This window comes from Trematomus bernacchii, unplaced genomic scaffold (genome assembly GCF_902827165.1).
Source record: "Trematomus bernacchii unplaced genomic scaffold, fTreBer1.1, whole genome shotgun sequence".
Classification (NCBI taxonomy): domain Eukaryota; kingdom Metazoa; phylum Chordata; class Actinopteri; order Perciformes; family Nototheniidae; genus Trematomus; species Trematomus bernacchii.
This window is the reverse complement of record NW_022987625.1, coordinates 2,209,350-2,786,065: the sequence shown is the minus strand read 5'-3', so window position 1 is coordinate 2,786,065 and position 576,716 is coordinate 2,209,350. Positions and strand designations below refer to the sequence as shown.

The following is a 576,716-nucleotide window of genomic DNA, read 5'->3' as shown; positions in this document are numbered from 1 at the left end:
AACACACTCTGAACACACACAGACAGAAACACACTGACAGACACACACTGAACACACACAGAGAAACACACTGAACCACACACAGAGAAAACACACTGACAGACACACACTGAACACACACAGAGAAACACACTCTGAACACACACAGAGAAAACACACTGAACCACACACAGAGAAACACCACTCTGAACACACACAGAGAAACACACTGACAGACACACATTGAACACACACAGAGAAACACATGAAACACACACAGAGAAACACAATGAACACCACACAGAGAAACACACTGACAGACACACACTGAACACACACAGAGAAAACACATGAACACACCACAGAGAAACACACTGACAGACACAACTGAACACACACAGAGAAACACACTGAACACACACACAGAGAAAACACACTGACACACACAGAGAAACACACTGAACACACACACAGAAGCAACACACTGACAGACACACTCTGAACACACACAGAGAAACACACTGAACACACACAGAGAAACACACTGACAGACACACACTGAACACACACAGAGAAACACACTGAACACACACAGAGAAACACACTGAACACACACAGAGAAACACACTGACAGACACACACTGAACACACACAGAGAAACACACTCTGAACACACACAGAGAAGAAACACACTGAACACACACAGAGAAACACACGACAGACACACATGAACACACACAGAGAAAACACACTGAAACACACACAGAGAAACACACTGAACACACACACAGAAAACACATGACAGACACACACTGAACACACACGAGAAAACACACTCTGAACACACACAGAGAAACACACTGAACACACACAGAGAAACACACTGACAGACACACTCTGAACACACACAGAGAAAACACACTGAACACACACAGAGAAACACACTGACAGGAACACCACACTAAACACACACAGAGAAACACACTCTGAACACACACAGAGAAACACCTGAACACACACAGAGAAACACACTGACAGACACACACTGAACACACACAGAGAAACCACACTCGAACACACACAGAGAAAACACACTCTGAACACACACAGAGAAACACACTGAAACACACACAGAGAAACACACTGACAGACACACTCTGAACACACACAGAGAAAACACACTCTGAACACACACAGAAGAACACACTGAACACACACAGAGAAACACACTGACAGACACACTCTGAACACACACAGAGAAACACAATCTGAACACACACAGAGAACAACAGGAACACACAGAGAAACACACTGAACACACACAGAGAAACCACACTCTGAACCACACACAGCGAAACACACTGAACACACACAAAGAAGAAACACACTGAACACCACCAGAGAAACACACTCTGAACACCACACAGAGAAAACACTCTGAACACACACAGAGAAACACACTCTGAACAACACACCAGAGAACACACTGAACACACACAGAGAAACACACTGAACACACACAGAGAAACACACTCTGAACACACACAGAGAAAACACACACTGACACACACACAGAGAAACACACACAGAAACACACACAGAGAAACACACTCTGAACAACACAACAGAGAAACACACTGAACACACACAGAGAAACACACTCTGAACACACACATGACGATGTGAGCAGGGCCCCAGCTGGATCACAGAAATATGCTCCAGAGCAAACAGTTTAAACTAATGTGTTAAGCTCGTTTTCAACATTACTTTAGATATTAATCATTGTAGCATCTCTATCAGTATTATATTAATAGATGTTTTTATTTGTTTTAGAGTGCAAAACTTGGTCTTATCTTTTAAAACTCTATGCCACTTCCTAACTGAGTAGAAACTGTTTTCCTAGTTAGACACACATGTACAAATACTGTGCATTAGAGTTAGTTACATTCCAATTTCCTGAGCCTCTAACAATTGAGCTAGATACTCCACGGGAAAAGGTGTTAATACATATGGTAACACTTAATATGAGAGTAAATATTTGTACATTTGAAATGATCTTACGCATAGATTAGTTTGAGACAGGACACACATTATTATGGAATGGTGGGAAAGCCTATTAATGTGCTCACCATCTGTGTGGAGCATTTGTTTTAGGTCTTAAAAATAGATTTGCCTATTGCCCAATCATAGTTTGAGTGCCTTTTGTTGGCATATCTAATAGAATATCTTAATATTGGCCTATACAACTTTTGGGCGGTAGGATTCCTTAAAGCAATGACAGGAAGCATAAGGGAGGACAATAAGACACATCTGTGCACCTGTTTGTTAAACAACCTGTTTGCCCAGGGCTATAAATTGTGAATCTTGACAAGACAGTATATGCCAAAAGAGTGGTGCAGGGATGAGTCCTAGAACCTGGAATAAGTTAGCATTCTAGTACTTCTGGTTCCCTTGTCTAGAAGTAAATTTTCTTTTTGATTCTTTTTAGGTTCGATGCCTGAAAAAAGGTCTAAATAACTCACTGGTGATTGACAGTGGTTGCTAACAAATGACTAAATGTCATCTTGCTAAACATTAGCCGCCTTTAGCTTAGCGGTGGTGATGCGCAGCCATGCTACTGTGATGTGGTTTCTTTATAGCTTGACATTTACAAAGTCTTCTGCATTTTAACCAATCGCCATGACGCTTCCTTCTTCAATATTGATGTGTGTGTTTCTATCATAAGCCATTCGTGCTTCAGTTTGAAGAAGAAGAAAAGAGAACGAGAACACAGCTATTTAAAATAAAAAACGTAGTGAAGTTGATGGGAGCTGCAGAACTGTGTGTGGACATGAGCCCCCGTCACCATATTTACTGAGGCCCCTCAGCATATTCACTGAGGATTAAACTCTACTGTTCTTTGACCACAACTCAACATTCTTCAGCAAACAGGATGTGACCACACAGAAAGCTCTGAAGAAGACAGCTTCCTGTGTTACACAAATCTTAATGTGGAAACCCAGTTGTCCTACCTAACCTGCACCTCCAGAGCAACTCTTCCATTCTAGAGTTGTTGTTCGATAATATGTACTGGATATTTGAACAAGTCCGTTGATACAACCGCAGCATTAGTATAGTTGTATCTGTTCCGAAGCTTTCAATGAAATGAGGAAACATTCAGAATGTTTTTTAACTTTGTTTAATTGGGTTTTGCAATAATGTATAGGTGTTACATCAGAGAATTTATGATCAAATCAAACTTCAATTATATAGCCCTTTTCATTCACAAAGGTAACTCAAAGTGCTTCACAAACTAAAGACATAGACAATTTACAACAAATAAAAACAATCTCCCCCTTCTGATGTTATAACCAGAGTAACACATCTCTGTGATTAAAAAGAACAATTAATACCAATGCAGGACTGAATAAAATAGGAATAATATAAATAAACTAGAGAATGCAATTCCTGAAGAAATTGCTAGTGGGAATGCTTTATGCTGAAAAGCTGATGCTAAACTGCTATGCTGAAATGTAATGTGTAAGAAGAAAGTGAAGAATTTAGATTGAAATGATACATGAACACTGGGATTTGAATGTGTGATGAGAGAAGAAAAGAAAGTAAAAAGGCTTGGAAAAGCAGCAGAATATTTGAACTGCAAATTTTGAACTAACTTGATGGTGAATGATCTGTCGCCATGGCAACGGCATTTGATGACACCCCATAATACGCTTAGATGCGTTGATGGCTACATCGTTACCAAACCTGTGAAGTTTTGGGCCGTTTGGAACATTTTCACTGAAGTTATGAGAAAACCGTGTTTCATGGCGAGCATTGTGTTGCCATGGCAACGGCATTTGAAGAAACCCCATAATTGACGTAGAATTGACACGAATAATGTCAGAAAGATGTGTAACATTTTAAAGTTGGAATGAGGTTTCTGAGTGAAAGTATGAATGAACAGTTAGCAGTTGAAGTTGCATGAAGATTTGTTGAAGTCTGAAGATTTTCTCCATTGACTTCAATGGTTAAAAATGTGATGAATTATGGGATGTATCTCTGGAATTATGAAAGTTATGAATGATAAAAGTAATAGCCATCGATTCCCGACCGAGCTGAACGTTTTGATGTTTGAACTGAGTTTCTGCGATGTTGAATGCAGGAGGAGAAGAGGTGCAAAATTATAGCGGAATAATAATAATTTTGTCAGTAGAATAACATTTAGTAAATAAACAAACAATAATCAAATATAATACAAAAATATAACATTTAATCAAATAAAATGTTGTCAAAAGCCAAATGTAAAAGGTGGGTCTTGAGTTTGCTCTCATGTATGAGCGCTCTCGCTCAGGTCCTGTGGGGGGCTGGGGGGGGCCGTGATAATAAAAAGACTCCTCACCATGGGTCTTAGTTTTCACTTTGGGTATGAATAGAAGGCACCAGAAGACCTGAGGGTTCCAGAGGGCTCATAGGTTCAAAGCAAATCCGATAAATAGCTAGGCCCAAGACCATTAAGAGATTTAAAAAACAATACAAGTATTTTTAAATTCAGTAAGGAGACAATCATTTACAATAAAAGACAATATTAAAAGCAATAATTGAATCATGCTCTAAATGTCTCTCTGCAGTGAAAGCGTGATCAGCTCCATTCTTCTTCCTCCAGAGAGTTACAGCTACAAAGAGATCCGCTCCTTTGTGGAGAACAAGATGCCGGGGAAGAGCCGCACCAACGACTTCCTGCAGTACAAACCGCAAGGCTCTGAGCCGCATCTACCCAAGGGCCAGAGGGTGGAGTCCTCCAACTACGACCCCTACCCCCTGTGGGCCGGGGGCTGCACATGGTGGCGCTCAACTTCCAGACTGCAGGTACTCTCTCTCTTGGTGGGGTTCCCTAAAAGGAAAGTCACAAATGAAATAGAGAGTTTAATTCTGCATGTATGGATTCCTTAGCTTTTACTGCCAACAATATTGTGAGAAACAAGCAAACATTAAATGTCATTTCGAAACATTTTCAGAACAAACACACATATTTGCTAAAGGTAGAAATAGCAATAGACTTTTTAACATTTACTTTATTGTCTATCTATAGAGTGGCGAAGTCACGCCCATCTACTTCCTTCCGCCCCATGGGACCTTATTTCGGAAAAATAATGTATTGAAGTCAAGGAGAGAGAAAACGTATCTTTCGATCCCGTTTGAATTGTGCCATGAATTACACATATGATGTTTGTCAATCTTAAAAAATCATTTCCATGTCAAAAAAGTCACAGTTTGTCGTAAAACTGTTGAAATATAAGACTGAAAAATACGCAACTAGAAAGACTACAAATCCCAGAGTCGCGTAAGTGATGTCACAATTGTTTTCCTCCACTAAGAGATAGCTAAGATCAGCGCCATATAGATAGAATCTATCTATATGGCGCTGGCTAAGATAAGATAACTTTAACAAGATGCCTGTGTGCTTAGTACCAGGTTGTTCATACCAGCAATGGGTCTTGCTCGTTCTTTCGCTTCCCGTCTGATGAAAGGACCAGAAGTGTCTGGATCAAGTTAGCTACCTAGCTAGTAGCTAGCACGTTAGTTAGCATTACAGCCTTGTCATTTTATTAGCCTTAACATGAAGTAACATTAAGTAACCCAAAATGTTAAAACAGTAAGAGTAGTAGTCATATTTCGTGAACCCTTTGAAGAGTACTGTCACCGGTGTGATCATTATATAATACACCATTTAAGCCCGGGGGAGAAATGCTAACGCTAACGCTAGCGATCTTCTCTACTTCATGCTATCTGCACAAATGGTTGACATTAAACATTAAAAAGACCAGGCAGTTCAGAGAGAATCAAAGGAAGGGCAGGCAGGCAGCTTTGCATGACTTTCTTCAGACGTGTTTCATTGTGGTGATAGTGAGGGTAGTCATCGTTTTGTTGACAAGACAGTAGTGACGGCCATCTTGGTGACGTGTGTTGTTCTGTGAGACCAGAGATGTCGTTCATTGAGCGTTTCACACAAACAAATGTGTTACTTCACAGTTTTACGACACATTTTTTTTTTTTTACTTGCAAAATTATCTTTTAAATTGACAAACATCATATGTGTAATTCGTGGCACAATTCAAACGGGATCGCAAGATAATCTTTCTCTCTCCATTGACTTCGATACATAATCTTTCCGAAATAAGGTCCCATGGAGGTCAACCGGAAGGGGAGGGACTTCGCCATTCTATAAGTTCACAAAAGCAACCAACAACATTTTTTATAGACAAGCTTAAAAATGTTATATATCATTATACATGTATATATAACTTCATAAGCTGTGTTATCAAATATGTTTTGAGAATGGCACTTTTGATAGTAAAGGTTGCTGACCCCTGCACTAGCCCCATATGTGACCTCTGTACCCCCCCTGAAACTCTCAAGCCTTAAACCTAGGACCAAAGACCCCCGTTCTTCCAATAGGCCCTGACAGTGGACATAGGGTAGAGCTCAGTGAACAGTGAAGAGAAGAACAGCCTTTACAAATCTGCTACAGCTTGTGGAAATACGGAACTGGAATGTAGAACATTTTTGGGTTTTCTCGCTCTCAACCCAGGCAAAAAGTAAAACTGTGTGAAATAATATGCAAACTGCAGCTGAATAAACAGTACAAATTTCAAATAATTGACTTTATCATCCACAGGAAGCAGTAACTACATTATGACAGGGATATTTTATAAAAAGAAATAAGTTAACATATTGCAAAAATATATTTTTCTTACAGGGTTTATTTTTTGCATCCCCTGAGTCACACTCAGTCACACTTGTACAGTACATCAAATACGTTGGTGGGATGAGGGTTAAAGGGAATCAGGAGGAACAGAAAATAAGGAAGCTATCATATTAACTATGCAAATTGAACAGACGTTTTTTAACAGTTGACATTTTGAGTTGCAGGAAAACACATGTGTAATTTAGAACATTCATGATAGCTTTGGGACCTTTAAGTGTGCCAGTAACCAAGGGCAGTGTCAACAAGCACAACACAAAGGTTGAGGCTGGATAGTCAGAAAAATCAGGTCCTATGTCTTTTTTCTAACCACTGTTCCTTAAGGGAAAAGCGATCATCAGGTGTTAGGAAAAGACAACTGAGAGAAGCTCAGTCTCACACACACTGGGTTACGAGTGTATTATATGCCAGAAATGAAACTTTACACATGTTACATATCACCATTCAACATGTTGAAGAAATAGTTTACAAAACCCCACACAGCTCAGTTAACACCTTGAAACTTTGTCTGATCATTTTACTGTAATTAGTGTTGCGTTTATATTTTGGCTTTTACTTTAATATATTGTTGAAAGTTTAAACATATAAGCACTTTAGCAAGTTAAGGCATAAGATGACAAATGTGCACATGATCAGCGGTTGTTTTAGTAAACGGCCAAATGTTGTGCCATGTTAAAAGTTAGGGCCACAAGGTTTTATGGAACAGCATTTTCTCATTTTCTAAAGCAGGGTCCAGTGTTTCCAAAGCTAAAGGAGATAGTAAAGGAAAACTGAAGCTCCTTTCCTTTCATCTAGAGATTCCAAACAGCTCAGGATCAGGTTATTCATTTCTACCGTAGTAAAAAGACAAGGGATCCATCCTGACATCTAAACACAACACAGACTCTGTCACAAACTTGAAAACACAAGGTATAGGACTCAAATGCACGACCCCAGGAGACAGAGGTAAAGTATGAGAAAAATACTTTATTCCAAAATTCAGGTCACAAAAAAGGATCGACACTTGACGAGGTGAAAAAGGTTCAAAAAGTAACAACAGAAAATCACTCACTTAATGAGGAACAACATTTACTGGAAAACTCAGGAGCATGAATCAGGCTTGAGACATGAGAAACAAACGCTGTTACGCTGTTACGCTGGCTACTGACATGGAGCCAGGACAAGACAAACTGGCACAAGGGGAGGGGAGGCTGGGGAATTTAAACAAGAGGTAACTGGGCACAGGTGGAAACAATCAGGGGTGGGGCTGATGCTGATGAGAGCAGGCACATACACAAGGATAGGGAGTCAAGGGACCTGGAATGAGACACAAAAGGTGAGAACCAAAATAAAACAGGAAGTGGGAGACAAGACAAAAATGACTAAACAAAACATGAAACATGACTAGACTAACATCTTTGACGAGACACAACAGTACCGCCCCCCCTCTAGGGCCGACTCCTGATGGCCCAGGCTGATCATTAAAGTCCTGAATAAGGGTCTTGTCTATGATAAATGTTGCAGCTACCCAGGATCTTGCTTCGGGACCGTAGCCTTTCCAGTCCACCAGGAATTGCTTGCCCCGACCCCTGTTGCGGACCCCCAGCAGCTTACAGACCTTATAAACTTGACCACCTTCAAAGAGCTGGGGCGGTGGAGGGGCTTGGAGGCGGGAACGAGTGTGCTTTCATGCACGGGTTTGATCTTGCTGTCATGGAACGTGGGGTGTAAGGCATGTAAAAATGTTGTGAACAGAAATAGAGCTCTCAAAGAAAACACAGGAATGATCAGAGAGTGCAACATCAGTCACCACAACCTTAGAGATATTCAGACCCTTTGAGATCATTAAGTCCAGAGTGTGCCCCTTATTGTGCGTGGGCTCCGTCACATGCTGAGTCAGTCCATAGTTATCAAGAACACAAAACAGTTCTTTAGCCCCTCTGTCCTGGGGGTTGTCAACATGGATGTTCAAATCACCAACAATGACTAGACGGTCAAAGTCAATACACACTATAGACAGCAGTTCAGTAAAGTCATCAAAAAAGCTTGCAGAGTATTTGGGTGGTCTATAGATATTTAGGAACAGAGCTCGAGAGGAGCATTTCAGCTGAAGGGCCACATATTCAAAAGAAGCAAAGTTCCCATAAGATGTCTTCCTGCATTGAAGGGAATCATTGAACAAAATAGCAACTCCACCTCCTTTCTTATGCATTCTTTCCTGACTCATAAAACTGAAGTTGGGAGGGGTTGATTCGATAACTGTTATTTTGTTCAATCCAAGTTTCCGTTAAAAACATAAAATCCAGATTGTGCTCAGTGATAAAATCATTGATTAAAAATGTTTTTCCTGCCAATGACCTGACATTTAATAAAGCTAGTTTAAGTTTGTTAAATACACTATGAGTCAGATTTTTTGTAACAAGCTGTGGCTGACATGGAATCACTGCTAAATTAGATAAACTCACACAAACGTTTGAGCGCTTCCTGTTTCTAAGCTGATTCACTGCTCTTAATCTATTACCTATCAACACAGATATCAGCAAAGCTACAGGCAGGCAGGGCCCCGGCTTGTCCTGGAAAGAGTTGAGAGTGCCATACCCCCTTGAGCCTGGACCCAGCACATATCAGTTAGACGTTGCTGCGTTTTGTACACACACATCCTTATCAGACTTCGGAGACCGCAGATGCTGTCTTGAAGGGGGGGGGAGGTGGTTGACGTAGGCATGGTGGCGTTGTTGAGGGGCGGGGGTCAAGGACATGCTGCCAACCCTGTTTATCGCCTTCATGTGGTCATTGAACTCCAGTAAGGACTTGGTGCCAACCCTCTGTATCTCCTTCATGTGGTCATCAAACTCCAGGAGGGTGGGCGAGGGTGAAAGGGTGAGTGGAGAGTAGAGAGAGCTGGGGGGTGAAGGAAGAGTATCCTCAAAAGTGTTGGTAGGGGGGGTGAAGGGTGGTGGAGACTCCTCCATTTGTCTCATAGGTCTCCCATAATCAGAACATTCCTCAGGCGGGTGCAGTGATACTTCTTCAAGGTTTTCTGCGCGATGTGTCTTTCTCCTGTTTTGATTCCTCTTGCCGCTTGTCCTTGGCAGAGGGAACAGATTGATGACGCAGGCAGTTGAATATGTTAGAGATAAATAATTTTACTCCTGACTTGTTCAGGCAAATTCCATCTGCCTTAAAAAGATGTTTGCGATCCCAGAAAAAGTTAAAATTGTCAATAAAATGGACAGAATGGTCAGTACAGGCAGCTGAAAGCCACGTGTTTAGTGCAAACAGTCTGCTGAATCTCTCCACTCCTCTTCTGACTGGCGGTAGAGGGCCACTGATGAACACCTCCGCATTTAGAGAGCTGACTGTTTCCAACAAACATTTAAAGTCTTCTTTCAGCACTTCTGACTTCACAACATCATTCGTTCCAATATGCAGTACCACATTCTTCACAGTCGGATGTTCAGCCCCAATATGCAGGATCTTCTCAGCCAAGACCATATCCTTGGGAAAACAGAGTACTTTGGTGTTGTTCTTACTACACAGACTTTTTACATCGCTTATAGCAGAGTCACCCACAATCAGAGTTTCAGGCCCAGTCGTTAGCTTTCCCTCTAGCCTTTTACTTTTGGAGTAGCTATTGGTCCTTACCCTGCTGTGTGAAGAGGACAGGTTATCCAGGTCATCAGAAAGAGATCTCCGGTTCTCGGTCAGCGGAGCGTATCTGTTCTGGATTGGCACACTTGGTGGTTTAGGAGGATTGTTTGTAGTTCTCCCTTTAGCAGCTGTCCACGGCTGTTTCCTAGTATGAAGAGGGTTGAAGAGGCACTCTTCCTGGGTGATAACAATGCAGGCCAGCCGGTCGCATCACAGATTTCAGAGCGCTGGGCTCAGCCTGTTATTGGTCCTCCCAAATCCCATGGAAATGATTTACTCTTAGGCTTTGCACCCAGACATTTCCAGGGAGGACTACCACTTGTAGAAGTATTACCCGGTACACCGCCCTCCTGTTCCTTGGAATCCTTGTAGCTGCTAACTAGCTGTGAGTTAGCATGCCCTTTTCCATTATTTTGCACACTGGTAAAGTGGTGTCATTCCCACATAGTCCATTCACTTCCACGCTAACTTCCAACCGTTCCATTTTCATTTCCAACACGGCCATCTTCTGTAGAAGTTTGTGGAAGTCATCTGTAGAGAACGGAGGCATTTTGCTGCTAACTAGCTTAAACTAAATAGCATGCAGTACCAGGCTTTAGCTGTTGCTAGGCCACGATACTGTAAGACTGAGGTTGTCGTAAAAATATTGAAATATGGCTGAAACCCTCCGTCTATTTACGAAGAATAACTAAAGTTTTCAGAAAAGAAAAATAGGAAAATCAGCATAAAAAAGTAAGCAGAGGCAAGAGCAAGCAGAAAAGCGTCTGCACTGTAAGGAAGCAATGAGTGTACTCTCATTGACCTGGGGAGTCGTAGGCGCACAGACACAGGATTAATTATCTTGGACACAGGAAATTGACCCACAAACCTAGGGGCCAATTTTTTGGAGGCGACATGAAGAGTTAGATCTTTGGTGGAGAGCCAGACCTTCTGGCCCGGTCTGTAGAGGGGAGCAGCCCTGCGATGGACGTCTGCTACAGCCTTCATCCGGGCTGAGCTTCTGAGTAGGGCCTGGTGAGCACCAGCCCAGATCCGGCGGCAGCGTCTAATCATGGCATGAGTTACCTCTCCTTCGTTGGCTGAAAACAGCGGGGGCTGGTAGCCATTGGCACAATGGAAGGGAGAGAGACCTGTGGCCGCTGTGGGGAGAATGTTATGGGCAAACTCAACCCATGTGAGGTGGTCGCTCCAGATGGCCTGGTTCTGGGAGACAAGACAACGTATTGTAGTCTCCAGTTCCTGATTCAGGCGCTCCGACTGTCCATTTGATTGTGGGTGATAGCCAGATGACATGCTGACGGTGACGTCTAAGAGCCGGCAAAAACAGAATGCGGAAATAAACTGTGGACCCCTGTCGGAAACAAAGTCACTAGGAAACCCATGGATCTTGAATACCTGGTTCATCATGACCTTTGCGGTACCCTTGGCAGAGGGAAGCTTGGTTAGGGGGATGACATGAGCCATCTTGGAGAACCGGTCCACCACTCTCAGGACCGTTTTATTGCCTTTGGATGGTGGGAGTCCTGTCACAAAGTCCATGGAAATGTGTGACCAGGGACGTTGGGGAACAGGCAGCGGCTGAAGCAAGCCCATCTGGACCTGAGGTCTTATTACGGGCACACACAGGCCGCTACGTACTCCGCCACCTCCTTCTTCATGGCTGGCCACCAGAACCACTGTTTGATCAAGAACATGGTTCGTTTAACACCAGGATGGCACGTGAGCAAAGACGTGTGAGCCCAGTGGATTACCTTGGAGCGAAGAGACACAGGGACAAACAACAGGTTTGCTCGGGCACTCGCTAGGTGCCGGGCTCACAACATTAGCTTGCTTCACGTCTGTTTCTATTTGCCAAGAAAACTCTCCGACCACACGGTTCAGTGGAAAGATGGTTTTGGGTTCTACGGCAAGTGGTTCTGGGTCGCAAAGGCGAGACAGAGCATCAGGCTTCCGGTTCTGGGACCCGGGGCGAAAAGAGAGCGTAAAGTGGAACCTACTAAAAAAGAATGTCCACCTGGCCTGGCGAGAGTTGAGGCGTTTAGCTTTTCTAATGTATTCCAGGTTCTTATGGTCTGTCCAGACCATAAGAACAGTCTGGTGCTGTTTTGACCCTTTTCATAGGCGTTATGACAACATCGTGTTTTTTGGCGAGGGATGCGTTTCCATGGAAACGGCATATGGTGAGATGTCAGATTTGACGTAGAGCTGTTGAGGCATGGACCGGTGATATACAAGTGAAGATTGGGGGATGATCGGACCGTGTCCATTGGAGTTACAGCGACATCGTGTTTTATGAAGGATGCGTTGCCATGGTAACACCACGTTATGTAACATCAGATTTGACGAAGAGCTGTTCAGATTTGACGTAGAGCTAGTGGCGTTCTGAGCATGTCAGTTGGAGTTATGACATCATCACACAGGTGTTTGTGTTTGAGGTAACAATGTTATCAAACACCTGTCTTTGAGCCCAGAGATCAAAGGTTTCCATGGTGATGTGCAGTAATCAGTGAGAGGAGAGCCTTTCCATTGATCTGAATGAGAGATAAACCTCTTACATGTGAACGTTTTGTTGAAGAACCGTAGCAGATATCGGTGAAATGTCAACGCGTGAAGCATGTCAGGACCCTGACGAGCGTCTGAGTCTGCTTTTTGTGTACTTTCGGGTCAATAATGTGGCCTTTTTGGCAGATTAACTAAAGGTGTGCGGCTGCTGCTGTGAGGAAAGATCAGGCTGAATTTACAATGGGCCTTAATGGAGACATGTTGAAAGTTTTTGTCACTTCATGCCCTTAAGAGGCATTTTGTTTAATTATTTTGCTTAATTATTTTTTATTTTTCAACGTAGGAGAGGTTTTCCTACGTTTTTCATGAAAAATGATGTCTCATGAGTGTAGGGTTTGGGAATTATGGCAAGTTAAAAAAAAAATATGAAGGCGAATTTCAAGCTGTCCCCCACTCTAGCTGTGACATCATCAGTGTTGGGTGTAACAGTAATGTATTACTTTTTGCTGTAACGAAGTAATGTAACGCATTACTAATGAAATTTGGGTAATATACTACCCGTTACAATTCTCAGTAACGCAGTTACAACTCATTTTTAATAAAGTAGTAAAATAAGTAACATCTGAAGAAGGCCTCTATACCAAGCTCCAAACTAAGTTAAATATCTCAAAAAGTGTAAAAGATATGAAAAATCATATGCTGCAAAATGCATTTCCTGCAGAAAATGCGTGTGAATGCTGTAAACTGTGAACATTTGTTGCTGAATTGAGCTGAAAATGCAGAAAAAGCTGAATATGTTATTAGCTGAATGGTAGCTGCTTGTAGCTACAGAGACCAAGTCAGTGTGTTGCTGAACTTAGCAGAGAAATGCAGAAAAGTGAAATGATTTGAATCAAATTGTTACAGCTCAAATGCATTGCAATGACTGTTGAAAACTTGAAAGTGAAATGTTAAACTGGAAGAGTAGGAAAAATAGTGAAGAAGATTCATATTTAAAAGAAAATGTTTAAAAAAGGTATAAACAACAACATGTATAGCCTCAATGTCCTGAAATAGCTGAATAATGTAATAGTTGAATGGTTTCTGCAGCTGAAAGTAGGCTGAAGGAGTTACATATCAGATGTAAGTAGTGAATGAATGTGTATTAGGAAGAGAAAAGAAAGTAAAAAGGCTTGGGAAAGCAGCAGAATATTTTGACTGCAAACTTTTCGACTAAAACCATACGTCACCAATAATGTATAAAATATGTGGAACATGTTGAAGTCAGTATGAAGAGTACTAGGTCCAGTGTGTTTGTCAGTGTGTGTTTCTGTGCTGAGCACCTAATCACAACAAATAATCATAACACCTGTGTGAGCCCGGATATCAAAGGTTTCAATATGCCCAGCAACACCATGGTTACCAACTGCAGCACTGAGTCCCATTAAGAATGCATTGAGGATTATATCTGACAATTTTGCCACCTGTTCAAAAACTATGGCTCCTATAAAAAAAAATGCCCAGAAAGTGAGCATCAGGGAACCCCAATGAACTGATATATGGTTGTTTTTTTGGGTTTTGTGTGTAAAATGTGAAAATGGGAGCAGTTTGTCTAAAGTTTACTTCTCTCTGTTCTGAAGAAAGTTCCGGACAAATTTAACATGGGAGTCTATTGGGAGCTAGGTGGACTTTTTGTCACTCAGATCACTATTGGGCCAGCACGGTGGGTCCGTTTGATATGATGAAGGCAATTGAGCAGGCCAGACTAATTATGCTCCTGAAATCTTTTGAAATTATTTGAATAGAGTGTATATTTTGGCTCTAAGAGCAGTTTTAAAATATTTCTTCCGAAGATTTTTAAGACCCTCTACACTCTGATGATGTCATGCACTCTAGCCCTGAAGAGTCCCTCCCATAGACACCCATTATAAAATCGAAAACGGCCTGAAAATGTACCAAAACTTAAACGTTGATAGGTCAAAAACTGTAAAAGATATCAAAGATCTGAAGAACAAGTTTTATAGCTGAAGGTCTTGTGATCATGTTAAAGTTGGAATGAAGTGTCTAGCTGAAAGTATGTGGAAGGAGTAGCATTTGGCACAAGGTGTAGGTAAAAGAGGATTTGAAGGTTCCTCCCATTGAGTTACATGTTAAAAAAAGAGTTTAAAAAGCTGAATATTTTGAAAAGTATAAAATATTTTGAAAAAGTTGAAAGTTTCCCATCATGTGCTGAAAAGGCTGAATATTTTGATATTTGAATGGTTTCTGTAGCTGAAAGTATGCTGAAGTTGAAGTTGTAAACAGCATTCGCACTAATAATAATAATAAGATTAAAGAACAGAATAATAAACAAAACATGAAACATGACTAGACTAACATCTTTGACGAGACACAACAGACACCAGACAAATCATGGCTGACAGTTACTCTAGGTACTTCTAGGTCATTTCCCTAATTAAGGCAACTTTCTTAGCAAAACTGACAATTCGACTGCAACCCTGGACCCTGGAACTGACGCAGCTAACTGGAATGCAGCCATAATCAGATGTTAAGCACTACACCTGTATGCCTCTCCATACAGTGGCCTCAGGTCAGGGCTCAGGTTAATGCAGGAGCACCGAATGCTGGATGTTGGAAGCCTTTTACAAACTAATCTGCTGATAAACTAATCTTAATTTGTAATAAAATCATATCTGGGTGACTAGCAGCATTCTGACATTAGGCATGTTAGTCCTGAACAGTTGTTGAAATGTAACAAAGTACATTTACTCAAGTATCGCACTTAAGTAAAATGTTGAAGTACTGTACTTTACATTAGTAGTTTGATTTTAGACACTTTGACTACAAGCACAGGTGTAAGCTCTAACAATAACGATGTGTGCTGTTCATGTGTCCCAGAAGATGTTTGTTGAAAAAGGGAACACCGCAACAATCCAGGTTTCCTTCCAAATGTATAAAAGAAATTGGCAATAAATGTGAATAAATGTTTATTACAATTCTCTATGGTTCTTTCACAATGACGTTGTCGTGGCCATTATATATCTAACGTATCTTAAACATTTTATATTGAGTATTCTTTGAGGTTCATGTCCATTCTACTGTAGATACATTTATATACTTTCTGTTTATTGTTTTGTTTTATTTTATTTTATACTTATTTTCCACCTTTTCATTTTAAATATTGTATATGTATATTGTAATATTGTGTGTGTGTGTGTGTGTGTGTGTGTGTGTGTGTGTGTGTGTGTGTGTGTGTGTGTGTGTGTCCAGATAAATACACCCAGCTGAACAGCGCCCTCTTCAGTATGAACGGACAGACGGGGTACGTGCTGCAGCCCGAGCTCATGCGCTATGATAGCTACGACCCCAACCAGGAGAAGAAGAAGGTCAAGTACAAAATCACTGTTAGGGTACGTAACACTCTCAATATTTATAACTGTCTGGACGCACTTTGAATTGCCTTTTGGTGAAATCGGCAATATAAATAAACTTGCCCACAAGGCATGAGGCAGGGCCAGTGAAAAACTGTGTCAACGATATTAGAGGGGCCTGATGCTGATAAACTAATCTGAATTTGTAATCAAATCAAATCTGGGTGACTAGCAGCATTCTGACATTAGCCTCTTAAGCACGGCGGTCCCCCCATTGGACCCCTCCCACCGTTTCTTTTTCGAGATAATGTCTCAGGGCTTCTTAACATTTATGAAACTATTAATGTGTAGCACCAGATTAACGGGAAGAATCTCAGCTAACTGAAGATATGAACCATTTTTACCAAAAAAAAAACACAAGTCTCATAAGAAGCGTCTAAATGACCCCTGAGCGAAAAAATTCTAACGCACTGCGGCACACAATTCAAGATAAAAATACCCTTATTACTTATCGTAGCTGCACATACAATATAGCCGATTAAAGCTGAGACTCCACTGATTATTTAGGTATAGTATCATCACTGAGCGATCCGAACTTGCGACAGGGGAAGCAAACACAGACATCACAACACGTACCTTTACGGAGCTTTTACGGCAGATCGTCTCACCGTAGCTGTCAATTAGGTCAAAAGACGTGTTCAATGGCATTAAAACGAAAAAAAAAAAATGCTACAACTGTTGATCCATAGGTTGATAATGTATCTGTGCCTTTGAAAAAATTATTTATAATCCATAATTCCATTTTTATGTAAAAATCGGAGCGGAAAAGTTAGCTGCTAATGGTAGCCACCAGAGTGTATGCAGCTTCCGGTTTTGGTAACGCGTCACTCTCACTCCTTATTTGTTAACGTTTTGGTGTGTATATAACTTTCCCTCGATTCCATTGGCTCTAGCCGTTATAAAGAGATTTCATTCATCAAAATCGAGCAAGGGGGACCAGAGATAGGTCAAATCCACCCAAATGACCCCAGAAGTGGGGTTTTTTGGCTAAATCTCCCTAAAAAGGTCAAATTTCACTTGTTTTGCATCAATCTTGATACAGGGTACTTATTATATGTTGTACTTTGGATTCCTAAAGCTTTTAGTCTACCTTACCATCATCCAAGGGTAGTTTTCACTATAAGTAAAAAAGAATTTTTGGACGGACACTATAATTTACAGTTTTTTACTATGTTCAATCTGAATTTTCTTTAAAATAAAAAACATCTATATTGATTCTGACTTTTCTACATCTAACTCACAGGTTTATCATTACTTTGAGAATAAAGATTATTAATTTAACCCTTTTAGAAGGGAAGATATGGTCATTTGTTCTGGGAATGTCATTTTCGAGCCTGAGACCTGAAAAACAGGCTCAGGGCTTAAGAGGTTAGGCATGTTAGTCTTGAACAGTTGTTGAAGTATCGCACTTAAGTAAAATGTTGAGGTACCTGTACTTTACATTAGTAGTTTGATTTTATGCTACTTCATACTTTTACCCCACTACATTTTAGAAGCCAGTATTGTACTCTTTACTCCATTACATCTATCTGACAGAGTTACTTTATACATTATTAGTTAATACAAAATAGAAATCAACTAATAAAAAAAAAAATACAAGTTAAAATATTCAGCAGCAGTAAACAAGATAGTTAAAGTTAACTCCACCTTTACCAGCTGTGATAAACACATAAATGCATCGATAAGTTGAATCCCTTAATTTCTCATATATGATTCTTATACGCGAAACAAGCACTTTGACTATTAGTACTTATATATATATTTAGATGCCAATGCTTCTGTACATTTACTATAGTAAGATTTAGAATGCAGGTCTTACACTTGTATTTTCACAACTAAGTATTGCTTCTTTGACTGAAGTATAATATCTCAGTCCTGAGAGCAGTTCTGACGGCGGTGTGTGTGCAGGTGATCGCTGCCAGACACCTTCCCAAGCCGGGCCGCAGCATCGTCAGTCCCTTCGTGGAGATCGAGCTGTGTGGCCACACAGAAGAGAAGTTCAAGACCGTCGTCTACCGTAAGTAAAGGCGGGGGGGAACAGTTTGACCTGTGGGACAGAACAAGGGGCGAGGATGAACTGAGATGAGCTGATGTGTGATCAGTCCTCCTGTCCTCTGCAGGTGATAACGGTCTGAACCCGCTGTGGAAGTCCCCGGCTGACTCAGCGGTGTTCACGGTGTTCGAGCCTGAACTCACCTTCCTGCGCTTCGTGGTCAACGAGGAGGACATGTTCTCAGACCCCAACTTCGTGGCTCAGGCTACATTTCCTGTGAAAGGCATCCGCTCAGGTGGGAGCACAGCAGCTTCAGTTCTCATCATCTAACTATGATCTTTGTTTCTGTCACTCACCCTCAGAGGGACATATACATATACAGATACAAAATATGTCAACGATAATACAAAAAGAACGAGAAAAGAAAAAGCCATTTCACACTTATCATACATGATGCCTGTTGCAATGGTCTGAGTTCATCTATCACACACATTACCGCAGCAATTCATAACATTACATGTATTTTTAAACTGTTGACTATTATATATACTATACTATAATCTTACATATCATTTGTTTACTAGGAGCATGATTTCTGTACACTATTCTGAAATAACTTTTCAGTTCTGCCTTCTCTTACCTCTTTTGATACATTTCAGATTCAATATAGAGTAATCAATGAAAATTAATGAAATAAAATAGAAGATAAATAAAATAAAATATTATACATACTGTACATAAGAACAAATAATGTGCAATAGGAAGATAAAATAAGATTAATAAATATAAGGAAATAAAGTAAACTGAACATTAGAAGGTCAAATTAAATTAAAAAAGCATATGGAGTTATGTGTAAAATACTGATCAATGTTAGATATGTTGTGGACAACTACATATTATGTATCCGTAATATAACCTCTGAATATTTTTTCAAAGACGCCACTGTGTTTTGAATTTGATTTGAATATTTTCCACTGGCTGATCACATTATGGAAATCCAACGTTAGAAAGGTGTTAATCAGTCACAGTCTGGTCAGGTCTGCTATTAAAGTTCACTTTTGTGTAAAAGGTCGGCACCTTTCTGTGATCGGCAACACAGAAAGGTGTGTATTTAAATGTTTCAAATAGATGATCAGAATCAGAAATACATTCATAATCCTGGGGGAACTAGTTTTTTGTGACAGTTGGTCCATTAAAGAATGAATACAATTTAAAAAAATGTAAAATGAATACGCAATGAAAGTAAATACATAAAATAAGATACATAAACATTAGAAAGTAAAATGTCAAAAACATGATAAATAGTCGAGTGTCAGCATATTGACTACCCTTTGTCAAACAGTCTGATGGCCACAGGCAGGAAGGACTTCCTGTGGCGCTTTGTGGTGCATCATGGTAGAATGAGTCTTTCACTGAAACTACTCTGTGCCTGAGCAGCGTGTCATGGTGTGGGTGAAGACATCCTCCTCTGTGACACGGCCGGCAGACAGTCGAGCTCTACACCAGTGATGTAAGAACATCCGATCTGATTAGTGTTTGTTTCTCCAGGGTACCGCTCCGTCCCTCTGAAGAACGGCTACAGCGAAAACTTGGAGTTAGCCTCTCTGCTGGTCTACATCAATGTACAACAAGCAGGGGTGAGCACACACACACACACACACACACACACACACACACACACACACACACACACACACACACACACACGCACACACACACACACACACACACACACACGCACACACACACACACACACGCACACACACACACACACACACACACACACACACACACACACACACACACACACGCACACACACACACACACACACACACGCACACACGCACACACACACACACACACACACACACACACGCACGCACGCGCACACAGCAGTTGATGTACTCACATGCCCTGTCCTCCAGAAAGCGGAGGAGGAGCTGTACTCGTCCTCCAGCCAGCTGAAGAAGAGGCAGGCGGAGGTGGGGGGCGAGCCCTTCCTGTACGAAACACACACCAACCTCCAGCGCGCCGCTCCCCCTCCCCAACACACCCTCCTGACCAGAGAGGGCAGCACTCAAAGGTGAGCTCATATTATTGGGGGGGTTGGGACCATGGATGTATAATAAGAACTGGATACAGCGTGGGAGGCGGGGCCTCGTTCATTCCTATGAGAGTTGCTCATTGGCGCATGAAGACAAAATGGCCCAACTTTTGAGAGAGCGAAACGTCACGAAAGTATTCATATAATCATATAATCCGTTCTTATTGTGCATCCATGGGTAAAGGTAAAACTCATGTAGTACTGAACACGTCACATGAGAGGTTGGGCCACGGCCATTGCCCAACCTCTCATTCGCATATAGGCTGTCGGAAAGTCACATCTGTGTTTTTGCCTGCTCTTGCCAGGATGTCTAAGGGAGTTAAACGTTGTGCTGTTGTTGGCTGCAAGAATCGGGACAAGGGACTGCATGCAATGCCATCCCTGGAAAAAGACAAGAATCTGTGGCTAGACTTCATTTTCAAGGGACATGTGCCAGAAGACTCCGGCAGATTTCTGCTTGTGTGTTCTAAACATTTTACCACGGACATGTTTATGAACTAGATTTTTTTTTCGCCGGTCAACATGTCCGTTAAAGTTTAAATCTTCCGGACAAAATTTGAAAAGTGCTGGTCAAAGGTCTTCTTTGTTATTTATTGAGCTTTAAAACAAATGAATAAATATAAATATAATAATATAAGAATAATACACGGAGGACGGAGCCTCTCTTTTCCTCCCCCTCTTCTGAGAGCCCAGCAGCTGATCTCCCTCTCCTGCAGGGGGGCGTGGCTCATTTGCATTAAAGCTATGTCACAGAATCAGCCCTTGCAAAAACAGGGCTGGAAAAGAGCAAATAGAGCGAAATGAGGCATGGCTAAAATGCATGATCTGTTTGGTATTTTGAAAAAAAAACTTCACAGACATGTTTTATATAGATATGGCCCTACAATATATGTTTCAAATATAGCATGATAGGTCCACTTTAATTAAATGTAGCAATACTACATTTCAAAAGTTCTTTGTTACAAGTAGAAATCCTGCATTCAAAATCTTACTTAAAGGTGGGGTAGGTAAGTTTTAGAAACCGGCTCGAGATACACTTTTTGTTATATTCCATGGAATGCTCTTAACATCCCGATAGCAATGAATATCTTAAGTGCTTTGACAACAAATCCATAAAAAAATGTCATCTGTGGAAGCCGTAGCGCTGTAAAAAGTACGACCAATCATTTTAGCCGGCCCGGCTAAAATAACTGGATGGCCTACCTGCCTGTCAGCCTTCCATCTGTGCACAAACTTATCTCGTGCCCTCATTGGTCATGTGTGCGTTCATGTGTGTTGGAGGAGGGGCTCTATAAGGAAGTGGGAGATTTGTTCCGGCTGTGTATTTTCAAATTCTAGCGCACTCGAGCTGGTCTCTCCAAAATTACCTACCCCACCTTTAAGTAAAAGTACCAAAGTATCAGCATCATCTATACTTCAAGAACCAAAAGTAAAAGTACTTCTTATGCGTAATGGCCCATTTCACAATCATATATATATATCTATATATTGAGTTACTGTTAGCTTATTCATGTGTTTTTATCACAACTGGTAAATGTAGAGCTAATTTGAATAACTTGATATACTGCTGCTGGATATCTCAAAGTTTATTTAATAATGATTTATATTTTGTGTAAGCTAATAATCTAAACATAAAAATAAAATAGCAACTAAAAGCTGTTAAATAAATGTAGTGGAGTAAAAAGCACATTATTGCCACTGAAAAACTGAAACGTTGACTTAAATGTAATATGTCAAGAGATTTCACATAACTGTATTAGGTTGGTTGAAAGCAATAATATGAAGTATATATATATACCACCCACCACTGCATGTAATAAATCCTTTTCTCTGTGCATTTCAGGACAAAAGAGAAAAAGATAAACAACAGTAAGTTCTACTCGTGAACCGTCTACGTCCCTCCTTGTATGCCGACTACATAACTTCACTCCTGTTTGCTTACTCAAGGAATATTGATCTGTGCATTTGAGAATTTTAAAATGGGGACAAGGTATCATTTTTGACTTTTTTATACAAAATTGTTTTTCTATTAAATATTTTGTGGTCTTAATATGTGATTCTTTGGGGGTAATTTCTCTAAAATACCTCTGGTAAATGTAGGCAACATTAAACGTAGACCTGGGTGAGACAGGTGGAAGGAAAGTGATTGTGTGACTCCTTTATAATCGATAAGGTGTGTGTGTTGGGGGGGGGGGGGGGCATTTCCTCAGAGGGGCCTACAGTGTGTGTTCTGCCATCCGTCTGAAATCAAACTGCATCATGGAGACTCAGATTATATTTATTGTATTCCAAGAGGAATATTTCTGAATAATGAGCTGCCGTACAGGCTGTGGATCCTTCAGGGAGCAAAGGTAAAAGGACTGAAATGGAGCGTAGCAGTCACATGGCGGCTGTGTGTGTTTGCTGTGTCCTTTCACCAGTGTGACAGTATCTGTGTGTGTTATTGTGCTGCCTTTTTGAACAGTTGATTTAATGAGAACATGTCATGTATTTAATTTGAAGCTAGATGATGTCTATTGCTTTTCTGTAAGTCCTCTGATAATTTCTTATGAATTGATTCAATAAAGTATGCTTGGTGAACTTGACCCTATTTCTATGTTTTATCTTTATTTCTTTGCCTAGAGCTGTGTTGGATTGAATTCACTTTAATGTTAACTTATATGATGCCTGAGACTATATAAGAAGGAATGTCACAATGTTGGTTTTGAATGTTCTTAAGTCTTGGTACTTAGATATACTTTGGCCAAATATATAACAGTAGGATTTTTCTAGGAAATTTTTTGATTCTCAACTTTTTGAGGAGCTGTCAGGGGCCGTTTTAGTGCCTATGAGCAAAGAGGTCATGATCCTGAGTTGAAGTCCCACAGAAGGCTTTGCCCACCTACGCTGTGTTTGGAAGCCTTCTTTTACAAGTAGAGAACGATTCAAATGCCCCAGACAGTCTTAGAGTGTCCAACACAGTTATGCAATGCATTTGACATGAATTTGTTTAAACCTAACATTATTTTAGAAAAGCAAGATCTGGGTGTGATAAAAGCAAACAGACTCGTCCAACCCTGTGATGATGTGTCCTCAAGCTACTTCTTTTAACAGTAGTAGATTATCTGTAAGTACATACTTAGTGATTGTTTCCCATTAAATCTTTCTAACAGTGTGTTTGTGTCTATGTGCATGTATTTTGTGTGTGTGTGTGTGTGTGTGTGTGTGTGTGTGTGTGTGTGTGTGTGTGTGTGTGTGTGTGTGTGTGTGTGTTGAAGTCAATCAAATAGTGTGTGCTGATATCCTAGGTGCATTGATACCACAATGTATTGCAATGCTGAGGAAAGAAACAATTAGCATGAACAGATTAGATGTTGATAAAAATAAATGTATCTAAAAAATGTGATTTACTTTTCTTTTTTTTTTTATTTATTTATTTAAAACAAGGGACAGTGTACATTAATCAACATATAAAAGTACTCGAATTCGCCAAAAGGCTAGTTTTCACCGATAGTCCCTTTGCCAGATGGTGATAGACATCCTAAAAGCAAGAATGAAAATACCACGACATTGTTATACCAAAAAATAAATAAATAGACGACATCACTGAATACAGATAAGAGCAAGTCATGATAATAAATAAAACATTCACAATACGCACTCATACTAACACCTACACCCACACATCAGTGCTCACACTGTTGATTATTAATGAGCCACTTTTTAACACTGTGCTTGAATGTGTAGTAGGATGATTCTCTTATAGGTGGTGGTATTGAATTCCATTGATGGGATGCGTGGAATGAAAAGACAGCCTGGCTAAATGCACTCTTCCTAAATGGGATGGTGCAGTCTCCCCTAGCAGCACCTCTAGTAGCCCCCTGGTTGAGGTGGACTTTAGGCTGATGAAGCCAGCCAGAGGAGGAGGAGCCAACCCACGAGTGATCTTATAAACTAAGCAGATGTTTTTGTAAACTATGACATTTTCCCAGCTGAAAAGATTATACTTTTTAACAATGTGACAATGATGATACCGGAATGGCTTTTAGTCTAGTGTTTTGAGTGCTTGTTTATACAGTGATTCCAGTGGCCTTAAAGAGTGTGCATTAGACCAGCTTATCAGACAGTAGTTGATGTGGGAGAGGACCATTGAGTGAAGGTATAGCTTAGCTGCTGCAGATGATAGGAAGTTTCTAATGTATCTGAAATTTGACAGATTGAACTATCTGTCAAATAGATAGTTCAATCTGTTCAATGTGTACTCCTAAGTACTTATACTCCGAGACAACCTGTAGTCTCCTTCCAGAAAAGAAAACATCTTGTTCTGTTATAATGCTGTGGCCCTTGGAGAAGAACATACACACTGTCTTTGAAATATTTGGTTGCAAACAATTGTTGTTAAGCCAGGATGTAATATTCTCCAACACATCAGTGACCTTGGTAGCAGCCTCTTCTGCGGTTTTGCCATGAGTAAAAACAACTGTATCATCAGCATACATTAATACATCACATTGTCCACACACAGAAGGCAGATCATTGATGTACATGCTAAACAGGATTGGGCCCAATACAGAGCCCTGCGGTACTCCAGTTGACAGACATAGTGCACTAGACTTATGGTTCTCAATTTGAACACATTGGGAGCGGGATGAAAGATACGATTTAAAGAGGTTGGTGAATTCTATAAAAACATTTAAGTTGAGCATTTTTTGCAATAAGATGTTGTGATTAACAGTGTCAAAAGCTTTCCGTAAATCAAGGAACACGGCCCCCACAACCCCCACCCCTGTCCATTGATGCCTTTACTTTCTCTACGAAGAAGCATGTCGCTGTTTCTGTTGAGTGATTAGCCCTGAATCCAAATTGCATTGGATGCAGTGGAAAGGAGATGTTGTTGAGATGATTGATGATTTGTTTGGCAATCAGTTTTTCAAATACCTTGGATACTATGGGCAAGATACTGATGGGCCTATAGTTGGATGTCATGAAAGGGTCCCCACCTTTGAATAACGGGACCACAACAGCAGGCTTCCATTGATTGGGAAAACTCCCTTGATTGATTGAAATATTAATGATATGCGTTAGTGGCTTAACAATTGAGGAGTTAATGTCTTTCAGCATGAATGTGTCCATACCGTAGATATCCTTAGCCCTTGAGGATTTCAGATTGGCAATTACTTCCGCAACCTCTGTCTCAGACACTGACTTTAGAACAGCTGCTGGCTCGCTAGTGTTGACAGTAGGGAGTGCATTTTCTTCCTGAGCTATGAAGCTACTGGCTATGGTAGCCACTGACTCAACAAAATAATAATTGAGTGTAGGTGCCACATCAGCTGGGCACTGCAGAGTTGTGCCCTCAACCCTCAATTCAATTGGCTTGGCTGTCGTAGTGTTTTGACCAGTTCATTTTTTTATTTGGCTCCATATAGCTTTTGAGTTGCCCTGAGCATTTTCAATCATTGTGATAAAGAAGTCCGCTTTTGCTTTTCTCAGTTCCCTTGTTGCCTTGTTTCTTAGCCTTGCAAATATATGTCTATCGTGGGACATCTTTGATTGTATGGCAGTTTTTAAGGCACTGTCCCGCTGCTTCATTACATTTCTGACATGTCCGTTCATCCAGGGGAGAGTCTGTTTCTGGTTTTTATGTTTTATCATGATTGAAAATTCATTGATTGTGGCCTGTAGTTTTCCCGTAAAGTTTTGACTAGTTACTTCTAAATCATTTTCAAGTACTAGATCTTCCCAATCTAAGTTTTGTATAGTTGATCTGAAGTCTTCTTGCTTGTTCTTTGGGATGCCAAAGGATTCTTTATTACCTGCATACGCAGTGAACCGTTTGCCAGTTAGTTTTCTAGATACCAGCACAATTTTGTGGTCTGACAGCCCTGTTACCACATTATATGATTTTGTAATCCTTTCAGGTCTATTTGTTAAAATTAGGTCAATCTGGGTACTGGTGCTGTTTGTTATTCGCGTTGGGCCTTTAACGATTTGAGTCAAATTAAAACTATCAGTAATTTGCTTAAGCTTCTTCCTTGACGACATGTCTTCCCAATTCAAATTTAAGTCACCCATTACAATGACCTCTTTCTTAAAATCACATTGACATAAAACCTTCTTGAATTGATCATAGAAGCTAACATTTGAAGAAGGTGGTCGATAAATTACTATTAAAGTAAAGGACATCTGAGGCGCAGTGGCGACTGGTCATTAGGGGCAGGTGGGGCACAGCCCCACCTAGTGTCAGCAGAAAGTATTACAAATAATGATTACAAAAATGCAAAAAAATAAATAAAAAAATATATAAAATATATTTTAAGATCATGTTTAATCATCTGATTCGTCTGTACATTGCTGTTTTAGTCTGTGTTCTTCTAATTAGTGTGTCTACAGTCACAGTGTGTGCCTATTGAGCTGTTTAGAGCCATGTGGGACAAAACCTGATTATGCCCCTCCCTCTCGCTGTGAAGTCAACGGTGACTGTAAAAACTACACTGCGCATGCTCAGAGTATTTTGTAATGAAATGTGTGTGGCAAAAAAATAATGACCAGAGGGGCATGGAGCTACCATCCCCACCATACGTCATCTCAAATCATTCAGAGCTGATTGGCTGTAAGTACGTGTGCCGCGAAAAGTGTGGTGTGTGAAGAGGAGACGAGAGAGCTGCAGTGACGCGTCCTAAAACCAGGAAGTAAGCACAAAAAAGCAATGAGATTTCTCCAGAGGATTTTAGAAAATAGCTGGAAATAAGATCTGTGGGAAACGTACCTGTTAGATAAATGCACGTTTTGATCAGCCGGATAACATCCACATGTCTACCCTACTTTTATAATTTTTTTATCATAAATCTATGGATTAGATTTATGATAGACTTTTGAAACTACAAGAACATAAGGAGGACTTTTACAAAAAAGTTATAGACATTTTTGTCCAGAAGGATAGGCAAATGGACTTCATCTTCAAGTCAAGGTAAGACCGCAATTTGATTGAAAATGGGATCTTACTAAGAGAGAACAATTCAATATTTAAATGATAAAATTACATTTTTTGGGTATCCTTTTGTTGAACTGTCTGTTTAAAATTAATCGAAGCATCAGACAAAAAAAGCTTTTGAAAATAATATTATATTTTGGTTTAGGTCAAAATATAATATTTGTAAACCTGAAGAGTCAGTGCCAGTGCCTCACCAGCCATGAACCTCACTGCACGTCACTGCAGAAGCTTATATATAGACATCTACGTTTTTTGTGCCCCACCACTTTTGTACATATAAAAACGCCACTGCTGAGGCGACAGGATCATATTTAGGCCTACACATTCTAGTTCGATTGGGTCTTGCCATAAAATCTCATTAGGCGCATTCACACCGCAGTACTTTTCCCACAAAGGTTCATCAGAACTTAGTTCATGAGAACTCTTTAGTTCTCATGAACTAAGTACAGATCGCGTTCACACCGGAATAAGTCCCTGGGGAAGGATTAGGCAAATGAAGCCGCTGACGTCACTTCTTCTTCTTCTGCTTTGGGTTTACTGGCAGGCCGCAAACAACTTCACGGCGTATACTGCCACCCGGAGTCCCCGGCCGGAAGTCCCCGGAGTTGGGGACTGGCTTCAGTAGAAGCTGCTGGGACTCCCAGCAGCTTCTACTGAAGCCTTCCGAGTAAATCGCCAGAACGCCGACACCTCCTCATCTCCACCGCTCCCATGTTTTCTTTTGTGTTGCCATAAGTTAGTCTCTCTGCGTTTCTGCGCTGGGCTAATGCTAATGCTAATAATGCTAATGCAAGGATAATAAAATGGCGGCTTCACAAAACATTTTGGGAGTTTTACGGGGCGTGGTTTGCAATCCGCCCAGCCAATCAGACATAGGAACCTTTTTCTCCTACGAAAGTATACCTGCTCTCTAGCAGGGACGGAAAAGGGGGTAAAAAAGGTTCTGATGAACTAATTTTAGTTCCGGCTTTTTTTGGTGTGAACGCGACATTTCGGAACTATATCGGAACTAAAGTGGGAAAAGTACTGCGGTGTGAACGCGGCTATTGCAACGGATGGTGTCTCTCATGAAAATTAGAACACCGCCCCCTTTAGTATGCATTCGGTCCCTCCTGTAGCTATTATAACCCGGAAGTTGTACGGCAGCAGATGGGGAGTTGTCCGTGGGTGTTTCTCAATCTCGAGTAAAGCTGCTTCAGAGCCACTATTTCAAGCATACTGCGTCATCGAGTGCCGCTGAAGTACTGTTCCAATCTCCAGCATACTTGGAAATCATCCCTGCTCCTCCACCTGTAACATCCCTGCTCCTCCACCTGTAACATCCCTGCCCCTCCACCTGCCATACAGTAGGTTACTAATATACACTAACAAGATTACTTATATAATACAGTGATAGAATACATGTTTAGTATGCTTACTTATATACAACAGTAGTATTAAACTTACCTTGTGTTTTCACTCTCACTTAGGTCCCTCTCCCTTTGCCATCATTTCAAAATCAGCTGAGCTGCAACATAATACAGACAGGTAATAATCAACAGAATACACTAAAAACACTCACCCATAAATTACGTTTTTGTTTACTGTTTGGAAGTCTCAAATATGCACTCTAAATTAATATCAATAGCGATGTATCACACAAATAGCTCTCTTCCTTATTATTGTGTAACGTTAACTTTATTATACTAGCTTGTAGGCCTACTCCAAAATGGAGATCGTAATTTCTCCACCTCCACTCATTACAATCACACGTGCCCCAATGTTATATTTAACTAATATTATATTCCTCCACTCCACAAAAAAATCACGTTTAGAAGCCCTTTTTCTCTAATTCCACAACGTTGGATGAAATAACATTAGGAGAACGGATTAATAGGCTGTTCATGGTTAACGTGTGTTGCTAACTTTATCCGGTATCCTAGCACAGTATTGGGAAACACTTCATACTTACTGGACATGTATACACTCATTGCATACTGTATGTAAAATACGACCAAGAATGTGAGACAACTTTATACAAATTCATATCACATCCATTACTGATGCCATTTGTCATACTTTGTTAAACTCACAAATAATAAAGTTCCATAACTTCAGTTGGAAACAAAGACCACACCTTATCTCCCCAAGGCAATTTCCCATCCAGTAGGTGTGCTATATAGGTGTGTATAACCCTTTCTCCTGTCTGTTTCTCCCTCTTTCAGCACAAGAACCAAAGGGGGATTCAATAGAGCCTGAATACCTGCACTGAGACCCTCACCCTGCACCCTGAGTCTCAACTCTCAGAGTTTTTCAAGCCTTTCCCTGTTATTTGTATTAAACCAAACATTAAGCTTCCCAATGGTGTGGTCTTCGTTTTGTGAAAAAGTGCAAATGCAGTGTTTGAATATGATTACCTCACATATTTTGTTGCAGCTGTCTGTTTTGATTGTTAAATTGCTCCTGCTGACTTGAGCTAGCCATTTTTTCCTCCTCTCTGTGTCAGTGGGGAAGCCGTACATTCTGATTCTTACTCCTTTCTCTGAGCGATTGGAGCATCCCCAGGCAGCACAGCAAACCATGGTGGAGACTATATGCCAGGACAACACGGAGGAAAAGGCACAGACAAACTGCATGACATGCTATTCAATGTTTATTGAATTCCATGTATTTACAATGGATGTTCCTAAAACAACACTTTTAACGTCATAATCATGTTGCTGCTAGTCCATTGATAGTCACCTGTTGGTCTCCTGTCCTTTCTGAAAGTCATAAAGAGTACATTAGTCATTTAGATTACTTATGTCCTCAAGTACCATGGGATTACTGAAACCACCATGAATTAAAACAATTGTAGAAATTAATCTAATCTAAATTTTGAAGCATTCCTTGCCATCCCCTCCCTCTAAATATATCAATAAACATTAGGAAGTGATGCTCCTGACTACCATACCTGTTTAAGAAGATAATATTTGTTTAAAATAATTTAAAAAGGCAACAGCCTAACATGTATATGTTAACAAGTAAACTAGCTGTTCACACTATTCCTAATATACATAAATATTAGCAGATTCTATTTTATTTTAAAAACATATTGATGTAAATACATACACATATCGGTATGTTGTATAAATATTGCAAATCAAAACCTTTATTCACTACTTATTACCAAAAATCATAGTTCTATCTCCGGTAATCGTGCATTCAAATGTCCCACCACAAACTTCCGGGGAACTATTGACTCTCCCTGAACCACGTGACGATCAAGCATTTTGGACTTCCGCTGTCGCAACACTTCTATCTATAGAGTGGCGAAGTCCCTCCCCTTCCGGTGGACCTCCATGGGACCTTATTTCGGAAAAATTATGTATTGAAGTCAATGGAGAGAGAAAGATTATCTTTCGATCCCGTTTGAATTGTGCCACGAATTACACATATGATGTTTGTCAATTTAAAAGATAATTTTGCAAGTCAAAAAAAAAAAGATTTGTCGTAAAACTGTGAAGTAACACATTTGTTTGTGTGAAACGCTCAATGAACTACATCTCTGGTCTCACAGAACAACACACGTCACCAAGATGGCCGTCATTACTGTCTTGTCAACAAAACGATTGACTACCCTCACTATCACCACAATGAAACACGTCCTGAAGAAAGTCATGCAAAGCTACCTGCCTGCCTTCCTTTGATTCTCTCTGAACTGCCTGGTCGTTTTAATGTTTAATGTCAACCATTTGTGCAGATAGCATGAAGTAGAGAAGATCGCTAGCGTTAGCGTTAGCATTTCTCCCCCGGGCTTAAATTGTGTATTATATAATGATCACACCGGTGTGACAGTACTCTTCAAAGGGTTCACGAAATATGACTACTACTCTTACTGTTTAACATGTTGGGTTACTTAATGTTACTTCATGTTAAGGCTAATACAAATGACAAGGCTGTAATGCTAACTAACGTGCTAGATACTAGCTAGCTTGATCCAGACACTCCCGGTCCTTTCATCAGACGGGAAGCGAAAGAACGAGCAAGACCCATTGCTGGTATGAACAACCTGGTACTAAGCACACAGGCATCTTGTTAAAGGTATCTTAGCCAGCGCCATATAGATAGATTCTATCTATATGGCGCTGATCTTAGCTATCTCTTAGTGGAGGAAAACAATTGTGACATCACTTACGCGACTCTGGGATTTGTAGTCTTTCTAGTTGCGTATTTTTCATAGTCTTATATTTCAACAGTTTTACGACAAACTGTGACTTTTTTGACATGGAAATTATTTTTTAAGATTGACAAACATCATATGTGTAATTCATGGCACAATTCAAACGGGATCGAAAGATACGTTTTCTCTCTCCATTGACTTCAATACATTATTTTTCCGAAATAAGGTCCCATGGGGCGGAAGTAGATGGGCGTGACTTCGCCACTCTATTTGGCGCTGCCACTGCCCACCAGCCACGCCCCGACACATGGGGTCACGCCAATCACAAAGCTTTGATGCATTCAAGTGCATTATTCTGGCACAGGAAGATTATGTTAGGACATTAACGATACAACAGAATATTGTTGTTCTATTTTTAAACACATCTCGCGATCGACTGGGAATCTTCCCGCGATCGACTGGTCGATCGTGATCGACTGGTTGGGCACCCCTGCCATAGACTATAAAAGTCTTACCCAAGGCTGAATCATAAACTAAACTGTATATATATATATATTAGGGCTGTCAAGTTAACGCGTTAATAACGCGTTAACGCAAAAAAAAATTAACGCCACTAATTATTTTAACGCGATTAACGCATGTGTATTTTTTGTCCTCGGCCGCCGTAGTTTCAGAGCGCATCGAGTTTAAAATACCATCTACAAGCTGATGCTGACAGCCCCGCTCCTGCTGCCCGCTTGTGGCAGACCACACTTCCACGCTCACCGGCAGGCCCGGACTGGCTATCGGGAGGACCGGGAGGGTGTGTGTATGTGTGGCGCGAGCGAAGCACACCTTACGTGTTGTTGTTAGCATCTGGTGCTAGCTAGCTGAGCTAACGGATATAAGGAGCTGTTTCAATGAAAACAGAGGAGCGACATTTCGCCGACAACTGCGCCGAGCACTTGACTTTATGCAGGTAGCCAGACAGCACACTCAGCACGGATAGTGCCGCAACACAGCTCATACACACAGGCATATATGCCTTGAGCTGCACATAGCTCCAACGATCCTCCACATTCACACACACGCACACGCACACGCACACGCACACGCAGTATTGTATGAGAGAGGTTCTAGGTTGAATTGAGGCGAATATTTGTAATGTTCAGAGGTTGTTGTGTTTAATATTCATGAGAATATTTGTCATTGTTCAAATGATAATAAACAAACATATAAAGCATAGTTGTCCACTCATATGTTGATAAGAGTATTAAAAACTTGAAAAATATCCCTCTAAGGTACATTTAGAACAGATAAAAAATGTGCGATTAATTTGCGATTAATCGCGATTAACTATGGACAATCATGCGATTAATCGCGATTAAATATTTTAATCGACTGACAGCCCTAATATATATATATATATATATATCAAGTACAGTAACTACAACTAGCTAACGTTGTAGCCTAGCCACTGTTCGAAATGGGGGGGAGCCAGGGGGAGGGAGCTCCCCTGAAGGCCGACTTTGAGATAAATAGGGGGAGCCCAAAACAATCGTGCATATTTGTGTCAAACAGATTAGAAATGTTGAGTTTCTGTAAATAACAGTTCTTGAAATAAATAATAGTTATTGTTCATTAGTTTCTGAATATTTGTTTTATATTTGTGAATATTTCTGGGTGTTGCCATCTGTACGTGGCGGCGCTGCATTCTTTACGTTACTTACGTTGCTATGGTTACGGTGGCGAAGCCGGCGCGGTATTTGAAATGTTCATATTGATATTTTTGTAACTCTGGCTTTGTAATAAAAAATATGGCAAAAAGAAAACAGCCAAGCGTCGCAGCTTTTGGATTCACAAGCAAAGAAGCGAAGGAGTCTAAAAATGACAACGTGAACGGAACAACTTTTAGTTGGCCGGCTGTAAGCGGGTCGAGTTTGACAGCTCCACACTGAGGGAGAGGCCTGCCGATGCGGAGCCTGAAGAGGCTTCAACAACGGCCACAGCCGCCGGTGTAGTGACACCGTCTGTAGTAGTAGCAGAGTGATTTTATAGCAATTGATCGAATCCGCGCTGCTGCGCCAGTCAACAGAGCGTGCGTGTGACATATTTAGTAGCTGAAAAATAGGGCTCCCCCGAAAGCAAATGGGTAATTTGAACACTGAGCCTAGCAGAGTGGACAAGTTGCTGTTAGCTGACAGTCAGGCACGTACCTGTCCATCAAAAATGACCATGCCCTAATTTATGCAAAAACTTTAAGACCTAATATAAATAAAAGGGTCGCGTTATAAAACAATTCACTCACCAATTCACAATCATGAAGGTGGAATCTAACTATATCCCGAATAATTTGTATTGCATCCAGGGGCAGAAACATGTTTATTTCTGTAAAGTTGGGCATTTTAACATGGGGGTCTATGGAAATATGTCCTTTCTGCAGTCATCGCCTATCGGCCAATAGATTAACTGCAGTTTGTGGCACTTCCTTATTGGCCTCCCGGCTCTGCCCCAGAGTTTGCCGCTTGGTTCAGACTCACAACACAAGTAGCCTCTGCATTCCGTTCGACACTAGCAGTCATTGGTCAACTAGCACGTCCATCATAGTTTCCCAGCCTGAACTATTGTGTGATTGGTTGGAGGGGCAACTACGGCGGTAGCACAAACGCTATTGGTTGAAAAACTAGGTTAGTGGTCCGACAGGCATGACGGTGAAGAGAAACTGGGTCACCGATCGAAAATCGTTTATGTCACAGTTCTGTGGGTTGCTATTACACATTACCAGCGCCTTTCAATGGAGAGACCAATCTCATTTCATATGCGGTAAGTATACAACTAAAAGGAGCCTGCTGCGAGGTATCAATATTGCATCTCGGTGACGCTGCTGGGTTTTAAATCATGATGGATAACGTCGATGTTTTCCCAGCTCTGTGGTTATGTCAGTGTGGTTTTCTGGAGCAGGAGGAGGGACGTTTGCTCTCAGGTCTTGACAGTTAGCTAGCTGCTGTATGCTAATATAAGTAAACCAATGGGACTGAATGCTGTTATGAACCAGAGGTGGTCCCTCCGCCCCCAGTATGTCCCTCCAGCGGTCTCTGCTGTCAGGTACTGGGGTTCGGAAGAAGCTCGTGCACAGGTAGGTGCCGGTCCGCAGGCTGCTTAATGGTAACTTAACGTGACCTAGTGCGAGCGAATAAACAAAGCTATGCAATGCTATCACGCTAGCTATGTAGGTTGTGGGCCAGTGTTGGGTGTAACGCGTTACAAAAGTAACGGAGTTACAGTAATGCAGGGCCGGACTGGGACAGTCAGGCCGTGAATTATACACCCAGCCTGGCCACTGCCAGTTTTTTTGTTTTTTTTACCATTTTGCTGGATTTATTTGTGAATATTTACGGCGTTGCTGCCCATAGTGATAGCCCTATAGTTTAAATCTACTACCTAATAATAAACATATGGACGGGGGTTACTATTTAATTTTTTTTTTTTTAAATGTTGGAGTTAAATGCATCAATCTGGTGCACTTTGAGGGGAGAATAAAGAGACGAGATCTATGGAAAAACCCATATGAAACAGAACTGTATACATTTAAATAATCATAAAATCATGAGAACATGGCCATAACCAATAACATACCATATCCAAGATAAAACAAAAAGTTAAGTTGTTTATTTATTTATTTTTGGTTCATTTATAGTTGTGAGTGTGTCTGGGCTCCTGAACCAGCCTCACCTGTCTCCCCCCTCTCCCCCCTGCTCCTCTTTGAGGCAGCAGCAAAGACTAGTTTTAGCTCTCAACACATTTTAAAAGTTTATCTTACCTTTTTTCACCTATTTAACATTTTGTTCTTTTTATTCATGCATATTTTACTAATCACTCCCCCCTCAAATGGAAATATGTGTTTACATAAATGGTGACCAAACCGTTTGAGACCCACTGAGATAACTTAGATTAAGTTAACTATCTAAACACTCAGAGAGTCCTTAACCTCACCTGAGCTGTAGTTATATCTCTCAGTCTGACAGCAGAGGACTCTCCCTCCACCTTGTTGTTGAAACAGCTCCTTATCTGTTAGAGCAGCTAGCTAACCAGATGCTAACAACAAAATACAAGTAACCGGTGTGCTCTCTCTCTCTCTCTCTCTCTCTCTCTCTCTCTCTCTCTCTCTCTCTCTCTCTCTCTCTCTCTCTCTCTCTCTCTCTCTCAAGCCACACATACAGTACACCAGAGTTGGGTGTAACGCGTTACTGTAATAATATTACTTTTGTCGGTAACGGAGTAGTGTAACGCGTTACTTTTATAATTCAGTAATCACACTACAGTTACTAACATTGCCCCGACACGCGTTACTTCGTTACTTTTATAAAATCAGTCATAATCACACTCACAGACAAGAGGGGTTTCCGCCGCAGGTTTATATGTACGTAATCTGCGCGACTTGCACGTCCACATCTCCTGCAGTGCTGCATAAACATGGCTAAGTCAGCGATAACTTTCGAGGGGTGGAGGTATGCCCATTATTTTGAGTTTGTCCGAAGAATAGACAGGAATGTGACGGTGAGGTGCAAACTGTGTCCAGGCCAGAAGCTGTTATCCACTGCTCTAAACACCACGTCAAACCTCAACAAACACCTGCAAAGAACACATGCTAAGGTGAAGCTAATAGCTAAGGACCGGACCCCCGAACCCAGAGTGAGGATGTTGTGAGTCGCCGCCGCCGACTCTGAAGCGGCACAAAGTAGAATTTGGAGGACCGGTAACCAAAGCAGAGATGGACAGGCTTGTAGCATCCTTCATAGTAGAGGTAATGTTGCCCATTTGCACAGTGGAATCACCATCGCATCGTTCAGAGATATACTGCACAAAATACAGATAGCAGGAGACAGAGGACAGCCATAGTCAGAGCTATCTGGATCAGTCTTATGCGACAATGGAAACTGAACTAAAGAGAACATTTCAAACTTTAGCAGTCTGCGTGATCTGCCTGTAGGGAGGGGCGGGCCGGCCCTGCGAGTAAAGTAACGAGTAAAGTAACGAGTAAAGTAACGAGTTACTTTATGTAGAGAGTAACGAAGTAGTGTAATATGTAATATATTACTTTTTTTTTAGTAACGACCCCATCTCTGCAGTACACACACCCTCCCGAGCTTGAATGACACACAGAGACCAATCGAGGGCTTTGATTTATGATCGGTATGGAAGTGGCCATGTCTGCAGGCCACATCATGTAGACAGACAGTCACCCTGTGTGAGGCAGACCCACATTTGCGCAGCATTGCTTTCACAATACATAGATTAGTAAGCCTGGTGTTTACCCTTTACCCTTCAGGCTCATCAAGTTCCCTCCGCTTCGCGTCGGGTTCCCTGATCAGCCTGTCGGGTGTTCTTTTCCCCATAATGACCGCCTCGCTGCACATTATCCCGCTTATTACACGGCCATATACTAAACAAACTAAGCCCATTCCGTGTTCCTGTTATTGTTTACTTCCTCTCTGCCTTCTTCTGGTGATTTATCTGACCAGCGCTCCGTCTTTTAACCTTTTTTCCTTTCTCTTTCTTGATCCTCCTTAGCAAACTTCATTATAGTCCTTGACAGTGGTCTGTACTACTATATTAACAACATGTCACATGTTAAGAATTTACAATCAGAATCGAGTATTCAACTAAGCCGTGTAATAAAAGTTGTTAGTAGCCTTAATGGCCTACCTACACAGTTGTTATGCTACAGTATACCACATTGCCCTTCACTGGATGTATAATGAGCTGCACTAAACTACATTTTAGCATTTAAAATACCTAGCCATTATTTTGCGGTTATTTTGGTAAAGTAATACCATGTATGTTCAAATAACACAGTAACGTGCCATTTAAACCTGATGGAGACCAGCTCACAGGTCCATCAGATCCCTTTAAAACAGCATCAGCGTGGTTAGGAGCTGTTGTGACAGGGTTCGGACTGTCAGAGATTGTTTGGCGCTGCTCGGGCTCTGCAGGCTCCGCAGTGGGTGCCAAATATGATCCTGGGCTTTGGGTTATTATGGTATGCATTTTGTTGTATGATCTGCTGAAAGGGACCCACACCTTGGGCTGGAGGATGCCCAGGAGGGGGGTTCAGGTCTCTGACAGGAGGAAGAATACGTGCTTTTCATATTGCTGTTTAATCTTTCAGTCGATCCCAGAAGGATGTGTTTCTTTTGCTTGGAGCACAGTCTTTTCCAAAGGGGGGTCGTTGGCTGTGGGTTCATTTCAGGACCGTTGATGGGAATATCCACAGTGGCTTTATGTTGACCTTGGGATATTGGGGATTTAAATCCGAGTAACAACGTGGGACACACACTTTAAAAACACTGTAAACAATATACAAATGTTTGTATTTTACAAGATTATTTTTTTCCGGTGAGGGATATTAATAAGACGGTCATACAACAGTGACAACAATGTAGAATGTGTTTGTATTTGTTAGATTTCTTCTTTTTTAAACTGTTATGGAAGTTGAGCAAACATGATCTGGCACCGTTTGGCTTACTTGTGCTAAAATCAGATCGATTGTATAGAATTTTGAATATCCTGAGTATATAACATTGTTTCTTTATGGTAGAGGGGGATTAAACATGTACAACCAAGCTTGAAAAATAAGCATTAGCCCTTTTAAATGCAAAATATATGATATAATGTCTTTGGGACCTAAAAGGCAACGAATGCTAGGAATGACCCAGTTGCCTTTATGGATTAATTAATGTGCAACTGGGTATTTATTCATTTTTTTGCCAAAATGTTCTTATAGTCTGCCTGTGTTATCAGTTATTGTGATATACCTTTTCATGGCAGGAAAAACATCCGGTGTGAACTTCAGCCTCAGCCTGATAGTTTTTATTCTGCTCATGAACAGGTAGCCACCTACATTAGTGCTTATCAGTATTGATTGATCTTGCAATGTAGCATTTTGATAACAGAAATGTGTTGTGGGAGTTTAGCAGGGCTGCGGTTAAGCACCCTGTTTATCACTATAACTGAATATCGAAAAAGTCATTTCTGTAAAGAAAGTGTCAATGAATGTTTTTAAAGTCTTAATTAGATTAAAATAAACAAGGGGAATCCTGCGGGAAGGGAAAAGGGAAGCAGAAGTAGCAGAAAAAGGAAATTATTGTCTAACCCTATTTTTACTTAGAATACTCTCAAAGTCTTTTTGTATCAAATGATGGATACTGAAGTTTTATTGGTCATATGTATTTACTGCAAAAACAAGGAACTACTCCAAGACACACAGAATGGTAGAGACATTAACAAGACATCACATGTAATTAAGGTCTTAATGTAAAGACATCATTTTTTAAATTATGATGTTTCTCATACATAGACTTTACTTAGGCCACCCAGGATTATTGACTGTCGCCAAATATCCTCCAATATAATGTAAATTAGGGATGCCCTTATGCATCAGTTTATGCCTGTTTTCTTTCATGTGTACATTGGTAAATAAGGTGACATGGGGGATGGCAGTTGGCAATGTTTATCTGTTTTTCTGGCCTTTGCTATTTTATGACTTGGTACTGTTGGAAAAGGTCAAGTTAACCTTAATCTGTTCACATTCTGAGGGCCATCTACAGGATAAGGATAACAACACTAACTGGGGCAATATACTGTAACTTGAAAGTAATCCAAAGGGTCTTCTGCAGGGTTTCCTCTCTGTGAACACTAGGGGTGCACGATTCAGGAAATCTCACGATTCACAATTCAAAATCAATTCTCAATTCAATACATTCATAGATTTTATTCTATATTGCTGTTTTGAGTTACTCTTTTAAACTTTTATAGGTCTCAAAGAAAAAAAGATCACACTGAATCAAATGTAAACATTTGCTACTCAAAGTTTTATTTTTCCTTTAGTCCACTCAGTCGATAGAGAGCCGAAGTCCCTCCCTTTCCGGTGGACCTCCATGGGACCTTATTTCGGAAAAAGTATGTATTGAAGTCAATGGAGAGAGAAAAGTTATCTTTCGATCCCGTTTGAATTGTGCCACGAATTACACATATGATGTTTGTCAATTTAAAAGATAATTTTGCAAGTCAAAAAAATTAAAATGTGTCTTAAAACTGTGAAGTAACACTTTTTTTTGTGTGAAACCGCTCAATGAACTACATCTCCCGTCTCGCACCACACACCAAGACGGCCGTCACGTTGGCACATTTCACTTCTTTCTTTCAGAATGAGGCGAAAAGTATTAAAAGAGGTGAAAATCACTACAAGTCTGGGCATGTTGAGAGCTGTACATACACACAAGGGGAGTTAGTCGGTTCCGTAAGAGCCAGCATGCAGGACCGGGATTCTGGGATTTGTAGTCTTTCTAGTTGCCTATTTTTCATAGTCTTATATTTCAACAGTTTTACGACAAACTGTGACTTTTTTGACCTGGAATTTATTTTTTTAAGATTGACAAACATCATATGTGTAATTCATGGCACAATTCAAATGGGATCGAAAGATACGTTTTCTCTCTCCATTGACTTCAATACATACTTTTTCCGAAATAAGGTCCCATGGGGGTCCCCGGAAGGGGAGGGACTTCGCCTCTCTATAGACACCAAGGCAGCCCTGAGACAAGGGTTAAAATTAATACTTAATACAAAATAAAAACTGATTGCAAAGATAAACTAAGTGCAAAACTTCAAATAACTTAAATTCATACTCCAAATAACAAAATCAAACAAACAATAGCTGCCTGCTACATTTAGCTGTAAAGTGCTGTAACTAGTGGTTGACTTTTAAAATGTGAACTAAACTTCCCTGGAGTATGGACTCAAATAAAATAAACAATAAACACTGTTAGCCAGAGCTCTCCATCTGAAATCCTTCTTTCTCCTACTGTTCTTTCAGACAATAAGTCAGGAGCACACAGTAACACAACATAGGCATATTATAATTCCTAACATCAGAAGTAGCCGAAAAATATATCAGGCAAGTTAACTTTACTACACTACCTCAATTACATTACATTTAGCTGACGCTTTTATCCAAAGCGACTTACAATAAGTGCATTCGACCAAGAAAATACAAACTTGAAGAAAACAGAATCATATACTGTAAGTACATCAGGTTTCATAGAGCCAAAACATTTCAAGTGCTACTCAACTGGCTTTAGATAAGCCAGTCCTTTTATTAGTATATAAGTGCTTTGTTAGTAATTCTATCGCTCGAAGTGGAGTCGAAAGAGATGAGTTTTTAGTCTGCGCCGGAAGATGTGTAGGCTTTCTGCTGTCCTGATGTCAATGGGGAGCTCATTCCACTATTTTGGAGCCAGGATAGCAAACCAACGTGTTGTTGCTGATGGGAACTTGGCCCTGGGTCCCCCTCGCAGTGAGGGTGTAGCGAGCCGTTTGGCTGATGCAGAGCGGAGTGCACATGCTGGGGTCAATAACGTGAGTCCTCAAGTTTCTAATGTTTCCGAAATATTTCAGCTTCCTTTGCAAAGCTTGCATATTGCATTCGTCTTGTCGAGCTCCTTCTTCCCTTCGCGAAAATAAAATCCAAAATATGTCCAAATTAAGGACTTCATTGCCGATGGGGCAGGTTGCGGCAAGACTGAAAAATGTGAATCGATTCTTGGAATTTCTGAATCGATTCTGGATCGGCAGAGATAGAATCGCGATTCTTATGTGAATCGATATTTTTGCGCACCCCTAGTGAACACAATATTTAGATCGGTAAATGAATCCAACGTTCAGAGAGGTTCAGAGAGGTTCAGAGAGGTTCAGAGAGGTTCAGAGAGGTTCAGAGAGGTTCTGAGGTTCTGAGAGGTTCTGAGAGGTTCTGAGAGGTTCAGAGAGATTCTGAGCGGTTCAGAGAGGTTCAGAGAGGTTCAGAGAGGTTCAGAGAGATTCAGAGAGGTTCTGAGGTTCAGAGAGGTTCAGAGAGATTCTGAGGTTCTGAGAGGTTCTGAGAGGTTCAGAGAGGTTCAGAGGTTCAGAGAGATTCAGAGAGGTTCAGAGAGGTTCAGAGAGATTCAGAGAGGTTCTGAGGTTCAGAGAGGTTCTGAGATTCAGAGAGGTTCAGAGAGGTTCAGAGAGATTCAGAGAGGTTCTGAGGTTCTGAGAGGTTCAGAGAGGTTCAGAGGTTCAGAGAGGTTCAGAGGTTCAGAGAGGTTCAGAGAGGTTCAGAGAGGTTCTGAGGTTCAGAGAGGTTCAGAGAGGTTCAGAGAGGTTCTGAGAGGTTCAGAGAGATTCAGAGAGGTTCAGAGAGGTTCTGAGGTTCAGAGAGATTCAGAGAGATTCAGAGAGGTTCAGAGAGGTTCTGAGGTTCAGAGAGGTTCTGAGAGGTTCAGAGAGGTTCAGAGAGGTTCAGAGAGGTTCTGAGAGGTTCTGAGAGATTCAGAGAGATTCAGAGAGGTTCAGAGAGGTTCAGAGAGATTCAGAGAGATTCAGAGAGGTTCAGAGAGGTTCTGAGGTTCAGAGAGGTTCTGAGAGGTTCAGAGAGGTTCAGAGAGGTTCTGAGAGGTTCTGAGAGGTTCAGAGAGATTCAGAGAGGTTCAGAGAGGTTCAGAGAGGTTCTGAGAGGTTCAGAGAGGTTCTGAGGTTCAGAGAGGTTCAGAGAGATTCTGAGGTTCTGAGAGGTTCAGAGAGGTTCTGAGGTTCTGAGAGGTTCAGAGAGGTTCAGAGAGGTTCAGAGAGGTTCAGAGAGATTCTGAGGTTCTGAGAGGTTCTGAGAGGTTCAGAGAGGTTCAGAGAGGTTCAGAGAGATTCTGAGGTTCTGAGAGGTTCTGAGAGGTTCAGAGAGGTTCAGAGAGGTTCAGAGAGATTCAGAGAGGTTCAGAGAGGTTCAGAGAGATTCAGAGAGGTTCAGAGAGGTTCTGAGGTTCAGAGAGGTTCTGAGATTCAGAGAGGTTCTGAGGTTCAGAGAGGTTCAGAGAGGTTCAGAGAGATTCAGAGAGGTTCAGAGAGGTTCAGAGGTTCAGAGAGGTTCTGAGGTTCAGAGAGGTTCAGAGAGGTTCTGAGGTTCAGAGAGGTTCTGAGAGGTTCAGAGAGGTTCAGAGAGACTGGGAAGACTGTTTCACATATTCATTACTGAAGTGCCACAAAAACAGCACAGACATTTTTAGAATAAATATCTATTCTTTGTCAAAAAAGGGGAATACAAATGTTGGTGTAAGTATGTATTTGATAGAACTCTAAAAAGAGCATCCTGTAAAACCGAAACAATGAGCTGAAAGACGCTGAGACAGTCCTTGAGCCGCGGGAACTGCAGTCGGTGGCTTCATTGTTTCGAGTTCCACCTTCCCCAATGATTGCATTTACTTCAATCATTAAAACAAATTAACATTTGGGTTTACATTTGAAAACCTAAACATTTTGCAACTCAATACTGCTCTTACGTTAAGGCTGAGTCACATATGATTCTCTAGTGTAATAAACAAAAGTCAAATGTATAACTTATTATTATCATATATTATTAGTGTGGCTCCATTACAGATAATATGTTGAGCTATTATAATATATATTATATAGCAGAAGGTGGAGTGGGCCCAACCAGCATGACTAAACGTGTGTTCTCTCCGCCAACATACACTAATGACTCGGCAGTACAGCCCTTTTTTCCCTTTTCACACGCATTCATTATTCTCCAATGAATCCATTTAACATGATTATACAGGTGGTGTTTTTTTAACTACAGTAATATAAATGTATGAGGAAGTAAGCTGGTGTTTTAAGAGATGCGGCATTGAAAATATTTTTTGAAATCCTAGTAGTTCAGTCAAAAAGCGAGCTTGGATGCTTCTCAACACAGCTATGTTTGTTATTCATTTGCCAACATTATAAAAAGTAACAGTTTATCAAATGTATAACATCACCCCCCCTTTTTATTCTAATGTTGGTCAGGATGGAGGTGTGTGTGATTGATGGTTTTCCTGGATGTGTCCTGGCTGAGTGGGTGTAGAGCAGGGAACAGAGCTGCATGCTGACTCACTGATGAAGTACAAGTAGGTGGAGGATGGAAATTGAGGCTGGCTGGTTTTGAGACCATAAAGACTGGCTGACCCAGTTTCCACTCCAGCACCAGTTCTTTTCAGTGTTCAATCACGACATAGTGGTTTCCCCCCCAGCCCAGAGCTTTGTCCCTGTGTGGCTCAGCGAGCTGTCCTGACCCAGAGCTGAGCTGCTTTAACTGTGCTTCTTTACCTCTGCATTCTGTGCTCCATGTACATTCTTTTTTTTCAAGGTATTTTTGGGCCAGAGAGTGCCTTTATTGTATGCTTTAGTGTAGAAAGGGGGAGACAGAGGGGAGGACATTGCCTGAAATGTTGGGCTGGCCCAGGATTCAAACCGGCTTACTAGCAGCAGAATCTGCATACAGCCGCCCGTTCTAACCACTGAGCTGTCCCCCAGCCCGTCGCTGTACATTTAACATTTAGATGGAACCAACATGTTTAGAACTCCATCCATTAAGACTAGCTTTTATTGCATTTTCATTATTTCTCAATCAAGAGTTCAGCTAAGACCTGCAGTAGAAACCTGCGTGGAAGCTAGGTGCTGTCAGAGTCCAAATCTGCGTATCTGGTCCCAGCTTACAGTCCACTAACCCCAGCCAATGTGAAATAGGAAAGCATTTAGCCAAATTGTAAATGGACTTTATACACATAGGTGTTTTTTGTTATTTTCGAACACTGAAATAGCTTTTCCAACAGAAGTCAGCTAAACACTTGGGGCAGAGGCAGCCTTACAAGGTGCCACCTCCTCATCAGGGGAAAACAAATACATGAACAGGCTGTTGACTGTGCCATCAGGAGCAATGTAGGAGTTAGACATGCTGTCCACAGGGGCCGGGTATCAAACCATCCACCCTCCGATAAGTGTCCGAGCTTCAGATCAGCCGCTCCTCCTCCTGAGGTTTCTCCTTAATTCTCTCTTCTGTTTTTAATAGTGAAAGCATAGTGTTTTAAAATACAAACAATTAGGTAAGCTTAACAGCATATCTGGGATAGGAAATACATTTAGCTTCGGCCTAGAAGTAATCCGGAGACGGCTTATAGGTCCGCAGAACAGTTGAGGTGCTGTTAGAGCGTCGTAGCAATCGTTAACAATGAAAAGATGACCGGAAAGGAAATATCTTTAGTGTAATTGTTCTAAGCTTCAGCCACTATAGCTTATAAAGTCACTTAAAATGTATTTAAAATGTTTTAGATTAGGGGTTCTTTTGCTATTATAGTATTACAGGTGTGTGAGTTACTACTACCACTAGTACTACTCATTACTACGGAGTAGTAGTACTAGTAGTGCTTCCGAGTGCTTAAATGGAAGAATGGACACCCTGTAAATTCAGCTTTGCATGCAAGTTAAAATGGAGAATAAAACAAATCTTGTAGCTTTCATAATTTAATTTACAATGGCTCATCAAGTAGAATCCAATTAGCCCAGAATTATTAGTTAGAATTAAGGCATTTTTTTATTCCATATTCTGATTTAAATAAGTTGTTTTTTTAAGATACTGGACATGTGTGGTTCTATATATAACTTCTTATCTATTTATTTTTGTTTACATGTGTATATTTGTGTAAGATTTGATTTGCACTTGACTGATTTTCCCCTGCCACTCTCCAGGGGTAGATGGGTTGCACCAGCTGTTTGAGGATCAAATTATATCGGGGCACAGCGACCACATCAAACCGGATGAAACTAGGTCAGGCTGAATCAGAGCAGACTGAGAGCAGACCCCGCTGATCCAGGCGAGCCCCGGCCCCTTCCAGTTTCATATCCAGGTAACTGAAGCAGCTCGTGTGCAGCCTGATCCACTCATGTTTCACAGTGGGGGGGGGTCGTATACATCAGGCTGACTCATGTGACAACAGCCTGAGAGAAGAATGCATGGTTATTGGTCCTTATTCACCCTGCTGTCTGCTCACATTCACTCAGCTACAGAGTCATATATCATGATAGCTAGCCTTGAAAGCCCTCTGGCACTATTACACTGTTGTTAATTGAATCTGAGATTTCAGAATATTTACTGTAGTATTGTATTTGAGTGGTTATTGTAAGTGTTTTAACTGATGGCATTGTGTTTGTAAAAGTGAACATTTACCTCCTGAAGTAAAGGAAATGAAAAGCTGTTTTTGGTCACAGGGACAGAACATATCACATGATGGATTCAGCTTATTATACATTTATATATCTGAGGCTCAGCATTTAGCCATTAGCCATGTTTGGTGCTAATGAATTTTAATCAGTACTATGCAATGCAGTTACACCAAGCACACCAGCTTAGTTTGCATACTATGAAAGTCTGATGAAAGATTATTGTAGTCTAACTCCACATGTTGGCCCAGTGATGTAGAACTGTACAGCAGGGGGTGTCGGCACACTGACACTGATACTTTGTTACTAAGAGCACACTTCTTGGTCACTTCCTGGAACAGACCTTTCAAGAACTATTCAACCAGAGCAGCATGGTCAAGTTACTCTTAAGTAAAGTAACTCAATAATTAGGTAGCTCGGTGAAGACGAGCCTCAGTAAACTCATAGTGTGTTCAGTAGTTGTCATCTAAATAAGTGTAACTGCACAACATTTGGTCCCATTCAGTTGTTCATTGAAATACTTTTCTTGGAAATTAGGGAATTGCACCAAATGATCACAATGTTTATTGTTTGGCAAAGATTTGTGCAAGATTTTAATATATTCTTAACTTGCATTTTGACAAAATATTTGCCTTGGCTGAGATTTGGATATTGTACTAGTTCATATTGCTATTTCATCAAACCCTGAATTAGTTAAGCCATAATACACATGACTATGAATTTAGTCTTCATGGAACAGATATGGTATGACATAATCCTCTTTAAAGAAATGACTGACAGAGGCAGTGTCTTCCTGTTCACTCTGCCTCCACACTGACCTACATGTTTGTACACTTGTTGATGCTTTTTACAATGACTCCTGCTGTGAATGACACTTCATGACATGTTATTTGTTCACAGTTGAGGGCCCAAGAGTGGATGGAAGGAGATGATTTTAACACAGAGGCTGTGATGAACATCTGTGGTGAGACTGACTTCATATTAATGTGCCTTTAAACACAGACTGTCGCTGTTAACAACCTCAATGTTTTTGACCCATCATAATGAAAGTGTCTGAAACATACCTGTGGATATTTCCATTGAGACAGCTTTGAACCTTTTATTGAATGTTTAGAGCATGATATTCAGCAGTACTGCAGTTAGTAACAAGTCTATTCCTCCACATGCCTTTGTCATTGGTTGGCAGTACATTTACATATGTGAACAAACATCGGTTACAATACACAGGCTCAGCTTGATACATACTGGAGTGCTTGCAGATATTGCTCACTGTTCTTTCTGTGTTATTTACATTTGATTCTATTGTCATGCATTTTAATTCTCCATGGAAACAGTCTTCACTGTATAGTTTCCCCTCATCTGTTGACATATAGCCTGCACAATGAATGTTTCTGGGCCATTTAAACCACATTTAAAGAGTGTATTTTACAAACAATATCACACATAACTCTGTCTTTCAAGATTACAATGATCAGTTATTACAAAACCCAGGTACCCCAACCATTACTAATGAACTCCAAAGAGCAGGGGTCGGCCAACCCCTGGCACGCGTGGAAAATAACTAGGAATAAGTGGAATAAGTGCAAAATATTTACATTTTATTTTCGGATCACTGAACGCGACCGCCGCCAGAGGCGTCTCCCCCGTTACCTGCAGAAGGAAGCCACGCACGCAGCGCAGCCCCGCTCTCTTTAACTCCAGGCGACTTTCTGCCGCTTTCCTCCGTAATGCAGGGCTGATCGTTTCACCACAGAGGAAAGCACTTCACAAATTGCAGTACCCATAAGGAGCTGTACAAATGGCGCAGTTTTTGCGTGGCGATCGATATCGGCCGATACTCACTCTCTGCCGATCGATTGGTGCTCTCTAAAAATGCCGATCGCGAGATGTAAAATACATGACACTTTTCTCTGTGTGCGGCAAAACAAGCTCGCCAAAATGGCTTCACCAGTCTGGCAGTATTTTAAGGTGTCCGAAAATGACAATAAAATAGCGGTGCAACGTGTGTGAAGCAGAAATCCTGCAGCTCCACCCGCGTGTGACGGACCGGTGAGCGGAGCAACACACACAAGAGTTAGACCTAACACACTTAGCTATTGATCTACCTCTGGAACTAGTTATAAATATATGTATTCTTCACTGTCGGGTCACTCATTACTGGATCAGTGAGCTGCATGAGATACTGACAGGCTGTCAGGAGAGAGAGAGAGGGGGAGAGAGGAAAAGAGAGCGCTTCCGCTCATTTCTCCCGTGTTATTATCCAAAGTTAATGTAAACTTGAATAATGTACTTCATTTGAATGTAACAATTATGTTGGTTGTTGTTTGTGGAAGCGCCAGTGAATGAGCCCCATTAACTGAGTTTTAAACATCACTTTTCACGAGCGTTTTCGTCGAGCTCTTCACCCCCCCCCGTTGATAATTCACGATCGTCGGCACGCTGATAAAAACATTTTTTTTCATATCAAAAAGGTTGCCGACCCCTGCCATAGAGTAAGAGAGGTCCGGCTGAATAATCCCAGCTTTGGTGTTCTCTCTGCAGATGACCTGATGGCAGACCAAAGGATGGACATCTCGTCTACAATGACTGACTTCATGTCACCCGGCTCCACCGACATCATCTCCAGCTCCATCAGCACGCCCGGCATGGACTACACCCGCAAGAGGAAGGGCAGCACCACGGATTACCAGTGAGTCCCCCAGGAGGAGAGAAGGAAGCACAGAGGAAATAAGAAAAGATGATGAATCAGGAACATTTACATGATCACAACAGCAGAGGTATAGTGCAGAGGAAGTGAAGGGAAAAGACATGCATATTGAAAAACATATTAAAGGAATAAGAAAGTAGGCACACATTATTATTATTACAAATATCAAAAACGTAAGTAAGTATAAAAAAAAAAAAAAAACATGACTGGCAAAAATGAAAAAAGGCAGGGAGGAGAGAAGGAAAAGTCAATAAATATAAATAAATAAAATGATGTGTACTATTAAACAATGTCAATCAGTTGTTTGTTTACACATTGTAAAAAGATCACAATACCTCGAAGATGCACACTAATTAATACATGTGTTTTTCCTTTCAGAATTGATGGCTTCTCATTTGAGTAAGTTCAAACATGACTCCATTTGAATAATAGTAGCACAATTTAATTTATCAAGATCTGAAATATAAAAGACCCACTGTTGATTTTGCAATATGACATTTTGAATTAACTGAAGAACAAACGTGCTAATCCCAGCAAATCCTGTATGCATGAAACTGAAGTTCTGTGGTTCTTCTAAAGGTCTGTGATGTTCTTATTGAAATGTAATCTCCTGTCTTTCCTCTTCAGTGACATGGACCCAGACAAAGATAAACTGGGAGGGTAAGCAGCCACCATGACTGTGATGATGAAGAGGGAACTTTAATCATCAGTATTGCTGTGTTTCACTGCCTCTTAAGATGTCTGATGGCACACCGATACAATGATAGTTTTGGTTCATTTGGTTAAGGGTGCTCACAGCATTGAAAGAATGACACTTTTAAAAAAAAGTTATTTTTTACAGGAGAGAATACAGAAAATAATTGTCCCTTTTACATAAGAGACTTGGTCAAAATAACTGAAGAGTTCCCTGTCAGCAGCTTTCATTGGACATGCTTTCTTTTGTGTATTTAAAGACTGAAATCAATAACTACATATTCATATTCAACTCTGTCTTTATTTATGACAATGACCCAATGTTGACATCTGTAGTTCCATATCCTGTCCCTGCTAAACAGTTTACGTCTTCTGATTTCTAACTGCAAGAACTTAGCGCTCTGCACTGTAACAGAGTGGGCCTTTCTTTCCATTGATCTAATCTCAGATACTCACACAATTTAAAGGTCCTTGCTTAGATTTGAAACTAAAGCAGCTCGAATTTGCCTTGAAATTCAATCTGCCCTTATCAAGCTAAACAGTTACAGTCTGTCCAGCGACAGTAACCTCTGACAGTAGGCAGGTACAACCATCCCTCATCAAGTTAACACTTTTATACGGGAGGATTTGCTCTGTGAGACTTGGAACACGCGTGTAATTAAACTTGTTCTTGAGGCACAGTGACGTTCAACTCACATCATTGTAATGGTTTGTTAGCAGAAGCCTTGGCACACCACTAGATATTACTCAAGCTAAAGGAAAATGCGTTTTCGTAATTGCAACGCTGGAAGCAGAGCAATCATAAGAATACAATATTTAATTCTCATCCCCTCTGTTCATTATTCCTGTGTATTTCAAATACCTCCTCCCTCATTCATTTCAATCTCAAGCTCTGACCTGCATTTCTCTCAAATGTTCTCCTCAAATATTTCTCTGTTTGTCGTTGCAGTGACCAACAGGGCCGGATTAAGAATGCCAGGTATAAACTCCCCCCCCCCCAGCCCTCTCTCACTCCCCCTGCCTTCTAATCTTTCTTACATGAATTAAATAGTCCCTCTGTCTGATTGGAACAGAGGGAGCTTTGTGCACGGTGATAATAAGAAACTTTATACATTGAAATGTATAGATCTGAGCATAATGTGGGGCTGAGGGTGTGTAAGAGCATACCGAACGGCTAATGACAAGCTCCCTCTGTGGAGAGAAGTCCCTTTTATTAGCAGCTACAGAACCATTTGACAGACCAGAGAGATGTGTTCAGTCCTGGAGCACACACTCAACAGAGAGACATTTCATCTGTAGAGGGCGGTCCGTTCTGAGCTGCATTTCATATATCATGTTAGATTAGACTGGGAGCTGTGCAGTTTAAGTATTCTGTCTTACATACTAAAGGTGAAATCAACCAAAGTGTATTTTCTTTGCATTCATGGCAGTCAGATGAGATGTGTGTTCTAACCCTCTCTGCTTCTCCCCACAGAGAGGCTCACAGTCAGATCGAGAAGCGGCGCAGGGACAAAATGAACAGCTTCATCGACGAGCTGGCCTCTCTGGTGCCCACCTGCAACGCCATGTCTCGCAAACTGGACAAGCTGACGGTGCTGCGCATGGCCGTCCAGCACATGAAGACCCTCAGAGGTTAGCAGACCCTGATACACACTCTATCGACACAAGTCTGTACAGCAGACCACCTCTGCTGGCAGAGAGCTCACTGCTCCATAGTTTCTCTTCTCTGTACTGGACATACAACTTCTAACTTGACCTTCTTCACACTGTACATTTTACATTCATATTTAGTTGATATACTATTCCATGCACACTTACTGTAATGTACATCATATCCTACTTTAACATTGTGCTGGGTGTAGTTTGGCCCTTAATAGTGTTTATTTGTCAGACAGATGTTTATCTTTTACAGTCAACTTGTATATATTTGGCTTTTTATAGTTCTGTTTTATTTTCTATTTTGAGATGTTTATATTCTGTTTTTTGTTTTTTTACTCTTTTTTTCTCCAAATGATGTGCAATGCCTTTGTTATAACATGCTGCTGTAACAACATTTTGTTTTAGCTTAACTTATCTTTAATCTGCTGAAAAAAAAGAACAGGTTTGTAGGCAAGCTAAAACATCTGCACAGACATTCTGCCTGAAAACAGTTCATACAGTTCACTCTCACAGGAGGCACAGGAAGTGTCAGTAAGAGCTACAAGTCATTGATATGTGAGGCTCTGTGGGACAGCTGAGTGTAATGAAGGGGAATAAAGGGGAACATGTCACAGTAGAGAGTGATCAGAAGTGCATCAGTTCTTTTTAAAGGGAGGCATTACAGCAGCAGGGACACAGCGCAGACACAAGGCACACGTCTATATCCGTTTTATCTTAGATAAGGAAAGCACACTTTATGAACAAAATATTAAACAAATATGTTCACCATGGAAATAAAAAAAGAAAAATGCAAGTGAATGTATTGAAGGAGCCAGTAACAATAACAGATTGTAAATAAATAAATAAATAAATAAATTGTAAATAAATAAATTGTAAAGTAAGAACATGTTTTGAATGCACATAACTCTATAATGTACCAAACATTTGTAATTGTACTACACAATGTTATTTATTTATATATATATATATATATATATATATATATATATATATAAAACATTTTTTGTATCATTAATTGATCAGGACAGGCTTGTTAGGAGGCAATATATAATAATAAAACTCTGTAATTCTTTTTAATGACACTTTGTCACTGGAAAGAGCTTCTTTGAGCATTTAAGAAAATAAAGGACTGGGAGGAGAACTTGTTCCAAGAAAATGGGAAAAGTGTGTAAAATAATGAATAGAGGTGTGACTGGTGTGTTTCCTGGTGTGCAGGAGCAGCCAACCCGTACACAGAGGCCAACTACAAGCCCTCCTTCCTGTCAGACGATGAGCTGAAGCACCTGATATTAAGGGTGAGTCAAAGGATCCAGTCTTTCAAACTCTCAATTATTCATTTTCATCATTAACTGCAATTCATTGTTTTGTTTATGTATTATGGTATTCAAAACATCAAAGTATTTATTATGTTAATATCATAAATAATAATGTTCTGCTCGGGTCAAATTGGACCTGTTCCTAACTGTTTCAAATCAGGATAAAGGTTTATTTTATGTTTGTCCCAGAAAAATAACATGTTTGCTTGTATACTACAGTTTTCCATGAGAAAATAATCTTGATCACTTTCATTAGGCTTTGGGTTTTATTCAAATGTATATAATCTGTGGTCTTCTGGGATTCATTTTGTAAAATCATTTAAACCTTTGTTCCTTTTTAAATCAGAAATGAGGTTTGATTTTGGGTAAATGTGTTCTTAGTGACCATACATTTCAAAGAGAAGAGGTACAACTTTGTGGTAATACAAGGAATAAAGACACATTTGGGGGATTATTTATACTAAACTTAACACAAAAAGGAAGCACTGCAAAAATGTTCAGAGCACTGGAACCTCAACACGTGGAGGAACATTATGTTCAGAGCACTGGAACCCTCAACACGTGGAGGAGGAACATTATGTTCAGAGCACTGGAACCTCAACACGCGGAGGAACATTATGTTCAGAGCACTGGAACCTCAACACGTGGAGGAACATTATGTTCAGAGCACTGGAACCTCAACACGTGGAGGAACATTATGTTCAGAGCACTGGAACCTCAACACGTGGAGGTACATTATGTTCAGAGCACTGGAACCTCAACACAGGGAGGAACATTATGTTCAGAGCACTGGAACCTCAACACGTGGAGGAACATTATGTTCAGAGCACTGGAACCTCAACACGTGGAGGAACATTATGTTCAGAGCACTGGAACCTCAACACAGGGAGGAACATTATGTTCAGAGCACTGGAACCTCAACACGTGGAGGAACATTATGTTCAGAGCACTGGAACCTCAACACGTGGAGGAACATTATGTTCAGAGCACTGGAACCTCAACACGTGGAGGTACATTATGTTCAGAGCACTGGAACCTCAACACGTGGAGGAACATTATGTTCAGAGCACTGGAACCTCAACACGTGGAGGAACATTATGTTCAGAGCACTGGAACCTCAACACGTGGAGGAACATTATGTTCAGGCACTGGAACCTCAACACGTGGAGGAACATTATGTTCAGAGCACTGGAACCTCAACACGTGGAGGAACATTATGTTCAGAGCACTGGAACCTCAACACGTGGAGGTACATTATGTTCAGAGCACTGGAACCTCAACACGTGGAGGAACATTATGTTCAGAGCACTGGAACCTCAACACGTGGAGGAACATTATGTTCAGAGCACTGGAACCTCAACACGTGGAGGAACATTATGTTCAGAGCACTGGAACCTCAACACGTGGAGGAACATTATGTTCAGAGCACTGGAACCTCAACACGTGGAGGAACATTTATGTTCAGAGCACTGGAACCCTCAACACAGTGGAGGAACATTATGTTCAGAGCGACATGGAACCTAAAACAGTGGAGGAACATTATGTTCAGAGCACTGGACCTCAAACGTGGTAGGGAACATTATGTTCAGAGCACTGGAACCTCAACACGTGGAGGAACATTATGTTCAGAGCACTGGAACCTCAACACAGGGAGGAACATTATGTTCAGAGCACTGGAACCTCAACACGTGGAGGAACATTATGTTCAGAGCACTGGAACCTCAACACGTGGAGGAAACATTATGTTCAGAGCATCTGGAAACCTCAACACGCGAGAGGAACATTATGTTCAGAGCACTGGAACCTCAACACGCGGAGGAATCACTTATGTTCAAACGTGAGTCAGAGCACTGGAACCTCAACACGCGGAGGAACGTTATGTTCAGAGCACTGGAACCTCAACACGCGGAGGTACGTTATGTTCAGAGCACTGGAACCTCAACACGCGGAGGTACGTTATGTTCAGAGCACTGGAACCTCAACACGCGGAGGTACATTATGTTCAGAGCACTGGAACCTCAACACGCGGAGGTACATTATGTTCAGAGCACTGGAACCTCAACACGTGTAGGAACATTATGTTCAGAGCACTGTAACCTCAACACGTGGAGGTACATTATGTTCAGAGCACTGGAACCTCAACACGCGGAGGAACATTATGTTCAGAGCACTGGACCTCAACACGTGGAGGTACATTATGTTCAGAGCACTGGAACCTCAACACGTGGAGAGGAAATTATGTCAGAGCACTGGAACCTCAACACGTGGAGGTACATTATGTTCAGAGCACTGGAACCTCAACACGTGGAGGAACATTATGTTCAGAGCACTGGAACCTCAACACGTGGAGGAACATTATGTTCAGAGCACTGGAACCTCAACACGGGAGGAAGGAACATTATGTTCAGAGCACTGGAACCTCAACACGTGGAGGTACATATGTTCAGAGCACTGGAACCTCAACACGTGGAGGAACATTATGTTCAGAGCACTGGAACCTCAACACGTGGAGGAACATTATGTTCAGAGCACTGGAACCTCAACACGTGGAGGAACATTATGTTCAGAGCACTGGAACCTCAACACGCGGAGGAGGAGAGACAATTAGGTTTCAGAGCACTGGAACCTCAACACGCGGAGGTAACATTATGTTCAGAGCACTGGAACCTCAACACGCGGAGGAGGAACATTATGTTCAGAGCACTGGAAACCTCAACACGCGGAGGAACATTATGTTCAGAGCACTGGAACCTCAAACACGCGGAGGAACATTATGTTCAGAGACTGGAACACTCAACACGCGGAGGAACATTATGTTCAGAGCACTGGAACCTCAACACGCGGAGGAAGGAACATATGTTCAGAGCACTGGAACCTCAACACAGGGAGGAACGTTTATGTTCAGAGCACTGGAACCTCAACACGTGGAGGAACGTTATGTTCAGAGCACTGGAACCTCAACACGTGGAGGAAACATTATGTTCAGAGCACTGGAACCTCAACACGTGGAGGTACATTATGTTCAGAGCACTGGAACCTCAACACGCGGAGGAAACATTCTGTTTCAGAGCACTGGAACCTCAACACGCGGAGGAAACATTATGTTCAGAGCACTGGAACCTCAACACGTGGAGGAACATTATGTTCAGAGCACTGGAACCCTCAACAAGCAGAGGAACATTAGGTTCAGAGCACTGGGAACCTCAAACACGCGGAGGTACATTATGTTCAGAGCACTGGAACCTCAACACGCGGAGGAACATTATGTTCAGAGCACTGGAACCTCAACACGCGGAGGAACATTATGTTCAGAGCACTGGAACCTCAACACGCGGAGGAACATTATGTTCAGAGCACTGGAACCTCAACACGCGGAGGAACATTATGTTCAGAGCACTGGAACCTCAACACGTGGAGGAACATTATGTTCAGAGCACTGGAACCTCAACACGCGGAGGAACATTATGTTCAGAGCACTGGAACCTCAACACGCGGAGGAACATTATGTTCAGAGCACTGGAACCTCAACACAGGAGGAACATTATGTTCAGAGCACTGGAACCTCAACACGCGGAGGAACATTATGTTCAGAGCACTGGAACCTCAACACGCGGAGAGGAACATTATGCTCAGAGCACTGGAACCTCAACACGCGGCTAGGAACATTATGTTCAGAGCACTGGAACCCTCAACACGCGGAGGAACCTATGTTCAGAGCACTGGAACCCTCAACACGCGGAGGAACATTATGTTCAGAGCACTGGAACCTCAACACAGGGAGGAACGTTATGTTCAGAGCACTGGAACCTCAACACGTGGAGGAACGTTATGTTCAGAGCACTGGAACCTCAACACGTGGAGGAACGTTATGTTCAGAGCACTGGAACCTCAACACGTGGAGGAACGTTATGTTCAGAGCACTGGAACCTCAACACGTGGAGGTACGTTATGTTCAGAGCACTGGAACCTCAACACGTGGAGGAACGTTATGTTCAGAGCACTGGAACCTCAACACGCGGAGGAACATTATGTTCAGTGATGAGTCCAGATTCTGCCTACGGCACTTGGATCGTAGGGTCACGGTGTGGAGAAGACGCAGAGAAGGCTTTGCTGATTGCTACACCGATAGAGTAGGAGAGGAGAGGAGAGGAGAGGATGGGATGGCCTGCAGTCCTGACCGCAACCTCATTGAACCCCATTTTGGGATCAACTTGGCCCTGCTGTCCGTGCCAGAGTGACCAACACAACCACGTTGGCTGACCTGGGACAAATGCTGGTTGAAGAATGGGATACCATCCCATGCTCACATGAGTGTGAGCATGATGGTGACAGCATGAGGAGAAGAGGCTGTTGTGGCTGTGTTTGGTTCTTCCACACGCTACTGAGGCTGCTTGTTAAATAAATAAATAGTTAATAAATCAATTGTTGCCAATATGTCTTTATTTATCAGACTTCAATCATCCAATCCACCAAACGAAAGCAGCAGCAAAAAAAGCTGTTTGGCATTGGCAGAGGAGATTTGTCACATTTTTCATGGGCGCACCCCACATACTCTGCTGCTCATCCCACAAATGCTTGTTCCTCACAAATGTGACCATTGGAAAGATAAGAAAACGGGCTTTCCAACGGTATAAGATGTATTGCCAAAAAGCATTGTTACAACATAGAAATTATCTACCAAACACAAATTGCCTTTTTGTGTTAAGTTGATATGCTTAAAGGGGACCTATCATGCAAAATGCACTTTTGTACGTCTTTTATACATGAATATGTGTCCCCGGTGTTCCAGGGAACTCACCAAGTGTCAGAAAACACAACCCTCTCTATTTTCCTCCATACCCAAATCTCTAAAAAAGGGGCTGCAACGGATCTGATACAGACTGATCCAGATTTCACTTCTATGTCGTCACAGAAGTGGCGCTACGGCTATTGGGCCAACTCTCCACCTATCAGGGGAATGTGGGGTTGGGCCACGGCCGGCCATTGCCGCTCGAAAGCGCTGGAGACGCTGTAGTACATATGCCAGGCCTGTAAGTGGCGCTGTAGTCTGCCACAAAAGCAGCGAAGAATACTTCCCGCCCATAGTTACCCTTCTGTTTATTCTCCGCTGTGGCTTTTTTTCTCCCTCCCCGAGGCAAGCGTTTGCTCCCGCTGCTTTAATTCAATGCAATCCCTCCCCGTCGAGCCAAGCACTGTAATTCTCTCCGGTTAGTCCACCAGCAGATGACAAACACCCACCTCTCCGCCTCTTCCAAGGAACGAGGGGACCGTGCGGCAGAGTTTCAGTTTCAGTTACTTTCGCCGGTCAAGATGTCCGTTAAAGTTTAAATCTTCCGGACAAAATTAGAAAAGTGCCGGTCAAAGGTCTTCTTTGTTATTTATTGAGCTTTAAAACATATGAATAACGACTCTATATAATAAAACACGGAGATCTCTTTTTCTCCTCCTCTTCTGACAGCCCAGCAGCTGATCAGAGCACGGCTCACCTCTGCTGCAGGGGGGCGTGGTCAGCAGAATCAGACCCGTAGACAGCAAACAGCACATAGAGCGAAATGAGGCATGGCTAAAATGCATGATCTGTTTGGTATTTTGAAAACAGAAACTTATACATATACCCAGGGGCGTCGCCTGGACCTGAAAACATTCGGGGCTTAGCCCACAGTGGCGGCGGCACTACAGTGGCATTTTTTACTGCAACACTCCCCACACGCACACACACAGTACACCCGCGACTGTTACAATGAAGGCTCGATAATCAGCTCAGGCATATAGGCAGGGGTAAAGTGGTATTTTTTATGAGTGGGGAGCTCACCTCCTCTAGGGGGGTCCGGGGGGATGCTCCCCCGGGAAGATTTTTTTTTTAAATATTGAAGTTAAATGCATCAATCTGGTGCACTTTGAGAGCAACATGAAGAGATCTATGGATACCTCTCTCAATACCCATATGAAGCAGAACTGTAAACAGATGTACTTTTTCTTTATGGATATTTTACTAATCACTCCCCTTTTAAACTCTATTCTTGTTTTACTGCCATATAGTATTTCATAACTGTTTTTCCTTTATTCTCTTTTTTTTAATAACTATAATGATCATATGAAGGTGTGCCGCGGAAATAATCTTTTGAATAATTTGTGACCAAACCGTTTGAGACCCACTGAGATAACTTAGACTAAAGTTAACTATCTAAACACTCAGAGAGTCCTTTAGCTCACCTGAGTCTCTCAGTCTGAGAGGAGAGGACTCTCCTCCAGCTTCTTGTGGAACAAACAGCTCCTTATGTCCGTTAGTGCAGCTAGCTAACCAGATGCTAACAACACGGTCCATGCTGACACCGGTCCCTCTCTCCCCCTCTCTCCCTCTCTCTCTCTCTATCACACTAAATGCGCTATTGCCACACACACACACAGAGCCAAGCTTGAATGACACAAGCACACGTTTATTTCCATGCAACTCTCTGATTGGTCTGGTGTCATGCCTCTGTTGCATTCACTGAACACGGGAAATTACAGTGCTGCCGTCCTCTCTTGTGTCATGATGAGGTTCACGTAAAGCACGGTTAATGTATTATATTATTGAGGGAGAATTGTCCGGGGCTACAGAAAAAACATTCGGGGCTAAAGCCCCGAATGCCCAGGCCAGGCGACGCCACTGCATATACCTTATATAGGTATGGCCCTACAATATATCATTTAAATATAGCATGATAGGTCCACTTTAATAAATAGTCAACACGGGAGGACTGACGTTGATGGGAAGACGACAAAAGGGTTAGGAGTGACTTTCTTTAACGAGGAAGATGTATTTGTGAGACTCCCCACATTTATCCCAGTGTTCTCTGTGTTTGACACCAGGCTGCTGATGGTTTCCTGTTTGTGGTTGGGTGTGACCGCGGGAAGATCCTCTTTGTTTCTGAGTCCGTCTTCAAGATTCTCAACTACAGCCAGGTACGCTGACTCATGTTAATGTGCTGCTGTTTACTATTATTTATTATCATTTATCCCAGCCTCTCCACGATGAACAACCTATGGTCTGTTTCATATTTTAAACGTTTTATATCCTTCTGTCAGTCACTCGCACTCATGATTTCATAGTGTTGACAATTTTTGGAAGAATTCAAAACGTTTATCACAAATCAGCAGAATTTCCTCAGTATAAATAATCAAATCCCAGCAGCAGATCATCACAATTTCCTGACTTCAGTTGGAAATTCTGTCTCACAGTTAACTTTAGATTGAAGATTTAAATTGCCTTGCAGTTTCCGAAAGAAAAACATGCACGGTAATGGAAGAATAATTTATGGCCTTCAGAGAATTAGATGTTGCAGTTGTAAGGAGATGTTTTTAGGTCTGTCCTCGACTGTATTGTTTATGTTCTCTGCCTCTGTTCACCTCTCACTTAGTTCCCTCTGTTCCTGCTGTCTCTCACATGTGACCTTCTCTCTGCAGAATGACCTGATAGGTCAGAGTCTGTTTGACTACCTTCACCCGAAGGACATCGCCAAGGTCAAAGAGCAGCTGTCCTCTTCAGACACCGCCCCCCGAGAGCGGCTCATCGATGCCAAAAGTAAGAGTCCGAACACATCACCTCCTGTGGGGCCGTTAACATACAAGATGTCTTGTTACTAGCACTTCCTTTAACATACGTCCAACCATCATTTATTAACAGGGTTCCCGCGGGGTCTTAAAAAGTCTTAAATGTGATTATCTGAATTTAAGGCCTTAAAAAGGTCTTAAATATGACCAAAAAAATAAGAAAGGTCTTAAATATGATTTAGAAGGTCTTAAAAATGATCGGATTTGAAAGGTACTTCTGTGTTGCGATCGCGTCTAAATGTGTTTTGGGGGAAATGTCCGGGCTGCAAAGTAACCAGTACGGTAAGAGCCTTTCAGTTCCCCCCAACAATTTGTATTGAATTAAATCAACATGGAACCAGTAATCACTAACTTTGTTTCCCCCGGCCCCTTATCGGAGAACACCCAGCTAGTAACCTAGCAACCAAGTAAGTGGCAGTCAGAAACTAAGGGATCTTCGAATCTATTTACAAACAAATATGGGGAAGTGTAAGTTCAACCATATTTGGTTGGAAAACATCAAATTTAGTGCTTGGTTGAAACCAGTTGAGGGGAACGTGTTTGAAGCCTGCTGCACCTTTTGCAAAAAAAAAATAGCGTTTGTTTTGCTAATGTAGCGTTAGCTAGTGCAGCAGCGGCTAGATCCTCTCCTGGGTTTTAGGCGGCGGAAGTGACGTAATCTGCCACCCAGGACAAGAGACGAGCATATTAAATGTATTATTTTCGGTTGTGTATTTGTGTTTCCAGGTATAACATTTAAGTTATAATAACAATCATAATTTGTGGATTAATTTCATTATGGTATTTGAGTTTGTTTCAGATTAACTTTTGTATTTGATGTTGCAATTTAATTTCTCCAAGAGAGACAAAAATCACTAAAAGATCTGGTGGATATCTGACCAGTATTTATATATATCCTAAATGTTCTTTGGGTTTTATCCACAAATGCAACACAAATAAGAACTGTAAGTTATTATTTAATAACCAACCATTATTATTGAAATGTAAGTATATTTCACACATTTTAATGTTGTTATAGAGTATGATCTCATTATTCGTTAATGAACCTCATATTTGTGACAAGACGTGCGTGAGCGGAACTCTCCTCTATTTAGGGTAAACGTTAAACTTCTAATACAAAAGTTGCCGACTTCTCATCCACGATTACGTCACTTCCGCCGCCTAAAACCCAGGAGGTATACGATCTAGCACTACACACACACACACACACACACACACACACACACACACACACACACACACACACACACACACACACACACACACACACAGACACACTTTTTGTCTAACACGCTAACACAGTTCTGTGTACTGTTATGCTGTTATGTTCAGTCATCGTTCTTATGTTGAACATGAATACATTTCATGTACGTATTTCTTCTTTCATAGCAATTTTCCTTCATACTTTCTTGCCGTGAAATAGGTCTTAAATTCTATTCAAAGTGGTCTTAAAAAGGTCTTAAAAAGTCTTACATTTGTAAGAGTCGGTAGGACTGATAATTTATTCCGGCAAATTACTCAGACCTACTAATTGACCTAACAGAAGTTATTGAGTTTATGTAAGTTTGCTGCTTGGCTCAGATCCACCAACGTCAGCAAGATCTCACCTCTATTAACTCCTGGAGAACCAGGTTCAATTAACTGCTGTTTCAATTCAGACGTCCCGCTAAATCTGTTTAAGCGATCCTGAAGGATTTTGATATCAGTAAATGAGGTGTGGCCCTACCCAAGTGTGAGTGTGGCAGGGTGCAATCTTACCTTTGAAGCAGGAGAGGAGAGTGCAGATGTCTTTTAAGTTATCCCAATCCAAAAGGTGGGATCAGTTTATTTGAAGAAAAATAGGTCCAAACTTATACAGGGTTTTTACCTTCTCTCATTACAACATTATAATCATACTAAACATATCATGCTGGGGTTATTTTCTAATCTAAAACCTTAATTCATAGTTCACACATTAAAGTCTTCCGACAAAATCCAAAAGGAATTTCCTCGTGGTGGCGAAGGTTCTCTAATTAGTTCTAAAATCCCGACACATTTAAGAATGGTAGGTTAAAAATCCCGACACATTTAAGAATGGTAGGTTAAAAATCCCTACACATTTAAGAATGGTTGGTTTAAGAATCCCGACACATTTAAGAATGGTAGGTTTAAAAATCCCAACACCTTTAAGAATGGTAGGTTTAAAAATCCCATTCAAAACTTTCATCTAAACCATTCCCTCAGTATTCAATACACAGAGATTTAAGCAATAGTTACCAAGTTTGAGAGAACCTTACCGAGAGCAAAAATCCAGCTCTGAAGGAGAGAGCGTTACCGGGAGAGAGTATACCAGGGGATCCCCCCCCCCCTCTCTCACTCTCTCCAAAAAGGAAGTTCCTCCCCATCCGCCAGTGTCTTTATGCTCGAAAACAGGATAGAAAAACCTAAAGACACCTCCTCCATACCCATATTTGTGGAAACTGGGCATGGCCTCTGATGTACAGGCCTGGACATGACCAGCCATATTCTATGGCTATGGCATAAGACACACCTCCCATGTTTGTGTAAAAAGTTCATGACCTCTAGTGTGCAAGACTTGCAAAATATTATTCTCGGCTAACCACCTTTTTGGGGCCTTAGTATTTCTCCTTAAGTCAGGAGCCCCCCTCCCTGTGTACTGCTGTGAGGGGAGAGGGAAGAAACTGCCTCCTCTCTTTATCAGTGACACCCATAAACCATTATAGGCCTTACACTCAACTTACCAAACCACTTTGTTTATACTGTAAATATAGAAAATGATAACATATGAAACATTTTCATTGTGGGTTATACAAGAATATAATTGACTATATTTGATTATAACTAACTTTCGTTTTAATTATTCAACCTAATATGAAGATCTCAACACATTTGAGTTGGTGAAACCTGCAGGAACCCTGATTAATGACAACATTTAGCCTACAGTCTCTCAACAATGCACACTTACATTTTGGAAAAACAATTGTCAATTTTCATATCAGGATTTCTATCAGACTTTAGAATGGAGAAAGCTGACTCACAACTGAAAGTCAATCAGAACTTGGTCATGGTATAGTGCTACTTACAACAGATAGATTAAAAAAAATGCAATACGTCGCCTTGCTTATAGTATTGAAATACAGCACAACATATTGAATCACTACATGTATCTTGGCAACTGCCATTGTTAGTTTTCCCCTTTGGATCTAGCCCTGTGTGACTGTTTTTAAATTGTATTTTTACTATTGTACAAAATAAACTGTTCTATTTTTGACAATTGAAACGCGTCTCTTGTTCCATGAGTAACCGAACCTGTGTGTCCTAGTGATTTAAAACTTGTCATATTTCCCTGGGTGAAATTCCCGGGGTGGCATTGTCGGACTTAGTGGTTTAACCAAACTACTGTTAAATAAATACCTTTCATCTGCGGCCGCGGCCACTGGCAGTGGCTCAGTCAGTAGGGGCTTGGACTGTGAGCCGTAGGGTCGCCGGTTCAGGTGTGATTTAAAGCAATGATATAAGGATCATAAAGCATTTACATTTTTTATTCAAATACCCTTTTAGTGTAGATTCATCTTGTGAAAGCAGAGATTATGGGTTGCCTTGAGTTGATCTGATTTTCTGCTGAGATATATCAGCTTCCATTTTCTAATTTGTCAAAAAGAATTTACAAAAAAGAGAGAGAAGTCTGATTCAAATATTGAACAAAACAGCTTTTACAAGGATGCAATGCAATAATGGTGCAAAATAAGTACAACTACAGACAATGGCTGGTATAGTTTTAAAGATTAGATAATGGAACAAACTATTTAAAAAATCTATGGATCGATACATGCAGAAAGGTTGAACTGGGCATCATTGAATACTTTAACAAAGACACTGTTGTGAATAACAATACAACATTATATTTAACTACAGGAGTTTCATGCTGGTGGGACATTATTAGAATACACACACGTTATTGTTTTGCTTTTGAGAATGATGAAAATATTACAATAATGCTAATACATAAAAATAATACCAAAGAAGGACAACAAACACATTGTTTTGTGTGTGTGTGTGTGTGTGTGTGTGTGTGTGTGTGTGTGTGTGTGTGTGTGTGTGTGTGTGTGTGTGTGTGTGTGTGTGTGTGTGTTGTGTGTGGGTGTGTGTGTGTGTGTGTGTGTGTGTGTGTGGTGTGTGTGTGTGTGTGTGTGTGTGTGTGTGTGTGTGGTGTGTGTGTGTGGTGTGTGTGTGGTGTGTGGTGTGTGTGTGTTGTGTGTGTGTGTGTGTGTGTGTGTGTGTGTGTGTGTGTGTGTGTGTGTGTGTGTGTGTGTGTGTGTGTGTGTGTTGTGTGTGTGTGTGTGTAGCTGGGCTCCCGGTGAAGACGGACATCCCCCCCGGCCCCTCCAGACTCTGCTCTGGAGCCAGACGCTCGTTCTTCTGCAGGATGAAGTGCAACAGGCCTTCTGTCAAAGTGGAGGACAAAGACTTTCCCTCCACCTGCTCCAAGAAGAAAGGTACAGACTGTTCTCTAGAACGTGATGAAATGTAAAGCTGCATACACAAAGCTCTGTGCGTCTTCACATCAGGTTCTCCAGTCCAGGACACTCCTCTGCCTTCTGGGCACAGCATTCTGTTTTTCTACTTATGAGATCAAAAGCTGTCCTGGTGGCAAGGCACATCCTTATTAGGACCAGGAATCACACTTCAGTTAGCAAGAGAACATCTCCATTACACAACCAAGAGCGTGGCCTAAAGCGCAGATATTTACATATTCATTTAACGCTCCCCGAACCCATCCCAAAGAGCAATAGAACAACTGGATTCTTGCTCAGGAGCAGAGGTGGATAAAGGACTCAGATCCTGTACTTGAGTAACAGTAGAAATACTATAGTCTTTCAAGTTGCTGTGCTGTTACTAAGTAAGAATACAAGCACTTCACACACCTCAGTTTGAAACCCTTTTATACTTTCAGACACTGATGTGCTAATGTTCAAACACGTCAACATGGTTACGAAATGAACCTGCAACCGTTCACCATGAGAGAATGGATCAGATAGAAGATGGGATGTTAGCATGAATTCAAAATACTAACACACAAAGCTAGAGATGGTCAGTGTTGCTTTCAATCCACATACAAAGGGCCCCACAGTGGAAGTACTAGGAAGTGGAGCGGGGAGTCCGGTTCTTTAGGCCCAATTCCAAACCGCCCCCTAAACCCTCCGCCTATACCCCCCCTCCGTTTGCGTGGAGGGTCCGCTCATTAAGTGCTGTTCCAAACTAATGAGTGTGGAGGGGGAGTGGCTTATCAAGCCGTCCAACAGCAAGTCTGCATCACCTGACTTCACCTGCTGCTCTACCTGACCGACTCAACGCTGTGTGTGTCCGTCCAACACATTCTCACTCCCAACTCGGCCTATGTTGACGTTATGTCAGGGTCACTTTCCAACGCAAGGGGGGGGCCCTTTAGCATCGAGTTTCAACTATCAGGGAGTCCCATTGACTTGCATAGAGCTCCCTGAACGTTGGTAATAGACGAGTTGGGATCGCGGAGAAATGCTCTCTGCAGACCCATTCTCACAGCGTTTATCAACCTTTTTCTTACTCAATATCAAGCCACACTTATTGTGTTTACTTCTTTATTTTAATTGTATAATGTCTGGCTTTTGTTGCCGTCAGTTAGGGGGAGAGTAGGGGCTCAGAAAACTGAAATCGGTATTGTTTCATCGGTTTTTCCTACTAATTTTGTATTCTTTTCTAAACCACACACTGTTATTTACTCAACAATAAGACACAATTACCCTTGTGTTTATTCATTTGTTTGATTGTATAATGTCGGACTTTTGGAGTCCGTCAGGACCGAGAGTCTGAGCAGCTCATTCGAACACAGGAAGCTGTATTTTCAAAATAAGAGTTCATTTTAATATTATGTTTGATAATATATTTTTATTAACTAGACCACTGGGTCATGTTAAGACCATATTTTCTGTTGGTTTGGTGTTACAAATATAAAAACAATATATGTGTGGATAACAAAATACATCCATCATAAACTAAACTGGAAACAGCAGTATATTTTATTGTGTTAACACTGTAAACCTGAGTGCTTTAACCGCCTAGTGGTTAAAGCATGTTATTGAATTTTTTTGTTGATACGTTATATTTGATGAAAACATAAAAATATTAATAGTACATACTTTTATAGTGGGAAAGTAGAAGGTCAATGATAGAAATATAGAATATAAAATATCAATAAGATACTGTAAGTGACCTCTACAATAAAACAGTTTAGTGCAGGACGTCCAAAGATATTAATAGGAGGATGTGCAAAACAGACAAACTAATTAGGCTTTATTTAAACATGAAAGAATACTTTAGGTTAAGGTCTTCTTTTGAATAAGAAAAAAGCTTTGGGGGTATCTACAGATAAATATTAAACCTGACAAAGTACTTAACGTCTAATATATTGCATAATTTGTTTTGGGACTTGACAATCACCTGCAATGTTAACTATGTTGAAGCACTTATTTTAACTGATATTATACATATGTATTAAACTCTTATAAGATGTATGTAGATAGTATAAGAAATGTGCAGAATATGACAGTTTAATGGTGGAGGTACACACATATTGATAGATGTCTTGTAATGCACTGTTGAGGAACCTGCGACCCAAGTTTTTCATCTCCGACCTTGTCAGGTATTGAATATTCAATAAATAAAGAACACAGTATTATTAAATATAAAACACAGAATTTGTGTGATTATACTAAATGATTTACAAATAAACACCACTGCATATTTACAACAGTTACACATGCTGATGTAACGAACAAATGTCCAACTTGGGATCAATAAAGTATATCTTATCTTAAGATGATTGATGGCTACTGCCATATTTGCAAAATGTGCCTCTGAACCTTGACAAGTGCATGTTTCAGGCTTATCAATGAACAGGAGGGGTCACAGACATAAGACCAGCTGTTAAATAAAGCTCTTCTGACCTTAGCTGTCATGTGGGTATATTAATGCTGCCCATTATGGACACAAGCAATTTTCACCCATTCATTAATTATATGTTTTAAATGTGAGTGTTTCCTATCCCCTAAACCTCCAGGGATGTACACAGTTTAATACTGGCAACTTCTTATTATGGGAAATACAAAAACGTCTTTTAAAACTACAATTCCCAGCCGAGACGTGCCATAGAACATGTTGCGAAACACACAATAGCCAGCATGTGTAGTTCTGGGGACGGGTTGGGGGAGGGGGGGACGGGTTGGGGGAGGGGGGGACGGGGTGCGTTCAAATCCAGTTTTGGACAGTCTGCCGTGGTTCCATCCCATTTCAAAGTGATGTTCGACGCTCGGTGTAACCCTCGGCGCACACTCAAACATCCAATCACAGAGCTTGAGGACTATCACGGGGTTTGTCAAGCGAAGCGGAGAGAATACTTACTTCCGGGTGTAAAATTCTCTAAAGCAACTACTATGAGCTGCTCCGACCCTCGGTCCTGACGGACTCCAACTTGTGTTTATTAATCAAACAAATAAATAAACACAAGAATAATTGTGTCTTATTGTTGAGTAAATAACAGTGTGTGGTTTAGAAAATAATACAAAATTAGAAGGAAAAAACGATGAAACAATACAGATTTCAGTTTTCTGAGCCCCTACTCTCCCCCTAACTGACGGCAACAAAAGCCCGACATTATTCAATTAAAATAAAGAAGTAAACACAATAAGTGTGGCTTGATATTGAGTTAGAAAAAGGTTGATAAACGCTGTGAGAATGGATCTGCGGAGAGCATTTCTCCGCGATCCCAACTCGTCTATTACCAACGTTCAGGGAGCTCTATGCAAGTCAATGGGACTCCCTGTTAGTTGAAACTCGACGCTAAAGGGCCCCCCCCTTGCGCTGGAAAGTGACGACAGGGACCCTGACATAACGTCAACATAGGCCGAGTTGGGAGTGAGAACGTCTTGGTCCGTCAGGAAACACACTGATAAACTGCATAACAAGAGACATTTAACATCGTCATACAGATGTTAACAACGTCATGGTTACCATCATATGCCCGTGTTGAATCTAGAAAACGGTAAACGTGTGCATTTGATTGTAAATTCTTGTATATTTTCAGACTCTTTTCAAAAACTAAGCTGCTTATAAACATCTGATTCAAAAACAAAAAGAAGTTTGCAAAAATGAAACGCCATTAAAGATTTTTTGAGTTTTATTTGAGTTATTATTTTTTGTCCAAGAGATGGTGATTTGGAACCATTGTTACAGTACGAAAAGTTACCGCATTTCCTGTTTCTGCTGGAGAGAGGGGAGTTCATCCCAAAGCTGGTGTATTTCCCAAATACAATACAACAAATACCATATTGAAAGTGGAGTGCTGTGCAGATTTAAAGAGGTGGAAAGGCTTTTGAAACAAAGATCTTCCTGCTGCATTATTCACAGCAACAAGTGAAGTCTGCTCTGCTCTGCAGTGGTTACAGGTCAGGGGAAGCATGTAGCTGCTGCTTAGTTTACTCTCCCCGACCCCAGCAGTGACTAAGCATATTTCTAGTCCGAACATTTTTTGCAGGCCATTCAAGCACAGTCACGCAGCCCAGAGTAGCGTCACCATTCATGTTCAATCTTTTAGTGTTAGCTGAATATTTCATGCACACAGACCCCCTCTGACGCTGTGTTTCAGTCAGTTATAAACTCCTCCATAGTGATACAATACCTTTTCATTTGGTGAAGAATATTTCATCTTTTATTGAACTTTTATAACAAGATTTAGAAAACAAATCATTCTTACGTGAGTCTTTTTTATTAAATGGACCAGTTACCCTCTAAAAAATAATAATATATGAACTGTTTCCAAATTTGCCTAGCCAATCAGAGGCAGTTTAATAATTCTGAATGGTTTTTAAACTCCGATTCCACTTCCTGTTTAACTCTAACCCTGTCTTTGCCCCCCCTCTCATTGCAGCCGATCGTAAGAGCTTCTGCACCATCCACAGCACGGGCTACCTGAAGAGCTGGCCCCCCACCAAGATGGGTCTGGACGAGGACAACGAGCCCGACAACGAGGGCTGCAACCTGAGCTGCCTGGTGGCTATCGGCCGGCTGCACCCCCACATCGTCCCCCAGCCCAGCCTGGCCGACATCCGTGTGAAGCCCACCGAGTACGTGTCCCGACACGCCATCGACGGGAAGTTCGTCTTCGTCGACCAGAGGTGAGAACTGTCAACCAGTGTGTGTGTTTACTTGATTTTATTCTTATTTACATATTTATATTTAACATCTATGTGTATATTACATTTTCTAGGTTTCACCTGAATCTACATGCTCGTACGTTGATTGTTCTGGCAGTAAGAGATTACTGCTGACCTTATGGAAGAATCTTAAATGCCTTTTTAGTGCGTTATTTTATTTTAAATAATTGTATTGATATGAAACATCACAAATAGTTTATTATACCAATGCTCACACCAACACATTTCAGTCCCACCTAAAGCTTTATGAAGTTTAGATGGGTATATTTTCAAATCTGAAAAACAAAGGGCTCCTTACACAGTTATGTGAGAGGAGGGAAGGTTGTCCTCATGAAAAGAGGACACTGTAATCCAGCTTCATTTCTTAAGACATGCATAACCCTCTGTGACCCAAGCTGTTCTCTCTGTGTCCCACAGAGCCACAGCCATCCTGGCCTACCTCCCCCAGGAACTGCTGGGAACCTCCTTCTACGAGTACTTCCACCAGGACGACATCGGGCACCTGGCAGAGTGTCACAGGCAGGGTGTGTGGCAGAGACAAATACCTCCAGATGTTAATGAACCTGAACGCAGCAGAGCTCTTCAATATGTTTGATGTGTCTACAGTGCTGCAGATGAGAGAGAAGATCAACACCAACTGTTACAAGTTCAAGATCAAAGACGGCTCCTTCATCACGCTGAGGAGCCGCTGGTTCAGCTTCATGAACCCCTGGACCAAGGAGGTGGAGTACATCGTGTCCACCAACACCGTTGTGTCGTAAGTCCACAAACACCCCCACCTCTGAAACTGATGGAGCGTGTCCTACTGTGAAGTATTAAACGTGTCTCCTTGTGCAGGTGTCCTATGATGGAGGGACCCGACTACCCTCAGTCTGCGGCCTCCCCACAGAGCATGGACAGTGCTCTCACCTCAGAGGGTACACACACTGCTGCAAACAATGCACACCATCACAACAACAACCACAATCTATGCCAGTGGTGCAAAGTGTGAAAATGACAGAGAAGACATTCTTTTCACAACTTCTATGTATTCTGTATGTACACGTTATACATTAACAAGGCAACGGGATAACTTATCCTTCCTAATATTTCCCCATTAGTTTGTATGGTGGTGTCAGAATTACTACACAGATGTGGAAATGAATGTAAAATCATTTCTATATCTTGACAAGTAGTTTTATTCATAAGAAATACTAAAATATTATATTCAGCTCCAGACACCGGTTATTAAATGTTTTGTGTCTTTGTAGACACACTGTGATCTGTTTGAATGCACATGTGTAAATGATAAACTGAGACATCATGTTGTTGGAATTGCACTTATATTTCTTAAGAGATTTCAGGTTGTTTTGCAGGAAGATAGTTCATTAAATGTGAACATTTTTAGAATGTACTTTTTTGCTCTAAATCAACAGTTATTGGTTATTATAGGTTATTATGCTATGATTCTACTGGGCCGGCCTACTTCATCAAATTGGGCTGTATGTGGCCTCTGAACTCAAATGAGTTTGACACCCCTGATCTATGCTGTGAATCCTTTCAATTGTCCTTCTCCTGTTGGCTGGCAGGTGGAGGGAGGCGGGCCCTGCAGACCGTCCCTGGCATCCCTGGGGGGACGAGAGCAGGAGCCGGGAAAATAGGACGCATGATCGCAGAGGAGGTGATGGAGATCCAGAGGTAAGAAAGACAGAATCAGAAGCAGAGAGGTGAGGAGGGGGTCCGTCCTCCACCGGAGAACCCCCGTCTGTATTTAGTGTAGATTATGGTGGAGGCGACACACAGACGTTATGGCATGACTCATCACAATTTATGGGGACATTCTTGGCAAATAAAGTGCAAGTTGAAAGTGCACCTCTTTAGAAAACATGTTATGTATGTGATAATCTAACAGACGGGGTGTGAAATAGAAACTCCCACTGAGTATTGAATCCTAAATAATGCCGACTCAGACAGCTGCTGTGGTGCTAGAATTATGCTGAAACAGTCTGCACTGACAATATCTACCTATCGTCATGGCAACGCTTACACCTCACACAGAGTTGTTAAATGTAGGCTGCACGCCCTAGGGTCTGGATGTTTCTACCTGTGAGGAGAAGTGACTCACAGCTGGTGGGTAGGCCTGTCGCGATAATCAATAAATTGACTTATCGTACGATAAATAAAAATGGACTCGATAACTTTCCTGAGCTCGATAAATTGTCGTTACATGCGTGTTTGTTTACATAAGGATGTGACCAGCATTTTAGCCCGGCGCCCTGTGTCTACCAGCCCGGCGTGCTGTGAGGGGCGGGGCTCACACACACAGCCCATGACACAGCCAGGTCAGGACACTCCGCGTGCAGCAGTGTAGCAGCCAAATGAATAATATAGACAAGCAGGAGACAACGTGTGACTTACTCGAGGGGAATTTGAAGTTGAATGGAATAGGTTGCAAAACCTAATTCCACATCTCCGGTGTGGGAATATTTTGGATTCAAGCCAAATCAACGAGGCGAACCTACGGACTTGAATGAGCCGGTATGTTGCATTTGTTTTAAAAAGGTAGCAACAAAAGCTAGCAATACGACCAACCTTAAACTGCACCTGAAACACAAAACCCCATTCCGTTTTCCCAGCTGGTAGCAAACACGGCAGCTGGAGATGGAGAGCCCCCACCTTCCCAACAGTTTACAATCAAAGATGCATTTGCCCGACAATGCAAACATGTTGGTGTTCCTTGCTCGAAATCTTTGAAATACAGATTTGGATATGGCCTGTTGAGGCATCTGGGTCTTTGTATGGACAGTGGACTGTACACTTGACTGTTCTTTTAAGGGGGTCTTTTTTTGCTTGTGAGACAATGTGTGCTCATTTTTATTTATTTATATATATATATAGATAGATAGAGAGAGCTCTGTTTTCCAGCCTGAGTCTATTTAATTTATTGTTTTGGTTGTGTGTGATTTTAATTAATTAATTTGTTATAATTAAATGTATTTGTTTTATTTATTATATATAATTTATATATTTGAATATTATTTCACATTTCATTTGCAATGATGAATGTTCAATAAAAAGTTCTGTTTGATAGGATGTACTTGAATTATTATTATATATTATCATTATGTCAGTTGTCTAAAATGGTCTTACAACGGTGCCGACAATATTATCGTTTATCGCAATCATTTCCGGGAAAATGTATCCAACAAAATTAATTATCGTGACAGGCCTACTGGTGTGTGCATGATGAGGGAATGACCATGTGTGTCTCTGTCAGGATCCGAGGCTCCTCCCCCTCCAGCTGTGGCTCCAGCCCTCTGAACATCACCAGCACCCCCCCGCCGGACACCTGCTCCCCAGGGGGCAAGAAGGCAAGACACACACACACACAGACACACACACACACACACACACACACACACACACACACACACACACACACACTCTCCATAGTTGTTGTTCTTTTAAATCTGACTGAATCATATTGTGAATCTGAATCATTCCTAATAGAGTGGTTCAGGAATTAAACCTGGGAATGAGTTAGCATTCTAGCAATTCCTGTTCCCTCATCTCAATATTTACCTATTTTTGGTTCAATGCCCGAAATAAGGTCTTTGGTTGTGCTGAAGAGATTTTAAAATGTTGTACTACCACATAAAACACGTCAGTAAATGCCCCACTGGTGGATTTAAAAAACGGAGGGTGTGTGTGTGTGTGTGTGTGTGTGTGTGTGTGTGTGTGTGTGTGTGTGTGTGTGTGTGTGTGTGTGTTGTGTGTGTGTGTGTGTGTGTGTGTGTGTGTGTGTGTGTGCTGTGTGTGTGTGTGTGTGTGTGTGTGTGTGTGTGTGTGTGTGTGTGTGTGTGTGTGTGTGTGTGTGTGTGTGTGTGTGTGTGTGTGTGTGTGTGTGTGTGTGTGTGTGTGTGTGTGTGTGTGTGTGTGTGGTGTGTGTGTGTGTGTGTGTGTGTGTGTGTGTGTGTGTGTGTGTGTGTGTGTGTGTGTGTGTGTGTGTGTGTGTGCTGTGTGTGTGTGTGTGTGTGTGTGGGTGTGTGTGTGTGTGTGTAGAACGGAGAGACACCTGACCTGCCGAGCACTGGGATCCTTCCTGGACCTGACTCAGTGGGCTACCCCTACTCCAACCAATCCATCATGAGTGAGTTCACACCACACACACACACACACTCCTCTCTGTGATGTTTTTGTGGATTCTCATTGACTCCTCCCCTCTGTCCAGGTGACAACTCCCACCTGAGTATAGACATCATGGACGAGCCGGGCTCCAGCAGCCCCAGCAACGACGAGGCGGCCATGGCGGTCATCATGTCCCTGCTGGAGGCCGACGCCGGGCTGGGGGGGCCCGTGGACTTCAGCGACCTGCCCTGGCCTTTGTGAGGAAGCTGGGGGAGGGGGGGAGGCAGGGACTCCGTCAGCAGAGCCGTGGAGAGAGTTCAGGCAGGGTGAAGTCTGGCTGTCCCCCCCCCCCCCCCCCCCCCCCCGACCACACAGCAGAGACATCATCTAACACATGTATGGTCTAGTAGAGAGGCTGCAGAACTGCAGGAGGGTCTTTCAGTCTGAACGCTTCACACCTACACTTCGTTCATCATTCCTTGTAGCTGGAGGACTGACCCTCAATTTCATACAGAGATCCTCCGATGTGTTAGGATGATCCTTTCTGCAGTGTTGGCGTCTGCACACTGTATCAGCCTGGGGGGGGGGGTGTCTCCAGGACACAGTGCTCACGGTGGTTGATTGAACTCTGGCTCTGGCCCCCTCCCTGTCGGCCCCCTCCACACCAACACAGGACTCTGAGGCGTTGACTAACACTGGTTGAAGTTTGTTGTGGGGGGGATCGCCTCTCTAACTGTACGCTTGAGGCTCCTCACAAGAAGTTGATGCTGTACACACACGGCTAAGGTGCCCCCCCCCCCCAAACATGCCTGTTGTACCGGCTGATGGAAACAAACACGCAACAGTTCCCCTCTGGAGGCTCCCCTGGGAGAGAGGACTTTATTCCCAAACCACAAACCACGATCTGCTTCAGTTCGCCTCCTGCTTTTTCCTAAACCAACATGAACGTTTGTCATTTTTCTAAAAGCCACTCTACAGCTCATCCTCACTAAATCATCGATCAAGAGTGTATTCTGAATTCAAGTATCAAATACATTTTGAGTACACATTTGAATGCTGTCCAAAAATAATACTCCTTAAGCTCAGTACAGGTTTTCACAAGTCCCAAATGATGGAGTCCATCAATATTAAACCAGTGGGACACCTAACATGAGGTACAGAAATGTATTTTGTATTAGCATCCTGAGCAGCTGAGCCTGCCCCTCACACAGGTGGTCTCCCTCCTCCATCACAGCAGAACCACATGCAGCACCCAATGATGCAGTCACACTGACTGGGTCAGCGTTCTGATGGAAGTATTTCTTTGCCTTAGTGATCTGAATATTTAAATTGAAATGTATATCTCTGTACCTTGGCTAGCGTTTAGCTCTGAGAAATGAACAGCGCCGACCTAACTTGTTTTGCCAAGTTTGGGAAAGATTAAATACCTCCAAGTTAATTTCTTTGCAGATATTTACAGTATGTGGACAACACATATCTGTTTAGCACTAACATACACAGTAGTACTACAACTACATACAAACTACCTAGCGGAGAGGATGGTGTGTGTGTGTGTGTGTGTGTGTGTGTGTGTGTGTGTGTGTGTGTGTGTGTGTGTGTGTGTGTGTGTGTGTGTGTGTGTGTGTGTGTGTGTGTGTGTGTGTGTTGTGTGTGTGTGTGTGTGTGTGTGTGTGTGTTGTGTGTGTGTGTGTGTGTGTGTGTGTGTGTGGTGTGTGTGTGTGTGTGTGTGTGTGTGTGTGTGTGTGTGTGTGTGTGTGTGTGTGTGTGTGTGTGTGTGTGTGTGGGCCCCGCCCCCTCCGGTCCTCCTCCAATCAGGCAGCAGCTGGCAAGTCTCCATCTGTTCTGTAGTTTTCTGTTTTTCTGTTTCAATGTTTTTACAACACACTACAATACAGTGCTCCCTCTGTTGATACGCCCCCCCCCCCCCATCTGACAATAATGTATCAAATCTTTCAATATTATCATGTTAAGAGTATACTTTATGCAAATATATATGAGTATAATGAGTGTATTGTATGTATCAGCAGTGAAATATTTTTAAAATAAAATTATTGGTTTCTGTCATTTTTGCCATGATGGTCTCTGTCCATACTGTGCAATGTTCCTTTCCTGTCTATTCATCAAATACATATCATGCTGCACAATTTGAAAACATTTACCTATTGACTGATATCACAATTGTAATAAGATGTATTTTTTTTTTATTGGATCTGTACCAAACATATATATATATATGTGTGTGTGTGTATATATATATATATATATATATATATATACATTTTTGTTCAGTCTGTAGAATAGGATTTGTATGATATGATGTATGATTAGCTCAACAATACGTCACTTATCATTCAAAATATTTGGTTTCCTGCAATCTAAATTCATTTATGGGATATTTTATAAAATGTAAATTGTGCAGCCTTTCATGATACAGTCTGTTGGGTGCTCAGTCATCGCTTACACCTGATGTTCTCTCAGCCAATCAGAGCGGCCCGTGGTATTTTTACATGAGGTTGCCACCCAGCGCCTGGCAGTCTGCACGCAGAGGAAGAGGCGCTGCTTCACAGCCTCCTTATTAAAGAGGTCAGGTCTAAAGAAAACAGAGTGAAGAGAACTCCAGAAGCCCTGCTGCTTATCTGTCGTCTCATCATGTGACCTAAAACATTATTTAAAGCATGACCTTACTCTGCATGAAATGATGATTTTAACCTGTTAAGCCCTGAGCCTGTTTTTCAGGTCTTAGGCTCAAAAATGACATTCCCGGAACAAATGACCATATCTTCCCTTCTAAAAGGGTTAAATTAATAATATTTGTTCTCAAAGCAAGGTTACATCTGTGAGTTGGATGTAGAAGTGTCAGAACCAATATAGATGTTTCTGTGTCAGAGTAAATTCAGATGGAACATTGTAAAAAAAGGTAAATTCTTACCTCCGCCCAAAAAAAAAACATTACTTATAGTGAAAACCAGCCTTGAATGATGGGATAGTAGACTAAAAGCTTTAGGAATCCAAACTACAACATATAATAAGTACCCTGTATCAAGATTGATGCAAAACAAGTGACATTTGCCCTCTTTAGAGAGATTTATAAAAATAAAAATAATATGAAATCTCAGTTTTTTTACATAAAAATGCAATGATGGATTATCAGTAATCATTTCAAAGTGACACAGACACATTGGATTAACCTATGGATTAACCTTCAGCGGCGTTTTTATCATTTTAATGCCATTGAACACGACTATTGATCAGAATAACAGCTAATTTGAGACGATCTCCCGTGAATGTTCCGTAATGCTACGTGTTGTGACGTCTGTGTTTGCTTCCCCTGTCACGAGTTCTGATCGCTCAGTGATGATACTTATACCTATCTGTGGAATCTCAGCTTTACTCTGATATCTTGTTTTTGCAGTTACGATAAGTAATAAGGGTATTTTTACCTTGAGTTTTGTGCTAAGTGTGTTAGCATTTTTTCGCTCATTTAGACGCTTCTTGTGAGACTTGTGTTTTGTTTCGGTAAAAATGGTTCGTATTGTCAGTTAGCTGAGTTTCTTCCCGTTAAATGGGTATGACAGTCTGCGGCCTCCCCACAGCCCCCTATATTTAATAGGTTTTTAAATGTTAAGAAGCCCTGAGACACAGTTTCGTGAAAAAACACCCCACTGCTAGGGCTTAACAGGTTCTGGATGCATTTCCATATTTAATCTCCATCCTAGAGTCAGGTCATCTCCAGATGTTGGACATTTTTGCATCTGTTGCCAAACCTTCAGAAAACCTCTGGTGTTAGTTTAAAAGTGAAAACTCAAAATGTGGCCTGATTTGGTTCTGCAGTGTGACCTGCTTCAAAAACACTGCTGAGTTCTTTGTCCTTTTAACATTCTTATGTAAATGCACAAATATATTGGCGAAAATTAATGAATTGTTCTGTGGTTACTTGTGTGTATATTCCTACATCTTAATACAGTATTATTATACAAAGGAGCTCTGTGTCCCAGGACACTTTGTTGATGGCACAGCTGTTAGATATTTATCAAGAATATTCATCATGTGATTCCACTGTGATCACATCACCAGACACCTACCATCGTATCAAGACCAATATCAAAGTGATGCCTGATACATGAGAGGACACATATTTGAAATCATATATCATAGCTCACAGTATAATGCAAGACTTTTAGAATATCACACGTAACCAAATTGAAAAACTATTTTCATCTAACAATTCTTTTGAGATTTTACAATGCAACACCAGCATAATAAATATTGATTTTAAGGACTTTAAAGGTTGGTTTCAGAATTGTAATACAGTCTATGAGGACCTTGTTTTTCGATGTCAAGATTTAAATCCTATTAAGACTTGTTAGGGATACCTTAAAACCTTATTTTCTTCCTGCCTCAAGCTGAAGAACACACAACAATAAAACACAGCTTGAGGGGAACCTGGTAGTGTTGCCAACACAGATCATATTGTGTTAGAACCTGTAAGAGGTTCATATTCTGCTGAACATTACAGTGAAGCCAGCACCACATTATTCTATCAAACTAACATGTATAGTAACAAATCTATATGCAATGATTTTGAAGGTAGATCGATAGAGCAGCTGTGGCTCAGGAGGACAAATATCACTGGTTCAATCCCCCAGGTCCGTCCATTGAACCAAATACTTAAAAAAGTTGTTGCAAGTCCATTTACCTTTTACATGGTACCTTTTCACTGAAAGAGTCCTCTCCTGCTGATGTTCAGGTGTATATCAGTATGTAGTGTCTCTACTTTAAAGAGTCCTCTCCTGCTGATGTTCAGGTGTATATCAGTATGTAGTGTCTCTACTTTAAAGAGTCCTCTCCTGCTGATGTTCAGGTGTTATATCAGTATGTAGTTGTCTCTACTTTAAAGAGACCTCTCCTGCTGATGTTCAGGTGTATACAGTATGTAGTGTCTCTACTTTAAAGAGTCCTCTCTGCTGAAGTTCAGGTGTATATCAGTATGTAGTGTCTCTACTTTAAAGAGTCCTCTCCTGCTGATGTTCAGGTGTATATCAGTATGTAGTGTCTATACTTAAAGAGTCCTCTCCTGCTGATGTTCAGGTGTATATCAGTAGTAGTGTCTCTACTTTAAAGAGTCCTCTCCTGCTGATTTCAGGTGTATATCAGTATGTAGTGTCTCTACTTTAAAGAGTCCTCTCCTGCTGATGTTCAGGTGTATATCAGTATGTAGGTCTCTACTTTAAAGAGTCCTCTCCTGCTGATGTTCAGGTGATATCAGTGTGTAGTGTCTCTACTTTAAGAGTCCTCTCCTGCTGATGTTTCAGGTGTATATCAGTATGTAGTGTCTCTACTTTAAAGAGTCCTCGTCCTGCTGATTGTTCAGGTGTATATCAGTGTGTAGTGTCCTCTCACTTTAAAGAGTCCTCATCCTGCTGCATGTTCAGGTGTATATCAGTATGTAGTGTCTACTACTTTAAAGAGTCCTCTCCTGCTGTGATGTCAGGTGCTATCAGTATGTAGTGTCTCTACTTTAAAGAGTCATCTCCTGCTGATGTTCAGGGTATATCAGTTATGTAGTGTCTCTATCTCTACTTAAAGAGTCCTCTACCTGCTTGATGTTCAGGTGTATGGATATCCGTATGTAGTGTCTCTACTTTAAAGAGTCCTCTCCTGCTGATGTTTAGTAGTGTATATCAGTATGTTAGTGTCTACTCCTTAAAGAGTCCTCTCCTCCTGCTGCTGTTCAGAGGGTGTATATCAGTATGTAGTGTCTCTACTTTAAAGAGTCCTCTCCTGCTGATGTTCAGGTGTATATCAGTATGTAGTGTCTCTACTTTAAAGAGTTCTCTCCTGCTGAAGTTCAGGTGTTATATTCAGTATGTAGTGTCTCTACTTTAAAGAGTCCTCTCCTGCTGATGTCAGGTGTATATCAGTGTGTAGTGTCTCTACTTTAAAGAGTCCTCTCCTGCTGATGTTCAGGTGTATATCAGTATATAGTGTCTCTACTTTAAAGAGTCCTCTCCTGCTGATGTTCAGGTGTATATCAGTATGTAGTGTCTCTACTTAAAGAGTCCTCTCCTGCTGATGTTCAGGTGTTATCAGTGTGTAGTGTCTCTACTTTAAAGAGTCCTCTCCTGCTGATGTTCAGGTGTATATCAGTATGTAGTGTCTCTACTTTAAAGAGTCCTCTCCTGCTGATGTTCAGGTGTATATCAGCATGTAGTGTCTCTACTTTAAAGAGTCATCTCCTGCTGATGTTCAGGTGTATATCAGTATGTAGTGTCTCTACTTTAAAGAGTCCTCTCCTGCTGATGTTCAGGTGATATTAGTATGTAGTGTCTCTACTTTAAAGAGTCATCTCCTGCTGATGTTCAGGTGGATATCAGTATGTAGTGTCTCTACTTTAAAGAGTCCTCTCCTGCTGATGTTCAGGTGGATATCAGTATGTAGTGTCTCTACTTTAAAGAGTCCTCTCCTGCTGATGTTCAGGTGTATATCGGTATGTAGTGTCTCTACTTTAAAGAGTCCTCTCCTGCTGAAGTTCAGGTGTACATGAGTATGTAGTGTCTCTACTTGAAAGAGTCCTCTCCTGCTGATGTTCAGGTGGATATCAGTATGTAGTGTCTCTACTTTAAAGAGTCCTCTCCTGCTGATGTTCAGGTGTATATCAATATGTAGTGTCTCTACTTTAAAGAGTCCTCTCCTGCTGATGTTCAGGTGTATATCAGTGTGTAGTGTCTCTACTTTAAAGAGTCATCTCCTGCTGATGTTCAGGTGTATATCAGTATGTAGTGTCTCTACTTTAAAGAGTCCTCTCCTGCTGATGTTCAGGTGTATATCAGTATGTAGTGTCTCTACTTTAAAGAGTCCTCTCCTGCTGATGTTCAGTGGTTATATCATAGGTAGTGTCTCTACTTTAAAGAGTCCTCTCCTGCTGATGTTCAGGTGTATATCAGTATGTAGTGTCTCTACTTTAAAGAGTCCTCTCCTGCTGAAGTTCAGGTGTATATCAGTATGTAGTGTCTCTACTTTAAAGAGTCCTCTCCTGCTGATGTTCAGGTGTATATCAGTATGTAGTGTCTCTACTTTAAAGAGTCCTCTCCTGCTGATGTTCAGGTGTATATCAGTATGTAGTGTCTCCACTTTAAAGAGTCATCTCCTGCTGATGTTCAGGTGGATATCAGTATGTAGTGTCTCTACTTTAAAGAGTCCTCTCCTGCCGATGTTCAGGTGGATATCAGTATGTAGTGTCTCTACTTTAAAGAGTCCTCTCCTGCTGATGTTCAGGTGTATATCAGTATGTAGTGTCTCTACTTTAAAGAGTCCTCTCCTGCTGATGTTCAGGTGTGTATCAGTGTGTAGTGTCTCTACTTTAAAGAGTCCTCTCCTGCTGATGTTCAGGTGTATATCAGTATGTAGTGTCTCTACTTTAAAGAGTCCTCTCCTGCTGATGTTCAGGTGTATATCAGTATGTAGTGTCTACACTTTAAAGAGTCATCTCCTGCTGATGTTCAGGTGTATATCAGTGTGTAGTGTCTCTACTTTAAAGAGTCCTCTCCTGCTGATGTTCAGGTGTGTATCAGTGTGTAGTGTCTCTACTTTAAAGAGTCCTCTCCTGCTGATGTTCAGGTGTATATCAGTATGTAGTGTCTCTACTTTAAAGAGTCCTCTCCTGCTGATGTTCAGGTGTATATCTGTATGTAGTGTCTCTACTTTAAAGAGTCCTCTCCTGCTGATGTTCAGGGGTATATCAGTATGTAGTGTCTCTACTTTAAAGAGTCCTCTCCTGCTGAAGTTCAGGTGTACATGAGTATGTAGTGTCTCTACTTTAAACAGTCCTCTCCTGCTGATGTTCAGGTGTATATCAGTGTGTAGTGTCTCTACTTTAAAGAGTCCTCTCCTGCTGATGATCAGGTGTATATCAGTATGTAGTGTCTCTACTTTAAAGAGTCCTCTCCTGCTGATGTTCAGGTGTGTATCAGTGTGTCGTGTCTCTACTTTAAAGAGTCCTCTCCTGCTGATGTTCAGGTGTATATCAGTATGTAGTGTCTCTACTTTAAAGAGTCCTCTCCTGCTGATGTTCAGGTGTATATCAGTATGTAGTGTCTCTACTTTAAAGAGTCCTCTCCTGCTGATGTTCAGGTGTATATCAGTATGTGGTGTCTCTACTTTAAAGAGTCCTCTCCTGCTGAAGTTCAGGTGTATATCAGTATGTAGTGTCTCTACTTTAAAGAGTCCTCTCCTGCTGATGTTCAGGTGTATATCAGTGTGTAGTGTCTCTACTTTAAAGAGTCATCTCCTGCTGATGTTCAGGTGTGTATCAGTGTGTCGTGTCTCTACTTTAAAGAGTCCTCTCCTGCTGATGTTCAGGTGTATATCAGTATGTAGTGTCTCTACTTTAAAGAGTCCTCTCCTGCTGATGTTCAGGTGTATATCAGTATGTAGTGTCTCTACTTTAAAGAGTCCTCTCCTGCTGATGTTCAAGTGTATATCAGTATGTGGTGTCTCTACTTTAAAGAGTCCTCTCCTGCTGAAGTTCAGGTGTATATCAGTATGTAGTGTCTCTACTTTAAAGAGTCCTCTCCTGCTGATGTTCAGGTGTATATCAGTGTGTAGTGTCTCTACTTTAAAGAGTCATCTCCTGCTGATGTTCAGGTGTATATCAGTATGTAGTGTCTCTACTTTAAAGAGTCCTCTCCTGCTGATGTTCAGGTGTATATCAGTATGTAGTGTCTCTACTTTAAAGAGTCCTCTCCTGCTGATGTTCAGGTGTATATCAGTATGTAGTGTCTCCACTTTAAAGAGTCATCTCCTGCTGATGTTCAGGTGGATATCAGTATGTAGTGTCTCTACTTTAAAGAGTCATCTCCTGCTGATGTTCAGGTGGATATCAGTATGTAGTGTCTCTACTTTAAAGAGTCCTCTCCTGCTGATGTTCAGGTGTATATCAGTATGTAGTGTCTCTACTTTAAAGAGTCCTCTCCTGCTGATGTTCAGGTGTATATCAGTGTGTAATGTCTCTACTTTAAAGAGTCATCTCCTGCTGATGTTCAGGTGGATATCAGTATGGAGTGTCTCTACTTTAAAGAGTCCTCTCCTGCTGATGTTCAGGTGTATATCAGTATGTAGTGTCTCTACTTTAAAGAGTCCTCTCCTGCTGATGTTCAGGTGTATATCAGTGTGTAGTGTCTCTACTTTAAAGAGTCCTCTCCTGCTGATGATCAGGTGTATATCAGTATGTAGTGTCTCTACTTTAAAGAGTCCTCTCCTGCTGATGTTCAGGTGTGTATCAGTGTGTCGTGTCTCTACTTTAAAGAGTCCTCTCCTGCTGATGTTCAGGTGTATATCAGTATGTAGTGTCTCTACTTTAAAGAGTCCTCTCCTGCTGATGTTCAGGTGTATATCAGTATGTAGTGTCTCTACTTTAAAGAGTCCTCTCCTGCTGATGTTCAGGTGTATATCAGTATGTGGTGTCTCTACTTTAAAGAGTCCTCTCCTGCTGAAGTTCAGGTGTATATCAGTATGTAGTGTCTCTACTTTAAAGAGTCCTCTCCTGCTGATGTTCAGGTGTATATCAGTGTGTAGTGTCTCTACTTTAAAGAGTCATCTCCTGCTGATGTTCAGGTGTATATCAGTATGTAGTGTCTCTACTTTAAAGAGTCCTCTCCTGCTGATGTTCAGGTGTATATCAGTATGTAGTGTCTCTACTTTAAAGAGTCCTCTCCTGCTGATGTTAAGGTGTATATCAGTATGTAGTGTCTCCACTTTAAAGAGTCATCTCCTGCTGATGTTCAGGTGGATATCAGTATGTAGTGTCTCTACTTTAAAGGGTCATCTCCTGCTGATGTTCAGGTGGATATCAGTATGTAGTGTCTCTACTTTAAAGAGTCCTCTCCTGCTGATGTTCAGGTGTATATCAGTGTGTAGTGTCTCTACTTTAAAGAGTCCTCTCCTGCTGATGATCAGGTGTATATCAGTATGTAGTGTCTCTACTTTAAAGAGTCCTCTCCTGCTGATGTTCAGGTGTATATCAGTATGTAGTGTCTCCACTTTAAAGAGTCATCTCCTGCTGATGTTCAGGTGTATATCAGTGTGTAGTGTCTCTACTTTAAAGAGTCCTCTCCTGCTGATGTTCAGGGGTATATCAGTATGTAGTGTCTCTACTTTAAAGAGTCCTCTCCTGCTGAAGTTCAGGTTTACATGAGTATGTAGTGTCTCTACTTTAAACAGTCCTCTCCTGCTGATGTTCAGGTGTATATCAGTGTGTAGTGTCTCTACTTTAAAGAGTCCTCTCCTGCTGATGATCAGGTGTATATCAGTATGTAGTGTCTCTACTTTAAAGAGTCCTCTCCTGCTGATGTTCAGGTGTGTATCAGTGTGTCGTGTCTCTACTTTAAAGAGTCCTCTCCTGCTGATGTTCAGGTGTATATCAGTATGTAGTGTCTCCACTTTAAAGAGTCATCTCCTGCTGATGTTCAGGTGGATATCAGTATGTAGTGTCTCTACTTTAAAGAGTCATCTCCTGCTGATGTTCAGGTGGATATCAGTATGTAGTGTCTCTACTTTAAAGAGTCCTCTCCTGCTGATGTTCAGGTGTATATCAGTGTGTAGTGTCTCTACTTTAAAGAGTCCTCTCCTGCTGATGATCAGGTGTATATCAGTATGTAGTGTCTCTACTTTAAAGAGTCCTCTCCTGCTGATGTTCAGGTGTATATCAGTATGTAGTGTCTCCACTTTAAAGAGTCATCTCCTGCTGATGTTCAGGTGTATATCAGTGTGTAGTGTCTCTACTTTAAAGAGTCCTCTCCTGCTGATGTTCAGGTGTGTATCAGTGTGTAGTGTCTCTACTTTAAAGAGTCCTCTCCTGCTGATGTTCAGGTGTATATCAGTATGTAGTGTCTCTACTTTAAAGAGTCCTCTCCTGCTGATGTTCAGGTGTATATCTGTATGTAGTGTCTCTACTTTAAAGAGTCCTCTCCTGCTGATGTTCAGGGGTATATCAGTATGTAGTGTCTCTACTTTAAAGAGTCCTCTCCTGCTGAAGTTCAGGTTTACATGAGTATGTAGTGTCTCTACTTTAAACAGTCCTCTCCTGCTGATGTTCAGGTGTATATCAGTGTGTAGTGTCTCTACTTTAAAGAGTCCTCTCCTGCTGATGATCAGGTGTATATCAGTATGTAGTGTCTCTACTTTAAAGAGTCCTCTCCTGCTGATGTTCAGGTGGATATCAGTATGTAGTGTCTCTACTTTAAAGAGTCCTCTCCTGCTGATGTTCAGGTGTATATCAGTGTGTAGTGTCTCTACTTTAAAGAGTCCTCTCCTGCTGATGTTCAGGTGTGTATCAGTGTGTAGTGTCTCTACTTTAAAGAGTCCTCTCCTGCTGATGTTCAGGTGTATATCAGTATGTAGTGTCTCTACTTTAAAGAGTCCTCTCCTGCTGATGTTCAGGTGTATATCAGTATGTAGTGTCTCTACTTTAAAGAGTCCTCTCCTGCTGAAGTTCAGGTGTATATCAGTATGTAGTGTCTCTACTTTAAAGAGTCCTCTCCTGCTGATGTTCAGGTGTATATCAGTGTGTAGTGTCTCTACTTTAAAGAGTCCTCTCATGCTGATGTTCAGGTGTATATCAGTATGTAGTGTCTCTACTTTAAAGAGTCCTCTCCTGCTGATGTTCAGGTGTATATCAGTATGTAGTGTCTCTACTTTAAAGAGTCCTCTCCTGCTGAAGTTCAGGTGTATATCAGTATGTAGTGTCTCTACTTTAAAGAGTCCTCTCCTGCTGATGTTCAGGTGTATATCAGTGTGTAGTGTCTCTACTTTAAAGAGTCATCTCCTGCTGATGTTCAGGTGTATATCAGTATGTAGTGTCTCTACTTTAAAGAGTCCTCTCATGCTGATGTTCAGGTGTATATCAGTATGTAGTGTCTCTACTTTAAAGAGTCCTCTCCTGCTGATGTTCAGGTGTATATCAGTATGTAGTGTCTCCACTTTAAAGAGTCATCTCCTGCTGATGTTCAGGTGTATATCAGTGTGTAGTGTCTCTACTTTAAAGAGTCCTCTCCTGCTGATGTTCAGGTGTATATCAGTGTGTAGTGTCTCTACTTTAAAGAGTCCTCTCCTGCTGATGTTCAGGTGTATATCAGTATGTAGTTTATCACTATGAGTGTCAGAGTGTCACTGTTTAGCAGAGGGGAGACAGTTGTCTTCACTCACAGCAGGCCATACCATAGGAGAATATTTCTGGACATGTCCAGTCCTGCACACCAGAGGTCATGACCTTTCCCCACATATATGGGTATGAGGGTGTGTCTTTGGTTTTCTGTCCCTGTGTGGAGCATGAAAGCACTGGTTGAGAGGGAGAAAGCTAGAGCGGGGTTTCTCCTTGGTAAATTCTCTCAAATTGCTTGTGGTTTTGGATGTGTGCTGAATGTATTGTTGAATGAGTTTGATGTTGAATGTATTGTTGAATGAGTTTGATGTTGAATGTATTGTTGAATGAGTTTGATGTTGAATGTATTGTTGAACGAGTTTTATATCACCGACCACCTATGAGGAACTCCCTCTGAATTCATGTCGGATTAGGTGTTGAATGCAACTGAAGAGGGACAGTTGAAGAGATTCTAATGTATTTGATTTCACACCCGGTAATCTATGAGGATTTTCCTCTGAATTCTGCCGGAATAGGTTAATAATGCAACTGAAGAGGGACAGTTGAAGAGAGATTTACCAAATGAAATAAGAAATGTAACACTGTGAATTGAGGTTTTTGATTAGTAATTTACCCCAGCATGATATGTTTTGTATGATTGTCACATTGTAACGAGAGAAGGTAAAAACCCTCTGTGGACCATTTTCTTCAAATAAAATCATCCCACCCTTTTGGACTGGGATAACTTAAAATAAATCTGCGCTCTCCTCTCCTGCTTCAAAGGTAAGATTGCACCCTGCCACACTCACACTTGGGTAGGGCCACACCTCATTTACTGATATCAGAATCCTTCGGGATCGCTTAAACAGATTTAGCGTGTCGTCTGAATTGAAACAGCAGTTAATTGAACCTGGTTCTCCAGGAGTTAATAGAGGTGAGATCTTGCTGACCCAGGTGGATCCGAACCGGGCCGTAAACTTACATAGACTCAATAACTCCTGTTAGGTCAATTAGTAGGTCTGAGTAACAGCCAGAATAATGAATACAGGCGTATTCACATACAATGTGTTAGCTAGCCAATACACACGTGAGTCACTATGTACAAAGGAGTCCAATTGAAGCGTTACAGATGGGCCATGGCAGACCATTTACATGCACATAAATCTATATAACACACTACAGGAAAGGGAATCCCCAAAAAGAAGAATTGTACCCCTTTAACTACAACCTTTGTCAGCTTTAAAAACACAATCCAAATAAGAAGTGGGTCATACAGGACGTGTTGTGAATAATCTTTATTAGAAAAACATCGTGTGGAACCTCTCAGACATCCTGTGAGGAGATGGACCTGTGCAGACTGCACACACACACACACACACACACACACACACACACACACACACACACACACACACACACACACACACACACACACACACACACACACACACACACACACACACACACACACACACACACACACACACAGTCCTTTGGTCAGATAAATAAATGAGTGGGGGGTGCTGCTGGGCTCGTCTCCTCCCCCTGGGCCTGAGAGAGGCTGCAGCAGGCATGCTGAACAAGGCAAAGTGGTGTTTGCCACTCGGAGGGGGGCTTCTCACTGATGGCCACAAGTGTACAGAAGCTAACTGTGGCATAGGAACTGTGTGCTGATTGGCTGCTGCAGGGACTGTAGTCTGACAATCAGAGACGTTTAGTTCTGGTTAGCTGTGAGTGTGTGTGTGTGTGTGTGTATGTGTGTGTGGAAGCACTTGTTGCTGTCAGTGTGACCTCATGCAGAGGGAGAGGGGGTGTCGGGGTCTGGCTCGTAGTGGTATGTGTCCTGAGAGAAGCTGTTGCCCTGCTGCTGGCTGTGGGCCAGGCTGTGGGGGTCCTGAGCCTGCTGGTGGGGGTCCTCGCAGCCTTGTGCGGGCTGAGGGCTGTTGTCCTGTCCCAGCCCTAGCTGATGGGGGTCGGGCGGGGGCAGAGTGTCCAGTTCGTCCACCTGGGGCCCCGGGGGGTCCTGGGGGATGTCTGCGGCGGCGGCTGCCAGGTTGCTGGACGACTTGGACTTGACGCACTGGAAGTCCACGTGGCGGCTCTTGCCCTCCTCCTTCTCCCAGGACATGCGGATGAAGGGCCGCTGGACGTAGTTGTAGATGACCTCTGGACGACCGCCGGGACGCCGCTTCACCTTCTCTTTGTAGGTCGGGTAACCTGTAGGAAACAGACAAAGGAACGTGGCTCAGAATAACATTCAAAGAAAGACCATTTTTTTATTCAGCGCTCATAACAAGCAAACGTTTGTAGATGGTTTGTAGTTTTTAGGAAATACCCTTTTGCTGACTTTTGAGGTTAGATGAGACAAATGATACCCTCTCATGTCAGTACAGTAAACATGAAACTGAAGCCATGTGCCTGTTAGAATGGCTTAGCAAAACAATTCAAAAGGAGGACCCCGGCTCTGTCTAAAGGTGACACAATGCAGCTTTCCTTTAGCTCCCCAATCCCTGTTTTCACTAACGCACCAAAACCTGCTAAAAAGCGGAAAATACAAACATGCTGGAAAACAGGGTTTACTGAACAGTTCAAATGTGATGGGGTTACTTCTTTGAATCATGTTTTGTTATATCGGTACTTATTTAGTCTATCTTTCAAAGTTTCTAATCAGAGTGTGTGATGGTTGGAACAGAGGAGGGGACTGAAGACGCTTAATACGTTTTAGTGTGTTTTTGTTGAGTTTGAATAAGGTGTGTTTCACAATAATTAGTTAATAAAATGTGTTTTCCTTTCTGTTTGTTTATCTAACTCGATAAACTCTGCAATGAATACATCTTATTTATTGTATGTTTTGTAAGTATTTCTGATAATTGTCCAGATTATCAGAAATGTCCGGCAGTGGACTAGCACTTGGAGAGGTCCCAGTTCACCTCCTGGGCCCTGCCGTGGTGCCCTTGAGCAAGGCTCCTCATTGCTGCAATATAAACACTTGTTTGTACGGTGCTATAATCACTTTTATGTAACAATAGATATTTTTATAAATGTCTCAGAACTTCTTTTTTGAATGTCGCAATACTTTACGATACCATTTATGTCAGTTAGTTATCCTTAAAACTGTTCCTTTCCCTACAATTAGCATTCAGCTGGGGTTTGGATTGCCATTAAACATGTTTGAAGAGAGTATTTTTAGTATTAGTATCATCAGAGTACTTAATGATGACTTGATTTGGTACCAACACACCAAATCAAGTCATCATTAAGTACTCTGATGATACTACAATAATATCTCTGCTCAGTAACACAGACGACCCTGAGCTGCACCAACAGGCTGTAGATCAGGTGGTCGAGCGGACTGATAGCAATGCTCTTGTTGTTATTTTTGGCTCCATCTGACTCCCATAAAGTCCCCATTGTCATCCATACAGATGAAATCAAGCAGGGAGTTTCATACAAATACTTAGGTGTAATGATTGACCATCTGCTGTCATGGAAGGAGCACATTGAATATCTGTGCAAAAGGACAAAACAAAGAATTGATTTTCTCCGCCATCTTAGGTCTTTTGGGGCGAGCAGAGAAATTCTTCTGTTGTTCTTTACATCTGTGATCATGTCCATTCTACAGTACTGCAATACTACCTGGTACAAATGTTTGTCAGCAGCTTTAAAATCAAAACTGCTCCACCTGTTAAAAATCTGCTCAAAGATTGTTGGTCAACCCTGTCAGAGACTCTATGACTCAGCCTATCATAACAACCTAGTGAGGCTGTCCAACAACATCATCTCTGACCCAAAGCATGTTCTGAACAGTGAATATGAACTGCTACCATCTCATCGGAGATGCAGGGTCCCACGATTCAATAAGGTCAGACTGAAGCACTCCTTTGTGCATCAGTCAATCCTCACAGTAAATACAGAGCTGATCCCAGATCAGATGCACGCTGAAGGCTCTTTGAGCATGTTTTCTCTCACTGATTGTGCTGTTATGTTAAATGTTTGTTGTTTGTGTTTCATGTATTTGTGTCTGGATATTTGTCTGTTGATGTTGGACATGGAGCTGCTGTGACGCAAGTTAAATTTCAGACCTGATCTGACAAATAAAGTAATATCGTATCGTATCGTATTGTATTTTGTGTTTTTGTGGAAACTCCTGCCTCGGGTTCAGCCATTAAGACTTTTACACAGTGGTGACATCATCCTCAGAGTCAGGATATGCAGTGATCCCAAATCATATTGAATAAAGTCCTGGGGAAGGTTCAGGGAACAGTTTACTGACTGAACATGTGATCCTTTCAATGTTTGTTTTTCCCTCACAAAGCTTCAGTACACTCAGGAGAAAACGAAAGAACATCTACAGGAGTTAAAGAGTCGTGAAATATTCTGCTCCGAGTTGTATTCTTGTAAATGGGTCCACTTGCAGAATTAAGATCGCCCCAGACAATTCTTCAGATCCCCTGACTGATGTTAGAATCGGGACATACACCCAAAGATACAGGAGGGCTGGGGTTACCTGATGTTAGACTGTATAACCTGTCTTTTGAAATGGTCAAGATAGCTAAACACTGGAGAGGGACAGTGTCTGGTTTAGAATGGGCCACTATTTAAAAGGCCACCCTATACATGTGATATCCCAGAAGTCAAGTGATAAGGAGAGAGACAATAACCCAATTATTAAACACTCTAGGGAGGTCTGGGCAAAGGTTCATAAAATACACAAGATTTCACATTACAAACAGCAATATACATCACTTTAGTTAAACTCAGAAGTAAAAATAGGAAAATAAACAGTATTCTGGAGAAGATGGCTAGACCAGTGGTTCTTAACTGGTCAGGCCTCGGGACCCACTTTTCACTTGGTCAATACATCGCGACCCAACATTTTGAAGCACTCAAATCTATTCAACAAAAAATCGTGCTGTAATATATACGCTTACAATATTAATAAAAGTGAAGTACAGTGCATATATCCCTTCACAGAACTAAAGTATGCTTTTAAAAAAGGTTTAATGAGATGATGGAATCAAAGCTGAACTATATAACATAAAAAGGCACACATGCTGAAAACCCAACCCCTGCAGGGGGGTCTGGGGGGATTCTCCCACAGGAGATTTTTAGAAATACTAACATAAACTACGCATTCTGGTACAATCTGAGAAGAAAATAAATAAATCTATTACTACCCGACATATTAATAATATTTTATGCCATTGTTTGTTTTTCACTTTGTTCTGACATCTTGCTGCGAGAAGAGTAAAGAGGAGATAGTCTGTGTGACTTACTTTAAATTGTGGGTAAGGGTAGATAGCCCCCATTGTTCCACAGAACAATGGGGGCTATCTACCCTTACCCACAAGGGTACCTGTCAATCATCAAACCGGGGGTCATATTTCATTATGTGTTCATTTGTATCTGAAGTTGTACCCATGGATGTATAAAGAACAGTTCTACCGCAAAGTTATTCTCCGTGGGGACTTCCGGCAACAATCTTGATTCTGATTGGCCAGAAGACTCGAAAAAACATCAGCAAAGATGTTTTATTGAGAAGATGATCGTGACAGAAGTTTTCAAAACCGTTTATGGTCTCCGGTACTTCCAGTCCAACGCCGACTGCATGCACAGCGTTAGAAAATCGGGCCTTCAAAATAAAAGTTTGACTTTTCCCCCCCCCAAAAAAAACGTTCAACTTTTTTTTCTTCACTCACACATCCGCGACTCACTCGAAATGGGTCCGCGACCCACTTTTGGGTCGCGACCCACCAGTTGGGTATACATACAACTAGAAAATGCATTTCCTGCTGAAAATGCGTGTGAATGCTGAACTGTGAACATTTGTTGCTGAATTGAGCTGAAAATGCAGAAAAAGCTGAATATGTTATTAGCTGAATGGTAGCTGCTTGTAGCTACAGAGACCAAGTCAGTGTGTTGCTGAACTTAGCGGAGAAATGCAGAAAAGTGAAATGATTTGAATCAAATTGTTACAGCTCAAATGCATTGCAATGACTTTGTTGAAAACTTGAAAGTGAAATGTTAAACTGGAAGAGTAGGAAAAATAGTGAAGAAGATTAATATTTAAAAGAAAAGGTTTAAAAAAGGTATAAACAACAACATGTATAGCCTCAATGTCCTGAAATAGCTGAATAATGTAATAGTTGAATGATTTCTGCAGCTGAAAATAGGCTGAAGGAGTTACATATCAGATGTAAGTAGTAGTGAATGAATGTGTATTAAGAAGAGAAAAGAAAGTAAAAAGGCTTGGGAAAGCAGCAGAATATTTTAACTGCAAACTTTAGAACTAAAACCATACGTCACCAATAATGTATAAAATATGTGGAACATGTTGAAGTCAGTATGAAGTCTCCATCAGACAGAAAAGAATAGGCTGAGACAGTCTGTTAAAGTCCAGTCTGTTTGTCAGTGTTTGTTTCTGTGCTGAGCACCTAATCATAACACCTGTGTGTGAGCCCAGAGATCAAAGGTTTCCATGGTGATGTGCACTGATCTATGAGAGGAGAGCCTTTCCATTGATCTGAATGAGAGATAAACCTCTTACATTTGAACGTTTTGTTGAAGAACCGTAGCAGCTTTCGGTAAAATGTCAACGCGTGAAGCGTCTCAGGACCCTGACGAGCGTCTGAAGTCTGCTTTTTGTGCACTTTCGGGTCAATAATGTGGCATTTTTGGCAGATTTACTAAAGGTGTGCAGCTGCTGCTGTGAGGAAAGATCAGGCTGAATTTACAATGGGCCTTAATGGAGACATGTTGAAAGTTGTTGTCACTTCATGCCCTCAAGAGGCATTTTGCTTAATTATTTTTTATTTTTCAACATAGGAGAGGTTTTCCTACGTTTTTCATGAAAAATGATGCCCAAGGAAGGAGTGTAGGGTTTGGGAGTTATGGCAGGTTTAAAACATTTTTTGGGGCGAATTTCAAGCTGCACTCTGTTTTGAGATCAAAGTACTCTAGACTTAACGAGCTGCGCAATACACACTAATGTTAAAATCTGAAGAAGGCCTCTTTACCAATCTCCAAACTAAGTTAAATATCTCAAAAAGTGTAAAAGATATCAAGAATCTGAATAGGATTTTAATAGCTAAACGTTTTGTGATCATGTTAAAGTTGGAATGAAGTCTCTAGCTGAAAGTATGTGGAAGGAGAAGCATTTGGCGCAAGGTGTAGGTAAAAGAGGATTTGAAGGTTCCTCCCATTGAGTTACATGTTAATAAAATAGTTTAAAAAGCTGAATATTTAAAAAAGTATAACATATTTTGAAAAAGGCTGAATATTTTGATATTTGAATGGTTTCTGTAGCTGAAAGTAGGCTGAAGTTATTTGACGGCAAAATATTGGTTGAAATAAGAAGAAGATTAAAGAGAAACAGAAGAACTATAGTGGAATGCTGTGGCACAGCATTCGCACTAATAAGCAATTTCTATAAAGATGGTATATTTGTGTCCCTGAGACACTTCACCCCAAATTGCTCCTGTGGGGATTGTCCACAATATTGAGTATGAAAGTCGCTTTGGATAAAAGCGTCTAACAAGTGACATGTAATGTAATAATGTAATATTTAAATAATTCACTGAATTAGCCCAAGAGTACAATTTGCAACAGAAGGGGGATTTCTGGAAATACTTGCAGATTAGACACTGCTTGGTGGAAAAGTATCAGCCGAATGAAACAGACAACCCATTAGTTGACTATCTTCAAAACCCACTTAACCATAAGGCATCAGTATTCTATAGTAAATCAATGTATTTAACCAGCAGCACATGTGATCATTTGAGGATAATCTGGCAGAAAGACCTTGACTGTCAGATTGACGAAGATACTTGGAAACAGATTCTGACTGATAACGGTAAATATATTAAAGAAACTAGAGGTTAATTCACTCAGTATAAAACTCTACACCGGTACTACTGTACACCATCTAGGCCAGGGATGGGCAAATGGCGGCCCGGGGGCCCCCACCTCCTCTTTTTGCGGCCCTCAGATTAATTTATAAACAACGTAATTAATTAAAAAAAAATAAAAATAAAAAAGGTTTTTTATTTCTTTACTTGTAGTACTGATACCGTCCACTAGACTCCTAGTTACGTCGCGAGCTGCGTACATGATTTCGTTCGGCAGCCAAATACCCCGAAATAATCTGTGACGCGTTTGTGTGTATTGTGTTTGTTTCCCGGGAAACACTCACAAGAAACACCGGCTGTTGTTATGCCTGCTGTGACGTTAAGTTACCGCTTGTAATTATGCCTTTATAAGCTTAAAAGTTGCATTTATCATCTGAATTTGGCGAAACAAGTTTAATATTCTAAAAACCATGACTTTGTTTATTTGAAATCAGATGAAAACAAACTCTCACGGACCCTGCCGTGTTATCTATGATTACTATACGCTTTTCATTCATAATTTCAGCGGCGCTGAGGAACAGCAGAGTGCGGGTTGACAGGTGTCTGTGTTGACATTCCCCTTATTGTGCGTCAGCAGAGACAGGCTACAAGTGTCTTAGGTTCAAGTTAGACAACTAATGTCTGGGTTAGTGTTCATGACTTCATGTTTATGTCATCTTAATGGTTAATCTTGATGCACACACATTTCCCGTGCTTTCCAATAGTTTAAAATAGTTGTATTCCACTGTATTCCAATAGTTTAAAATAGTTGTATTCCACTGTTAAATAACCTGTTCAATACAAACATGCCACTTGTGAAAATTGTTTAGTGAGCTTATTAGAGGATGTTCCCTGAAAGATTGTAAAATGTCAATGAAGATGTCAGACTTAATTTGTTAATAATTACATACAATACATGGAATTTGTGTGTGTTCCAAGTGACTCTGCGGCCCCCTGGTGGTCAGTACATATATTATGTGGCCCCCACCACTATCCAAGTTGCCCATCCCTGATCTAGGCTTTTCAAAATAGGACTAATAAATACCAACACATGCTGGAAATGCAAGAAAGAGATGGGCACATTTGTACATCTCATGGTTCTATGGTCAACCCGTTTTGGCAAAGAGTGTTGGAATTCTTAGAGGCATGGGTAGGAATATCCTTGCCATTATCGCCACGTTTATGCCTATTGGGCGATAAAACAGAAATTCCAAAACTGACAACAAGTGCTCATTCAGTTTTAATGGATGGGATAACCTCAGCTGCCAGAACTATATTGAGACACTGGAAATCACCCACAATCCCAACATGTCACGAATGGAAGGCTCTGATGAGTGAAACAGCATCATATGAGGTTATGTTGGCAAGAATGAGGGGTAGAGGACCTGTGGTTCTAGGAAGTTGGGATTACTTTGTGGATTACCTGACCTCTAACCTGACTGTCACAAAAGGGCCTGTATACAATTATTCTAATCAAGCATCATTTGTTGTTATTATTTTATTTTATGATCGCTGTAGTGTCTGATTGGTAATCTTACACCTTTGTATTTTTCTGTTTTCTTTTTAACCAGGAACACTTAACTAACATGTTTTGTAGCCTGACCTTCCTCTTTCTGTATGCTGTACCATGTGAGCTATGTACCATGTATGTTCATAAATAAAAACTTTAAAAACAAACAAAAAAAGAATGGGGACATGCATCTGTAGCAGGGCGCCCCTCAGTCACATTTACTTGTACGAGTGTGATAATACGTTTTTACTTAAAGACCCAGTACCTTCTATGCCCAGCCGGATCTTCTTCAGTCCTCGGTCCTTCAGCACGGACTTGGCGACGTCTCTGTTCTCGATGTACTTGAAGAAGCGGTACAGCTTGGTGCTGTAGATGACTGTGAAGAAAAAGAGACATTCAGTACATGAACGCTCCACGTAAGGTTTGTATTGTTGTTATCAAACCGCACATAAATGTCAATACTTTCATAGTCTTTAAATATCGTCCATCTTCCCAACCCTGTCTGTAGCTCTCAGACCCATTGGTTACTACTCATGTATTTATATTTAAGAGACACATAACGTTTGCAAATGTATTTATTAAACAGAAAAGTGATGATATAATGGCATGCTTTAGCTCATTGCATTGCCAAAATACCATCCCTCTAATTCACTTTAAGGTCAGGGCTGACCTTTGAATACAATCCCCTAGACTTTGTTGGTGTTTGTTTCATCAGCACAAGTCACAAAGGCTTTAGTTGTTTTAAGGTTTTCTTTTTCATTCTACTGACCTCTTCTGTTTTGTTCAGGTTGAAGGACCTCATGCTGTTAAAGGAAGTTGTATTTTTGTCCTTTGAAGTCTGCTAAACTTTTCTGCAGCCTCGTGCAGTGACATGTCAGTTCTTTTAATATCTTTCTTGACTTTCAACACATGTTCTTTTTTACTGAAAATGTCCCAGTTATCTTTATTTTCTGGTAACATGTCTGACAGTGGAAATAGGCAGTTTAATGACAGTTGTTGCAGCCTTCTCCTAGTGGGTGGAAGGGAACCATCTTGAGTCTGAAATCCTTGGTCAGCCTCTGAGAGGATGCATGGTTAAATAGCCGCTGAAGCTGGATACTTTAGAAGGCATTGAGTTTCCTCAGAATAAATATTTTAGAATGGAATTATTTTTAGCTGACTGATTAAATCCCTTACATGTATATCATCTTGGTCTGGGCCTTAGTAATCATTCTTGTCAAAAGTAACAAAACCATCCAAAACGTTTTTGTACAGGGCCCACTTTATCAATTGTAATTATTTGTATTTATTATCAGACTTAAAATATGATTTAACTGTGTACAATTTAGAATTCTGGTAAGCTTTATTCACACATTTCGTTGTAAAAGGCTGATTTAATCATTGTTGGATTGTTTTGATTGTTTTTTGACGAGAAACACCAACGCACAAGTCATTTTGATCTGCAAAAAGGAATAATTAAGATTTCAAAACTTCTGCCGCATTTGCTGTGGATACAGTCTTATTACTCCTCTTTCTAGTATACATGTTCTTGTTGTCATCTGTAGAGAGATCTGTAGAGAGATCTGTAGAGAGATCTGTAGAGAGATCTGTAGAGAGATCTGTAGAGTGATCTGAAGAGTGATCTGTAGAGTGATCTGTAGAGAGATCTGTAGAGAGATCTGTAGAGAGATCTGTAGAGTGATCTGTAGAGTGATCTGTAGAGAGATCTGTAGAGTGATCTGTAGAGTGATCTGTAGAGAGATCTGTAGAGAGATCTGTAGAGTGATCTGTAGAGTGATCTGTAGAGTGATCTGTAGAGAGATCTGTAGAGTGATCTGTAGAGTGATCTGTAGAGTGATCTGTAGAGAGATCTGTAGAGAGATCTGTAGAGAGATCTGAAGAGTGATCTGTAGAGTGATCTGTAGAGAGATCTGTAGAGTGATCTGTAGAGAGATCTGTAGAGAGATCTGTAGAGAGATCTGTAGAGAGATCTGAAGAGTGATCTGAAGAGTGATCTGTAGAGTGATCTGTAGAGAGATCTGTAGAGAGATCTGTAGAGAGATCTGTAGAGTGATCTGTAGAGAGATCTGTAGAGAGATCTGTAGAGTGATCTGTAGAGAGATCTGTAGAGTGATCTGTAGAGAGATCTGAAGAGTGATCTGAAGAGTGATCTGTAGAGTGATCTGTAGAGTGATCTGTAGAGTGATCTGTAGAGAGATCTGAAGAGTGATCTGAAGAGTGATCTGTAGAGAGATCTGAAGAGTGATCTGTAGAGTGATCTGTAGAGAGATCTGTAGAGTGATCTGTAGAGTGATCTGTAGAGTGATCTGTAGAGAGATCTGTAGAGAGATCTGTAGAGTGATCTGTAGAGTGATCTGTAGAGTGATCTGTAGAGAGATCTGTAGAGAGATCTGTAGAGAGATCTGTAGAGTGATCTGTAGAGTGATCTGTAGAGTGATCTGTAGAGAGATCTGTAGAGAGATCTGTAGAGTGATCTGTAGAGAGATCTGAAGAGTGATCTGAAGAGTGATCTGTAGAGTGATCTGTAGAGTGATCTGTAGAGAGATCTGTAGAGAGATCTGAAGAGTGATCTGTAGAGTGATCTGAAGAGTGATCTGTAGAGTGATCTGTAGAGTGATCTGTAGAGAGATCTGTAGAGTGATCTGTAGAGAGATCTGTAGAGAGATCTGAAGAGTGATCTGTAGAGTGATCTGTAGAGAGATCTGTAGAGAGATCTGTAGAGAGATCTGAAGAGTGATCTGTAGAGTGATCTGTAGAGAGATCTGTAGAGAGATCTGTAGAGTGATCTGTAGAGTGATCTGTAGAGAGATCTGTAGAGTGATCTGTAGAGAGATCTGAAGAGTGATCTGTAGAGAGATCTGTAGAGTGATCTGTAGAGAGATCTGTAGAGAGATCTGTAGAGTGATCTGTAGAGTGATCTGTAGAGTGATCTGTAGAGAGATCTGTAGAGTGATCTGTAGAGAGATCTGTAGAGAGATCTGTAGAGAGATCTGTAGAGAGATCTGAAGAGTGATCTGAAGAGTGATCTGTAGAGTGATCTGTAGAGAGATCTGTAGTTCTCTCTGTGTGTGCAGTAGGTGCAGCAGGCGCAGAAAGTGCTGACGCCTACAGCTGACTTTCAAAAAAGAAGCTGCTGCTACAGAACACCTGTGGGTTCATTTGAGTATAAACAGGTCTGGGATCATTGACAGTCTCTTACTCTGAGAGTACTCCTCTCCCATCTGGGGGGGGGTACTCTTCGTCCCAGTCCACCACGTCGTCGTCGGTCAGCACAACCACGTGACACTCCCTCTCCCCGCTCTGAGCACTGGCCACCATCAGCGGCAGCACCATCTCCTCCAGGTAACACTCAAACTGATGCCGGGCCCCGTCGTTAGACAGCTCGTGCATCAGGGCGCCTGGGGGGGGCAGAGAGAACACAGAGATGAGAGGAGACAGAGCACGGGGGGGCTGGAGGACACTGTGCTGGACATTCACCTGCCCTCCAACAGCCACTAAGCCACATCAACAGTTCAACTTCCATTCTGATATACTAAACATACATCTCTTTTCAGAGTGAATCATTGCATTCTTATGGTACTGACTTTTTATTTTATTTCAAATTTCAAATCGTTTTTGAAACTGTTTTTTAAAGTAGTTCATATATTATATATAATTAATATATCCGTAATTCCTTTGACTGTGTATGTATGCACCATTAACCACTAGAGCAAATTATTTGTAAACCTACAAGCATACTTGCCAACCTTGAGACTTCAGAAATCAGGAGCATTTGAAAACCACCGCGGGGGGGGGGGTGGGGTGCTAGTGGATCGCCAGAGCTGTTAGATTAACATTAACATGCTTATTGTAGTTGTAAGTGCACTGCCTCGCGGCCTGTAGCACCATGGAGCATATGTGTGGGCTGGACCTGTATTTTACAGGAAAGGAGTGAGCAGAGGGTCGAGTTGTCCATTCTTGTTCTGTTTTCTGTGACTATCTTCCTCACCATGCTGAACACCCTCTCAGACTTTCAGTTGCACACGCTACTAAAGAGACGCGCTACCATGGAAACCAAACAATGGTGTAGCTGTATTAAAGTCCGAGTGGAAACAGTCGTGAGTAAATCTGATTTTGTCAGAAATCGGGAGAAATATGACCCCGGGAGGAAACCGGGAGAGGGCAATGAAATCAGGAGGGTTGGCAAGTATGCTATCAAGACGTTTGACACTGAAATTGTACACGTAAATAAATCACTACTGTTCTTTTGACTTCCTTCAAATATCGACCTGAAACTGAAATGTCCATTAAAAGCAGCCCCGACACTTTGGAGTGCAGAAGATATGAATAATTTATTATTATTTATTAGTTGCAAACCCAAAAGTGGTAATTATAAATACATCAGAGATTAGTCTGTTTCCTGTATTTATTCATACTTAGAATTAACATAATTAAGGCAAAAATGAAACTAAATCTTTAGAAAGGATCATGTATTTAAGACTTTTGAAAAAGCGACAAAAAATAGCACATGAGAGATGCAATATAGTTGTACATACGTTTTGAATAAAGGTGGATTTTTGCACCATGAGTATAGCTACTGTATAAGCGTGCGTCCTTAAATATATTAATGTGGAACACATTCCTGACAACGGTTTCTCACTTTTCCACTGATCGACAAGTAACAAATGGGTCAAAAAATGCAGCAATGTGCCAAAAGTGCAAGAAGAAGAAGTAGACAACTTGCAAGTAAACATGGATGTTTCAAATGTGTAATTTAAAGGAAAAGTTTTACGAGAGAGGAAATATATTCTACATGTTTGTGAGCCCATAGTGACATGTAAAAGCAAACATAGTTCACAAAAATAAATCCACAGGGATTCTTCTGGGTTCTTCTACTGCTAACTCAACTCCAAATATAAAAGGAGGATCAATACAATTGTAATAGTGCTCTATTATTACTAAGATCTATTATTGTGAAGTAATGATGGAAGGTTCTGGAAGTAAATGTATAATGGCTCCAGTCCTCAGAGATCTGAGGGCTATTTCAGGAAACTTATGGTGCTACAGGTGATCCTTTTGAGGCAGAACTGCACCAGTTATGACCTAAGTCTTACTTTTATAGAGCTGCTGACACATTATAAATGCAAATAATAAAAAGAGTAATAGTTCATTTACCGTTTAACTGCAGAAAAGCAGTAACTCATGACAGAAAACCTGTAAGTCCTCATCCTGTTGGTGCAACAATGAAAGCTACTTGCCTGCATGACCAGCATTACATCTCACAGCTAATCATGACCTACTTAGAGCCACTCACACACACACACACACACACACGCTTACACGCTCACAGCATGCTCCTCCCACACACTCAAGAGACACAAACAAGATGTACAAACATGTCCAATTACATTACACATGCAGCATTTAAAACAGCATATAGTAATGTGTGTGTTGTATAGGCATTCAAGCAAGCAGCACTGATGCTTCTCTATTATGTAATGATGTACTTACTGTGCATTTAGCATGATAATGGAGTGTATGCTTACTTTAAGCTCTGATAATAACTCCTGCATACAGTAAATGCTGTATTTATGTCTCATCAACAATACTTAGCATCAATGAATGAATCAGTGGTTGACTAGACATGAACAGTGAACACCACATTGTAGAAGCAAAGCAAAAGCTGTTTGTGTTCTACTCTATAGTTCAGCACCACAGTAACAAAGCATAGGAGTGCAGCTCCATCACACACACACACACACACACACACACACACACACACACACACACACACACACACACACACACACACACACACACACACACACACACACACACACACACACACACACACACACACACACACACACACACACACACACACACACACACACACACACTACTCACTGAGGTCTCTGCACTTGATGGTGCTGTAGTTGAAGGCAATGCAGAGGTAGTCACATGCCTCCCTCAGCTCGGGAATGGAAACGCCGTCAGGGCAGCGGATTATCCCCGACTTGTAGTAATCCTGCCATTTTTCAGCAGCGCACGCACAGACACACACAAATAAATACACAGGCACAACGGCAGGCAGTCATGCGCACACACGAGCGAGGGAGAAAAAACAAGACGCCATTATTGATGCTGCCTCACTCGGAGAGAGAGAGAGAGATGAGGGAGGGGGGGGTGGGGAGGGAGTTGTGATGTAAGTAAAGAGACGTCACAGGCGGGAGAGAGACTGAGAGGAGAAGGGGAGGGCTGAGGAGCTGAGGGTGATGAAAGCAACGCTAACAACGTCACTCCCCCCCCCCCCCCCCCCCTCTATGTCACATGACACTGTCTCCCAGGAGAGGATGTGCTGTGCCTCACAAAGAGGATAGCGCTCACCTCTCACTTCCTGTTCTGTGCTTCCCTCACTTTCTAGTCTCCATAATCCAATAACAGTCTAGTTGCCAGCTCATAGAGTCTTTGAGCTGGCAGCATTTTGAACCCGGAAATGTTTAGAACCCCAAAGTTTTATGTTAGAAATATATAGTAGGGTCCCCAGCACATAGAAACTGCCGGATGCTAACCTGCATATGTTGGGCAATTAGCACAAGTTGTGTTAATTAGCATTAATTACCATTATAGCCTATGAGGACAATGGTAAAAAAAAATGGCTTGGCTGATATCCGTATCCGTGAGCTGATTTTGATACATTTTGGGTTGATTTGAAAGATTTAAGAGACTCATTGGATTGGACAGATTTGTTATTTATAAGAGAAATAACAACGTTACTACTGCACTGTGTCTTCCTGCACAGTAGAGAAAGCTATTTTCATCTTGTGTTCTCCTTTTAAAGTAGGTTGCTACACTACTGGTGGTAGTCAAAACAGCCCATCAGGAGTACACATATGACAACTTTCTGCCATTAATGATCCTGAACATTTCCAAAATGGATTCATGGAGATGCACTCACAAAGATCAGTCAGTGTGCCAGAAACATTTTAGATACAAAAGCTCACGTAGAAGGCTCACAGGAATATTTATAAATGCATGTGCAATATACCCTCATGCAATTCATGTTTTTTTATTCTCTTAATTTATTTAAAATCAGAAAACACAAGCTAAGTCTTTCATTCTGTATGGTCACATACATATAGTGTACTTAGTATACTGCTAATTTGTTTTCACCATGGTGAACTTATCTGCTATTTGTTGTTTTACTTATTATGTTTTTTATTATTAATAACATGTGCATACTTATTTTTTTTATTTTTTAAATGTACGTCTATTCTCTTGACTTTATCTGCACTATACCTCTGCTGATGTAATAACGTACATTTCCCAGCTGCGGGACAAATAAAAGAATTCTCATTCTGATTCACGAGATGCTGGGACGATGGAGATGAGGCTTTAGGGGGCATTAGAACTGGAGAAAGGTACGATCTACTACCTCTACAAGCCCCCCAGGACTGCCATTAGCACCACATGCTACTGCACTGTGTCTTCCTGCACAGTCATCAACTGGCTGCTCCTAGTCAGATATCACAGCCTTAGAGCATATGAAAGAAAAGTGCATCTTTATGTCATTAGAATAGAAATGCAATAAGTAGGCATAATAATAGAAGCATCTGTAATGGAATACTGTTACTACAGCCATATATATCATGTTTTCTGTCTTGATCTAATAAATAACTTGAAGGTCAAAGTTTAGACCTTGGAAACTACATTTTACAAAAAACGTTCACTACAAGGTGAGTTTAGAAGCTTTCTCCGACTCTCGATCCGTTCCCACAAGCTTCTATCAGCAGATGGATGAGGAGGCATTTTCCTTTTTGTTCATAGCACTTGATACATGATGCTTGAAAGCTCCAGAGCAGCGACTGGATGGACTTTGTGGTGAGATTGTTTCCTCAGATCCTGTTGTGAGACACAGCTGACTTTTTCATCGTTGCCATTCATATTTGTTTCAGGTTAAGCAGGGTTTAGTCTAAACCAGCTAACAGGGGCGCTGCGACATCTTACTTTTGGCGTGTGCCCTCATACCAAAATGTGTTAAGATTTGTGTAGAAGAATCTTTGTTGGAGAGTATCACTTAATAAATTACTGCAAACATATCTTGGAATGTTTTACTATCTACACTTGCTGTCTCACCTTTTAAGAACAATACAAAGAGAAACAATACATGTCCCCCTCAGGTAGCCTCAAAAAGCTTCTATTCACATCACATTTTCAAAAGCTCCGCACCATGGAAGGGGGGGGGAGTGTCCCTGTTACGCACCATCCCCTGCTTGGTCGCTCCACTCCCACGCCACAGTATTGCCCTCATACTATATTTTCTAGAAAAACCCCTGGCAGGAACATATGAGATATGTCATTTCGGGACTTGGGCACAAGAGTAAGTGGTGACAAGGTTGAGTTCAAAAAGGTTTGAAATGAGGGGAGGTGTTTTCTGGTCTCCATCAGGTTGCTTCACTGATGGATTTTAAAATGCTGTTGTTTTCAAACAACAGCATTATCTTGAGCATTCAGTGGTAACTGTCCACTTTAAATATTAGGTTGTAAGTTTCATTAGAATGGAAGTTTATCTGTAGGCAGGTACAGGCATGCAACGATCACATGACCCCCTAACTGAGATAACTACTCAACACAACACCACTCACTAAAGCCTGATTAACATCCAAGGGCTGGATCTAAATCTCTCTCACACGTTGTCAACATATACAACAATGTTTTAGGCCTAGGCTCCACGGGAACTAAAACGGGTTGAATCCGCATATTTCTCTTGCGTATAGCCCTTTAAGCTAGACGACGCCGTAACGGAACGGTAGAAACGGACCCTGCAAACGACAACGGGTCCAAAGGTGGATAGATCTGGGAACGGAGCGCTCTGGGGGGTCCAACGGGGCCGTGTGGTCGCCTATACGGTCATCATTTTCTGATAATGACGACACAATAGCCCCGCCTCTCCCCACCTCTGCTGCTCACCCCCGCAAAAGTACACTGCACACTGAATTCAGATTATTTATCTTTATCTCGATATGGACATAAACGCGAGTGAAGTCTAATCTGACAGGACGGAGACACGCAGCTCCTCCTGCTGTAATGCAGCGGGAGCAAAACACACACTTCAAGTCAGATCATCACCCTTAGCTATTTTAATTACCTCTCAAACTACCTAAACTAGTTATAAATATGTTTATTTTTACTGTCGGGTCACTCATTACTGGATCAGCTGCTGCATGAGACAGACACTGACGCTGTCAGAAGAGAGGAAAAAGAGAGGACAGGCTCTGTGTATTTTATTATTATATATCATTATATAGAGTCATTATTCATTTGTTTTAAAGCTTAATAAATAACAAAGAAGACCTTTGACCGGCACTTTTATAATTTTGTCCGGAAGATTTAAACTTTAACACACGTTGACCGGCGAAAAACTCTGCCCGGTTCCCTCGGCCCCCACCGCGGAGAATAAACAGAAGTGCAGCCATGACAACCATTCTTCTTCGCTGCTTTTGTGGAGGAAGTTGCTGCTTTTGTGGAGGAAGTTACAGCGCCACGTACAGGCTCGGCATATGTACTGCAGCTTTTCCAGCGGTTGGATGTAAACGGAGCTGTCTCGTGTGAACAGACACTATCCGATGTATATTGCGTGTGGACGGAAGCTTTTTGGCGTTTGCGTTTGCGTTAATCCTATGCGTTTTTCCGTATGCGTTCCCGTGGAGCCGGGGCCTTAGACACAGGTGGTTTGATGACAAGTTAGGAAAATATAAAGGTGATTAACAACTATTTTCCAAAGAGACAAAATAAAATTGCTTTACACTAATACAACAATTATTAAAAGAAGTGGGATCTAATCTCGCCGACAATTTTAATGACAAAGGTGTTGGGAATTATGTACGGACTATTTGAAATATTTAAGATGGTACTGCAGTTGGTGATTAACAGAAGAAGCAAAAACGCTCGGACAGTTTTCTTTACATAGCTGAACGAAAGACTCCAAACAGAACTTCCATAAAACACTGAGCTGAACATCCCTCATTCATCATTATATTGTCATTACAAGCAGTAAGGAGAGACCAATGAAATGGAGAGGGTGGAGTGGAAGAGAAGGAACAGAGAAGGAGATAGGTTGTTGTAGTTTTACTGAGATAAAGTGTGAAGACAAGGAATTACTGTGCATAGAAAAGGACAGACAAAGAATGACAGTGTATACAGATGAAGAACTCACCAAAATGGCTCTGAAGACGGTGGAGCTGATGCCATCGGCCACCTCAAACTCTCCTTTCTCATTGGGTCTTGTGAAGTTGTTGTCCCGCCCAGAACCAAACATCCTGAAAACAAACAAGTAATAAATAAATCAGGATTCCTTCAACTTCAAAGAAGTCAAAGAACAGCCGAGTAGAGCAGTGATCAGTTTATGTTGCTGGAGTTTTACCCTCTCATCGCAGAATTAAAGAATTCCAAGACATTGAAGTTGTTGCATCAACTTCTTTCTATCTGAATGCATGTAAACATCACAACTGCGTCCTGGTTAGCCGTCATAAAAACAATGTATTGTTTTATTAAAGTGTGTCACAACCCCATGCTGTGACAAAAACTTTACACAAGCTAACACCTTGATCTTTGGTGAGAGAATTGGTGTGAGCAATCAGGTGACATTCATAAGGGCAACTGTTATGCTTTTGACATGAAAGGAGAAAAGAGGAGGATGGGGTTGTGGTTTCAGCACCACTACAGGTACAGTTTTTAGGAGGTGGGAATTAGAGACTGTTTATCCCTTTATGCAGCAGATAGTTTAATGCATGTCCTGATCCTTTGACATTAAAGTTATTGTGTTTCCCTGCATGAACTCTCTTTTTGTCCTCACCTGCCGAGCATGGTGTTTGGTTGAGCGGTGAAGATGGCAGGATCCACCACAAATCTGGTGTTATCCACGATGAGAGTGACTCTCTCTGCCAGCCTCAGAACACTGCGATGCCCCTCCTTACTGCTGAGGTCATACACGTAGATCATATCGCAGGGCCCCGCACCCAGCGCCTTAATGACCCGAGGTATGTGTCCCCCCATCAGGGCCCCTCCAATGTGGGAATAAGGAACAGAACTCCTGGGGGGGCGAGGACTGGAGGATCTGGAGGACGAGCCTCCGTCGCCACGTTCACGGTCTGTGGGAAACAGGAGGACACATGAACATGAAAACACACACACACACACACACACACACACACACACACACACACACACACACACACACACACACACACACACACACACACACACACACACACACACACACACACACACACACACACACACACACACACACACACACACACACACACACACACACACACACACACACACACAATTAGCATAAGTTGCATTAATTAGCATTAAATACCATTATAGCTTATCTTGAAAATAGTTACATGACTTTGCAGATTTGGACAATTTTGGAGTGGTTCTGGGGGTTATTGAGGATGCTGAATGCATTTCTGACATTTGTATGATCAATAATGGCAGTTAAAACCATAAAGTGGCCATATTTGTTATCTTGTTGGCTGATTTTTTTTGAACATTTTGGGTCGATTTGGAAGTTTTATGGGAATCTCGATTAATAGGATTGGACAGATTGCTCATCTTTAAAAATAAATTCTCAGCAGTAGAGGTAATCATTTTCATCTTGTGCTCTCTATATGCAATGGTCGCAACATTACTCATGGTAGTTAAAATCAGCCCATCAGGAGTACAAATATGGCCACACCATTTTGTATCCTTAAAATGTCAGAAATGGATTCAGTATCCTCAATAACCACCAACAAAACTCAAAAACTCTCCAAATTGGCCAAACCTTTTTTAACTATTGTTTTCATAGGCTACAATGCTAATAAATGCTAATTACCATTACGTATGCTCATTGTGCAATTTGCCCATGCAGGTTAGCATCCAGCAGTTTCTATGTGCTGGGGACCCTACTATACATTTCTAACATAAAGCTTTGGGGTTCTAAACATTTCCGGGTTCACGCCGCTGGTAACTACACTACAAGATAACGATCCTCCTTCTTCCTCCTCACCATGCTGCCGAGTGGGGGAGGTGAGGTTCCTGATGCAGGGCGTCAGCTGGCTTTCCCCTCTCTCGTGGGAGGAGTCCCGTGAGCGGTCACTGGACCGCCGCTGCTGCTCTCTGTGATGATCTGCTCCTCCTCTTTCTCTCGCCCCGCCCACAGCCCCCCCGGCGGCCCAGCCGCTGGCCCCGGCCCGGTAGAGGCTCATGGTGCCGACCTGCTGCTGGTGGTCGCAGTCCAACACTGACAAACCACACTGCCGCTCACTGAGGGGAGAGCACAGTTATGAGCATGACTCATTTCAGCTCAGCACTTTATGATTATATGGAGAATATTTGGTTTAAAATTGGACATCAAAGAGATTTCATGAAGCAAGAATGTCATTTTGTCTGACATTGAGTTTTTGTAAGATGACCCCAGACGAACATGAGCACCAATAAACTGTATTTATGACTTTTTTGAAACTATTATAAAATACAGACTACATTGCCGAATCCAAATTGTCTTTGTTCTAAATGGTTTGGACAATATCATTATTTTTGCCAACTTAATAAGCCTCTCAATTTCATGTTTTTTGTCGACTTGTTCTTCCTGCAACCAAAATCTTATAATAATAATAAATGGTTCAAAATAACCATATCTTATTTTATTGCACTTCATTCTTTTTCTTATTTCATTTTCATATAAGGTAAAAAAAACACTAGGGGAAAATCATTACCTATCTGAGGTATTATTTTAAAAAAGAAAGGAAAAAGGAAAAAAAGTCTTGACTTTTCCGGCAGGATTTGCTTCCTTTCAAAAAGAAACAAAACAAAATAGTGAACAAATAGCTGATAATCATATACCAAGAGCTCTTCCTTATCTGGATTTGACCACGTCACTCTGCTCCTGCATGTCTGCTCAGATAAGGTGACCCTGTGATGCAGCCATGACCAGATCATTGGAGAATGAAGAGCTCACTGTAGAAACTGATGCAGAGATTCTCTGGTGGAAACATTTCCACAGTTGCATGGGATGTAGGCCTACTGTCATATTGCCCAACCCTAATGCAGTCGAATGTTTAAAATACATTTACCGCTCTGCTGATGAAGATGGGGGTGGGGGGGGGGGGGAGAAGGCATTAGTTTCAAAACGTTTAAAACGTGATTCCGACCTGCCATAAAAGTTTGATACGGTCCAAACTTCAAGTCCAAGTGGAATGACACAACAAATCATCAGACACCTCAGACACTGATGCAGTACTTCATGCAACACTGAGGCCCCATTTACACGGAAACGCAAACGAACCAAATTCGATATCAAAAAAGTATTCCATTCACACTGATACGGCTCAATAAACGTGTCCCTTCACACGAGACCGCTCGACCCGCTGGAGACGCTGTAGTACATATGCCGGGCCTGTAAGTGGCGCTGTACTTCCGCCACAAAATACACCAAAAGCAGCGAAGAAGACCCCCGAGCATGGTTGCCATGGTTGCCCTTCTGTTTATTCTCCGCGGTGGATTTAGCAACATGTAGTTCATGTAGTTCTCCATGTCCACTTGTTGCTGATGGTTGTGGTAGAGGAGCTGTAGATTTTGCACTAACATCTGTAGCATGGTCAGTAGCTACTGACAGTAGCTACTGACCATGCTACAGATGTGAGCAGTAGAGGTGGGGAGAGGCGGGGCTATGGCTTCATCGTTATCAGGAAAATGATCGTATAGGACATCGTACACACAGCCGTTTGGCCCCCCAGAGCGTTCCGTCCGCAGATCTATCCACCTTGGGACCCGTTATCGTTTTAGGGGTCCGTTTCCGCGGTTCCGTTACGGCCTCGTGTGAACGAACGGGCTATACGAAAGAGAAAAGTAGCGGATACAACCCGTTTCGTTCCCGTGTAAACAGCACCTGAGTAAACTCTATGCACGGATTTGACCCTCTGTAGACACTCATTCAAGGATCCAACGATTTATCATCATCATCATTATGCAATACAGGATTGCACAATGAAATGCAGTAAGCCTCACACTCACACACACAGTTGTGGTGGCTCGGGGTAAAGGGTTTGTTTTTAGACTTCTGTTAGACTTGTGAGCTGTGGACCGCAGTAAAAAGTCTGCATTAAGACCTCGCAGGAGCAGAGTGCTGCAGAAACAAGGACCACACAAAACCACTAACCTCCGCCTGCAGCTACACACACCACCCCAACATCCATTAGAGTGTGTATCCATGTGAAACAATCCTGAGTATGCGGAACTCACTAAGGTACAGGACAACACACAGAAATGTCCTCCTGTGTTTAATCCCTCCACAGGCGGCTGTTTCACTGATTCTTGACTGAGGTTTAATAATCACTCCGCTTCGCCTCAAAGCGAGTGATGCTTCCTGCAGTGTTCACTGTAGTTTAGACAAGCAGCCTGAGAGAGCTCTTAGTATGTGTCCATTCCAGACAGGACTTAAACAAACACTCAGCAGCATGCATTTATGCTCAGGATCAATGACCACACATGCAATAACTTGAGTACAAGTCAAAAAATGACGATATGTCCTTTTCCATTTTTTTTATGTGATTTAATAATGCAAAGGTTAACAATCACAGTGTGTAATGCTATTGACTTCGACAGTCACATATTGCAGTTCCAAATGGACAAGTGAAAATATGCACATTCAAAAGTAAACTAACTATATGACGACTCAAGATAATTGCTAGTGTGTGTTGTGTGTGTTTTTGCACAAGTATTGCTGTTAAAGCATTGGTTATTATGTACTGGACTGGTGAATGGCACAATTGGCCAGAAAATATCAACCAACATCAGCAGTTGGTCACACCTGAGGTGAGTGTATCAGTGTATTTAGTTAAGTATTTAAATGGACACCACAGCTGTATTACTATATATTTATCCACAGTGCTCATGTTAGTAGTACCTTATTAACAACACCTCAACAGTGGGCTTTAGAAAAAAGATCCCTGCCCAGATACCAACGATTTCGCTAGATTATTGATAGGAAGGTGAAGGATGATACAAAACAATTTCTAATATAAATATTTTCTTGCTTTATTATGACAAATGACATACATGGAATTGTATTACTAAATGCATTAATTGAACTTTCACTGTGACAGTGTAGCTTTCTGCCCAATAGATTGAATTTTTAGGCCCGAGACACATCCAGGTCTCAGTAATGAAGAGAGAGGAGCTCTTCTGAGAGGAGCTGCTATGAAATATGATGATGATCATCTCCTGTAGGCTGTGGAAACAGAGAGATGGGAAATGGGGGCAAGGAGTGCTGGAAGGACAGAAAGAGAGAGGTTTCTTTTTTATTTTATTTTTGTAATGGAATTAGTGACGTAAAAAAGCAGATTTCTTTAAAAATAAAGCACTTTTCACAAAGCCCTGACTTCACCGAGACAGATAGACATAGAGGTTTTTTTTATCATTTAAACAAACGGTCAATCAAGCGTGTATCGGTTCTGAAAGCAGGGGATTGATAACTGAATATGAATGTATGTTTTGTTTCTATGCCCCTTGCCCATTTAATACGCTGAGAAGTCTGTGGGCCACTAGGGGACATCTGAATGTGCAGAACAGAGGACTGATGGGGGGGGGGCTGATTGGATGTGTAGACCCAGACAGAGTAGACCAAGGAGTAGCAGGACCAGTGGAATGACAGTGAATGATCAACAATGCACATTATGATGACTGCACATTACCTTCAATCCCCACCAACGCCTGGGATACACTCAACGTACCACATGAACCTGTTTGAAGTCGTCCTATGCGTATAGTGTGTTCTATAGCTTTCTGTGCATGTAAATGGTCTGCAAAGGCTAACATCCCTGTGTGCCCTCCAGAGGGATTCTCTCTCCCACACTTACATTAATCTTTCAATATACCTCAAGGTTAACATTTTCAGAAATCAAAGAGTAAAATAAGATGCTGTTTTTTTTACAACATGACAGCTTCACAGCTGCAGACTGACAATGTCATTGAAAATAATCAAGGGTTCATAGGGAGGTATACATCAGTAGACCTTACTTAGAGAATATCAATTATACAACATTAATGAAAAACAATTAAGTATCCTTTTGCAAACAGCCACAGTTAAGTGATATGGCTAGGAGATGACTGATTAGTATGCTGTGTTTAATCTCAAATGGGATTTGAATGCTTAGCAGAAATGGGGTATTAAAAACAAGTGTGTCTTGCCGCCAAACAGGCAGGCAGCAGTGTCCAGAGCAGGCCCGGGGAACAAAGGAGGCAACATTTCACTCAGGGCAGCAGCACTCTCATCTTTCACATGGCGATGCAAATCTCCAGCAGCCGAGATTTCACACAGCCACTAAGAACTAGATGGGGGCTAATATTTCACTTGTCCAATTTCCTGGCAAGAGGCACCACCCCACTGATTTCACTATTTCCTTTTTATTTTCCTGAATACGTTCAAATGGTGCTCACTAAGTGCTCGCAAGTGTGCGTTGTTAAATACAAGTCAAGTTAACAAACACATCTAAGTCACAATAATTAAGATAAAGATGGATGCTGGCTAGCAGTCTATTAAAAGCACGAGGTAAGAGCCCCGAGGGGTGAGGGTCCCATCTATTATTTAGGGGCTGCTGCTGACACCGACACAAGGGCATAAGAGCTGCTCTCAGCAGTCTGGGATGAAATCCATTACAAGGAGGCTGAACATTGGATATTAACAGGGAAAGGATTCGAACATCCCCCTTAAGACACTAATATGAGGTCCATCCTTTGGAATAGAAAATGTTTATGGCAATTTCTCCTTACATGGAACATAAAAGACTGCCATTAAAAATCATAAGACTCTCTAATGAGTACCAGAGTGTCCCATCAAGGGTAAGACAATGATTTTCTTTCTAGGTCACTATTATAATGACAGTAAATCACACAAAGAGAGAAAAGCCGGGTACTGGCTGTACATGTCCCACAATGACGGAGCTACAGCCCGGTGCTGTGCGCCGTGTACGTACCGCTCGGTGAGAGAGGGCCGGCTGAAGACAAAGCAGCAGGGGATGATCTGCGGGAGGACCGCGGCGCAAAAGCCCTGCGCTGCTCCGAACAAAGCGGGCTTCCCGGCAGCTTCAGCATCCTCGCACATTACTTTCCAAGTTCATCAGCATCGTTTCACACACACAACCGTGATTCAAACTCGCTGCTGAAATCCAACGATTCGACCCAAAGCTTCAGATGTGTCTAAAGGGCGATGAAGGCACGCACCGGCTATCACTCTGTCACCGGAGGACCTGAAACTGTGAATGGCTGCGTGCTGACTGAATCAGAGCGGTGCTGCGTTCAGGGGCTGCTTGTAAACTCCCACTTCTGAGTCCTTCATTTGCTAGTAACGCATTTCATTGACGTTGATCCGGAACAGGTCCTAATTTAATCAATAGCAAGGTGGCTGCCATATCCCACAAGACCCCCAATTGAACATCTTATAAAATAATGTTTTGGAAGATTTGCATTATGTTGGAACCAAAATCATACACAACACCCCTCAAAACCAGGCTATTGGTATTCTCAACAAAATCATGTTAAACAAACCATGTCAAGTCATAACTGGATTTGATTTGGTAAGGGACATACATATATTCCCCTGTTAACTTGCCACAACCCGCTGCTTAAAATGTGAAAGAACCCTTGAGTAGACAATTTCTCCCTCATCATGTAATTAAGCTTAAATTCAATAAAGAAGAAGTCCATAAATAAAAGAACATGCCATCATTGCCTGATAAAAAAACTACATTCTGTAATTATTTTTAGTACACTACAAATATTTAAAAATCTCTAAACAAATAACATAACCTACTTGTTAACTCAGGTTAACTTCTTTTATCACCATTAACAACATTCAAATCATGTCATTACATACTAATTTTAATTTGCACTGTCGCCAGCAGAGAGCCCACAGCTTGATCGTAGAGCAATGGTTAACATTCATTGAAATAACAGCCTGTCCTCCTCCAAAAAACGACCAAATAGGTTGATTGTTCAGCAGCTTATTACGACCTACAGTATAGTCACGTTTTAAAGTTTAGCACCTCTAGTGGTCGTGTAAGAAACAACAATTTGCGGCATATGGGCTGATGCTCCCTTTGATTGCAACGTATATATATATATATATGGGTCGTATATTCACAAATAACCCTCTCTGGAAAATCCTAAATTGTAGGATAGTTTGGCCATTAAAATGCTTTTTGATTTGATTTCTAGCGAGAAGTGTATATTGTACTTTTAGAATCTACGTCCAGTGGATGTGTAGGATCTATAGTTTGATAGATATTACGAAGATGATTTGAGGTCTCGCCAGGAGAACGTGTATATACTACGTCTTTCCCCTATTCATTTCTATTGACGGCAGCGTCCATGTAAAGTTGGCGTCAACCCTCACAGGGTGAAAACAGTATTTCCGGTCTCGAAGTTTTCATAATAAAACCGGAAGTATTCCCCTCACTGTCAAATGATTTTACAGTGATATCTGCAGTCATGGTTCCTGTAGGTTTCACCAACTCAAATGTAAGACTTTTTAAGACCTTTTTAAGACCACTTTGAATAGAATTTAAGACCCATTTCACGGCAAGAAAGTATGAAGGAAAATCGCTATGAAAGAAGAAATACGTCCCATAATTACTTACAAAGTAAATGTATTCATGTTCAACATAAGAACGATGACTGAAAATAACAGCATAACAGTACACAGAACTGTGTTAGCGTGTTAGACAAAAAGTGTGTATGTGTGTGTGTGAGTGACAAGAGCTATATTTAGAGCTCTGCTGCCTTCATGCTGTTGTATTATTGGTGTTTAGCTACGGTATTTAACGTCCACAGCACCTCCGCTTTTAGGGTTGACGTAGACCCAAACATCGCCCGGAGGTCCCCCGATGTTGTTGCGGGAGCTGCTGCACTAGCTAACGCTGCATTAGCAAAACAAACGCTAATTTTGTCCGTGTCTCAATTCAGGGGTTGCATCCTTCGAAGGGTGTATTCGTAGACCGCATACGTGACTTCTGCCGAAAGAAGGCTGTACCAATCTGAAAAAAAGACAAGACTCCTCCGAATGCGGCCCACGAATGCGGCCTTCTTTTCACGGATTTGAAGGATACATCTGATGTATCCTCCGCGGTCTACCATATCCCAGGATGCAATGCGCGGTGGGGACGAGTGAGTTTTGTTCAAATTAAATGGCGGTCCGGTCTCCCCAGCAGAGTGGATTTAAAAGCAGCAGCAAGCGGAGGAATCACTAATAAATGTGAGTATTGGGTTTTAACCAGTGTTGGGCAAGTTACTTTTAAAAAGTAACTAGCAATAGTTATAGTTACTGCTCTCAAAAAAGTAACTAGTTACTTTATTAGTTACTAAATTATAAAAGTAACTAGTAACAAGTTACTTTACTTTACTTTAAAAATAATAACAATAAAAATACAAGTTTTTGTGTTGTTCTGTGGCACAGTAAGAGAAAAGACAACTCCCCATCATTGTAGCAATTATCATTATGAAATGTAGTGGAACAATAAAACACAAAAGATATGTTTAGACATTTTGACAGGCATCTTTATTGTAGCCTCAACAATCAAGTTCTAAGTAGTGCACTTGTAGTGAATCACATTTATTTTTGAGCTCAACTTCCATTTTAGCATATTCAATGTCCAGGTAGTTGGAAAAGGTCTTTCTGCACTCCGCTGACTAGTTCTCTGAAGGCAACAGACTCGACCGTTGCGATGGGCAGCATGTCCTCAACAACATACCTGGCAATCAATCTGTTTAGGTGACTCTGGGTGACATGTGGCGATTTAAAAAAATCATTTTTTGGCTGTTTAGATGGTGTTGCTCCATCTGGGTCACTGCCGGTGGTTGAGACGGTGGGGTCTTTGGCGACTAGTTTTATAGCCCCATGTACATTAGTTAGGTGCTTCAGGAGATTGGCATTGCTGTTATTCGATGTGGACAATGCTTTCTGTCCTGCACACAGTTTACATTTGACCGTAATATGTTTTGCGTCCTTTATCCCCACAAATTGAAAATAGTGGTTATATCTCCAAGTTGTAAATGCGCTGCTGCTCTCGCTGATACTTGCATCTGCCATTGTGTGTGTGTGTGCTGGTGGTGGGCGTTGCCGTGTATGTTTGTGTGTTAGCAAGTGTTTGTGTGTCTGTGTATTTTCCCCATAAGGCAAGACCCGCCCAACTCTGTCTCTGATTGGCTTACCCTGAAATGTTACCCCGCGTTAACCAATCATCACTCCTCTCTGGTCACTTTCACTTTTCCATGGTACTGTGAGAGGACATCACTGTATTCGCCTGTAAATTACATCCGCAGGGAGATTCGGTTCAGTTGGATCACATAATGTAACGCAGTAACGCACCCATTTAAATCACAGTAACTATAACGGCGTTACTGAATGGGAATAGGTAACTAGTAACGTTATTAGTTACCGCAAAAGGTAGTTGCGTTACAGTAACGCGTTAGTTTGTAACGCGTTAGTCCCAACACTGGTTTTAACTTACTTTAAAATAACTAACGTCACACACGTCAAACCCAAGGGGCATTAAAACGTACATTTTCGTTAAATAATACGGATAAATACGTGACGTAGTGACGCTAACTATCTAGCTGGACGTGCTGCACTGTTGGTTTACACTTATTCTTAATTCAATTCAGAAGTTTACTAAAGTCATACAGAGATCTTGGCTCTGTTATAGATAAGTTATACTTTATATTACATAAATAGACCAAAGTGAAAACATTTAGACCTGTATAGCCTACAGTACGGTGGGATTTATAAAATGCTACCCTGACGTAGCTGCTGTTTGCTTTATTTATTTCTCTGACATTTTGCACGTTTATTAAACTTGGGGACAACATTACAACCTTTGTATTCAGCTCATGCTGCTTTGAGGTAGGGCTAAAAAAAAAAAAAAGCCTATTTGAAATATTTCCACCAGATTTGATCATCTTTTATTTAGGTTAAAGTTTATTTAATTTATCCTAATCCCATAATAATAAGACAATAAAAAATGGACAGCAGCCTTTTGCTTGATTTTAGTTTGTGCAGTGCTGTCAAAGGGATGCAAGCTATGACTGTCACTTCTTCTCTTTAGTTTTATAAAAACCAAAACAGTACATCATTTTAATTTAAATAATCCTTTAGGGATTGTTTGTCTGTGTTTAATATGATTAATTCACTTTTTTTCTCTTGTTTTTCTCTGTGATTAGGACAATTCTGGAAAAATGGATCTGCTGGAGAAGGACCCTTAATCTGAAAAGTGCACAGCGGATGATCAGGACAGAGCTGCCATCCACCTGGACCCCCGAGGTGCTGGAGAAAGCAGAACGGCGTTCAGGAACATCCTCCACCCAGACCTCTGCTTACTGCACTCCTACAGACGTATGAGTGCAGAACTGTAGAGATCATCACTGCTGTCACTTTAGCCTTACATACTTTTACTTCAAAATTAACACATTTCATCTGTGTGCTTTATAGTGCTTCTCATTTTGCATACACTGTACTCATTACATTGCTGTTAACAGTTTATTTATTTGCAATACTCTCTAGATTTAATCTACAATTTAGATTATATTACTTAGTCTAAATTGTGTTTGTTTATATGAATCCTAACGTTGCCCGGCCAGCCCTCTCCGGGGCTCAGCTCCAAACACCTTCAAAACTCATATTTGACCTTATGTTGAATAACACACACACACCCATCCACAGATCCTTCGGCCCGTGCACCTATTCTCAAATCAGAATCCAAAACCCCATTCCTACACAAAACCTAACCCTTTATCTTGCACTTTATTTGTGTTTCAGAATCAGATTTTTTCTGTGTCCTTTCTTTTAATATATATTTAATGATTATAGCTTGAGTCTGTCTGATCCCGAAACAGCCGCACATATAATAAAAACAAACAAACTCGATAAACACACGTTTGCTGATATTTGTGTTACTGCTGTTGATGTTAAATGGCATGATTGATTTCCTCTGTCTTAATGATGAAAGTTCTCATAATAGAATACATGAAGCTGCAGAGAGAGGATGGACATATTCCAGTTGCGAACCGTCAGGGCCTTCAAGGTATTCAGAGAATACCCTGGAACACTCAGATAAAACAAACAAAAAATAGATTTAATTATATAAATAAAATGTAATAAAATGTATATAAAATGAATAAATGAGAATCGTATCTGTGTTGTTGATCTGTAATATTACAGTGTTACGTTGATTTGTTTGTCCTTCTCGGACCATGCACTACGCATTTCAGTGGTTTTGTGTTAGAAAAGAAAGCAACCAATCAGATCTTGTTCTGGGTCTCTGGGTAGAATATCCCTCAACCAAGGTATTCTATATCCTTGATAGAATGCCCTGGCCGTTGCACTGAATGAGAGCGTACATTTGGACTGACAGTTTGATCAACCAATCATATATTGATTTGTAGCCAATGGGCGTATTCTTTCAGAGTTTCCCTCGGTTCCAGGGTACTCTAGAAGGCCCGGTGGTTAACTGGCTTGAGACAGAGGATCTAGATAAATGCGACGAAGCAATTCATGCCGTTTTATTGTTTTTAACGTTGAAATGGCAAGTGCAACAGGTGAAGATGAAGTTGTTACGGAATTGTTGTGAGTACCTTTTTCAAGACGACAATTCAGTGAAAAGACAGACACTATAACGCAGGGGGGGGGGGGGTGTGTGTGTCTACAGAAGGTCCAGTTGTGATAGACACGGTTCGCCACTGATATGTTCTTACCTCTACTTTGTGATTGATGAAAATACAAAATTGAATTAAAATAGTCATTGTTAAACACATTGTTTATTTCATTTACTGACGTTTTAACCATTATGTACAACGTGTACATAAGCAGTGGAATAATAGGATATCTCTAGGTCATTAAACTGTATTAAATTCTGTTTAATTATATTAAAGCTCCCATGTCATGCTTTTCCGGTTATTACCCGTCCCCTTGTGTGTTATGAAGGTTTTTATGCATGTAAACGGTGTGCAGAGTCAAAACCCTCAAAGTACACCCTGTAGCGAGTAAAACTCTAACACAGAAAATACCTCCCCAAAACGCCTCGTTGGAGATACGTCACTGTCCATTTGATTCTTCCGGGTACCGCATGATGTCATGCGGTACCCGGAACAAAATGGACCAATCCGGAAGAGCTATGGCCACACCCAGCGGCGCTGGCCGCACCCTCTGCCAGCCTAACATTTACTGTTGGAAGCTCTGGTTCAGTTCACAATCGATCCAGTCATGCCAATGCCAAGGACCTGATTCCTGAAATGTGAGGAGAAATCTGAGCTGTTTGTCCTACCGACGGAAGAACCACAACGAAGTCAGTGGTTGAAATTTATTTTTAACACTGTTCCTTCAGAGGTTCGAAGAACGTTACTGTGTGCGCGGCATTTCACAGACGAAAGCTTCCAAAACATTGCCCAGTTTGAGGCCGGATATGCACAGCATTTGAAACTGAAGGACGATGCTATTCCTAGTTTGTTTGGACCGTTTGGAGCAGGGGAAGATTCGGGTACACAACCTGTAAGATTGCATTGTTATTTGTGTATTTATCAAACAAGACTGTTTAAATGTGTAAACTGTGTCGGACTGCTAAGCCATTGACACAGTGTTAACTGTGCTAACTAAGTTGCTAGCGTTTCCATATATCAACTCTAATATCAGCAGATGGCCTTGCATACAGTACATGTATCTCATAGCAGGAGAATGTCTGCATTCACACACCAAATACTCATAGACAGTATACTCCGGGTGATTTGCCGTACGGTCAGTCACGAAACGTAATTACATTATAGCTGGCGTAGCGTGTATGCTACCGAGCTAACCAACGGAGCTAGACATGGGTTTGCTCGGGAAAACATTTTTGTTATGCCAGCTACAATGAATGTAGCAGACTACCCGTATAAGATTGCAATTGTAAACACGTTCTTGCTAGCCTAATATGAATCACTAGCTTTTGTTCATAGTGGTTTTATTACACTAAACAAGCCCAGCTTACTGGGCTAACAACGTTGCTAGCGTTTAAATATATCAACTACAATGTCAGCAGATGGCCTTACATGTTTGTCATGGCAGAAGAATGTCTGCAGTCACACACGGAATACTCATACAGTATACTCCGGGTGATTTACCGTACATTGTGACACTACATGTACATACTGCATGTATAGCTAACGAGGCTAGCTATACATGCTAGCAGAAAACAATGTATTCATGCCAGTTACAATGAATGACCGAACGTAGCAGACTACCCGTATAAGATTGCAATTATAAGCACGTTATTGCTAGCCTAATATGAACCACTAGCTTTTGTTCATAGTAGTTTTATTACACTACATTATAGTTGCCGTTCCTCCGAGCTTGCGTTCATATCGTGTTAGCTACCAAAGTAAACAAGAAAGCTAGGTTAGCATATTAGCTGGCAAGCTTACTGTGTTGATTAGATAGATGGATTAGATAGATCCACACTCCTACCACAACTACTACTAACGAATCTAAAACAACTAAGTTTCTCTAATATTTTGTGATTTGCATTTGATTTCGTCCAGCCAGATCCTGCCGGACAATACATGACGGGGACGGGACTACCACACTGATGCATCGTCCTAAAAAGCCCCGGCTGCGATAGGCAAGATGCCGACAATGGGGAGGAATTGATGATATACCGTGTATATATGGATATTTATGTTCATTTTGTACATTTCTAAAAATAAAGTTTAATGGAAATACTTAGTAGGCCTATCCTTTCTTCCCTGAATTATTTGCTCCTATAACATATCATTCATATATAGCAAACCATGATTTGATTTCTCATCAAACAGTAGTAGTTTATTACAGGTAAAAATAACTTGCTCTTTGTTATGACCGGCTCGTAGGCCACAACGGAAAGACAAGGAGACATACACGAGTTTACAAAACCACGGCACATTTATTGTGGTAAATGCAGAGATAGGTGGTCGAGGGGAGAGGATCGCAGAGTTCGTCCTTCTGCAGCCGCTTTGGAGAGAGACAGGGGCCGCCGTGTGACTCCGGGCAGCTGGGCTTAATAGCACCTCGGCTCCGGCCAGGTGTCCGTGATCGCGCTGATTAGCCTCTTCAGCTCCACCCCATCGTAAGACCTGCAACACACCTGCACAAAGGCCCTGGGGCCGTCACACTCTTCTATAACAACAGTTGTAGGTACAATTCGGTTAGTTAGCGTATAAAATATACGGCTGTACTGACGCCATTATAAGACTGATGTTCCGAGAGCGAGCCGAAAAAAGCACTGTTAGACATGGGCGGAGCCTCTCTGGTGGTTGACTAATCAGAACAGAGTGGCCAAGCTGACCAATCGGAGCACACTAGGCTCACAGGGAGGGGGGGGCAAGAGCTCCAACGAGTCGTTTAGTGGAGAGAGTGAATACTGCTGAATACACATACTTTACAGAGATGCTGTATGCGAAACCAATGTGAGTTTGGAAAATTGCACAGTATAAATCTATTTTAGTATACCTCAACAATGTAATTATGATCAGTGGAAATGGCCATGACATGGGCCCTTTAATACAAAAAATAGGCCATAGAAAATGTTTAATTGTGTATTTCAGCAGAGCAGGGGGTCACGGTGCTGCTGGACCTGGAGGTGCTGACCTGGTGTAGGTAGGATATCATCTGGGCTGGTTTAGGGGAAGAAGGAGAATATAAACTGTTAGAATCACAGCTATTAAGATTAGAACACAAATATTGTTAAGAATCAATCTATACAACATGCTGTTGTTCATTTAAAAAAACACATCGTTTTATTAGTACAGAAAGATTAAGACTTATTTTAAATATGAAATAATATGATTAAATGACATCAGCTATATACATAATGCACTTGTTAACTTACTAATGTAACATTACTGGGGGCTAAAGGAACAGCTTAATCGTATTTACCTGGCCATGGTTCTCTTTATTTCATCGTCGTCGGTGATCTCCAAAAAATGGTTAAAGTAAAAAAGTAAAGTTTCTGGATCCTTTTCAGCTGAGTTAGCTTGTAAACTCATTTGCTATCAGGCTGCTGGAGCAGCGCAACAGAACAGCGCGTATCACATGACGTAAACAGGCAGCGCTCCGTAGGCTAGACCGTCTCATTTCGTAGGCCACTCGGTCCAGCCTACCCGGTCTACGTGGGCTGCATCCTTCGTGGACCGCGTAGGCTGCGTCCTCCGAAGGATGCAGCCCCTGAATTGAGACACGGCCCATGTTTGCAAAAGGTACAGCAGGCTTCAAACACGTTCCCCTCCACTGGTTTCAACCAAGCACTAAATTCTATGTTTTCCAACCAAATACAGTTGAACTTACACTTCCCCATATTTATTTGTAAGTAGATTCGAAGATACCTAATTTCTGACTGCCGCTAGCTGAAGCTTGGTTGGTTGCTAGGTTACTAGCTGGATGTTCTCCGATAAGGGGCCGGGGGAAACAGAGTTAGTGATTACTGGTTCCATGTTGATTTATTTCAATACAAATTGTTTGGGGGAACTGAAAGGCTATTACCAAAGTCATACAGTATAAATTAGGCTTACTAATAAGACAACTCAGATCTGAAGCTACACAGGAATCTGCTGCCAAAGTGCAATAAAAAAGACAAAATTAATAGAATCAAACCCTTTTTTTGTTGCATTTTAGTAGAGTATAAAAATAAATGCCTTTAAAATAGGATGCAAGCAACACTAGTTTCTTAACCTGAATTGATAATAGACTATAATCAATTTAAGTTTGCATTCTTATACCATTTTGTACAATAATTATAATGAATAAGTTAAAACAAACTAAAACTTACAGCTGATTAATAACGGTATCTAACTTGAAAACCTGTTGAAAATGCTACTGTTATTTTTACTGTCCCCAAAAAGTGCGTCGGCAGCCTCCAGAAATGCTTCTTTCACAACTTCGCCATCTTTGAAAGACTTCATGTGTTTCGCAAGAACGTGACTGACACGATAAGATGCTATGGTAGCAGCCTTGCTCTTGTTGTTGGGCCTGGTGAAAATGGACTGCTGTGCATTTAGCTGTCCTTTCAGGTCCCTCACCTTTTGGGAGCGTGGGGCAGAATTAGGAGGGAATTCCGTCTCGTAGCGTTTGTGCACTGTTTTGAAATGCCGCTCCTAAATTACCCTTCTTCGATAAAGCCACGCTCGCATTGCAGATGAGAAAGATGGACTTTGAATTGGAATAGATACAAAAATAATCATCCTCCCACTCGGAGTGAAAATTATATATTTTGGGCTTTTTTGCTTCTGCCATAATTGCGGTCTTGTGTGTGGTCTTGACTGTCACTCCTGTTGACACGGACAATGTCAGCGAAATAGTGCCCACTGCCCACCAGCCACGCCCCGACACATGGGGTCACGCCGGCCAATCACAAAGCTTTGATGCGTTCAAGTGCATTATTCTGGCACAGGAAGATTATGTTATAGGACATTAACGATAAAACAGAATATTGTTGTTCTATTTTTAGACACATCTCGCGATCGACTGGGAATCTCCCAGTCGACTGGTTGGGCACCCCTGATCTAGAGAATTCGAACGGCACTTATCATGGCTGCCACTGAGGGACTTCCGGGTCATTTCACTCCGTTAGGAAGGTTCCTAAGCTAAATGGACTATTCGACTTCAGCCCCGGTATTCCACCGGGTCCGTCTGCGCCGCGGCGACCCGGTGGAATACAGGGTAAGGGCGGACTGGCCATCTGTGTGTTCTGGAGAATCACAGAACGGCCGGTCGTCAGCGGGCCGTTGACGGCCGGCACCGCCCTTATTTTTTTTAAACGGCATCATTTAAGTTGCGCTGACAGGCGACAGAGGTCCACAGTTGCCCCACAGCGAGGCTCCCCCTCCCGTAGACAGTTCACAAGCTCAGTCACTTCATAACACCAAAGATGGATCGCCAGTGTGCGAAAAAGCACACGTCCCACCGTCCGGGACGTGTTATTTACAATATCGGACAAGTAGATCTTTAAATTGACTTGTCCGACCGACAAGTGACGTTTTTCGCCCTTATTTATTGACAAATTATTGATAAATTCAGCTTACAAAAGGCAGAACTAATTCGTAAATTGTCCGTGTCCGCCATTGTTGTGGTTTTGCTTGTCGATTCCTAAGGAAATGCATCTTGCCGCTTTCTGTACTGTTAGACGGGGGCGGGGCGGAACGTGTAGCACATTGGCAGGTTTGGGAAGCAAAACTCTGTTCCGAGTAAGAACAAATAACAATTGTCCGGTACCGGGATTAATAAGAGTTGTGAGGACAGGAGGCGGAGGCCGAGCCCCGCGGACCGCAGCTCTCTCTCCCTATGCTCCGTATCGTGTTGCCGTATCAGCTGATTCGCTGCCCGTTTAACAGCCTCATATTTGTCAAACTTTCTTATGTTCTTTCTCTAACACGTAATGAAGGTTATTAAGCGTTTTAGCTCCTATATTGTTAATATTGACCACCATTTCCTTTATGAATTAAATCAGCCTCCCTGTCTGTGTCCTCGCGCTGTCCTCACATCCCCGGACCCCCAGACTCGGAGGAGCTCAGGAATGTCAGTATTGTTTATGAAGCAGGGTATAGAAAGCACATTATTGAAATGAAAATACTATTTATTTACTTTTACAAACAGTGAGCAGCTGGGCAGCTGCAGCATGTTTATTGCAAGACATGTGTTGGACACACAGACTGTGTGGTTGGACTCTGTCTCACAGGCAGGTTGCAGTGTAACATCAGAGGAGACTGGGCCAATTCAATTGTACATTCTCAAACTGCACCACTTAGAACTAACTAAACAATTATTTTTATATAATTGTATTCAATAACCGTAACAAAATTAAACAGTATGAAGTGATTTTTAAATAGGAATACAGATTTGACTTAATGTTTTCATAAATATATTTTTCTCCCAGTTTGTCATGGGACTTATTTTTACCCTCTCAACGAACCAGAATCGAGAACCGAAAAGAACCGGAATCGAAAAGCATAACCGGAATCGTTCAAATCCAAACGATAACCATCCCTATGTGTGATGCAGTAAAATCTTACCGTAAAAACCGTGGGAAAATGTAAAATACAGTACGATGCCGATCAATTTTTCTGGACAAGTGAAAAATGTATTCGGACAAGTAAATTGCCAAACTCACTTGTCCATGGACAAGTACTCTCTAAAAACTTTTTCTTACACTGATCGCGGTAAACGCTCTAAAGTGAGGCTCCACTATACTAAAAAAGAAAAAGACAAGGCATAGTGTAATGCCTGTGGCAAGTTAATAGCTTGCCACAGGCATAGCTCAGTTAAAATAAAGCACAGCTATTGTGCAATACATGCAATAGTATTGCATGTATATTTTTTATTTGTAAAAATGTCAGTTAAAGCTTAAAAGAATAAAGATATTTTTGTTATCTAAACGTTTGACCTCTTTCTTTTACAATTTTGGAATCGAAACGGGGAATTGATAAGAACCGGAATCGATAAGCAGAACCGGAATCGATACATTTCAAACGATACCCATCCCTACTCTTAAATGTGTGTCAACCACAGACCTTATTTCCAGCTATTTTCCAAAATCCTATGGAGAAATTGCATTGCTTTTTTGTCGAAGGAACCCATGCGCAGCTTACTTCCGGGTTTTAGGACGCGTCACTGTGGCACTCTATTTGGTCGTAATAAGCGCTTGAACAATCGACCTATTTGGTCTTATGAGTTGGAGGACTTGTTGTGAAATAAGTATAATACTACACTAGCGCCCAGACCATTCAGTCTACCCACCATCAGGTCTGAGGTGTTTCCAACACATCAATTATCCAGCAAGCTATTGCAAACGGTTACAGCGTGAAGATTTATGACGTTAAAAAAAATTATATTTTGAGGAAACGTTAATATAAATGTTGTCTTGTATAATTAATTTGTATATAGATACAGCAAAGATGAACTCGCAAGTTCCCACAAGTTCAATGCAGTAAATACATAGAGGTGGGAGAAGTACTCAAATTGGCCCATTTCGGAATTATATAAATCATATGTTTTGATGAATTTATGTGTTCTCAAAGCTGGTAAAGGTGCAGCTAGTTTTAATGACTTTGTATACTGCAGGGTAGCTTGTGAATATAATCCAGGTGTTAATATAGTATTATTAAAATGTTGATTATATTTCACATCATTAATCCAAATCTGATAAGTAACTTAAGGTGTTAAATAAATGTACTGGAGAAAAAGAACAATATGTACCTCTTAATTGTAGTGGAGTAAAAGTAGCAAAAAAATGAAATACTCAAGTAAAGTACAGGTCCCTCAAAATTGTACTTAAAGGGCCCATGTCATGCTTTTCCGGTTATTACCCGTCCCCTTGTGTGTTATGAAGGTTTTTATGCATGTAAACAATGTGCAGAGTCAAAACCCTCAAAGTACACCCTGTAGCGAGTAAAACTCTAACACAGAAAATACCTCCCCAAAACGCCTCGTTGGAGATACGTCACTGCCCATTTGAGTCTTCCATTTAGTTCCGGGTACGGCCTGATGTCATGCGGTACCCGGAACGAAATGGACCAATCCCGAAGAGCTATGGCCACACCCAGCGGCGCTGGCCGCACCCTCTGCCAGCCTAACATTTACTGTTGGAAGCTCTGGTTCAGTTCACAATCGATCCAGTCATGCCAATGCCAAGGACCTGTTTCCTGAAATGTGAGGAGAAATCTGAGCTGTTTGTCCTACCGACGGAAGACGATGAAGTCAGTGGTTGAAATTTATTTTTAACACTGTTCCTTCAGAGGTTCGAAGAACGTTACTGTGTGCGCGGCATTTCACAGACGAAAGCTTCCAAAACATTGCCCAGTTTGAGGCCGGATATGCACAGCATTTGAAACTGAAGGACGACGCTATTCCTAGTTTGTTTGGACCGTTTGGAGCAGAGGAAGATTCGAGTACACAACCTGTAAGTTTGCATTGTTATTTGTGTATTTATCAAACAAGGTATCTACCACGACTGTTTAAATGTGTTTCGGACTGCTAAGCCAGTGCTAACTGTGCTAACTAAGTTGCTAGCGTTTCCATATCAACTCTAATATCAGAAGATGGCCTTACATACATGTATCTCATAGCAGGAGAATGTCTGCATTCACACACGAAATACTCATAGACAGTATACTCCAGGTGATTTACCGTACGGTCAGTCGCGAAACGTAATTACATTATAGCTGGCGTTCCGAGCGTGTATGCTACCGAGCTAAACAACAAGGCTACTAAGAGCTAGACATGAGTTTGCTCGGAAAAACATTGTTTTTATGCCAGCTACAATGAATGTAGCAGACTACCCATATAAGATTGCAATTGTAAACATGTGCTTGATAGCCTAATATGAACCACTATCTGTTGTTCATAGTATAGTATAGCATATTGAACAACTGAACAACTAGCAAACGTAGATTAGTATTGTAATCCAGCTGGCAAGCTGACGAACAACAAACAACTAAGTTTATTTCACACTTCCAGCAGAGACAATGGGGAAATCCCCTCTCTTTGCCTGCTCACAGACCCCCAAAGGACGGTACATTAAAGTTGGCTTTCCTCCGACGCTGATAGCATGTATAGCTAACGAGGCTAGCTATACATGCTAGCGGGAAACATTGTATTAATGCCAGTTACAATGAATGACCGAACGTAGGAGACTACCCGTATAAGATTGCAATTATAAACACGTTATTGCTAGCCTAATATGAACCACTAGCTTTTGTTCATAGTAGTTTTATTACACTCCATTATAGTTGCCGTTCCTCCGAGCTAACGTTCATATCGTGTTTGCTAACAAGGTAAACAAGATAGCTAGGTTAGCATATTAGCTGGCAAGCTTACTGTGTTGATTAGATAGATGGATTCGTTAGTAGTAGTTGTGGTAGGAGTGTGGATCTAACGAATCTAAAACAACTAAGTTTCTCTAATATTTTGTGATTTGCATTTGATTTCGTCCAGCCAGATCCTGGCGGAAAATACATGACGGGGACGGGACTACCACACTGAGGCCTCGTCCTAAAAAGCCCTGGCTGCGATAGGCAAGATGCCGACAACGGGGAGGAATGGATGATATACCGTGTATATATGTATATTTATGTTAATTTTGTACATTTCTAAAAATAAAGTTTGATGGAAATACTTAGTAGGCCTATCCTTTCTTCCCTGAATTATTTGCTCCTATAACATATCATTCATATATAGCAAACCATGATTTGATTTCTCATCAAACAGTAGTAGTTTATTACAGGTAAAAATAACTTACTCTTCTATAACAACAGTTGTAGGTACAGTTCGGTTAGTTAGCGTATAAAATATACGGCTGTACCGACGCCATTATAAGACTGATGCTCCGAGAGCGAGCCGAAAAAAGCACTGTTATGGCGCGTTTCCACTACACGGCCTCGCTCGGCCTCCTTTGGCCGCGCCCGGCCTTGTTAGGACCAGCTCACTTTATGGCGCGTTTCCATTACAGTTTAGGAACCGGGGTAGTATCTATAGTAACGCAGTGTAGGCGGAGCGACGCTGCTTAAAACTGCCGTAACGTCATCTTCAATGCGACAATGCAACACAACACACAACAATGGAGGATGTGGAAAAGATCGTTTGCTTGTTGCTTGCTGTGTGGTTCATTATCACAAGAAATAGGCAAGAGATGTTTCGAAAGAGGCGACTTGTAGCAAGACGAGGTATAGAGGAAGCTGACGCGAGAGTTCTGGCAGCCCTACGCCGCAGAGACTACAGGACGACTCTAACTACTACTACTAATACTTCTTCTTCTAGACTACAATGCTACTTGGTAAGCTAACGTTCGCTAACTAGCAATGTGTTTAGGCTCACGCTCCCTATACGACCAAAGTATTTCAAGTATTTAATTAATTGTAGCTACCACTTTTACGTATTAAAATATGTATGCTTTTGTTTGTGTATTTCAGAAGTTACGTCGCCCCCCTAGACCATGTGTTTGGATGCTTGACCGAGCTACCGAGTGGTGGAATGTGATTGTTCCATCTTTCACACACACTCAGTGGGTGGAGAACTTCAGGATGTCTGAGGAAACCTACGTCTACCTGTGCAACAAACTGCGGCCAGCGATGGAGAGACAGGACACACCATTCCGCGTGTGTATACCTTTAAAGAAGAGAGTGGCCATCGCACTGTGGAAGCTTGCTACCGGCTCAGAGTACAGAAGCATAGGACATATTTTCGGAGTGAGCAAGACAACTGTGTGCCGGTGTGTGCAAGACTTCTGTGCTGCTGCAGAGACGTTGTTAGTAGCGGAACTAATTCGTTCACCAGACCGGGAGAAATTTGCAGAAATGGCTGCCTACACTGAGAACAGGTGGGGGCTCCCTCAGTGTGTAGGTGCTATTGATGGGTCACACATACCCATCTTGGCACCACAGGAATACCACTGTGACTATTTCAACCGTAAAGGCTGGCACTCCATCATCCTTCAAGGAGTTGTTGATGGAAAGGGACATTTCTGGAATGTGTTTGCAGGAATGCCTGGGAGCTTGCATGACGCTCGGGTTTTGAGACTGTCCACATTGTGGGAGTTGGCCAGTCGTGGCAACTACTTTCCAGCTTGCACCAGGAACATTGGTGGGGTGAATGCTGGCTATTACATCCTGGGAGACAATGCCTATCCCTTGCAAAACTGGCTCTTAAAACCCTTCGCTGACACTGGACGGCTAACAGAAGAACATGTGACCTACAACAAGAAGATTTGCAGAGCACGAGTAGTGGTTGAAAACGCTTTTGGTAGACTGAAGGGAAGGTGGCGTTGCCTCATGAAAAGAAATGACTGTGATGTGAAACTTGTTAAATCAATGGTGCTGACATGCTGTGCTCTGCATAACCTCTGCGAGAGTCATGGAGAGACCTATGATGATGGGTGGGATGCACCAGCAGCAGCAGAGCCAGGGGTAGCAGTGGCACAAGGTGCAGAGGAGGAGGGCAGGGACATACGAGAGGGTCTGATGCACTACCTGAATACCTAAATATTCATTGTATGGTATTGAACATACATTTAAAAAAAATGTTTCACATACATGTGTTTGTCAAATTATTTAAACCCAAAAAATGTTATCAGAATTGACTATTTAGTAAATATTTGAATTTCAAGCACCAGTACTTACTGCCCCATAATAATAATAATCTAAAAAATTAAGCAAATATCAAAGCAAACTATAAACATAAATACAAAAGTGTAAAACACAGCAGAACTATATTCAGCCTCAAGGTTCAAGGTTTTGTATTTTGTCATACGAACATAGCTAGTGTAGTTATGACAATCTTAGGTCACAGGCTCCTCCAACAGTGCAACACAATAACCCAGATCAACAGAAATATAGTGCAAGTAAATATTAAGCGCTGTGCACCGCTCTCTTTGTATAGGTGTTTTCTTTTGTTCTCTTCTCTTTTAAATATATAAGCAATGTGTTTGAGTCTAGCACAACGAGGGTATTACAATTGAGCAATTTTTACTACATGTATTATTTATTTATCATGTATTCTTAATACCATTACAAAATATGTAATGTTATGTTTTAGAGGACCTCAAGCGAGCAAACTCAATTTCAAACAGTATGCAGAGTTGTCCTGCTAAAGACTTAAAATGTTTTATTTAACCAAGTATTTATTCTCTTATTTGCTTTATTTGCAACAGATGATAAAGGTTTCACTGTGCAGTGCTTTGTGGACGATGATGGTGTTTATGATATTTCTGACTGCAGAGGGACGCCTAGATGATGCCATCTTTCTGTGTGATCGCTGTTGGGTGCAATTATTTATCAACAAGCAATAAGATAAGTCAAAGAAGTACTTTATTTAACACAATTTGGGAAGTGTTTTCTTGCAGCAGCATAAAAAAGGCATGGCATTGTACAATACAAATAAAAAAAAATAAAAAATGATTGTATTGCATTTAAAGATAAAAAATATACAAGAAAGTACAAATGTAAATAAACAATATCATCTCAGCCAGAGGTTATTTGTTGGATCACAGAGGCGGAGGAGACGGGGCACGTTGGCTGCCCGTTCCCCCTAGCACCTGGCAAAGAGTGCGCAGGAAGGATACATTAAAGCTCTCTGCGTGAGCCATCTCCTCCCTTCTCAAGGCTGCTTCCAACACCCTCGCCTCCCTCGCCTCCACCATGGTCTGGTTCATGTACTGAGCCTGCAGGGCCCGGTCTTCCTTCTGCAGGGCCCGGTCTTCCCTCTGCTCGGCCAGGTTCTGCTCCTGGTGTTCCTTCTGCTGGGCCAGTTTCTGCTCCTGGTGTTCCTTCTGCTGGGCCAGTTGCCGTTCCAGCAGGGCCAGTTCCTCTCCTCCTCGTTTCCTCTTGCCTGGGTGACAAGATAATTATATAAATAATAATTAGCAATAAGAATGAAAAAACACAGGACAGGTACAGGTCACACAAGGATATAAGAATAACATGTATAAACAGAACAACAGTAAGGATGAATTAAAGAAAGTTCTGGCCCTAGATACTAGCTGCTTACTAGCTAGTTACTTTACTTGTAACAGAGCATTCCCACACAGTGGTACAGCTTATTTTACTTACTGACGATGGATGGTCTAAAGTTTTTTTTAAAAGTCACAATTCCAGCCTATTTCTTACCTAGCGGTGTCGAGCTGGCACTCGGCGTTGGTGCTCGTGTTGGTGTCTGTGTCTGTGGTCGAGCTGGAGTTTGTGCTGTTGATATGGAGGATGTCGATGCACGGGACGTTGTTGGTTCCTTCTTGCTATTCCCAATGTCATCATCTAGAACAGAAACATGACTTGTTAATTCCACAAACTACTGCAGCACAATACTATAAATAGCAACAACAACTATAGAAAAGACAAACTGAACGTAAACAATGGCACATGTGGTGTTAGCAAACAATAGCTCTAGCTAGCCTTCGGGGCTCCATAAAAGCATGGGTTGTCGAACATAAATGTAAGGATAAAATAGACTTATTTGTTAGAAGTGAGCTTTAGAACAGATAGGGACACAAAGGTTTCAAGAAAATAACAGACCGTTAGCAAAAACTTACCATGCAGAGACTCCAGTAACGCTGTTGCTGAGTCCAGGCCTCCCTCCCTCCCAACGCTAGAAGGTCTATGGCCGTAAATGCTGTCCATTAGGTCAAACCACTTCCAGTTTTTCCTACTGGCACCCCTCGTGTTGTTATTGTCCTTTACCAAGCGATATTCACCCTTCATCTTTTTCAGTTTTTCCCTACACTGCACGGCAGTCCTTGAGTAACCGCTTGTGGACATCAGTGTAGAGACCTCCTGAAATACTTTAATATTGCGAGTTGCCCCATCGAGCTCCCGCTGGATCTTATCATCAGCAATGTAATGGAGGAACGTCGTCACTTCCTCGACCGACCATGGTGTGCTTTTCTTTGCCATTGTTGTAGCTCCTCTGTTAACAAAAATGCTGTTTGTAAAAATGCTGCAAGCATCGCTGTATATATGCGACGCTAGGGATTATCTCGCGCGCCGATTGTGACGATTCTCTCCGACCAATCAGCAGCCGAGAGTGTTGACGTCACACACTCAGCCCGGTTGTCTCTGGCCCTAGACCCACAATTTTATGAGGCCAGAAAAACTGTGAATTAGGACCCGCCGGCCGGTACTAGGCCAAGTGGAAACGCAACCAAAAACGGGCCGCTGACGTCACAGCCCTCTTAAACCGTGCTCCGCGCTGTAGTGGAAACGCGCCATTAGACATGGGCGGAGCCTCTCTGGTGGTTGACTAATCAGAACAGAGTGGCCGAGCTGACCAATCGGAGCACACTAGGCTCACGGGGGGGGGGCAAGAGCTCCAACGAGTCGTTTAGTGGAGAGAGTGAATACTGCTGAATACACATACTTTACAGAGATGCTGTATGCGAAACCAATGTGAGTTTGGAAAATTGCACAGTATAAATCTATTTTAGTATACCTCAACAATGTAATTATGATCAGTGGAAATGGCCATGACATGGGCCCTTTAAGTACAGTACTTGAGTCAATGCAAATGTCAAGTTACTTTACACCACTGTAAATAAATAAACGTAGGGGGTCCAGATATGTAAAACTGGGAACAAAATAGGTCTTAGACTGCAGCAAAGAGCTTTTCTTCATCATGATGTCAAATAACAGAGACGTGATTCCCTATGCTATCCATAACTCCACTGTGGCTGAAGGGAAGCAGCAGTCAGGTAATATTCTGCTCTTTAGTGTTAGTGACGTAAATTTCACACATACATCACTAAAGGAAACTGACAGATGGTGTTACCGAATGAAAAGTCAACCCTGCCATTCTTGCTTTGAAAAAATGATAGTCTATGCATCTTACCTACGAAGTGGAAAGCCATAAGCCAGTCGAAAACGTATAAAACAGATACTTTGTCTCTAAAACGGCAAAGAGGACTTTAGACAAGTTGGTAGTTAGCCTGGTAATTAGTAGTAACCGCTAGCTAAACAGCTCCCCCGGCTAGGGCTAACGCTAGCTAGCTGGCTCTATACAAAACGACATCAAAACAACTTTTCTTTACCTCTTTGCGTCACATTCCAATTTAATGTTTGGACCGACTGCTGGATTCATCCACTGGACAGTCACCTGGCTTCATGTAAGAAAAAAAGAGGGGAGTTGTGGTAGAAAGCAGCCGGTTTAGATGAACTCGTTCACTAGCTGGAGAATCTTTGTTTTGGTTCGAACAAACGGAGTTCACGCGAAACCTATCGCGAGACAACCGCACACAGGGGATAAACTCAGCGCGTGCACAAGCGCGCACACATGGCTGTAACATGTAGACATGCAACTACGTGTTGTGTAAGTACATTTACAGTTTTTAGGTAATTGTATTTCACTTGAGTATTTCCATTTTATGGTACTTTGTTCTTAACTTTTACTGAATACAATTTTGAATACAGGATTTAGACTTGTGTATTCCTACACCTTGGTATTCCTACTTTCACTAGAGTACAAGTGAAAGTACAAGATCAGAGAACTGAATTTCCCCCTCGGGGATTAATAAAGGTCCATCTTCTTCTTCTTCTTCTTCTACTTCTGCACCTCTAGTCTATAGACAGTAGGCTTGTGACAAATAAGTAATAACAAATTAAAACAACACCATTTAAATACATTTAATACATTCATGTTTTATTTATTCAAACTCCTACAGTAGGTATAGCCTACAACATACAAACACACGGCTTACAAATACTTATAAAAAATAAAACGGCCATTTAAAAAAATAAATATCTAAAAAGTAATTAAATATATACATACATACATACATACACACACACACACACACACACACACACACACACACACACACACACACACACACACACACACATACATACATACACACAGACACACACACACACACACACACACACACACACACACACACACACACACACACACGTAAAGAAATACTTTAAAAGAAAATACAGGAATGCCCGTTAATCGGGGCATTGTCAAATGATAAAGAACATTGTCTGTTCCAGTCCTTATCTGCTTCAATTTAATGAAGTAAGTAGCTTTGATGGGTTTACACCACCAACTGTTAATACAAAAAATGAAAGTGCCTCAACAGGAAAGCTTTGACTTTTGCCAGTCTTAAGTTTCATAAATATCAATTTCATAAATAAAAGGAAATAGTGAAAATGTAAACTAAATCCAATTAAAATACATTCTAATAGAAGTCAGTTTCAGACAGCTATAAACATTATGAACAACATTAAAACAATTATAATAAAAAGTAGCCTTAAGTTCTGTAAAAAGTGTGTTGAAAATGACTGTCGGAAGACGGATCCAATCAGAATTATGACTTCTTCGACTTGAGGAGCTTCTCCAGGACGTCCAGAGCGGACTGGATGTCCTCTGGCGTCATGTCTCTGAGGTCGGGCAGCTCCTCGGGCCGCGGCCTCCTCCTGCGGCCGGCCTCCCCGCTGCTGGCCCGGGCCGGCCCGCCGTGGATGCCCCGGAGCCGGAGCTGCAGCCACTCCCGGCGCTCCTGCACCTGCTTCAGCTCCCCGAGGTTGTGCATGAGCTGGACCTCACTCACCGTCCTCTTCCTGCACACACAAGCACTCATGAAGATACAAGGCAAAAACAGATAGTGCCGATAAGGAGGGTGTACAATATGTAGCCTAAATGCGTGGAGTTGATCATAATTGATCCGAAAGAGACGTTAGGAGGGGGGGTTACCTTAGGGGGCGTGCTTCACAGAGAGGGCAGACGTGTAGAATGCAGAGGGAAATGAACAAGGTTTGATATTCCAGACTGCGCATGTTGACTTGATGATCTGTTCAAAAAGTAAAAGTAAACAAATCAATTCTCTATGATACAATTAATAAGCTCTGACAACTTCGAATTTGTATAGACTTTTGCATTGCAATTTCTAAAAATAAATGTATTTAAATGAAACAAAGTAATAAACAACTTAGGTGAAGGTGAGTTAAATAGTTAAATATCTCAGAAGAATGTGAACATACCTCTGGCGCTGCCTCTGTTTGGAGCTGTGTATAAAGTGAAGTCAGGCTGCTTTGGTGGTTAGCTCCCATCAGTTCTGATAGGCACTGGACTCCCCAACTTCCTTTTATAGCCCCCGGCCGGCCATTGATGAGCTGCCTCCATTATTGCTGTTGATGTCCCACCTCCAGCTCCAGAGGGGCAGGACAGGAATGACAACACCTCCTCTGAGCTCCAGGCGTTCACCTCTGTCATTCCACAGCAAACTAATGGCTCTGCATGTTCTACCCAAATACCTTCACTCCCACCTACATGCATGACACGCATGCACCAAATCCCAAACATTTAATAGGAATGTCTGTAAATCATATCATTGATCTAACGATGCAGTGTTTCATCTCCAGGCTTGGGGAGTAACCGATTACATGTTACCAGATTACGTAATCAGGATACAAAAAAAAGGTGACACTATTCGACTATAATTACATTAAAAAAAAAAATAGTAATCAGAATACTGTTACATTTAGGATTACAATGTTACAATACATTGAAATTGAAATAAAGGTCGATATGTGGTGAGTTTGATATTTAGGCTACTTTAATTCTTCTTTATTTTCAATACATTTATTTTTTAATGCAGTAGGTGGACACCTGATTTATTAAACAAGAATACAGTCTATGCTTTTGTTTAATGTATTAAGCTTAATCAGCATTTGTAAACTAGTTTTTATTTGCATTGAATTTGATATTGAGGAAATCAAAAGTAACAGAAAGTAATCAGATTACATAACTTTTATATTTTGATACTCAGATTAGGTTACTGATTACATGATTTGCCATGTAACTAGTTATCGTAACGGATTACATTTGAAACTAACCCTCCAAACCCTGATTAATCTGTATGTTGAAACATTTGTTATAACAATAAAAGCGATCACAATATAACTACAGTTTTGACTCAAAAGTGACCCTGTTTCCAACACCCAGGCGTCACTTTCCCCAGCCCTGCACACTTTTTCCCTGCACATTTTCAATTGTGCATGCCTCTTGGTTATTTTTCACCTACTTTTGTCAAGTGGCCAACTCTAGTCCACATCTGATGTGACCTTTTTTGTCTGACTCCCAGGCCACAGCAACAATAGCGGCAACATTTGGATGAATTTATGACTCTCATTGACCATTTGGGGGTCTCCCTGGTTACATAGGCACTTCACTCAAGAATTTACATTGTTTTAATGAGTTTGCCTCCCGGAAAAGAGCTTTTACACGGACCTGACGTCAGAGAAAACTTCCTCAATCAAAGAGTGAGTGCGAGTTCAAGGAGTGTGTCAGGGAGTGATGCTGCTGCCGTCATTGTCTTGTCATCAGGGGTGTGTGCACGCATGCATCGCTGAACATCAAGGAATCATGACTTGCTCTAATGATGGTTGAAAAGAGGAAGAGCAAAGGGTTATTTCACAGAACATAATTCTCTTGCATCCATGTGGTCTAAACATTAGAGTCTGAGTGATTTTTGCAACTGATGCCAATTTCTTTATGTAAATACACAAAATAATGTTTTACAAGGATCCCCTGAAATTGAATTTAAAATTTCAGAGAGCAAAGGCTATCATTTTCCATGACAGGACATTTCACATTTGAAAATGAAACTTTTACTTCACGGCCAACCCAGTCAAGGAGATTTGGATTTATCTCAAAAATAGAATTAAAGACCTACATTGCCATTGTTAATGTATCTATCTTTTTAGTTGTTATATTCTAAACCTAATGGCAAGTTCTGGCTGGAGTGAGCTTAAAAGCACCATGTATGACTTTGGAAAGCACAGCTTGTGGTTTGAGCTCTGCAAAGACGGAACGATATGATTAGCATTTCATCATAATACACAGAAATGGTGTGCAATGATAAAAGTACATTTGAAATAAATGAAATTGAGCCCACTTTCTTGGATTTAAGAAACAAACGTGTGCAGTATAACCCATGTCTCATTATCCACTTTAACGCTCACTACTTCACAAACACATTCTGCAAAGCCTTACTATTTCAAACACTTCTAAACTCTTTCACTCCTGCTCAGTGTTTTTATAAAGTAAGGTCACGTTTGAAGAGTATGTAAACTGCTTAACCACTGATGTACCTGTATTTACTATTGCAATGCCATCATATTAATACACAGTGTGTAGTACACAGTTTAATAACATTAAAGGGGACCTATCATGCAAAATGCACTTTTTGATGTCTTTTCTACATAAAGATGTGTCCCCGGTGTGTCAGGGAACTCACGCAGCGTCAGAAAATAAAACCCTCTCTCTTTTCCTCCGTACCCAAATCTCTAAAAACGGGGGAACAACGGAGCTGATCCAGATTTGCGGCAATTTGACGTCATATCGGCAATGCAGACCCACAGCACTATCAGAAACGTTGCTATCAGAAACAATGCCCGACTGTTTTGGATGTAATATGGTCAGTGTTTACATTAGCATCGCTAACACTCAGAGCTAACCTGTGCTGGAGAGCATGTGTGTGAAGAAGCAGGAAATAAAAAGGAACTCACCTTGTGGTATAACCGGCAAGAGAGAAAGCCTTTGAGCTCCATACTGTTTCAGAGATAATCCTTGATAATCCATGATATGGCGTTTCATCACCGCAGTATCTGACGGTAGAATCTCCCGCATGAGCAGGCATAAGCCCCGCCCCTCTTTTTTTATCAATTTTCTTTTTTTTAAAGCTTTATACATAAAATCAGCACTTTTGAAACAGGAAGTGAAATAGAGGGATATGAGGCATGGCTAGAATGGGTGATCTGTTTGGTATTTTGAGCAAAACACTTCATAGACATGTTTTTTATATATCTGAGACCTATTCTATTGCCTAAAAATAGCCACCACAAGTTGAAAGAATGAATTATATTTTTTGGTTTTGGTAAACTGACACCTTAAAGGGAAAACATTGTTGAATAGATTAATAATATCAATTACATTTAATCTAATAAAACTCACAGCATGTGACTGTGTTTTATTACACAGTTCCTCCAGTTTACATGATCTCCAAGCACTCATCATACACATTACGTTATTCATAATTCATTATTTTTCTCTGAGGAAGAACAGTTATTTGGGATGCAACCATGTTTCATATCAACTGATAGACTGTGTTAGTAAATGTAGCGAGAGCTGATGGCCATGTGATGACACAAAGACTGTTCACACCAAGACCGTTAATCTGCTGAAACGGATTTATACAAATAAAAAATTAGACTTCATATCCTGCAGTCAAAGAGTGGATCTAATTAATACATTAATAGTATTGTAAAGTATAATTGTAGTTTTAGAAAAGCAAATGGCAGAGCTTAACATCTTTAAAGCTCCAGTGTGAACTGACATGCTGCTCAGTCCACACATTTCGATCATTGTTATGTATGCCGCTCCTCCTTCCATTCCCACGGGGAAAAAGATCATGACGGCATCAGCAGAGAATACAGAGTATGACATTAGTCCAAGCAACTCTAAGAAATATAGGTAACTTCTACCCATCCATGTGAAGAGGATGTGATAGCAAATTGATTTCTTGAAATGTATCTGCATTAACAGATAGCATGCAATAAGTAACACATTCTTAATTTCTTTAAAGCTTAGTTCTTGATGGTTTTCCTTCCAAAATATTTGATACAGTTTGCAGGTGTGAATGAGCCATCAAAGTTTACCATGAAATGAAAGCATAAACTGCTAATACTCATCTTATATCAGCCCCTGCACCTGTTCATCAGGAAATGGTCAGGTGTTGTTTACAAACCAGCGTAACAAGATCTCCAGTTATTGGTGGGGCACTTCAGAGACATTGACCTCCGCTTGCTTCCCGTAACACTGTGAAGGACTACAGTGGCCACGGCCTGTTTAGATGACACCCGCTGAACACAGCGACCTCTGACCTCAGTTGAGGTCCTAAACCCGCCGTCCTCATTACCTCATGCTGCCATAATGTAAAGCATGTTATTCATGGCCTGCAGAGGCAACGAGCTATGTGAGAACAAGGCTTCAAATACTACTTATATGCAATATATATATACTGCTTCATAATTATTATTATTACTGGCTGCTGTCCCTTAGCTAGACAATTCAATTTAACTTCTGTAATAAATCTGTAAATAACTGTGCAATGTATACTTCCACATGTAATACTACCACCTGTCTGCTATCTCATAACTGTAACTGGTACTGGATGTGTATTTCTTTTATTGTAACTTGTGTAAATCTACATTTATCTTTAATATATTTATGCAATATTTGGCTCTTTAATTGCTTTAACAATGTACATTTTCCCTCTGTGGGACGAATAAAGCTATTCTGATTCTGAAATCAACACCAACATATGGACCCATCATCACAGATGATACCAAATACAGGAAAAATATTTTCTAACATTTATCCTTACGTTCACTGCCACTGTGCTAAGTGGAGCTGTAAGGGAAGCTGACATTGCCATTCACAGCTATGGCCAGGTGCTAAGTCAGGTGCATCCGTAAGGCAAGCTGGTCCCCGGGACTTAAGAATAGTCACAGAGGAGAAAATAAGGAGAGGAGGGCTTCTATTTCAGACCGGCTCTGACTTTTATAGAGGGTGACGGCATGTCCTGAGAGGGTGACCGAGAGATAAATAACATTGCACAGATGCTCATCTCAAGCCAAGATAATGTAGAGAAAACCTCCTGCAAAAGTTCATTTGAAACGTATATAGTGCTATACTATGGAAATGAAAACATATACAATTAAAAACCAAAAACACATAGCTGATAATCTATGGAAAAAAATGAACTGAATATTGCAAAATTGTTTTAATGTAATGCTCTTTTTTGATTTGTATTTTCTATTATTATTATTATTATTATTATTATTATTATTATTATTATTATTATTATTATTATTATTATTATTATTATTATTATTATTATTGGGGCTAAAACACAGAGCATGTTTTTATTTTACCCAGCATGCTGATTGTTTTCAGTGAGGCTGACCTGCTGAATATAGGCTGCACATGTAAATATCTACATGTTTACAATTACGTGTGTATGTCCGATATAAAGAGGGGTATGTAATATATAATATGTTATACATGTTCTTGTTTCTTTGTTGTAATTTACCTATACTATTTGCAAAAGTATGAGTTTATATTCCGAACAAAGTGCATCTGTTCATGAAATAATAATATGTCAGACAATACATGTTGCAATAAAAGGTTTGTTATGGAGAGGATATGATAAAAAGGGAAAACCAAGTTGTAAAAGCTTAAAGCTGCACGGCATATTCGTTTTCCGCTTGAGGAAACAGAACCTTACAATGTTAGCGTGATAATGTGAGCAATAATTGCATACTTAGACATTTAACACAGTTGGCAAGATTAGCATTAAAGTTCAATATGTATGATACCTCTCAGTAATACGTTTCATAATAACCTTTGTATTTGTTAATATACAATTGATGATTAGTGCAGCTTTGAATATAGTGGGTAATAACTCTTGGAACATAGTCAGCATGAAGTACTTTGCTTTTCAAAATGCTATTGCTGATTGCACTGAACAACTGAAATGTTTACTTTAATTAAATGTATTATGTCAACAGATTTCACATAACTGTATTAGGTTAGTTGAAAGCAATGATATTAGTTTGAACCTAATATTATTTGTTTAAACTTAAAGGGGACCTATCATGCAAAATGCACTTTTTGATGTCTTCTATACATAAATGTGTGTCCCCGGTGTGTCAGGAGACTCACAAAGTGTCAGAAAATAAAACCCTCTCTTTTTTCCTCCTTACCCAAATCTCTAAAAACGGAGCTGAGCCAGATTTACGTCCGATATGACGTAATATCGGAAATGTGGGCTGGCTTTACACCCACGGCCCTATCAGAAACGTTGCTATCAGAAACAATGCCCGACTGTGTTGGACGTAATATGGTCTGTGTTTACATTAGCAAGCATCGCTAACACTCAGAGCTAACCTCTGGAGAGAGTATGTAAAGAAGCAGGAAATATAAAAAGTAGAACTCACCTTGTAGTAAACCCGCAAGAGAAAAAGCATTTGAGCTCCATACTGTTTCAGAAATAATCCTTGATGTGGTTTGGAACATGATATGGCGTTTCATCACGGCAGTATCTGCCGGGAGAATTCTCCTACATGAGCAGGCATAAGCTCCGCCCCCTCCTTTTCTTTCTTTTTTTCAATTATTCTTTTTTTTAAAGCTTTATGCCCCGAATCAGCACTTTAGAGGGGCTGAAACAGAGGGATATGTGTTGGGATATGAGGCATGGCTAGAATGGGTGATCTGTTTGGTATTTTGAGCAAAACACTTCATAGACATGTTTTTTAATATATTTTTATATATCTGAGAACTATGCTATTGCCTAAAAATAGCATGATAGGTGACCTTTAATATTATTGCTTTCAACTAACCAAATACAGGACATCTGTTGACACAATACATTTAATTCAAGTCACTGTTTAATTTTTTCAGTGCAGTTGGAAAAAAAGGTTAGATGTGGTGTTCAGCAACTCACCAATCCCACCAAAAATAAAAGGAATGTATTAAAAAGTGAAATTTGTTTAGCATGATCACAGTTCACACAGCAGCTCTCACAACATATTTAGGAATACTTTGATTTGACAATGAGCAGTAAAGCCTGAGCTCAGTGTGAGTGACGGGGTTAATGGTCCGGGTTGAAAGGTCGACTTTAACAGTGAGTGAGCTCATGTGCATGACTCTCTTTCCCGGAACTGCAGAAGGTCTTCCCTCCTCTTAAGGCCCTGCACCATCACGTCACTGCACCACCACCGGACCCTCTGCCTGGGACAGGGGCGGACTGGCCATTGGGAATACCGGGAGTTTTCCCGGTGGGCCGGTGCTGTGCGTGGGCCAGAGGGCCAACAAATACAAATAAATCCTACGGGCCCACATTTGTAAGTGTTCCGGCCACTCCCTGGGAGTGGGGTGTGGCCCAGGGAAACGGGGTTCAGGGGGAGTGGCTGTACCCGTAGGATAGAAAAGGGGGAAGTGACGTCTGACTCAGAGGTTGCGCGGCTGTGGAGAAGAACGTGTTGCCCACATTCTGTTACTGAGTTTAGGCTAGCAGGTTTATTGTTTTGGGTGCAGTCACTTTTGCCTCCATTTGCTGTTCAAATAAATGTTGAAAGAAAAAGTAAATCTGTTTACAGTTCTGTTTCATATGGGTGTTGAGAGATGTATCCATAGATTTAGTCCCTAATTTTGCTCTCAAAGTGCACCAGATTGATGCATTTAACTTCAACATTTAAAAAAAAATCTTCCCGGGGGAGCATGCCCCCGGACCCCCCTAGAGAAGGTGAGGTCCAACACCTGCCCACACCCCCTGTCAAATTGTCTCACCCACATTGAGGATGCTTCCTACGCCCATGTTTTATTCCATGTGTCAAGTCAGGCAAATTGGGTCCAAATGTTATTGCATCAATGATCTGTTAACATTAAAATCACAAAATATATGCTGTAACTATTTTGCTCTAGGCAACTCAAGAGCTCAGGTAATGTGATTACTATATGAATAATGGTCCAAAATAACATAAAATGCATAGGGTTTTTTGTTAAGTAACATACTTTCGTCGCCGGCCGGCCGATACATGCCGCGCATTAAGTGGGCCTGTCTGTCAATTAATCCCCGGGCCACTTTTTCCCCCCAGTCCGCCCCTGGCCTGGGATGATGGCTTTGATCAGGTGTCAGGGAAACAAATAATTTAAATGACATTTGAACCAGTCTGACCCACAGCCAGTTATTCAGCCATTAGCTTAAAATGATCAACCATCTTCTTTGGATCATTTTCCTTAGTCTGCTCTCTAAATAGGGATGATCAAATAACGACTTAATCCGGGAAAAATGAAAGGAAATCAGATATTAAAAACGTTGTGTGTCTGTGTTTGCATTGTTGAGTTAACCTTTATTAACTCTGCCCTAAAAGTAACAAACTCCTTAGAAATCTGAGCAGTATTCCAGAGAGATACATCCTTTTGAAAAATAAAATGATGTTTGAACATGCATGTTGTTTAGTAAGTTTGGGCAGGTGCTGATACGATTGTGTAGAGAATATTGTTTTGACCCATCTGTAGCCACATTGGACATTCCCATCAGCCTCTGCTGTACACTGTGTTTAATGCTAATCAAACAGCAAGCTTTCTCAAATGTAGGCTTACATGCCTAGCACTTTGTGCTTCATTATTCTATCTGACATACATATGGCCATTAAGTCTAACTTGAGAAGTATTATAACACACTCTTTCTCAGCTTGACTTGTTCTGGTATGACCAGTAGCATATGGTAGCTGATGTCTCATTGTTTAATTTGTTAAACACAATTTAGAAAAAAACGTTTTATTTAGTGATATAGCAATTACAGGACAAGTGCAGACAAATACAGTGTCACGAATACACACAAGAGAGTAAAGAGTATCTACAACTGTGTCAGTTTATTAACATATTAATATTCCCTATGCCACATGTAATTGTCATTATAGCTCACTTCAGCCAAAAAAAGTTCCATAATCTCCGTTTGAAGTCAAACTCACTAATAACCATTAGCTACTGCATCAACCTCAAACAAAACATGATTTTAATGAATGTTTTCACATTGTGAAACACACACCCTTGTTCCCCCACTCTGTCATAGATCGTCACGTTGCTGCATGTGATTACCGTGGAAAGAAAACACAGCATAAATTAAAATGTAATGCCCCCAACACCAGTTATCTAGGAACAGATGATGCAGAGGGTTTATTTAAATGTTATCACTGCTCGAACATGTTAATGGAGGCGGCAGTGGTCCAGTCTAGGGACTTGGCTTGGGAACCAAAGGGGGCCCTTGAGCAAGGCTCCAAACCCCCAACTGTTCCCTGGCACCGGACATACTGGCGTGCATGTGATATGTACGGTATCTATTTATGTATTTGTGTTCAGACATGTGTATAGGTCCTGTCCTGTGCATGTGTGTGTATTATTGTGTTTAATAACTGAGTGAACTACTGAATTGGGATAAATAAAGGGTCTTCTTCTTAATGCTTTTGGGAGATTATGTTATTAACTGCATGCCCTTTATCTTATAGTGTTTTATTAGTTGTCTCTATCTTCACTTGCTGTAACAATGTAACTTCCCCCCTACGTGGGACAAATTAAGGAATTCTGATTCGTGAATATAGCGGTACGTCCACACGGCAGCGTCGCGTCGAAGCTTGCCGGTGGGCTTGCCGGTGGGCGTGTCTGGCGCGCGACCAACAACCAATCACATTAATCTCCCGCCCCGGACACACAAGCACACGGTTTGATTGGCTAGCGCTTGTACTGGCATATGATTTGATTGGCTGACGCTTCCGTCGAAGCTTGAAAAGTTGAACTTTTCTCAACTTTTGAAGCGAGCAACGGAGGCAAAGCGACGCGACGGAACCACAATGCAGTTCGGCAAAGCCTGACGTCACCCCATTCAAAGTGAATGGGAAGCGTCTCCGTTGAAGCATGCAACGCTGCCGTGTGGACGTACCGTAACTAGGGGTGTAACGGTATCCGTATTCGTCCCGTACCGCCACGGTTCGGACGTCACGGTTGCATGCAGTCACACCACAAATACGCCTTTTTTTTACGAGTGGGAAAAAAGTCTGTCACTCAGGGCAGTATCCACTACACTATATATAATCCAGGGGGCGGTATTGCGCCTAAAAGCTGTTTGCCTGCCACCCTTAAACAACAAATGAAGAAGAAGAAGAAAACACAACAAAACGAACAAAATACAAGAAGAAGAAAAGTTAGTATTGCAAGTTCAGATAACACAGTCAGGAGCTAGAAGACCCATCTGCTTCTTTTAAATCAGCTGTGTGGGAACATTTCGGGTTCCCTGTGGACTGCAATAACGATGGAGTGCGTGTGGTGGATCGGACGAGGACGGTGCGTCGGCGGTGCGGTATTCTAATGGTAACACAAGCCAAACATGCTAAATCATATCAGAAGGCATCACCATAGGCGGATTTTGCAGGGGGGCAGGGGGGGCATTGCCCCCCCCTAGTGGCTGAAATATGTTACAGCATTACTACGTTGAAAACTGTTCCAATACAAATATTTCATATCAATATTTTAATAAGGTAGGACACTGGTTAATAATAGTGTAGCGTGTTCAAGTAACCAAGGGATATAGTAGTTGTAGTATATAGTGCCGCGCACATATACTATCAGGACGTTACTGATGGGGTGCGGCGGCGGAGTGATACGGTGTATGCAAGCCCGCATCTTGAACGCATGTATGTATCATGGAGGAAGATCTGTTAAGTAAATAAAGATGCCTCATACAAAGGTCTACGGATACCTTATTACTCTCCATGACCTGCGGTCAACTATATAGCATAAAGGACTATTACATGGTGTCAGAAGTCGGTCCAGTTCGTCATTTTGCCGGAGGTAAACAGATGAAAGTGTTGTTAGCCTAAAGCCTAGCTAACAGGTGCGGTCCCCAGAGAGCGGGAGTTGCAATTTTTTGGAAGAAAGAAAAAAGAGAGAGATGGATCGATTCAAATTACCATCTCCACTGGTACTCACTGGCAACTTGGGAGAAAACTGGCGACGATGGGAACAACGCTTCCAAATCTACATGACCGCGAGTGGTGCAGACGGTAAGGACAGGAAGATTAAAGTTGAAGATGAAGGTGAAGAAGAAGATGAACAGACTGTTAATGATATTCTAGCAGCATTCAGAGCCTATTGTCTGCCTAAGAAGAACACAGTGTTTGAGAGACATCAGTTTTGGGCACATCCTATGTCAGGTAACACCACGATTGAGAAATATGTGACGGAGCTCAAGCAAGGATTGTGAATTTTATACCACAGAAAATGACATGATCAGAGACAAGATTGTGCTTAGTATGAATGACCAGAGACTGAAAGAGAGACTTTTAAGAGAACCTAATCTCACATTAGAAAGGGCCATAGACACCTGCAGAGCTGCGGAGACGGCCAAAGTTCAAATGCTAGCTATGAATGCAGCAGCCCAGGAGATGTCTGTACTTGCAGTGCACAAGAATAGTCGACAAGGACAAAAGACACGCACACCGCCTATACAACGTACACAAGACATGGGACAAAGACATGAAACATGCAAACAATGTGGTAAATCACACCAGCCAAGACAGTGTCCAGCATACGGAGTATCCTGCCATAATTGTGGAAAACAGAATCACTATGCAAAAATGTGTAGGTCAGCTAAAGCCCAACATCACAAGACAGTACATGATGTTTCTCCGGAAATAGACACCCTATATATTGGGACAGTGAACATTGATCAGCTAAAGTCTAAAGGTGACAAGTCGTGGCATTCTAATGTAAATGTTGACTGCATGTGTGTCAAGTTTAAGTTGGACACAGGAGCAGAGGCCAACGTCCTGCCACTGAAAGTATTCACATCGATGACCCGAAAAGCCAGACGTGAAAGAAGAACACATCTCAAACTACAGCCTACAAAGACAGTGCTGGTGGCATATGGAGGGATGAGATTGAAGCCGGAAGGGGTGGTAACACTCAAATGCTCCACTCCCAAAACACAGGCAACTCTGACATTTTATGTTTCCAGGCACTCATCCATTCCCATATTAGGAAACGAGGCATGTGAAGCACTGCGCCTGGTTAAAGAGTGGACATTGACTCAATAGAAGTGAAACATCCCACAACAAAAGAGGAGCTCATAGCTCAGCACCCAGTTCTGTCTTTGAGGGTTTAGGTGAGTTTGCTGGAGAATATCACATCCACACTGACCCCAAGGCCACACCTGTCATACATGGCTGTAGGAAAATACCACTGGTAGTAATGGACAGACTGAGAGACACTCTCGATGACTTGTTACAAGCTGATGTTATTGTACAGGTAACTGAGCCTACACCATGGGTTAATAGCCTGGTGATCACAGAAAAAAAAGACAGAAAAAAGTTACGGGTTTGCTTGCAGTGACTTAAACAAAGCTATACTCAGGCAGCACTACTCCATTCCAACGACAGAGGAAGTTCTGTGCAAACTAGCTGGTAAGAAACTTTTCACAGTGCTGGATGAAAAAGATGGATATTGGCAAATAAAGCTAGATAAAGAGTCCTCCCTACTGTGCACATTTAACACACCATGGGGGAGATACCGCTTTAAACGTCTTCCATTTGGGATCAAGTCAGCAAGCGAGGTTTTCCAGCAACGCAACTGTGAGACATTTGGAGATATCCAAGGGATCCACATCATTGCAGATGACATGATAATTGCTGCATCGTCAGAGAAAGAACACGATGAGATATTACAGAAAGTGATAGCCAGAGCGAAGGAGGCTAATGTAAAGTTCAACAAAGACAAGATACAGTACAAGGTGAGCAGTGTCAACTACATGGGCCATACTGTCACTTCAGAAGGTGTTAAAGCAGACAACGCTAAGATCAAGGCTATCACAGGCATGCCAACACCAACTGACAAAACAGGACTACAGCGATTGCTGGGCATGGTAAAATACCTAGCTCAGTACATCCCAGGTGAGGCCACCATATCAGCACCACTGAGACAGTTGTTGAGAAAAGACAGTGTGTGGCTGTGGCAGCACGAACATGATGAAGCAGTCAAAAAACTGAAAGATGCACTCATTACAGCTCCTGTACTCAGTTATTTTGACCCAAAGAAACAGCTCATCATACAGGCAGATGCATCCAAAGATGGTTTGGGGGCATGTCTAATGCACAAGGGCCACCCAATTGCCTATGCATCAAGAGCACTAACACAAACAGAAAAGAACTATGCTCAAATAGAAAAGGAACTGTTAGCAATTGTCTTCTCTGTTAAGAGGTTCCATCAGTACGTGTACGGATTGAAAGTGGATGTGCAGTCAGACCACAAACCTCTGGAAAGCATTCTGAGAAAGCCGCTTGGAGCAGCTCCTTCCAGACTCCAACGGATGCTCCTCCAGCTGCAGCGATATGACTTGAATGTCATCTACACACCAGGTAAAGACCTACTGATTGCAGACACACTCTCACGAGCTGTCACACATGATGAACATTCAACAGTTGATGACATCACAGATGAGAAAGTTGTCTATGCTCTGGAGCCAACAGACGCTTTGAGCACTGAGATGCTGCAAAAGCTCAAAAGTGGAACAGCTAATGATGAAATACTACAGCTGCTGCAGGAAACACACAGACAGGGCTGGCCACGACACAGAAAACAAGTACACACTAAACTGGTTCAATACTGGCCTATCAGACATACTCTGTCAGTAATAGATGAGATAATGTTTGCAGGTGACAGAATAATCCTCCCGAACTCGATGAGAAGTGACATGCTGCAAACATTACATGTGGCTCATCAAGGAATGCAGCGGACAAAAGCACTTTCCAGAAGGCACTGGTACTGGCCAGGTATGTCAAGAGAGATAGAACAAATGGTCGAGAATCGTGGAACATGTCAGCAGTTCCAGCCCAGAAACCAGAGGGAGCCTCTGATCTCACACGACATTCCTGAGCTTCCTTGGCTCAAAATAGGGGCTGACATCTTTGAAATAAAAGGACAATCATTCCTATTGATGGTCGACTACCTGTCAAAATATCCTGAGGTGCTTAACATTAACGACAAGACTTCACACACTGTCATTAAGAAAATGAAATCAGTCTTCTCCAGGATAGGAATACCAAAAGAGATATTGTGTGACCATGTCCCATTGCAGAATCATGGGGCATAAAACTCACTCATTCCAGCCCAGGCTATGCACATGCAATGGTCTGGCTGAAAGGACCGTACAAACTGTTAAACATGTTCTTAAAAAAGCACAACTAACGAACACAGACCCTCATCTTGCCCTGCTCATCCTGAGAAACACACCTGTAACAGGCATGCAATACTCACCCGCACAAACGCTCATGGGGAGAGTGCTAAGGAGCACCTTACCGAGCTCCACCGTGGTGCTTCAGCCTGCTGTGCCTAAGGATGTTCACTCGACTCTCGAGAATCTACAGAGGAGGCAGCAGCAGTATTATGACAGAGGAACGAGGCCGCTTCCTGAGCTGCAACCAGGAAGTACTGTTCACATGGAAACTGAACAGGGTTGGCGTCCAGCTTTGGTCACTGCACAGAGAGATGAGCCACGTTCCTATGATGTAGTATATAGTGCCGCGCACATATACTATCAGGACGTTACTGATGGGGTGCGGCGGCGGAGTGATACGGGGGGTATGCAAGCCCGCATCTTGAACGCATGTATGTATCATGGCGGAAGATCTGTTAAGTAAATAAAGATGCCTCATACAAAGGTCTACGGATACCTTATTACTCTCCATGACCTGCGGTCAACTATATAGCATAAAGGACTATTACAGTAGTTATCAAATAAGTATAAGATGTGCACAGTTATGATAAGTTTTACAGTTATGTAATGCACTGTTGTTGGGGGGAGAGAACACCCCTTCCATATGAGTGTGTGTGTACGGCGGGCATGGAAAAGTCATACTCAGTGCGGTGAGCGCTGGCTTTATTGCTACTGTATCCGTAGCATCCCACGCACTAGTTGGAACTGTGTACTGACGTCAGTAAAAAAGGTTTGCCCCCCCAAGTGCAAATGTCAAACTCCGCCTATGGGCATCACCCAGATTTGGCAATCACCGGAGCCCGGCAAAAGACAACAGCAGTTCAACAGCTTATACCCGGGGTTTTTAAGAAGCCAATAGACATGAAAGCCGAGAGACCAAAAGAAATAACGGAAGCTTTTGGCATATGTTTTTCAACGGCTATGCTGCGCCCTTATGCAATAGTAGAGGACCCCGGCTTTTATTGATTGTGATTGAAAGTGATTGAAACACTATCTTATTATTTATTTTGTAATATTTTCAAGACATTCTTTTTAGTTTTACAGCTTGATGGAACCTTTTTGTTTGACATCAGCCATTATAGATAATATGGCCATCTGAGTGTGTGTGGTACTGTTTGTAGTTTGTTTTTAAACTGTGTAATACAGCTAATTATTCAAAATTTTAGAGTTCCTTATTTTTATACTGAAACTTGCACTACTGTTCAAAAATAAATAAAAAACAAACCTGGAATTATGCATTTGGGACTTCTTTTTGCTTTTTCTTGTTGTACCGATCCCGTACCGAACCATGACCCCCAAACCGAGGTACATACCGAACCGTGAATTCTGTGAACCGTTACACCCCTAACCGTAACAGTTCACGCTCGTGAGCGCCGTGTTATGCATGCCCACTGCACCTCGCTGGAGCGCACACAGCGTAAAGCAAAAACTCGCAGACATTTCATTGATTTGTAAGGCAAAGTTAGGTTTGGAAACAATATAATTTCCTTTTTGGCATGCATAACACGGCATAACACCGGAGCCTCGCTGCGGGGAAACTTTGGCGCTGTTCCGAGTTTGTTCTAATCTGTCAAAATGACGGACTGCTTTCAGATTTGTCCGTCATTGTTAAAAAAAATCCGTCATTAAAGGAAAATATTCGGTTTTCGCGACCTCTGGGGCAGCTATCATCTAACTCGTAACCGCTTTAAACTCCCTGGATCCAAATAGCAGACAGTTTCCATATTTCTGGAGAATATGTTGTATGTGACAAGGTTTCAATAAAGGATTATGTTTGCTTTTTGTTTATTGTTCCTATTGACATTTATTTAAATGTAAATGTCTGAATTGGTTGAAGTCTTACATTGACCTTAAAATGATAAAGATATAATATAACTGTTAAAGCGTTGATGAGGAAAGATAGTATGAGCCACTTCTCATACTGGTATATGGCAATAGGAATCTATATCTTTTTACTCAGTTTGCTTTAGCAATACCAGGCCAGTAAAAATAAGGGAACATATAAGATTCAACATCCATTGAATCAAAAAATAAATTAGATAAAGTTTGTCCTGAGAGTATGCTGGAGGGCAGACAATTAAATAATTCACTCATTAGGCGCGTTCACACCGGAGTACTTTGGAGTACTTTTCCCACAATAGTTCATCAGAACTACGATATATTTGCGTTCACACCAAAAAGCCCCAGGAACTAAAGTAGTTCAAATGAGTTCATCTGACCCGCTTTTCAGTCCCTGCTACAGAGCAGGGACTGTTGTGGGAGAAAATAGTTCATACGTCTGATTGGCTGTGCGGAATGCAAACCACGCCCGTTTGACTCTGAATTTTTTTTTGTAAGCGGCCATTGTATTTGCTCGCTTCGGCCAGCGCACCCGAAGAGATTACTTTTGTGAAAGCAGTTATTATAGCAACACTAAATAAATCATCGGAGCGGTGGAGTGATGAGGATGTATCGGCACTTCTGGCGATTTACTCGGAGGACGCGAAGCGCCGCATTCAGAAGCTTCTACTGAATGCAGTTTCCGTGGCTCAGCAAAGTTAGCAGACCTGGCAAAGTCATGTCGGGACGACTACGAAGGTAAAATAAAATACATGCACTGCACTGTTTTAATCTGCACAATACCGGTTTTAGATGTACTTTTATTTGCTCAGTAGATCGAGCTAGCCATGCTAGAACTTGCTATCATAGGTCCAAGCTGGCTAACAACATCTAGCTAGCTAGCTATTCTCAGCCGTGCCCACTATGAACACGTTTTGACTTGTGAATAAGTGTGCAATGATCTGTAATTTGCTTCACTAACTCATGGCACTAATCGTGTGTTTCAGGCGAGGTGTTTCTCTCTGGATTAGAAACTAGTTTTCCCCTCCGGGATAAAACGATAATATAACGTTAGCAATTAGCATGCTAGCTGGACATAATGCTACCTCTAACAATACATTGTAGTTGCTATAATTTCAAGTCATTTGCAACATTCATTCTACATGTTAATGGTAAAAGCTTAAACAGTTGATTACCTGCATGCCACAAAGACTGATGTTCTAATATTTTTGCACATTTAAGTAGAAATGTAATTGAAATTCTATTTATTTTTCCTTTTTTTTATTGATTGTTATAATTGTACTCAGCCATGTTATGTTAGATGTCAATCCACTTACACTGTAACTACTCTGGCCTTGAAAGAAGGTTACACATCTAACTGATGTCCACTAATCCCTATAAAACAAAGTTCAAGCATACATTAAGCACAAAACAATAAATAAGGGCACTTTGATATTTATTTTTTATTTGATATTATTTGATCCTATCTTATCTTCTACTTTACACCTGCATTTTGTACACTGTCCCTGCCTGCACCATGTCCAATGTTGGACAATGTTGTCTCGTTGTTGCGATTAAACTGATCTTGTATCTTGCTTATTTCTCCTTAGGAAAGCGGGCACGGGATGACAGCTTCCTTGACACCATCATGGCGATGGACCACCGTGCCATGGTCAGCAAGGAGAATGAGGACCTGCGTGCCAAGGAGATGCACGACGAACGGCTGCTGCATTCACACAAGGCCCAGGAATCGGACGACCGGCTGCTCATGGTGATGCAGCGCCATGCTGACTCGGCGGCGCGCCAGGTGGAGGTGTCGGCGCGCCAGGTGAAGCAACAAAATACCTTTCAGGCTGGGCTTCTGGCAGTGCAAAGCGAGCTGATTAAATCCAACAGGCCTTCAATAAAAAAATTAAGAAAAACTTGTCGTCGTTGATAAACTGTACAATGACTTGTTGGGAGGCGTGTGGTGCAGTGGTCTGGTGCGTTAGTGTTCGGATCAGGGGAGCACAGGTTCAAACCCCACTGCAGTCAGCATGTCGTTGTGTCCCTGGGCAAGACACTTCACCCCAAATTGCCTACACCTGGGACAGTTAATTTTGTATTATTGTGATTATATATATATATGCCACTGTTATTAATACTGACACTTCACTTTGCACTAAGGTGTGTCTGCTGCTGAGCGTACCTATTGTTATTATATATATATATATATATATATATGTTTTGATACTACTGACACTTTATTTGATATTGAAAATGTTAACTTCTATTTACATGCATACGACACACCTGGGACAGCGTGATGCTGTTATTGATATTGTCTTGAGTGTGCAATAAAAGAGAACCTACATGGCGATTAAACAGAGCCTGTATCTTACATTTTTCATTACATTTCATGTAACTAAGCTTGCTTATTTCTCCTCTGACACTTTATCTTTACAGTGACCTGTGTAGCATCCTATACATCACATGTAAGTGATTATTCTGATACCATCATGTTTCATCGGTTATAAACTGGCGAAGCTTTATTTATTGTGGCTTTCAAAAAGATAATTTCATTGTATTTCAAAATGGCGTCCAACACAAGCACTATTTATTTATAGAAAGAGAAATGGTTAAGTTTGTTATTACCAGTGTTGTGAGTTCAATATTTTTAATTCATTATAGTAAGGGAACATCTTAGGAGTTAGTGTAGTGAGTTTCAGAGCAGTGTAATAATTATTTGACCTAAAACTAAATGTTTTTATGAACATGGGGATTTGCTAACTTTTGATTTCCCCCATTTTACACGACACAAATGGAGGCCACTATGGGCCAAAACTAACACGTAGGTTTCTGTAGGGTTCATGGCAGACGGATGCAGTTGCTCTCAGGAGGATATATAATAAAGGTGTGTTAGCTGCTGAGCCTATTTAGTGTGCATACGACACACCTGGCACAGTTTATTCATTTCACACGTAGCGTAGCGCGTGCATGTCGTCGTCCAATCCTTTTGTCAATCCTTCTTAACCGCCTTCGCTTCCGAATCAGCATTGCTATTGCATTTGACTGGTCGACGATCTGTATTTGTGTTTGCTTAAATAACGCAGACGAAGCTCATGTCTGAGGTCGGAAGGTAAACAGACGCCTCATTTACAGCAAGTGGGCGCGGGAGGTTTTTCTTCTTCTTTTTCTCTCGGTTTTTTGGCGGATTGCAACTTTAAGGTGCATACCGCCACCTACTGTACTCGCCGTGAAGTTGTTTGCGGCCTGCCAGTAAACCCAAAGCAGAAGAAGAAGAAGTGACGTCAGCGGTTCATTTGCCTAATCCACCCCTAGGAACTCATTTTGGTGTGAACGCGATCTGCTTTAGTTCATCAGAACTAAAAGAGCTCTCATGAACTAAAGTTCTCATGAACTATTGTGGGAAAAGTACTTGGTGTGAACGCGCCTATTGAGTCATTGGGATTGTGCCCAGCATCATTCACAACAATCTGTGTATTAAATTGTAAAATATCATGTTAAATAAAAGTTATAATGAGAAAACATCTGAGAATAAAAACAAGCTTAACTGATTTACTTGTTTAGTTGATCTCTGGCCCTTCAATTGTAGCTTTTGACTGGGGAATTCTGAGTCGATTGGTTAATCTATAATTGAATCCCTTTATTTAACAGATTTTTTTGTTCATAATTTATCATAATGATTTGTATTATGATTTATAATACAGGCACCTAGCAAGAGAAATATTAATTTAATTATTATAAAAAATAAATAGTAATTTTTTTTATTTAGTGGGAATGCTGATACAGCATATGTTATGCTACGGACAAAAAGTTTATTATTATTATTCCGCCGACTTATTTTGGCCCTCTTCTCCTCCCACATTCAACATCGCAGAAACTCCGTTCAAACATCAAAACGTTCAACTCGGTCGGGAATCGCAGGCTATTACTTTTCTCATTCATAACTTTCATAATTCCAGAGATACATCCCATAATTCATCACATTTTTAACCATTGAAGTCAATGGAGATATTCTTCAGACTTCAACAAATCTTCATGCGACTTCAACTGCTAACTGTTCATTCATACTTTCACTCAGAAACCTCATTCCAACTTTAAAATGTTACACATCTTTCTGACATTATTCGTGTAACACAACTTTTAAATCTGATTCTTACTTTTAGAGATATTAAACATTGTTCAGACCTTGTTAAAAAGGTTTTCTTCAGATTTTAACATTAACTAGAGTGCGTGATGTCACAGCTAGAGTGGAGCAAATCTTGAAATTTGCCTTCATTTATTTTTTTAAAACGGCCATAATTCCCAAACCCTACATTCCTGAGACATAATTCTTCATGACAAATGTAGGAAAACATCTAGCTTGAACAATGACAAATAATTAAGCAAAATAATTAAACAAAATGCCTCTTGAGGGCATGAAGTGACAAAAACGTTCAACATGTCTCCATTAAAACCCATTGTAATTTCAGGCTGATATTTCCTCCCAGCAGCAGCCGCACACCTTTAGTTAAACTGCCAAAAAGGCCACATTATTAACCCGAAAGTACACAAAAATTACACTTCAGATACTCAACTTCCTTGACATGCTTCACGTTTTGAAATTTCACAGATATCTGTTATCGTTCTTCCACAAAACGTTCACATGTAAGAGGTTTATCTCTCATTCAGAACAATGCAAACCTTTGATCTCTTCAGAGCTCGTTAGCTCAACTATAAACACCTGTGTAATGGAACACGATGATGTCATCACTCCAACTGACAGCAGTCAGTTCTAACTGTTCATTTCATACTCACACACACACACACTCTCTCTCTCTCTCTCTCTCTCTCTCTCTCTCTCTCTCTCTCTCTCTCTCTCTCTCTCTCTCTCTCTCTCTCACAAACTCTCTATCTCTCTCTCTCTCTCTTTCTTGTGGCTTTCACACCAGCGCTTTTCCCTTTCTAGCTCCTAGCTAGAGCTTTTCTGGTTCAGATCCGGTTTCCCTTTTCAGCTCCCGCTCTGTTCACACCGCCCAGCTGCCGCTGCTGCGTCATGACGTCACCGTTTACATCGCTGATTTGCTCCCCAACGGAGCTCACAACAACAACGGGGGGGGACTGCGTCGGGTCGATTATCGTGTTGCTTTTAATCATACGAAGCCAGATTAAATTAAATAACGACTTCTCCAACCTTATACTTTTCTCCAGAGTGCCGTGGTTCATTGTTTATTAATGTGTTTCAGCGGCATTTACCGACCGCTGCAGTGCTGGCTGCTCTTCCACGGGAGTTTATTCTCCCGTTAGCTCCGGGTTAGCTCACACGGCTCTAAAGTATTCACTGTCTGACTGTCACACAAGCAGCTGATACATATCCCCAGTTCCCCTTAAGTGAATGTGTGTCAGTCTGAATTGACGCTGTTTGGCATCACAACGCTGTTATGAAAGTTTCTCTGGTATAACATGGGTGATGTTAGCATAGCAACCGAAGCTAAACTGACTACTTGCTAAGCCGTTTTCTACAGGCACATTTTACCGGCGTATTTTTCATTATGATTCTACTTGTGATAGTCGGACATGACAACCTGTGCAGCCCATGTATTGATTCCATCCGATAGCTGCTATAATAACAAACAAAACGTCTGCCTGCTCTCCACAATGATCAATAACAGCGAACGGATGGTCAAAGTAAGGTACAAATGTCCTGCACGCCTCGACGTAAGAGAGACGTAAGCGACGCCGCGTCATAGCTCCGAAGCTCTTGCCTCTAGACCGACAATTTTTTGGAGCTGGAAGTGAACCGCATTCCGGAGCTATGACGCGGCGCCGCTGCGGTGTGAACAGGAAAAAACGGCGCTTGTCCAGCTCCAGCTCCGAGCCGGAGCTGGAAAAGCGCCGGTGTGAAAGGGGCATGTGCCACACACAGAGTCTCTCTCTCTCTCTCTCTCTCTCTCTCTCTCTCTCTCTCTCTCCTCTCTCTCTCTCCTTCTCTCTCTCTCTCTCTCTCTCTCTCTCTCTCTCTCTCTCTCTCTCTCTCTCTCTCTCTCTCTCTCGCCACACACACACACACACACTCTCTCTCTCTCTCTCTCTCTCTCTCTCTCTCTCTCTCTCTCTCTCTCTCTCTCTCTCTCTCTCTCTCTCACACACAATGTTCCAAACGGCCCAAAACTTCACAGGTTTGGTAACGATGCAGCCATCAACGCATCTAAGCGTATTATGGGGTGTCATCAAATGCTGTTGCCATGGCGACAGACCACTCGCCATGAAGCACGATGTCGCTGTAAGTCCAATGGAAACGGTCCGATCGCCCCCCCAAACTTCGCTTGTATATCACCGGTCCAGCCCTCAACAGCTCTACGTCAATTATGGGGTTTCTTCAAATGCCGTTGCCATGGCAACACAATGCTCGCCATGAAACACGGTTTTTTCATAACTTCAGTGAAAATGTTCCAAACAGCCCAAAACTTCACAGGTTTGGTAACGATGCAGCCATCAACGCATCTAAGCGTATTATGGGGTGTCATCAAATGCCGTTGCCATGGCGACAGATCCTTCACCATCAAGTTAGTTCAAAAGTTTGCAGTTCAAATATTCTGCTGCTTTTCCAAGCCTTTTTACTTTCTTTTCTTCACTCATCACACATTCAAATCCCCAGTGTTCATGTATCATTTCAATCTAAATTCTTCACTTTCTTCTTACACATTACATTTCAGCATAGCAGTTTAGCATCAGCTTTTCAGCATAAAGCATTCCCACTAGCAATTTCTTTAGGAATTGCATTCTCTAGTTAAAGTTTACTGTCCTAAACAAACCAGTAAACATTAAATAAAAAATACAACATTTTATTTGTAGATACTGTACTGTATTTCCCCCCTTACCTTTTCTGGTTATCTTAAGGCAGAGTGCAGTATGTTCTTGTTTAGGGTATTTTATTGTACTGTATGGTGAATGCATATATAGCCATTATATCACCCAGTCTGTCTGGCACCTGGACAAGTTTGATTTTCTTATACATCAACGTACCTGTTTCTCCCTTTGAGCAATTTTGCTGTTTGTGTGAACAAACATTCATAAAGTACTTATTTATAGAATCCTAAATTGTAAACTTCTTAATAGAGCGACACAGGTCTATTGTCTTGATTAGGGACGTAAAGTATAACTGTGGTTTCATTCTTGACCTTCAGCGAGATAAGCAAAATAAGGCAGATGGTTCATTCTCAGAGCATTTATACTATCTTCTTTCACAGTTTAGCCACACTCACAGGTTTTGACCTTTTGAGACTGATTTACATTATGTCAGGTAAATTGCGACATCTAGTGGTTTTGATGTGAACAGTTTATTACACATGAACTGTGTAAAGATCATTAAAGATTCATTTTCCGATTTTTAACCAGACACGAACACGCTCACATTTAGACGTAGTGGGGTGTAACATCTATGGGGTAGAACTACATTACCAAAAATTCGTTTATGGGTAATGTTCTTAATGTTCATTGATAGTATTTTAATAAAAAAGTATGTAACAAGGAGTATTAGCCTACGGCAAGTGGACATTGCTGATATGTTGCATTTGAGGCATATGGTTTAAAACTGAGATACAATTTGAGCCCTGGTCGTATAAGGTTAAAATATTAGTGAATCAAATTAATTAAATCCTTTTCTTGGAAGTTTGTTTCGCGTATCTTCTGAAATACACTATTTAGAAGTTAACACTCCTTCAAATGTGTATCCGACACACTTATTTCTACGAGTTATTTGTATTCTGTCTGGTTGTACACGGACTTAACAAGAACATGTGAATGCAACACATTCTCGAGGGAGCGTTGGCGGTCTCTTTGAAGTTTAGTTTAACGGCTGGAGTTGAAGCATAGAAGCCGCCTTCTGAGGTAGGCAAACGATTAAGTTATTTCAAAACTTATATGCATGACATTACGATATTTTATATTACAAGTTATACGTTGGTCAATATTACTCATTTGTGTGAAATGAATTACCCGTTTGAACCGCGAAAATATACGGTGGAAAGGACAGAAAGGCATGCTAAATGTCAGGTTGTTAGGCTGCTCATTGTGTAGCCATTGTGTTACGTAATTGCGAGAATTTGCTTTTAGTTCCAGCTTGATTTAACTTTCCAGCTTGATTTAACTAAACTAGATGTGAATAGACTAATGTTAATCCATGTCATTCTCCCAAGAAGTATAACTATCAACGTGATAGTTATACTATTTTGAGGTTTTAATTAACCACTAAAACCTCAGTATCTGAGAAGCTGCAGCACACTTCATGAAATGTTAGTAATTGCCCATCAACAAGTTGTCTAAGTAATACAATATCATGTTCAACCCATCTTTCATAATATAGAGATTTTCTTTTATATTGAATATTACTGTTGTTCCAAATGTAATAATTGGTCGGTGAAAAACTGTGTAAATTAGTTTCCTGGCCAGCAGGGCTTTCTTATGAAAGTTTGATAATGTTATAGGCAACTTGTCAATATTATAATCACATTTAAGTAGAAATGTAACTCTGCCTATTAAGCCTACCTTGTTTCATGCTGGAGTGTAATTACCTTCACGTCAGAGATGGAAGAAGTAATCAGATCTTGTAATTGAGTAATAGTAGAAGTATCAGAGTGTAGGAATACTCTGTTTCAAGTAAAAGTATAGAAGTACAAAGTAGCAAACAATTGAAATACTCTTCAAAGTACCTCCAAAGGGTACTAAAGTATAGAGTACTACATCCACTTATTGACATTACACCACTGCTTTACGTATACAGTTTGTGGTAATAACATATCATACATATCTGTAATGAACTTTTACCAAGTAAAGTATAGCACATCTCTTAAGAAACCTAATACGAGCTAAATCAGTTAACTTTACAAATTGACCATCAACCGATATGTGAGCCCGTTTTGTTTCCCATAAGCTTTATTGAAGCTTCTATCCAGAACCATGTGTTTCGGCAGGCCGAGGTTTCTATTACATGTAGGAGGTGTAGTATATCTGCCGACTCATAACTGTATACTGTAACTGTATACATGATGCATCAGAGAGCTCAATAAACCAAATGTTTGATCATAAATGGCCCTAAACAATACATAGAAGATAGTGTTATTGTTAACCGGGGTAGAAATGTTTCTTTGGGCTCCCCTCATTTTAGAAAAAAACAGCATCAAAATTAGACAAAGAGTTTAAGAAACACATATACATTCATATTACATATTACATTTGATTATGTCAATGTTTGTCGCTTAAGTCTTTTTAGTCGTACTGTTGAGTTTAGAATATGAATGGTACTTGTGGCGAAGGACTTCTAAAATAATGTTTAAATACACAGAGTTAACAGGGTTAGGGTGCATGATTTGTTCTCAGGGGAATACATTATACTGTCCTATCCTATTATTAATATACAGAGTAGTCACTTGCTTGACTTAGTTGACCTTTGTAGATGCAGTTTACATTCATCACGTCTGTCTCCCAGGGCCAGGGCCAAATGTTACATCTTAATCGTGAACAAAATAGTTATGTTAAAAAATGATAGGGAAGAAATGACACAGAATCTTAATCAGTCAAAGTCAACTTTATTGTCAATCTCAAAATATGTTTGTACACACAGAAAGATCGAAATACTGTTTCCCACAATGAGCAAAGCTACATGAAGCTGTTCAGTAAAAAACACATGAAAGCATATCTGTTTGTAATACAGGACATACATTACAGCATTTATATATACAGCCTTTCTTTGACACATCAAATGAAAGCATGACAAACGCTTCAATACAGGGCAGTGTGTGTCACTGAATGCTTTGATATTTATGTCACCATATGTGTCATTTTGGAGTGTCACGTAAAAACAACACTCTCCCCACATTATCATACAAAAACAACATCATTTCAGATGATTGCTGTTCACATCTTCACTGTAGAATAACACATTAACCCCCGATTGAAAGGTAGTTTGGGAAAACCGAATGACAGAAAACTCTTATTATTTTCATCATCAATACATCTGCTGATCATATCATTAATTCATCAATGGAACTTTAGTCTATCAAATATTGAAAAGTATTTTTCAGCAAGACCAATTGAACTTGATTGTTTTCAGTTTAAAAGCACATAGACATAGAAACAGAATAGAGCTAAACAATATTCACATTGGAGAATCTAGAGTTTTGCTTAGATAACTACAAATAAAAATAATATCAAAATACTTGCTACTAATCTTATTCCGATGTCTGTTTCTGAAAGAAAGCTGGAAATAAAGTCAAACACTACACAGATTTAATGTCTGCCTTTTCTTCATTTGAGTTATTGTTTTTGTACATGATGCAAATAGGATCTTGCAAAATAATATTCTTTTAATTTACTTTTTAAATAAATAAAACATTTTATTATCACATTTTTTGCAACTTGTCCCTCTTCTACACACCTGTCTCATGGAATATTTGCAAAGTGTTTTTTCTGCTGTGTTATGTGTGTTTATATACATACCAGCAGTGTCAGACTAATATATACCTGCTGACTGTAACTATGCACCTTCCTCTTCCTGTTGAACAGAGCCATGAGTGACTGGGAGGAGACGGACTTCTGCGAGGCTTGGAACTGGACACCTGGAATAGGAAAAAGAAAAAAGCACCCTAAAAAGGAAAAGAAATGTCCAAAACGTCAAAACGACCTTACAATAAAAAGTGATGAGAATATCCCAAAAAAAAGAAAAGAAACATTCAAAATATAAAGAAGCAATGGACGTGAGGAAAGAGAAGAAAAAAGATAAAAATAAAGTAGCCTTGGTACTTGGGGACCGTTTTATACTTCCACAGGGCAGCAGTGCAACATTTGAACGCACTGAAATATCAAATCCACCCGGTGGTGAGAAGCTAAAATCTGACTGCAATAAGAAAACCAAAAGAAAAAAGAATGTGGCATTTGACTTATCACCTGGCAACATCCCAGTCAAACGTCCTAAATGTTTCTCTTCATCTGAGCAGAGGCCCATAAAGAGCATCCTCACAGAGCCTGAAGCTGTGAGAGACAGTGGGAGCTGTGCTCAGGTCACAGTGACACAGGCTTATGAGTCCCAATGCACCAGTGAGGATATGAACAGCCAGGACCTGTTTATCACCCAGAAGACTTTCAGAACATTGCCGTCTGAATCTTCCAGTGGCGAAACCAGTGACAAAGCTCCTATGACTAGTCCTCTTAGGTTGACACCTCGAAACAAGCTGTACACATATATGCCCTGGGTAGAACAGTATTGTGGAGGATCATACAACAAATTACATGTCCAGCAACAGCCCAGAAAGACCAACACGCATGTGCAGAAGACAAACACAGTACAGGTGTGTTTCAAACAAGAAGAGGAGGAAGACGGGTTGAAGAAAGCAGATCAGAACCCCAAAAAGGGAAATTCATCTATTCAAACACAGGTGAATTTAAATGCAAACCTTACTGATGAGAAAAAAGTGTCACACCCTTCACATGTAAAGCCTGCTGTGGTGAAGAAACACCTGGAGGAGCCAACTGATTTAAAGCCCTTACCCGTTGCAAAGTCAAAGAAAAATTTGAAATGTGCCACCCAGCAGTCTGCATCATGTTCATCAGAACTATCGGTGCCTCGCCATAGGTTCATGGAAACCACTTCAACACAGACAGAAAACTTCTTCACATTTGAACTATGCTCTTACCTCAACTTCTATGAAAACAGTAGAGTGGCTGCTCATCATGACGAATTGAAACCGTTGGACCTGAGCCTGCCGCAGAGGGCCAGGAAAGATCTTGGGATGTGTCTGTCACCACTCGGAGAGATCAGAGGCGACAACCACAAAGAGCCCAACTTACATGAATCTGGTTGTTCAGACAGGAAAGATGGAGAGGTAGAGAAAGAGCCTTCTGGACAGCATTGGTCTGCAGACATGACCACCTCCAGCGAGGATGAGCCCCCCGGTCGCTCCGGCAAGCAGGACCTGACCCAGGTGACACCACAGGAAACACAGTCACCCTGCTCCATGCATCCACCAAACAACCTATATCTTATAATAACTTGTACCTGTTTCATAATGTTGTTACTGAATTGAACCAGTCCTTTTGTAAAAATAGGGTTTGACGAAGAGAAAATACTATTTTGATGCTTCTTGAATTTATACTACCTTTTGAAGAGCTAAGCAATATTTCATCACTACTCTGAAAATAATAGAATAGTGACCTGTGGACCAAATCTGACCCGGCAACAAAAAGATGTGATCACCAGTGAAAGCTGGAGCTACCATTTTATAGTTTGCATCACTTGATTCTTCGTTAACCTGCAGTAGGTAACAATGTAAATACACATACTTACTCAAAAAAGCAATGATTTGCATTTAAAACACAAACATACATTTCTGAAATGAACTTTTATACAACCACAAATGAGCATTATGTATTTTGTGTGGTCTTGAAATGATACAAATACCAAATGAGTGACACAAGCTTCAGTAACGGTTAGGTCTTTCTTACTGATAGAAAAAGTGCTATCTGCTACAGAATTCTAAAACCAGTTTTGTCAATCTGTTTCATTCAAAAATATAAAACTCTAAAAAGCTACAAAAAAAAGTATATCATATAAATGTGTGTTTCAAAGGTGCCTGTGAAATGATGTTGGACACCAAGCAAGGATTCTTTCTGGCCTAAGGCTGAGAGCATGGACTCATTGTTCCCTTATCTTTCAAACTGTTATTTCTTTCTATTGATGGAAATGGATTTGACGTTGTCTCTATAATAAGCAAACGCCTCATTGGTAAGGCTTGTGTATGCCACTGTTTGATAACAAAGTGACTTTTGTGTGACTTCAGGTGAGGGCAGTCCAGATGAGACTCAATGAGTCTTTCTTCTTCAAGACCAAAGGAGAGGGACGATACCCCCGCCCAGAGTCTCCACTGATGAAGCTGGCTCAGGGCAGAGAGCTGAAAGGCAGGAAGAGACACTGACCCACAGTCAGTGGCTGCACCATGCTTACTGTTTTTTGTGAGGAGCCCTTTAATGTCTGGAACAGTATTCAAGAGGCTCGGGTTAAAGAATAGCCATGTATCAGTTTTACAGTTCAGTTATAATTGAGCTCTTGGTGCTAAAACAACATTTAATCTAGAGGTGTAAAAACGTGTGGTTAAAAGCTGTGACGTCAACACTGTGAGGGCAGTCAACCATTTCATAATACAAAGAAGGTTCAAGTCATCCTGTTGGATGGAAACATGAAACACACTAAATAGTCCTCTTGAACAATAAGAGAAAAGCTCGGCCTAAAAATGAACTAATGGAGAAAAATGACATAAAACTTTATGCGTTCATTTGTTTGAATTTTCAAGTTAGACTTTCCTATGACATTGTAAAGGCTTTTAAATGCAGAGGTTGTGTGTTATCACAAAGAACGTTTGGAAAGTTGCAGGAATTACGACATCAAGTTGTAGTTCTGCTTTGTTCATCGCCAGTTAGAAGTGAAAGCATGTCTTTTATCAATTAAAGTGTATTTATTGTGTAGAATTAGTCCTTACTGTACAATCTGTAACATATACAGTCTTCAAGTTGTGTGTTTTATATTACACAGTGATGCTTCAATATTAAAGTGGTGTATTCTTTATTAATGTCACCTCAATAGCAATTTGTCATTTGTTACATGACATACATACATCCCTTTTCTGCCCATTTCTGTTCATACATCTTGAACTACATTAAGGTGGAGAATGAAACAATAGGACTTGGAACCTCACACTGTTCCAAACACACATTCAGGATTGACTCTACTCTATCATGTTCAACACTTCACCATGGCTTGTGTTTAAGCTGTTGTGACAGTAACAAGCATTGTGTCTTTAAAGCAAGCAGGGAACCACTACTCAAAAGAAAAATAATCCTAGTATTCCTGCCAGTTATTACACACAGCCGCTCTTCACCATTAATTGCCCATGTCCCCGATACCCGCAGAGGTGGGAAGTAACTAAGTACAGTACTGTACTTAAGTACAATTTTGAGATACTTGTACTTTACTTGAGTGTTTCAATGTTTTGCTACTTTCTACTCCACTAAAATTCAGAGGTAAATGGTGTACGTTTTTCTCCACTTATTTAGTTACTTTACAGATGTGGATGAATGATGTGAAATCTAACCAAGTGTTAAATCAGACTTTAGTTCCACCTGGAGTAAATTCACAAGCTACCCTGCAGAATACAAAGTCATTCAAACTAGCTGCACCTTTACTAGCTTTGAGAACACTTTCATGATCAATCATTATAAAACATATCAGATATATTATTCTGAAATGGACCAATCTGCACAATGACTACTTTTACTGTCGCTACTTTAACTATATTAAAAAAAATACTTTTCTACTTTTACTTGAGTAACATGCAATGCAGGACTTTTACTGTAACAGAGTATTCCTACGCTCTGGTACTTCTACTTCAGTAGAAGATCTGAGTACTTTCCCCACCTCTGGATCCCCAACTTAATATGTATTAAAGCAGTATTTCATTTTATATGTGGATAAAGCAACATTTTCAGTTTTTAAACTATGAAAGCTGTGCATGTACTGTATCGATTTGATGTCAAACTTCTAATGCCTTTTATTAACCAAGAAACAAAGTAGGTGCAGAGACGTAAGATGACAGCAGATGATTTATTGGTACTGACGTGTTTTCAGGTAGAACAGAACATGCTAGTTGTGTCTGAAGAGCTTGATCCCGATCCAGCTCCAGAGGTGGAAGAAGACGTAGACGGGGATGGTGACGGGCAGCAGCAGGCTGTAGAAACACACACTGCTGCTGCTGGTGCAGCCCTGAGGGAAGTTCTCATCCACTGCAGCCGAGTAGAAGAGACCGAAGAGAGACACGATGGGCACTAGCCCCACCATCACAGACAGGGAGAACATGCTCACAGACGTCTGAGCCGCTACAGAAGAATTGAGCCTTAAGTCGCTCTAATGTTAATAGTCTTTGTTGGGTCAGCTGGAGTTTCTATGCCTGCGTTGGAGTGGGGGAGGGGTCTGTGTGTTTCCGTATGAGTCTGGCGTCCTGAGGGATCATGTTGGGGATGCCGTCGATGATAGGGTAGGCGATACCGAGCTCCTCGTTGATCAGCTCATTGGTCTCAGCTGCATACCTGAGCAGGGACACAAGAAACATTGCCGTTCTTAAATACACACTACTCCCAATAATGCTACAAACTCTAAGAAAAACAGTATGTAACTTTAACTCAAATAAATAAAGGAGAAATGTGTTTTAAAGTAAAGCAAATTAACGTATTCCCTCTACACCCGTTACTTCCCAGTGACACAAAATTAATCTTGATAGTTCAAGAAATAACTATAGTTTTTAAATGTTGATAACTGAAGTCAAACGTAGTGATAATGTACATTCATGTATTTAAAAATCACCACGCAATATTTTGATACACATTTGAGTTCTTTTGATTTACATTTGCATTTTTTTAACTAAATTTGATGGAAATGCTTTTCAATGTCTAGATTTAAATCAGAATTCATGTAGCGCTTCATTTTGTGTACTGACTAAACTTTGTCATGAAAATTGGTAAATTAAACTATGACGTTTTCTACTGGCGGCCGGGACATAATCAATATTCCCCTGTTCAAACACAGGCTTTAGAGGACACTGGGCCTGAACCACACCAATGAAGCTACACTCATATTACATTTAAATATTTCTATGTAAGCTTTTTGGAAAATGCCTTCCTTTTACTAACTTAAGAGTAGTAAACAATATCATCATTATATATTTACTGCAGCACTCAGAGCCATTTATTATCAGTAATAAGAATTATACGCAGGCATTACACGGACATGAAACTAAAACTAATAATAAAAGGAGTTTTCCACTTCTCGATGGCTGGTGAGTGTAATGTTACACTCATATGAACAACATTGTTCATATTTTGAGATCGCTTATTTATTTTTATGATTAACATCTTAGAGAATAAGTAAAAGGAATAAAAACTATAATACTTTTTTGTTGTTTTCATCAAGAGAGCCATCACAATAGGACACACACATACAGCTGACAACAGGTATATGGAGATATTAAATTATTTGTATTATTATTCGGTTAAATAAGTTATTGCTATGGCAACACTACGGTCTGTTGAAGCTATTTTATTGTCTTCACATAGGATTTTACATTTTTTATATAGTCTATACTGATGTAAATTGTTATTTTAGGTTATTTTAGAGATCAATGTAATTGTCTAGTTTATATAATTATCGTTTTATATTGATCAGTCACATTATAGAGTATTTGTATGTGATTAATATTGTGGTGGGTTGACATAATTCACCCACGGAACTATGGGTTGGGGTATTGTTCCGCACGGACATTTGAGTTAACCGGACTTGCTGTTTCCGCCGGTCATGTCTTCCCGGGCTTGAAGTGTTTACATGCTTTCTTGATGCTTAATAAAAGTCTAGCTTGTACTTTCGATACACCGCCTCCGACTCCCGTCTCTCGGCACAACAATATACTATTATTAAGCATTTCAAAATGTATTGTAATGACTTTTTAATTGTAAAGAGTCTGTGTCCACCTGACAGAGGACAGCCGTCTGTCACAAAAGGAAACAGCTGATTTTGATTTGTTGGACAACAGTTATAAAAAAGAAGAGCCAGTACTTCCGGTCTGTTTATTAACGCCAGAACACATCGCAAACAGAAAGGCGTGATCGGGCCGGTTCGGAGCACCAGGAGCCACGACGCTTCGCATATATATTATTGGGCTGCAATCCAAAAAAAGCCTACCTAAATGTAAATGTTGTTGTTAGTCTGTTTGTGTGTTACCTGAGCGGCTTCTTGCTCAGCGGACACACCAGCAGCTCCAACAGGGAGAGGTCAAACTGTTCCCCGTCCTTCAGCCCTGAGAGGCCCCGTAGAGACACACCGCCGGGGGTCGGCCTCGTCTGCACACCGCGGAGAACACACCCGGTCTCTGTCAGCAGTCTGCCAAAAACACTCCGAAACATGACCGAAACAGCGAGAAAATAGCAAACACTCCCCGACCGGAAGAAGCACAAACGCTGTATAACCCAAATATGCAATAGAGTGGCGAAGTCCCTCCCACTTACTTCCGGGGTATGGGACCTTATTCCGGAAAAGTTATGCATTGAAGTCAATGGGGAGAGAAAACTTATCTTTCGATCCCGTTTGAATTGTGCCATGAATTACACATATGATGTTTGTCAATCTTAAAAAATCATTTCCATGTCAAAAAAGTCACAGTTTGTCGTAAAACTGTTGAAATATAAGACTATGAAAAATACGTAACTAGAAAGACTACAAATCCCAGAGTCGCGTAAGTGATGTCACAATTGTTTACCTCCACCATTCAGATACCTAAGATCAGCGCAATATAGATATAATCTATCTATATGGCGCTGGCTAAGATAAGATAACTTTAACAAGATGCCTGTGTGCTTAGTACCAGGTTGTTATTATACCAGCAATGGGTCTTGCTCGTTCTTTTGCTTCCCGTCTGATGAAACGACCAGGAGTGGCTTGATCAAGTTAGCTACCTAGCTAGTAGCTAGCACGTTAGTTAGCATTACAGCCTTGTCATTTTTATTAGCCTTAACATGAAGTAACATTAAGTAACCCAAAATGTTAAACAGTAAGAGTAGTAGTCATATTTCGTGAACCCTTTGAATAGTACTGTCACCGGTGTGATCATTCTATAATACACCATTTAATTCCGGGGGAGAAATGCTAACGCTAACGTTAGCATCGGCGATCTTTTCTACTTCATGCTATCTGCACAAATGGTTGACATTAAACATTAAAACGACCAGGCAGTTCAGAGAGAATCAAAGGAAGGCAGGCTTTGCATGACATTCTTCAGGACGTGTTTCATTGTGGTGATAGTCAATCGTTTGTTGACAAGACAGTAGTGACGGCCATCTTGGTGACGTGTGTTGTTGACGAGAGATGTAGTTCATTGAGCCTTTCACACAAACAAATGTGTTACTTCACAGTTTTACGACACATTTTAATTTTTTTGACTTGCAAAATTATCTTTTAAATTGACAAACATCATATGTGTAATTCGTGGCACAATTCAAACGGGATCGAAAGATAATCTTTCTCTCTCCATTGACTTCAATAGAGTGGCGAAGTCCCTCCCCTTCCGGTGGACCTCCATGGGACCTGGAGAGAGAAAGATTATCTTTCGATCCCGTTTGAATTGTGCCACGAATTACACATATGATGTTTGTCAATTTAAAAGGTAATTTTGCAAGTAAAAAAAAAAAATGTGTCGGAAAACTGTGAAGTAACACATTTGTTTGTGTGAAACGCTCAATGAACTACATCTCTGGTCAACAATACACGTCACCAAGATGGCCGTCACTACTGTCTTGTCAACAAAACGATTGACTACCCTCACTATCACCACAATGAAACACGTCCTGAAGAATGTCATGCAAAGCTGCCTGCCTGCCTTCCTTTGATTCTCTCTGAACTGCCTGGTCGTTTTAATGTTTAATGTCAACCATTTGTGCAGATAGCATGAAGTAGAGAAGATCGCTAGCGTTAGCGTTAGCATTTCTCCCCCGGGCTTAAATTGTGTATTATAGAATGATCACACCGGTGTGACAGTACTCTTCAAAGGGTTCACGAAATATGACTACTACTCTTACTGTTTAACATTTTGGGTTACTTAATGTTACTTCATGTTAAGGCTAATAAAAATGACAAGGCTGTAATGCTAACTAACGTGCTAGCTACTAGCTAGCATGATCCAGAGTACTCCTGGTCCTTTCATCAGACGGGAAGCGAAAGAACGAGCAAGACCCATTGCTGGTATAATAACAACCTGGTACTAAGCACACAGGCATCTTGTTAAAGTTATCTTATCTTAGCTATCTCTTAGTGGAGGAAAACAATTGTGACATCACTTACGCGACTCTGGGATTTGTAGTCTTTGTAGTTACGTATTTTTCATAGTCTTATATTTCAACAGTTTTACGACAAACTGACTTTTTTGACATGGAAATTATTTTTTAAGATTGACAAACATCATATGTGTAATTCATGGCACAATTCAAACGGGATCGAAAGATGAGTTTTCTCTCTCCATTGACTTCAATACATTATTTTTCCGAAATAAGGTCCCATGGGGCGGAAGTAGATGGGCGTGACTTCGCCACTCTATACAAACTTTTTCCGAAATAAGGTCCCATGAGTCCCACCGGAAGGGGAGGGACTTCGCCTCTCTATAGAGTGGCGAAGTCCCTCCCCTTCCGGTGGACCTCCATGGGACCTTATTTCGGAAAAATTATGTATTGAAGTCAATGGAGAGAGAAAGATTATCTTTCGATCCCGTTTTGAATTGTGCCACGAATTACACATATGATGTTTGTCAATTTTAAAAGATAATTTTGCAAGTCAAAAAAAAAAAATGTGTCGGAAAACTGTGAAGTAACACATTTGTTTGTGTGAAACGCTCAATGAACTACATCTCTGGTCTCACAGAACAACACACGTCACCAAGATGGCCGTCACTACTGTCTTGTCAACAAAACGATTGACTACCCTCACTATCACCACAATGAAACACGTCCTGAAGAAAGTCATGCAAAGCTGCCTGCCTGCCTTCCTTTGATTCTCTCTGAACTGCCTGGTCTTTTTAATGTTTAATGTCAACCATTTGTGCAGATAGCATGAAGTAGAGAAGATCGCTAGCGTTAGCGTTAGCATTTCTCCCCCGGGCTTAAATTGTGTATTATAGAATGATCACACCGGTGTGACAGTACTCTTCAAAGGGTTCACGAAATATGACTACTACTCTTACTGTTTAACATTTTGGGTTACTTCATGTTAAGGCTAATACAAATGACAAGGCTGTAATGCTAACTAACGTGCTAGCTACTAGCTAGCTTGATCCAGAGACTCCTGGTCCTTTCATCAGACGGGAAGCGAAAGAACGAGCAAGACCCATTGCTGGTATGAACAACCTGGTACTAAGCACACAGGCATCTTGTTAAAGTTATCTTATCTTAGCCAGCGCCATATAGATAGATTCTATCTATATGGCGCTGATCTTAGCTATCTCTTAGTGGAGGAAAACAATTGTGACATCACTTACGCGACTCTGGGATTTGTAGTCTTTCTAGTTGCGTATTTTTCATAGTCTTATATTTCAACAGTTTTACGACAAACTGTGACTTTTTTGACATGGAAATGATTTTTTAAGATTGACAAACATCATATGTGTAATTCATGGCACAATTCAAATGGGATCGAAAGATACGTTTTCTCTTTCCATTGACTTCAATACATTATTTTTCCGAAATAAGGTCCCATGGGGCGGAAGTAGATGGGCGTGACTTCGCCACTCTAGACAAGCGAGACAAGCGAGACCTGCGCAGACCTGCGCAATTGCGATCAACGTCTTGCTAGTGCGTTGCATGATGGTTAGTCATTTTGTCCGACTTGCTCAGGAGGCTCGCCTACATGAGACGTTGAAATCTCGCGGGACAAAGACGCCCGCAGACTTGAGAGCGAGGCGCGGCGAGGCGGCGCAGTTTCTCTCCACGGGCTGCGGAAGCGAAATGCTTGATGGGAAACGACTCGCTGGTATCTCGAGCTGAGCGCTCATTGGTGGGTTTTACCCCGTGCTGGAGATGAAGCTCTCCATTGGCTCGGCAAAAGTTTGTTGTTGTTTTGTGTCAGTTTTACGTCGCCACTTCCATTCACATTTTTCATCATTGTTCCACAATGTTTATCATCATGACATTAATATCTATATATTTTATACTATACTTGCACTGCTTACCGTTTTCATACTTTATATATCTTAGCATATTCATATCCCTCACTGTGTATTCATCATTCAATTCATTCTATATTTTATTCTGTAGATTGTGTACATTACTTTTCACTTTACTGCTTTATGCACTCCTGGTTAGAAGCTAAACTGCATTTCGTTGTCTCAGTACCTGTAATCTGTGCAATAACAATAAAGTTGAATCTAATCTTGAGCAGGAACAAATGTATTTACTTAGTACATATCTGACATTAACGATTAAACACATTTGTGCATGAAGAGAGAAACTTGCTCTGTCAGAGCTACAAGGAAGTGGAGAGGAAAATATCACAAACAGAATACTACAGGATTGCTGGGAATATACAAAGTTCCAGGGGCGTGGGTTTGGCTGGACAAAAAGGAGAGAACGAGGGCATATGGAGTGGAGACCATAAAGTTTGCCAAAGCAAGCCCATTTAGCAGTGTTCCCCCATGGCTTTCCCCAGAAGCTAATATAGATGTGAGTATCATAGAAAGGAAAAAAGAGTGGCAATTAAATGAAGTGGGAATTAAAATGAGTATGTATCTGAACGAAAAGTATTACAATTACCTCAACATGTACACAGATGTATCTTAGAAGCAAGAATGCGTGGGGATAGGCGTGTATATACCAGAATTAAAAATATCAATCTCAAAACGAGTGTCACATAACTTATCAGTTTATACAGCAGAAATACTCGCAGCAATTATTGGGCTACAATAGGTTGAAGAGACCTGATAGGGTGGTGATATGCACAGACTCACTATCTGCTTTGGAAAGCATACAGTCCACAATAACTGTTAGAGAAGATTTCATTATTGAACTTAACCACTGCTTACTGAGACTTCAGAGGAGGGGAATAGATGTGCAGTTATGCTGGGTGCCTGCACATGAGGGGGTTCAAGGGAATGAGCATGCTGATAAATTAGCAAAAGATGCGTTACAGAAGGAAATAGCAATACCAGTTTCACTTGGAAAAGGAGAAGGAAAAGCAATAATTAAGAAGAAGGTATGGAAATATGGCAGAAAAGGTGGGAGGAAGATCAGAAAGGGAGGAGATACCACAAGTTACAGAAATCAGTCATAATAAAGATCTATGCAGAAAGGAACAGACGGGAGGAGATCATCATCACTATAACTCAGATTGGATCATACAGGATTAAACGGCACAATGTTTATAATGGTAAAAAGCGAAGTTGAAGAATGCAGGGGGTGTGGAGTGAAAGAAAATGTGGAACACATCGTATTACACTGCAACATGTACAAAACAGAGAGGGAAAAACTAAGAGACAGGGTCAGAGAGGCAGGAAGGGAGTGGAGCTTGATGGGGATACTGGGAACAGAAGGTGAGGGGGTAAGAGCTACCAGGAAGGCCATTCTTAAATATTTGAATGAAACGGGATTGATTGGAAGAATTTAAAACAACGTAAATACATGGTATAATTCCACAAGTGGTGATAGGATGATATGGTGATACACACTCTTGTACAGTAGGTGGCGGTATGCACCTTAAAGTTGTTTGCAATCCGCCAAAAACCGAGAGAAGAAGAAGAAGAAGTTGATTCCGAGCTGTCCGACTTCAGGCGAGCTTTTTGAGACGAGACGAGCTCTTCTTATTATACATCCATGGACGAGCTGCGGCTCGCCTCGAAAGTAGACGAGAATAGCCGATCGCAGCCAGGGGAGGTCTCAAAAAGCTCGCCTGAAGTCGGACAGCTCGGAGTCGGCTTCTTCTTCTTCTTCTTCTCTCGGTTTTTTGGCGGATTGCATACAACTTTAAGGTGCATACCGCCACCTCCGGAGTCGGCTTGACTCGGTTTGCATTTATAAATGCACACGGCATCTATTGCACGTCTGTCCGTCCTGGGAGAGGGATCCCTCCTCTGTTGCTCTCCCTGAGGTTTCTCCCATTATGAGGTTAAAATGTTAACATAGGTTCAGGAGCATGGCCACGCCTAAAACTCCGCCTCAAACCACGGCCACCCCTATTTATATCCGGCAAAAGCTTCCGGCAACCGCTTGTCTCATCTTTCAAAGACTGACAGGCAGACTGTGATTCACGCTGCGCGTCGTCACAGTTCAATACAAGCTAAACGCTACCACAAGAACATTGCTACTCACCATGGATCCCGAAATCCTGATCAACTCGCCGGAGTCAAATGAAGATCTCTTCGACATCGGCTATCCGCCATCCTCGGGTCAGCAGACGGATCCAAGTCAAGCATCCGAACGGAGCCGCGTGTGCTCGGCAATCAGTGTCCCACACACCAGCCGCTACCGCTCCCGCTCAAGCTCCCCCAGCGAGATACCTCCAACTCCAGACAGGTCCCAGGCTTCGCCTACTCCGCCAGCGAGGGCAAACAGCCAGGGCCGCAACAGGTACAGCCAGCTCCAATCTCCCCACCACCGGCAGCCTGCCTCACTCGCAGCTCTCGGCCACTCGCAGCGGCGCACTCGACGCTCCACAACAGAGCCTGAACGCACTCAACGCTCCACAACAGAGCCCGAACGCACTCGACGCTCCACAACAGAGCCCGAACGCACTCAACGCTACACAACAGAGCCCGAACGCACTCGACGCTCCACAACAGAGCCCGAACGCACTCGACGCTCCACAACAGAGCCCGAACTACGGAGGTGGACAGTCATTCAGCACTCGACGCTCCACAACAGAGCCCGAACTACGGAGGTGGACAGTCATGCAACTCCAACATTTCCTGAAGGAAAACGGCATCCACTTTCACCGAAATGACAACAAGGCTAGACTGTTCAACATCTATTAAGCCTACAGCAGCACAACGGCAAGAACAACAACACACACAGCTCTTCCCGCTCCAGAGTCAACCACCGCGCGCGCGCGCACCACGGGTCGTGACGTCACAGGCCTCCGTCCTCCTCCACGGACACAGCCCGACTCACCAGCACCCCCTGGTGGGGGCCAGGTTGTATTGCCCTCTGTGCCTGCTCACAGGCTTCACAAAAATCCCCCTGCACATACATCCCTTCATCCCTCCATCCCTTCTTCTTCTCTACCTTCAGCAGTCCACAGCTACCCAGCTTCTGCTTACCTTCCTCCTTTAACAACGTGTCTCCAGGTAACAACCAGGTACACGGACGTTAGCATGTTCAGTTAAACGTGTCTCCTGGTAGCAACCAGGTACACGGACGTTAGCATGTTCAGTTAAACGTGTCTCCAGGTAACAACCAGGTACACGGACGTTAGCATGTTCAGTTAAACGTGTCTCCTGGTAGCAACCAGGTACACGGACGTTAGCATGTTCAGTTAAACGTGTCTCCAGGTAACAACCAGGTACACGGATGTTAGCATGTTCAGTTAAACGTGTCTCCTGGTAGCAACCAGGTACACGGACGTTAGCATGTTCAGTTAAACGTGTCTCCAGGTAACAACCAGGTACACGGACGTTAGCATGTTCAGTTAAACGTGTCTCCAGGTAACAACCAGGTACACGGACATTAGCATGTTCCGTTAAACGTGTCTCCTGGTAACAACCAGGTACACGGGCGTTAGCATGTTCAGTTAAATGTGTCTCCTGGTAGCAACCAGGTACACGGTCGTTAGCATGTTCAGTTAAACGTGTCTCCAGGTAACAACCAGGTACACGGACATTAGCATGTTCAGTTAAACGTGTCTCCTGGTAACAACCAGGTACACGGACGTTAGCATGTTCAGTTAAGAAATAAAGAAAGACGCTGCGCGTCGTCACGGTTCAAACAAGGTTAGCAGCTAACCCCGTAGCAACAGCGTCCCACCCAGTAAACCAAGGGGCAGGGGCCATGCCACATGCTAACCTATCAGCCGACTCTTACCCAGTACCTTCCTTTCCAACTGGTCTATCTTTTCCCCCTCCTCCTCCCCCCATCCCTACCCCATCCCTTCCCCATCCCTTCCCCAACACCTGCATTGTGTTTTGCTGCCACAGCTGCAACACCCGCAACAGCGGCAACAGCTGCAACAGCGGCAACAGCTGCAACAGCGGCAACAGCAGCAACAGCGGCAACAGCTGCAACAGCGGCAACACCTGCATTGATATTTTGCTGCCACAGCGGCAACAGCTGCAACAACTGCAACAGCTGCAACAGCGGCAGTGAGCAGCCGCTCCGGTCTCTCTCTCTCCGACCCCCGCAGTGAGCAGATGCTCCAGTCTCTATCTCTACGACTAGAGATCTCCACATAGTCCAGAACAGACCCGAATCCAGTAGACTTCTCAGGATGACTAGAGATCTCCACATAGTCCAGAACAGACTAGAGATCTCCACATAGTCCAGAACAGACCTGAATCCAGTAGACTTCTCAGGATGACTAGAGATCTCCACATAGTCCAGAACAGACTAGAGATCTCCACATAGTCCAGAACAGACCTGAATCCAGTAGACTTCTCAGGATGACTAGAGATCTCCACATAGTCCAGAACAGACTAGAGATCTCCACATAGCCCAGAACAGACCTGAATCCAGTAGACTTCTCAGGATGACTAGAGATCTCCACATAGTCCAGAACAGACTAGAGATCTCCACATAGTCCAGAACAGACCTGAATCCAGTAGACTTCTCAGGATGACTAGAGATCTCCACATAGTCCAGAACAGACTAGAGATCTCCACATAGTCCAGAACAGACCTGAATCCAGTAGACTTCTCAGGATGACTAGAGATCTCCACATAGTCCAGAACAGACTAGAGATCTCCACATAGTCCAGAACAGACCTGAATCCAGTAGACTTCTCAGGATGACTAGAGATCTCCACATAGTCCAGAACAGACTAGAGATCTCCACATAGTCCAGAACAGACCTGAATCCAGTAGACTTCTCAGGATGACTAGAGATCTCCACATAGTCCAGAACAGACTAGAGATCTCCACATAGTCCAGAACAGACCTGAATCCAGTAGACTTCTCAGGATGACTAGAGATCTCCACATAGTCCAGAACAGACTAGAGATCTCCACATAGTCCAGAACAGACCTGAATCCAGTAGACTTCTCAGGATGACTAGAGATCTCCACATAGTCCAGAACAGACTAGAGATCTCCACATAGTCCAGAACAGACCTGAATCCAGTAGACTTCTCAGGATGACTAGAGATCTCCTCATAGTCCAGAACAGTTAACAGGCACAGCAAGCCCTCTGACCCTCGCAGCGAGCAGACGCTCCGGTCCTTCTCTCTCCGACCCTCGCCGTGAGCAGACGCTCCGGTCTCTCCCTCTCTGACCCTCGCAGCGAGCAGACGCTCCAGTCTCTCTCTCTCCGACCCTCGCAGCGAGCAGACGCTCCGGTCTCTCTCTCTCCGACCCTCGCAGCGAGCAGACGCTCCGGTCTCTCTCTCTCAATGTTTAGTCAGATTTAGAAGTGAAGATGTAGTCACTCGTTCCAGACACGTTATCTTCAAGCCACATGTTTCTGGTCCAGAAACACTTTCAGAACATCCCGCACATTTTGGGGGGCACTCTCAGAATTAGAGCCATTTCTCCCGCATCGGCGCAGCGTCCACAGCAGCTAGACCAGGCATCTCTTATCCAACCACCTAGGCCCTCGGCCGCTCGTCATCCCAAGCGTACCACGCTTACATCCGCAACAATCTAAACGACGTCTGACATGCACACGCTTAAGTCAGCTGCTTTTAATCCGACTCTTTTGGGGGACCGTAATCAGCCCACGCAGTTCATGTCGGAGACGGAACCCCCACTCTGAGTCTCCCACTGCACGGACCATAGCTCGTCCTCCCAGATCACCTCTTCACCCCCCTCATATCCTTCACATGTTACTTCAATAAACGTACAAACATCACACTGTTGTGGCGTGGTTCTTGCTAGTGAAATGAGGTTAAAATGTTAACATAGGTTCAGGAGCATGGCCACGCCTAAAACTCCGCCTCAAACCACGGCCACCCCTATTTATATCCGGCAAAAGCTTCCGGCAACCGCTTGTCTCATCTTTCAACCCACCCTCCCTCACCCTTCTACCCATAAACATCCTCTGCCCATCACCATTTATATCTAAACGGTGCATATCTATATACTGCGTATACTAACATTAAACTCCAGGTATCGTCTGGGGGACCGTAATCAGCCCACGCAGTTCATGCCGGAGACGGAACCCCCACTCTGAGTCTCCCACTGCACGGACCATAGCTCGTCCTCCCAGATCACCTCTTCACCCCCCTCATATCCTTCACATGTTACTTCAATAAACGTACAAACATCACACTGTTGTGGCGTGGTTCTTGCTAGTGAATCCCCCTTTAAACTGTGGGGTTTTTCTCTGGAAGTTTGTCCTTGTACGATGTGAAACGTAAGGACAGAGGGTGTCGTATTGTCATACTGATTGTTCATCTGTACAAACTGTGAAGTCCACTGAGACAAATGTAACATTTGTGATATTGGGCTATATAAATAAACATTGATTGATTGATTGATAAAGAATGCACAAATGTGTTTAATCGTTAATGTCAGATATGTAGCCTACTAAGTAAATACATTTGTTCCTGCTCAAGATTAGATTCAACTGTATTGTTATTGCACAGATTACAGGTACTGAGACAACGAAATGCAGTTTAGCTTCTAACCAGGAGTGCAAAAAGCAGTAAAGTGAAAAGTAATGTACACAATCTACAGAATAAAATATAGAATGAATTGAATGATGAAAAAACAGTGAGGGGTATGAATACACTATATACACAGTAGCCTAGCCTAGTATGAACAGTGAGGGATATGAATATGCTAAGATATATAAAGTATGAAAACGGTAAGCAGTGCAAGTATAGTATAAAATATATAGATATTAATGTCATGATGATAAACATTGTGGAACAATGATGAAAAATGTGAATGGAAGTGGCGACGTAAAACTGACACAAAACAACACACTTTTGCCGAGCCAATGGAGAGTTTCATCACCAGCACGGGGTAAAAACCACCAATGGGCGCTCAGCTCGAGATACCAGCGAGTCGTTTCCCATCAAGCATTTCGCTTCCGCAGCCCGTGGAGAGAAACTGCGCCGCCTCGCGCCGCCTCGCGCCGCCTCGCGCCGCCTCGCGCCGCCTCGCGCCGCCTCGCGCCGCCTCGCGCCGCCTCGCCGCGCCTCGCCGCGCCTCGCCGCGCCTCGCTCTCAAGTCTGCAGGCGTCTCTGGGTGTTTCTCAATCGCGAGTACGCTTGCTTGGTAGCACATGCCGAGCATCTTGCTTCAGAAGCGAGTCAAGAATACTTCCTGGCATTCGGAAAACGAAGAGTGGAACAGGCTAGCAAGTGTGCAGGTGTGCGTCATATGATAGGCCCTGCATTACATTTTCCGCCACAGATTTTGGAAATTGGTCCGTGCGCAAAGCATTGTGGGGATTTTAAGACCGCGGAGTCTACTCATGTGCAGCCTCGATATTTCTCCAAACGGAGTACGCCGGGCTCGGTAGATTTCCAAGTATGCTGGAGATTGGAACAGTACTTCGGCGGCACTCGATGACGTAGTATGCTTGAAATAGTGGCTCTGGAGCAGCTTTACTCGCGATTGAGAAACACCCTTTGTCCCGCGAGATTTTAACGTCTCATGTAGGCGAGCCTCCAGAGCAAGTCGGACAAAATGACTAACCATCATGCAACACACTAGCAAGACGTTAGGCTTGTTTGAGACGAGCTGCGGCTCGCCTCGAAAGTAGACGAGAATAGCCGATCGCAGCCGGGGGAGGTCTCAAAAAGCTCGCCTGAAGTCGGACAGCTCGGAGTCGGCTTCTTCCTCTTCTTCTTCTTCTCTCGGTTTTTGGGCGGATTGCAAACAACTTTAAGGTGCATACCGCCACCTCCGGAGTCGGCTTGACTCGGTTTGCATTTATAAAGAATGCACAAATGTGTTTAATCGTTAATGTCAGATATGTACTAAGTAAATACATTTGTTCCTGCTCAAGATTAGATTCAACTTTATTGTTATTGCACAGATTACAGGTACTGAGACAACGAAATGCAGTTTAGCTTCTAACCAGGAGTGCAAAAAGCAGTAAAGTGAAAAGTAATGTACACAATCTACAGAATAAAATATAGAATGAATTGAATGATGAATACACAGTGAGGGATATGAATATGCTAAGATATATAAAGTATGAAAACGGTAAGCAGTGCAAGTATAGTATAAAATATATAGATATTAATGTCATGATGATAAACATTGTGGAACAATGATGAAAAATGTGAATGGAAGTGGCGACGTAAAACTGACACAAAACAACAACACACTTTTGCCGAGCCAATGGAGAGTTTCATCACCAGCACGGGGTAAAACCCACCAATGAGCGCTCAGCTCGAGATACCAGCGAGTCGTTTCCCATCAAGCATTTCGCTTCCGCAGCCCGTGGAGAGAAACTGCGCCGCCTCGCCGCGCCTCGCTCTCAAGTCTGCGGGCGTCTTTGTCCCGCGAGATTTCAACGTCTCATGTAGGCGAGCCTCCTGAGCAAGTCGGACAAAATGACTAACCATCATGCAACGCACGAGCAAGACGTTGATCGCAATTACGCAGGTCTGCGCAGGTCTCGCTTGTCTCAAACAAGCCTGTTGATCGCAATTGCGCAGGTCTGCGCAAATAATGTTGTCTAATTAATCAATTAAAACAAAAAGGTGGCTTAGTAAACTTTATTTTTATTTTTTAGTAGGCTACATATAAAATAGGTATTAATGAGATAATCTATTAATTATGTTTGTCTAACTGCTACACATGTATTTATACATAAATGTAGATAGGCCTATTTATGAACATCTAAATATAGTTGTTAAAGGTTTTAAGATATAAATAATCACATCATGGGGTCATTAAGGTTTCAAACAGGTTCATGTAAGGTAGGCCTACTATAACATGATAACATGAGCCTGTAGTTTGGTATGTTAATGATATGGGCTGGACACCCCTTCACAATGATCATCATTGACTTTTTTTAGACCAAATTAGGAGGGCCAGTCAGGCCACTAATGAGCTCAATCATTCACATGTATTATTATAAAATATCAACTTTGAACAGAAGGGTTTAAAAACACGTGTTTAATGCAAATAAACTTGAAACATAAACCTATTTGTCATTTCAAAATTCACTTTTATTGTCTGCGCGAAAGGCACAGTAGGCTTTGAGCGAATACATATCAACATTCAATAATTACAAAGTCGTACAATATATACCATGTGCTACTGTCTAGGATTACGTATGATGAGAGGTTTTTGTGTTTTGAATATGTAAAGAGAAAAGTTACATTTACATCAATTAAAATAAATGTATGGCAAGTATGATACAATGAACATAATGTCAAGATATAGCCAATATACAATCAACATGCTAGAATATAAAGGCAAGAAGAACAATAAACAGATGAACATTTAGGTTGTATGTGTAAATTGTGATAGAGCAAAACATCTTAATACATGTAGCAGCCTAAGACAGCAAACTAAGCTTCTTTAACTGCTGCTAGAACACAGTTTTCTAGCAAGCCCAAAAAGATATACAAGGCTTCCAAAACAGAAGAAACCAACTCAATACAGTATTTTAATTTCCTTCAAAACGACAAAAGCACAAATAAAAACTAAATAACAATAACATAACATGTGATGTTAGAAATATGAATATAAGACTAACAATTACAGTATGTTTGCTTAATGAGAATATTTTTATCTTATAAAATAATTCCTACACCATCTTCTGTATAACAAGTTCTATTTGCAATGACCTAAAAATGGTTTTCAACGCACAAGTTAACCCTTCTTTTGCGTTTTGCTTTTCGGTCAAAATTGGCCGGTGTGTTTTGCACAGTGATATTTCTGGAACCCCTTATCCAATTTTGATGGTTGACATCTCATTTGCACAGTCAAAGCAAGTATAATCAAGGCGTGGCAGACAGAATGACACCAGGGGGGAATTTCATGTTATCATTTTGCAGTAAGTTCAAAGATAGTTTTTACTGTACATTACTGTATATTATAAAAATGCTTGCCATGTAGGCTGTGTTTACTGTTTACTAAATGCTTTAGTCAGTGTTGTAGCTGAGATTCTTCCTGTTCCAATGATGTATGGGATGTATTGATTTGATTGTGTACTTTCAACTACAGTATATGGTCCGGCAAGTTCAGCATTCACTGTGATGAATATAAAATAAGACACTGATACTGTTTTCCTCAATGAACATTCATTGAAAAATAAATATTCAAAAAAAGACTATAACAGAACATCAACATGGGGTGTGTGTGTGTGTGTGTGGCCCGTTCTCATGTCTTCAAATGTCCCTCCTCGACTCCCCTCCTCGACTCCTATCCTCGTGACTTAGTCCCGCCCACAGGAGATGCGAGCGGAGGGGCCGAGGAGGGGAACCGAGGAGAGAGGAGGGGAAGCAGCAGGCGGTTAGAGAAATGAGAACTCCTCTCCTCTGAGCGGTCATATTAAAGAGACGTCCATTAATGATGACAGGAGGCACAGCAGCCCTCTGTCTGATGGACAGATGTGTTCATGACGACTTATATATTTACTTTTAATTCATTCACAGTGCAGTATAATGAGACAATAACAGGCTACAGATGCGGACACACACACACACACACACACACACACACACACACACACACACACACACACACACACACACACACACACACACACACACACACACACACACACACACACACACACACACACACACACATATATTTATATAAATATATACAATTTCAGAATCAAACAGAGCACTCTCATAATAATGTAACACTATCAGAGACTGGATATATCCCCCCCCCCCCCTCTCTGGTCGCTACAATGAGGGAAATAAATGACGGGCCAAAAGTTTTATTTACAAGTATTACAAGTAAGCAGACACCAAACCAACTGAGACCTGTCTGTCCGCTGCATCTACGTACACACTGTACCACACACACCTACACCACACACACGCACCTACAGCTCCTAAAGCATAATCAGGCTACAGCCGTTGTGTATTTTATTATGTGAAGCACTAAATGGTTTTAGAAAAATATCGACTTTGTTTGTAGATATCTACTAAACTAAAGCAAATAGAGAGAGTAGGCCTGTTATACTGAGTGATATATATTTTACACACTGCTCTGCTTTCTGCACGGACCTCACAGCTGTTCTCACTGTAAACATCGCGTCGCGATGAAAGCAGTTAATAAAATAATATCCAGGGGATGCATGCAGAGCTGTCATTGGCTGAGATAAGTCCGGCCGTGCGTCTCGACTCTTTGAAACATCACTGTTGCCGGAAATGCATCCACGAAGGAGCCGTGTAGGACCCATCAGTGTATCCTCGGTTATAGCTCCTCCAGAGAGCCTCCTCGACGCTCGATGCTCGGTCCTCGATGTGCATTTAGAGAAATGAGATGTCCTTCAACATGGCGCGCTAAAATTAATTTCCGGGTCACTACCGGAGGACCGAGGAGTCGAGGAGTCGAGGAGGGGGATTTGATGACATGAGAAAGGGCCTGTGTGTGTGTGTGTGTGTGTGTGTGTGTGTGTGTGTGTGTGTGTGTGTGTGTGTGTGTGTGTGTGTGTGTGTCAACATCAGCTGTTTCTCGATGTATTTCTTAGAGGGGCACCATCCAAGCTGATCTGCTCGATATGCGGAAAATAAGTCCTTCCGGTCAGTAAGTCTCTAGCCTCATCTCAATACCCCTCCTCGACTCCTCTCTTCCCCTCCTCCGGGACTTGACCCGGAAATCGATCAAGACACGCCATTTTGAAGGACGTCCCAATAGCTGAAATGCACACGGAGGAGTCGAGAAGGGGTGAGGGAGGAGGGGTGAGGGAGGAGACGAAAGGGAGGATACACGAGAGCAGACTACGCGGAAGTGTTTTCACTACTCGCGTATAAAAGCCCCGCCCCCACCTTCACAGCTGGTCGATTTCAAGAGAGGAAAACGGAGAACTGGAAGAATGAGTGGAAAAGCGTCACATAAATGTATAAGTGCTCACAGCTCCGTGGGAATTATTATGTGCAATTCATTTCTTAAGGTTATACTAACAATTTAAGTCATGTTTAATGATCTTGAACGTCACTAAAACATAGCTATTAAGAAAGCTATTTCATGAATGGCTAGATCTGGATAAATAACAATTATTTGTATTGTTTTGTGTTAAGATATTCAGGAGTTAAATTATTTAAAATTCACAGTCCTGAATGTGGGTTTGTGGTGAATGTGGGGATCTACAGGACACACATGTTCAGAGTAAAGGATTTCACATTACTATAATTATATTTGTATTTAAATGTAGGCTACATTTTACACCACAACGGAACACAAAAGCAGGACCAACCATCATACATTGAATTCCTTGACTAACAAGAGAAAGATTCATTCATTTAAATAACTATTTAACAACAAATGGGCCGGTTCTAAAGGTTATTCAGTTAAGCCCGATGAGAGGGGATACAGCTGTGCACATGTCATCATTAACAGACGTCGTTTAAAAGTGACGTTTGAGTGAACGAGGACGTCCCAATTAATACCTGAGGACTCCTCTGTCCTTGTGTCTCCTCCTCGTGTCTCTCGCTCGCATCTTACGGAGGCGGAGCTAAGACGCAAGGAAGGGACGCGAGTGAGGGAAAGGAGGAGTCGAGGAGGGGTATTGAGATGAGGCTTCTGTGGACACGGTCGGCACGCGGGTCTCACAAGCTGCCGGACCGAGAGTTTGATCCTGCCTGCAGCGGTAGGAGGCGGTCTGCTCGGCCTGCTCTTGGCTCTGGGGTGCCTCCTTAAAAAAAAAAAATACAAACCTTTTAAATAAAACATTCATCTTAACAGATAAGATTTGATCATTTATTTTAAACGTCAGGCCTATAACATGGCCACAAACCCCATTTAAAAACAGAGGGTGTTTCTCAATGTCGAGTAAAGCTGCTCCAGAGCCACTATTTCAAGGATACTACGTCATCGAGTGCCGCCGAAGGACTGTTCCAATGTCCAGGATACTTGGAATTCTACCAAGGCCGGTGTACTTCGTTGCGGGAAATTTCGAGGCTGCACATGTGTAGACTCCGCGGTCTTAAAATCCCCACAATGCTTTGCGCACGGACCAATTTCCAAAATCTTTGGCGGAAAATGTAAGGCGGGGCCTATCATATGACGCACACCTGCACACTTGCTAGCCTGTTCCATTCTTCGTTTTCCGAGGCTAGGAGGTATTCTTGCCTCGCTTCTTAAGGAACTCACTCGGAGGTACATGTGCTACCAAGCAAGCCTCCTCGACATTGAGAACCACCCAGACGCTCTGTCCTAATTACCTGATTGCATCCACCTGGGTTACTTGGCTCTACCCAATAACTTTATATCATTTTATTTTAAACCACACTTAAAAGAATAATATAATTATACATATGTACATGTCTACAGTACAGCAACTAATACATGTTTTAAATAAATAAACATTCAAATGTGAAAGGCTCTCCTTCAATGAATATTTAAAACTTACACAAAATCAGAGACTTATGTCAGGGTCACCAATGTAGTGCCGAGAGATAGGAGTCGGAGGCGGTGCATCGAAGGTGCAAATGGGAACTTTAATGAGCAACAGAAATAGACATGTTGTCGGGTCGCAGCCCGGGAAGAGAAGAGAAAGCGAAAGGGAGGGCACGCAGTAAGTACCCACAACATATATGTCCGTGCGGAAACAATACCCCCAACCTGTAGTTCCATGATTGGATTATGTAACCCAGTGTATTAATCAGTGATCACTACACGCATTGTTCCATCTGTCAAGCTAAGATATATACATATATCTTAGCTCTTAGCTTAACATGCTCGTTCAGTTAGCATGTATGCTAACTGAACATGCTCATTCCTTTAAATTGAATATTTAAAATACAAATTAGTAAAATAAATTACACTGCGCTAAACAGCCAAATCGACAAAGAGCCGAGAACCTAAATAATAAGTAATTATATCTTAAGGTCCCTACACACCAATCTGACACCAAAGAACACGTCCCGACGGACCCGACTGTTGTGTCGCCTCACGTCTTCTGCGTCTTGGCCAACAGTCGCACTGGAACACACCGCAAAGACTTCAGCCGACGGCCAAGTAGCACTTACGAACTGCGCATGCGCGAGTGGCAATAACTCTCCTTACCAGCAGGCGGCGGTAGTGTGTATTCGTCATTCAAAAGAGGCAACAACCGGAAGACAGACTGCGTGATACACCGAGAGAAGAAGAACAGACTGCGTGATATAAACAAACAACAAATAGCGTGTGCGTTCCATTTTCACTCTACAGCGAGAAGCTCATGGGGCTTTCCTGAACCTGTGTCGAGAGCTGGAGTTAAATGAAACCTCAGATTTGCCTTCTTAATCGTTTGTTTGGTCCCTCACTTCCGTTTCGCTTCTCATGCACTGATTCGCTAGCTGAACAGCCAATCAGAGTGATTTATTTAGCCGACGGCCTTTTACCGACAGCCTACCGATTCAACATGTTGAATTGGTAGGCGGAAGGTGTCAGCACGGCCGAAAAGACACGACGGTGCAGGACACACCAATCTGAGTAGGGCGACAGGATGCTCATCGACGGCCAGACATCTATCGACATCTATCGACGCCGAAAATCGGCCCGGTGTGTAGGGGCCTTAAAACCACAAGACGTTAATTACCTGTACTCGGTGCGCCATATTGTCTGTTCTCTGTAAACCTCGATGTCTCTTTAAATATCCTTGCGTCTCACGTGTTGGGCGTGCTCTCTTCTGACCATATTTGGAAGTACTGTTATGTCAAGTCTTGGACCTTTTCAATATAACTATAATGACTGTATGTTATTGAATGACAGTTTCCAGATTTAGAAGAGGCCCATGAGTCTCTTTGCTAATTATCAATGGTCTTTGCAATTATCAGCAGATGAACCCATGTTAAGTAAAACTGACCCAATGTGAGAGGAAGTATAAAGAAGCTGATTAGATTATAATCATCATTATAGAGGTTTGTGTGCTAGTTAAACATGGTTAGGGAAAATGTTTGTGTGTCATTTAGAAACCTATATAGGCAGTGTGAAACTTCTACTTTGTGGGAGCATTACTATCACTGCTTGAGAGCAAAGGTAATGTTTTCCTCATTATTATTGATTGTTGTACAACGAAATAATAATTGATCAACTATATCTGTGTTTGTGTTTTATTGATTCATCTGTTTCATTCTTTCATGTTGTGAGTGCTAAATTGCCACAACATTTTGGAGGTTCTACCGAGATGCCGATGCTGCAGGTTGCTGTGTTTCTCCCTGGAGGTCTCAACTCCCTTGGCCAGGCAGCCCTGAGACGGCTGTGGTAAAATCTCGAGGAATTGAGAAACCAGACTTGAGACTTCCACAGAAAAAATACCAACTCACAGTAAGCAAAACGTATTTGGAATGAAATGACTTTTGAAGTTGTATTGGTTAAAGAAAAAAATGCAGAGAGGTGGATTTAGGATTTACACAGTTATGGTTGAAATCTATTTTTTTATTGTCGTTTGATGGTTGTTTGTTATATCTCTCACAGGCTCCGCCCTCTACTGGACTCTATGGGTACTCCCCCATATCCTATCTATGCACGCATTCTTTCACTGAGACTTCCCTACCCGTAGCCGGCCCCCTGGGCGGGCCTACCTGAATGCGCGCGCATCCACCGCATAAGAGGCGACCTCGCCCGCTCACTGCTATCCCTTTCTCTTCAGCTAAGCAGCTATTTGAGTAACTGAGCGAGAGATAACAGGATAGAAAATAACAAGGAAAAGTTTTTCTTCGGACAATTGAATATGGACTCACCTGAGGAGCGCCCGTGTCCTTCGTGTCCGGGTTCTATCGGGAGTGATGATCCCCATACTCGATGTATCGAGTGTCTGGGGTCTGACCACGCGGCAGCTAATCTGCCTCCATCGGCAGTCTGCAGCGCCTGTCGGATGTTGACCCGATCCAGCCGCCTGCACAGAGTGGCGGTGTTCGAGGGGTGTTACGTCTCGCCGGTGGAGGACCCAGAGCTCGACGTGGTGGAGATGGAGGACCTCGTGCAGGGAGTGCCCTTCGTCTTCGCCATCCCAGCAGCCCGGACGGGTCCGGGCATCGGAGAGGAGGACGACGACGATGATGATACCTCGTCGTCCGGGATTTCCGCTGACCGCCAGGAAGGCCATCAGCAGAGGTCGGCTCATCAGGACTTCTCGGCGGTAATGGCTATGAAGGCGGAGCGTGCAGGCTTGCCGCTTCCCCCACCGATACCTCCGAGGCCGGTGAGCCGCCTGCGGCAGGGCTTCTACGGCATGGGCCGTCCAGCACAGCCGGCCTTCGTTTCACCTAGTGATGGGAATTCCGGCTCTTCTTGGTGAGCCGGATCATTTGGCTCGGCTCACCAAGAAGAGCCGGCTCTTTCGGCTCCCAAACGGCTCTTCAGTTTACCACATATTATACCTTTTATAATTCAATCAAATGTAGCCCTGTTTTGACTAATGATTTATATGTGTACACATATCACTTAAATTATTCAATACATCCTTTGTACTGAAGTATTCAAAAGTAAAAATTACATGTTTAATATCAATTATTTGCTGCATGTGGCCAATTGTTTTCATTGCATTTACAGACCCTTGTATCTCTCTGATACCACCCAATGAATGCACAGACTTGCTTGTAGAACCACGCTACACAAAGCAGATAGCAACACCTATAAAAACTTAAGCATAGACATTTAAAAAAAGGGGCTACTGTATCGACATTTTAAAATTATATTTAAAGAAAAGGCCCTGACAAAACAGCAGGGCTCTATTTCAGTATTAACTATAGAAAAAAAGACAGCAACAGCTGACATCAAATCTTTGCTGAGCCCAAGGATAATCATAAATAAACATAATACAAATAAATGTATTGCAATGCTCAAAACAGCAGCATCCAACAGTCTCTAATCCTTGGATATTACATGCCACTGCATGCATGCACGGAGCAGCTGTAGCGCGGAGATCATCATATCATTCTGTCTTGTATTACTTAACAAAAAATAACAAAAACAAAAAAACGGCTCGTTCGCGGGCGCGAGCCGGCTCCCGTCGTTCACTTAAAAGAGCCGGCTCTTTGAGCCGGCTCGTTCGCGACCGACACATCACTAGTTTCACCCCCTCTGCCGGACATCTGGCGGTGTGTGGAAGCCACGTGGCGGCAGCCACTGAAAACGAAGGCTACGGTGGCTACTTGGGCAGGAATCCTCAAGGTGGAGGGCCACTCAGACACGGAGTGTTCCGGTGTGCCCCCGCTGGAGGACAGCCTGGTGGCGCATCTGCTTCCGCAGGCAGCTGGGTGGGCAGAGGGGAGAAGGCCCCTGCCCCCCCGTGACCGAGAGATGCTTGAGTATCTGGATAAGATATTCAAGCTCGGGGCGCAGATGGCGGCGGCGGCCAATAATCTGGGTGTGTTAGGAGTGTCGCTGATTCCCCATCAGCGGGACGCCTCCGCCCCTCCGTCTGAGGACGGGAGTGATTATTCGGACCGCTGCGTGGGCCAGATGAATAATCTGGTGCACGGTATGGCTACCTCAGCCGGTCGGGTGATGGCCCTGACCACCGTGGCGTTGCGTCACGTGTGGTTAGGTTTGACCGCCCTGGCTAAGAAAGACCGAGATGATCTCCTTGGGGCCCCCGTTGCCACGGGAGGGATTTTTGGACTCGGTACCGACCCCCGCAGGGACAGGCCGACAGAATCTGTCGGACCCCTCCTCCGGTCCGCACTCCGGTGCCAACGCAGCGGAGGGGTACCGGGTGGGGAGCTCCGTCCTCCAGGAGGGGACTGACGGTGGGAGGAAGCGTCCCGGCGGAGAGAGGTGATTTCTCCGGCCAGGACGCGAGGGCGAATCCTGCCTCCTCCCTTTATGATCTGTTATGCCCAGGTCTAGGGGAACCTAGGCGCAGCATAAAGTTGCTCTCCCCACTCCCAAGAACATGGACGCTGTTGGAGCAGAACACCTCTGCTACGCGCCGTTCGTTGGATGAGGCTGGATCTCTATTAAATTAAGAAAGGAATTGAAAACACCGGAATCAAAGTTATAACAAATTATCTGAGTTTACTTCTGGTAGGAAACCAAACACATATACAAGTTATACAGAGTACTCGAGTACTCCGGGCTTCAGGCTTGTGATGCGGTTTTACAGGTAGACAGACCAGCTTTCAGAAAACGAGAAGTATGGACTCCAGGTTTGTGATGCGGTTTACCGTCTTCTAGCACCAGCTTTCAACAAACCAGAAGCATTTTACACTCAAAAACAACAGTATACATATCCCTATTTTAGGGCGGAGATGTGTCGACTTGTTCCCTCCCCCTTTTATTCGACAGCGAATTAGAGAGCCCCTGGGGAGGAGCTGTGTAAACTGCTCACCTCCCCCAAGTGTTCTTACTGGTTGGATTCACATCTGGTCGGGTTCAATCAGAGTTCTGACCAGAACGTGAGATCCTAAATTTCCCCAGGTCAAAAGTCAACGTTTATCTCCACCCTATCTACACTACATTCCCTTCCCATGGGGGTTTTTCACATAAACCATCCCTCCTCCGACATTTTAACTTTAGTGCACCCATATAAAGAGGTCCATAACGACCTTAAAACAACATCTGTATGTGGAGGTGAAGGGGACATGTGTGTGTATAACACAAGATCTCTGGGTCAGTGAGTTTAAAAGTGAGAATAACATTCCTATTCTAAGTGATTATCAAAACCCGTTGTGATTACCTAAAACAGTTCAAACAATACATGTTCACTAAAATACAATTCAAAATAATACATGTTTACTTCAATACAGTGTAGAATCATATCTTTTTACTTCAACGCCGAGACAGAGAATGTCGTTTGGTAAATTTAATCACCAACATTTTACAAAGAGGAGTAACAAAAACACAAAACAAACAAACCTTTTAACACAAAAATCTTACCTAACGAATGAGAGAAATAAACGTACAGGCTTCTTACCTACTCTAACGTAAAAACAGGAGAAAACAAATTATCCAAAAGAAAAGGGTTTTGCACTCCTGAGAAAAATAAAGCGTGTCTACAAAGACAGGTAAAGTAGCTTTTCTTTCTTAAAGTCTCACAACAAGAAGAGAAGGACCGGTATATGGTATAATTGTACACAGCACAACAGGACAGATATCTTAACGCAATTGTTTGGGAGTAGGAGAAGTCGAGTCAGAGAGAGGGCCGTGGAACTGCACGGCTGCAACTTAATATGCTCCCGTCTCCTCAGGTGGACCAATCAGCCTGTCGAGGGTAGCCAATCAGCTACCGGGCACCACCTGTTTACTCACACGCAGCCACACAGACACAGGAGGAGGAAGAAATATCTGCACACAATATTCATAACGACCCAGGGTCGTACCCCCCAACTAAAAATCAAACATTTCCCCCTAAAGAAATGTTGGATTCACAGGGACCTAAACAGAGCATCAGCCATAACATGATCAACACCCTTTTTGTAGCAAATTTGGACGTTGAAATCCTGTAGCAACAGGGACCAACGCATAAGGCGGTGGTTGCTGTTCTGCATCCGAGACAGAAACACGAGGGGATTGTGATCAGAGAAAATTACAGTTGGCACAGAACTCGACCCTATGTACACCTCGAAGTGCTGTAACGCCAAAAGTAAGGCCAGTGCCTCTTTTTCGATGGTGCTGTAATGAAGCTGGTGTTTCTTGAATTTCTTCGAAAAGTAACAGACCGGATGATCAATGTCCCGCTCATCCTCCTGCAGGAGTACTGCGCCCGCACCGAGCGCACTTGCATCTATCTCCAGTTTAAAAGGGCGGGTGAAGTTTGGAGCAGCAAGTACCGGGGCACTGCAGAGGACCGCCTTGGCGGCTTCGAAAGCCGACTGACATAACGATGACCACTGGAAAGGGACTTTGGGACTTGCTAAACCCGTCAAGGGAGCTACAATATCAGAAACATTTCTGCAGAACGCACGGTAATAGCCAGCCATCCCCAAAAAACGCCGGAGCTCACGGCGCATGTGGGGAGGTGGGACATCTATAATAGTCTGTACCTTGACAGCCACAGGGCAGACCTGACCTTGTCCCACTTGCTTACCTAAATATGTCACGATAGCCTTCCCAAACTCACATTTTGCCAAATTGAGTGTGAGGGAAGCTGAACGCAAACGATCAAAAATCTCACTCAGAGTCTTCAGATGCTCAAGCCAGGTAGATGAATAGGCCACAATATCATCCAAATAAACTTCACAGTTGCCAACCCCACATAAGACCCTGTTCATCAGCCGCTGGAAAGTGGCGGGTGCATTTCTTAACACAAACGGCATAACCGTGTACTCCAAAAAACAATCTGGTGTAACAAAAGCACTGATTTCAGCGGCACGCTTAGTGAGGGGGACCTGCCAATATCCCTTTAAGAGGTCTAACTTTGTGACATATTTAGCAGAGCCCACGCGGTCCACACAGTCATCCATCCGTGGAAGTGGGAAGGAATCTGGTTTTGTAACGGCATTTAGTTTACGGTAATCATTACAAAAACGCGGTGTCTTATCCGGCTTAGGGACCAGGAGAGATGGTGAACTCCACGGGCTATTGCTTGGGACGGCTTTGCCGGGTTGACACGGTAGGCATGCTGTTTAATAGGCTTGTGTTTGCCTACCTCAATATCATGAGCTAACACAGTTGTTTGAGTAGGAGTATCACTAAACAAACTCGGATAATTTTCAATGAGCCTGCGAATATCAGCCCGGGGCGAGTAGGACAGATGTGCTAAATGTTCATTTAGATCGGACAATATCGCTGAATTACCGAGGCGCGCACAGGACACAGAAGCGTGCCTGTCGCTCAGCCCATCATCACTGGGGCTGTAAGGTGGCTGAGTGACAGACACAGAGGCAATAGGTGGCTGAGTGAGAGACACAGAGGCAATAGGCGTTACTATCGGAGATTGAGCGGCGCCACTTTTACGATCAACATACATTTTAAGCATGTTTATGTGACACACACAAGTTTTTTTTCTACGATCCGGAGTGTGGATCATATAATCCGTTCCATTGAGCTTACGGCCCACCTCATACGGGCCGGAAAACTTTGCTTGTGTAACTCCGGTGTAGTGTCCCCTCGGCAGCAGACCACTCAGAGCTGGTGATTACTTCAGTTTATTTCCATACCTGCATTTCAATGGACAACATAAAATGGACACGTGAGCTGCGTTTCTCAAGAGATCCTCACGCGGTATGAAAATCTCCTTTACAAAATAAGTGTCCAATAATCAACAAAACAACAATGATCGTATAGTGGTAGTGTAGAGGCTAAGCCAACGCTTTAAGCCTCTGAGGGTCCGCTATGTTGGCGTAATTGACGCACACAAAGTTTGCTGCTGAATAAAAGTCAGAAACAAAGTTTCCAGTTCGAAACAGTCAATTTATTTCCTTTTTTACTGGTTTCCATTTAACTTGCTTCTTTCCATCATTCACCACACGATATTACGGTTCACACAATACCTTTTGCATTTGTTTGTAATCCCGTGTTTGTGTGTGTGCTCCGTGTGTGGGTGTTCTCCGTCTGTCGTCCGTGTGTGCTCCTTGTGTGTGTGGTCCGTGTGTGGTCAAAAACTGTATGGCCTTCCGGCGGAACCTCTAACCAACAAACATAGGTTCCTACCTTTATACCCACAGTGTTAATTGGCTCCTCCAGGTAGTATTGTTAGGATTATGTTTTAAACAGGACCCAGGCGCAGGCAATGACTGAAGATGTTTAAATGGTTTATTGTTCGGAGACTCAGGCAGGTTTGGAGACTATGGAGGTCCGGAGTGGAGGTAGGCAGTTCAGGCTGGACTGAGAACAAGGCAGGCAGGTATGGTGAAGGAAGAAGCAGGCAGGTTGGCTGGAAGCTCTGGTGGTCGATGGCTGAGGGATCGCACACTGGTGTAGAAAACAATCTGCTGGGAGACTGGAGTAGATATGCTGTGTCCTAATTGAATTGATGAGGGACAGCTGAGTCGGTCGGCCAGGTGAGTGCAATCAGGCTGCTGCCTGCAAGGGAAACCACACCCCCTCCACACACACACAGGGGAACAAACAGGGACACACAGGGACACAGTTTGGGCCGTGACAGTACCCCCACCTCAACGGGAGCCTCCAGGCGAACCACATACCTGAGATATGAACTGTGGCCCTCGGTCGGAAACAATGTCTGTTGGAATGCCATGAAGCCGGACCACATGATTGACTAGGAGGTCAGCAGTTCCAGAGGCTGTGGGGAGTTTAGGAAGAGGCACAAAATGAACCGCTTTGGAAAAGCCATCGACCATAGTGAGAATGGTTGAGTTACCCTGTGAAACCGGGAGGCCGGTAACAAAGTCTAGGCCGATGTGACTCCAGGGACGACTAGGGACTGGGAGAGGCTGGAGTAGACCGATAGGAGCCTGGTGTGAAGACTTGCTACGGGCGCAGACAGTGCAGGCCAGCACAAAGGCTCGAGAGTCCGCTTCCATGGAAGGCCACCAGAAGTGTCGTCTCAGGAGGGATAGGGTCCGATTCACACCCGGGTGGCAGGCAAAGCGGGAAGCATGGGCCCATAGGAGAACCTGTGAGCGGACAGAGTCAGGTACAAACAAACGGTTATCTGGACCATTTCCTGGATCTGGCTGGTCTCTCTGTGCATTCCTCACTGAGTTCTCAATCTCCCATGTCACGCGCCCACCACTCTGGTAGCGGGGATTATGGTGTCAGGAACTATGGGGTCCTGATCCACTGCAAACTGCCGGGACAATGCGTCAGGTTTAAGGTTTCTAGAACCAGGTCGGTAGGTAAGGGTGAAGTTGAACCTGCCAAAAAACAATGCCCAGCGTGCCTGACGGGAGTTTAGTCGTTTGGCAGTTTGTATGTAGACCAGGTTCCTGTGGTCTGTCCACACAATGAATGGATGTTCAGAGCCTTCCAGCCAGTGCCTCCATTCTTCCAGCGCAAGCTTTACAGCAAGCAGCTCCCTGTTGCCAACATCATAGTTGCGCTCAGGGGTTGTCAGTCGTCGGGAAAAAAAAACACAAGGGTGAAGCTTTTGATCGGAGACTGAGCGTTGTGATAGAACAGCCCCCACACCGGTGTTGGATGCATCAACCTCAACAATAAACTGAAGAGATGGGTCAGGATTCGTAAGAATAGGGGCCGAGGTGAAACGTCTCTTCAGCTCAGAGAAGGCAGCCTCAGCCTGAGTAGTCCACGAGAAGGGGATTGCTGGGGAGGTGAGTTGGTTGAGAGGACCGGCAACACGACTGTGAACCGGCGATAGAAATTTGCAAAGTCCAAAAAACGTTGGAGCTGCTTCCTGGTGGAAGGTTTGGGCCATTGTGCCACTGCTTGTACCTTCTCTGGGTCTGTTCTCACCTGACCTTGCTCAATGATGTAGCCCAGGAAGTCCACTGAATCCATGTGAAATTTGCATTTCTCTACTTTGACAAACAGCTTTTCTCGAGGAGCCTTTGTAGAACCTGCTGCACATGTTGTGTATGTTCCTCCATGGTCTGTGAGAATATCAGAATATCATCCAGATACACAAATACTGAACGGTTCAGGAAGTCACGGAGGACATCGTTCACAAGAGCCTGGAAGACAGCTGGGGCATTGGTGAGTCCAAAGGGCATCACTAGATACTCAAAATGGCCGAGTGGGGTGTCGAACACCGTCTTCCACTCGTCTCCTTGACGTATGCGGACCAGGTGGTAAGCATTCCTGAGGTCGAGTTTCGAGAAAATGGTGGCCTTCTGTAGGGGTTCGAAGGCTGAATTGATGAGGGGCAGTGGATACTTGTTCTTGATGGTGATGTTGTTAAGGCCCCGGTAGTCAATGCAGGGGCACAGGGAGCGGTCTTTCTTGGATACAAAGAAGAAGCCTGCTCCGACGGGGGAAGAAGAGGGTCTTATGATGCCAGCAGCGAGTGAGTTTTTGATGTATGTCTCCATGGCCTCACGCTCAGTTCGGGACGAGTTAAACAGGCGACTGGATGGGAGAGATGCCCCAGGAAGAAAATCTATTGTGCAGTCGTAAGGGCGATGAGGGGGCAGAAAAAGGGCTCGCTGCTTGCTGAAAACCTCTCCCAGGCTATGATAAACCGGAGGGACAGCGGACAAGTTGAGTGGCTCCTGCTGAACTGGGGGAATACCGACCTCTGCTGGGGGAATTGCAGACCACAGGCATGAAGAGTGACAAAAGGAACTCCAACTCCTTACTTGATTCTCCGACCAGTCTATGTGGGGGTTGTGCAGTCTTAACCATGGCTGGCCCAGAACTAGGGGTGTGTGAGGGGAGGACATGACGTGGAACTGAATCATTTCATGGTGATTACCGGACAGGACGAGATGTAGGGGTTCGGTGACATGGGTAACGTGTGCCAGGAGCTTCCCATTCAGACCTCGAGCATTGAGAGGAGCTGTCAGAGGTTGAGTTGAGATGCCGGCTGAGGCAACCAGTTGGGCATCCAAAAAGCTCTCATCAGCCCCAGAGTCCACTAGGGCAGGCAGAGAGAGAGACTGTTGGTTTAACAACAGTGTGGCTTCAAGTGGCTTGTGGGTCTGGGGGGTTGAGGAAGAAACAGCCTTGCTCACCAGTATCCCCACCTTTACTGGCGAGCACCCTCTTTTGGGCACTGGGGGCATGTGTCCACGAAATGACCGGAGTGAGCACAGTAGACACAAAGTCCTTCTCTTATTCTCCGGAGACGTTCTTGGGGAGTGAGTCGGGCTCTGCCTAGCTGCATCGGTTCCTCTGAAGACAGGAGAGGAGAAAATACTTCAGATGGGGCACTGGGACTTGGGAAAGTTTCCGACCTGAATCTTGCGAGAGGAGACGAGACAGGGCGAGAGGGGAGTGACCCAGGAGATCGGCTGGCTCTTTCCCTACGGCGCTCCCTAAGGCGGTTATCCAGTCTTATGGCTAGGGAGGCCAACTCATCCAAGTTAGCTGATTCGTCCCTCACTGCTAACTCATCCTTAACAGAATCAGTTTGCCCTGTTTGAAAAACCCCTTGAAGGGCTGTGTCATTCCACCCCGCCTCTGCAGCTAAGGTCCTAAATTCCACTGAGTATTCGGCTACACTACGGGAGCCCTGTCGCAGTGAGAGGAGGCGTTTAGTAGCGTCCCTACCGCTGACGGGGTGGTGGAATACTTTCTTCATTTCCTCTGCAAACTCTGGATAAGAATTACAAAGGTTGAACTGACTCTCCCATACAGCTGATGCCCAGGCTAGGGCGCTACCTGTAAGTAAACCTATCATATAACAAATCTTAGCTCTGTCGTTAGCATAAGTAGACGGCTGCTGCTCAAACACCCTAAGGCACCTGCGTACCGCTCTGGAGTGGGAATATTTGGCTCACGTGAAGGGAGAGCGGGCTGGGCTGGAACCGGTGCTAACTCTTGTGGGGGAGCTGGATCCTCAGGAGCAGGCGGAGCAAGATGAGTTGAAACCAGGTTGAGGTGATGTCCCATCTGTGCTACGTTGGCGGCTAGTGATGCGAGGTAAAGTAAACAGATATGGTTCTAAACTGTATTGAAGTAAACATGTATTATTTTGAATTGTATTTTAGTGAACATGTATTGTTTGAACTGTTTTAAGTAATCCCATATATATATATTGTCTTTCTCACTTACAACTCACTGACCCAGATATCCCTACACACACATACACCTCCTCCCACCAGCACACACACATATTCTTTTCAAGGTCCTTTCTGGGCATCAATATATCTGTGTACAATGTTTGGTTGTCTGGGAAAGAATAGTTTGTGTGAAATATTCCTTGGGAAAGTAAAGGAGTGAATACAGGTGCAGAGATAAGATTGACTCTGTTCTTGTGTACTTCCGAATCTCACGCTCTGCTCAGAAGAAAACATACTTTTTCCCAGAACTCTGATTCGCTGTATTGGACCTGACCAGAAGTGAATCCAACCAGTAAAAACACCTGGGGGAGTGAGCAGCTCACACAGCTCCTCCCCACGGACTCTCTGATTCGCTTCGGAGTAAAATGGGAAGGAAGAGTCGACACATCTCCGCCCCAAAATATGGATATGAATACTGTTGTTTATGCATGTAAAATGCTTCCTGTTTTCTGACTGGCTGGTCCCGATACCTGTATCGCACAGCAGTAGAAATTGAAGTCCGGAGTACTCTGGAAACTTGTATACGTGTTTTGTTTCTTACCAGTAAAATCAGATTATTGTTATAACCTTTATTCCGGTGTTTTGAATTTCTTCTTTATTAAATATAACCAGCCTCATCTAACGAACGGCGCGTAGCGGAGGGGGGCTTTAAGCCACTATCCACAGTGTTTGCTACAACAGAGGCCATCCATAACCTCTCTGAGCATCTGGTCATGCCGGCCCACGAGGACGCCTTGGTTGGAGAGAGCCTCACAAATTGGGTCCGAGCCTGCTGGGTCCATGGTGGCCAGATTGAGAGTCGGTCGGCCAGGTGAGTGCAATCAGGCTGCTGCCTGCAAGGGAAACCACACCCCCTCCACACACACACAGGGGAACAAACAGGGACACACAGGGACACAGTTTGGGCCGTGACAAGTATAAACAATGTGAAACATTAAAGGTGGGGTAGGTAAGTTTGAGAAACCGGCTCGAGATCGCTAGAATTTGAAAATACACAACCGGAGAAAATCTGCCACTTCCTTATAGAGCCCCTCCTCCAACACACACGAACGCGCACATGACCAATGAGGGCACGAGATAAGTTTGTGCACAGATGGAAGGCTGACAGGCAGGTAGGCCATCCAGTTATTTTAGCCGGGCCGGCTAAAATGATTGGTCGGACCTTTTACAGTATTACAGCTTCCACAGATGAATTTTTTTTTTTTTTTTTTTTGTCAAAGCACTTAAGATATTCATTGCTATCGGGATGTTAAGAGCATTCCATGGAATATAACAAAAAGTGTATCTCGAGCCGGTTTCTCAAACTTACCTACCCAACCTTTAAACATAAACAAACTGGTGTACAAAACTCACATACCTGCATTTCAATGGACAACATAAAATGGACATGTGAGCTGCGTTCTGTTGGAGAGATAGCACCACGCTCACGTTAGCCTATTAGCTCAAATTAGCTATTGATGATCACATTAATAAATCATATAACACAAATAGCCAATCACACAAAAAACATGTTGCTGTGAGCATTAAACTAAACAAACACAACAGAACGTTATTGTCCTAATAAAATAATAACATACATTTTGTCCACCGACATAATACAATAGCACCTTACTCTCAAGAGATCCTCACGCGGTATGAGAATCTCCCACAATCCATTGCGGTAACAAAGCTACAGTAATGCAGGCACACGTTTGTAACACCAGATGGCGTAATTCTCCAATTGAACCAGGATTTTACACCAACCGTTATAACTCTGTTACATACACCCCCCTAAAATTCTGCTAAATTGGGGCAAAACACAGAAAACAACAAAACACACAGGAGATACAAAATACAAGCTGTGTAGAAATTTGAGCATAACCTCGTTGAAGTCAGTTTGAAACTGTCCACTTGGAACAAGTCAGCAAGAGATTGGCCAAATCCCTTAATAACAGACACAAAAGATGCCGTGTACACCTCTTATAAAATAAACATTACTCTTCTACACCTTGAAATTACTGAGGGACACTGTAAGACAGTGTAAATACTGTTTGAAAAAAAAAAACTAAAACATATATATATATATCTCTCTATAATCACTATCAGGAGTCTAACCAAAGAATATGTCTCCCATAATAGAAAACACAGAACCACTTGTTGATCTGCTCGTTCATTTCACAAATGAGTCGAGCTGGAGGTTTTATAGGTCTACCTGCCCTAGTGCAAAGTGGAAGAGGCTGTTCACTAACTACATGGCCCTGTGTGAGTGCACCTAGTTGTGTATCTGTTGCCATGTCAGGGGAGGGCACACAATGAGCTCTTTCTGCTGAGGGCTGTAAAGATGCATCTTGGGACACCTCACATTCAACAGTGGAGGGCAACTGTGCAACACGTACGAAAGAGTCTGAGGGATTCAAAACCTCACACACAACATGTGAGATCACAGACTCTTCTGCTTCTGAAGATGCTGTGCTCACAGCCACAACTGAAGAACAATCAGGCTGGCTGGCTATCCCATCCCCATCATTTGCATCATCCATCTGCAGGAGCCAGTTAACTATGAAGGGCCGTGTAGGCCAAAATTCAAACTCACCTTGCACACACACTACTGAAAACATCGGGCCTTGCACACACACTACTGAAATCCTCTCACATTCACTACTGAACACCTCACACACACACTACTGAAATCATCTGGCCTTGCACACACACTACTGAAATACTCTCACATTCACTACTGAAATCATCTGGCCTTGCACACACACTACTGAAATACTCTCACATTCACTACTGAACACCTCACACACACACACACACTACTGAAAATTAACCTCACACACACACAACTGAAAATTAACCTCACACACACTACTGAAAATTAACCTCACACACACACAACTGAAAATTAACCTCACACACACACAACTGAAAATTAACCTCACACACACACTACTGAAAACCTCACACACACACACTCCTGAAAAACATTTTACTGAAAGGTTCTCAGTAGGGAATGTGCATGTGTTTCACCTATGTGTGTGTGAGGGGGATTCTTGCTGTAACGGAAGTCATTGTAATGTAACGGAAGTCATTGTAATGAAACGGAAGTACCAAACTGCTAGTGGTCTCTTTGCTAGCCCCGTTAGCCCTGTTAGCTTCATTAGCTCCAGGCTGCTACTCGGACGTGTTTGTTGTGTTGATGCCTGGTGGAGTATTCTTCATTGAAATATCCAACTCAGGGTGTTTCTCAATCGCGAGTACGCTTGCTTGGTAGCACATGTCTGCGGAGCATCTTGCTTCAGAAGCGAGGCAAGAATACTTCCTGCCATTCGGAAAACAAAGAGTGGAACAGGCTAGCAAGTGTGCAGGTGTGCGTCATATGAGAGGCCCCGCCTTACATCTTCCGCCACAGATTTGGGGAAATTGGTCCGTGCGCAAAGCATTGTGGGGATTTTAAGACCGCGAAGTCTACTCATGTGCAGCCTCGATATTTCTCCAAACGGAGTACGCCGGGCTCGGTAGATTTCCAAGTATGCTGGAGATTGGAACAGTACTTCGGCGGCACTCGATGACGTAGTATGCTTGAAATAGTGGCTCTGAAGCAGCTTTACTCGCGATTGAGAAACACCCACAGTCTCACGGCATTTCGTGTTATAGTCACGAAATTAATCTATTGATTCGTGTTCACCAACACGATTTCGCCATTTTTTTCGTGTCACACAGAACGATTTTAAAAGCAATGTAAATAATAACAAATTAGAAGGAAAAAGACATTTAAAAAAATACAGATTTAAGTATTCTGACACAGAACGATTTTAGAAGCAATGTATTTATATTGGTAGTATGTTTCGTGCCTGCACCAAATAATAACAAATTAGAAGGAAAAAAAGATGACATAAAATACAGATTTCAGTATTCTGAGGCTCTGAGCCATTTCTTTTCCTCACTGACGGCAAAAAAACTCAGACATTATACAATTTAAAATAAAAGGGATAGGGTTAGGCTTAGGGTAAGATATTGAGTAAGAACATGTTTTTATGAACCACACAGCTTCTGGTCTTCCAAGACTCGACCGGACAAAAAGACGTGTTGCAGGCACGAAACATACTACCAATAGAAATACATTGCATTTAAAATCGTTCTGTGTGACACGAAAAAAATGTGAAAATCGTGTTGGTGAACACGAATCAATAGATTAAATTAATTTCGTGACTAATAACACGAAATGCCGTGAGACTGGGTTGAAATATCGCACTTATCTTATGGCTCTGCAGTTCAAACAGACCGTCCATGAATGCAGTTTATTCGGTAAGTGAAATTCAAGCACTTTATTTCTTACTTGTCTTTTTATTCAGCTAACGAGCGAGACGAAGCTACATCTGTGCTAACGATGCTATCCGTAGCATACAAGTTAAAACATAATAGAGAAGTGTAAAACATTAAGAAGGATTATACTGTAGAACAAAAGGCTTCTCGGTGAGGTTGGTAAAATAAGGTCATGCTTGTCCATTAGTTAGTTTGCTAGTTAGGTAACTGTATGCATTGTTATTGTTAATTTAAAATAGCTATGCTCGACGATGCAGACAGCTAGCATCACATTAGTGTTGAAGAGCAGAGTACTGTATGAGATTAACCTCACTATAAGATCTGTGTATCTTAAAAATATGAATCTCACATTTCCAGTTGGTTCCAGAAATAACGTTAACGTAGATATTGCAATATGGTTTGTTGAGCTGGAATTGATTACATTACGTTACATTACATGTTACTTGTTAGACGCTTTTATCCAAAGCGACTTACATACTCAATACTGTGGGCAATCCCCACAGGAGGATTATTGAAGTTTACTGGTTAACGTTCATCATATTAAACGAACGAACCCAAAACGTTGTTGTTTTTATTAATATTATTACCAATACTTACTAAGCATTATCATTACACTGGAGAAACCGACTTATTGTGGCAGCAGAACGTGAACATGTAGCTTAATTCCTGCATTTAAGGACGAAAAATAGCTCAGTCAATGCTTTAGGGACGAGGACATGATTTGTTTAAATATTAGATATGACGTTATGTGTGCTTCTGTGACAATTAAGCGTATTCATTGCATTACATTTGTTAAAGATGTGTGTCTTTTACCGTGTGTGTTACAAATGAATGTGAATATGGCTTAGGACACATATTTAAATTGACTGTCTCATGAAAAACGATTCCAAAATAACAGTAAAATAAAAAGGACCCCAACTAGACAATAATACACAATCCAACTGATAAGATACAGTAAGGGCTGTGATATCCAGCACTTTTTTTAAGGATAACCAAATGATTATCACATGACATTTTGCATGTAAAAAAAAGTCTGTGACCAACACATTGTTACTCTACATATATATATCTGTTTGTTTTAAGTTTCCAGGTGATGCAGACAGACCAGAGGATACTGACCACGAGAGACAGACCTATTCCTAACATCAGTGAACTTCAGCATGGACTCAAAGGTACAAAGACTCCTTTCATACTGTACAAAGAATTGAGAAACGTTCTGGTTTAAATAGATAAAGTAACAACTATAATCACCTTTCACATTTCAATGTGTGTAATTTAAGGCAATTCTTATTTTACATTGTGAGAATTGCTACCATTTGTCTCTACATATTGTCTGTAAAAGACGTGGTAAAAGTGGTTCTTGTAGTGAGACAACCGAACAGCATGACACTACATTTACACTAAGTTCTGATAACAGTTGAATATTATTTAATAATAACATATATTTTAATGTTGATTAACTGCAGACTGTTAATTCATAATCTGATTATCTTTGTAGTACAAAGTGAAGAATTAAAAAAACACATTAAAATAAATATATATATTATTTCTACAGCCGCTTAATAAACAAAAACACCTCTTTCATAAATAACATACTTACTCTGCAATAATGTAATATGTTTGATGTTTCTTGTCATTTCTGTTAGGAAAGGACATACCTGAAGGACACAACTGCCTCACCGTTTTCTCCGAGGGACCAGAAGAAAATAAAAAGCTGATATGAGATTAAAGACCATTCACTAAGAAACTACACTTTTATTGTGAACAGAAAGATCTGCACACTGAATAGTGTGTATTCAAACAGGACCATCATTTGTTTGTGACAGCTGTGCCCAGTATGGGCTCACAGATGCAGTTTGTTGGTTTCTTCATCAGGCCTGGTCCTCCTCCATCAGGCCTGCTCCTCCTCCCAGAGAAAGACCTCTCCACCTCAGTCCTCTCCAGCCAAACCCACAGACAGGTCATCCGTCACGCTGAGGTTTCTCCCGAAGTCTCTGCAGCTCTCTGGACACCACGCCGTCTCAATTGATCCACACTGTGAATATGAGAGGGGAACATGTGTGTAATAAATGCTTTAGACAATAAGAAATATGAAGTTAACTGTTAGGAATGGCTCATTCTTTTTTAAATAGACAAAACTATTACTGTATTTCAATATCTCACGTCTGAAAGTTTAATTTAAAAGAAGAAGAGGCCCCAAAAATAAAGATTGGTATATCAATAAATGTAGTTGATTTTGTCTTTTTAATTGTTTAAAGTAAAGTAGATAGAACTGGTAGTTAAGAGTTTGAATACATTCTGGTTGCGGAGGAGGCACACAGGTAAGAGCACTCACTAGCTACCATAACATGTAACTAAGCTTGACTTGAATTTATTAAAAGTATAATTAAGTAACAGCAACAAATCAATAACTAAAATCATACAAAAATGTGAATCTTTGCTGGGTCCACTGTTGAATTTACCCCATATTGTACATTTTAGAAACCTGAAGGCATTTATAGATTTGTATGCAAGTAATATCCCAAAACTCAATACCTTAGATTATTATTGAATGTTTTGCTGAATAGTTTCATGTTCACTCACCTTAAGCAACGTAAAACGTGCAGACCGGGAGCAACAGATGTAGGTTAGCCGGCTAGCTGGAGTACATAGGTTAGTCTTATATTTACTTACTGTTAACTAACTAATGCTAACATAACTGTCGGCTAGAAGTACACAGCTAATCAACCATATTTAACAGGCCATTGTCCTCTCAGCCTGAAATATCAATCACTTCAATAAATGGTCAAACAAAAAAAGGAAAGGGTCTGGCTCAATTTCGGCTTAGTTAGCTTATTGCAGCTGTGCATGTTGCTAGCGGGTTGCTAGGCCACCTCACGAGCTGCGCCAGGTGATGTAAACAAGAAAACCTCGATAGACCAGACCGTCTCAGTTTGTAGACCGCTCGGCCCGGGGTCCAGCCTACGGCTGCGGTGCCGTTTCTCTATAAATCGATGCTGAATTGAACCTTCCGTTTCGTTCTTCTTCTTCTTCATCTTCTTTAATGGCGACTTGCAACCAGACGAGCATTATCGCCACCTACTGTATCACTGCAGCATTGCTCTTTGTTAGTTCCGTTTCATTACAATGACTTCCGTTTCATTACAATGACTTCCGTTTCATTACAATGACTTCCGTTACAGCAAGAATCCCCCTCTCACATACATAGGTGAAACACATGCACATTCCCTACTAAGAACCTTTCAGTAAAATGTTTTTCAGTAGTGTGTGTGTGAGGTTAATTTTCAGTTGCGTGTGTGTGAGGTTAATTTTCAGTTGTGTGTGTGTGAGGTTAATTTTCAGTTGCGTGTGTGTGAGGTGTTCAGTAGTGAAAGTGTGAGTATTTCAGTAGTGTGTGTGCAAGGCCAGATGTGTTCAGTAGTGTGTGTGTGAGGTGTTCAGTAGTGAATGTGAGAGTATTTCAGTAGTTTGTGTGCAAGGCCAGATGTTTTCAGTAGTGTGTGTGTGAGGTTAATTTCCAGTTGCGTGTGTGTGAGGTTAATTTTCAGTAATATGTGTGAGGCTTCATTTTCAGTAGTGTGTGTGTGAGGTGTTCAGTAGTGAATGTGAGAGTATTTCAGTCATGGGCGTAGGAAGCATCCTGAATGTGGGGGGGACATTTTTAACGGGGGTGTGGGGGCGAAAAAATATATAGATTTCCTGTATTCTGGTGCATTTTAACAGGTGGTTTGATACTTTTATGTGGCTATACTAGCATGAGGAAAATGATGGGTACATTTTGTAATTTCAGTAGTAAAGAAAGGAAACATATTTGATTATTAATTCAGAGCTGTCTTTGAATTAATAAAAAGCAGTTTAAATGCCCATTTTTTGTACATTTATATACAACAATAAATATTTGTGAGTGCATTGAGAGATATTGTTGTGGAGAGTCATTTATATATAAATCGCAAAATACATTTGTGAATCCTTCTGTGAGCATTTATTAATATTGAGACTGATCTGACTCCATACAGATGTTAAGTTCACCTAGGAATGGTATCATTGACTTAAATGTTCAAATAAATGTTGCTCTTCTGTCTATATTGGTCATATGATGCCCCTTGACTGAAATGTTTCCTGTTCAAGATCCCCACTGATTTCCTTAAAATCCTGGGATGAGAGTCCACATCACAATTTACTCTCAACTGTCATTTCCCTTTCATCACTCACCTCAGCAATGGACCTCTCTCCACTGTCCCTGTATTCTGCCTCTGACTCACTCTCAAGTGCCTAGATGTCAAGAGAGGTGGTGAAGTGATAATAAATACTGATAAATACTAGTAACCTGGCATTTCGATGCCTTTTCTCATCTAAACTATTCAGTATTTGTATCTCTCTATCATGACATAAAGACGAAACTCCTCTCCAGAAGTGAGACGCCGCCATCACTGTTAACTGATTAACTGCTACCAGCTGATGACTTACTTTCCTCTTCTTTGAAAAAAATGTTCTTATGTCCATGTTGTCTGGGGGAGAAAACATATCAAACCAAGAGATCGTCAGCTTTGATTTTCGCTGTATTAACCATTTCCTGAACATTTGGTGTGTGTGCCTTACCTCCGCTACCGGCATCGCTTCATACAACAGATCTGAGCTGTCCAACTATGACAACACTCCTTGAACATGCGCGCTATGTGAGAATCTGCCTTGGTACAAAGTAGCAGTGAAAACATGGTACGGAGTTTCATTGATTTGGGCATTCTCTCAATAAGCAAGTGGAATGGATTTCATTTGATAGTGAAGCACTGACACAGCGCTCTACAAAGTGCGGCGAGTGGATAGACCGATTCACGGACTTTCCGCATAGTAAAAGTGGGGGGGTCTAAACTAATCATTTGAAAAAGTGGGGGGGACTTGTCCCACCCTCATATAATGGCTGCGACGCCCATGATTTCAGTAGTGTGTGTGCAAGGCCAGATGTTTTCAGTAGTGTGTGTGTGAGGTGTTCAGTAGTGAATGTGAGAGTATTTCAGTAGTGTGTGTGCAAGGCCCGATGTTTTCAGTAGTGTGTGTGCGAGGTGAGTTTGAATTTTGGCCTACACGGCCCCTCATAGTTAACTGTCTTCGTCTCACTGTCCTGTGCAGCAAGAGAAACCACTGGGTCACTTTGTCCACTTCCAGCGACAGAAGAGCAGCTTGACTCAAGATCTTCATCGCCTCCCACGGGGAGAAAACTCACAGGAAGCAGGAGATTCCTGTGAACAACTCCTTCCTTTGACGTCACAGGGTCTCTAATGCAGTACACATTGATTCCTGGCTTCACAGATATCACTTCATAAACTGTGGAAACCCATCTGTCTGCAATCTTTCTTTTCCCTCTCTCACCACGATTTGCAAGCAAGACTCTGTCACCAATAGTGAGAGGTGACCCTTTTGCTTTGCGGTTGTAGTTCCTTGCCTGACGCGCCTGTTCAGTCCAACTGTTCTGCCGGGCAATGTGAGCAGCTTCAGCCAGGTCACGTTTCAAGCGGGAAACAAACTCACAATGGTCAACAACAGCACTGCTAGAGAGGGCATGCTGGAACACAACATCAACTGGCAGACGTGGGATCCTCCCAAACATGAGAAAGAAAGGTGCAAAGCCTGTTGTCTCATGCTCAGTGCAATTGTAACAGAATGTCAGCATTTGGAGCATTTGTGGCCACCTGGCCTTGGAATGTGGAGGCAGGGCCCTTATCATGCTCCCAAGTGTTCTGTTGTACCGCTCGACAACTCCATTCCCCATAGGATGGTAAGGGGTGGTGTGTGACAAAATTGGCTCCTTGATCTGAATGGATGCGTTTGGGGAAACCATATATGCAGAAAAAGTCATTCCAAAGTCGACGAGCGACCTGCTTAGCTGACTGAGTTTTACACAGGAATGCATGAGACATTTTAGTAAAATGATCTGTGACTACCAAAACATCCACACACTTTTTGTCAGTCTGTTCAGCAGTCCAGAAATCAATACAGACTAGTTCCATCGGTTCAGAGGTGCAAATGCTTTCAAGAGGAGCACGGTCGTTAGGCTCAGGTGTTTTTCCAACCACACATCGGAAGCAATTTTTCACATGATTGATGATGTCACGTTCCATCCTGTTACGTGCTCTTGTTGTTGTTTTTCTCTGTCTCTCTGCTGCGCAGGTACACCTGGTCCGCCCCTGGCTCCGCCTCCCCCAGGTGTCCTAATGCCATTCAGCTGGGGACTTAAAAAGGAGGAGCTGGAGTTGACGACATTATCGCACCAGACTCAGCAGTTGGGCTTGGCACAATCTCATGACTTTGACGTGGGTAGATATACTCGATTTATCCCAGTGTTTCACAAGAGAGATGTTGATAATTATTTTGTCCTTTTTGAAGGGGTATCAACCACATTGAAATGGCCTAAAAACATGTGGACCGTTATGCTGCAGTGCGTTCTCACGGGTAAAGCACAGGAGGTGTATGCTGCATTGTCTGAAGAGGTTAGCCTGGATTATGAGCAGGTAAAAGCTGCAATTCTGCGCGCCTATGAGCTGGTGCCTGAGGCGTACCGTCAGAGGTTTCGTGGTTTAAAGAAAAATGATTGTCAGGCTTATGTGGAATTCGCCCGTGAGAAAGAGGTTCTGTTTGAACGATGGTGCTCGTCGACGGGGGTAAAATCTCTAGAGGATCTAAAAGCCTTGTTACTCATGGAGGAATTTAAAAAATGTTTACCTGACAGGGTGGCCACTTATCTTAATGAGCAGAAACCCGTAAGACTGTCTGATGCTGCGGTTTTGGCTGACGAGTATGTTCTTACTCACAAGTCTGTCTTCAGTGAGAGGGGGAGGGCACAGGCCCGGTTTGTGGACAACAACATCAGAGAAACCCCAGTCTCCATTAACGTGCCATGGCAGTCCAGCAGGCCAGGATATGTTGAGGAAAAACCGGGGGAGGTGAAGTGGGGACCTAGGGATAGCCCAGTGTGTTATTTCTGCAAGAAAAGAGGTCATATTGTGGCGAATTGTTATGCGTTGCGGGATGAGAAGAAGCCTGTAAAGACGGTTGCCTTTGTCAATACTCCTCAACCAGGACCACCTAAATCAGAACTGGAAGTGTTTGCTCCATTTCTTATGCAGGGAGTGGTGTCTTCGCTTGGGAAGAACAACAGGGTTCCAGTTACCATTTTGAGGGAGACAGCAGCATCACAATCTTTTATCGTGAGTGGTGTGTTGCCCCTCTCGGAGGAGTCAGCTGTTAATTCCGGTGTTCTTGTGAGGGGCTTTGGGATGCAGTATGTAGGTTCACCCTTGCATTATATTCACCTTGAGTCAGATCTAGTTACAGGGCCGGTGATTGTCGGCGTACGGTCATGTTTTCCTATTGAGGGGGTAGATTTGATCTTGGGGAATGATTTAGCCGGTGGCAGAGTGCTCGTTAAGCCGGAGGTGACTGCGGTTCCTGTGGGGGAATGTTCAGATAAATTGGTCCAAGAGTTCCATAATGTACATTCCGCCTGTGCTGTCACCCGCGCCAAGTCCAAGTGTGGGGTTGAAGTTAGCGATGAGGTGGATCTGTCTGACAGTTTTATGGCTATAGAACTAGACATGTCTATCAGTGACCCTCCCCTGCCCCTGCGGAGTGGCGGTGGGAAAACTGATACGGTAAATATCGGTGCGGTGCCTGTGGCATGTCAGCAGCTGGTGTGTGACCAAAAAGCGGATGCAGAATTGTCATTGCTATTGGAGGATGCGGTATCGGAAGGTGTCGCTGGCTCTCGCGGGTACTTTGTCAAAGATGGGGTGCTCATACGTAAATGGACACCGCTCTTTGCGTCACCAGGTGATGATTGGTGTGTATTAACACAAGTGGTGGTTCCGTCGAAATACCGCCATGACATCTTAGCTTTGGCTCATGATCATCAGCTTGCTGGCCACCTTGGTGTCAATAAAACCTATGACCGGGTGCTGCGCCATTTCTTCTGGCCTGGTCTGAAGAGGGATGTGGTGCATTATTGTAAAACGTGCCATGTGTGCCAGGTTGCAGGGAAGCCTAATCAAACGATTCCGCCTGCGCCGTTGTATCCCATCCCGGCTGTAGGTGAACCTTTTGAGCGGGTGATCGTGGACTGTGTTGGCCCCTTCCCACGTAGTAAATCCGGCCATACATTTCTGCTTACCATTATGTGTGCAGCAACACGGTTTCCTGAAGCGATACCGCTGCGTAACATCACTGCTCCGAGTGTGGTCAAAGCCCTGGTGAAGTTTTTTTCCGTGTTTGGATTGCCAAAGATCATTCAAACTGACCAAGGATCGAATTTCATGTCGCGGGTCTTTGCTCAGACTCTCAAACAGTTAGCTATCAGTCATGTCCACTCGAGTGCATATCACCCTGAGTCGCAGGGGGCGCTTGAACGGTTTCACCAAGCGCTCAAATCGATGTTACGTGCGTACTGTTTGGAGTTTGATAAGGATTGGGATGAGGGAGTGCATTTAATGTTGTTCGCAGTGAGAGAGGTGATGCAGGAGTCGCTAGGATTTAGCCCGTCTGAGCTGGTTTTTGCTCATAATGTACGTGGTCCCCTGAAGCTGTTGAAGGAAAAGTGGCTGCGTGTGGCTGAGCCACTTAATTTGCTGGATTATGTGAGTGGGTTTCGTTTCAAGCTGCGCGGTGCATGCGAACTGGCACAGGATAATCTGGGTGTTGCTCAGAGAAAAATGAAGAGCTGGTATGACAGGCGGGCTAAGGACAGAGTGTTTGCTCCGGGGGATAAAGTGCTAGCCTTGTTGCCGATCCCTGGTTCCAGTTTGCAAGCCCAGTTCAGTGGCCCTTATGTTATTACCAAGAAAGTCGGTGACCGTGACTACCTCATCGCTACCCCTGACCGGGGTCGTAAGAGCAGGCTTTGTCACGTTAATATGTTATTACCAAGAAAGTCGGTGACCGTGACTACCTCATCGCTACCCCTGACCGGGGTCGTAAGAGCAGGCATTGTCACGCTAATATGTTGAAGCCTTACAACGAGAGGGCGAATGCGCCTGACTCGAGTAGTGGCTTAGCTGCTGATACTGCCGAGTCTATTGTTCTAACAGGGGAGCTGTCCGGTGCTGATCTCTATAAACTTGTAGCTGCCTGTGTGGTGGCGCTGTCCAGTGCTGAAAGTGACACATCTGCCACCTCTGAAGCCCCCGTCATTTGGGGGGGGGGGGGGGGGGGGGGATGAAGACGTTGTGGTCCAGTCGAAGGCGGTGTTACAGGGGAGGCTGCGAAATTCAGAGATCCTGGTGAATATCGAGGCTCATTTAGCACACTTGCCTGATACGCAGCGTGCAGACGTAGGTGAACTGATCTTGTCCAACAAGCAACTGTTTTCTGATGTACCTTCCTGTACGACGGTTTTGGAACATGATATTGATGTAGGTGACTCACCGCCGATTAAACAACACGCATATCGTGTGAACCCTGACAAACGCCGTCGATTTAAGAAGGAGGTTGATTATATGCTTATGAACGGGATTGCTGAGCCCAGCCTAAGCCCGTGGAGCTCGCCTTGCTTACTAGTTGACAAGTCGGATAAATCCGATCGCTTTCGTACAGACTTCCGGAAGGTTAACAACGTGACAAAGCCCGACTGTTATCCTTTGCCCAGAATGGAAGATTGTATCGACCAGGTTGGCAGTGCCTCGTTTGTTACCAAGATCGACTTGTTAAAAGGGTATTGGCAAGTTCCACTAACTAGCCGCGCTAAGGAAGTTTCAGTGTTTGTGACACCAGATAATTTCCTACAGTACACTGTCATGGCGTTCGGGATGCGCAATGCGCCAGCAACTTTTCAACGGCTCGTTAATATTGTGCTGTCGGGTCTGTCAGGGTGTGCAGCATACTTGGATGACATTGTGGTTTATTCAGAGTCATGGCAAAAGCACATGGAACAGTTGGCGGAGGTGTTCGAGTGCTTGCGCAGGGCGAACTTAACTATTAACTTGGCAAAATGTGACTTTGCTCAAGCAACCGTGGTCTATTTGGGGAAAGTGGTTGGCAACGGGGAAGTGCGGCCGGTCTAGGCCAAGGTGGAAGCAATCCTGGCATTTTCTGCTCCGGCTTCTCGACGTGACTTGCGCTGCTTTCTTGGGATGACTGGGTACTACAGAGGGTTCTGTAAAAATGTCTCAGCTGTTGCTGCTCCGTTAACTGATCTGTTAAGCCCAAAAGTTCCTTATGTGTGGTCTGAGCGCTGTGAACATGCTTTCCAGCAAATTAAATCGCTGATGACTAATGCTCCTGTGCTTGTAGCGCCAAACTTTGATCGGCCCTTTAAACTAGCAGTTGATGCGAGCGAATTTGGGACCGGAGCTGTCTTGCTGCAGGATGTCGATGGGGTGGAGCATCCGGTGTCATACTTCTCGAAAAAATTCAATCGACACCAGCGGGTGTATTCCACCATCGAAAAGGAGGCACTGGCTATGGTTCTGGCCTTAAACCACTTTGAGGTATACGTTGGGTCATCAAACATCCCTGTCACTATTTTTACCGATCACAACCCCCTTGTGTTCCTGCAGAGAATGCGTAACACAAATCAAAGGTTGATGCGGTGGAGCATTTTCATGCAAGCCTTCAATGTTGAGGTCAAACACATTCGTGGCAAGGACAATGTGTTGGCTGATGCATTGTCGCGCTTATGATATGTAACCTGTTTTGGTTGAGCACGTCTGTCGACCTGAAGTTGTTGTGATTGTTTTTGTTTTCTTTAAAAAAAAAAAAATCACTAACTCATGGTGGGGGTGTTACGTGCTCTTGTTGTTGTTTTTCTCTGTCTCTCTGCTGCGCAGGTACACCTGGTCCGCCCCTGGCTCCGCCTCCCCCAGGTGTCCTAATGCCATTCAGCTGGGGACTTAAAAAGGAGAAGCTGGAGGAGAAGAGGGCCTTTTCCCCGATGCCGGTAGTCTCTGACCGTGAACAATCTATCTCATGCCGCTTGGATCTGTAGATTCCTATTGTTGCTACCATAATGTGTGAACTCTGGAGGACCTGTTAGTATAGGTTTTTTCGTGGCTTTATTTTTCCCGTAGGGTTTTTTCTGTTAGATCTCTGGGTAGAGGAGGGAAGTTCTGGGTCCTACGGCCAGTGGACTGGTTGGCCCAGGCCCCCTTCTTCCTTTTGTTTGTTTTTGCCGTCCTCCAGACGTGGTTCATTTGCCGGTGGGCCCATGTAAGTAACGGCTGTGCTCTTAAATAAATGCTCGCCGATAAGTGCTGCGTGTTTTGTGTGATTTATTTTATGTTGCGGGTCTTCCCACGAGCCACTACCACTTGGTAGAGGACGGGTCGTAACACATCCCTATCCAAAATAATCTCTGCCTGGCAAGACAAAGCGTGCAGGTCTGTCCCTGATGACCAGCTGAGTCATGTATGCCATTGAGGACTTGGGCCTTAACCTGTTAAGCACCAAGCCTGTTTTTCATGTTTCAGGCTCGAAAATGACATGCCCAAAACAAATGACTACAACTACAACTTCTAAAAGGGTTATATGAATAATTTCTTTTATCAAAGCAAGGTTACATCTGTGAGTTGGATGTAGAAGTGTCAGAATCAATATAGATGTTTTTTATTTTAAAGAAAATTCAGATTTTACATAGTAAAAAACTGTAAATTATAGTGTCCGTCCAAATATTATTTTTTACTTATAGTGAAAACTACCCTTGGATGATGGTAAGGTAGACTAAAAGCTTTAGGAATCCAAAGTACAACATATAATAAGTACCCTGTATCAAGATTGATGCAAAACAAGTGACATTTGACCTTTTTAGAGAGATTTAGCAAAAAAAACTTCTGGGGTCATTTGGGTGGATTTTCCATATCTCTGGCCCCCCTTGCTCGATTTTGATGGTTGACACCTTTTTCTGACCGTTAGAGCCAATAGAATCGAAGGGGGGGGGTCCCCCACACACACTCATTGTGAAACAAAAAGGTGGGGGCTTTGCGCATGTAATTTTGCATCAGAGTGAAGCTACATTCTAGCTCTGACATCTAGAAACGTAAAAGCATGGATTATCCGTCTGTTTGCTCATGGATTATCAGAAATCATTTCAAAGGGACACAGACACATTAGATTAACCTATGGATTAACTTCAGCAGCGTTTTTATCGTTTTAATGCCATTGAAGACCACTTTGGAGAGACTACAGAGCCAAGGTAACCATGTTAGCATTTTTAGCTACCTAGCACCACCTGTTTTGATGTCTGTTTTTGTTTATAACGTCGCGATTCCGTATAATTCAGTGATAATGAGGGTACCCATCGATTCTGTGTCACCTCACGATGTGAATCGATGTCATGGATGTGGAGAAAAGATAAATAATAAGGTTTTGTGAGTGATTTTCGGTGCAGTAATCTGTTAGCATTTTTCGCTCGTTGCTAATTCAGAGGCTCAGTGTTAGCATTGTGGGTTTTCTTTTGAAAAAAAAAAAAAAATGATCAGTTAGATGAGTTTCTTCCCGTTACATGGATATAAAACATTCATAGTTTATTAAATGAACATGCCCTCAGACACTGTTTCCTGCAAGATGTTGCGGCAGTACCCCGGTACCGGGGTCTCTCGGGCTTAACAGGTTAACATCTGAAGAAAATTGTGCTGCTGACATGGAAAACTTTGTTGCATTGTTTGACATCAACACAATGATGTCACTAGTAAACTCCAGCTGGTAGAATATCAAAGTGCACATAGGACATGAGATCTCGAGACTGACTTAGACTTTGCAAAGACTGAAAGTGATTTTATTTTGGGATGCACACAATGCTTTTGGCAATGGATTTCTGACTATGCCATATTAGTTGAACCATTGTGAGACATGGCACATTAACTTTGTCTGACTCTGCATGATCCCTGCATGACTTGATGACTATGTAACTAGATTTTTAACATTGCTGATTCTTTTTGACAGGAGGACGTTTTTTCCAGGTGTTCCTGATGATGGGTCATAGGACTTGAGATAACAGTGTATGAGCAGATGGGTACTCTAAAGTATCTTATTTGGGAAACATGGTCTCTATGGTTTGGAGGGGTGTAATGGGTTTATTGTTACATTTAGTAATTGAATTTTAAGATGTATTTGATACTATTTTGCTTCCATCCCAGGTAAAATCTTTCATTATTGCTTCTGTGACACATTGGTTTCAGATGTCTTTTAATTCTTGTCACGTGAATCTTTTAACCCTCACATGATCCAGAGGGCAAATTAAACTTTTCACCTAAACAACTTTTTTCCTACATGGCCAAGCTCTCTCATGGTTTAGATCATGTCTCCAGGTATGATTAAATTCATTGCACAGAGTTGGGACTCAATTGGTTTGAGCACTACAGCTGAAAACTTTTGCAGGAGATGTCTGGTGTGTGCTCAAAACAATGTGAGTAAGTCACAACACATAACACAAGCTGCATTTCCAGTGCCAAATGGCCCTTTTCAACATCTAATGATGGATTTCATTGAGTTATCTCCAGCTAGAGCAGGGGCACTGAAACCTTTTTGTTAAAGGTCCACTTGTGAATTTTATACAAGGTCAATGGTCCGGATCAATACCAGTAAAGTCCCCCCCCCCACCCCCGGAGCGGAGCAATGTTTTTTTTTTTTTTTTGAAATTGTTACGTTTATTCTGGTTTGTTTTGTGTTTGTATCTTTTATTTCAAATTAATTAATTAATTTTATGTTTTGTGAGCTGAGCTGTGTGATTTTATATTTTATGTATCTCTCTGTACAGCACTTTGGTCTGGAGGTTTTAAAGTGCTATATAAATAAAGTTGGATTGGATTGGATTGGATTGGATTAATCTACCTTATTTGGGGGCCCCCTTCTGGTCCAAGCACTTGCCTGTCGGTAAACGGCGCCCTTGTATACACACATTCAATACATACATACAGTATGATGGCTTGAACTAGTGGGAGAAATGGCACTGTTTGTCTGTAGCCAATGCCTTGAACCTCGGCAAAAATGGCATTAGAAGCATTAGAAAGTCAAGGTAAACTTGTCTGCAATGCGTGTCACGCTCGCACACACAAGTAAATATATATGCACGTTCATTCTCACAACGCGTCAGACACAAGAAAATATACATTAAAGGGGACCTATCATGCAAAATGCACTTTGTGATGTCTTTTATACATAAATATGTGTCCCCGGTGCGTCGGGGAACTCACGCAGCGTGAGAAAATAAAACCCTCTCTCTTTTCCTCCGTACCCAAATCTTTTAAAAACAGGGGTACAACGAGCGGATACAGATTTGCTGCCGATCTGACGTCAAATCGGCAGCGGACCCACAGAAAATTGCTATCAGAAACAATGCCTGACGTGTTTTGGACGTAATCTCGTCTTTGTTTACATTAGCAAGCCTCGCTAACTCAGAGCTAACCTGTACTGGAGAGCACATGTGTTTAAAAAGCAGGACATATAAAAAGGAACTCAACTTGTGGTAAACCCGCAAGAGAAAAAGCATTTGAGCTCCATACTGTTTCAGAAATAATCCTTGATGTGGTTTAGAACAGGATGGCGTTTTATCACAGCAGAATTTAACTTTATCTCCTTTAACTTTATTCTGATCAGGCATTAGCTCCGCCTCCTCTTTTTATTTTTTTTCAAGCTAAGGACCCAAAATCTGCGTTTCTCGAACAGGGCTGCAAAAGAGGGGTATGAGCAGTATGAGGCATGGCTACAATGGGTGAACTGTTTGGTATTTTAAGCAAAAAACTTCACAGACATGTTTTGTATAGGTATGGCCCTACAATATATTTTTCCAATATAGCATAATAGGTCCACTTTAATTTACATCAGAATCAGAAATTCTTTATTTTATTTTTTTATATAATCTTTTTTTTTTTTTTATTTAAATTTTTTTTATAATGGGACACAGGGTTCGGTCCGGATTGATTTGCAGTTCGGTCCGGATCCGGACCTTGGTCCGGAGTTTGAGAAGCCCTGAGCTAGAGGATATAAGTATTGTCTAGTTGTAGTAGATATGTTCTCTAAGTGGGTGGAAGTTTTTCCTTGTAAACATGCAGATGCAATATCAACTACTAAACATTTACTACAGGATTTAATTCCCAGGTGGGGAATCCCTACAAAATTGTCATCAGGCAATGGCCCTCATTTTGTAAACAACACAATATCATTTTTGGCAGAAAAGACAGGTATTGATTTAAAACGCCATTGTGCTTATCATCCAGAGAGTGGGGGTGCTGTTGAAAGAGCTAATGGGGTGTTAAAGAACAAACTAACAAAGATGATTGCTGAGCAGTGGCGAGCCGTGAGCTTTATACCTCTGACCCCCACCCCTTCCCTCGAAAAAAAAGTAAAAAAAAAAGATATTACGTCACAGCGTATACTTCAGCGGAATATCAAAACAACGGCCCAGGGTGCAAAACGCATCAATGACAGCGACCCTCTACCACACAAAACAACACCTGTGAACCCAATTTGTGTTCTTTGACATTGAAAAGGATATTGCATTGTGTTTGTTACTTTCGTTGCAGTTGTATGTCTTAAGTGTAATTTGGCATGCTTTTATTTTGAAGGCGAGTTCACGCTGTTGACAGGAAGTTGTTGTTGCTATGGAAACAAGAAAAGTTTCACAGCGGGCGGAACTTGTCATAAAGTCCGCGATAATAAAACCCACCCATTTAGAGGCAAGATATGATTGGTCAATTGTACTGTCATTTGACATTACTCTCTCGTTCAGTTACTATATCGGGCCCTCTGTGAATCGCAGAGAGGGCCAGACGAGCTTCTTTCATGTAACCCTTCACATTCAAACAGAGACTGAACAATTCGAAGGATTTATTTCTTTGGAAATGTTATTTTAAATACAATTAAATCAAGTTTTTTTTCGGTAAAACTAATGAAAAATATAACAAAAATAATATTAAAAAAATATATATTTAAAAAAAATATATATTTTTAAAATGTTTTTAAATATTATTTTTTGGAATATCTTAGGCCCTCACAGAGGGCCTAGAGGGCCCTGACGGCTCGCCACTGTTGCTGAGACACAAATGGATTGGGTTTCCTGTCTTCCCCTGGTGTTAATGTATATAAAGGGAAGGTACCACTCTACCATAGGTTTATCTCCACATGAGGTTTTGACAGGTAGAACTATGCCTATGGATCAAGATCTGTACAGAGGTAGGAGTACTGATCAGATAATTGTGGATGAGGCCATAGTGGCCTACTGTAGGAAGCTAACCCAGATTTTGAGTTCTATCTCCATTCAGGTCAAAGCAGCTCTCCCTACACCCTTGGAAGACGGAAAGATAAATCACCCCTACCATCCAGCTGACTGGATTCTGGTGAAGGACTTGAGGAGACGTCACTGGCATTCTCCAGGCTGGAGAGGCCCATTTCAGGTTCTGCTTACTACACCGACTGCGGTAAAAGTGAAGGAGAGAACCACTTGGGTACACACGTCCCATTGCAAGAAAGCACCGATACCTTGAGAAAGGGATGGCTGACCATAGATTCGCCATGATGACCATGCTAGCATCCATACTAGCATGGTCATCATGGCGAATTGGTGCATAAGAGGAAGTGGTGAATTCGCCGGATCTAAGAAAGGCATAAAAAGCCAAAAGAAAAAGGGCTTCCAGCAGTGCGTCTAAATATGGAGAGAAAATCCCTTGACTAAGTTCTGACAGCATTTTATGCAAAATGGAAAGTGTAATAGGCTGTCTGCTATCTGTAACGGAAATGGATGTTTTGGATATACCTTTAAGAATAAGTTTGACTGCAGGATGAGAGAAAATGCTGGCGAAGCTGGGGTCATAGCATATGATGTTAAATTGGATGCCGGCGAGCAGGCTGCGAATGTACTGGGGCTTGAAATGCCGGTCATCCGAGCAATAGCAAATAAAGGCGCGAGCTGTGATGATGAAGTTATGTGTGATTGAAGACCATGTGATGCTTCTCATAAAGGGCATAATGTCTTTAGCGGAAGATCGCCCTTTGTTGATGACGCCTACTATCGCTTCATTGTCGCATAGTACTGAAATGCGTTTGCGTGTCCAGAGATGGCCCCATACGTGACAAGCTACGGCTATGGGGTACATTTTGTGCATGGCAGAGGATGGGGCGAGACGGGAAATGGGGGACGGCCATGAGCCTGCGAACCACTCTCCCTGAAAAAAAAAAAAAAACCCACGGATGGGGCAGCGTCCGTGAAAAACCTCAGGGAGTCGGAGGAATGCACCAGGTCGTCGTAGAAGAACGAGATGCCGTTCCAGTGGTCGAGGAGGTGGGACCAGAAGCGTAGATCGGAGCGGCAGCCCTCGTCTAGGGAAATCAGGTCGTGAAGATTATTGACGGAAGATGCCAGCGTTAGTAGGCGGGAGATGAAGGAGCGCCCTTGCGGGATGATGCGCATGGCAAAATTCAGGTGCCCGAGGAGGGAGAGCAGTTGTTGTTTTGTGAGGTTTTTAGCCTCGCAGTGGAATCTCGCTATATCTCGAATGCGCTGCAGTTTGTCGGAGGGAAGGGACGCCTTCATGTCGATGGAGTTCAGGGTGATGCCGAGAAACTCCAGACTAGAGACGGGACCTGATGTTTTCTCTTTTGCCAGAGGGACTCCGAGCGCCTGGAAGCAGTGTTTAAGTTTGTTAATGGACGCGCCGGAGTTGTCGCATGGAGGGACTATTAATAAGAAGTCGTCTAACAGATGGAGTACTGAGGGAATTCTCACACGGTTGAGCAATATCCAGACTAGCGCCTCGGAGACGGAGTTGAATATGCAGGGACTGCTTCTGCAACCGAACGTTAATCTGACAGCAAAATAATATTTTGCGTTCCATCTGATGCCGAACATGTTCCACTGGGAGGGATGGATGGGAACTATTTTAAATGCATCGGTGATGTCGGCTTTGGAGAGCCAAGCGCCTTGACCTGTGAGTTTGATGAGTTTGATAGCGTTGTCGACGGTGGAGTAGTGAAGTGAGAATGACTCTGATGGAATAAGACTATTGACACTGGAGAAAGGGCCGGAGCGAGGGGCTGAGAGATCGAAAATGAGCCTCTTCTTCCCTGAGTACTTCCTGGTGGCTACGCCGAGTGGGCTTGTGCGAAATACAGAGAAGGGCGGGGAAGTAAATGGCCCGATTATGTAACCCTTGCTGACCTCTTTCTCTAGCAGCTGGGAGACGGTTTCTGGCTCTTTAATAGCCGACTGCAGGTTTTTTGCTACGTAAGTAGTTGTGGGGAGAGAGAGGACCCCAACTCTGAAACCTTGGGAAAGCCCTGAAAGGACGTAATCGACAAACACAGGATCGGGATGGGAAGACAGTTCTGCTGCCAGAATTTGAATGTTAATTGGTGTGGACGGGTGAGATTTCAGAAAACCTTTTGCCCGCGTAGTTTCTGCATCTTGCGGGGAGCTGAGCGCCTGGGGCACACGGACCGGGGATGAGCGTCCTTGCAGGAACTGGCGGTTTTGTCTTTCATGAAATGCCTGGGGAGGGGGGGCTTGAGAGGATGATAGCGCTACTATGGGGCAGAAGGGAGCAATGTGGCCTGGGTTACCGCAGTGGATGCAGGTGATCATGGGGGTGCCTCCGATGGCCATCACTAGTAGCTCGGTATCGAGCACTGACCAGTCCAAGCGACTGTTTGCCTGAGAAATGAAGAGTGCGGCTTTGCAGGAAAATCTTTTATGGTAGTGAAGGAATACATTTTTTGGATAATTCTGGCTTCGATCCCCGATTAGCGCCAGGTAGCAGTCGAGCTCGTGTCTTCTCTCAGGATAAACGGAGCAGATCACGTCCCTGTAGACTCTGAAAGCTACGAGGAACTGCCCGATATTAAGGTCTCTATTGAGGCGGGGATTTGATGCCTTAAAGACTGCTGTTATTCCTTTCCCGGTGGCACATTTTTTCTCGCACTCGGGAGAGGGTAGAAAAAGGCTGACCAAATTGATGTCTTTACCTTGTAGTATTTTTGCCCTCAGCCGGTTTGAAATGTTAGCTGCCTTTGGCATGTAAGGCCTACCTAGGGGTGGGGCTAGAGTGGCTGAGGCCAGAGAATGAGCAGAGGCCCCGTGTTGCGGAAGTGAAATGGGCTGGAGCAGCGAAGGCCCTGGGAGCGACATAGAAAATTGAGCTGCAGTGATAGTAGAAGAGGCGGAGGTGGATGCTCTCTCCAGAGATTGCAATCGTGCATCGATATTGTGCAGGGAGTTGGCCAGGGATTGTAGCGATGAGATGACGCTGGTGTCTGGCGGCTGCTGGTCTGCGGAGCTCCCTGGGAAGGGAGGGTTGGCGGGAAGAGGGTTTTTCTTCTTAGCCGGAGGAGCATCTGCGTAGGCTGATTTGCAGGATCTTTTGCCCCCGCATCCACGCCCACGCCCGCGCCCTGCGAGGGGGCCTGCTGGATCGGCTGACTCCTGCCTGGGAAGACGGCTTGTAGCGAGTGCTGCCAGTTCGTGGAGCTGTGAAAGGGGAAGGCCTGGAGCGGGGGAGATGCCCTGCTCGTCGAGTTGAGACAGGAGAAACCCTGACTCTGCTGAGGGGGAGCCGGTTTGGGAGGCTATCCGGGCGCTGGTACGCCGGCCGCCTGAGGATGTGGAAGCAATCTCGCAGATGGTGCTGGGATCGGCATCCTCCTGGAAGGGATCTTGGTCCGGATCGGACATGATTTGTTTATCGTATCGAGTGACACAGCGAGTAGGTGACTGTGCGTGCATCAATTCTCCTGAACGATGCTGACAGGGGAGAGAAGAGCAGATTTAAAAGTTTTGCCAGGTGCTGTGATTGGCTGTGGGGAGTGAGACGCAGCCGATTGGTTAAGCTGGGGTAAGTTGCACCTTTGCTTAATTGAGGAAGGGCGAGTGAGTGAGGGAGAATTGTGAATGAGAGCGTGGGAACCAGTCTTCCTGAAAGAACTTGCGCTGAGCTTCATTTATACGACAGTACCTGCTGCTTGATTTTTTCCGAATGGATGATTTAATCACTGATATATGAATATGTCTAATAGCAGATCTTAGCCCAATTATGGCTCCCCTTTCTGAAATCTGAAGGGTTATTCACTTCTTTAGCAAATCATTTTAAGAAACATTTTGGCATGGTTTAATTGCTTGATTCATGAAATATAGATTATTATATGGTGCACCCCTCCTGTGTCATTTCAAACCTTTATTTATCCAGATTGTCCCTTGAGATCATAGATCTCTTTTTCAAGGGAGACCTGATTTTTAATTGTTTCATTTCTGCCTATAATTCATGTGTGTTGATGGTAAAAGGTATTGATATAACCTTTGCTTTATTGTATATGCGTTGCCTTTCTGTGAACCTAGTGCAGAGTGGTGTGATTCGGATCATTATTTCCAGAGATACATGATATAAGGCCGACACGGCCCCTTGTTATCTGTTATTGGAAAGTTCTTATATACATTTATTTGTATACAACCATCTTTTTCAAAAACTTGACAGTAATGAAAAAACATGGTTGTGCTTTGTTCTACATGCAACAGTTTCTTAAACTATTTTTCTCTCTGCCGTGGGCCGGTTAATAAAACCAAAGATATAACACTATCATTCTTATTGTCAGAAGCATGAGTTGGAGAATGATTGTTTCCACATGTGTCCATATGGGGGCCCTGTTGCACTAAGTCACTTTGTATTGGACTTCCATATAGTAATGAACCAGACTATGGAAAAGGACATGACTTGAAATGACTTGAGTTGCATTCATTTGAATGACTTATAGTAATAGAGCAATTAGCATTTAGTTATGTTAAATACAATAAACAAAATCCTATCACAAAAATATAACTACTTTCTGTTTAGTTATTTCAACATAACTGTGTTCAGTTAATACAACTTAACTGCATGATGTTGCATTTAATTAAGGTAGTTTGGTAAGATTTTCTTAAAAGTAAAAATGACTCAACCTGGTTTCGTGCAACCGGTTGCCATAACTAAGTTAAGTGAATGTGACATTTCATTTCTTTAAAGTATAACGTGGGCCTGTTAATTAAAACAAAAACAATATGACTTTCTAATTCTTACTGTCAGAAGAATGATTGTTTCCACATTGGTCCGTATGGGGGCAGTGTTGCCCTTAGTAACAGTATATGTGACTTCACTATAATAACAAACAAGACTATGGAAAAGGACATTGAACTAAATGAACTGCATTCATTTGATCAGCTAGACGACAACAGACAGGTCATTGCTTTCATTAACACACTGCCTTTAGCTGGTGGGTTATATAGGCTAACGTTTTGTTGACATGTTTTGTGAATTCTCCTCAGTCACTGTTTGAAGTTTCTAGTTTCATTCAAGCCCCACAGACCAAAGCTTGATTTCCCTGCAGGTTAAATCTATACAATATTACATATTGTCAGAGAGCCTGATGTTTGAATGGGAACTAAAGAAGTCATCTTGAAAATAAAAAGAGAACCACACAGATAATTAGGAGATACTTTGATTTTTTGTTTTTAACACTTAGCACACAAAGACATGAACACATGAATGCCTATTCCTCTGATTTAATTTAAATTGTTACCCTGTCACACCAGTTAGATCACACTAATTGCAGGCAAATGAAATTGTCTCATGTATTTTAAGGTTGGTGTACTCTTTTAAGTTGTTTTATGAAAAGTGAGTCAAACAAGAGAAACGGTAGTGATTTTTAGAGGCCCGATTGTGCTTTTTGAGGTGTTCCCTTTTCTGTAGTTTGTTAGACAGGTTGTTGTGCATGTTGTCTGTGCTCCTCCAGAGGGAGTGTGGAGCATTTCAAGAGCCAGGTGTATTACATGTGTGAGGAGCTGGGGAAGACCAAAACGGAGGAAAAATGAAAGTGAATATTGGACAGTCATGCAGGCTCACAGGATTGAATAAGGTTAGACTGAAAGCAATCGTTTGTGCACCGATCTTTGAGCATGTTTCTCTTCAGTGGTCGTGATATGTTGTTAAATGTCTATTGCGGGTATGTGTGGGTGGAGGGAGGGAGGGGGGAGTGTAGTGAGTGTACTGTGATATTACAATATAAATGAAATGGCATCGATTATTGTACACTATAATGAAATAAAAAGACTTGCAAAAAAAAAAAAAAAAAAAAAAAGTCTATTTCCTTGCATCTTGTCTTAGATATTTGTCCTTGTTTGATGTTGCAAATGGAGCTGCTGTGAGGCAAGACACATCTCAGACTTGATCTGATTGAGTTCATAAGTCGTTTGGACAAAAGTGTCAGTTTAATGCAATATGTAATCTGACAATAAAGTGTGTCTGCTAAAAGTGTAAATTAGTCATTGTTTGCTATCAAGTTTTTCGACACAAAAAGGTATTTTTATGTCAGTGTTATCTTGACATCTTACACAGTCAAAAGCACGTCATGTAGGTTTAAAATCAATAAGGGTAGCAATAGCAAGTTTATCTTATGTGTGGCAAACACATTTGACTTGAAGAAATACACGCATAATGAGAGAAAGCAGTGGGTAACAGAGCCCCGCGGTAAAGTCAGGACCCTCCTCTCCGTTCAGCTTCACATTCCTTCTGTGATTCCTCTGCTGTGATAACCTAGGCATCTGTGGGAGGATAATACCTGAAATAATAATAATAATAATAGATTACATTTGTATAGCGCCTTTCAAGGGACCCAAGGCCGCTTTACATGGTGAATAAACAAACAAAAAAACAAATAAAAGGGGCAAATAATAAAGTAACTTATTTAAGAAATAGCAGTAGGTGAGTTTTGAATGATGACTTGAAGATCTCCAGCGAGGCAGCATTGCGGATCTCTGCAGGATGTGCATTCCAGAGGGTGGGGGCCGCAACACTGAACGCCCTGTCTCCAACAGTTCGGAGGCGAGAGCGGGGAATGGAGAGCAGGCCCGTGTCTGAGGACCGCAGACTCCGAGAAGGGGGAGGGAGGAGGTCCGATAAGTACTGGGGGGCGAGGCCATGGAGAGACTTGTAAGTGAGGAGGAGTGTTTTGTACTGAATCCAGGACTTGACCGGCAGCCAGTGAAGGTGGATGAGAAATGTAGATGATGTGCATGTAACACATCCCAGAGAACATTAGCTTTCCTGGTTCCAAGCATCGGTCATAGTGTCCTGACTCATATCCAAAAATATCAAAAACCTAGGAGTCCAATGCAAAAAGGCTGCAAGCTTCCCTAGCTTAAAGTGGACCTATTATGCTACATTGGACAAATATATTGTAGGGCCAGACCTATACAAAACATGTCTGTGAAGTTTTTTGCTTAAAATACCAAACAGTTCACCCATTATAGCCATGCCTCATACTGCTCATACCGCTCTTTTGCACACCGGGGACACATATTTATGTATAAAAGACATCACAAAGTGCATTTTGCATGATAGGTGCCCTTTAAATATTAAAACCCATAAAATAAATAAAACAATATAAAACATAAAAAGAATAATAACGATTAAAAGACCAATCAAAAGGGGATGCCAGTAATAAAAAGCTAATCCAAAAAAAGATACACTTCAAAACACGTCAAATGTAATCAGTGACCTAATTTGAGTATCTTAATATAAAAGTAATGTAATCTGATTACTTTCCGTTACTTTTGGATTACCTCAATATCAAATTCAATGCAAATAAAATAAGAAGAAAAATCAATAACAATTGAATGTAGTAAATGTAACGATGTAACCTTAGAAAAAAAGAAACCATATTTCACATAAAAAATGTAGTAACAGTAAACTTTAAAAAAAAGCATGGACTGTATTCTTGTTTAATGAATCCACATAGGTGTGTGTCCACAGACTGCATTCAAAAAGACATGTATTGAAAATAAAGAAGAATTAAAGTAGCCTAATTATCAAACTCACTACGTCTACCTATAATATATCAATCTTTAAATCAAAATGAATTGTAACACTGTAATCCTGCTAGTAATCGCTATTTTTTAAAACTTCAACAGTAATCTGATACTCATTTTGGTGTAATTGTAATCGAATACAGATACCATTTTTTGTATCCTGATTATGTCATCTCGTTACCAGTAATCTGTTACTCCACACACCTGCCCATATACAGAGTTTATGCAAACTCATCCCTCCCCAGTTTCCATTCTGTTAACAAAGTCAAACACATTTTATTATCTGATATTGTTTGTATGAATCCACTTACAAGTCCATCACACAGCGCCTCAGGACTCCCAGCCCAACTTCTGTGTGCCTCAATGATAGCTAATACTTGTATCTGTGCTCCACAGACACCGTTGGAATACAAATGTTAATGTATCCCCCCCCCATAGCCAACAGGAATCCATCCCACAGAAAGACTGGATCTTTTTGTGGAAATTGAATGCTTTATAACAATTCAATGTCATTCCATTCTGAGTCTGAGTTCCTTGCTCGACGCAGGTTTTATCCAATTAGAAACAGCAGATTGTGTTCCTTCCTGCCAGGGGAGCTTTCATTTCATGCTGAAATATTGCTGATGTAGCATGTTCTGCTTAATCTGATAATCAGATCCCCAAGGACTTCCGTCTTCCCCTGTCTCCCTTGTTTCCCATGGACCCCATGGGTCCTGTGCCCCCCCTCCTCTTTCTCCTTATCTGCTGCCTGTTTCTACTACTCTTGCTCTCTCTGCCTCCCTTTTCCTTTAACCTCCCCCCCTCTTCTTCTCCACACACCTTTCCCTCTCCAAGTCAACACATTCCGCTGCCAACAAAGATAAAAAGCTCAACTCGGGCTGATGCATATGCTAACACATATGTGAGAATGCTGTTCATTGACTACAGTTCAGCATTCAATACCAATAGCTGCGTTCACACCGGAGTACTTTTCACCGTACTTTTTGCGTTTAGTTCCGTTAGTACCCCTTATGTCGCGTTCACACCAAAAAGAGCACTTAATCTTGGGAACTTTTTCCCCCATTTTTAGTGCCTGCTGAGAGATCGTACTTTCCTGGGGGGAAAAAGTGCCCCAGTTCTGAGTGGCTGGGCGAATTGCAAACCGCGCCCCGTACAACTCTGAAATGTTTTGTAGAGCCGCCATTTTATTTGCTCGCTACATAAACCCAGCGCACCAAACGGAGAGTAGTTTGTTTTGAAAGCAGTTATTGCAAGCATCAATAAATCATCGAAGCGGTGGAGTGATGAGGAGGTGTCAGCGCTTCTGGAAATCTACGCCGAGGACGCGACCCAGGGAATGCTACTGAAGCCAGTACCCAACTCTAAAATGTTCGAGCGTTGTTCGAAAAAGTTACTCGACCTGGGAATCGTGCACAGCGCCACGGCATGCCGGCTAAAAATAAAGAAACTCAGGCAGGACTACAACAAAATTAAAGACTATTATAACAAGAGTGGTAACGACCGGAAGACCAGTAAATGGTACGAGCGCTTGGAAGCTCTGCTAGGCCACAGACCTTCATTCTCCGGGACAGCATCGACCTTCGATTCGGGCACGATGGTGTGGGAGGCCGCTCAAACGGCGGATTCAGTGGCCAACGACCACGACCACGACGAAGGTAAAATCAACTACATGCACTGGGGTTTTAATCTGCACAATAATGGTCTCAGATGTACTTTTATTTGCTCAGTAGATCGAGCTAGCCATGCTAGGCTGAACTGGCTAACACCGGCCCCGAGCTGGCTAATAACATCTAGCTAGCTAGATATTCTCGGCCGCTATGAAAACGTTTTGACTTGTGAATAACTGTGCAGTGTTTCTGTAATTTGCTTCACTAACTCATGGCACTAATCGTGTGTTTCAGGCGAGGCTGGACAACTCTCAGGATTGGAAACAAGCGAGCTTTCCCTTCCAGATCACAGCGCTTGCTCGTCCCCCTTACCAGCAACCAAACGCAAAGGTACACACACTGTAACTTGGTCTTGAAAGAACGTTACGCATCGAACTGATGTTCACAATCACGTTTATTTCCTTCTTGGTACAATTATGAAACAGCGTGAAAACGTATTTGCCTAGACCGGTGTTTACAAATGTTCGCGCCGTTTTTACTCTCTCACAAACATTGTAAACATCCGGGCTAGAGGTCACATGACTTCCGGTAAGAAAACTTGCCTCAACAACATTAAACAAAGTTCAAGCATACATGAAGCACTCTTCAAAAATACAAAACAATAAATAAGGGCACTTTGAGCGGCAGCTACACACACACACACGCACACACACACACACACACACACACACACACACACACACACACACACACACACACACACACACACACACACACACACACACACACACACACACACACACACACACACACACACACACACACACACACACACACACACATATGCGTATATTCAGGGGTGCACACAACTTTCTCAGTGAGGTACTCAGATGAGTACCTGGAGTCAGTCTGGCGATTGTCAACGGGGGGGGTAGTGGAGTACAGAGCTTCGTAACCGAGGAGCGTGTGAACGTTGTGATCAGCTGTTTTAGCGCAGGGCTGCTGTACAGACCGACGTTAACACACGGAGACCGACTCTGTCGTCCGGTGATCTAACTGCCTTCTGGAAAAGCTTCACAAGTACGTCGGTACGCAAATGCGCTTTGTGACACAAGTGACGGTACGCATTTCAGATTGTTGCCGCGCATGCGTACCTGCGTACCAGTTATGTGCACCCCTGTGTATATTATATATATATATTATGCTATTTGATCCTATATTATCTTCTACTATACACCTGCATTGTGTACACTGTCTTGTCCCGGCCTGCACCCTGTCCAATGTTGACTAGTAAACACATTCCTAGTATGTTGTAAAACTACATGGCGACTAAACAGATCTTGTATCTTGCTTATTTTCCCTCTTAGGAAAGCGGGCACGGGATGTGAATTTCTTTGACACCGTCGAGGCGTTGGAGGACCGGCGTGCCGTGGTGAAAGACTCGATGCACAGGGATCAGATGGTGCTGTTAACCAAGGCCCAGGAAACGGAGGACAAGATGCTCACGATGATGGAGCGCCAGGCTGAAGTGTTGAAGCAGCAGATGGAGCGCCAGGATGAAGTGTTGGTGCAGCGCCAGGATGAAGTGTGGGCGCAGCGCCAGGAGCGCCAAGAGGAAGTGTCGGCGCAGCGCGAGCGGCGCCAGGAGCGCCAGGATGAGCGACAAACCACTTTTCAGAATGGGTTTCTGGAAGTGCTTTCCCAGCTAGTGAAAGCCAACAGGTCTTCCTCCCTATAGTTGCCACTGTTAACAATGTCTGCTGCTGAGCCTATCCCTACACCTGGGACAGTTCATTTTATATTATTGTTATTACTGTTATTATATAGTCTCGATACAACTGACACTTTATTTTATATTGATAATGTTAACTGACATGTACAACTTCTATTTTATTTATATTAAAAATGTTCTATTTACTGCTATGTCTTGAGAGTGCAATAAAGAGAACCTACATGGCGATTAAACAGATCCTGTATCTTGCTTATTTCTCCTGACACTTTATCTTTAGTGACCTGTGTAGCATCCTATACATCACATGTAAGTGATTATTCTGATACCATCATGTTTCATCGGTTATAAACTGGAAAAGCTTTATTTGTCATTTATTTATCATCAATGTTGCAACCTTGTGGAGGAATGGCAGGGGCACATACACAAATATGATAATTTATATCATTTTAAATATTATTTGACCTAAAACTAAATGTTTTTATGATTATCCTCTGAGGAGGACATGGGGATTTGCAAACTTTTAATTCCCCCCCCATTTTACACAACACAAAATGGAGTCCACTATGGGCCAAAACTAACATGTAGGTTTCCATAGTGTTTATGGCAGACGGATGCAGTGGGTCTCAGGAAGATATATATATAATAAAGGTGGGTTTGCTGCTGAGCCTATTTACTGTGCATACAACACACCTGGCACAGTTTATTGTTATTATATTGCCACACTGTACACTATTGTAATGTTGCCTGTCTTGACTGGAAAATAAAAGAGAGAAACAAAAGCACTGTACAAAAGATCAGCTTTATTGTCAAAATGTTTACAATGTACAATTTACACGCTGTTCAGATGCCTCATAAGGGCTGTGCGCGTGTCTTGCCCCCCAGCCTCGGCAATGGCTGGCGCTGGCCCATCAAGCTGGGTCGCCGGTAAGGCAGTCCATTCGTTCCTGTACTCATCATCATTACTTTCACAAAGGTTATGTAATATGCAACATGCTGCCACCTGGATTTTGATCTTGTCCATCTTGCAGTCGTTTCTTTTCATCAAGCACCGCCACCTGCCCTTCAGTCTGCCAAAAGCGTTCTCCACCACCACTCGTGCTCGGCTTGTTTTGTTATTGTACGCAAGTTGCTCAGGCTGCATTAACTCAGTTACAAAGCTGTATAACATGAGCACAAACAGCACAACTTCAGTCGACTCCATCTCCATCATGTCTGAGGTCGGAAGGTAAACAACAGACGCCTAATGTACAGCGAGTGGGTGGGCATCGCAGTATACGCGGGAAGTTTTTCTTCTTCTTCTTCTCTTGTTTTTGTAGCGGATTGCAAACAACTTTAAGGTGCATACCGCCACCTACTGTACTCGCCGTGAAGTGGTTTGTGGCCTGCCAGTAAAGCCAAAGCAGAAGAAGAAGAAGTGACGTCAGCGGCTCATTTGCGTAATCTTCCTTCAGGGAAAAGTACTCCGGTGTGAACGCGATTGGTACTTAGTGCCCTGGGGTAAAAAGTGCCGGGGCACTGAGTGCCGGAACTAAGTACTGCAAAGTACTTGGCCTATTGTGTCCTCCAAGCTGGCCATCAAGCTCAGAGACCTCGGGCTCAACAACGCCCTCTGTGACTGGATCCTGCACTTCCTGACGGGCAGACCCCAGGCAGTGCGGGTGGGAAACATCACATCCTCCACCCTGATCCTCAACACCGGTGCCCCTCAAGGCTGCGTGCTCAGCCCTCTCCTCTACTCCCTGTTCACTCACGACTGCGTGGCCACACACAGCTCCAACACCATCGTGAAGTTTGCTGACGACACGACCGTCATCGGCCAGATCACTGACGATGACGAGACGGCGAACAGAGAGGAGGTCGAAAACCTGACATCTTGGTGCCAGGATAACAACCTCCATCTCAACATCAGCAAAACAAAGGAGCTGATTGTGGATTACAGGAAGCAGCAGAGAGAGGGACACGCCCCCATCGCCATCAATGGGACTACGGTGGAGAGAGTCAGCAGCTTCAGGTTCCTCTGTGTCCACATCACTGAGGACCTGACATGGACTCTTCACACAAACACCATCACCAAAACAGCTGGACAGCGGCTCTTATTCCTCCACAGGCTGAGGAGGTCCAACATGGACTCCAGGATACTCTGCAACTTCTACAGGTGCACCATAGAGAGTATCCTGACCTTCTACAGGTGCACCATAGAGAGGATCCTGACCTTCTACAGGTGCACCATAGAGAGGATCCTGACCTTCTACAGGTGCACCATAGAGAGCATCCTGACCTTCTACAGGTGCACCATAGAGAGGATCCTGACCTTCTACAGGTGCACCATAGAGGATCCTGACCTTCTACAGGTGCACCATAGAGAGCATCCTGACCTTCTACAGGTGCACCATAGTGAGGATCCTGACCTTCTACAGGTGCACCATAGAGAGCATCCTGACCTTCTACAGGTGCACCATAGAGAGGGTCCTGACCTTCTACAGGTGCACCATAGAGAGGATCCTGACCTTCTACAGGTGCACCATAGAGAGGATCCTGACCTTCTACAAGTGCACCATAGAGAGGATCCTGACCTTCTATAGGTGCACCATAGAGAGGATCCTGACCTTCTACAGGTGCTCCATAGAGAGGATCCTGACCTTCTACAGGTGCACCATAGAGAGCATCCTGACCTTCTACAGGTGCACCATAGAGAGCATCCTGACCTTCTACAGGTGCACCATAGAGAGCATCCTGACCTTCTACAGGTGCACCATAGAGAGGGTCCTGACCTTCTACAGGTGCACCATAGAGAGGATCCTGACCTTCTACAGGTGCACCATAGAGAGGATCCTGACCTTCTACAAGTGCACCATAGAGAGGATCCTGACCTTCTATAGGTGCACCATAGAGAGGATCCTGACCTTCTACAGGTGCTCCATAGAGAGGATCCTGACCTTCTACAGGTGCACCATAGAGAGCATCCTGACCTTCTACAGGTGCACCATAGAGAGCATCCTGACCTTCTACAGGTGCACCATAGAGAGCATCCTGACCTTCTACAGGTGCACCATAGAGAGCATCCTGACCTTCTACAGGTGCACCATAGAGAGCATCCTGACCTTCTACAGGTGCACCATAGAGAGTATCACAGCTGCATCACGGCCTGGTACGGCAGCTGCACCGCCCTCAACCGTAAGGCTTTACAGAGGGTGGTGAAAACTGCACAGAACATCACCAGGACGGAGCTGCCATCCATGGAGGACCTTTACTCCCAGCGGCTCAGGAAGAAAGCCCTCAGGATTATAAAAGACCCCCATCACCCCAGCCACAAACTGGCTTTTTCTTCCACTTCTGGCAGGTGTTACCGCATCCGGACTAAAACCACCAGATTCAGAGACAGTTTCATACCACAAGCAATAAGACTGCTAAACAACTGAACTGCTGAAACAACATCTGTTAAACACCTGAACTGTTGAAACAACATCCATAACATTCATCTGCTACTTAGTAATTATGTATCTATCTAATATATCATTCCAATAACTTGCATATAGACTCTTATAGCACTATTTCACTTTTTTAAACTATTTTTCTTTTTGTATTTACTATTTACTTGCACTATATTTTTCTGTTTTTCTGTGTTATTGTGTTGCACTGTTGGAGAAGCCTGTGACCTAATATTTTCATCGGCATAACTACACTGTAGCTATGTTCGTATGACTAAATAAAGAACCTTGAAACCTTGAACCTATTGCACCTCTCTGATGGACAGGCACAGATCCAACGGAGCGTTGCCCTTCAATTAGGCCTCTGTGGTCACCTGGCAACGGTGTTAACGAAGTGTACCCTTCAATTAAGTCTCCGCAGTTCCTCAGCAGCAGCGTGAGCCAATGAGGCGTGAGCAGAGGTCGATGCTGCTCGCTTCAAGTGACGACTCGGCTTTAATCACTCAGTCGCCGTTTAGTGCTACGTTGTTGCACAGATGTGTGTGTGTGTGTGTGTGTGTTTATTATTGTGCATACTCAAGGCTCATTGGATGTGCTAAGTTTACAGAGCCTTGATGTTATGAGTGGCTGTGAGAGTTGTTTATGAGGTGTTCATGATAACTCCCTCTAACAATATAGGTGCAGGGCTTCAGCTTTTACAGCAAGTCATCCATTGAATGCTTTATCGCTCAGAGACAAAACTGCTGTTTGATGCCGGTGCAAAGCATCTCTGTAATCCTTTAAGAAGCTACTGTGTTAAAGGAGGGATTCCTCTTTAGTGAAGACACATCCCATCCATAATGGCATCTATTCAAAGAGGGGGAGGCAGCAGGGGAAAAGGGAATTAAAGGGAGGGAAGGAAGAGACCTCAGTGAGGAGGAGGGCAGGGAGTGATAGAAAGTGTTGTAGACTTTTTTCTGCTGAGGTCTGTTTATGGGGACATCTCAGCAATGCAGTAGTGAAATAGATCATGGACAGGAGAAAGGTGTTGGTATCAGAAGGTTTATTCTTCTATAAACAGTAAAAACAACAATCAATGAGAATCAATCTCCCTAGCTGCCTTTTTTTGACCCCTAAATATATCAACAAAATTAAAAAAACAGATGTTATCGTTAGAAAAGTTATAAATATGTGCATTTTGATCTGTAATATAGTGGAACACTTCTACCCCTCTATAATGAGATTGCTGTAGATCCATTAGAGAGAATGCTTCGCCCCATCTCTGTCGGTGCCTCAGAAAGCATGAGTCACATTAAGCCTCCACTTCTGTTTCATTTCCTCTGTGTCGAACGGTGACATAAACCGTGAGTGTGTGCATGCAAATGACAGCTTTTATGAGACAGTGGGAGAGTAAACAGCAGCATTAGTGGGATTGGTGCAGGCACGCTCAGAGTGCCACCTCATACATGTTTCATGAAACCAAACGAGTTCAGCAGAGACGCAGACACGCTGCTCCACAACCTGCCTCTCTGAAACTCATATAACATTTAGTATATGCAGACAAACAGCTCGGCAAGGTTGAACGAGAATTCAATAATTTTAGATTTAATATTGATTAGATGCACTGTTCTATATTGTGTCTCTTTACGCGCTTTGAACATTTTAAGAGAGTTTCTTCCTATAACAGTGAAACTGTGGGACTCCAGGGTCGTTGTTGCAGACATTTCTTTTAATGGATGAAATGATTGTGAACTCAACATTTTTTGATTTATTTCCGTACAAAGTGAAACAAATATCTCAGAGCATCAGGACATTACAGTTTGCAAAGCATTGTTTTACACCATGATATTAATCACATTTATACATTCTGTATTTTCTTTTTATTCAGTGTCCACCGCAGTTCAATCTAGTGGTATGCCCCACCTTTAGCCCTTTGGGGCTCACACAATTCCACCACTGACCCAAATAAACCACATTAAGTCCACTCCTTTAAAACCACCAAATCGATAGGATGTCAAATGTATTTTCCTCTGAAGTGTGGTGGAGTGGAAGAATGAAGGAACCACACTTCAAGCAAAAATAACCTCTAATGTGCTTTGTACCCAACTAAAAGCACCCTACTGTGTTACTTCTTATCCACTGCAAAATATATTGTTAAATTCTGTAATTAGAATATGAATAATGATGTTTCCAATAACTGAATTTAAGCATTTTTGGAAAATGGTCATAGGATTTATTATAGGGACACATACAAACATTACAAATATAAATCCTAAGTTGAGGGGCAGAAACACCAGCAGCCCCCAGAGGCCTGTCAACAAGCATTTATATTTGTAATGTTTGTATGTGTCATAAATCAAAGAGCATTGTCCAAAGATTCGTCAATTCATTTTTTCGAAACATCATGATTTGTATTCTAATGACAGAATGAATCAACATATTTTGCAGACTTGCTTAGTGGATGGGAAGTCACACAGTGGGCTCCTTTTATTTCTGTACAAAGGAACACATTTTAGGTGACTTTTACTTAACTCTTCCACTCCAGCACACTCCAGAGGAAAATACTCTACATTTTAGATTTCAGTTGAGGTTAACATTTTCATTAAAAGACAAATTATTTGTGTGTAAAATGTTAACATTACAAATCTATAGGCTACACATCTTCCATATGAAATAATGTAAGATGGAAACTTCACAGGGCCTTGTTCTGCAAGATGATCATTTGTATTTTGAGGTCTACTCAGCATTTGGGCGTCTTTTCAACTCTCTGAGAAACATTGCCAAGCTAACACACCTGTAAGGTGTCAGAGCAAGATGGCCGCGCCTATGTTGGCTGCTAGTCGTCTTCACTCGCTACCGCTCCTGTTTGTCGCTTATCTGTTTTTATCGTTGTGCGTACGCAATGTCAAATCGGCAGTTTCCTATGATCGCCAAACTCTGCTGGATATAGGTGCTTCGGTGGCACAACCACTGTCGGACCGATCGGCACAGTGGAGTTGTCACCGTAACCTGCGTCCCCAAGTACCAGAGGTAATCTGGTCTGCAACCTGTTGCTGACCCCGAACCTGGAGAGCAAGACGGAGGGGAAGGCGAGCCGGAGCGGCGGTACATTTCCGCAAGCTTTCAGAAGGCCGCTCCTCGTCTATAATGTGCACCACCTCCATGACAGCTGGCCCCAGGGTGAGGCCGTCATGCCTCCGTCCTATTCTCCCGGCATCAACATCCCACCTACCAGCGTTTGCTCCTGCCAAACGACAATTCACAAAACTCACCAGTGTGGCTTCAGTGCCTCGGTGTCCGCATCGAGGGCCGGGGGGCTCTGGAAATCGACCATCGGCTCGTTTCGGCGTGGCTCCCGTGTCCGGCTGCGCTCACTGCCTCGGGCCTCGAAGATAGGAAGAGCCGGATCTGACTCCGTATCCTTCTGTTTGTTGAACGCCAGATCCATTACAAACAAATCCTTTGTATTAAATGACTTCGTCGTCTCAAGAGAGCTGGATTTTATGCTTGTTTCGGAGTCCTGGCAGAGAGCCGGGGAGTTTTCCTCCTTGAACGAACTTTGTCCTCCGGGCTACAGCTACTCCTGTGCTCCTAGGCGCACCGGCCGAGGAGGAGGACTTGCCGCGTTCCACAGAGACTGCTTCTCCACCAACATGGTGAGCACTGGATCCTTCCCAACATTTGAAGTGCTAATAACAAAAGTGGGTCGCTCAAACCCGTTTTATTGTATTTTAATCTACCGCCCTCCAGGCAAGAATGGCTCTTTTTTATCCGATCTTGGTGACTTACTAACCTCCATCATCCGCTATGAAAGAGTTCTTCTGTGCGGGGATTTTAACATTCATGTAAATGACTGTTCAGACAAATTTGCCAGTGATTTCCTTAATGTCACCGAATCTTTTAACTTCTGTCAACATGTGTCCGGCCCAACGCATAACAAAGGTAACACATTGGATCTCGTGGTCACAATTGGTCTAAATATCAGCAATGTTTGTATTGAGGAGCTATCTGTTTCCGACCATAAAACCGTACTATTTGTCATGTCGTGGATAACGCTTATGTTCAGGGGAAGCGAGTAAAAACCTCGCGTATTTTAAATAGCGCTGCGGTTGAGAAATTTGTAACAGCTTTTGATAACAATGTTTTGGTGTCGCATGTTGATGACGTTGATTGTCTAGTCAACGCTTTCAATACACACTGCTCCGCCATTTTAGATGACGTCGCTCCCATGGTGACACGCAGCTCCCTAGCTGTAAACACATCCCCCTGGTTAACAGAGGACACCCGTATACTGAAACGGCTTTGTCGCAAAGTTGAGCGGCTGTGGAAAACCACTAACCTCCAGGTACACCGTCTCCATCTGAAGGACCTTTACTGTGATTACAACAATTTGGTCAAAAATGCCCGGGCTACCTATTTTTCTAACCTCATCTCCTCTAGTAAACACAACCCCAGAGTACTATTTAAAACCATAAATACCATTGTAAACCCGTCCACCCCCTCAGTTCCTATTTATTCAAACGACGACTGCGACCGTTTTCTCACCTTTTTTATAAACAAGGTAGCTGATGTGAGGTCGAGCATCACCCCCTCCCACTCCCCCCTCCCTATCTGTCCAGTTAGGCAGGCCACGCTGAGTAATTTCTCCTGCATCACCATAGCCGACCTGACCGCTGTAGTGAGCGCTATGAAATCTTCTTCAAGCCCTCTGGATGCTTTACCAACGTCCATGCTAAAATAAGTTTGTTCATGTGTCGCTCCACCCCTGCTCCACATTATAAACATCTCCATTGTCTCCGGCTCCGTCCCATCATTTTTTAAGCAGGCGGTTGTTCAGCCCCTTCTCAAAAAACCCAATCTAGATCCCTCCCTCCCGAATAATTACAGGCCCATCTCAAAGCTCCCATTTGTGTCAAAAGTTTTAGAAAAAGTTGTTGCTAATCAACTCAATACATTTCTGAATGATAATAAAATCCATGACAAATTCCAATCAGGTTTCAGAAAACACCACTCCACAGAATCAGCTCTCCTCAGGGTCTCCAATGACATCATGATGGCATCGGATGCAGGCGATTGCGTGGTTCTGGTGTTGTTGGACCTGAGTGCAGCGTTTGACACAGTGGACCACGCCATCATGCTAGATAGACTCAGGGAGTGGGTAGGCATCTCAGGGTCTGCCCTCCAGTGGTTTGCCTCGTACCTCAGTGGGAGAAGTTTCTCCGTGGCGGTGGGCCCGTTCTCATCACATAGCACTCCCCTATCCTGCGGCCTGCCCCAGGGTTCTGTTTTAGCCCCCCTTCTTTTTGCCTTGTAGATGCTCCCATTGGGCCGCATAATTAGCCAATTTGAGGGTGTCTCGTATCACTGCTACGCAGATGATATCCAAATATATTTCTCTTTCAAACCCGTCAAAATGGAAAATGTAAACACCCTCATCACATGTCTGTCTGCAATTGAGGAGTGGATGTCAAGCAACTTCGTACAGCTCAATGCATCAAAAACGGAAGTCTTGATCTTAGCGGCTGATAACATCGCCTCTAAGGTAGCAAGCCACCTGGGTTCTTTCAGTGGTAACATAAGGGCAAACATAAAAAACCTTGGTGTAGCTTTCGATCAGTCTATGCTACTAGACAAACACATAAAACCTCTGACCCGTACCTGTTTTTTTCCATCTCAGAAACATTGCCAAGCTCAGGGGGGTTCTATCAAACGCAGAACTGGAGATGGCTATTCATGCCTTTATTTCATCCCGGCTTGATTATTGTAATGCTCTGTTCTCCTGCCTCAACAAAACATCAATAAACCGGTTACAACAGGTCCAAAATGCTGCAGCCAGATTGCTCACTCAGTCCAAAAAAACATGCCACATCACTCCGATTCTTTCTGCCCTGCACTGGCTCCCTGTCCATCTCAGAACCCAATTTAAGGTATTGGTTTTCACATATAGAGCTGTCCATGGCCAAGCCCCAGCCTACATCAATAACCTGATCCACCCTCACAGCACAACCCGGGCCCTGAGGTCCTCTGAGCAAGGCCTCCTAAGGGTGCCCCGAACCAGGCTAAAAACTAAGGGGGACCGTGCCTTTGAGGTGGTGGCCCCAAGGCTTTGGAACAAACTCCCCCAGACACTAATGGCGCATTTCCACCACACGGTCGGCCTCGGCCACGCTCGGTACTGCTTGGCCGCGTTGGGCCTTAACAGGGCCGGCTCACTTCATGCTGCGCTTCCATTACAGTTTAGGAACTAGTTACTATAGTAATGCAGTGTAGGCGGAGCCGTGACGTCATCTTCAATGAGAACCCCAGAAAAACAACACAGCCGTTAGCTGTTAGCACTCAGAGCTCACAGCTCCTCATATCTGTTCAGAAACTAGACAAAAGTTAAACAAGTACAAACCACAGACTGCCTGTGTCATGGCGAATACAGTCGCTGCTTTATTTATGTCTGTATAGGCCGTTGTGAGTGTGGACGGTCGGAGCATATATTGAGTTAGCTTAGCCAATCTCCATTTAGAAAACACGCATTTTAAAAGGTTTTTCACCTGCCGTCTGTCTGCAGACTTGACAAAGCATTAATTCATGGTTTTTACTAACCGGTATCAGTATGTTGTTACTTCGGCATCATTTTGAAACGTGTATTACAATTAAATCACGGTCAAATATGTTCATCTTGTTGTAGTTGTAGCCTCCTTGCCAGCGATTCTCTCTCTAGTTTAGCATACTCAGCCCGACTCAGCCCTGTTTGTTGGCCTCGATAGAACCACAATTTTGTCGGGCCAGAAAAGAGGTGAAAAAGTGGCCCCGGGCCAGGCCGGGCCGTGACTAGGCCTAGTGGAAGCGCAACCAAAAACGGGCACGGCACGACACGGCACGCTTAAACCACGCTCCGCGCCATGGTGGAAATGCGCCATAAGAGCCTCTGCCTCAGTAGAGATTTTTAAGGGGCAGTTAAAGACCCACCTTTTCCGTCAGGCCTTTGGGGCGTCGGAGGTGAGTTAGTAGCTGTCTTTTATTGGTGTTTTATCGTATGTTTTATCCTATGTATTACCTGCTGTTGTTTTATGCCTTTTTATGCCTTTTATTCTACATTTTAGTTGTACTGTGAATTGTGTACTGCAGTGGTTCTCAACTGGTCAGGCCTCGGGACCCACTTTTTACTTGGTCAATACATCGCGACCCAACATTTTGAAGCACTCAAATCTATTCAACAAAAAATCGTGCTGTAATATATACGCTTTTGAGCATACAATATTAATAAAAGTGAAGTACAGTGCATATATCCCTTATATCCCTTCACAGAACTAAAGTATGCTTTTAAAAAAGGTTTAATGAGATGATGGAATCAAAGCTGAACTATATAAAAAGGCACACATGCTGAAACCCAACCCCAGCAGGGGGGTCTGGGGGATTCTCCCCCAGGAGATTTTTAGAAATACTAACATAAACTACGCATTCTGGTACTCTCTGAGAAGAAAATCGGGCCTTCAAAATAAAAGTTTGACTTTTTCCCCCCAAAAAAAAAAAAAAAAAAAATTCCAATTTTTTTTTTCCAACTTTTTTTTCTTCACTCACACATCCGCGACCCACTCGAAACGGGTCCGCGACCCACTTTTGGGTCGCGACCCACCAGTTGAGAACCACTGGTGTACTGTACTGTAAAGCACTTTGTACATTCGTGTTGAGAAGGGTGCTATATAAATAAAGTTTTACTTGCTTACTTACTCTGTTTTAGTTATTACTCTCTGTTTAGTTTTACGGCCGGCAGCTTTACTGTTTTGGTTTAATGTCAGGTTTCATGAGTGTTGTTTTAGAAGCAGCCTGCAGCGCTATAGTGATAAACCAACCCAGTCTCACAAAAAACGTGTAATAGCTACGTTGGTCCACACGGCAAAACATAGTATGTTCACAAACAACCCTCTCAAAACGTGACATGGCTACAATATTTTTTTCCTATTTCATTCGGTGCACAGCTGATATAATGGGATTTGTTGTTTTAAAATATATTATTGATTTTCTTTGCATTAAAGAATGTAAACACTAAGTTGAGAGAATAGTCATGGGTTGTATGTGATTGGAGACACATCTATGGAATCAGAATTTCAATAGCTAACCTTCAAATGAATGAACATCATCACTTAACAATTATATTAAGGCATTTTCTTTCATTTAATTTAATTCAGATGTTACAACATGTCTAGTCTGAAACACTATGTTTCCTACACTAATAATACAAAGTTAATATGACATTGTATGCTGTATGTACCTTATTTGTAACATCCTCAGAAATGACCTTTCCAACTCCTCATCAGTTGCCTGTCTTTGACTGTTACAGGTGTACACAGGTTCATGGTAGAATGCAAAAGCCTCATATAGTCCATATATTGCTTGGTTATGATAATTACATAAGTGTAGAACTTGAAAAGTAATGGTAAAAGTAATAGTTGTATTGTTGAGGTTGAACCTCCAAAGGGTTCAGTGGAAAGTAACCCTGGGCTAACCCCTGTATTCCACCGGGTCCGTCTGCGCCGCGTTACGGCCGCGTTACGGCCGCGCCGCGGCGTTCACAGCAATCGCAGCCACTCTAGTCAATGGGTGCTATTCCACCAGACGCGCCGCGTTACGGCTCAGAAGCGTCCCAGAAGCGTCTCGGCGCTGGGCTCCGCTAAAAATAAGAGGCTGGTGTCATGGCCTGGCTCTTGGCCATAACAAAAAGCGTGGGAAAGGACAAGAACATGTATGAAAAATATATTTATTAACAAAGGTTTGTCATAAACAAAGAAAAACTAACACAAAGGAAAAAGCCAAAAAAAGGCTAAGCAACGTGGCTGCTCCGTGGTCAGGTCCTCTGCGGGAGAGAGCGATCGAGAGTCTGCTCAGGCCTTTTCAATCCTCTGGTGCCAGCAGACAGGTGTCCTCAATCAGCGCTGACACAGAGGGAGAACATTAAAGGGCCATGCACACACACCACAGGAGACAGTAAAGCAGGGGTCGTCACACTGGTCTATTTTCGACGCGAGACGCGAGGCGTTGCATAGCGCCGGGCAGGAAGTGGAACGGCCAGAGCATCCAGTCAATTCCCAAAATAAACTAATTTTGCAGAACCTATCCCTCCGTAGTCTTTCAAGTAGGAGAATAAATGCCAGCGTTCTCCTCCGGTTTACAGGCACTGTGTAAATTATATATATAGAATAATTATGGTGATAAATGCATTTTTTTACCACTAAAATACAGCAACACATCTTTGATTCATGTCGTTTATAACTGGAATATGAACATTATTATTAACTTTGTCTGTACAAAGTAGCCTTTGCAGGAAATATGCCCAAAATCAACAAAAACTGCGAGACCGCACGCAAGACGCTCCGCTTCTGAAACGCGCCCGGTGGGGTTTGACGCTGTAGGAGGTCGGAACAAAACCGCGGCGCAGACGGACCAACACAGTCTCACCCCTAGATTCCACGGGGTCCGTCTGCGCCGCGTTACGGCCGCGTTACGGCCGCGTTACGGCCGCGTTACGGCCGCATTAAGGCTGCGCCGCGGCGTTCACAGCGATCGCGGCCACTCTAGTCAATGGGTGCTATTCCACCAGATGCGCCGCGTTAAATAGGATGCAAGTCTATTTTCGACGCGACGCGAGGCGTTGCATAGCGCCGGGCTGGAAGTGGACCTATCCCTCCAACACAGTCTCACTCCCTGAACGTCCAGGAGCGACGCTTGGTCAGGGTCCTATGGCGTGTAGTTGTGACGCGCCGAGTCTCCTTCAGCTTCATAAACGGACACAAAGAGCTTTCAACTGATTGCAATGTATTCCCATCGGCGGCGGTATTTGACGCTCAGGGAAGCACCGCATCGGTCCATGTCGGCGGCACTTAAAGGCAATGTGAGCGTCCATTCCCATTGGATAACGGAGGATTTTACACCCGAAAGTAAGTATTCTCTTTACTGTCGATTGATTTTACAGTGATATCTGCACTACTCATCAACTCAAAAACACCAGACTATCCTTGTTAATTACACAACATTGATTGGTTTAAATTGTGTACAATGCTTTTGTAATTTTCCCCTTCGATTCGGAGAAACAAATATTTTTTCGGAGTTTAGGATGGCAGAAGACACTACACTACCCACAATCCTCAGCTATCGTTTGGGACTACACTATGGCCGTGTCTCGTTTCTGAGATTCCCCTCCTCGACTCCTATCCTCGACTCCTATCCTCGTGTCTTAGTCCCGCCCACAGGAGATGCGAGCGAGAGAGGAGGGGAAGCAGCAGGCGGTTAGAGAAATGAGAAGTCCTCTCCTCTGAGCGGTCATTTTAAAGAGACGTCCATTAATGATGACAGGAGGCACAGCAGCCCTCTGTCTGATGGACAGATGTGTTCATGATGACTTGTATATTTACTTTGAATTCATTCACAGTGCGGTATAATGAGACAATAACAGGCTACAGACACACACACACACACACACACACACACACACACACACACACACACACACACACACACACACACACACACACACACACACACACACACACATATATATTTATATAAATATATACAATTTCAGAATCAAACAAGTATGAGAGCACTCTCATAATAACGTAACACTATCAGAGACTGGATATACCCCCCCCCCCTCTCTGGTCGCTACAATGAGGAAAATAAATGACGGGCCAAAAGTTGTATTTACAAGAATTAAAAGTAAGCAGACACCAAACCAACTGAGACCTGTCTGTCCGCTGCATCTACGTACCACACACACCTGCAGCTCCTAAAGCATAATCAGGCTACAGCCGTTGTGTATTATGTGTTAAATGGTTTTAGAAAAATATCGACTTTTTGTTTGTAGATATCTACTAAACTAAAGCAAATAGAGAGAGTAGGCCTGTTATACTGAGTGATATATATTATACACACTGCTCTGCTTTCTGCACGGACCTCACAGCTGTTCTTTCTGTAAACATCGCGTCGCGATGAAAGCAGTTAATAAAATAATATCCAGGGGATGCATGCAGAGCTGTCATTGGCTGAGATCAGTCCGGCCGTGCGTCTCGACTCTTTGAAACATCACTGTTGCCGGAAATGCATCCACGAAGGAGCCGTGGAGGACCGTGGAGGACCCATCAGTGTATCCTCGGTTATAGCTCCTCCAGAGAGCCTCCTCGACGCTCGATCCTCGATGTGCATTTAGAGAAATGAGATGTCCTTCAACATGGCGCGCTAAAATTCATTTCTGGGTCACTACCGGAGGGCCGAGGATTCGAGGAGTCGAGGAGGGAAAATCTTTGAAATGAGACACGGCCCATGTGCTTTGCTCGACAAACCCCGTGATTATTCCTCAAGCTCTGTGATTGGATATTGGAGTGGCAGTGCGCAAAGTTTACACCGAGCGTCAAACAACACTTTGAAATGGAATGAAACCCATCGACGGCACACTATTCAAAACAGGAATCGAACGTGTCCTTGTCACGAACTTGGATACACAAGGAAAAGGACTCAAATGCACGACCCGGGAGACAGAGGTAAAGCATAAGCAATATACTTTATTTTCAAGATCTGTTTACAAAAAATGATTGACACTCTTAACGAGGTGAAAAAACGATCTGAAGGCACAAAAGAAACTCGCTCACTAGGTGAGGAACAAAACTTTACAAAAGAACTCAGGAGCATGAATCAGGCTTGAGACATGAAAATGTTAATCGCTGGTACGCTGACTACAGGCATGGAGACAGGACAAGACGAACTGACAAAGAACACATGGGAGACAGGGGAATTTAAACACAGGATAACAAGACACAGGTGGGGACAATCAGGGGCGGGGCTGACGCTGATGAGGGCGGGAGACACACACCAGGATAGGAAGGAGAGACAAGACAGAAAATGGTTAACCTGTTAAGCACCAAGCCTGTTTTTCATGTTTCAGGCTCGAAAATGACATGCCCAAAACAAATGACTACAACCTAACTTCTAAAAGGGTTATATGAATAATTTCTTTTATCAAAGCAAGGTTACATCTGTGAGTTGGATGTAGAAGTGTCAGAATCAATATAAATGTTTTTTATTTTAAAGAAAATTCAGATTTTACATAGTAAAAAACTGTAGTGTCCGTCCAAAAATTATTTTTTAAAGATAGTGAAAACTACCCTTGGATGATGGGTTAGTAGACTAAAAGCTTTAGGAATCCAAAGTACAACATATAATAAGTACCCTGTATCAAGATTGATGCAAAACAAGTGACATTTGACCTTTTTAGAGAGGTTTAGCCAAAACCACCCCACCTCTGAGGTGATTTGGGTGAAAATGTTTTTTTTTTCTTCATATCTCTGGCCCCCCTTGCTCGATTTTGATGGTTGACACCTCTTTCTGACCGTTAGAGCCAATAGAATCGAAGGGGGAGGCTCACACACACACACATTGTGAAGAGAAAAGGTGGGGGCTGCGCGCATGTAAATGTAGGGCAGAGTGGAGCTATCTCTCCCTCTGGCATTTGGAAACTAAAAAGCAGTTTTATTGCTTATGGATTATCAGAAATCATTTCAAAGAGGACACAGACACATTGGATTAACCTATGGATTAACTGCAGCATCGTTTTTTTATCGTTTTAATGCCATTGAAGACCAGTTTTGACCAAGGTAAGCCATGTTAGCGTTTCTAGCTACTTAGCTCCTCATGTTATGATGTACGCTTTCGTATATAGCGTCGCAAATGTTTATCACTGAGTGTTGAGGTTTTTTACACAGATTCTGTGTCTCCAGGACACCAAAAACGAGTGGTTGGCTGTGCATCTAGGATAAGTAATAAGGGAGTTATTGTGAGTTTAAGTGCCGTTTTAGGTTACATTTTTTCGCTCGTGGCTAATTCAGAGGCTGAGTGCTAGCATTGTGGGTTTTTTTTAATTAATTTTTTTAAAAAGATCAGTTAGCTGAGTTTCTTCCCGTTACATGGATATAAAACATTCATAGTTTATTAAATATTAAGATTCCTTAGACGTTGTTTCCTGCAAATGACGCGTTTATCCGCCCGGTACCGGGGGGGCCGTGCGTAACAGGTTAAACAAAACATGAAACATGACTAGACTTTAACATTTCTGTCGGTGCACAACAGTACCCCCCCCTCTAGGGCCGACTCCTGATGGCCCAGGGTCTTGTCTACAATAAATGAAGCAGCTACCCAGCTTCTAGCCTCAGGACCGTAACCCCTCCAGTCTACCAGAAATTGCTTACCCCTCCCCCTATTACGGACCTCCAGCAGCTTACGGACCTTGTAAACCTCACCACCCTCAAAGAACTGGGGCGGTGGAGGGGGCTTGGAGGTGGGAACGAGTGTGCTCTCATGCACGGGCTTGATCTTGCTGACATGGAAGGTGGGATGTTCTTTCATAGTCCTGGGAAGTCATAGGCGCACAGATACAGGGTTGATGATCTTAGACACCGGGAATGGACCCACAAACCTCTGAGCCAATTTCTTGGAGGCGACATGAAGCGGTAGGTCCTTGGTAGAAAGCCAAACCTTCTGACCCGGTTTGTAGAGGGGATGGACGTCTGCTACAGCCTTCATCCGAGCTGAACTTCTGAGTAGTAACTGGCGAGCACCTGCCCAGGTTCGGCGACAGCGTCTGATCATGGCATGGACTGATGGAACCGTTACTTCTCCTTCGTTGGCTGAAAACAGAGGAGGCTGGTAGCCATTGGCACAATGGAAAGGAGAGAGACCTGTGGCCGCCGTGGGAAGAGTATTGTGGGCAAACTCGACCCATGTGAGGTGGTCGCTCCAGGTGGTCTGGTTCTGGGAGACGAGACAACGTAGCGTAGTCTCCAGTTCCTGGTTCAGACGCTCCGACTGTCCATTTGATTGAAGATGATAACCTGAAGACAAGCTGACAGTGGCGCCTATGAGCCGGCAAAACTCCTTCCAGAAGGCGGAAATGAATTGTGGACCCCTGTCGGAAACAATGTCATTAGGGAATCCATGGATCCTAAATATCTGGTTCATCATGACCTCTACGGTACCCTTGGCAGAGGGAAGCTTGGTTAGGGGAAGGAAATGAACCATCTTGGAGAACCGGTCCACCACTGTCAGGACCGTAGTTTTGCCTCTGGATGGTGGGAGTCCTGTCACAAAGTCCATGGAAATGTGTGACCAGGGACGTTGGGGAACCGGCAACGGCTGAAGCAAGCCCATCTTGACCTGGGACGAGGTTTTATTCCGAGAACACACAGGGCAAGCCGCTACATACTCCGCCTCATCCTTCTTCATGGCTGGCCACCAGAACCGCTGCTTAATCCTGAACATGGTCCTCATTACACCAGGGTGGCACGAGAGCACAGACGTGTGGGCCCAGTGGATGACCTTGGAGTGGAGAGACACAGGGACAAACAACAGGTTGTTTGGACACTCGCTAGGTGCCGGGTTAAAAACATTAGCCTGTTTTACATCCGACTCTACTTGCCAGGAAAACGCTCCGACCACACGGTTTAGTGGAAGGATGGTATTGGGCTCTATGGGAAGTGGTTCTGGGTCGTAGAGGCGAGACAAAGCATCAGGTTTTCGATTCTGAGATCCGGGACGAAAAGAGAGTGTGAAGTGGAACCTACTATGAAGGGTTGGCTTCCGACTGTGAAGAATGTGGTACTACATATTGGACCAAATGATGTTGTGAAACAACAGTCAGAAGCGCTGAAAGAAGAGTTTAAATGTCTGTTGGAAACTGTCAGCTCTCTAAATGCGGAGGTGTTCATTAGTGGCCCTCTACCGCCAGTCAGAAGAGGAGTGGAGAGATTCAGCAGACTGTTTGCATTGAACACGTGGCTTTCAACTGCCTGCACTGACCATTCTGTCCATTTTATTGACAATTTTAACTTTTTCTGGGATCGCAGACATCTTTTTAAGGCAGATGGAGTTTGCCTGAACAAGTCAGGAATGAAATTGTTTATCTCTAACATATTCAACTGCCTGCATCAGCAATCTGCTCCCTCTGCCAAGGACAAGCGGCAAGAGGAATCAAAACAGGAGAAAGACACAACACATCGCGCAGAAAACCCTGAAGAAGTATCACTGCACCCGCCTGAGGAATGTTCTGATTATGGGAGACCTATGAGACAAATGGAGGAGTCTCCACTGCCCGTCACCCCCCCTGTCAACGCCTTTGAGGATACTCTTCATTCATCCCCCAGCTCTCTCTACTCTCCGCTCACCCTTTCACCCTCGCCCTCCCCCCTGGAGTTCGATGACCACATGAAGGCGATACGCAGGGTTGGCAGCATGTGCTTTACCCCCGCCCCTCAACGACGCCCACCAAAATCACAGAAGACAAGCCTACGTCAACCACCGCCCTGAAAACTGCAGTCATTAAACCGCTCTTAAAAAAGAATAATCTAGATGCTTCAGTAATGAACAATTACAGGCCAATATCAAACCTGCCATTTCTAGGTAAAATCATTGAAAAAGTTGTATTTCAACAGTTGAGTAACTTCTTGCATTTAAATAACTGTTTGGATGTGTTCCAGTCAGGATTTCGTCCAAACCACAGCACTGAGACTGCTCTTGTAAAGGTCTTCAATGACATCCACTTAAACACAGACAGTGGCAGAACTTCAGTGTTAGTATTATTAGATCTCAGTGCTGCGTTTGACACTGTTGACCACAACATATTACTAGACCGACTAGAAAACTGGGTGGGACTTTCGGCAACAGTTCTAAATTGGTTTGAGTCCTACTTAAAGGACAGAAAAAACTTTGTTTCTATAGGTAAATACACATCTGAGTTGACAAATATGACATGTGGGGTACCTCAAGGCTCCATCTTGGGGCCTCTTCTCTTTAACATCTACATGCTACCACTGGCACAGATAATGAAAAACAACAAAATAAGTTACCATAGCTATGCGGATGACACACACATTTACGTAACAATTTCACCAGGAGATTATGCTCCAATTCAAACACTGAGTAAGTGCATTGAACAAATCAATGACTGGATGTGTCAGAACTTTCTCCAATTAAACAAAGATAAAACTGAGGTAATGGTTTTTGGAGCCAAGGCAGAACGTATAAAAGTTAGCGCTGAGCTTCAGTCTGCAATGTTCAAAACAACAGATAAAGCCAGAAATCTAGGTGTAGTCATGGACTCTGACCTGAGTTTCAACAGTCACATTAAAACAGTTACTAAATCAGCCTACTATCACCTAAAGAACATATCTAGGATTAAAAGACTAATGTCACAGCAGGATTTGGAAAAACTTGTCCATGCTTTTATCTTCAGTAGACTCGACTACTGCAATGGTGTCTTTACAGGCCTCACTAAAAAATCTATTAGAAAGCTGCAGCTAATTCAGAACGCCGCTGCTTGAGTCCTCACTAACACTAAGAAAGTGGATCACATCACTCCTGTTCTGAAGTCCTTACACTGGCTTCCTGTGTGTCAAAGAATAGATTTCAAAATATTGTTGCTGGTTTATAAAGCTTTGAATGGTTTAGGCCCAAAATACATGTCTGACCTACTGCTAAATTATGAACCATCCAGAACTCTCAGGTCTTCAGGGACTGGTCAGCTTTCTGTCCCCAGAGTCAGAACTAAACATGGTAAAGCAGCATTCAGTTATTATGCTCCAAATATCTGGAACAAACTCCCAGAAACCTGCAGGTCCGCTGCAACTCTTACTACTTTTAAATCCAGGCTGAAGACTTTTCTTTTTGCCGCTGCTTTTAATTGAACTATTCACATCTTAAATTGCACTGTAACTTTTAACTTTTATCCATGTATTTTTTTCTTTTAATGTTTATTTTATTATCTTTTCTTTTTAATGACTGATTTTAAATGCCATTTTCATAATGTCTTCCATTTTTGTAAAGCACTTTGAATTGCCTTGTGTTGAAAGGTGCTATATAAATAAACTTGCCTTGCCTTGCCTTGCCTTGCCTTGCCTTGCCTTGCCTTGCCTTGCCTTGCCTTGCCTTGCCTTGCCTTGCCTTGCCTTGCCTTGCCTTGCCTTGCCTTGCCTTGCCTTGCCTTGCCTTGCCTTGCCTTGCCTTGCCTTGCCTTGCCTTGCCTTGCCTTGCCTTGCCTTGCCTTGCCTTGCCTTGCCTTGCCTTGCCTTGCCTTGCCTTGCCTTGCCTTGCCTTGCCTTGCCTTGCCTTGCCTTGCCTTGCCTTGCCTTGCCTTGCCTTGCCTTGCCTTGCCTTGCCTTGCCTTGCCTTGCCTTGCCTTGCCTTGCCTTGCCTTGCCTTGCCTTGCCTTGCCTTGCCTTGCCTTGCCTTGCCTTGCCTTGCCTTGCCTTGCCTTGCCTTGCCTTGCCTTGCCTTGCCTTGCCTTGCCTTGCCAAAAAATAGTGTCCACCTGGCCTGGCGAGAGTTAAGGCATTTAGCTTTTCTGATGTACTCCAGATTTGTATGGTCTGTCCAGACTAAGAAAGGCTGCTCTGCCCCCTCTAACCAGTGTCTCCATTCCTCGAGGGCCGCTTTAACTGCTAACAGTTCTTTATTTCCCACATCGTAATTCTTCTCAGCTGTTTTCAACTTACGTGACAGGTAAGCACACGGGTGCATCTTGTTGTCTTCACCGGATCTTTGAGACAACACCCCTCCAATACCCTCATTGGCAGCATCGACCTCGACCACAAACTGGCGCTGGGGATCCGGAATGGTGAGTATGGGAGCTGTGTTGAACTTTTCCCTGAGGCGCTGGAAAGCGACGTCAGCCTGGGGAGTCCACTTGAAGGGAACCTTAGGAGAAGTGAGAACATGCAGAGGAGCAGCAACAGAACTGAAGTGTCTAATAAACTTCCTGTAGAAGTTTGCAAACCCCAGGAACTGCTGAACCTTTTTCCTGGAGTCTGGTGTTGGCCAATCGGAAACTGCACTGACTTTGGCAGGATCCATTTGTATCTGGTTAGGAGATATTATGTATCCTAAGAAAGACACAGTTTCTGCATGGAACTCACATTTTTCTGCCTTGACATATAATTGATTCTCAAGCAGTTTCTGCAGAACCTGACGGACATGGTTAACATGGGACTTAGTGTCTGGTGAGAAAATCAAAATGTCATCGAGATACACAAACACAGAAATATTCAAAAACTCCCGCAAAACCTCATTCACAAAACCCTGAAACACAGCCGGTGCATTACACAGTCAAAAAGGCATTACAAGATACTCATCGTGGCCACTCTGAGTGTTGAATCCTGTCTTCCACTCATCCCCCTTCCTTATTCTAACCAAGTGATATGCATTTCTTAAATCCAACTTGGTGAATATCTTGGCAGTCTGAAGTAGTTCGAAAGCAGAGGACATGAGTGGCAGAGGATAGCGGTTCTTTACCGTAATGTCATTCAGAGGACTGTAGTCTATGCAGGGTCTCAGAGAACCGTCTTTTTTTCCTACGAAGAAAAACCCCGCTCCAGCTGGGGAAGATGAAGGGCGAATAATCCCTGATTTGAAATAAGGGAATGCTCTGGTTTTCGGACAAAATTAACATGGGATCACTCCCGTCATCGGACGTACTTCGTCTCACTGGAATATTAACGGTCATAGTGAATATAAAATCGTCCCCATGTATCCGGCCAATGACGGGAGAGTTTTGAAAGAGACAAAACATCCTTGTACGATGTGAGGGTCTAAGGACAGAGGGTGTCGTATTGTCATACTGATATTCTGTACAAACTGTGAAGTCCACTGAGACAAATGTAACATTTGTGATATTGGGCTATATAAATAAACATTGATTGATTGATTGATTGAATGTAGTTTGACCATTGTAACTGCTGTGCAGACATACTGATAAAATAGGGCTTCTATAATTACCTTAAAGGGGACCTATCATGCAAAATGCACTTTTGTACGTCTTTTATACATGAATATGTGTCCCCGGTGTTCCAGGGAACTCACCAAGTGTCAGAAAACACAACCCTCTCTATTTTCCTCCATACCCAAATCTCTAAAAAAGGGGCTGCAACGGATCTGATAAAAACTGATCCAGATTTGAACACTTTACTGACGTCAGGACGGTGGCGCTACGGCTATTGGGCCAACTCTCCACCTATCAGGGGAATGTGGGGTTGGGCCACGGCCGGCCATTGTCGCTCGAAAGCGCTGGAGACGTTGTAGTACATATGCCAGGCCTGTAAGTGGCGCTGTAGTCTGCCACAAAAGCAGCAAAGAAGACTTCCCGCGCATGGTTACCATGGTTACCCTTCTGTTTATTCTCCGCTGTGGCTTTTTTTCTCCCTCCCCGAGGCAAGCGTTTGCTCCTGCTGCTGTAATCCAATGCAATCCCTCCCCGTCGAGGCAAGCACTGTAATTCTCTCCGGTTAGTCCACCAGCAGATGACAAACACCCACCTCTCCGCCTCTTCCAAGGAACGAGGGGACCGTGCGGCAGAGTTTCAGTTAGGTTTTCTTTCGCCGGTCAAGATGTCCGTTAAAGTTTAAATCTTCCGGACAAAATTAGAAAAGTGCCGGTCAAAGGTCTTCTTTGTTATTTATTGAGCTTTAAAACAAATTAATAACGACTCTATATAATAATATAATAAAACACGGAGGACGGAGATCTATTTTTCTCCTCCTCTTGACTTGATCAGAGCACGGCTCCCCTCTCCTGCAGGGGGGCGTGGTCAGCTGCAGCTCACAGAATCAGCCCCGTAGACAGCAAACAGCACATAGAGCAAAATGAGGCATGGCTAAAATGCATGATCTGTTTGGTATTTTGAAAACAGAAACGTATAAATATACCTTATATAGGTATGGCCCTACAATATATCATTTAAATATAGCATGATAGGTCCACTTTAAATAAACTCACTAATTAATGAAACCAGTTCAATACACATTATTCTTATTCTTATCATTCTTTGTGAGCGCAGTAACGGTAAGGTATCTAATTACTTATTTATTTAGTATTCCATAACTTCATAACAGAGATGGTCAAATTAAAGTAGAGACATGGCAGAAATCCTACAATGAAGCGGGCAGTGAAGTGTTCTCCATGAGAGGGCGATCAAGAAAAGAGAGCGAGCGGCGCATTGAGGGAGTTTACCATGGATGTTTAATAGGAGTTTACGGAGCAGATGGAAAGACACAGAAAGACAGAAGCACAATAACAAGTATATGTAGGTGTTTTTTTGTAAATAACCGACGGTGTCAAGAGGAAGTAAAGTCCCTGCCATGACAAAACTCAAAATCCATTTTCCGTCTTAACGCACCGGCACCAATACAGAAGCCTATAACAAATATTATATATATAATACGTAACATGTGTACATACGTACATACGTAACAATCACACACCTAGTGATATAGAACATAAATAATAAAGACGTAGGCCTACCTGGTTTAAAACACTTTTGTGGTCATACTGTGGAATGAGTTCACACTGAAACGAGTTCTTCATTCAAAATTTCACGGGTAAGAAGAAGGAGAAGAAGAAGAAGAAGAAGAAGAAGAAGTAAAATAAGTAGTAGAAGAAGAATGAAGCTGGTGTGTTTCCCGCAGCGAGACACTACAATACTAATTGTGGGCTTATCATGTTGATTCGACCACAACAGAAAAAAAACAAAAAACTCTCGCTCTCTCCAGAGGGGCAGGTCAGCCAAAAAGGGGGAACGGCTCGTTGCCCGGGCAACAATAGCCCGTACCTGTGCACGTCCCTGGCTCTTATCATGGCTGCTACTGAGGTACTTCCGGGTCATTTCACTCCGTTAGGAAGGTTCCTAAGAGAAACTGACAATTCGACTGCAGCCTCGGTCCTGACGGACTCCAAAAGTCCGACATTATACAATCAAACAAATAAATAAACACAAGGGTAATTGTGTCTTATTGTTGAGTAAATAACAGTGTGTGGTTTAGAAAAGAATACAAAATTAGAAGGAAAAAACGATGAAACAATACCGATTTCAGTTTTCTGAGCCCCTACTCTCCCCCTAACTGACGGCAACAAAAGTCAGACATTATACAATTAAAATAAAGAAGTAAAAACAATAAGTGTGGCTTGATATTGAGTAAGAAAAAGGTTGATAAACGCTGTGAGAATGGGTCTGCAGAGAGCATTTCTCCGCGATCCCAACTCGTCTATTATCAACGTTCAGGGAGCTCTATGTAAGTCAATGGGACTCCCTGATAGTTGAAAATCTACGCTAAAGGGCCCCCCACTGCGTTTGATAGTGACGCCAAGGGATCCTGACATAACGTCACTATAGTACAAGTTGGGAGTGAGAATGTGTTGGTTGATCAGTGACTGAATATCTACCATTAGATGTGAAAAGAGACGCAGGACAAGTGTAGCCATTATCATTTTTTATTGTTTGTATTTATAAATATCCAGTTTAAATACATAATAAAATAGCTTGGACATTTTCATGACTTACATATATTAAAAGCTTCCCAAAAATGTAGATACCTTTGAAATCTCAGGATCTACAAACCTGAGCCACAAAAGAAACAGGATCAACAGAGGGTTTGCAGACAGATGCTACACAGTAGCAGCGAAGACTTCCAGTCCTCCACACAACACCGCTGTGGGTCCTCAGTGACTGAAAGGAGACGTCCTATTAAATAAAAGTCAAATGAATAATAAATAGGTTCCTCCTGTTGACTTGTCGATAAGGATTGTTGAAGGGTTAGGCCTTGAATTATCAGAGACTGATGGCAAAACAGATATATAACACAACAGCGTGTAACTTTTGGAGATATGTAAATGTAGAGCAAATAAATAAGTATGTGCAAGTTTAACATCAGCAAAAGCAACATGTATTCATAAAAAAAAAAACTATTTCAACATCTTTCACAAATGGCCAGTCTATATGGACTTATATTTTTTCAGGAATTGTGTGCAAGCAATGGCACACATTTTAATATGCACACATCTAACACTATATATTTTGGACAAATTATCAACAAACAAATAAATCCCTCTTTTTATGATATTAATTTCTCTACATTATAGTATTTTGTTCTAATTTAGCCATCTTGTGCTCTGAGGCACATACATGTTATTGCTGATGTAATGGTTGTGGGTGGCAAGTTTCTTCTTTTTACATTAATCAATGTTGTTGAGAAATTATAATCATACAAAGAAATGATATTTTGTGTGTTAATACTTTCTCTTCAATTAATCTTATTCTGGTCTAAAAGTGTGCCATTGTGCGCTCAGAAATGACAGATAATCAGTTACATTTATGTGGGTCCCAGATGTCTTGTGAGGAAGTGATTGAACAGAAGGTGTTCTTCTTTGTTGGTGCAAATGTTTTCATGGTAAGCTGTATTTGAGATGTGTCAGAATGCCAGTTTACCTGATCACGATCCCTGCTGCTGAATTATTGCCTGGTGAATACCCATGATTCAGAGCTTCGAGGGAACAAAGCATTTAAAGAACAAAGCAGCAGCTCCATTTTCAGGGCAAATCCCTTCTCGGATGCTCGTCAAGTCGGACATATCCGTTTGTTGTGTTAATGCTGATCCTTTCATGCTTCCTGTTTGTTAATCCTACTCCTGCTATATTCAGAAGTGATATCCTACATTTCCCAGAGTGCCTTTTAACAACCCACACAGAAGAGGCTTGTTACAGTAGTGTAGGTGGAGAATCTAATGACAAGCTGGAGGGGGGTGTGGGGGGATCAGAGTCAGACGGGGCCTTGTTTTTGGAGTTTTGGCCAATGTGTGTCTATCAGCTATTGTAATGTTTCACTCACTTGCTGAGATCTGTAGTGGTCTTACTAGCTCACTTGGAACATACACCCTCATAGATTTAGAGTTTTTGGGGATTTAGAATGAGTGTGTCTGCACATTAAAGACTTGCTCTGGGGGGGCTGCCTTACTTTGTGCTGGCTTCCTGTAAACATGAATGGACACATGCCAAACGTTTCACAGCACAGTGCTCACAGTCACCTCACAGTTATATCTTCCAAATAAGTCTGAGCGACCTGGGTCTGCCTTCTCGTTTTAAGCAATATCACTGAGTTCTGTTTATCACCTGTCATCTTGGGAAGTGTAATTAAATTAATTCTGATAATGATGGTGATGACCCATGAAGTAATAGACCAGAATTAGCTGTAATTGTCCTGGTAAATCACTTATCTTTTAATTATCGCTCAATATATCCATATTATTTAACTTTCTACACCTTAAGATAAAGCACATGATGCTATGTTCAGGCTGCTGACAAGGACACACAGCCTTTTATTGCCTGGTATTTATTGTGACTTCTTGTGTGCGCCACTACCGGTATTCCAAGGTGGGAGAACAAAGCGGTAAATGAACAGCTTTGTTCCAGAAGCCATCGCTCAGAGGAATAAGTTGTAGCAGCAGATGCTGTGGAAGAAACTGCTATATTTATTTATTTGATTGTTCATATTTGTTCTAGTGCTTTTTAATTTGCTGGGATCTGGGGTACTTTGTGGGGGTGTTAATTACACAATGGATACCTTGTTCTTTAACTGCAAAATCTTCCTACCGGTACAAATATATAACCTGAACCTGACACTTTACAATGGCCTTTCCATAGCTTCAACTTGGTCACATGGTCATTAGCCAATAATGATTAAGTATGATCAATGTAGCATAAATTAAATGTGACTGAGACAAAAACAGTGAAATGTCTTGGCTGAAGTCACGAAACGACAGCCTCTGCTCTTGAAATGTTAAAGAAAAAAGGACTCGAAACAGAACGGTTATTATCTGAACTTGAGCTTTTTTTTATAGCTCCTGCATATCCACTTGACACCCGTTCAGGCATTTCAATTATTTTGTCTACTGGGCATCTTCCTGGGACTGAGTGGGTGTTGACAGGTGGCGTTAAACTTGTGAAATATATAGTGTGAATATCTTGGTGAATTGTAGATTGAGTATTTCAGGGTGGATTTTTCATTCAACCTTTTTTACATATCAACCCCCCTGAGTGAGAACATTAGATTTAACGCTGAACCCCGCTCCAAGCTTGTCTGGTTGTATTGGACAGATGTGCTTGTCTTTAATTCTGACCTTGGCAGGGCTATTTGAGGTGTGCTTCATTTTCTCCAACCCCAACAGTTTCTACATCACTTCCCTTCGTTGCCACAGTTGGAGTAAAGATATTTAATGTTGTTCTGTGATATAGGAGCCACGGAATCTATAACCTTCAATTCCAGATTCATCTCCTGCTTTTTACACAAATGTGTCGCCTGCCAGCATGATGGACGGCTGCTTCTGACCAAATGAAATCAAAAGCACACTCTGAACCCTGAACAATTGCTAGATTCTTCTGCAGTGCATGCTGTCCCTAACTTTGTATTTCTCTCTCTTTTCACACAAATGTGTTGAAGCCATGCTCAGTAGTTAGAGTGGTTGTGTGCAGACTGGAGTGGACAGGGACCCAAAATACTGCTCCTGCAATAACCACAGTGCTGACATCCTTTCATGAGCCTGGCCCCTGGAACAAGCAGCTATATTTCTCATTTATATTGCAGAGTGGAAGTTTAAAGAGCCCGGCTCCATCTGTGAGTCTCTGCTCTCAGGACATTGGAATAAAACGTGATTTGGTTACTGATGCATGTTTTCCTATGCAGACTCTTGTTAAAAGTCAGTCTGGTATCAAAGCAATTCTTTTCTTATCATGTAGTTTGCTGCTTTAGTGAACACATTAGTCCACTTCTAACAGGAGTACATGCACCAGAACTCTGTGACGGTGGATCATGGCTCTGGGTCAGCAGGGAGTCCATCACAATGCAGGCGCTCCAGTGGCTGGATCAGGGCTCACTGAGGCAGGACCGTCAGAACGTTAGTGATGGTCCACTTCTGATCCGTGCAGTCCTGAAGGACCAGCTGGAAGCTGAAGTCTGACTGGGAGCTCTCCACCAGCTCCAGGCAGCGCAGAGACTCCATGTTCTGGATGGATCCGCCCTGAAGGGACAGAGAGGGGGAAGGTGAGTGAAAGTACACAAGCAATATATATATTTCATAATAATAATTATTAATAAGAAAAGTGAAGAATGCACTCCATTTGTTGTTGCATCCCTTCAGCCAAATCAATTATTTTCAGATATCAAACCAACTCTTCGTGCTCCATGGCCCCTGATAATGCTGAATTGCTCTTTGCCTGTTTAAATTATTGAACCAATACTAAACTATTGGTAGAGAAAACAACTAGAATGAGGCTTTGTGAAATAATTATGAGCATTAAGTACCAACCAAAAACCATTACTGTATCTCCAGTGGAGAGTCACAAACTAATCAACTACCACTACTACTACATTTAATTTAATTAATTACCTCTACCACTGTTTTTAAACATGATCCTGACCAGTTTATTGTCTCAAAGATTATCTAAGCACCGTACGCTTTAGGGGTGGGCCACCTTATGGTTGACAGTTCACTATTGTTTTTAAATTGGGTGTAGCCTGTGTAATGCACATTATAGAGAGGGGGTCGCAGCTGTCTCTGTGACAACAGCTCTGTCCATGCTTTAGCTAAGTGTTGAAACATTGTCAGACTTCATGCCAATAATTCAGAAATCGTGTCATAATAAAGAAAAACCCTCTGCTTTCTCTAACCAGTTAGTGATGCATTTCTTTATCACAACAACACACATGTATTTGTTTCATAATACAGGCAAATAATAGTATTTTAAACTTGTGAAAAATCATGAGTAATTACATATTATTATATTGGTTAACGTTATTAGGTGATTGATACAATATACATATATATATAAATGGTCTTCCTACGTCTCGAGGCGTACTTACATGCCAAAATGTAAGTGCACACATGCACACACTGTTGGCAGGTCTGATGTACAAAATGACAAACTGCTCATCATGTATTCTAATGCTCATTGCACACACTCACGGCTCCCTTCAGATTAATTTAGGGTTCAGTACCTCGCACAAGGACTATAGTACCTCTGGACTGGAGGGACATTGCTTAAAACAATGATTGTTTTATTTTAATAACCCACTGACCCACGCTAGCTTTAGCAGCCAATACCTTTTTAAGTAAGGCTTGAGTTTCTGGATGTTCTACAGCATGCATCTTACTAGATGCTGGATTTATGCTGTTAGAATAAAAAGCAGGTTTACAGCAGAGCTGCGTAGGCATCAGACGTGGCCAATATATATCTGACCTTGTGTTTGGAATTTCACAGTCTCTAATCACACATGGAAGCAGTTTAAAGCATTGAGAGAGGGCACGCATCCACACTGCAGCATGGAGCACTTTTCGGGTCCTACCTGTGAATAAGGGCACCAATAATTAGAGGTGTGGATAAAATGTAGAATTTTGACAGGCAAGAAGTGCCATGCAACCATGAGGTTTACTTTATTCACCTACAGACACAATTCAAGACAAATCATGCCACATAATCTTAATTGTAGTAATAAGCTATCAACAAGTTAAAGTATGGGCCCAGACACTAGGCAGATATGTAGTGCAGGTATTATACAGTAACATTTACAACCAACAAAACACTGAAGGCAAACTGAAGACCCCTAAATTAAGATTTACCGTAAACAACGTTTCATCATGTAAAAAGTTGCATGTTACAGATGTAGCAGCTAATTTAGGACAGTTTGAAACGCGAGGGTCGTGGTCGGCCCGTGAACGGCCCGTGAACGGCCCATGATCAAGAGACTGCCCCCAGTCTGACTTGAGACCGCCCCCGTGATAAATAAATGTAATTATTGTGAAGCCAGCTGCAATGGATCATTGATCCACCAGGGGGTGCAGTGGGGTTCCACACTGGAGCTCATGTGAAATCAACTTCGATACAGTACGCTGGATGTACAGTATGTCTGGTACTACTGTATAGCGGATCTTTGTTAAGATCCATATGTCACGGATAGGATCATAGTCTGTGCTAAATAAGAGACATGTAATCATTTACAAAACATCACCATGTTGTTATTTAACAAAATAATGTTGTTTAGTCGAAAAAAAACGAACGAGAGGAAATGCAGCCGGCTCTCGATTTTTAATCCTAATTTAATCATCATCTTCACCACGATCATTTATGTTTATGTTCGCCAAATTGACATGAAATCACTGACAAATATGAATATTCTGTATTCAACTTCATTAAAACGTTATTAACGTGCCTAAACTCAGTAATTCATTAAAAATATTTATATTTGAATGGAGCCTCGTCAGGCAGGTCAGGATCCTGACCAAGTCGCTGCAAATTATCCCGCTTATTACATGGCCACATTCTCAACAAAGTGACGACATGACTCCCAATATTAATTGAAATGCTTTTATGGATTTAGAAAATGTTTTTATTGATTTAAAAAATAGTTGTATTGATTTAAATTGACATGCATCCGCTAAGAGAAATAGTCACTAGACACTTGACACAGTGGCTTTTGGGAAAGCAGAAAAAGAACACTCAAACCGAGAGATGAGTTATTGTTATTACAACGTGACTTCACTATTATTTAACAACTGTTTTTATTGGGTTCTTTTATTTGGGGTTAAATATAGGTGAATTGCCCTAATGTGGGACATTTTTTGCATTTCAGACTTCTGGAATATATTGCGATATGAACAGGGTTGGGAGGGTTACTTTTTAAATGTAATCAGTTACTGATTACTGAATACATGGCTCTGAAAGTAATCCGAATACAGTTACAGTTACATGTCTTAAAAAAGTAACGTAATCAGATTACTTTTAGATTACTTTTGGATTACTTTCTTTTTCCATCACAGATGGGTATGTTTTGGTGAACAGGAGACACAAAAAGCAAAAGGAAACTGAACGTGTTTTTACTGTTTTAATGGCTTATCAAGAGCACAACTGAAACATAACATCTGAAACGATGTAACAACATAATACACTTTTTGGGGATGCAGCTTGGGATGTGAGGAGTGAGGGACACGGCTTAGAACGGGCGTGTCGCCTTCTGTCCTGCCAGTGTTGGCAGGACATGAATTAAAATGTCGAACTCTGACTTCATTTTAAGGACATTTCAGCCAGGGGTGTAGAGCTATATTTGTTTAAGCACCGGATTGGGAAAAGAGGAAAGTGTGTGCACTGTGCACCAGTCTGCCTTGATCTATGAATTCATGTCTGTGACACTCACAGCTGCTGCATGAGACAGACACTGACGCTGTCAGAAGAGAGGGAGGACAAAGAGAGGCCAGGCTCCGTGTATTTTATTATTATATATAGTCGTTATTCATTTGTTTTAAAGCTCAATAAGGAAGATTTAAACTTTAACACACGTTGACCGGCGAAAAACTCTGCCCGGTTCCCTCGGCCCCCACCACGTTGAATAAACAGAAGGCTGCTTTTGTGGAGGAAGTTACAGCGCTACGTACAGGCTCGGCATATGTACTGCAGCTTTTTCCAGCGGTATCCATAAATCTCTTAATTTTGCCCTCAAAGTGCACCAGATTGATGCATTTAACTTCAATATAAAGAAAAACATCTTCTGTTGTAACAACAATAACATTATAAATAGTAACATAGCTGAACATGGTATTGCACATTTAGCTTTCAGTGTTACTGACCTGAGATGTTTTTATTACATGAATTAAGGTGACTGAGGCTTTTTAACATAGACTTTTCAGTGTCCCACATTTTGCACAGAACTGTCCCACATTAGGAAATGCAGATTGTCTGAGACAACTTGGCACTAAGAGTACTGATATGTCTACCATTTATTTTCTGAGTGTAATATCTGCATTTTCTCTTTTGAAAAAATAAGTCTTAGTTTGGCCACTCATTTTTAATCACACACGTCTCCCCATCCCATTCAAATTCAAATTCTTGACTGAAAGAGCAGTGTTGCCTACATGTTAATGGGTGGCATTGCCTATATGCATTTGAAAAGAAATAGTACCCCCCTCTGAGTGAATACCTGTTGACTTCACATCTTGTCACAAACCAGGGACTTTACTTCCTGATTTTTGGAAGACAAGACTGACCCAAGATACCTGTACATAGTGGAAAGTGAAATTGACATTGTCAAATTTAATAAAAATACAAAATAATGTATCTGTGTACATGTTTTACTGTACTGTGATCTGCATGCACTTATCAAACATTTAATTAAAGAATGGTGATATACACAGTATATGCTGTGATGCAGCGGGAGGAGGAAAACACACACGTCAAGTCAGATCATCACCCTTAGCTATTTTAATTACCTCTCCAACTACCTAAACTAGTTATAAATGTTTATTGATATGTCTACCATTTCTTTTATGAGGGTAATATCTGCCTTTTCTCTTTTGGTTTGAATTGGAGAAGGGCAATGGTTATCGATGGTGCTTTTAAAGCCTATTGTATACTAACTGTGTGATTTATATTGCTTTTCAAATGCATATAGGCCACCCATTTACACTGCTCTTCCCATCAAGAATATGAATAGAACTTAGTTAGATCACTTTACATTTCTGCGAATGAATTTTTAATCACACACGTCTCCCCGTCCCGAAAATAATAAATAAAATAAAAAGAGGAAACAATTTTCAAGTTCAGTTTTCACCGTTTTATTTAAAACAACTGACATAACTGACATAACTGACACCATAGGCCTATCTGCTGCGGAAACCAGGACGAGCTATTTTGGGATCTGTTTTTCGGTGGCTCCTCAGTCTCTCGTTTACCCGGCTCCTGATCTTATGCCACTGGTCAATGTTCACATTTGGGAACCGATTGGAAACATAGGACTCAATCTTTTGCTTCACATTGAGGGGATGAGGCATTTTCCCATTGGTCCCAGTCCAGTTGGTTCTTTTCACCATTCTCTCATATGTTACAAATGGCGTTATGGCCATGAAAATATTAGCAGCATAGATCTCAGGGCGATGCTGTCCCTTAAAAAAGCTGTCCTGATAAAAATGTTCCTCTCTGAGGAAACTGCCCTGGTGGGTTTATGATGTGTGGCCGCCGACCCTGGAGTGACCACTGGCACTGGAATGACCGGTGGAAATGGTGTTTTTATTTATTTGTTCATTTATTTAACAGGGACAGTGCACATTAATGAACATTTCTGTAAATGTGCCAGAGTTAGCCAAGAGGCTATTTTTCATCTGTAGTTAGTTAGATTTTAAAAGTCAATCTAAAACACATTTCATTTTAAACAAGTAAATACAATACATTTAAATCATGCAACATACATTACTGGGATACTTAAATAAAACAATTTAAAATACAGAACATTAAAACAAAACAAATAAAACGAAACAAAAGAACATGTTAAAACATGTTAAAACACAGGCAGTGGGTTGTAAGGAGCAGAAGATTGGGTCAGTGTTGGCAGAGCTGATTCCTCACTAACCATATTTTGAGTTTTGATTTAAATAAAGTGAATGTGGACTGGTCTCTGATTGGAGATGGGATTGAGTTCCATTGCTGAGCAGCTTTAACAGAAAATGAAGACTGACTGAAATAACTTTTTCTGAGTGGAATAATGCAATCTCCTCTCTCTGCACCTCTTGTTACCCTAGTTGCAGTTGTGCGTATGTTAATAAACTGTCTAAGAGGAGGTGAGGTAAGGCCGTTGACAATCTTGTAAAAAAGGCTAGCATTTGCATGTTTACTGAGGTTTTCCCAGCTTAGCAACTTGGCACTAAGAGTACTGATATGTCTACCATTTCTTTTCTGAGTGTAATATCTGCATTTTCTCTTTTGAAAAACGAAGTCTTAGTTTGGCCACTCATTTTTAATCACACACGTCTCCCCATCCCATTCAAATTCATGGCCTCTTAACATGGCAGTAGTGATGACATATTCCTGCCCGGTGAAAATAGTCCCGGTGTAGGTACCATATGTGCACGGCCTACCAGATCAGCCCCGGGTCCGTTACGCTTACCAATGACGTCACGCATTGGCTGTACGGCAACCCAAAAGGACATTTTACACGGCCAAATTCCGCAAAGAATATTAAAAAATAACAATCAACAGTGAATGTATGTTAGTGGAACTGTGTCAGGATTGGAAATTGAAGAGTTAATTAAGGAATGTTAATGAAGAACTGAAATGCATAAAATAGAAAGTTAATATGTAGCATATCCCTCCGAAATATGGTCGTAGACTTTACTGATGATTTAGAATTTATTGAAACTCCAGACTCAACGTAAGAGCTTGTGCCTCTTCGGGGGGTGCTAACATTTAAACATAAACTTTATTCTTTACTTTCTCCGTCTTTATATGTAGAAGATATCAGATACCGTCATATTGTTTCCATAGCAACAACAACTTCCTGTCAACAGCGTAAACTCCCACAGACAGTACACACGTTCAGAGTCTGAACGTGTGTACTCTCTGTTAAAAAAACTGCAGGAACCCAGAACACAGACAAAAAACATAACCCCCTTCACATCTCAACTATTGTAAATGTTACGGGTCCCCGATATGAACACAGTAGCAGTGATGATACCTGTATTAAGCAGGTGAAACAGGAGCATGAGGACGCAGTGTTTCCTTGCCGATCGCTTCTCTGGTTGTTTTATTGAACAACAAAATCATGTAAACATATTATGTAAATAACCCAATTTGTGTTCTGTGAAACTGAAAAGGATATTACATTGTTTTTGTTACTTTCGTTGCAGTTGTATATATGTCTTAAATGTAATATAGGTTAACTTCCTGTTTTATTTAGATGCTTTTATTTTGAAGGCGAGTTTACGCTGTTGACAGGAAGTTGTTGTTGCTATGGAAACAACATGACGGTATCTGATATCTTCTACATATAAAGACGGAGAAAGTAAAGAATAAAGTTTATGTTTAAATGTTAGCACCCCCCGAAGAGGCACAAGCTCTTACGTTGAGTCTGGAGTTTCAATACATTCTAAATCAGGGGTCTGCAACCTTTTTGATATGAAGTGCCATTACAAAAGAAAATGGTTATCAGCGTGCCGACGATCGTGATTTATCAACGAGGGGGGGGTTGAGGAGCTCGACGCTCGTGTACTGTCAACAGGAGGGCGGGGGGAGCCTCGCTGCGGGGAAGCAGTGTGTAGACCTGTCAGCGCAATTTACATGATGCCGAATTTAACAAACAAATTTAAATAATTGGTTGAAACGGCATAATAATAAGGACGATCGTCCGTTCTGTGATTCTCCAGAACACACATGTTATGATATTAGGGTCATGCAGAGTGAGATGAGATCGCTGTCCCTTGTAGAGAGAGAGAGAGAGGTGTGGCGTGTGCATGTGTGTGTGTGGATGGTAGAGCGAGAGTGAGCGAGCGTGTGTATGTTTCTGGAAGTGAAACGAGGCAGCAGAAAAACAGAGGTCTGTGATGTATTTTGTGAAACAGAAGAACAGCTAAATAAATGCAACAGCCTCCCAAGAAGAGCTCGCCTCTCTCCAGTCATTTAAGCTAAAGTGGGTTATTGAACCTGAAGCCTGTTTCTTCTGCCCTGGGAGACGACAGAGAGTCATCCCCCCTGTTTCCTCGACTACGGTCTGGGAGCCGACAGGAAAGTTCAACACACAGATGGCCAGACCGCCCCTTTGTAGCATATTATTTCAATGAGAGATGAGCAGATCGCCACTGGGCTTTCAACTAAAGACACACACAGCCACGCAAAAACTGCGGTATTTGTATACAGCTCCTTATGGGTACTGCAATTTGTGAAGTGCTTTCCTCTGTGGTGAAACGATCGGAGGAGGAAAGCGGCAGAAAGTCGCCTGGAGTTAAAGAGAGCGGGGCTGCGTTGCGTGCATAGCTTCCTTCTGCAGGTAACGGGGAGTCGCGCCCTGGCGGCGGTCTCGTTCAGGATCGGAAAATAAAATGTAAATATTTTGCACACTTATTCCACTTATTCCTAGTGTGCCACTGGTTACGGTGCCACATGCCAATGGCGGCACGCGTGCCAGGGGTTGCCGACCCCTGTTCTAAATCATCAGTAAAGTCTACGACCATATTTCGGAGGGATATGCTACATATTAACTTTCTAACTTTCTTTTATGCATTTAAGTTCTTCATTAACATTCCTTAATTAACACTTCACTTTCCTGACACAGTTCCACTAACATACATTCACTGTCGATTGTTATTTTTTAATATTCTTTGCGGAATTTCACTGTGTAAAATGTCCTCTTGGTTTGCCGTACAGCCAATGCGTCATTTGCGCAACGGACCCCGGGCTGATCTGGTAGGCCGTGCACATATGGTATGGTACCTACACCGGTCTTATAGTTGTTTTCATTAATTGAAGGCATTTTAAGGCCTTGACACACCAAGTAGTCACCAGAGAATTCGCCGACGCCGACTGTTGCGTCGCCGTGTTCTCCTGCGTCTTGGCCATGTGTCGCACTGGAACACACCGCAAAGACTTCAGCCGAGCACGTACGAACTGCGCATGCGTGAGTGGCAATAACTCTCCTTACCAGCAGGCGGCGGTAGTGTGTATTCGTCATTCAAAAGAGGCAACAACCGGAAGACAGAGAAGAAGAACAGACTGCGTGATCTAAACAAACAACAAATAGCGTGTGCGTTCCATTTTCACTCTCGTCCATCGAAAACATGTTTTGTGCGGTACTGGAGCTATCAGCCATTGGAGTGTTGCTTGTGGAAGACATTCTCAAGCAACTGTTTCGCTTCTCATGCACTGATTCGCTAGCTGAACAGCCAATCAGAGTGATTTCTTTGTCCGACTGCCTGTGGCCGACGCACCGGCCGTGCGTCGGCCAAAGGCCAAATGAGGCGTGTCACGGCCGACGGTGCGGGACACACCAAATTGAGTTTGGGCGACAGGGCACGCTTCGTCGTCCGACTAACGAAAACGGCCGATTTCGGCCTGGTGTGTCAGGGCCTTAACAGGGACATGAGTTTTTTTTTTTTTTTTACAATATACAGCAAGTTAACCACCGTGTTTCGATTCGCCATTATCAAAAGAAGAACTTCAACCGGACAGATTGATGACTACGAAAAGCTAAGCGGCAGATGAATACGTTTTTTTAAAGCGATGTGAAAGTGAGTGAACATGACCTAGAGAGTAACGGGTACGCAGATCTTTTCGGCTGATGAACCACTGACGGACAGGCAAAGTGAGGTGAGTGGTTGCATATTTAATGGTTTCAGGCAAAACGAAAAGTAGCTAAATGGAGTTAAATCAACACCTAACTGGTGTTTGAATGTTTATAAAGAGATTTTATTTCAGGGCAGAGTGTTGTGAAACTGTCAGTTAACCAAGCTAACATTACAGGATTATGATTATCTAAACTTTTATAAAATAAATAAGTCTCAAGCATTCATAATCGTATTTATGACGCTTGTAATTTTTTAAAGGTTTGAATGGTAACTGCCTATGTTGTAGCTTAATTTAGAGAGGTTTTGTTTGTTTGTTCCAGTAATTAGCCGTGTCCCGGCTCGCTGTTCGGCTAAATATTGAAGCTAGATTAGCGCGTTTCGGAGAGGTGGTGTGTGTTAGTCGTGTCTTGGCTCTCTGGTCAAATATTAAAGCTACATTTGCGCGTTTCGGAGAGGTTGTGTGTGTTCCTGCCACGCTGCCAGTAATTAGCCGTGTCCCGGCTCGCTGTTCGGCTAAATTAGCGCGTTTCGGAGAGGTTATGTGCGTGTGTTCCTGCCAGTAATTAGCCGTGTCCCGGCTCTCTGTTCGGCTAACAATTGTAGCTTCTTAGCCCCTGCTATGTTCTAGTAGCTGGGCCATGGCTTTGAAATGGAAGTAATTTGTGGATAATTATAGGGGACTTGAAGATTGTTTTTTGTTAAGGCCAAGGCAAGTGGTAAATTGATTCTATCCTTGCAACGTTTTTCTGGTTCAGCTCGCGCTAAACCTGCCCAGATACAGAGGGGGTGCCTCGCGCCATTGAACGAGTAAAATGCTAATTGTGTTCAGAAATAGCATTTATATTGTGTACGAATGCTATGTTCCACTCTTGAAATAGAGGAGACACATTTGTATTTCTGCTTTTTAGAAAATATGTTATAGAAAAGAAAGGAATATATTTAGTTGAATTAGTATTTTATTGAAATACGGTGCCCATAAACTACATGTCCCGCAAAGCATTTAGTTCTGTGACGTGCGCACTGAAGCATCTGAATATCAGCCGTTTCTAGCAGCGGGAACAGTCAGTGCTCAAGGCACTTAAAAATGTTGATCTTTGATTGATGAGATGATAGTTATTTAATCTAATAGATTATTGGGAAGTATGTCATTATAACACAGGGAAAGGTTACTGTGCACCCACAATAATAAATAAGATGTACAATGGTTGTAATTTATATTATAATCAAATAAATAATATTTATACATGAACAATAATTTTTCCTAAACTTCTGCTTTCAGAGGTAGTTAAGTTATTACCAAAACCAATAATAATCCACTGAATAGTCTATGGAAAATAAGTGCAAGCAAATAATCAACAATTTCAACCATTGTACAATTTCTTTAAAGGAGAGGTGTCATGCTTTTCCGGTTATTACCCGTCCCCTTGTGTGTTATGAAGGTTTTTATGCATGTAAACGGTGTGCAGAGTCAAAACCCTCAAAGTACACCCTGTAGCAAGTAAAACTCTAACACAGAAAATACCTCCCCAAAACGCCTCGTTGGAGATACGTCACTGTCCATTTGATTCTTCCGGGTACCGCATGATGTCATGCGGTACCCGGAACAAAATGGACCAATCCCGAAGAGCTATGGCCACACCCAGCGGCGCTGGCCGCACCCTCTGCCAGCCTAACATTTACTGTTGGAAGCTCTGGTTCAGTTCACAATCGATCCAGTCATGCCAATGCCAAGGACCTGTTTCCTGAAATGTGAGGAGAAATCTGAGCTGTTTGTCCTACCGACGGAAGAACCACGACGAAGTCAGTGGTTGAAATTTCTGTTTAACACTGTTCCTTCAGAGGTTCGAAGAACGTTACTGTGTGCGCGGCATTTCAGAGACGAAAGCTTCCAAAACATTGCCCAGTTTGAGGCCGGATTTGCACAGCATTTGAAACTGAAGGACGATGCTATTCCTAGTTTGTTTGGACCGTTTGGAGCAGGGGAAGATTCGGGTACACAACCTGTAAGTTTGCATTGTTATTTGTGTATTTATCAAACAAGACTGTTTAAATGTGTAAACGTGTGTCGGACTGCTAAGCCATTGACACAGTGCTAACTGTGCTAACTAAGTTGCTAGCGTTTCCATATATCAACTCTAATATCAGCAGATGGCCTTACATCAGGGTTGCCAACTCTCACGCATCTGGCGTGTGACACACGCTTTCACTCTCAATCTCACGCTCTCACGCTGCCCAAACTATTCTCACGCCAAAAACAAGAATACCGAAGACTAGAAACGGTTTTGAAAACTTTTGTCACGTAGTGATCGTCTTCTCAATAGAACATCTTTGATAATGTCTTCTGGCCAATCAGAATCACGATAACGGCGTGGTGTTGTTGCAGGAAGTCCCGACGGAGAATACTTTTGCGGTAGTACATCTCTATACATCGATACAACATTACGTGTTGATAGAAATCAACACGTAATGAAATAAGACCCCACGGTTTGATGATTGATAGGTGTGTGGGCTGTCTTTCATTTTGACACACAGAACAATGGGGGCTATCCACCCTTATCCACAATGTAAAGTAATTCACACAGCCTCTTCCCTCTTCTCTCTGTGAGGAGCAGCAGGTTCAGCTTTCAGAACAAAGTAACAAAAAACTAAAATGGCATTCATTTTTTTAAATATGTCGTGTAGTAATAGATTTATTTATTTGTCTTCTCAAGAGAGTACCAGAATGTGTATTTTATGTTAGTATTTAAAAAAATCTCCTGGGGGAGAATCCCCCCAGACCCCCGGGGTCAGTGTATGTTGTGGTCATTGGATTTTCTTTTCACAAATGGAAATTCAAAAACAAAAAACGACTGGATATTTGATTTTCGTTTTCAAATTGACAAACCAAAATTGAAATACAAGGCGTTTTTCTTTATCATGGTCAAAAAGGGATTTACTCAACTTAAAAAACGGGATGATTTTCATTTTCTCCTTCTCAAAACAAAAAATAAAATCACTAGAAAACAGAAACAAAAAAAACACCCGTTTTTTCATATTCTGCTACCGGAAGTTGTCTTTCAAAATAAGAGCGCAGATGAGGACGGTCAATCCGTGTATCTACGGTCCATTTGTTTTCACAACGAAAACAGCCAAGACACATATTGAGCCCAGAAAATGAATGTTATTAAGGGCTGTAAATATAATAGGCCTATGTCTAAAATGGACAACATTGTTAGGAGATTTCAACTATACAGCGATTCTGCACTGCGCTCAGCTCAGCCGTCTCTCGAGTTTGTTATAATTTTTTCTGCCATTAGTTCTTCGTGAGATCGATCCTGTTGGACTCAGTAGGCTAGTAGTGAAACTACTCCCACAAGTACTATGAAGTACTTACTGTGTACTTTTTGAGTACTCCTCTGTCAATGTCCCCTCCTGAGAACAAGAATGCATCTTTCTCTGCTATTTTGAATCAGCGTTAAAACACCTTTCTTCATGAGACTGATATTGTTGGACAGAGTATTTTAAGAGGATATGGTAGACATGATATCAGCAATACTTCCAGTCAGTAGTCCGGCAGCAGCATTTTTACCCCTTGGAAAGTCTTGCCCGCTATTTAAATGGACTTTGATTGAAGTTAATAACTGTGGAGGAAACTTCTGTGTAGCAATGCATGGAGTCACCGACTCAGGAAGGAGACACGGTGAGAGTTGGAGCTTTGATGTCAAACACTGATGGGTTTATTCAGAGTATTCGGCCGGAGGATTCACATCACAAATCAAAGAGTCAGAGGTTCTGACTACACGGTAGAGTTGCCACGTCAATTCTGAAGAGCCTCTCTCTATGCTAGACCTTTTAACGGGTTCACAGAGAGAAATCAACATCTCTGAAGGAGTAGACTAAACAGCTGGGAACACTGAGCCACCTGCGTCCGACACTCATGGCCTCAAGGATTTCACATCTAATGGCGCATTTCCACTACACGGTCGGCCTCGGCCACACTCGGTACGGCTCGGTACGGCTTGGCCACGTTGGGCCTTAACAGGGCCGACTCACTTCATGCTGCGCTTCCATTACAGTTTAGGAACTGGGGTAGTTACTATAGTAACGCAGTGTAGGCGGAGCCGTGACGTCATCTTCAATGAGAAATCCAGAAACACAACACAGCCGTTAGCTGTGAGCACTCAGAGCTCACAGCTCCTTATATATGTTCAGAAACTCGACAAAAGTTAAACAAGTACACACCACAGACTGCCTGTGTCATGGTGAATACAGTCGCTGCTGTATTTATGTCTGTATAGGCCGTTGTTGTGAGTGTGGACGGTCGGGGCATATACTGCGTTAGCTTAGCCAATCTCCATCTAGAAAAACACGAATTTTAAAAGGTTTTTCGCCTGCCGTCTGTCTGCAGACTTGACAAAGCATTAATTCATGGTTTTTACTAACCGGTATCAGTATGTTGTTACTTCGGCATCATTTTGAAACGTGTATTACAATTAAATCACGGTCAAATATGTCCATCTTGTTGTAGTTCTAGCCCTCTTGCCAGCGCTCCTCTCTCTAGTTTAGCATACTCAGCCCGACTCAGCCCTGTTTGTTGGCCCCGATAGAACCACAATTTTCTAGGGCCAGAAAAGAGGGGAAAAAGTGGCCCCGCGCCGTGCCGCGCCGGAACGAGGCCTAGTGGAAGCACAACCAAAAAAGGGGACGGCACGACATGGCACGCTTAAAGCGAGCTACGCGCTGCAATGGAAATGCGCCATTAGAGTCCACAAACACCGATAAGGAAGTGCCTCAGTGTTCTCACAACAATTACCATTCGTGCCAGACAAGTTGACCGGTCACAAACTGGTGACAACAACACATATGGCACCAATGCCTTTCCTTAAAGGAGATAACAGATGTCAGAGTAGATCATAAAACGTCACAGAGCAAAAGGTTAGATATCTAGAAGAATTATTCCTTAACAATAACAATATTGATATTATATAGATATATAGATATAGCATATTTGATGCAGTCTTTCTGAACACTTTTAAAATAAAATACTGCAAATTAAGAATATTTGTAATGTTCTGCACAGATAGTGCCTTAACTTGAATTTGAAAACACGTGGCAGCTTTATTAATACAGCAGATGAAAAGATTTGTGGAAGGATACATTCTTCATGGGCTTCAATGGCTCTCTAGATAAAGGGCGTTTTATGGTTGCTTGTATTATCCTCAGATAGTGGTTTGTTTAAATAACTAGTGACATTTTAATAAATATAGCAAAAAAGGGCTCCAAAAAAGGCATATATCCTGGCCGGCTTAGCCAGTGTGTATTTTTTCAAGCACCACAAGATTCATAGTTTATAAAGTACAATTCTGGGCCATTGATTGTGTAATTTCTCCAAACTCATACAGTAAAAATTGCTGTTTTTGAAGCCCTAAAATGGTGCAGGAAAAGGACTTTACATTGGGTTATACTTAAAGACAGGACTATTCAGTTAAGAGAAGAGAAAAAAGGAAAGAAAACTGTTATAATGGGTGATGTAACATTAATGACAGACATAATATGAGGTCCTTGGCACTCAGACTTTAGAGGGGTCATTTTGTGATCATGGGGCATCACCCTTACAGCATCAGGACAATATCATATGGAGTCAGACCCTGGAAGTGTGCTGGAGGCGTTGACTGGGACTGATGGAAGGATGAGGCTGATGAGACTGAAGAATCTGCGAGGAACGAATTAGCGGCTGAGAAATAGTTATATATTAAAAGACAGCAGCATCATAAGAGGGCAACCATGTGACAGAGTGTGTTACTTTGCTGAAGGATATTTGTGACCAGCTATCCAGGCCAGTCTCTAAAGTCTAAAGACTTTCCAAGGTGTAAAAATGCTGCTGCCGGAGTATTGCTGATATCATGTCTACCATCCACTTAAAATACTCTGTCCAACAATATCAGTCTCAGGAAGAAAGGTTTTTTAACGCTTATTAAAAGAAAAACATGCATTCTTGTAGTCGGGAGGGGACATTGACAGAGGATTACTGGAAGAGTAAACAGTAAGTACTTCATAGTACTTGTGCGGCTAGTTTCAGTAGTACTGAGTCCAACAGGATCAATCTCACGAAGAACTAATGGCAACAAAAAATAATTCCCTCATCAAACTTAACAGAAGTGGCTAGATTTTGTTCTCAGCAGGGGACTTTGACAGAGGATTTCTCAAAAAGTACACAGTAAAGTAAAGTAAAGTAGTAGGCTAACTAATACAAAGTCAAACAGTATCAATTTCATTCAGTGTTATAGCAGAATGTTTAATACAGCGTATTTCTGATATTCATTAAAGATCACATGGTATTCCATATGATGTGTGTTACTGAGTTGGGTCACACACAGTTAGAGAGACAATGGTCGTTCTGAATTATCAATAGATGTATTCATTTTAAGTGAGCTGACACAGAGGTTAGAGGAAGTTCAGAGAAGGCCTCAGGTTATAAAAACAGTTCACCTTTTTGTTTGTTAACTACTCCTAAAGATGTCATGAGACTATGACGTTTAAACATATACAAGTATAGCTTTCAGAGAGAAAAACATGTGACATTTGTGTGGTAGGCTGCATGATAAAATGTGTGTGCGTTAACATGCTTAGGGGAAATGTGTGTGTGTTCATTGCAGTGGCTATATATGCTGTATGATTGTTGCTACTGTGGGGGGCATTTCCGCGATTGGCTGCTGTGGCAGCAGGTGATGTACTCCCCATTAGTGTTTGTTTGTAAATAATAATTACTGATCAGTCTGTGTTTGTGTTTTATTGATTCCTCTCTGTTTCATTCTTTCCTGTTGTGTTATGCTGGACCGCCACAACAAACTAATGGTAAAATTGTCTTTTTATCATTCATCAAAGATAGCAGAAAAACATGCATTATGTAGGCTACTATGGAGGGGACTCTGACAGAGGATTACTCACAAAGTACACAGTAAAAGTACTTCATTTCATTTCTGGTAGTGTAGCACCCATAAGGTTGAGGTTCTCTCCCTGCACATGCACAAGGGGGCAGATCACCTGATGGTTCATCATTGTTTTATGCTGGAGATGAACAGAAGAAGTGTGTCTGTGTGTTGTGCCGTTCTTATACATCCATGGTTGTGCCAAGATCGTTTGAGATGCTGACATCTTGCACATGTGCCTTGTGGAAGTTAATAAATGAACGTTTTCTACACCTATAATACCCTTGCGGTCTGAGTGGTGTAACAGTAGCAGTCAAATTAGTACCGAGTCCAACAGTGTCAGTTTTATTAAGAACTTGTGGACAAAAATATTTGTATCACTCATTGAATATAGCAGGGAAAAAAATGAAGAGCAGCCGTTTAAAACATATAATAATAAAGGGCGGTGCCGGCCCGCCGTCAGCGAACCGAGCCGGCCTTTCTCCGCATCTGATTCATGTCATAAATCAGATTTTAGAAAAGCGTTTTAGCCAATCAAAATGAAATATGCGGGACATCGTCTCAATTTGCGGGACGCACCAAAAGTCGTGAAAATGCTGTGCAATACCGCACAAAGCGGCTGAGTTGACCGCAGTGCAGAATCGCTGTATAGTTGAAATCTCCTAACAATGTTGTCCATTTTAGACATAGGCCTATTATATTTACAGCCCTTAATAACATTCATTTTCTGGGCTCAATATGTGTCTTGGCTGTTTTCGTTTTGAAAACAAATGGACCGTAGATACACGGATTGACCGTCCTCATCTGCGCTCTTATTTTGAAAGACAACTTCCGGTAGCAGAATATGAAAAAAAATCGGTGTTTTTTTTGTTTCTGTTTTCTAGTGATTTTATTTTTTGTTTTGAGAAGTAGAAAATGAAAATCATCCCGTTTTTTAAGTTTAGTAAATCCCTTTTTGACCATGATAAAGAAAAACGCCTTGTATTTCAATTTTGGTTTTTCAATTTGAAAACGAAAATCAAATATCCAGTGGTTTTTTGTTTTTGAATTTCCATTTGTGAAAAGAAAATCCAATGACCACAACATATACTGACCCCCCCGGGGATGGGTTTTCAGCATGTCAACTCTTTCATCTATGGGGAAATTGCAGGATTGGCTCCAGGTCGCCCTTTTTATTTACTACAAGACAAATGTGCCTTTTTATTTCATACAGTTCAATTTGGATTGAGACAGGGAAATAATCTAAACCTCACGCGTGGCGTTTCACTGTCGGGGGGAGCGCGTATGTAATTACATTGCAAATACTGACTTGAGCCCCACCACTGTATGGGTTAGCCCTACCATAGATTACTCAACAAAAATACTCTGGAGCCGCAACTGCCGACCCGTATTGCGCATGCACAGATCTAAGATCCAGTAGAAATGATAAAAAAGTAAAAGTCTGCTGCTTATTGTACTACTAGGCCAAAATAGAGTCAAAGAGTATATGAGAGTGAGAGTGTGTTAATGAATATATTTGGCAGTTTGGAGTAAGTCTGTAGATTTGTTTGTGTGTGTGCGTTTCATGTATAGGCCTCTCACGATAATTAATTTTGTTGGATACATTTTCCCGGAAATTATTGCGATAAACGATAATATTGTCGGCACCGTTGTATGACCATTTTAGACCACTGACATAATGATAATATATAATAATAATTCAAGTACATCCTTTCAAACTGCTTGTCACATCCTCATGTACTGTAAATGGCAATTTATCGAGGTCAGAAAAGTTATCGAGTTCATTTTTATTTATCGTACGATAAGTCAATTAATTGCTTATCGCGACAGGCACACAATAAAACAGTGGAAACAAACATGTTTGACTTTCATTAGTGAATGAAACTGTGTGCCCTTTATAGTCTGTGTCCATTATTGTGTATTTGTATATATTGTATATATATCCTATATGCTAAGGTCCCGCTGCTGACACGATAGCAGTTATTTCGTGCGCATATGTGTAATTAAACCGAATTAAACCCATGATATCAAAATCTCACTCCAGCCAGGTACCCAAAGTTGGCAACCCTGCCTTACATACATGTATCTCATAGCAGGAGAATGTCTGCATTCACACACGAAATACTCATAGACAGTATACTCCGGGTGATTTACCGTACGGTCAGTCGCAAACGTAATTACATTATAGCTGGCGAGCTAACCAACGGAGCTAGACATGGGTTTGCTCGGGAAAACATTGTTGTTATGCCAGCTACAATGAATGTAGCAGACTAACCGTATAAGATTGCAATTGTAAACACGTTCTTGCTAGCCTAATATGAATCACTAGCTTTTGTTCATAGTGGTTTTATTACACTAAACAAGCCATTGACACAGTGCTTACTGGGCTAACGACGTTGCTAGCGTTTAAATATATCAACTACAATGTCAGCAGATGGCCTTACATGTTTGTCATGGCAGGAGAATGTCTGCAGTCACACACACGGAATACTCATACAGTATACTCCGGTTGATTTACCGTACGGTCAGTACATTACAGTTGGCTTTCCTGCGAGCTAAGCTGATAGCATGTATAGCTAACGAGGCTAGCTATACATGCTAGCGGAAAACAATGTATTCATGCCAGTTACAATGAATGACCGAACGTAGCAGACTACCCGTATAAGATTGCAATTATAAACACGTTATTGCTAGCCTAATATGAACCACTAGCTTTTGTTCATAGTAGTTTTATTACACTACATTATAGTTGGCGTTCCTCCGAGCTAACGTTCATATCGTGTTTGCTACCAAGGTAAACAAGAAAGCTAGGTTAGCATATTAGCTGGCAAGCTTACTGTGTTGATTAGATAGATGGATTAGATAGATCCACACTCCTACCACAACTACTACTAACGAATCTAAAACAACTAAGTTTCTCTAATATTTTGTGATTTGCATTTGATTTCGTCCAGCCAGATCCTGGCCGACAATACATGACGGGGACGGGACTACCACACTGAGGCCTCGTCCTAAAAAGCCCCGGCTGCGATAGGCAAGATGCCGACAACGGGGAGGAATGGATGATATACGTTATATGTATATATGTATATTTATGTTCATTTTGTACATTTCTAAAAATAAAGTTTGATGGAAATACTTAGTAGGCCTATCCGTTCTTCCCTGAATTATTTGCTCCTATAACATATCATTCATATATAGCAAACTATGATTTGATTTCTCATCAAACAGTAGTAGTTTATTACAGGTAAAAATAACTTACTCTTCTATAACAACAGTTGTAGGTACAGTTCGGTTAGTTAGCGTATAAAATATACGGCTGTACCGACGCCATTATAAGACTGATGTTCCGCTCAGATCGAGCCGAAAAAAGCACTGTTAGACATGGGCGGAGCCTCTCTGGTGGTTGACTAATCAGAACAGAGTGGCCGAGCTGACCAATCGGAGCACACTAGGCTCACAGGGAGGCAAGTGCTCCAACGAGCCGTTTAGTGGAGAGAGTGAATACTGCTGAATACACATACTTGACAGAGATGCTGTATGCGAAACCAATGTGAGTTTGGAAAATTGCACAGTATAAATCTATTTTAGTATACCTCAACAATGTAATTATGATCAGTGGAAATGGCCATGACACCTGTCCTTTAAAGTTTGGTATAAAATAAAACATGTTTTTTCATTGATATATTTGGCATGCACGTAGACACACACATGCTCTATGTGGATGCACACTAACCTTTCCCTGTTATTATTACATGAATCCCATGAATTTATTAGATTGAATATGCCTCATCATATCCCATCAATCAAAGATGAACATTTCAAGTTGTTTATTTATTTAAATGAAGCACTGTTTAAGTCTTTATCATATGAATTCAGGGATAATCTTGTAATTGTGAAAGCCAAGACTTGTAGTTTATGGGCACCGTAACTGTTGTAATTGTGTGCATCTTATTCTTTATCATGTTCTCAGTTCTTATTACTTTATTAAGGTCTGCTTCATAATGTACTTAAATGTGTATTCTCTATTTCAGGTACAGATTTTCGAAGATTTCCGTTTGAAAATGCACCTTGCACATGCATGCATGCATCCATCTTGTAGACTGTTGGTAGAATATTTTCTATATGTCTGTGTCTCCTCAGATTCAGGCAGAGTTCCAGAGAATTGTCACTACGGACCTGCTTTCATCTTTTCTGGATGGACTTGATGGCCTGGCGCCAAGATTGCTGGAGGTGTACAAAGGTGCATCCAGGACTGGAAAGAAGCAGGCACTAAAAAGCATTTTGGACTGCCTTGAGAAAGATGTAAGTGGAGATGCTGATGACCATTATTTAGCCACCATTTGTTTGCAACAAATGTTTATATCCCACTGCATTTGTTGTCCTGCAGGACACAAATGAGAGGAGGAGGACTGCTGCTCTCTTCGGACTATCACACTACATATCTGGCGAAAAATCAGGCAAATGTCATCAGGATGTGTGATGTAAGATCATAACTTTCTTTAATTACTTTATGTAATTGTACATTTTAACATAAATCAACCCAAATCACCTTGTGCCCAAAGTTTCCTTCAAAAGTAATGTTTACAATGACCTTAATGTAACTAAAATAATTGCAATAAAGAATGATACATTTAATATAAACAAAAACAGCAAGAAAATAAATGTTTAACTATTAAATAATATAAACAAATATATAGCTCAAACTGTGAAAAGGGAGGCAATGAGGCAATTGAAATGATGTTCCATCACATTTCACTTTTACACTGTGAACTCTAGATCAGTGGTTCTCAACTGGTCAGGCCTCGGGACCCACTTTTTACTTGGTCAATACATCGCGACCCAACATTTTGAAGCACTCAAATCTATTCAACAAAAAATCGTGCTGTAATATATACGCTTTTGAGCATACAATATTAATAAAAGTGAAGTACAGTGCATATATCCCTTATATCCCTTCACAGAACTAAAGTATGCTTTTAAAAAAGGTTTAATGAGATGATGGAATCAAAGCTGAACTATATAAAAAGGCACACATGCTGAAACCTAACCCCAGCAGGGGGGTCTGGGGGGATTCTCCCCCAGGAGATTTTTAGAAATACTAACATAAACTACGCATTCTGGTACACTCTGAGAAGAAAATCGGGCCTTCAAAATAAAAGTTTGAGTTTTTCCCCCCCAAAAAAAAAAAAAAAATCGAATTTTTTTTTCCCAACTTTTTTTTCTTCACTCACACATCCGCGACCCACTCGAAACGGGTCCGCGACCCACTTTTGGGTCGCGACCCACCAGTTGAGAACCACTGCTCTAGATTGTATCTTCTATTTTAATAGCAGAGGCCTCTTAATGAGCTTTGTAGAGAAAAAGTACTTGTAGAACACTGAGCTCACTTTTATTTCTCCTTTTTTAAGGCTCATGGAGACACTCTAGAGCAGGGGTCGGCAACCTTTTTGATGTAGTAGTAGTAGTAGTAGTAGTAGTAGTAGTAGTAGTAGAACCTTTATTTAGCCAGGAAAATCAATTAAGAACAAATTCTTATTTACAATGATGACCTGACAGGAGGCACAAGGCTTCCTGAGGGGATGGGGTTTGGGAGGAAAAAAATAAAAAGACAGACTCCGGGCACTACAGAACCCAGGAGACAACACAATGACACAGAGCAGAGATGACAGGCATAGCAGTTAAACATATAAAATCTCTAAAACAATATTGCTGTGGTTCAATCTGATATGGCACTTCAAGATATGAAGTGCCATTTAAAAAAAAAAAGTGTGATCAGTGTGCCGACGATCGTGAACTGTCAACAGGAGGGCGGGGGGGCACTCGCTGCTGGGAAGCAGTGTGTGGACCTCATTCACCTGTCAGCGCAACGTACATGATGCGGTTAAAACAAATTTAAATAATTGGTTTAAACTGCATAATAATAATGACGACCGTCCGTTCTGTGATTCTCCAGAACACACACATGGCCAGTCCGCCCCTTTGTGGCATATTATTTTCGATGAGAGATGAGCAGATCGCCACTGGGCTTTCAACTAAAGACACAGCCACGCAAAAAATGCGGCATTTGTATACAGCTCCTTATGGGTAGCCTACTGCAATGTGTGAAGTGCCGGTGCGCTCCGGCAGCACTATACCCCTGATCGTTTCACCACGGAGGAAGGCAGCAGCAAGTCGACTGGAGTTAAAGAGAGTGGGGCTGCGTTGTGTGCATGGCTTCCTTCTGCAGGTAACGGGGAGACGCGCTCTGGCGGCGGTCTCGTTCAGGATCCGAAAATAACATTTTAATATTTTGCACACTTATTCCACTTATTCCTAGTGTGCCACTGGTTACGGTGCCGCGTGCTGCCAGGGGTTGCCGACCCCTGCTCTAGAGGAAGCCATGAAGGGGATGCATGTTGGTCTACTGATAGGCTACAAAGGTGAACAGGATGCCTTTCCTCAGCAAATCTTCAATGTGGCAGTTGTGGTCGAGACACAATCCTGCTCAAGCCAAGAATAAATCAGAGCTATCAGTGGACAGCACACTGCAACACACACACACACACACACACACACACACACACACACACACACACACACACACACACACACACACACACACACACACACACACACACACACACACACACTCCTCTGTGTGCACGCTGCCTCTGCACAGAGCAGTTTGCCCACATAGCTGCAGGGTGGCATGTGTCGGTGAGATCAAGTGTAATGTCAAACTATCTCACACACACACAAACACACACACACACACACACACACACACACACACACACACACACACACACACACCCACACACACCCACACACACACACACACACACACACACACACACACACACACACACACACACACACACACACACACACACACACACACACACACACACTATTCACATATTACATTAACTACATTCGAGCTTCCTCTACATTGATCCCAAGCTAGCCAGTGAAACAATAGGAGAAAATGAAGGCAGTATAATGAGGGTTTTAGCTATTGGCATTGCCTGTTTGTCATTCTTAAGTATCGATTGTATTATGGTCTGTTGCATATTTGTTGAGTGCCGTTGTTCAGCATTTGCCTCTCTTCGCCTTCTTTGCCTGCATCCAGAGACAGAATGTTTGTCAGACTTCACATTAGCTAATAGGTTTATAAAAACCAATCACACAAAATATTTTGTTGCTGGAATAATTGACAGCAATTGTTTCAAAAACAAGTGCAAAACCAAGTGCTTATTGCATTCAGTGAGGCGTGTGGCGCAGTGGGTTGTGTGTTGGTGTTCAGATCAGATGGTCACAGGTTCAAACCCCACTGCAGTCAGCATGTCATTGTGTCCCTGAGACACTTCACCCCAAAGTGCTCCTGTGGGGATTGTCCACAGTATTGAGTATGTAAGTGACTTTGGATAAAAGCGTCTAACAAGTGACATGTAATGTAGAAAGCTTTTCTATGAGTGACAGAACTGGCACATCCCTCGAGATGAGGTTTAGATCCTGGGAAACACAAGATAAACCTTCTTTATTCATTACCAGGGGGTGAAATGTGTATTTTCCAACAGCATAAGGACAGCAATATAAACAAATAGTGAAATAAAATGAAACAATACGAAATGACATTACATTACATGTAATTTGTTAGACGCTTTTATCCAAAGCGACTTACATACATTCAGTACTGTGGACAATCCCCACAGGAGCAATTTGAGGTGAAGTGTCTTGCCCAGGGACACAACGACATGCTGACTGCAGTGGGACTCGAACTTGCTAACGCCTGATTCGAAGTCGAGCACACTAGCCACTGAGCCACAGCCTCCCGAAATAAAATAATAATAGTAAACCCAACTGCACACTACTAATGGAAATGGAAGTGGAGGTTAGGCTGCTGGTGGGCGCCGTCCAATCAGAAGGTCAGAGGATCGATCCCCCCCTGCAGTCAACATTTAGTCAAGTTACCCATGTCAATATATTTAAAGAGGCCCTCTGTGTGGGAGAGAAACTGTGTGGGAACACAGGGATTTTAGCCTTTAGACCATTTTCATGCATAAAAACCAAGGGGGAACACCCCTCAAAGCAGAGTAGGACCTTTTTAAAACAATGACACCAAAATTGGTCCCTTAGACACGTCTAAAGGATTGATGTGTATGTCAGTTGCTTTGTATAAAAGCATCAGCTAAATAACATGTATAAAATACGTCAATATGTCACAATACACCAATCAGTCATAACATTATGACCACTGACAGGTGAAGTGAAGAACATTGATTATCTTGTTACAATAGCACCAGTCAGTGGGTGGGATATGTAGGCAGGAAGTGAACACTGTGAAAAATGGGCAAGCGTTAGTGTGTGAGCGACTGGGCCAGAGTGTGATGACTATACAACTGGGTCAGAGCATCTCCAAAACTGCAGCTCTTGTGGGGTGTTCCCGGTCTGCAGTGGTCAGTACCTACCGAAAGTGGTCCAAGGAAGGAAAACCGGTGAACCGGCGTCAGGGTCATGTGCGACCAAGGCTCCTTGATGGGCGTGGAGAGCGAAGGCTGGCCTGTGTGGTCCGACCCAACAGAAGAGCTACTGTAGCTCAAATTGCTGAAACAGTTAATGCTGGTTCTGTTAGAAAGCTGTCAGAACACACAGTGCATCGCAGTACGTGTGTATGGGGCTGTGTAGCTGCAGACCGGTCAGGGGGCCCATGCTGACCCTTTCATGGAGACGGTATCCCATAATGGCAGTGGCCTCTTCCAGCAGGACAATGCGCCCCACCACACTGCACAAGTGGTTCAGGAAGAGTTTGAGGAACAGAACGGGTGTTGACTTGGCCTCCAAATTCCCCAGATCTTAATCCAATCTGGCATCTGTGGGATGTGCTGGATAAACAAGTTGGATCCATGGAGGCCCCACCTCGCAACGTACAGGACTTAAAGGACCTGGGGCCAGATACCACAGCACACCTTCAGAGGGTTAGTGGAGGCCATGCCTCGACGGGTCAGGGCTGTTTTGGCCGCAAAAAGGGGACCTACACAATATCAGGCAGGTGGTCATAATGTTATGGCTGATTGGTGTATATAGTAATGTAATGGAGGGGGAAACTGATTATGCCTCCTCATCAGTCGGTCACTGACCCTGCAAGACATCTTAGGTGATCAATTTATTTACTAGGTCCCAGTCTGTAAAAAAAGATAATTGAACTAGCGGTGTGGAGTGGCCCATTTCCTGAAGACTCTTCACGTTTTATTTCATCAAGGTGTATTAATTTGATATGACAATGGAAGCGGGGGTTAATTAAGTAGAGTAGGTCACTCTGCTGAAGATCATCTTTCTCATTATGTGAATGGATATTCTTTGGTAAGACAACTTGCACGGAGGTTTGCACATTTGCCTGCATAAAAAGACACATTAAAGCTACTATAATTAATATTTGTATGATATCAGTAGATCAAAAGGACTGTGTTTAATGTGAAAGTAGCTGCACATAGTGACAATCTCACGGGGAAATCAGCTAATATGATTCTTTTAGTGTCTTTTCACTCTGTGTTTTGGTTATACGGCCCACAATTCCACTGTTTGATAGATTGTTATGACACTCTTAAGCTGCGTTTTCAGCCACAGGCAAAAACATTTTCAGTTCAAGTTTTTATATTGTGTTATATATCCGCCCAGCAAACAGAAACTAAACTGTAACTATGTTGGTAGCACAGTGGAGCATTTAGCAGCTAAAGATGCAAACAAAATATTCTCCTGGGGTGAAGAGCAAATCACAGCTCAACAGAGAGTCTTCACTTGTATTTGTCAAGAGGACACGGACATGACTCCAAGTGAATTGCAATGTTGCTATCTGCTGAATGTATATTGTTGAAACCACGTTTTCTTTAACAGTTTTATAAGTTCATGTTTTTTCATTTGCAACCCCCAGGTGGCCTAAAACCAATAAATGTAGGTATGGAATAACAGTGTGTACCAGAATGTATATCAATTGTGACACGTTTTTTAAAATCCAAAGCGTATCAATTGAAGGCCATTACAATTACACCCTTATTTTACTGAAATGCATCAAATACTCTGACACTGAACTATTTCTGATTTCAGAAACAGAATAACTTCTGCTGTACTCTGGCATTTGAAACCTTTACACTGGTTGCTGCAGTAAATGGGACTTTATTATAGGCACTTCCCTGATGACTCTTATTGTATATGGTTCATTAGAGGAACTAAAGTCATTCCAAAGGTCTCTCCTACCTCCTCTACCTAAAGCCAGTCAGTTTGCTTTCTCTAAGTGTACGCCCTCCTGAGTGACTTCCAACAAGTGTACTTAAAAGTCTGTGCCTTACCTCTTTGGCATACCTCAGGAGTATGGCTCAGTGTACAGAAGCTTTGTATGACACACACACACACACACACACACACACACACACACACACACACACACACACACACACACACACACACACACACACACACACACACACACACACACACACACACACACACACACACACACACACACACACATTCTTGTTCCCACAGTATTTTTCATGCACTGATGCACGCGTATATACCGCAGTAAACTGTTTGGCTTTTATCCAACACCATGTCTTCAGTCAGCAGTGAGCCGTCCGTCATTCTGCAGAGCTGGAGCTGCTATTGATTCTATGCTATTAAGGCGGAACACTAGTTAATCAGTCGGTCAGACAGCCAGTCAGCAGGTCGGCCAGAAAGCACTACGTGAAGACAAATAGTAGCCGACTGAGCATCCAGCATAACGCGCTGAGCTGATACAGTTCAGAAGAAAGGGTGAGAGTTTCAAAGTAAAATACATGTTGTCTTTACAGAAGTGGGACAGCTCATAACTGATGCAAATAATCCTGAATGACTAATGTTTATATATATATATATATATATATATATATATATATATATAGACATACAGAGTAGCTAAAGTCATCACCTTGAATACATGAGAACTACAAGAAAGTACATTACTATCATTATGGCCTAACAAAATACATCATTAGTATTTTAGCTATACCAAGGCGGATTGTCACAGTGAACATGACTATTAAATCAAACACTTTTAGCCGGCGTGTAGCGAGCATCATGGGTAAGCCAGAGGTCCATGGAGACCCCAGCAGTGTGACCCCAGCAGACTGACCCCAGCAGACTGACCCCAGCAGTCTGATCCCAGCAGACTGATCCCAGCAGACTAACCTCAGCAGTCTGACCCCAGCAGTGTGACCCCAGCAGACTGACCCCAGCAGTCTGACCCCAGCAGTGTGACCCCAGCAGTGTGACCCCAGCAGTCTGACCCCAGCATTCTGACCTCATGGGTGCTGAGCTGGTGAAGAAGTATGAAGGCACACAGCTTTTGTAGATAGGGCTGGTTCTCTCTCATTAATAATGATAACAGAATTATTCAGTTATCAACACATTTATTTTTCCTTCCCTTCAAAGGAAATTATAGTTAGTTTTAATGTTTCACTTAACCTTTTCTTTTATTGTGCCATTCCAACCTCAGGCTCTATAAAGCCATATGAGAATGGAATTATATCAAATGGAGTTTTTTAAATCTGACAAATTAATGATTAAAGTACGTGCTGATAACAACATTTTTTAAATAAAGTATTATCTACCATCAGTTATGAATAATAACAAATAACACTAAATAATAAAAAATGCATTTGCATACCACACAGAACACCTCAAATGTAACTGTATTTTTTTATCCTTTTAAAACCTAACTTTAGCATAGGTGTCTAAAATACTAAAACATATTGATAAAGAACACCAAAGAGTTAGAGATTTATCAGGGAGTTGAAGACCATTGGAATCAAGAAAATATAAATTGAACTTAGTCTAAAAATAACATATAAAAGACACAATACTACATTTTAGATCATTACTCGTTGTTTATGAACCTGACAAACAAGATAACATTGCTTTTTTATAAGTGCTCTATCTTGTACAGTATTTATTTGAAAGGTCTATGCAGGCTCCAGCGAGGGGCTTCAGCTCTTTGTTAGCAGGCAGAGTAGCATGCAGGACCCCAGATGGAAAGCCTGACCAAAGTCGTTTGAACCTACAAGAATTGAAAAGGATCCTCTGCGGTCAGTGTATGTTTTGGTCATTGGATTTTCTTTTCACAAATGGAAATTCAAAAACAAAAAACAACTGGATATTTGATTTTCGTTTTCAAATTGAAAAACCAAAATTGAAATACAAGGCGTTTTTCTTTATCACGGTCAAAAAGGGATTTACTAAACTTAAAAAACGGGATGATTTTCATTTTCTACTTCTCAAAACAAAAAATAAAATCACTAGAAAACAGAAACAAAAAAACCCCCCGTTTTTTCATATTCTGCTACCGGAAGTTGTCTTTCAAAATAAGAGCGCAAATGAGGACGGTCAATCCGTGTATCTACGGTCCATTTGTTTTCACAACGAAAACAGCCAAGACACATATTGAGCCCAGAAAATGAATGTTATTAAGGGCTGTAAATATAATAGGCCTATGTCTAAAATGGACAACATTGTTAGGAGATTTCAACTATACAGCGATTCTGCACTGCGGTCAACTCAGCCGTCTGGGTGACCAGATGTCCCGCTTTGTGCGGTATTGCACAGCATTTTCACGACTTTTGGTGCGTCCCGCAAATTGAGACGATGTCCCGCATATTTCATTTTGATTGGCTAAAACGCTTTTCTAAAATCAGATTTATGACATGAATCAGATGCGGAGAAAAGCCGGCTCGGTTCGCTGACGGCCGGCACCGCCCTTTATTATTATATGTTTTAAACTTTATATATTGCTGATATCATACCATCCTCTTAAAATACTCTGTCCAACAATATCAGTCTCAGGAAGAAATGTTTTTTAAAGCTTAATAAAAGAAAAACATGCATTCTTGTACTCGGGAGGGGACATTGACAGAGGATTACTGGAAAAGTACACAGTAAGTACTTCATAGTAGCTACTTGTGGGGGTAGTTTCAGTAGTACTGAGTCCAACAGGATCAATCTCACGAAGAACTAATGGCAACAAAAAATAATTCCCTCATCAAACTTAGCAGAAGTGGCTTGATTTAGTTATCAGCAGGGGACTTTGACAGAGGATTTCTCAAAAAGTACACAGTAAAATTACTTCAATGTATTGTTAGTAGTAACACACTCTGTCACTCTGGTTGCCCTCTTATGATGCTGCTGTCTTTTAATATATAACTATTTCTCAGCCGCTAATTCGTTGCTCGCAGATTCTTCAGTCTCATCAGCCTCATCCTTCCATCAGTCCCAATCAACGCCTCCAGCACACTTCCAGTGTCTGACTCCATATGATATTGTCCTGATGCTGTAAGGGTGATGCCCCATGATCACAAAATGTGTGCCAAGGACCTCATATTATGTCTGTCATTAATGTTACATCACCCATTATAACAGTTTTCTTTCATTGTTTCTCTTCTCTTAACTGAATAGTCCTGTCTTTAAGTATAATACAATGTAAAGTCCTTTTCCTGCACCATTTTAAGGCTTCAAAAACAGCCATTTTTACTGTATGAGTTTGGAGAAATGACACAATCAATGGCCCAGAATTGTACTTAATAAACTATGAATCTTGTGGTGCTTGAAAAAATACACACTGGCTAAGCCGGCCAGGATATATGCCTTTTTTGGAGCCCTTTTTTGCAATATTTATTAAAATGTCACTAGTTATTTAAACAAACCCCTATCTGAGAATAATACAAGCAACCATAAAACGCCCTTTATCTAGAGAGCCATTGAAGCCCATGAAGAATGTATCCTTCCACAAATCTTCTGTGCAGAACATTACAAAATATTCTTCATTTGCAGTATTTTATTTTAAAAGTGTTCAGAAAGACTGCATCAAATATGCTATATCTATATATCTATATAATATCAATATTGTTATTAACTTCAATCAAAGTCAATTTAAATAGCGGGCAAGACTTTTCAAGGGGTAAAAATGCTGCTGCCGGACTACTGACTGGAAGTATTGCTGATATCATGTCTACCATATCCTCTTAAAATACTCTGTCCAACAATATCAGTCTCATGAAGAAAGGTGTTTTAACGCTGATTCAAAATAGCAGAGAAACATGCATTCTTGTTCTCAGGAGGGGACATTGACAGAGGATTACTCAAAAAGTACACAGTAAGTACTTCATAGTACTTGTGGGAGTAGTTTCACTACTAGCCTACTGAGTCCAACAGGATCGATCTCACGAAGAACTAATGGCAGAAAAAATTATAACAAACTCGAGAGACGGCTGAGCTGACCGCAGTGCAGAATCGCTGTATAGTATAAATCTCCTAACAATGTTGTCCATTTTAGACATAGGCCTATTATATTTACAGCCCTTAATAACATTCATTTTCTGGGCTCAATATGTGTCTTGGCTGTTTTCGTTGTGAAAACAAATGGACCGGAGATACACGGATTGACCGTCCTCATCTGCGCTCTTATTTTGAAAGACAACTTCCGGTAGCAGAATATGAAAAAACGTTTTTTTTTTTTGTTTCTGTTTTCTAGTGATTTTATTTTTTGTTTTGAGAAGTAGAAAATGAAAATCATCCCGTTTTTTAAGTTTAGTAAATCCCTTTTTGACCGTGATAAAGAAAAACGCCTTGTATTTCAATTTTGGTTTTTCAATTTGAAAACGAAAATCAAATATCCAGTCGTTTTTTGTTTTTGAATATCCATTTGTGAAAAGAAAATCCAATGACCAAAACATACACTGACCCTCTGCATACCGTGTGACTTAGGGAACACTGCTTTACAGGTCTCCTTTTATACTATTTTTAGGCATATATTATAGGTCTCAGATATATAAAAAACATGTCTATGAAGTGTTTTGCTCAAAATACCACATTGTAGCATGCCTCATACCCTTCCATTTCAGCCCTGTTAGAGAAGTGCTGATTCTGGGTCCATAGCTTTAAAAAGAAAAAAAAGAGAGAGGAGAGCTCATGCCTGCTCATGCAGGAGAATTCTACCCAGATTGCCGTGATTAAACGCCATATTATGTTCCAAACCACATCAAGCATTATTTCTGAAACAGTATAGAGCCCCCTTTTTTCTCTCTCTCAGGTTTACCACAAGGTGAGTTCCTTTTTATATCCTGCTTCTTTACACATATTCTCTCCAGTACAGGTTAGCTCTGAGTGTTAGCGATGCTATCAAGCGTTGCTTGATACAGCGACGTTTCTGATAGGGCCGTGGGTGTAAAGCCAGCCCACATTTCAGTAATGTCGTCATGACCACAGCAAATCTGGATCAGCTCCGTTGTACCACCGTTTTTAGAGATGTGGGTAAGGAGGAAAAGAGAGAGGGTTTCCTTTGCTGACACTTTGTGAGTCTCCTTACACACCAGGGACTAGGGATGGGTATCGAGAACCGGTACTAAGTCAGTACCGGTAGCCGATTGGACGGTATCGGTATACCGTTAAGCCGCTGGAAAAAACGGTGCTGCTATCGGTATATGAATTACGCTACTTCCTTAGTTTAAACAATTCTGGTTGGTTGGGAACCCTCATCCCGTGTGACGTATCCGGTTTGAGTACCACTCTGATTGGCACTCGTCATCTCTCCTAACAGCGCTCTTATTATTGTGAGACTCCCGGGGGCAGACGGGGCAGACTCAACATCTTGCTAGAAACAGCGTCTCAAGGCTTCTTAACATTTAACAACCTATTAATGATGCATACCGACTTAACGGGAAGAAACTCAGCTAACAGACGATATAACCATTTTACCTAGACGGAACAGAAGTCCAACACCAAGAGTCTAAATCAACACTTAGCGAAACGGGCTAACGGGGCTAACGGCTACTTTAGCACATAACGCCGGGTTACGTATTGTAACCCTTGTTATATTAACAACGGACGGAGCCCTCTACTGGACTCTATGGGTACTACCTTATCATGCAAGCATTCACCTACTGAGATTTCTATAGACGTAGCCGGCGCATCTCACTTCCATATAAAAGGAGGCCCCGCCTCCTGACCATCATCCTACACCACTCTTCAGCGAGCGGTATAGGACAGACAATGCCCCAGGGTGGAGGGCTCTGCCTGTGTTAATATAACAAGGGTTACAATACGTAACCCGGCGTTATATCTCTCACAGGCTCCGCCCTCTACTGGACTCTATGGGTACAGTGGGCGGAGCCCCGATGTATACACGCACTGTCGTCCAGCACACCGTTACACCTCATATTAGCAGCCTCTGCGCCTCCCTCACCTCTCCCTCGGTTGTAACCGTGGAGAAGTCCGGGCTGCGGCCGATAGAGCACACCCTGACGGGCTTGCCTCAAAAACAGGGCTGCGGACTTTCCCTGTCTGCCTATAGGCGGACCTAGGGGAGCCCTTGGCACTGTTTTTGAGTATGGGTTCACTATGCACCCTCTCTACTGAGTCCCTAAAGAGCACGGGGAGAGCGCAAGTGCCCCCTATGTCCCCACACTCAAACATTGACCCCGTACAGAGTGTGTACAGACTATAGTATGGAGGGCTCTCCCCCTCCTGCCCCCAGGCAGGCGAGGGGAGCCCTCCAGCCCTGTAAGGGCCCAGAGCGCATTACGTCACCCCGCGACCCTCCAAGACGCCGCCGTGCATATATCTTCCACACTCACACCGTTGAATAACGCTGTTGATGCAGCCACAGCTCGTGTGGAGTGCGCACGGACCCCCGCGGGACAGGCTCTCCCTGCCTGCTCGTAGGCGTGTGCAATGCCTCCGCAAAGCCAGCCTGCCAGGCGTTTCTTGGACAGAGCTTTTCCACTCACCCCGCCCCCGAAGCACACGAACAGCTGTTCAGTGCGTCTCAGGGTAGCTGTGGGCTCTACATAACACGCTAGCACACGCACCGGGCAGAGGAGGTGTAACTTAGCCTCCCTCTCCCCACTATGGGGTGGAAGATTAAAGCCCCCCAACTGAATAGCCCTCGACCTGAACACAATCCTTAGGCTCTTGGGCACAAAGGAGGAGTTTGGTCTGAGTATAGCCCCGCTCTGGTCACCCCGGATCACCAAGCAACTCGGGTGCACCGACAGAGCGGTTAACTCGGACACTCTCTTGGCTGACGTTAAGGCAAGTAGCAATGCTGTCTTCCATGACAGTGCTTTCAGGGAGGAGAGCTCCAGAGGCTCAAATGGTTCTGAGACCAGAGCCTCGAGCACCAGCGGCAGGTCCCACTGCGGGGCGGAGGCGCGCACTACTGGGCACAGCCTCCTGACCCCCCGTAAAAACCGCAACATCAGTGGCTGAGAAAAGGCTGGCCTGCCGTCAAATTCCTCATGGCAGGAGGAGATGGCTGCTGCATACACTTTCACTGTGGAATGAGCAAGCCCCCTGTCCACCAGTAACTGTAAGTACGACAAAATAGATCCCAACTCACAAGATAGGGGCTCTATTTTCCGCTCCTCACACCATCGCAGGAATACCAGGCACTTCGGCCTGTAACACTTCAGGCAGGCCCCTCCCCATCCTGTTTTCCGTGAACACTGTGATGTAGGAGGTCACCCGTCCCAGTGGAGACCCCCTCCGGAGGTGATCCGGGGACCCCAGAACCGGAGGTTGCCCTCCACTGAGGGGGGGATGGTCACCAGACGCCGTTTGTGCCTCATGGGATCCAAACGCAGGCTGGAGAACCACCTCTGCAGGCGGCGCATATGCAGTAACCCGAGCGGGACCACAACTTGAGCAGCCGCCATGAGACCCAGAGTCTGCATGATAGTCAAAGCTGTCACTGTTGTGTAATAATCGCTCTGATCTGGTGAGGTGAACACACCCGCTCCGCCGCCATGGTCATCACCCAGGGGGAAGTACAGCCCTGGGCGGTGGACTTCCATGGACGCCGGACCCAGAAGTGCCCGACAACGGCAAACGGAGCCATCCGCCCCGCTGGAATGGCGAACGTCAATGGCACCGCCTCGGTCATATCTTGGTCCCCCAAACACTCGAAGCAGAGGTGGTGGGGATCGGCGCCCGCCATGTCAGCCAGGGCACGAAGGACAGGCCCGGGTCTCTAGAAGTGGCGACTCCATGGAGGTATGATAACTCTTTCTTCTTCAAACGTCTTACTTTCTCTGCTTCAGTTGTTGCTCGCTCGCTGAAGAGAAAAGGATGACGGGAACGGGAGGCGTGGCCGCCTTATATACGGTGGGCTTGTGCACGCATTCAGGTAGGCCCGCCCCGGGGCCGGCTACGTCCATAGAAATCTCAGTAGGTGAATGCTTGCATGATAAGGTAGTACCCATAGAGTCCAGTAGAGGGCGGAGCCTGTGAGAGATATAACACATGGCCTGATTTGCATATTGGAACTTTATGTGTGCACTCGAACACATTTATATGTAAAATTAACACTTATCACAACATAATGTGGGCTCGCAGGCTGATAAACTAGGATATCTGATCTCGGTGGGTCTTAATGAGTCTTAGACCTCAGTCAGTATATACTATTTCTAAGCAAATGCCTACTATAATATGTACATTATATATTATATGGCTTAAAGTGTACATACATTCGCTCACATTGTAAATGATGGTCGGGTTGCATTTTTCTGGAACTTTTTAACAATGTTAATGTACCAAAATCAGCTGTGGTGGTCGTCGTGTTAATCCGTGGCACACTCATAATGTGCAGGGCTTGAGTGATTTTTGCTGTTGGGACTCGGGTTTGAGTCCAGCATTAACGTTTTTGTTATTTTCATGTCGATGGACACTGAATATTATGTTTGAATAGAGGATTCCTAATATTGTTTGCCGAGCAGTGGCGGAGCCAGGACATTTTCAGTGGGGTGGCCAGGATGGAACCTGTGATCATTTTGGGGTGGCATTGAAATCACTATTATATGAACATAAAAATACATCTCACTAGAAAATAAGGGGTTATTTAAGGCACCTACAACACACCTCTACATTATTTGGGATTAAGCTAGTGGTGGAATAGATCATATAATATTCAGTATATCTAACTATTTTTTTCTTATTCCCGCAGGCAAAGTAACAACGACGCTTACATTATACAAATGTAGTGTAATATACAGACTGTTTAGCTTATGGTGATCAGCAGCACTATGAGCTCATTCTCTCAGTGACAGAGACACAGACACATAATTTAAACAATACTTTTTTAATTAAATGATTGGTTAAGACATACATCTTACTTTTTGATGAACATTAAGTGCAAGAGGGTCTCAACTTTAACAATTAAGGCATTTAATTTACATTTTACATATAAGACATTTATAGAAACAGTGGAATACCCTGGATGTGATTTACTTGTTGTTTCACTTAAATTACCATAAAAGTCCTGAACACAGCCAAATAAGGAAAACAGGCAGAGGTCTGCATTGCAGGTACTGTACACACACTGCCACACACTTAAGTGTTATAACTGATAATTGAGAGGGGGGGAATGTTTAAGTATAAACATAATACTCATTGTGCCTTCAAATCTAGCATTATATTGTACACAAGTATCCCTAAAAACAAGTAGTCTAAGTAGTCCAACAAATTAACCCTTCTGAACACTGGCTCTTGGCAGCGATTTTACTGAACAGCGTACACTGTTCGCTCATTTGAACATCACGTTCCCGTATAACATTGTAAATGAGCTTGTAAAATATTTGTGTTGAATCATCAACCGGTAGACAAGTTCCCCTTTATGATGTGAACAAGCCACCTGTTTATTGTAAAAGAGAAGACTGCTGTGTGAATTGTGAGAGGCAATTCACACCTAAAATCAATAAATGAATAGATAAATGTTGTCTCCAAATCAACATTGACACAGTAACACATATTGTAACAACTGTTTTCTTTTTCTGTCCACATGTCTTTTTCTGTCATACTCAGTCCAGGCACATAGGAACTGATCACAATACAGAGTATTATGTGACAGTCATGTCCTGCAAGATGCTGTAACCTTGGTTAATTTGGTTTTTAATAAGACAGACATTTCAAATGGCAAGGGAATTTCTAAAAAGATTAACAACGGTTCTGTCTAGTTAGCAACGATAGTGTGAAAGTAAGCCAGCACGAAGAATACCATAAACATAACACTAAAGCAACTGTGAAAAAAAATCTTGAATCTTTAAAGTTTGTATTTATAAATGTGGGATTTTGATTGTTTTTCCTTGCTAAAATAAACTAAACTAGCACTTTTTTAAGAAAACATATGTGCCTTATTTTTTGAGTTTTCCATTACCACACATCCTTGATGAGTGTGTGACCTTAACTAATTATTTATGTGAGTACAATCACTCCCATTTAACTGGGGGAAGAAATAATTAACTCGATGCACTTTTATATGAACATTAAGTGCAAGAGGGTCTCAACTTTAACAATTAAGGCATTTAATTTACATTTTACATATAAGACATTTATAGAAACAGTGGAATACCCTGGATGTGATTCACTTGTTGTTTCACTTAAATTAATATATCGATGGAGACAGACCGGAGACTTTGGAGAATTGAATCAGTGGTCATTTTGTGACACCTGAACATCCACTGCTCCTTCTCCTCACATTCAGCTTACAACAGCTGTATTCTGCGATTTTTGTGGTTTGCAGAATTGCTCAGTCTATCATCATCCATGGTAGATCTCAAGTATGTCTTTACCAGCTTGAGTGTAGAAAAGCTGCGTTCACAGGAAGCAGTCCTCACAGGTATGGCAATGGCAATTTTGCACAAGCGGAAGAGCTCATGGAATACCTCTTTAAAGGGTTCAATGATTTTTGTGAGCTCTACTATGCTAGAGGGCTTCTGCATGCCAGATGTTACTTTCCTCTCTAGGATTCTTTTCATTTGGTGTACCTCATGTCCGAGGTCATCTATGATGCATTCATAAATAGAAACAAATGCAAATAGAGCCTGCTCTTCGCAAAATGTAACGCTTGAAGGATTCAAGGCTTGGATCCCCATCATTATTTCACAATTTGGTTTTGAGAATCGTCTATTTAGCTCACCGAGCATGTTATCAAGCACAGGGTAGAATATGCTGGCACGAAAAGTGTCCTTGGTCTGCTCAGAACGCGCACCTACTGAGGACATGACAGTATGTCCATCTAGCATTCTGCTCTGTTTTGTCTTTCTTTTTGGAATAGGTTCCGTCTCAACATTGCATTTTTCACTTGTATTTAACCTGTTAACCCCCGAGCCTGTTTTCCAGGTCTCAGGCTCGAAAATGACATGCCCAGAACAAATGACCATAACTTCACTTCTAAAAGCGGAACATTTATAATCTTTTTTCTCAAAACAATGATAAACCTGTGAGTTGGATGTAGAACAGTCAGAATCAATATAGAATTTTTTTATTTTAAAGTAAATTCAGATTGAACATAGTAAACAAATTTAAATTATTGTGTCCGTCCAAACATAACATATAATAAGTACCCTGTATCAAGATTGATGCAAAACAAGTGCAATTTGACCTTTTTAGAGAGATTTAGCAAATTAAACCCACTTCTGGGGTCATTTGGGTGGATTTGACCTATCTCTGGCCCCCCTTGGTTGATTTTGATGATTGACACCTCTTTTTAACCGCTAGAGCCAATGGAATCGAGGGAAAGTTCCACATACACACACAGGTTACCAAATAAGGAGTGAGAGTGACGCGTAGCCAAAACCGGAGCTGCGACACACTCTGGTGGCTACCATTAGCAGCTAATATTTATTCTCCGATTTTTGCATACAAATTGAATTATGGATTATCAATAATTTTTTCAAAGTGACAGACACATTGGATTAACCTATGGATTAACCTTCAGCCGCGTTTTTTCTCGTTTTAATGCCATTGAACACGACTTTTGATCAGAATAACAGCTAAGGTGAGCATATCTCCATGTTTTGCTACCTAAAGCTACATCGTGTGTTGTCTGTATTTGGTTCCCCTGTCACGAGTTCTGATCGCTCAGTGATGATACTTATATTTCTATAATCTGTGGAATCTCAGGGTGTTAGCTAAACTTGTTTGTGCAGATCCAATAAGCATGTCGATCGGTATAGCTAGAGTTCTGTGCCAACGGCGTTAAGATTTTTTCGCTCAGGGCAGATTCAGAGGCTCAGCGTTAGTCTTGTGTTTTCTTTTGCCAAAAATGGTTCATATCAATCATCAGTTAGCTGAGTTTCTTCCCGTTACATGGATATGAAACATTCATAGTTTATTAAATATTAAGAAGCCCTCAGACGCTGTTTCCTGCAGATGATGCGTTTTTCCCTCCGCCGGCGGGCGGATGGGGTTCAACAGGTTAAGACTTCTTTCCAGAGTCCTTCAAAGTAGGTTTCATCCCTGTAGTCTTGAAAACGTTTCACGAGGGCTTCAACTAGATCCACAGCTGAACACAAATCAAGAGTGGGAGACTGTAGAAGGTCAGAGAGATATCTTGCATCTCCAAAAACCTTAGTGCATGTCACTAAAAGGCCAATAAACTGCAGGTCAATTTGAGCGAGCAGGCCACGTGCATCAACACTTCTATCTCCGCTGTGTTCTGCAGCTATCTCCTCAAGGACACGAATAATAGCAGGTAGTCTATCTAAGACGGTACGGCAAGCTATATGCCGGCAAGCCCACCTTGTTTCACTCAACCGTTGAAGCTCTCTGGGAGCTCCGGCATACCTTTCTTTCTGAATGTTAAGCCACCTCGTGTGAACATAAGAGCCAGACATAAAGACATAAAGACTCTGCAAAAACGCCAAAAAGCATCCAGCTTGTGGGACTGCTTTAACTGTGTCAACTAGAACCAGATTAAGGCTATGTGCATTACAATGGACATAAAACGCCTGCTGTGCCACCTCCTTAATTCGAGCTTGAACGCCGGAGTGCTTGCCACTCATGACAGAAGCGCCGTCGTATGCTTGCCCAACCAGGTTACTTTTGTACTCCAGGCTATATCTCTCAAGGACCTGGACTATTTGTTCTGTCAGTCCTGCAGCATCAAGGCGGTCTGCAGACTCAAAGTGCAAGAAGCTCTTTTTTACAGCTCCTTTATAATAATATCTCAGCACTAAAGAGATCTGTTCCTTTTTTTTTGTATCTTTAGTTTCATCTGCCATTGGGGACCTCACTTTCCTTGACCTCGTTGATGATGGAGGAGCGTACCATTTCAGCTAATGTATCCAAAATCTCATTCTGAATTTGGTGGCTAGTGTATTTTGCATTGCGAGGCCCTGTAAGTTTCTTTTTGATAACTGTGTCATGGTTAGCAATCACATCTAATATAGCCAAGACGTTTCCCCTGTTGTCTGCATCTCTTGTCTCCCTATGACCCCTTTGTGAAATGTTTTGGGTTGCTGTTAACAGTAAAACTTCCGCTACACTTTTTATATAAGTACGATTTTCTTGTTTTCGATGTTCTTTAGTCAGGGTACTCATTAAAGATGCATTCACTTTTTCTCCTCTCTCATATTCCTTCCAAGCCACCATTGCATTTGTGTGAGCCTCTCCGTTTACATGTTTAGTGAACCCTCCATCTCTGAATGTTGCCTTTTTCCAGTTCTTAAATCCCAAGGCTGAAGTAAACACTGCATCTGTGTTTGGGAGGCCAAAATGCCTGCATGCAAAACAGTGTGCAGAGTCCTGGATCTGAGAATACTCAAGCCATGAGTGAACATTGTACCATGAGGCTTGAAAGTGTCTTCGTCTGTCGCCCTGGAGTGTCCTGGGAAAGAGTTTCGGGTGTGACTGGACTGGTTGATCGGCTCTTGATTTGGAAATGTCTGTTTAAAAAGAAAAAGCAACTTCAATTATTCAATTACAGCAGAGATTAATAACAATCAAGGTCGGGCCATTTTCTCATTCTACATCTAATGTATGATCCAGGCCCTTAAATCTACTGTCACCTTACTTTACTCCGATAGAGGTGTTTATATGAGTGGTGTTTATCAGACCTATCCATGAATTATCAGGCTGCATTACAACATTGCCACTGTATCAGATTGGGCAAAACTAAAGTACAATTCCAATATTCAGTATTTGTGAAAGAGTCTGTATACCTGGAGGTCCACTTGGGCCACTGGTACGTGGGGGCTCATCTCTCTCGCTCTCGCTCTCTGAATCTGTACGCGGTGCTTGTACAGGTCTTTTGGAAACATCTCAAAATAAAAAGCATCAGATTTTAAGGTGTTTAAATTATTTTCCAAAAGTTTATATAATGAAAATTCGACAGTATTTGAGTTGGGGTCTTTGCAAAAACAACTACAAAACAATCTGTGTCAGACTTTAAGGTGGTGAAACTATTTACTTAAAGCTTTTAAAATGCATTTATAACATGATGTGATTCTTCTTATTGAAGAAGGATGCTATGTCTGCTCTCTTTCTCTTCATTATGATTTTCTGACTCAATACGCAAAATGCAGAATATATCAATCTTACCACCATCATTATAACAAGTCATAGCACTAGCTAAGGTGACTCAATAAATTTGAGTTTAGTTGATAAGACACGTTTTTGTGCCATCTCATGCTACATGCTACAGGCTACATGAGTAAGCTACTTATTGAATTTACTAATGATAAATAACTGTATCCTTTAGCAGAGCTTATAATTTGTTTACTTTAACTTTTTTTGGTAGGGGTGGCATTATCTAACTTTAAAAACAAGCCCCTACTAGGATGCTAGTCACTTTCCTTGATAAAAAAAATATTCAAAAGCTAATTTGACTTAAATTGATATGACAAGTTTTTGTGCCATCTCATGCTACATGCTACATGAGTAAGCTACTAACTGAACAATTTACTAATGGCAAATAACATCACCTAATAATTTGTACAATGCATAAAAACGTTAGCTCATACTTTGCTTAATATATACAGTTAAGGGTGGGATAATCAATGTTACAAAACCAGTCGCAAAGCAATCTCGCCTCTGATATTAATATTATAGCTTACCTGTGGTTAACTTGCCAGCTGAAAATGGCATGCGCGCCTCGAGAACGGCACTCGTGGTCGTGGAGCAGTAAGGTGCGCACACTGCGCAGGTCGGATTTGACGCAGCGAAAGTGTTCCAGCAGTGCTCTGGTATATTACAGGAATGGTTCCGCACGGGCCACCCCCCACCTCCGCCACTGTTGCCAAGACCAACATTAATGACCAATGAACTAGGTAGTGGAGACCGGGATCGTTGTTAACGAAACGTTCATTTCCGTGTCTCCACTAACTACCCCTGCTACAAGGGTAACGATCTCCAATATCCCGCCGTTCATACGGGATGAATTCCTGGTGAGAGAGCTGTCTAGGCACGGGAAGATAGTGTCCTCCATCAGGAAGCTGTCCTCGGGCTGCAGATCTCCACTGCTGAAACACGTTGTGTCTCACAGGAGAAGTGTCCTCATGATCCTCAATAAGAGAGACGAGGAACTCAATCTTGTCTTGTCAATCAGTCTGAAGATTGATGATTTTAATTATGTAATGTTTGTAAACTCGGGGGCTGTCAAGTGTTTCGGATGCGGGGAGGAGGGGCACTTGGTCAGAGCGTGTCCGGTAAAAAATTAAAAACACGGGGAGGGGGAACAAAATAAAGAACCGGAGAAAACTCCAGAAAAGACTCCTGCTGAGACAACAGCAGCGGAGAACCCCACTGAGGGTCCCCCAAAGCCCCCGAAGCAGGCTGAGAGTCCAACAAAGCTCCTGAAGCAGGCTGAGAGTCCCCCAAAGCTCCCGAAGCAGGCTGAGAGTCCCCCAAAGCTCCTGAAGCAGGCTGAAAGTCCCCCAAAGCTCCCGAAGCAGGCTGAGGAAAACTCTGGGGAAATTAAGCTTAACCTGTTAAGCACCAAGCCTGTTTTTCATGTTTCAGGCTCGAAAATGACATGCCCAAAACAAATGACTACAACTTAACTTCTAAAAGGGTTATATGAATAATTTCTTTTATCAAAGCAAGGTTACATCTGTGAGTTGGATGTAGAGGTGTCAGAATCAATATAGATGTTTTTTATTGTAAAGAAAATTCAGATTTTACATAGTAAAAAACTGTAAATTATAATGTCCGTCCAAGAGGTTTAGCCAAAACCACCACCTCTGAGGTGATTTGGGTGAAAATGTTTTTTTTTCCATATCTCTGGCCCCCCTTGGTCGATTTTGATGGTTGACACCTCTTTCTGACCGTTAGAGCCAATAGAATCGAAGGGGGAGTCCCCCACACACACACGTTGTGAAGAGAAGAGGTGGAGGCTTCGCGCATGTAATTTTGCAGCAGAGTGGACCGATCTCTCGCTCTGACATTTGGAAACGAAAAAGCAGTTTTATTGCTTATGGATGATCAGAAATCATTTCAAAGAGGACACAGACACATTGGATTAACCTATGGATTAACTGCAGCATCGTTTTTTTATCGTTTTTAATGCCATTGAAGACCAGTTTTGACCAAGGTAAGCCATGTTAGCGTTTCTAGCTACCTAGCTCCACATGCTATGATGTACGCTTTCGTTTATAGCGTCGCAAATGTTTATCACTGAGTGTTGAGGTGGGCACCAAACGATTCTGTGTCTCCAGGTGATGCTAATCGATGGGTTTGCTGTGCATCTAGGATAAGTAATAAGGGAGTTATGAGTGAGTTTAGGTGCAGAGATAGGTTAAATTTTTTCGCTCGTGGCTAATTCAGAGGCTGAGTGTTAGCATTGTGGGGTTTTTTTGAAAAAAAAAATTAAAAAGATCAGTTAGCTGAGTTTCTTCCCGTTACATGGATATAAAACATTCATAGTTTATTAATTATTAAGATTCCTTAGACGTTGTTTCCTGCAAATGACGCGATTATCCGCCCGGTACCGGGGGGACGGTGCGTAACAGGTTAATGGAGGGACCTGCAGAGTACATAACGGTATCGTCCGCATAAAAATGTAAGGTTGCTCCATCGACATTTTCACCTAAACTGTTGATGTAGATGGAGAATAAAAGTGGACCTAAAACAGAACCTTGAGGAACACCATTAGTAATGTTTAACCACTCAGAAGTGAGCCCATCAAAGTGAACACATTGGGACCTTTCAGAGAGGTAGTTCACAAACCACCCTACTGCATGGCTGGATATGCCAATACTGAGTAGCCTCTGCTTTAAGATGCGATGATCGACGGTATCAAACGCTTTGGAAAGGTCAATAAATAGAGCTGCACAACTCTGCTTATTATCTAAAATACTCGCCACATCATTCACCACTTTCATTGTGGCAGTGATGGTGCTATGTTGCTTTCTGAAGCCTGACTGATGTTTAGACAGGATGTCATTTGTACATAAAAACACCTTTACCTGCTCACTCACTAGGCGTTCAAGAACCTTAGCCAGAACTGATCATTTAGAGATGGGCCTATAATTATTTAATAAAGTGGCCACCCCACCTTTTAGTAGAGGCAGGACATACGCTGACTTCCACAATTTTGGAATTGTGTTTGTGCTGAGGGAGAGGTTAAAAAGAGTAGTGAGAGGTGGAGCAATAAAACCTGCAGCTATCTTTAAAAAGAAAGGTTCTACGTTATCCGGGCCGGCCGGTTTCTTAGGATCTAACTTGGTTGAAGCTTCACGAACAACATCAACAGTAAAAGGAGTAAAACTAAAAGGGTTTTCCAAAACACGTTTTTCAGAGTCACAGACTGTGGTGTTCACAGAAGCAGAGTTAGTGACAGAATCAAACAGAGAGCCACAGGACACAAAATGCTCATTAAAACAATTGAACATAGTGGCCCTGTCCGATATAGTGCCAGATGCTGTGGTAATGCACGGAGGTAGCTCATTACGGATATCACCGGTGGATATCGATTTTATGGCTTTCCAACATTTTCCAGGATTATTCAGGTTCTTTGTGGTAACTGACAGATAATACTTAGACTTAGCACTTTTTATTTGTGATGTGAAGCTATTTCTTAGCTGCCTAAAGTGTAGCCATTCTACCCCTGAGCCTGATTTCCTAGCCTTTGCCCAGGCCTTGTTTCTCTCATGTAGGAGACTAGATAATTCAGCAGAAAACCAAGGATTGTCTCGTCCCTTCAGTCTAAATTTACGCAGGGGTGCATGTCTATCTATAATTTCCATAAAACCAAGATAAAAATAAGACCATGCAGTTTCTACATCAGCACACAGATCGATTTTACCCCAATCAAAACCAAACAGATCATGAACAAAACCCTGCTCCACAAAATGTTTTTTGTCTCTCTTACTGATAATGCGAGGTTTGACCTTTTGGACTTTTGTGTCCCTAATTGTGGCTACAACACAGTGATCACTCAGATAATTTGCAAATGAGTATTTATGGGGAACATTAGTTAAAATGAGATCAATTAAGGAGGATTTATTTGGGGACTTAATGTTAGGGCGAGTAGGACTGTCTATAATCTGAGTAACATTCAGAGAGATACAAAGGTTTTTAAAATCCTCTGACACAGAAGTTAACCAGTCCCAATTAAAATCACCAAGCAGCACTATTTCCTTGTGGTCAAGTTGAGATAAAAGTTTTGCCAATGAAGATAAAGAGTCCTTGACAGCTGAGGGGGGTCTGTAGCAGCCCACCACCATGACCTGTTGACCCTTTGCTACTTCGATATTTAAGGCTAACAATTCTAGTTGTTTACTAATAGATTTGGAAACCATCTTGGTTACACAAAACTTATTTTTCACATAAATGGCAACGCCACCACCTTTTTTAGGACGGTCGGTACGATATACACTATAACCATTTAAGTAGATGTCAGAGGCCAAAATAGATTTATCTAGCCACGTTTCTGATAAGACAATGACATCAGCGTCAGTCGAGCGAGCCCAAATGCGGACAAAATCTAACTTAGGTAACAGACTGCGCACATTTAAGTGAATGAATCCCAACCCAGTTCTAGATATAAAATCAGCAGGAGTAGCTATCTGACTACTACTGCTACTGGGCGGTCCAGGGTTTAGTTGTACATTCCCTGATAGTAATAATAGCAAAAAAAACAAGCACCTTTTCCTCTTAACCGACACACATACATTGTCATCTGCTTTAAAGTCACCAGCAAACTCCGCGAAAGTGAGATTAGAGCTCAAGAAGCAGTCCTGAAGAACCATCATAGCAGGCAAGTGAGAAAGACAAACATAATTTGTCGAACTGAATGTCTGTGACAAGGCAACCAGTAATTGTTTGTGTAACACATCCGAACCTTTACAGGGGATGTCCACTGCGGGCGGTAGAACAGACCTGAACCCAGTCGACTTCTCAGGATGACGAGAGAACTTCTCATTGTCCAAAATAGCTAACAGGCATAGCAGAATCATGATAGGGGCCATTTTCCCAGATCAGCACAGCATCCGGATAGGCGCGCAAGCAGGCCCGAAACGTGGAGGCGCTCCGGTCTCTCCGCGATATCCCCGGTGCAAAACCTCCTCAGCACAGCAGGATAGGCAAAGCAGGCCCAGCTCGAGGCGTACAGGCACTCCGGTCTCTCCGCGATATCCCCGGTGCAAATTCTCCTCAGCACAGCAGTACAGGATAGGCGAAGCAGGTCCAGTCCGAAACGTAGAGGCGCTCCGGTCTCTCCGCGATATCCCCGTGGTAAAACCTCCTCGGCACCGTAGAGCACGACAGGTGGAGCAGGTGGATACAGGCCTCCGCTACAGCAGGTGTAAAGCAGGCCGCAGCCCGAACGCGAAGCCGCTCCGGTCTCTCCGTTACGTCCCCGGGGCAAAATCTCGCCAGGACAGCAGCACACGACAAGTGGAGGAGCTGGTCCCCGCCACAGCACAAACTGGAGGAGAGGACTCTTTAAAGCAGAGACACTACATACTGATATACACCTGAACATCAGCAGGAGAGGACTCTTTAAAGTAGAGACACTACATACTGATATACACCTGAACATCAGCAGGAGAGGACTCTTTAAAGTAGAGACACTACATACTGATATACACCTGAACATCAGCAGGAGAGGACTCTTTAAAGTAAAGACACTACATACTGATATACACCTGAACATCAGCAGGAGAGGACTCTTTAAAGTAGAGACACTACATACTGATATACACCTGATCATCAGCAGGAGAGGACTCTTTAAAGTAGAGACACTACATACCAGAGGTGGGAGTAAGTCCTACATGTGCAAGTCATGAGCAAGTCTCACGTCTTGACCTACAACTATCAAGCAAGTCCCAAGTCACTGTGGTGAGAGTCAAGCAAGTCAAGTCAAGTCATACGAAATTCTGATGAATAAGCCCAGTTTCCGCATTTAAATCAGTTAAAAGACAGTGGTTATGAAAATGGATTTAACCCATACTATGATCTTCATTACATACACAGTTAATCATTTGAAATCTAATTTAGACCGATGACAATCATATTAGATTAATATTAACCCTAGAACTGCAGACAATATAGCTAGGACTCAATCAAAAAGTCTGTTCAAAAAGGCAGAATTCCAGGTAAGAAAATCATATAATGGCATTTGCCATTAGGCCTACACATATTTAATTTAAAGGGGACCTATCATGCAAAATGCACTTTTGTACGTCTTTTATACATGAATATGTGTCCCCGGTGTTCCAGGGAACTCACCAAGTGTCAGAAAACACAACCCTCTCTATTTTCCTCCATACCCAAATCTCTAAAAAAGGGGCTGCAACGGATCTGATCAAAACTGATCCAGATTTGAACACTGTCTTGACGTCAGGACGGTGGCGCTACGGCTATTGGGCCAACTCCACCAATCAGGAGGAGACAGCCATGGCCATTGTCGTTCGAAAGCGCTGGAGACACTGTAGTACATATGCCAGGCCTCTAGATGGTGCTGTTCTCACAGAATCTGCCCTTGCAAAAACAGAGCTAGAAATGGTCAAATTGAGCAAAATGAGGCTTGGCTAAAATGCATGATCGGTTTGGTATTTTGAAAAAAAAAAAATTATAAATATGCCTTATATAGGTATGGTCCTACACTATATTATTCAAATATAGCATGATAGGTCCACTTTAAATGTCTGTTAACACTAGAACCGCCAACAGCGTCAGCACCTACATAGATATCATTTTCAAATCATTTAATTTGTTCCTCTTCATAATTTCCTTATAAACTCTTTAAAGCAGGGACACTACATACTGATATACACCTGAACATCAGCAGGAGAGGACTCTTTAAAGCAGGGACACTACATACTGATATACACCTGAACATCAGCAGGAGAGGACTCTTTAAAGCAGGGACACTACATACTGATATACACCTGAACATCAGCAGGAGAGGACTCTTTAAAGCAGGGACACTACATACTGATATACACCTGAACATCAGCAGGAGAGGACTCTTTAAAGCAGGGACACTACATACTGATATACACCTGAACATCAGCAGGAGAGGACTCTTTAAAGTAGAGACACTACACACTGATATACACCTGAACATCAGCTGGAGAGGACTCTTTAAAGTAGAGACACTACATACTGATATACACCTGAACATCAGCAGGAGAGGACTCTTTAAAGCAGGGACACTACATACTGATATACACCTGAACATCAGCAGGAGAGGACTCTTTAAAGCAGGGACACTACATACTGATATACACCTGAACATCAGCAGGAGAGGACTCTTTAAAGCAGGGACACTACATACTGATATACACCTGAACATCAGCAGGAGAGGACTCTTTAAAGCAGGGACACTACACACTGATATACACCTGAACATCAGCAGGAGAGGACTCTTTAAAGCAGGGACACTACACACTGATATACACCTGAACATCAGCAGGAGAGGACTCTTTAAAGTAGAGACACTACATACTGATATACACCTGAACATCAGCAGAAAAGGGCCCCTTTAATCTGTCTTCCTTTCCTTTCCTTGATCTTCGTTGATTTAGTGTAATGATCCTTTCACTTACAGTAGTTCTCTCTGGAGGATCAGCCCTGGGCTTTGAAGTGAATAAATATGTCCATGGACTCACAACCTCCAAGGTCATATCATGATGGCATTAGGCCAAAAAAGACTTGTCCCTGTAGATTGACATTGGGAGAGACACGTCCATAAATCAGTGGGTAATTAAAAAAATAGTAGGATCCGGAGATCAGACCTTCTGGCTCCATGCACCACTGAGCCACTCTAATGAACTCCTGCCTGCTAAAACCAGTTCTCTTTATACAAGCATGTTAGCAAAGCCTCACTGTCAGCAGCCCTCTGGGCCCAGTCTGCTGTTATTAGAATAATTACAACTAGTTATTGGAATTGAATACATTTTAAAAGAGTGCATGATTACATTAAAAAAATTACCAGAATTGTGAGGTCAATGCACTGCATGTCTCTGCATTAGAGTCACCAGGTTGTTAGTATATATACACATGTAGTGAAGCACATGGTAATACAATGCATGTCATTGCGTGTGTTTTTATCTTATTTGACTGCTAGCATCCTCATTAACATAAATAACATTGCACAGTGGGTGTGTTAACTCGAGTTAACTGAGTAAGTGCTCTTAATGATCCGCTTGGTTAGACAGTATTTCCCTTAATGTGCCAACACTGGTGGATAGAACACCCAACATTTTACTTTGAAAAGCCACAACTAGTGTTTATGTATTATATGTCAAACTCAAGTTTGTGTGTGTAATGTATGAAGTGTGTTGCTCCTACAGACAAACCCACAGAGGGTGTATTTTAGCTTTAGTTTATTTCTAGGGCCAGAGCAGATACAAAGTTATTTAAAAAAAGAAAGCTCTAAAAACCCACTGTTCAGAACCAACGGACTGAAAATATATCCTTGAGAAGAAAATGACATCCAAATAATGCTAATGCTGCTCTGCAATCATTTAGTGGACATGTCTGCATACAAACCAGCTTTTTAAATGTACACATTTCAGTAATATTTTTTTAGGAGGTCTATTCCAGAGTTCTTTTGGTGCATTTTTATAACTATAGGAATAATGAAATTGTATTTAAAGGTGTTCACATTACCTAGCATCTTCCTTACTTACTGGTGATTTGACTGAGCATCAGTAGTGAAAGATAGATACATGCTGCCATTTGGTCTGCAAACCTCTTTAAAAACATTTGTGTTTTATTTACTAATAAAGATGTGATTAAAAGTTGAACTTTCTGTATTTCACTTTCACTTCTATTTGTATTACTTTTTACAAAGCAGTTCACGGCTCTGTTAGAAAAGCTTGTATTGTATCTCAGGCCTCATACGACCTCTCTAAACCTTTCCTAAAGAAATGCAAGTTCTCTTTTTCCTAACCCCCAAGAGGATGGGCAGAATGGTTTTCATCTCTTTTACTCGTACATAAGTAAGATGTGAGACTTCAGATTTAATGCGCATTAGAGGTATATGATACAGCGCCGACTATCTGCAGATACTGAAATACTGAGGACCTGGAGGTGAAGGATAGTGAGGCATGTTCTCTGAGGAGACTGGATCTGAACAATGGTTAAGGAAGAATCGTATTCAGCCTGATTCAGCCACACACACACACACACACACACACACACACACACACACACACACACACACACACACACACACACACACACACACACACACACACACACACACACACACACACACACACACACACACACACACACACACACACACAGGGCCTGAATACAGTAGTACCTTCTATATTATCCAACTTACTTATTATCGGTCACAGACAACAATAAAGATATGAAGATTCAAAATAAGAAGAAGGTTGTTGAAAGTCCGACAGTGTGGATGTGTTAATGTTCATTATTCAATATTCAAAAGAAAGAAGATGTGCTTTTAAAATGCCAAGCTTCAAATAGCACAAGAATGATTAACGCTTTAAGGAAACCAGAAGAGGAGCCAATATGAAACAAAGTGGACAGGAAGAGGCATGGACCCCACACCCCTCTATCACCATGGAGCTTTGGTCCAGCAGATAAACAGCAAGATGTTACAGACAGTAAATAAGTCAAACCAACACAGAATTGGAGTGTGTTAGTTATATCTTGTGCATGCAGGGTGAGGCTGTGGTCCTGTGTGTGTGTGTGGGGGGGGGGCTCACCTGTGTGAAGCTCCAGGTGAGCTTCATGTGTTTGGTTCCTGCGTAGCTGCACTCCAGCAGCCGGGGTCTGCTGTTCACATCCACCAGACACTTGTTGTCGTCATCGTCGATGGTGGGGCTGAGCACCCCCAGGTGGAGCTGCTGAGAGCTGCTGTAGTACACGTTCTGCTGGGGGACAGGAGCAGGGTGAGGAGGGGGTGGCATTCCAGAAGTGATGATGAAGGCCTCTACCAGCCTTAATGGCTTAATGCAAGACTGATCTTTATTTAATTAAACAATTTACAAGAAAAAGGTTGTGTGTTTGGAAAAAAGGCATGAGATCAACAGCTGTAATGAACCGGTGACGTTGTGGTTTTGTCCAAATGTCAGGACAGATTAGCTGTAATTGAAATATTCTAAGGTTATTTTATTAGTATACAAATACATTAGCTAAATCAAACGTAAAAGTTGAGTAAAGGCTTTTCCTGATGCCACTTTACCGCCCAGAGAATTAACCATTGTATAATTATGTAGCTTTGCAAATGCCACACTGTAACCTATATTCACAGATATTCATCAGCGGCAGAGAGAGGTGGAAGTAAGTTATATTTGTTCACTTGCTTTTAACCTCACCTGAAATATTTGCAAGGTTTCTGAACAACATTCTCATTTTAGTGTAGCGAAAAATAAACAGGCCACCTGTAACTGATCTAATTAAGAAGAAAAACAGAGAGGGGAAACAGGGAGGAGAAATATTCCGTAATGAAGGAGGGAAAGGGAGGGTCAGGGATGGGAGAGTCGATCCAGGCTATGTATTAGCTGATAAATGTTTGCATACCTGAAAAAAAAAACAAGAACACACAAGGACATGGTAATGAATGCAAATATTAACCCAGTTTTGAAGCATGGGAAATGTCTTCCAAGGTAAATCAAACACAACCTGAAGTATTTAAAAAGTTTAAACCATGTAGTGAGACAGGTCTAACAGAACAACAGGAGACACAGATCACAGACAACCTGACATGAGCAGAGCAAACGGAAAGGATCAAGGTTGACATGAATTCCAATCAAGCCAACATTTGAGAACAAGGAGAAACAAATAGTAAAGAGTACGTGCTCAGAACAAATGGAAACAGGCAGTGTACTCAGACTTTGTGAGGGTGTGACGTCGTGGGGGGAAACTGATGAAAATTATGACACTCTTGTTTGATCAGGGCGTTTCTTAAGAGGAGACATTATCACACTTTATTACACGGCTTAGTTGAATACTCGATTCTGATTGGCCAATTTGGACATTTCAGAGATTGAAAAAACGTTGCTATGAAGGATCAAGGGACGATGTGTAGTCATATCAATCCACAGAAAGAAGTCCGGTTGATTTAACGTCAGCTGTGGCATCAGAAAGGAGTGCTCTCCATCAGAAAACACAGTGGAATAATTTTGAATATTCATGTTTATATTTATGGAGAGCACAAACTTTGGATTCATGATGGCTAAACTGTCCCCAGTAATGAAAAGAAAAACAGAGCAAGAGAAGGAAAGAGGTTAAAAGACAGAGCGCTGGACGTCAGAGAAATCAACAGAAGAAGACAGACAGGAAGTAAACACGAACAGGAACAGCAGAAGAAGACAGACTCTGGGTGTTTCTCAATGTCGAGTAAAGCTGCTTCAGAGCCACTATTTCAAGCATACTACGTCATTGAGTGCCGCCGAAGTACTGTTCCAATCTCCAGCATACTTGGAAATCTACCGAGCCCGGCGTACTCCGTTTGGAGAAATATCGAGGCTGCACATGAGTAGACTTCGCGGTCTTAAAATCCCCACAATGCTTTGCGCACGGACCAATTTCCCCAAATCTGTGACGGAAGATGTAAGGCGGGGCCTCTCATATGACGCACACCTGCACACTTGCTCGCCTGTTCCACTCTTTGTTTTCCGAATGGCAGGAAGTATTCTTGACTCGCTTCTGAAGCAAGATGCTCGGCAGACATGTGCTACCAAGCAAGCGTACTCGCGATTGAGAAACACCCAGGAAGTAAACACGAACAGGAACAGCAGAAGAAGACAGACAGGAAGTAAACACGAACAGGAACAGCAGAAGAAGACAGACAGGAAGTAAACACGAACAGGAACTGTGAACAGACTCGAACAGTCACAGAAAACCTCCATCATGGCTACGTCACATTAAGTCATGTTGTTGTTGCTGCAGTTCAAGTCGTTGGTACGCAGTGGAACAAATAATTTTTTTATGAAAGCAATACGATAATTGTATTTAATATTGTGAGTCGTTCATGTATTTAGTTTGTAGCCATGTAAGATCAGTCTAGTGTTCTCATTACTGATCGCCTCTCTGCACGTTATCCCTCACGTTCACCAGCCACTGTGCTTTTGAGCGGCTGTTTAAAACAACCTGAGACATACAACAGTGCACTTCTACAGCTGTATGAGTTTGTTGAGTATGTGTGAATATTTCCAAGTGTTTTGGTTTCTCTGTGTATGTGCATATACTCTAATAAGAGAGATTAATCTTGTATCTGTCAATAGACTGAAGCTGAGCCCCCAGCAGAATGCTATCTCCTCTCTTGTCACGCGTCTTAAAACCTCTAATGGAAGGATTAGCACGGCGCTGTCAAAAGATAGCAATCTCTCCTGACAGATGTACACATTAGCAGGCAGGGACAGAACAAAGCCTGTAATCTAGCATGATGCTCTGATGTTTAATGTCTACTTTCAGTAGATGACAATTTGAAGAGAGCAACAAAAAGGTGCTGTTTAGTCAGCTGTGCTACGTGACATGTTCTACTGTCCTTGGGCAAGATACTGAACAGGCCTGGCTGTCAATGTGTGACTGTGTGAGGATGAGCATTTATATAACACCCTGAAGAACCTCTGCCAGCAGTGTATGCATGTTGATATACTGTGAAAGAACTTAAAGTGGTCAAAAGATTAGAAAGGTGCTGTACAGTAAAGAATACTGGGTGCAGAACCTGGACTGCTCCTGAATCTCTCTGTCGGAGCAGAAGTGCAGTGATTATGTGAACGTTACTTTCTGGCCATACTATTTTATATATAACGTTTAGCTAGCTAACTAGCTTGCATTTTCCTAGTGTTAGCCTACTTTTTGCATCTTATTATACGCTACCATTTCACATCATAATCCTCTGTTACATTTTTATTCTCACTTAAAAGCAGGAGACAATACATTCAGAGGTGGGAGAAGTACTCAGATGTTGTACTTGAGTAAAAGTAGAAGTATTCAGATGTTGTACTTGAGTAAAAGCAGAAGTACTCAGATGTTGTACTTGAGTAAAAGTAGAAGTATTCAGATGTTGTACTTGAGTAAAAGTAGAAGTACTCAGATCATGTACTTCAGTAAAAGTAGAAGTACCAGAGTGTAGGAATACTCTGTTACGAGTAAAAGTCCTGCATTCAAAATGTTCCTCAAGTAAAAGTAGAAAAGTATTCTCATCAAAATATAGTGAAAGTAGCGACAGTAAAAGTAGTCATTGTGCAGATTGGTCCATTTCAGAATAATATATATGATATGTTTTATAATGATTGATCATGAAAGTGTTCTCAAAGCTGGTAAAGATGCAGCTAGTTTGAATGACTTTGTATACTGCAGGGTAGCTTGTGAATTTACTCCAGGTGGAACTAAAGTCTGATTTAACACTTGATTATATTTCACATCATTCATCCACATCTGTAAAGTAACTAAAGGTATTAAATACACGTAGCGGAGTAAAAGTACACCATTTACCTCTGAACTGTAGAGGAGTAGAAGAACAAAGTAGCAAGTAAGTAAAGTGCAAGTACCTCAAAATTGTAGGCCTACTTAAGTGCCGTACTTGAATACATGTACTAAGTTACTTAACACCACTGACTACATTTTGTATTCTACATATCGATAGAACAGTTTTCCTTAAATGCATTTAAACGTACCCTTTTGTTCGTTCATATAGAAATAGAAAACTTGTTTCTTAGATCAACAGTGCTTTAGTGCTTTAGTGTAGAGCATCCGATTGGATACATGAAGGCAGGTGAGTTTACTGTCATCTGTCTTATACCGTGGTGAGAAAGGACTTCTAACACATTGGACTGTCAACAGCAGATTTGAGGTAAAACAAGACTCAAAGTTCAGATGCCACTAGCGGCCTTCATCTGTATCATTGTTTTCTTTTAGGAAGCCCAAACCATTGGCCTTGGGGGGCACATCAATCTTTTCGTGGACCTCCTCTCCTGTTTAAGGTAAGATGAACTTCTGCCAGCACCAATAACTCCTGAAGGTAGAAGCTGTCTCTACATTTCTAAATGTTCCACAATGTTCACCAGATAGTCTCTAATTGTGTCTTTCCGCTATTTTGCTGTAACTGCAGATTTAGGTGATAACTTATTTATAACTGCAAGCAACCACATTTCTCTCACATTCTCATTAAAAATAAAGTCGTTGCATCATAACACGGTTTTATCTCTGTAATGTCAGTGATGTGGTGTTGACAGTGAGGCGAATCAGGAAACACTACAGTTAACCTGTTAACAGGTTAAGCTGTGTTTTGACAAAACACTATTGTTCTGGAGGGCAAACATTTTTGTTTATTGTGTTTAGATATCTTGTTAAAAGCAACGTTTTCAAAGGATGGATGGAATAAGCAATAGTAATGATGTACATAACTATCCTGTATGAAAGTGAAATTCTAACAGAAATTGGCAAATGTTGTGTTGGAAGTAGAGTCATGTGTTTCTTTTTCAGTGCATTTAAAAAATGATGTAACTTATATTTATGACATATCTAGTGATATTAAGAACACGACATTTAATTACACTGTTGTAATATTTGTAAGTTACTCTTAGGTTTTTCTTCAATATGGTAATGACTATACGCTCCTGATCATTACTTTCATTACTGTTAGTTGGGAATTTAGACAGGCTGATCAATGCTTTTCCCTCAGCCATCTGACACACACACACACACAACACACACACACACACACACACACACACACACACACACACACACACACACACACACACACACACAAAAACCTAATCTAATCTTTATCTAATAGCCTGCGATGATATGAGCTCACTATGGATGTCAGCATAGAAACAGCTGCCACTTTTATCCATAAAGCATAACCACGAGGTGAATTAAGTCTACTGCATCACCAACAGCATACATTATCTTCTCAGGTTACGATGTCTTACGTATACATATGTATACTATAACAACTATAATTATGATATTCATCAATTCATTTAACTAAAACCCAAAAGGTCAACCCCAGCATGGCACTAGGGGTAAAGTCAAGGGATCACCAAAGTTTCATTTCCTGGGGACTGTACATGTCTGAAGCTGAGTTTGCTGGCAATATATTTGATTATGAAGGATACCTGAACGGACCTGCAGGGTTTTCATACCAGAATGGAATTCTGCTAGATCTCCATACCAACTGAGAACTGTCAGCTGGTCATTTCACACCGGCTGCTGGAGAGAGAGTTGGTAAACCTGCAGAAAGGACAAACCATGAACACTAACATGTCTTCCAGACAACACCTCATGGCTGAGATGGAGCTTGTCCATACTTTGTCTGAACGACCCGGAGGAGAAAAAGGCGGAGGTCAGAAGACACATTTATGTGGAGCTAAAAGCAGTGGAGATGGAGCTCAGACAAACAGCTGCTCTGGAGACCCTGACAGAAAGCGAGAGGAGAAGAGAAGAGACTCAGAAAGTTACAGAAAATCTCAAGAAGGTGTAAGAAATTAAAATCAATATTGAATGACGTAACTCAGTTTAAACAAGTAAGCTTAAAACTGTTTTATTCTGTGCAAAATGTGGGACACTGAAAAGTCTATGTTAAAAAGCCTCAGTCACCTTAATTCATGTAATAAAAACATCTCAGGTCAGTAACACTGAAAGCTAAATGTGCAATACCATGTTCAGCTATGTTACTATTTATAATGTTATTGTTGTTACAACAGAAGATGTTTTTCTTTATATTGAAGTTAAATGCATCAATCTGGTGCACTTTGAGGGCAAAATTAAGAGATTTATGGATAACGCTGGAAAAAGCTGCAGTACATATGCCGAGCCTGTACGTAGCGCTGTAACTTCCTCCACAAAAGCAGCCTTCTGTTTATTCAATGTGGTGGGGGCCGAGGGAACCGGGCAGAGTTTTTCGCCGGTCAACGTGTGTTAAAGTTGAAATCTTCCCGACAAAATTATAAAAGTGCCGGTCAAAGGTCTTCTTTGTTATTTATTGAGCTTTAAAACAAATGAATAACGACTATATAATAATAAAATACACGAGCCTGGCCTCTCTTTTTCCTCCCTCTCTTCTGACAGCGTCAGTGTCTGTCTCATGCAGCAGCTGATCCAGTAATGAGTGACCCGGCCGACAGTAAAAATAAACATTTATAACTAGTTTAGGTAGTTTGAGAGGTAATTAAAATAGCTAAGGGTAATGATCTGACTTGAAGTGTGTGTTTTGCTCCTCCCGCTGCATGATCCTATCCGTGACATATGGATCTTAACAATATTACACTCCTAAAATAAATGGTAGACATATCAAATTGTTTCCTCTTTTTATTTTTTTTATTATTTTCGGGACGGGGAGACGTGTGTGATTAAAAATGAGCGCTTACTCGGTAAATAATAAATATACCTAAAAAACATAGCCTACCAAACATATTCATATATAGGCTACTGGAGCTTAAATTAAGAAATATGTAGCCTATGATGTGATCAATAATGATTTTAAACAAACTACGTATAACTACCACATTATAACTGAGTGAATGTAAAACTTAAGGATACAGTTATGAAGACATATCTGACCGTTAAATACATTATTAAAATATCCATTTCCACTGGGTGACTAATTTCAATTGATGTTGACACCATCTCACAACACTCTTTCTTCTTCCTGACTTTCTGAAGCACAATTTAAAATGTATGCTGTTTAAAATCTCAAATTAGATCCATCTATATTTTGATTATTGTTTAATGGGAACTGTCCATAATCAAAGAGTCATTCTACTTCAGACTGAGAAAGTCAGTCAGCGAATATCAGGACATTCTGATGTAACATTTCAAGATAAAAGACCTTTGAAATGTCATATATGAGCTATCGTCCCGCTGTTTTTAGATAAGAATGAACTATTAACAATAGTATTGTAGTGCTGAGAGATAGGAGTCGGAGGCAGTGCATCGAAGGTGCAAAAGGTAACTTTATTGAGCAGCAGAAAAGCACATGTTGCTGGCTTGCAGTCCGGGAAGCATAAACGTCTCAAATATCTATACAAAAGTATTTTCTTATTTTATTTTATTTTAAATAAAATGAAGGACATTCACAGTTAATGTAATTAGATATCAATTATGAATGCCATACATATTGCATACATTCACAGTCAATATTTCTTCAGTATGTAGGCCTATGATAGCTGTCTAACATAAGTTAAATCCATTTCTCACTTATTCTGACAATGTAGGGTGAGTTGCCCTAATGTGGGACATGCCCTAATGTGGGACACCTAAGCTCAAATGGGTGTAGTTTCCAGTGGTTCCATGAAAGCTGTGCAGAGGATAATGGGGTTTTGGACGATGATGGCTCCTTGACATGCAAGGACTGCTTGTTTCCAGACATGTAATGTTGTAAGCAATTGTTTTAGGCAGGTCCATATTTGTGTGTGTTGTGTTGCCTTCAAATATACATGTTAAAGGTGTATGTGTTCCCTGTGAAATAAATTGTAATGATTTTAGATTTGAATAACATTTTAACTTTGTAATTAACAGCAGCATGTTATACAGTAAGCATAAAGAGTACTGATATGTCTACCATTTATTTTATGAGTGTAATATCTGCATGTTCTCTTTTGGTTTAAATAGGACACATCCTGGGGATTTCAGAATGGTACTGGGTGTTGATTTATTCTATTGGCTTCATATCCAGGGTTGGGTTGTAATGGAATACATGTAATGGCGTTACGTAATCAGAATACAAAAATCAAGTAACTGTATTCAGCTCGCGTTACATTTGAAAAACGAGTAATCTGATTACAGTTACTTTCGTAAACCTGAAGTGAATACATTTTGGATTACTTATTGGAATTATTGGTGGAAAGATTTCCTCACAACATTTAATATTCATTACTAAAGGTACAGCCGAATCATCACAGCGCACAAAACCTATTAGCGCCGCAGATGGACCAAAAAAGGGAGCGTTTGAAAAAAATGTGCGGGTCCGCTCAGTGAAACAATAACAACGAAACATGGAGGAACAAAAGTCTGCGTTTAAATCGTGTGTGTGTGTGTATGTAGAGGTGTGTGTGTGTGTGTGTGTGTGTGTGTGTGTGTGTGTGTAGAGGTGTGTGTGGTTAAAACACATCAGCCTGCGGTCGCTCTTTAGCCTTTCTAATGATTCTTTCTGAAGGTAAACACAGTGAAGGCGGTGCGTGAAAGGCGGTGCGTGAAAGGCACTGCGCGCTCCTCTTCTCAGAGGCTGAGTTAACCCTCCCACTGCCTCCTGGAGCCGCAGAGATTTCATGAAGTGAAGGAGGTTTTCCTTCTATAAAACAGCTGTGGGCAGCAGATATACTGCAGATATACTGTGAGTGTCACGGACATGAATTCATAGATCAAGGGAGACTGGTGCACACACTCTCCTGTTTTCCCAATCCGGTGCTTAAACAAATATAGCTCTACACCCCTGGCCGAAATGTCCTTAAAATGAAGTCAGAGTTCGACATTTTAATTCATGTCCTGCCAACACTGGCAGGACAGAAGGCGATACGCCCGTTCTAAGCCGTGTCCCTCACTCCTCACATCCCAAGCTGCATCCCCAAAAAGTGTATTATGTTGTTACATCGTTTCAGATGTTATGTTTCAGTTGTGCTCTTGATAAGCCATTAAAACAGTAAAAACACGTTCAGTTTCCTTTTGCTTTTTGTGTCTCCTGTACACCAAAACATACCCATCTGTGATGGAAAAAGAAAGTAATCCAAAAGTAATCTAAAAGTAATCTGATTACGTTACTTTTTTAAGACACGTAACTGTAACTGTATTCAGATTACTTTCAGAGCCATGTATTCAGTAATCAGTAACTGATTACATTTACAAAGTAACCCACCCAACCCTGTTCATATCGCAATATATTCCAGAAGTCTGAAATGCAAAAAATGTCCCACATTAGGGCAATTCACCTATACTTAACCCCAAATAAAAGAACTGTTAGAAATTAAAATCAATGTTTTATGGCATGATTTAGTCTAAAACATACCGTCAGTTTAAAAGCAGTCAGATGAAGAACTCATTACTTTTAGTATTGTGTTCACACCTTAAAAGGTGTGAAAGGAGGGATTGTTAGAAATTAAAATCAATGTTAAACAGCATAATTCAGTCTAAAATATATCGTCAGTTTTTATTGTGGAAAAACCCGGAAGTTCTCAGGAAATCAATGCCAAGCTTTTATTCTGAAGATCCTTTATCCGGTTAGCATGTGACTAATGTTACGTTTTCTGAATGTAAAGTGAAAATGACTTGGAGTGTTTACACATTACGTGAGTAGCTATGACGTCAGAGGGAGCTACCGTAAATGAGAACTGTGCCATAGAAGCGTTTTTAGGACTTCTAAACTAACGATTACAGCTGTTTGTAAGGTATTAAATAGAAAGTCATGACAGAGATAAGGAGGAGAAAATGCTTAAGGAAATAGGCAGAGAATACCAATGTCGAAATCATCTGTTCTCGCGATATCGAACCAAAACAGATGAGAAGGGCGGTCCCACTATCTGCACAGCGTGAGACAACGAGACGAGGATAAAAACAGATGAGAGACGACCACTCGCGCTCTTTTCCTTCGCTGCAGCCCACCCTGAAGACATCACCGGCTTTGTCTCTCCATTACCCATGCTTGTTCTTCAACCACGTTACTTAATTAAACTACCCATTTGAACCTTTTCAGAGACTCCATTAGTCTCGTTATTTTAAGCTCCTCTCCTGGGCGCGAGAACATCGAATACTTCAATAGAACCCAATAAAAAGAGTTGTTAAATAATAGTGAAGTCACGTTGTAATAACAATAACTCATCTCTCGGTTTGAGTGTTCTTTTTCTGCTTTGCCAAAAGCCACTGTGTCAAGTGTCTAGTGACTATTTCTCTTAATTTAAATCAATACATACAACTATTTTTTAAATCAATAAAAACATTTTCTAAATCCATAAAAGCATTTCAATTAATATTGGGAGTCATGTCGTTACTTTGTTGTGAATGTGGCCATGTAATAAGCGGGATAATTTGCAGCGACTTGGTCATTATGGGAAAAATAACACCCGTCGGGATCCTGATCTGCCTGACGAGGCTCCATTCAAATATAAATATTTTTAGTGAATTACTGAGTTTAGGCACGTTAATAACGTTTTAATGAAGTTGAATACAGTATATTCATATTTGTCAGTGATTTCATGTCAATTCGGCGAACATAAACATAAATGATCGTGGTGAAGATGATGATTAAATTAGGATTAAAAATCGAGAGCCGGCTGCATTTCCTCTCGTTCGTTTTTTTCGACTAAACAACATTATTTTGTTAAATAACAACATGGTGATGTTTTGTAAATGATTACATGTCTCTTATTTAGCACAGAGTATGATCCTATCCGTGACATATGGATCTTAACAAAGATCCGCTATACAGTAGTACCAGACATACTGTACATCCAGCGTAATGTATCAGACTTTATTTCACATGAGCTCCAGTGTGGAACCCCACTGCACCCCCTGGTGGATCAATGATCCATTTTAGCTGGCTTCATTATAATTAAATGTATTTATCACGGGTGCGGTCTCAAGTCAAGCTGGAGGTTGTCTCTTGATCGAGGGCAGACCCCGTGCCGACCACGGCCCTCGCGTTTCAAACTGTCCTAAATGAGGTGCTACATCTGTACGTCACAGCGTATACTTCAGCGGAATATCAAAACAGCGGCCCGGGGTGCAAAACGCATCAATGACAGCGACCCTCTACCACACAAAATAAGACCATTTATATAAACACCTATCATGACAGGGCACCCACAGCCAAGTAACAATTAAAAATGAATTAAGTCGGCACGGCGGCCCACATTGAAAATCACTTTGGCTTACCTTTGATGATCAAATCACCTAAACACAAAGTCCATCCTCCTGTCCTTTTGTATGAAGAACTTGATGGCGTCGTCATGCAGCTGATCCTTTGCTTTTAAAGCAATCAGCAATTCCTTCTCAATCGAAATTAAGGCCAAGTCTGACAGTCGGACTTGCCCAGTCGTGGACCTCGAGTAGCTTTTTATGCGCTTCAGCGCAGAGAATGACCTCTCCACAGAGGCAGTGGACACAGGTATTGTCAGGATGATGCATGAGAGGGTGTACACCTGCTTCATGCTTTCACTCAGTCCTTTTTTTAGGAGAAACTGATGAATGCTGGGCTTTTCCCCAAAATGTCAGACATGCCGTACATCACGGCGAGTTCCGTGTGCAGTCGAGGCTGGTCGAAATATCCGCCATAGCTCTCTATCAAACTGTTCAAGGCAGCAGTTGGGAAATAGTTACAGTAATGCCCGAACTGTTGCAGGTCCAGAAGGGCCAGGAATTCCAGCTTTTTGTGGTCACTGAAGCGGTTGGCAATCTGGGTTAGCAGGCTGTCAATTACGCTGCAGTGGAGCTCCCTGTACCATGCGCGAACGTCTCCTTGAGCTCCACGGCCACGCGGAGGGCCAACCAAAGCCTGGGTTTCATCGTAGACGCGGTCAAAGTTCCCCTTCTCCTGTTCAATTTGTCGCTGTAGCTGATCCACTCTGGCCAGAAAAACAACATCCGAGTAGGAGAAGATAGCGTGGAAGGTTTTCAACCAAAAGCTGAAATCGAAGCTGGTAAGGAGGGTGATGAACAGTTTCGTCATCAAACTCTGTGTGATGGTCTAATGGAGTAATGCTTAGTTTAGAAAAAACAACTTATAGACCTCCAGTAAATATTAAGATTAGCTTTTCATTTAATGTAATACTAGCATAGTTCTTTACCTTCATGTTTTTATGAGTGGATAGTTTCCAACACTATATAATTTCTTTATTATTGTTAATATTTTCATTACGGTCATTATTATTATTATCTTACCTCTCTCAATTCCCTGGTCTTCTCTGCCACTGTGCACACCAAGCGAGAATGTGAGTAGGAGCTGCCCGTGGAAGCCTATGCTGGCAAATATCATCCAGTAGCTTGGTGCGCTTTGCTGAGCGGCTGAAAAAGGTGGCCAAGCCAGAGAGGTGGGAGAAGAAGACCTTACACTCTCTTATCTTGGAAGCTCCCTTTGCCAAGACGAGATATAAGATGTGAGCATAGCAGTGAATGAAAAGGGCCTGTGGAATTGTTTCCTTAACTTTCGCTTGCACCCCATTCAATCCAGAGGCCATAACAGCTGCTCCATCGTAGCACTGCGCGACCACTTTGTCAATACAGCCACTCTCCCTCAGGAACTCCAGCAGCCGTGTAGCTATGGCCTCTGCTCGTTTGTCCTCTGTCACATCTTCGTACTTGAAGAAACGCTTTTATCCCATCTTCAGTGACATTTCGAAGCACATTTGACATCTGTGCCACGTTGCTAATGTCTGTTGTTTCATCCAACATGACCGCCACAAAAGGTGCCTTCCTCAGCTCCTCTTTCATGCTATCCGTCAGTACACTAGCGACAGCGCTGATCAGGTCATTCTGAATCCTTGAAGACGTGCCGGTAAAGACTGTTGATGTGGCGAGGTGTGTGCAGGTCGCTGTCATATTCTGCCACTAAATCCAGCAACTCTATGTAATTCCCCTTATTTGATGAAGTTACACTCTCATCGTGACCTCGGAACGGCAACTCCTGCTTGCCTAAGTACACCAAACAATTTATGAGGCGTTTCAAAATTGCTCGGTTCCTCTTCACCTTTTCATTATGAGCGATGACACCCCGGCGTTGTTGCTCATCCAGCTGGAGCTCTATCCTGGTGTCCCCAAATGTTTTAAGGCGAATAGTAGCTCTGAGGTGACCTGAAGCATTCTGATGGCGATGTGCTGATTTGGATAAACTTCCTAAATCAGAATATCCATCTTTGGCCCATGACCCACTGTCCGCGCCAAAAAGCAAGCAATCCCAGCAGTACAGCTTTTGTTCCCTGGTTGATCCGGTCATCGAGTTGTATCTGGCGTAATTGCCGATATTAAAATGCCTCTCGAACCGTTTGGTTTTTTGAACTAAATTAAGCTGTGGTGTTGGTCGCCCTTTGGTAATTAACTCCAATTTATCAGTTTGACTCATTCTTGAAAAAGACTCGGTTAGTAGTTTCGCAACGATGTCATCACTATCACTGACGTGAGCCATCGTGAATGAACGTATGCTAATTAGCTACTTCCGCCTAGCTTGACCCGTTGTTATATCACATGCATAAACTTGGCAGCGCAGCGGGCGGAACTTGTCATAAAGTCCGCGATAATAAAGCCCACCCATTTAGAGGGAAGATATGGTTGGTCAATTGTACTGTCACTTGACATTACTCTCTCGTTGTTTTACTATAGCGGGCCCTCTGTGAATCGCAGAGAGGGCCAGACGAGCTTCTTTGATGTAACCCTTCACATTCAAACAGAAACTGAACAGGCAGATTCAAAGGATTTATTTCTTTGGACATGTTTTTTTAAATACAATTAAATCAAGTTTTTTCGGTAAAACTAATGGAAAAAAAAATAATAATATTAAAAATATATATATTTAAAAAGAATATATATTTTAAAAATGTTTTCAAATATTATTTTTTAGAATATCTTAGGCCCTCACAGAGGGCCTAGAGGGCCCTGACGGCTCGCCACTGTCGTCGTGTGAGTGCATGCACCGAACCGTGACGTCCGAACCGTGACGGTACGGGACGAATACGGATACCGTTACACCCCTAGTACATATTCTTTGAGAAAGGTGGAGTTCCCGTGGGGGGAGGGGGGCCAGAGGGATGGGAGACCAGGTGCATGTTGCGGAAAATCTTGATTGGGCAAAATTTGACCCTGTGTCACCCACAACAATGCTGCTGTCTTCCCAGACCCGAACACCAAATGAAAGGATATCAAGAAGGAAGCCTTGTTCCGATCAAAAAAACTAGAGCGTAGTGATTATATAATTTTAACTTGAAACGGGTCACGGGAGACCCGAACACAACATAAGCTATGCAAGCATTTAACTAGCTTTTATTTTTAAATAAATAATGAAATTAGCTCCATATTTTAGACATTCTTCCAACAAGAGAGAAATTATTTATTTGAATAAGGACCAATTTAAGTCTTCTATTTTATAACTAATCAAACGAAAGATAACATTACAGATAAACCGTAAATTGCTTGGACATACAGCATCATGGGAACTAGCGGTGTATTCGCACATGTGTAGAACCAATCAGGTTTTAGAACGATCAGGTGATGACTGTGACTGCCTGATCTGCACTGCGCGAGCTGGAGTTGGTCCGCCAAAAACTTAAAAACTATATCTTAAAAAATGGTGTTGGTTTATGATCACATTTGTATATGATGATATCTGAAGTCAATAAAATGATTCTCAGTTATCTGGCCCTTGCAGAGAAATTCCAAAGCTGGGAAAGAACTTTCAGTTTGAGAAATAATTGTCATATAAGAAAAATACTGATCTAATAACAGAAAAAGCAGACATGAGGGTAACTACAGAAATAAACTTTGTATTCTTTATAGATCCAGAACAGAAACTGCCTTAAAAAATCCTCTCTTTTTCATAATACTATTCATCTCACAGACACACGTGGTGGGGGAGCTCATTACGATATCGCACACTCAGATTGGTCACAGTTTTAATACGCTCACAGAAAGTCATTTTGAAAACGGATTACTTCAATGCTAAGACAGCCAATTCAATATCTCTGTTTCAAAAGCACCTGCTATTAATGACTCTGAACATTCTCCTTCAGCTTTTGCTGCCTACACATTTTCTATTTAAAATGAAAGGCGTTCACATTTCATAATGTTTACCTTGGAATAAGATTCTTTACATAGGTAAGATGGCAATTAATTCCACAGGATGATTCTGTTCTGCTGAATCAACACAAGTCCCCACTGATCAATATTGTAAACATACACTATTTTGAAAAGCCAGCAGCAATTACTTTTCTCTGACAGAAGCACAGTGGTTTTATTTTTAAAAAGTTTAGTAATTGGTTTGCATTTACTTTGTTTCAAACCGTCTCCTTGGTAAAATAACTCAAATCACTGATTCATTACCAATTTGTCTCAGGTTATAAATCAATGTCTTATAAAGTCTATTTGAAGTAAACAAAAGTCACTTTTGGAGAAGCCTGTTTTCTTGGCGTTTAATCATAAAATTAACATGTTCTGCTACCAGGCTTTTTCTTATCAAGGCCTGGCTGTTCAGCCTTTTTACAAATGTAATTCAGCTACACCATTGAAGCTTGTTCATTTCTATCTTAACTTACTTACAGGTTAATTATCCTGGAAATCTTCTCTGTGTCGACACCTGCACCCACAAGTGCACACTTAACACAATTATATTACTTTACCAGAGATAACCTTTACTCTCTACATTAAATTAAAAGCTCCAATCTGCAACAGCACATCAGTGCATCAAACAGGTAACAGGTAACAGGTAACAGGTAACACACACACACACACACACACACACACACACACACACACACACACACACACACACACACACACACACACACACACACACACACACACACACACACACACACACAGGTAATGCCGCCCTGTTTGTAAATAGCCTCAAGGGTCTCATTTTCCAACTTTATTGATCCGGCCACAAACCAATCATTAGCAGCGCTACACCTGGGGCACAAATCAGATTCCTTTTACGTGCTGAGATTCCACTGCGACTCCTCCCCATTCTGAGGAATAAGTATTGTCTTCCTCACCTCCTGCATGGGTTTCAAATGAACCCAATCATTTATTTCTCGTTTTGTTCCTCACAGAGTTTTTCATAGACCTCTTCGGCATTTAAATAACTAAACTCGCTGGAAAATAAGAAATACATTTCTAGAAAATACATTTGTATGGAATATTTGCTTTTCTACAACTTGCTGAAAGTATGCTACACGTTGACAGACAACTGACTGCTGCGAGAACTGGTGACCAATTATAATGCTAAACATAGACATACATAGAGTGACTCCCTCTACAGTGCACTGACTCTCCCGGGATAGATAATTAGTGACAAGGGGTCTACACCATGTGTTGGATACTCATCATATTCCTCTTTAATTATGCTAACAGTACATTGATGATGCAGTGGGCTACTCTCACTCATAGAAAGTAAGTACAGTACATCTATAAATGTAGTAGAGTTTGGCTCTGAGGGCTAATTAGATCTAGTATTAACATATGTGTGCAGCGGAGGCACATACATTTGCATGTATATGTATATTCTATGATTTTAGGTAAGGCCTAACTGTATACTGTATAAATATATACTGTATCTCTTATGTACTATTTTATAAACACATGTATTTCCATTTCCTGCTTCTTCCTGCAATGAGAATCAAAACATACTTCTAAATTTTTTTTTTTAAATGCAATTCTTACTGAAAACGTTTTTGGATAAAGATTCACATTCAAAACATCAGCTCAATGAATTGTCATAAACCTTTAAAATAGTAAAGTTAGATTTAGGATCTCCATCTAAGCCTGATGTTTCCCTCCGATGTTGTTGAGGCTAAAAAGTCGTCAGAGCCATGTGAAGCTCTAGGTCTCTTTTTACCTTTATGTATCATCTATCAACCCAGCAGATCTATCCTGTGCCCCCATTGATTGATCCTAGCCCCCAGGTGGGGGACTATTGAGCTATAATCGCAAATATTATATATATATATATGTATATGTCTTGATTCGTCTCAAAATAATCTATTTCTATTAATAAAACAACACTTATTGTGTGTTCACACAATGTCAATACAAGGCAAAGATAGACAGAAATGTGTATGGAAAGCCGACAGCGTTGAAGTTAAATGACAGCTTTTTGTTTAAGTTGTTTAAAACGCTGCTTTGTACAATGCTTTCTTTAAGTTAGCTAATAATGAATGTAACCAATCAGTGAACAGTAAAGCCAGAACAAAGTCATGCATAGTTCCTGCTGTAGATCTGTGCTGCTCTGCAGTATTCCACAGGATTATATATTCATTTGCCACTGAAGACTCTCACCTTCATCTTCATTATCTTTAGAGACACCCTGTGTTAACAACTGCCCTCATTGTCGTTTCAAATAAACTGTGTTGATTGTTGTATAAATATAACTGTATTGCTCACATATATTAGCATAGCTGAAATTGTTTGTATTCATTATACAATGTTGGAGAATTGTACCGTTTAAAAAGGATCTAATGGAATAGTTAATAAAGTTGCTGCTTTATTTATGTCACACGACACAACGATCCTCACCATCTGGGACTTTCACATCATGCACAGAGCAGCAATAGTGGTTATTTGTTGGTGTCTACATAGATATAAGAATATCCTCCTATGATGCCACGGTCTAACTTGTGGGAATAGCATGAGGCGAAAAATGGCTTTGAACGCACCACCATGTAGGGAACATTTTACTTTTATTGTCTGCAGACTGCATTCTAATAGTCATACCTACTATATGTATTGGTCAGATTGCAAATATAGTATACTTTGAATTGTAATGGAGTATTTTTATAATGTTGTATTGCTTTTATTTTGGTGAGAAATCTGAGTAACTCTTTCACTACCATAGTATCTGGCATGTATCCTCCCATAAGTCTTCAAAAAAACATACAGTAAATTGCATGTACGCTGTGAAAATGTCACTTGAAACATAAAATATTTCTGCCCTGAAATGAAATGGCAAACTGAAGTTCAGGACAATTAATTTAACTGTTGCAAGTTAATAAAACGTCTTACTATAAAATCAAAGACCTTTCCCTTGTTGGCCTTCTTGACCACATGTTATTATATACAAACAGTGCAAGCTGCTGGTTGGTACAGGAGCGCTGAATGTCCGTGATCCCACCGGCAGGGCTCATAATGTGTTTTTATTGTTCAGTGTGTTGTGTGGTGTATTTACTCTGTCGTAACTTTTAAGCTTTCCCCAAGTTGCCAGAAACATCTTTATGTGTCCACACAGTGCACAGTGAGTCTTCAGGTTGTTCCTTTGCTTAAACATTGACTCCCCAGGAGTGTCAGTGAACGCTCCCTGTGGGAGGGTTCTGTTACAGGAAAGCTGACATGACATAAACGCAGCATGAGCTCCATGGACATTCACTGACATGTGTAAAGAAGTGCTGAGGGCTTCCCAATGAAATGCTTCACCCTTAGATTGTTGACCCTCTCTCTTGGAATCCTCCTCTGCATGTTCAGGACCCCCCCTTCATCTGTGTCAAGTGGCTGAAGAGGAAATTAAGAAACGTTCTGCATCATTGACATTCAACAGTTCATCACATATTCAATGCCATATCCATCCACCCTGTCACACACACACACACACACACACAACACACACACACACACACACACACACACACACACACACACACACACACACACACACACACACACACACACACACACACACACACACACACACACAGACACACACAAGCATGTGTGTGTCTGTGGTTAGGCACAGTTACATGCACGTACACACACACACAAACACACACACTCAAACACAAACACACAGGCACAGTACAATTGGATGATTCTGTTCATAAGGAATATGACCCAGAGGTAATCTAAAGAATTGGACCAATCAGAATAAGAGGATCTGAAAGTGGAATGAGAAGGACCAGGGGGAATAACATAACAAAAGATACTCCACATGAATAAAGAATGGAAAGTGATAAAGGCAGAGGGAAGACCAGAGGACTTTCAGTCTTTGATGTCAGCTGTGAAACGCTTCCTGCTGCTTCCGCTCTGCATCCTCCGGCTACTGATGTCACAACATCCTAAACATGCAATCTTTTTGGTCCTTAGCAATGATTTCAATATCAATTAAAGCTGCAAGCAGCGTTGAGCGGGTCTTCGACGCTCCGCAGGCTGTTGTCCGCACGTCGAGGTGTGTGTCTAGGTGTCTCGAGGACTCGGCCGTTGGCAAACGTGGGAAGTTTCAGGCCGATCGGACAACGTACATGGGATTTACAGCAGTATCATAAACATTGTGTTTGATGGCGAGTGATCTGTCGCCATGGCAACGGCATTTGATGACACCCCATAATACGCCTAGATGTGTTGAGGGCTGCATGGTTATCAAAGCTGTGAAGTTTTGTGCCGTTTGGAGCATGTTAACTGGAGTTATGAGAAAACCGTGTTTCACGGCGACCATTTTGTTACCATAGCAACAACATTTGACGAAATCTCAAAACTGACACATATATGTCTCGAGGGATTGACGGTTAGCACACATGTGAAATTTGAACACTTTTTAACCATTTACACAGGAGTTATAGCAATATCGTGTTTAACGGCGAGGGATGCGTTGCCATGGCAACAGCTTTTGAGGAAAACTCACTATTGTCATATTGAGTTGTTGAGGGCCGGACCATTAACTGTCATCTGAAGTCTGGTGCAGTTTGGAACCTTTTCCATTGAGTTAAGACAACATTGTGTTTTATGGCGAGGGATGCGTTGCCATGGAAACGGCATATGATGACATCCCATAATTGGCATAGAGCTGTTGAGGGCCGGACCATTAGCCATCATCCGAAGTGTGGTGCAGTTTGGACCATTTTCCATTGACTTAAGACAACATTGTGTTTTATGGCGTGTTTTCCATTGACTTAAGACAACATTGTGTTTTATGGCGAGGGATTTGCCATGGTAACGGCATATTAAGTAACATCAAATTTGACGTAGAACTGATCAGGGCCGCAGTGTTAACCATCATGTGAAGTTTGGTGGCGTTGTGAGCATGTCAGTTAGCGTTATGACATCATCGTGTTCCATGGCGAGGGATCGCCTAGCATCGAGCGAACGCGAACTTTGGCGCCGAATCAGTTTAAACAAGTTTAGTCACTGAGACCTGACATTTCATCAGGGAGAAAGAGCGGCAATTTATGCATGAATGTGTGAGAGAATATCCATTTACAGCAAAGATTATGGTTCTATCTATTATACACTAACATTCTCTAATCCATCTTTAATTAGTGCAGCAGGTACAGGAAAGATAATGGCTTCCATTTTCCTTTTATGTGCAGTGTAACCCAGCTTGCGGTGGTGGCGAAGTCCATAGGGACTTGGCTTGGCAACTGGAAGGTCACCAGTTCAAGTCCCGGAAAGACCAAGTGCTACCGAGGTGTCCCTGAGCAAGGCACCGTTACCTACACTGCTCCCCGGGCGCCGTACATAATGGCAGCCCACTGCTCCTAACACTAGGATGGGTCAAATGCCGTTTTGTTACATAGTACCTGTACTGTGTAATGACAATAAGTTGAATCTTCTTCTTCTTCTTGTAGTAGTAATGCATAATGCACATCTCCACGTTATTAAATGGTTAGTTCCCCTTGCTGATCCTTTAGTGTGCAATGATACTCAGCTGCCATTTCCTCTATCCTTAATTCATCTGGAGACATGTTTCAGTGCGCTGAGTAAATACCTTTTGCATATGTTGGAATTCTAAGCGTGACATTAGTATGCCTATTTTTACTCAAAATATCATGGAAAAAGTTGAAGACCCTTCATTGTGGCATTTTCCATGCCAAGTTCTTGTGTTTAAATAAATAAATAAAGATGGATGGAGTTAATAATGTACAAATGCAAATCAATTGGTTCATAAACACCTGCTGATTATGCTGTCTCCAGGAGAGAGAACAGCAGTACTGCTGAGTGTGACCATGAGATGAAGTTGGAAGCTGGAAGTCAAGGCGCCGGTCAAAGCTATTAGAGAGGACTGTTCCTAGAAACAGAGTCCTGCATCGGGTCGGGTACCATTCGGTTCTGGGTAAAACAAAGAAGATGCGGGTTGGATCGCTGGTGTTGCATAATAAATATATTAAAATAAGAATAATTTAATTTAATGTTTAAATCCTCAGACCTCTCCCCCGCGGGACCGCACATAATCCTAACCTCGGGGTTCGGTATTGCACGTCGCGGGTGCGGGGTGGGAGCGGGTCTTAAAAATCAGACCCGTGCAGGACTCCTGCCTAGAAAGCACTCGTATATACAGGTCTAGGTGTGTAGGGAATCAACACTGAGCATCAGCTTCATTATGGCAGCTGGGATTTGATGCAGACAGTAAAATGTGAATTCTTAACTTTGTCAAGTTAGGGAGCATTTAAATTGGGTAAAAGTTGAAATACACAGTTACACTCTCTTGGTGTTTACAGTGTTTTTAGAGCATCCATTAAAAAAGGCACTAAGTGCAGCCTTTACTGCTCCTCAGAATTAAAAGACCAATAAATCTGCAGCAGGCAGATAAAGTTGTTGAATGGCCTCAGCGACTTGAGGAATTATTTTTAGATCACTGCAAGCAATACAGTACAAGACAAAGTGCCACTATTAATATTAAGGAGATATATTAGCTCTCTGCAAGCATTCCCTTCCAAATCTCTGCTCTAATTAGTCGGCATTATGGAAATGTGACTTTTGCTTTTATGTAAATGACATGCCCCCTTAGCTCAACATTACTGATGCCAATATATGCATAGAGTCACTATAATACCTCAACTTTACTGTGTTAACTGGCTACAAAAGTGCAATTCAGTCTGAAATTGGAAATATTTTAAGCTGAACCAGCCAATGTCATAAAGTACTGTATATATACTTTACATATATAAAACTCCAGAAGTCTATTTGTATTGAGAAAGTGTTTGCTTGTAGTAAAAAACTCTCTTTTTACATAATATTTATGCATATTCGTACTCATCGTTCGTTTTTTTCTGACCTGGAACTCAAGGGTTTAGAGCAGGGGTCTCCAACCTTTTTTAGGATGAGAGCTACTTTTACTCCTCTTTTTATTGTTTTTTGCAGTGTATATATTTAGCACATTTTAACATTATGATATACTGACCTTTAACCTTTGTGTGCTGTTTGGGTCTGTGGGACCTGTTTTCAGTGTTTACTAAAAGAACATGTATGCAATTTAATTCTTTTAACCTGCTTTATTTGGGGGTGGACCTCACATCCTCTAGGGGGGGGTCCTCACCTCCTCTAGGGGGGTCCGGGGGCATGCACCCCTGGGAAGATTTTTTTTTAAATGTTTTTTTAAATGCATCAATCTGGTGCACTTTGAGCACAACATGAATTGATGGATACAGCTCTCAACACTCAAAGGGAGCTGTATACTTTTCAATAATCCAAACATCTTCAGAATATGATCACAACCAATAACAAATCATTTAAACTTGTTTATTCTTATCTTATGTTACCTATAGCATTCTTTCTTTTTATTTATGCTTATTTTACTAATCACTCCCCTTTCAAACTGTATTTGTACTGTCCTATAGTACACATTGGAATGATTTCTTACTTTATCTATAGTAAATAGATAAAGGTGTGCTCTCCCTAGCTCTCTCGCTCGCTCTCTCTCTCTCTCTCTCTCTCTCTCTCTCTCTCTCTCTCTCTCTCTCTCTCTCTCTCTCTCTCTCTCTCTCTCTCTCTCTCTCTCTCTCTCTCTCTCTCTCTCTCTCTCTCTCGCTCGCTCACAGAGGCTGTGTGCTCCTCCGTGGTGATGACGGCTTGCGTTAAAAAATAATAATAAACATATTTGTAAAGCGGGGGGACACAAACGGGATTTCGAAAAGTGGGGGGGACATGTCCCCCCTGTCCCCAATGGAAATTACGCCATGCATGTGTGTGCGTCAAGTGCAATAAATATATAAGCAAGTTGCAACACACACACAGTAAAACTCTGGCCCTCATGTGCTGTATAGGCTGGCATGATAGGCTGTTCAATGGGGCTGATGTGTTGTGTCGATTCTGCCAGAAGGAAAGGTTAAACTCCTTATGAAGCGATGAGCTGCTGCTCCACATTGCTTTTCTTCCCGACTGCAACGCTGGTCCCGCAAATCAAGCAAGAACGTGATTGGTCGATATTCATTGTGGGGGGTGGGGGGAGGAGGGGTGTTAGATAGATATAGAGTTGTAGTAAGTAGATAGAGTTCGCTATGATTTAGGTTTCGTTTATGCATAGGGTAGATTCTTTTAATTACATTTCCTTTATTTTTGGTGTATTTTTTACATTTTGGATTTGCTTGCCGAGCTATTTTTAGAACATGCCCGGCGGGCGACACACGTTGCCCCTGCGGGCGACTAAGTGCCCGCGGGCACCGTGTTGGCTACCCCTGGTTTAGAGATACCAAAAGGAAGGTGGCCGAGCGTATTGGTGTTACAACAGCCCAAAACACTTCCATCAGGAGAAACACGCTGCATTCTCAAAAACGATGCAAATATAAAAACACAAATGTGCCAAAACTCGTGAAGAAACATCTTCAGCAATTTGACAACACATGCAGCATAGTTGGTGTAGATGTTCCTTCATTTGCATGTGTTTTGGCACATTTGTGTAATTTTATTTGCATGTTTTTTTAAACTGCAGCGCGTTTCTGCTGTTGGAATTTTTTTAACGCCGTTAAATACGTTTGCACCTGTCAGCCACCGTACCATACAGAGTTGAATTCTGAGTCACAAACGGACTTTGTCTCTCTGATGGTCATTTATCAGGCGGAGACAGACATATCTGTTTTACATAGATGCATACAACTAGGACAACAGACAGTTTGATCACAGCCTTTTTGTTTTTTGGAGAATAAAGAGACTTCTCTGCTACTATGATGCAACTTTTTCAAGGGTTGCTCTCTCCAAATCTCTCATTTAAAAAAACTGTGATGTAGTCCAATTATGTTCCGCAGACAACCTTTACTGAGACCTCTCTGTGCAATTGGAGCTTTTTTTCTAGTTTTTCATGTGTTTGAAAAGACAAAATAGTGTAATAATGAATATAATGTGAGCCCACTGACCTGTGGAGTCATACCATGACAGAGGTACATGATGGGGACATTGTCATTGTCCGGGCCCTGGTCCAAACACAGGTTCTCTCTCAGATTGTTCTTCAACTGTAAAATGAGCAACAGAGATACAACAGGTGAGAAAGTGGGTCAGGGGAGAGAAAGTGAAAAAATGAAAGAGAACACACATTAGTAATCATATTTGCGGCATTATTAAACAAATCACTCGCCCCACATCTCACAATTCAGGTTGTCAGAGCTCGGCAGCCTGTGATTTTATCTCAAAAGGAAAGAAGAAATATGTTCTCGAAAAGGACCCCAATAAAACCGTTGTGGCTTATAATATTATTTTGGTTATTTTCTTTTTTAAATATAGAGACTAATCGCAACTGGATTTATGCTTATTTCTGCTTATCTGAGAATAATATGCAAAAATCAGTCTGATGTACGTTCAGTTAGGAGATGAAGTTCGGAAGTCTCTACTTTATGAATTATTCAATCGGGACAGGGTGGTGCGCTACATGGCTCTATCTGATTGGTAAAAAGGAAGATGAATGGAGCCACTGCAGGCTAATTACTATTCTTCCAGCAGATCCCGTCGCTACGCTAACCTTACCCATTTTTGTAGCTGAAAATAGAAAAAGGACATTTCAAAGATCCTTGTTCTATCAAACATTAACAAGAAAGGGTCATTCAAGCATATCTAAAGTAGAATTCTGATTAATTTTAACTTTGTTGAAGGCTTATTGCTTACTGCTTTATTGAAGGCTTATTGCTATCTATCTATATGTTATTACAGTGTTCTTAACCTGTTAAGCCCCGAGCCTGTTTTCCAGGTCTCAGGCTCGAAAATGACATTCCCAGAACAAATGACCATATCTTCCCTTCTAAAAGGGGTACATTAATAATCTTTTTTCTCAAAGCAATGATAAACCTGTGAGTTGGATGTAGAACAGTCAGAATCAATATAGATTTATTTTATTTTAAAGTAAATTCAGATTGAACATAGTAAAAAAATGTAAATTATAGTGTCCGTCCAAAAGAAACATTACTTACAGTGAAAACCACCCTTGAATGATGGGATCGGAGACTAAAAGCTTTAGGAAACCAAACTATAACATATAATAAGTACCCTGTATAGAGATTGATGCAAAACAAGTGACATTTGACCTTTTTAGAGAGATTTAGCACAAAAAAAACACTTCTGGGGTCATTTGAGCAGGTCTCCCTTGAAAAAGAGATCAATGATCTCAATGGGATACACCTGGATAAATAAAGGTTTGAAATTAATTTGGGTGCATTTTCCATATCTCTGGCCCCCCTTGTTGATGATTGACATATCTTTTGAACCGTTAGAGCCAATAGAATCGAGGGGAAGTTCCACATACAAACACACGTTACCAAATAAGGAATGAGAGTGATGCATAGCCAGAACACCCAAAACCGGAAGCTGTCATACACTCTGGTAGCTATCATTAGCAACTAATATGAAAACTCAGTTTTTGACATAAAAATTGAATTATGGATTATCAGTCATTTTTTCAAAGTGACACAGACACATTGGATTAACCTATGGATTAACTTTCAGCCGCGTTTTTCTCGTTTTAATGCCATTAAACACAACTTTTGATCAGAATAACAGCAAAAGGTAAGAATTTCTCCCGTGTTTGCAACCTAAAGCTCTGTGTTGTGATGTATTTGCTTCCCATGTGGCGAGTTCTGATCGCTCAGTGTCTTATACTTATATGTCTGGAATTTGTGGAATCTCAGCTTGCTAGCAAAGCTTGTTTGTGCAGATCCGATAAGTAATAAAGTATTTATACCTAGAGTTCTGTGCTAAGTGCGGTAGCATTTTTCCGCTCAGGGCTAATTTAGACGCTTCTTATGAGACTTGTGTTTTGTTTCGGCAAAAATGGTTCGTATCGTCAGTTAGCTGAGTTTCTTCCCGTTAAATGAGTTTGACACATTCATAGTTTATTAAATGTTAATTAGCCCTGAGACACAGTTTCGTGAAAAAAAGCCTGTAGGGGGCTATGGGGCCTAACAGGTTAATATAGTTCGCTATCTTTCTACTTTTTTAATATTTTTAGTTTTATATTTTATGTATGCACCATGACATCAAGTCAAATTCCTCGTACGTGTGAACCTACCTGGCAATAAACCCGTTTCTGATTCTGATTGAACCCCAATATTTTAGAGTCTATGATGAGTGAACAGGAGGGGTAACATGCTGAAGGGTTGGTCTTGTCCCTGTTCTATCACCCGCTTGCTGTTTGGATAGATTATTGAGTTCACCTCCTGCATCCAGACACACAGCAGCCTTGGAGCTCTTAGGGGTTTAGTCATTTGCTCAATGGTTACAAAAATGTTTTGTGTTAAAACAAACCCTCGAACACCAATTGCAGCCCTGTAAATTAGAGATTACGCTAGGTACTAAATTAGATTACGTTCAGTGACAACATTTACCCAACTGAAGAATTGCTACAGTTTTTACTTTTTTAAAGATTTAATTTGGGCCGCTTTAGTTGATATTAGAGACATATCTGAAAGGGGGAGTTAGAGGGGATGACACGCATAAAGAGACCAAAGAAGAAGTTGGAGGAAGGTGTTGAGGCAGATTAAAGGACCTAAATACTGCAAGACCTGTCATGCTTAATGACAGATTTTGCTTTCATATTAATAAATAATATTAATAAAGTAAACACATTGTGTCTCTCCTCCCATTCCTGTCTAACACACTTGAACGCACAGTCTTTAAACAACTCTCCTGTTATCTCCATCAGAACAACCTTCTTGATCCGCACCAGTCTGGTTTCAAGGCAGGTCAATCCACAGCATGGGTCGGCAATAGGCGGCCCGTGGGCCATTGGTGGCCCGCCAGCAATAATATTTGGCCCGGAAAATTATTTTGAGAATAAAAATAAAATATATATATAGGGCTGTCAGTCGATTAAAATATTTAATCGCGATTAATCGCATGATTGTCCATAGTTAATCGCGATTAATCGCATGATTGTCCATAGTTAATCGCGATTAATTGCAAATTAATCGCACATTTTTTATCTGTTCTAAATGTACCTTAGAGGGATATTTTTCAAGTTTGTAATACTCTTATCAACATATGAGTGGACAAATATGCTTTATATGTTTGTTTATTATCATTTGAACAATGACAAATATTCTAATGAATATTAAACACAACAACCTCTGAACATTACAAATATTCGCCTCAATTCAACCTGGAACCTCTCTCATACATTAAAACAATACAACGTGTGTGTGTGTGTGTGTGTGTGTGTGTGTGTGTGTGTGTGTGTGTGTGTGTATGTGTATGTGTGTGTGTGTGTGTGTGTGTGTGTGTGTGTGTGTGTGTGTGTGTGTGTGTGTGTGTGTGTGTGTGTGTGTGTGTGTGTGTGGGTGTGTGTGTGTGTGTGTGTGTGTGTGGAGACACTGTGATGGATCGTTGGAGCTATGTGCGGCTCAAGGCATATATGCTCGAACGGGAGCTGCAATCATGTTGTGCGCACTATCCGTGCTGAGTGTGCTGACTTTTCGTACAATATCCCACTGTCTGGCTACCTGCATAAAGTCAAGTGCTCGGCGCAGTTATCGGCGAAATGTCGCTCCTCTGTTTTCATTGAAACAGCTCCTTATATCCGTTAGCGCAGCTAGCTAGCACCAGATGCTAACAACAACAACAACACGTAAGGTGTGCCTCGCTCGCGCCACACATACACACACCTTCCCGGTCCTGCCGATGGCCAGTCCGGGCCTGCCGGTGAGCGTGGAAGTGTGGTCTGCCACAAGCGGGCGGCAGGAGCGGGGCTGTCAGCATCAGCTTGTAGATGGTATTTTAAACTCGATGCGCTCTGAAACTACGGGGCGGCCGAGGACAAAAAATACACATGCGTTAATCGCGTTAAAATAATTAGTGACGTTAATCTTTTCTTGCGTTAACGCTTTATTAACGCGTTAACTTGACAGCCCTACTATATATATATATATATATTATTTTTTTTACAATATCGGACCGACAGTCGCACATATAGGCTATAATGCCCGAATAGATAATCTACCTACACTTGAAGAATGCTTATTGTACTTTTATCCATGTTGAGAGTGAATGACACACAGCACAGGCACAATCTGGCAGCAGGGTGCACTGACGCTGATAGTGGATCAATAAGTAGGTGGACAGCGCGTGGTGCTGAAATAGCCAACATGCGGTTTGTGGTTTGAAAAAAATAACACCAGCTCACTAAATCATTCAAACGTAATGTTTACTTATATGTGAACAGTAACGGCCCGTCCACACAGCAGCGTTAAAAAAATCTTTGAGGTGGGCGTATCTGAAGCTTGGGGATTTTTTGCGAGCAAGGCACCAACAACCAATCACATGAATCTCCCGCCCCCGATATACGAAGCAAAAAAGCCCGAAGTAAACTGGATATAAACTCCCCAAACAGGCGAAAACCTACCACTGTCTCTGCCACCTCCCTCCATGCCTGGCTCCTCCGGTTTGTATCCCGGTAGGTAAATAGGGACTGGTCATAAAGCACCGGGTGATTCCCTACCGCTAATTTCTCCTCTATTTTTTTGGAATATGAGGAAATGACCTGCAGTATGTCTCTCCCAGCATACACGCGGTTTGATTGGCTAGCGCTTGAACTGTCAGATTTGCATACACAGGATTTGATTGGCTGACGCTTCCACCTCAGCTTCAAAAGTTGAACATTGCTCAACTTTGAATCCTGAAAATCCTGAAAATCTCCGCTCTGCTGCCCACAATGCAGTTCGGCGAAAAGTGAGGCAAAGTGACGTCACCCCATTCAAAGTGAATGGGCAGAAGCGTTCCAAGATTTTTTAACACTGCTGTGTGGACGGGCCGTAACAAAGTTCATTCAAAACATTGACAACAAAATCGGAGAAGGCACTTGATCATGACGGGCGAGGGGTGGTGGTGCATATGCTGCCACCCCAGTTGGCAGCTTTGTTTTGAAAGAAAAGTTGTGGCTCATCGGACATTTATGAGAGAAAATCCCTAATGTCCGAGTGCAAGTGAATGCAGCACAAGACGCGAGCCTTGTAACCCCATCCCCCGGCCCTGGCGCGAGCATGGAAATGTGATTGTCATTTGAACGGGACGGCGCAAACCGAGAAGCATTCGGTCTACAATGACAGAGAAGAGACTGTCAAGTTTGGCTGTACTCAGCATTGATTCAAAACACACTAAAGCTTTGGATCCTAATAAGTTTGTGAGCAGGGGCGGACTGGCCATCTGTAGAATCACAGAACGGCACCGCAGCGGCACCGCAGCGAGGCTCCCCCCCCCCCCCAGCATTCGAACGTGTCAAATGTTTTAACAATCAATTACTTAAATAAGCCTTTGATTATGTTCCGGCCCGCCATCTAGTGGCTCAGAAAAAGATTGGCCCAAGGCCAAACTTATTTGCCGACCCCTGCTCTACAGAAACTGCTCTCCTTGCTGTCTCTGAGGAACTGCACACAGCTAAAGCAGCCTCCCTCTCCTCTGTCATCATCCTTCTGGACCTGTCTGCTGCATTCGACACGGTGAACCATCAGATCCTCCTTCACACTCTCCAAGAACTCTGCACTTTCCCTCCTCACCTCCTACCTCGAAGACCCCACCTACAGGGTAACTTGGAGAGGGTCCGAGTCCGACCCTTGTCAATTATCTACAGGGGTCCCTCAGGGCTCTGTCCTCGGTCCCCTCCTCTTCTCTCTGTACACAAACTCGCTCGGATCTGTCATTAGCCCGCATGGTTTTTCCTACCATTGCTACGCTGACGACACTCAATTAATTCGGTCCTTTCCCCGTTCAGAGACCCAGGTCGTCGCACGCATCTCTGCTTGTCTAGCAGACATCTCTCAGTGGATGTCTGCTCACCACCTCAAGCTCAACCTTGACAAGACTGAACTGTTTTTTCTTCCGGGAAAAGATTGTCCCACTCTTGACCTAACAATCAACATCGGCCCCTCTGTTGTTTCCCCGACTCAGACTGCAAGGAATCTGGGTGTGACCCTAGATAACTTCACTGCAAACATCGCTGCAACAACCCGCTGCTGCAGATACATTCTTTACAACATCAGAAGGATACGTCCCCTCCTGACCCAGAAAGCGACGCAGGTTCTGGTCCAGGCTCTCGTCATCTCACGCCTAGACTACTGCAACTCCCTCCTGGTTGGTCTACCTGCATGTGCCATCCGACCTCTGCAGCTCATCCAGAATCCACACCGCTCCTCTGCTCCCTTCACTGGCTTCCAGTAACTGCTAGAATCCACTTCAAGACACTGGTACTTTCGTACCATGCTGTGAATGGTTCTGGCCCTTCCTACATCCAGGACATGGTTAAACCATACACCCCAGCACGTGCACTCCGCTCTGCATCAGCCAAACGGCTCGCTGCACTCTCACTGCGAGGGGGACCCAAGTTCCCATCAGCAAAAACACGTCGGTTTGCTATCCTGGCTCCAAAATGGTGGAATGAGCTCCCCATTGATATCAGGACAGCTGAAAGCTTACACATCTTCCGGCGCAGACTGAACACTCATCTCTTTTGACTCCACTTCGAGCAATAAAATGACTAACAAAGCACTTATATACTAACTAAGCACTCATATACTAACTAAGCACTTATATACTAACAAAGGACTGGCTTATATAAAGCCAGTTGAGTAGCACTTAAAATGGTTTGGCTCTATGAAACCTAATGTACTTATATGATTCTGTTTTCTTCAAGTTTTTATCTTCTTGGTCGAATGCTACGCAGCCCCCTAGGGGACATTCAAAATAAGTGTTATATTGTAACAACAACATAACCATTGATGTGTTAAGAGATTTTGGTAGCACTACATCTTAAAAAAATGAAGCTATTGAATTTTCCTATGAGTATATGTTTTCGGCGTTGCAGTTTGTAGACGGTCCCTAAGCACTCCTCTCTCCTCCAGCTGCAGATTGTGACAAATTCTTGATGTTTAGCTCGGATGACGGCGCGTATAAAAACGACTCTGTAGCTCGTTGTCGACCTTGCTCTAATTGTAAAGTCATGTTGTTTGTATTTTTACAACGTTATGTTCATGAGTCATTGATCCGCGAAATTCGAATCTGTCAATAACTCAGCTCAGAGTATGCTTTGCGACGTGCATGTCCCCTCGCCCTGAGTGTTCTCTTGAGGTGTCTTTCACTTATGTGAAACCCGTGCCTATTGCCAAGCACTGATGTTATATATTTATATTTAAGGCAAAGCTCAAAGTAAAATCGATGAACCGCTCCATTGTTGTGGTTTCTGTGTTGCCGAACTGACCAGGAAGTACATTGAGCTAAATGAAAAGGTTTGCAATATCTCGCAATTTTTTTTTCTTTTTTTCAAATATTTTTTTTTTCTTCTCCATGTCCCCTAGCGGGCTCTGTAGAATGCACGTATTGTAAGTCGCTTTGGATAAAAGCGTCAGCTAAATGCAATGTAATGTAATGTGTCTAGTTATTCAAGTACTGTTCCTTTGAATATTGTAATATTGAGTACTTAAATATTCTACCAAAACAAAAATGTTTGTGTACAGATTCACCAAAGTGTTCTGAGATTGTAATTGTAAACTTCCCCTCTGTGGGACGAATAAAGGTATTCTGATTCTTGATTCTGATACATCAAGCTCCCAGGAAGTACCAGGTGTTGAAGCAAAATGTTGTAGTGGCCAAACGGTGGTACTACAACTTCTGTGTCAGTCCATGATGTCACTGGGCCCAAAAATACTTTTTCCCATTGGATTCCATTGGGAAAGGGACGTCTGTAAATCAGCATATATCTTTTTTTGAGATCAACTGGCCAGTATGTCACTTAAAGATGCCTTAAAAGTTGTAAAATGCGCTTTAAGCAAAATCTAGAGCTATTATACCTCTTCATTCCAGTAACGTATAGGCAGAAATTTACTTTAGGGTGGGCCTGTATAAAATAGGGTGGGCCAGCTTTTTCCAGGGGGAAAAATGACTTTAAAGTAGGCCTGGCCTATACTAACAATATATAATAATGCCCATTGCCAAGCATCGTTGTAGCATTTCCCTCCGAATAATGGTCGAAGACCTGACTGCTGATATGAATTAATTGAAATCTCCAAACAAATACATTTAGGCTCCATCCGTATTAGAATCACTTTAGCATACTACCAAAAGTGAACTGTAAACAGACAGCAAAGCTACAAAACAGCATACAAACGAATTAGGACACAACCTACATGTTTATATTATAGTTAATACCAACTTTGTGCCTCTTCGGAGGGTGCTAAACTTAAACATAAACTTTATCCTTTACTTTCTCCGTGTTAATATGTAGTTTAATCCCCGCTCCTTTTCTTCGTCGCGTTGTTTCCATAGCAACAACAACTTCCTGTCAACAGCGTAAACTCGCCTTCAAAATAAAAGCATTTAAATAACACAGGAAGTTAACCTAAATTACATTCAAGACATATTTACAACTGTAACGAAAGTAACAAAAACAATGTAATATCCTTTTCAGTTTCACAGAACACAAATTGGGTTATTTACAATTGTTAGGTAACTCTTGTAGCTATCGAGAGTTACCTAACAATTGTAAATTGTTAACAGCAACAATAGGTTGTAGCATTCAAACCTGCTCATGGACTTGCAGTGGTCCTCGCTTTTTTTATGTCTCTCCAACGAGTTACGCAGGTGCTTCCATTCTACATATCCATCACTCGTAAATGCACCTTCAGCTCCTGGGCTGGGGAAATGTCTGCACATTTTACAGAAAAGCGCGTTCCTACTTGCGCTGTATTCCACCCAGGGAAAATCTTCATACCACCTCACCCAGTTTTTACCGGAAATGAGTTCCGAGGATAAAACACATACAGTACAACATTAATTCAACTCGATATTTGTTCACTTGAATTTCACTTTGAATGCTTGGATATTCTCAATGGGTGAATACAAAAATGTATAATAATAATACAAAATTAAGGGTTGGGCCAATGAGTAAACTGGGTGGGCCTGGGCCTGCCCTGGCCCTATGGTGGCTACGCCACTGCTTCATTCATTTGACTGAGTCGGGACTGGCAGTGACACTGTATATTGGAGGCGGGGCTTATGGAAAATACTAGTGTGCATGCTCTATGGGCCCAGATACAGCTGTTTTTGTTATAGAGAGGCAGGCCATTTTGGCTTGAGCTACTCTCATAGGAATGCATCGGGCCCCACCTCCAAAGCCCTATCCAGTTCATATTATACATCCATGGCCTAAATAACCATCTAAGTAATTACCATTCATTCAGATACTGTATTGCAAGAGCAGGTATTACATCTTCAATCTTAACAAACAAAGGCTTATCTTATTGGTATTCAACCTTGATCAACGTTTTTGATGAACTGACCGATCATCAAACACATCGAGGGCTCTGGTCGTCAGGTTAAATATTCTTGAAATCTGTACCTGAAAACAACAACCAATTGTCAACCAATGTCAACAGTGAAGCACAGTTCATGATACTGTGTGAAAGTGTTTAATTAAAAACAGCTTGAAAATGTGTATAATATCTCCTTTCCTATTATGTGCCTTGTGTGAGCAGTGCATTTACGTTTCTTCCATGTTCAATAAGAGATAAGTGCATGAGCAACATCCACAGATGGTGTCACTCACACAAGAACACTTGTATTCTCCGACTGTCATCCTCTGAGAGTTTTTGTTTGTCAAATATGTGAACTTTACATCTATATCTGTCATATGTCACTGTGAAAGCAATTTCACTTCAAGCAAAACCCTGTGCTCAGCAGAGTCAACAAATAACTCAATCCAGCTTCTCAAACAACAACAAGAGGAGACCAGGAGCTGTTTGACACACTCAGCTGCTGCTGCTAATGCCTGAGTTTGAACCAAACTAAATTCCTGTACATACATTGTTTTTATATGTATTTTATTTTTAATTTATTATGTTATGATACTTTGTTCCACCATGAAAGATTTTAAGATTACTGCTATAACAAAAACCTTACCCAATTGTGGAACAATAATCCTACCTGTCTGTCTGCCTGTCCGTCCGTCCGTCCGTCTGTCTGTCTGTCTGTGAGTCTGTCTGTCTGTCTGTGAGTCTGTCTGTCTGTGAGTCTGTCTGTGAGTCTGTCTGTCTGTCTGTCTGTCTGTCTGTCTGTCTGTCTGTCTGTCTGTCTGTCTGTCTGTCTGTCTGTCTGTCTGTCTGTGTCTCTCTCTCTCTCTCTCTCTTCCTCTCTCTCTCTCTCTCTCTCTCTACTCTCTCTCTCTCTCTCTCTCTCCTCTCTCTCCTCTCGTCTCTCTCTCTCTCTCGTCTATCCTCCTCTCTCTCTCTCTCGTCATCTCTCCTCTCTCATCTCTCTCCTCTCTCTCTCTCCCTCCTCCTCCGCTCTCTCCTCCTCTCTCTCTCTCTGTCTGTCTGTCTGTCTGTCTGTCTGTCTGTCTGTCTGTCTGTCTGTCTGTCTGTCTGTCTGTCTGTCTGTCTGTCTGTCTGTCTGTCTGTCCGTCTGTCTATCTATCTGTCTGTCTGTCCGTCCGTCCGTCCGTCTCTCTCTGTCTGTCTCTCTCTCTCTGTCTGTCTGTCTGTTGTTTGTCTGTGAGTCTGTCTGTCTATCTGTCTGTCTGTCCGTCCGTCCGTCTCTCTCTGTCTGTCTCTCTCTCTCTGTCTGTCTGTCTGTTGTTTGTCTGTGAGTCTGTCTGTCTGTCTCTCTGTCCGTCCGTCCGTCCGTCTCTCTCTGTCTGTCTGTCTGTCTGTCTGTCTCCATCCATCTATCTATCATTCATTTCTTACCATCAGTCTGAAGGAATTTGGTTCTTTATGATGATTAATTTCAGCCTGCATTCAGGCCAACAGAAGAGAGATATCTCAAACTATATGTCATTTATAAGATTAAAGTGTGACAATGAGGCCACAATTAAACATTTTAATCAAAAATAAAATTCATAAATTATTATTACTTAGCTGAGGTGTATTCATTTTTCCTCTATCAGCACGGACAGTCCGTGCGGTGGATAATTCTGCTCAGCTTTCAACAGATTACTGTCATTTTTCAATTATGCAAAGTCCTCCCACAGCTGTTAGCTGAAGAGAGGAATAGCCAGAGGAATAAAGTGGTGAAAAGAGGTTCACCCTTTTAATACGCCGCTGCGGGGAATTTAAGTGAGCTCTTTCAGCAGAGAGGCATATACTGTATGACATGATGCACTCACTCAGACTCAGCGTTAATGGAAAAGTTAAAGTTTTACAACTTGAAATACTTGGAAATGTTGAGTTTTAATGCAAGTGTCAAAGCGTCATGAGGTGTTTTCTTCTTTTTCTGAGGTATTTGCTGGTTATTAACTGACATTGTTCGTTGGTTTCTATCAAATCTTCTGGCCAAGCAATAGAACACTTCAAACACTGAATTGCACTTAGAAAGTCAACTATGAATGTGCCCTATATTACTAAGAAAAACAGTATTATAAATGTTAAATCAGTTGTGTGTATTCAATATCTGGTGTTCAGATTATTCTAAAATTAGGAATATAACAACCTGTTCTGACAGAAGACAAACATTGAATCATTTCAAATTCAGGTATATTCAGTTTATTTAAATTCCTTGTACTCTTTTCGTGTCTTTTTTTGGTGAAATGCTCATGTTCCCCTACTTGAAGCCAGCATTGATTTAGTGCTTTGTAGCACTTTGAAGCCTTCTTCCTTGATTAAAGGAACATCTGCTTGTTCTTCTTGATTATATCTACAGTAGACCACCTAGATATAATCCCTCTTTAATCAGGGCACTTTCAGATTGACTGTCTTTATCTCTGCTCAGATACAATAAATTGCTGATCTTGGGGGTATTCATATGCATGTCTGCTGACTAATCTCAGTCTAATCTTATCTCATGTAATTGATGTTTTAATCTGTAGATGATTGTGTTAATGCCTGTACCTAGGCCCCATGTAATTTGGCTTTCTATGTTGTTTCCTGTATTCTTGTCCCGTAATCTAGATCGAGAACCTTTTACTCAGCCAGTGCAAATATTCTGGCTCTGAAGAAAATATGCTGAAAGGTGTAGCAGTTGTGTAAATCTACATTGTTAGCCATGTCATTGATCCTCCCCCCAGACCAGACAGTAGAAATAATCCTGGAGAAATATGAAGAGTTCTCTATTCTGAAAATGCTTTTTGTTTTAAAGGCTCAACTCCCATATTTTTTTAAAACGGATCTTGTTCAATCACTTAAAAAAAGCCATCTCTTTATTTCTCTGAAACTTTTTCTAAACTTCTACTTTTAGCTAGGTGTAGTTGTAGACTGTGAACTGCCAGCTTTTATAATGTACATCCAGAAATATACATACAATTCAAAAAAGAAGAAACAATAGGATTAAGACTACAATTCTCTGGACCATGTTTATTCCCCTTTTCAACATGGATATAAAGCTCTCCCTCGCCCTCCCTTCAGCAAATCAGAGCACATCTCACTGCTGCTGCTGCCTGCTGACAAGCAGAAACTGAAACGGGACAGACCGGTGACACGGACTATACAGCGCTAGAGTGAGGAGTCAGACTCAGCTCTGCAGCACTGCTTCGAATCTACTGAGTGGAGTGTGTTTGAGGACAACAATATCAACACACACACGGACGGAACACATAATGTGAGAATGCTGTTCATTTACAGTTCAGCTTTCAACACCATTGTGCCCTCCAAGCTGGTCATCAAGCTCAACAGCGCCCTCTGTGAATGGATCCTGAAACTCATCACCCATTCAAGCTCATCCATATTTGTTGCTGAATTGTTTTAAGATGTTATTATATCTTTCAAAGCCCTGAGCCTCGTCTCAAATTGTATAAGACCTCTTATTGTCCCTTTTGGCAGCCTGACATCTTTAGAGGGGGAAGTCCTTGTTGTTTAAACACGCATATACATACACAAAGAAGATGGAGTCTCTGCAGTCTCCCAGACTCTGGAGGGATCTGCCTGAGGGGTCAGGGCTGCACTCTCTGTTTCAACTATTATTAAAGAGCTTTATAAATCTTTTTAGAATTGCTTTTCTATTTCTTTTCTTGCTATATCAGATTAATGGCAGGGTTAGTACTTTAATTAAAACACTTATCTTTCAGCGTGATGATGAATTTCTCAAATCAATTTGAAGAATTTGAAATGTTTAGTAATCTTGAGACTGAAGGTGGGATACATTGAACTCACCACTCCGTAGGCCACAATGTTGCTGTAGGAGCGGAGCTCAGGGTAGATGTTGGAGAGGAACCAGCTGAAGGGTCGGCACTGCAGTCTGGACCTCAGGGCTTTCCTTTCAGATAGGTCCCCAATGTCTATTCCTGAATTCTAGAGAGGAAAATAAAAACAAATACATCGAATTTTACAAATGCCGACCTTGAATTCTACCCTCTAGCAAAAAAATAAGTACAATAAGCTTCGACTTCGTAGTCTCCAATGCTCCAAAAATATATCGTGTCCAAAATTCAGGGCCTCTGGCTCCTTTCAGCATGACTAAGTCCTTAGAATGAAAAATGTAAGAGCGTACAAAAGTAACTGAGCATGAAGATAGCAAGAAACGGTAATACAAAGAAGGGAGAAGATGTTATTTATGAACCTGTTAAGCCCTGAGCCTGTTTTTCAGGTCTCAGGCTCGAAAATGACATTCCCAGAACAAATGACCATATCTTCCCTTCTAAAAGGGTTAAATTAATAATCTTTTTTCTCAAAGTAATGATAAACCTGTGAGTTGGATGTAGAAAAGTCAGAATCAATATAGATGTTTTTTATTTTAAAGAAAATTCAGATTTTACATAGTAAAAAACTGTAAATTATAGTGTCCGTCCAAAATTCTTTTTTACTTATAGTGAAAACTACACTTGGATGATGGTAAGGTAGACTAAAAGCTTTAGGAATCAAAAGTACAACATATAATAAGTACCCTGTATCAATATTGATGCAAAACAAGTGACATTTGACATTTTTAGAGAGATTTAGCAAAAAGAAACCACTTCTGGGGTCATTTGGGTGGATTTTCCATATCTCTGGCCCCCCTTGCTCGATTTTGATGGTTGACACATCTTTCTGACCGTTAGAGCCAATAGAATCGAAGGGGGAGTCCCCCACACACACTCATTGTGAAACAAAAAGGTGGGGGCTTTGCGCATGTAATTTTGCATCAGAGTGAAGCTACACTCTAGCTCTGATATCTAGAAACGTAAAAGCATGGATTATCAATCTCATTGCTCATGGTTATCAGAAATCATTTCAAAGGGACACAGACACATTGGATTAACCTATGGATTAACTTCAGCAGCGTTTTTATCGTTTTGATGCCATTGAAGACCACTTTGGAGAGACTACAGAGCCAAGGTAACCTTGTTAGCATTTTTAGCTACCTAGCGTCAAATGTTTTGATGTCTGTTTTTGCTTATAACGTCGCGATTTAGTATAATTCAGTGATAATGAGGGTACCCATCGATTCTGTGTCACCTCACGATGTGAATCGATGTCATGGATGTAGAGAAAAGATAAATAATAAGGTTTTGTGAGTGATATTCGGTGCAGTAATCTATTAGCATTTTTCGCTCGTTGCTAATTCAGAGGCTCAGTGTTAGCATTATGGGTTTTCTTTTGAAAAAAAAAAAAAAAAATGATCAGTTAGATGAGTTTCTTCCCATTACATGGATATAAAACATTCATAGTTTATTAAATGAACATGCCCTCAGACACTGTTTCCTGCAAGATGTTGCGGCAGTTCCCCGGTACCGGGGTCTCTCGGGCTTAACAGGTTAAAGAAAAGCTGAAATTATGACTTTTAAGAAATAATGATTTTTCATCTTACAATGTCAAACATAATTAAATTAGAGAAATGGGAAGGCCAAACATGCATATATATATTTCAACAGTACAGAGGGGTTTCAAATAATGTGAAGCACTTTATACTTCCGGACCTCAGAATTTGTGATTTTGCTGACTTCTATAATCAAGGAAAAGTTTCCAAGTGTAATACACACCTTTCTCTCCAGGTTGCTGTGGTAGCGGACAGTGAATCTGTATTGTTCCCTAACCCCTGACCCAGGCAGGTTCCCAGCTTCTGTGTTCACTCTGTGCTCACAACAGTGACTGACTTTACTGACTGCAAAAATCTGCTGATTGTGTTTTCTCAGCAGTTGTTGCTAGCCTTTATGCATCCATCTGCACCCTTCACAAATGTCTCTTTACCTGCAGTGGGACGTTCCAGGCCATGTAGACGTGGCTCTTGTACTGGTCCATCCAGACCTCCGCCACTCTCAGAGCGTTCCGCCGCACATGTGCTGTCAGGTTCTTTGTGTAGGGTTTGTGGGCCCGCTCGATGTGAGCAATCCTGGAACATGGTAGAACCTCCACACTGCCACCACACTGCCACACCTATACACACACACACACACACACACACACACACACACACACACACACACACACACACACACACACACACACACACACACACACACACACACACACACACACACACACCAGTTTAACCTCTATGCTCTGTTTAGCATGATATTATTATGAATTAACTGTATTATAAGAGAACACTGATTTTCTTTTTTACAATGGATAATGTCAAATATATCTACCAAGGTCTAACTAGCTTCAGGCACATGAAGAATGTAATGATAACTTTGATTGCATTTCCTATATACATGTTATGTAGCCCTAAAAGTTGCAATTTGGAGGCCGACAAACAAGTTATTTATAATTGTCTATGTTATTGCCAATGCAAATTAAAGTCATCTTTTTCATTACTGGCCTTGAAAATGGCATAAAAGCAAAAGGGTGTAGTGTAATTATATGGAAGGTGAGGTTGGGATCAATGCTGTGCTACAAGGACTGTAACAGAGCAAACAGTGAGGCAATATGTGATTATCTTCCAATTGACGTTATTTTATTTGCAGAGGCTCACTAACCCCTTCCCCTCAATGTCCCTAGAGGTCTTTCTATCCAGGCTTTAGTCTTCACCTTCCAAAGGGAGGTAGCTGGTATTTCTGTCATAATCATGGCTCCTTAAATCGGCAAATTTTCAGTCAAACAATTGTGTATTTTTAGCAGTAAAAAATCTTCAACATCCCTGCAATCAATGAAACTCTTCAGATGACAGCTCCCTGTGATCACACTTCAACTTCACTGCTTCAATTATAGCTGCCATTTCATCAATCTTACTGTCTTACTGACTGTGTTTCAACTTTACATTTTTAGCATGGAGCAAGTGTGAATCTTCTCCAGATGTTGCAATTCTCAGTTGTCATGACAATATTTAGTCAACTGATGCTTCTCCCATGATAAACATACATTTATTAGATTAGATTACTTTATTGTCATTATAAAATGCAAGCACAGTGTAACGAAATTAAGGAGGGTCTAACCAGGGTGCAAAACAGTCAGTTATATACACAATTATCAGAAGTATGTACAAAATAAATGATACAAAAATAAAGGTAAATAGATGGGAAATGTATAAATAAGAATAAATACACAGATAATAATAAATACAGTGAATACAGTACTGTATATAAAACAGTAATGTACAAGGATAATTGCGCTTCAGCACAGCACACAACAACAACTAGGCAGTATGGGACAGCGTGGGGTTCATTGTCAGCAGTCTGACTGCTGAAGGGAAGAAGCTGTGCGTAGTCCTGTTGGTTCTACCCGGGAGGCTGCGGTAGCGTGTCCCAGAGCGGATGCCACGTAGGGGGATAAACTGTGTATGGTTGGGGTGGGAAGAGTCTCTGATGATGTTTCGTGCCCTTCGCAGGCACCGCTTTTCATGGACTGAGGCTATGGAGGGGAGTGGCATATTGATGATGCGTTGTGCGATCTTCACCACCCTCTGCAGTGATTTCTTGTCCTTGACCATGCAGTTACCGTACCATACTGATATGCAGGTGGAGAGGATGCTCTCGATGGTGCAACGGTAGAAGTTCATTAGCACCTGGGAGGATAGGCGGAGTTTTGCCAGTTTCCTCAGGAAGAAGATGCGCTTGTGAGCCTTCTTGAATAGGGCTGAGGTGTTGACGGTCCAGGAGAGGTCCTCCGAGATGTAGACTCCCAGGAACTTGAAGCTGGTGACCTGCTCAACCTCCTCTCCACTAAGATGGACTGGGGAGTGCGTGCCGTCTTTGTTCCTTCTGAAGTCCACAATGACCTCTTTCGTCTTCTTGGTGTTGAGAGCCAGGTTGTTGTTAGCGCACCACTCTGCCAGATGCTCAACCTCTTCCCTGTATGCCGTCTCGTCATTGTTGCTGACAAGCCCGACTACTGTGGTGTCGTCTGCAAACTTAACGATGGTGTTTGAGCCATGTACAGGTTTGCAGTCATGTGTGAAGAGGGAATATAGGAGGGGACTTAACACACAGCCCTGCGGGAGACCAGTGCTAAGGATGAGATTAGAGGATGTGAGCTTGTCTATTCTAACATGCTGGGGTCTGTTTGTGAGAAAGTCCAGTATCCAGTTGCAGAGGGAGGGGTCGATGCCAAGGTCACTGAGCTTGGTAATCAGTTTGGAAGGAATGATGGTGTTAAATGCTGGGCTAAAGTCAATGAACAGGAATCGTACGTATGTGTTGCATCCAGATGGTAGAGGGCAGGGTGTAGTACTGTGGAGATGGCGTCATCCGTACTCCTGTTCTGACGATAGGCAAACTGTTAGGGGTCAAGTGTGGGTGGGAGGCATGATTTAAGCCGAGCCAGGACCAGCCTCTCGAAGCACTTCATGATGATCGATGTAAGTGCCACGGGTCGGTAGTCGTTAAGGCTTGTCGGAGAGGCGTGCTTGGGAACAGGCACAATGGAGGTGTATTTGAAGCACGTGGGGACTTTTGCTTGGGCGAAGGACAGGTTGAAGATGTCAGTCAGGAGTCAGGAACCTGGTCAGCTGCTCAGCACAAGAGCTGAGTACACGTCCGGGGATTCCATCGGGGCCAGCAGCCTTACGTGTGTTTGTCCTGCTCAGTTCAGCACGCACACCTGTGGGGGAGAGTGTGAGGGGCAGATGGTCTGCAGAGTGGCCCTAGTGGCTACCTCGTGATTAACCTTGTCAAAACGAGCATAGAAATAATTAAGCTCATCTGGAAGAGAGGAGTCAGTGGACGGGGGGGAGGCCCGAGTGGGTTTGAAGTCCGTGATGGTCTGTAACTCCTGCCACATGCGTCGGGGGTCAGAGGTGTTATAGTGCTCCTCAATCTTTAGCTTGTGGCAGTGCTTCGCCCTTTTGATGCCCCGTTTCAGCTCAGCCTTGGCTAGACGGTAGTCCTGCGCGTCTCCTGATCTGAAGGCGGTGTCACGTGCCTTCAGCAGTTGGCGGACCTGCCCATCCATCCATGGCTTCTGATTAGGGAAGATTTTGATCTGTTTGGTGGTGGTGGCATCACTGATGTAGGTGTTGATGCAATCCAAAACAAAAGAGGTGTATGTGTCAATGTCTATTAGGGAATCCATAGTGGCAGTTACAGCGAAGTTGTTCCAGTTGGTGATGTGAAGCTGATGCTGTAAATTGGACTCTGCTCCCTCAGGCCAGACTTTCACTGTCTTGACCGAGGGCTTGACTCGTCTGATAAGGGGGTGGTATTTGGGTATAAGGAACAGTGATATATGGTCTGACTGACCCAGATGGGGGAGAGGGAGGGCCTTATATGCATCTTTGATATTGGTATATACATGATCCAGGGTCTTATCTCCTCTTGTGGGACATGAGACATGTTGGTGGAATTTGGGAAGAACAGTCTTTAGGTTGGAATGATTGAAATCTCCAGCAATGATGAAGACAGACTCCGGGTGTAATGTCTGTTGCGTGCTAATGGCTACATGCAGTTCCTTCATAGCTAGCTTAGCATTAGCATCGGGTGGTATATAGGCTGCAATTGTAATGATGGAAGTGAATTCTCTGGGCAGATAGAAGGGTCTGGATTTAACCATGAGAAATTCTAGGTCGGCAGAACAGTGCCTGGTAATGGTGCTGTTGTCTGTACACCAGGAGTTGTTGACATAAATGCACAGTCCTCCTCCGCGCATCTTACGCGTCAGCTGTTCTGTCCGAACGGGTGCAGTGAAGGCCTAGTAACGCGAATCAAACTTGGTAAATTACAGTGTACCGAACTGTTGCAATTCTGAATACTGAAGCGCCAGTTCTCTTTATTTCTGCAATGTGTGTACAGTGTGTGTGTGTGTGTGTGTGTGTGTGTGTGTGTGTGTGTGTGTGTGTGTGTGTGTGTGTGTGTGTGTGTGTGTGTGTGTGTGTGTGTGTGTGTGTGTGTGTTGAGAGTATAATCCTTCCTAGTGGCCAGCCTCTTTCCCTGCATGCTTTCAAAGCGAACAGAACAACAGGAAGACTGAAGCCCTGGCCCGACGCCCAGGCAGGAGCTCATACTCCAGCTAAATTCTGAGATAATACATGCATCCCCTCAGATATACCTTACATCTCTCTATAAAGGATTTACAACACGGGGTTAGAGTATAATCTGCTATTCTGCGAGCATAACAATCTATTTCTGAGCGGGTGAAGGTGGGTGTGCAGAGCGAGATAGAGAATGAGAAAAAAGGCAGAGAGTGAGGCAAAGGAGAAAGAGAAGATTCAGTGAGAAGATAAAACAGGGAAAGTGAAGAGATGAAAGCAGAGGGAGATACTGTCAAGATGGAAGTATAAAGAGAAAATAAAGAAAGTGAAGAAGAGGAGGAGAGGGAGAACAGCTCTCCTGATCCTCTTGAGTAAGCCTTTCCAGAAGCCTTTGGTTTGTTTGGTTGTCTTTTTTCTCAATAAAAAGCCTTCTCCTGTGGGACTAAACAGGGTCATGAGACAGCTATTATCAAGAAAGCATCTCAGAACATCTCTGTGGCATTCAGTGTCTATAACTGTTAAACAGCTGATCTGGTCTCCCAGATAAAACACAGCTCAATTATATCCCTTGATGTCTCTGTCTGTCAACTGCAAAACAAATCTTGCCAGCAGACTTGTGTTTTTACAAGTTTTAATGAGAAATCTAGAGATAAATAATGTAGGAGACACCCGTTTTGATAAAAAAAAAAAGATGTCAGGAAACAATACGCAATAAATATGCACAATATAACATCTAGATAAGGCTTCATAAAAACGAATTGTCCCACAATAGGAGCATGCAGGCCAGATATACAGTTATTCTGCAGAAACTGGGGGGAAATGACACCGCTGTTAATATGAGGGGCCAGTGTTTTGTATGAGAGATGGAAATGGTACCAACTGTTTTCTGACTTAAACCTCAGGTTGAACTTATACAATGGATCAGTGAGAGTAAGAGCAAAGCCCTTGAGACATTTGTGCAGAACTGATTCTGTCAAAATACTCACTCATTGATCTGCAGAAGGCTTTTTGCACTGCAGGCAGCTACTTTGGCAAACAACAAAGAATATTGACTTTTGCCTGATGTGTTTATAGTCAAAACTACAAGGTATGAAAAGCTGACACTCATGATGTGTTTGTGTTTGACAGGGCTGTATTAGATGCCAGGTTCTGACTCTGAATACCCTGTTGGGACTAGTGTTTGCCAAAGAAAATAAATGTCTGATTTTCTTTCTAACCATCTTGTTCCTTTTTCAAATTCTCAGAAACCTCCCATATAAATAGATGAACAGGGGTAAATAGGTTACGCCTCCAGTATATCCCACCTTGAACCAATACAAAAGTGCAAAACAGTGTTACAACAGCTTTGAAGTGTATCTTCTTCTTGGGTTCTATTCAGTTCGGTGCATCTTGAGATGGTTGCAGCCGGCTGCAGGTGAGAGGCTCCGGTCGCTGCCAGTGCATGAGCTGAAGTAAACCTAATGCAGAGCTCCCAAGGAAGGCCCTGCAACGGGCTGTAAAACGTCTCAACATGTCGTTGGTGTCCCACTACCTGCCATCGCTGACCTCCAGCACACGGTGCCCCCCTCCCATCAGGGAGGAGGTACCGGAGCTTAGCTCCCTCACCAGCAGGCTCAGGAACAGCTCCTTCCACAACACCTTATCCCTCATGAACCCCCCACTCAGACCCAGCCCCCCCCCCCCCCCCCCCTCACTCCACACTCCCGTTGAATATCATGGGGCTCAAACCCACAGCGCCTCACACTCAGGGACGTTTCTCTCCTTGTGACTCATTTACCATGTCTGTGTATTAACTCTTTATAACATCTGTATTTATTACATCAGTATTTCAATGTATATGCCTTAACCCTGCACCTTATATGATATGCTTCTAAATCTGCACCTTATACAAAGATAGTTATTCATTTATATTATATTACTTTATATTAAATGTATATGTACATTACTACATTACATTGTTCCGCTATGTGAATTCATCAGCCTGTCCTCCTACAAAAAACGACCATATAGGCCGATTGTTCAAGCCCTTATTACGACCCAGAGACACGTTTTAAAGTGTATGTCGTTTCTTACACGACCACTAGAGGTGCTCTAGTGGTCGTGTAAAAGAGACAGACACTGAAAAGTATTATCATCTGAAATTAATCATTATGTTATTAGTATTAAATACATATAAGTATTTTTTCAGCTTGTATTTAGAAATACTCTGTTGTAATTATTGATGCATACATGTGTTCATCCATTCAATGTGGCATCTGCTATAATGGGGTTAATGTATGATATTACTTAATAATACAATACACTATATAATATATGTGACCCGTTCTATCGAAATCAGTCGGAAGTCGCAACGGCTCATTTAAAAATAAACGTGGATTTGCGTAAAAAACTATTTTTTCGGGGTTCGGGTGTTTTGTTTGATTTTAAATAAACAAAGTCTTGGCTTTCAGAATATGAAACTTTTATTTCCAAAATCACACGATAAATACATTTGTGAAGCTTGTAAAGGGAAGATGACAGGCACCTCTCACTCGCAATCTGCTCTTCCGCAGCGCCGCCCCCCTCCCTCCGGCTGAAATTATGAATGTACAGTAAGGCATAGATAACACGACAGGGTCCGTTACAGTTTGTTTTTATCTGATTTCAAATAAACAAAGTCTTGGCTTTCAGAATATTAAACTTGTTTCGGCAAATTTAGATGATAAATACAACTATGAAGCTTGTAACGGCATAATTACAAGCGGAGAACGGAGTAATTTAACGTTACAGCAGGCATAACAACAGCCGGTGTTTCTCGTGAGTGTTTTCTCCGGGAAACAAACACAATATACACTTACGCAAAAATACACAAACACACACACACACATACACTCGCGAGCTTCCCCCAGACCAGTAATCCAAACGGAAATATTTTCCCTCCGGACTATTTTGATCATTTGCTCCGCTAATAATCAATCAGATCGATGGATTCCAGAGAAGAGAAAACTTTGAAGGCCTTTTTCTCAAAATGATGACTCGGTGACAGTCATTATATAATGTGACATATTTTGCTTAATATTTGGAGTACAAAAACAATCCTGATACCATTAGAAATCTAGGAATCTCCTCTTTCCAACAGTGTATACAACTCAAAATGTGTCACTCATTACTGGATCAGCTGCTGCATGAGACAGACACTGAGGCTGTCAGAAGAGAGGGAGGACAAAGAGAGGCCAGGCTCCGTGTATTTTATTATTATATATAGTCGTTATTCATTTGTTTTAAAGCTCAATAAGGAAGATTTAAACTTTAACACACGTTGACCGGCGAAAAACTCTGCCCGGTTCCCTCGGCCCCCACCACGTTGAATAAACAGAAGGCTGCTTTTGTGGAGGAAGTTACAGCGCTACGTACAGGCTCGGCATATGTACTGCAGCTTTTTCCAGCGGTATCCATAAATCTCTTAATTTTGACCTCAAAGTGCACCAGATTGATGCATTTAACTTCAATATAAAGAAAAACATCTTCTGTTGTAACAACAATAACATTATAAATAGTAACATAGCTGAACATGGTATTGCACATTTAGCTTTCAGTGTTACTGACCTGAGATGTTTTTATTACATGAATTAAGGTGACTGAGGCTTTTTAACATAGACTTTTCAGTGTCCCACATTTTGCACAGAACTGTCCCACATTAGGAAATGCAGATTGTCTGAGACAACTTGGCACTAAGAGTAGGCTACTGATATGTCTACCATTTCTTTTATGAGTGTAATATCTGCATTTTCTATTTTGGTTTGATTAAGACACATCCTGGGGATTGTGTTTACAAACATTGACCATACCGTTCACCATCCCTCACCCCCCTACTGTATGTTGATTTTTGACTTTGTTTGCCTACATGTAAATGGGTTGCATTTAGTACCTACCCCCCTCTGAGTGAATACCTGTTGACTTCACATCTTGTCACAAACTCTTTGGAAGACAAGACTGACCCAAGATACCTTGGTTTGAATTGGAGAAGGGCAATGGTTATCGATGGTGCTTTTAAAGCCTATTGTATACTAACTGTGTGATTTATATTGCTTTTCAAATGCATATAGGCCCCCCCATTTACACTGCTCTTCCCGTCAAGAATATGAATAGAACTTAGTTAGATCACTTTACATTTCTGCGAATGAATAGCTTAGCTACTTGGCACTAAGAGTACAGATATGTCTACCCTTTCTTTTCAGAGTGTAATATCTGCTTTTTCTCTTTTGGTTTGAATTAGAGAAGGGCAATGGTTATCGATGGTGCTTTTAAAGCCTATTGTATACTAACTGTGTGATTTATATTGCTTTTCAAATGCATATAGGCCACTTTTCCTCTCGCTCTGAGGAAACTGCCCTGGTGGGTTCATCAGGTGTGGCAGCCGACCCTGGACACTGGCACTGGAATGACCGGTGGCAATGGTGTTTATTTTTTTATTTATTCATTTATTTAACAGGGACAGTGCACATTAATGAACATTTCTGTAAATGTGCCAGAGTTAGCCAAGAGGCTATTTTTCATCTGTAGTTAGTTAGATTTTAAAAGTCAATCTAAAACACATTTCATTTTAAACAAGTAAATACAATACATTTAAAACATGCAACATTCATTACTGGGATACTTAAATAAAACAATTTAAAATACAGAACATTAAAACAAAACAAAAACAAAACAAAAGAACATGTTAAAACATGTTAAAACACAGGCAGTGGGCTGTGAGGAGCAGAAGATTGGGTCAGTGTTGGCAGAGCATCTCCCCATCCCATTCAAATTCAAATTCTTGACTGAAAGAGACTACAGTACATGTAAATGGATAGCATTGCCTATATGCATTTGAAAATAATTAGTACCCCCCTCTGAGTGACTACGTGTTGAGTTCACATCTTGACTTTACTTCCTGATTTTTGGAAGACAAGACTGACCCAAGATACCTGTACATAGTGGAAAGTGAAATTGACATTGTCAAATTTAATAAAAATACAAAATAATGTTCACATTTGGGAACCGATTGGAAACATAGGACTCAATCTTTTGCTTCACATTGAGGGGAAGAGGCATTTTCCCATTGGTCCCAGTCCAGTTGGTTCTTTTCACCATTCTCCCATATGCTACAAATGGCTGTCTAGCCCTGTTTGTTTTTTTGACCTTTCAGATGTTGTTGGATAGCCTCTGGAGCAGAAATGAAAGAGTTTTAAAAATGTTTACGTTTTGGTAAGTTTTTAGGGAAATGTTGTAATATTGCAACGTTGGCCTTAGGTGGGAGCAGAATTTCTGTATTTCTACTCACATTGTCTGAATAAATATATTGAACAACTAAGGGTTAATTTGCAGGATTGATTGCTTACTTAGCCCTATATCAGTATATAGCATGAATAATAATCACACATCAGTCATATTTGTTATGGATAATCATTTATCATTTATTAAATAGTAAGTCGCTTTGGATAAAAGCGTCAGCTAAATGCAATTTATGAAAGCCTCACTCAGGATTTTTTTACCAAGTGTTTTTATTGCTCTTGGGGCATTAAAAACAAGATTTTAACTTTAGTTTTTTATATAATATCTGCATTTTCTCTTTTGAAAAACTAAGTCTTAGTTTGGCCATAGTTTGGACACTCATTGTTAATCACACACGTCTCCCCATCCCATTCAAATTCTTGACTGAGCCTATATGCATTTGAAAAGAAATAGTAGCTGTGAATGAAGCGCCATCTCCTGGTTAAATCCTGAAATTGAAAATCTGGCAACGCCCTCTTGGAAAATAGTGGGAGGGCTTAACATTCCCAGATACTGGTCTTTGGCAGGTCTTAGGCAGGTAACTGGCTGGTAGCCGGCAGGTAGCAGGCAGGAAGCTGTATGCTGGAGTCTGAAATAAGCTGCTCCATCTGTAGGCTACTCTTAATATTGAAATGTTTTCATCAAATAAAACTTATTCAACAACAAAATTCAATAACGTGCTTTAACCACTAGGCGGTGCGGGTTAAAAAACCAGTGGTCTAGTTAATAAAAAATAATAATATCAAACATATGACTATTAACTTTATTGTGAAATTAAAACAGAACGGTAAAGGAAAATACAGTTTCAGTCTCTCGATTTGAAGCTTATGCATTGTACCATGAACCTGTATAGACCTGTAACAGTCAAATGCATGAGGAGTTGGAAAGGTAGTTCAGTAAATAATATCTTTAAAAACTACAAAAAAATCCCTTTCTATCAGCTGTGCACCGTTATGGTGTAAATATAATCTATCTACCAATTGGATCAAATATAAAAGTCAGCCGAATTACTATTGATACTGCAAGGAGACGTATTGTGTGAAAAGAAATGGAAGATGTTGTTTAATTGCTGATATATTTATGATCCACGTCACGTATTCAGTTTTGGCGGCATTTCTTACAGTTTGTCAAAAGGTCTTCTAATCAGGGCTCTATAAATAAATATCTACGGCAGATATGTAATATTTAATGCAGCCGAACCGTGTATTACAATGCCGTTATGTGATGACTTCCAAAGAGAAAAGCAAGAACACTCGGAATAAAGTATTATTTTATTTAAAAAAAATGTTTTTCCGATTTCATATCGCATAAACACCATATCCTGACATGCATTGCGGCTAAAACAATCAATGTTTTAGCCTATCAAAACCTCTGAAAAAACAAAGGTGTCTCTCAGAATCGAAAGAGAAAAACCTATGGGAAAAACACAAAAGCATTGTACACAATTTAAACCAATAAATGTCGTATAATTAACAAGGATAAACTGATGTTTTTTAGTTGATGAGTACTGCAGATATCACTGTTAAATCATTTGATCATTGGTTTTATTATGAAAACGTTGAGACCGGAAATACTGTTTTCAACCCGTAACTTTACATGGAGGCTGCCGCATACCTCAAATCATCTTCGTAATATCTATCAAACTATAGATCCTACATATCGACTGGACGTGGATTCTAAAAGTACAATATATACTTCTCGCTAGAAATCTAATCAAAAAGCGTTTTAATGGCCAAACTATCCTACAATTTAGGATTTTACAGAGAGGGTTATTTGTGAATAAACGACCATCTGTAACGTTAGCATTCAACGGGAGCACTAGAGGGCGAAAACTTTAAAACGTAATTATAGGACGTATTAAGCGCTTGAAGAAACAACATATTTGGTCGTAATAAGGGCCTGAACAATCGGCCCATTTGGTCGTATGAGTTGGAGGACTTGTTGGAATTCATTGAGAACTCGTGCATTTTACTAATCTTTGCACTTTCTGGTTTGATGCAAACTGCATTGTGTTACTGTGCAATAGCAATAAAGTTAATCTAGGGGGATCCAAGATGGCGGCGTAGAGAACAGACGCAGTGAAATCAGCTCCTAAACGAACTCCTGTTCCTAACTCCTATTTCGTGCATTTATAGCTCGGAACAACCTTATTTGCCTTGTGAGACTATCGGTACAACACCAAACTGAAAATGCCTCAGAAAAAGTCAGAGAGTGAATTGCCCAAAGCTAGCAATAGCATTAGCCCAGTCAAGGCTAACACCGTGACCGAGGTACGGCCGTCGTGGTTTCTGGATGAAATGGAAAAGGGGTTCAACAAAATTCAAACCCTGTTGGACCACAAGCTGAACAACGCTGGAGGTTTCCCAACCATCTTCTTAATGATAGTGACTTTGTCAACCTAATTAATGAACAGCTGAGTTGGTATTTCACAGCAAACAGAAACTCTGTCTCCCCGACTATCGTTTGGGAAGCGCCTAAAGCCTATATAAGAGGCAATATTATTAGTTACTCTTCCTGGGAAAAAACCCAATATCAATCTAAATTAAACTCTTTAGAGAGTGATATTAAAGTGCTGGAAAAACAAAATGTTCAGTCACAAACGCAATACATTTTAGATCAGTTGGCTGCAACAAAGGCAGAATATAACACTATCACTACACGGGAGGTGGAAAACGCGATTGTCAGGTCAAATTAAGATCAAAACTCTGTACACATACCAGCATGGAGGATTAAAGCTCCCAGATTGTCAGCGTTATTATTGGGCTGCTCAGTGCAGGACATTATGGATCTGGCAGACAGAACTAGCTAACCCTCCTGCTTGGAAACATTTAGAGCAGTACCCATCATTAGACCGGCCGGCATCCCTTTTATTCGGTCGTTCCATACTCTGAAGAATGGTACTGATAATCATATTATTAATCAAACCGCTAGAATCTGGTCTGATATACAGAAACATCTCAATAGTGTTATCGTACTTCACAGCAATACTCCCTTCCATACCAACACTGCTTTGCCAGGTGCACTTAGAGATGGGATAACCAAGATGTGGCACACCAAGGGAATCAAAACATTTGGGGATCTCTACGAGAATAACTTACTTATGACCTTTGGACAGCTGTGTAGTTCCTTCAGCCTCCCAACTAATTTCTTCAAATATTTGCAAGTCAGACACTTTTTAAGCACACTTCATGGGGAAAACTCCACTCCCTTAAAGTCTCTCCCAATTGACAATGCTCTAAAAGGAGTTAAACACCCCAGAGGTATACTTTCCTTGACATATAACCACATTCTGGCCCTTACAGAGGTTAAACCCCTGAATTCTAGGACCAAGTGGGAGCAAGACCTGAGTTGTACCTTTGGAGACTTAAAATGGGAGTGATTATGTGAGGAGGCCCTCACTTTCTCATACAACAGCCGACATCAACTTTTGCAGTTTAACATTATTCATAGAACTAACTTTACACCAGAAAGACTTCATAGGATAAATCAATCAATTTCAGATCTTTGCCCTAGATGTACTGCAGAGACAGGTAGCCTAATTCACATGTTCTGGGAATGTAATAAATTAAAGCTCTACTGGGGGGTCAATATGGGAGATTCTTAAAGAGATTTCTGGGTTTGAGATTCCTTGTACACATAAATTAGCCCTGTTAGGCGACATTTCTGACATCCCTTCACACAAAAGGAATAAGGTGCGCCTAATCAAACTGGCCATGATTGCTGGCAACAAATGTATTGCTCTATTATGGAAGAGTGCAGAACCCCCCCCCCCCACATATCCATGTGGCTCAAAGAAACCTCCTCCTACTGTACATGATGTCAGAAAAAATTATTTGTAACCTTAAAAGAAAGCCACATCTCTTTGATAAGTGCTGGTCTGGCTTTAGGAAGTATATAGAAAACATCAAACAACCTATTGTAGGCTGAAGAAATGCTATGACAAATACACATGCATTTGCTGAGGCAAGTAGTTGAATCTTTCTTTCTCCTTTTTTGACGATTACTGCACAGTGTGGCCCTGTCTGGAGGTAGGGGTGGGTGGGACTGGTCTTAGGGGTTTTCTGTTTCTGTCTTATCATTGTGTATTTTGGTTGATTTTTGTCAATGCTATTACTGTAATGGTCTTTTTATGTTATTATCATTATTGTTTTGTCATAATTGTTTTGTCATCTTTTTTGTATTTCTTTTTTATATAGAACCTGCAATTGTACTCTGTATTTTCTCCTGTTATTGTGTTATGTGTGGGAAAAACCAATAAATAAAGTGTTAAAAAAATAAAAATAAAGTTAATCTAATCGTGTCTAGGCAGAGCTGCCAACCGCTGGAGAGAGCGGCCGTCTGCTCGCAGCTTGCTGCTCGTGCTTTGCTGCAGAAAGCAAATGTCAACAGGTGTTCAAACAATTTCTCTCCACAGTCGGGGGGCAGATGCTGAATAATTATTTTCCAAAAGGCCTCTTTGACAGAGCATCACCTCTCAGCGGAGTGACGGTCACCGCACTGCGAGGCGCTGAGGTTAAAAACATCTTCAGACTGTTGATACCTCCAGAGGGCTGACATTAAGCCTTATATGGAGACAGAGAAACACACACTACTGCCAATGACCAACAAATGTGAAGACACAACAGGACATTTGAATCATTAGGCAGATTTGTATATTCATCATTTACTGTTTATGGTCTGAGGTCAAACCAATTCTCAGGGTAATTTTCAGTGTGCCAGAACTCATATTAGGATTATCCTTTGCCTGGAGCCAGCTCCTGTGATCATTGCAACATGACACAAATGAATTCCTACTCACTAACTACCTTCTACTCCTATAATTTTATTATCATTTTTATTTTAAACTATACTGCTACTTAATATTTGTTTGCCATGGTCTACTTATCTGTTATTATTTGTTTCACTCTTTTTAACGTATCTGCATTCTTGCTGTTGTAATACCGTACATTTCCCAGTTGCAGGACAATTAATGAACTTCCCTATGAACTATTACTCTTTCACTAATGCACAAATATGGAGTTAAAGCAACCCCTGCAAACACTTACTGCACAAAACATTCTCGTGGTCTCGTTACCTTTTTTACTAAGATGCTGTTGATGATTATGCCTCCATGAAATGTGTGTAACTAAGGTGTTCCTAAGGTGGCAATCACTAACACGTTATGGGCCAGGAGGGAACTATGAAGCTGATAGAGCCATTTGTGTTTTAACTGAATTGCAAACACCTTAATTATCAATCTTTAATTACCAAAAGTGATAAAAAAAGAAGTTTAAAATCAAGTAGAGGCCATATAAGGTGTGTGCTGTGTGCTCTGCATGTGTGACCATTAAAAGAGGGTTTCATCCCTCCCAATTCTATTCTATAAGGCTCCAAGAAGTTTACCGCTGCCAATCCAACTGATGACAATTTCATTAGGCAAGTGGATGGGCGAGGGGGAGCGATGAAGGTGGATCAGAGAAAACGTGCCACAACTAAGAAAGAGCACAGGGCCAGAGATGTAATAACATTTCAAATAAAAAACATGTGACTTATTTGTTTGGAAAGCAAACTGCCAGACAGCTGTGAAACATGTAACCATGCACAATGTGTGTTATTTATGAGTATATGTTTAGCATTACTTGTACAGTAAAAAAGCAAGTAGAAGTATTACCTTATATATTCATATCCTCTAAGTTATGAGCTTTTACACTGATGTCATGACCTTTGACATGTACCACGGCTCATGCGTAACACAAGGCAGCTCTCTGTTAAGCATGTGCATGTTTATCCTCCATTAAATGTGTCTAATTGAACCTGTGTACTTACCCTAGGATGGAAAACATCAACATCACTCATTTCATATTCATGACCTACATTATTACCTATTTAATGAACATTACAAATGAAATTAGAATCTCACTCGAATTTCACTGTGGTGTCAGGAGAGGATCCAGAGCCCCTCTCTAGATGTTTCTAAATCTCTAAAGGGGTCTTTATTAGTTGCCTAATTTAATAAAAAAAGTTGACAGCATTGCTTCCATGCCTTGATGCCAAAGTGAACTCCATAGAGTGGTGCAGACATTACATCATTTTTTATTCTGAAGAAGATGGTGCCTTAGCAGAGGCCTTTGCTGCTAAGGAGAGCAGATACAGGATGAGACCCCTGCAGTACCTGTAGATATGACTGGAGTAAAGGTTGCTGTTTAAAAACCTTAATACTAACAGATACTGCAACAAAATGGAAATAATTGAAAAAAATGGAAATAATTGAAAAAAATGAATTCATTTTCATATAAATCATCTGTTAAAGGTGGGGTAGGTAAGTTTGAGAAACCTGCTCGAGATATACTTTTTGTTATATTCCATGGAATGCTCTTAACATCCCGATAGCAATGTATATCTTAAGTGCTTTGAGAAAAAAACGTCATCTGTGGAAGCCGTAGTACTGTAAAAAGTACGACCAATCATTTTAGCCGGCCCGGCTAAAATAACTGGATGGCCTACCTGCCTGTCAGCCTTCCATCTGTGCACAAACTTATCTCGTGCCCTCATTGGTCATGTGCGAGTTCGTGTGTGTTGGAGGAGGGGCTCTGTAAGAAAGTGGCAGATTTTTTCCGGTTGTGAATTTTCAAATTCTTGCGCACTCGAGCTGGTTTCTCCAAAATGACCTACCCCACCTTTAAAGTTGTTGAATTTCATAGGACATTTTTCATTTCAACTGTAATTTGATGATATTATATGATAATGTTATCTGGCAGAACATCATTAGTGATGAGCTCAGTTTGCTTGAGTCAGTGAATAATGAAAATGACTGATAAAGCTCCATTCTGTCAGAAGAAAGAGATTTCTGCTGTTCAGGATATCTCTGTCTGTCAGTGACAGCGGTTTACAGTTCACATTCATCTCTGTCCTGGTGGTATTATGGGATGCAGTAATGTATGGTGCAGGCATAGGTTGCCAGGTTGTGCAGCTGCTAGGCTACAGGTTGTCATGCTGACTCACCCTGATGCCCAGCTCCACGTTTTCTCCTCCGTAAATTTCCATGCCTTCATCTAACAGGCCAATCTCCTCAAAGTACTTCCTGTCGACCACAAAGCAGCCAATCAGAGCCGGGCTCCTAGAATAGAGGGTGATGGGAATAGAGAAACAAGGTGAGAGGAAAGAAAGAGGGGGAGAAAATGATTTGTGTTTAGCAAAATGCATAGAGAGTTTAAATGCAAAACAATTAGAGCCACACTGGGAAACTAGGCGCTAATTAGGATGCACATTTGATGCTCTAAACACAGGTATTAGTCTTTCATGATAAACATATGCATTACAATACATTTGTAAATGATCCAGCTGTCATAATTATGCTTTCATCAAACACAACAAATTCAGAACACAAACTGAATCTGAAATGGTTAAAAATAACTCTTATCAGTATTCATGCTGTCAGTCCCACACATCTCTTCTTATCAACATGAGATACAGCGGTGCTGCAGAGACAGCTTGTTTTAGTGAATGTATCCTCCCTGTGGATACACAGATTGGCAAACTCCCAGAAACACTGAAACCCAAAATGCTAATAGAAACACGGCCCACTCACTACGGGGTATGATTATATTCAGATAACAGCACAATGCTAACAACAATTCAGATATTACATATAAGAGCTATGCTTTTTACTGATCAATCTCAACAAAGTCCTTTTTTGAGGGGACCTGAGATAAAGAGGTCTGAAGCTTTGAAATTCCACATGCAGGATTTGATTCATGCAGTAAACAAACATTGTTCCTCAATAACACACGGCATATACCAAAAAAGCTACAGTAATGTTACAAGTAGATAGTTAGTGGCTAGTAACATCGTGTAAGCTGGAACAGTTATTTATGTTAAATAAAGGTGTGCAGTTTCTTCCTCAAATGATAACAAGTTATTATCAGATAGTTACACACACTGTGCCTCTCCACCCTGCTCTTCTGGAATTATAGTGCCTGGCACAGTGAGGCTATTACCATAAGTAGACAAATATGTGTGTATCCGCCCCATCATTTGGATCCACTCCAAAACGTAATGGGTTCTTCCTTGGCCCAGGTTACACCACTCAACAAGTTTCATGGTATCAGGCCAGTTATTTTTCAATAATCCTGTTTTCCAAAAAACAGGTATAAAAAAGGTACTCTAGAGAGTACCCAAGACGTTCCGCCTGTAGAATCAAAAAATCTGAATCTGCTGAGTCCAAAGCTGGTCGGTTCATTCTGTTAGGGTTGGGCAAAGGTAGGACCCAAATGCAGACTTCAAAAAGGAAAAAGGTCTATAAACAAAAGGCGAACTTTATTCCAAAGCCGATGAGCACAAAAACAATGCATGAAAAAACATAGATAGCTGGCCGTGACTGACATGGAGGGAGACAGGAAAAACAATGAACCGACAAGGCAGGAAGATAAGACTAAATACAGAGAGGGGTAATCACAAGACAAGACACAGCTGGGGTAAGGGAGGCAGAAACACAAGGGCAACACGTGACCACAATCAGACAATCAGACACACCAGGGAAACTAACGACAGGAAGGCAAACACAGGAAGAAGGATCAGACAAGACACAAGGAGGAAAACATTTCAAAATAAAAGGTGGAAAATGAAAACAATCCAAAACCGTGACAATTAGATCCCTATTGATTTGATATGCTGCGAGGTAAAGGGAGCAATTCAGGATTATTTAATTTATGTTATATATTTCTGACCTGATCTGATTGCTATGTACTGTATAGAAAAAAATCATCCATGTTTTACCATCCACAACACATCCACAATGCACCATCCACCAGCTTGACTGCTATAAAATGTTAAACGCCCTTCTGCATCCAGTGTTTACTGTGCACACCACCTGAGGTGTTAAGTGAACCACACAACCATCATCCATAGTTCTTTTACTAGAATTTTTTATTTCTGACTCTGCTTTAAGAGCTGCTTGTCCTCCTAGATTTTAGCATATTGGCACCAATTTTAGCATATTGGTGCCAATTCCTGTTTAACATGTAACCATGGTTACAACCATGGCATACAATGAACAATCAGTGGATCAATTCTATACTGAAGAAAACTGATGTGATCATCCTAACTTTTCTCTTAGATTTGTAAGCAGTTTTACTGGCGATGATGGATAAATGGTAGGGGTTCAGATCCTCCTCGCTCTGCTCCTGCACCCTGTGAAGGTTTACACTGTAAAAGTGCATTCTCCTTCATCTAACACGACACCAGAATACTCCTCTGCTAACATATGCCAGAGCTTTCACATCAGGAGTATGATACTTCATTTTAAAGTTAATAGTTTGAAAAATTGAGACTGAAAAGTAATCAAAGCAAAAAAAAGTTATCATGGAATACCTTTCCTGCGTCCCGATCTTTATATGGACAGTCTATAGTCCTAAAAACCTTTTTGAGCAATTTCGTCATAAAACAGGAAGTTGGTGTAACTTTACTGTACATCGTCCAATCAACCCTAAATTGTACATGCATAATAAGAGACCAGGGGCCTCATTTATAACACCTTGCGTAGGATTCACATGGGAAGGTTGCTTACGTAGTACAAAGCAAAAAAATAGGTACAGAAATGTTCCGACATTTTCCGATTCACAAAACATTGCGTACCAGCGAGGGAAGTGCGTACGGCACTTCCTACGCCTGTTTCCCTTTATAAATCACAATCGACTCGAAATGCGGCGCAGCTTTTGCGGGCTTCACGTAACGCCCATATTTGCCTATAAATAGTCAAAGAAACGCCCATTCATTCATTCATTTTGACTGACTGCATGAAGAAGATCGCAGGAAATGACGACAGAACAGCTAAAAAAGACATCTCACACCGTGTCAGATTTAGGTTATTTTGGGGAGGTCGAGATAAATCATATTGTTTGGTGGATGCAGTTTGAACCAGAGTAGCAGCATGGAGGTCGGATCGTCACCAAAATAAATAAATAAGTGGTCCGAAAAAGGTTAATGACAAAAAAAATACACATAGCCTAACCTTCCTCAGGCAGTGTGTTTGTACCGGGGACAGGAGACACCCCCTTGATGAGAAACTCTAAGAAATGATCGGGGAATCCCTCCGGAGTGGAGTCATGACGACTGGATCTGAATTATTTTTTTGTATTTGGTGCTTTGTGTTCCAGCTTTCGATCAGCAACTATATATCCATAATCCACCAGTTAACCTGTTAAGCCCTGAGCCTGTTTTTCAGGTCTCAGGCTCGAAAATGACATTCCCAGAACAAATGACCATATCTTCCCTTCTAAAAGGGTTAAATTAATAATCTTTTTTCTCAAAGTAATGATAAACCTGTGAGTTGGATGTAGAAAAGTCAGAATCAATATAGATGTTTTTTATTTTAAAGAAAATTCAGATTTTACATAGAAAAAAACTGTAAATTATAGTGTCCGTCCAAAAATTATTTTTTACTTATAGTGAAAACTACCCTTGGATGATGGGTTAGTAGACTAAAAGCTTTAGGAATCCAAAGTACAACATATAATAAGTACCCTGTATCAAGATTGATGCAAAACAAGTGACATTTGACCTTTATAGAGAGGTTTAGCCAAAACCACTCCACCTCTGAGGTGATTTGGGTGAAAATGTTTTTTTTCTTCATATCTCCGGCCCCCCTTGGTCGATTTTGATGGTTGACACCTCTTTCTGACCGTTAGAGCCAATAGAATTGAAGGGGGAGGCCCCCACACACACTCGTTGTGAAAACAAACGGTGGGGGCTTCGCGCATGCAGGTTTGCACCAGAGTGAAGCGATCTCTCGCTCTGACATTTGGAAACGAAAAAGCAGTTTTATTGCTTATGGATTATCAGAAATAATTTCAAAGAGGACACAGACACATTGGATTAACCTATGGATTAACTGCAGCAGTTTTGACCAAGGTATATGGGCTCAGAACAGTCTCATATTACACACATGCACACAGAAGGATTCACACTTGTATTTCATGATCCGCAAAAGGATTCACACTTGTATTTCCGGATCTACACTTTTTCAATGCACACACAAATGTGTTCCGTTTCATATACATGTAAATAAAATCCAAATACAGAAAAAAGTTTTACATATGTATTTTTGATCCTCACATATTTGTTTTCCGTTTAAATCCCCTGCACCTACAAACACAAACCGCTTTCTGTGCATGGATCGCTGTGCATTCGTGTGTGGGTTTTTTGAGACTCCCCTGACGGTCACCCGATTCGTACTTGTAATTTTTTCTATCTATAGCCAATCAGATGTCTCCTCAGTTCTAAGCCAATCACATGAGCGCGCCCCCACGAGGGTAGATTTCTTGCGTTCATGACGTAGCGCTTCATGTACGCATTTTGCGCTGTCCGGAGCTGACAGGTCCATGGAGCCTGCCTGCAGGCGCTAATCTCAGGACACTTCCACTCTCAGTACATTGCCACTTTCCGAGCAGGAAATGCACGCAAATACAAGCCTTTATATTATTAAGGTACAGCGCCACTTTCCGAACCATTAATGAATGCTTGTGTACATAAAAATGGCAGGCAAAACCGTTTTAAATGTGTGTTTCCTGTATGGCGAATACAGCTGCTTTATTTATGTCTGTATGAAGTTGTTGTGAGTGTGGAGGGAGCAGCTACAGGTTAGCTTAGCCTAATCGATCAGTGCACTACGAAGCCAGTGCTAGACAGTGAACTGTCAACGGGGGGAGCCCCGCCGGTCATTATCGGCCGATATTCACTCTTAACCTGTTACGCACCATCCCCCCGGTACCGGGCGGATAAACGCGTCATTTGCAGGAAACAACGTCTAAGGAATCTTAATATTTAATAAACTATGAATGTTTTATATCCATGTAACGGGAAGAAACTCAGCTAACTGATCTTTTTAATTTTTTTTTCCAAAAAAAACCCACAATGCTAACACTCAGCCTCTGAATTAGCCACGAGCGGAAAAAATGTAACCTATCTCTGCACCTAAACTCACAATAACTCCCTTATTACTTATCCTAGATGCACAGCCAACCACTCGTTTTGGGTCCCCTGGAGACACAGAATCGTTTGGTGCCCACCTCAACACTCAGTGATAAACATTTGCGACGCTATAAACGAAAGCGTACATCATAACATGTGGAGCTAGGTAGCTAGAAACGCTAACATGGCTTACCTTGGTCAAAACTGGTCTTCAATGGCATTAAAACGATAAAAAAACGATGCTGCAGTTAATCCATAGGTTAATCCAATGTGTCTGTGTACTCTTTGAAATTATTTCTGATAATCCATAAGCAATAAAACTGCTTTTTCGTTTCCAAATGTCAGAGCGAGAGATCGGTTCACTCTGATGCAAAATTACATGCACGCAGCCCCCACCTTTTCTCTTCACAACGTGTGTGTGTGGGGGCCTCCCCCTTCGATTCTATTGGCTCTAACGGTCAGAAAGAGGTGTCAACAATCCAAATCGAGCAAGGGGGGCCAGAGATATGGAAAAAAAAAACATTTTCACCCAAATCACCTCAGAGGTGGGGTGGTTTTGGCTAAACCTCTCTAAAAAGGTCAAATGTCACTTGTTTTGCATCAATCTTGATACAGGGTACTTATTATATGTTGTACTTTGGATTCCTAAAGCTTTTAGTCTACTAACCCATCATCCAATGGTAGTTTTCACTATCTGTAAAAAAGAATCTTTGGACGGACACTATAATTTACAGTTTTTTACTATGTAAAATCTGAATTTTCTCTAAAATAAAAAACATCTATATTGATTCTGACACTTCTACATCCAACTCACAGATGTAACCTTGCTTTGATAAAAAGAAATTATTCATATAACCCTTTTAGAAGTTAAGTTGTAGTCATTTGTTTTGGGCATGTCATTTTCGAGCCTGAAACATGAAAAACAGGCTTGGTGCTTAACAGGTTAATAGTTTGATCGGTGCTCTCTATAAAGGCCGATCAGGAGAGCTGGATGTGATCGATATCGACATAAACGCGAGTGAAGTTTTAGCGAGCTGCATGAGAAACTGACGGGCTGTCAGGAGAGAGGGAGGGAGAGAGGAAAAGAGATGATCCTTACTCCCGTGTTATTAGCCATATCCGGTCATAGTCCGGTAATTACCTGCTATCGGAAACTCTGCTACACAATTCTTCTTCTTATTATTATTATTATTGAAACATGACCGGTAAGTTTCAAATTTGTCCGGTAAAATAAATTCTGTCCGCGGAAACCCTGCTCGGACAGCGCAAAATGCGTATATGAAGTGTCATGAACGCAAGAAATCCTACCCTCGTGGGGGCGCGCTCATGTGATTGGCTTAGACTGGAGGAGACATCTGATTGGCTATAGATGAAAGAAATTACAAGTACGAATCGGGTGACCGTCAGGGGAGTCTCAAAAAACCCACACACGAATGCACAGCAATCCATGCACAGAAAGCGGTTTGTGTTTGTAGGTGCAGAGGTTTTAAAAGGTAAACAAATATGTGTGGATCAAAAATACATATGTAAAACTTTTTTCTGTGTTTGGATTTTATTTACATGTATATGAAACGGAACACATTTGTGTGTGCATTGAAAAACACAAGTGTGGATCCGGAAATACAAGTGTGAATCCTTTTGCGGATCATGAAATACAAGTGTGAATCCTTCTGTGTGCATGTGTGTATTATGAGACTGTTTTGAGCCCATAAAGGTAAGCCATGTTAGCGTTTGTAGCTACCTAGCGCCACATGTTTTGATGTATGTTTTCGTTTATAGCGTCGCAAATGTTTATCACTGAGTGTTGAGGTGGGCACCCCCAGATTCTGTGTCTCCAGGAGATGCTAATCGAGGGGTTGGCTGTGCATCTAGGATAAGTAATAAGAGAGTTATGAGTGAGTTTAGGTGCAGTGATAGGTTACATTTTTTCGCTCGTGGCTAATTCAGAGGCTGAGTGTTAGAATTGTGGGTTTTTTTTGGAAAAAAAAATTAAAAAGATCAGTTAGCTGAGTTTCTTCCCGTTACATGGATATAAAACATTCATAGTTTATTAAATATTAAGATTCCTTAGACGTTGTTTCCTGCAAATGACGCGTTTAGCCGCCAGGTAACGGGGGGGCGGTGCGTAACAGGTTAAAGGAAATACAACTAATGTGTTGTGTTATATTAGCTGTACAATTTACCACATATGGTGTTCTTAGTTTCCATACCTCCTGTGTTTTACGAGCGACTTATCAAGTCTTGGCAAACGGCATAAAACACGATTAAACGTGATAGTATATAAAACCATGCTCGTATCTACAACCTATAGAAATGCAAAACGGCGTCAGTTTAGACGCCCCCACCTTTTCTCTTCACAATGAGTGTGTGTGTGGGCCTCCCCCTTCGATTATATTGGCTCTAACGGTCAGAAAGAGGTGTCAACCATCAAAATCGAGCAAGGGGGGCCAGAGATATAGGAAAAAAAACATTTTCACCCAAATCACCTCAGAGGTGGGGTGGTTTTGGCTAAACCTCTCTAAAAAGGTCAAATGTCACTTGTTTTGCATCAATCTTGATACAGGGTACTTATTATATGTTGTACTTTGGATTCCTAAAGCTTTTAGTCTACTAACCCATCATCCAAGGGTAGTTTTCACTATCTGTAAAAAATAATCTTTGGACGGACACTATAATTTACAGTTTTTTACTATGTAAAATCTGAATTTTCTTTAAAATAAAAAACATTTATATTGATTCTGACACTTCTACATCCAACTCACAGATGTAACCTTGCTTTGATAAAAGAAATTATTCATATAACCCTTTTAGAAGTTAAGTTGTAGTCATTTGTTTTTGGCATGTCATTTTCGAGCCTGAAACATGAAAAACAGGCTTGGTGCTTAACAGGTTAAAAACTTTTATGAGAATCTGTACAGTACTTCAGGAACACCAAACAAACTATCAGTGCAGAACTTTTTTATGAAAATACATCTTCCAAACCTTTCACCCGAACAGGTGGCCTTATTAGATAAACCAGTGACCCAGGAAGAAGTGAAACGTGCCATTCGATCTATGAAAACAGGGAAATCGTCTGGAACTGATGGGTCCCCTGTTGAATACTATAAAGAGTATATAGTAGGGCTGTCAGTCGATTAAAATATTTAATTGCGATTAATCGCATGATTGTCCATAGTTAATCGCGATTAATCGCAAATTAATCGCACATTTTTTTACTGTTCTAAATGTACCTTAGAGGGATGTGTGTGTGTGTGTGTGTGTGTGTGTGTGTGTGTGTGTGTGTGTGTGTGTGTGTGTGTGTGTGAATGTGGAGACACTGTGATGGATCGTTGGAGCTATGTGCAGCTCAAGCCATATATGCTCGAACGGGAGCTGCCTGGACGCTGCAATCATGTTGTGCGCACTATCCGTGCTGAGTGTGCTGACTTTTCGTACAATGTCCCACTGTCTGGCTACCTGCATAAAGTCAAGTGCTCGGCGCAGTTGTTGGCAAAATGTCGCTCCTCTGTTTTCATTGAAACAGCTCCTTATATCCGTTAGCGCAGCTAGCTAGCACCAGATGCTAACAACAACAACAACAACACGTAAGGTGTGCCTCGCTCGCGCCACACATACACACACCCTCCCGGTCCTCCCGATGGCCAGTCCGGGCCTGCCGGTGAGCGTGGAAGTGTGGTCTGCCACAAGCGGGCGGCAGGAGCGGGGCTGTCAGCATCAGCTTGTAGATGGTATTTTAAACTCGATGCGCTCTGAAACTACGGGGGCGGCCGAGGACAAAAGATACACATGCGTTAATCGCGTTAAAATAATTAGTGGCGTTCATTTTTTTTTGCGTTAACGCGTTAACTTGACAGCCCTAGTATATAGACATAATTGCGCCGGTACTGACCATTGTGTATGAAGAGGTTTTTCAGACTGGTTCACTTCCACCATCTCTAAATGAAGCACTTATATCACTGATTCCTAAAAAAGGTAGAGATCATACAGATCCTGCCAACTTCAGACCAATTAGCCTCATTAATGTAGACAGTAAAATATTGGCCAAAGTACTTGCCCTACGGCTTGAAACGGTTTTATCATACATTATACATACAGACCAATGGGCTTTATAAAGGGTAGATCTTCAACTACGAAGGCTTTTACATTTAATGTGGTTGAACTCTTCCAATACAGCACCAGTGGCTGCTGTCTCATTGGATGCTGAGAAGGCTTGGCACCAGCTTTAGCAAATGGATAAAAATAATGTACAACACTCACAAAGCAGCGGTCATGACAAATGGCGTGATTTCACCATTCTTTGATTTTTTCAGAGGAACACGACAAGGTTGCCCTCTTTCGCCACTCCTATTTACACTTGCCCTGGAACCTTTGGCCGTAGCTATAAGAGAAAACCCCTCCATTAAAGGAGTGAATGGTGGTGGTAGTGAGCACAAACTAATGCGGATGACGTTCTTTTTCTGACCAGTGATCCTAAAAAATCATTGCCTGCTCTAATGGACACCATATGTGAATACTCTTATCTTTCGGGTTACAAAATCAACTGGAACAAATCTGAAGCGATGGCCATATCTAAACACTGTCGTCCACAATAAATAACACACCATAACTTTAGATGGATTACTAAAGGCATGATCTACCTAGGTATTAAATTAAGCCCAGACCTACATGAGATGACCACACTCAATTTTGATCCTTCAAAAAACCAAAACAAACCTAGGAAAATGGGGGAAGTTAAACTTGACTCTGTGGGGTAAAGTAAATGTTGTTAAAATGGTAATAGCCCCACAATTGAACTACATATCCATGATGCTACCACTCAGCATACCTGATCACATCTTTAAACAGTATGAACATCTCATTAGAGACTTTCTATGGGCTGGAAGAAAGCCCAGATTTAAATTGAGTAAACTGTATGCACCCAAAGATACAGGAGGGCTGGGGTTACCTGATGTTAGACTGTATAACCTGTCTTTTGAAATGGTCAAGATAGCTAAACACTGGAGAGGGACAGTGTCTGGTTTAGAATGGGCCACTATTTAAAAGGCTCTTGCCACACCATTCCACCCTATACATGTGATATCCCAGAAGTCAAGTGATAAGGAGAGAGACAATAACCCAATTAGGTTCATAAAATACACAAGATTTCACATTACAAACAGCAATATGCATCACTTTGGTTAAACTCAGAAGTAAAAATAGGAAAATAAACAGTATTCTGGAGAAGATGGCTAGACAACGGTATACATACAATAAGCAATCTCTATAAAGATGGTATATTTAAATCATTCACTGAATTAGCCCAAGAGCACACTTTGGGATTTCTGGAAATACTTGCAGATTAGACACTGCTTGGTGGAAAAGTATCAGCCGAATGAAACAGACAACCCATTAGTTGACTATCTTCAAAACCCACTTAACCATAAGGCATCAGTATTCTATAGTAAATCAATGTATTTAACCAGCAGCACATGTGATCATTTGAGGATAATCTGGCAGAAAGACTTTAGGCGCGTTCACACCGCAGTACTTTTCCCACTTTAGTTCCGATATAGTTCCGAAATGTTGCGTTTACACCAAAAAGAGCCTGAACTAAAATGAGTTAATGAGAACCTTTTTACCCCCTTTTCCGTCAGTTTTCCGTCCCTGCTAGAGAGCAGGTACTTTTGTGGGAGAAAAAGGTTCCTATGTCTGATTGGCTGGGCGGAATGCAAACCACGCCCCGTAAAACTCCCAAAAGGTTTTGTGAAGCCGCCATTTTATTATCCTTGCATTAGCATTGTTAGCATTAGCATTAGCCCAGCGCAGAAATGCAGAGAGACCAATTTATGGCAACACAAAAGAAAACATGGGAGCGGTGGAGATGAGGAGGTGTCGGCGTTCTGGCGATTTATTCGGAAGGCTTCAGTAGAAGCTGCTGGGAGTCCCAGCAGCTTCTACTGAAGCCAGTCCCCAACTCCGGGGACTTCCGGCCGGGGACTTCGGGCGGCAGTATACGCCGTGAAGTTGTTTGCGGCCTGCCAGTAAACCCAAAGCAGAAGAAGAAGAAGTGACGTCACCGGCTTCATTTGCCTAATCCTCCCCCAGGGACTTATTCCGGTGTGAACGCGATCTGTACTTAGTTCGAGAACTAAAGAGTTCTGATTAACTAAGTTCTGATGAACCTTTGTGGGAAAAGTACTGCGGTGTGAAAGCGCCTCTTGACTGTCAGATTGACGAAGATACTTGGAAACAGATTCTGACTGATAACGGTAAATATATTAAAGAAACTAGAGGTTAATTCACTCAGTATAAAACTCTACACCGGTACTACTGGACACCATCTAGGCTTTTCAAAATAGGACTAATAAATACCAACACATGCTGGAAATGCAAGAAAGAGATGGGCACATTTGTACATCTCATATGGGAATGTTCTATGGTCAACCCGTTTTGGCAAAGAGTGTTGGAATTCTTAGAGGCATGGGTAGGAATATCCTTGCCATTATCGCCACGTTTATGCCTATTGGGCGATAAAACAGAAATTCCAAAACTGACAACAAGTGCTCATTCAGTTTTAATGGATGGGATAACCTCAGCTGCCAGAACTATATTGAGACACTGGAAATCACCCACAATCCCAACATGTCACGAATGGAAGGCTCTGATGAGTGAAACAGCATCATATGAGGTTATGTTGGCAAGAATGAGGGGTAGAGGACCTGTGGTTCTAGGAAGTTGGGATTACTTTGTGGATTACCTGACCTCTAACCTGACTGTCACAAAAGGGCCTGTATACAATTATTCTAATCAAGCATCATTTGTTGTTATTATTTTATTTTATGATCGCTGTAGTCTCTGATTGGTAATCTTACACCTTTGTATTTTTCTGTTTTCTTTTTAACCAGGAACACTTAACTAACATTTTTTGTAGCCTGACCTTCCTCTTTCTGTATGGTGTACCATGTGTACCATGTATGTTCATAAATAAAACAATAACAAATGTGATCAGTCCCTTCAGAAGACCTTCAGTAGTAAAAGTTCAAAATCGTATATTTTCCCACAACAGTCTTGCTGTGTCGGCTATGTTCCCTGATATACATCCTTATTGTGAATTTTCATTGACAGTTGTTGCCATGGCTCATATTTTTTCCAACAGCAAGTGGTTTCAACTCAAACTCGAAAACTACTCGAAAACGTTTTTTAACACCTAGATCTTGGCCTTGGACATGGCAAACTAGCTGAGCCACTCCCCCCAACCCTTTTCAAAACTAAAAGCACCCAACTTTTATTTCCTCTTAGACATACAGAATGAAATGTGGTAGGTATACGTGGCATTTGAAGACAAACACAAAACCTATTGTTCCTATGTCTAACACCAACAGGAAGTTGGCCATTTTGAATATAGTGTGCCATTTTTGCACATTATTTTGCATTTTTCAGACAATGTACTAACAATTTCAAAATAAACCCTAACCCTAACCCATCATAGAACAAACTTGCCGTGGCAGCCATTTAGCCTGAAATCTATACCAACTGTGAGTAGGATGGCTGTTGCCATGGCGATACATTATTTGCCGTGAAACCCAATGTGTTGTAACTCCAATATATATGGTCAAATCAGCCCCGAATTTTACATGTTTAACAAAAGTCCATGCCTGAGGACATTGACAACCCCCCTCCCCAGAATGGTTGACAACCCATTGTTGTGGGTGAATCCAGTGACAAATTGTAATTGAGAAAAAGTACTTAGAAAGATAGAGTAATGAATAAGACAATAATAATAATAATTAATCTTCCTGAAATACAATATTAAGCAGCAAATTTCCTCTTCTTTGTCCAAATCTATTTTTATTGATCAGGCCTGCCATGAAGGACAATAACAGACGTATTATCCTCCTGCTGATATCGTTGAGCAAGCAGTTCTGCTCTGGTTGCTAAGACGATTTTCACTTGAAGCCTTGGAAGCGCCTCAAAGCAATCTTTAACTGTCATGATGGATGTGTTTTAACTGGGCCGAGCTATTGAAGAGCTGGATTATTATATTGATTTCAAAGTGCAATGACTGTACACACTGTTCTATTGAATGTGCTGCATCAAACAAGCTTAGTTAGTGAACCTAGATAACCTACTATATATAATCATTTATTTAATGCACTTGCAATGTATGCTTACTTCCAAAATAAAATCGATTTTTCTTCATAGAAAAAATTTGAGGGTTTTTCTCATTCATCTTCAACTTTTCTCCCTGTGCAGTACCTGATCGGGGCAGTGTGGTTCCGTTGGGTCCACCAGGACTTTGGGGGGTTGAGGTACCGACACCACAGCTCCCAGTCGAAGCCCTGAGCAGACAGCGGGTACTCCTCGATCTCAAACGTGTCGAACTTGATGTTGTCGAAAGATGGAGACACCACCCGGGTCCGGTCCTCCTTTATTCTCTGCAGGATGGGTTCTGCCCTGTGTTTAAGATGTGAAAACAAATAATCCCTGAGGCAGTGGTACATTGTGGCTGGAGAGCTCTGGCCAAAATATAGAATACAATATGATAAGTGACCATCATAACATTTAAACAAAACATTTAAAAAACTGAGACAAATACAAATAATGTTAAACTATTCACATATCTGTAGGCAGGGCTGCTAGTTTAAAAAATACATATGGTGAATTTGTGCAACCAGGACATATTTCCAAACAAAGGGCTACAAGACAAAAAAACGGGCCCTACAAAAACATGTCAAAATCTGCGACTTTTCCTTTGGTTAACCCCTGAAAACTCAGCCTTAAATGCTTTATAATATGTAGACTTAAACTAAACTAATTATGCACTATTTCAAGAAAAAGTGAAAAGAGAATATGTATTAATAGTTTAACAGTCCAAAATGTGCTCCGGAGTTGATCTGTTAACTCAACTGTTTCTTCTCAAATGTTGCTCAATCCTTATCAATGCATGGGACATGTGACAATGCTCTTACCATAACCAGTGGCGGCTCCAGAGTATTTTTGTTGGGTAATCTATGGTAGGGCTAACCCATACAGTGGTGGGGCTCAAGTCAGTATTTGCAATGTAATTACATACACGCTATATCGCCCCCCCTGACAGTGAAACGCCACGCGTGAGGTTTAGATTATTTCCCTGTCTCAATCCAAATTGAACTGTATGAAATAAAAAGGCACATTTGTCTTGTAGTAAATAAAAAGGATGACCTGGAGCCAATCCTGCAATTTCCCCACAGGTGAAAGAGTTGACATGCTGAAAACCCAACCCCTGCAGGGGGGTCTGGGGGGATTTTCCCCCAGGAGATTTTTTTAAATACTAACATAAAATACACATTCTGGTACTCTCTTGAGAAGAAAAATAAATACATCTATTACTACACATTTAAAAAAATGAATGCCATTTTAGTTTTTTGTTACTTTGTTCTGAAAGCTGAACCTGCTGCTCCTCACAGAGAGAAGAGGGAAGAGGCTGTGTGAATTACTTTACATTGTGGATAAGGGTGGATAGCCCCCATTGTTCTGTGTGTCAAAATGAAAGACAGCCCACACACCTATCAATCATCAAACCGTGGGGTCTTATTTCATTACGTGTTGATTTCTATCAACACGTAATGTTGTATTGATGTATATAGAGTAAGGCTGTCAGTCGATTAAAATATTTAAACGCGATTAATCGCATGATTGTCCATAGTTAATCGCGATTAATCGCAAATTAATCGCACATTTTGTATCTGTTCTAAATGTACCTTAGAGGGATATTTTTCAAGTTTTTAATACTCTTATCAACATATGAGTGGACAAATATGCTTTATATGTTTGTTTATTATCATTTGAACAATGACAAATATTCTCATGAATATTAAACACAACAACATCTGAACATTACAAATATTCGCCTCAATTCAACCTGGAACCTCTCTCATACAATAATACAATACTGTGTGTGTGTGTGTGTGTGTGTGTGTGTGTGTGTGTGTGTGTGTGTGTGTGTGTGTGTGTGTGTGTGTGTGTGTGTGTGTGTGTGTGTGTGTGTGTGTGTGTGTGTGTGTGTGAATGTGGAGACACTGTGATGGATCGTTGGAGCTATGTGCAGCTCAAGGCATATATGCTCGAACGGGAGCTGCCTGGATGCTGCAATCATGTTGCGCGCACTATCCGTGCTGAGTGTGCTGACTTTTCGTACAATGTCCCACTGTCTGGCTACCTGCATAAAGTCAAGTGCTCTGCGCTGTTGTCGGCGAAATGTCGCTCCTCTGTTTTCATTGAAACAGCTCCTTATATCCGTTAGCGCAGCTAGCTAGCACCAGATGCTAACAACAACAACAACACGTAAGGTGTGCCTCGCTCGAGTCGCGCCACACATATGAATGAATATCGACCAATCACGTTCTTGCTTGATTTGCGGGACCAGCGTTGCAGTCGGGAAGAAAAGCAATGTGGCACCTCCCCGCTGATTTTCCTTCTGGCAGAATCTACACAACACATCAGCCCCATTGAACAGCCTATCATGCCAGCCTATACAGCACATGAGGGGCAGAGTTTTACTCTGTGTGTTGCAACTTGCATATATATTTATTGCACTTGACGCACACACACGCATGGCGTAATTTCCACCTGGGAACAAGGGGGAAATGTCCCCCGCTCTTTTCGAAATCCCGTTTGTGTCCCCCCACTTTACAAATATATATATATTTTTTTTTAGCGCAAGCCGTCATCACCACGGAGGAGCACACAGCCTCTGTGAGCGAGCGAGACAGAGAGAGAGAGCTAGGGAGGGAGGGAGGGAGGGAGAGAGAGGGGGAGAGAGAGAGAGGGGGAGAGAGAGCGAGCGAGAGAGCTAGGGAGGGAGGGAGAGAGAGAGAGAGCGAAGGAGAGCACACCTTTATCTATTTAATATAGACAAAGTAAGAAATCATTCCAATGTGTACTATAGGACAGTAAGAAAAACAAAAAACTGTTTGAAAGGGGAGTGATTAGTAAAATAAGCATAAATAAAAAGAAAGAATGCTAACTAGGTAACATAAGATAAGAATAAACAAGTTTAAATGATTTGTTATTGGTTGTGATCATATTCTAAAGATGTTTGGATTATTGAAAAGTATACAGCTCTCTTTCATCTGAGTGTTGAGAGCTGTTTCCATCAATTCATGTTGTGCTCAAAGTGCTCCAGATTGATGCTTTTCACTTCAACATTTAAAAATAATCTTCTCGGGGGTGCAAGCCCCCGGACCCCCCTAGAGGAGGTGAGGACCCCCCCTAGAGGAGGTGAGGTCCACCCCCAAATAAAGCAGGTTAAAATAATTAAATTGCATACATGTTCTTTTAGTAAACACTGAAAACGGGTCCCACAGACCCAAACAGCACACAAAGGTTAAAGGTGAGCATATAATAATGTTAAAATGTGCTAAATATATACACTGCAAAAAACAAAAAAAAGAGGAGTAAAAGTAGCCCCCGACTTGTTTTATTTTTTGAAAGTAGCTCTCATCCTAAAAAAGGTTGGTGACCCCTGTTGTAGATGGTATTTTAAACTCGATGCGCTCTGAAACTATGGGGCGGCCGAGGACAAAAAATACACATGCGTTAATCGCGTTAAAATAATTAGTGGCGTTAATTATTTTTTGCGTTAACGCATTATTAACGCGTTAACTTGACAGCCCTAATATAGAGATGTACTACAGCAAAAGTATTCTCCGTCGGGACTTCCTGCAACAACACCACGCCGTTATCGTGATTCTGATTGGCCAGAAGACATTATCAAAGATGTTTTATTGAGAAGACGATCACTACGTGACAAAAGTTTTCAAAACCGTTTCTAGTCTTCGGTATTTCCAGACAAGTGGCTACTGAAATCAATCTTACTAACTGCTGTCTGTGCAATTTACTCCACGCGAGTTGGCGGACTTTATTTTGCTTACTTTAACATCATTTTTCATGGTGGGGCTAAGGTGGGGCTAAGCCATTTCTTGGTATGGCTGTAGCCTACCCCAGCCATACCCTGGCGCCGCCACTGACCATAACCAAGAAAACATTAGTGAAACCTTCAAATCAATGGATACTTTCAAAATGGGAATACAAATAAAAATGTCATGAATACATTTGGTTTGATATCACTTCCTGCATTAGGACCATTGACTGTGTGGCTCCCTCACTCTGTCTCCCTGTTGCTTGAGCTTGTGGGTGTTTTTGTGTTAGGTTTGTAATCATATCAGCTATGATTTGGCAATTTAGTTTTTCTTAACTTGACACTATACTGGCCAAGGCTCATCAGTGAAGGCAGAGCAGAATCAGAGAGAGGCTCTGGATCGCAGAGAGAGAGTCCTGGAGAGATTGCAGCCTTCTAAGACCTTCCCAGGGTTTTTAATATTTGATTAGAGAGGACACACAGGAAGTGATTGCTGTGGTAGAACTCACTGCTGCAGCGTGAGGAGCTGAGAGGGCCAACAGAGAGTCAGTCTGGAAATGTGGACTCCAACAGGAGATAACCGGAGCCTGGACTACAAACTAAGCACATAGTTCATATGCAGGTGTTCTGGGATTCTGTGGACAGATGCAGAGCTGCAGGGTGTGGATGTGATGATAGGCCTGTGGCTGGACGGCTCTTAAGATTCACAGAGGTTGGTTGGCAGCCTGCTCACTGATCACAGGGGTGATGTCCATACTGAGGAGAGGCTGAGGGTGGGGGGGCCAATGGAGAGGAGCTCCATCATACCACAGAGAGCGAGCAGCTGGATGCATGCCCAACATCACGTATAAGAGCTTTACACACGGAGATGCACAGCTAAAGTTACTGTCATAAATATTGATTTTTTCATTAAAATGTGGCTTGGGTTGTGTAGGTAGCAGTGTATCGCTGGGGAGGGGTGGTGGGCCAGTGTGGGACAAAAAGTGTAGGGACAAAGCTTAGATCCAGTGGTTTAACTATTTATAGTTATGAGTCTTTATCCTCTATACTATTGAAAATATTTTCATTTAGAGAATTTATTTTCAGCAAATTAAAACTGGTCAAAATTACTTTGAATATAACATGTTTTGAGACCTTTAAATAATTCATTTATATTCACTTTTAAACATCACAATAGGTGCAGGAATGAGTCTTAAATCCAGAGAACACTTTCCATATGTCATTTTACCACTTCTGGTTCCCTCGTCTGGAAGTCAATGGTTTTGTTGAACATGGTTTTGGTTAGAAGCCTGAAATAAGATATGTGGTAAACACAAATGGATGAGATTTGCACGTTTTGTTCTATGACATAAAATATGTGATTAAATACTCCACTTTTGAATGTCCGAAGCTTCTTTGTGTCAAAAAACAACTGCTAACACATGACTAAATGAGACTACTTAACAATCATCACGCCAAACATTAGCCGCCTTTAGCTTAGCGGTGGTGACGAGCAGCCATGCCACTATCATGTCGTTTGTTCATCGCCTCACGTTGGCCGTATTCCAATGGAAAAATCTAATTTCTATTTGTCGAGGAAGTCCTTGCGTTGCTAACTTCTGGGTCAGCCTACAAAAATATGTCATACTTCACCACTCTATACTAAGGTCGCATTCACACTAGCCTTGTATAGTCCGGTTGGATCGAACCCTGGTGCGTTTACCTGCTTGCACCAAAACATAGGAAGCGTAGTATTTACGTGTCACAAGAACGCGGATGTCTTCAAAATCTTTAGCGAACCAGAATGAAGAGTTGACCAGTGTCGTGTAAAGTAAAAATGCTCCGTCAACTATACATAAAAGTCAGAGCCACCTGTCGTCGGTAAAACCACCTCCTTACTGCAGAACGTCTCTCATTATGTGTTATAATGTTTTTTAACGCACGTTGTCTGATTATATAATCATATGCGGGCCGCTAGTATCTGTTGATTTGCTCTCCAGATTAACAGCAGCTTGAAAATAACCTGCTGATGCTCCATGGCGGAGGCTACGGTAGAAATTGCGTTTTTCCCCCCTTAATGTCTGACCAATTGTTGAACAGCATTTCCGTGCACATGACTTGTGTTTAAAGTTTATATTCCGTTTGAGTTTTGCCCGTGTGAACCAAGTGGCAAACTCTGGGGCAGAGCCGGGAGGCCAATAAGGAAGTGCCTCAAACTGCAGTTCATCTATTGGCTGATAGGCGATGACTGCAGAAAGGAGCAATTTCCATAGACCCCCATGTTAAAATGCCCAACTTTACAGCAGAAATAAACATGTTTCTGCCCCTGGATGCAATAAAACGTATTCTGGACATAGTTAGATTCCACCTTCATGATTATGAATTGGTGAGTGAACTGTTTTATAATGCGACCCTTTTATTTATATTAGGTCTTAAAGTTTTTGCATAAATTAGGGCGTGGTCACCTTGAGTGACAGGTCTCTGCAGTGAGTGCTGCTTCTAGCTTTCTGTCCCTCTGCTAGCTCCGTTAGCTCAGTAAGCTCCAGGATGCTACAGGGGCGAGGCTGCGAGGCTGATGCAGCAAACACAACTTGAACTCGGACGTGTTTGTTGTATTGGTGCCTGGTGGAGTATTCTTCATTTAAATATCGGACTTATCTTATGGCTCTGCGGTTAAAACAGACCGTCCCTGAATGCAGTTTCTTCGGTAAGTGAAATTCAAGCACTTTATTTCTTACTGGTCTTTTTATTCAGCTAAGCTACATCTGTGCTAACGATGCTATCCGTAGCATACAAGTTAAAACATATTAGATAAGTGTAAAACATTAAGAAGGATTATACTGTAGAACAAACGTCTTCTGTGTGAGGTTGGTAAAATAAGGTCATCCTCGTACATTAGTTAGTTTGCTAGTTAGGTAATTGTATGCATTGATATTGTTGATTTAAATTCGCTATACTCGACGATGCAGACAGCTAACGTCACATTAGTGTTGAAGACCAGCGTACTGTACATGAGATTAACCTCACTATAAGATCTGTGTATCTGAAAAATATGAATCTCACTTTTCCAGATGGTCCCAGAAATAACGTTAACGTAGATATTGCAATATGGTTTGTTGAGCTGGAGTTGATTATTGAAGCTTACTGGTTAACGTTACCATCATAATAAACGAACGAACCCAAACCTTGTTGTTTTTATTAATATTATTACCAATACTTACTAAGCATTTTATTATCATTACACTGGAGAAACCGACTTATTTGGCAGCAGAACGTGAACATGTAACTTAATGGACGATTGGACCGTGTCCATTGGACTTACAGCGACATCGTGTTTCATGGCGAGTGGTCTGTCGCCATGGCAACAGCATTTGATGACACCCCATACTACGCTTATATCTGCCTGAAATTACAATGGGCTTTAATGGAGACATGTTGAAAGTTTTTGTCACTTCATGCCCTCAAGAGGCATTTTGTTTAATTATTTTTGCTTAATTATTTGTCATTTTTCAAGCTACGAGATGTTTTCCTACGTTTGTCATGAAAAATTATGTCTCAGGAATGGAGGGTTTGGGAATTATGGCAGTTTTAAAAAAATATATGAAGGCAAATTTCAAGATTTTCTCCACTCTAGCTGTGACATCACACACTCTGCCTTAACGAGCTGCGCAATGTTAAAGTTAAAATGTTAAAAATGTGATGAATGATGGGATGTATCTCTGGAATTATGAAAGTTATGAATGATAAAAGTAATAGCCTGCGATTCCCGACCGAGCTGAACGTTTTGATGTTTGAACGGAGTTTCTGCAATGTTGAATGTGGGAGGAGAAGAGGGCCAAAAGAAGTCGGTGGAATAATAAACTTTTTGTCCGTAGCATAACATATAGTTGGAATGCTGTATCAGCATTCCCACTAAATAACATTTTTGTGTTATGTAATCCTACCTTCCTGGAGTAGCCATCCACTGCACCAAACAGTACAATGTTGTACCTGGTGAACAACACATAGTACAGCCCTATGTTAATAATGTCTAATTGATTTTTTGCAGAAAATATAAATATCAACTTAGAATTTAGCAAAGATATTTTAAAAGATCTCTCCAAAAGTACTAACCTGATCAGCTTGTGATTGGTATCAACATGCCACAGTGAAAGGGGGCCCCTGACAGAGTATGTCCTTCTCACAATGCAGTTAAATCCTGCAAGCCTGGATAGAATACCCAGGGAGTCAACACGGTGCATTGATGCCGTCACTCTCCTCCACTGGACGTGCATCCCCATTGACAGCAGTCTGCCTTTCACCATCCTATAGCCCGCTGTTGGCATTTCAATTTTTATCCTTTGGACTGCCTGGTCCAGCTCCTGGTCAGTGGCATCAGTGTATCTTTGTCTGCTGTAAAGACGATATTCCCTCATCCGCCTCTTCACTGTAATGCTTGAGACACATAGGAACCTTGCGATGCTCTCCACAGACATATTCAGTTCCAACAGATGCTCCAGTCTCTCTTTTTCAATATCGTACCTGGGACGTCCCTGGGACCCTGCTCCAGATTCGATTTCAGTGTGAGGGCTTCTATCCTCAGCCTCTTCAATATGGATTTTAACCAGCCTATGAAACTCCCTTAAGGCCTGTATACATTCTTGCGAAATGTGAACGTGTCTCGAGAGTGCGTCCCAGAGGTACAGTTCTTGTCGACACGAAAAATCAAGAAAGTCCAGGTCTAGAGGGCTTCTTAAGAGAGCCGAATCCAATTTAGTTATCAGTCTTGAAATGAAATCATTTCTGAGCATGCCCTGTAACCATAGAGAAATAAACACATTTTCATATAATTCAATCTCAGTCGACAGACTCACTTAGTGATAGCTTAGATCATTTATTTCATCAGAGAGCAGACGCCCAACGCTACACCTCACTTTTGTTGAGAAAGACTACATTGAAATCATCACTTACATGTATATCTTCAGGTGTCAAAGCCATTTTTCCCATCTTTCCTTTTGGTATCTCTCGTATGGCGTGACTGGGTTGAAACAAACCGGGGGACGTGTGTTAATATTGCAATTTCATAGATAATTCATGTATTTTTTCAGATTTTTTTTCCAGTTAAAGTAGACAAGCATATGACTATATTAGCTGGAACGTTTTGGTATAATTGGCTATTTTTATTTTCAATATTCAATGAATAAGTAATGATGCTTAGCAGAGGTGGGGACTCGAGTCACATGACTTGACTCGAGTCAGACTCGAGTCGCATATTTTTTGACTTGAGACTTGCTTGACTAACATTGATAAAAGACTTGACTTGACTTTGACTTGGTATTCATGACTTGAGACTTGACTTAAGCTTGAGACAGATGACTTGAAAGGACTTGACTTTTTTTAATTAAATATTTGCGTTTGTTTTTGTAGTGAGTTCATTACGTTTAGTTTTTTCGAAAAACGTGATTGGGTGATTATAGCGCCGTGCGCGCAAACCTGGCAACCCACTAGACGGCAGGAGTGTCAGTTAACATGGCAGCGACTAGCGTTACTCCACAAATAGTCAAGTTTGGATTCAAGGATTATGTTGTCGATGACGCTAATAAGAAGAGAACAGCGGTATGCAGGGTCTGCAGCATAAAGATCAGTGACACGACCACCACAACATCCAACTTCATTCGTCACTACAAAAAACCCCACAGAGAAAGGTGCGTGAATGTGTTGTGTTAGCTAGAAAGCTAACGTTAAGTTTAAGCTACGTTAGACTTGGTTTCAAATCGATTAAGCATTGCAAAGAGAAGACAAAACGGTAAATTAACACTAGAACCTCCAAGGGATTCATTTGTACTAACCCTGATACTGACGGGCTGTCAGGAGAGGGAGAGAGAGAGGGAAAGAGATGCCTCGTTTATTTCCCCTGTGTTATTATCAGAAGTTACTGTAAACTGTTGAATAATGTAGTTCATCTACTTTTAGTAGTTTGTTTAAATGTTTTAATTATGTTGTTTTTGTTTGTAGAAGTGCATCATTCCTTGATTTATTGTAAAATGAATCTGAACTTTTTGATCTGTTATGATGATAAACTGAAGCAATTTCAAAATTAACCCAATTAAGTGAGTTTTAAATCGTCCTACTTAGTTTATAAGGAAATTATGAAGAGGAACAAATTAAATGATTTGAAAATGATATCTATGTAGGTGCTGATGCTGTTGGCAGTTCTAGTGTTAACAGACATTTACATTAAATATGTGTAATGGCAAATGCCATATACGATTTTCTTACCTGGAATTCTGCCTTTTTGAACAGACTTTTTGACTGAGTCCTAGCTATATTGTCTGCAGTTCTAGGGTTAATATTGATCTGATATGATTGTCATCGGTCTAAATTAGATTTCAAATGATTAACTGTGTATGTAATGAAGATCATAGTGTGGGTTGAATCCATTTTCATAACCACTGTCTTTTAACTGATTTAAATGCGGAAACTGGGCTTATTCATCAGAATTTCGTATGACTTGACTTGACTTGCTTGACCTGAGTAATGACTTGACTTGACTTGCTTGACTCTCACCACAGTGACTTGGGACTTGCTTGATACTTGTAGGTCAAGACTTGAGACTTGCTCATGACTTGCACATGTAGGACTTACTCCCACCTCTGATGCTTAGTGAGGACATGCAAATATGTTTGTTTGTTTGTAGCCTTTATTTAACCAGGTTCAAAAATCCCATTGAGATCAACGATCTCTTTTTCAAGGGAGACCTGCGGTACATTAGTTACACATAAAAACAACAGAAAACAAAAGGACATCACAACATAATTACATTACATTAGCAACCTATTTACAGTGACAGGTATCCAATAGGTATCAAATATGTTTGTTGTCTACTACAAAGACAACCAATGATCTTAAAACTAACTATATATATATGTATTTATTACATGGCTTAGTTGAATACTCGATTCTGATTGGTCAATTCAGAACACGTGACACGTTGTTAATCCAGAACAGACAGACCGCTGTCAAGGATTTATTGACCGTTGTTAAGGACGCTTACATCTGCAGAAAGAAATGCGGTCGATTTAACTGTACAGTTTGGCCGAAAAGCAAACTGCATGCAGTTTGCTCCTGATCAGCCTGTCGGATGTTCTTTTCCCCATAATGACCGCGTTGCTGCACATTATCCCTTACTTAGTTTTACATTACACAACACCCTGTTAGTGTATTAATTCATTGCTTTAAAATATTTTTTTTACGGCCTCTAGGTTAACTTGTTTTCTACATGTTAACACTGTGTGGACCTTCATTTTCTTATGTCATTCTGTCAGTCACTAACAGAGGATGGACCTGGTACTGTAAAACGATTCCATACATGGGCACAGCATAGCTGTTAAGGATCCGAAATATTTTTACCTAGCTTATAAATGTAGGCTAGGTGCGTACAGCAGACAGTAGCTAGCAGTTTTCGACGGATACAGCCCACTCAAAAATATATTGTTTTATATACAATTAATTTATATATATATATATATATATATATATATATTAGCTGTACACTTTACGAATATAATAGTTTTTTATGGACAACTTTACCATTCAATCTCGTCCAACTGATCTTGCTGCTGTCACTCCTCGGCTCTTGGTAGTTCAGACATTTATCAAACCTGGCAACTCCGGGCTTCCTGGCAGCTGTCAATCAAAGTGCAGTGGCTCCGCCCCAAAGTATCAGAAACTTTTCACGTGCGCGCAGACAGACTCCGCGAGCGAGTGAGGCTGACAGTCCCGCGAGCGAGTAAGAGGGCTATCTCTCTCGCGAGCGAGTGCATAGCCGCTCGCGGGGGTTTAATCTGCGCACGAGGGTCATTTAATGCGCGTGTAAAAGCACATTTTTCGCTCGTGAGTAGCTTTTTTGCGCGCTAGAATAGACCCAAATCTGACTCCATACAGCCACAAGTTGTTTTTTAAGTCCTTTTTGGGGCCTCTGTGATATAATAATGCCGTTCTTAAATGGTGATACCTTTTTGTGTACACTGAATACAGTTCTTCATTTGAAAATTAAAAGTCTAATAACGACAATCTCCTTGGAAAAGCTCTATAATAACATTATATTGCTTAAATGGAAATTACAATTACTATTTAAGCAGAATAGCCTTATAAGCATGACTTATATGGCTTCAATAATTAACACTTAGAACACAAACCCCTCTTTATTTAACCTCTTAAGCCCTGAGCCTGTTTTTCAGGTTTCAGGCTTGAAAATGCCACTAACACAACAAAGACTATATCTTCACTTCTAAAAGGGGTAAATTAATAATCTTTTTTCTCAAAGCAAGGTTACATCTGTGAGTTGGATGTAGAAGTGTCAGAATCAATATAGATGTTTTTATTTTAAAGTAAATTCATATGGAACATAGTAAAAACATGTAAATTCTAGTCTCCGCCTAAAACAAACCCATTACTTATAGTGAAAACCACCCTTGAATGATGGGTTAGTAGACTAAAAACTTTAGGAATCCAAACTATAACATATAATAAGTACCCTGTATCAAGATTGATGCAAAACAAGTGAAATTTGAGAGAGAGGTTTAGAAAAATAAAGTCCAGACGGACTCACCTCTGGGTAATTTGGGAACCATCAGTTCCATTTGACCTTTTTCACTGTAAAAATCATTTTATTACTTTGAATTATCACTATAGGTATTCATTCCATCCAAATACAACTGTTGTAAAAAAAAAAAATTTAAAAAATAAAAACATACAAAAGTTTGACTCCAACTGGAGCAGATTTATTTCAAACATTTTACAGATTTATTTCAAACATTTTACAAACACACTATACAATAAAACCACACTCTAGATAGGTAGACTTTATACTTACCTCCTGAATGTAAAACTTTATACTTACCTCCTGAATGTTACAATATTTACTTATACTTCACGCAGTGCCAAGGTGTCTTCACCCTCTTTTTGCCAGCATCATTGCAGTTCCTTCAGTACTTCCTGATACGGACATCTTTCCCATAAAATATGGGCCCGCATGTGAGTGGTGGGGGGGGGTGGTGGAGGTGCAGAGCCTTCAGCATATTCCAACATTTCTGCAGCAAGCTGCTCCCTGAAAGTCTTCTGTGTGTGTGGCTTTGTCCTGCTGGGGTCACTCTTCATCTTGTACAGCTCCTTGTGGAGAAGGAAGCTGTTCACAACTGCAATGTCCATAAAATGGTAAAAAAAAGTCTTGTACCATTTCATCGTTTTGTGGAGAACGCTGTAGTACCCGATCAAAGCGTCAGACACATCCACGCCGCCCATGCTTCGGTCGTAGTCCAACACAGCGTCAGGAACGCGAACAGTCTTTGTCTGCCACACACCAGCCTGGAAGTTATATGGTTGTTGTGCCACCCGAGTTCTTCTTCTGTCGTTCTGGAAGAGGAAGAACCTCGGCCACGCTTCCTGCATTTTACACATTTATCTGATGCTTTTCCTTTTCCTGGCTGAGGAGCGGGAGCCCCACCTCGGCCACGCTTCCTGTGTTTTACAGATGTATCTGACGCTGCAGAAAGCTGGTAGAACCAGACGATGGTAGCTTTGGAAGTGAGTGCTTTTTGGATGCAGGCTGAGTGGCCAATACTGGTGCAGATCTCTTTCTAGAAGTTGAGGAATGTGAGGGTGAGGCAGGTGTGGGCTGGGTGAAAGTAGGCAATGGTGAAGCCATTTCATCCTCATCTCCATCACTATGAAAACAAATGTGGAAAAACAAAGAGATTAGATTAATTCCTGTTTCCTTGGCAGTAAACATGCCATTATGAGTGTGTGAATGCAATACATTTAGTGACTATAGATGAACACTGGCCTATACTTTTAGTAAATGTAACAGACAAGAAACACTATTTTTGTAAATAATCCCTCTAACTCCTGCCAAACATGCCATTTTGAGCGTACATTACATTACATTACATTACATTACATTACATTACATTACATTACATTTAGCAGACGCTTTTATTTACTATATGAATAATCGTACACCAAATAAATAAGTAATAGATAAAAACAGAGAAATTACATACCTTTCCCGTGGTGGAATTTCATCATCAGAGTCACAACGCTCCGGGTTCTGTTCTGGCTGCAGGAGATCCTCGTCGTCTGACTCAGAATCAACGGGTAACATATCTGCATCGCTGTCAACATTAGTCACAATTTCCATTGCCTGTAAAGTAGTAAGCATCTCTTTCCTGCAAGCCATTATTTGACAAAAGTCAAAGTATAGAAAAAGTCCTAAACGCCAATCTTCTAATCTGCTCCGTTATCTGCTGTCCGCTCTGTGCGCTCTGGGTGCTACTTCTGCAATTCCTGTTGTTTACGTAGTAAACCGGGCGTAGAGTCTGCTGCGTAATGGGTCTGCCGCTGGCATTCATACTTTATACTTTACGCAGGACCATATCTATGGAACCCATTGGTCGATTTGAGTGATTTACACCTTTTTCTTAACCATTAGATCCAATAGAATCCGATGGGCAGTTCCCAAATCTACGTAAACATTTTCATTGCGGACATAATAGAGAAGCAAAGGAAGCAGATCTGAAAGTACAAGCCTTGACTGCAAAACTTTATACCCAGTTTATTGCCATAAATATGATGATGGATTATCAGTAAAAAATTCTACGTGACACAGAGACATTGGATTAACCTTGAGCGGCGTTTTTATTCCATTGAACACAACTTTTGATCACAAATCAAAAAAGGTAAGATGTAATTATTGTAATATTTTTGAAACCGGATGTTGTTTACTTTCTCTTTTCTCTCTTAGGTGCCTTACAAACAATGGACGTCCACTCTCGGGAGCGTCGGAGTGGTGCGGTCACCCTAAGTGACAGACCTAAAGTATCCGGGATTCAGGCATCTTCCCTGGCTTGTACATTTTTGGTGATGCGCCCTGGAGGTATCAGACTATTTTAAACAACTTTTCCCCGCTTTTCAAACACTTATTCCGAGGTTTTAGCCAGTCATTTTGCACGAAATCATTTAACATTGACGGTCTCCTGAAAAAGCACATATTCTGTGCATTTTCAGGAGAGCGTCTATGTTAAATGATTTCGTGCAAAATGACTGTCTAAAACTCTCTTCCAGACATTTAAAAATACTTTCCCCGACCATTTAAACATTATTTCTGGCTTGTAAAGTGCAGTTATGCGCCCTGGAGATATTGCACTATTTACAAAATGTAGCACTCTGTTTATTTCACACCTCCAGGAGAGACCAGGGGGAAATCACCTCTCTCTGCCCCCTCACAGAGCCCCAAGGACGGACTAATTACCTCCAGCATGTCCCCATAACAGTGGGACTCTGTTTCTTTCACAGCTCCAGCAGAGACCAGGGGGAAATCACCTCTCTCTGCCCGCTCACAGAGCCCCAAGGACGGACTAATTACCTCCAGCATGGGCCCCTAACAGTGGGACTCTGCACCTCCAGCAGAGACCAGGGGGAAATCACCTCTTTTTGCCCGCTCACAGAGCACCGAAGGACGGACTAGAGACCTCCAGCACCAGTCCCTAACAGGGGGACTCTGTTTATTTCACACCTCCAGGGCGGAGACCGGGAAAATCACCTCTCTCTGCCCGCTCACAGAGCCCCAAGGACGGACTAATTACCTCCAGCATGGGCCCCTAACAGTGGGACTCTGCACCTCCAGCAGAGACCAGGGGGAAATCACCTCTCTCTGCCCCCTCACAGAGCCCCAAGGACGGACTAATTACCTCCAGCATGTCCCCATAACAGTGGGACTCTGTTTCTTTCACAGCTCCAGCAGAGACCAGGGGAAAATCACCTCTCTCTGCCCCCTCACAGAGCCCCAAGGACGGACTAATTACCTCCAGCATGTCCCCATAACAGTGGGACTCTGTTTCTTTCACAGCTCCAGCAGAGACCAGGGGGAAATCACCTCTCTCTGCCCGCTCACAGAGCCCCAAGGACGGACTAATTACCTCCAGCATGGGCCCCTAACAGTGGGACTCTGCACCTCCAGCAGAGACCAGGGGGAAATCACCTCTTTTTGCCCGCTCACAGAGCACCGAAGGACGGACTAGAGACCTCCAGCACCAGTCCCTAACAGGGGGACTCTGTTTATTTCACACCTCCAGGGCGGAGACCGGGAAAATCACCTCTCTCTGCCCGCTCACAGAGCCCCAAGGACGGACTAATTACCTCCAGCATGGGCCCCTAACAGTGGGACTCTGCACCTCCAGCAGAGACCAGGGGGAAATCACCTCTCTCTGCCCCCTCACAGAGCCCCAAGGACGGACTAATTACCTCCAGCATGTCCCCATAACAGTGGGACTCTGTTTCTTTCACAGCTCCAGCAGAGACCAGGGGAAAATCACCTCTCTCTGCCCCCTCACAGAGCCCCAAGGACGGACTAATTACCTCCAGCATGTCCCCATAACAGTGGGACTCTGTTTCTTTCACAGCTCCAGCAGAGACCAGGGGGAAATCACCTCTCTCTGCCCGCTCACAGAGCCCCAAGGACGGACTAATTACCTCCAGCATGGGCCCCTAACAGTGGGACTCTGCACCTCCAGCAGAGACCAGGGGGAAATCACCTCTTTTTGCCCGCTCACAGAGCACCGAAGGACGGACTAGAGACCTCCAGCACCAGTCCCTAACAGGGGGACTCTGTTTATTTCACACCTCCAGGGCGGAGACCGGGAAAATCACCTCTCATTGCCCGCTCACAGAGCCCCGAAGGACGGACTAATTACCTCCAGCATGGGCCCCTAACAGTGGGACTCTGCACCTCCAGCAGAGACCAGGGGGAAATCACCTCTTTTTGCCCGCTCACAGAGCCCCAAGGACGGACTAATTACCTCCAGCATGGGCCCCTAACAGTGGGACCTCCATAACCTTGCACACCCTGAGTCCCCGGGCCCCCACAGTTAAGCACTCCCCCACGGACTAAACACAGGTATTCACACCCACCAGAACCTCGTGCCCCTGGTGACCTTACAAGGGGGTGGTTTTATGGTGCTTCTGTGTCCGCCCATCAGCATCCATATTCGGCCTTCTTCACGGCATCACCCCCCCTTCTGTGGAGGGTATTCTCGTGCCCCTGGTGACCTTACAAGGGGGTGGTTTTATGGTGCTTCTGTGTCCGCCCATCAGCATCCATATTCGGCCTTCTTCACGGCATCACCCCCCCTTCTGGGCTGGAGGGTATTCTCGTGCCCCTGGTGACCTTACAAGGGGGTGGTTTTATGGTGCTTCTGTGTCCGCCCATCAGCATCCATATTCGGCCTTCTTCACGGCATCACCCCCCCTTCTGGGCTGGAGGTTCAAACACTTTAACTTTTGTTCACCCTCCTCTGGCTTACACCTCCTCCGCCAACACTTGAGCGCTCATCACAGGGTTCAGCACCAAGGAGAGTGCCTCCCCGGTGCTGATGGAAAGTGGCACTTTTTCTGCCCCTGGTAACCATCAAGGTTATTGTTTTTTATTTTTTTTTTATTTTATTTGAACAAAAAACACAGTTGACAGTACAGAGAGGCTAAAACATAAACTATTTACACGTACTACTGCTACTATAACAGTACTACTAAATTTCTTAACCTACGTTTTAAAGTGCAGTTATGCGCCCTGGAGGTGTTGCACTATTAACAAAATGTATGCCCAGGATTCTGGCACCTTTCCTGGCTTGTAAAGTGCAGTTATGCGCCCTGGAGATATTGTACTATTTACAAAATGTATACACAGGATTATAATAATAATTATATACACGGTATACATATTCACAATGTTTAGCGGGATTCAGGGGACCAAATTAGGCGTCTAATTCTTACGGTGCACCAGGGCAAACAGGTTGAGTCCACGGCCCCTGCCCCATCATCAGGAGTGTCAACCAGCCCCGGTCCCGACTTCATTGGCCTCTTTCCCTCCCGCTTCCGCTTCCGCTGCTGCTGCCGCTCCAATGACCCATCAGGTGAAGATGATAGAGCTGTACTGTTATAGCAGCCCTCTTCGGAGGTCTCCCCATCTGACAGCGGTAGACATCCTTCTGATGATGATGCAGCTGCTGCCGCATCTGATGACGCCCTGAACATGGAGCGGATTCTCAATGCCTCCTTTATACCTGGCGCATTCGCGTAGAACCGGTCCGCCGTGGTTACGTCGTGACACATAAACCTGGCGAGAATCGACCGGCTTTCTGGATCTTGGTGATGCTTGATATTGTCAGCCAGGGCAGTGCGCAGGATTGTGAAGGTGACGGCTGTTTTCTAGCCCAGCATCAGCCCATGCCCTCTTCAAGTGAGCGTTCAGGTTCTTGGAGGCCCGATTCCCCCTTGTGAAAAGGAAGAATTCATTCTGAGGACCCAGCAATGCCTCTTTAATCCCCATCCACCGCATGACCCAGCTAAACTCCTCTACTGTAAGCGCCAGCTGTGCTTCGCCATATGTCTTGGCCGTCTTGTGATCCTGCACATGGATGATGTAGCCCTCAGCAGTTCCCCTTATGGCTGCCTCTAAGACCTCACTGTTTTTCATGTTTGCGTACACGCCCGTACGGTGGCCATACAGGAGGCTCCAATGGAGGGTGAGATAGCCATAGAGAAGCTTCTGGGTGGTTGAGGTCGGCGTGCCGGCCATCAGGTCGAGGAGCTCCGGGATGCGCTTCTCAGCGGCCGCCATGGCGGCGAGAAGCTCCGCCTGGCTCGGCAGACGATCCAGTTTGTTCCTCTTCACCTTAAACTGATGTAGAGTGACTGCCTTATTCAAGTGTTTCATGTTGGCTTTCACCTCTCTCATTATGTGGGTCATATCAGACTGGGTGAGCTTGCACCCCCGGGGCTTTGACTCAGACATGTACCCCATGAACTGGTGCACATTCTTCAGGAAGAACTCTGATGTTGTGACTGCCCGGCCCGGCTTTACAATATACTCGCTCCAGCCACGGATCATCTTCATGTTTCTTAGGAACAGCCAGTCTGACAGGCGGTTAACACCATGGGCCATGTATACTATGAAGTTCTTTATCCGGCTGATCTTCGACACAACATTGTCTTTCTGTTTTACTGTCGGAGCGACACCCAAACAGTGATCCAAGTATGTCTGAAGGTACGCCTCCATGCTTCTAGGCAACGTGATTTCACGCATGGTATTCCCCCGTCCACACCCAGTGGACCAGTAATTTGAGGGAGAGGGCAAGTCATTAGCCAGCTTAGAGGCACGGGTCTTCCGGCATACAGGGGTCTCGCTACCGGAGGCTACTGCAAACATGACAGTTTCCACCGGGGTCTTCACAGGGGTCTCGCTACCGGAGGCTACTGCAAACATGACAGTTTCCACCGGGGTCTTCACAGGGGTCTCGCTACCGGAGGCTACTGCAAACATGACAGTTTCCACCGGGGTCTTCACAGGGGTCTCGCTACCGGAGGCTACTGCAAACATGACAGTCTTCACCGGGGTCTTCACAGGGGTCTCGCTACTGGAGGCTACTGCAAACATGACAGTCTTCACCGGGCTCTTCTCAGGGGTTTCGCTACCGGAGGAAACTGGTAATATGACAGTCTTCACTGGGCTCTTCACAGGGTTCTTGACCGGTCTCTTTCCACCGGAGGCTACTGCAAGCATGACAGTCTTCATTGGGCTCTTCACAGGGTTCTTGACCGGTCTCTTCCCACCGGAGGCTACTGCAAGCATGACAGTCTTCACCGGGCTCCTCACAGGGGTCTCGCTACCGGAGGTTACTGGGGACTGCATGACAGTCTTCACCGGGCTCTTCACAGGGGTATTGCTGCCTGAGGCTACTGTGTTTATGCCGGAGGTATTTGGGATTGCCAGGCCCTTAAATCGTATACATTCGTCCTCTTCCTCAAGAACAGCAGCACTCTGCTTCCTGGGTTTTAGCTCCTTTTTCAGCCTGGAGCGCAGGGTCTTCACCTCATCATTGAGGGCATCCTTCTGAGCCCTCAATGCCACATTTTCCAGCATCACCTGCCTGCAGTCCTCGTTGTCACACTCGGTATGTGGGGAGAAGGGTGGAGGGTGCCCGGGGTATTCCTCCTCATTGTCTATATCCAATGATGTAGCCATTCCAATGATGGGGTTAGTCTCACGGAGGTCATGGAGCAACTGCAGTGCCACACTATGCTTCAGCCTTGCCATGACCTGATGTGCCTTATGTCGGGACAACTCAGGGTGGTCATGTTTTACATGACGGTCCAGTCTCTTCCCAGCGTACGAACACCCAGCGATGGGACAGGGTTTGGTCCGAACATTTATCCTTCCACTGGCTATTTTCAGGAGGATTCCCCTCTCCTCCAAGTTCCGCACTGCATGCTTGTGCTTAAGGTGTTTGTTCAATGCCAGATAGAAGAGTCTGCACACCGGGCATTCAGATGACATCCTTCCTGAAACACACATAATGATTTTGATCAAAATTATGTTATAGTTCTCCGTTTATATGCGTTAGCGTGAGCGGTGGTTGCGACACTGGGTCCGATGCATCAATTCATGGTGCATGGACGAAGGGAAGTATTGGGTTACCACCGGGTCAGATGGTCCCACTTCCGCACCAACGCGGGGCTGGTGATGGCAACATTGGGTCCGATGCATCAATACATGGTGCCCCGACCATGAGAGGGTTTGGGGTACCCCGGAACCAGGCACCACCCCAGCAGGAAACGGGTTGTATGGTCAAAGGAGGAAAGAGTGATAGAACCGGGGTAAAGCAAAGAAAGTGTCCGACAATAGTGACTTGTGAGGCGGCCAGAGAGTCTGTCATATCTCGGTCCTATCCTCCAGGCAACGCTGTGGCCAAAACTGGGCTAAAAACTAAAAAAACTAAAAAATATTTCATCCAGGGAAATTTGGGTGAAAATGAAAAAAAAGTACCCCAAAATAGTCCTTCATTAGCCAGCAGCAGTCCCCTGTCGACTCATGTGACATTCCTCCAGGGTTACATAGAACCAGGGTGTGGGCTCCGAGCCATCTCCGAGACATCTCTAGTCCGTGTTGATAATGGGGGAAATGTACCCCAAAATAGTCCTTCATTAGCCAGCAGCAGTCCCCTGTCGACTCATGTGACATTCCTCCAGGGTTACATAGAACCAGGGTGTGGGCTCCGAGCCATCTCCGAGACATCTCTAGTCCGTGTTGATAATGGGGGAAATGTACCCCAAAATAGTCCTTCATTAGCCAGCAGCAGTCCCCTGTCGACTCATGTGACATTCCTCCAGGGTTACATAGAACCAGGGTGTGGGCTCCGAGCCATCTCCGAGACATCTCTAGTCCGTGTTGATAATGGGGGAAATGTACCCCAAAATAGTCCTTCATTAGCCAGCAGCAGTCCCCTGTCGACTCATGTGACATTCCTCCAGGGTTACATAGAACCAGGGTGTGGGCTCCGAGCCATCTCCGAGACATCTCTAGTCCGTGTTGATAATGGGGGAAATGTACCCCAAAATAGTCCTTCATTAGCCAGCAGCAGTCCCCTGTCGACTCATGTGACATTCCTCCAGGGTTACATAGAACCAGGGTGTGGGCTCCAAGCCATCTCCGAGACATCTCTAGTCCGTGTTGATAATGGGGGAAATGTACCCCAAAATAGTCCTTCATTAGCCAGCAGCAGTCCCCTGTCGACTCATGTGACATTCCTCCAGGGTTACATAGAACCAGGGTGTGGGCTCCGAGCCATCTCCGAGACATCTCTAGTCCGTGTTGATAATGGGGGAAATGTACCCCAAAATAGTGCATCATGACTCAGCAATCATCACACTCAACTTTGGTGAGAACCGGGCAAAGGGGTCAAAATCCGTCAATGTGGGGGGTGAAACGGCTGTACGCGAGCCCTGGGGGGGGGCACCCGGGACCGGGCAGTGCCCCCGGCAGAAGGAACCGGGTCAAACGGGCCAAAACAGGAAAAAAAATAAAAATAAAAAGAACCAGGCAAAAGGGGGGAAAATGGGAAAAAAGTGTCCGAAAATAGTGCCTCATGACCCCGCAGGAGTCCCCCGCGGACTCCCCTGACATTCCTCCATGGTCGAAATCATCCAACTCAACTTTGGTGAGAACCGGGAAAAGGGGTCAAAATGTAAAAATTGTACCCCAAAATAGTGCCTCATGACCCCGCAGGAGTCCCCCGCGGACTCCCCTGACATTCCTCCATGGTCGAAATCATCCAACTCAACTTTGGTGATAACCGGGCAAAGGGGTCAAAATGTAAAAATTATACCCCAAAATAGTGCCTCAAAATCGGGTAGAGTCACCTGGAAAGTGCCCTCGCATTCCTCCATGGCTCAAAATGTCGAACTTAAACTATTTGGAGAACCAGAGAAATGTAAAAAATACGCCCCAAAATAGTGTCTCAAAATCGGGTAGAGTCACCTGCAAAGTGCCCTCGCATTCCTCCATGGCTCAAAATGTCGAACTTAAACTATTTGGAGAACCAGAGAAATGTAAAAAATACGTCCCAAAATAGTGTCTCATAATCGGGTAGAGTCACCTGCAAAGTGCCCTCGCATTCCTCCATGTCAAACTTTAAGTATTGAGAGAACCAGGCTGGGGGGTCCTTGCGCCACAAAATTAGGCCCACTCAAAGTGCTTGGTGAGCGGATACATTCTTCCATGATTTGCAACAGCCGTTATTTTTCTGAGTGCACCCAAAAACTGGGTTTCCGATTTCGTGCAGACGGTAGTTTGAAAAGTATGGATGAATCTTTTTAACAGAGAAGTGGAAATGAAGCCCAGGGACTTTTTCCCCTTCTCCGTTGTACCAACCATCGGAGAAGGGGAAAAATCGGCCTGAAGCGCCAATAGTCTGGCCCCTTCTCCCGTTGGCACTCTGTCATTTTTTTGACAATTTTTCAAAACTTCATTTTTGATTATTTTAAGTTATAATTAAGCGTTTTCTTCAATTTTTTTTGCTTTCCACGGGTGGGGGCGCCTGGCAGGCCGCCTATGAGCACCCAAATTCGGCCTGGATCATCCAGGATTTGTGGGCTAAGCTCCATAAACTGACTAAATCACCCAGAGAGGTCACCTTTCTAGCCCAAATATATATAATACAAATACATTTAAATAGTAAAAGGTGCACTTGTGCTCTGCATTACCCGGAATTTTATTTTCATAGCCCCATGATAGTGATTAAAAATCATTTTCATGGGAAAAAGTGTTAAAACGCCTGATTAAATTATATGCAGGACCCCAGTGAGCTCCAGACTATGTGCATTGTGTTGGGGAACCATATAAATGATAGAATAAATGCATTTAAATGCAAAAATAATGATTTTAAATCATTTTAGGGGGACAATTGTGGAGAGGAGCCTGAAAATGACTCTGCAGCAGGCTGCCTATGAGCACCCAAATTCGGCCTTCTTCACGGAACCACGACCCCTTCTGTGGAGGGTATTCTCGTGCCCCTGGTGAGCACACAATGACCCAGGAAAGAGTCTTCAAAACACAGGTAAAACTGTGTTAAACAGTGGGGTAACATGTTTGAAATGACAGCACACTGCTGCTTGTTGGCAGCCTGACTCACTTGACTTGTCTCACACACACCCAGGGGGGGAGAAAGAGGACACATTGACCCAGGAAAGAGTCTTCAAAACACAGGTAAAACTGTGTTAAACAGTGGGGTAACATGTTTGAAATGACAGCACACTGCTGCTTGTTGGCAGCCTGACTCACTTGACTTGTCTCACACACACCCAGGGGGGGAGAAAGAGGACACATTGGAGCACAGAATGACCCAGGAAAGAGTCTTCAAAACACAGGTAAAACTGTGTTAAACAGTGGGGTAACATGTTTGAAATGACAGCACACTGCTGCTTGTTGGCAGCCTGACTCACTTGACTTGTCTCACACACACCCAGGGGGGGAGAAAGAGGACACATTGACCCAGGAAAGAGTCTTCAAAACACAGGTAAAACTGTGTTAAACAGTGGGGTAACATGTTTGAAATGACAGCACACTGCTGCTTGTTGGCAGCCTGACTCACTTGACTTGTCTCACACACACCCAGGGGGGGAGAAAGAGGACACATTGACCCAGGAAAGAGTCTTCAAAACACAGGTAAAACTGTGTTAAACAGTGGGGTAACATGTTTGAAATGACAGCACACTGCTGCTGGTTGGCAGGCTGACTCACTTGACTTGTCTCACACACACCCAGGGGGGGGAGAAAGAGGACACATTGACCCAGGAAAGAGTCTTCAAAACACAGGTAAAACTGTGTTAAACAGTGGGGTAACATGTTTGAAATGACAGCACACTGCTGCTTGTTGGCAGGTAAACATTGTTTAATTGTTTAAGTGTTTTTAAATGTATGGAACAGTGTTTTGTCTCTTTCAAAACTCTCCCGTCATTGGCCGGATACATGGGGACGATTTTATATTCACTATGACCGTTACTATTCCAGTGAGACGAAGTACGTCCGGTGACGGGAGTGATCCCATGTTAATTTTGTCCAAAAACCAGAGCATTCCCTTATCTGGCTGAAAGGTCCGCAAATTCGGGATCGTACAGTGATGACACTACATGTATGGAATCTGTGGAGTCTCAGCTTTAATCGGATATCTTGTTTGTGAAGTTACGATAAGTAATAAGGGCATTTTGAGAGTGAGTGCTGTGCAAAAGTCCGTTAGCATTAGTTAGCATTTTTTCGCAAAATGCTAATTCAAAGGCTTGGTATTACTCTTGTGTTTCTTTTAGCTAAAAATGGTTCATATCTTCAGTTAGCTGAGATTCTTCCCGTTAATCTGGTGCTACACATTAATAGTTTCATAAATCTTAAGAAGCCCTGAGACATTGTCTCAAAAAAGAACAGTGGGAGGGGTCCAATGGGGGGGACCGTCGTGCTTAAGAGGTTAAAAAGAAGGAAACTGATGCAATTTCAGTAAATGTACTGTGAGTCTCATTCACGAGTCCAGACATCCCTGACGAAGGAACCCAATGTCTGAACGAGGGATAGTGGAAATGTTTCACTAAAGATGGGGACATTTCTGGGGCACCAACCGCCTGTATACGTGCCAGTGGCACAGTGGGTAAATAGACTAATAAAAAACATTACTATAATAGCTTAAATATTCATTAAAATGCTATCAGTACATTGGAATTCAATATAAGTGTGTCACTTAACAGAAGCTACATGTTGACACTAAAGGTAAAAATCATTCTGCATCATTATAGCCCTCACTTTGACAGTCAAAGGTGTTAAATTGTTACCTAAAGTAAGTTTAGTAATGTAAAGTACAGTGTGCAAAGTGACCCCACTAATGTTTTAAACCAGACAATGTATTTTTGGAGCCCACGCATGACTAAAAGCCAGACAGCGTGTATATATGGACCCCTCCTGTAACTCTGTACCTGACAAGACCCCATGAAACGGTTTATAGTCCGGTCAGTGACCTCTACTTCTCTGATTGATCATTTGAAGTGAAATCTTTGTTTGAGTTCACTTCAGGATTATGCCTGATTTTTTTACAGTGCTGTACAACCTTCAGAAAGGGTGGATCCCAAAAGGGATGGTCTGGTCAGGTACCCCCAGAATGCAATAAAGACATGTGTGTGTGTGTGTGTGTGTGTGTGTGTGTGTGTGTGTGTGTGTGTGTGTGTGTGTGTGTGTGTGTGTGTGTGTGTGTGTGTGTGTGTGTGTGTGTGTGTGTGTGTGTGTGTGTGTGTGTGTGTGTGTGTGTGTGTGTGTGTGTGTGTTGGAGTGACTGGAGGAGGAGGGGTTGTGAACTGTGTTTAGAAGTGTCTATTGTATAACCTAGAACAGGGGTTTTCAAAGTGTGGGAAGGTGAGCCTCCCCTCAGAGAACATAAGAACAGCCGCGCCCCCCCTCCCAATTATTATTGCTATTATTATTATTGTCGTTGTTGCTATAATGCAGGGGTATTATTATCCAGTGGAATGCCCTTACCTACTGGCCTAATATATTTACACACGCAAGGTCATCATCTTAACAGTTTTTTATGCTCATCGAGTCATCCGTGAGCAGAGCATCAAGTTGGCATACCTATTACAGCTGAATGCGGCGATTACCATCTTGTTCAGCAAAACGTCTCACAAACTTATTAAGATCTAAAGCTTTAGTGCGTTTTGATTCAATGCTGAGTACAGCCAAACTTGACAGTCACTTCTCTTCATAGTAGACCGCAAATACCTCATTCCTTCCGTCTACTTGGGTCCGAATGCTTCTCGTTTTGCGCCATCCCATTCAAATGAAATCGTCGCCAATCATATTTCCACGCTCGCGCCAGGGCCGGGGGAGGGGTTACAAGGCTCGCGTCTTGTGCTGCATTCACTTTCACTCGGACATTAGGGATTTTCTCTCATAAATGTCAGATGAGCCACAACTTTTATTTCAAAACAAAGCCACCCCATGCCACCCCGGTAGATCCGCCCCTGCTTGACCGGTACTTGCTTTTGATCAAAGTCAATGCGGAAAACCCGCACTCACACAGGTGAAGGGAATGAGCACTTTTACAGCCTTTTTGGCGAGGTGGGGGAACTTGGTCTACACAGACAGCCAAAAGTGTGCAAGTGACGTTTTCTGCCAGACGCTGTCTCCTCTCTCACTTTAGCTAACTTCACTAAAAATCGATCCATGTTGCCGCTCGCATAACGTTAGCTGAAGTGAACTAGCTGAAATTCTCGTAATTTTTTTCTCACGCTGCGCCTCCCCTGAAACTCTCTGGCGCCCCCCCGGGGAGGCGCGCCTCACACTTTGAAAACCGCTGACCTAGAACACATCAGTAACAAATGGTATTTCGGATCCATTCCGGGCATTATAATGGTGTGTGTGTGTGTGTGTGTGCCTCTGAATTGTTATTTTCATTGCGTGTACTCTCAATGAGTGTGTGTGATATTTGGATTCTGATGGTCAGAATGATGAGCAGGCACACAGCAGTGCTGTTTTGTCACAGGGATTCAAAGTGGGCTGAAAGAGATTGACATTGAGTTTATGTTCAAAAGAAGACAGCACTCAATTTGTGTCAGAAAGATGTAAAGTGTTGGTGGATAATGCTCTGTGACCCTCAGCCGCCTCATCACTGTGATGGATTAAACATAACCACATGCTATGAGGTCGGTAATTACTGCTCGAATCGCCTAAAGGACTTGAAATCATTAGTAACATATTTGTCATGACGTTAAACATGGTTGCTATTTCAATTAACTCGATCTCCTAGAAAGTTAGGAGTGAGAGCCATAATATTTATGAAAATGTCTCTGTTCCAATCCAACAAATTTAACAATCTCATGAAAATCAGCTGAAGTCGAAATTTGGCAAAAAAAGGCAGGACCAACTGTTCAGGCCTGTGTAATATGTTGGCAGATTGTTAAAACTGACAATCATAACCTATGGTAAATACACATTTAAAGTGTCCTGCAATAGCTTCCAGCCTTTAAGCATCACTCACATTCAAAGCATTCTTATTTGCCTGACCCTGTCTCCAGAGGTGAAGATTAATTGCAGGTGGATCATTGTGTGTCATGTTTGGACCATGGTTTGGACCAGCTCAGCCTGGAAGCAGAGGACGGCCAATCAGGAGGCAGCACTACAGCTACACTTTTACGTGTGCATTGTCAAAAACTATTATATCTGCTCACCTCGACTGTGGCTCTGCATGCATGCATAAACACAATCACATGCAGTGTTTCCCAAACATTGATTTATTTGTGGCGGGCCGCCACAATTAAATATCGTCCGCCAAAAATGGATCTCATAAAATAAATAAAAAAAACAATATATTTTTATTTATTTATTATTTTTATTTTGGTGGTCTAATGGATAGTGAGGTGGGCTGATGATCGGAAGGCTGCGAGTTCAAATCCCGCCTGGAACACCACTACTAGTGTGCCCTTGAGTAAGGCACTTAGCCCTCAGTTACTCCAGGGAGAATGTCCCTGTAATTTAGTGGGAATGCTGTTATTCCAACTATCTGTTATTTAGTGGGAATGCTGATAACAGCATATTCCATATATGTTATGCTACGGACAAAAAGTTTATTATTATTCCGCCGGCTTATTTTGGCCCTCTTCTCCTCACACATTCAACATCGCAGAAACTCTGTTCAAACATCAAAATGTTCAGCTCGTTCGGGAATCGATGGCTATTACTTTTATCATTCATAACTTTCATAATTCCAGAGATACATCCCATAATACATCACATTTTTAACCATTGAAGTCAATGGAGAAATTCTTCAGGACTTCAACAAATCTTCATGCGACTTCAACTGCTAACTGTTCATTCATACTTTCACTCAGAAACCTCATTCCAACTATAAAATGTTACACATCTTTCTGACATTATTCGTGTAACACAACTTTTAAATCTGATTCTTACTTTTAGAGATATTAAACATTGTTCAGACCTTGGTAAAGAGGCTTTCTTCAGATTTTAACATTAACTAGAGTGCGTGATGTCACAGCTAGAGTGGAGGAAATCTTGAAATTTGCCTTCATATTTTTTTTTTAAACTGCCATAATTCCCAAACCCTACATTCCTGAGACATAATTTTTCATGACAAATGTAGGAAAACATCTCGTAGCTTGAAAAAATACAAATAATTAAGCAAAATAATTAAACAAAATGCCTCTTGAGGGCATGAAGTGACAAAAACGTTCAACATGTCTCCATTAAAACCCATTGTAACACCTGTGTAATGGAACATGATGATGTCATCACTCCAACTGACAGCAGTCAGTTCTAACTGTTCATTCAATTCGCGAGCGCGAGCTCTCTGTCGAGAGAGCGCGAGAGCGCGAGCGTGAGCCGACGAGAGCGCTAGCGTCTGCGCGGAGATCGAATCGTCCTCTCGATCGCGCTCGATAGCTCTCTGCTCCTCTCGCGCTATCTCGCTCTCTCTCTCTCTCTCTCTCTCTCTCTCTCGCTCGCCTCTCTCTCTCTCTCTCTCTCTCTCTCTCTCTCTCTCTCACACACACACACAGACACACACACACTCTCTCTCTCTCTCTCTCTCACACACATGTGCCAAACGGCCCAAAACTTCACAGGTTTGGTAACGATGCAGCCATCAACGCATCCCACCATATGCCGTTTCCATGGAAATGCATCCCTCGCCATAAAACACGATGTCCCTTTAACTCCTATGAACATTTTCAAAAAGTGCTCAAAATTCACATGTGTGCTAACAGTCCAGCCGTGAAGACATCTACGAGACAGTTTTGAGATTTCTTCAAATGCCGTTGCTATGGCAACACAATGCTCGCCATGAAACACGGTTTTCTCATAACTTCAGTGAAAATGCTCCAAACGGCCCAAAACTTCACAAGTTTGGTAACGATGCAGCCATCAACGCATCTAACCATATTATGGGGTGTCATCAAATGCCGTTGCCATGGCGACAGACCATTCGCCATGAAGCACGATGTCGCTGTAAGTCCAATGGACACGGTCCGGTCGTCCTCCAAACTTCGCTTGTATATCACCGGTACAGCCCTCAACAGCTCTACGTCAATTATGGGGTTTCTTCAAATGCCGTTGGCATGGCAACACAATGCTCGCCATGAAACACGGTTTTCTCATAACTTCAGTGAAAATGCTCCAAATGGCCCAAAACTTCACAGGTTTGGTAACGATGCAGCCATCAACGCATCTAAGCGTATTATGGGATGTCATCAAATGCCGTTGGCATGGCGACAGATCATTCGCCATCAAGTTATATTCTGCTGCTTTTCCAAGCCTTTTTACTTTCTTTTCTTCTCTCATCACACATTCAAGCCCCCAGTGTTCATGTATCATTTCAATCTAAATTCTTCACTTTCTTCTTACACATTACATTTCAGCATAGCAGTTTAGCGTCAGATTTTCAGCATAAAGCATTCCCACCAGCAATTTCTTCAGGAATTGCATTCTCTAGTTGGTCATTGTAAATCGCTTTGGAATAAGGCGTCTGCTAAATGCCTAAATTGTAAATTATATTTTTGGGAGAATAAACCCCACAGATCCTCAACTCCGGTGTGTCTCACTCATTAACAACGCAACACAGAGCAACAAGAACGTTGTCTACAGTAGCCATGAACACGCATGTATTTTCTTATTTGAGGGGGGGTGGATGCGTGGGCCACCCGAATATGTTAAGGGGCCTTTGGCTTTTCTTGCCGGGGAATAGAATCAAATTCTGTGGGAAACACTGACATGGATAACATGTTAGTAGTCTCCTATTTGGATGTAACTCCAGCTCTACACGAACGTACTGTATGTGTGTAGACTACAGTGGCTCTGTGTCGACCTTAACTAAATAGAGGAAGTAAACCCAGTGATAGGGACAGCAGGGGTTATGATAACAGTCTGATTTGGCGGATCATACATGCAGGGCCGCCCCGCCCTACACGCAGATCACGCAGACTGCGTGGGGCCTCACCTCCACTATCACCCCCCCCCCCCCCCCCCACGTTGACGCTCGCGACACAGAGGGCCTCATCACATAACTTTGCGTGGGGCCACAAGTTGTCTCTTGTCTCATACATGTCTCTTGCATTGCGATGGTGATATCAGGGGCATTTGAGGCTTAAAATGTAAATCTGGCTCAAAAAGGCCTAACGCCTTACATAGACTGCTGAAACAAACGGAAGTAGCTTCTGGGTCTGAAAAGTGATGCCATAGAGGCAAGTGAATTAGAAGTGCCTTAAATGCACATTATTTCCAATATCCAGCTGTAGGGGACTCCATTAGTTTAAAAAATAAGTCTTATTGTGTAGAAGTCTACAACAAAATGACCCCACTTCCTACTTCCAACTACCTTGCTAAATATGTATCACAGGACGGAGGGTTCGATTTGGCCACAGCAACCTAGCACACTGCCACCACTTCTGTTTTATACACTAGGGATTCTGAAATCAAATCACTGGATGCCAGACTCTCAGAAAATTGACTTACTCTGGCAGTCAAAACACTAAAAAGTATGTCACAGCTGCTTTTGTGGCCTCTCTGGGGCTGTGCGTTTAATAGAATTACAAATGTACAAGAAATGGGTCACAGCTACACCGGAGCTGAAGAATAGCCAAAAGGAGGGTGAAAATGGAATGATCCCTTCGTGCTTTGCCTGATCAACTGATCTAGCAGGAAAATACCATTGGAGTGAAATTATGGCTGTTCTCTGATCCATCAACCTTTTAAATAAAGTTCAATATCAGATCAGACTTCTCAGAAGCTTGAAATCGAGGAACCTTTCCGGTAAGGATATATCTGTGAAATTAAATTCCCGTTTTCTTTTTATCAGGTCTTACACTCATGTGCAACATACATATTCTGATAGTGAAGTTTGTCTTGAAAAAGATGTATAAAAGATATATTGTTTTTTATCAAATATTACTTGAACAGAATAGTGAATTATTAAATCTTTGCTTGTGAGTATTTACAGCAGCAGGATGTGTGTGTGTGACTGAGTTACTGTGATAAATGACAGTGTGTGTGTGTTTTGTGTGTTTACTGTAATGAAGAAGCATTGTATCATCATCATCAACAATAGAGCGCTATGGCAGAGAGGAATATATCCGACTTTAGTAGGATAAATTCACTGCCGTTACTTTGGTATCTTCTTGATATTTGTTGAAAAAAAGAAAAACGATTATTATAAGCCAGTTCAGATGGTAAGCATGTTCAACCGGAGTGTTAGGATGTCTGGTTATTGAAATGTTTCATCTAGAAACAGGGTCTGCTTTACGTTGTAACTTTAGCTTTGAGTTTTATTGCAGACCCTTCTGAAGTTACAGTTTACAGTACACACTGAAGTGAGCTACTCACCATCCAGTGTTGAACTCCACATGAGCATCGAACAGAGCGACTACAGGAGCAGAGGCCACCTTCCAGCCGCTGACTCTGGATCTGATCAGTCCTTCCTGCTTGTCATGGCGGACCACCTTAATGAACCCGGGGCCGTGCTGAGCGTTGGTCTCCTCCACGAAGCTCTGCAGGTGGTCTTTCAGCTCCGCTGGAGAGAGAGCACACCAGGGGGATTACACACTGCACCATCCATCCTATCCAGCATACTCCACAGAGTCCCTGAGCTCCACTGGACCAAGGACGAGATAGGTGTGTTTGTGTGTGTGTAACACAAATGTTTGTGTGTGTATTCGTAAAACCTTTAGTTTTTTTTACCAAAAAACAAAGTTCTGCTGGAGATGTTTGTGCAGGTTCAGTTTCTGAACTTCGTGGCAACAGTTCTTGCTGAGTCTCTTTCCTGGTTCCGAGTGACAGTCCCCCAATGTACAGAGTAATAATTGTTTGTCAGATCCCAGACCTCATCTAAGATTGATGATGGTGAAACCTTACGAACCAAATTACAGCAGACTGAGTGAAAGGTGAGCGTGTGGGAGAAATGAGCAGCAGTCAGGGTGCTTTAATGTTCAAAAAGCTCTATATTTTCCTCATACTGCCTTTGCTGCAGCACCTCTTTTCACCCTCTGTCTGAAACCAGAGCCCAGTCTGCTCGATTTTAGCTTTTGCCGACCATTTACATGCACAAAAACCTGTAGAACACACTACAGGAAAGGGAACATCCCAAAAAGCAGAATAGGGCCTCTTTAAGTCTCAACCAAAGACATAGAACCACTAACTTAGACACTGACCAACACAACTATTGCAAAAAAATACTTGAGAACTAAACACTGATTTATTATATCACTATGGAAACAGTTAATGCAGGAGGTCTTCATTTTAAATAAAAATAAAATACTGCTTTAACGTCAATGCACTGGTACACACATTCACATCCTTTGAATATGTGGAGGCTTGGCATTGTTTGTTTTGTTTCTTGTGCTGCTTCTGTCTTTCTCCATGACTGATCATATATCATATATGCCTTGCACACATTCAGGTAGACAGGGACACACTAAGATCGCCTGCAGTGGAACAGCGAACATCTTCATTTCCTCGCTGTTATTTCTCTGCTGTAATCCTGCCTTCAGGCTTCGTCTGCTGCTCTATTCATTATTCCCATCAGCCTACATTCTCTGTCTGTCTGTTTTCCTTTAATGAGCCACAGATTGCTGCTGACCTGGAAGAAAGATGGGCTAATTTAAAGCTGGAGTCGGGAGTATTTGAAGTTCACCCTATTGTGATCCATGTCCGTGTGAGATTACTTCCACACAGAAAAAAAAGTGAGTCATTAGATCAAGATATCCTCCGGTTACCCAATTAATTTTCTGATCCAAACTGTGAAAAATGTTTTTAATCAGATGTAACTGATCTTCTACTTGAAATGATTGTTAAACAACAGGACCAGCATCCCAAATAAGTTCAAATGAAAACATAACACGGCAAAAACAGAGAAAATAAAAACCAGCTAAATGTGTGTCAGCTGTAATGACCATCATTTTAGTGGGAATGCTATTAACAGCATTCCCACTATCTGTTCTTCTACGCACGAAATTCTTTATTCTTATTATTCCACACGTTATTTTGCCGGTCTTCTCCTCCCGCATTGAACATCGCAGAAACTCCGTTCAAACATCAAAACGTTCAGCTCGGTCGGGAATCCATTGCTATTACTTTTATCATAACTTTCATAATTCCAGAGATACATCCCATAATTCATCACATTTTTAACCATTGAAGTCAATGGAGAAATTCTTCAGACTTCAACAAATCTTCATGCGACTTCAACTGCTAACTGTTCATTCATACTTTCACTCAGAAACCTCATTCCAACTTTAAAATGTTACACATCTTTCTGACATTATTCGTGTAACACAACTTTTAAATCTGATTCTTACTTTTAGAGATATTAAACATTGTTCAGACTTTGGTACAGAGGCCTTCTTCAGATTTTAACATTAACTAGAGTGCGTGATGTCACAGCTAGAGTGTAGGAAATCTTGAAATTTGCCTTCATATATTTTTTTTAAACTGCCATAATTCCCAAACCCTACATTCCTGAGACATAATCTTTCATGACAAACGTAGGAAAACATCTCGTAGCTTGAAAAATGATAAATAATTAAGCAAAATAATTAAACAAAATGCCTCTTGAGGGCAAAAAAGTGACAACAACTTTCAATATGTCTCCATTAAAGCCCATTGTAATTTCAGGCTGATATTTCCTCACAGCAGCAGCCACACACCTTTAGTTAATCTGCCAAAAAGGCCACATTATTAACCCGAAAGTACACAAAAAGCACACTTCAGATACTCAAGGTCCTTGAGATGCTTCACGCTTTGAAATTTCACCGATATCTGTTACGGTTCTTCAACAAAACGTTCACATGTAAGAGGTTTATCTCTCATCAAATCAAATCAAATCAGGTTTTATTTATATAGCACATTTAAAAGCGATTTTTGGTCGAGCCAAAGTGCTGTACATGTAATAAAAACACATTACTACAAATCACAATAAACGTGATTCATTCAGAACAATGGAAACCTTTGATCTCTGAACACCTTGTTAGCTCAAATATAAACACCTGTGTCATGGAACACGATGATGTCATAACTCCAACTGACATGCTCAGAGCAGCAGACTTCAGATAATGGTTAATGGTCCTGCCCTCAACAGCTCTACGTCAATTATGGGGTGTCATCCTATGCCGTTTCCATGGAAACGCATCCCTCGCCATAAAAGACGATGTCGCTATACATTAACTCCTATGAACATTTTCAAAAAGTGCTCAAACTTTACATGTGTGCTAACAGTCCAGCCGTGAAGACATCTACGGGACAGTTTTGAGATTTCTTCAAATGCTCGCCATGAAACACGGTTTTCTCATAACTTCAGTGAAAATGCTCCAAACGGCCCAAAACTTCACAGGTTTGGTAACGATGCAGCCATCAACGCATCTAAGTGTATTATGGGGTGTCATCAAATGCCGTTGCCATGGCGACAGACCACTCGCCATGAAACACGATGTCGCTGTAAGTCCAATGGACACGGTCCAATCGCCTCCCAATCTTCACTTATATATCACCGGTCCATGCCTCAACAGCTCTACGCCAAATCTGAGATCTCACCATATGCCGTTTCCATGGAAACGCATCCCTCGCCATAAAACACGATGTCTCTATAACTCCTATGAAAATGTTCAAAAAGTGCTCAAACTTCACATGTGTGCTAACATTCCAGCCATGAAGACATCTACGGGACATGCCGTTGCCATGGCAACACAATGCCCGCCATGAAACATGGTTTTCTCATAACTTCAGTGAAAATGTTCCAAATGGCCCAAAACTTCACAGGTTTGGTAACGATGCAGCCATCAACGCATCTAAGCGTATTATGGGATGTCATCAAATGCCGTTGGCATGGCGACAGATCATTCGCCATCAAGTTAGTTCAAAAGTTTGCAGTTCAAATATTCTGCTGCTTTTCCAAGCCTTTTTACTTTCTTTTCTTCTCTCATCACACATTCAAGCCCCCAGTGTCTTACACATTACATTTCAGCATAGCAGTTTAGCGTCAGATTTTCAGCATAAAGCATTCCCACTAGCAATTTCTTCAGGAATTGCATTCTCTAGTTAATATTGTGCTTCCTCTCACTCCTCACTGCTGCCATAGTGAAGGCTCCTATTTCCTCACTACAGGCTTTAAGCTCTTACTGCTGCAGATCTCCTACTTTTCTTCTTTTTATATTTTGAATTTTGAATTTGGGCCCTATAACATAAAAAGAACAGCTTTCTTTTGTCAGACTTGGCTCGTCTTTTACCTTTGCAGAACTTTCTCTGAACAGATAGATCTGGGACACACCCGCTTATTTCGCTTTAGTTAAATATGCTTTTTCTTGGTCAATTTACAGAAACCGAGGCAAGTTCCATCCAATGTTGAATTAATACTGCAGTTGCATGCAATAAAAGCAACCTATTTATTCCCATTAAAATTGTGTCTTTGCATCTAACCTTTTCTATGCTAGCCACCAGGGCCGCCCCTCCCTACACGCAGATCACACAGACTGTGTGGGGCCTCATCTTGCGGAGGTGGCCTCATCTTATGCGCAAATGCGGCGCAATTCATCTTATGAGCAAATGCGGCACAATTATGCGCTCCACAGTTTCCCCGCTGCGAGGCTCCGGCGCTAACAGTTCACGAGCGTGCTCCACTAGCATAATCCGGTTTACATAAAAAGTTGCAAAATATAAGCTGTCAGTGGCATAAAGTCATTTTTGGCCTTTTACACATAGAATATTTAACATACTGGTCTAGAGGCAAATGCGATATATTTTACGAGGCGTGGACTCCATATAAATGTAAAACTTGTGTATGTATAAATGATACATATGCACTATTTATAATAAAGATATGTTCCAAAAATAAAAGTATATATGCGCCGTCAAATGGTTCGTTATTCATTATTTTCATTATGTTATTGCAAACTCTTACACTTTGTGTTCCCACATTACATAATTAATAACTGTAACAGTTGTAAATGTTGAATCTTTTTATCCCCTGCTGCTCCATTAATCATCACCTACGCACCTAAACTCTGATGCTCTGTATTCCAGAAGTGCAGTGGGACCCATAAAGTCTGCAGGCCACTGTACAGACACACTCCTCATTATGGTGATTATAGATGTGGCAGCAGTGAAATATGTTCCACAGTACCTGATGCATTATTTACGCCAATCTTCTAACAGACAACTGGCGTCCCTGCCTTACCTGTCACTGCTGCAGACATTTTAATCAGTTTCATACACCCTGATGCCTGCACATGCCCTGCTCTGTGCACCGCAATATAAAATGAGTAGGACATCAAATATAGACATTTCAGAAGGGAGAACTTGAACCAAAATGACTCCCCTAGATCCCCAACAATGTGAGGAACAACTCTTAATCAACTATGTGAATTAAATCAAGTGCTTGGCTACTATTTGGCTGTATAGTTTTGGAGTGAACAGCATCTTGGAAAAGGAGGTGAAGAAAAGATGTGAAGGAGAACAGAGCGGTGCAGTGACGACACTGTTTGTCGGCCAACTGGGACGTTAGCTTTGGAAGAGGTCCCTTGACAAAAAATAGAGCGATTTCCCCATTTGATTTCTGTATATTGCAGGAAATAAGCTTTGTGGCAAACACAGTTTATGATACTCCTCATATTAGCACCACTTTGTGATGTTGGCTTATGTTGGCTTGATGACGTTCATTAGTTTTATTAAGACACTTGTTATCAACCAAAGCTTCAGACATTCACGAGAGGAGTATTTACTTGCATATTTTAAATATATTGATTATATTATAGAACTCCCACTGATTTCTTATAGCCAGCAGATAATTGCGTTCAGGAAAAATATCGCAACCAGGAGAGAAACGGTATCCACCTTTAATCCCGCCTCTAACTAATTGCTTCCTATGGATGAATGGAGTGAGTGTGAGCTGTGTTTGAAGCATTAGTTTCGGAACTGATGGCACGCTGTCCACACCTCTATATACTCTCTTTTGTGAACCTGTGATGTTGAGTACCCCAAAGAATGATGATAAAATATATAGTAGGGTCCCTGGCACATTGAAACTGCCTGATGCTAACTTGCATATTTTGGGCAATTTGCAAAATTAGCATTAATTAGCATTATAGCCTATATAGAACAAGAACATAATCCCATCATGAAGGTGAAATAAAGAGAGAGTGTTTCTCACGGCTGTCGCTGTGGTCGTCCACCAGTACGATCTCTCTGAGCAGGTGGGGGGGGGGTCCTCAGGATGGCTGTGTGGATGGAGCGCAGCAGCACAGACAAGGCCTCGTTCACAAAGATGAAGATGACACTGAGCTGAGGTAGATCTGATGAATAAGACATGTTCCTGCACCTGGGGGGGGGGGGGGGGGCAGAATAAAGAGAATCAGAGAAAGAATTACCAACAGAAACATAAAGCCTTGAACAACATCATCTAAATAAAGCTTGAATCCATACAGGCAGGGATGGAGAGGTATTCAGTTATTTTACTTATCTCTATCTATCTAAGTAAAAATAGCAATACTAAATTGTAAAAGTACTCCGTTACAAGTAAAATTCCTGCATTCAAAATGTTACTTAAAGTATAGGTACACAATTATTAGCATCAAAATATACTTAAAGTTCCAAAATGAAAAGTACTTACTATTTCAGAATCTACATGTAATGACTGGATTATCACCAGTGGTGGAAGAAGTACATTAATGTCAAAACACTCCATTACAAGTAAAAGTCCAATATTCTGAAGTAAAATATATTATCAGTTAAATATAATTAGCAAAGCGAAAGTAAAAGTAGAAATTCTGAAGAAAAATGTTCCCCCATATTTTGATACACTCATAATTCATGTTAAGAAATGTTTGAAATATATTGTAAATGTTCTCACAGTTAGTCGACTAGTTACATTTTTAGAGAGGCATTATCTTGAAAGTTTATCACAATATATTTTTTAAATAAATGTACTTAGTTACTTTCTTCCAATGCATACAGGCACATACTGAAAACACACCTCGATGTATATATAAGTACACAGAGTACACTGACCCGTCCGGTCGTAAATCTGGGATGGACCGGGTGAGGGAGATGCGGTCACTAAGGTAGCCGTTGTAGCCATAGTAACGGAACTTCCTGAGGGCCACCCTCCGACTCTCGGGGCCGAGATTGTGACCCCAGTTTCCGAACAGCTGGGAAGAGTCTCTGGAGGAGTCTGGGGGGGGGGCAGCGTCCTCCCCGTCCCTCTGAGGGCTCTCTGTGGACACACAGGCACAGATACTGATGCACTGTAGACAAAACGTTTTTTTAAGAAACATATTTTAAAATGCTCACGTTCTCTCCAAATGTTTATTCGCAGATACAATTTATAAATGAATAACTATCTTTGTATAAGGTGCAGATTTAGAAGCATATCATATAAAGTGCAGGGTTAAGGCATATACATTGAAATACTGATGTAATAAATACAGATGTTATAAAGAGTTATACATAGACATGGTAAATGAGTCACAAGGAGTGAAACGTCCCTGAGTGTGAGGCGCCATGACATTCAATGGGAGTGTAGAGTGAGGGGGGGGGGGGGGCTGAGTCTGAGTGTTCAGGAGGGTTAAAGTGTTGTGGAAGGAGCTGTTCCTGAGCCTGCTGGTGAGGGATCTAAGCTCCGGTACCTCCTCCCTTATGGGAGGGGGCAAACAGTCCATATAGATATACCTGAGGCCTGTACTACGAAGCCGGATTTTCGCTTAGCGAGATATCTTCAGGGTAAACTCTGGGTTTCCGGTCCTACGACGCTGGTTCTCTTCTTACCGGGGTAGATCTCCATGGTAACTTATGCTGAACGGCAAACCTGCTCCGGAGCAGGTTTGTTTCCAGGATAAGAGATCAACTCAGTGAAAGCACCGCCTGCTGACCAATCAGAGCTCCGTGTGCGGAGTTTAAAGCTATCAAGTCATATTACAGGATAGAGGAAATACAGAAAAACTGCCGTTGCAGGAAAGACGGCCGGCAAAAATCAACTGACTGTGTGAACGTGAAAATTAATAGAATATCACCTCCCATCTTCAGAGCAATCTGACTATTATAACATTAGCGTTAAGAAAGCTTACTTAAATATCTGCCACAACATAAGTAACCGGATCAGAGTAACATTAAGTACAGTCCGCGGCACTGTGAGTGCAGACGTCGATGTGTCCCATTATCATTCATATCACATCACATCATAATGTATCATATATTTCCTTATCTGAGTCAGCTTCTTGAGCCGTATCTGGCCGTGCAACACTCACAGTGTCACATACTGTATGCAGAAGTATTATTTTAAGCAACACATTAAGTTGACGAAACACTCGAGTCAAATGTAATTAAAGTCAGATCCACTCGTGTCTTAGACGGGGCAGTGATTTCATAAACCTGTTAATGTACGCATTCAAACGCTTTTTCTTTTACCAGCTGTATTCACCTTGCAGGTGCAGCTATGTGGCTTTTATCCTGGATAAAGTGTTTGAGTCATGGATGTTTAAAGTTTAACTTCTTCATATTTGACTAATATTAAAGTTCACTTTTCATTCAGGAAGTATGACGCTGCGCTGTCAGTACGCTTGTCCATGTTTGTGATTGGTCAAATGTTGCTAACCCCGCCCCCTTTCATGTGAACGCGCACTCCGCCGGACAGAGAAACCCTGGCTTGAGTTACCGAGTTGATAACCAGCGTCGTAGGACCGCTTAGCGAGAGCGCGTTTGTTTTGGGTTAGGTAAGCCGGGTAACTCAAACATATCCAGGGTCTGTTGAACTGGCTTCGTAGTACAGGCCTCTGATGCTACACCAGAGAAACGTAATGACGAACAAACTCCCCTCAGCTGTGTTCACAGAGTAAATGCTGAGACAGAGAGAGAAGTATGCTTTGTGGTTATCAAACAAAACATGTTTGATAACCACAAACGCTCGTTGATCACTCGCCTGCTGGTTAAGAGAGGTGATGATGTGAGGAGGCAGCTGCGATGATGGTTTAATACAGTAATCAACAACTCTGCAACTAAGAGAGTTTCTTGGACATACTATCATAAATGTATAAATGTGCCAAAATATATATTTGTATTTTAAGGATGCGTCTTTATTGCGTTTTTATTCAGTGAGTGGATGCTAGCAAGCTAACTGACTCTACCAGAGGCCTGTACTACGAAGCCAGTTCAACAGACCCTGGATATGTTTGAGTTACCCGGCTTACCTAACCCAAAACAAACGCGCTCTCGCTAAGCGGTCCTACGACGCTGGTTATCAACTCGGTAACTCAAGCCAGGGTTTCTCTGTCTGGCTGAGTGCGCGTTCACATGAAAGGGGGCGGGGTTAGCAACATTTGAACAATCACAAACAGGGACAAGCGTACTGACAGCGCAGCGTCATACTTCCTGAATGAAAAGAAAACTATAATATTAGACAAATATGAAGAAGTTAAACTTTAAACATCCATGACTTAAATACTTTATCCAGGATAAAAGCCACATAGCTGCACCTGCAAGGTGAATACAGAACAGCTGGTACAAATAAAAGTGTTTGAATGCGTACATTAACAGGTTTATGATATCACTGCCCCGTCCAAGACACGATCTGACTTTAATTACATTTGACTCGAGTGTTTCGTCAACTTAATGTGTTGCTTAAAATAATACTTCTGCATACAGTATGTGACACTGTGAGTGTTGCACGCCAGATACGGCTCAAGAAGCTGACTCAGATAAGGAAATATATGATACATTATGATGTGATATCATATGATATGAATGATAATGGGACACATCGCCGTCTGCACTCACAGTGCCGCGGACTGTACGTAATGTTACTCTGATCCGGTTACTTATGTTGTGGCAGATATTTAAGTAAGCTTTCTTAACGCTAATGTTATAATAGTCAGATTGCTCTGAAGATGGGAGGTGATATTCTATTCATTTTCACGTTCACACAGTCGGTGATTTTGGCCGGCCGTCTTTCCTGCAACGGCAGTTTAAACTGTATGTCCTTTCTCCTCCTGTCATATGAATTGATCGCTTTAAACTCTGCACACTGAGCTCTGATTGGTCAGCAGGCAGTGCTTTTATCCTGGAACCTATCCTGCTCCGGAGGCTAGCCGTTCAGAATAAGTTATCTGGCCTGCTAAAAAGTCAACCAGCTTCGTAGGACCAGAAACCCCTGAAGTTAGCTTGCTAAACGAAAATCTTGCTTCGTAGTATAGGCCCCAGGTTTGCCGTTCAGCATAAGTTACCATGGAGATCTAGCCCGCTAAGAAGAGAACCAGCGCCGTAGGACCGGAAACCCAGAGTTTACCCTGAAGGTACCTTGCTAAGTAAAAATCCGGCTTCGTAGTACAGGCCTCTGGCTTCAACAAGGCAAGGCAAGGCAAGTTTATTTATATAGCACCTTTCAACACAAGGCAATTCAAAGTGCTTTACAAAAATGGAAGACATTATGAAAATGGCATTTAAAATCAGTCATTAAAAAGAAAAGATAATAAAATAAACATTAAAAGAAAAAATACATGGATAAAAGTTAAAAGTTACAGTGCAGTTTAAGATGTGAATAGTTCAATCAACAGCTCAACTGAATATAATATAGTATTACATGGTATTTTGAGAAACAAATCAAACAAATCATATCATTGAGAATGCATTTCAAATTCAAAGATGTATGGCCCTGAACACCTGGGAAATAGAAACAGATTTCTTAGCCAAAATATTTCGTACTTCTTCCTGAGTTTATTCCGGCTCATGGCTGTCAAACATCACTTTCTTTCTCTTCCTCTCTCCAAACAGGCCTGCTGGAGCCCTGTTCTTACCCTTCCTGAGCTAAACAGCTTTTTTATCGGTTGGAAGATCAGTACCTTTTTAGTACACACTTTTAGAATAAAACTCTTAGTTTTCTGATGGGAAGAAAGCCCCTCCCTCTCAGTTACACAGTAAACTCTACCATCACCAGTGTTGGGACTAACGCGTTACAAAGTAACGCATTACTGTAACGCCGTTATTTTTGGCAGTAACTAGTACTCTAACGCATTCTTTTTTAAATTCAGTAACTCAGTTACCGTTACTACATGGTGCGTTACTCCGTTATTTTTTTTATATAGTCTCGGCTCCCAGACGTTGGTGAGCGGCGCCAACAGCGAGGCGAACAGAGATGAGAACTGTACTTAAGTACAGTACTTGAGTAAATGTACTTAGATACTTCCTGTGTCACATGCGGAGACGCGCTGTGGGCGTGTTTGTGTTTACTAACAAGACTATCATGGCGGCGGCGGAGCTCAAGTCGAGTTTCTCCGACTGGAGATATTCTCACTATTTCACTTTTGTCAAGCACAAAGAAAATAACGTTTTAGTTAAATGTAAGTTGTGTCTTGGCGGGTAAAAGATCCTATCTACTGCCCAAAACAGCAATTCAAATCTGTTGAAACATCTGCAGAAACAACATGCTGGGACGAAGCTAGTAGCTAAGACCACAGACCCAGACTCATCCGACGCCACTCCACCTCCACCTAAGCAACAGCGGCTGGATTTTAACCGAGGAACTGCTAGCCAGGGAAAAGTTGATAAAGCCATTGCACGGTATGTTGTAGAACACATGCAGGCTATTTCTACAGTGGAGTAAACGGGTTTAGAGCTATGTTGTGTTAATTATGGCAGACTAGATCCAACTATGACCTGTAGATTGCAGGCAACTAAAGTTTTGTCAGTTTGTTCTGGCCTGAAAAAATTGGCACTTTGAAACATATCTTTGTGTTTGTGTTTGTATAGACCACATTGCTTAGCAGAGTTCAGTGATGCAAATGCATGTCAAGTTGATCAACAGATTGTATTATTCTCCAATGCAATAACAGTACTGAAATGAAGGCTATAAGGGCATTAATGGGAGCCCTTTTTTTAAGTAACTAAAAAGTTACTGTTCACAGTAACACATTACTTTTTGGTGTAAGTAATCAGTAAAGTAACTGAGTTACTTTTGAAATGAACAGCGACGTGCAGTCAGGGGAGGCAGGGGAGGCAGAGCCTCACCTGTCATACTCCAATGTAACGGAAAAACAACTAAAGAAAAACTAAATAGTAATAATAATAAAATGTCTCCACTGATCTGTGTTGTAAGTGTGATTTATGTATGATTCCAATCGCTTTTTATAGTCAAAATCAGCAAATGTGCCGAGCTCCGCTACGGGAGCGATGAGAAGTGAGGCAGGGACGTGCTCTGCCTCTCGTAAGCCCACAGTAACTGGCTGGAGCACGGGCACTAATTTAGCGCGGGCACTTATTTTGTGAGCGCGCTCAAGCCAGTTACTGTGGGGTAAGGTGAGGCACAGATGAGCTCTGCCTCACCTCAGAATGCGTCACCCCACAGAAACTGTCTGGAAAGCAGGCCCTAAGCGCATGCCTGTTACCATCTCACTGTAGGTCACCAATGTAATGTTTGTAGATCCCTTTATTACATTTATCCTCGCCATCCATAGTCTCTAAATAACTTATTTCACGTATATATATGATATTTAGGCTCGCTGGTCTCATCATACAACGGCAATGAAAAAAGCACCAGGGGAGGCAGCCATAACCTCTGCCGCACTGAAGGGGGCGCACGTGAGCCCACAGGTTCTTGTTGCTACTGTTATTCTACGCAGAGACGGTAGACGCAAACAAACAAACTAGACTTTTGAAACTAGAGGAAGATAAGGAGGAATCTGACTCAGTGAGTCAGTGCCTCACCAGCCATGAACCTCACCGCACATCACTGGAAATGAAGTAATTAGTAATGGTAACTAGTTCCTGGTTTTCAGTAACTAGCACAACACTGACCATCACCGCACATGTGTGTCTCCTCACAAATGCATTGTGACTATACCTAAAGTTATGAAGAGCTTTCAGTCACTTCGTTTGGGTACACCTTTTGAGTTGATTTCTGACAGAAAGAGAAATGTTTGTAGAATAAAAGCATGAATGATCACTGGTGTTTTAGTTTATGTATTGTGCTCCGAGCAGCAGGAACGAGGCCAGCAGGAATGTGCTTAAAAAGATTTTCTTCAGTGTAGCCAACACAGAGGTTCACCTGTGTGTGTTTCTTCATGTTGGAGTGGAGAGCAGAGGAACAGGGAGTGTGTTGTGTCTCGCCCTGAGCTGTGTCTGACAGACTGCATTATTCATTTAGGATCAAGCTTCTATTTACAGTGTGGCTGGACGACACAGTCAGGAGGGAACAATGGTGAATATGTGTGTGTGTGTGTGTGTGTGTGTGTGTGTGTGTGTGTGTGTGTGTGTGTGTGTGTGTGTGTGTGTGTGTGTGTGTGTGTGTGTGTGTGTGTGTGTGTGTGTGTGTGTGTGTGTGTGTGCTTCAGGAAGATAGTGCAAGGCGCCTGCAGTGTTTGCTGTAGTTTGGTCGGTCAGAACTAATGAGAACATATCTCACATGCCATAACATTATTATTTATTTTTAGATACAAATTAATTGCACGGATGCACAGATTACAACACACAGGGACTTCTTCCTGCTCAGGACATCATTACTCCACTATATCTTACACAGAAAATAGTTGTATGCTGTTTTTTCTGTCATTTAGTGGGAATGCTGATACAGCATTCCAACTATATGTTATGCTACGGACAAAAAGTGTATTATTCCGCCGACTTATTTTGGCCCTCTTCTCCTCCCACATTCAACATCGCAGACACTCCGTTCAAACATCAAAACGTTCAACTCAGTCGGGAATCGCAGGCTATTACTTTTATCAGTCATAACTTTCATAATTCCAGAGATACATCCCATAATTCATCACATTTTTAACCATTGAAGTCAATGGAGACATTCTTCAGACTTCAACAAATCTTCATGCGACTTCAACTGCTAACTGTTCATTCATACTTTCACTCAGAAACCTCATTCCAACTTTAAAATGTTACACATCTTTCTGACATTATCCGTGTAACACATCTGATTCTTACTTTTAGAGATATTAAACATTGTTCAGACCTTGTTAAAGAGGTTTTCTTCAGATTTTAACATTAACTAGAGTGCGTGATGTCACAGCTAGAGTGGAGCAAATCTTGAAATTTGCCTTCATATATTTTTTTAAAACTGCCATAATTCCCAAACCCTACATTCCTGAGACATAATTTTTCATGACAAATGTAGAAAAAAAATGACAAATAATTAAGCAATAATAATTAAACAAAATGCCTCTTGAGGGCATGAAGTGGCAAAAACGTTCAACATGTCTCCATTAACCTGTTTAATTAACCTTCATGTTTCAGGCTCGAAAATGACATGCCCAAAACAAATGACTACAACTTAACTTCTAAAAGGGTTATATGAATAATTTCTTTCATCAAAGCAAGGTTACATCTGTGAGTTGGATGTAGAAGTGTCAGAATCAATATAGATGTTTTTTATTTTAAAGAAAATTCAGATTTTACAAAGTAAAAAACTGTCAATTATAGTGTCCGTCCAAATATTCTGAAAACTACCCTTGGATGATGGGTTAGTAGACTAAAAGCTTTAGGAATCCAAAGTACAACATATAATAAGTACCATGTATCAAGATTGATGCAAAACAAGTGACATTTGACCTTTTTAGAGAGGTTTAGCCAAAACCACCCCACCTCTGAGGTGATTTGGGTGAAAATGTTTTTTTTTCCCATATCTCTGGCCCCCCTTGGTCGATTTTGATGGTTGACACCTCTTTCTGACCGTTAGAGCCAATAGAATCGAAGGGGGAGGCCCCTACACACACACGTTGAAGAGAAGAGGTGGAGGCTTCGCGCATGTAATTTTGCAGCAGAGTGGACCGATCTCTCGCTCTGACATTTGGAAACGAAAAAGCAGTTTTATTGCTTATGGATTATCAGAAATCATTTCAAAGAGGACACAGACACATTGGATTAACCTATGGATTAACTGCAGCATCGTTTTTTTTATCGTTTTAATGCCATTGAAGACCAGTTTTGACCAAGGTAAGCCATGTTAGCGTTTCTAGCTACCTAGCTCCACATGTTATGATGTACGCTTTCGTTTATAGCGTCGCAAATGTTTATCACTGAGTGTTGAGGTTGGCACCCCCAGATTCTGTGTCTCCAGCTGATGCTAATCGATGGGTTGGCTGTGCATTTAGGATAAGTAATAAGGGAGTTATGAGTGAGTAGTTTATTAAATATTAAGATTCCTTAGACGTTGTTTCCTGCAAATGACGCGTTTATCCGCCCGGTACCGGGGGGGCGGTGCATAACAGGTTAAAACCCATTGTAATTTCAGGCTGATATTTCCTCACAGCAGCAGCCGCACACCTTTAGTTAAACTACCAAAAAGGCCACATTATTAACCCGAAAGTACACAAACATTACACTTCAGATACTCAACTTCCTTGACATGCTTCACGTTTTGAAATTTCACAGATATCTGTTATCGTTCTTCCACAAAACGTTCACATGTAAGAGGTTTATCTCTCATTCAGAACAATGCAAACCTTTGATCTCTACAGAGCTCGTTAGCTCAACTATAAACACCTGTGTAATGGAACACGATGATGTCATCACTCCAACTGACATGCTCAGAGCAGCAGACTTCAGATAATGGTTAATGGTCGTGCCCTCAACAGCTCTACGTCAATTATGGGGTGTCATCATATGCCGTTCAAGAGAAGAGAGAGAGGGCGATCAAGAGTCAGTTCTAACTGTTCATTTCATATTGCCTATCGCTATAGATAGAAGTCTAGAGCGATAGAGAGAGTAGAAGAGATCAGAGAGAGAGAGAAGAGAGATAGAGAAGAGATAGAGCTAGAGAGGATATATCTCGCTTCTATATCCTCTGCTCTCTCTCTATCTTCTACTCTCTCTCTCTCTCTCTCTCTCTCTCTCTCCTCTCTCTCTCTCTCTCCTCTCTCTCTCTCTCTCTCTCTCTCTCTCTCTCTCTCTCTCTCTCTCTCTCTCTCTCTCCTCTCTCTCACACAATGTTCCCAAAACTTCACAGGTTTGGTAATGATGCAGCCATCAATGCGTCTAAGCGTATTATGGGGTGTCATCAAATGCTGTTGCCATGGCGACAGACCACTTGCCATGAAACACAAGATTTTATTGTACATTATACATTTTACTGATACCAACTATAAATATTTAAATATTTTTTTTAATTTATTTTGAATTTGTAATGACAATCAAACATGTGGGAAGAGGGGGGGCGGCGCCACTAGCGCCCCTATGGGCCGGCCGCCACTGTCAGAAACCCTGACTAACCTTATATCGTTTTTACATTAACATGTATTACAATGATTTCTAATAGTCTATTCTCTTCAAGTCATAGCTTTTCTCTGTGTTGCGCTGCGTCCAGTAATGGTTGTTAATGTTGGAGCTTTTATCCAATCATATTTCAGTCAGAATGTGATGCTGGGTCAAAGAAATCTGCCCTGACTCCTTCAGAATCAGCAGTGTGGGCCTTGTAGCGAAAACTGCATTGACCAATCAGATTTCGAGCCGGCCCACTGGGGCCATCTAGCAGGTGAGGTCGTTATTTTCACCTCTTTCGATGAGATTGTCAGCACTAGCAAACATTAGCGTGTGTAGCGGTAGCTACCGGCAGCGACCTTCTGGCACTCAGCATCTGTAATGAGCTTAGCAACCTGCACAAGGTACAATATATGCGTTTAGATTTTAAAGCTGTTGTTTCAACCCACACATGATGTATGTGGCTGCAGTGAAAGGAGACTTGTTGAATTGTGTTATTTGGGTTTCCTGCTTTAGTAATGGCACACTTTCTCGCTACATTAGATATCTGTCTGTGATGCAACGCCCTGTTATTCTGCGTTTCTGTATAATATTGATGTTCTCTATAGCTGTGGCGTCATAATGATGGTATTAAGAGGTGGATTAATTCAGGTAGGACACTACTGAAGGCCAAGTTGTGAAATGCAAATGTCCGTGTCCAGGACTCGAGTACTCCGAGCCTGGCCACAGCTGCCATTTCCTCTTGAGTCGCCGCACACATGTACATGTACACGGCACCACACACAGTGAAGTGAAGTCTCTGCATTTAAACTAAAAGGTCAACTAAAAGAATGGTTAAGAAACAAACAGACGTGCAATCACCGCTAAATGCACTTTAACACAGGGGTAACTCCTCTTGCACTTTATGTAGCTCTTTTTTGCACTTTATGTAGCTCTTTAATCTCCTCCTGCACTTTATATGTCGTTGCTGCTACATTGTACTGCCTTGTGGTAAATGCTTATATGCTGCTCATGCTCTTTCTGCATATCATGTATTTCTGTTTGCCATGTATATAAATGTTATGTTCATAAATGTTGTATGTGACGGGACTACGGATGGAAACTAGCTCAAAGCTAAAATCTGGCTCATTTACATTTAAAAGCATTATTTTGTTTAAAATGTTCATTAATGTGCAATGTCCCGGTTCAAATAAACGATTAAATGAAAATGAAACCATTCTGGTATTAGAACCAGTGAGCGGTTACTAAACAGCAACCGGGGGGGCAGTGTGGGGTTTCAGTGCTTTGCTCACTGGCACCTCTCATATACCCCTTTTCCACTAAACCGGTTCCAGGGCCGGATTAAGCTCTGGTTCTTCCTGTTTCCACCGCAGTGGGGCTGGCTCTGAGCACCGAAAACCGGTTCTTAGCTGGCCCCACTCGGCTGCCCGGCAAGAACCAAGAACTAAGAACCAAGAACCAATACTTCACGCTTACGTCGGAGGGGGTGAGATTAACCTGAGCAATAACAGTTCATGGCGTACGGCTAAAAAAAGTTGTAACAAGCAGTAGCGCTGAGCAACGTGACTAGAACGTTACCGCACACTTATAAAAAAAACATATATATATTTATACAGCCAGGCAACACTAACCAGGCTTAGTGAGATTCTGTTTATTTTTTTACCCCTTTGACTCGCTGCTATTGATCATTGTGGAGAGCAGGCAGTAGTTTTCCTGTTATCTTGTATTATAGCAGCTATCGGATGGAATCAATACATGGGCTGCACACGGTGTCATGTCCGACTATCACAAGTAGGATCATAATGAAAAATACGCCGTTAAAATATGCCTGTAGAAAACGGCTTATGCCACAATAGGATAGCAACAAGTAGTCAAGATAGTCAGATTAGCTTTGGTTGCTACTCTAACAGCACCCATCTAATAATATGGGATTAGTTTTGTATCATAAAGATAAAGCAACACTTTCTCAGAATAAAGCAAAACTATGAGTTTAAAAGAAGAAAAAAACTGAGTCAAGCAAAATAAAATTAATTTCAAAAATAAAACTATAAATTGCAAACAAATCATTTGTGTAATCATGTAAACTATAAGTCTTTTTTCTTTGTTTTAACATATCTTTTTGTTTGCAGTTCTTGTTTCTTCTTTCTCAATGATCAGACTTTTGCTCTCGCTGCAGCTCTCTCGTTTGCGCCCCCTCATTTTTTGTTTTCGATTTTGACACAAACATCCCAGGTGGGCGGGACTTTCAGGGGTGTGTCCCCATTGGCTACTCAGTTTTTGAGTGACAGCCCACTACACCACAGATCATACAGTGCAACTCATGCAGCAAACTCCGGAGTCCACATGGGTTGCGTTCGAATACTCCAAAAAAACAGCTCCTAAGTTCTAACCCTATCGTCTATTCCTTGACCTCGGAGTGAAACGTCATGGGGTTAAGGGATAGTGGATAGGAGAATTCAAAAGGATTTAGGAGAAGAGACTGCGGCGCTTTAGAGAATCCGACTGCACTTTCACTATCCGACGTGTTTATGATGCGCCAGCAGAGGTCATAAATGTGCGCCTGCTGCTGTGGGGAAACTATGGAAACTACAGTTTTCTATGCAGCGGACTACAACATGGATGTTTAATAAGAACGAGGGACTACTGTAAACTCATCTAGAGACTCTGCACCGTGCTCTGATGCTGTTGTTTTATGCTTTATGAACGGGGACAACAGAGAAACATATTCTTCATGACCAAAGTTGGAATTGAAATAAAAAAGGAAAGTGAAACTTATGCTCACCCTCTCCCTCCGGTCCACATTAATACAAATGATCCCAATACATATGATTGTATGAAAAGATCTTAAAATCAATACAAATGTATTTATTATAAACGTTAGTCCTTAACATCTATCACTGTATATCACCATTCAAACATCTTTTAAAAGTTGAACAAACCCCACACAGCTCAGTAAAGACTGTGAAATGTTGACTTTATTTGATCATTTCAGTAAAAACTAACGTTCATATTTCTCTTTTTGATTATAATACTGATGAACGTTCAAAACAAAGCACTTTGGCAACTTACCACATACGTTTTAAAATGCTTAATAAGCACTGTAACTTTCATGATATCATTTCTCGTTCATAATCGGTTGTTTCCGTGAACGGCCGACTGTTGTGTGACGGCAAATGCTGCGGCCGCAAGGCATTGTGGGGCAGCATTTTCTCCTCTCCTTTCGGTTAGGGAGGTCCAGTGGTTCCTAGGCTAAAGGAGGTTATAAAGGAAGTTTGAAACCTTCTTTCCTTTTAATTTAGAGAATTCGAACGGCACTTATCATGGCTGCCACTGAGGGACTTCCGGGTCATTTCACTCCGTTAGGAAGGTTCCTAAGCTAAATGGACTATTCGAATGCAACCTCGGCCACGTTTGTGTTGGTGCCTCCTGGGGAGTTTTCATGAACATATCGGACATCTCCTATGGATTGCTGTGCATTATACTTGTGTTGTGTAGTTTATACTTTATTCCAACTTTAAATATTTTAATACCTGAACACACTGCTGCTGTTAAATAATTTCCCAATTTGGGATTGATAAAGTTTCTGTCTGTCTATTTATTTATTTTATAGATTAAAAAAACACATCTATGTATTTTCAAGCTAAAGGTGATACACAATATAAACTGTATACTATTATTTTTTCAAAGACATGTTACATTTCAAAAGCATATATTGCTATGTTTAGGACAAACAATTAAAGACTGCTTTAATTGAACAAATTCCACAATATAAAAGTGGCAGATTTGCTTTATTAAACAGACCAGACCTAGGCTGCATTCCAACACAATTAGGCACATGCTCACATCTTACTATGTTGGTCTGAAGAGCTGAAGCATTCATACACAATGGATAAAAACTGTGTTGTCTCATTCTATATCCTGTGAGAAAATGATATACATTTAGCATTAAAAATTAGACATACTATTCCTAGCCTGAGGAAGATCTGAATAATCAACAAGTTTGAATGGAATCTCTAACATTTTCATGTAGAATAAAGACAAAAGAGTGATTATACAAATTACATTTATTGAAATTTGAAACAGAAGATGAAGTCTCAAAGAATGTTTTAAATAAAAGGACATAAAACAAAAAGGTGGATAATAATAACATATATTAAATGTATATGTAAAGACATTTGATCAAATTAAATGACACTGAGCAAGTGATAACAGCAACGCCAGTGTGGATGAAGCTGGTGCAGGTCTCTCTTCATGCCCCCCCTCTGTGCTGTCCCCTCAGAGGAAGTGGGAAAACGGGATAAGACCTCTGGACACCACGCTGTCTCTATGATCCACACTGTTAATATGAGAGGAAAATAAATGTTTTAGGAAATGAAAAATATGAAGTTAACAAATAAAACACAGCTCAGGGGCATCAGGGACGGTAGGTTTTCCTACAAAGTTAACTCAGCCTCCATTGAAATTAGCGTGTTAATAAAATAAGCTATCATGGCTTATACTTGCATATCTAAACAGAATCATGAAAGCCTGTTGGTAGAGTCAGGCACACGAGTCCGTTTGAGTGTGTGCGCCGGTGTCTGAACGCTCACTCATTCACTGCTCGCTTTGTAGCTAACTGTCCCTGCTGTTAGGCTACTAGCTTGCATTGTTATGGATCTAAAGTTAGCAAAAGCTAACTTTCATAACACAGCTTTTCTTTACTTCTCACTTAACTAACACAATAAAGAAACAGACCGTATAGTACAGCACAAACAACACAAATGATCAATACTTACATATATTTTCACTTGTAGTATTATAATAATTGAAATGCTGGTTCTTCTGGGGGTGTTCTATCCACGCTCAGCTACCGCACCGCAGCTGCCTGCACTGTACAATCGCTGGAGGACTGGGCTGTAACTCAAAAACTGAGTAGCCAATGAAAGTCCCGCCCACCTGGGAGGTTTGTGTCAGAATCTCAAACAAAAAGTGAAGGAGCGCAAAAGAGAAAGCTGCAGCGAGAGCAGAAGTCTGATCATTGAGAAACAAGAAACAAGAACTACAAACAAAAACCTATTTTAAAACAAAGAAAAAATACTTATAGTTTACATGATTACACAAATGATTTGTTTGCAACTTATAGTTTTATTTTTGAAATGTATTTTATTTAGCTTGACTCTTTTTTCTTTTAAACTCATAGTTTTGCTTTATTCTGAGAAAGTGTTGCTTTATCTTTATGATACAAAACTAATCCTATATAATACCAGCTAAACTTTCATAACAGCGTTGTTATGCCAAACAGCGTCAATACTTTACAGCGACCGCTGCCGTGAGTTAACGGGAGACTAAACTCTGCCGTGAGTAAACGGTAGACTAAACTCTGCCGTGAGTTAACGGTAGACTAAACTCTGCCGTGAGTTAACGGTAGAATAAACTCCGGTGGACGAGCAGCACTGCAGCGGTCGATAAATGCCACTGAACCACATTAATAAACAATTATCCATGGCAATCTGGATTAAAAGCAACACGGTCATCGACTCAACGCAGTCCCCCATTGTTGTTGTTGTTGTTGTTGTTGTGAGCGGCGTTGGGGAGAAAATCAGCTACGTAAACGGTGATGTCATGACGCAGCACCAGTTGGGCACTGAGCGGTGGAAACACACCTGGGGCTAAAAAGAAGAACCAGTTCCGAACCAGAAAAGCACGGAGCTTGAACTGGAACTGGTTTGGTGGAAAAGGGGTAATAGTTCCAGTCCACACTCCCAACTCGGTCCATTCTGGGACTTGAACTGGCAACCTTCCGTTTGCCAAGCCAAGTTCCTTCACACTACTACTGCTGCCCTACCATGAGGTTGAGACGTATATAAAAAATGCAGGAAACTGAACACTAAAGAAAGAATATTGTGATGGCAAGAGTGAAGCCAAAAGTTCTGACAGGAAGTGAATATAAATAAAGGGCTTGTGACAGAGGGTATTCATCCCGGCCTCTGTTAACTAGCCCACCCTGAGTCCTGTCACATCAGTTTGCAAAGAAACACTCTTTTATTGGCTCAGACACCAAGACAGCTCCCTGTTTACACACACACACACACACACACACTTTCTGCTAACTGGACGGCATTAGCCACGGACCCCCCATGCATCAGGAACAGGCTCTGCTAGGGCAGGGGTTCCCAAACTTTTCAGCCCGCGACCCCCAAAATAGGTGCTAGTGAATTCATTTAATTTAATTTAAGAATATCTCCTCAATGGATCGAGCTTAAAGTGGACCTATCATGCTATATTTGAATAATATATTGTAGGGCCATACCTATATAAAACATGTCTGTGAAGTTTTTTTCTTCAAAATACCAAACAGATCGTGCATTTTAGCCATGCCTCATTTTGCTCTATTTTGCTCTCCTCCAGCCCTGTCTTTGCATGAGCTGCAGCTGACCACGTCCCCCTGCAAAGGAGGGGGGCGAGGCACGAGCGTCATGTTACCAAAATGTTACCATGCCAAGGCAACCTCTCATTCCCCTGATAGGTGGAGAGTTGGCCATATAGGCGGAGCTCCTCGTTCCTGACGTCAGAGAATTATTTTCAAATCTGTATCAGTCTGTATCAGATCCGTTGCAGCCCCGTTTTTAGAGATTTGGGTATGGAGGAAAAGAGAGGGTTGTGTTTTCTGACACTTGGTGAGTTCCCTGACACACCGGGGACACATATTCATGTATAAAAGACGTACAAAAGTGCATTTTGCATGATAGGTCCCCTTTAAGTTTACATGATATAGCCCAGCGCAACACCTACCATTTTCAGGCGATTTGTAATCTGTTCTAGAAAAACGATGTGTTTTTTAGGATTTCAAGAAGCATATAGAACAAACAATGGATGTATTTGATGAACATTTATCCATGCTGAAAGTAGATTTAGATGTGTTAGGATTGAGAAAGAGATTAATAGATAATATATGCATCCAATGAAGCATTGCATGAAGTCTGTTGATGATCAGAGGCTGTTGTTGGGGCTGCATAAACGTTTTTTTATTTTTGTTTTGTAGGCAGACCATGCAGGCCTCAGAGTTAAACTTGGGCCTGCGACCATAGTTTTACTGTATTTTGTTTTGAAAATCCACAGCGGAGGTTTGTGTTGTACTATGCGGTATATTTTGCATATCTCTCAGTAGCCAACGATCTGTGAGTCTGTTGGACATAAACTCCGTAATCAATGTAGTCTACATTTCATAAGAGGTGTAAAACCTGAGAGCATTTTAAATCGCATTTGAACTAAATGCTTATATAATCTGTAGTTGTATTTGTATTGTTGATTTATTGTGTGAACGAGGCGATGTAGAGAAGGTTATTAATTATAATTATTAGGCTGTTATGTACTGTTGGAGTGGTAAGCAGGCCTATTGTTTTGGGATATTTGTGGAGTTAGATGGTCCGTGTGTGTTTTGTTATTGGTTAAGTGTCCTTGGTATGAAAAAGTTTGAGAAACACTGCGCTAGTGGATTGTCAACGGGGGGAGCCTCGCTGCGGGAAAATTATACAGATGGCTAGTCCGCCCCTGAAAAATGTCTATGCACACGTTGTTATTAATAATAATAATATATAATAAAACCCCACTCGGGTCTCGCGACCCCCACTTTGGGTACCCCTGTGCTAGGGGACAAAGGGTCCTGCAGGCACTGTGGGTCTCCAGCAGTGAGACCAACAGAGCTGAGATCTGCTTCATTAGTATTTGAGACAGCAACAATGATGTAGGAGCTCTTCCTAAAGCACATATGGTTTTGACTAATGAATACGATATAAAAAGGTTGAAGACATTTACAAAATACACCCACAGACATTTATTGTGGAGAAAATAATCAAATATGAACATACGGCTAGAACTGCTTTATTCTCCAAAATAGTATTCACTATTCTTTAATGATTAAAGTAGAATTGTACAACTATTCTTCCCTGCTCATTTTATTTACATTTCTTTCGCAATCCCTTTTCCTGCTTCCAACTCAATCAGCTGACTGAGGCTATTTCAACCCAGTCTCACAAAAGAATGTGAAATAGCTACGTTGGTCCACAGGGCAAGATGTAGTATATTCACAAATAACCCTCTCAAAACGTGACATGGATACAATATTGTGAATGACCGGTGTCCATGTCACGTGATCGAAAACGTTACCAGCGTGAGAAAAAAAAAAAACATGGCGGCCACCCGATTTATTTTTAGTCGAAAATCCTAAATTGTAGGATAGATGCCATTATAATGCTTTTTGATTACATTTCTAGCGAGAAGTGTATATTGTACTTTTAGAATCTACAGTGGATGTGTAGGATCTATAGTTTGATAGATATTACGAAGATTATTTGAGGTCTCGCCAGGAGAACGTGAATATCCCTTTTGAAGGACCATGAAGGTGTTGCAGTATACATGGATGATATCCTTGTGTATTCCGACACGCCTGAGGAGCATGAGGTCAGGCTACAGAAAACCCTTGACACACTGAAGAATGCAGGTTTAAAGTTGAATGAAAAACAAATTAAACTGCGTCAGCGACAACTTAACTATCTCTATAGTTATAGTTTGGATTCTTAAAGTTTTTATTCTACTATCCCATCATTCAAGGGTGGTTTTCACTATAAGTAAGGTTTCTTTTTTGGACGGACACTATCATTTAATTTGTTTTACTATGTTCAATCTGAATTTACTTTAAAATAAAAACAATCTATTGATTCTGACTTGTCTACATCCAACTCACAGGTTTATCATTGCTTTGAGAAAAAAGATTATTAATTTACCCCTTTTAGAAGTGAAGTTATAGTCATTTGTTCTGGGAATGTGATTTTCGAGCCTGAGACCTGAAAAACAGGCTCAGGGCTTAACAGGTTAATTTGGTGCGCTAGGAGACGACCCGCCTTCTCCCCATGTTCATACTGAAATCCACGTGATCTTAAAAGCAATTTCTCAGTCTCTTGCGTTGAAAGTAAATTGTAGTCCATCTGAAGATTTTGCCTTTCTTTATCTAGTTCAGAGGATGGAAATGTTGAGAGTTTGCTATCTAGTTTTGCTATACTTCCCAAAAGTTCTAACTGTTTTTGCTTTTTCAATTTGTTTTGCCTTGCAGAGTAAGAGATAATCTCTCCTCGGATCACAGCTTTTAACGTCTCCCACAAAAGAGATGGTGATATGAAATCAGACATATTGGTTGTAAGGAAATCATCAATAGCTTTAGCGATTGTTTCACAGAATTGATCATCGTTTAACAGTGTGCAGTTCAGTCTCTAGGGGGGACGTGTCTTTTGTAACAGTGTGAATGAGAGGTCAAGTAGCAATGGGGCGTGGTCGGATATCACTATGGTTGAGTATTCTATGTTTTTGACAGCGGGAAGAAAATAGTTATCAATAAAAAAATAGTCGATTCTCGAGAATGCCATGGGTCCACACATCCTGTTTGACTCATAAATAATGAGAAATTAGAGGGGGGAATCCCTTTTTGGACTAGATTTGTCTAAAAGCGGGTCCATTGTACAGTTGAGATCACCGCCCAAAATCAAATGGTGGGAGTTTAGGTCAGGTAATAATGATATCACCTTTCCCATGAATGCTTCATCATCCCAGTTGGGCGCATATAGATTGGCGAGAACAACATTGACATTGTTGAGGGAACCAGAGACTATCACAAAGCGACCTTGAGGATCTGCTATAACCTTAGTCGGGCTGAACTGTATTTTTTTATGCATCACAATAGCTGCGCCTCTTGTTCTACTACTAAAATTGGAATGAAAGGTTTGGCCAACCCATGATGCCTTTAACCTATGGTGGTCCTTGGTGGTTAGATGAGTTTCTTGTAAAAGCAGCAGGACTCCAAAAAACGATGTCACTTCCGTATGACATTAACCTATAATCGAACTAATGTTCCTGAGCAGACAGGGCTCCTATTTCTACAATTGGTCTGACATGTAGAGTAAACAGTCTAGTGTAGTTTGTAGCCAATATAAATGTAACCGCACAAACCAGAAATGAAAGAAAACATTTATGGTTCCTAGCAAGGCTAGTTTCCCCCGGACCGTGCCCCTTTAACACCGGAAGTGGCCACAGTAAACAACAACAGAGGAAAGCTAGTGCACATGCTGGATAACAACATCCATCCATACCTCACGGTGGTTCCATATCAGTATATCTAAATACAAACAGACTCAGGTTAAACATTTCAACTTCACCGTTTCTAGAGATGTCCGTTAGTGAGTGTTTCTTTTCCGTGCATTCAGTCCAGAGAAAGTCCGTGCTCCACAGACTCCCACTACTCGGGCGGGACAATGCGTTGGTTGTAGAAGTCCTGGGCTTTTTGCGGACAGTCAAAGTAGTAATCGTCATTTCTGTAGGAAACATGAAGATGAGCTGGGTGCAACAGGCGGAATTGTATTCCTTTCTGGTAAAGATAATTCTTTATGGGGTTGAATGCAGCTCGCTTTTTGGCTAGGACGGTGCCGATATCAGGATACACTCTCAACTCGGTGCCGCCATAATCCAGCTTGTGTTGTCTGGCCCATCTTAAGACTGCCTCTTTTTCCTGGAAACGGAGGAATTTTACAATGAAGGCCCGAGGTTTCCCCGTGTTGTTGGAGTCTCCCGGTCTGGGACTGAGGGAAGGGTGGGCTCGTTCTATCTCCGGAGGACTGCTGAGTACACCGGGACCCGTCACCTCCATTAGCCTCTTAAGGACGACGGTCCCCCCAGTGGACCCCTCCCCACCGTTTTTTTTCGAGACTGTGTCTGTGAAGTCAACTTGGAGAATCCACAGGAGATCAAAGGGTTAAAAAGTCGGGCTGATTGACAGAGTGGCAGCTGTCTGTAATCATTCCCTAATTGCTAATCAGCGTCGCTGCACCTTTAAAAGCACCGCACCTGAAAGGAGGGCAGTAATCAAAGCTGGAGAGGGACAAACTAAAAAGCGTGCGTCCAGCAGCAGCAACGAACCAGCAGAAGAAACAACAAAGAAGCAGCACTGGTGCAGCCATAAAAAGCTGGAGAGGCGGCCGGTGAGAGACGAACTGTGTGTTTATAGAAGGGTCATACAACTTGCCGTTCGTGGCGCACGTTAGAATGTATAGAATGTACGTTCTAGTGCAGTGTCATTTGTTTGTTTGATGTCCTCAAGCTAAAGCAACATGATTGTTGAGTTAAAAACTAATGTGATTTGTTTATTGAGAGATGTAGATTGATAAAAACGGTTTGAATGCTGCTAAAAATTCAGTCTATTATATTTGCATTTTTAATGAGACTGCATAAGTAAAAAACTGTTTAAAAACACAATTCATAAAAATACACTAAGAAAGTAAAAACAATATTCACAAGTGTTAAAAATATATATAAAACATGTATTTTTGCATTTATTATTTCATGTGCATTGTATTTACAGTAATTATTTGTATTTTTCATTTAAGGTTTTTCACCTTACAACCTTACTACCTACATATGCTGTACTGCAACAACAAAAACTAAAGTAAAGAAGAACTCAAAAGAAAACAAAGTTGTGGTCATTGTACGAGTGAAACCCAGTGAAAACCTCCTATGGACTGTACCAGAGCCATATAATAGAAGAGTTACGACATCTCCGTTCACTCCAATGGACCAGTTTTTTTACAGCAATGGCGGATCGTGGAGCCGTCAATAGTTCCCCGGAAGTTAGCTTGCCGCTGACTTCCGGGGAACTATTGCGGCTAGCAGCACAGTAGAGTTGCAGCATAATAGACCGTTCGTGATGGACTTTTAAAGGTAAGAAGACGTTTAAAGATTTATATTGCGGATATTATCAGCATATCTGAGTCAAATGAACATGTGTATTAAAGGATGTTAGTGGATTATCCCTAAATCAGTAGATTTATGGAACGTTTACAGATAACAGATTAGGCTAGGATACCGGATAAAGTTAGCAACACACGTTAACCATGAACAGCCTATTAATCCGTTCTCCTAATGTTATTTCATCCAACGTTGTGGAATTAGAGAAAAAGGGCTTCTAAACGTGATTTTTTTTGTGGGGTGGAGGAATATAATATTAGTTAAATATAACATTGGGGCACGTGTGATTGTAATGAGTGGAGGTGGAGAAATTACGATCTCCATTTTGGAGTAGGCCTACAAACTAGTATAATAAAGTTAACGTTACACAATAATAAGGAAGAGAGCTATTTGTGTGATACATCGCTATTGATATTAATTTAGAGTGCATATTTGAGACTTCCAAACAGTAAACAAAAACGTAATTTATGGGTGAGTGTTTTTAGTGTATTCTGTTGATTATTACCTGTCTGTATTATGTTGCAGCTCAGCTGATTTTGAAATGATGGCAAAGGGAGAGGGAAAACAGAAGGTAAATGTAATACTACTGTTGTATATAAGTTAGCATGCTAAACATGTATTCTATTACTGTATTATATAAGTAATCTTGTTAGTGTATATTAGTAACCTACTGTATGGCAGGTGGAGGGGCAGTGATGTTACAGGTGGAGGAGCAGGGATGTTACAGGTGGAGGAGCAGGGATGTTGGCTGGGTGCTGGCAGGTGGAGGACTTACTGGACATGTATACACTCATTACATACTGTACGTAAGAGACAACTTTATACAAATTCATATCACATCCATTACTGATGCCATTTGTCATACTTTGTTAAACTCACAAATAATAAAGTTCCATAACTTCAGTTGGAAACAAAGACCACACCTTATCTCCCCAAGGCAATTTCCCATCCAGTAGGTGTGCTATATAGGTGTGTATAACCCTTTCTCCTGTCTGTTTCTCCCTCTTTCAGCACAAGAACCAGAGGGGGATTCAATAGAGCCTGAATACCTGCACTGAGACCCTCACCCTGCACCCTGAGTCTCAACTCTCAGAGTTTTTCAAGCCTTTCCCTGTTATTTGTATTAAACCAAACATTAAGCTTCGAAATGGTGTGGTCTTCGTTTTGTGAAAAAGTGCAAATGCAGTGTTTGAATATGATTGCCTCACATATTTTGTTGCGGCTGTCTGTTTTGATTGTTAAATTGCTCCTGCTGACTTGAGCAAGACATTGTTTCCTCCTCTCTGTGTCAGTGGGGAAGCCGTACATTCTGATTCTTACTCCTTTCTCTGAGCGATTGGAGCATCCCCAGGCAGCACAGCAAACCATGGTGGAGACGATATGCCAGGACAACACGGAGGAAAAGGCACAGACAAACTGCATGACATGCTATTCAATGTTTATTGAATTCCATGTATTTACAATGGATGTACCTAAAACAACACTTTTAACGTCATAATCATGTTGCTGCTAGTCCATTGATAGTCACCTGTTGGTCTCCTGTCCTTTCTGAAAGTCATAAAGAGTACATTAGTCATTTAGATTACTTATGTCCTCAAGTACCATGGGATTACTGAAACCACCATGAATTAAAAAAATTGTAGAAATTAATCTAATCTAAATTTTGAAGCATTCCTTGCCATCCCCTCCCTCTAAATATATCAATAAACATTAGGAAGTGATGCTCCTGACTACCATACCTGTTTAAGAAGATAATATTTGTTTAAAATAATTCAAATCAATACACAACAGCAACAGGCTCTTTAACCAAGGCAACGTTAACCTAACATGTATATGTTAACAAGTAAACTAGCTGTTCACACTATTCCTAATATTATCCATAAATATTAGCAGATTCTATTTTATTTTTAAAACATATTGATGTAAATACATACACATATTGGTATGTTGCATAAATATTGCAAATCAAAACCTTTATTCACTACTTATTACCAAAAATCGTAGTTCTATCTCCAGTAATCATGCATTCATATGTCCCGCTACGAACTTCCGGGGAACTATTGACTCTCCCTGAACCACGTGACGATCAAGCATTTTGGACTTCCGCTGTCGTAACTCTATCTATATGGCGCTGGACTGTACCATCCCTTTCAAGCGGGGAAACTGCAAATATACCCAAGGGCTTGACAGTGTCTCAGGGCTTCTTAACATTTATGAAACTATTAATGTGTAGCACCAGATTAACGGGAAGAATCTCAGCTAACTGAAGATATGAACCATTTTTACCAAAACAAAACACAAGGGTAATACCAAGCCTCTGAATTAACACTAAGCGAAAAAATGCTAACGCACTTTAGCACACAACTCAAGATAAAGATACCCTTATTACTTATCGTAGCTGCACATACAATATATCCGATTAAAGCTGAGACTCCACCGATTATATAGTTATAGTATCATCACTGAGCGATCCGAACTTGCGACAGGGGAAGCAAACACAGACATCACAACACGTACCTTTACGGAGCTTTTACGGGAGATCGTCTCACCGTAGCTGTCAATCTGATCAAAAGACGTGTTCAATGGCATTAAAACGAGAAATAAAAAGGCTACAACTGTTGATCCATAGGGGAATAATGTATCTGTGCCTTTGAAAAAATTATTTATAATCCATAATTCCATTTTTATGTAAAGATCGGAGAGAAAAAGTTAGCTGCTAATGGTAGCCACCAGAGTGTATGCAGCTTCCGGTTTTGGTCACGCGTCACTCTCACTCCTTATTTGTTAACGTGTTGGTGTGTATAGAACTTTCCCTCGATTCCATTGACTCTCGCGGTTATAAAGAGATTTCATTCATCAAAATCGAGCAAGGGGGCCCAGAGATAGGTCAAATCCACCCAAATGACCCCAGAAGTGGGTTTTCTTTGGCTAAATCTCTCTAAACAGGTAAAATGTCACTTGTTTTGCATCAATCTTGATACAGGGTACTTATTATATGTTGTATAAAAACATCTATATTGATTCTGACTTTTCTACATCCAACTCACAGGTTTATCATTACTTTGAGAATAAAGATTATTAATTTAACCCTTTTAGAAGGGAAGATATGGTAATTTGTTCTGGGAATGTCATTTTCGAGCCTGAGACCTGAAAAACAGGCTCAGTGCTTAACAGGTTAGCAAGTCAGACACAAACTTTGTCGGGTCCTGACCCCTCTCGCGCCCCTCGGGTATGTTTATTATCCTCAAGTTGGACCGCCTGGACCGGTTTTCAAGGTCGTCCACCCACTCCTGGATTGCGCTGGTTTGGGACTGTACGGACTGAACAGCGGCTTCCATCACGGTGAGTTTCCCAAAGTTTTCACCCACCACTACTTCGGTTTTGTCGAGACGGCTGTTGAACGATGCCACTTGTTGTCCCAGTGAGTTTACCAACCTCTCCAGGGAATCTGTTGATTCTTGTATCAGTCTAGCCATGTCGGATTTGAAGCTATCACTTTGTTTGCTGAGTAGAGCCTCCAGGTCCCCCCGGGTAACCGGGCAAGCGGCAGCCATGTTAGCTACTATCTTAGCCGCAGCTCTGGTTGTTTGTGTGGTTGATGTCGATGGCTGTTTCTGTTTCCCTTTAGTCTACTACATAGTTCCCTTAAATATTAGCGTGATTTGAATCGGCTACCAAATCGGCTTTGAAAGGTATATTGAAAAGTTTGTCAGGAGCCCTCCACACACACGTCTGCTCACTCCCTCATCAAACCGGAAGCCCAAACCGGAAGCCCAGCCCAGGAAATATATTTCTGAAACAGGTTTCCAGCTGCTGAGTTGCCCCCATAAGAACAAAGAAGTTTTCATCTGACATTTCCTGGTGCAAGCCGGCATATCTATATTCGTATCTAAAATCATTTTAATAACACTCTGTTGTTTACTGAGCAGAATAATGCACAGCGTTCTTTCCTCTCGGTTCTCTGTCCCCGCTGTCATTCCAGCTTAAAGCTTGACAGATTAAAGATCTGGCCATTTCCTCCACCACACTAACAACCTTTTAAAACTATCAGCGTTCATTTTATCCCCATCTTGCTGTCGTCATACTTCTTCATATTGCCCACGATGACTGTCATTCTGTCTGACAGCCTGCATACAAGCTTACAGTGGTGTGTGTGTGTGTGTGTGTGTGTGTGTGTGGTGGTGTGTGTGTGTGTGTGTGTGTGTGTGTGTGTGTGTGTGTGTGTGTGTGTGTGTGTGTGTGTGTGTGTGTGTGTGTGTGTGTGTGTGTGTGTGTTCTCTCGATAATCAACAAAAACATTGTACATTATGACTCTCTGGAGATACAAAGACATTTGCCTTTCCACAGACTTGGAGAAAGAATCGAGGTGTGTGTAGAAAAAAAAAACACACACACACACACACGGGAGCAACATTACGAGAGGGTAATCTGTGTCTTGATTGCAGCTTGACTGCAGTCTGGAATCTGCAAGTGGTCCACTTCCAGAAATCAATAGAGATTGAGAGTCTTCCTGTAAGTCCACCTGCTCTTTGCTGTCCCAGACGGCTCCACTGCTCCACTAACAGCATTACAACACCACCAATATGCTTTCACTGTTGCTAACAATGTGCCAGCTATATAAAAAGCACTTCTTGGAAAGAGAAATGTGAAAACAAAGGTAAAGAAAACGGAAGAGAGACATTATCAGACACAAACTACAATACGTCCAGGAGAGATGAGAATTAAAAAAAAAACTTTTCCTTTCAATTTACTGTAATTTAGCTCCTGCTCCATTTTCTACATCTGTAGACATGAATTGAAAAGACAAACCAGTGTAAGCAAAACCGATCACAGCCATATACTGTATACCCAGGGTTGGGGTAGTAATCAAAAAAAGTAATGCCTTACTTCACTTATTTACTCACTGCTGAAAGTAATACGTTACACTAGTATTGTAGTTACATTACTTTGGGATTACTCTGTAACATCACCTGAGTCACCATAAATCAAATGACAAATAACAATATAAAGTTAAACCTCATTTATGCCCGATCAGCACAAATCCTTATTCTAATGAGGACAACGCTACACAGACCTCTGTTTCTGCTCTCTGTTTGACCATCAGCCATGTTTCCTTCAGCTCAGTTTCCATCAGAACTCTGGAACAGGTAGCCAGAAAAGTCTTCCTGTCTGATGGCAGCGGCCCCCCTTTACCTGTATCTTTCTCATTATGTTTCAGAAAGATAACCGTGGAAACGGGCAACATTTCCTCCACGATGAACGCTGCGGCAGCCCTGTGGGTCTCTGCTGTGAGACTCTGACATTCCTGCTCCGTCTCCTCATCAATGAACTCTGAGTGTAGCGCGATTTCATTTTCTGTCCTTCCGTTATTCAAATAGTTGAAGACCTTAAAGTAATGCAAGTAACGAGATCATTTTTGTGATTGGTAACTGTAACGTAACAGCAACGCGGTACATTAACGCATTACAGATAAATGTAATCTGAATACTGTACCCCAAACACTGGATATACCTGATAAATTCTATGTGTAAAATACTGAGCAATGTCCCAGCAGTCATGAGTGTATTCATAGGAAGACAGCAGACACCTCACTTGCTCTGTGACCTCTTACAAACAACACTGCTGGTTGGCTCGACTTGATGCATAAATGAGATGCAGAGAAATGTAATCTTTATGTAAATGAATTACATCCGACTGAACGATGCTATCCGACTATACATTAGCATGTTCTTCTCTGCAGGCGTTTTAAATATGCAACAAAACAGATTGAACGTTGTTTTTCCCTCTCAACAACACATTTGCATTTGCAGCAGCCTGTTTGCTCAAACCGCACAATATGCTCCACTTCTGGGGGCTTAATCAGAGCAACATTGGGGCATGCATGTTTCTAAAAAACAGACCCTGGAGAGGACAAACGTGTTACTGGAGCTTCATGAAGCCAATTAGTACATAGCAGGGGAGAAGCAGGTCTGTTGAAAAGAGAGGAGAATTTACAACCATTCAACACCACATCACATCTGCTCTCTGCACAGATACGCTGTCAACAACAAAGGACTGTCTGTAGGTAATGCTGTACACAGACCTGAATGGGATTCATGCTATGATCTGTGTTTCAGAAAGTATGTGCACTTGCAGATTTGGTGTGAACTGGGCAACAAACAATCAACCACAAATGAATGCAAGACATTGCTTAATTCAAGTCATAAGCCTTAAAGTTGGAAACCACTTAGTAAGTGTGATGGTTTTTTACAATACTGTGCAGGGATGGGTAGTTACTAGGTTTGCTAAAGTATTGTACTTAAAGTGGACCTATCATGCTATATTTAAATGATATATTGTAGGGCCATACCTATATAAGGTATATTTATACGTTTCTGTTTTCAAAATACCAAACAGATCATGCATTTTAGCCATGCCTCATTTCGCTCTATGTGTTGTTTGCTGTCTACGGGTCTGATTCTGCTGACCACGCCCCCCTGCAGGAGAGGGGAGACGTGCTCTGATCAGCTGCTGGGCTGTCAGAAGAGGGGGAGAAAAAGAGATCTCCGTCCTCCGTGTTTTATTATATAGAGTCGTTATTCATTTGTTTTAAAGCTCAATAAATAACAAAGAAGCACTTTTCTAATTTTGTCCGGAAGATTTAAACTTTAACGGACATCTTGACCGGCGAAACAAACTGAAACTGAAACTCTGCCGCACGGTCCCCTCGTTCCTTGGAAGAGGCGGAGAGGTGGGTGTTTGTCATCTGCTGGTGGACTAACCGGAGAGAATTACAGTGCTTGCCTCGACGGGGAGGCCCCGCAAGCGTTTGCAGCGGGAGCAAACGCTTGCCTCGGGGAGGGAGAAAAAAAGCCACAGCGGAGAATAAACAGAAGGGTAACCATGGTAACTATGGGCGGGAAGTCTTCTTCGCTGCTTTTGTGGCAGACTACAGCGCCACTTACAGGCCTGGCATATGTACTACAGCGTCTCCAGCGCTTTCGAACGGCAATGGCCGTGGCTGTCTCCTCCTGATTGGTGGAGTTGGCCCAATAGCCGTAGCGCCACCGTCCTGACGTCAGGACAGTGTTCAAATCTGGATCAGTTTTTATCAGATCCGTTGCAGCCCCTTTTTTAGAGATTTGGGTATGGAGGAAAATAGAGAGGGTTGTGTTTTCTGCAGGGATGCAAACTCATCAGGTATGAAAAAGGTGACAAGGATGCGAGCCCCCCGACCCCACGGAATATCGGGCTTTAACATTAGGAATAACAGAGGATTTTAGCAGTCAGAACAACTAGAGCAGCAGTGGTAATAATAACAGAAACGCCATAGAGTCACATCTAATAGAAATATATAAAAGCATTTATTTGAATTGTGTAGCAGTCAGTTTATAATTTTGGCAGCACTGTTGAGCATTTTGAAAATGTATTTTCATGCCTCTGTGCAAGGCTTAGTCTTTCTATCTTTATAGCCAGTGGTGTAAAGTAACTAAGTTCATAAACTCAAGTACTATACTTGGGTACAATTTTGAGATACTTGTACTTTACTTAAGTATTTCAATGTTTTCTTCTTCTCCTCTACAGTTCAGAGGTAAATGGTGTACTTTTACTCCACTACATGTATTGAATACCTTTAGTTACTTTACAGATCTGGATGAATGATGTGAAATATAATCAAGTGTTAAATCAGACTTTAGTTCCACCTGGAGTAAATCCACAAGCTATCCTGCAGTATACAAAGTCATTCAAACTAGCTGCACCTTTACCAGCTTTGAGAACACTTTCATGATCAATCATTATAAAACATATCATATATATTATTCTGAAATGGACCAATCTGCACAATGACTACTTTTACTGTCGCTACTTTAACTATATTTTGATGATAATACTTTTCTACTTTTACTTGAGGAACATTTTGAATGCAGGACTTTTACTGTAACAGAGTATTCCTACACTCTGGTACTTCTACTTTTACTCAAGTACAAGACCTGAGTACTTCTACTTTTACTCAAGTACAAGACCTGAGTACTTCTACTTTTACTCAAGTACAAGATCTGAGTGCTTCTACTTTTACTCAAGATATATACTTATACCACCTCCGTTTATAGCCTATGAAAAAAACTATTTGAAAACGAAGGCTAAAGCTAACATTAGCAGATAGTGACAATGTATGCTAGTTAGCTAGCTCAACGATTTCTTAAATAATATTGCGACAGAAAAACGTTTCAGTGCACATCACGCTCTGCCGCTCCGACAGGGAGCTCTGCTCTGAACACCTGAACGGCCCGTTCTAACAGCTGTTCACCAGCGGTCCAGTCTGTGTCACAGTGACTCCGGACCGCACAGTTAATATTAACGAACGCACCGTAGGTAATGTAGCTGCTCAAGCTAGACCCTCATCCCGGAGCAGCAGAGCCTTATTATACATCCATGAGCCGAGCCGACAGGCAGGAAGACTCGAGCATAGTGATGTGTCGGTCGCGAACGAGCCGATTCTTTTGAACGGCTCTTTGGTACGAACGAGGGGAAGCGAGTCGTACTTGGTCAGAGCCGTTCTTGTTATCGTTCAATCAAAGTTGGTCCGCACTCATTGCCTGCCAAAATTCACTCGCCTTTTAAAAAGCTTGATTTTGTTCCCCAAACGTATTCTGTGAAGACCCGCCCCTACTCTGATTGGTAGGTTTCAGCACGAGGAGTTAGGTGGGGTGGGTCTTAACGGAATACGCGAGAGAGAGAAGTCATAACAAGTGGTACGGGACAGGTAGACGACGTGTTTTTCGGATGGAAAATGAGCCAAACGCGAAAACGCAGCAGCATTTGGATGCACTTCAACCAAAACCCAGGCAGTGATAAAGCGCACCATTTGTAAAGGCAAAATATCCTTTAAAGCAGGGTCAACAAATAATCTCCATCGCCACTTAAAAACACACTACTAATATTAAGAGTTGCGTGAATTTCATTCAAGGCAAGGCAACTTTATTTACTTAACACATGCAGAGGGTAAATTCAAAGTACATTCACTGACATGAATGACATGGATATGGCGCCACCTTGTGTCATGTTTACAATGCAGATTATTGACATTAGGTCTGGCAATGCAGTCAATCATTATCCTGGTGATTATTTCGCAGATAAACCTAGTAACCCCGCCCCCTTTAAAAAAACACGGCTCTTTTGATTGGCTCTTTGAAAGGAACGGAGCCATAAGATCCGGCTCCCTTCAAAGAGCCATAATTCCCATCACTACTCGAGCACACAGCTCGCGCTTCATTATAATATATAAAAAAAGAACACCATGAGTGCCATGATGGCACATAACAGCTCGCGGCCGCAGATTACTCCGGGTCCCAGACCCCCCCATACCTAAAAAATATTTTTGTTGCAGATCTACATGAATCACACAAACTACCTATTTTGGATTCAAAACGGCAAATTTCGCCGAAAGGTGACAAGTTTGCATCCCTGTTTCTGACACTTGGTGAGTTCCCTGGAACACCAGGGACACATATTCATGTATAAAAGACGTACAAAAGTGCATTTTGCATGATAGGTCCCCTTTAAGTACAATTTTGAGATACTTGTACATTACTTGTGTATAGTAATTTGTTGTTACTGTGTACTTCTACTCCACTACAATTCAGAGGTAAATGGTGTACTTTTACTCCACTACATGTATTTAATACCTTTAGTTACTTTACAGATTTAATGATGTGAAATATAATCAACTCTAAGCCCCACGCCTGTTTTTCAGGTCTCAGGCTTGAAAATGACATTCCCAGAACAAATGACTATATCTTCACTTCTAAAAGGGGTAAATTAATAATATTTGTTCTCAAAGCAATGATAAACCTGTGAGTTGGATGTAGAAAAGTCAGAATCAATATAGATGTTTTTATTTTAAAGTAAATTCAGATGGAACATAGTAAAGAAATGTAAATTATAGTGTCCGTCCAAAAAAAAAACATTACTTATAGTGAAAACCACCCTTGAATGATGGGATGGTAGACAAAAAGCTTTAGGAATCCAAAATATAACATATAATAAGTAGCCCTGTATCAAGATTGATGCAAAACAAGTTAAATGTGACCTTTTTAGAGAGGTTTAGGGGGAAAAAAACACTTCTGGCGTCATTTGGGTGTATTTTGGGCCTTTTCCCTGGAACCCATTGGTCGATTATGGTGATTGACATCTCTTTTTAACCGTTAGAGCCAATAGAGTCGAGGGGAATTTACTAAATCCATCTAATCATTTCCATTGAGGAGTGAGAGTGATGCGCACGCAGCTTGCCCAAAACCGGAAGCTCCGTCACACTCTATATGAAAAATACGAATATTACCATAAATATGATGATGGATTATCAGTAATCATTTCAAAGTGACACAGAGACATTGGATTAACCTTCAGCAGCGTTTTTATGCGTTTTAATGCCATTGAACACAACTTTTGATCAGAAAACAGCAAAGGTAAGACATTTTTGCAGTTTTGGCCCCGTAGTTGTGTGTTGTCTGGTTTCGCCTTCGCTGCCCTGAGTTTTGGTCGTGGAGTGATGATACTTATACCATTGTAACCAGCTTTCATTTGATATCTTGTTTGTGCAGAACCGATGAAGTATAACATATTTCTACAGTGAGTTCTGTGCTAAGTGCGTTAGCATTTTTTAGCTTAGTGCTAATTCAGAGGCTCTGCGTTTGACTAGTGTTTTGTTTCGGTAAGAATTGTTCATATCGTCAGTTAGCTGAGTTTCTTCCCGTTAAGTGGGTATGACACATTAATAGGTTGTTAAATGTTAAGCAGCCCTGAGACACAGTTTCGTGAATATTGTTGTGTTTTTCCCCCGCTGCACCTTTACCAGCTTTGATAACACTTTAATGATCAATAATTATAAAACATATCATATATATTATTCTGAAATGGACCAATCTACACAATAGCCGCGTTCACACCGGAGTACTTTTCCCCGTACTTTTCGCATTTATTTCCTTTAGTACCCCTTATGTCGCGTTCACACCAAAAAGAGTACTTAGTGCCGGGAACTTTTACCCCCATTTTTAGTGCCTGCTGAGAGATGGTACTTTCCTGGGGGAAAAAAGTGCCCCAGTTCTGAAATGTTTTGTAGAGCCGCCATTTTATTATCCTCGCATTAGCATTATTAGCATTCGCCCAGCGCACAAACGCAGAGAGACTAACTTATGGAAACACAAAATCTGAAGCTGCTGGGAGTCCCAGGAGCTTCTACTGAAGCCAGTCCCCAACTCCGGGGACTTCCGGCCGGGGACTTCGGGTGGCAGTATACACCGTGAAGTGGTTTGCGGCCTGCCAGTAAACCCAAAGCAGAAGAAGACGAAGTGACGTCAGCGGCTCATTTGCGTAATCTTCCCTCAGGGAACTTATTCCGGTGTGAACGCGATCTGTACTAAGTGCCCTGGGGTAATAAGTGCCGGGGCACTAAGTGCCGGCACTAAGTACGGCAAAGTACTTGGTGTGAAAGCGGCTATTGACTACTTTTACTTTTGGTACTTTAACTATATTTCGATGATAGTACTTTTCTACTTTTACTTGAGTAACATTTTGAATGCAGGACTTTTACTTGTAACAGAGTATTCCTACACTCTGTACTTTTACTCAAGTAGAATATCTGAGTCCTAGTGAATTCCCAGTGAACTGAAAAAAATACAAGCAGTCAGTATGACTGCTCATTGTCGAGAGTAAAGCCAACGCAGCACTTTTGTACAATTTGACGTCCTGCTCTTTTTCCTGACAGCCTGCCAACAATCATTTCTGATTCAGCATTCAGCTGTCTCTTCAAACTGCCACATGTCCTGGTTTATTAAGCCCACAATGGGCTTATTCCTGGGTGGTTCTCACATCATTGGGGTACTCATTTAGTTAAGCACAGCACAGGGATTTGTCCAACATTCTCACATGGGTGTCTGACAAAAGTACACAAGAACCAAACTAAAATATCTTAAAGCCTCTTAAATGGTAGCATTTCTCACTTACTCCTACAATCTTATACCCACTTCCTGGATATTATTACTTCCACAAACAGGTATGCCATTTGCTGGTGAATACAAATATTGCATCATAAGGACACAGGATATAATTTGTGAGAGATTGTAAAAGGTAAATGAAATGGCAAATGTCCCCATGGAACTAAATTATCATATTACATCTAAAGGGGAAAGATCCATATCTGTGAGTTACTGATCACTCCACTTGTTTTTCTTCTGTCATCACTGTCACAGCTCACCCTCGATACTGTTCTACGGATTACTTCAGTCCCAGCCTACGGTGCTTCGGGATCTACATTCTGTTTGGCTAGGGCGTTACAATTAGCTAAGGAACTTCTGTGTGGTTAACATTTTTGCGAACTGGGTTACGTGTGCGCAAAAGAAAAATTACATTATATAAAAAATTACGAAAAAAAGGGAACTTATTTAATAGGAGGGCACCAGGGAAGTCGCTCAAGCCCCCTCTGGGGTCTATCTGTGCAGATTCCTGCCATTCTGACACCGTCCAAAGATAAATGGTCCGGCTTCCAATAGCTGGTTACATTTTTGGAACTGGTTCCATGTTGGTAAAACACCCAGAGCATTATCAACAAAATAACAAAGTTATTGACATAAACAATAAACATGGCTATTGGTATTACTTAGAGCTGTCCGATATAAGCAGGTAGTCAGGTGAGGTACAGGAAGGGCGGCGATCTTTTTATTCAGGCGGAATTAAATTATAATTTTGGTTGGCAAACATTTATTTCCTAAAACACATCAAATACCTAAGCTTTAAGATGGGAGCATTGCTTCGAAGTATTTGCTGTCAAGTCAGATGACAGGTATCATAATATGATCCTTGGGCATTCTGCTCTTATTGGCGAGCTTACATGGAGAACCAGGAATTTCAATGTTGCACGTCCTACTGTTTGAAGAGTTGGATAAAGGGTATACAGCACTCTTTGCCCTTTGACATTTGCAGTGCCTTCTTTTTTTTTAGCTTTCAGTGAAACTGCCATAGTGTGTTTGGGGCATTGTAATATCACAACGATCCGTGCCTGCTGTGAGCTGAATATCACTCTTCAGTTTGAATCTCCCAGTAAGTTTCCTCATGTGGCGCTGACAAGGGCTGCTCCAGTTTCGGTCGCACGCCTTGACATTAGCTGCATCTGAAGAAGTCCTGCTGAGGCTCTTAAAATGCAGAGCTGTGCACGGTCCAACCTTTCTGTTAAAAACACTTTGTACTAGGGCTGTGCGATTATGGCAAAAATCATAATCACGATTATTTGGGTCAATAATTGAGATCACGATTATTAAATACGATTATTCATTGACTTTGAAAAAATACATTTATTGAACTTTAAAACAAATACAAATAATAATTTGAACAGTATCTTTTTAACTGTTGATTACCCTTACGTATAATTCAACTGAAAAACCAATACAAAAATAAATAAAATAAATGATACATTTATATTTACATTTAAATAAATAATATCAAAATAATAAATACCAATAAACAAGATCAACAAATATTTTGGAGGGCACTTCCCCAAGCTACTAAACATATATAAATATGATAAATACAAATAAATGAGACCAAAATTAATTAGATCAAATATGTTGCAGTGCACTGTCACAACCTAGCAAAGCTAAATAATTGTTTTTTTCGATTATGTTGTTTTCGTAATTGTGGCAGGCCAAAATTGTAATTGCGATTAAAATACGATTAATTGCACAGCCCTACTTTGTACATTCTAGCAAAGTGATGCCTGGACCATTGAGGCACCCAGCCATGCTCATGTTAGCGGCTGCTGAATCATGGTGTTATTTCTTGGAGCTCAGTGGATGAAGGGGACACAGATTTGGTGAAGGACATTGTGTTTGCCTTTGTTAAGTCCCTCCGTGCTCTAAGTGTTTGCTAAAAGGGAAGGCAACTATAATGCAAAATGACAAGGTGACTGCTGCTGGCCTTCAGTAAATAAAATCTGCTCATTAAAAACAGATTCCACTACTTCTGAACAATAATATTGTTTTTTCCTCGGTCCCCCCTGTCACAGCTCATCCTCCAGCCAGTTTCACTACGCTGCTTTTTGTCTTCAGCGTAGAAGGATACTTCGATCAAACATTGTATACGACAGATTTTCCGGAAAGCCTACATATTTCCTTCAGGACCCAGAGCAGTTTGTTTTAACTGTTCAGGACAAAAAGACATGTGTCTTCTCAAATAGTCTTGTCACTTGTCTTGTCCTTTCTTATTCTGTCTTGCTCTGAATCATCTGCATGAGAGACAGCAGGGAATATCAGACAGCCACTGGGTCAGTGTGTGTGTGTGTGTGTGTGTGTGTGTGTGTGTGTGTGTGTGTGTGTGTGTGTGTGTGTGTGTGTGTGTGTGTGTGTGTGTGTGTGTGTGTGTGTGTGTGTGTGTGTGTGTGTGTGTGTGTGTGTGTGTGTGTGTGTGTGTGTGTGTGTGTGTGTGTGTGTGTGTGTGTGTGTGTGTGTGTGTGTGTGTGTGTGTGTGTGTCAGAGGGACAGGAGGAGCTGGTGCAGAGGAACTGCTCCGGGCAGTGTCCTCATCTGAAACCAGCAGAAACAAGCGGAAGGCTCTGTTCACAAACTCTGAGCGTGTGAGAGAAATAAGTCTCCACTGAATCGAAAGGAAAGATGACCAACATGATTTACAGTCTTCCCAACATGTAAAAATTGACCTTCGTGTTTTCTGTTATTAAGTGACTGAAAATGTGTTGATTGCTTGAAATTGGGTTAAGCATCTCAGTGGTTACCAAATGAATAAGAGGATATTGTGTTGTATTATATATGGGAACTGTCACAATTACTGTCACAATTATCAAGGTAAAGGTAATTCCAAAATGAAATATTACTATTGTAACCACCAGGCAACACCAGTACAGGAAGATTGAGGTGGGGAAAAAACATGTTATTCAATAAGACTTCTACTTTAGGGCTGCAACAAACGACTAATTTGATAATCGATTAATCTATCGATTAATGAAACGATTAATCGACTATTCGGACTATTATGCCTTGCACAATTTCTCAAACGCTCTTATTTAGCCATCAACTTTTAGATTTAGCTTGAGGTTGTTTTAGGCATGTGGAAACTAAAAATGAAGACAATAAAGATGAATACTTGATTCAAAAATACATATATTATTAAATTAACTAAACAAATTGCGAACAAAATCAAAAGAAACAACAATGTTAACGATACAAATCGATACAAATCGTATTAAATAATGTGATGACAGAACTGTAAACAGAATAGCTGAAACTTTAACAAAATAAATAACTCAGTTACCTCTAATCATAAACCCATGTTTGTATAATTTTGTTAACTCCGTAGAGACAGTCGAACCCGGTGCATTTCTCCGTCTGAATGTGGTGCACTTTTGCTAAATGTTTAGACAAATTGCTCGTGTTACCGCCCTGACATGCTAAACTCTTATTGCACTATTGGCAACGAGCATTGTCCACATCGAGACGTTTAACCACACCTTGGAGCGCTTAGTTCTCTCCGCCATCCCCGCCGTGTGTGTGTGTTGCTGCATGTAGCAGCTGCGTGTGTGTAAACTGCCCCGCCCCCTCGCAAACAGACGGGCGAGAGAGATCTCTCGTCTGGATTGGAAAGATCGAAAATACATCGGACGCATTTTTTTTGTCTTTTTGCATGTTAGAAACGAGTTGGCGACACTAAGACTGCGATATAATGTTTATGTAGCAATAATACATATGACATATATTTTTTAAATGTCTCTCTCCAGTATCGATAAAAAGACCGATAACGTTGGAGCTTAACGGCGCGTAAAACACACGTGATGACGTCACCAACGAATCGACGACTGAATTAGTTGGCAACTAATTTGGTCATCGATTTTAATCGATTAAGTCGATTACTTGTTGCACCCCTACTTTCAAGGGTTCAATATTCACATAACTCACCGGATAATAAACAAATCATAATGCCAGATTGAAATAAACAAAATGCTTTTAATGATGTGATTTACTTTCTTTCAAAAGCTTAGATGAGAATATAAATGCCACCCTGTTATCAAACTATGAATGTGTCATACCCACTTAATGGGAAGAAAATCAGCTATCAGACAATATTAACCATTTTTAGCTAAACGAAACACAAATGTAATAACAAAGGCTCTGAATTAGCCCTGAGCGAAAAAATGCTAACACACTTAAAATACCCTTATTACTTATCGGATCTGCACAAACAAGATATCGATTAGCAAGCTGAGATTCCACAGATTCCAGAAAGATAAGTATCACCACTGAGCGATCAAAACTCCCGACAGGGAAATCAAACCCAGATACAGTGGCGGCGCCAGATATTTTCTTTTGGGGGTGCTGTGGGGTAGCTTGACATTTCATAGAGGGTGCTCAAACATTTAGGGTTTCCCATTAATGTCCCGGGCGCTACAGTTAAATTATCTACTGCAACACTCCCCACGCACATACACAGTACATCCGCGACTGTTACAATGAAGGCTCGGTAATCAGCTCACGGCATATAGGTGTAAGCAGGGGTAAAGTGCTATTTTTTTATAAGTGGGGGGTGGACCTCCTCTAGGGGGGTCCGGGGTTATGCTCCCCCGGGATGATTTTTTAAATATTGAAATTAAATGCATCTATCTGGTGCACTTTGAGAGCAAAATTAAGAGATCTATGGATACACCTCTCAACACAACACACTCTCACTCCCTAAACGTCCAGGAGCGACGCTTGGTCAGGGTCCCGTGGCGTGCAGTTGAGGCTCCTTCAGCTTCATAAACGGACGCAAAGAGCTTTCAACTGATTGCAATGTATTCCCATCGGCGGCGGTATTTGACGCTCAGGGAAGCACCACATCGGTCCATGTCGGCGGCAGTTAAAGGCAATGTGAACGTCCATTCCCATTGGATAACGGAGGATTTTACACCCGGAAGTAACTATTCTCCTTACTTTCGATTGATTTGACAGTGATATCTGCACTACTCATCAACTCAAAAACACCAGATTATCCTTGTTAATTACACAACATTGATTGGTTTAAATTGTGTGCAATGCTTTTGTGTTTTTCCCCTTCGATTCGGAGAAACTAATATTTTTTCGGAGTTTAGGATGGCAGAAGACACTACACTACCCAGAATCCTCAGCACCGTTCCCTACACTGCTCCCCGGGCGCCGTTCAAAATGGCAGCACACTGCTCCTAACACTAGGATGGGTCAAATGCAGAGAAACAATTTCCCCATGAGGGATTAATAAAAGTCCATCTTTATCTTTAATAACGTGCTTTAACCAGTAGGAGGTGCGGGTTAAAAAGCTGTCAAGTTTACAGTGTTAACAAAATAAAATATACTGCTGTTTCTGGTTTAGTTTACGACGGATATATTCGGTTATTGTTTTGATATTTGTAACACAAAAGCGATGTAAAAAAAACCACAGCAACACAGAAAAGATGGTCTTAACATGACCCAGCGGTCTAGTAGTTAATAAAAAACAATAATATCAAAACAAATTATTACTACTAACTTTATTGTGAAATTAAAACAGAACGGTAAAAGAATAGTTTCCGGTCTATTCTGAGGCCCGATCTCTGTAGATAAATAAAGAACTACGACAGATGTGTAATGTTTAATGCAGCCAAACCATTCATTACAATGCATTCATGTGATGACTTTCAAAGAGTAAAGCAAGCACTGCTGAATAAAGTATGATTTGATCTTTTACGAAAGGTTTTTTTCATATGGAATGCAGTTGGAGGTCAACCAATCACAGAGCTTGAGAACTAATCACGGGGTTTGTCAAACAAAGCACATGGTGTAGTCCCAAACGATAGCTGAGGATTCTGGGTAGTGTAGTGTCTTCTGCCATCCTAAACTCTGAAAAAATATTTGTTTCTCCGAATCGAAGGGGAAAATTACAAAAGCATTGTACACAATTTAAACCAATCAATGTTGTGTAATTAACAAGGATAATCTGGTGTTTTTGAGTTGATGAGTAGTGGAGATAATCAATCGACAGTAAGGAGAATAGTTACTTCCGGGTGTAAAATCCTCCGTTATCCAATGGGAATGGACGCTCACATTGCCTTTAAACAGCCGCCGAGATAAGCGAATGCCGTGCTTCCCTAAGCGTCAAATACCTCCGCCGATGGGAATACATTGCAATCAGTTGAAAGCTCTTTGTGTCCGTTTATGAAGCTGAAGGAGCCTCTGCGCGTCCCAACTGCACGCCACGGGACCCTGACCAAGCGTTGCTCCTGGACGTTTAGGGAGTGAGAGTGTGTTGCTCAACACCCATATGAAACAGAACTGTAAACCGATTTTCAATTTCCTTATGGATATTTTACAAATCACACCTTTTAAACTGTATTCTTGTTTTACTGTCATATAGTATTTCATACCTGTTTGAGCAGGGCTTGAATGAAACACAGAGACCCAGAAGTATGCTACTTGCACTGTACTGTAGCATATTATTTTCGAATCAATCCTTTTTCAAATAATGAATTTCACACACACATAAAAAAAAAAAAGACACATACATTTATTGGGGGTGCAATGGCTATGGCTATCCTGAAGCACCCCCCAGGATAGCCAGAGATATGGAAAATCCACCCAAATGACCTCAGAAGTAGGTTTTATTTGCTAAATCTTTCTAAAAAGGTCAAATGTCACTTGTTTTGCATCAATCTTGATACAGGGTATATGTTATAGTTTGGATTCCTAAAGCTTTTAGTCTACTATCCCATCATTCTTGGGTGGTTTTCACTATAAGTAATGTTTTTTTTTTGGACGGACACTAGAATTTACAGTTTTTTACTATGTTCAATCTGAATTTACTTTAAAATAAAAAAAATCTATATTGATTCTGACTTTTCTAAATCCAACTCACAGGTTTAAGATAAGATAAGATAAGATAAGACTTTATTTATCCCGAAGGAAATTGTTGTGCCAGAGTAACAAAATACAATAAACACAATAAACACAGCAGCACAACAGCAAAACTGTACACTAAAAGTGCAGCAAAAAGAGCAATTAAACATCTACAGACAACATGAAACATAGAAACATAGATGGTCACACAATCAATGCAATTATTAGCAGTATTTAGTAGTTAGTAGTGCAAAAAATAAAACGTAGTGGCAGTTACGTAATTGCACGTTATCATAGCATTATTAATAATACTAATAATAATATTGCATATAGTTATATAGCAGCGAGTGTATTGTAATGATGGTAATTATATTGATATGTATATTGCACATAGTGTTGGTGTTTATCATTGCTTTGAGAAAAAAGATTATTAATTTACCCCTTTTAGAAGTGAAAATATAGTCGTTTGTTCTGGGAATGTCCTTTTCGAGCCTGAGGCCTGAAAAACAGGCTCAGGGCCTGATTTTAACAAATCTGCAGACATCAAATATGTAGAATGAGTTGATGATCTGTAATACATAATGCCAATGAGAAGTACTAATAAGTATTCAGTATCCATGGAGGAGTGCTTAGTGTCCCTGCTCCGCTGCACAGAGACAGAGAGGGTCATATTACATCATTTAGATAATGTGCTGACCCGGGGACACACACCGATGACCTCAGTAGTAAAGATAGCATGAGAGAGAGGATCTGACTAGACAGTCAATACACACTGCTCACACACACACACACACACACACACACACACACACACACACACACACACACACACACACACACACACACACACACACACACACACACACACACACACAAACACTACGACTACATAAGCAGCCTTCTCACACATCCAGCGGGATTCATATATTATTAATTTCTGGTTATTGGACACATTTCCCGCTCGTCTCTGGGGACGGGGGGTCTCAGTCGGGAAGGGTTGGTTTATTTAGAAATGGGACAGGCTGGGACAGCTTTTGACCTCAGCTCATGAATATGTGTCAGAAGTCTTAAAAGTGACTGATAATCAATTTATTAAAAGTCGGACTTATACCAGTTAGAAAGAGGACACATATTGTGTCACATTTGGCTCTTGGTTTTACTGCCCATGTTTTGAGTTGTGAAGGATACATTTAGTCTGCGTATAATGAAGATTCTCCAGAGTAATACGGGCGTTGTGTTTGGAAAGATATGGAGCTGTTGATTTGATTTTATGTAGTGTTTCATTCCTGTGCGGCAGCTAGTTTCACAGAGATGTTTCAGAGATGTGTTACTGATGACGATCTGAGGTAGCATGACAGGAACAGTACAGGGTTATATTATATTTCCATTAGTCTATCAATGGCACATGTGTCAGTTTTCCACATCACTGCAGATCAGGATCAGGTGTGAAAGCAGAAACCTCAGAGACAGATTTCTCAAAATGTCTCATGACGCCCCCCCACATCTCCCTGAATTAATTAAGACAACTCATAGCAAGTGATGCGCAGTAAAGAAGCATGTGTGTTTGGGGGGGGGCATTACAGGCTCTGTGATAGGAAATGAGGCAGGGGACGTTGAGACCTTCCACATCCGTAGACTCAAACAGTGTACCCTCTCAAAGCGGTGCTGACAGCTGCTGCTGCATTGATGATCAGCCTATCACAGGACGGAGTGTATCTACAGGAGGACGGAGTGTATCTACAGGAGCTACAACCTGGTTCACCCCCGTCACCAGAAATTATTATAGCCTGCACTGAAAAACTCAAACGCTGACTTTAATTAAATGTCAACAAATTTCACATAACTGTATCAGGTTAGTTGAAAGCGATAATGTTAAGATTAACCTGATATTTGTATTTAAAGTTAATATTATTGCTTTCACCTGATCTAATACTGTTATGTGAAATCTGTTGACATAATATATTTAATTAAAGTCAGCGTTTCAGTTTTGTCAGTGTGTAACATCTGGAAATGCGTCAAGAAGAAGAACCAGGGATCACTTCCCATGTTTATAGCTAATGTAATATTGTCTATTTATAGACACAGAGGTCAGGGGATGCTTGCTGGTGATGGGAGTATTCTGGAAGTTGAATAATTGATGGGAACAAGAAGACTTAATTTGTGAAGAACTGATTATGTGAACCAGCTGTAATGCTGTATTAATCAATATGTTTTTTTATTAGTAAAAATATGAATCACCGCCATTCTTCAGTTTTTTCATTGTTTTGTTGAGCATTTAGTCTTATTTTAGCTAATTATATATATTTTCTGATCCACAAACTTTACTTTGATCAAAAATGTTACAGCCGCAGCAGGCAGTTCAAATAGAGATATGATGACTGACTGCATGCTAACTGCTCAGTCTGAACATCACAAGACAAAGTTAACAACCAGTAATCATTGAGGACCATTTAGCAGCTAATAATAGCCCTGTATTATACTCTAAATGTTCATATAAAATGGGTAATTCAAATGTTAGATTATGGAAGGGAATGATAAAGACCATGCTCACGTCAAAGGTTAACTTACCTTTACCCTACCACAATTACTCACATAGAAATTCCATATAATGTACATTCTTGGAACTCCAAATGTTTTAACTGTTTCAATTTGTCATTGGTCCTGTTATATCATCATAATTATATATCAATATCCCCAGGATACCTTTCACAAAAAAAGCCTTCTAAGTCTTACAGTATGGTGCGTTCACATCGGATGCGATGCGATTTTTGGGCGCGTCGCGATTACATGTCAACTCATTGTAAAGACGCAAATTCGCTCCAGCGGCGCAAATGACGCAGGGAGATTGACGCGATTGAAGGGGGCCGTGTAAGCCAATCAGCGCTGAGGATCTCAGCCTGCCGTCACTGGCTTTGAATCAGAAAACCAAAACAGCAGCCATTAGCTGTTAGCACACAGAGCACACAGCTCCTCATATCTGTTCAGAAACTGGATAAAAGTTATACATGAACAAAACACAGACTGTCTCTGGCATGGCGAATACAGTCACTGCTTTAATTCTGTCTGTAGGACGTTGTTGTGAGTGTGGACCGAGCAGCTACATGTTAGCTTCCAATCTCCATTCATAAAACGCGCAATTTGAACATTTATGTTACTATGTTTTTTTTCTAGTTAAATGCATAGGTGCAATGATTCACTCCAATAAGGGAAAGGTATATATTGATATGTTTATAGCTTATTCTTGCTTTTTTAAATCCTGTTTCATTTTTACTTTATCACTCACTCATTTTCTATCTCTGCCAGAGGATGCATTTGGTTGTGTGTTTGTTCTCACCTGCATCATGTCAAACACTGAAGCTTTTTGCCCGCGGCCTCTGAAGCCCACGCTCAGACAGAACCTTAACTATCTGTTTGTGATGCAGCAGGCTGAAAACTGAACTCAATGTAAACACACCTCCGACATGTATTTGACAAACAGAACTATTGGAGTAATAAAGATAGCACAAAGGTTTCGAGACCTGTGTTCGTGTCCAATACGACACTCAACAATGTAAACACACTTCCGACAGGGACTGCGGATGGAAATTAGCTCAAAGCTAAATCTGGCACTGTTACGCTTGACACATTTTTAATGTTTTAAGTGTTCATTACTGTGCATTGTCCCTGCCAAATAAACGATTAAATGAATGTTAACCCTTAAATGGGCAATCACATATAAATGTATTGGAAAATGAATCGATTGCTATTTTCTACTATACACCCGTATTACAGTGTTATTACACCCATATTACACATTAATACACCCCTATTACACATGAATATACCCGTATTAGACCAATATTAATCAGTTTTACGGCCATGTTGCACCATTATAACACCTGTATTAAACCCTTATTATACCCATGTTACACTATTACTACAACCATATAAGAGTGTTATAATACCCACTAAATGCAATTTTAAAACAACTGAAAAACGAATTATATTGACTGTTTTATACAGTGAGTTCATGCATTACATACAAAGTTACATAGGGGTGGGCTGTGGCTCAGGTGGATCATGGCTGTCTACATGGGCGTCACTTTGCTATGCTGCTGCAAGACGGGGGCAACCATTGCTTTACTATTCTCTATTTAATTATTACTCATATTAAACGTGTCGCAGGTCCAAACTGCACCACTTGGGTTACTAGAAATACACCCAGAAATTGAGAACAGTCCTCCAGATTCTACTCTGTATGCGCTCTGTGAGTCGCTTGAGATGAGAGCACCAGCTAAATGAAATGAAATGTAACATATCACACTTTAACTAGGCTAGTGCTCATGTGGGTAGCTGCTGGTGTTGTGCATGGAGGGACAGATTGGGGCTGGGGAACAGATCCAGGCTGGCTCTGGATTATGAGCCCCTCCCCCCCCCCCCCCCAACTGCAGCTGAGAGGGGCCGAGGGATGGAGGAATGCTTGGTGGGTGGGAGAAGTACTCACATTTTATACTTGATTGCAGTACTACTATATACTATAGGGTGTAGGAACACTCTGTTACTAGTAAAAGTCCTGCATTCAAAATGTTACTCAAGTAAAAGTACAAAAGTATTATCATCAAAATATAGTTAAAGTAGCAAAAGTAAAAGTAGTCATTGTGCAGATTGGTCCATTTCAGAATAATATATATGTTATACCAAGTATCTCTGGTGTTTTTTGTCCCCGCTAAGACATGTGTATATTCTCCATTCCTGTTCATGTGTCCTCTCGCAATTTTTACTGGCCCCGTGTATCTCCTAACCGTTATAACCGGCCTGCTCTCATCTATTCCACATGCTCCACTGAGATCCAACATCTAGTTTCAGGTGGCCTGTGGAACTGCCAGTCAGCTGTTCCTAAGGCTGACTTCATCTCTGGCTAGGCTTCCCTGCAGTCTCTGGATTTCCTTGCTCTCACTGAGACCTGGATTACACCATCCAACACATCCACCCCAGCAGCTCTCTCCACAGCATATTCCTTCTCCCATACACCCAGACCCACTGGCAGAGGAGGTGGCACTGGTCTCCTGCTCTCTCCCAAACGGAGCTTTTCCCTCTTCAAGCTACCTAACTTCACTCCTTCCACCTTTGAATTCCATGCCGTCACAGTAACCCATCCTATACAATTAACCATTGTTGTTCTCTAACCGTCCACCAGGCGCCTTGGGGGACTTCTTGGAGGAATTAGATAATCTCCTCTCACACATCCCTGAAACTGGCCCTCCCGCTGTACTTCTCGGAGACTTCAACCTCCAGACAGGGAAGATATCTGAACTAACATCTCTTTTAACCGCCTTTGCTTTCTCACTGTCTCTATCCCCACCAACTCATAAAGCTCTTTCATCCTCTCTGGACTCTCTCTGTCCTCTCACATCTCGGCAGGCTCGTCATTCCCCTCCTGCTCCCTGGCTAAATGACGCACTGCGTGCTAATAGAACCATCCTTCGGGCAGCTGAGCGGATATGGTGGAAATCCAAACACCATGACAACCTCCTAACCTATCAAGCTCTCCTCTCCTCTTTCTCTTCTTCGATCTCTCAGCCAACAAGCACTTTCTTTCAAGATAAGATCCAATCTTCCTATTCCAATCCCCAAAAACTATTCTCTATCTTCTCCACCCTCCTCGACCCCCCCAGAGCCCCTTCCCCCTCCTCCCTTCTTCCAAGCGACTTTGTTAACTACTTTGAAAAAAAGGTTGATGATATTCGCTCTTCTTTTTCTGACTCACCTTTACTCACCGCTGGGTCACCTGACCCACCTTTCACCCACACACTAACCTCCTTTTCCCCTCTCTCTCCAAGTGAGGTTCTTACCCTCATTACCTCTGCCCGTCCTACCACTTGTCCTCTGGACCCTATCCCCTCAAACCTCCTTCAGACTATCGCTCCTGATATTCTACCGTTTCTCACCCATTTCATCAACACTTCTCTAACTTCTGGTGACTTTCCAAACAGTCTCAAGGAGGCAAGAGTAAACCCTCTCCTAAAGAAACCCACTCTCAACCCGTCTGATGTTATAAACTACAGGCCTGTCTCTCTCCTCCCATTCCTGTCTAAAACACTTGAACGGGCTGTCTTTAAACAACTCTCCTGTTATCTCCATCAGAACAACCTTCTGGATCCGCACCAGTCTGGTTTCAAGGCAGGTCACTCCACAGAAACTGCCCTCCTTGCTGTCTCTGAGGAACTGCACACTGCTAAAGCAGCCTCCCTCTCCTCTGTCATCATCCTTTTGGACCTGTCTGCTGCATTCGACACGGTGAACCATCAGATCCTCCTTCGCACTCTCCAAGAACTTGGAGTTTCAGGCTCTGCACTTTCCCTCCTCACCTCATACCTCAAAGACTACACCTACAGGGTAACTTGGAGAGGGTCCGAGTCCGACCCTTGTCAATCATCTACAGGGGTCCCTCAGGGCTCTGTCCTCGGTCCCCTCCTCTTCTCTCTGTACACAAACTCGCTCGGATCTGTCATTAGCCCGCATGGTTTTTCATACCATTGCTACGCTGACGACACCCAATTAATTCTGTCCTTTCCCCGTTCAGAGACCCAGGTCGTCGCACGCATCTCTGCTTGTCTAGCTGACATCTCTCAGTGGATGTCTGCTCACCACCTCAAGCTCAACCTTGACAAGACTGAACTGCTTTTCCTTCCGGGAAAAGATTGTCCCACTCTTGACCTAACAATCAACATCGGCCCCTCTGTTGTTTCCCCGACTCAGACTGCAAGGAATCTGGGTGTGACCCTAGATAACAACCTGTCCTTCACTGCAAACATCGCTGCTACAACACGCTGCTGCAGATACACGCTTTACAACATCAGGAGGATACGTCCCCTCCTGACCCAGAAAGCGATGCAACTTCTGGTCCAGGCTCTCGTCATCTCAAGCCTAGACTACTGCAACTCCCTCCTGGCTGGTCTACCTGCATGTGCCATCCGACCTCTGCAGCTCATCCAGAATGCAGCAGCTCGTCTGGTCTTCAACCTTCCAAAATGTTCCCACACCACACCGCTCCTCTGCTCCCTTCACTGGCTTCCAGTAACTGCTAGAATCCACTTCAAGACACTGGCACTTGCGTACCATGCTGCGAATGGATCTGGCCCTTCCTACATCCAGGACATGGTTAAACCATACACCCCAGCACGTGCACTCCGCATCAGCCAAACGGCTCGCTGCACCCGCACTGCGAGGGGGACCCAAGTTCCCATCAGCAAAAACACGTCGGTTTGCTATCCTGGCTCCAAAATGGTGGAATGAGCTCCCCATTGACATCAGGACAGCAGAAAGCTTACACATCTTCCGGCGCAGACTGAAAACTCATCTCTTTTGACTCCACTTCGAGCAATAAAATGAAAAACAAAAAACAAAAGAATAAAACTAAATTAAAAGCACTTATATACGAACTAAGCACTCATATACTAACTAAGCACTTATATACTAACAAAGCACTTATATACTAACAAAGGACTGGCTTATCTAAAGCCTGTTGAGTAGCACTTAAAATGGTTTGGCTCTATGAAACCTGATGTACTTATATTTTTTCCTCAAGTTTGTATCTTCTTGGTCGAATGCACTTATTGTAAGTCGCTAAGTAGCTAAGTAGCTGGTAAAGGTGCAGCTAGTTTGAATGACTTTGTATACTGCAGGGTAGCTTGTGAATTTACTCCAGGTGGAACTAAAGTCTGATTTAACACTTGATTAGATTTCACATCATTCATCCACATCTGTGAAGTAACTAAAGGTATTAAATACATGCAGTGGAGGAAAAGTACACCATTTACCTCTGAACTGTAGTCGAGAAGAAGTACAAAGTAGCATAAAATGGAAATACTCAAGTAAAGTACAAGTACCTCAAAATTGTACTTAAGTACAGTACTTGAGTAAATGTATTTCGTTACTTCCCATCTCTGATCAAAATGACTAGAAACCCAGAATCATTAGGCTAACATGTTATTTATAAAACACTGGATGTGGTCTTGGCTACAGCAGGTTGGACAGTCACACAGTTACTCTATTATAAATGCAAGCATGACTTATCGGCCCATAAATCGTGACATCAGGTTACTTTGAAAATGTAATCAGTTAACATAATTAGTTATCTGTAATCAGTAACCTAATCTGAGTATCACAATAGAAGCAATGTTACCTGACAGCATTCCATTACTTTTGATTGAAGAAACCAAGATATTCAAGATAGAAAATGTAGCCTAGACCAGTGGTTCTCAACTGGTGGGTCGCGACCCAAAAGTGGGTCGCGGACCCGTTTCGAGTGGGTCGCGGATGTGTGAGTGAAGAAAAAAAAGTTGGAAAAAAAAAATTGGATTTTTTTTTTTTTTTTTTTTTTGGGGGGGAAAAGTCAAACTTTTATTTTGAAGGCCCGATTTTCTTCTCAGAGTGTACCAGAATGCGTAGTTTATGTTAGTATTTCTAAAAATCTTCTGGGGGAGAATCCCCCCAGACCCCCCTGCTGGGGTTGGGTTTCAGCATGTGTGCCTTTTTATATAGTTCAGCTTTGATTCCATCATCTCATTAAACCTTTTTTAAAAGCATACTTTAGTTCTGTGAAGGGATATAAGGGATATATGCACTGTACTTCAATTTATTTTATTAATATTGTATGCTCAAAAGCGTATATATATATATATTACAGCACGATTTTTTGTTGAATAGATTTGAGTGCTTCAAAATGTTGGGTCGCGATGTATTGACCAAGTAAAAAGTGGGTCCCGAGGCCTGACCAGTTGAGAACCACTGGCCTAGACCTACAGAATAGTAGCACTAACAAAATGTGTTTTAGTTTAATATATGAATTAAAAGCAAACAGTGTCTTTGTTTAATAAATCAGGTGTCCACCTACTGCATTAAAACATACATATTTAAAAAGAGATTAATGAAAGTAGCCTTAACCCTTGTGTGGTGTTCATATTTTTGTTACTCAGCCAGTATTCGTGGGTCTGGTGGACCCGCTGCCTTTTTGGGCTTCAATTCAACACAATCAAACTATTTGATGTTAAAATACTCAACAGATGTTTACTTCATCTCAATTACAAGCAATATAAACTGCATAGATGGTTAATATTTTACATTTGTTAGATCACATTAATGAATTAAAGTGCTACTCGTTTTTTTGCCCGCTGACCGGCTGGTCCTGTGGCTCGTCTTTCTTTTCAACTAGCTGATGCTCAATCTCATCCTCTTCTTCAAAGTCAGTGTCAGACTCAGAATTCTCAGAAAGGTGATCCTCACATTCTGAAGCCTCTTCCTCTTCCTCTACATCATCATCAAATGGTTCCAGAATCATTTGCAAGGCCCTCTGAGCAGAGAATCTTTTGGCCATCTTGATCAGCTGTGATAAGGACCCAAACTGGCAAAGCTTTATTTATTGCGTCTTGCCCCAAATTTGCAGCTTGGATAGAGTGGGAAAAAATAAAGATTGGTTCCCGCAAAAGATAATGCGGGAATGTGAGAGCAGACAGGTGTCGGTGCTTGACTTTATCAACAATGTTGCAGCCTTGTGCGGGAATGGCAGGGGCAGAAACACAAAAGTCACACACACACACACACACACACACACACACACACACACACACACACACACACACACACACACACACACACACACACACACACACACACACACACACACACACACACACACACACACACACACACACTACAATTTCCACACTTTTGTTAGCCCCGGGTCAAGTGACCCGAACACCCTGTATGTAATGTAAATGTGTGTGTGGGGGGGGGGGGGGGGGGGGTACAGTGGGTGGTCATTGAAAATGTGTTCTGATATATGTTCTTCACAGAAAATGAGCCAAGGCCATTGAGTGTGGGTTTGAAAGAATAATTTATCATATCATTTTTCTTTAGCTAAATAATGAAAACGGGTCCCACAGACCTGAATACCGTACAAGGATTAATAAAAACAAAAATAAACTTCAGGCAGAACATCTCCCTATAGTACATTTCAAATATTTTTGATGCATTGCAATCCTGCAAGAAATCCCTGTTTTAAATTGTTTGAACAGTAATCTGATTAAGTATTTTCTCAATGTAACTGTAAATTACTTTTTTTTTGTATCCTGATTACGTAATCCCTTTACATGTAATCCGTTAAACCCCAAGCCTGGCTGCCCCCCACCCAATCTGAATGTTATTGAGCTGACTGAGGAGTTTTTCAAAGGAGCAAATCTAATAAACTCAGAAAACTGAGGAAAACTTCTTTTTGTGAAATGTGATATTTTTCTATTGACAGAGCGGCTCTTGAGTGGATCAAAGATGATATTTTCTAAAAGCTGAGCAGAGAACACGTTGTTCTGAGGGTGCTTCACCTTCCCAGAGTGTGACAAGTGCTCTGCTGAAGTGAAGAGCATGAAGAAATTCAAAATGTCACGCCACTAAAAGCAAGGAATTGCAGGGCTTTGTTTGAATGCAGTGCTCTCTGTGAAACATAAAGGATAAATACGAGTCCTGATAGAGGGGTCCTGTCCTGTCTCATTCTGCCCCGTGTCTTATAGCCTGGCCCCCGCCCTCCAGACATCTGTCAGCTGTGACCTACCAGTGGCATAAACATGGCAGCAAACCAAAAGTGCATGGGGACACAGGAGCAGAGAGAGACAAGGAAAGGAAATGCAATGAAATAAAAAAAGCCAGATGAGACGCGAGGGAGGATAAGTGAGTACGGGGTGAAGCAGGGAGGATGAAGCAGAGGACAGATGTAATCCCTGCTGACCTATAAAAGCTCTGGCTTTCACCAGTCTGTTAGCTGTTCACATTCACATGAAATGAAACTGGTAAAAAAACTTGCTCTCGCAAACAGGAACAAATCCTTCAAGAAGCTGAGAGAACAGACTGTATATCGACTGTTCAACATGTTCCGATCCTCAGTGCATTTTCTCTTACTAAATAATCCCACCTTTCTATATAAAAACAGCATTATGATAATATGATGTTAGGGTACAATTTTTTATTAAATCTCTTCAAATCATAACTATGACTATATTTAAAATGTTCCAAAAAGTACTATTTTTATTTTTGGTTAACATTTGTGTGTAATTTCCTCAATGTTTTAAACATTACTTATCCTACAATAAATATAACATTATTCTGTGGGAAAAATACGTAAATATAATATGATAAACTATTCATGTGTCATATTTTTGTATATTGGTCTGGATTACGTTTGAATACTAAATTAGTTATGTTGCAAGTAAATACATAATGCCCAGTGTGAGGAGGGGAAAGAGCTAGTCAAGCACTTTCAGCAAATATTACTTAAAATGCATTAAATAAAGTAAAAAGAAAAAAAGCCTTGAGGCTCTAGGGATCAGGTCCAAACTGTTTTCAGTCCAGGGGAGCCAGGGTTTAAAGATGTGCTGTCAGATATTATAAAATGTAAGCGTCCTTGGGTTTATGAAAGGGTTTAATAATAAGAATTATGATTATTATTATTAAAATGTGTTTTGACGAGAATGAAGAGTGAAGAGAATATATCGGCATGTTTCTTGTTGTTCTGAGTTTGTATAGTTTTGGTTTATTGCACTAATTGTAAGTTGCTTTTGAAAAAAGAGTCAGCCAAATGTAATGTAATCAAATCAGCACCATACGCTGCAGTGTATTTAAGGTAGGAGCTTTCAGATTGACTTATTTTGAAGGGATCGATACAAATGTATCTCATTTTCTTTGACAATGTGATAATTGTTGACAGTTGAAGTTACTGTAATCATCTCACAACATTTGCAGAATTTTGTTGAGAAGAATGCCCATGACCACAGAGGAGTATCAGTCAGTTTTCATTATTGATCATCCTCCAACATAGATACAGTGAAGTAGGGCTGTGCAATTAATCGTATTTTAATCGCGATTACGATTATGGCTTGCGACGATTATGAAAACAGCATAATTGACAAAATACGATTATTTTGCTGGGTGCGCTTTCGCCCCTCCCTAAAAGCCCACTCGGCCACGTGGGAGTGACATGTGTGAGTGTTCAGCGCGAGCGAAGATGTCAGAACAAGAGCAGCAACTCGTTAAAAAGAAGGGTAAAACTATTTCCACTATTTGGAAGTACTTTGGCTTTCAGGAGTCCGACGTGGAGCAAAACAAAGTACAGTGCAGGATTTGTTACCAGGTTGTGTTGGCACCACACGCTAACACAACCAATCTCTTTAATCATCTGAAATACAACCACTAAGTGCAATACGACGGGGCAATAATACAACAAAAAGCAGACCAAAAAGATGCCCGCTCGACTTCATCCACCACATCATCACAGTCATCGATTCAGGACGCATTGTACAGAGCAACGGCCTACGCGACGAGCTCGCAGAGACACAGAGATATTACAGGTGCCATTACATTTCACATCGCTAAAGATATGTGCCCAGTTAGCACTGTTAGCAACCAGGGCTTTAAGCAACTTGTCAACACGTTGGACAAGCGTTACGCGATGCCGTCTCGGTATTATTTCAGCAGGTCTGCGCTGCCTGCGCTATTTGACAAATGCCGTGGGGAAGTTGAGAGAGATGTGGCTTCAGCTGACTACTTTGCCACCACAACGGACCTATGGTCTAGCCGCACCATGGAGCCATACATGAGCCTCACAGTTCATTATATCGATGCCGATTTCAATTTGAAGACAAAGTGTCTCCAAACCGCATTTTTCCCTGAAGACCACACGGGGCAAAACATCGCCCATGGACTGAGGGAAGCGATGGCTGCTTGGGGGTTAAAAGAGGATCAACTCGTCTGTATGACTACGGACAATGCCGCAAATATAAAGCTGGCGGCTGAGGTCAATGGATGGATGAGGCTCCAGTGCTTCGGGCATAGACTCCACTTGGCCATAGGTGAGCAGGATTCCTTCCTCCTGTTGTATGTAATATGTCATTTTAACAACAGCAACAACAACAATAATAGCAATAGTAAGTCATTAACATTGATGATCTCTCTCTTAATATGATAATATTAATTACATATTATTATTATTATGTTATGTGTGAGCTACTCTGTCATCTCTCTCTTTTTTTTCTCTCTCTCTTTCCCTCTCTCTCTCTCTCTCTCTCTCTCTCTCACACACACACACACACACAACACACCAAATTATGCTTTGATGAAGATCATGATTATCATCGTGATACTAAATAATATGTATTTGTTGTAATCTTAGAGAATGCAATGAAGGATCCCAGGATCGGCCGTGCAATGGGGCTTTGCAAGAAGCTGGTCAGCAGCTTCTCCTACAGTTGGAAAAAGAAGAGGGAACTTGCAGTGGCACAGCAGCAGCTGAATCTGCCTGAACACTCCCTAAAGACAGAATGTCCAACCAGATGGGGATCTAGGCAGGCCATGATCGACAGGGTCCTCGAGCAGCAGAAGGCCATTGCCCAGGTCCTTTCCAGCGACCGAAAAACCAGACATCTCTCCCTCACGTGACAGGACGTTGATGTACTGGAGGCAATCAATAAGTCGCTTAGCCCTCTGGTGGAATTCACAGACGCACTTTCTGGAGAGAAGTATGTAAGTGTGTCTTTTTTTAAACCAACCCTGCACCTCCTCAACAACTCATTGCTGGCAGTGCAGGAGGATGACACAGACCTCACAAAAAGCATAAAAAAGAAGATACTAGACTATCTCAATGATAAATATGATGACGCAGCGACACAAGAGCTGCTTGACATGGCCTCTGCCCTGGACCCGAGGTTCAAGCTCAAATATGTCAGTGAGGACAATCGAGGATCCATTGAAGCCAGCCTGACAACTGAGATGAGGAGGGTGATGACACTCATGGTAATAATAATAATAATAATAAAAAATTAAAATGTCAGATTTGACAGTAAATACAATTAAGTGAATGAATGTGTTGTCAAAGTGTTATAATGTAATTCTAGGTATAAATGTTAATACTCATAACCATTTAGTCTGATTAAACATGTCATTCTTATTTTCTTTATAATACTCCAAGGAGAACGCCCCTCTTGAGACGGCAGCGGTGCCTGCAGATGACACGGAGGATGCTGCTGCTGCTGCACCAAAGAAGAAAAAGAAGAAGGGACTGGGGAGCTTCTTCAAGGCCACCGTAGACCAAGCTGTAGAACCTGCTCTGGAAAAGGACAAGGCCATAGCTCTTGAGCTACAGTCCTACCTCCAGGCAGTGCCAGTGGATGCTGAGGAGGACCCACTAAAGTGGTGGAGGGAATCCCGGAAGTTCTACCCACGGCTCTCCATCCTGGCAAGGAAGTATCTGTGCATCCCAGCCACAAGTTCCTCTTCAGAGAGGGTCTTCAGTACAGGTGGCAATATTGTCACCTGCCTGCGCTCATCTCTGAAACCAGACCATGTAAACAGGCTGGTTTTTCTTGCAAAAAATCTTTAAGAGATGACATGAGCAGCATTTGCCATGGTGGCCATGTTGGCTATATGTTAAGGAGTTGTCAGTAGGTTGTGAAAGTGCACTACAACATATTTGATTTAATTTATTTTGGTCTAATTTATTTTTATTTATCATATTAATATATGTTTAGTATGGTTTTGGAAGTGCGCTCCATTATGTGTTGACCTTGTTTATTGGTAAAATATTATTTGTTTTAAAGTTTAATAAATGGTCAATGAATAATCGTCAAAATAATCGTGATATCAATTATTGACCCAAATAATCGTGATTATGATTTTTGCCATAATCGCACAGCCCTACAGTGAAGGCAACAGAGTTTGGTGAGGCAGACTCTGTTTCTGTTTAGTTTCCAAGCAACATGGCTGAAGCATCTCTCAGTGACGTCCGACCTGAGAGGCTCTGCTTTGTTTGTGAAACTGGAGTGTTCATTTCTAACTTATGCCGCGTTTCCACTACACAGCCTCGCTCGGCCCCGCTCGGCCTCCTTTGGCCGCGCCCGGCCTCGTTAGGACCAGCTCACTTTGTGGCGCGTTTCCATTACAGTTTAGGAACCGGGTCAGTATCTATAGTAACAGTGTAGGCGGAGCGACGCTGCTTAAAACTGCCGTGACGTCATCTTCAATGCGACACAACAATGGAGATGTGAAAGCGATCGTTTGCTTGTTTTTTGCTGTGTGGTTTATTATCACAAGAAATAGACAAGAGTTGTTTCGAAAGAGGCGACGTATAGCAAGACGAGGTATAGAAGAGCTGACGCGAGAGTTCGGGCAGTCCTCCTACGCCGCAGAGACTACAGGACGACTCGAATCACTACTAACTACAATGCTACTTGGTAAGCTAACGTTCGCTAACTAGCAATGTGTTTAGGCTCACTCTCCCTATACGACCAATGTATTTCAAGTATTTAATTAATTGTAGCTACCACTTTTACGTATTAAAATATGTATGCTTTTGTTTGTGTATTTCAGAAGTTACCGACCGAGCTACCGAGTGGTGGAATGTGATTGTTCCATCTTTCACACACTCAGTGGGTGGAGAACTTCAGGATGCCTGAGGAAAACCTACGTGTAATACCTAAATATTCATTGTATTGTATTGAACATAAATACATCTTTTCTTTTTCACATACATGTGTTTGTCAAATTATTTAAACCAAAAAAATGTTATCAGAATTGACTATTTAGTAAATATTTGAATTTCAAGCACCAGTACTGCCCCCATAATAATAATCTAATAATTAAGCAAATATCAAAGCAAACTATAAACATAAATACAAAAGTGTAAAACACAACAGAACTATATTCATAATGCAAGTGTAAAAAATTGTTAACATGGATGGAGGCTAAAGTATCCACAGCATAAAATAATATGATTATGATGGTTTGTCTGAAAGACACAGCCTCAAGGTTCAAGGTTTTTATTTTGTCATACGAACATAGCTAGTGTAGTTATGACAATGAACATCTTAGGTCACAGGCTCCTCCAACAGTGCAACACAATAACCCAGATCAACAGAAATATAGTGCAAGTAAATATTAAGCGCTGTGCACCGCTCTCTTTGTATAGGTGTTTTCTTTTGTTCTCTTCTCTTTGAAATATATAAGCAATGTGTTGAGTCTAGCACAACGAGGGTATTACAATTGAGTAATTTTTCTACATGTATTTATCATGTATTCTTAATACCATTATGTAATGTTATGTTTTAGAGGAGGACCTCAAGCTAGCAAACTCAATTTCAAACAGTATGCAGAGTTGTCCTGCTAAAGAGTTAAAATGTATTATTTAACCAAGTATTTATTCTCTTATTTGCTTTAATTGCAACAGATGATAAAGGTTTCACTGTGATAAGTATTCTCTTAAATCCATAAACCCCTGTACAGTGCTTTGTGGACGATGGTGTTTATGATATTTCTGACTGCAGAGGGACGCCTAGATGATGCCATCTTTCTGTGCGATCGCTGGTGGGTGCAATTATTTATCAACAAGCAATAAGATAAGACATGGCATTGATTCTGCTGGGCCAGTTGCCGTTCCTGCAGGGCCAGATCGTCTCCTCCTCGGTTTGTGCTGTTGATGCAGAGGACGTTGTACGGAACTGTTCCTCCTCGCTAGTCCCAATGTAATCATCTAGAACAGAAACATGACTTGTAAATTCCACAAACTACTGCAGCACAATACTATAAATAGCAACAACAACTATAGAAAAGACAAACTGAACGTAAACAATGGCACATATGGTGTTAGCAAACAATAGCTCTCGCTAATGCTATCTGCCTAGCTAGCCTTCGGGGCTCCATCGGGGTTGTCGAACATAAATGTAAGGATAAAATAGACTTATTTGTTAGAAGTGAGCTTTTAGAACAGATAGGGACACAAAGCAGGGACACAAGCTTTCAAGCAAATAACACAGCGTTAGCAAAAACGTACCATGCAGACTCAGTAACGCCGTTGGAGAGTCCAGTGTCTGTGTAGAGACCTCCTGAAAGACTTTGATATTGCGAGTTGTCCCGTCGAGGCACCCGCTGGACCTTATCATCTGCAATATAATGGAACGTCGTCACTTCCTCGACCGACCATGGTGTGCTTTTCTTTGCCATTGTTGTAGCTCCTCCGTTAACAAAAAATGCTGTTTGTAAAAATGGATTATCTCTCGCGCAGATTGTGACGATTCTCTCCGACCAATCAGCAGCCGAGAGCGTTGACGTCACAAACACAGCCCGGTTGTCTTTGGCCCTGGCCCCACGATTTTATGAGGCCAGAAAAACTGAGAATTAGGACCAGCCGGCCGGTACTAGGCCAAGTGGAAACGCAACCACAAACGGGCCGCTGACGTCACAGCCCTCTTAAACCGGGCTGCGCGCTGTAGTGGAAACGCGCCATTACATCCACAAAGGGAGTCTTGTTTACCTGATGTGACTAATGCGTCCTCAGAGAAGAGAAATGGGTCGGCATCACTCTGTCAGAAGAGATGAACTCATTTGTCCATGATCATATTTAGGATTACGCTGACACTCTGTCATGAGTTCATCAGCATCACTCAACACGCATCTCCTCTGCTGCCACTCGTCAGCGTCTGGCAGAGAAACATCCTCAGTATGCTGCACATCCATTGACTATTTTATAAACTATTATACCCTTTTTGTGACTGCTTTGAAATACATTATGAGTATAAATATTGGTTCAGAGGTGGAAGATGATTTTTGTACCAGAGTGTAGAAATACTCTGTTACAAGTAAAAGTCCTGCATTCAAAATGCTACTCAAGAAAAACCACAAAGGTACTGGCATCAAAATATAGTTAAAGTACCAAAAGCACCAGTATTCATTCTGCAGCCCATTTCAGAATAATATATATTATACGTTTTGATTATAATCTTTGATTATTTGATCTTTTCAAATCGGGGTTGCAGCTACAGTATGAGACTGTAGAGGAATGCCATTCTCCTGTCCTACATAGTGGTGAATGGTCAATACTCATGTCGTAGAATATCCCACCAGCCTCTGGGTCCTCCACAACATTAGGGTCAACAGATATTTAGCTAGCAAACTAGCTGCTGAAGTTTTGCACTACCAGCTAGCCGCTCCGTGCAGACACCATTTTCGTCATTCAAAGTCAGTCCGTTTTTCCTCTCTGTACGAAGCTCTAGTAGTCTGGAAGTTGGCTTTCATAACATTTAATTTTAAGTTGTCATGTCATTGAATAAAAGGGATTTTTTTTCAAACTCCAAATCTCCACTCTCCATAACTGCACTTGCTAATGTTGTTACTTTTACCGTGTTGTTGTCAGAACGCCGTTGAGGTGATTTGATTGGTCAGGAGCCAAGGGAAGCCAGCCGGCCTCTGGTTTCCCTTGGCCCCCCATGACCCTGACCTATCAGCATGCCTCATTCATTTGCCTTGCCGTGCCCCCACTGTAATAGCTCCACACATTTTGGGAACCACTGCGCTAAGCGCTGTGCTCAAAGTTCAAATTATTCCAACTAAAAACAAGCTATACTGTATGTGGAGCGGTGCTAGCTAGCAGGGTATGCACCTTTATTTACACAAATCGTAGCTAGCTGTTTTTCTCCTCAATGCTCTGAGCCCAAGCAAATCACGTGTCCTGTGAAGGCAGCTGAGAGGTGAGCCACTCCTCCATAACTGTCAGCAGTAAATCTGCACACAATGAAGAAGACAATTGTCTTTTCAAGGAATTGAATGCAATGATGTTGTATAAATAATAATACTCTGTAAGCCTTACATGTCAAAGATAATAGATGAATGTAGTTGAGATATCATCCCTCTGGTAGATGACCAGTCACAAGGTGCCATGAAACCACACAGTGGGTGACCAGTGATCTGATCATGGGTCTATTGTACTTTGACAAGGTCATGGGTCAGCTATCTCATGACTAAGCATGTATTCATAGTAACTGTATAAAAGACATCTCTTCAGTTTCAGTAGTTGCACACGACTGGAGAGACATTTGCTGTGTGCCTCTTTTGCAAATGATGATTAAAAACTTAGAAGTACAACACTTTAACCAGTTCTTGCAAGAATGTCCCCCAAAGAGCGTAGCAGGGCTCCTGCCCTCTGGACTGACATTGCCCTTTTCTGCAGAGGCTCTTCTGTAGAGATATAACAGCAGCCCTTCAGAAATGTGGAAAGAGTTTCTCTGAGCATCCTCAATTCCAATCACCTCCTACGGTGCCATTCCTGACAAACAGAATCCAAAAGATACGCTGACAGCCGTCCAGCGCACAGACAGATGTTGACAGCAGAGATGTAAACATCTGTCTGACCCCCCCCCCCCCCCCTCCTCCTTGACATGACACCAGACAAGCTCCCATTCTATCAATCAGCAGTAAAGCCTTCAAGACAAACGCTGTCCTCTCAGCGTCTCTGTGAACTCGGCTGCCTCTCGCTCCACGCTCTCACCTTTCTTTCTTCCCTCTCTGCCAGCTCGGTGTCAACATAAAGCTTCTTTCTCCCAGCTCTTCCTCTCTCTCTACTTCTCATACTCTCTACTTCTGTAATTGATTCTTTCTATCCTCTCTTTATCCAAAACCTTTTCCCTCTCTAACCTCTCCAGGTTTTATTAGAGGGAAACAGGTTTGCAGAGTGGCTTAGGCAGGCCGGGGAGTGTTACGATTCGTAGACACAGCGTACCTCCCTATCTCTCACCAATTTCCAACTAAGGCTCCAGTGGGGCCTTTGTTCCCTGCGTGTGCCTCTCCACCTCTGTTTCTTACTCTCTTACTTGCTACCCTTTTCCCTCAACCTATCCTAAGGGAGTGCTTGTTCTTCCTTCTGTCTGTCTGTGTCTGTGTATTCTCATTAACCCAGCCTCCCCCAAATGTTCTTGCTTTGTGTCTATATCGACGCCGGGATCCGGAGTCAAGGCTGATCCTCTTGCTGTGGTCCTGTGCCCTGGATCCTCTATCCTGAGTTCTGGATTAAGTCGTGGACTTCGGGTCGTGGCTGGGCCTGTCTCTGCGGTCCTGCCTGGCTCTCGTCATGCTGCTTCCCTGAAGGCCCCCACAGGATTGTTGTTGACATCATCGTTGTAACACGTTCCACAATGCCATATTGTAGTCACAGATCAATTATGTTTAATAAAGAAACAAAACCATGTCCTTGAGTCCGGACTCACAGTCAACAGAAAATGTCAGCAATTCAACCTCTTGTCATCCACAAAACCGGCGTGCAACAGGTGAGCTAAATACCAATATACCACACCCAGATGACAATTGGTAACCAATTACAATTAAACATAGTCTAAACAAATAAAGAGTATAATAGAAATAATAACCAATGGCAAAATATGCACACTGAAAAAACTGAAACGTTGACTTTAATTAAATGTATTGATTTCACATAACTGTATTAGGTTGGCTGAAAGCAATAATATTAAGTTGAACCTAATATTTTGTATTTAAACCTAATATTATTGCTTTCAACTAACCTAAAACAGTTATGTGAAATCTGTTGACATAATACATTTAATAAAATTCAACATTGCAGTTATTGATAAGCTTTGTACGTAAAGAGGAGGCTTCACACAGTGAGACAGCTGAGTGCAACTCAGCGTACATTTCTTAAGCGATTCCCTCCACAGCAGCAGAGGCTCAGTGTTACTGGACTGGAGGTAACTATTATGGCTAATTAACCTTGTTGGCCCCTTCTCCAGAGGGGCCTGAAGGAGGAGGAGCGGCCCCTCACAGGACAACCTGGCCCGGACAGATGGCGACCCACAATCCCCTGAGGTGTACGGAGGGGGGTGTGATTACAGAAATAGAAAGAAGCATAATAGATGAATGGCTGATGGTGATTAAAAAATGTGTTTTAAACTACATTTGAGATTTGAGACAACACTGCACACATCTCTTAGCTTTAATTGACAGATTGCTTCCACACTATTCTTTTCAAAACAGAGTGTCAAAGAAGAGAGCACAATTTCTTTCTTTGAAGCAGTCGGGTTTATGGGAAATATGCTCTTGTTAGTTTGTCAGTTCTGTTTATTAAATAACCATGAATACGATACTGTGGAGGCTTCTGCTTTATACCAATCATTTATTGATGTAATAGGCCATTACAGACAATGTTTCAAATGAATGAGCCAGAATTGTTTGAACAAAACTTTGACATCAATGTGACAAACTAATTTGACTAGTCAAGACGCAAATTGGCAGATTAGATTTGTTCCATTTCGCCCAGGGCCAGCTCATAGTTCTCACCGGGTTACAGAGTGACCCTGCAACTCTTAAAAACACTACAGCTGCTGTGACAACAAATAGCAAAAGAGAGGATAATGCAACAATGCAATAATGCAATAATGCAACAATACTTAAACAAGTGTGTAACCAGAGGAAACTCCACACACAGTAAAGGCATAGCAGCGATTGAAACTCGATGCTCAGGTTCACGCAAGGGTGCAAAATACTTATTAGACATCTTTTTAAAACAAAAATGGTTTTACAAGATATGAAAGCATTTAATTTGTGAAAGGCAAAAATCATATCACCAAAAACATATCAAGTTGCATCGACATGCATACAATCTCCTGTTTTCCATCCCAGACGAGGGCAATGACGCTTTGCAGAACAATTTTGAAATCTGATTGTTTACCATATAATGCATTGACAATACATTTCTCCCTGCTTTATGGTGGAAATCCTAGAAGTCCTGATATAGGTTGCATTTACAGTAAACCAGCTGTAAATGGCGACTGAAGTGTCTCCAGATGCATTTTAAAGCAAGCCTTCTAACACCAACAACCACACACACACTGCTGAAAACTAAATAAAGCTACATGCTGCACAATTGATGGTGATACATGTGGTCTTATTCATTCTAAATAATAACCGTAGGGTGAAAGGTGAGATAAATGTTAGGATCTTAGCAGGAAACGAGTGGTTTGTGCAACAAAACAGGGACACAGAGGCTACATTTTCTACAGCAACAATAATTTAGATCATTACACCGAGCTAGTCTTTTATGTGAAGAAGCAATTGTGTCTCTCTCCTTTGTGTATTTGTGTATTTGTTGTGTGTGTGTGTGTGTGTGTGTGTGTGTGTGTGTGTGTGTGTGTGTGTGTGTGTGTGTGTGTGTGTGTGTGGTGTGTGTGTGTGTTAGGGGCTTCATCTAATACACAGTTTAAACGACTTTAAGTTTGTCTACAGAAGGCGATTGATGTATTTGCTGATAGATCACTAAAGACAGGTGGGGTGTGCTAACTGATAGCATCACATGTTGGGTGAGTATTTATATTTCTCCATGAGGATGTCTGTGTGCACATCTGGGGACTCTATTTGAACAGCTGTGTGTGCCTGCGAGCCTGTGTGTGTGTGTGTGTGTGTGTGTGTGTGTGTGTGTGTGTGTGTGTGTGTGTGTGTGTGTACACTGTACACTGTATGCAACAGTTTTCCAGTGTTGGTTTAGCTCTGAGAGTCAGGGACAGAGCAATAAATCATTGTGTCTTCGCTTCTTGACTTTATTTGAAGGAAGGGCAGCTCGGGCCATCATTCATATTTGGTGTAAATGAAAATCGACATGTCATCCCTATGACACAACCTTGGGGTTGGCCTCGGCTGCTGAGTGGTTTCTGAGTGTTTGTTTTACTCTGCTTGACATGGGGTGTTTACAAAGTGCCTCTCAGCCGCCTCGAAAACCTCCAGAAAACCTGAGAAACTCACCTATAAAGCAACATAAGTGCTCCTCAAACAGGAACGACTCTGGGATCCAAACATGTACGTAGAGTTGCAAACATCACATTTAGCCTTTAAACACACAACTCTCAGGGGCTGCAGACAGGAAAGAGATTTGAACACAGCACGAGGGCTGCCCTCGACTTTTCTAGTCGACCAATAGTCGTCAATGCTGGAGATTATTCGACAAAACTTGGCAAGTTTAGGATAAATTAAGATTATTAATATTATTTATTTATTCTTTATCCCGAAATGGTTTCAGTTTCAAAGGCTGACACATGGTACGCTGTGCTTCACATAAAATATAAAATATAAACAATAATGAACCTTTGGAATATAAGTTACATTTTAAACGTAGAAAGAGCATGAGTCACACGGACACAGCGGTATAAACAGTAGAATCATTGTAAGGATTGTTAACGTGTGTCCGAACAAGCAGCGAGGACACACACGGAGCATTTAGTTAATTTACTCTCTCACACAGTAACATAACTTTACTTATCATCTGTTTAGTTAGAGTTGTAACACCAACAATAACTAGACAAACGATAAGTAAAAAAAACAGTACCGTTTATATTTGGAATGTAAATATAACAAACCAATAAAAACTACCAATATGACAAATCTGCTGCAAAAATCTGCTGCAAAAATCCCTCCGCACATAACACCGTCATCATGAAATTAAAGCTTGAATTTATCGTTTTCTGAGGGTCAGAATTAATATATAGTATAGGTCTATCAGTGTTTCCCCTCCCATTGTCTTGGAGGGGCGCTGCGCCCCTCCAAGACAAAACAATAAAACAATAAAACAATAAAAATAAATAATTTTTTTTTAATATATATATATATATATAGCACCAAATTGCAACTAATCTATATCTACTGTCCCTTTTCACATTGCACATGTGCTCTTTTATTAAAAAAACTAAACGCTCTCATTTTAAGTTGTGAGTTTAGTGTTTTTGACCCTAAGAAACACTGATGCATTAATCAATTAGCGCGTTCACACCGGAGTACTTTTCCCACAATAGTTCATCAGAACTATGATATATTTGCGTTCACACAAAAAGCCCCAGGAACTAAATTAGTTCATCAGAACCATTTTTACACCGTTTTCAGTCCCTGCTCAAGAGCTCATACGTCTGATTGGCTGTGCGGAATGCAAACCACGCCCGTTTGACTCTGAATTTTTTCAGCGGCCATTGTATTTGCTCGCTTCGGGCAGCGCACCCGATGAGATTACTTTTGTGAAAGCAGTTATTATAGCAACACTAAATAAATCATCGGAGCGGTGGAGTGATGAGGATGTATCGGTGCTTCTGGCGATTTACTCGGAGGACGCGATCCAGAAGCTTCTACTGAAGGCAATGTCCGTGGTTCAGTAAAGTTAGCAGACCTGGAAAACCGTCCACAGCGCAGTCACGCCTGGAAGGTAAAATAAACTACATGCAATGCATTGTTTTAATCTGCACAATACTGGTCTCAGATGTACTTTTATTTGTTCGGTAGATCGAGTTAGCAATGCTAGGTTGAATTGGGTAACACTGTTAGCAGGCCGGAACCGAGCTAGCTAATAACATCTAGCTAGCTCGCTAGCTATTCTCGGCCGCTATAAAAACGTTTTGACTTGTGAATAAGTGTGCAATGTTCTGTAATTGCTTCACTAACTCATGGCACTAATCGTGTGTTTCAGGCGAGGTGTTTCTCTCTGGATTGGAAACTAGTTAGCTTTCCCCTCCGGGATAAAACGATAATATAACGTTAGCAATTAGCATGCTAGCTGTACTGGAATGAATAGGGAGGTAAACAAATTATGGTAGTTGCTATAATTTCATGTGTAATTTGCAACATTCATTCTACATGTTAATGGTAAAAGCTTAAACAGTTGGTTACCTGCATGCCACAAAGACTGATGTTCTAATATTTTTGCACATTTAAGTAAAAATGTAATTGAAATTCAATTTATTTTTCCTTTTTTGTATTGATTGTTATAATTGTACTCAGCCATGTTATGTTAGATGTCAATCCACTTACACTGTAACTACTCTGGCCTTGAAAGAAGGTTACGCATCTAACTGATGTCCACTAATCCCTATAAAACAAAGTTCAAGCATACATTAAGCACAAAACAATAAATAAGGGCACTTTGATATTTATTTATTTTTTATTTGATATTATTTGATCCTATCTTATCTTCTACTTTACACCTGCATTGTGTACACTGTCCCTGCCTGCCCCATGTCCAATGTTGTCTCTGTTGACAACCTACTAGGCGATTAAACTGGTCTTGTATCTTGCTTATTTCTCCTTAGGAAAGCGGGCACGCGATGACAGCTTCCTTGACACCATCATGGCGAAGGAGGACCGCCGTGCCATGGTCAGCAAGGAGAATGAGGACCTGCATGCCAAGGAGATGCACGACGAACGGCTGCTGCATTCACACAAGGCCCAGGAATCGGACGACCAGCTGCTCATGGTGATGCCGCGCTATGCTGACTCGGCGGCGCGCCAGGTGGAGGTGTCGGCGCGCCAGGTGGAGCAACAAAATACCTTTCAGGCTGGGCTTCTGGCAGTGCTAAGCGAGCTGATTAAATCCAACAGGCCTTCAATAAAAAAATTAAGAAAAACTTGTCGTTGTTGATAAACTGTACAATGACTTGTTGGAAGGTGTGTGGTGCAGTGATCTGCTGCGTTGGTGTTCGGATCAGGGGAGCAAGACACTTCACCCCAAATTGCCTACACCTGGGACAGTTCATTTTGTATTATTGTGATTATATATATGCCACTGTTATTAATACTGACACTTCACTTTGCACTAAGGTGTGTCTGCTGCTGAGCCTACCTATTGTTATTATATATATATATATATATGTTTTGATACTACTGACACTTTATTTTATATTGCAAATGTTAACTTCTATTTACATGCATACGACATACCTGGGACAGCGTGATGCTGTTATTGATATTGTCTTGAGTGTGCAATAAAAGAGAACCTACATGGCGATTAAACAGAGCCTGTATCTTACATTTTTCATTACATTTCATGTAACTAAGCTTGCTTATTTCTCCTCTGACACTTCATCTTTACAGTGACCTGTGTAGCATCCTATACATCACATGTAAGTGATTATTCTGATACCATCATGTTTCATCGGTTATAAACTGGCGAAGCTTTATTTATTGTGGCTTTCAAAAAGATAATTTCATTGTATTTCAAAATGGCGTCCAACACAAGCACTATTTATTTATAGAAAGAGAAATGGTTAAGTTTGTTATTACCAGTGTTGTGAGTTCAATATTTTTTAATTAATTATAGTAAGGGAACATCTTAGGAGTTAGCGTAGTGAGTTTCAGAGCAGTGTAATGATTATTTGACCTAAAACTAAATGTTTTTATGAACATGAGGATTTGCTAACTTTTGATTTCCCCCATTTTACACGACACAAATGGAGGCCACTATGGGCCACAACTAACACGTAGGTTTCTGTAGGGTTCATGGCAGACGGATGCAGTTGCTCTCAGGAGGATATATAATAAAGGTGTGTTAACTGCTGAGCCTATTTAGTGTGCATACGACACACCTGGCACAGTTTATTCATTTCACACGTAGCGTAGCGCGTGCATGTCGTCGTCCAATCCTTTTGTCAATCCTTCTTAACCGCCTTCGCTTCCGAATCAGCATGGCTATTGCATTTGACTGGTCGACGATCTGTATTTGTGTTTGCTTAAATAACGCAGACGAAGCTCATGTCTGAGGTCGGAAGGTAAACAGACGCCTCATATACAGCAGGTGGGCGCGGCAGAGGTTTTTCTTCTTCTTTTTCTCTCGGTTTTTTGGCGGATTGCAACTTTAAGGTGCATACCGCCACCTACTGTACTCGCCGTGAAGTTGTTTGCGGCCTGCCAGTAAACCCAAAGCAGAAGAAGTGACGTCAGCGGCTTCATTTGCCTAATCCACCCCCAGGAACTCATTTTGGTGTGAACGCGATCTGCTTTAGTTCATCAGAACTAAAAGAGTTCTCATGAACTGCGTTCTCATGAACTATTGTGGGAAAAGTACTTGGTGCCTATTAACAATAATCCACAGTTCCTCTCTCTGCTCCAGAGGATTTAAAAAAAAAATATCCCAATGCCACCCCCCCCTAGACTGCTGCCTGACTCACTGCTGCTGCTTTCTTTTTTTCCCCTTCGACTAATAGACTAATGGAAAGTTAGTTGAATAAGAGTTTTTTAGCCGACTCACCATTAGCATACTATTTGGGGACAGCCCTACATAGCAAAAAAAAAATTCCTGTATCAGTGACTATGCTATAACACTGTTTTGTTATTTGGTTGATTTAAAATGATTTTGCACATTTTAGTGATAATGCGTCAACTTTGATCTTTCTAGGAAACAAAGATAAGAAGCAACTTAACTCTGTGAACGGCTCTGCAGTCATCAACAAAAGTTACCTTCATTAGAGCTTCTTCTGTTCGGGGACATTAGAAACAACTATCCAATCTAGCTGCATCATTTGTTGCTAATTAGTGTTAATGCTTCCAAAGTGCACTAACATTATCTTTCTGCAGCTAGCAGGAGCCATCTGTGGTGCCGTGGTGCCGTGGTGCCTGGGTGTCCGGCACCACGGCAGGGCACAGGAGGTGAACTGGGACCTCTCCAAGTAGCAGTGCACATTCCATATTTAGGACTGCTCGGGGACTTGAACAGGCAACCCTACGGCTCCCAGTCCAAGCCCCTACTGACTGAGCCACTGCCGGACTAAGTGCTCATTGTTTCCACTTTCTATCACTAATACCAACCTAAACAGCGCTTTAACAGTATGTTTTAGCAAAACAGTCATCAACTCAACATTTCTTATAATTATTTTCTGCCCTTTCTACTGGCAGGTTAGTACTGTGTGTATTTTGGCAGCAACACGTTTGATACTCGAGGAGTTGAAAAAAAAGGTATTTTCATGTTAAAATCAGTCACAGATGAAAAATTTGCTTATTTTCTGCGATACACTGCATGTGATGCTAACATCCTTCCTTATCATCATGGACTCCAGGATTCTCTGCTCAAGTGCCTTGAAATACAGACTGAGTCCACACAGTCCTGCAAATTAATAGAATAAGCAGGACTGTATTCCACTGTATGTTATCCTTTTACTGTTTTACATCTACTTAGTTTACATATTCCTGCATTTTTACTTAATAATAATAATAATAATAGATTTATTTCGTTAGCGCTTTTACAGGTGCTCAAAGACGCTTTACAGATATAGTGAAAAGAAAAGAACAACAAATACATATATATAGTTAAAGTTAAAGTTAAATAATACAATCGCACATTAAAAGCCAGATTGAAGAGGTGAGTTTTTGTGAGTTTTTTGAAGGTGGTGAGGTCAGTGCAGTCTCTGATGGGTTGTGGGAGTGAGTTCCAGAGGGAGGGGGCAGCGACGGAGGAGGCTCTGTCCCCCCAGGTCCGGTGATTGGTGCGGGTGGGGATGGATAGGAGGTTGGCTTCTGATGAGCGGAGGCAGCGGGAAGGGGTGTGGTGGTGCAGCAGGTCTGTGAGGTAGCGGGGGGGGCTGGTTGTTGAGGGCTTTGTAAGTAATCAGGAGGACTTTGAAGTGGATTCTTTGACGGACGGGGAGCCAGTGGAGGTTCTGGAGGACGGGAGTGATGTGGTCTCGGGAGCGGGTGTGGGTGAGGAGGCGGGCAGCAGAGTTCTGGATATGTTGGAGTTTATTGAGGAGGTTGGATGGTATGCCGTAGAGGATGCTATTGCAGTAGTCGAGTCGTGATGTGATGAATCAGGGTTTCAGCAGCAGAGGAGGAGAGTGATGGGCGGAGACGGGCAATGTTTTTGAGGTGGAAAAAGGCGGTCCTGGTGATGTGATTGATGTGGTGATTGAATTTGAGCTGACTGTCGAAGATGACTCCGAGGTTGCGGATGTGAGGGGTAGGAGATAGAGTGTGGCTGTCAATGGTGAAGTTGAAATTCTGGATGGCTTTGGTACGGGATGGGGGGCCGATGATGATGATGTCTGATTTGGCACTGTTCAATTGGAGATAGTTTGTTTGCATCCATGCTTTTATTTCTGAGAGACAGTTGGTGAGAGTGGAGTGTGTTGTGGGGGTGATGGTTTTTGTTGAGATATAAAGTTGGATGTCATCGGCGTAGCAGGGAAATTGAAGGTTGTGGCGACAAATTATTTTGCCAAGGGGGAGCATGTAGAGGATGAAGAGGAGGGGGCCAAGCACCGAACCCTGGGGGACGCCTTGGGACAGAGGAGCAGTGGAGGAGGTGCAGTTATTGATGTTGATAAACTGATGTCTGTCGGTGAGGTAGGATTTCAGCCAGGAGAGTGCAGTGTCGGTGATGTTGAGTGATGATTCGAGGAGGGACAGCAAGATGGTGTGGTTGATGGTGTCGAATGCTGCGGTGAGGTCGAGGAGGATGAGGATGTTCAGGTTGCCGGAGTCAGAGGAGAGGAGGAGGTCGTTTGTGATTTTCAGAAGAGCTGTTTCGGTGCTGTGTTTTGATCGGAAACCGGATTGAAATGGCTCAAAGAGGTCATTGGAGCTGAGGTGGGATTTAAGTTGTGAGGCAATGACACGTTCAAGTATTTTTTACAGAAAGGGGAGATTTGAGATGGGCCGGAAGTTGGACATGATGTCAGGTGTGAGTCCAGGTCTTTTGACAATGGGTGTGACAGCAGCCAGTTTGAGAGAGGGTGGAACTGATCCAGATCTGAGGGAGGAGTTAATGATGGTGGCGATGAGTTGGGAGATGGCAGGGAGGCTCTCTTTAACACATTTGGAGGGCATTGGGTCAAGTGTGCAGGTGGAGTTAATTCCAGTCATGAAGTCGGACAATTGCATGGGGGTCACAGGGGAGAAGTGGGACAGGGGCTGTGAGGTGAAGGGGGGGGAGCCAGGAGGGGAGGTGGGGGGTGCTGATGAGGGTGTCAGATTGCTGTAAATGTTGTTGATTTTGGTTTAGAAAAACGAGAGGAAGGAGTTGCACTGTTCTGTGGTGAAGGATGAGGTGGCGTTGTCACAGGGTTTGAGAAGTTTGCTGATGGTGGAGAACAGACGCTTGGGGTTGCTGGAGCCAGACTGAATGAGTTGTGAGTAGTAATTAGACCGGGCTGCTTTGAGTGCGTTACTGTACTGCTGGAGATAGTCTTTGTAGATTTGAAGATAGACTGTTAGTGTGGTTGTTATGGCAGAATGTTTAATACAGCGTATTTATGATATTCATTAATGATCACATGGTATTCCATATGATGTGTGTTACTGAGTTGGGTCACACACAGTTAGAGAGACAATGGTCGTTCTGAATTATCAATAGATGTATTCATTTTAAGTGAGCTGACACCGAGGGTATAGGAAGTTCAGAGAAGGCCTCGGGTTATAAAAACAGTTAACCTTTGTTAGTTAACTAATCCTAAGGATGTCATGAGATGATGACGTTTAAACATATACAGGTATAGCTTTCAGAGAGAAAAACATGTGACATTTGTGTGGTTGGCTGCATGATAAAATGTGTGTGCGTTAAACATGTTTGGGGAACATGTTCGTGTGTCATTTAGAAAAGTATATATAGCCCTGTGTTTCTTCTGTTCTGGGGGGCATTTCCACGATTGGCTGCTGTGGCAGCAGGTGATGTACTTCCCATTATTGTTTGTTTGTTGCAACAACTAAATAATAATTACTTATCAGCTATATCTGTGTTTGTGTTTTATTGATTCCTCTCTGTTTCATTCTTTCCTGTTGTGTTATGCTGGATCTCTCCACAACATTTTGGAGGTCCTACCGAGATGCCAATGCTGGAGGTTGCTGTGTTTCTTCTCTGGAGGTCTCAACTCACCCTGATCAGGCAGCTACATAGAAAGCTGTGGTAAAATCTCAAGGAATTGAGAAACCAGACTTGAGACTTCCACAGAAGAAATGCCGACTCACAGTAAGCAGAACGTATTTGGAATGAAATTGACTTTTGAAGTTGTATTGGTTATTTTTCCAAATTTAAGAAAAAAAGCAGAGGAGTGGAGTTAAGGCACAGCTATGGCTGAGATATATTTGTTGATTGTTCTGTCTGCTGGTTGTCATTGTTGATTCGTAAAGGTCTTGTTTTATGTTGATAAATGTTTATACTGGAGAGATCACTGTATTCTGCTCGTAGTCTGCCTGAGAAGCTAAAGGTTTGACTGAGGGAATATGATCTTTGCTAGCCGTAAGGATATGTTATGCTGGAGGAATCACTGTATCTGACCTCGTAGTCGTGAATTCTGCCTGAGAAGATCCTAATGATTGTCTTAAGGTTCAGAGATTCATTTGGCTGAGGGGATATGATTTGCTTTGCGAGCCAAGTGCACATCCGGTCCGTTCGGTAATTAAGAGATTAATAAGCCCGATCTGAGTTCAGGGAGTTAAAAGTATAAAACTTGCCTGGCGACTCTGTGAATTCACTGAATACAAAAGTGGAGGTTTCCATGTTTTGTCAGGCCGTAATATAAATGTAGAGCCTGTGATAAAGCGCTGAATGTTTTGGTATACCATAGTTTGTTGTTAATTGTTCAAAGAAGCCCCCTTCTCCTGAAAAGGCTGAGAGCTCCAGCCGGGGTGTGTCTGTATTTGTCTGTGAAAGTATTTCCCCCTCTTTCTGATTCTGTAGAAGAGGAGACCCTTTGTTTTATCAGCTGTGAGAGCAGCAGCCCGGAGTGTGTCTGCTTGTTCTTTCGTCTAATGCCTGAAAGAAGGCTGCTGAGTGTTGAGTTTAAAAAAAAGAAGAAGTAGAAGATCAATGAGTGATCTGAAGTTGGAGTGAATACATTGAAAATTAATAGATCAATGTTTGATTTGATATAGTAGATATATTGAAATAAATAAGAAACAATGATTTGTTGTTTTTAGCATAGTTTTTGTAGGATACAGTTACGTCACATTGTGGTTTTTATGAGAAGTTTTGAGAACTGATTGTTACCATTGCATTGCATTGTGAATTTCATGGTATTTGTCATTAACTAAGAATTGTACTTAATTATATTTCATACAGTAACATTAAGGGAAAGTAAAAAGAGATTTACTGAGTATATGAAGTAGCTATATTGAAATAAAAATATTTAGTTTTATTTTCACCTAGAAGTAAGATGTTTTGAAAAGTCTAGAGAGAGTAAAAGTTATATAAAGTTAACTACTATTCTGGAAAATGTTCCTATGGTTTACTGTTTTATGAGTAACATAAAATAAACAAATATATATTTACTAGATATAAGAACAACATGCTTATCTAGGTTAACAGAAAGTTGCTATTAACCAGTTTCAGCTGCAACTATCCTATTTTTGTTCTAAAGAGAACATACGTTGAATTTACAATTAATGTTAAGAAAGTTCACAATTGATATCACTAAAGACCGTTTTGGATTAATTGGGCGTGTCTGTCATAAACATTCATGCTTAGATGGAATAAAGTGTTGAGATGTTCTCAAAGTGGGAGTTTTCACAATGCCTTCTTTGTTGTTATTGAAACAGTGATAAAGAAAACTGTTCCGTGATGATTTCTTTAGGTTTTAGCTTTAGTAATGAAGATTACATTTTGTGAGGAAACCTTTCCACCAAGAATTCCTTTAAGTGTTCCAAAAATATATTCATTAACTGTAATTAGATTACTTATTTTTCAAATATAGCGCGGGCTGAATACAGTTAGTTTTGTATTCTGTTACAAACCTAACCATGCTTGTAACACAACTTGGATAAACAATTAGAAAAAGAATAGAATAAGCAAATAGATAAAAGATGAGTCTATAGTGGTTAAGGAGGGTTTCCTTGTTTTGCTCATTGACTTGAACTGAAGTAAAGAAGAATAGTGTTTTATGAGAACTGTCATTCCTCATGGTTTTTAAATATAAATCATCAGTTTTTATAGACTTTGATGTTAAAATGGATCATGGTGGAGAATTAATACCTTTTTGGTTTCGAATTTAAGAAGATTTTAAAGATGATGTTTATGTTATTTTCCTGACTAGAATTTAAAAGCAGGACGTCAACTAGACAAAAGAGATTTTACAATTTAGTTTTACTACTTTTAATGAAGTAAAGAATCTGGGTAAACTACCACCGTTGGTTTGTTTTAACATTCACATGTTTCAGCATTCCTGACCATATGGACACTCAGACATGTTGTAACCCGTTGGGGGAGAGATTTAAATTGAGTGTTTCTCTAGTAGCTGATTGGCTGTGATTACAGCAGCACTGGATAGTTATGCGCCACCTTTGGGTTGTACTCTGAATCAGTGTGTTGGTGAGATGTTGCTCACTACAGAAACAGAAGAAGTGTGCAAAGAACGCACCTCTGAGGAGGTTTTGACATTTTGCTTGTGCCTCGTTGTCAAGGCAACAGTGGTGTAAAGAGGAACTGCAGTTTTGGGGATTTCTACTGTGCAGAGAACAACGTGTGTCTGCTGATTGTACCACATTGATCCAAGAGTTTCCTCCCCTCCAGACATCCCAATGCCAAAAAGAGTTTCCTTGATCCAACTGACTACAGCTGCAGAGGACAACGAATCACTGACTGTTCTCATTATGACAAGATCTTGAGACAGGCTTGTCTCAGACTGTTCAGACTCTGAAGAAATTATGCAATGATTTTATAGCATAACTGTGCAAGAGTTTTCCAGAGGGTGGTGCAGAACATTATGTTTAGTGTTTAAGAAAAGAGGCTGCTTGTTTAACGATGGTCTGGAATACTGAAAAGATTCAAGTTTAATATCCTTGTTTAGCATACAATACATCTGATTATTTTATCACACAGAATAATCTTGACATATAAACTAGCTATGGGTAAAACGTGTGGTCGTTATACCATTGTTATCATGAACTAAAAATAAATAGGGAAATAGTCTGGTTAAAGAAGAACATATTTGATATCCTAGAGAGGGTTAGTTATATTGTGAATACTTCACAAAGTATTTACTAATGTATTTTGAAGAACAAATAACAAAAATAACAAGTCCAATTTTGTTTTGTTTTGTTTTTAGATGAAATTGTCCATTACCAAAACTGTTCACCTTAGGTCTAGCTTTAGACTTTGATAGTAAAGGAGTATTTAGGCTTATTTTTATATATCTGACATTTTTTAAACATGTTGGCTATTTCCTAGATGGAGAGATGGCATTACTCTCCATTTGTTACAAACATTTCTGAAGATTTAATATTTGTTCCATTTCTAATATTCCTATTTCAAACGTAATTTTAGAGTAACAAAGGCTGATGCTGAACTTGGAAAACATGTGTTTGCATGTCGTAAACAAAGAGGCTTTGTTTGTTCAATCACCAGTTAAATCTCATACAGTAATAATGATTGATTTGGCTAAAGCTTAGTTTAACATCCTGGTGAAACATTATGAGATATGTTCACTTCTAAGGGTAAACAAATTGATTAAAATGGATTATTGTTATTATTGTTGATTAATTTGGAATATTAATTAAAAAGGCCGTTATCTGCAGGTTCACTTAGGAATGCCTTGCATGAAAATTTGTCAGGCTTTGTGTTTCCTAGGGGCAGTACATTAATGAAGTTTATTGATAATTTGTTTATTTAACATCTGAAGAAAATTGTGCTGCGAACACGGGAAAAACTTTGTTGCATTGTTTGACATCAACACCATGATGTCACTGATTAAAAACTCCAGCTGGTAGAATATCAAAGTGCACTACTAAAGGACATGAGATCTCGAGACTGACTTAGACTTTGCAAAGACTGAATGAATGTGAATTGATTTGTCAATTCCTGACTGTTACAGTAACACTGACCCACCGACAGAGTGATTTTATTTTGGGATGCACACAATGCTTTTAGCAATGGATTTCTGACTATGCCATTGTTGAACCATTGTGAGACATGACGCATGCATTTTGTTTGACTCTGCATGATCCCTGCATGGCTTGATGACTATGTAGCTTGATTTTTAACATTGTTGATTCTTTTTGACAGGAGAACGTTTTTTTTTCCTGTTTTAGGTGTTCCTGATGATGAGTCATAGGACTTTGAAATAACATTGTATGTGAAGATGGGTACTCTCTGAAGTATCTTATTTGGGAAACATGGTCTCTATGGGTTGGAGGACAATGTTTCCAGGAGGGGTATAATGGGTTTATTGTTCAATTTAGTAATTTAATTTTAAGATGTATTTGATAATATTTTGTTTTATTCCAGTTGAAATGTTTCATTATTTCTTCTGTGACACATTGGTTTCAGATTTCTTTGAATTCTTGTCACGTGAATCTTTTAACCCTCACATGATCCAGAGGGCAAATGAAACTTGTCGCTTAAAAAAACTTTTTCCCACATGGTTAAGCTCTCGATTGGGTTCTGCTAAAGACAGGTATGATTAAATGTATTGTTCAAAGTTGGGATCTGATTGGTTTCAGCACCGTGGCTGAACAATTTTGCAGGAGATGTTTGTTGTGTGTTTAGGAAATTGTGGGTAAGTAAAAACACAACACAAACAACATTTCATGGTTTCAAGAAGTTTAAAAATGATAGATAAGACTCTAAGACCTAGTGGTCGACTGTAGGCTGTTAACCCAGAATGCAAGTGCTATTTTCTACCCAGGCCAAAGCTGTCTTTTTCCCTTGCAATCTTGAGGAGGGAAGATGGATCATTCTGAGGCAGACTGGAGTATCAATGAAGGCAGCTGGATGACTTCCAGCTATTCTTCTACTGCTATTGTCTTATGGGTTTGGGTCAACACGAAGAACAAAACCCAAAACTTCTGAGATGATTTACAGCCAAGTATATTAGTAATCTCAACACTCCAAAGAACATATAGAAGATCCACCGTTAACTGTTCTTTTACTGAAGTCTCAGTTTTTCTGACTACAGTTCCGTCCAATTCAAATGGTAATGATGTTGCTTCAGATGTCATCAAGGGATTTTGCTATGAGATGGGACATTACAGCATGAAGGCTAAGATAAATATTCCATCTAAAGGCTACGCATGGAGATCGGAACGTGCACACCCTGAGGAAGTGTTTACTGGACAATATAACAGAAGTAGAAAAGGATGGACAACAGTTACATCTTGCTATAAGTGTTTTGGAAGATTTTTCATTATGTATAATCAAGTATTAATTGTATGTTGCTTTGTTATTAGGCTATGTATGTAAGTTTGTTAAACTTGAATGGGACAAATTGATTTTTTCCTCTTAAACATACTGAGGTTTTTAAATAATTTTCCATTTAAGTAGAGTAGGATTAGCGCAATTGTCTTTTCTTCCACTTTTTGTGTTATAATCAAAAAGGTGGTTTTTTGGCTATTGTGAGTAGGTACAGTACAGGTGACCTGTGATTTCTGCCTTGAGTAAAATTATTACCCATTGATAAATATTTTTCAGAAAGTCATTTTGGGCTTTCGAGGGCGGAACTCAGTAGGTTACTTGTAATAATAATCTTTTTTGATTAAGTGATCTTAATTAATAAAAGGAGGGAGTGTTATGGCAGAATGTTTAATACAGCGTATTTATGATATTCATTAATGATCACATGGTATTCCATATGATGTGTGTTACTGAGTTGGGTCACACACAGTTAGAGAGACAATGGTCGTTCTGAATTATCAATAGATGTATTCATTTTAAGTGAGCTGACACCGAGGGTATAGGAAGTTCAGAGAAGGCCTCGGGTTATAAAAACAGTTCACCTTTTTGTTTGTTAACTAATCCTAAGGATGTCATGAGATGATGACGTTTAAACATATACAGGTATAGCTTTCAGAGAGAAAAACATGTGACATTTGTGTGGTTGGCTGCATGATAAAATGTGTGTGCGTTAAACATGTTTGGGGAACATGTTCGTGTGTCATTTAGAAAAGTATATATAGCCCTGTGTTTCTTCTGTTCTGGGGGGCATTTCCACGATTGGCTGCTGTGGCAGCAGGTGATGTACTTCCCATTATTGTTTGTTTGTTGCAACAACTAAATAATAATTACTTATCAGCTATATCTGTGTTTGTGTTTTATTGATTCCTCTCTGTTTCATTCTTTCCTGTTGTGTTATGCTGGATCTCTCCACAACATGGTTTTCTTGTGTTGGCGTTCAAGTTGACGTTTCCTTGATTTCATTTGGCGGAGTTCGGGGGTTTACCAGGGGGCGGAGTGTATGAAAGAGACATTTTTAGTTTTTGTGGGGGCCAGTTCATTGAGACAGAAGGAGAGGGTGCTGTTATAATAGTCCACAAGTTCAGATGGGTTTTCAGAAAGTGTGGGGGTGGGGGGGAGACAGACATCTTGCAGGCAATGGAGGCAGTGATTGCTGAAGGTGAGATGGATTTGAGATTTCTGTAGGTTAATGTGCGTTTTTGCTTTTGGGCGGGGATGGGGATGTTGATGTCCATGATGATGGCCAGGTGATCAGAGATGTGGAGATTGAGGCTGGACAGATGATGGATGGTGAGACCAGTGGAGCAGACCAAGTCCAGGATGTGACCACGGCTGTGTGTTGGGAAGTTGATGTGTTGAGAGAAGTTGCAGCAGTGAAGGGTTTCCTTAAATTCAGAGGCATATTTGCAGGTCGGGTCGTAAGAGGAGAACAGATGGGGATATGGCAGAAAGCTGAGTGAGAATGTCAGAGAGGTCGGAGAGAAAGGAGGGGTTTGGCTTCGGGGGACGGTAGATGATGGCTGTGACCAGGGGAGTGGGACCAGAGAGTTTGAAGATCAGGTGTTCAAATGAAGAAACATCAGGGATGAGGATTATGGTAGTTTTTATTTCCTTTCTGATAATAGCAGCTATACCACCACCCCACCCTTGTGGGCGAGGTTTGTCACTGTATGTGAATCCTGCTGGGGTGATTTGATGTAACCCTTAGATGCATAAGTGGGTCTTTTTGGACCCGGTGAGGTGGTTTTCTTGAAGTATCTTTGTAATTACATTTTTTTATCATTTCATATTCCAGCTATTCCTCAAAAAACATGTTCTGGATATCATGCCATTCAAATTTTAAATTTACATTTGAACCTGTTAAGCCCTGAGCCTGTTTTTCAGGTCTCAGGCTCGAAAATGACATTCCCAGAACAAATGACCATATCTTCCCTTCTAAAAGGGTTAAATTAATAATCTTTTTTCTCAAAGTAATGATAAACCTGTGAGTTGGATGTAGAAAAGTCAGAATCAATATAGATGTTTTTTATTTTAAAGAAAATTCAGATTTTACATAGTAAAAAACTGTAAATTATAGTGTCCGTCCAAAAATTCTTTTTTACTTATAGTGAAAACTACCCTTGGATGATGGGTTAGTAGACTAAAAGCTTTAGGAATCCAAAGTACAACATATAATAAGTATCCTGTATCAAGATTGATGCAAAACAAGTGACATTTGACCTTTTTAGAGAGATTTAGCAAAAAGAAACCACTTCTGGGGTCATTTGGGTGGATTTTCCATATCTCTGGCCCCCCTTGCTCGATTTTGTTGGTTGACACATCTTTCTGACCGTTAGAGCCAATAGAATCGAAGGGGGAGTCCCCCACACACACTCATTGTGAAAAGAAAAGGTGGGGGCTTCGCGCATGTAATTTTGCATCACAGTGAAACTATCTCTAGCTTTGACATCTGGAAACGGAAAAAAAGTTTTATTGCTTATGGATTATCAGAAATCATTTCAAAGGGACACATACACATTGGATTAACCTATGGATTAACTTCAGCAGCGTTTTTATCGTTTTAATGCCATTGAAGACCACTTTGGAGAGACTACAGAGCCAAGGTAAAAATGTTAGCATTTTTAGCTACCTAGCGTCACATGTTTTGATGTCCGTTTTTGCTTATAACGTCACCATTTCGTATAATTGAGTGATAATGTGGGTGTCCAACGATTCTGTGTCACCTCACGATGTGAAACAATGTCATGGATGTAGAGAAGAGATAAATAATAAGGTTTTGTGAGTGATTTTCGGTGCAGTAAGGTGTTAGCATTTTTCGCTCGTTGCTAATTCAGAGGCTCAGTGTTAGCATTGTGGGTTTTCTTTTGAAAAAAAAAAAAAAATCATCAGTTAGATGAGTTTCTTCCCGTTACATGGATATAAAACATTCATAGTTTATTAAATGTAAGATGCCCTCAGACACTGTTTCCTGCAAGATGTTGCGGCAGTGCCCCGGTACCGGGGTCTCTCGGGCTTAACAGGTTAAGAAATTGTAGTTTTTGTATTACTACCCCAAGCTTCCATAAGTGGGTCAAAAATGACCCGCATGCATTTTCTATGGAATCCTATGGGAACCTTTGATTCTTATCACCTGTGGCTGTAAGGAATACATTCACTGTAGACCACACAGACTACATCACAAGTGACACCTCTCAGGAAGATTATTTTACACAGCAAGATCTGATACCTGTCAGTATAATAATAATAATAATAATAATACATTATATTTGTATAGGGCTTTTCAAGGACTCAAAATCGCTTTACAATATAAGGGAATGTTAGGGTGGGGGGTATAGGACTATCAAACTTGATCAACCGGCATGGATTGATGGGGGGGGGGGGCTATGAGTAGACAAGAGGAGAAGAGATGAGTTTTGAAAAGGGAAATTATCCGCTATGTCCACTGCAAACAGCGCTCTGCCTGTCCGACTGTTCCACTGTCTGTGTGTGTCTGTCAACGCATTGGTCCAATCACATTCAGCATCCCGTCAGCATTTTTTTCCCCCACCAACAGTCTGCGAATCAGAGGCACAGTAGGGCGGGTCTTCACGGAATGCGGGTGGGAAAAATGCGTGTCTCGTCTCTTTCAACCTGTGCTAGAGTTTTTTAAAAAAAAAGTCAGAGCGAGAGTTAACAGCTCATCTAGTTGCATCTGTACTGTAGCTAGTAGCCTAGTTTCACCTACCGGGGTGGCATGGGGTGGCAACTGCCACCCTAAAAATAGGCCTTGCCACCCCAGCTGCCACCCCAGTTGGCAGCTTTGTTTTGAATGAAAAGTTGTGGCTCATCGGACATTTATGAGAGAAAGTCTCTAATGTCCGAGTGCAAGTGAATGCAGCACAAGACGCACGTCTTTTAACCCCTCCCCCGGCCCTGGCGCGAGCATGGAAATATGATTGGCGGCGATTTCATTTGAACGGGATGGCGCAAAACGAGAAGCATTCGGACCCAAGTACTGAAGGAATGAGGTATTTGCGGTCTACAATGACAGAGAAGAGACTGTGAAGTTTGTCTGTACTCAGCATTTAATCAAAACGCACTAAAGCTGTTGATCTTAATACGTTTGTGAGGCGTTTTGCTGAACAAAATGGTAATCGCCGCATTCAGCTGTAATAGACATGTCAACTTGATGCTCTGCTCACGGATGAGCATACAAAACTGTTAAGACGATGACCTTACGTTTGTAAATATATTTTTTTCTTTGTGGGGGTCTGCCCCCAAAAAACAGTTTTAAGTCCTGAGAAAGTCAAATAAGACGGTGTGTAAAACTACACTGCCCAGCCAAAAGAAAGTAACCACTTTGATTGAACTAGGCCAGTAGGTAAGGGCATTCCACTGGATAATAACTGAAGTATGAAAGAATGCATGACTGAAGTGATGGAGACCATGTTTGAAGGCAAACAAAAAGAGGATAACAGGTCAAATCAAGCAAATCCCCCTCTCAGATTCCACAGCAACCAGAAGAACATACATACTGGCTGGTGATTTGATTAATCAGCTTTGTGATGGAATAAAAAATGCACAGTGCATTTCCTTAGCTGTGGATAAGTCCACTGACACCACTGACAATGCTCAGTTGCTGGTGTTTGTGAGTTTTTATGATGAGGATGTGTTGGGCCTGACGAACCTCAGTGGACACACAAGGGGGGCAAGACATTTATAAAGCAATAATGGGAATGCTGAATGAAAGAGGGTGCAGCTGCCTTTATTCATGACTGTGCAGCTCTTACACTGCGACTCTGAGGGATCAAGCACAGACACAATAACAATGAAAACTGCTGCATACAGATTATTTTTGTTTTTGCAACCTCGTGTTAAGAATCTTGTTGCAATTGTTTAAAAGTTTGAATGACCGTAATAAACGGACCTTTGTCTTATTGAAACATTTCTTTGGACCTTTAAGATTTGTATTTGAGTACCCCTGATCTAAGGGTTAAAGAAAAATAGTCCAGGGGTTTGGTACACACCAACCCGATTTTGGGAGTCAGAGGCCGTCAGAGGCAGTCGGGCATTCGCGGCGCCCTACTCAGGTTGGTGTGTGTCCCGCACCGTCGTCTCTTTACGGCAACTTTTCACACCTCCCGCGGCCGATTCAACATGTCAGAGAAAGTCTGCCCAAGCAATCACACTGATTGGCTGTTCACACTACCGCTGCCTGCTGGTAAGGACAGTTATTGCCACTCGTCGATTGAAGTATTTGCGGTGTGTTCGTAGGCGGGCGGCGTAGGCGGGCGGCGTAGGCGATGCAGGCGACGTAGCTGACGTAAAAGTCGGGACGCCTTCGGTACGCGTTCTTTGGTCTCAGGTGGGTGTGTAGCGGCCTTAAAAAGTAGAGAGCCAGACAGGAGAGGTTCTGATCTGGACTAAAGAACAAGATTTGGGGCGGAGGAGCGGCGAACAAACAACGCCAGCACCCTCGGCGATCCGGGAAAAAGTGTTACTTGCACTGTTGCCTACACCTAAACTGAGAACAGAGTATTATATTAATGATAACATTGCAGATTCAAATTTGACTCACAAAACATAACAATTTAAATATAATTGCATTATTATCCATTAAACTATCCAGAATTAGATAAGAATAGAAAAGCCTTAGATGGATGTTAAATACATGTGTGTGATATTTAAAGTTTTGATTAAAAGTTATTATTTTTAATTCTTCAGTCGGCTCTCCTTCTTCCTTTAATGTGTTTTCATGCGAGAAAATAACACTTTAGATTTACAAAGAATGCCAGATTGGAAACTTTCTGCACCATTTCCCGAGATGTGAGAGCAGCTGGAAGGCTGCTCAAAGCTGTTCAAATGTCCAACTCCACAAAACAACAAACATATGAACAGCCTGGTAACATGAGATGTTGGTCTCTATGACTCATTTCCGTTTTCATGACAACTGTACAGTGTACACACAACAAAATACAGCTGTATCCTAGTCCATTCTAGTGGAAGTCCTGGAAGAACGCATACAATAGCAACAAAGACAAAAGGGGATTCTGTGGGCAGATTATATGGCCACATTTGACTATTTAGTAAATTGTAATGGCAGTTGGTGGTCATGACTCTTTAGTCAGGCAGGGAGGCCACTAATGGCGCATATCCACTACAACGCGGAACGCGGTTTAACCGTTTTTGGTTGCGTTTCCACTAGGCGTAGTTCCGGCTAGCGGGTACTTTTTCACAGTTTTCTGGCTCTCCAAAATCGAGGTTCTTTCCGGGCCAACAACCGGGCTGAGTATGCTAAACTAGTGAGAGAATCTACTACAACAAAATGAACATATTTTACCGTGATTTAATTGTAATACACGTTTCAAAACGAAGCCGAAGTAACAACATACCGGTTAGTAAAAACCATGAATTAATGCTTTGACAAGTCTGCAGACAGACGGCAGGCGAAAAACCTTTTAAAATGCGTGTTTTCTGAATGGAGATCAGCTAAGCTAACGTTGTATATGCTTCGACCGTCCACACTCACAACAACGGCCTAGACAGACATAAATAAACCAGCGACTGTATTCACCATGACACAAACAGTCTGTGGTTTGTACTTGTTTAACTTTTGTCTAGTTTCTGAACAGATATGAGGAGCTGTGAACTCTGAGGGCTAACAGCTAACGGCTGATGTTGGTTTTGTGTTTCACATTGAAGATGACGTCACGGCTCCGCCTACACTGCGTTACTATAGTTACTACCCTAGTTCCTAAACTGTAATGGAAACGCAGCATAAAGTGAGCTTGGCCTACCAAGGCCTAACTACACCGCACTAAGCCGTGCAAGGCCCTGCAGTGGAAATGTGCCATAACAGGATTGTTTTAAGGGTTCCATGGTCAGAACCGGCTCTGTGAGGGAGTTACAAGCCATTTTCAGCAAGTCTCTAGTATAAGACTGTAACAATAAGGAAGTGTCTTCTTTCCCCGATCTGTCCTGATGCTTGAGGTTCATTCCTGTCTCTAAATGACCTCAGCATCACTTAATGCACTACATTTTCTCATCTTTAAATATCACGTAATGTCACATGTGAGGGCGTGAACACAATTCATGATTGCTCAGGACATGGATTAGTTAAAATATGAATGTAGGGGGGGAGAGAGATAGTGGGTCAGTATATGTCTATCTGCAGAGGGATTAAGATTATGGTCAGTAATCTGGAATGCAGAGAAGGGTGAACATTCTAACACACACACATGCATGCACACACACTATAATAAGAATATTATTCTAAATACTCATGGTTGTAAATAGTTACACGTAATTCCTGTAAAAGGATGCAATCAAAGGAACTGCAGTGAACCTCAGCAGTCTGAGGGAGGAGGGAAAGGTGCTGATATCTTTGGTTTGGAGTTCAACTACTGTCCAGAAGACATGGGAGATGGTGTGTTCCCAAAGGAAGGCCAGCATTATCAGGTATGATATCAAAGACTGCCATGTAAATGATGGGGGTTAAAAAACATCCATCCCCCCAAAACATTAATGAGCAGTCAATTATTAAACAGGCACAAAACATTACATATGCACCACCCCCCCCCCCACATACTCCACACAGCTCTTACCTTCTGGTTGAAGATTCAGGCTAAACCAGTACAAACAAACTCATTCCTGCTAATGTCCATTCATACAAATGTAATGTATAATTGTAATGTTGGCCATGGAGTTTGTGCAGCAGTCAGTATGCTGTCTATTACCCCTTTCACACCAACGCGGTTCCAGGGCTGGTTCGGCGCTGGAGCTTGAAAAGCACAGTTTTTTCCTGTTCACACCGCAGCGGAGCCGCCTCTAAGCTCCGGAATCCGGTTCGTTTCAAGCACCAAAAAGTTGTCGGTCTAGAAAGCAAGCACCGCATACGTCACGCTTACGTCGGAGGTGGGGGCTGGGGCATCAGTTTTAATGTTATACCATAGTAATTAATGCTGCAAAGCTGGGTATTTTGAGCTTGGCGCATGCATAGGCTAACAACAGCTAGCTCTAATGCCATGGAACAGGACGTATATTTACCTTCTTTCTCCTACCGAATCGTCGTTGAAGTCGATGATGATGATGATTGTAAAGAAGTCTTGAATGTAGCATGTAACGACTGTAAAGTTGGTAGTAAAGTCGTCCCATTTGTTCCATTTCGTTTCGACAGAGCAAAACCAAAACGAGTATACAATCTGCCATTGTTGTTGTTGTCGATGTGAGGGGTTTCCGCGCGGTTTGGCTTTATGAAGCAGGCACGCAAACGGTTACGTCATTACGCAAACGATGACGCAATGACGCAGCACCAGTCGGGCTCTGAGCGGTGTGAACAGAGCGGGAGCTGAACCGAAGAACCGGTTCTGAACCAGAAAAGCTCTAGCACGGAGCTAGAACGGGAAAAGCCTTGGTGTGAAAGGGGTATATGTATATGTGTTTGTGCAAACTGTTTACATGTAGTGTAAGTCATGTGGGAATATGCTATTGTCTTTTATTGTGTACTATGTTGTAGTTGTGATTTTTTCAAATATTTTGTGGAAAGGCAGGACGGAGTCCAAAACACATTTCCTTAAGAGGACAATAAAGTGTATCGTAACCTATAGTATCGACTGTGAGTTATCACAATATGTCACTAAGCTTCTAGAAACACATAGAGTATATTGCCCGGACACATGGCTGAGTTTTGCTATGCCACTTTACGACACATGGATTTAAATATTATGTGTGCCTGCAATAAAGTAGAAAAAATAGTCTCAACGTAAGCTGTTTATTTTCTCCATTTAATTAATATGATTTGATTTATGTAAGTGGAGCCTCTTTCTTCATGGTAGCCGTAGAGGTTTTCAATCACAGCAGGGTTCAAGATATAACAAGCAAAGCCACAATTCCCCTGCCACGAACAAAGACGTCACTGATTATGTCATTCATGTTACTATGGATGTCACACCCTGAGCTCCTTTCACAGCTGTAACTGTGATCTGTTTAGCAAGTTCTTTGAGGTAAAACATAAAACAATAAAGGGTTCCAGTGCATTTCTTAGTTTCAAAGTTCATTTTCTTTTTTATTCCTCTATATTTGGTGCATCATTAAATAGTGTAGATGAATCATGTACTGTGTGGAGACTTTTCAATTGTCTTTTTTTACAATTTCTTTAGTGATTTGAATCAAGTAACGAGGGGTTATGTATGGTAACCCTTGTTATATAAACACAGGCGGAGCCCTCTACTGGACTCTATGGGTACTACCTTATCATGCAAGCATTCACCTACTGAGATTTCTATAGACGTAGCCGGCCCCGGGGCGGGCCTACCTGAATGCGTGCACAAGCCCACCGTATATAAGGCGGCCACGCCTCCCGTTCCCGTCATCCTACACTTCTCTTCAGCGAGCAGTATAGGACAGACAGGGCCCTCGAGTAGAGGGCTCCGCCTGTGTTTATATAACAAGGGTTACCAAACGTAACCCCTCGTTATATCTCTCACAGGCTCCGCCCTCTACTGGACTCTATGGGTTGTTACGACCCGCCCTCTACCAAGTGGTAGTGGCTCGTGGGGAGACCCGCAACATAAAAGAAAACACACAAAACACGCAGCACTTAACGGCGAGCATTTATTTTAGAGCACAGCCGTTACTCACATGGGCCAGCCGGCAAATGAAGAAGGTCTGGAGGACGGGCAAAAACAAACAAAAGGAAGACCCAGAGCTTCCCTCCCCTACCCAGAGATCTAACAAAACCCTACGGGAAAAATAAAGCCGCGAAAACCTATACTAACAGGTCCTCCAGAGTACACACATTGACATAGTAACGAAAGGGATCTACAGATCCAAACAGCAGAGAGAGATTGTCCACGGACAGAGTCTTCCGGCATCGGGATAGGGGGAGAGACCTCTTCTCCTCCAGCTTCTCCTTTTTAAGTCCCCAGCTGAATGGAATTAGGACACCTGGGGGAGGCGGAGCCAGGGGCGGACCAGGTGTACCTGCGCAGCAGAGAGACAGAGAAAAACAACAAAGAGCACGTAACATGGGTACAGTGGGCGGAGCACTGATGTATACACGCGCTGTCGTCCCACAACAACACTGTTCCATCTCACTGTCTCTGACCGGCTTTCTGGTTAGCAGCCGCTGCGCCTCACTCACCTCTCCCTCGGTCGTAACCGTAGAGAAGTTGGGGCTGCGGCTGACAGAGCACACTCTGACGCGCTTACCTCGCGAAGGTGTGCTCGGAAAACAGCGCTGAGGGCTCCCACCCTCCGCCCATAGGCGAACGGAGAGAGTCCTCAGCCCCGTATGGGCTCACGATGCACCACCTCTCCCGAGTCCCTAAGGAGCACGGGGAGAGCGCAAGTGCCCCATGTCCCACACTCAGACACGCTCACCTCGTGAAGAGCGTGTATGGACTATGACGTGGAGGGCTCCCCCCTCCACGTCATAGTCCATACAGGACTATGAGGTGTGTTTTCTGGCGTCTCTTGAACCTGCTTTGACAGCACTTCGGTTTATTCCACTCACGTGCGCGCGCCCACCTGCTGGCTCCTATACTGGAGTTTACAGAGGGGGCGGGGAGTGTGGGACAGTGTTCTTTCCTCTGGGGATGGGCAAGAAGCAGCCACGCTGCGACTACTCCTCACCCACGTGACCAAGGAGATCTATCCAAAGAGCCCTTCCGTAAACACTGGGGCTCCCAGGAGATCAACACGGTCCTTTTGGAAAGTGCCATGCAGCGTGACCCCCCCCCCCGGGACATCCCACGGCAGGCAGCGGCGGCGGCCACACCGTAGACCAAGCTACTAATTCGGCCTTGCCAAATAATCGCTCTGATCTGGTGAGGTGGGGGAATCTCTAGAAATGAGCGAGATGCCCAACACACCCGTATTTATTTGCAGCCGCCCTGTCACGCGGCAGCGGGGCAGAGCTCTTTTCAGCTCTCTGCCTGCTTCCCGCTGGGAGCAGCTGCGCTCCGCCGCCATGGTCATCACAGCCCAAGTACAGCCCTGGGCGGTGGACTTCCATGGACGCCGGACCCAGAAGTGCCCGACAACGGCAAATGGAGCCATCCGCCCAGCTGGAATGGCGAACGTGAATGGCACCACCTCGGTCATATCTTGGTCCCCCAAACACTCGAAGCAGAGGCGGTGGGGATCGGCGCCCGCCATTTAAGCCAGGGCACGAAGGACAGGCCCGGGTCTCTAGAAGTGGCGACTCCATGAAGGTATGATAACTCTTTCTTCTTCAAACGTCTTACTTTCTCTGCTTCAGTTGTTGCTCGCTCGCTGAAGAGAAAAGGATGACGGGAACGGGAGGCGTGGCCGCCTTATATACGGTGGGCTTGTGCACGCATTCAGGTAGGCCCGCCCCGGGGCCGGCTATGTCTATAGAAATCTCAGTAGGTGAATGCTTGCATGATAAGGTAGTACCCATAGAGTCCAGTAGAGGGCGGAGCCTGTGAGAGATATAACATATATGGGTAAATGTCAGATATCATATCGCATAGCTTAATCCATTGGGAAGAAGGCTTGGGCTGTATGACAGTATTAGGTAAACCAGGGTATTTCAATGTTTGATAGAGACAATCTTTGATGATGTTTTAATGTATTGATCATGTGATGTATTGTTGTGCATACAGTAGGTGTGTCTCTTCCAGTGGAATGGGTACCTGAGCTCAGAAAAGTGCCTGCTACAACTGCTGGTGATAACGTTACAGAATCAGTAAAAAAAACTTTTTTATTTTTGCATTAAGTCTTACAGCTACAGAAGAAGTTCATTGCCACATGATTTTATTCAACTGCTTATCTACCAACAGCACCAGCAAATCATCTCCTAGAGAGGAAAAGAGGCAGAGAGGAAGCGAGTGTGTGCAGTAAATATAAGGCTAGTAGTAACTTTATCACAGTGTGTGTGTGTGTGTGTGTGTGTGTGTGTGTGTGTGTGTGTGTGTGTGTGTGTGTGTGTGTGTGTGTGTGTGTGTGTGTGTGTGTGTGTGTGTGTGTGTGTGTGTGTGTGTGTGTGTGTGTGTGTGTGTGTGTGTGTGTGTGTGTGCAGTCTATATGTTGTTGAATAAATACTTAAGTGTCAGGTCTTTATTATTTTTTACAATAGACCAATGTCAGCTGTGAAGATAATAACACAACAGGCGCTCAGAGTTAACGCTGTGTTTTTGCCCTGCTGTTAGTAGTTCAGTTATCTCATGACTGTAATTCATATTTTATGGACGCTTCTCTCTATTTCTTTGGAGCATGGTGCTAGGAAATACACATTACACGTTTAAACAGGAAATAATTTGTTGATGCCTTAGTCATGTTCATTTCAATAAAGCTGTGTATTTCAACAAATGGGATTTTTAGCTTTCTGTGGACTTGAATGACTCCCAAAACTACATCAATGCAGCTTTAGAGTTGCTATGTACAACATCCAGAGCATTACAATGGCAGCGAACAGCTTTGTGCTGTGTGTAGATAACATGTGCTAATGGGGTCCTGAGCGGAGAATACGTTTGAATCTGAATTAGCTCTATGAAACCTGATGTACTTATATGATTCTGTTTTCTTCAAGTTTGTATCTTGTTGGTCGAATGCACTTATTGTAAGTCGCTTTGGATAAAAGCGTCAGCTAAATGCAATGTAATGTAATGAATCCCTCAGTGTTAACCTCCAATTTATTAGTCAACACGATCAGCCTTTCTGTAGAGTAAATCTTACATATTTACCACAATCCAGAATTAACAAAGTCACAATGCAGTGGGGATGCTGTGGCTAGTAGCAGAGATGGGGTCGTTACTAAAAAAAAGTAATATATTACATATTACATATTACTTTACAAAAAAGTAATATATTACACTACTTCGTTACTCTCTACATAAAGTAACTCGTTACTTTACTAGTTACTTTACTCGTTACTTTACTCGCAGGGCCGGCCCGCCCCTCCCTGCAGGCAGATCACGCAGACTGCTAAAGTTTCAAATGTTCTCTTTAGTTCAGTTTCCATTGTCACATAAGACTGATCCAGATAGCTCTGACCATGGCTGTCCTCTGTCTCCTGCTATCTGTATTTTGCGCAGTATATCTCTGAACGATGCGATGGTGATTCCACTGTGCAAATGGGCAACATTACCTCTACTATGAAGGATGCTACAAGCCTGTCCATCTCTGCTTTGGTTACCGGTCCTCCAAATTCTTGCGGCGGCGCACTCAACATCCTCACTCTGGGTTCGGGGGTCCTTAGCTATTAGCTTCACCTTAGCATGTGTTCTTTGCAGGTGTTTGTTGAGGTTTGACGTGGTGTTTACAGCAGTGGATAACAGCTTCTGGCCTGGACACAGTTTGCACCTCACCGTCACATTCCTGTCTATTCTTCGGACGAACTCAAAATAATGGGCATACCTCCACCCCTCGAAAGTTATCGCTGACTCAGCCATGTTTATGCAGCACTGCAGGAGATGTGGACGTGCAAGTCGCGCAGATTACGTACATATAAACCTGCGGCGGAAACCCCTCTTGTCTGTCAGTGTGATTATGACTGATTTTATAAAAGTAACGAAGTAACGCGTGTCGGGGCAATGTTAGTAACTGTAGTGTGATTACTGAATTATAAAAGTAACGCGTTACACTACTCCGTTACCGACAAAAGTAATATTATTACAGTAACGCGTTACTTTGTAACGCGTTACACCCAACTCTGGCTAGTAGTTATGCAAAGAGAAACATGGAAGTACGTCCCAATGCTCGGCTACATTAAACAGTGTGGAACAGACCAAAGGTGAAGCCATGTTAACTTTGAGCCATAATCTATGTTTACTTTTCCCCCTGGCACCTGATGCTAGACTCCTTAAAAGCCCGGACCACCGAAGCGGGCACATTTTTGGCCGAATCGGCGGCAAAACCCTGTTGGAAAGATAAATTACTCTGATTGAGCATTAAGTGCACAAGAGAAACATTAGTGGATATGACCACAGGCAAGAGGGCCCACACTGAGCTAATATCATTTTCATCTTCATTTAATCTGATCATTCCAATACTCTGATACTTTTGACAGGGCCATCTGGAATCAAGCTTTGTGGGAAGAGAGAGGGATGTCAAAAAAAGATGGAGCTTGTTTTGATCTATGTATCATAAACTCATCTTGTATACAGTATATACAGCCTCAGGTCTTCTGGTATTCCTTCCTGAATGACAGACACAGACAACCTCCACCAGCTGGTATGAAGAGTTTTTTCCCTCTCAAGAAGACACAAAAAAGTATGCACTAGTTGCGGTGTGTTCAAGTGCCACTTTTTTCCACAGGCAGCGTGAGGCGTTACATTCGGCCTCAGTCGCAACCAGTTTTTTGGGCTTGTTGTATTGAATCCTTCAAAGGCGGTCAGAGGAGAAACCCACCTGACACAAAGGAAATCAACTGGCAGTACACCGTCTGCTAACCTCTGAACCGTCAGACTGTGGATCATAGATATGTCCTCAATGTTGTTTAAAGTCGACTTTTTTATGCTGAAACCTTTTCCTTTAAAATGAAAATAGTTTACCAGATGAATAACATTAATATTCCTGTTTGACCATGAAACACTACATAACTAAAGGGCAGTAAATCAACAAACAAATTAATCTATATTTAGAAATCTAGGATAAACATTCAAATTCAGTGAGAGCTGAAACAGTGACAGTGGTCATGCTGTACATCATGTTAAGGCCTTTACAGACCAAACTGACATGAGAAAAGGCCTTTGTCTGGGCAAAACGTTGAACTTGAACACAGCGCAAATAATACAGGCAATGCCAACAAGAAAATACGAAAAATAACACCATAACAGCAGGTGGCGCAAGTCTGTATTCCTAATTCAGAAAGGGAAAGTGGAAAGCAGGAGGCAGTGGATCACCAAGCTGTTGTTATACATACATTAAACAAAGCAGCCTTTGCCGACCATCTTCACTCTCACTCAACACACATCTTCATTCACGATGGCCATTTTGTATTACAAATATTTTATCAGAAGTGATGAAAATGAAAAATGGAAATAGCCCATATCTCATGCACTGATTCACTTTGAGCTGAACAGCCAATCAGAGTGATCTTCACTTTGGTTACAGTACATTGTTCTACATAACAGTAGAAGATATTGAAACAAAACAGTTGGAGAATACACTAACTGATTCATACATGAATCAGTTAGTGAGTTCACTAACAAAAGCAAAATATAAAGCTATGTTCTCCAGCAACATTATGTTGGTCAGCTCATGTAGCCAGGGGCCAAAGAGCAATGGTGAGAGTGGAGGAGGAGGGTCCCTCAGCACACTGCATGACTCAAACACAATGAGAAGAATGAGAGATTAATATTCCTTGCAACCCGGAGGATATAATAATATGCATCCAGCGAACTATAAGCAGCCAGGCTCTATTTAGTTTAGACATGGGTTAAGTCAGATGTACATGTTGTGTACTGTATACTGGTCAGCCACTTATTGTATGAGGGTTTTGTTTTTTTTAACAAAGACTAACTCCTCACTTTTGTGTAGTGTGTTTATTAGCTTGTTAGATAGGCTGCGAGTTCAGTGCCAGTGTGTCGTTAGCTACTTCAATTTTCCCAGAGATGGCAGACTAATGACTTTAGGAGGAAAACCCAACCAAAACAACAATCGGGAAGTTACTTGTAAGTGGCATTAAAGGAAGCCCTTACTAATAATTCCTCTCCAAATATTGTATTACATCATTCATTTGCCAAAAAAATGCAAATGAATAATATAATGACACATGCATATATTTGACAATATAAAAAGACAAAATATGAACAGGGACATATATGGCTCTGATTTGAGGTGTAAATAATGTGGACGTGCAGAGATTTGTGAGGGTCCGAGTAGACAGAGAAACCTGAGCCATTTAGGTTAAAGATCATTAAGAAACTAAAGTAAAGGAACACGTTTGTGTTTTTTTTAAAGGTCCTAGCTGAGAGAGATGAAACAGTTGAACAAATTGATCATAAATTAAATCCATCAGCACTTGTCTTCCCTATTTGAGACTTCTTGACAGGTCATTCTAGAGAAATTGACGTAAGTGGATTTAGCACAGCTGAATCTTCCTCTGCGAGTTTATTAAATCTGAAAGACTAGAATGGCCTAAAGTGATCCTTTAAATCACATTGCGAGCCGTAACAGACCAATTTCATACACATAAACCACTGCAGCTGCACACATTCTCTGTCTGTCAGGTGCAGGAGATAGAGGTCACAGCAGAATCAAACAACAGGCCAGCAGCAGACAGATTAGCATCAGGAGGGTTGACCTTAGCAGCAGCCCGGCCAGATGAAAAGATGGAGCGATGAATGGTTTCCTCACACTGAGATCAGTCTTAGAAAGATGAAAATCTATTTAGAGGAAAAGACAGCACCATATGTGGAGAGGATTGAGACGAAATTGACAGGCGTGATGCTGTTGGAGTTTGTACAGAAAAAGTCTCTGCACATATTCCACTTATTCTTGTGTGCTAATATGAGAAACTGTGGGCAATACATTCTGGTTGGAAACTGACCTTTAGTTAGTGTAGAAAAAATATAGAATTGGAAAAAATGTGAAAGCTTGTAATGAATTCATAAATAAAGAACTATTCTTAAGCAAAATAAATGCCGGACGGCCCGTCTTCTGCAGACAGATACTCACACTATATTATATAGTGTATTGTATTATTAAGTAATATCATCCATTAACCCCATTATAGCAGATGCCACATTGAATGGATGAACACATGTATGCATCAATAATTACAACAGAGTATTTCTAAATACAAGTTGTAAAAATACTTATATGTATTTAATACTAATAACATAATGATTAATTTCAGATGATAATACTTTTCAGTGTCTGTCTCATGCAGCAGCTGATCCAGTAATGAGTGACCCGGCCGACAGTAAAAATAAACATTTATAACTAGTTTAGGTAGCTTGAGAGGTAATTAAAATAGCTAAGGGTGATGATCTGACTTGAAGTGTGTGTTTTGCTCCCGCTGCATCACAGCGGGAGGAGCTGCGTGTCTCCGTCCTGTCAGATTAGACTTCACTCGCGTTTATGTCCATATCGAGATAAAGATAAATAATCTGAATTCAGTGTGCAGTGTACTTTTGCGGAGGTGAGCAGCAGAGGTGGGGAGAGGCAGGGCTATTGCGTCACATTATCACAAAATGATCGTATAGAGGCGATCACACGGAGCCGTTGGACCCCCCAGAGCACTCCGTTCCCAGATCTATCCACCTTTGGACCTGTTGTCGTTTGCGGGGTCCGTTTCTATCGTTTCGTTACGGCCTCGTGTGGCAAAAAGGGCTATACGCAAGAGAAATATGCTATTTATTGAGCTTGAATGAATAACGACTATATAATAATAAAATACACGGAGCCTCTCTTTTTCCTCCCTCTCTTCTGACAGCGTCAGTGTCTGTCTCATGCAGCAGATGATCCAGTAATGAGTGACCCGACCGACAGTAAAAATAAACATTTATAACTAGTTTAGGTAGTTTGAGAGGTAATTGAAATAGCTAAGGGTGATGATCTGACTTGAAGTGTGTGTTTTGCTCCTCCCGCTGCGTCACAGCATATACTGTGTATATCAAAAAAAAAAGCCACTGTGTCAAGTGTCTAGTGCAGTGGTTCCCAAACGGTGTGCCGCGGCACACTGGTGTGCCGTGAGGCAAGTCCGGGTGTGCCGTGGGATACGTTATTATTGCAATATACAACTACACAAAAATAATTATTTTTTAATTTACTATATCAGTACTTTGTATGCACTCATTTCATAATACAGAGGCAAACTCTATACCTAAAAACAATTCTTTAAAAAAAAATCCTCACAGAACCCCATATTTCGCTGTTAACGCAGTTGCAGGTGGGAATTATAAGACCGTGACATCGAAGGCTGAAGGACAACATTAAAACAGAGAAACACGCAAGAGGGAAAATGGAGCGCTTTCTTGTGCGGAGCAAACCACCAACCACCAGTGCAGAGACTGCCGACAACCCACCACCGAAAGAAAAGAGGAAAAAAACTGTCAGCAGACAGTATCATGAAAGTTACCTGTCTTATGGCTTCAGTTGGACCGGGGATGGCAACAATCCTCAGCCCGAGTGCGTCGTCTGTCGGGAGAAGTTAGCTAATGCGAACATGGTTCCAAGCAAGCTGAAGAGGCACTTGGAAACTAAACATCCCTTCCATGTTCAGAGAAACTTGGCCTACTTCAAAAGAGCGCGGGATCTGAACCAGAGGCAGCAAGACCGTTTGTTGGATTGTGTGAAAGTGTCTGAAAAGTCAATGGAGGCTAGTTACATGCTAGCGGAGCTCATTGCAAAGCAGAAGAAACCTCACACAATAGCGGAGACACTCATCCTCCCCGCTTGCAAAAATGTTTTAGGTGTCATGCTGGGTCCAGATGCCGCAAATGAGCTATCCAAAGTGCCGTCGTCTGATAATACAATCAAAAGAAGAATCGACGACATGTCAGAAGACATTGAGCAACATTTGACAGAGAAACTGCAGGCGAGCGGCAGATTTTCCCTACAAATAGACGAATCTACTGACATAAGTGGGGCTGCCCAACTTCTGGCAAACGTCAGATATGTTGATGCTGACTCTATCAAAGAGACGTTTTTCTTCTGCAAAGAAATGGAAAGCCATACTACGGGAGAAGAAATATTCAGGGTAACTAATAACTATTTAAAAGAGAACAGTCTGACCTGGAATATGTGCGTCAGTCTTTGCACAGATGTTGCGGCAAGCATGACGGGGAGAGTGAAAGGATTTATTGCTAAGGTGAGAGCACAAAACCCACATATCGTGACAAACCACTGCATTTTGCATAGAGAGGCATTAGTTGCCAAAACCATGCCCCCGGAGTTGACTGAGGTGCTGAATCAGGCTGTGCAGATGGTGAATTACATCAAATCAAGGCCCCTGAAATCTCGCCTCCATCACGATGCATCACGATTCATACCAATGCGTTGCATCCTCAATTTTCTATATTACTGCACATGGCTTATTTTTCATCAATGAACACAGCAGACAACAGGAGTATTTACAATAGCATATACAAACAAAAATACTGCATGTGGGTGCACACTTACATTCTCTGTCTTACTGTTACATAAATCCCATGAATGTATGAGATTAAGTTAGCTTCATTATATCTCAATCAGTGATTAAGTGAATAATAAAGTTTCTATCAGGTCACTATCAGCCTGTCACTCATTATTTTCAGGGAGGGGGCGGGGTTTGGAGGAACGGAGAGGAGACGGTGATCGTGGAAGCTTTTTTCCTCCTGCCTTCACAAACTTTACACACGTATATAATAATATCGTCTGAAAATTGCTAGAGGACATTCATACTCTGCAATCCAAGACTTAATTAAATCCACCAAAAACCTGACATGATTGTAACGCGATTATTTTTGAAAAACATAAATCCTTGTGTCTCTGAGCCGCAGTGACACAGAGTGATTCAGAGCGGGTCCTTCTGCTGTTGGTTCTGGACTGGTGTTCTTGTGTTGGTGGATAAAGCAGACTGCTCCGTGTTTGGTGTTGCTGTGCCGCTGTCACATCTGTTCCCTGATCTCTGCGTCACCGACCGATTTGATATTAAAGTGACAGAAAAAATAGTAAAGCCGCGGCCGGAAAATCAGGAAGCAACGTTACTACGCTATAATCGATTATCTTCCGTCACTGCATCGATACCAAATCGTCCACGTCCGCATCGCAATGCATCGTAGAAACGATTATTTCCAACACCCCTCGTAGCTATAGTCGGCCACATGGCTAGCTTGCCACATTACATTACATTACATTACATGTCACTTGTTAGACGCTTTTATCCAAAGCGACTTACATACTCAATACTGTGGGCAATCCCCACAGGAGCAATTTGGGGTGAAGTGTCTTGCCCAGGGACACAACGACATGCTGACTGCAGTGGGGTTTGAACCTGTGACCCCCTGATCCGAACACCAACGCACAACCCACTGGACCACACGCCTCCCCCACAGACCAGACCACATTACTGAGTGGTCTAACTTAGCTGCTCGTTAACATAGCCCGGACTGCACTATTGCTACGCCAAACTGTACAGCAACTAGTCATGTCACTCTACGAAGGACTGCCTGTAAGCAAATTTTTACGTAGACTGGTCACTGTTTCTAAATATAGCACTTTAAGTTGAATGTCAGTCTCACTGTTTACATAAGTTTGTGATTAGCTGGTTGTGCTCAGACAATTGGTTTTATTCTGTGAGGTTGATGTCGGTTATGGCAGCTAACTCAGGTTTTTTTTATGGGGAATTTGTTCACTGTTCAATGTAGAGGGAACGGAGGTTAAGTAAGGGAAGGATAGGACAAGGAGATACACATGTTTGATGTTCCCAATGGGACTGGGGTTTGCTGTTTGTGGATGTGTGTGTGTGTGTGTGTGTGTGTGTGTGTGTGTGTGTGTGTGTGTGTGTGTGTGTGTGTGTGTGTGTGTGTGTGTGTGTGTGTGTGTGTGTGTGTGTTCCCCCCCCCACCCCGCTCTTTTCCTGTTTTCTCTCTCCCCCTCCCCTTTTATTTTATTCTCTGCTCAGGTAATGCCACAACTTAAAGGACTATGGCTGCGTTTCACTTCTCTTATTTTTCATTTCCTCGCTCCTCGGTCTCGGTCTCACCGGAAGTTGATTTGTCTGCGCCATCTTGAGTAGCGTCCCAATGGCCTTATTTTTGCCGGAGGACCGAGGAGCGAGGAGCGATAATGGAGGAGCTATAATCGAGGAACCACCAGACCATCCTTCGATGAAATCCTCAGACACTCGCCCCGCCCCCTTACTGTGTATCGCTCACTGATTGGACGATGCAGCGCATGCACTGATCTGATGCTTCTTGACATGAGAGCAGAGTTTCCCAGCGGAGTGGAGAAAACACATGAAACTCACGGGACTCACTCCTCAGTTTATACTGTGTTTTGTTTCAATGAATGCATCATTCAGTTACAAATATGTGATATATCTGAACAACAAAGTGGTCAAAAATCATTTTATTCATTTATTGGAAACATTTTCATGATCGCTTTTTTCGTTTTACATTTTCATTTATTGTCATTTCCATTCAGTCAGTCATTAAGTGCTATTTAACATGTTCATTTGCTACATATCCACACAAACAAAGTGTGCAATCCAATGATTAATGAATGTTAATCTAACTGGGTTTTGATAGATAACATATCTCTTTTTCTTCTCTCAATTATTTTATTTCTATTGTGCACTCTAATCAATATTAATCAAACTATTGTTCGTTTATACATTTTAAGAATGGCGTTTATCTTTTTTGAGAATGAGTTCTTATTTGATTTAATTTATTTGGGTCTACAACAGATGATACAAATGTTTGTGTCAGTAAATGTGTACTAACAGAGGCGGGGGTGTGTGTGAAAATAACGGGGACAGAGCTGCTGTCAGACGAACAGCTGTGCAGCGTCATCACAAACGGACGTCGCTTCACGTGACGCTCCGGAGGAAAGGACGTCCCATTGCTCTTAAAACTCATTTCCCTGCTTCTCGTGGTTTCCTTGCGTCTCTCCGTGCTTCCCTGGTGGGAGGGACTAGTCGCAGGGAAACGACGCAAGTGAGGGATGCAAGGAATCCATTTAACCGAAGTGAAACGCAGCCCATGTCAATGAGTGGTAGAAATATCCGGTTTATTTCCTGGAACGTTAAAGCAGGGGTGGGGAACCTCCGGCCCCCGGGCCGTATGCGGCCCGCGAGACCATTTGGTACGGCCCTCGAGGTAATTTATAAACACACGCAAAAAAGATTTTTTTTTAAAAAATCTCTTTGAACACAACACAAGCCTAACGTGTCATCACGTCGTATATGTCTCGTCTGACAGGGGTGCAGTTCTGATGGAGAGCACCAGAACGTCGCTCCGGCACTTCCAAAAATTGCAGCACACATAAGAGCCGTACAAATGCCGCAGTTTTTGCGTGGCTTTGTCTTTAGTTGAAAGCCCAGTGGCGATCTGTTCATCTGTCATACTGATCATACAGTCAATAACTTTGTTGTTATTAGCATCTGTTTAGCTAGCTATGCTAACGAATATAAGAAGCTTTTCTACTCTATCTAAATCGACCAAAGTCTTAACATTTCACGCCGACCAGCTGGGCTTGAGGGACCCGTGGAGGACTAAGTTTCCCTCCAGTAAAGTTTTCTCTTTCTTTTCACATGTCCACCACACTTACTCACGGATAGACTTCTTCTTACTTGACGATAAACTATTACATAACGTTCTTTCCTGTGAATACCATAGCATAGTTATCTCCGACCATGCACCCACTTCTGTAGAAATCAATTTTCCCCATAGACCACCCTCTAAATTCTGGAAATGTAGCCCTCATTTGCTGTCCGAACCCAAATTTAAGGCTTTTCTTGCAACACAAATCACATTTTTCTTTGAGATAAACGATACTCCGAATATTGGTAGTGATATACTCTGGGAGTCCTTTAAGGCTTATCTTCGTGGGCAGATCATTTATTTTGTCTCCCATTTCAGGAAATCGGAGCAATCCAAATTGACAGAAATTTCAGCTGATATCCGAAATTTAGACTGTTAATCCCAACTCTATTTTGTATAGAAAATGGCTTCAGCTTCTGTTATCAACTGGTAAGATTGAGAGGCAACTTCTGCAAACCAGGCCACGATTTTTTGAGCAGGGAGATAAGGCAGGCAAACTGCTTACATATCAATCGCGAGTGGCCGGTGCCTCCAGGTTGATCCCTAGAGTGAAGTCGCCAACAGGTGATATTACAACAGACCCTGCTGAAATCAGTAATATCTTCTGAGACTACTATTCTGAATTATATACCTCAGAATCTTCTCCACAGGATTGGGACAGCTCTAACCCCTTATGGCGCATTTCCACTACAGCGCGGAATGCGGTTTAAGCGTGCCATGCCGTGCATGGCCCGTTTTTGGTTGCGTTTCCACTAGGCGTAGTACCGGCTAGCGGGTACTATTTCACAGTTTTTCTGGCCCCATAAAATCGAGGTTCTTTCCGGGCCAACAACCAGGCTGACTCGGGCTGAGTATGCTAAACTAGAGAGAGAGAATCGCTGGCAAGGGGGCTACAACTAGATAGATAGATAGATAGATCGTACTTTATTGATCCCAAATTGGGAAATTGTTTTTGTTACAGCAGCATAAAAGGCATTTTACAATAAAACAAAATATACAAGAATAGAAATAAAATAAAATAAAATATAAAATACAAACTACAACAAAATTAACATATTTGAACGTGATTTAATTGTAATACACGTTTCAAAATGATGCCGAAGTAACAACATACTGATACCGGTTAGTAGAAACCATGAATTATGATTTGACAAGTCTGCAGATAAGACAGCAGGCGAAAAACCTTTTAAAATGCGTGTTTTCTAAATGGAGATCGGCTAAGCTAACGCAGTATATGCTCTGACCGTCCACACTCACAACAACGGCCTATACAGACATAAATAAACCAGCGACTGTATTCGCCATGACACAGACAGTCTGTGGTTTGTACTTGTTTAACTTTTGTCTAGTTTCTGAACAGATATGAGGAGCTATGAGCTTGAGTGCTAACAGCTAACGGCTGATGTTGTTTTTCTGTGGTTCGCATTGAAGATGACGTCACGGCTCCGCCTACACTGCGTTACTATAGTTACTGCCCCAGCTACTAAACTGTAATGGAAACGCAGCATAAAGTGAGCCTGGCCTAACAAGGCCTAACTATACCGTACTAAGCCGAGCGAGGCCCTGCAATGGAAATGCGCCATTAGACACTCTAGTTTATCCCAAAGTTGATGGAAGTGGTTCTGGTGATTTGGGAGCTCCGTTAACCATCTCTGAAGTAACAGAGGCTATCAAATCTTTACAGAGTGGTAAATCGCCTGGTCCTGATGGCTACTCCACAGAGTTTTTTTAAACCTTTTGTTCTGTACTTGCCCCAATCCTGGCGAGAATATTCAATGATGCCTTTCTGAAAGGCCAGTTACCAACTCCTCTATACATCTCCAATAGCTTCAGTCAACGTCAACGGTGTTAAGTCTGGTCTGTTTTCGCTCTCTCGTGGAAATAGGCAAGGTTGCCCTCTATCTCCGTCATTATTTGCGCTCGCCGCCGAGCCTCTAGCCCAGGGGTACTCAAACTTTTGTATTAAAGGTCCAGTTGTGAACTTTATACAAGGTCACTGGTCCGGATCAATGTCCCCCCCGAGCGGAGAAATGAAACTGAAATTAAGAAGCAGTTTCTTGGTGCTCTATGCATGGGGCCCCCTTGAGGGGGTTTCCCGACATGCCGTTGCAGTAAATTAAAGGGTGTTTCATGTTGTCGTTGCTATGGACCTTCTTAATCTACCTTCTTTGGGGGCCCCCTTCTGGTCCAAGCACTTGCCTGCCTTGCCTGTCGGTAAACGGCGACCCTGTATACACACACACATTCAATACATACATACAGTATGTCAAGGTAAACTTGCGGTTAACTTGCGGTCTGCTATGCGTGTCACGCTCGCACACACAAGTAAATATATATGCACGTTCATTCTCACAACGCGTCAGACACAAGACGCGCGTACATGATGATGTACATTAATTTATCAGATTTCTTTTTTTTCTTTTTTTTTATAATTTTTTCTTTTTATAATGGGACACAGGGTTCGGTCCGGATTGATTTGCAGTTCGGTCCGGATCCGGACCTTGGTCCGGAGTTTGAGAAGCCCTGCTCTAGCCTTATGGCTTCGTAGTGAGGAAGGATTTAGGGGCATCACGCGCTTCGTTTTTTTGCATAAGCTCTCTTTGTATGCAGATGACCTTTTACTGTATATATCCAGCCCATCGTCCTCCCTTCCTATAATTCTAAGCATTTTAGAGCAATTTAAGAAGCTATCTGGCTACAAACTCAACCTCCAGAAAAGCAAATATTTCCCTGTTAACACCCTCGCTGAAAAACTTCCCCAGGCTCTGTTTCCTTTTAAAGGTCCCATGTCATGGCCATTTCTACTGATCATAATTCCAATGTTGAGGTATACTGAAATAGATTTACATTGTGCAATTTTCCAAACTCACATTGGTTTCTCATACAGCATCTCTGTAAAGTATGTGTATTCACCGGTATTCACTCTCTGTCCTAAACGGCTTGTTGGAGCTCCTGCCCCCCCCTCCCTGTGAGCTCAGTGTGCTCTGATTAGTCGGGATGTTGAGGCTCGTTGCTGCTCGCAGCTGCAAGGAGCAGACAGGCTTCCGTGTCGGCGATACAGCGAGAACAAGCTAAACTCATCCTGAGCACACACAAACACTCACAGCCGAAGTAAAAACAATAAGTGTGGTTTGATATTTAGTAAGAAAAAGGTTTATGCTTTCGGCAATTTTGGAAGAACTTCTCCGAATTGATGAAACGTATTCCTCCTCCCCCTCACCGACCTTATATAAAAAACGCATATTATTACATTTGGAACATGACCTTTTAATGACGAGCGTAGTGGAGAGACAACTGAGGCAAACTAAACAGCGCTTTTTTGAACAGGGGGACAAGGCTGGGAGGCTTCTGGCTCAACAGGCTCGGGCAGTTAACGCCTCCAGATTAATCCCCAAAGTAAAGTTGCCCGAAAGCAATTTAGTCTCTGACCCGATTGAAATAAAAAGCTTTTGATAGGGTGGAGTGGAGCTACTTGTTCTCCATTTTAGAAAAATGTGGCTTTGACTCAACATTTATTTCTTGGATTAAGCTTTTATATGCCTCCCCTTCTGCATCGGTAAACACAAATGGCATTCAATCGTCTGCCTTCCCTCTCCAACGTGGGACACGCCAGGGCTGCCCGCTTTCTCCCCTATTGTTTAATTTAGCCATCGAGCCTCTAGCTATATGGCTCAGAGGCCACAATGGGTTTGAGGGCATCACTTGCCATGGCCTAGTTCACAAACCTTCCCTTTATGCGGATGACCTTCTCCTATACGTCTCCAATCCTGTGCCCTCTCTCCCTCCTATATTGTCAATCCTTGAGCAGTTTGGTCGTTTATCAGGCTACAAATTAAATCTCCAAAAGAGTGAACTATTTTTTGTAAACCAACTGGCGAAGACACTCCCCCCAACCACTTTTCCCTTTAATATTGCATCAGACGGCTTCAGATACTTGGGGGTGTCCATCACCAGCTCCTTTAAAGATCTGTTTCCCAAAAATGTTCAACCACTCTTAGCTAAATGCAAATCGGATCTATCTAGGTGGCCTTCCCTTCCCCTATCCCTTGTTGGCTGTGTCAATCTTATTAAAATGGTAATTCTGTCGAAATTCTTATATCTCTTCCAGCATATCCCAATTTGCATCAATACATATTTTTTCACCAGTCTTGACCGTCAACTAAATGCGTTCATTTGGGATGACAAACCCGCTCGTCTTAAAAAATCAATTCTTCAGCTCCCCAAGTCGGAGGGTGGCTTGGCACTCCCGAACTTCCGTCACTACTACTGGGCCTCTAATATTAACCGACTCCTTTACTGGACTGGCCCCAAGACTCCTAACTCCAGCCCACCATTGTTAAGATCACTGTAAAGATCGCGGAAAAGGTAGGACCCAAATGCAGACTACAAAAAAGGTAAAAGGTTTAGAAACAAAAGCGAGCTTTATTTAAAAGCTGATAAACAAAAACATGGCATGAATCGAAAACATGGCATGAATCGAAAACATAGATAGCACAAGGTAACATTAACACACAACACTGACCGTGACCAGGGAGACAGAAAAGACAAACAATGAACCGACAGGGGAACACAGGGTAAAGACAAGACTAAATACAGAGAGGGTAATCACGGGACAAGAAACAGCTGGGCAGGGGAGGTAGAAACACAAGGGCAACAGGTGAACACAATCAGACAATCAGACACAGGAGGGAAACTAACGACAGGAAGGCAAACACAGGGGCCGTTTCTCAATCGCGAGGATGCTGGCTTGGTAGCACAGCCGAGCCGAGCATCTTGCTTCAGAAGCAAGGCAAGAATACTTCCTGGCATTCGGAAAACGAAGAGTGGAACAGGCTAGCAAGTGTGCAGGTGTGCGTCATATGAGAGGCCCCGCCTTACATCTTCCGCCACAGATTTGGGGAAATTGGTCCATGCGCAAAGCATTGTGGGGATTTTAAGGACGCGAAGTCTACCCATGTGCAGCCTCGAAATTTCCCCCAAACCAAGGACGCGGCCTCGGTGGAATTCCAAGTATGCTGGAGATTGGAACAGTCCTTCGGCGGCACTCGATGACGTAGCATCCTTGAAATATTGGCTTGGAAGCCAATATCCTCGTGATTGAGAAACGGCCAGGGAGTAGGATCAGACAAGACACAAGGAGGAAAAACACAGGAAGGAAGACAAGAGACAGGGAGAACAGAATTACAAAATAACACCCAAAATAAGACAGACTAAACTAAAAACGTGACATAACATTAGGATCGTGACAACCATGGGTTCACATGGAGATCTCCTCCTCCTCTAGCTCCTTACACTCTGTGATTTGCTCCCAGCTTCTCGTAATGACGCACAAAATCTCAGACAACCCAATTGTCACCAGTACTATTAAGATTTGGCTTCAATTCAGAAGGCATCATGGCTTACACAGAGCCTCAATCCAAGCTCCGATACTAAATAATCCCTCATTCTCTCCATCCTGCTCGGACCCCACCTTCCGAATGTGGGCTGCCAACGGGCTTGTCACAATCAGTAATCTTTACAAGGATGGGGTTTTCTCTGACTTTGCATCCCTGTCAGCCAAATATCACCTGCCAAACAGTCATCTTTTCCGCTTCTTCCAAATTAGGCATTTTGCTCAAAAGCAATTTCCCCATTTTCCCAACCGCCCCCCTGAGTCAGGAATTGACCAGTTTCTCACCCTTGATTGTGACCAAAAAAGGCTGGTATCTACTATTTATGGAAAACTTGCCTCCTTTGACCCAGCCTCGACTACATCTATAAAAGAGTCCTGGGAGGGTGAGCTGGGTGTAGACATATCTGACAGTAAGTGGAGGGACATTCATCGTTTGGTGCAAACCTCATCTATCTGTGCTAGGCACGGTCTAATGCAGTGTAAGGTGCTCCACAGGGCTCACTTTACCAATGCTAAACTAGCCAAAATATTTCCTCTTAGAAGTGATGCCTGCAACAGATGCAAGCAATCTCCTGCCAACTATTTAATTTTCCTACAGACCAACATCTCTGCGTGTGTACCTACTGTGTTGTAATTGTGATGTCTGTCAAAAAGCCAATAAAAAGATTTAAAAAAAAAAAAAAAGGTTTATAACGCTGTGAGCATGGGTCTGCGGAGAGCATTTCTCCGCGATCCCAACGTAGTAGCCCGAAAAACGTTTACCCATTTAAACAGTTGTGTACCTTGTTTGTTTTAAACATCATAAATACACAAACAACAATGAATACTTACAGGTTGTGTACCCGAATCCCAAACAAAGTAGGAACTGCATCATTCTTCAGTGCCCTACGCTGTACATATCCGGCATGAATCGCTGAAAGGTTTGTGAAGCTTTGTTTCGTGAAAGGCTGGCAGAGGGTGTAGCCTCTGGGTATCCCCACGTCAGAGTACCCGGGAAGTAAACAATGGAAAATGAGAAATCTCCAACAAGGCGTTTTGGGGAGGTCTTTTCTGTGTTAGAGTTTTACTCGCTACAGGGTGTACTTTGAGGGTTTTTGACTCTGCAGACCGTTTACATGCATAAAAACCTTCATAACACACAAGGGGACGGGTAATAACTGGAAAAGCATGACATGGGACCTTTAAGAAGGTCTCAGAGGGATTCAAATACCTGGGTATCCATATTACTAAATCGTTTACAGAGCTTTTTGCCAAGAACCTTACCCCATTAGTAGATCGCTTTAAAGCAGACTTAGCTAGATGGTCCTCCTTGCCTTTCTCTTTAATGGGACGCGTTAATTTGATAAAAAAATGGTGGTGCTACCTCGGTTCTTATATTCCTTCCAACACATTCCAATATTTATAAATAAATCCTTTTTCTCAGCACTTGACCAGCAGATTAATTCTTTTTTATGGTGCAACAAGAGGGCTTGTATCAGAAGAGTAGTTATTCAACTCCCCAAGTCTGAAGGTGGCCTGGTGCTGCCTAATCTCCGCCAATATTATTGGGCATGTAATATTAATAAGCTACTTTTTTGGAACACTAATTTGGCACAGGGCAAACACCCTCGATGGGCCCAGATCAGAGTTCCCGTTAGCCGGTAATTACCGGACTATGACCGGTAAAATATGCTGAAGACCGGCAAATCTAAATCTCTCCGGTCAAAATGTCCGGTCAAAATAATTTCCCCTTAGCGCAATACCGCATCAGTTGCACCACTTATGTCTAAATTCCCTTAGAGTTGTATGGGACCAGGACCTCGGGATTAACATGTCAGATGATCAGTGGGGACGTATATTAGACCTGGTACACGCCTCTTCTATATGTGCAAGGCATAGCTTACTGCAGTGCAAGATTCTGCACAGAGTACATTTCACTAACGCAAAACTGGCCAGGATATATCCTGACAGGTCTGACACATGTAATAGATGTAAACAATCTCCGGCTGACTACATGCACATGTTTTGGTCGTGCCCTAAACTATCAGAGTTCTGGTCTGCAATATTTGATTCACTTGGGGAGGTCTTAGATGAGACAGTGGACCCTAGCCCCCTCACTGCCCTTTTCGGAATTCCTCTGATGCCCAATGCACCCATTACCACGCAACGAGTTATTGCATTCACCACTCTGCTTGCCAGAAGGCTTATTCTCCTTAAATGGATACATTCCCACCCATAATAGATGGATTCATGAACTCCTGTATTGCGTCAGGCTTGAGAGGATTAGGTTCTCCCTTAGGGGCTCCCTGACGACGTTCCATAAAACCTGGCAGCCTTTTCTGGACCACATTGACACCCTTACTATTGATGAAGAACCCAATACTTAATTATCAGCAGAGCACCCCCCCCCCCTCCCCTCCCTTTTCTTTGCAATACTATTTCATATTCATCCTTTATTTATTTTTGTTTTTATTTCCTTGTCCCCCCCTCCCCCTTGTATGTGTGTGTGAATGAGAATGTGGGGTAATGGGGTTCATGTTTGTGTGTCATCTATATTAGGAAAACACAGTATTTTACATGTAATGTCTTGAAAATGTCTGTTCGCTATCTGTGCGAAAACTAATAAAAAGCTGAGATCACAAAGGCCTCAAAGATGTTCTTCATGAAGAAAATCTGATTTCCAAGTCTTAAGGAATATTTTCTTACTGTGACCTAAGCTACAACAAAAGTCCAATCCCATTTCTTTTTTTAACCTGTTAAGCACCAAACCTGTTTTTCATGTTTCAGGCTCGAAAATGACATGCCCAAAACAAATGACTACAAGTTAACTTCTAAAAGGATTATATGAATAATTTCTTTTATCAAAGCAAGGTTACATCTGTGAGTTGGATGTAGAAGTGTCAGAATCAATATAGATGTTTTTTATTTTAAAGAAAATTCAGATTTTACATAGTAAAAAACTGTAAATTATAGTGTCCGTCCAAAATTTATTTTTTACAGATAGTGAAAACTACCCTTGGATGATGGGTTAGTAGACTAAAAGCTTTAGGAATCCAAAGTACAACATATAATAAGTACCCTGTATCAAGATTGATGCAAAACAAGTGACATTCAACCTTTTTAGAGAGGTTTAGCCAAAACCACTCCACCTCTGAGGTGATTTGGGTGAAAATGTTTTTTTTTTCCATATCTCTGGCCCCCCTTGGTCGATTTTGAGGGTTGACACCTCTTTCTGACCGTTAGAGCCAATAGAATCGAAGGGGGAGGCCCCCACACACACACGTTGTGAAGAGAAAAGGTGGGGGCTGCGCGCATGTAAATGTGCAGTGAGTGGACCGATCTCTCGCTCTGACATTTGGAAACGAAAAAGCAGTTTTATTGCTTATGGATTATCAGAAATAATTTCAAAGAGGACACAGACACATTGGATTAACCTATGGATTAACTGCAGCATCGTTTTTTTATCGTTTTAATGCCATTGAAGACCAGTTTTGACCAAGGTAAGCCATGTTAGCGTTTCTAGCTACCTAGCTCCACATGTTATGATGTACGCTTTCGTTTATAGCGTCGCAAATGTTTATCACTGAGTGTTGAGGTGGGCACCAAACGATTCTGTGTCTCCAGGAGACCCAAAATGAGTGGTTGGCTGTGCATCTAGGATAAGTAATAAGGGAGTTATTGTGAGTTTAAGTGCCGTTTTAGGTTACATTTTTTTGCTCGTGGGTAATTCAGAGGCTGAGTGTTAGCATTGTGGGGTTTTTTTGGAAAGAAAAAAATTAAAAATATCAGTTAGCTGAGTTTCTTCCCGTTACATGGATATAAAACATTCATAGTTTATTAAATATTAAGATTCCTTAGACGTTGTTTCCTGCACATGACGCGTTTATCCGCCCGGTACCGGGGGGTCCGTGCGTAACAGGTTAAATGCTTCAGAGGGAAATCGGGTAATGTTTTTCCAGCACATTAAGAGTATTTCCTCAAGGCAGACAGCCAAACATCAGCAGTGCATTAGTGAGCGTTGGCAAACACACAAAACACACACACACACACAGATGGGTGTGTGTGTGTGTGTGTGTGTGTGTGTGTGTGTGCTTGCGTGCGTGCGTGCGTGCGTGTGTGTGTGAGAGTTCAGGAGAGCGAGGGGTTTATTGTTCTGTAATGTCTTCCTGGGATCCTTGGGGAAGTGAATTGCAACACCTTATTATCTCCAAGCCCGAGCATCAACAAGAAAGGTGATTCTCCAGAGACAGATTGAAACTCTTTCTCACACCCTTTTCTTTCTATTCTTCTATTGCCCTCTTTTTCTCCTTATTTATTTTCTCAACCACTCTGCACACACACACTTGTTCTCCCTTTCTTCTTCACACACACTTCCACTCCTGTCTATACCCCTCCTTTCTCACTGCATCCCTTTCATCATTCTATTTAAAAGGCAGCGTGGTTTTGAAGATGATTGCTGCTGAGATTTTTCCATCACTGAAATAATTGTGCAATCTCCGCTGTCATTTCCCTCCCTCAGGCTATTGCAGGTTTCTATCAGAAAGGCAGAATCCCTTGCGACAGGTATCTGTGAATATGTGATGTCATGCTTGTTTCATATGTGAAATATGACTGCGTACTTTAAGCAACACCGCCTCATCACCAGTACCTGCTGGATTCTGCACAAACTGATTGGCCATGGCATGAGATGTGTGGCGACTATTGGATATAGATAGCAGAAGATGACAATTGTTACCTCTACTGTGGACTATTTATTTTAAATAGATAAGCAATCTGTCCAATCCAAATGATCCAGTGCCCTCTAAAACTTCAAAATCATCCCAGAAATATGGCCATTTTCTGGTTAAAACTGCCATTTTGGAAACTGTAAATGGCAGAGATGGATTCAGCATCCTCAATATCCCTCAAACCACTCCAAAACTGTCCAAATCAGCCAAACCATATTTTAGCTTTAGCTTTTGTCTGCATATATAGGCTATAGTGCTATTTAATGCTGATTAGCACAACTTGTGCTAATTATGCAAATTGCCTATCATATGCAAGTTAGCATCCGGCAGTTTCTATGTGCTGGGGACCCTACTGTACATTTCTAACATAAAACTTTGGGGTACTCAACATTTCCGGGGCGGGTTCACAATAGGACTCTCTGAGCTGACAACTACACTATTGTGTAAAGAAGTCGATCAACTACAAGCATGGAAACATATTCAGTGTTGTGTGGAGTCATTCAACTTGAGAAGAATTGAATTTCTTTCCAGCTCAGATTCAATTTGCCATCACAGGCCTCTCCTCGTACCTTGGAAGTCGCAGGGATTCTGAATCCATGTGTGCAGAGCGATTGCATTGTATTCCTAAAGTGACTGACATCTACTCAGGCAGAAATAAGTTAACAGCACAGAGCTGTATTACTGAAGCAACAAAAGACTGTGTGGAGCTGCACCTCACTTTGGTTTATTTGCATTTTCCTTTAACAGATATATTGGGATGTTGGCTAAAATGTGTGCTACATTTGGATTGAAAGATTTCCTTCTTTAATTTCTCTGCTCTCACTCTCATTTTCTATACTGAGGTTTCACTGCTGCAGCCTATCAGGTGTCCTATGAGCTTCCTCCTGTATGTAAATATAATGTATGATGTCCTTTATTGTTTTATGTTTCATGTGGAACCTATATGCTGCAGGTCTCCCTTGAAAAAGAGATCTATGATCTCAATGGGACCATCTGGTTAAATAAAGGTTTGAAATCAAATGAAATGTATGTATGTATGTATTTATTTATAGAAGGACCATGCATACAAATACATTAATCTCAGCAAAGAGAAGAGATGCAATATGCCAGATTATAGCTAATAGCTCATTTCCATCTGTGGTCCTCAAGCAGGTTCATAACAATCAAAAAACAAATAATAACATTGCATGATCTCTATCAGTCAAACCATTTTAAAACCTGATTTAAGTACAGCTCAATAAATTAATACATAGTACACTTGAAATACACTTACATGATCTCGGTCACTCAAATAATTATAAAGCCTGATTTAAATACAGGTTACGAACATAATACCTGTATTTCACCTCTTCCTCTTATATTTCCTTTTTACCCTGGGCTTTGCCTCTGATCCAGGTAAGAGTCCTTCAATTTAAATCCAAGTTTAATTTATTTGTTGTCATATGCCCACCAAGTTTATATAATATGCCTAACACTTGTTAGTCCTCAGGCTCTCCAACAATGCTCATGCAAATGTTGTTAAAATAGTGAAACAGGATGAGCCCAGTTTAGGGCAATATAAATAAGAAATTCCTAGATTTTACTATTGAGGTCTGAATGTAGCAGAATAAAAATTACATTTCCTTTTTAAAGAATATGCGCAAAATGTAGTGTATGTAATTATAGTCAACATGATATAGTGGACATAACCAGCTACTCTAATGAGGTCATTCGTTTAGCTAATGAATGCACTAATTAGACAATGTTTTGATATAACATAATGAGCTCCTTAACCCTGGCAGTAGTTCAATATAAGGAGTGTTTTTTCATTAACCAGTTAAGCCCCAAGCCTGTATTCCAGGTCTCAGGCTCGAAAATGACATTCCCAGAACAAATGACAATAACTTCCCTTCTAAAAGGGGTAAATTAATAATCTTTTTTCTCAAAGCAATGATACATCTGTGAGTTGGATGTAGACAAGTCAGAATCAATATAGATCTTTTTATTTTAAAGTAAATTCAGATTGAACATAGTAAAAAAATGTAAATTGTAGTTTCCGTCCAAAAAAAACCCCATTACTTATAGTGAAAACCACCCTTGAATGATGGGATCGGAGACTAAAAGCTTTAGGAATCCAAATTATAAGATATAATAAGTACCCTGTATCAAGATTTATGCAAAACAAGTGAAATTTGACCTTTTTAGAGAGGTTTAGCAAAAAAAAAAACACTTCTGGGGTAATTTGGGTGTATTTGCCATATCTCTGGAACCCATCGGTCGATTTTGGTGATTGACACCACTTTTGAACCGTTAGAGCCAATAGAATCGAGAGGGAAGTTCCTAAATCCATCTAAACATTACCATTGGTGAATGAGAGTGATGCGCAGCCAGCATGCCCAAAACTGGAAGCTGGGTTACAGCTCTCATACACTATATGAAAACTACTCTTATTGACAAAATGTTATGATGGATTATCAGTAATCCTTTCAAAGTGACACAGAGACATTGGATTAACCTTCAGTAGCGTTTATATGCATTTCAATGTCATTGAACACAACTTTTGATCAGAAAACAGCAAAGGTAAGACGTATTTACCGTTGTGGCCCAGTAAAGTGAAGTTGTGTGTCTTTGCTTGCCTTCGCTGCCGCGAGTCTTGGTCGCACAGTGATGATACTTATACCATTGGAATCTGTGGAATCTCAGCTTTCATATGATATATTGTCAGTTAGCTGAGTCTCTTCCCGTTAAGTGGGTATGACACATTAATAGGTTGTTAAATGTTAAGAAGCCCTGAGACACAGTTTCGTGAAAAACCACCCTTGAATGATGGCTTAACAGGTTACATGCAAATCAGTTTGTATCTTTTATATAATGTCAATTTCTGGATTTTCTTTTTGATATTATTACTCTCACTGTATATATAAACCTACCATTAAAATGACAGACTGTTAATTTCTTTGTGGATAAACTTACAAAATATGCAGGGGATCTAATACTTATTTCCTCCACTGTACATCCAAACCTGACCTTTAACAAATTCAGATCTCTCTTCAACCTAATCTGACAGGACTGGCTATCACATAATAAACTACTGCTCGACAAAACAAAATCTTATATTATGGTCTTTGGTTCCAGGCACAAGCTCAAATCTCAACTTAACTTTATGCACTTCTCTGCATAAAGTTGATAGCTTTAAATATCTTGGTGTATGGCTAGACTGTGAACTTTAAAATGGAACATTTTCACATCACATTATTATGAACAGTGCACCTTGTTAATCATATGAACCTTTTCCGAACAAGACTCAGCTGGACATATTGTCAGACCTGTCCTCAACATATAAGGAGTTTGGGGTCCTGTACCCAACTGTAAGCCAGCTGGCTGCCCTCACTGTTCCAGTCAGCAGTGTAAATTGTGAAAGGGACTTCTCCACCCTGAACAGGGTAAGATATACAGTGATGGAAGTAAGTGTAGTCTATAAAAGCTCTTATGTCAGCTGTTCTGACCACCTGAGGTGCAATCAAATACATTAGTTTAGACCACAATTCAATTTTTGGATATGCTTTGTTCAGATTTCTAAAGCTGTGTGTATGGACGGTACAGTGTTTGCATATCAATAAATCTATTGCTCTAGTCTTCGGACTGTCAGTGACTGTTGAATAAGCAAAGTCTAGCACCATCAGAGCAACTGTCATTACAGTGACTAGAGATAAATGATTGGTCAAAAACAATTAGTTAAAGGTGGGGTAGGTAATTTTGGAGAAACCAGCTCGAGTGCGCTAGAATTTGAAAATATACAACTGGAAGAAATCTGCCACTTCCTTACAGAGCCCCTCCTCCAACACACACGAACGCGCACATGACCAATGAGGGCACGAGATAGGTTTGTGCACAGATGGAAGGCTGACAGGCAGGTCGGCCATCCAGTTACTTTAGCCGGGCCGGCTAAAATGATTGGTCGTGCTTTTTACAGTACTACGGCTTCCACAGATGAAATTGTTTTATGTATTTATTGTCAAAGCACTTAATATATTCATTGCTATCGGGATGTTAAGAGCATTCCATGGAATATAACAAAAAGTGTTTCTGAAATAAATTACATACCCCACCTTTAATTGACAAAAACATAGTTTGAAAACTTAGTTCAGGTAAAATAACCAGCAAGGCATGTTTTAGTTTCAGCATTTCCACTTCACTGACTTAATAGCACCGACTGAGATCATATCTCAAAACGTCCATCGTCATGACAACTAACCTAACAGGTTTCATGTCATTAGACATTTCCCCAGAGGACAAGGACAAGGTTATTTCTCAATCTCAACATGTTAAAGGGAGCCTTAAAGCAATATTTGGTTATGTTTTGTGTTTGTTAGACAGCCTGCGGTGGAGGAGAGAGGTCGACAACAGTCTCCATCACACGGAGCCTCCGTCTGCAGCTGAAACAATCTGAGATCAGCAGCACACTATGCTTGTCCTAAAAAAATCATTTGTTTCAGTTGATACAGTGCATCCGGAAAGTATTCATACCCCTTAACTTTTTTCACATTTTGTTATGTTACAGCCTTATTTCTAAATGGATTAAATTATTTTTTGTTCTCAATATCCCACACACAATACCCCTTAATGACAAAGCGAAGACGTTTTTAAAGAATATTTTGCAAACGTGTTAAAAATAATGAAATGAAATATCACATGTACATACAGTGCTTCCCACAGAATTTGATTCTATTTGTGGGGCACCGCATCCCCCCTCAACACCTGGCCAACACCATCCCTACAGTGAAGCATGGTGGTGCAGCATCATGCTGTGGGGATGTTTTTCAGCGGCAGGAACTGGGAGACCAGTCAGGATCAAGGGAAAGATGAATGCAGCAATGTACAGGGAGATCATTGATGAAAACCTGCTCCAGAGCGCTGTGGACCTCAGACTGGGGCGAAGGTTCACCCTTCAACAGGACAACGACCCTAAGCACACAGACACGATAACAAAGGAGTGGCTTCAGGACAAGTCTGTGAATGTCCTTGAGGGGCCCAGCCAGAGCCCAGACTTGAGCCTGATTGAATATCTCTGGAGAGATCTGAAAATGGCTGTGCACCGACGCTCCCCATCCAAGCTGATGGAGCTTGAGACAATCTGCAAAGAAGAATGGGAGAAACTGCCCAAAGATAGGTGTGCCAGGCTTGTAGCATCATACTCAATAATACTTAAGGCTGTAATTGCTGCCAAAGGTGCTTCAACAAAGTATTGAGTAAAGGGTGTGAATACTTATGTTTAAGTGATATTTGAGTGTTTTATTTTTAATTCATTTACAAAACATATTTTAAAACGTTTTCCATTTGGTCATTATGGGGTATTGTGTCTCGAATATTGAGAAAAAAATGAATTTAATCCATTTTGAAATATGGCTGTAACATAACAAAATGTGGTATGAATACTTTCCGGATGCACTGTATCAGCAGTGACAGCCATCAGATTAAAACGCAGCGCCCTCTACGCAAAAAGTCCTTTTCAAGGAAAATCCCCAGCACAGGAATGACTACACAGAAATGTGCTGTTAGCGTCAATGATGAAGATAAAAAAGCAATCTACTGATCACTGCTTTATAATGCAAAAGGTCTACATGTTTTAATTGTTTCCGGTGAGAGTTTTGTCTTTCCCGAGATAACAGAAACTTTTAGAAAGCTACAGATAAGCAGCAGCAAAGCCCTCTTTTACTGCAGCCTGAGGGAAAGAGACATCTGTCTGAGACTCACGCTCCAGAAGTGACCAATGAACAGAGGCACATTTATGTCAGGGAACATTTTATGTCCAACAGACATTTGTTGTTGAGGAAACATAAAAAAGAACCCTTCTCACAAAATATGTTTATGTGAGAGTCAGAGGATGTGTTCCACAGACCGTGTTGTAGGCTGAGTGTCCGGACTCTTGACACTTCATCCCTGCTGTCTCAGCTCGCTATGCATGATGGAGCACCGCTGCCGTTAAGATTTCACTCTCAAGTTTCAAGCTGTCTTTATCTGGCTGTCTCATTTGTGACATCTCAATCTCACTGTGTTAATAAAGCTACAGTTTTAATATAAATTAAGACAGCATTGAGCTATAATCAGGGGTGCACACAACTTTCTCAGTGAGGTACTCAGATGAGTACCTGGAGTCAGTGGGTGTTTCTCAATCGCGAGTAAAGCTGCTTCAGAGCCACTATTTCAAGCATACTACGTCATCGAGTGCCGCCGAAGTACTGTTCCAATCTCCAGCATACTTGGAAATCTACCGAGCCCGGCGTACTCCGTTTGGAGAAATATCGAGGCTGCACATGAGTAGACTCCGCGGTCTTAAAATCCCCACAATGCTTTGCGCACGGACCAATTTCCCCAAATCTGTGGCGGAAGATGTAAGAGGCGGGGCCTCTCATATGACGCACACCTGCACACTTGCTAGCGTTTTCCACACTTCGTTTTCCGAATGCCAGGAAGTATTCTTGACTCGCTTCTGAAGCAAGATGCTCGGCAGACATGTGCTAGTGGGTGGTAGTGGAGTTAACTACCAGACCGACGTTAACAGCAGCCTTGTCTGTGCACACGGAGACCGACTCTGTCGTCCGGTGATCTAACCGCCTTCTGGAAAAGCTTACGTCGGTACGCAAATGCGCTTCGTAACACAAGTGACGGTACGCATTTCCGATTGTTTTTGCCGCGCATGCGTACCTGCGTACCAGTTATGTGCACCCCTGGCTATAATCATGGTTGTTAAAAGGACAATGAGTTCTCATACTGTATTTAAACTTCCAACTTCCTATGTGTAACCGTCTGCAGTTGCTCTTTTTTTTATAATAATGCAACGCACCAAAAAGATTCATCCATTCTGTTCCTTCGAAGGTCAGCACTAAAGATGAGAGATGGTCAACTGTGCTAATTCATGATTTTAAGTCCACCAAAGGTGGCTTGAAAATGGCTTTCAAGCCATTTGCTTGGCTTGAAAGCCAAAAAGTGAATCCACAGAATGTGGCAGTTCCAGTAGAATTCAATGAAACAAAGATTTATTTTAAATGTACAATTATTGTTATAATTGCTGCAAAGCTATTTTAAATTCTTACAAAAAACCTTTTTGAAAAAGATAAAAGGTAAAATAGTAACCCAGAGAGAGAGTGCTTGCAGGAAAGCCTCAGGGTGAGCCGTAAGTGCAACTTGGATAAAAATCATTAGAGCTCAGAGAGTTCCTGCTGCTCCTTCAGCCTGAGATGACTAAGTGGAGGGAAACTTCACTGTGAGTGATCTGGAATCTGGTATTTAGCTGCAGATGATACAGATACAGTATCAGAAACGTGATGTTGTGTGGCCATCAAACAGGATGTCCTTCCTGCCTTATTCTTTTTATTTTATTTTATCTTTATTGAACATATGTATAATGTCTTATTCTATACTGTATATCTTTGATTGCACATTTATACTTTGGAAGTTTATACCATTTATTTAACTTTATTCTATTTTATTAATTCTAAAATGGAATAACGGCGCAGCCTATCATGATAGCAAAGCCAAAGATCATACAAGCATCAAAGTAACTTATTTGGCTAGGCTAACGTTAGCATTTAGCAAACAACCAAAGCCAATCAGAGCTTTCATAGTCCAATAGCCTCAGTGGAGGACTCCAGACATGGGGCAGCCACATGGGAGAATCGTCCCTGTAGGGGCTTATTAAATCTGCATGGATATACAGATGTAGCAGCTAATTTAGGACAGTTTGAAACGCGAGGGTCGTGGTCGGCCCGTGAACGGCCCGTGAACGGCCCGTGATTTGCCCGTGATCAAGAGACAGCCTCCAGTCTGACTTGAGACCGCCCCCGTGATAAATAAATGTAATTATTGTGAAGCCAGCTGCAATGGATCATTGATCCACCAGGGGGTGCAGTGGGGTTCCACACTGGAGCTCATGTGAAATCAACTTCGATACAGTACGCTGGATGTACAGTATGTCTGGTACTACTGTATAGCGGATCTTTGTTAAGATCCATATGTCACGGATAGGATCATAGTCTGTGCTAAATAAGAGACATGTAATCATTTACAAAACATCACCATGTTGTTATTTAACAAAATAATGTTGTTTAGTCGAAAAAAACGAACGGGAGGAAATGCAGCCGGCTCTCGATTTTTAATCCTAATTTAATCATCATCTTCACCACGATCATTTATGTTTATGTTCGCCAAATTGACATGAAATCACTGACAAATATGAATATTCTGTATTCAACTTCATTAAAACGTTATTAACGTGCCTAAACTCAGTAATTCACTAAAAATATTTATATTTTAATGGAGCCTTGTCAGGCAGATCAGGATTCCGACCAAGTCGCTGCAAATTATCCCACTTATTACATGGCCACATTCTCAACAAAGTTACGTCATCACTCCCAATATTAATTGAAATGCTTTTATGGATTTAGAAAATGTTTTTATTGATTTAAAAAATAATTGTATGTATTTATTTAAATTGACATGCATCCGCTAAGAAAAATAGTCCGTTGTTACAGTTTTTTAAACAGTCTGAATGCTGTGTGTTTACACACCTAACGGCCCATCAGCCACAGCTCTCTCCCCCCCCCCCCAGATCTTTCTTCTCCAGCAGTTAAGTTAACTGTAGGTTACTCTGAGGCGCCGTTTACACGAGGACAAAACGGCTTGTATCTGCATAGTTTCCCTATTATTTACACGAGGCCGATAGAAACTGACCCCACAAACGATAACGGGTCCCAAGGTGGATAGATTTGCAAACAAAACTCTCTGGGGGGTCAACCGAGTCCGTGTAATCACCTCTATACGAATATTTCCTGAAAAAATAACGATAGCCCCACCTCTCCTGCTCACTGCTGTAGCATGGCCAGTAGCCATCTGTAACGATCAACTATCAAAAATAGCTGTGTTAATTAAACGCACAAGGGGTTCTTGAATGAAATAATATTATAAAAGGCAAACCAGAATTGTTAACGCCCAATATACTCCTTAAACAAAATAAACAGAGTCAGATTTCATGCATTGATCCATTATATTGACAATTTTCCAGCCAAACAACACAAACAAAATTAAACAGTCTGCTCTGCGATACACCAAACTTGTCTTTACTGCGTAATCCAGGCCATTATTGTTCATTGCTCCTGCGCCCGTCGGCGGCAAAAAGAGAAATGTTTGTAGGCCTATTCAGGCTATAATCCACACAAAAAAAGGAAACAGAGGACCTGTCCCAGAGGAGCGATCTCACCTGGTGTTTGTAGAGAATATCTCTCTTTCTGAGCGCGTCCTCTCCACGGAGACGTGCTTCTTGGTCGGTCGATGCAATATCCACAGATTCGGTTTCTTTCAGTTAACTTCCCCGTTGCATTTATCCATATGCTGAGGAAATTACTATATCCCGCTGAATACCAGCAATCGCCACACACACTTCTTCCTGTCAGTAGCTACTGCTAGTGCTACTGCTACTGACCATGCTACAGATATTAGTGCAAAATCTACAGCTCCTCTACCACAACCATCAGCAACAAGTGGACATGGAGAATTACATGAACTACATGTTGCTAAATACACCGCGGGGCATAAACAGAAGGGTAGCCATGGCAACATTGCTGCGGGGCTGCTCCGGGCTGCTCTTCTTCGCTGCTTTTGGTGTATTTTGGCGGAAGTTACAGCGCCACTTACAGTCCCGGCATATGTACTACAGCGTTTCCAGCGGTCTCGTTTGAACAGACACGTTAAATGAAACGAATGCATGTGAACGGAAGACTTTTTTGAATACGCATACTGTGCATAAACGCAAACGTTCCCGTGTGAAAGAGGCCTGAGTGACAAGCTTACAGTTAGTGAAGTAACGCTTTTTTTTTGTGAGTCACGACCTGGCTGTTTCATTCTAACATAACGCTCCAAATGCTACTGTTTTCACTCGGACTTCAATACAGCTACACCATTGTTTGGTGTCCATGGTAGCGCGTCTCTTTAGTAGCGCGCACTCCTTTCCTGTAAATTACAGGTCCAGCCAGGCAAAACAGTGCACTTCTCTTTCCCGCACTACTGTGACAGACCATGGGGCTGGGTCAGCCACTAACATATTCATATTGCTCTACTCAAAAAGAGAAATATGAACGTTAGTTTTTAACTGAAATGATCAAATAAAGTCAAAATGTCACAGTGTTTACAAACATTGACCATACCGTTCACCAGCCCCCACCCCCCTATGCCTACTGTAGGCCTATGTTGAGAATACTCTTTGTTTAAAACTAATTGGCCATCGGAATGTGTGTGTCCCAACCCCCCCCTGTGATATCTCTTCTCCAGCAGTCTGTAGGTTTGTGTTCGCATATTTATGCTGTCGCAGTTCCTAAATGACACGTTTACACCTTAAAACGATGTTTAAAACGAAAAGTAAACGTTCAGGGTTTTTATTAATGGTAATTTTCAGACTGTGAGTTGTTTAGTGGTAGCTCATATAGTATTGATTGTTGTGGTTAAACTTTTCACTCCGTATTTGATGGTAGCGGTGTCGAAATTCATTCGTCACTTCCTTTTCAGTTTTTGTTTTTTTTAATCTTTTTTTTTTGTTATTATTGTTACGTCCTGTCTGTATACACATGCTTTAAAATGTATTATTTAATTCTACATATTTGTCATATAATAATCAAAATATATGTTTACATAAGTCTTTGTCAGCATATTTTTGCCACATTATGCACCCCTTGCTATCTTACATAATAAAAGTGTCACATTCATGAAACTTGCTCCATTCATTGGTAATAGTCCTACAACTATACCCTAAAAAATGCTTGAGGGTGGGATTAATACAAACATATTTTTGGGTGGGGTGCATATGACAGGCCTGGTTATATGCCCCCCCTTGCTATCTTACAAAATAAAAGTGTCACAGATTGATGCATTTAACTTCAATATAAAGAAAAACATCTTCTGTTGTAACAACAATAACATTATAAACAGTAACATAGCTGAACATGGTATTGCACATTTAGCTTTGAGTGTTACTGACCTGAGATGTTTTCATTACATTAATTAAGGTGACTGAGGCTTTTTAACATAGACTTTTCAGTGTCCCACATTTTGCACAGAACTGTCCCACATTAGGAAATGCAGATTGTCTGAGACAACTTGGCACTAAGAGTACTGATATGTCTACCATTTATTTTCTGAGTGTAATATCTGCATTTTCTCTTTTGAAAAACTAAGGCCACATTTACACGAGAACGAAACTGCTTGTATCTGCATAGTTTCTCTTGCGTATAGCCCTATTATTTACACGAGGCCGTAACAAACGGACCCCACAAATGATAACGGGTCCCAAGGTGGATAGATTTGCAAACGAAACGCTCTGGGGGGTCAAACGAGTCCGTGTAATCGCCTCTATACGAATATTTCCTGAAAAAATAACGATAGCCCCACCTCTCCTGCTCACTGCTGTAGCATGGCCAGTAGCTACTGTCAGTAGCTACTGCTACTGCTACTGCTACTGACCATGCTACAGTTGTTAGTACAACATCTACAGCTCGACCATGCTACAGATGTTAGTGCAAAATCTGCAGCTCCTCTACCACAACCATCAGCAACAAGTGGACATGGAGAATTACATTAACTACTACATGTTGCTAAATCCACCGCGGGGCATAAACAGAAGGGTAGCCATGGCAACATTGCTGCGGGGCTGCTCCGGGCTGCTCTTCTTCGCTGCTTTTGGTGTATTTTGGCGGAAGTTACAGCGCCACTTACAGTCCCGGCATATGCGTTTCCAGCGGTCTCGTTTGAACAGACACGTTAAATGAAACGAATGCATGTGAACGGAATACTTTTTTGAAAGTGCATACTGTGCATAAACGCAAACGTTCCCGTGTAAAAGCAGCCTAAGTCCTAGTTTGGCCACTCATTTTTAATCACACACGTCTCCCCATCCCATTCAAATTCTTGACTGGAAGGGCGGTGTAGCCTACATGTAAATGAATGGCATTGCCTATATGCATTTGAAAAGAAATAGTACCCCCCTCTGAGTGACTATCTGTTGACTTCACATCTTGTCACAAACCAGGGGACTTTACTTCCTGATTTTTGGAATACAAAATAATTTATCTGTGTACGTGTTTTACTGAACGAGCATACTGTACTGTGATCTGCATGCACTTATCAAACATTTAATTAAAGTAGTGAAAACAAATAGTGAGGGGGTCCAAAATCAGCCAACGTGCTTTGTTTTTAATGTTCATCACTATAATAATAAGTACATTATTCAAAAGTTTACATTAACTTTGGATAATAACACGGGAGAAACGGATCCTCTCTTTTCCTCTCTCCCTCTCTCTCTCTCCTGACAGCCCGTCAGTTTCTCATGCAGCTCGCCAAACAGTGGGCGGAAATAATAATAATATTAATTATTTCACACAAAAAGGTTATGACAATATATGACTATTGACGTACAAATAACACTGTCAATTGTGTAAAATAAGAGGATTAGATTACAACTTGTATTTAGAAATACTCTGTTGTAATTATTGATGCATAAATGTGTTCATCCATTCAATGTGGCATCTGCTATAATGGGGTTAATGTATGATATTACTTAATAATACAATACACTATATAATATATGATATAATTACATTTTAATTTGATTCATTTATTATTTCATAGTTTCTCATCATTATTATGAAAGCACCTATTGTTTTAAATAATGGTCGGAATGTGACCTGTGAGCCTTCTGAATTACCGTGGGATAGCACATTCTAAACTAAAATGTTCAATCAATAAAGTAACATCTTATCTTATCTTATCTTAATAATATCTTCATATTAATAATAATAATAAATCATACAGTATGTGTCCGAAAGGGAGCAGGAGGAAGCAAACACAAAAATATACAAAAGATATACTGCATATTAAAGCAAACGATTGTAAAGGTAAAAGTATGAGCATCAAATCAAATCAAATCAAATCAAGTTTTATTTATATAGCACATTTTTAAACGATTTTTGGTCGAGCCAAAGTGCTGTACATATAATAAAAATACCCTACAGTAAAGACACTTTACAGCAAATACAACAGCACAGTTTGTTCAGAATATCAGTATGAGAAAACGACACCCTCTGTCCTTAGACCCTCACATCGTACAAGGAAAAACTTCCAGAGAAAAACCCACATTTCAAAAGGAAAAATGGGAGAAACCTCGGGGAGAGCAACAGAGGAGGGATCCCTCTCAGGATGGACAGAAGTGCAATAGATGCCGTGTGTAAATCGAAGAGATAATACATTTTACAGCGTAGGTAGACCGCATGACAAATAAAGAAGTGTAATGTAAACATTTACATTATTATTATGATTATTTAATATATAAAGACTATATATTATTGAATTACAAGATTAGATATACTTTATTTGATCTAAAATATTGATGTGCTCAAATGCTCTTCTAAACAAAACTGAAAGTCCATGAAAAGTTGTCTTTCTGTATTTGTGAATGAAGCGCCATCTCCTGGTTAAATCCTGAAATTGAAAATCTGGCAACGCCCTCTTGGAAAATAGTGGGAGGGCTTAACATTTCCAGATGCTGGTCTTAGGCAGGTAGCAGGCAGGTAGCAGGCAGGAAGCTGTAAGCTGGAGTCTGAAATAAGCTGCTACATCTGTACACTGAAATCAGGAAGACAGTGAGTGACAGTGGCAACTTCACTAAGTGTTCAATTCCGTGTTGGACACATCGCGTGTCTGAAATATGAACAGGCTCCGTCATGCAGCCTGCCACAGAGAGAAACTGATCCCAGGCCAACCATGACATGTATGTGACAGGCCAAAAACTGGAGGAGGACACTGTGTGTGTGTACACACACACACACACACATACAAAAAAAGCCACTTTACAAAGGCACACATAATACCAGATTACCTTACCTCTTTACACACTTCCTGCTTATGAGATTAGACAATTGTATGCATGGGTGGCTCATTAGCAGCTTGCACTTTACTGCGTTAAGGATCTGAAAGAGGTTCATGTGTGTGTTTGGCATGTCTCGTGTGTCTGTGTGTTTGACGATCATATTTCAGTGTGCACATGTATGTCAGGTTGAACCAACAAACCGCTGCACAGTCTCTGTGGTGAGGCTTGCGTCCATTATAAATCCCCTATGTTTGTCCTCTTCGCACAGAGGAGCCGCTATTTTAAAGTAAAGTCAACACATAAATATAGTCTATGTTAAGAACGAGAAAAGTTTTAACATATATATATATCGGTTTTTGTAAACATATGATACATTTGCGAGGGTGATGAGTGTCAGAGCATCGTCCTTTGTGCCCGGACAGCCCCGGCCCAATTTGACCCCTGCACACCGGGTAGGGCTGAACGATTAATCGATTTTAAATCGAAATCGCGATTTGAAATGATGCGATTATCAAATCGCAAAGCCTGCGATTTATTTTAACATTTTTTGTTTTGTTTTGGTTCTTCTTGTCTGTCAGTCATCCACACCAATCAGAAGTGCTGTGCTCCACATGTACCAACCATTGTTAACCAATCAGAAGTGGCCCATGATAGAAGGTGATAGACAGATTGATCCAATCACCTGCCAAGCAGGGACGTGCACAGACATTTTGGGGGGCGGGTGCTCAAGTGAGAAAAAGGGCACTTCCCATAATCATTTATAAAAAAGTGTTTTATAACAAAAAGTTAAATATAGTTGCACATCTCTGACTTACTGACCAATTTATTTGAATACCCTCACACTCACGCAATTGTCTAATACTCAACAGAATTCTACAAAATAATCAGCTACCACAGAGATGTCCTTCTTTAGTATTCACTAAGCACAAGAGCAGACAACAAACTAGTACAATTAATAGTTATTAAATGAGCAGCCAACATTCAAAATTATGAAGTTAATGTTTAAGGACATTACAGGCAAAAAGATTACAGTCGTTTTTTCATGTACTTGTTATTTTGGTCTATTTTGCTTCCATGTTTTCTTTCACTCTAATGGAAATAAAACTTCCAAGAAACACATATAAATGGTGTTCGTTTTACTACCATGTCTGAATTCAGCTATAGATTTAAAGCTAATCTGCTTATTTAAACATAACATTTCAGGGGAAAATACTGACTTGACGTAAGTAACTATCTGGGGAAGTTGTGAGGTGATATGTTTTTTTGTTTTATCCTTTTCACCTGCAATGCCTTGGTAACTGCATGCAAATTAGCGCATTTTAATTAAGCCTAGTTAACGCCTAATTTGCATATCAATGTGGCGATTGTGATGACGTTATTAGATACACATTTTACTGTATTCACTTTAAGTGTCTCCCCTTAAGTACAGTACATTAGCCTGTATGCCCATGATAAATTGTCTTAGCTAAACCTTGAGCTAACTTATCCATTAGCTAGTAGCCTACCTTAGTTAACTATATTTGTTATTGTCTTTTAGCAAATTAGCTGTAAACTCGAGGCACTGGCAGTTTAGTAATTTGTTCATCACCACTCACCTTCAAACAAGCCAAGAAAAGCCAGCATAACATGGGCCAGTAAAGTGGGAGGTGCTGCTACCTGTCTGTCTGAAGGGACTGCCGATGTCCGCACCGCTGTGCAGGAGACGTGGAGGGAGGGAGGGAGGGAGGGTAGAGAGAGCATCAGAGCTTCACAGTCTAATCTCCCGACCTGATATTTTAATTTTGTATTCAATCAATATATTTTTGGAAAGGGAAACTGTGCGCAAACAGCAGTAGATATATGTTCATTTATAAAAAATTAAAAAAGGGGGAAAAAAGGGCACTTTCTCTGGAGGAAGAAAAAGGGACGGGGCTTAAGCCCACTTTGATGTCTATGTGTGCACGTGCCTGCTGCCAAGTATTTTTGAAAGTGGCTGCCCTTTCCAAATGGCTTCCAATGGAGCTTTCCTAGATGGTTTGGTGAAACAAAGCATCTGAGTCAGGTTAGTAATGCTCCATCACATGTTTTACATCTATTACAGGGTGAGTCTTAAACTGAAGCTTGACTTTAAAGCAACCCAACGGAAGTTTCATGTAAGTTTAGTTATTTCACTCGTAGCTCGGGCTGCAGGGGTGCTAGAGACGGGAGCATGTTGATGCGACCTTCCTAGCCGGAGATATGGCCGCATTTTACAATAAACTTCCGTTGGGTCGCTTAAAAACAAATATCGCAAATCGAATCGCAATCGCAATATTTGTCAGAAAAATCGCAATTACATTTTTTCCCAAAATCGTGCAGCCCTAACACCGGGGCCACATATTTATGTATAGAATACATTTTGCATAATAGGTGACCTCTAAGACAAACATCTACAACTTCACATAATATCAGTACATGTCTATTCCTTTAGCAAACATCTAGATGGATGACAGATAACATTCATGCTACTTTTTTTTTTGTTCTCTGTTGGATACCTATTGGATCCCTCTGTGTTGTTACATGAAGTTCTGTTTTGCCTTGCCTGCACTGTGCCTGAATAAAATGTGTTTCTGTTTAATGTTGTTGTTGCCTGCAGTTTCCTGAATTTGGGTCTACCAGTTATACTCTAGATGACAGTCAAAGGTTGCATGGAAGTTGCAATACAAATAAATGCAATGTGGAGGCACCCTCATTATGGAAGAACAGGGGAATGTTTTGGCTGGGTGTTAGTAGCAGCAGCTCCGAGAGCAGGAGAACTCTGATTTGTTTAATATAGCACCCTTTGAAGAAGTTTTACAATGTTAACCATTACCACTGATAAGACATTCCCATAACATTTTGTCTTGACTTGAGTCAAATAATGTAGCAACTAAGCTTTCTTTTAAAAATCCGTAAAACACAAGCCCATATACAAGATAATACGTTTTGTCAATATCAAATAAAGTCTTTCCAATGTGTCTGGTGAACATATTTAACCGTTCCATTAAGCAGGTGAGGCAAGAACTTTATTCTGGATCCTGCATCACAAATCTCTAACATTCAGTGACAGGGGTGGGCTCCCCTCAAACATTATTTAATAATCTGCACACTGCCTTCAAGGATCAGAGCAACGCAAACCATACACAGGAGGTATAATAAAATAATCAGGCTTTCATCTGAACAAAGTTACACCTCTGGAATTGAAAGCATCACACATCCTCCATCTGACAGACGAACAACAAGAGGTAGATTTGTTCAAGCTTCACACGCTCCCCGGCACCTTCCCTTTGAGTTCCACTGATTTGAGGGAGGTTTTTACATTCATAGGAACATAAGTCACTTGATTTCACATGTAACCCTTTACCTAGGGGTGAACCAGCTGCTGTGAATGTTGAAGTGTGTGTCTCCGTCCCTGTGCACCTATGTGTTACAGCGTCGCATTGTTTACAGTGACGGTATTCTTCACGCAATGATACATCGGCTCTATAGGCAGGCGCTGACTTCTGTGTTAGATGCGTTCATCGGTGATGACAGCTCACACACAATTTACGCAATACACACACATAAACACACAGTCTCATAAGTCCACCCTACACACTCATCCTCTTGAGTAGACTGTCAGCGTGGATCAACTGGCTTTGACTCGCAAAGAGAGAACTAAAAATAAGCGGCACTTGACAGAACATAAACAAACAATGCAGAGCATGGATCACATGTGAGGAGACAGATCCTCTGAAGATGCATGAGACTGAAAGTAAGCTATGTTAGCTTAGCCTGATCGATACGATCTCCATTCAGAAAAACACGCATTTTAAAAGGTTTTTCACCTGCCGTCTTTGAAAAGCGTATTACAATTAAATCAGGGTAAAATATGTTCATTTTGTTGTAGTTGTAGCCCCCTTGCAAGCGATTCTCTCTGACCAATCAGCAGTCGAGAGTGTTTACCTCACTAGTTTAGCATATTCAGCCCGGTTGTTGGTCCCGGTAAGAACCTCGATTTTGGAGGGCCAGAAAAAAGGTGAAAAAGTAGCCGGAACTACCCCTAGTGGAAAAGCAAAAAAAAGTATGCTACGTGCTGCAGTGGAAAAGCGCCTTAAGCAGCCCTGGGAATGAGTGGCTTTAAACAAATGTGTTAAAATATGCACTGTTTCATGACCCCGATCTCTTCCTCACTGAGCCTCTTCCTCAGCAGAGGAACACCTGGCACCTTCAGCACCAGGTAGCTAACCACATGGAAGATCCATGGTACAACTGAATCAGGACAGGTTATGAAGCACCAACATGTTAAATAGAATATAAATAAAAAATCATATTGAAATATATAATCATATGAATAAAGCGTTAAAATATAATTAATTTATTAAAGAAATTGTTTAAACTCCACTCATTTTTTAAATATAATTTCATTATTCTGTTTTCATAATCCCACATTTTATTGGAGTTTAATTGTATTTCATCATAGCGTTTTGTATTTAAAACTGACTCTTTTTCTGTCTTATTTATTGGTGTTTTTTTCTCCGATTGACCTTTTTTTCATATAATAAATCAATAAAGATACCACACCTGCATTTTCAGCCAATCACATGCACTCAGCAACGTCAATGAATGAACAAGTACCTGATCTTTCCAAAAACAAGAGAATATTTTCTGAATGCAATCACATATTAGTAAAAATTGATTTAATTATGTTTGGAATTATTTGGTGCGTTTTAATGAATAACACTGCATTTCTTCGAAAGACCCGCCATCTAGCTGCTTTTTTGCTCTGATATGACACACATTTGATTTAAAGGTCCCATGTCATGCTTTTCCGGTTATTACCAGTCCCCTTGTGTGTTATGAAGGTTTTTATGAATGAATGAATGAAAACTTTATTACAGACTCAGGGTCCAGATAAAAGACAAGGCATTACATATAATAAATTACATACACAGCATAAAAAAAAGAATAATTTAAATCAGTGTTCTACAAAGAGACAACTATACCAATGTCTCCACAGCTGTGATTGGTAGCGTGTAGTACTAAACCTTATGTTTGATAAGGCCAAGTGGATTTCATTATCAGAGTCATTAAGCCGGCAAATACATTTATACATGAGATTTCTTAAAACAGCTTGAAGAGTATTGACTCCTGCAGCCACAAAAATGTTTTGCAGTGTATATATTTAGCACATTTTAACATTATTATATGCTGACCTTTAACCTTTGTGTGCTGTTTGGGTCTGTGGGACCCGTTTTCAGTGTTTACTAAAAGAACATGTATGCAATTTAATTATTTTAACCTGCTTTATTTGAGGGTGGACCTCTCCTCCTCTAGGGGGTCCGGGGGCATGCACCCCCGGGAAGATGTTTTTTTAAATGTTGAAGTTAAAGGCATCAATCTGGTGCACTTTGAGCACAACATGAATTGATGGATACAGCTCTCAACACTCAGATGAAAGGGAGCTGTATACTTTTCAATAATCCAAACATCTTCAGAATATGATCACAACCAATAACAAATCATTTAAACTTGTTTATTCTTATCTTATGTTACCTATAGCATTCTTTCTTTTTATTTATGCATATTTTACTAATCACTCCCCATTTAAATACAATATAGTACACATTGGAATGATTTCTTACTTTATTTGTTACAACTATATTAAAGGTGTGCTCTCTCTCTCTCTCGCTCTCGCTCTCGCTCTCGCTCTCGCTCTGGCTCTCGCTCTCGCTCTCTCTCTCGCTCACTGAGACTGTGTGCTCCTCCGTGGTGATGACGGCTTGCGTTAAAAAAATAAAATAAAAATATTTGTAAAGTGGGGGGACACAAACGGGATTTCGAAAAGTGGGGGGGACTGTCCCCAGTGGAAATTACGCCTTGCGTGTGTGTGCGTCAAGTGCAATATATATGCAAGTTGCAACACACACAGAGTAAAACTCTGCCCCTCATGTGCTGTATAGGCTGGCATGATAGGCTGTTCAATGGGGCTGATGTGTTGTGTAGATTCTGCCAGAAGGAAAATCACGGTCACACTCCTTATGAAGCGGTAAGGTGCCGCTCCACATTGCTTTTCTTCCCGACTGCAACGCTGGTCCCGCAAATCAAGCAAGAACGTGATTGGTCGATATTCATTGTGGGGGGTGGGGGGAGGAGGGGTGTTAGATAGATATAGAGTTGTAGTAAGTAGATAGAGTTCGCTATGATTGAGGTTACGTTTATGCATAAGGTAGATTCTTTTAATTACATTTCCTTTATTTTTGGTGTATTTTTTACATTTTGGATTTGCTTGGCGAGCTATTTATTGAGGGCTTGCGAGCTACCGGTAGCTCGCGATTGACGTGTTGGAGACCCCTGCACTAGACCATCGAGGTCTCTTCAGCAATATTCTCATGGCATCATTATAAGCTACTTGAAGTTTCCGTAAACTTGCTTTTCTGTAGTTTGACCACAAATGTGCAGTATAGAGTGGTGTACAATATGCTCTGAACAGAGACATCTTCACTCCATCTGTACATGCACTAAACTTACATAGGAGAATGTTTGCTTGTGCATACATCATGCGGCATTGCCTATAAATATCTTCATCATCTGTCATTTGTTCTGTAATAAAGTGTCCAAGATATTTTAACTTATTACAGACACTAAGATTAATATCAGACAATTTAAAATCAGGACATTTTAGACATTTATCCTCTTTGGTTCTAAAGATCATGACAGCACTCTTACTGGCGTTGTATTTGATGTCATGTTCCACACCATACACCAGGGGTCGGCAACCTTTTTGATATGAAGTGCCATTAAAAAAAAAATGTATCAGCGTGCCAACGATCGTGAATTATCAACAGGAGGGCGGGGGAGCCTCGCTGCGGGGAAGCAGTGTGTGGACCTGTCAGCGCAACTTACATTAGGGATGCTCCGATCGCCGATCCGATCGAGTGGGCGGGGCCTATGGGGATCTTCCATTTAAAGAAATGTTTAAAACTCAGTTAATGGGGCTCATTCACTGGCGCTTCCACAAACAACAACCAACATAATTGTTACATTCAAATGAAGTACATTATTCAAGTTTACATTAACTTTGGATAATAACACGGGAGAAATGAGCTGAAGCGCTCTCTTTTCCTCTCTCCCCCTCTCTCTCTCTCCTGACAGCCTGTCAGTATCTCCTGCAGCTCACTGATCCAGTAATGAGTGACCCGACAGTGAAGAATACATATATTTATAACTAGTTCCAGAGGTAGATCAAATAGCTAAGTGTGTTAGGTCTAACTCTTGTGTGTGTTGCTCCGCTCACCGGTCCGTCACAGCGGGTGGAGCTGCAGGATTTCTGCTTCACACACGTTGCACCGCTATTTTATTGTCATTTTCGGACACCTTAAAATACTGCCAGACTGGTGAAGCCATTTTGGCGAGCTTGTTTTGCCGCACACAGAGAAAAGTGTCATGTATTTTACGTCTCGCGATCGGCATTTTTAGAGAGCACCGATCGATCGGCAGAGAGTGAGTATCGGCCGATATCGATCGCCACGCAAAAACGGCGGCATTTGTACAGCTCCTTATGGGTACTGCAATTTGTGAAGCGCTTTCCTCTGTGGTGAAACGATCAGCCCTGCACCACGGAGGAAAGCAGCAGAAAGTCGCCTGGAGTTAAAGAGAGCGGGGCTGCGCTGCGTGCGTGGCTTCCTTCTGCAGGTAACGGGGAGACGCGCTCTGGTGGCGGTCTCGTTCAGGATCCGAAAATAAAATTTAAATATTTTGCACACTTATTCCACTTATTCCTAGTGTGCCACTGGTTACGGTGGCACACTAGGGTTGCCGACCCCTGCCATACACAGAACAAACAGCAAGAAGCTGCTGAAGACCAGCGCAAGATCATCTGCATACATAATATGGTTCACTAGAGTACTACCAATCATGCATCCAGTATTACAGGCTTTCAGTCGCTTGGACAGATCATCAATATACAGATTAAAAAGATTATGTATGTAAACGGTCTGCAAAGTCACAAACCCTCAAAGTACACCCTGTAGCGAGTAAAACTCTAACACAGAAAATACCTGTCTATGCTGCCCCAGAATGCCTCGTTGGAGATTTCTCTTTTTCTTCCTGGGTACAGTGACGTGCCCATACCCAAATGGACCCATTGGTCCAAATGGACCAATCCGTGGAGCCGTTACGTTACGTCCGCGGAGCCGTTAAGTTAAGTCCGTGGATTAGTCCAAATTGACCAATCCGCTGACTTCCTCACACACACACACACACTCAATCTTTTCTCAGCTGCAGCTCCGCTGATTTCTCCTCCCTGAGACGGCGGGACGCGGCGAGGCTGTGAGTCGGAGGCTGTGAGCACACACACAAACTCCAAGCCAGGTTGCGGGTGTGTGTGTGTGTTCGGGCTGGTTTCGGGCTGGGTTTTGCTGTGTCTCGCTGTCTCGCAGACGGCCACTGGGCTCATAGGGAGGGGGGTCAGGAGCTCCAACAAGCCGTTTAGGACAGAGAGTGAATACACATACTATACAGAGATGCTGTATGAGAAACCAATGTGATTTTGGATATAAATCTATTTTAGTAGACCTCAACAATGGAATTATGACCAGTAGAAATGGCCATGACATGGGACCTTTAATCAGAGTAGTGTGGCGACATAAATCCATTAACCGGAATCAAAACCAGTTAAAAGTCAGCGTTAGCACGGCAGCGTTTTAATTCTGAACATTTCCAAACACACAACCCTGTGAAGAACACAACCTAAAAATGACTTTCTGTTTGGCTGTTGTACCAACAGGAGCTGGTTATTCAATTGGTTTTTGTTAAATGTACAACAAAAAGGAAAGACATTTGATTAGCTATTACATATGTATTTCTGTTTCTATTTAAAAAAAATTCTTTGGCATTCATTTCAGAATGAGAAGGCTGAACCTCCAGTTCTGTGGTCATGAAGGAACACCAAGCTAATGTGTTGAATGTGACAGCACCATTATATTTTTAGAAGTACAGGAACAGTTTAAAAGAAGAGTTTTAATAGTATGATTGTATAACATTCATTTAGACATTATAAACATAATGAGTCTCCAGTTCAAAGCCAGTGAATACAAAAATAACAGCGCCGTTTATTCCTACCCTATCTGTGCTGCCTACGTAGCGTTGCATTATTCTCATTCAACCGTGCATTATGGTTCCGCAGTCTGGTCTTTTTGTATCAGTGACAAAGCATAAACACATAAACACATCAGCCCCTGGCTGAAAATGTAATCTGGCACCGGCTCGGAGCAGAGTGGAGAGCCGAGCCAAGCACTCCGTCGGCTAAATGTACTCACCCGCTGCAACCCAGGAGCCTATGCAGATTCTATTAGCACTTTTGAACAGTTCAGTACACCATTAGCCTGCCATTCTCCATGTTGATGATGTGTGCTGTATCACTCCAACCTTCCTCGGCACCAAGAGGAGCGGCACTTTAAACAGTGAGGAGGATCCAGAGAGCTCCTGATGGTAGAGTTCATCAGCACATACAGGCTTTGCAAAACTTTGCATCTTTAGAGAGTTGCTTTACCTCTGTTAGTGTCTTCTATCCATCTGAAAGTCATGCTGAATAAGTAGAACAACAATTCAAATCCCGATCCACAGTGGAAACAGCGCCCCCTGTTGTAGGCCGACACTCAGATCCAACAGCTTGCTTTGCTCACATTTTATCAGATTTTACTGACCAATGATATAATGGCATAAAGAAGACAGGTACTTGAAGGAACCGGTTGACTAAACTGCTATATGTGAACATTACTAATTAACACTGGCATTTGCGAAAGTGCTCAAATGATTATTTTGCATATATTACTGAACTACACACACACCTGTAAGGTTTTATGACTGCACCATGCAGAGTCCAACACAATCACAGTGAAAATTCATCTGCAAAAATAGGAATACCTGGCAAAGTCTTATATACAGCTTCTGTGATTATTTATGCTATCAGGTGTCTCCAGGACCACATGTTGCCATTAAAACACACAGAACCACAACAAAAATCCAGCATAGCTGTCTTGGATTTTAAAAAGTAATGCCCTAGTATAACTTGTTTAATTCAGTCAAACGTCAGTGATGCAAAGTCATGTCTAAAATCTTATATGACCAGAATCCTCTTCATTATATCCAATACCATTTTAAAGTGACAGTGAGAAGGCTTTAGGTATAGACATCGGCTGAAATAGGCTATTCTATTTATAACTACGTTTAATAAGTGTATAGTAAGATAACATTTAGGGTAAATATGGTTTTTTTTCAAGTCCACCATGTTACACTGCCAGGTTTCTACATTAGCCCAGTTTGTTTGGAAATGAAGCAGTGAGAGGAGTAATGATCAGATGTGTTGACGCAAGCTTTACTATGAAGGGTGATCATTCGTTCACATAGATAGAATATCCTTTATACTATGGCTGTCAGACTGTTCTCCTGAAAATAGGATTTCTGCTGAGAGTATGTTAAACCTTGAGTTAGTAGTCCAGCTATGGTCCCTTATGTATATCCCTTATGGATGTATATTGTATACAGTATCTGTAGCATTCTCTAAGTATTCACACTCATGCTTCAGACCGACTCTAAGTATTCTCTCTCTCAGACTGTTGCAGTATGATCTTGTTGTGTGCTATTTTTTTCATTTTATTTTAGAAATAGATTGGAAGGCCTTTTGCAATCTGCAAACTCACAGCTAGAAGCCACTACAGATGTAGCACTCCAGAGGCCTGTACTACGAAGCCGGATTTTCGCTTAGCCGGCTGACTTCAGGGAAAACTCGGGCTTTCCGGTCCTACGACGCTGGTTCTCTTTTTAGCGGGCTAGATCTCCATGGTAACTTATGCTGAGCGGCTAACCTCCTCGGGAGGAGGTTAGGTTGCAGAGATCAACTCAGTGAAAGCACCGCCTGCTGACCAATCAGAGCTCCGTGTGCGGAGTTTAAAGCGATCAAGTCATATTACAGGATAGAGGAAATACAGAAAAACTGCCGTTGCAGGAAAGACGGCCGGCAAAAATCAACTGACTGTGTGAACGTGAAAATTAATAGAATATCCCCTCCCATCTTCAGAGCAATCTGACTATTATAACATTAGCGTTAAGAAAGCTTACTTAAATATCTGCCACGACATAAGTAACCGGATCAGAGTAACATTAAGTACAGTCCGCGGCACTGTGAGTGCAGACGTCGATGTGTCCCATTATCATTCATATCATATCACATCATAATGTATCATATATTTCCTTATTTGAGTCAGCTTCTTGAGCCGTATCTGGCCGTGCAACACTCACAGTGTCACATACTGTATGCAGAAGTATTATTTTAAGCAACACATTAAGTTGACGAAACACTCGAGTCAAATGTAATTAAAGTCAGATCGTGTCTTGGACGGGGCAGTGATATCATAAAGCTGTTAATGTACGCATTCAAACGCTTTTTCTTTTACCAGCTGTATTCACCTTGCAGGTGCAGCTATGTGGCTTTTATCCTGGATAAAGTGTTTAAGTCATGGATGTTTAAAGTTTAACTTCTTCATAGGGATGTCCCGATCACCTTTTTTTGCTCCCGATCCGATTCCGATCATTTGATTTTGACAATCTGCCGATACCGATTTTTCCCGATCCGATCTTTATGCAATGCATTAAGAGAAAAAAAAGGAGAAAAGCATTAAAGTTCTCCCTTAAACCTCACGTTCTCCACCACAGATAACGGCTGGTCATCCAACGCGATGAATTCAGCTATCTTGGCTGTTATTCTTTTGGCCTTTTCACTGTTCTGGGGCAGTTTCTCTTTCCTTTTAAAAGTCTCTGAAAGTGTTGCTTGTTTCAGTGCCGTTACCTGAGTGGCCGCTGTGTACTCGTTGTGTTGTTGTTGGTGTTTGTTTCTCAGGTGGCGTATTAGATTGGTCGTGTTGAACGTAGCTCTGTTCTTTCCACCACGTGGAACCTCCGCCTTGCAAACATTGCATCTGGCTGTTACACTGCCTTCGCTTTCAATTTTATAATACTTCCAAACTCCTGACATTTTCTCTGTCCCGACTCCCGAGTCACCAGCTGAACATAGCCTCTCGTTAGCTTACTGCTACTATTAGACACTGTTGCCAGATTTGAGAGAAATAAGCAACCAGGTCTATGAAAACAAGCCCAAAAGAAGCAACACATGCATGATGTTGTGTAATTTTAAACCAAAACTAAGGCCTCAGGATGACTTTAAGACGTGAACATGGTCATTTTTGTTTTGTAACATTAAATAAAATAATTAAAAATTTAAAAATTAAAAAAAAAAAAAAAAAATCCCGATCCCCGATTTTTTTCTCCCGATTCTGATCTTTTGAAAATCACGTGATCGGATCGGGACATCTCTACTTCTTCATATTTGACTAATATTAAAGTTCACTTTTCATTCAGGAAGTATGACGCTGCGCTGTCAGTACGCTTGTCCATGTTTGAGATTGGTCGAATGCTCCAAATACCACCCCTTTCATGTGAATGCACACCTAACTAGATAGGACACGGCTGGCTTGAGCGATCCACTTGATAACCAGCGTCGTAGTAGAGTTTAGCGAGAGCGCGTATGTTTTGGATTGGGCCAACCGGCTAACTCAAACATATCCAGGTTAGGAAAATCCGGCTTCGTAGTACAGGCCTCAGATAGGACTCCACCCAGCGGATTCCAACCAAAAACCCAGCGTTTACCAGTGGCTGGGAGATTAAAGCCCTCCCACTATTTCCTGAGAGGGCGTTGCCAGATTTCCCGATTTGTTCAATTTCAGGATTTAACCATGAGATGGCGCTTCATTCACAAATACACAAAGACAACTGGGTGTTGTAGAAGTTTGGTCCTTAGTTTGTTTGCAATGTTGCAGCTTTGCAGTTGTGTTTGCTGAATACTGTAGCATTTAATCACTTATTTGTTATGGTTTTCACAGGCTACTATAACGAAAAAACATCAATATTTTAGATCAAATAAAGTATATCTAATCTTATTATCTTAATTGTAATTCAATAATATAGTCTTTATATATTAAATAATCATAATAATAATGTAAATGTTTACACTTCTTTATTTTTTATGCTCATACTTTTACCTTTACAATAGTTTGCTTTAAAGGGCCCATGTCATGGCCATTTCCACTGATCATAATTACATTGTTGAGGTATACTAAAATAGATTTATACTGTGCAATTTTCCAAACTCACATTGGTTTCGCATACAGCATCTCTGTCAAGCATGTGTATTCAGCAGTATTCACTTTCTCCACTAAACGACTCGTTGGAGCTCTTGCCCCCCCCTCCCTGTGAGCCTAGTGTGCTCCGATTGGTCAGCTCGGCCACTCGTTCTGATTAGTCAACCACCAGAGAGGCTGCGCCCATGTCAGTGCTTTTCCCGGCTGCTCTCAGCGTAACATCAGTCTTATCATGGCGTCGGTACAGCGGTATATTTTATATACATATATATTTTTAACTGTTGTTATAGAAGAGTGTGACGGCCCCAGGGCCTTTGTCTTACGATGGGGTGGAGCTGAAGAGGGTAATCAGCGCGATCACGGACACCTCCGGACACAGTCTCTCTCCAAAGCGGCTGCAGGAAGACTAACTCTGCGATCCTCTCAACCACCTATCTTTGCATTTACCACAATAAATGTGCCGTGGTTTTGTAAACTCGTGTATGTCTCCTTGTCTTTCCGTTGTGGCCTACGAGCTACTCTCATAACAAAGAGTAAGTTATTTTTACCCGTTATAAACTACTACTGTTTGATGAGAAATCAAATCATGGTTTGCTATATATGAATTCAGGGAAGAAAGGATAGGCCTACTAAGTATTTCCATTAAACTTTATTTTTAGAAATGTACAAAATGAACATAAATATACATATATACACGGTATATCATCCATTCCTCCTCCTCTTGCCTGCGCACAGCCGGTGCGGTGCGGTGCCTTTTAGCACGAGGCCTCAGTAGTAGTAGAATCCCTTCCCCGTCATGGATTGTCCGCCAGGATCTGGCTGGACGAAATCAAATGCAAATCACAAAATATTAGAGAAACTTAGTTGTTTTAGATTCGTTAGTAGTAGTTGTGTAATGAACAGCTTGCCTGCTAATATGCTAACCTAGCTTTGTTTACCTTGGTAACTAACACGATATGAACGTTAGCTTGGAGGAAAGGCAACTATAATGCAGTGTAATAAAACTACTATGAACAAAAGCTAGTGGTTCATATTAGGCTAGCAATAACGTGTTTATAATTGCAATCGTATACGGGTATTCTGCTACCATACAATGTAACTTGCATGAATACATTGTTTTGCGCTAGCATACAGCTAGCCTCGTTAGCTACATGCAGTATATGTACGGTCACAATGTACGGTAAACCGGAGTATACTGTATGAGTATTCCGTGTGTGTGACTGCAGACATTCTCCTGCCATGACAAACATGTAAGGCCATCTGCTGACATTGTAGTTGATATATTTAAACGCTAGCAACGTAGCATCACAAAAATGTTTTTCTGACCAAAACTAGCTCAAGCTCCGTGTGTTAGATCGCTACGCCAGCTATAATGTAATTACGTTTCGCGACTGACCGGCAAATCACCCGCAGTATACTGTCAATAGGTATTTTGTGTGTGAATGCAGACATTCTCCTGCTATGAGATACATGTATGCAAGGCCATCTGCTGATATTAGAGTTGATATATGGAAACTCTAGCAACTTAGTTAGCACAGTTAGCACTGTGTCAATGGCTTAGCAGTCCAACACAGTTTACACATTTAAACAGTCTTGTTTGATAAATACACAAATAACAATGCAAACTTACAGGTTGTATACCCAGATCTTCCCCTGCTCCAAACGGTCCAAACAAGCTGTGCATATCCGGCCTCAAACTGGGCAATGTTTTGGAAGCTTTCGTCTGTGAAATGCCGGTTCTTCGAACCTCTGGAGGAGGAACACGCCGCTGCTGGTGTGGCCATAGCTCTTCGGGATTGGTCCATTTCGTTCCGGGTACCGCATGACATCAGGCGGTACCCGGAACTAAATGGAAGACTCAAATGGGCAGTGACGTATCTCCAACGAGGCGTTTTGGGGAGGTATTTTCTGTGTTAGAGTTTTACTCGCTACAGGGTGTACTTTGAGGGTTTTGACTCTGCACACCGTTTACATGCATAAAAACCTTCATAACACACAAGGGGACGGGTAATAACCGGAAAAGCATGACATGGGAGCTTTAATATGCAGTATATTTTTGTAATATTGTTGTGGTGTTTTTACACATTACAGTAGATCGAAGTAAATCAACTTATACATTATCATGTATTATAATGTCTTGTATAAGTAATATCATACATTAACCGTTAATTCATTATAGCAGATGCCACATTGAATGGATGAACACATTTATTTCTAAATATAAGTTGTAAAAATACTTATATGTATTTAATACTAATAACATAATGATTCATTTTACTTTCAGATGATAATACTTTTTACTTCTAACATGTAATTTTACCTAGGTAAACAATCGGAATACTTCTTCCACCTCTGATTTTGGACCCCGTCACTGTTTTTAAAACTTTAATTAAATGTTTGATATTTCCAGAGAACCTTTCAGACCACTGCTGGAGAACAGAGAGAGTCACAGCCCTGCGTTGATTTAAGGGAGCTGTCGGGGGGATGGGGGGTGGTGAACGGTACATGGTCAATGTTTGTTTACCAATGTTTGCAGTCGCGAAAGCTCTAAGCCAATCGGACATGGACAAAAAAAAGGATCAGTCAAGTATGTGTCGAGGGGGAACTAGAGACACCCCTCTGCCTTTACAGCCATGGTCCGGTCTGATAGCGCTCAGCTCTCTGCTGCAGAGAGGAAGATACAGATCACTGCTCTAAACAAAGTCAAAAATCGTACATCCAAAACGGAATAAATATAATTAATTTGTATTAATACGTTAAGTCTTGTTCATTGTTTTTCACTTTTATTAAATGTTTGATATTTCCGGCACAGACCCTTTCATACCGGCAATGCGCGATAGAAACAACAGGAACTGTGACAGCATAAATATGCAAACACAAACCTACAGTTAAACTTTACTGCTGGAGAAGAGAGAAAAAAAACAACGCAAGGTTTCCCACACATAGACCAGTGCTTCTCAAACCTTTTTCAGTAATGTACCCCCTTTGAAACATTTTCTCAGCCAAGTACCCCCTGACCGACCCCGAACATTTTTGATAGAAAAAGCCTATATAAATAATTACAATATAGTGATGTTCCATCAGTGTGTGATTTATGAACTCCTTCATCCATGAATTACAACAAACAAAGAACATAACGACAGATTTTTAAGTAATAATTATATGTTTAATGAACCAATGAACAAAATGTTATATTATGCAAAAACTATAAAATACAATAAACAAATATTATAATAAAATGTGGTGCCTGATGTGCTACCGTCCAAAACCCCATGCATAAACAAGAAAACAGCATTAAATAAGCAGTCACAATGCATGAAAGGGTTAAAAACAAAACAAAACATTGTAACAAAAATGTGCAATTACAATAAAAACTACGTAATAACACTGCAATGACACTATTCATGAGTTTTAGGTGCATTAAACTGCATTTGAAAATAGAAAATACAATTTAGTGTCAAAACATTGGCAAAAAAAACAAACAATTGTAATAATAAATAAATTATAAATTGCAATAACACTAACAAGTAATAATAAGAGCACTTTAGCACTCAATTTAGTGTGAAACGTGTGCTTGTCCTTCACTGAGCATCTTGGTCATCCTTGGTGGCAGAGAGGACACAGCAGTGATCAGACTCTTTTCCAGGCCCAGTCTGTTTCTCTGCTTTGTTTTGATCAGAGTCATTGCAGAGAAGGAGGCCTCACACAAATATGTGGATCCAAAGGGCAGTAGCTGCTCCAAAGCTGTTTTTCCCAGCTCAGGATGCTCCTTTTTCACACACACCCAAAACTGCGTGAGAGTGGAGTTTTCAAATGTCATCTTTAGGCCGCGGTCAGATGACACATCCAAGAGTTTTTCCTGGTGACAGAGAGGAAGCTTTTCTCTGTTTGCTTCTGACAGAAGAAATGGGTTTCTTACCCAATCAAGCTGTGCAGGTTTATCCTCCATGTCAGGAAAGTACGACTTGAAACTAACTATCAGGTTGGCCAAGTGTTCCTCTATAATGGACTTGACTGGAGCGCTCTGCACATCCTCACTGGAGAGGAAAGCATCTACCTGAGGAAAGCAGGTGAGATCCCCCTGTGCACATGCCCGTTTCCACAACTCTGCTTTCTTTACGAAACCACCCACCTTGTCATACAGGTTCAAAATGGTGGTGTTCTTTCCCTGCATGCACACATTCAGCTCATTCAATTTGCTGAATATGTCTGCCAGATAGCAAAGCTTTGCAAGCCAATCTGTGTCCTCAAACAGTGTGGCATAGGGAGATCCTTGCTCTGACAGAAAGGTGTGCACCTCCGATCGTAGCTCCAACAGCCTGCTCAGTATCCTCCCCCGAGAGAGCCAGCGCACTTCTGTGTGTAGCAGTAGTTGGGTGTGTTCAGCTCCCATGTCCTCGCAAAGGCGGTGAAACAGACGCGCATTGAGTGGCCTTGACTTTATGAAGTTAATAACTTTGATGCTGTTGTTCAAAACGTCATGCAACACAGGACTCAGCTTTTTGGCCGCCAGTGCTTCCCTGTGTATGACACAGTGATTCCACTGCACTTCTGGATTTTTATCCCTAATACGTGCCATGAGCCCTTTAAATCGGCACGTCATTGAGGCAGCTCCGTCAGTACAGGTACAGTTTCTCCAGTCCAGCTCGTTTTCAATAAAGAAATCATTCACAACATCAAAAATGTCCTCCCCCGTTGTTTTCCCCTCGAAGGTCTTGCAGAAAAGCACATTTTCATAAATGTCGTCAGTATCCACGTATCTCACGAAAGCAATGAGCTGAGCCTTACCGCTGACATCGGTCGATTCATCAAGCTGGAGTGAAAATGTTTCGCCAAGTTTTCCCACAACTTGTTCAACAATATCTGCTCCCATTCGTTCTATTCTGCGTGAAACGGTGTCATTAGAAAGAGGCACCGTTTTGAACTTCTCCGCGGCACTTCTGTCCAGCATCGTCTCGGCCAAAACAACAGCAGCTGGGAGTAACAGGTCCTCAGCCATCGTGAACGGCTTTTTGGCTTTAGCGATGAGCAGTGATGCCGCATACGATGCCTCTAAGTACCGAAAACCGGTTCTAGCTGGCCCCATTCGGCTGCCGAAGTACCAATACTTCACACTTACGTCGGAGGGGGGCGAGAATAACCTGAGCAATAACAGTTAATGGCGAGTACGGCAAATACAAGTTGTACCAAGCATAAGCAAAGGGGGTAGTGATTAGTAAAAATAAAAAAGTTAACTAGGGGAAAAAAGGTAAGATACACTTTATGATTATTGAAATGTATACAGTTCTGTTTCATATAGGTGTTCCCATAGATCTAGTCTCTTTATTTCCCCCTGAAAATGCACCAGATTGATGCATTTAACTCCAAAATAAAATAAAAAAATTACCGGGGGAGCATGCCCCCGGACCCCCCTAGAGGATTTGAGGTCCACCCCTACTTAAAATCACATGGATAGTTTCCTAAATACATTTACCATTTTTTTTAAATAGTAACCCAAGCGACCAACAGAAAGTTTAATGTTAATGTTGTTGCACGTCACAAAGGCACGTCACCTCGCACCCCCCCCCCCCCCGAGTATATTTCAGATCTGTGGGAAACACTGCTGATTTTATCATTGCACAACAATTAACTCAATGTGTGATTGTTATAGCAGTAATATTAAACACTAATAATACAGTAAACTATTAACACTGTAAATATTATTGTTTGCCCGTGGGGAGATGACGAGGCTCCATTAAAAATAAACCTTTTTTTGTGAATTACTGAGTTTAGGCACGTTAATAAAGTTTGAATGAAGTTGACTACAGCATATTCATATTTGTTAGTACTTTCATGTCAATTCGGCGAACCGATTATATTTGTAGTCGTAAACTCACGTGGATTAACCTGTTACGCTCCGCCCCCCCGGTACCGGGCGGAAAAACGCGTCACGGCAGGAGACAGCGTCTGGGGGCTTCTTAATATTTAAAAACCTATGAATGTCTTATACTCAATAAACGGGAAAAAACTCAGCTACCTGACGATACAAGCCATTTTTACCGAAACAAAACACAAGTCTCACAAGAAGCGTTAGCATTAGCCCTTAGCCAAAACGGGCAAATGCTACTTCCGGTGCTAACTAGCAAAAACGATCTTTATACCTTCATATTATCTGCACAAACTACACATAATCTGAAAGCTGATACTCCACTGATTATTTTGATATAAGTATCATCACTGGAGGACACAAACTCACTGAGCTAGCAGCCAGAACAGAGCAAGAAAAGAACAACAGTTTTCAAAACCGTAACAATAATTTTGTCTTACCGTTGCTGTTTTGTGATCAAAAGTCGTGTTCAAGGGAATAAAAACGCTGCTCAAGGTTAATCCAAAGTCTCTTAGTCCTTTTAGAATTGGTCCTGATAATCTATCATTACATTCATGGCAGCAGAGTAGGTATAAAGTTTTGCAGTCCGGCACTGATGCTGTCTCCCACGAGGTATACGCACAGCTCCCCCTCCTCCACGTAGTTGTTTAGCCGGTTTTACTAACTGCAGCTCGATCCTATTGGCTCTAAAGTTTCAAAAAAGGTGTCAATCACCCAAATCGACCAATGGGTTCCAGAGTTTACGCAGACGACGCAGCAGCAGCAGCACCGCCAGCAGCACCGGAGGAGCAAACGAACGAAGCGACGAACACAGTGAACAGAGAACACGGAGACAACAGAGTAAACCGAGACGACAGCATAACATAATATTATTATTATATATAAGGACAAGGACAAGGATTTATTTGCTTTTAGGACTTATTTGAGCAAATAATGCCACCCAGAAAGAGGCTGTACAAGCTTGAAGATGCCGTGGAAATGGTGTTCGCTGACTCTCCGTCAGAAGATGAGGATTTACTTGATTTGCCACAATCAGACCCGGATTATGAACTTCGGGAAAGGTATGTACTCTCTCTGTTTGTGTCTATTAGTTATGTATTTGGTGTAATCTATAGTAATTCCACACTCGCAAAAGAAAAAATGGACGCCGCTTTGTTCTCGCGTAATCGTTCTGAGAGTCGAAAAACAATGGGAAGATGCGTGTTGTTGAACACGCATCAATAGATTAATTATAAATAAATAAATTATTAATTAAAACAGTATATAAATAAAGCTGTATTGTATATCAACGCAGTCTATAGGCCTACTGTACGCGAAATCGATGCCGTTTTGTTGTAAACAATGGGAACACGTGTTGGTGAACACTTATCAATAGATTAATTGTATTTCGTCACTATAACACGGCAGTATATAAATAAAGCTGTATTGTATATCAACGCAGTCTATAGGCCTACTGTACGCGAAATCGATGCCGTTTTGTTGTAAACAATGGGAACACGTGTTGGTGAACACTTATCAATAGATTAATTGTATTTCGTCACTATAACACGGCAGTATATAAATAAAGCTGTATTGTATATCATATATATATATATATATACTGTTATTTCACACACGCTAAATGGAGGAATTATTTCTGATTTGAGTTACATTTTTGAAAGAATAAGCCAGTGAAGTAATCGATTTGTTTTTCCCACATTTTTCACAGTGAGTATGACGAGTATGACGAGTATGATATGGCTTCTGGATCACAGCCATCAACATCTGCCTCATCCGAGCTACGACGTGCATCAGATCAGCATACAGTTGCCCCAGAGCCATCAACATCCAAGCTACGTCGCCGGATGTCTGCACCTGTACTAACTCAGCCTCCCTCTGCATCTTCTGATTCGGAACCATCATTTGAGCTGCCCAGCAAAAGAAAAGCATCGAAAAAAGCTGTAAATCTCAGAAAGCGTGGCCGAGGTCGAGGTAGGTCTTCCTCTTCCAGAACGACAGAGGAAGAACTCGGGTGGCACAACAAAGAGGACAATGACGAAACACCAGAGCCACTGAGGTTCATGCCTGCCAGGGTCCCAGGGCCAGCGTTGGACACCACTGCACAATGGTCTCCCCTTCAGCTTTTCAAACTATTTTTTAGCCATGCCGTGGTTCATACAATCATTGCCAACACAAACACAAAGGCCCTGTATCAATTGCAGGCTGGAAAGAAGTACCCTTGGAAAGTGCTGACTTTCAAGGATTTTTATATTTTCCTGTCCATTGTCATTTTCACAGGCCTAGTTATCGTTCCCAACCAAGCGGACTACTGGAGGACATCATTTCCATATAATTTCAAATTCCCAGGTGATACGATGTCCCGGCAACGCTTCCACGCCATCCTGTGGTCATTGCACATGAGCGACCCGAAAGAAGACGAAGAAAATGATCGCAAAAGAAACACCGCAGAGTACGATAGACTTTTCAAGATAAAGCCCCTGTACACTGAAATCACTGCTGCCTGCAAAGCACATTTCCAGCCCCATCAAAACATATCAATAGATGAAAGGATGGTCGCCTCCAAAGCCCGCATAAGCTTGAAGCAATACATGAAGAATAAGCCAACAAAGTGGGGTTACAAGCTGTTTGTGCTGGCGGATTCCTCCACGGCATACACATGGAACTTCTTTGTGTACACAGGGAAGAGTGAGTTCCTCTCAGGCCAGGGACTCAGCTACTCCTCCGTGGTCGACCTTCTGCCTTTCCCTCTGCTCGGTGGGGGCTACACACTCTTTGTGGACAACTTTTACACAAGCCCTGCCCTCTTTGGGGATTTGTTCGCAAAAAACATTGGCTGTTGTGGGACCATTCGAAAAAATCGAGTTGGTTTTCCACAGACTGAGTTGAACGACCTTCCGAAAAAGGCTGAAAGGGGAGATATGCGTTGGATAAGGAGAAGCAAGCTCCTGTTCATAAAGTGGATGGACAGCCGTGAAGTGACCATGTGCTCCACAGTGCATGCAGCCTTCAGTGGACAGACTGTCAGGAGGAATGTGAAACGGGCTGGTGTGTGGCAGACCAAGATTGTTACCGTTCCTGACGCTGTGGTGGACTACAACAGAAGCATGGGCGGCGTGGATGTGTCCGATGCTTTGATTGGGTACTACAGCGTTCTCCGCAAAACCATGAAATGGTACAAGACATTTTTTTACCATTTTCTGGACATTGCCGTGGTCAACAGCTTCATTCTCTACAAGGAGCTGCACAAGATGAGGGTTGACGTGATGAACCCACACACCCAGAAGTCCTTCAGGGAGCAGCTTTGTGCAGAGTTGAGGGGTGATGTCCCTGCAGCACCACCACCACTCCCCCCATCATCACAGGTATGCATGCCCGCGTATTATGGGGAAGATGCCACCGCGCTCAGGAGGTACTGCAGGAGGTGCTCTGAGGCTGGCAACAAAACGGTAAAGACACCTATATACTGCACTAAGTGCCTGATCCCTCTGTGCCTCACTTCAAAGAAGAACTGCTTCAAGGCGTGGCACACCTCTGACTGAACACTTTTTCTTTTTGTGTACATTTTTGCTTTTTTTTTTTTTTGCGAGTGTTTACAAAACAAATGCTTGTGGTTTTATTTAGGTTTTAGTGTAGTTTTATTTTATAGTGTGTTGTGTAAATAAATCTGCTCCTGTTGGAGACAAATTTATCCTATGTTTCCTAATTTTTATTGTGCAAGTAAACCTTCCTAGAAGTGTTAGTCGGGTGATAAACATGTAAGGACTGTGGAAAAGTCCATACACAGACACACACACACACCATTTACATTAAAAAAAGAAATGTAATTTAAAAAAAAATATATATATATATTTTAAAATTATTGAAAAATTTTTTTTTATAGAAAAACACGGAATGGATGGAATGAATACCTATAGTGATAATAAAATGATTTTTACGGTATGGTACCTGAAAAAGGTCAAATGGCACTGATGGTATCCAAACGTGCCCAAATGTGCCCAAAGGTTAGTCCGCCTGGACTTTTTTTTACTAATCCTCTCTAAAAAGGTCAAATTTCACTTGTTTTGCCTCAATCTTGATACAGGGTACTTATTATATGTTATACTTTGGATTCCTAAAGCTTTTAGTCTACTAACCCATCATCCAAGGGTGGTTTTCACTATAAGTAATGGGTTTTCTTTAGGCGGAGGTAAGAATTTACCTTTTTTTACTATGTTCCATCTGAATTTACTCTGACTGAGAAAAATCTATATTGATTCTGACACTTCTACATCCAACTCACAGATGTAACCTTGCTTTGATAAAAGAAATTATTCATATAACCCTTTTAGAAGTGAAGTTGTAGTCATTTGTTTTGGGCATGTCATTTTCGAGCCTGAAACCTGAAAAACAGGCTCGGGGCTTAACAGGTTAAACCATATGTATTTCGTTAAATAGAAACGAAATACGATTTTTTTTAAATGATTAAATGTATCTTATTCAATGCAGAATATGATTCTATCCGTGACAGTGGGAATACAAAACGATATGCTACAGTATAGTAATAAAAGATAAATCCCACTTGTTGTGAGACGACGAGGCTCCAGTAAAAATAAACCTATTTTTAGTTAATTACTGAGTTTAGGCACGTTAATAAAGTTTTAATGAAGTTGACTACAGCAAATTCATGATTGTTAATGCTTTCATGTCAATTCGGCGAACATATGATATATTAAATGATCGTGAGGATGATGATTACAAATCGTTTGTTTGAGCCGGGATGCATTTCCTGATGAAAAAACAAACCGATTGTTTTTGTAGTTGTAGTACGCCAACGTGGATTAAACAACATTATTTTGTTAAACATGGTGATGTTTTGTAAATGATTACATGTCTCTTATTTTGCACAGAATATGATCCTATCTGTGACATATGGATCTTAACAAAGATCCGCTATATCAGATATATCTATCAGCTGTTTATTTCACATGAGTTCCAGTGCAGCTTTTTAATCACTGCTCCCCCTGGTGGATCCATGATCCATTGCAGCTGGTTTCATTATAATTTATCAAGGGGGCGTATCAAGTCATGCGGGGGGTTTTCCTTTCAGCGAGGGCCGACCCCGTGCCGATCATGGCCCCACATCGGTAGGGGCGTCCGAAATGAGGTGCTACATCTGTATATCCTAAACATTCAACCTTTAAGAGTGTTTGGAGAGTTGACAGGTTTTTCAAGGTTGTCTTGAAAGAAAATGCAGAAACCATATGCAACATAATTGTAAAGGTTATATATGAGCCTGTACGTGTCAGCAGTATATCACTGCATCTGAAATCATTTTCCATCTAATGCGTATTAATTCAGCCTTTCTGATTAGAAGCATGTCCTTCATTAGCTCATTTGAAACAGAAAATGAATCTTGGATCTCTCTTTCTCAGAGATGTGTGATAAATTACAGCACTTACATTTCCAAGGAACTGAGCTCTCTAGCTGTCTATTGGCATGACACGTGAAATCCACTCTTAATTATCTTAGTGTTGTGAAGGAGTGCATTTTCTCTTAAATCAAATGTTCAGTTAGGGAGCCTTGTACTGTCCCATTTAGAAAGAACGTTGTCCTAATTCTTAATGTGTGTTGACTCACTGGTTTACAGCTCTGAGGAGAATAACGTAAGGATCCACGGGGAATACGTTTAATCCTGTGTGTGTGCTTCACAGAAACATATGATGAATGAACACACTCATGATGTTCAGGGGAAAAATCATCATCTAGCATTGTAGTAAATGGAAAGTACGAGTTATTATGTGTTATTTTAATGAAGACGGATGTTAATTCTAACATATAAAAGTTTGTCCAGCTCTGACATGAGTTCTGTTGTTAGGCCTGTTCTGATTTCTGAATGTAGGTTTAAATGAAAGAGTCTGCCAGAGAGGCCTGCAAACTGGACGATGATGCAAATACAATCTGGGAGACTCACTGTCTATGGATTTAAACGTTTAACTCACTTTAGACAACCCTGAAAACCACATTTGTGCATTATCATTTAGTTACAACAACCAGAAATGCTCCAATAGAAACACGTAACTCCTCTGTGTGGGGCTTCTTCATTAAATGAAATTGTTTCCTCATAACAGTGCTCCTCTTTATCCTATGAATACTTGAGCTTAACTGGTATGGAGCTGAAGTGGTAAATTGTTTCATCTATTTGTGAATTGACAGAAAATGAAAACGTTTAATTGTTTAAGGCATTTTATAAAAGACCACACGACAACTTTACCTTTGCCCTCCTACATTGTCTGAGTCAGGCACAACAAAGCTTGTTGCTTCCCTTTGTGGATTATGAAATCATTGAATTTGGCTGTGATGTAGGAAAATGACCTAACATTTTATTTTTGGGGGATTATAAAAACTTTGGGATAGCATGGTTCAGCCTTTGTTTCAGATATCTGCGCTTGATTGTTGCCTGCCATGTGATTATAATTGTAATATCTTAATCAGGTGATTGCAATGACAAATAGCAAACTTTATGAACTGTGTCATCCAAGTGTGTCCTCGCTGCGACACTTTTAGTGTCCCCAGTAAAAAAGTTTACTCTGTGCTGTACATTTCTTGCAGTTCCTTCTCTAACTGTTTCATAAGTGTCATCAAATAAGTGAAGATTTATTTCCAATTTCTAGTGCGTTAAGCTGACAGCTTAACCCTGACAGGGTCACCATCATTTTCACCATGAAATAATGATTTAAAGCAGGGCATTTTTATATCACTGAAAACACATGTGTAGGGGATATTTGACCCTGAGCATGTTACTATGATTCACATTAAAGGTCCCATCATATGCTTTTCTGGTTATTACCCGTCCCCTTGTGTGTTATGTAGATTTTTCTGCATGTAAACGGTCTGCAGAGTCAAAAACCCTCAAAGTACACCCTGTAGCGAGTAAAACCCTAACACAGAAAAGACGTGTCTATATATGCTGCCCCAGAACGCCTCGTTGTAGATTTTAATTTTTTCAATTTTTTTCTTCCGGGGCCTGTTGACGTTACTAAGTCCAAATGGACCAATTGGCACACAGCTATAGAACAATAGGCACACCCTCTGCCAGGGTGGACTCCCGAGCAGCTCAGGAGTCCGCCCCGCGAGGCTCCCTGAGCGGACAGTGTGAGGTGGATTTCCCGCTGTGTTTCCCTGGATGCTGGCTATAGACCAAGTGCCATGCCAGCCTGAGCTCCGCGGTGCCGCTGGCATGGCACCTAGACCCCACGCAACCAGGAAATGACACCAGTAATCCAGCTCACACTGTCCGCTCCTCGAGCCCCATAGGGCGGAGCAGCGAGCCCCGCAACGTCCCGCCAACACGGCACCCAGACCCCACGCAGCATTTTTCATCTGTTTGTCATTACTGGTGTCATTTTCTGGTTGCTAACGCCATTGTAACACATAATCACTGATGTTCCGCTGTAACGGTGGTGGACTCATCAGAACAGAGTGGGCGAGCTGACCAATCAGAGCAAAGTGGGCTCATAGGGAGGGGAGGGGGCAGGAGCTCCAACAAGCCGTGCAGGACAGAGAGTGAATACACATACTATACAGAGATGCTGTATGAGAAAACCAATGTGATTTTGGAACATTGAACAATGTCAATCTATTCTAGTAGACCTCAAGAATGGAATTATGATCAGTAGAAATGGCCTAAACATGGGACCTTTAATGAGTAATTATGTCCAGGGGGGCATTAATGGCAGATCATTTTCCTCCAATTTTATCCAAAAATCTGTTTGGAATTGTTCTGATAAATTCATTTGTCATTCAGTGTATTAAAATGCCCATCACAACTTTCTTGAGCTCCAGATGACAACATGCTGCTCTTTTAAAACAGTTATGTTACAATGATACACATTTCTAAAGAAGCTGGAAGTAATACATGTTTTCATCGTGATCATGTCTATAAATATTAATCAATTATTAAATGTGTGGTCACTTTATTTATTGCAGATTAAATAATAGATGAATGATCTAATGTTTCAATACAATAATCATTTGTGTAATATTTTACATTTTCTACAGCGAGTTATTAAGATATTGATGTTCAGCAGTGAGAGAAAGTTAATAAGTGATCTTACTTTTCTCTATATGCAATTTTTTTCTTACGCTGCTTCTGAAACATGATAACTAGATGTGGGAGTACTCAGATCTTGTACTTAAGTAAAAGTAGAAGTACTAGAGTGTAGGAATACTCTGTTAAAAGTAAAAGTCCTGCACTCAAAATGTTACTCAAGTAAAGGAGAAAAAGTATTATCGTCAAAATATAGTTAAAGTAGCGACAGTAAAAGTAGTCATTGTGCAGATTGGTCCATTTCAGAATAATATATATGATATGTTTTATAATGATTGATCATGAAAGTGTTCTCAAAGCTGGTAAAGGGGCAGCTAGTTTGAATGACTTTGTATACTGCAGGGTAGCTTGTGAATTTACTCCAGGTGGAACTAAAGCCTGATTTAAGACTTGATTATATTTCACATCATTAATCCACATCTGTAAAGTAACTAAAGGTGTTAAATAAATGTAGTGAAGTAAAAGTACACAATGTACCTCTGAACTGTCGTGGAGTAGAAGTACACAGTAGCATAACATTGAAATACTCAAGTAAAGTACAAGTAGCCTACCTCAAAATTGCAGTAGCCTACTTGAATATACTCAGTGACTCTACCCTCTGGCCTCAGACTGAGCCCCCCCCCCCCTCACCTTTGATGTGCTCGTTGACCACGCTCTCCAGCCGGTCCAGCCTCTCCATGATCCTCAGGGTCTCCCCCTTATTGTCCTCCTCCAACTTCGTGCCGCCCCCCCCGCTCTCAGGAACTTTGGCTCCCCCGTTCGCGACATAGTTGGTGATCCAGCCGACGTACAGGAGACACACGATGTTGGTCATGCCGCTGAGGATGACGCATGTCGACACCAAAGTTTTAGTTCTCCGTGTGCACAGCATCGCGACATCCCTCTATGGGCTTCCTGTTCCAGACGCGCGCGGGCAGGTGGATTGAGGAGACGCTCGCGACAAACGCGTCCAAATGTGCGCCGCGCGGAGAGATGCTGTGTAGTCCCGCCCCCTCTGCGCGCTCAGCTCCCCGCTGACACATCAATCATCCGGAGGCTTTCAATGCTTTCCTAATAATAATAATATCCTGCACTAACACTGAGGAGTCGAGTCCCGCTGAGCAGCCTGCAGAGCTGTCAGGCAGCGGTACAACCCCCCCCCTCACCGAGTGCGAGTCCTCATACTGCAGTGCCCAATAGAAAGGGAGGGGGCGGGCTCTGATCGCCTCTGCCGGCCCCTCACAGTCACGCAGGGGAAGGGAGGGCGGGCAATCCATACAAACTGAAACTCATCGATCCTCACAGTGATGATGAGGTTGGCTAATGCCGGAGACAGCAGGAGGGTCTCTTTGGTCTCAGAGTATTTTTTATTTTGCTTGAGTGGGAGTATTCCCACTCTTTAATGTGAGCTGTGTGGACCCTATAATGTTGTCTTACTCTCCTTTATTGTCTTTATTTATGACAATAAAGAACACCACACAAACTATTAATTACACAATAAAACCCATAAAGCTAGTTTCATAGAATATCCGAGCCACATTAGGAGGCTAATCTTACATCTGGTCAATAGGACGACCATCGAAAATGATTCTTTATTAAAGGTCCCATGTCATGGCCATTTCTACTGATCATAATTCCATTGTTGAGGTCTACTAGAATAGATTTATATTGTGCAATTTTCCAAAATCACATTGGTTTCTCATACAGCATCTCTGTATAGTATGTGTATTCACTCTCTGTCCTAAACGGCTTGATGGAGCTCCTGCCCCCCCCCCCCCCCCCCTCCCTGTGAGCCCAGTGGGCGTCTGCGAGACAGCGAGACACAGCGAAACCTAGCCCGAAACACACACACACCCGCAGCCTGGCTGGGAGTTTGTGTGTGTGCCCAGGCTGAGTTCCGCGGTGTCTCACTGTCTCGCCGACCCCACACTAGTGAGCCGGCTCGCAGCAGCGAGCCTCGCAACGTCCCGCCGAGCGTGTGTGTGAGGAAGTCCGCGGATTGGTCCAAACGTAACGGCTCCGTCCAAATGGACCAATCTGCGGAGCCGTTACGTTACGGTACGTCACTATACCCGAAATACGCCACTATACTCAAGAAGGAAACAATGGAAAAAGAGAAATGTCCAACGAGGCGTTCTGGGGCAGCATAGACAGGTCTTTTCTGTGTTAGAGTTTTACTCACTACAGGGTGTACTTTGAGGGTTTGTGACTCTGCAGACCGTTTCATGCATAAAAAGCTACATAACACACAAGGGGACGGGTAATAACCAGAAAAGCATGACATGGGACCTTTAAATTCACAGTTATGTCTATAAATCTGCATGGGTTTTTGTTAAAAAAAAATAAATAAAACAAACAAAAACAGAAAGACAAATATGTAAACAACACTGTACACATGTTTTTTTTAAGTTAAATATCTAAAAAAGAAGCTTGATAACTTTTCTTTGACACATCATTAGAATGAGTTTTTACCATTACATCTAAAAGGGAATCCTTAACTTTCTACAATAAATATAGGATTTTCCCTGAAATGATACATTTCATTTCTATAAAAACACAGCATAAACAATTAGACAAAAAATGTAAACCGCTCTTGTAATCCCATATTTCTAGGCGGTTCCTTCTCTTTTATTGTGTTAAAATATTTGAGTGTGTGAGAGAGAGAGAGATGTGTGTACATTGCACAGTAAATAAGAGGTATGGCTTCATGACTTTACTGCTTGCAGGTGGTTTGTACAAAAGGCTCTAATCTGCAACACTTCCCCAACGCCTTCACACACACACATCCTCACACACACACCTCTGAGCTGTGGCCACCTTAGGTGTTTGCCTAAAAGCTAAAGTAACTTCAGAGATTCACACCACCAACAGATGGATCTCACAGTTAGAGCCTGCAGGCTGTTGCTCTCATCTTGGTCTTTCATCCACTGCTCTGCCAATCACACAAACGTACGCACATGGAGTCTGCCCATGAATGGAAAACTCTCCATTCACCCAAGAGCACTCTGGAAGATTTGGCCGACTCGCCTAGGTATAAATAATGCATCACATCTGAAATATTAAGGCTCTCTGTTCTATGCTGCTTTCCATCTTGTCTGACTCGCTGTCTGCCCATCTGTCAATCCGTCGATCTCACTATTTTCTCTCATTTTGGCCAAAAAAGGCAGTCAAAGATTTATTTCCCAAAATGTGCAGCAATGGGAGATAGACTTTATTATAAAGGAGACATTCTGCTCACTTCCAGGTCATATTTGTTTTGAGGTTTTCCACCAGAACATGTTTGTTTGAATGTTCCGAAATCCTTTCTCTCATACTTTCTTTAAGAGATAAATCAGTTGTCGAAATAACATGAATATGGTTCTCAGTACATATACACTGTGATGCCAAAGCAAATGGTAAAAGTAGAAACACTACTAAAAAATACTCTGTTACAAGTTAAAGTACTGCATTTAAAATCTTATCTAAGTAAAAGTACAAAAGTATGAGCATTCAAATATACTTAAAGTACCAAAAGTAAAAGTACTTGTAATGTCCCATTTTAGAATCAGATAGAGTATATGAAATAAGTGTGTGATTATGAAATGTGTTCATCACAGCTCAAAAAGGTGGAAGTATTTGTAATTACTTAATATACTGCTGCTGGGTATCCTAACCTACAATTATATATCACAGTTTATGTATTACTTTACTTTATTTTGTTTTGACCAATAAGCTGATAAGCTTAGTTACTAATTTTAAAAAGTACAATATTGGCTTTCAAATTGTAGTGCAAAGTACAAGTACCCCCAAATCGTACATAGGTAAAATACTTGTACTTCACTACAATACATCAATAAAGATAAAGTTTCAGAAAAAGCGACATGCAATTATTTGTTGTCAAAAGTCACATAAAACTGAAGTGAAACCACTGGGTGTTCTGTCCACATTCTCATGTTCTGGGAGTACACACATTCTGTTGGTTCTTATATCCAACGACAGAACAAGTAGCAAGCTTTCCATGTGGACCTTCTTCTTCACTTTCCTTTCTTTCTTTCCTTAATACCTTTTCTTCCTTCCCTACCTTCTTCCTCCCTCGCTGGTATTTTTTCCTTAATTTCACTTTTAAGAACTTCTTTTCCCTCTCTTGTCTCTCTGTTTTCTCCCTCCCTTCCCCTTTTACCTCCTTACCTTTCTTCCTTCGTTGTTGTACTTAAATCCTTTGTCTCAACACAATGTTTATTTTTATCTGGAGCAACCACTTCAGAGATGTAGCTTCTGCTGTACTCCAAGCTGCTGCTCTGCTGCTGGTCTCTCCCATGTGGTAGTAACTCTCTCTGCCAGAGGGGGGAGACAAACCTTTGGCTTTTAAATGTTATAAGAGAAGATAAAAACAAGAACGTTTGAGACAGGCCTTAAAACGTTTTCAAAGAAGTGCTGTTATCAGAGAAGCACAGAGATTTCTAAAAATGCCTTTCATCTATTGGACTTTATAACCTGCTCCACTTTACATTTCAGCTGGATAAAAGTGATCCCTTCTTAATAGCAGGGCTGCTTCCGAAGGATGCTTTTAAACAACATTGGAATAAATAAATATATATATTTGTTGACGCTGTCTCAGAGTAAAGAAGATATAAACAGCATGCATACTTGAGAGTTTCCGATAATTACTGTCCACTCATGTTTTAAGTTTCAAGCAGAACACTTTTCATTGTGTTTTCATTCAGAAGAAGAGGTCATGAAGAACAGACTCTCGACATATATTTATGACCTCATCAAACTTTTATTTTTTTAAACATTGTCTTTATTGATATTTTCAACATAGCAGCCCCAAGGCTGAAATGTAGACAATATACAACAAGGTCATCTTAATGATGCTTGATCAGCCCGCCCCTCCCTCCCACCACCGACTGCCCGCTCACCAAACCCCCCAGGTCCGACGATACATTCTTCACAATGTGTACTACACAAAGTAACAATTATATATATACACATGAGTCCAGTTATTATGTGTCCATACAATTGAAAAAGGGGTAATGATTATACAAAATAAAACAAACATATCAGATTCTCATAAAAATTGTTATCCATCCAAATGTGAACATGAAGGTCTGTTATCTGTCTCCATATATTCAAGAAGCCCACGCCAAATATTTTTAAAGTCTCCTGGTCTACCCATCAGGTTATACATGATCTTTTCATTTGGTATAGACCAGGGGTTTTCAAAGTGTGGGAAGGTGAGCCTCCCCTCAGAGAACATAAGAACAACCCTCCTCCCAATTATTATTGCTATTATTGTTGCTATAATGCAGGGGCCTTCAATTGCATTTCAAAGAGGTCCAGTAAGAGAACATGTCATTAAATGCTCTGTTTTCGCTGTCTACCTTTTTTGAGCACGCCATTTGAAATGACTCCGACTGTTTCTCTCTTCTTGTCTCGTTTCTGTGTGTGTGTTTGAATCTATCGTGCTGAGTCCCAGTCTTCTCTGATGTTACACTGCAACCTGCCTGTGAGACAGAGTCTGGGGGTCCGGGGATGTGAGGACAGCGCGAGGACACAGACAGGCTGCTTTACTAGAGAGAGAGAGAGAGAGAGAGAGAGAGAGAGAGAGAGAGAGAGAGAGAGAGAGAGAGAGAGAGAGAGAGAGAGAGAGAGAGAGAGAGAGATAGAGATAGAGAGAGAGAGAGAGAGAGAGAGAGAGAGCACAGTGGTATGTAGGGTTTTTTAGCGACTCGGCCCGAGTGCTCCTCCGTCCACTATCCTTGATGGACAGCGGGGAAAGAGACCGACTTCCTGCTGGCTTGCCATTTCATCATCTGTACTCTTCACCTATTGGCTTAGCGTTGACGGGGGCGGGTCCAAGGCACGGCCTATCGTTTTCTGATGTTAGTTTTACAATATTCTAATATCCAGAGGTGGGAGTAAGTCCTACATGTGCAAGTCATGAGCAAGTCCCAAGTCACTGTGGTGAGAGTCAAGCAAGTCAAGTCAAGTCAAGTCATACGAAATTCTGATGAATAAGCCCAGTTTCCGCATTTAAATCAGTTAAAAGACAGTGGTTATGAAAATGGATTTAACCCACACTATGATCTTCATTACATACACAGTTAATCATTTGAAATCTAATTTAGACCGATGACAGTCATATCAGATCAATATTAACCCTAGAACTGCAGACAATATAGCTAGGACTCAGTCAAAAAGTCTGTTCAAAAAGGCAGAATTCCAGGTAAGAAAATCATATATGGCATTTGCCATTACACATATTTAATGTAAATGTCTGTTAACACTAGAACCGCCAACAGCGTCAGCACCTACATAGATATCATTTTCAAACCATTTAATTTGTTCCTCTTCATCATTTCCTTATAAACTAAGTAGGACGATTTAAAACTCACTTAAATGGGTTAATTTTGAAATTGCTTCAGTTTATCATCATAACAGATCAAAAAGTTCAGATTCATTTTACAGTAAATCAAGGAATGATGCACTTCTACAAACAAAAACAACATAATTAAAACATTTAAACAAACTACTAAAAGTAGATGAACTACATTATTCAACAGTTTACAGTAACTTCTGATAATAACACAGGGGAAATAAACGAGGCATCTCTTTTCCTCTCTCTCTCTCCCTCTCCTGACAGCCCGTCAGTATCAGGGTTAGTCAAAATGAATCCCTTGGCGGTTCTAGTGTTCATTTACCGTTTTGTCTTCTCTTTGCAATGCTTAATCGATTTGAAACCAAGTCTAACGTAGCTTAAACTTAACGTTAGCTTTCTAGCTAACACAACACATTCACGCACCTTTCTCTGTGGGTTTTTTTGTAGTGACGAATGAAGATTGGATGTTGTGGTGGTCGTGACACTGATCTTTATGCTGCAGACCCTGCATACCGCTGTTCTCTTCTTATTAGCGTCATCGACAACATAATCCTTGAATCCAAACTTCACTATTTTTGGAGTAACGCTAGCCGCTGACATGTTAACTGACACTCCTGCCGTCTAGTGGGTTGCCAGGTTTGCGCGCATGGCGCTATAATCACCCAATCACGTTTTTCGAAAAAACTAAACGTAATATCTCACTACAAAAACAAACGCAAATATTTAATTTTAAACAGTCAAGTCCTTTCAAGTCATCTGTCTCAAGCTTAAGTCAAGTCTCAAGTTATGAATACCAAGTCAAAGTCAAGTCAAGTCTTTTATCAATGTTAGTCAAGCAAGTCTCAAGTCAAAAAATATGCGACTCGAGTCTGACTCGAGTCAAGTCATGTGACTCGAGTCCCCACCTCTGCTAATATCTGTTGGTCATTTAAACATTCCCTAATAATAGTATTGTACCGTCAATAAGTGAGGCTTAAAGACAGTGTGTTTAGTGTGCAAGACCACGTGTCATTTCTCCTTAAATTCACGTACACAAAACATAATATTAGCTACATGCTTATGCTAACACTGTCTGAGCATACAGGAACTTTAGTGTGTTGACAATGTCGTGAACATCCGGTTACAGAATAAAACAGTGTTATTAATTCTAAGTTACGCCATATAAATATTGATTTTATTCCTTACAGGTACCAGGGATTGGTATTGGACACTGGGAGTGTCTGCGTGCGCATCTCTCCCAGATGAGCTGAACAGTTTTTTTGCACGCTTTGAGAGCAGCCGGCCTGTGGAGGTACAGAGGGACCAGGAGCCCTGCCCTTTTGTTTTAAACAGGGCAGATGTGTGTAAATCCTTTAAAAGGGTTAACCCACACAAGGCTCCTGGACCTGATGGCATCCCTGGCCGTGTTCTCAGGGTGTGTGCAGTTCAGCTGGCAGAGGTGTTCACAGACATCTTCAACAGGTCCCTGATGCAGTCTGTAGTCCCCACATGCTTCAAACACTCCACTATCGTTCCTGTCCCCAAAAAGACCATAATCACCTGCCCCAACGACTACCGCCCAGTAGCACTCACCTCCATCATAATGAAGTGCTTTGAGCGGTTAGTCAAATCATTCATCACCTCCTCCCTCCCGGACTCTCTGGACCCCCTGCAGTTTGCCTATAGAGCTAACAGGTCCACAGACGACGCCATAGCCCTCACCATCCACACTGCCCTCTCACACCTGGACCAGAGGAACAGGAACACATATGTGAGAATGCTGTTCATTGACTACAGTTCAGCATTCAACACCATTGTGCCCTCCAAGCTGGCCATCAAGCTCAGAGAGCTCGGGCTCAACAGCGCCCTCTGTGACTGGATCCTGAACTTCCTGACGGGCAGACCCCAGGCAGTGCGGGTGGGAAACATCACATCCTCCACCCTGATTCTAAACACCGGTGCCCCTCAAGGCTGCATGCTCAGCCCTCTCCTCTACTCCCTGTTCACCCACGACTGCGTGGCCACACACAGCTCCAACACCATCGTGAAGTTTGCTGATGACACGACCGTCATCGGCCAGATCACAGACGACGACGAGACGGCGTACAGAGAGGAGGTCGAAAACCTGACATCTTGGTGCCAGGATAACAACCTCCATCTCAACATCAGCAAAACAAAGGAGCTGATTGTGGATTACAGGAAGCAGCAGGGAGAGGGACACGCCCCCATCGCCATCAATGGGACTACGGTGGAGAGAGTCAGCAGCTTCAGGTTCCTTGGGGTCCACATCACTGAGGACCTGACATGGACTCTTCACACCACCACCATCACCAAGAAAGCTCAACAGCGGCTCTTCTTCCTCCGCAGGCTGAGGAGGTTCAAAATTGATTCCAGGATACTCTGCAACTTCTACAGGTGCACGATAGAGAGTATCCTCACTGGCTGCATCACGGCCTGGTACGGCAGCTGCACCGACCTCAATCGTAAGGCTTTACAGAGGGTGGTGAAAACGGCACAGCACATCACCAGGACGGAGCTGCCATCCATGGACCTTTACTCCCAGCGGCTCAGGAAGAAATCCCTACGGATTATCAAAGACCCCCATCACCCCAGCCACAAACTGTTCTTTCTGTTGCCGTCTGGCAGACGTTACCGCAGCATCCTGGCAAAAACAAAAAGATTCGGAGACAGTTTCTTCCCGCGGGCAGTGAAACTGTTAAACAATTGAACTGCTGAAACAATTTCAAAACATTCATCTGCTACTTAGTAATATATATCTACTATCTAATATATATCATTCCAATAACTTGTATATAGACTCGTACTGCACTATTCCACATACTCACTTTATTTTAGAACTATTTTTCTTTTTGTTTTACTTTTAATATCTGTATTATTATGTTGCATTTTTGGAGAAGCCTGTGACATAAGATTTTCAATGACATAATTACTCTGTAGCTATGTCAGTTTGACAATAAAGAACCTTGAACCTTGAACCTTGATTGTTGTTGTTAGCATCTGGTTAGCTAGCTGCGCTAACGGATATAAGGAGCTGTTTCTACAACAAGCTGGAGGAGAGTCCTCTCCTGTCAGACTGAGAGGCTCTGATAACTACAGCTCAGTGAGGTAAAGGACTCTCTGAGGGTTTAGATAGTTAACTTTAGTCTAAGTTATCTCAGTCTCAAACGTTTAGGTCACTATTTATGTAAACAAGTATTTCCAAGGCACACCTTTATATGATCTTTATAGTTTCAAAAAAACAAGAGAATAAATCAAAACAGGTGTGAAATAATTCAAATTCCTACTATAGGACAGTAAAACAAGACTACAGTTTAAAAGGGGAGTGATTTGTAAAATATGCATAAACAGGGATGCAAACTCATCAGGTATGAAAAAGGTGACAAGGATCCGAGCCCCCCGACCCCACGGAATATCGGCTTTAAAATTAGGAATAACAGAGGATTTTAGCAGTCAGAACAACTAAAGCAGCAGTGTTAATAATAACAGAAACGCCAAAGAGTCACATCTAATAGAAATATATAAAAGCATTTATTTAGTGGGAATGCTGATACAGCATTCCAACTATATGTTATGCTACGGACAAACGAGTTATTATTATTCCATCCAATTATTTTGTCCGTCTTCTCCTCCCACATTCAACATCGCAGAAACTCCGTTCAAACATCAAAACGTTCAGCTCGGTCGGGAATCGACTGCTATTACTTTTATCATTCATAACTTTCATAATTCCAGAGATACATCCCATAATTCATCAAATTTTGAACATTGAAGTCAATGGAGATATTCTTCAGACTTCAACAAATCTTCATGCGACTTCAACTGCTAACTGTTCATTCATACTTTCACTCAGAAACCTCATTCCAACTTTAAAATGTTACACATCTTTCTGACATTATTCGTGTAACACAACTTTTAAATCTGATTCTTACTTTTAGAGATATTAAATATTGTTCAGACCTTGTTAAAGAGGTTTTCTTCAGATTTTAACATTAACTAGAGTGCGTGATGTCACAGCTAGAGGGTAAGAAATCTTGAAATGTGCCTTCATATTTTTTTTTAAAACTGCCATAATTCCCAAACCCTAAATTCTTGAGACATAATTTTTCATGATAAACGTAGGAAAACATCTCGTAGCTTGAAAAATGACAAATAATTAAGCAACATAATTAAACAAAATGCCTCTTGAGGGCATGAAGTGACAAAAACGTTCACCATGTCTCCATTAAAGCCCATTGTAATTTCAGGCAGATATTTCCTCACTGCAGCAGCCGCACACTTTTCTTAAACTGCCAAAAAGGCCACATTATTAACCTGAAAGTACACAAAAATTACACTTCAGATACTCAACTTCCTTGACATGCTTCACGTTTTTAAATTTCACAGATATCTGTTATCGTTCTTCCACAAAACGTTCACATGTAAGAGGTTCATCTCTCATTCAGAACAATGAAGCCTTTGATCTTTTCATAGCTCGTTAGCTCAACTTTATTACATGGCTTAGTTGAATACTCGATTCTGATTGGTCAATTCAGAACACGTGACACGTTGTTAATCCAGAACAGACAGACCGCTGTCAAGGATTTATGACCGTTGTTAAGGACGCTCAAATCTGCAGAAAGAAGTCCGGTCGATTGAACTGTATACAGTTTGGCTGAAAAGCAAACTGCATGCAGTTTGCTTTTCGAACTGACAAGACAAGAGACGCTCAGAAAGAAGTTCGGTCATTTAACTGTTTTTCAAATTTAACAGTTTGAAAAGCAAGCAAACTGTCTGCTTGTCTTTAGTTTTCCGCTGTCGTGTGATAGCAACATGGAGGATTTTAACATTAATTTTAATATATTTGGAGAGCACAGTAATTTGGAGGAATGGTTAGTGGCTGATGAGTCCCTAGTGAAGAAAAGAAAAAGACAAGAGGGACAAGAAAACAGCGGAGAAGTAAGAGAGGCGAAAAGACACAGAGATTTGAATGACAGAGAAATCGACCAAATTGAAGAGGACAGGCATGAATTGAATACAAAACGGAACACATTATGGGCTATGAAACTATTTAAAGACTGGTTGATTGAAAAAAAAGAACCAACAGAGTTTGACAGCTATGGAGCAGAAACCCTGAACACGCAGCTGCGGTCCTTTTATGCAACGGTCCAGACCTCAAACGGCAAAACCTATTCAGTTGCCAGTTACTTGGGCATTAGGGCAGGGATATCAAGAACCTTTCCAAGGTTTGACATCATGAACTGCGCTACTTTTAAAGCAAGCAACGATGTTTTCACATCTGTTGTAAAAAAGCTCCGCAAAAACGGGAAAGACGTCAGCCAGCACCACCCGCCTATCTCAGCTGCGGATTTGCGGCTGCTCAGGGCTTCACAGGCGCTGTCTGTGAACACAGCCGGCGGACTGGTCGGATGTCCAACTGCATCTTGCCAGACGAGGCAGAGAGGGAAATCGACATTTGAATCAAAGCTCTTTTATTTTGAAACTTGATGATCACGGATGCGAATATATATCTCTTGCCCACAATGCCGATACCAAAAATCATAAAGATCCAAAAGACACGAATAAAGAGAATGACAGAGGTTTTATTTTCGCCGAGCCTGAAAACCAAAATTGCCCCGTTGCCAGCTTCAAAAATTATGTTTCCCTGTGCCCATCTGACGCCAAAGCCTTCTACCTTCACCCACTAAAAAAGGACCAACAGCTTCTCAACGGTGAATCAGTGTGGTATTCACGTGAGCCCATGGGACATAATTTCCTTGGGCAAATGCTACCCACAATAAGCCAGGCAGCCCAGCTTTCAAAGCGCTACACAAACCATAGCTTGAGAAGCACGGCTGTACAACTGCTCTCTCAGGCTGGTCTTGGATCAAAAGAGATCATGTCTGTGACTGGGCACAGGTGCGAGAGCAGCCTGAAGAGTTACTGGGCTCCAACAATAACTGAAAGGGAGAAATGGAGCAACATCCTGTCCTCCAACCCAGGAAATAGCACCACATCGGGTCAGTGCCTTTCCATGTTGTCTGTCCTTACACACACATTAGCGGTAGCGATACAACTGTGGCAATATTGTTTCCCGTTTTTTTACATGTTGGGAATTGTGCTTTCAGATGTGTCATCTGCGAAACCCCCGCAAGGAGAGAGGATCGAGGACAGAAACGTCGATCTCAATATCCCTAAAGATTTCCCATTCACCATGTCACATTGTACTATTAATGGAAACGTTCAGGTTAATGTTAATTACAGCTAAGGCTCAAATGCTAACATGCACAGTTCCTGCCGTTGCAACAGCCTAGTTCAAACATCAACAACGGACTATTTTTCGAAGCGGATGAATGTCATTTTAAATCAGTTACAACTATGTTTTTAATCATTAAAAACATTTTCTAAAACAATAAAAGCATTTCAATTAATATTGGGAGTCATATCGTTACTTTGTTGAGAATGTGGCCATGTAATAAGCGGGATAATGTGCAGCGACTTGGTCATTATGGGTAAAAGAACACCTTCATGCCGATCTAGATCCCTCCGCTTCGCGTCGGGCTCCTGATCAGCCTGTCGGTGTTCTTTTACCCATAATGACCGCGTCGCTGCACATTATCCCTTACTTATTACATGGCTTAGTTGAATACTCGATTCTGATTGGTCAATTCAGAACACCTGACACGTTGTTATTCCAGAACAGACAGACCGCTGTCAAGGATTTATGACCGTTGTTAAGGACGCTCAAATCTGCAGAAAGAAGTCCGGTCGATTGAACTGTATACAGTTTGGCTGAAAAGCAAACTGCATGCAGTTTGCTTTTCTAACTGACAAGACAAGAGCGACAAGAAAACAGCGGAGACGTAACTGGCAGAAACCCTCCTTTTTACGCAGCGGTCCAGACATAGACATCAAACGGCGACACATATTCAGTTGCCAGTTACTTTGGCATTAGGGCAGGGATATCTAGATACTTTCCAAGGTTTGACATAATGAATTGTGCTAATTTTAAAGCAAGCAACGATGTTTTCAAATCTGTAATCAAAAAGCTCCGCCTTCCTGCCGTTGCGTTGCTCCGTTTTTTTTTTCAAACGGTAATAACGGACTATTTTCCTTAGCGGATGCATCTCAATTTAAATCAATACATACAACTATTTTTTAAATCAATAAAATCATTTTCTAAATCCATAAAAGCATTTCAATTAATAGTGGGAGTCATATCATTACTTTGTTGAGAATGTGGCCATGTAATAAGCGGGATAATGTGCAGCGACGCGGTCATTATGGGGAAAAGAACACCGACAGGCAGATCAGGAGCCCGACGCGAAGCGTTATCCCTTACATAAACACCTGTGTAATGGAACACGATGATGTCATCACTCCAACTGACAGCAGTCAGTTCTAACTGTGTATCTCTCTCTCTCTCTCTGTTCTGGCTCCTCAGAGAGCCGGTGGTCCGTGGATCTCGGTTTGTGTGTGGAGTAGGGCCTTCTCTACAACAGAGACTCTGTGAGGAGAGGATCCTCACGCTGGGCCAGGTGGTGGAGGTGTGTGGCCCCCCCCTAGACAACGCTGCAGGCCTGGCCTCACGTCTGAGCCTCAGGTCAGTCCGGGTGGTCAGCCTCCTGCTGCAGAGCTGGAAACAGCAGCTCAGCCAATCAGAGCTGGCACTGATTGCTGCTCATTGTAACGGACTGAAGTCTCCAAATGACAATGACTCTTTTCCAGAGATGCTATGTTTTCCTGATCTCAGTTGTGAGGGTTTATTGTTAAAGTTGAACAATGTTACCGATTTTAAGTTTAGCACCATGTCCAACAAAACCTTTTATTATTTGGTGACAAAGGTGCTGAATCAGAGCAGACTCCAGGAGCGAGTGGACACCCAGTGGAGAGCCCACCTGGGCCTGACGGAGGCTCAGAGGCCTGAGTGGAGAGCGCTCTACAAGCCTCCGCTGACTAAGAGGGGTGGGGACCTCCAGTGGAGGGTTCTCCACGCTGCGGTAGCGGTAAATGCGTTTGTGTCAGTGATCAACCCTACAGTGTCTGACGCCTGTCCTTTTTGTGAACAGAGGGAAACCATTTTTCATTGCTTTACAGAATGTGGTCGACTCCTTTGTCTTTTTCAGTTACTCGCTCAGATGTTGATTTTGTTTAATGTGGTTTTTTCTAACTCAATGTTCATTTTGGGTTGTAGGTACAGCCAGAAGCAAAAGTCAGCTTTTGAATTTTTTGTTGGGGCAGGCTAAAATGGCCATCTACCTCAGCAGGAGGAATAAAGTTGCGGAGTCACTGGATACCGATGCAGTTTTGATTTTCAAGCGGATGGTAAAAGCAAGACTAAAAACGGACTACAGTTACTTTTGCTTAACCAAAGATGTGGGAGAATTTGAGGCCATGTGGTGTCTTAAAAATGCTTTGTGTTCTGTGGTGAATGAGGATCTTATTTTCAGTCGTTTTCTGAACTGACAATGTGTGTCATTGTGTCTGTTTGGTTATTTGCTTTGTGAATAAAAGTGGTTTCAAATCTCTCTCTCTCTCTCTCTCTCTCTCTCTCTCTCTCTCTCTCTCTCTATATATATATATATATATATATATATATATATATATATATATATATATATATATATATATATATATATACAGGCAGTAGCATCGATATACGCCCTTAGGGCACCCACAGGGAAGAGCAACTGCGACGTGCCGTTCTCCTGAATGTCAAAGCATGCCAGCTGGACAGGCTGATTGAAGTGGGTTTGTGGAAGCACCTTGGCAGGAACGCCACATTTGCCCAAAGGGCAACACCTGAGAGTCCCACCTCAGGCATGTATCACTCACGGAGAGGGCATGCAACTCCCCAACTCGCTTCCCTGAGGTTATGGCAAGCAGAAATGCTGCCTTCGTGGACAGCCACTTAAGCCCCACCTCGGCCAGGGGCTCGAAGGGAGTAGATGATAGGGCATCCAGCAGCAGGGGCAGGTCCCGAGCCGGAGCCCTCGGGGCGCTGCCGTAAAGC

At 41.9% G+C, this 576,716-nt stretch overlaps 11 protein-coding genes and 1 long non-coding RNA gene across 15 annotated transcripts in view; 7 read left to right on the top strand and 5 right to left on the bottom strand.

The window, feature by feature from the left end:
• plcg2 (phospholipase C, gamma 2) overlaps nucleotides 1-22,947 on the top strand; it is a gene marked incomplete in the record, with an annotated part of 116,316 nt that extends 93,369 nt beyond the window's left edge. The window contains 5 exon segments of the mRNA XM_034132875.1: nucleotides 18,172-18,280; nucleotides 18,384-18,551; nucleotides 19,805-19,893; nucleotides 20,184-20,341; nucleotides 22,206-22,947. Of these exon segments, the coding sequence (XP_033988766.1) occupies nucleotides 18,172-18,280; nucleotides 18,384-18,551; nucleotides 19,805-19,893; nucleotides 20,184-20,341; nucleotides 22,206-22,248 (567 nt within the window).
• Nucleotides 22,948-34,012: 11,065 nt separating this feature from the next.
• arntl1a (aryl hydrocarbon receptor nuclear translocator-like 1a) lies at nucleotides 34,013-73,198 on the top strand. 2 transcript variants are annotated; one of them, XM_034132891.1, is made up of 20 exons: nucleotides 34,013-34,278; nucleotides 45,046-45,203; nucleotides 46,417-46,480; nucleotides 48,058-48,205; nucleotides 48,602-48,622; nucleotides 48,851-48,883; nucleotides 49,866-49,895; nucleotides 50,391-50,548; nucleotides 51,791-51,870; nucleotides 58,744-58,836; nucleotides 59,338-59,455; nucleotides 63,831-63,980; nucleotides 68,447-68,693; nucleotides 69,150-69,256; nucleotides 69,339-69,489; nucleotides 69,570-69,649; nucleotides 70,301-70,409; nucleotides 71,989-72,082; nucleotides 72,774-72,861; nucleotides 72,943-73,198. In XM_034132891.1, exons 3-20 carry the CDS (start codon nucleotides 46,435-46,437, stop codon nucleotides 73,098-73,100), a joined length of 1,911 nt encoding a protein of 636 aa, XP_033988782.1. In that variant the 5' UTR covers nucleotides 34,013-34,278; nucleotides 45,046-45,203; nucleotides 46,417-46,434; the 3' UTR covers nucleotides 73,101-73,198. The 2 variants fall into 2 exon arrangements, with proteins under 2 accessions (XP_033988782.1, XP_033988784.1); XM_034132893.1 differs by lacking the exons at nucleotides 34,013-34,278; nucleotides 45,046-45,203; nucleotides 46,417-46,480; nucleotides 48,058-48,205 and adding an exon at nucleotides 48,241-48,293.
• On the top strand, nucleotides 34,533-41,805 carry LOC117484422 (octapeptide-repeat protein T2-like). The gene is made up of 2 exons (XM_034132885.1): nucleotides 34,533-34,591; nucleotides 41,277-41,805. The coding sequence occupies exons 1-2, from the start codon at nucleotides 34,533-34,535 to the stop codon at nucleotides 41,803-41,805; spliced, it is 588 nt and encodes a 195-aa protein (XP_033988776.1).
• Nucleotides 73,199-86,253: 13,055 nt separating the features above from the next.
• On the bottom strand, nucleotides 86,254-111,642 carry btbd10a (BTB (POZ) domain containing 10a). Its single transcript, XM_034132908.1, is given in 9 exon segments — nucleotides 86,254-87,192; nucleotides 94,637-94,747; nucleotides 97,571-97,601; nucleotides 97,603-97,769; nucleotides 100,258-100,378; nucleotides 104,567-104,669; nucleotides 105,206-105,500; nucleotides 106,412-106,668; nucleotides 111,378-111,642. Coding segments are annotated over 9 exon segments (1,638 nt in total). The 5' UTR covers nucleotides 111,506-111,642; the 3' UTR covers nucleotides 86,254-86,767.
• Nucleotides 111,643-129,321: 17,679 nt separating this feature from the next.
• LOC117484439 (trihelix transcription factor GTL1-like) lies at nucleotides 129,322-132,122 on the bottom strand. 2 transcript variants are annotated; one of them, XM_034132909.1, is made up of 4 exons: nucleotides 131,961-132,122; nucleotides 130,470-130,843; nucleotides 130,051-130,194; nucleotides 129,322-129,772 (listed from the first exon to the last, which is right to left on the bottom strand). In XM_034132909.1, the coding sequence occupies exons 1-4, from the start codon at nucleotides 132,008-132,010 to the stop codon at nucleotides 129,429-129,431; spliced, it is 912 nt and encodes a 303-aa protein (XP_033988800.1). In that variant the 5' UTR covers nucleotides 132,011-132,122; the 3' UTR covers nucleotides 129,322-129,428. The 2 variants fall into 2 exon arrangements, with proteins under 2 accessions (XP_033988800.1, XP_033988801.1); XM_034132910.1 differs by lacking the exon at nucleotides 131,961-132,122 and having other exon boundaries at nucleotides 130,470-130,980.
• Nucleotides 132,123-133,241: 1,119 nt separating this feature from the next.
• pth1a (parathyroid hormone 1a) lies at nucleotides 133,242-133,713 on the bottom strand. Its single transcript, XM_034132874.1, has 2 exons — nucleotides 133,628-133,713; nucleotides 133,242-133,494 (listed from the first exon to the last, which is right to left on the bottom strand). The coding sequence occupies exons 1-2, from the start codon at nucleotides 133,708-133,710 to the stop codon at nucleotides 133,242-133,244; spliced, it is 336 nt and encodes a 111-aa protein (XP_033988765.1). The 5' UTR covers nucleotides 133,711-133,713.
• A 23,722-nt stretch (nucleotides 133,714-157,435) lies between these two features.
• On the top strand, nucleotides 157,436-162,532 carry LOC117484421. The gene is made up of 3 exons (XM_034132884.1): nucleotides 157,436-157,454; nucleotides 160,128-161,542; nucleotides 162,398-162,532. Exons 2-3 carry the CDS (start codon nucleotides 160,262-160,264, stop codon nucleotides 162,530-162,532), a joined length of 1,416 nt encoding a protein of 471 aa, XP_033988775.1. The 5' UTR covers nucleotides 157,436-157,454; nucleotides 160,128-160,261.
• Nucleotides 162,533-164,195: 1,663 nt separating this feature from the next.
• On the bottom strand, nucleotides 164,196-166,644 carry zgc:162634 (uncharacterized protein LOC555881 homolog). Of its 2 annotated transcripts, none has more exons than XM_034132944.1 (2): nucleotides 166,381-166,627; nucleotides 164,196-164,696 (listed from the first exon to the last, which is right to left on the bottom strand). In XM_034132944.1, exon 2 carries the CDS (start codon nucleotides 164,464-164,466, stop codon nucleotides 164,254-164,256), a length of 213 nt encoding a protein of 70 aa, XP_033988835.1. In that variant the 5' UTR covers nucleotides 164,467-164,696; nucleotides 166,381-166,627; the 3' UTR covers nucleotides 164,196-164,253. The 2 variants fall into 2 exon arrangements, with proteins under 2 accessions (XP_033988835.1, XP_033988834.1); XM_034132943.1 differs by having other exon boundaries at nucleotides 164,203-164,696; nucleotides 166,381-166,644.
• Nucleotides 166,645-255,565: 88,921 nt separating this feature from the next.
• LOC117484459 (polypeptide N-acetylgalactosaminyltransferase 18-like) lies at nucleotides 255,566-562,261 on the bottom strand. The gene is given in 12 exon segments (XM_034132932.1): nucleotides 255,566-255,712; nucleotides 305,670-305,834; nucleotides 329,667-329,762; nucleotides 342,858-342,995; nucleotides 344,871-345,056; nucleotides 361,300-361,414; nucleotides 374,500-374,697; nucleotides 405,855-406,041; nucleotides 411,667-411,718; nucleotides 411,720-411,834; nucleotides 412,524-412,728; nucleotides 562,021-562,261. Coding segments are annotated over 12 exon segments (1,845 nt in total).
• LOC117484462 (zinc finger BED domain-containing protein 1-like) lies at nucleotides 464,663-466,650 on the top strand. Its single transcript, XM_034132935.1, has 3 exons — nucleotides 464,663-465,207; nucleotides 465,528-466,147; nucleotides 466,323-466,650. Exons 1-2 carry the CDS (start codon nucleotides 464,736-464,738, stop codon nucleotides 465,791-465,793), a joined length of 738 nt encoding a protein of 245 aa, XP_033988826.1. The 5' UTR covers nucleotides 464,663-464,735; the 3' UTR covers nucleotides 465,794-466,147; nucleotides 466,323-466,650.
• Nucleotides 554,157-556,992, top strand: LOC117484458 (piggyBac transposable element-derived protein 4-like). Its single transcript, XM_034132930.1, has 2 exons — nucleotides 554,157-554,365; nucleotides 555,013-556,992. The coding sequence occupies exons 1-2, from the start codon at nucleotides 554,238-554,240 to the stop codon at nucleotides 556,841-556,843; spliced, it is 1,959 nt and encodes a 652-aa protein (XP_033988821.1). The 5' UTR covers nucleotides 554,157-554,237; the 3' UTR covers nucleotides 556,844-556,992.
• A 13,010-nt stretch (nucleotides 562,262-575,271) lies between the features above and the next one.
• LOC117484464 lies at nucleotides 575,272-576,223 on the top strand. The gene is made up of 2 exons (XR_004556140.1): nucleotides 575,272-575,458; nucleotides 575,548-576,223. It is a non-coding gene; the product is annotated as an uncharacterized LOC117484464 (long non-coding RNA).
• The last annotated feature ends 493 nt before the right edge of the window (nucleotides 576,224-576,716 follow it).

What these genes read in the sequence shown, in the direction of transcription:
- LOC117484422 (XM_034132885.1), top strand. Translation starts at nt 34,533, where the DNA reads ATGTCCCTCCAGCGGTCTCTGCTGTCAGGTACTGGGGTTCGGAAGAAG. An exon ending in CGGAAGAAGCTCGTGCACAG is followed by an intron (nt 34,592 to 41,276) that starts GTAGGTGCCGGT and finishes TGAGAGGTTCAG; the next exon opens with AGAGATTCTGAGCGGTTCAG.
- LOC117484462 (XM_034132935.1), top strand. Translation starts at nt 464,736, where the DNA reads ATGTGCCCAGTTAGCACTGTTAGCAACCAGGGCTTTAAGCAACTTGTC. An exon ending in TAGACTCCACTTGGCCATAG is followed by an intron (nt 465,208 to 465,527) that starts GTGAGCAGGATT and finishes TTGTAATCTTAG; the next exon opens with AGAATGCAATGAAGGATCCC.
- LOC117484421 (XM_034132884.1), top strand. Translation starts at nt 160,262, where the DNA reads ATGAGAATATCCCAAAAAAAAGAAAAGAAACATTCAAAATATAAAGAA. An exon ending in GCAAGCAGGACCTGACCCAG is followed by an intron (nt 161,543 to 162,397) that starts GTGACACCACAG and finishes GTGTGACTTCAG; the next exon opens with GTGAGGGCAGTCCAGATGAG.
- pth1a (XM_034132874.1), bottom strand. Translation starts at nt 133,710, where the DNA reads ATGCGCAGTCTGGAATATCAAACCTTGTTCATTTCCCTCTGCATTCTA. An exon ending in TGTGAAGCACGCCCCCTAAG is followed by an intron (nt 133,495 to 133,627) that starts GTAACCCCCCCT and finishes TTGTGTGTGCAG; the next exon opens with GAAGAGGACGGTGAGTGAGG.
- arntl1a (XM_034132891.1), top strand. Translation starts at nt 46,435, where the DNA reads ATGGAAGGAGATGATTTTAACACAGAGGCTGTGATGAACATCTGTG. An exon ending in GCACATGAAGACCCTCAGAG is followed by an intron (nt 50,549 to 51,790) that starts GTTAGCAGACCC and finishes CCTGGTGTGCAG; the next exon opens with GAGCAGCCAACCCGTACACA. An exon ending in GAGGTGATGGAGATCCAGAG is followed by an intron (nt 70,410 to 71,988) that starts GTAAGAAAGACA and finishes TGTCTCTGTCAG; the next exon opens with GATCCGAGGCTCCTCCCCCT.
- LOC117484458 (XM_034132930.1), top strand. Translation starts at nt 554,238, where the DNA reads ATGCCACCCAGAAAGAGGCTGTACAAGCTTGAAGATGCCGTGGAAATG. An exon ending in GATTATGAACTTCGGGAAAG is followed by an intron (nt 554,366 to 555,012) that starts GTATGTACTCTC and finishes CATTTTTCACAG; the next exon opens with TGAGTATGACGAGTATGACG.
- LOC117484439 (XM_034132909.1), bottom strand. Translation starts at nt 132,010, where the DNA reads ATGAATCCAGCAGTCGGTCCAAACATTAAATTGGAATGTGACGCAAAG. An exon ending in TTGGAATGTGACGCAAAGAG is followed by an intron (nt 130,844 to 131,960) that starts GTAAAGAAAAGT and finishes TTTTGTTAACAG; the next exon opens with AGGAGCTACAACAATGGCAA. An exon ending in GTTACTGGAGTCTCTGCATG is followed by an intron (nt 130,195 to 130,469) that starts GTAAGTTTTTGC and finishes TTTCTGTTCTAG; the next exon opens with ATGATGACATTGGGAATAGC.
- zgc:162634 (XM_034132943.1), bottom strand. Translation starts at nt 166,562, where the DNA reads ATGTTTCGGAGTGTTTTTGGCAGACTGCTGACAGAGACCGGGTGTGTT. An exon ending in CTGAGCAAGAAGCCGCTCAG is followed by an intron (nt 164,697 to 166,380) that starts GTAACACACAAA and finishes GTCCCTGCTCAG; the next exon opens with GTATGCAGCTGAGACCAATG.